Source organism: Scyliorhinus torazame, chromosome 3 (genome assembly GCF_047496885.1).
Source record: "Scyliorhinus torazame isolate Kashiwa2021f chromosome 3, sScyTor2.1, whole genome shotgun sequence".
Lineage (NCBI taxonomy): Eukaryota > Metazoa > Chordata > Chondrichthyes > Carcharhiniformes > Scyliorhinidae > Scyliorhinus > Scyliorhinus torazame.
This window is the reverse complement of record NC_092709.1, coordinates 153,771,490-154,306,785: the sequence shown is the minus strand read 5'-3', so window position 1 is coordinate 154,306,785 and position 535,296 is coordinate 153,771,490. Positions and strand designations below refer to the sequence as shown.

The 535,296-nt window shown below is 49.0% G+C and overlaps 3 protein-coding genes across 7 annotated transcripts; all 3 read right to left on the bottom strand.

Annotated features, from left to right (window-relative positions):
- Positions 1-17,420: 17,420 nt before the first annotated feature.
- LOC140409544 (ADP-ribosyl cyclase/cyclic ADP-ribose hydrolase 2-like) lies at positions 17,421-67,896 on the bottom strand. Of its 2 annotated transcripts, none has more exons than XM_072497932.1 (8): positions 67,664-67,896; positions 63,081-63,210; positions 62,390-62,525; positions 55,081-55,163; positions 51,789-51,865; positions 45,647-45,739; positions 42,964-43,050; positions 17,421-18,376 (listed from the first exon to the last, which is right to left on the bottom strand). In XM_072497932.1, exons 1-8 carry the CDS (start codon positions 67,885-67,887, stop codon positions 18,316-18,318), a joined length of 891 nt encoding a protein of 296 aa, XP_072354033.1. In that variant the 5' UTR covers positions 67,888-67,896; the 3' UTR covers positions 17,421-18,315. The 2 variants fall into 2 exon arrangements, with proteins under 2 accessions (XP_072354033.1, XP_072354032.1); XM_072497931.1 differs by lacking the exon at positions 17,421-18,376 and adding an exon at positions 42,652-42,823.
- Positions 67,897-102,062: 34,166 nt separating this feature from the next.
- On the bottom strand, positions 102,063-396,987 carry cc2d2a (coiled-coil and C2 domain containing 2A). Of its 3 annotated transcripts, XM_072496404.1 has the most exons (40): positions 396,571-396,985; positions 394,368-394,521; positions 390,221-390,302; positions 385,863-385,922; positions 377,811-377,888; positions 376,170-376,242; positions 371,296-371,387; positions 363,634-363,735; positions 361,259-361,363; positions 342,008-342,211; positions 330,056-330,227; positions 326,071-326,207; positions 325,829-325,960; positions 314,024-314,233; positions 300,057-300,157; positions 294,369-294,509; positions 292,375-292,531; positions 291,498-291,733; positions 285,121-285,298; positions 276,490-276,640; positions 272,143-272,290; positions 254,227-254,365; positions 247,381-247,581; positions 241,734-241,826; positions 229,348-229,439; positions 222,663-222,830; positions 218,123-218,228; positions 212,793-212,902; positions 206,261-206,357; positions 206,067-206,165; positions 146,663-146,839; positions 140,248-140,268; positions 139,613-139,816; positions 130,293-130,382; positions 127,951-128,064; positions 125,553-125,687; positions 123,291-123,413; positions 113,354-113,412; positions 107,839-108,016; positions 102,063-105,104 (listed from the first exon to the last, which is right to left on the bottom strand). In XM_072496404.1, exons 2-40 carry the CDS (start codon positions 394,379-394,381, stop codon positions 104,916-104,918), a joined length of 4,968 nt encoding a protein of 1,655 aa, XP_072352505.1. In that variant the 5' UTR covers positions 394,382-394,521; positions 396,571-396,985; the 3' UTR covers positions 102,063-104,915. The 3 variants fall into 3 exon arrangements, with proteins under 3 accessions (XP_072352505.1, XP_072352507.1, XP_072352508.1); XM_072496406.1 differs by lacking the exon at positions 140,248-140,268 and having other exon boundaries at positions 396,571-396,984; XM_072496407.1 differs by lacking the exons at positions 102,063-105,104; positions 107,839-108,016; positions 113,354-113,412; ... (2 more) ...; positions 127,951-128,064; positions 130,293-130,382 and adding an exon at positions 139,089-139,226 and having other exon boundaries at positions 396,571-396,987.
- Positions 396,988-438,295: 41,308 nt separating this feature from the next.
- On the bottom strand, positions 438,296-535,068 carry c1qtnf7 (C1q and TNF related 7). Of its 2 annotated transcripts, none has more exons than XM_072496403.1 (3): positions 534,808-535,068; positions 466,905-467,162; positions 438,296-440,173 (listed from the first exon to the last, which is right to left on the bottom strand). In XM_072496403.1, exons 2-3 carry the CDS (start codon positions 467,152-467,154, stop codon positions 439,545-439,547), a joined length of 879 nt encoding a protein of 292 aa, XP_072352504.1. In that variant the 5' UTR covers positions 467,155-467,162; positions 534,808-535,068; the 3' UTR covers positions 438,296-439,544. The 2 variants fall into 2 exon arrangements, with proteins under 2 accessions (XP_072352504.1, XP_072352503.1); XM_072496402.1 differs by lacking the exon at positions 534,808-535,068 and adding an exon at positions 515,057-515,363.
- Between the last annotated feature and the right edge of the window lie 228 nt (positions 535,069-535,296).

Sequence of the window (535,296 nt, the reverse complement as noted above, 5' to 3'; positions counted from 1 at the left end):
TTTTAAAAAATATATATTTATTAATGTTTTTTAACACAATTTTTCTCCCTTACAAGCAATACCACCCCCCCCCCCCCCCCCCGGTAACAAAAAAAAAAAGAGAAATCGCGCAGAGCAAGATATATACATGGCAAAATGATACATTTACACAGCTTTGTACACTGGCCCTCACCCGTACGTGGCAGTTTCCCCAACCCTTCATGTTATCTCTTGCTCATCCACCCTCCCAAGCAGTCCCCCCTCCCCCCTCCCAGGACGTCCCCTCCACACACCCCCCCCCAAGGTTGCTGCTGCTGCTGACCGACCTTCCTCTAAAGCTCCGCGAGATAGTCTAGGAACGGTTGCCACCGCCTGTAGAGCCCCTGCGCAGACCCTCTCAAGGCAAACTTAATCCTCTCCAACTTTATGAACCCAGCCATGTCGTTTATCCTGGCCTCCAGGCTGGGGGGCTTCACCTCCTTCAACATTAGCAAGATCCTTCGCCGGGCTACTAGGGACGCAAAGGCCAGAATGCCGGCCTCTTTCGCCTCCTGCACTCCCGGTTCGTCCACTACTCCAAATATTGCTAGCCCCCAGTTTGGCTTGACCCGGACTTTCACCACCTGAGATATTGTTCCCGCCACTCCTCTCCAGAACATCTCCAGTGCCGGACATGACCAAAACATATGGACATGGTTCGCCGGGCTCCCTGAGCACCTTCCACATCTGTCCTCTACCCCAAAGAACCTACTCAACCTCGCCCCCGTCAAGTGCGCTCTGTGGACCACCTTAAATTGTATCAGGCTGAGCCTGGCACACGAGGAGGAGGAAGCTGTCAATTACAGGCTACTAAAAGCTATTTTTCTTTGTAGTGAATAGAAGCCTTGCAGATTAAAGGACTTGAGGGGGTTTAAAGCCTTGTGATGTGGTTTTGACTCCGGTGGACTTGGAGGCACCGTCCCTGAAATACTTCCCAACTTGACCCACCACAATGGGTCAGGGCCACGCTGGCAAATACTTGTACCAACCCACATCTGCGTGAATACTGGCCCAGAATCCAGTGTCCAGCAATTAGTCGGATGTAATTAGGTTATTTTGACCCATTTGCATCCTCCCACTGGCGAGGGTCATGAACTTTAATGCCGCCGCCAGTGGGGGATCAGAACTTTGGAGACACTGGATTTCCATGGCATCAAGAACTCCACTACCAGCGACAGGCAGTGGAGAATCCAGCTCATAATTAGTACAAATGCTAGGGAGAACAAATTCCTGGAATGTGTACGAGATAGTTGAGGAACCAATTAGAGAACGGGCTATTTTAGATCTTGTGTGCGATGTGAAAGAGCTAATTAATAATTTAATTAAGAAGGGGCCTTTAGGGAATAATGACTATTATATGATAGAATTTTACATTAAGTTTGAAAGTGACAAAGTTCAATTCGAAACTAACCTAAACAAAACAAACTATGAAGGTATGAGGGATAATTTGGCTAATTTCTAGAGGGAAGCTTAATTAAAGGGCACGATGGTAGCCAGGTAATGACTAGCATTTAAAGAATGAAATAATTTCCAACAAATTTATGTTCCTTTTTGAGGTACAAACATCCAACAGGAAAAGTGATCCCACCATAGCTTATTAAAGAAGTTAAGGATTATATGAGATCGAAGTGAGAGGCTTCTTACATTGTCAAAAAATATTCAGTCTGAGGATTGGGAGCATTTCAGAATTTTGTAAAGAAGAAACAAGAACCTGTTAATGAATGAGAATATAAACCATGAACGTAAACTAGCGATAAACATGCAGCTACGTAAAAAGTAAAAGATTTGGTAAGACCGTTGAGGGCTCATTCCAGACAGTGATAGGAGAGTTAATAATTGTGAATAAGGAAATGGCAGAGAAACTATACAAGTACATCGTCTGTCTTCAAGGAGGAGGATACAAATAAAAACAGGCTGAAATGCTGGGGAACAAGGGGAATGAGAAACTAAAATAAATTAATATTAGTAAAATAGTACTGGAGAAATTAACAGGGCTGAAAGTTGATAAATGCCCTGGTCCTGGTGATCTAAATTTCAGAGTGTTGAAAGAGGTGGCAGTGGAGATAGTGAATGTATTGGTTGCCATCTTCTAATATCGACAGATTCTGGAAAAGTCTGCGGATTGGAGAGTAGCGTCCACTGGTTCAGAAAGGAGGGTGGGAGAAAATGGAGAACTATGGACCTGTTAGCCTGATAAAAGTTGCAGGGAAAATCCTAGAGTCCAACTGGGCATTTAGAAAATAATGGTAGGGGTTGGGCATATTTAATATCAGGTGGAATTCTCTCATCTTGAGACTTTGGGCGTCATCTTCCGGCCTCATTACACTCACGCTCAAATGTAACGAGGTCGGTGAATATCGGGAGAGGAAAAAACGGGAACCGTGCCTGGCGGAAAACTGTTTGCGATGCAACCAGATGGTTCCCGTTGGTGAATTCAGAATCCCACTGTAGCGTGACGAGAAACCAATTACCAGCACTTAAGCCCGCCCAGGTCAGCATCCCCGAATCTTGGGGCGGGTCTCCGCGGCGCCATTGTTCCAAGCTGGATGGGGTTGGCTGAGCAAGTGCAACTTAAGTGCTTCTCGACCTTGTTAGCGGGGGGACTGGCGAGCGCGGTCCCGGCTTATCAGCTGTCGAGCCGACATTTGAGGCCTCGTCAAGTGGACCAATTAATGTTGAATAGCGTTGCCGGGAGCTGAGCACCGGGAAAATCGTGGCAATTCCCGCTCGCTACAGCACTTGGAAATTTTTACGGAGAATCGCGGCCGAAGGGCGCTCTAAAGACACGATTCTCCTAAAAAATCTCTACGTTAATCTGTGGCAGGTTTTTAAGGGAGTTTCCCGTCGGCTCTGCCGGCGAGTTCCCCACCGTTATTCAGACACTTTAGTCACTTTTTGGGCCCTGGGGAGTTACTCACCAGTTTAGCCGACATTTGGAATTTTATTTAGCACTGGGGTGCTGAACTCAGAGATCAGGCCGCCATTTTGAAAGGATGCCCCAATGTCAAAGTGAGCTTGTGGGTCCCCCCCACATCCCTCACCCTTTGGAAGTCTCACCCCCCCATCCCCACACACATATGGACACTACTCCACGCCCCTCAAGTGAGACACAACGGTATGGGCTCCCTGAGGGTCCTCTCTCTTCAGGCCCCCCCAAGCCCTCTTACAGCACCCCCTCCCTTCTAGGACCCCCACCCATCACCCCCCCTCCAATCTCCCAGAGGCCCCTACTTACCTGCCCTGCACTCCGCCACCCTTCAAACCCGTCCTCCATCCTCATCTCATGGGCATGGCCCCCTCGTCCCGTGAGCCTTGGTAGTGCCACCCTGGTCCTGCTGGATTTGCGCTCAGTCATGCAATCCTTGGCCATACACTCCGGAGGGCACCTCCAGGATGTAGGCCACACGTGGACCAGGCAGCTTGACTTTCCTCCAGGTGCCCAATCTCCTGCAAGAGCTATGCTAGGGTTCTCTGGGAGGATGAATGTCAACCGGACACCTCGGGGGCCTCCATTGAGGACACTCCAAGAGTTTGCAGCTGCTTACAGTCCTCTCTGCCTGTGCTCATACTAAACCCTTATGAGGCCGGACCCCTCCAGGGCTCGGGACACCAGAGGACTTCCACCAAGGACATCACAGGCATCAGTACGCAGCAGTCAGCAGGCTGCCTCTGCCCCTGTTGTGGATGTTGGTGTTGCACCGAGGCATACTGATAGACTTAGGAAAGTTAAAAACTTTCAATGTCACCTCAGGGTTATGGGTGCTCTATCATTGTGAATAAATTGCACCTTTTGAAAATCATGGCTAAGTGAATGTAATTGATAGATGGAAGTATTTTGGTATGGATCTTTGCAATCCTTTTATTCTGAGGTTCAATCTTTCTCATATTCAGAGTGTCTCCTTTTAAGATTAACATTCATGTGATGCCAACTTCAGTGCAACTTGATAAAACTATGAGCTTTTGTTTGCTCAGGGTGAATGAATGGAATCTGCTTGGCCACTGATGAATGAGATGAATTGTTAACCCATGACTCCCCTTCACTAATGAGATGGCAAAATTGATACAGCTGTGCTTCCTTCACTATAACCTTCACTCTCCAAGGCTGCATTCCTGTAGTTCACTATGTAGCTTTTCCAAATGTTCCATGAGCCTATTGATTTGTGCTAATCCCTTTCAAAGCGTTACATTAGAAATCTGGCTTCCTCTCCCTCCCTGGACAACGATCTCTGAGTCCTGTTTAATTCATCTGGACCTTGTCACTGACATGTGAGTATGCATCCCTAGAAGGACCCCCAGAGCTCATACTCGTACTCCTCCCAGACAGAATCAATCTTACTTTCAATTTTGGAAGATGCCATTTTATTTGAGTGTCGAGATGGTGGTGCTACACCTCAATTGGAGTTCAACCCTTCCTCGCTCTCCACGTGCCTCAGATTTACTTGTAGCCTCACCGTGTGTTATTCTCCAGACTCCCCACTAATACTGGGTCCTGACGTTGTGGCGGTGGATATTGACACACTTCACTGCAACCCCCCCCCCCCCCCGCCGGCCACCCCGGTCCATTAACTGCGAGGCACCCATGCCCCAGGTGGACCTTTATCCACTCCATTTGGAGGCTGCGTGCATGCACCGTAACTTACAGGGGTTCCCCCAGACCCCCATAAGAGCTTTCCATACCTAGTCCTTCTCCTGCTGCATGCCCATTGCACTTCTGCACTGTCTCCTTTATCCGATTTCAGACTGTGAGATCCACTTGGCCCCTGTATTGCCTGTCATATGTGACTCCTTTCCACATAGCCCTGGCCCATAGCCCTGTATGCCTTGGCTTCGCAAGTCCACATCCAAATGTTTCTTACATGTTATGAGGGTCTCTGCTTCCACCATCCTTTCAGGCAGTGAGTCCCAGACTCCTAACACCCTCTGGGTGAAAAAGCTTTTCCTAAAATCCCCTCAAAATCTCTGTCCCTGGTCACTGATCCCTCCGCAAAGGGGAAGATTTCTTCCTGCCTACTCTATCTATGCCCCTCATAATTTTATACGCCTCAATCATGTCCCACCTCAGTTTCCTCTGCCCCAAGGAAAACGTCACAGTCTATCCAATCTCTCTTCACAGCTAAAACTCTCCAGCCTGGGAAACACTCTGGTAAACCTCCTCTGTACCCTTTCCAGTGCTATCACACTTTGAACTTCGGTGGCTGCTTTAGCACATTTCCACCTATTTCCAGTACCCTAAGCTGGAGGTCTCTCTCCTTTTATTGTTCCTATCTCGTTCTTTCCTTTTCTTCTCTCTCTCTTTCTCTCTCATTTTCTTTTTTTTTCTTATTTTATTTTTCCTCTCTTATTTCCAGCTTCATTTGTCTTTGTTTTTAATGCATTTCCATTTATATTTGTTATAATTCCCTTTCATGCTCGAAGTGCAACCAATCTCTCTCCAGCGGAATTTCCCCAGCAGCATACATCCCTGATGCTACACTATCTCGTCAGCTCCCCTGTATTCCTAGCATCTCCATCAAATTTAAATGTTTAGCAATTGCTTAAAGTACCTCCGCTTTCACAGCTTTAACTGATACAGCCAGTTTTAATTTCCCTGCCAATTCGATTAGTGGGTCTTTGCGAAGCCCACCCCTCCAAATAAACCAGAGTTAAGTCTGCCACCTGAAGAAAATGTTTAGCAGCTTCCCGAAACATCCTGTTATATCACTGCAAACCTGGGGCGAAATTCTCCGACCCCCCCGCCGGGTCGGAGAATCGCCTGGGGCTGCCGTGAATCCCGCCCCTGCCGGTTGCCGAAGTCTCCGGCACCGGATATTCGGCGGGGGCGGGAATCGCGCCGCGCCGGCTGGCGGGCCCCCCCCCGCTCGATTCTCCGGCCCGGATGGGCCGAAGTCCCGCCGCTAAAATGCCTGTCCCGCCGGCGTAAATGAAACCACCTACCTTACCGGCGGGACATGGCGGCGCGGGCGGGCTCCGGGATCCTGGGGGGATCGCGGGGCGATCTGGCACCGGGGGGTGCCCCCACGGTGGCCTGGCCCGCGGTCGGGGCCCACCGATCCGCGGGCGGGCCTGTGCCGTGGGGGCACTCTTTCCCTTCCGCCTCCGCCACGGTCTCCACCATGGCGGAGGCGGAAGAGACTCCCTCCACTGCGCATGCGCAGGAATGCTGTCAGCGGCCGCTGACGCTCCCGCGCATGCGCCGCCCGGAGATGTCATTTCCGCGCCAGCTGGCGGGGCACCATAGGCCTTTTCCGCCAGCTGGCGGGGCAGAAATTCGTCCGCCGCCAGCCTAGCCCCTCAATGTTGGGGCTCGGCCCCCAAAGATGCGGAGCATTCTGCACCTTCGGGGCGGCGCGATGCCCGTCTGATTTGCGCCATTTTGGGCGCCAGTTGGCGGACATCGCGCTGTTTACGGAGAATTTCACCCCTGGTGTCTTTTTAATTTATGCTGTAACCCAAATTCACTAACGAACAGTCCTCTATCCTGGACGAGTCCTCAATTTGCGGTAGGACACCCTGGGCTAATGTGTGGTCATTTCCAACCCCACAGACCCCAGAGTCCCAACGCAAGTGAATTAGCCAATAATTTGTATAATGTTTCTGAAATCCTTAGCCCTTGACTGCTCCAATGACTTACAGGCACCAGATTTGTAACACAACAATTGTTTATTCATAACAAAAATACAGATAAGACATGCAATACTTATAATTGAATAATGGCCATATAATCTACTACCCCCTCCTTTTTACCATCCGACCCTCTACCCAAACATACACAAGACCGACAAACACAGAGGGAGGGTGAGGGGTAAAAATAATAGGAATTGAAATATGAAATGGAAGACGAGTGCCCTTTCTTTGGATGTTGGAGTTGTTGCAGCAGTAGGCTGTCCTCTCAAGACGTGGAGTGATTGAAACAAAGGTTGGAATACTAACGAGGAATTCCTGGCAGTAACATTCAGGCAGAAATCCCAGGCTGTAGGATTCCCTTTGGGGAGTCACTTTAACTTTGATTAACCTGGGCCTTCATTCCAAAAGAACAGTCTCAGGCCTGTGTAATTGTGATTTGAATCCAACTCCACCAGAATGCTTAACAACCTTTCTGAGATAAGAGCAGAGTTCCCCACATGAGATTTCAAGAAGGGTTTTTAAACAACCTATCCTGCTTGCAGCTGGTGCTGGACTGGATTTTATTTGCTACTCAAACTGTTTGTGCCAAGAGAAAGGTCTTCACTTTAGACCTTCAGAAATAATCCATCAGGTGAGGGAGAGAAATCAGAATTCTTTAGTTTCTGTTCAAAATGAAACTAAAAACAAAACACATTCTCACAGAGGAAGGAACATTCTAGAATAGTGAGCACCAATCAGCATCAAATATGAGCTAAGGTGAAATTGTAAAACAGCTCATTGCCCACCAGCCAAGTCTGTCAAGCGATGACATCGCTCATGTCAGACCAAATAGCACAACCTGCTGGAGTGCCCTGTTTTTTCAAAATTGAAGGATAGCCCACCTTAAAAGAATAGGTTCCATTCATTGTCCAGGTACAAAAATTGAATTCACAGAATAACAGAAATTAAAAAGAAAAAACAAGGGACAGATAGGGATTAACAGGATCCTAGCAAGTTTCAGACCCAAAATCTCTATGTATTGCCTTGCGTCAATAGTACACTGAGTTGATCTCAGTAGATATAGGAGGCAGGATTCTCCAATAATAGGGCTATGTCCTCACTCCAGCGTCAAAACGCAGGGGAATCACTCTGGACTTTCCTGAAGAAAGTCCAGAGTGATTCTCCTACCTGAAGGGGCTAGCAGAGCCCCGGAGTAGTCCACGCAGCTTCGGCTGCTGGTCGGGGGTCCGCGCATGTGCAGGCCTGCGGCCGGCGGCCACCGCCCGCGCGACATGGCGGACCTACACTGCAGACCGGCACCAAAAAGATAGGATCCCCCCAAGATCTCGCGCTCCCGTGGATCGATAGCCTGGCCGTCTGTGAGGCCCCCCCCCCGTGAAGGATCCGCACCCGCCACGCCGAGTTCCCGATGGGTGGGACCATGAGAGACTCACGCCGTCGGGAACCCGGCCAGTTACACTTGGAGAATCGCCGCGGCCACCTACCCGCGCCGCGTAGACCACGCATGCGCGATTCGCGGCGATTCTCCAGGGATAAAGGATAGCCCATCTTAAAAGAATAGGTTCCATTCATTGTCCAGGTACAAAAATTGAATTCACAGAATAACAGAAATTAAAAAGAAAAAACAAGGGACAGACAGGGAGTAACAGGAGGATCCTTGCAAGTTTCAGACCCAAAATCTCTATGCATTGCCTTGCGTCAATAATACACGGGGACCGGAGAATTGTGGTAGTGGCGTTGCACCGGATTTTGGCGTCAACGGCCATTTCCCGCGCCAATCGCGATTTCGGCACGGAATCTTGAAGAATCCCGTTCAGGTTCTTTCTGGGAGTTTTCATCATTTTCTGTAATTCTCTAGACTGTTTTGTGGATTTGGTTGCGTTCTTGCATTTACCCTTCTTTGATGTTTGAGGACTCCTTCTGGCCCAAAACACCTTTGTAGCTACAATTGCAACAACTGTTTTCTGACACCAACATTCCTGTGGAGAATGCCCCACTTAGGTACACTTATGTCATGTTTGCGTGTTGAGATATCTTCTTTCCTCAGTATTCGTCTTTTCCATTGAGGAAAGCTTATTTTGCTGCCAACTCCATACCCGCTGCTATTTCAACAGTAGGTTTCAGTTTTAGAGAGCTTTCTGTTCGCAATCATTTCTGGATTGTCTCATTTCTCAATCTGTCTTGCAGCGTGTCCTCAAGAGTTGATTCAAATTCACAGTTCTTTGCCAGTTCCTGTGGTACAGCTAAAAATTGTGGAATATGTTTAGCCTCTTCTTGACTATGTTGATTAAATCTGAATTTGTCTACCAAGATTAATAGTTTTTTTCAAGGGTCTTCGTTGATTCCTCATAAGCTGTTGTACCAGACATTGAAGGATGGACAAGACTTTGTAACAGAGTGAAGGTTTTCCATCCTATTACACTCAAGAAAGTTGCTACTTTAATTTCATCCTATACCCTGTTTGCAGCAAGGTTGCACTGGAATCTCTCTTCTTAGGAACTCCATGATTGTGCATTCTCGTCATATGATTCCATTGCACCACCTTTTCCTGTCATTGCAATTACCAGTTCTTAAGTTGTAGAGCTTTCTTTACCCTTTTCCTCGCCTCTAATTTATTTTCTCTTCCAATTTAATTTGCACCATTTTGTTCCGTTGCTTCTTTAAAATGTATTTCCTTGGCTGGGCTGCGGCTTTAAGAAAAATGTTTTTGCAAACAACAATCTGTTTTAAATTCAGAAGATTTCAACTGTAATTCTGCTTAATCTTGGTTTCTATCGCATTTGTTTTCCTTTTTGAGCCGTTGCTTTTCCCAAAACAGGTATCTTTCTCTCTCACTGAGTTTGATGGTCCGATGCTGCAGCCTGCCATGTGTGAAGGTGTGCAGCTGGAAAAGACTCTCCAGCTTCAGTAAGTGACTTATTTCCACCCCTCTATTTATTATTACAGCCCACCCCTCTATTTCCTTACTTTGCTCATTTTTTCTGGGAGATTTTGAGACCACCGATTGTTTAAATCTACAAGGATTACCATCGACACGCTGGCTAAATGTTCTTTTCCTCGTTTTCCTGGCTCCGACTCTCCCAGTGCTCCTGGGATGCGGTCGAGTACGAAACAATTTTAAAATCGGTCTGGGGTGCTTTCTGCTAATTTTAAAATCAATGTGCACCCTTAGCAAGGCTGAAAAATCCATTTCAAATGGCCAGCTTTAGCCAATTGATGGTGGAGTGGTCGCCTGAAATTCCTTGGATAAAAGCAAATTACTGCAGATGCTGAGATCGGAAACGAAAGAGAAAATGCTGGAAAATCTCAGCAAGTCTGGCAGCATCTATGGGGAGAGAAAAGAGCTAACGTTTTGAGTCCGATGACTCTTTAACAGTCTGCTGTCAGACTTGCTGAGATTTTCCAGCATTTTCTCTTTTGTTCCTGAAATTCCATCCTTGACTCGAGGTCCAGGTCTGAATGGTTTCCTCTGACTTTATTACTGGAAAAACATCCTCATCGCCAGCTTTGTCTTCATACTCTTATGTTTACAGGTGTTTTACTTTTATTTCACAATAGAGACAAAAGAGACCTGGTTGCCACACTTTAACTGGCAGTCAGACTTTACTCACAGAGGTATTGCTTTCTCACAGTCTATGATGCAAGAGAGGAAAATCTCCCAAGGCCCTCTGATAATGTCACCACATATCATGTGACATACTACATAGAAGGGCATTGGTTACAATACACAACAGTCTCATATCCTCACCAATTCCCAGAGCGGAGCATCCTCATACAGAGAGAAGTGTATCTTTGATTCCACTAGTTGCTAAAAGTAGTGTCTTCCTAAAATATGATGGGTAAATCATCTCTTTTCCTAACTGTCTTACAGGAAGTTGGTCATCTGTTCCTTCGTCATTAAAGTTCATTGAAACAACATCAATATTGATGATAATGTACCAGTGACAAGAGTCAGCCATGTAGAGAGAGAGAGAGAGAGGTTGGAATCATGCCCGGCAGCTATGTGCTTACTATGTAACCTGTTTAGGTGTGGTACTAATAGACAAATGTTAGGCAGATACCACAGTATGTCAGCAGCCTGTTATGGAACCAAGTCCCACACCTTAAGTCAAAATAGAAGGACACACCTCACACTTGTGATCATTTATTGTGTGAACCCCATCCAGAACTGGTAGGGTGGTCAACTCGCACAGAGATGTTGAAGGGACACTCTGGCGTGGAAGCCCATTCGAGCAGGGACAGGGGTGGAGGGGGGTGCTGGAGCTGTGCTTGCAGGAGGGGGCATAATGTCAGAGCTGTCAAAATGGGGGAGGGAGTTGGTGCTGCCAGAGCTGTGAGAATGCAGAAACAGGAAGAAAGTGGGTACTGTGCATGTTTGAGATTTAAAGGCCCGAATTACAGAAAAACACAATGCGGCCCGGTACACAGGACAGTGGTCTCCAATATGGCACAATGCAGTAAAATAAGGGATGGTCAGTCACCCTGGTTACTGGGCATATAGGTTCATAATTCCTGATTCTATTTTTCTTATGCCTATACACTAAAATAATTGGTGCTATCATTCTCTTCATCCAAAACTGCAGTGGCAAACGTTCGCATTCTGATTTGCTGGCATAAGCAGAAAATTAATTGGACCTTCCAAGTTTGGACATGCATAATCTTGTTGGTGCAAAATTGTGAAACACTGAAGTAAAATATATTTAAGCAAACTACTTTTCATAATTTGCTCATGTAACACAATGAGCTCACTGGCTATTGGCAAAATGAACTCAAGTGATAAAGACCTGAGGCTAGACAGCCAGACTGAGACTTGAACTACCGGATCTCTGTTCCAAAATTGGAACATGCCCAAGTGGAGATATTTCTTGAGGTTTCCTTGTTCCCTGCATTCCTTCTGCCATAACGTTTAAATTGGTCCCCTCTCAAGAGGACAGGTCAGGTGAGAAGTGGATGAAGATGGGTGGGAGTTGTTGGTGATCCCTCCCCATGTGAGCACTACAAGTTGAATTTTACCAGGCCAGACTTCTTATTGTTATTCCAAAAGATGGGCTGAAAATGGAGTCCGAAAAGTCTGCAGCTGAGGCAGGAGCCAATTGAAGTACATTAAAAGGTATTTAGGAACCATTTTGTACGTGGATTGTAGCTCACTCACCTCTGAATCACAAGGCTCTCAGTCATTTCCCACTGCAGGGTTAGCACAAAACAAATAAGGCTGACACCCCACTGCAGCACTGAGGGAGCATTGCACTGTTGGGGAGGCCCCATTTTCTTGCTTAGGTGGATATAAAAGATCCCCCTGGCATTATTTTGAAAAAGAGCAGGGAAGTTACCGCCAGTGTCCTGGTCAATATTTATCCTTCAATCAACATCACCAAACAATAGATTTTCTGCTCACTATCACTTTGCTGTGTGGGAGTTTGCAGAGTGTAACTTTGTTACTGCATTTCCTACATTACAACAGTGTCTCATTTCAAAAAGCATTTCATTGGCTGTAACACATTTTGAATCATGTGCAGTCATGAAAAGTGTTTTATTTGTTCCCTCTTTCCAGACAGGGGAGTAATCCCTCACTGTTCCTGCAACCCAGCAGATTGGAGAAGGCCAATACCCAGTGAGAAAAACTTCCTCACTGAGCTAGAAAGGTTTTAAACAGTTACACCAGAGAGCTCCAGCCATAGCCAAATAAGATGCTGCTGTTCAAAGCACTCCTTTTGTCAAACAGTGTTATCACTGCTCAACAGATGATTGTCATAAACTTGGAAGGTACTTACCTCCACAGACCTTACCCACATACTTCTCACTGCCCTGTTGTCAGCCTTCAGAGCAGCCTGGGCACAATGTATGGAGCTCCACCTTCAACCTTTGCTGTGGGTCAAGGGCAGGGTGTTCATCATTGCCGACAGCAATGCTAACATCCTTCTCCTCAAACGTGTATGTCCCTTCCACAGAGCAGCTGGGGTAGACACCATGTGGTGATACACCACTGTACTTCCCTACCATTGTACATAGTATATAATAGTTGTGCGTAACGTGGCCCTGTAATACTGTGTATTGTACTGTAACTCTGCAGAGGTTCGGTCACTGGTAGGCAACCCGACCTGGCCACGGAGAGCTCCGCCTTAGCCACTCCCCCGGGAGTTAGTATAAGAACCTCTTCTGGGACCGGCCCCATTCTGTCTGGGGTCGTCTGTGTCGGGTAAGCCTCCCATGTAGTATATTAAATTGATGCGCTAAGCGTCAAGAACCACAAAGACTTGTGAGAGACCAACGATCAGTTGCGTTCATGTTCGACAACAAACAACGAGGTAAAATCATTGCTCCCAGCACCAGCCCCTGGCGAGCCCAAGTGGTGGTAGTCAAGTCTGGCGAGAAATACCGCATGGTCATTGACTACAGTCAGACCATCAACCGGTACACGCTGCTTGATGCGTATCCCCTCCCCCGCATATCTGACATGGTCAACCAGATTGCACAGTACCGGGTGTTCTCCACCATAGACTTGAAATCCGCCTACCACCAGCTCCCTATCCGCCCGGAGGACCGTAACTTCACGGCCTTCGAGGCGGACGGCCGCCTCTACCACTTTCTTAGGGTACCCTTTGGCGTCACCAATGGAGTCTCGGTCTTCCAACAGCAGATGGACCGAATGGTGGACCAGAACAGACTGCGGGCTACCTTCCCGTATCTGGACAACGTCATCATCTGCGGCCACAACCAGCAGGACCATGACGTCAACCTCACAAAATTCCTCCAAACTGCCAAATGCCTCAACCTCACGTACAACGAGGCAAAATGTGTTTTCGGCACCACCCGCCTCGCCATACTCGGCTACGTGGTGGAGAACGGTGTCCTCGGCCCCGATCCCGACCGTCTGCGCCCCCTTCTCGAACTCCCAATTCCCACCTGCACCAAAGAACTGAGGCGATGCCTCGGATTCTTTGCCTACTATGCCTAGTGGGTGCCCGAGTACGCTGACAAGGCCCGACCCCTCCTCCGTTCCCCCTCATTCCCCCTCCTGCCCGAGGCCTGCCAGGCCTTCCACCTCCTAAAAACCACTATCGCCAGAGCCGCCATGCATGCGGTAGACGAGTCTGCACCATTCCAAGTCGAGAGCGATGCCTCTGACTTTGCCCTGGGTGCCACCCTCAACCAGGCGGGCAGGCCCATCGCCTTCTTTTCCCGCACACTCCAAGGCCCCGAGATCAGCCACTCCTCTGTTGAGAAAGAGGCACAAGCCATAGTGGAAGCCGTCCGGCACTGGAGGCACTACCTGGCCGGAAAACCATTTACCCTCGTTACTGACCAACGATCAGTTGCGTTCATGTTCGACAACAAACAACGAGGTAAAATCAAAAATGATAAGATATTACGGTGGAGGATCGAACTCTCCACCTACAATTATACTATCTTATACCGGCCAGGTAAGCTCAATGATCCTCCTGATGCCCTGTCCCGTAGTACTTGTGCCAACGCACAGGATGACCGGCTGCGGGCACTACATAATGACCTCTGTCACCTGGGCGTCAGGCGGCTCTACCACTACATCAAGGGCCACAACCTACCCTTCTCAGTCGAGGAGGTCAAGGCCATGACTAGGGACTGCCAAGTCTGTGCGGAGTGCAACCGCAATTCTACAAGCCAGACAAGGCGCACCTAATCAAGGCCACCCGCCCCTTTGAACGTCTCAGCATTGACTTCAAAGGGCCCCTCCCCACCCACAACCGCAACACGTACTTCCTCAACGTCATCGACGAGTACTCGCGGTTCCCCTTCGCCATTCCCTGCCCCGACACGACCTCCGCCACTGTCATCAAAGCGTTGCACGACCTTTTCATGCTGTTCGGTTACCCCAATTACGTTCACAGTGACCGGGGCTCCTCCTTCATGAGCGAGGAGCTGCGTCGGTACCTGCTCGCCAGGGGCGTTGCCTCGAGCAGGACGACCAGCTACAACCCCCGGGGGAACGGACAGGTGGAGAGGGAGAACGCGACTGTTTGGAAGGCCGTGCTGCTAGCCCTCAAGTCCAAAGGCCTACCAGTCTCCCGTTGGCAGGAGGCCCTCCCTGCCGCACTCCACTCCATCCGGTCCCTTGTGTACTGCAACGAATGCTACCCCTCATGAGCGGATGTTTCTCTTCTCCAGGAGATCGGCATCCGTGACATCGCTTCCATCTTGGCTCCTGTCCCCGGGAGACGTCCTGCTCCGCAAGCACGTGCGGACCTCTAAGGCGGAGCCCCTGGTGGAGAGAGTCCATCTCCTCCACGCCAACCCACAGTACGCGTACATAGCGTACCCCGATGGGCGTAAGGCGACCGTCTCCATCAAGGACCTGGCCCCCTCTGGGGCCCCTGCCGACCCCGGCCTGCAGCCTCCACCCCGCTCCCTCTCTGCTCCCATCGATCCCTCGGTCTGTTACTACTCCGTGCCAGCCGCTGTCATCCCGCAGTTTCGCCTCGAGCCAGCCAAAGCGGTGGGGGACGTCATGCCGCCTCGCGACCCAGCACCACCGACCGCACGGATACCACCGGACACTACCTCAGCACCGACGTTCAAAGAGATCGACCAAACCCATTGTTCGTCTCAACCTTTGACGACACGGAACCTCCTGATGGACTCTGTTCACTGCTCCAAATTTTCACCCCGGACTTCCTTCTAAACAAGGGGTGAATGTGGTGATACACCACTGTACCTCCCTACCATTGTACATAGTATATAATAGTTGTGCGTAACGTGGCCCTGTAATACTGTGTATTGTACTGTAACTCTGCAGAGGTTCGGTCACTGGTAGGTAACCCGACCTGGCCACGGAGAGCTCCGCCTTAGCCACTCCCCCGGGAGTTAGTATAAGAACCTCTTCTGGGACCGGCCCCATTCTGTCTGGGGTCGTCTGTGTCGGGTAAGCCTCCCATGTAGTATATTAAAGCCTAAGTTAAAGTCTCACATGTCTTTGTGGTTCTTGACGCTTAGCGCATCACACCACCATCCAGCTGGAGGGATGTAAGTCCTTCAACACAGGGTCTACGGTCAGAGGATCAGCTCTCTCTACATGTCAGAGCACCAGAGTCTCAGGAAGCTCTGGGTCTTATGGTGGGTCACTGCAGGCATATGCATCCCCAGGGTGAAAGACCTCTTTCCTAGTGAGCCAGGTGGACAAACAATGCCTATGCCTGAAAAGGAGGCCTCTGGAGGCCCACCCCCACCTGTCCCTGCACCACATCACTGCCTCTTGCCAAGTTAAATGCTCCCTTCTCCAGCAAGGGGAGAATGCAGTGAGGTGTGGTTGCTGATATCAATGTGTGGAGAAGAAGGAATGACAACATTTGTGGAGGTCACTGTGAGAGAGGGTAATAGGATATAGGTGACTGTGAGTGTTGAGTGCTCAGATGAGAATGTGAGGTGCCTGGAAAGAAAGGAATGAATGGAGATGCAAGGTGTGTTGACCAGAGGAGTGCTGTATTGGAATGCTTGGGCAAGTCGGCCGCTTGCCATCTGAAAGTGTTATAACACTTACCTTAAATACCTTGTTGAGGTGAAATGAAAATGAAAAGAAAATCGCTTATTGTCACAAGTAGGCTTCAAATGAGGTTACTGTGTAAAGTCCCTAGTCACCACATTTCGGCGCCTGTTCGGGGAGGCTGGTACGAGAATTGAACCGTGCTGCTGGCCTGCCTGGGTCTGCTTTTAAAACCAGCTATTTAGCCCTGTGCTAAACCAGCCCCTGAATCCTCTGTGTGCACTGTCTCCAAGCACACTGCTGCTGTTGGCTTCCTCGGCCACTTACATCCATGACTACTTGGCTTACGACGTTGCCCTCCTCTTCGTATCTTTAGGAGAGCGCAGCTCACTGCAGCTCCTCATCTCCATGTCCAGATAAGAGGGGAATGGGAAGCAGCCTTCCCAGTCTCCTGTCCATTCCAGTGGATACTGCAGCCTGAAAGCTGCTGTAACCATTAAACAGAAATCCTTCCATTGACAAAATGGCCACCGACTGCCGTCCCCAAATGGTTGAGGAGTTTGGAGGCTGATTCTTAAATGGTTTGTTCAAATGAAAAGCAACCATAGAGACCGGGTTGGGGGGTGGGGATCAAGCCAGGACTTGAGGTTTGGTGCTTGAGGGCTATTTCTCAGGCCACTCCAGACTGCCAATGCAGCAGAATTGCTGGTAGCATCTGTTAAAGTGGAGAATGGGGTTTTAGAGTTCTACATGTCAGCAATTGGTGTTAGAGAAGATGACAATATATATATAGCAAAATTGTTGAGTTAATAAATATGTAAGTACAAAATGGCATGTATTATCCCTAACTTCAGAGGGTGAACAATTAGTACCCAATAAAGAAAAGGGATTGTGACAGGTATCTTACCTTACCTGCCCTCGTATGGACATTGTGTGTTTTCCAGCACCAGCCCACATTCTAGGGGTGAAAGTAGTGCTGCCATCTCCCTCCATGAGGCATTTTCTCAGGTTTCCGCTGGGTACACAACAATCTCTATATATTTCTGTATTATACTCAGGTTGTAGTTCAACCTCAGGAAAATGCTGTGGTCTTTGTTTCTATCTCCTTCCAATGATATGCTCCCTTCCTTTTCCCATTCACTTCTGAAAGATGGGAAGCATGCATCCTCATCACATATTTTCCCTCATTCTTTTGAACAGCCCATCTGAGACCTGGTCATTGAAGTAGGATTTATTTTACCACACAAAGATTGATTACTCAGACATAGACACAGGCACATTACCGCTGAACATTTTTAATAATTGATCTGAATACTTCATTGGCTCTTGTGTTCAATATTTCTTTTAATGTACACCATTGCAGATAAATGAAGCAATAACAACTTGCAGTTATATTGCATTTTTAATCGTGTAAAACATCTCAAGGTACTTTGCAGAAGCAAATCATCAAATAAAATTTGACACCAAGTCACAAAAGAGGCAATAAGGCAGGTGACCAAAAGAGTGATCAAATTGATTTTAAGGAGCATCTTAAAACAGGAAAGCGACATAGTGAAGTGAACGGTTTAGCAAGAGAAAAGGAGGTTTAGGGAAGGAATTCCAGAGCAGCTGAAAACATGAACACCAATAAAGAAGTGATTAAAATTATGGATGCACAAAGCTTGGCTCACTCACTCTCAGAACTTAAAAGTAAAAGTTCAACTTAATAAAAAATCATTTCATCATTCCATCCTGATATGTGTCCTGGGATCTGAAACCGCAAAGTCTTGAAAATAGGTTGTTTGATAACAGAATTCACAATTAAGAAAGGAGCAGAATTTTGAATGATTTTTTTCCTTTGAAAAATTACATGCATTGCAATTCAAATTGTTTCTCCAAATGTGCAGTAGAAAGAGTTTATTTGTTGTTTGAACTCTAAATTGGTTGGCTGCATAACAACAATTACAATATTTTTGTAAGAGGTGGGGGAGTAATCTAAAAGCTGGCCAGGCAACATCTCCCCAGATGCCACTCAAGATTGCTGGGTGCTAAATTCACATTTAAGTAAAAATCCTTTTGATCTGAAAAGAATTTGGCAACACTATTATTTTTGCAGAATTTCACCATTCCCAAACAAACGTGCATAAAACTATAAATGATTCAACATCAGCTCTCAGAGAAATGATATGAAATGAAATGAAATTGAGATGTCCATCAGATTCAATGAGGTGACCTTCTGACTAAGTACAACGGCAAGCTGGCTTGTCTGCAAAGTCCACGCATTGCAGGTGACGAATAGCTCTGTATAAGAAAGAAAAATTTAAAAATAAATCTGTTAGAAAATTCACTGGTGCATGACGCCAGGTCAGGTATCTGCAGGGATACCGATTGGGAATATTTGGAGCCTTTGGCAAGCCTTAGTCCTCCATCCACGAAACAAATGGAAAATGCAGACTACGGGGTCACATCAGCATCGACGTGTCATGTCTCACCTGGGAATCTGCTCCTTGGTGTTTTCCTCTGCTTTCCATTCCATTCTGGAAATATCTACAATGAATCTGGTGAAATTTCCTAATCTTTTAATATAGTTTTCTTAATTTTGTCGAATAAAATTAGAAATTCAAACTAGTTGTGTTCCAGGTAAGCCAGGATTACCCGACAATGGTTTTGGTCACACCTGAAAGGTTGTTTAAGGTCAAGACAGAACCAAATGGAAGGTCCAACCAGAGGAGAATAAATTTGGTTGACAGAGGAATTCACAGAAGTCAAAGGAATGCCTGCTGGGGAGGGGTGGAAGAGAACAGTGGGTGGGCAAAAGTCATTGATTTTTAAGTTACATTTTTAGGCTTTTCTTTGTTAAAAGTTAATCCAAATCAATGATCTCACAGTTCCCATACTCCCAGCAGAGCTCGAGAAGAGTGCAGTTCTCAGAATCAGCACAGGAACAAATATTTCTCATCACATTTACTCACTCTGCCAATATTCCTTCAACAATCTCATCTTGATTGTTGATATTATTTCAGTCTCAATCCCTACTTTTGCATGTTAATTCCACAGCCTCACAACTTCCCCCTTTCCTCTGCTCCAGGACAATACAAGTTAGGGAGGTAGTGGAAAACTGCACAATTCTCTGATCAGACTGCACCACAAATACTGAGTCCAGTTCCACCACAAAGGAACAAGAGATACAATTGAGCGCTGGAGGCTGTGTAGAGAGAGCCTCGGGGCTGATCCTCAGTCTCAGAAATCAGGATTACGAGGGAAACTGGGTAAACCAGGCATTTTAACCTGGAAAGGAAGCAATCTAATATAAGGATAAGATTGTTAATGTAGTAAAAATAATGTACACCCCGAACATTACTTTAAATTACACTGCACAATTAGAAGACAATGCCATTGGAAGCAATAACTGCTGGGACTGCACCTGACAGAAAGGACATCATTGAAGTAAGCCATTCTCCCAATCTAGTTAAGTGGTCCGGGAGCCAGGCAGGTAGTGTAGCTATCTGGGATGGCCACTTACAATAAGAAACGTGGATGGTCACAAAGCATAACGGGAAAAATGGACAATGTAAGGTTCAGGCAGGCTCAGAGCCTGAATGTATATTTGTGAGCGAAGAATCCAGACCGCATCGAAACCCCCAACCGATTAGCATTTTGATGGCCCATCTCCGTAAGACAGGGTCAATGACCGCTTAGGACATGCCCGGCCATCAACGCACCTGTCCCTTTATTGGCTCAAATCAAATACAGTGATCAAGAATTACCCAATTAATGGGGTCCAAATCGAAGGACCGCCCAAAAGAGCGCAAAACTCGCCAAGGATAAAGAGAGAGACCGCCATGTGTTCGATCTCTCTTGGACCTGGCGCTCCGGCAACGTCCACCTCCAAGTGCAGCACCACCAGAAGCAAGTTCAAGTTCAACGCTCGCTACCAGACCGATGAGCCCAGCTGAGCAGCAGTTTCTTCTCCAGACCCGATAGATTCAGATTCGAGCAAAGGTCACTGTTCCTCCTGTGCCGGAAGGTAAGTACAGGTTGTCATAGTTGATAGGTGTAGTTGTGGTAGTCTGTGTTAGGAAGATTACGGTACCTAGTAATGCCGGAATACCATTGGTGGAGAATGTACTTGTTCCCATTGGATAAGCTTGCATGTTAGCTCCGCCATGCAAGGTGGGGTATAAGAGCCCGTGCCGCCCCAGCAGCTTTCTTCTGTGCCTGCGCTGCTGGGGGAAACATCTAGCGTATTAAAGCCTTCGATTGTCTCCAATCTCGCTTCTGGAGTTATTGATCATGCATCAATTTAATACGCTAGATTTAAAAGAATGGAGCTCCGAATCAAGCCGGAGTGTCTGCAACTCAGCCCCCATGCAACAAACTCAGCGGCAACCTTCAAGCACTGGCTGGCGTGTTTCAACGGATATCTCGGAACGGCCGAAAACACACCCACGGGAGAACAGAAACTGCAAGTCCTGCACTCGAGGGTGAGCCCAGAAATCTGCACCCTCATCGAGGACGCAGACGATTTCGATGCAGCAATGGAGCTGCTGAAAGGACATTATATTCGCCCTGTAAACCAGGTCGCCATCTTCCTCCCCCAGGGCTACGTGCGGCCTCCGGGTGCCACCATTTTGTGCACCCAGCCATGTGCGACCAATGGGTGCCGCCATCTTGGACGGGCTCCCAGGACCCCAGCTCGGCTGAGCACACACTGCCCGAAGAAAACATTCAACTGCTGCCACGAGTAGCCTAGGTGACCCTGGACCAGTCTCGGCCCCGAACACTATTGACTGCTACGACGACGGTGCTTATCAATGGGCATGAAACGTCCTGCCTAATCGACTCTGGAAGCACCAAGAGCTTCATACACCCCGACACGGTAAGACGCTGTTCCCTCCCCGTCCACCCCGTTAATCAAAAAATCTCCCTGGCCTCCGGATCTCACTCAGTAGAGATCAAAGGGTTTTGTGTAGCTAACCTCACAGTCCAAGGAAGGGAGTTCAAAAGCTACCGACTCTACGTCCTTCCCCACCTCTGCACAGCCACACTCCTAGGGTTGGATTTTCAGGGCAACCTCCAAAGTCTAACTTTCAAATTCGGCGGCCCTATACCCCCCCCTCACTGTCTGCAGCCTCGCGACCCTCAAGGTCGATCCGCCCTCCCTGTTTGCGAACCTCACCCCGGATTGCAAACCCATCGCCACCAGGAGCAGACGGTATAGTGCCCAGGACCGGATCTTTATTCGGTCAGAGGTCCAACGGTTACTGAAGGAAGGTGTCATTGAGGCGAGCAACAGCCCCTGGTTAGCTCAAGTAGTGGTGGTAAAGACCGGGGAGAAGCATAGGATGGTCATCGACTACAGTCAGACCATCAACAGGTTTACGCAGCTCGACGGGTACCCTCTCCCCCGCATATCCAACCTGGTCAACAGGATCGCGCATTACAAGGTCTTCTCCACGGTGGATCTTAAGTCCGCCTACCGCCAGCTCCCCATCCACACTAGTGACCGCAAATACACTGTCTTCGAGGCAGATGGGCGACTCTATCACTTCTTAAGGGTGCCCTTCGGTATCACTAACAGGGTCTCGGTCTTACAACGAGAGATGGACCGAATGGTTGACCGGTACGGTTTAGGGCCACATTCCCGTACCTCGATAATGTCACCATCTGTGGCCACGACCAGCAGGACCACGACACCAGCCTCCGAAAATTCCTCCAAACTGCAAAAATCCTTAACCTAAAGTATAACAAGGATAAATGCGTGTTTAGCACCGACCGCCTAGCCATCCTCGGCTACATAGTGCGTAATGGAGTGATAGGCCCCGTCCCTGAATGCATGCATCCACTTATGGAGTTCTCCCTCCCGCACTGCTCCAAGGCCCTGAAGCGCTGCCTAGGTTTTTTTTCTTACTATGCCCAGTGGGTCCCCAACTATGTGGACAAGGCCCGTCCACTGATCCAATCCACAGTTTTTCCCCTGTCGATAGAGGCCCGCCAGGCCTTCAACCGCATCAAAGCAGACATTGCAAAGGCCATGATGCACGCCATCGACGAGTACCTCCCCTTCCAGGTCGAGAGCGATGCGTCCGACGTAGCTCTGGCGGCCACCCTCAACCAAGCGGGCAGACCCATGGTCTTCTTCTCACGCACCCTCCACGCCTCCGAAATCCACCATTCCTCAGTCGAAAAGGAGGCCCAGGCCATAGTAGAAGCTGTGCAACATTGGAGGCATTATCTGGCCAGCAGGAGATTCACTCTCCTCACTGACCAACGGTCGGTGGCTTTCATGTTCGATAATGCACAGCTGGGTAAGATAAAAAACGACAAGATCTTACGGTGGAGGATCGAACTCTCCACCTACAACTATGAGATCTTGTATCGTCCCGTGTAGCTAAGCGAGCCTCCTGATGCCCTATCCCGCGGCACATGTGCCAACGCACCAGTGGACCGTCTCCGAGCCCTCCACGAGGACCTCTGCCACCCGGGGGTCACTCGATTTTTCCACTTCATCAAGACCCTCAACCTGCCCTACTCCATCGAGGAAGTCAGGACAGCCACCAGGAATTGCCAAATCTGCGCGGAGTGCAAGCCGCACTTCTACAGGCCAGAGAAAGCGCACCTGATAAAGGCTTCCCGTCCCTTTGAACGCCTCAATGTGGATTTCAAAGGCCCCCTCCCCTCCACCGACCGCAACACGTACTTCCTGAACGTGATTGACGAGTACTCCCGGTTCCCATTCGCCATCCCCTGTCCCGACATGACCGAAACCACCATCATAAAAGCCCTCCATAGTATCTTTACGCTGTTCGGTTTCCCCATCTACAGTTTCCCCGCCTACATACACAGTGATAGGGGTTCCTCCTTGATGAGCGACGAACTGCGTCAATTCCTGCTCAGCAAGGGCATTGCCTCGAGCAGGACGGCCAGTTACAACCCCCGGGGAAACGGACAGGTAGAGAGGGAGAACGGAACGGTCTGGAAGACCGACCTACTGGCCCTGCGGTCCAGGAATCTCCCAGTCTCCCGCTGGCAGGAAGTCCTCCCGGATGCCCTCCACTCCATCCGGTCACGGCTGTGTACCACGACCAACCAAACACCTCACGAACGTTTCCTTGGCGTCCCCAGGAAGTCCTCCTCTGGGACCTCGCTCTCGACCTGGCTGGCAGATCCCGGACCTGTCCTGCTCCGAAAACACGTGCGAGCGCACAAATCGGACACATTGGTCGAGAGGGTCCATCTCCTCCACGCTAACCCTCAGTACGCCTACGTGGCGTACCCCGACGGCTGACAGGATACGGTCTCTCTACGGGTCCTGGCGCCCGCTGGATCCCCCCCCCCCCCCCCCGCCACCAGTCCCACCTTCCCTCCCACCGGCGAACGCAACAGCCGCCCCCTTCCCAGGCGGATCGGTTCTTCCACCAGCCCCGTCTAGGCCCTGCCCACCGGCGCTCCCCACAGCTGCCCCCTTCCCAGGTCGGTCGGCCCTTCCACCAGCCACGTCTAGAGGTGATGAAGCTGCCACAGAAGCCGAAACCACGCTCCCGGAGTCACAGATGCCCGAACCTCCACCGACATCACCACCAAAGCTACGACGATCGCAGAGGATGACCAGGGCCCCCGATCGACTAATTGCTTACTTTTGAAATGTACATTACTGTTGTAAATAGTTAAAAGTTGTAATGAGGCAAAACACTGTACGGAGGCATTACGGTACCTTCATAACTATAACTTCTACCACTTTTACCACATTGTAATACGAAGCCACCACCCCCGCCGGACTCTTTTTTTTTAACGGGGGTTAATGTGGTAGTCTGTGTTAGGAGGATTACGGTACCTAGTAATGCCGGAATACCATTGGTGGAGAATGTACTTGTTCCCATTGGATAAGATTCCATGTTAGCTCCGCCCTGCAAGGCGGGGTATAAGAACCCCTGCCGCCCCAGCAGCTTTCTTCTGTACCTGCGCTGCTGGGGGAAACATCTAGCATATTAAAGCCTTCAATTGTCTCCAATCTCGTTTCTGAGGTTATTGATTGTGCATCAGTAGTTTAACTGGTAGTGTCTATGTTGCATGATTAATTGTGTAAATAAAGTACCTTTGATCTTGAACTAACTAACTGGTTTTTGGCTCTTTGATCGATATCCAGTTGAACCTTGTGGTGGTATCATTTGATACCTGGCGACTCGGAGCAATATAATATCGATATCCAAAGAAAGAAGGGCAACCTTATTGATTGCCATATTTATAGCAGGATAAAAAGGCAACAGTTATTGGCAACTCTGGTGGGATTCGACCCAGAAGTGACTGTCACTCCGAGAGAAACCACAAAATGGTTGAATTAGAAACCCAAATTGGGAAAGTAAAAGAAACCACAAGCGTGAGACCAGTATCGATCAAACCTCCAAGATTCGGAAGTGTGAAATTTGCATGAGGGTCCGAAACACGTTAAACTCCTCCACGATGTACCAGCGAGGATATATGGCCCACTACAGACACCATTACTCTTAGTGGCTTTACAGGGCACCACCAGCAGGGACACAGTACGGCCCCTGTGGATATCCAGATCAGTAACATTAAAGCTAAGCACTCAGTCGTTTTGGTAGATTTATCCCAGACAGCAGAACACATCTTGGGGATAGGTATCGATCAAACCTCCAAGATTCGGAAGTGTGTAATTTGCATGCGTACAAACAAGGGATATAAGGTAACCTCGATAGATTTTGTTGCGTGAAACTTTCGGGAGTTGCATAAACCGGAAAATAGATTGAGCCGTACCCGTGTTTGCACCACCGCTTTATTCCCCCTTGTCCCAAATTCCCGGTAGAAACAGAGATAATCGTAGAGATGGCAATGAAGGCAATGTAACTCCTTATGCATCCACAAGAACCCGAGGTCGCAGCGACCAACAGAGCAGAACATGGGAAGAGAAGATTAGAAAGTACCTAAAAGGGAAAGGATGGCCCCTATGGTCCGAGTTTTGTGCGAATGAGGAAACAGGTCCTGGTAGCATAGGACAAACTTCGTGGAACAATCTGACCGAGATCCACAAGAAGAATTTGAGTAGAGTTCGTAAGCCGATGGCAATGGTGTCCTGCTTGGCACAATTGCGAGGCACAGAGGAAGTCGTGAGAACGCTCCGTAGACAGCTTGAGGAGAAAGAGAGGAGTAGAGAGGGAAATGTTAGCGAGTGTGAGAGAGTAAATGAGCAACTCCGAGAGCAGCTAGCGGCGAAGGACAAGGAGATGGCAGATGTCAAACGGGCACACCAATCTTGTCTCGCTCACCTAAGTAGCTTTCAGATTCAATACGATAAGGCCTACCAGGACACACAACGTGTGGTTTTGGTAAGAGAGGAAACGGAAAACATTGTGAGGATTTAAAGGCAGCCCTACGAGCGCTCCACAGTTCCACCACGGACCAAAGGCAGAGTTCGGTGGATCATGCCAAGTGGAGGCAGCAAATTGCAAGATTGCAATCACTGCTCTCAATTCAGAATGGGTTCAGAGATACCTTTGGCCCACAGTTAGATCAGGAAGATGGCCCCGATTGGCAGGAACTTAATGAAATGGCCCATCGATATGTGAACGAGACAGAAAGTCTGAATAGAGCCCCCCAGGCTCCGAAAAGGAAAGCACCCGCACCACCGACTGCACAGGCAGCACCCAACCCAATGAATCCCATCACTGCACAGCATAGAGTAACAACAGAAGACCAACCCGATTTTGTGTACACCACCCCACTAACCATCACCCAGTTAAGAGATGCCCGCGATAAAATTTAAACTTTTCACCCCACGTCAGACCCACACCACTTTTTCGAGAGAGTTAGGCAACAGACCGTCATGAACGGTCTGGACGAGCAGGAAGAAGTAAAACTCATTGTAATGAGCCTTGACCCGTTAGTTCAGCCTTTCCCGACCCACAAAATGTAGGAGGAGGTAGCGTCCAAGATATGAAAACAGCCATCTTAGGTGCAATTGGCTGCAATAGAGGAGATCCAGTAGAAGGACTCAGCCGGTGTAGACAGAAAACGGGAGAGCATCCAACAGCGTTTGCTGGACGCCTCTGGATCCACTTCACCACAGTATTCGGTGATTTAACACGCGCCCATTTATCTGCAGACAATACGGCCAAATGGACCCGTATTTTCGTCTCCCACACCACGGGGGCAGGACAAAAGGCAAGTGCGAATTACAACCCCTCAGACCCGGCACACAATGAAGTGTCGGCACTGACGCGATTATCTAGAGCTTGGGAACAGTCCCTACAGAAAAAGACAGAGCAGGAGAGAGTAGACGCCAACGTGAATCCAGAAAGGGCACACCAAGACTGCGCATGGGTAAATTAAGGTAGAGGTAACATGCAGCACCCTAAAGCGCAGGAATGCTACAATTGTGAACAGAAGGGACATTACGCACGAGAATGCCAAGCCCCCCCCGAAACAAAGAAATTGGTTGCAAAATTAACCCCTAAAAAGCCCAAGGAACAATGCCAGACCCATCCATAGCATTAGCACCCGAGCAGATAATTTGGCCATAAATGGCACCGATTGACGGTGTTCGGACTCCCCAACTTGGGTCTGTGACACACTTTGGGAAAAGTCCGGAAGACCGGTAGTTGCAGGCACAGTCCGGGGACACCCAGTACAGTTCCTTTGGGAGACAGGAGGGTCCGAACCACGTTAAACTCCTCCACGATGTACCAGCAAGATATATGGCCCACTACAGACACCATTACTCTTAGTGGCTTTACAGGACACCTCCAGCAGGGACACATTACAGCCCCTGTGGATATCCAGATCGGTAACATTAAAGCTAAGCACTCAGTCGTTTTGGTAGATTTAGTCCAGACAGCAGAACACATCTTAGGGATAGATTTTATGAGTTCACACGGCCTTTCTTTTGACCCCGTAAATAAATGTGTGTGGAAAATGGCTAGAGAAGCACGAGCCCCCGCCACGCTCACGGTAGGAGACTACCCACACAGGATTAGCTCAGTGGGAGAGTACTGGTTTGATCCACAAACCATTACCACGGACAAAACAGTTAGAGAAGTCTTGAAGAGACATAAAGCATCGTTTGCCCAGCACAAGCACGATTGCGGTAATATCCCAGGAATGGTCAACATTACAGGTCCCGATCCAAAGCCCCAGAAACAATACAGTTTTCCACAGCAAGCTGGGGGAGAGATAGCTAAAGTAATCCAGAGTTTATTGGACCAAGGAGTAAATCGGCCCGTAGCCTCAGCGAACAATGCCCTGATTTGGCCCGTAAGAAAACCAGATGGTTCATGGCGACTGACCATCGATTATAGGGAATTAAACAAAGTGACTCCATTAGAAGCCCCCACCGTTGCCACAAGTCCCGAGACCATGTTAAAACAGGGACTTCAGTCGAAATTGTTAACGGTTTTGGACATTAGCAATGGCTTTTGGTCCATTCCATTGGACAAAACGTGCCAGTACAAATTTGCGTTCACTTTCCAGGGACAGCAGTACACGTGGACGTGCCTTCCACAAGGCTTCCACAACTCCCCCTCCATTTTTCAGAGACAATTGCAAACGGATTAGCACATTTTCCTGACCAGAATGCCTCGATCAGTATGTGGACGACTTGCTCCTACAGACTGACACCAAGGAAGAGCATATTCCGCTTCTTTCGGAACTATTAGGACTCCTCAAAGAAATTGGTTGCAAAATTAACCCCTAAAAAGCCCAAATTTTCCAGGCAAAGGTCACTTATTTAGGTACGGTCATCACGCATGGTAAGCGTGAGATAGAACAGAAATGGATAGATTCAATTGTAAAATTGCCATTGCCCCAAAATGTTACAGCACTCCGGTCATTTTTAGGACTGGTTGGTTACTGCAGGAACCACATAGACGGTTTTGCCACAAAAGCAGCCCCACTTTCCGAGCTCCTTAAGAAACAGGCCCCATGGAAATGGCTTCCACAGCACACGGATGCCATAGATGCGTTGAAACGCGCCTTAAGCACAGCCCCCGCTTTGCAGGCACCAAAGCCACACTCCCCATACGCAATAGAGGTAGCGACCACTGACCGAACCCTTTTGGCCGTATCCCTACAGGAAAGGCACAATCGTTTAGGACCCATAGCCTGTGCCTCACGAGTTTTAGATCCCGTAGAACAGTGTTCTTCAAACTTTTTTTCCGGGGACCCATTTTTACCAACCGGCCAACCTTCGGGACCCAACCCGGCCGACCTTTGCGACCCACGCCGGCCAACCTGCGCGACCCACGCCGGCCGACCTGCGTGACCCACCATTTTCTCTTACCTTGTTTGCTGTTGACAAAAATGGAGGAAATGGTTTTGGGTCCCTTTGGCCCTCGAACACGCTCCTCCAATGGAACCTGTTGGATGAAGGTGAAGCCTTCTGGTGTCGGAAAGTATGGAGTCTCCATCTGTCCAAAGTTCTGAATTTTTTCCTGTAAAATTTTAATCAAATAAACCCCCCCCCGAACTTGTAAAAAAAATAAATAAATAAACTGAGTAAAATAAATGAAAAAAATGAATAAAACCCTCCCCGAACTTGTAAAAAAAAAATGAATAAAATAAATGAAAAAAAAAATTAAAGGAATAAAATAAATGAATAAAAACCACTACAGGACTTGTAAAACAAAAAGCTGCAACCGTTTAAAAAAATAGCGGCCGCATTGCACAATGCGGCCGAATTTTTATTTATTTTTTAACATGTTCGCGGCCGCTTGCAGCCGGCGTTATGAAAAGCCGACTGCTGCGCGGGGATTTGCGCGATCAGGAACGCAGCGGACAATGGCTCCGCGACCCACCCGCGGGTCGCGCCCCCGACTTTGAAGAGCACTGCCGTAGAGCAGGGATTTTCAGCCTGCGAAAGGCACCTGCTAGCAGTTTTCTGGGCGGTACAGTACTTCTCGTACATAACCGGACTCAACCCAGTCACCATTTTGACCGACACAGCTTTTATTGGAAGGCAGACTAGAAGACGGCACGGTAAGCCAAATCCTACAAGGACGCGACATTACGGTAAAAAGGACAAAGGCGCATACGTTTCTGGCCGACAATTTACAGTATGCAGGAACCGCACATGAGTGTGAAATCATTGCACCCAAGCACGGCACAGGCCCCTTTGTTTCCAAATCGGTGCCGATAAAGACAGGCATCCGACCACAGACGACCCAGCCCACAGACAAAGCTCTAAAAATTTATGTAGATGGCTCCTCCACAGTTCTAGAGGGAAAAAGGATCACAGGATGTGGAATTTATGTACAGGATGCACAGGGACGCGCTTTAGAGGAAATCTCATTAAAGTTGCCTGAACATTTCGGTTCGCAGGCAGCCGAGTTAGCAGCTATTGCGTACACTGTGCAGCACCCAGATTCATTCCTGATCCCAGCAGACATATCTTCAGACAGTTTGTATGTCTGCAACATCGTGACAGAATTCCTGCCCCTGTGAGAATCTAGAGGATTTATATCTGCCAACGAAAAACCCCTACCCTCAGTGCCAATTCTCAAACACATTCTCCAGACAGCGAAAGGTAGAAAATATGGAATCATAAAAGTTAGAAGCCACCACTGTTCCTCCCCACCCGGTAACGTGAAAGCAGACGCCCTACAAAGCAGGCTCACGACATGGCCACTTTTGGCAACCCCCCGAGAGTGCCCCAGTACACACAGTTCAGGTCTCACAGACCAACATTGAAGATTTAGCCCTGGCACAAATAGAAGATGATACGCGAAAGGAAATTTTAAAAGGAGACTTCCCGGCTCCCTTTGATAAGTTTAAAGACATGTTAACGATTCATGAGGGAATTGTTTTAAAGGATGGTATTTATGTAGTCCCCACCCAGGACAGGAACCAGATTATTTGCCAATTCCATAACGGACACGGACACCAAGGGATAGAATCCACCCTTGCCCACCTCAGACCTCTCTGCTGGTGGCCCGATTTAAAAACCGACGTAGCCCATTACATTGAGAACTGTTTGATTTGCACCCAAAACAACCCGGACAGATATGCAAAGAAAGGTCAGCTAAGACACACCCGCCCTGTGAATGGCCCAAGGACGAACTTGCAGTTAGACTATATTGGTCCCCTTCCCCCTGCAGAAATGGATTCAAATATGTGTTGGTCGTCATCGACACCTTCACAAAATGGGTAGAAGCATTCCCTTCAAGAACAAACATGGCCAAAGCCACGGCAAAAATTTTAACAAGCACATTTTTACTAGATGGGGACTCCCCCACAGTATTGAGTCAGACCAAGGTCCGCACTTCAGAGGCAGAGTCATGAAAAATGTCCTGACGATTTTCGGAATAAAACAGAAGTTTCACATTGCCTATCACTCGCAGCCCAGCGGCATTGTGGAATGCATGAATGCACCCTAAAGGCAACACTTAGAAAGATGGTACAGCAGCATAATACGACATGGGATGCAGTGCTCCCATTCGCACTGATGTTTATTAGAAACAGGGTGTCGAGTGTGACAGGATACACCCGCCATACCCTCATGACCGGACGACCCATGAAGGGTACCGAGTATTTATTCGGACTTGCTTTGGCCAGCCCCGCAGTCACCGCCCTTACCCACAAAAAAAAGTCCAAAACATAATGGAGAATATTAAAGCAGCACAGCTCGCTGCAGCTGTTCGACTAGGCGCCTGCTTTGATAAGACAGTACACCCAATAGAGTATACAGTCGGACAGCAAGTCATGATATCCCTGTACAATCCTAGTTCATTCCTCTCCCCCAAATTTTCAGGACCCTACTTAATTTCCGATAAAGTAAGCCCCTCAGTTTATAAGATCACATATCCAAATGGAAAATCAGGATGGTTCCATGTAAACCAGCTTAAGGTTTATGGAACCCAGTGCAGCCACTCACACCACCTCACACTGGCAATGGCAGACAACACAGACCCACCCACTGACAACCCAATCCAGCCCTCCCCCAGCCAGGACAGCACGTCCACAGACATGACCTTGACTCCGCCCCCAGAGTCGAATTTCACCCTCACACTTGATTCGGCTGCTAGCGACAGCAATAGCGAAAGCACAACGAATGCCCTTGATATTCCCGACCAATGGAAAAACAGACCAGGCCCCAGTCACTACAGCCCCAGTGACACCGACCACAATATGTTCGTCCCCTCAGACACAATTTATTTGTCTTTACCAGAACCTGACCCACCACCCAACGATAACGACACCCCCCCTTGCTCCTACCACCCTAAATGATAAGAAACAATGGCACCGCGACAATTTTTATCGACTGATAAGAAACGACGAGATGGATCCCACATCGGCCCACGCCGCATTGGCACTGAAACTCCAGGCACGAGTTTGGCACCCGGGAGATGATGATGACTCAGAGTCTGACTCCCACCATGCTAACCCCTTTGAGACCCTTTTTGGAATGGAACCCTGAGGTGTCCAGATGATGAGAGAATGGAACCGATTGAGATTTACGGTGTCCTATTCCTTGATGGAACCTGCTCGCTTTCTTCTTTAGTTTGTTATTTTTTACTGTTAAATGTTCTCTCTCTTGTATGACTTTGTTTGTCGATCTCATGCAAGTTTCTTGATACAGTTATGACAACTCCTCTGACACCACGTGGCAGTTAAAGGCACAAGTTTGCTGAAAGTCCATAATTATTCAAATTCTTACCGTTCTTGTAAGGTTACTCAGGCAGTGGAGTAATGCCACTGATCCCGCCCTGCCTGAGGACCCCCTATGTATTTGGTCAGCCAAGCTCGGGTAGTGGAGCAACGGCACTGATCACCGCCCTACCCGGGGATTCCACCCATTCTTGCTCATACGCTCCCCATTCGGACAATTCTTTGAGACTCTTTTGCTGTTCTTTTAAAACTGTGGTTTAAAGAATGCCCTTCGCCACAATTTTTGTTTCGTTCCCGGCGACCCTTCGGTTGCTATCCCCCACCTGCTATTTACATGTTGAAACGATTTTGCATTGGATGGAGAAATTGCTCGCCCACTCAGCCCATCGAACACAGGCTGCGAAAGTGCTTCACCGCTTGCCTTCCTTCACCATTTTACAGTCCCCTTTGCGACCCCCGCCTCCCAGTCCATCCCAAGAGGGCTGGCAAACACCAGGCCACAGTATGTGAGGTATCTCAACATTGGTTATTACTCAATCTACCCTCAGGTAAACATATGTACCTTTTTCCTGGAGGCCGCTGATTGAAAGGGAATTTTTTACCACAAGTGAGAATGCGGCAGCTGCTGGAGCCTCAGTTAATTCCCAATCCATTCCAATGTTTGCTTAGAATGAACAATGAGATAAAAGAAACATTTTGTCATAATTTAAACTGAATTGACTTCATTATCTGAGATGCTTTGGTTGATTAATCATCAGACCATCAAAGCCCATGAACACTTTGTTCCATTTCTGCTGAACAGGGAACAGTCACCGCCTCAAACGTTAACTGGCACCAGTTGCAGATGCAGCTCCAGCTCTCAAACAAAGAAAAAAATCTTGTAGTTGTCTCTCAACGAGGGCAGCACGGTAGCATAGTGATTAGCACAATTGCATCACAGCTCCAGGGTCCCAGGTTCGATTCCCGGCTTGGGTCACTGTCTGTGCGGAGTCTGCACATCCTCCCCGTGTGTGCGTGGGTTTCCTCCAGGTGCTCCGGTTTCCTCCCACAGTCCAAAGATGTGCAGGTTAGGTGGATTGGCCATGATAAATTACCCTTAGTGTCCAAAATTGCTCTTAGTGTTGGGTGGGGTTACTGGGTTATGAGGGTAGGGTGGAGGTGTGCGGTTGGGTAGGGTGCTCTTTCCAAGAGCCGGTGCAGACTCGATGGGCTGAATGGCCTCCTTCTGCACTGTAAATTCTATGCATTCTATGTCCAGGTGAGCAATGTTATTGGTAGCAAACATTGATCAATTTCTTTCATCTTAGGCAGCATTAAATAATCGCAGATCAGATATTGTTCTGCCATTTCAAGCACAACTTCCCCCTAATCTCCCAGGCAATGTACTTTATCCTTTATCCTCAATAAGCGTACTGTCTCCCATTGTAATCACATTCTGAATGCCATATGCACATTTCCGGATGGTAGAATCAGTTGGTGCTGAATTGAGGGCAGTTGTGTGCTTATGCTCACAAGATGTGGAGATGCCGGCGTTGGACTGGGGTGAGCACAGTAAGAAGTCTTACAACACCAGGTTAAAGTCCAACAGGTTTGTTTCAAACACTAGCTTTCGGAGCGCTGCTCCTTCCTCAGGTGAATGAAGAGGTATGTTCCAGAAACACATATATAGACAAATTCAAAGATGCCAAACAATGCTAGGAATGCGAGCATTAGCAGGTGATTAAATCTTTACAGATCCAGAGATGGGGTAACCCCAGGTTAAAGAGGTGTGAATTGTACCAAGCCAGGACAGTTGGTAGGATTTCGCAGGCCAGATGGTGGGGGATGAATGTAATGCGCCATGAATCCCAGGTCCCGGTTGAGGCCGCACTCATGTGTGCGGAACTTGGCTATAAGTTTCTGCTCGGCGATTCTGCGTTGTCGCGCGTCCTGAAGGCCGCCTTGGAGAACGCTTACCAGGAGATCAGAGGCTGAATGCCCTTGACTGCTGAAGTGTTCCCCGACTGGAAGGGAACATTCCTGCCTGGTGATTGTTGCGCGATGTCCGTTCATTCGTTGTCGCAGCGTCTGCATGGTCTCGCCAATGTACCACGCTTCGGGACATCCTTTCCTGCAGCGTATGAGGTAGACAACGTTGGCCGAGTCACACGAGTATGTACCGCGTACCTGGTGGGTGGTGTTCTCACGTGTAATAGTGATGATCTGGCACGTCTTGCAGAGATTGCCATGACAGGGTTGTGTGGTGTCGTGGTCACTGTTCTGAAGACTGGGTAGTTTGCTGCAAACAATGGTTTGTTTGAGGTTGCGCGGTTGTTTGAAGGCAAGTCGTGGGGGTGTGGGGATGACCTTGGCAAGATGTTCATCGTCATCAATGACGTGTTGAAGGCTGTGAAGAAGATGATGTAGTTTCTCCGCTCCGGGGAAGTACTGGACGACGAAGGGTATTCTGTCGGTTGTGTCCCATGTTTGTCTTCTGAGGAGGTCGGTGCGGTTTTTCGCTGTGGCGCGTTGGAACTGTCGATCGATGAGTCGAGTGCCATATCCCGTTCATACGAGGGCATCTTTCAATGTCTGTAGATGTCTGTTACGCTCCTCCTCGTCTGAGCAGATCCTGTGTATACGGAGCGCTTGTCCATAGGGGATGGCTTCTTTAATGTGTTTAGGGTGGAAGCTGGAGAAGTGGAGCATCGTGAGGTTATCCGTGGGTTTGCGGTAAAGCGAAGTGCTGAGGTGAGCGTCCTTGATGGAGACGAGTGTGTCCAAGAATGCAACTGATTTTGGAGAGTAGTCCATGGTGAGTCTGATGGTTGGATGGAACTTATTAATGTCATCGTGTAGTCGTTTCCAAGCATTGTTTGGCATCTTTGAATTCGTCTATATGTGTGTTTCTGGAACATACCTCTTCATTCACCCGAGGAAGGAGCAGCACTCCGAAAGCTAGTGACATCGAAACAAACCTATTGGACTTTAACCTGGTGTTGTAAGACTTCTTACTATGCTCACAAGGATCAGGGTTACAATTAAGAAACTAATTCCACATAAAACCATTCGAGCCAACTCAGAAAAGAGCCTTCTATTCCATCAATTTGAGCTGGATTGCAGAGTTTGCTAGAATATTTATGACATGACCATTCTTTCCTGACTTCATTCTCCACATTTCAGGATGGTGGAGTGGTATGTGACCAGATCAATAAGTTAAAGCCACAGATGATGCCACTGTAACTAAAACCAGCTGGATTAGCACAGGGCTAAATGGCTGGCTTTGAAAGCAGACCAAGGCAGGCCAGCAGCACGGTTCAATTCCTGTACCAGCCTCCCCGAACAGGCGCCGGAATGTGGCGACTAGGGGCTTTTCACAGTAACTTCATTTGAAGCCTACTTGTGACAATAAGCGATTTTCAGTTCATTTTCATTTCATAGTAGCCCAATTAGGAGGATATCATCTCCCATCGTAATATGCCTTTATGGGATAGCAGCATGACATCATTAGGAGGCAATTGTGTCATGCTATCTAGTTTTAGTTTAATTTTTGCCTGTGATTAGAACACAGCACAGCACTGATGCTTCAAGCTCTATACCCATGTATATCAATTCTCATGTGTCAATAAATGAACCCACATTGTGTTTCTCTAATCCCTTTTCTGTGATTGGTGCCCATTACAACACATACCCCTGGCCTTTAAGAAAGGCACCAGGATTTACTAGGTGGTCAATAGTTGTCTGCAAATAGACTCTGGTTGGCTCGTACATATGATCCCAATGTCAAAGCCAGTTCACTCCAATGGTAAATGCCAGCTTCCTGTGCGTCACTGGAGAAGCTTTCCATTGATGTGCATTGACCTCAGGATATTGGATGTTATACCACTCACTTGGATGCCACCTTGAGGGAAGATACTCATATGGGGCGAAATTCTCCCCCAACGGCGGGATGTCCGCCTACTGGTGCCAAAGCCGGTGCCAATCAGACGGGCATCGCGCCGGCCCAAAGGTGCGGAATGATCCGCATCTTTGGCGGCCTAGCCCCAACATTGAGGGGCTAGGCCGACGCCGGAGTGATTTCCACCCCGCCAGCTGGCGGAAATGGCGTTTGTTTCCCCGCCAGCTGGCTCGGAAATGCGGCGCATGCGCGGGAGCGTCAGCGGCCGCTGTCAGTTTCCCGCGCATGCGCAGTGGGGAGAGTCTCTTCCGCCTCCGCCATGGTGGAGGCCGTAGCGGAGGCGGAAGAGAAAGAGTGCCCCCACGGCACAGGCCCGCCCACGGATCGGTGGGCCCCGATCGCGGGCCAGGCCACCGTGGGGGCACCCCCCCGGGGTCAGATCACCCCGCGCCCCCCCCCAGGACCCCGGAGCCCGCCCACGCCGCCTGGTCCCGCCGGTAAATACCAGGTTTAATTTACGTCGGCGGGACAGGCAATTTCTGGGCGGGACTTCGGCCCATCCGGGCCGCAGAATCCAGCGGGGGGTCCCGCCAACCGGCGCGGCCGGATTCCCGCCCCCGCCCAATCTCCGGGAGCGGAGACTTCGGCGGGGGCGGGGGCGGGATTCACGGCGGCCAACGGCCATTCTCCGACCCGGCGGGGGGTCGGAGAATGACGCCCCTGGTTGCTAACATTCAATTCTTGGAGCCTTCTTGGAGCCAGATCTGGATCAAGGGCTTAAGGAGGTAAAGAGTTGATATGCCCTCAGAGTCAGAACTGAGCATTAGTGAGCAGTTATTAGTACATGCCAACTGATAATACTATTGATTGATTCCTTCATTAAGTGCTAATGATGGTGAGGAATCCAATAGGTTGGGAGTTAACGGAGTGAGGCTAATCCTGTTTTGTATTGATAGGACCAACTACATTATTTGGTAAATGTCACAGCCAACATATCCTATTTATTGTTTGAAGCGCACAGGCAAGTTGTGCGCTCAACCCCTCAAAGCATTTTTTAATGCAGTCACGTACATGCAGTAATGTAAAGGAGCCAACCTGTGTGCAACCTACATGGAAAGTTATAGGTTGCCTTGTGTCCCTGCAACTTAGATAGACCATAGGCGGGATTCTCCACTCCTGCGCCGAAGTGCCCACGCCGTCGTGAACGACGTCGAGGTTCACGACGGCGCGAAACCGCCCCTATCCCGACCGATTCAGGGCCCGATAATGGGCTAGGAGCGGAGCCGCGTCATCTACACACGCCAGGCCTTGTCGCCGCGTAAAGGCAGCGCCGCATAAATGACGCGGCCGGCGGCGCATAACTGGCGTCACCCGCGCATGCGTGGTTGCCGTCCTCTCCGAGTCCACCCCGCAAGAAAATGGCAGACGAATCTTGCGGGGCTGCGGAAGGAAGGAGGTCCTCCTTCAGAGAGGGCGGCCCGATGTTCGGTGGGCACCGATCGCGGGCCAGACCCCATTTGAGGTACCCCCCGGTGCAGGATCCCCCCTCCCCCCCCCAGCATTCCTGCGCTGTTCCCGACGACAGCGACCAGGTGTGGATGGCGCCGGGGGAACCCGCCGTTTTGACCTGGCCGCTCGGCCCATCCGGGCCTGAGAATAGCGGGGGTGCCGGAGTATCGCCATTTTGGGTGTCTCGGGCTATTCGCCGGCCTGCGGAACTCGAAGGGGCCGTTCCCGCCGCTTGGGAGAATCGCGGGAGGGCGTCAGACCGGCGTCGCGGGAAATTTTGGCGGCCCAGGCTATTTTCCCAACCGGCGCAGGAGTGGCGAATCCGGCCCCAGGGGCACAATTCTCCCATCGGGAGACTAAGTCCCAACGCCGGAGTGAAATGCCGGGCTTATGCGACGCCACGAAAATGACGTGGCCGCGCTGTGTAAATGACGTCACCCGCGCATGCGGGGGGTGGCCGGCGCCAACCCGTACATGCGCGGTTGCCGTCCTCCCCGAGGCCGCCCTGTAAGAAGATGTCGGATGGATCTTGCGGGGCGGCAGAGGAAAGGAGGTCCTTCTTCAGAGAGGGTGGCCCGCCGATCGGTGGGCACCGATTGCGGGCCAGACACCTTTTGAGGCCCCCCCCAGTGCAGAAATCCCCCTACCCCTCCAACAGGCCGCCCACCTAGCGTTCCCGCGCTGTTCCCGCCGGCAGCGACCAGGTGTGGATGGCGCCAGCGGGAACCAGTCATGTTGGGCAGGCTGCTCGGCCCATCCAGGTCGGAGAATCGCCGCTCATCCGTTGCAAACGGCGAGCGCCGATTCTCCCAGTGGGCAGCCGTGACTATCAGCGCGCCGGTTTGGGGGTGGTTGGGTGTATCGCGTGTGGGCGTTGGGGCGGCGTAGCGGGACACGCTCGGCGCCTCGGTGATTCTCCTCCCCCGGCGTGGGGGGGGGGAGAGCGGGGGAGAATCCCACCCGGGATATGGCACTAACTCTTTGCAATAATAAAAACAATGCGTGGAATTTTCCAGCCCTTCTTGCCAGTGGGATCTTCCAGTCCCGCTGAAGTCGACCCCTTCTGCGGGATCCCCAATGGAAGCAGCTTTCAAAGTTAAATCACTTATAGTAAGCAGTTTCCTCTGAATTGCTTCACAGCATAACTTACAAACCAGCCTGTCTCGAAGGGTATCATCAAGTGCAGTACCAAATTCACAATATCTAGCTAATCTTCATAAAGACACTATAGACTGTAAAATGATCTCACCTTTTTCCTGACTACGGTAGTGCAATTGGAACCTTTCTGCAATAAATAGGAGTGAAATGTTCCTCTAAATTTTTCTTTAATTCAATTGTCTCTTGGTTTTGAATCCATATAATCCTTACAGTTAAGAAGGAGGCCTATCAGCCCATCAGGTTTGCACTGATCCTGCGAAAGAACACCCTACCTAGGCCCATTATCCTGCCTTACCCCCATAACCCCACCTAACATTTTGACTAAGGGGCAATTTGGCAACGTCAATCCACCGAACCTGCACATCTTTGGTGGGTAAACAAGCTTCTGTAGAGGCATAAATATTTTACGGCCAACTGTGCTGAGAAATGTTGCGATGTTGAGGTCCTTCGGTGTCTGATTAGTTATCAAAAACAATTAGAATCTTTCTTCATATGAATTCCATGATTCATAATCCTTATTATTATTATCAAATGTGTCCCTGGCACCCGTTGTCCCACCATTTTAGATCCCGGCTCCTAGGATCTTCACTTCCTCCCTTCAAAATGTGTTGGAAAGCGTAGCACAAAGAATGTCTTGAACAAGCAACCAGGAAATATTTCCATTTTCTTTGCCTGAATATTTTGACTTTTCACCCGAGTGGTGACCCATGCAGAGTCGGCAACAACTTGAGTATTGCCTTTAATGTTTCATGAAACTGTACTGAGATTCCTCTACTCTTATGAGTAATCAGCCGACTGCATTGCTTACAGTTACTGATACTGAATTCCAGAAGCCATGGACATCACAATATTTCTTTTGGTCTTTGACCCAGAAGCAATAACAGTAAGGAAAATTTGAAAGCATTTTAAAATGTTTTATGAATCTGCAATTTTTAAAAATCGTTTGAAAGGATCTTTAAAGAGTTCATATTACTAGAAAAGGGATCAATTATAGTTTTTTGATAATAAGAAATACTGCTCCATGTGACCTAGTGACCTTTGACCTGGAAGCAACCTCAACAGGAAGACAGTTAAAATAGAGAGACTACATGGCAGAGAGCTGGAGAGAGGAGGCGGTCAGCAAGCTGTGTCAGAGAGCTAGATTCCTGATCATTCAGAAAGAACAAAGAAAATTACAGCACAGGAACAGGCCCTTCGGCCCTCCCAGCCTGCGCCGATCCAGATCCTTTATCTAAACCTGTCGCCTATTTTCCAAGGATCTACTTCCCTCTGTTCCCCGCCCATTCATATATCTATCTAGATGCATCTTGAATGATGCTATCGTGCCCGCCTCTACCACCTCCGCTAGCAAAGCGTTCCAGGCACCCACCACCCTCTGCGTAAAAGACTTTCCACGCATATCTCCCTTAAACATTCCCCCTCTCACCTTGAAATCGTGACCCCTTGTAATTGACACCCCCACTCTTGGAAAAAGCTTGTTGCTATCCACCCTGTCCATACCTCTCATAATTTTGTAGACATCAATCAGGTCCCCCCTCAACCTCTGTCTTTCCAACGAAAACAATCCTAATCTACTCAACCTTTCTTCATAGCTAGCACCCTCCATACCAGGCAACATCCTGGTGAACCTCCTCTGCACCTTCTCTAAAGCATCCTCATCCTTCTGGTAATGTGGCGACCAGAACTGCACGCAGTATTCCAAATGTGGCCTAACCAAAGTCCTATACAAAATGTAACATGACCTGCCGACTCTTGTACTCAATACCCCGTCCGATGAAGGCAAGCATGCTGTATGCCTTCTTGACCACTCTATCGACCTGCATTGCCACCTTCAGGGTACAATGGACCTGAACTCCCAGATCTCTCTGTACATCAATTTTCCCCAGGACTCTTCCATTGACCGTATAGTCCGCTCTTGAATTAGATCTTCCAAAATGCTTCACCTCGCATTTGCCTGGATTGAACTCCATCTGCCATTTCTCTGCTCAACTTTCCAATCTATCTATATTTTGCTGTATTCTCTGACAGTCCTCCTCGCTATCTGCAACTCCACCAATCTTAGTATCATCTGCAAACTTGCTAATCAGACCACCTATACCTTCGTCCAGATCATTTATGTATCTCACAAACAACAGTGGTCCGAGCACGGATCCATGTGGAACACCACTAGTCACCTTTCTCCATTTTGAGACACTCCCTTCCACCACTACTCTCTGTCTCCTGTTGCCCAGCCAGTTCTTTATCCATCTAGCTAGTGCACCCTGAACCCCATACTTCACTTTTTCCATCAACCTGCCATGGGAAACTTTATCAAACGCCGTACTGAAGTCCATGTCTTTGACATCTACAGCCCTTCCCTCATCAATTAACTTTGTCACTTCCTCAAAGAATTCTATTAGGTTTGTAAGACATGACCTTCCCTGCACAAAACCATGCTGCCTATCACTGATAAGTCTATTTTCTTCCAAATGTGAATAGATCCTATCCCTCAGTATCTTCTCCAACAGTTTGCCTACCACAGACGTCAAGCTCACAGGTCTATAATTCCCAAAGGACATTTTTGGACTGTTGTTACTGTTTCTTTCACTTTCATGAGTGATTGCATGTCCAGAATTTGCCACACTGTACAGGTAAAAGTTGTTCTGGTAGATCCATGCTATCATGACTGAGGAGAGCTGAGAGTTCAGAAGGTTCTAGAAAGAAATAGATCAATGTATGGATGATTGATTGGGCAGAACTCTTTATTTGGACGCTGTTGCCTGTAAAAGAATTGAAAGAAAAGGACTATAATACTGTCTGAGGAAGATCCGAGCTTGGAGGAACTGTGACTGAACTTGACTGACATCTTTGTATCCTCATTGGCTACAGGTGAGATCCCAGAGGACTGGAGAATAGCTAATGTGGTACCACTGTTTAAGAAAGGTAGCAGGGATAATCCTGGAAACTATAGGCTGGTGAGCCTCACGTCGGTAGTAGGTAAATTATTGGAGAGAATTTTCAGGAACAGGATTTATACCCATTTGGAAAAAATGGACTCATTAGCGATAGACAGCATTGTTTTGTGAAGAGCAGGTCATGCCTCACTAACTTGATTGAGTTTTTTGAGGAGGTAGCAAAGATGATTCATGAGGGGAGGGCAGTGGAAACTGTTTACATGGACTTCAGTAAAGCCTTTGACAAGGTGCCTCATGGCAGACTGGTACAAAAGGTGAAGTCACACGGGATCAGAGGTGAGATGGTAAGATGGATACAAAACTGGTTCGGTCACAGCAGGTAAAGGGCAGCAGTAGAAGGGTGTTTTTCTGAATGGAAGATTGTGACTAGTAGTGTTCCACAGGGATCTGTGCTGGGGCCTCTGTTGTTTGTAGTATACATAAATGATTTAGAGGAAAATGTAGCTGGTCTGATTAGTAAGTTTGCGCATGACACCAAGGTTGGTGGAGTGGCAGATAGTGTTGAGGATTGTCAGAGGATACAGCAGGATATAGATAGGTCGGAGACGTGGGCAGAGAAATGGCAAATGGAGTTTAATCCAGACAAATGTGAGGTAATGCATTTTGGAAGGTCTAACATAGATAGGAAATATATCGTAAATGGCAGAACTCTTAGGAATATAGAAAGTCAGAGAGATCTGGGCATGCATTACCTCAGCAGGTAATGTTTAATAAATTGTTCAATGTTAAAGTGCTTTAACTAGAAATTCCATTCCAAAGAGAACTGTGGCAGAATATGTATTTTTATTGTAAGTGACCTACCCCACAAATTTCAGAGGGAGACATAAATTATACCCGCTACACTTGTGCACCACAACTCAAACGTAGCTTGAGGAGATGTAAAGTTATTTTACTTATCTTTTCTTTCAGCCTTTTAAGAGTCGAATTTGGCTCCCTCAACACAGTTGTAATAATCTTTATTGTAGGCTTACATTAACACTGCATTGGAAGTTACTGTGAAAAGCCCCTAGTCGCCACATTCCGGCGCCTATTCGGGTACACTGAGGGAGAATTCAGAATTCTCAGCTGGTACGGGAATTGAACCCATGCTGCTGGCCTGGTTCTGCAACACAAACCAGCTGTCGAGCCCACTAAGCTAAACCAGCCGCAGTTGTGTACTATTTCACGGATCTGAGACCATAGTAGTATGGTTGACCCTGCTGTGACTCATGGGCATGGATCACCCACCATAATTATTCAAATAAGCCAGCCTCACCCAAGATGTGGCCTGGTGAGGTCCAAGAAACAGCACCTTCCAAACCCATAACCTCTACCAACCTCTACCACACAGAAGGGACAAGGGCATTGGATACATGGGAATGCCACAGCCTGCAAATTACCCTCCGAGCCACACACAAATCGTGACTCGGAATTATTTCACTGTTGCTGGGTCAAACGACTGGAGCTCCCTTTCTTAACAGCACCGTGGGTGTTCGTACAACATATGGACTGTAGTGGTTCAAGAAGACAGCTCACTACCACCTTCTGAAGGGCAATAAATGCTGGCCTAGCCAACGATGCCTACGTGTAACAAATAAAAATAAAGTTTCCTGCTGTGTTTCTACCTCCTCTTCTGCCCTCTCTGAAGGAGCGGTTCTGCAAATAGGAATTGATCTAATTAAATCATTTGCATCATACTAATATGATATTTATCACTAACTAGTTAATTAAAAGCGAATAAATTTACTAGGAGCACAAAACTGCCTCTGTTGCCAGTACTATAATAATTCATGTACCTGTAGTTGTTGATGCACGAGTAGCTGAAATCCTGCTTCTTCAGGACATTTTCAAACTCTAGAATGGTGCCCATCCCACATGATTCTCTATCAGAAAGAATACATATTGACACAAACTTAACAATGAATAACAAAAATTACTTGAATCGTGACTTGTCTAAGAAAGGATGTCATCATTTCACAGTAAAGATAGAGATTATTTTTTGAAAGTGTTTTTGTTCGAATTTTTTTTTGAAAACAACAAAAAAATAAACATAAGCAAATCTATACACATCAGTTACAGTTTACAATTTTCAAGTGCCCAGCATTTGAATTAGCTTCCTAACCTAACCCCAACACCCCCTACTTCTCTGAGACCTCCCCTTCTTGTTTTCTGCTGTATCTTCTTTGTTCGCTGGTTCAGTCCTGTACATATTGGGATACCATAGTGAGACATGCATTACATCGTTGGAGGTTGTTCTTAGTAGTTGCTTGTATTTACAAATCTTCGGTCTGGGGTGGGGGGTTGGGTGGGTTCTGTGCCTCCCTATTCCCTCTCCCTGCCCCCCCCCCCCCTCCCCCGCTCGCTTTTGGCTGCTGGCCTACAAACTAGGCCTGGAACAAGTTGGTGAATGGCCTCCACGTCTTGTGGAAGCCCTCTACCCACCCCCGATGGTGAATTGGATTTTCTCTGGAGAAATTCTAATAGGTTGGCCATCGTCAGCCGAGCAGGATTCTTTGGCGGGCGATTAGGGAGACAAAGGCTAGGGTACGGCCCTCCTCCACGTAAAGAGTTCTGGCTGGGACTTAATTTCACACCACCAGCTGGTTCCTGGCACCATCCTGCCCCTGAGCTACTTCCATGAGGCCAGATCAGGTTAGCAAGCAGTAGGTAGCTTGTTAAGATCATTAAGAATCCAATTAAAGCCAATAGCAGTCTTATCTCTTTCTATGCTAATACAAATGAAGCTGAAGGTAGGCGTAGAAGTTGAACGCACATTTTGAATGGAGATTTATTTGTACTACATACCCTGCTCACTGTGCAGACTAAATAACTAAGATGGTTGTTGCATCACTTCATGCGATGGCATAACTATCAACATAATCATCTATTTAAATGAGTGTACTTAACATATTAGCAAGCACACTTCACAACACCATTAATAAACAGCCAACTGGAAGTTACCCCATGGTGTCAGGAAAAGGTCTGCCTGGAGGTGACATCTCAGTGGCAAATCAGCGGGACAGAACTTCAGCATCATTTACAGTGACCCCTTCATCTACCTGGCCTCAGAAATCCACAATGGCGGTATGGTAGCTATGGTCATTTAAAAAAGTGTTGAGAGGGCATCTCCTTTTGGCCCAAAATCTTCCAAGAGCCTATCCACACTTACTGGTCATATCTGCTCTCGTTTATTTCCCATTACTAGGTTAAGCAATGTTTCAGTTCCTTACAGAAAGGAGAATCAGAAAGAAATGTTGTACACACATCTCCTTTTCCTCTTTCACTCCCCCCCCCTCCCCCTGCAAATTTATTCGGTGAGAGTCAAAATCCCACATTATTACTGTTCAATATTATATACTCCCTTCACACATCTGCCTACATACCATTACCTTCCATTTCCTTTCCACTCTTTGATCTGTCATATAACTGTAATGGTACGATTGATCCTTTCATCTCCATTGCCTCAATCACCTGGACTCTGTTTCTATCTTTTAGTTAGTGATGTCCTTACTATTGTGACAAATGGAGGATTTTAGTAATATTGGATTCTAAGTATTGGGCAATTTAAAAGTTAAAACCCTGGGGTTGCAGAGTATTTGACTGCAGTGGTCATGTTATTAATTGTAATCCTGCTTTGCAGGGCCTAGGAACTTTTAGCAGCCAGAAGGTAGAATTGACCATAGGAATATTTTTTTCATTCTGGGCTAATGCACAGTGATTTGACCGGGGAGTTAATGTGCTTTTAGCCTGGAAAGTTAATTTGTTTTTCAGCTTGGCAGTATGATGCCATTGCTGGGCGGAGCAAAGAGATTCAGAGAGACATTATGAGAAAGCTTTGGAGAAGAGTTGAAGTCTGATCTGGCAACCCTGGTTTTGACCACAAATTAAAGGTGGTTTTCTCTCACAGTAGCTTAGGTTAAAAAAGAGCAATAATAATTAAAGCAGAGCAGTTTTGTCTGAAGACAAGGAAGAAACAACCCAGTTGAAACAGCTATTTGGGAAGATATTCTGCCAGAATCTGAAGAAGATCTAACGGGACTCTGTTTTTCTCCCGTTAAGCTATGCCCCAGGAAAAGAGGTCCTAACGGTTCAGCGACAGGGGATAAAGCTGCCGACTCAAAGATCAATGCTCTTTATTGATCTGTTCAGGACTGGTAAACCATACTTATCTCTTACAGATCATATGCTTTTCCTTTCTATTTAACATATGCATAATTTTTAAACTGCTGTTTTTAAACTCTTTAAAATCACCAATCAGCTCAGCAACACCTTTTTTGGGTCACCTGTGACTCCCGAACTCCAATGTTACACCATTTGTACCAAATCAGCACCAAATAGAAAATACATCAAAGCTATTCCATACCATTAAATGCCAATTATTTAGTCTGGGGATGAAGAATTAATATGATGCTGGTTTTTAATGTTGGTTGAAACATATATTTCTATTGACAAGCATAAGAAACAACTCATGTTCTTTACCTAACAGGTCCATCAATATTGTGCATGACCCAAATCTGTATTTCAGAGATTTTGTCTTTCCTTAAATTCGGAAGCTCATGCTTTGCAAAAAACCTGCGGAGGAAAACATTAAAAAATATAGTTCTCAGTATTTTGATCTATTTTGTTTCTTTGGTGCATTCTGCAATCAGCTCTATACTGATGAGACTGATGACCAGTCCAACATGGTGGCCTTGTGTGACTACTGATCTACACTGGGTCTCAAAACAACATACATACGTTCGGAGGCTTGATGGTGTTGCTGCAGTAGTTTAACTTCCAAATGTATGTGCCTCATCAAAGAAACAACATTTTACAAGATGCAATCACTTCAAAAATGTTACTGTAGGAAAAGTGAAGCTGGTGCAGTTAAAGTGCTATTCAACATCTTGCAGCAATTTGGGAACTAAACTCTACAGGTTTACGTACACTCTGATCTGAAGCAACCCAGATGTCATGATATCCACATTAACATATCATGGTGCAATCACACACACACACTGATGGACAGGTAGATGGACCAACCAACACACACACAACATCGCAGCCAATCACCAGTGAGAGCACACACACTATAAAACAGGGAACACCACAGTTCCCGCTCATTCTACCAGGAGATAGCTCAGAGCACAGAGCTCACAGCGTGCCACTCAGACATGGACCATGTGCTGAGTGCCTCACTAAGATAGTGCTAGGGCTGGGTCCACAGGTTAGCTGGTGAAGTACGAACCACAGCCAGAAGTTAATAGTTAATATTGTACAGAAAAATAAAACAGAATTGTACCATCTACAACCGCGTTGGTTCGTTTGTGTATCGGAACACCCAACACGACATGATACCAGGACTAGAAACTCGCCAGCGACTGTGAGACCTACCTGCACCTCTTCAGAAACCCGCCATCCTGCGACATGGAAATCATCAGCCCACCGCAGCCACTCTGGATCGCTGGAAATCTTGGCGTCAACTGGAAGCTGTTTAAACAGCGCTTCCAACTCTTCCTAGAAGCCACAGACAGGGAGAATGCAACGGACACCAGGAAGATCGCCCTCCTCCTCTCCACGGCGGGGCAACATGCCATCCACATCTACAACTCCCTGGCATTTGCAAAAGGGAGGACAAGACGAAGTACAAGACGGTCCTGCTAAAATTTGAGTAACACTTCAATGTGTAAGTTAATGAGAGCTGCGAGAGGTACCTCTTCCAGCAGCGCCTGCAGGGTAAGGATGAGCCTTTCAATCTTATTTGACACAGCTCCGTATCCTCGCGCAGTCCTGCGGCTATGAGGCCACCTCCGACTCCATGATTCGGGATCAGATAGTTTTTGGGGTCACCTCGGACACCCTACGCCAGCAGCTCCTCAAAATAAAGCGCCTCACCCTAGCCACCACCATCGAGACCTGCGTCCTCCACGAAAACGCGACCAGCCGGTACTCCCAATTCCAGGCGGCCGAATCGGCACGGCAGGGGTCCTACAAGCCTGAGCGGGTCCAGTCGATCGAGTTCCCCCCGGCCCGCGGCCCGGACGAGGGCGGCCATTTCGCGCGCTTTCCGAGGCCTCCCGTGTTTGTACGCGACAAAAGAGGGGACATCGACGCAGAGGGAAGGGACACGCAGCCGTGCTCTACGCAAGACCGCACCGCACATGCGCGGTGGTGCAACGAACGTCATGACGTCACGACATGCAACAACTGTGGATCCGCACACTTAAAGCGGCAATGTCCGGCCAAAGCGCGACAATGCCTCCACTGTGGCAGGATGGGCCACTACGCTGCCTGCTGTCGAGCAGCTCAACCTGCCAACTCTCCGCAATTCCGCCAGCCTCGCAGGGACGTGCGGGCCATTCAGCCCCCATACACCGAGTTATACCCTGACGACGTGCAGACCGGTGATACCGATGACCGGGAACCCTTCCACGTTGCTGTAATAAACAAGACCCGGATGTCCCCAAGTCGGACCCACCAGCCGATGCCAGTGCATAGTATTAATCCAGGCATGAATGGTGTGCCACCCTAACGGTCAACCGATCACTAATCACATTCCGCTTAGACACTGGTTCCTCCGCCAATCTCATTGCATGGTCAGCCTTCCACACCTTGAAGGTTAAACCACCGATTCGGCCATCCCGCTGTCAGCTGGTTGATTATAACGGAAACATTATCCCGGCCATGGGGTCCTGCCAGCTCGAGGTTGCACACAATTCACATACAGCCACACTGTCTTTTGAGATAGTTGGATCCTTGAAGGACTCTCTGTTAGGCGCACAGGCGTGCAAGATCCTCCACCTCGTTCAGCGGGTACACACTTTGTCTCCAGAAGGCACGTCCGATTTCCCGGATGCAGACTTTAGGGCGCAGCTCCACTCGCTCCTCACCCACAACCAGGAGGTTTTCGAGGGCATGGGCACACTGCCCTACACTTACAGAATACGGCTCAAACCGGTTGCCACCCCGGTCGCAGGGTCCCAGCACCACTCAAGGACCACCTCAAGCAGCAGCTGCAGGACATGCAGGACCAAGGAGTGCTTTCCCGGGTCACGGAGCCAACGCCATGGGTCAGCTCCATGGTGTGCGTAAAAAAGCCCTCTGGCGAACTCCGGATCTGCATCGACCCGAAAGACCTGAACAATATCATCATGAGGAAACACTACCCCATACCCAAACAGGAAGAGATCACAAGCGAAATGGCCCGGGCTAAAATTTTCACCAAGCTTGATGCCTCAAAGGGTTTTTGGCAGATTCAACTGAATCAGTCCAGCAGGAAGCTGTGCATTTTCAACACGCCCTTTGGCAGATACTGCTACAATAGGATGCCATTTGGCATCAACTCGGCATCCGAGGTGTTTCATCGCATCATGGAGCAGATGATGGAGGGCATCGAAGGCGTATGAGTCTATGTTGACGACGTCATCATCTGGTCCACCACACCACAGGAGCACATCAGTCGTCTCCAGCGTGTCTATGCACGGATACGAGATCAGGGCCTGCGCCTCAACCGAGCCAAGTGCTCTTTTGGCCAAACTGAGCTAAAGTTTCTGGGGGACCACATATCCCGGTCAGGGGTGCGGCCGGATGCCGACAAAGTGGCAGCTATTGCAGCCATGCCGCAGCCAGCAGACAAGAAGGCAGTGTTACGCTTTCTTGGGATGGTCAACTTCCTGGGGAAGTTTATTCCCAACCTTGCCTCGCACACAACGGCTCTTCGCCACCTGGTCAAGAAGACAATGGAATTCCAGTGGTTGCCCGCACACCAGAAGGAATGGGAGGAGCTCAAGATCAAGCTCACCACCACCCCGGTATTGGCGTTCTTCGACACCACTTGGGACACAAAGATCTCGACTGATACCAGCCAGTCCGGCATTGGGACGGTACTCCTGCAACTGGACGACACTGCATCTTGGGCCCTGGTCGCCTATGCCTCGCGGGCCATGACTCCCACAGAACAGCGCTATGCGCAGATTGAAAAGGAGTGCCTGGGTTTGTTGACCGGCATCAACAAATTCCACGACTATGTGTATGGTCTTCCGCAGTTCACTGTGGAAACTGACCATCGCCCCCTGGTCGGCATCATTCAGAAGGACCGCAACGATATGACCCCTCGCCTCCAGTGCATTCTGCTCAAGCACCGCAGGTACGACTTCCAACTTGTCTACACCCCGGGAAAGGACCTCATCATCGCGGATGCCCTGTCCAGAGCAGTGAGCACACCGCCCAAATCGGAGGAGTCCGTTTGTCAGGTTGACGCACAAGTAGCCTTCACATCGGCCAATCTGCCGGCCACTGATGCATGTCTGGCCCACATTCGCCGTGAGACTGCGGCTGACCCCCTTCTACAACATGTGATGCGCCACATGACGGAAGGGTGGCTCAAGGGGCAGTGCCCACAATTCTACAATGTCCGGGACGACTTGGCCGTTGTTGATGGTGTCCTCCTAAAGTTGGACCAAATTGTGATCCCACACACCATGCACCGGCTTGTGCTCGAACAACTGTACGAAGGCCATCTCCGAGTTGAAAAGTGCAGGCGGAGGGCCCGAGAAGCTGTGTACTGGCCGGGCATCAGTGACGACATCGCCAACATGGTGCTCAACTGCCCCACCTGCCAAAGGTTTCAGCCGGCGCAACCCCCTGAGACACTTCAGCCCCATGAGTTGGTCACGTCCCCCTGGGCAAAGGTGGGTGTGGACCTCTTCCATGCGCTCGGCAGGGACTACGTCATTATAATTGACTATTTTTCAAATTATCCGGAGGTCATACGCCTGCACGACTTGACATCATCAGCTGTCATCAGAGCATGCAAAGAAACCTTCGCTCGCCATGGGATTCCGCTCACCGTCATGTCGGGCAATGGGCCCTGTTTTGCGAACCAAGAATGCTCTTCTTTTGCCTCTTCATACGACTTCACACACGTGACGTCCAGCCCTTTGCATCCCCAGTCGAATGGCAAGGCGGAAAAGGGCGTCCATATCGTGAAGCGGCTCCTCTGCAAGGCTGCTGATGCCGGATCTGACTTCTGTTTAGGCCTGCTGGCTTACCGCTCGGCCCCACTGTCCACAGGCCTCTCACCAGCCCAGCTGTTGATGGGTCGCACTCTCAGGACGACTGTGCCGTCCATTCATGTTCCTAAACCCGACCATGCTCCAGTACTGCAAAGGATGCGACAGCAGCGTGCTCAGCAGAAGGTGGCACATGACGCTCGGGCAACTGATCTTCCTGCCCCGGCGCCTGGAGACAACGTCCGCATACACCTACTGGAGGACGGCAACTGCCGAGGTTCTGTGCCGCGTGGCTCCCCACTCGTTCCTGGTTCGCATGCCTGATGGCTCCATTCGCCGGCGCAATCGGCGGGCCCTTCGGCTGCGTCCGCGCTCGCTACGTGATCATGCACCAGTGCCACGTCCTCCTGTTGTCCCTGATGTTGACTTTGTTGAGCTTCCTGCCACTCTGCCTCTTCCTCTCTCGCCCGTGGCCAGGCCCATTCCTCTGCCGGTGGATCCTGACCCACCCTTGAGGCGGTCAACCCAAATTCGTCGCCCACCTAATAGACTGGACTTATGAGCCTGTTTGCACATTGGACTCACTGAATTGTTGTGCAATAATGTTAATGTGTTTCCTTTTTGTCGTTCCAGAAGTTCTCTTTCGATGTTTGCTGTTTGCACTTGTTTTGTTCGTGGTACAATCTCGTTGCTCAGGTCCAAATCAGAGATAGGGAGAGATGCATTCTGTTAAAAGTGGTATCAATTGCACAGCCTGAAATTATTTTGTACAAGGCAGGGGGAGTCGGGTGTAATTTCAGTGTGAGTATCAGTGGGTTATAGGCTTCCTATCATTACAGATAGGACCTCAGAGTGATAATTATATGAGTGCTTCCAACCAGAGTTCGCAAACCTAATAGGGATCTGGGATCGGCAGCTAGGGCTGAAGATGGATAGATAGTGGTGGTGGTGGGGGGGGGGAGCAACATTTCCTGATGAGATGGCATTTTTCATTGTTTCACACTCCTGTGAGCACACTGGGATGCCATTACGTCAGAGGTGCTATACAACAAAATGTTGTTGTTGTTGAGGAGCTGGGAACAGCAATAGTAGTGAAAGTTCACCCGCGAGACAAAAATAGATTTTGGGAAAGAGTCATTTGGGAGGACAAAACCAGTTGTTCTGGAGACAGCGTTGAGAAACTCAATATCTGCTCCATGGATTGTAGGTCCCAGATCTAAACAGCATTCGATCCCCGTCAATGGACAACTAATGGGATTCATTCACAGGGTTCATTTGGCCACATATGCCTGCTCCTTGCAGGTATATCTACAACTGACCGTATCTGGCAAGATTTCTGGGTGAGCCTATGAACCCTCAACCCCTCCCCACCCTTCAACACACAATTAAACCAGACCTCAAGGGGTAGGAAATGCTCAGAGTCATCTCCACCTCAAATTATGTGCAGCAATTAAGACACATTAAAGAGCTCAGTGCTGCGCTAATTTTCCTCATAAGATGGAATTCCTGACACCGCCCCCCCCCCCCCACCTCCACCCCCCAAATTAATTTAACTTGTTAATTTACTTGGACAAGTAAAACAAAAAGACATTTTCACAGAACATTGCTGCATAATTGTTAACACCTCTTACCCATTTTTTGGAAATGTTCCATTAGAAACCGAGCCATTCAGCATAACCCTCACTAATCCCATTGCCTCCTTTGCATACTGAAAGATAACATAAATGTTAATTTACATTTAATGAAGTGCAAACGAACTGCTGTTTATAGCTATTTATTTTTCCATTTATAGTTATATTAATTTAGAAATGAGGTTCATAGTAGGCATCCATACAGAAATATAAATAATTTTTTTCACTTGTCATTCAACAAACTGTGAAAAAAATGGAATCTGGAAAGGCCATTTCCATCAACTCCTCAATCATGAATTCACAGTGACGCTAATACTTCACAGGTTATCCCCCAGTGCCCTGTTGGGTGAACCACCGTCCATGGGAGAGCCACAACAAGCAATCAACCAGATGAAAAACAACAGAGAGGAATGGATTTCAAGGCTCTCATTAAAACAGCTGCACCTCAGAAAACATGACTTGATTGACAGCTCTGATTCTCTAATCGCCACGTAAATTTCACAATGTTTATTTGTACGAGGTTAAGTGGTTTCTGTTATAGATACTTTAAAACATCTGCATGATTGATACTTTCAGTGGTCCATCATGAAATTGCTTTTTTTCACATGGTAGAAAGTAATGAATGAATGACTTTAAAAGAAAAGATTTTTATTAACATATTGTACTGTCACTATAGAATTCATTGGTTCACGGCAGCATGGTGGTGCAGTGGGTTAGCCCTGCTGCCTCACGGCGCCGCGGTCCCAGGTTCGATCCCGGCTCTGGGTCACTGTCCGTGTGGAGTTTGCACATTCTCCCCATGTTTGCATGGGTTTCGCCCTCACAACCCAAAGATGTACAGGTTAGGTGGATTGGCCACGATAAATTGCCCCTAATTGGAAAAAATTAATTGGGTACGCTAAATTTATTTTTTAAAAAAGAATTCATTGGTTCTCTCGAGTGTATACTGGTCAATAGAAGGCTTGGTATGGGGTATGAGGTGCCATGGGGCTGGGTGGGGTGGGGGCCCTTATCTTGGCATGGGGCATAAGGAGGAACATATGTTTTAAAAGGGCCCCTCATGCAGACTAGGACTCACAACTCACCTGAGGGCCGTGAATTATGTCTCTTAAAAAAATGACCACAATCCATACAAATTGTGGAGGAGTAGGAGATGTTCATCTTTGCAATCAAACCAGGCAGGTTGGGAGGGAATTTGACCCAAACCAGTCCACGCCATTCAAAGATGCTTCCAAATATCCGATTGCCCAGGAATGGGATCGGGAATCCTAGAATCAGGTCCTGGAGGCCATTTTGCAAGTGCTCATAGGTCATCCCAACTTGGTGAAAATGCAGCCCTACATGTCCAACTCTGCAGTATTGCAGGGTGTACATAAGCAAAAGCTCCCAAATTCATGGGGCAAGAAATTGATCTTGGAACATTTTAGGGCCTGAATTAGATGGTGTGTACAGAATATACATCTGAAGAGTTGGCCCAAATATCTCTCCATGTCAGCCCTCAGGTTTCCTCTTATTAATCGTGGTAAACTATAATGTGAGTCAGGCCTCCAGAGGCTGATCACTACAGATCCAATGTGGGCCTGTGGTCTTTATGTAAATGCTAGGAGTGAAGGTGAGGAAAATGTTGGTGGAGGTTGTGGAGGATTATTGCAGAGATGGAAGGAGCACTTATGATCTGCTCAGTTCCAGACAAAGGCAAGTCTAATAATATTGACTTACCTCTTTTGTGGTAGCTTTAGAATTGCTGGATGGGCTACAATATAATCCAAATAATAAAGTGGAGCAGGTCAACCTCGCTGAGTGTCAACAACTTTCAGGAAGCAAAATCAATAAAAAGGTGCTTCTCCTTCTCAATGGCACCTGTTTTAGGTAGCTGCCAGGGAGGTCTGGGTGTCACAAAAGCCAGCATGGGGGTCAATTGACAATGTAGTCAAAGATTGGGGTCAATTGACAATGTAGTCAAAAATTGGGAATGTTTTTCCCAAAACAGGTTCAACAGGGAGCAACCTATTTCTTCTTCATTAATTTCCAGAAAATATGAATGTTGAGAGGTTAAAGCCAAAGAGTCCACATTGCCAATTGGATTTTATAAATTGGAGAGAGTAGGAAAAATCTATACAAAATATTTGTAGGGCCATAGTTAAAAATATTGTATTTGATCTTGGGTGCCATATTATAAAAATACATTAAAGTCTGGGTCTAGATTCAGTGGGGCATTTTGTCTCCATTTGTCAAAATTTAGATAGCCAGGTGGTGCAGGATACCAGAGTCTATGCCTTTATTTATAGAGACACAATTTGCAGCCTGTGCACCTCCGTAACAAATCCCTAATTTCTTGCGTGCTCTGATATACATAAGCACAGATGAGTCCCCAGTAAATACCCTCCATTCAAGTACATTAACACCCAATTGATATACAGTTAACACATTTGTTTTTTTCTTTCCTGTGCAGTTCTTTTGCTTTCCGTTTTCTTATTTCCACAAGCCTGGGATAATGGCCAGGATTTTTGGAGGCAGACGGGGGTGGGAACTGAGGCAAAGGCATGCATAATTTCATTGGCCAGCATGCCAGTTTTCCAGGACCATCCAGCCCCTTAGCATTTTCGAGAAGGCTTGACTAGGGGTGGAAGTGCTATCCACTTGCAAGCATCAGGTAGTCAATTCAGGAAATGATGGGGCTTATTAAGGCACCTCTCCTGCACCAACTGGAATTTTCCAGTGGCTAAAATATGTCCAGTTAAACACGGTGGTCTTCCAATGGGCCATGTTTCATGTCACTAGGACCTCCTTCCTCATACGTCATGGCTGCCAGGCCACAAAGATGGCTGCTGACTGTCCATTGGAGAGATCCCTCCATGATCACGGCATGGCAGCTGTGGGCCTTTGTTAAATACAAATATTTAAATGTGTCTTCTCTCTCGATCTTTTCTGCCTCCTATTAAGCTGCCAGCTTTGAGAGTTCACCCACTGTCCTTAATTGGGTGGTAAGCTCGCCCTCTGGTCACTATTTGGTAAACCCAGCAACAATAGGGTGGCACGGTGGTGCAGTGGTTAGCACTGCCACCTCATGGCGCCGAGGACCCATGAATAGAAGTATTTTTTAATAAAATGTAACTATGTAAGTGCCGAATTAAAACAAATGACTGAATCAATCAGATTAGAAGTTGAGGATTTATGTACCTATAAGGATGTGAATATCCAAGAGGGAAAGTTGATCATTCTTTTTGTTTGAAGGGGACAAGGAAATTGTGCATGCAATTTGAGTAAAGTATTATCTCTGAAAACAACTTACGGATTCCGATGCTATTTTCCAAAATGAATTCACTGGGTTATTTTCACATTCAGCTGTTGTGGGGCAGGATACAAAATTTATGCCTGCAAACAATAATAATATCAGCAATAAAGTTGGGCAAGAATAACATAATAGCTGACAATAATGCCATAGTCTAAAGTTGTTTCTTCAAAGATAAATTCATGCTAGTTTGGTAGGAGGCAACTATACAATGGCGGGATTCTCCCTCCCGGGACACCTGGAATGCGTTCCCCAATGGGACAGAGAATCGGGCATCGGGGGGAATTCTGGATTGGTGAAAATCAGGATGTAAGTGCATTCCAAGCACTAAGTGAATTCCAATCACTCAAGCGTGTGATCTCACTGCACTTACCTCTCTTTGATGTGGCAATGTTTACAACATTGGGGTTTCACCTCTTAGGCCACTGAAGCATGAAAGGATATGAACGGGTCAAATCTGCAGATGGTTTTTATGCACTGTCAATCACAGACTACTACTTGAAACGTTGACTGGCTTGCAGATAATGGACCTGTGGGAACCAGACGCAGGCATAGTTCCTCTCCTTTGAGGGATGGACATGTGGAGCTGAAAGGTAAGTATTACAGCTATAATGCTTCCCACTGCCTCTACTGGGGTGCTCTCTAGCTTCCAGACAGGGGTCTTTTTCTGGGGGGGGGGGGGGTCTGTGTGTGTGGGGTCTGTGGAGGGGGTTCCTTTAGGCGGGGCATCCCTGTGGGGGTCCCCTTATTACAGGTGTCATAGAAATGTAGAAACATAGAAAATTGGTGCAGGAGTAATCCATTCGGCCCTTCGAGCCTGCACCACCATTCAATATGATCATGGCTGATCATGAAAATTCAGTATCCCACTCCAGCTTTCACTCCATACCCCTTGATCCCTTTAGCCGCAAGGACCACGTCCAGCTCTCTCTTGAATATATCCAACAAACTGGCCCCAACAGCTTTCTGTGGTAGAGAATTACACAACATCAGAACTCTCTGAGAGAAGCAGTTCTTCCTCATCTCAGTCCTGAATAGCTTACCCCTTATTCTTAGGCTGTGACCCATAGTTCTCAATGCTCTAACATTGAATATATTCAAGAGGCGGATAGATATAGCATTTGGGGGGAATGGGATCAAAGGCTATGGGGAGAAAGCAGGATTAGGCTATTGAGCTGGATGATCAGCCATGATTGTGAGAAATGGCGGAGCAGGCTCGAAGGGCCAAAGGCCTCCTCCTGCTCCTATCTTCTATGTATCTATGTAACATCGATAACATTCTTCCCGCATCTAGTCTGTCCAGTCCCATCAGGATTTCATATATTTCTATGAGATCCCCTCTCATTCTTCCAAACTCCAGTGAGTACAAGCCCAGTCGATCCAGTCTTTCTTCATATGTCAGTCCTGTCATCCTGGGAATTAATCTGGTGAACCTTCGCTGGGCACCCTCAAAAGCAAGAATGTCCTTCCTCAAACTAGGAAGACCTAAACTGCACACAATACTCAAGGTGTGGCCTCACCAAGGACATGTATAGCTGCAGCAAGACATCCCTACTCCTATACTCAAATCCTCTCTCTATGAAGGCTTTCCTCACTGCCTGCTGTACCTGCATGCCAATTTGAAGTGACTGTTCCACTGTGACACCCAGATGTCGTTACACTTCCCCTTTTCCTAAACTGCCACCATTCAGATAATAATCTGCCATCCTGTTTTTGCCACCAAAGTGGATAACTTCACATTCACCCACATTATATTGTATTTGCCGACTCAGTAAACCTGTCCAAGTTACCCTGCAGCCTCTATGCATCCTCTTCACAGCACACACTGCCACCCAGCTTAGTGTCGTCTGCAGATTTGGAGACATTTCATGCAATTCCTTCTTCCAAACCATTAATGTACATTGTAAACAGCTAGTGTCCCAGCACTGAACCCTGTGGTACCCCACTAGTCACCGCCAGCCAATCTGAAAAGGACCCATTTATTCCCACTCTCGGCTGCCTGTTTGCCAACCAGGTCTCTATCCGTGTCAATACATTACCGCCAATACCATGAACTTTAATTTTGCTCACTAATCTCTTGTGTGGGACCTTGTCAAAAGCCTTTTGAAAGTACAGATACACAACATCCACTGGTTCACCCTTGTCCACTCTACAGGTCACATCCTCAAAATATTCCAGGTTTGTCAAGCATGATTTCCCATTAGTGAATCCATGCTGACTTGGACTGATCCTGTCCCCAGTTTCCAAATGCTCTGTTATTTCATCCTTAATAATTGACTCCAGCATTTTCCCCACCACTGATGTCAGGCTAACCAGTCTATAATTCCCTGTTTTCTCTCCCTCCTTTTTAAAATGTGAGGTTACATTAGCTACCGTCCAATCCATTGGAACTCTTCCAGAGTCTATAGAATGCTGGAAAACCAATGCGTCCATTATTTCTAGGGTCACTTCCTTAAGTACTCTGGGGTGCAGAACATCAGGCCCTGGGGACTTGTTGGGTTTTAATTCCATACATTTCCCCAATACAATTCCCTGACTAATAAGGATTTCCTTCAGTTTCTCCTTCATGCTCAACCCTCTGTCCCCTAGTATTTCCGGAAGGTTATTTGTGTCCTCCTTAGTGAAGACAGATCCAAAGTATTTGTTCAACTGGTCTGCCATCTCTTTGTTCCCCATTATGAATTCACCTGATTCTAACTGTAAGGGACCTACATTTGTCTTCATCAGTCTTTTTCTCTTCACATATCTATAGAAGCGTTTGTAGTCAGGTTTTACATTTTCTGCAAGCTTATTCTCGGATTCTATTTCCCCCTTCTGAATTAAACCCTTTGTCCTCCTCTGCTGAATTTGAAATTTCTCCCAGTCCTCAGGCTTGCTGCTTTTTCTGGCTAATTTATATGCTGCCTCTTTGGCTTTAACACTATCCCTGATTTCCCTTGTTAGCCATGGTTGAGCCACCTTCCCGTCTTTAAAGTCAGACAGGAATGTACAATTGTTGAAGTTCATCCATGTGTTCTTTAAATGTTGCCATTGCCTATCCGCTGTCAACCCCTTAAGTGTCCGTTGCCAGCTTATCCTAGACAATGCACAACTTATACTATCAAAGTTAGCTTTCTTTCAGTTCAGGACCCCTAGTCTCAGACTTAACTGTGTCACTTTACATTTTAATGAAGAATTCTACTATATTATGATCACACTTCCCTAAACAATTTCACACTACAACATTGCTAATTAATCCTCTCACTTTACACAGTACCCAGTCTAGGATGGCTTGCTCTCTAGTTGGTTCCTCGACATATTGGTCGAGAAACTATCCCTTATACATTCCAGGAAATCCTCCTCCATTGCATTGCTATCAGTTTGATTAGCCCAATCAATATACAAATTGAAGTCATCCATAATAATTGCTGAACCCTTACTCCACACATCTCTCATTTCCTGTTTGATCCCATCCCCAACCTCACAACTACCGTCTGGCGGTCTATACGCAACTCCCACTAACGTTTTTTGCCCTTTGGTGTTCCGCAGCTCCACCCATACAGATTCCACATCGTCCAGGCTAATGTCCTTCCCTACTACTGCGTTAATCTCCTCTTTAGCCAGCAACGCTACCCCACCTCCCTTTCCTTTCCTTCTATCTTTCCTGAATATTGAATACCCCTGGGTGTTGAATTCCCATCCTTGGTCACCCTGGAGCCAGGTCTCCATGATCCCAATTACATCATATCCGTTAATGATTGTCAGAGCAGCTAATTCATCAGCCTTATTACACATGCTCCTCACATTGAGACACAGAGCCTTCAGGCAGTTTTTTTCTCTCATTTATTGCCCTTTTAGAATTATGATAACCCTTTTTGATTTTTGTGTTTGGTTTCTCTGCCTTTCATTTTTCCCTATACTGCCTTTTGTTTCTATCCCCACCTTACTTCCCTCTGACATCCTGCATCTGTCCCCATCCCTCTGCCATATTAGCTTAAACCCTCCCCCAACAGCACTAGAAAACACTCCCCCTGGGACTGGTTCGGGTCTTGCCGAAGTGCAGACTGTCCAGTTATACTGGTCCCACCTGCCCCAGAACGGATTCCAATTTCCCAGGAAATTGAATTCCTCCTTCTTGCACCATCCCTCAAACCATGTATTCATCTTCCTGCATCTGAAAATGGTATCCACGATTTCCCTTGGGGAGGGGAGGGAGTCCCCTATAACATGGTTCTCTGAGGGGGGGGTCTACCTATTACAGGAGTCCCTGGGGGGGGTCCCCCTATAACCCTGGTCCCTGGGGTGTCCCCCTATTACAGTGGTTCTGGGGGTCCCTCATTACAGGGGTCCCGGTCGAGCCTATAACACTGGTCTCTGGAGCCCCACCCTATTACAGGGGTCCCTGGGGGCTTCCATTATTATAAGGGTCCCTGGTGGGGGCCCCTATTACATGGTTCTCTGGGGTCCCCCAATACAGGGGCCACTGAGAGGGGTCTCCCTATTCAAGGGTCCCTGGAGAGGGCCTTGCTATTACAGGGTCATTGGGGCGTGTCCCCCTATTACTGGGGTCCCTGGGGGGGTTCCCCTTCTACAGGAGCCCCTGGGGGTTCCCATTATTATAAGGGACCCTGGCGGGGACCCTATTACAGGTGTCCCTCGGGGGGTCCCACAATTGCATGGATCTCTGGGGTCTCCCTAATACATGGGTCCCTGAGAGGGGTCCTCCGTTTTAGGGGTCGCTGGTGGGACCCTCTTAATACAAGGTCCTTGGGGCAGTGTCCTGCAATTTCAGGGTCCCTGGGGTGTTCCCCTTCTACAGGGGTTACTGGGGAAGTCCCAATTACAGGGGTCCCTTCGGGGGGTGGGACGGGTTGTGTCATCCCCATACTTGGGGCTGGAGGCACCCAGGCAATCTGGGAGTGAGGGGCTGCTGTGCAGTGGGGAGGAGGGGGTTGTGGGGGGAGATTGGGGCTGATTTGTGGTGTGGGGGGGGGGGCGTGGCCAGCCACGGGCCCCGTCATCCACTAAAGGTGGCAGCCTGACAGTGGGTTTCCCTGGTACTCCCTCGTATTCCATACCATGCATACATTTGCATGGCGTGGAATACTGAATTGCATCACCATTTAATACCGCAACGGGATCGTAAAACTGGTGCAATTCAGCCCTAGCAGGAGACACTGAGCGCGATCTTCCCAAAAGGGACAAAGTCGCCAAGCGACAGCATTTAGCCGCTTTATTCCCAGCACTCGCTTTGAAAAAGGGACCTGAATGGGGAAGGCGAGGCCATGGCCGCACATACCCCATCTTTTACCATCGGGAGCTCTGCTCGCTGGAACTTTCCATTGTAGAGAGAGATAGGGAAGCCATTTAAAAATGGTGTCCTGATCGCTGAGGCCCTGAATAGAATCCCTGGCCTCCTCCCCAGCCCGAATATAACATGGGAGGGTCTCCCAGGCCACACCCACACACCCCCAACACCCTCACCAGGCAACCCCAGCCTGATCGTGTGCACACACAAAATGCCAACCTGGCACCTTGGCAGTGCCCCTGCCACCCTGGCAGTGCCACTTGTTCACCTTGACAGTGCCTGGTTGGCACCCAGGTGGTACTGCCAAGGTGTCAGGCTGGCAGTACCAGGGTACCCAGCTGGCAGCAGTGCCAGGGCACCACCCTGCCCAAAGGGCATGCAGCTGGGGGCCTCGGATTCCATTGGAGACCCCCATGAGTGCCATTCCATCTGGTCCCCGTTTGTGGGGGGCCAGTACCAAACGACACTCGCCGAGGTCCCTGAGGAGAGGCGATTGAATCCCAAAGCCTCAGGTACCTCGATGTTAGAGTTATTCATAAGTTTATTCCTTTAGGGGCTAGTTAAATGCATATAGCTATTAAAAGTGTTTTGACTGTGGGAACCCAGTCATTTTTCTCATATAATGAATTAACCATTGTATTCCATTGTCTTCAGTACTGAGAACAGATTGTTCTCCGTATAATCAACTGATCAATTTTAGCTAGGTCTCTGCCAAGCCGTGAAACATGGCAGGTGTGAGAAAACATATCCAGTATGTTTCCTAAGACTGCGCATGCAGACGCTAAGCTAATTTTGATAGGCACCAGTCAATCTTAAGTAATATCCAATGTTTGATTAATAAATTATCTTCCAAGTAACAGATATTCATTTGAACAAACCAGGAGGTCTCAGCCGAGAATTAGAAGCCAATGAACTTAAATGAGGGGTTAAATCGGAAATAAGAATTCCCTTAAAAGTAGGACCTCATGGTCGAGGTCCTTTGTTTCTGAATTCTTGAATCATCTATCTGTTTGTTTGTGTTAAAGTGATTTATTTTGTGCTTATGTTTTTTTGCCATGTGCTTGACTTTTTAATGTATTGTTTGATATTTCATTTCTAAGTTTTCATTCAGTTCTTATTCCAGTCTATACCAGTGAGCAATTAACAATAAAGTTGTATTTTTGACACCTCCAACCAACTGGACTACCGATTCTTATTAGAAGAGAAAAATAAGAGTTCCACACTTGGGAATATGCACATTAGCATAAAGCCTACTGCCTCGTTCTAATATGCAGATTTGCTAAAAATTGATCCAGCCAATTGTGGGCGGGATTTCCCCTTGCAAAGTCTCACGAGGTTCCGTTGAATCTCGCGAGGCAGTGTGAGCTGGGTAGATCCCGGGAGCGGGGTCTCCCGGCTTTCACAGGCCACACACAGCGCCGCGGGCGAGCTGCTTTTCCGGTGCAGTGTGGCCGGAGGATTGCGCCCATAGTCTCCCAAACGGAGAATCCCGCCCAATATTTCTTTGGAATATTTATGTCGTTTATTGCAATTTTTTTTCCCCCCTAACCCTACCAGCGACTATCAATGTGGAGGTTCCTACATGTATTTTCTACTCTGCACTGTTCTTTTTGATGAACTCTTGAGACCTTGAGCCATCTGTGTTGCCAAGTGGAGAATAGTTAGGTCCATGGCGAGAGGGGAGAATCTCAGAGAATACATTTGGCAGTCATTTTGATTATGAGCTGTCAGCTAGGTAACAAATATGGTTCATTGGTAGCACTCCCACCGGAATCAGCCAATTGCGGTTTCAATTCCCTTGAGGAATCAAGCCCTCCATTGATATAAATAGTCAGGTGTTTCCATGCACATCAGATTTCTGGCTGAGCAAAAACAAAGATACTGCAAGGCACGATCAAGAAATGTCCCGGTGAACTCATTCACAATACAATTTAGCTCCCAATTATTTAAGGCATGCATTTTATAATGCACTATAATCTTTCTTTAAGGATATTAAGCGTCAGAAGCAATCATGCATCTCACCTGGAGATTCAGGTTGTCCGCACCAGTCCAAGTCATCTGCCAAAAAACCAATCAGGGTGTCACCAAGAGGCACCATCCGTCTGGTTTTGTCTGAATATCTGTGCACCAGAAGCTTAGTATTTTCCCAGAATAGTGACTGCAATTAAGTTTAAAAAGTCAAGTTAGTTAGTTGTTCAGTTAGTGCAGATAAATACGAAAAGTGGAAGAGCTTTTTCTGGTCCGTTTGGTTGAGTGCATGTAGAGGTGTGTTTTGATGCCTATTTCCAGCGATATTCCAAAGATTCTAAAATTCTTTAATGATTTTTACTGGGAAAAATAAAAATAAAAGCATGATTTCATTATAATCGCTCAAAGATAGTGATCAAAGAAAATATTTTCCTGGATCACCATAGGAATCAGTTAGCTCAGGCAAATACTACCTGTGGAACAACAAACAGATCTCTGTTACAGTGTTTTCAATAACAAATATTTACATTTCACCATGTCACATTTTCCAGGCACAAACAACATGGCACAGAAGTGAAACTGTATTCTTTTTACTGTTTGAAACATTTTTACACCATGAATTACACCTGAATTACAGCACAAAGTGCCAGAACTAGTATCATTTTACATTACACAAAGTAACAAATCTCCATTCAACTCAAAACTGTACATTAAATAGTGAACCAATGTTATCAAGCAAGCTTACCTTGTTCTGAGGGACATGGTGCAGTGCTAGAGTGATAAAATCCTCATAGTCAGCTGGAATGACATTGCAGGGATGTTTATAAATGAAGGCTTTTTGAAAGGCCTCCCAGATCGCTGAGCAATTCTTTTCTCTGAAATAAAATAACCATTCTCAAAAGTATTCCTGATATCAACAGTTTATACTATTGCTGATTAACGACCGGAACAAAACCAACTATTGAACATTATGTTGAACATTGCACTCGGGGCAGAACGGTTTCACAGTGGTTAGCACTGCTGCCTCACAGCCTCAGGTCCGACAGTTTTCAACGGTTTATCAGTGTTTTGTTAGCCTCCCACTCCCCTCCACCTCCATGGGGCCCAGTCCATATTTGTAAATGCTTATAGTAATTCACACTCATGAGTCTTATACCTGAGAGCAGCCGGAGCATTGTGGAAGGGCGGAATATACCCGCTAATCACATTTAAATGCATGCAAATGTCGGTTTTGCATGCCGCCACCGGTGTGGGGCGCAAACCTTATTATCGCCACCAGCGAGGGACTCTGCCTGGCGCAGACATTAATTTTAGCTGGACGCTCGATCCTCCACCTGATGGTGGTTCGCATTTGTGGCGTCGCAAGGCGGGGAATTTTGCCCACTGTTAGCAATCCTCCTGGATTACCCTGGAATTGAAGATTAAAAGAAGAAATAAAGATTTATATAGCACCTTTCATGACCACTGGATGTCTCAAATTGCTTGACAGTCAATGGAGTACTTTTCTTTTAAGCATAACCACCATTGTAATGCAGCAAACTAAGCCACCCACGCTGCTAACGACAACTGGAGAACATTGCAAAAGTGTTTTTGAACAATTTGTTTATTCATTAAAAAAATATAGGTGATGAGAGGCTGTTTGACTGACAGCCAGGAATTATCCAATCAGGAAGTAAAGGGGCCTTCCCGATTAGTGTGGAAGCTGGCCCACTATGAGGATTGATGTGTCAAGCAATCACTGGCAGTAGTGCGGGGGCATGGCCTGTGATGAAATGTCCAACCAAATATAGTAACCCTACATGCTTGGAGTCTCAATTCCAGCACTGAAGCCCAATAATTATGAAGATAAAACAAAGAAAAACGGATTAGCATCAGCAATTTGAATTTGTCCTCTCGCTGCTTCTCTCTCTCCTTTTTCCATTTTAAAACTTTTCAATTCCTCATGGCAATGTAAATCACATTGGCCTTGCATAACAGTTAAAACTCTAATCAACTATCCTTGTGAGCTCAACACACAAATTGGAACAATATTGATGGTTGACAACATAATTGCTTAGAACCTGACGTTCTCAATACTTCTCTGGGACTTTGGAGACTCACCATCTATTCACTATTGGCACAGTCTTCTGCCAATGTCTCCAAGTGTAAATACCTTGCACCTTCTTCTCAGTAAAACAATCTAAACCTCCCTTTAACCTCTAACAATCAAACCACCCAAGCTTACTCTCAGGCAGACTGCAGAGCAGGTCACATGACTCCCTTCATTTTATCTTAAATTTAAAGACACACCCGGGTGGCATTTTCTCTGAATTGAACAGATCACATGACTTCTTTCATTTTATGGAAAATTTAAAGACACAGGGTAGAACCTTCCCTGAGTTGCACTAAGTGTGGCAGGCATGAAAAATATGTCTTTCCTGCTGGCTGCAATGGCGCATTTATGTGCCGTATCATTAGGGGCAGCACGGTAGCATTGTGGATAGCACAATTGCTTCACAGCTCCAGGGTCCCAGGTTCGATTCTGGATTGGGTCACTGCCTGTGCGGAGTCTGCACATCTTCCCAGTGTGTGCGTGGGTTTCCTCCGGGTGCTCCGGTTTCCTCCCACAGTCCAAAGATGTGCAGGTTAGGTGGATTGGCCATGATAAATTGCCCTTAGTGTCCAAAATTGCCCTTAGTGTTGGGTGGGGTTACTGGGTTATGGGGATAGGGTGGAGGTGTTGACCTTGGGTAGGGTGCTCTTTCCAAGAGCTGGTGCAGACTCGATGGGCCGAATGGCCTCCTTCTGCACTGTAAATTCTATGAATCATCTGTTTCCCACCTCACTACTTATGCAGTCACAGGATACATGTTATATCATTGGCGGGGCCCTGTGAATCGTTCATCATGCTGTTACTTCACATTTCCTCAAGCCAGGTGCCATATCTAAACTGCAGCCGCACACAAAGTTCACAATGCTTGCAGCCCAGGACAAATCCAATGAAGGCATGGCCCCGAAAGCAAAGAAGAGTTCAGTGACTCATCCATTGAATCCCTTTTGGAGGATCACTGTGATGCCCTGTACCCCCACTCTGGCCACAGGTGGTCCAGCAATCTCACCACCCTGGCTTGGGAAGCAGTGGCACTGGTGGTCAGTGGCAGTGCTGCACAGGAGAGGTTGGTCATCCAATACGGAAAGACGATGAATGATTTTATCCGTGCCGCCAGGGTAAGGCAACCATTTCATCACTCTCAACCCACATACTCACACGCCCATCACACATTCACTGGCATCTCACTCACTCCAGGGACATCACCACTCACTCTCACACATCCTCACATCTCCTTCTGACCGCATCCCCTGTGCAGACTGCCTCCTCAGCCCTCACCAGCTTGAGGCTACTTGCACAAATCAACAAGGGTGGCACGGTAGCACAGTGGTTAGCACTGCTGCCTCACAGCGCTAGAGAACTGGGATCGATTCCAACCTCAGGTGACCGTAGTTTTGCACATTTTCCCCATATCTATGTGGGTTTCCTCCGGGTGCTCCAGTTTCCTCCCACAGTCCAAAGATGTGCAGGTTAGGTGGATTGGCTATGCTAAATTGCCTGTTAGGGTGGTTGCAGGAATAAGGTGGGAGATTGGGCCTAGGTAGGGTGGTCTTTTGAAGGGTTGGTGCAGACTCAGTGGGCTTAATGGCCTCCTTATGCACTGTAGGGATTCTATGTGCCCCATACACACCCTGGAATAGTCCCCCTTCCCTAAGTAAGCCACTGCCGCCTTACCTCTGGTCTGATAGGTAGGGACTTGTCCTTAAATCCCTTTAAAAGCGCTATGGCACTGCCTGTGAAGCCGGGTGCAGATGACCACAAACACTGCTCAAAGCAAGGTAAGCACATTACTCCCTTGAATCGCAAGCAAAGTGTAGGTCTCCAGGTACACCATCGCTTATGTATCACTGTGAAACACGCTGGTGTGCGATCACACTGGCAAGAACTTATGATCCAGTATGGGGAGATGATTCCGACATGTAGGGCTAATAATGAGATGCTAAAGTACTAAATAAATAAATAATCTTTATTGTCACAAGTCGACTTACATTAACACTTGTAGCGCACAATGACTTACGCGAGACGAGAAGCGATGAAGTCGATCTAGGCTTTATTAAGCGAGACTTGTCCCCAGCAGCTCAGCAACAGAATGAGGCTGCGGGGAGAAGCTCGGGCTCTTATACTCCGCCTTCAGGGCGGAGCCAGAAGTCGGCAGGTCCAACCAGGACCCGGGACCTGTCAGCCAATAGCCTCTCGGCTTCACAGATACCACATTACCCCTAATACATACCACCACAACACTGCAATGAAGTTACTGTGAAAAGCCCCTAGTCGCCATATTCCGGCACCTGTTTGGTACGCGGAGAGACTTCAGAATTCTGAAATTACATTCCCAGCTTGCGGAGGTGGGAAACGCAGCCTGCTATTTACAGGTGGAACAGATGATCGCAAACAGGTTTTACAACTGCGTGAAACTGATTTTAACGATCCCCCAATATTTTCTGCTCCTGCCCGCCATGACACACATCGCAAATGGAAGCAAAAAATTTGTGCCACAGTCTCCAAAAACATGACAATCCTGTAAACCTCTTAATTGTAACGATCAATCATTAAGAACCTGAGTGATTAAGAACTTGTACAAATATGAACTGATCGGAGATTGCTAGCATGATTTGAAAAATGTAAATCATTTCTAACTAATCCAGTTGGATTTTCTGAGGCGGTTATAAAAGCAGTCTATCAGGAAATATCTATGGATGTTCTTTTATATGGTCTTCCGGAAATCATTTGATAAGACTCCACATACGGGATTGTTGACAAAAACAAAAGCACGTGGAATGAACCTCCTTTAGAAATAGGAGGTAAAATATAGAGTAAGTGGATGTTCTAATTAGCACTGTACTTTCCCTCGGTGGGGTTACTGGTATTGGTTGGGGATTGGGCCTAGTTGGGGTGCTCTTTCAGAGGGTTGGTGCAGACTCGATGGACTGAATGGCCTCCTTCTGCACTGCAGGGTTTCTATGATTCTAAGAATCTCTACTGGGCCCTCAGCTTTTCACTATATTTATCAATGGCTTCACAGTTGGCAATATTCTTCTTCGTGCTGTGTCCCTTTTACCAAACCATTTGCAGCACAGAGGCCATCAGACACTTGACATGACAGTTAACTCTTTCCGTCATATGTCTTTCCCATGAGAGTTAAGCATGTATATTGATGGAGAAAATACGTGAACAGTTGTTCAGAGAGCTGTGCCAATCTGTATTTCCATGAATATATTGTGAAGAAACTATTGTCTTACCCTATTGTAGGATTCACGACTCTGATATAGTTGTAACATCTGCCAATTATGATCTCCTCCAAGTTGTGAACTGTACCAACTCCATGCCATGAATTTATTGCTGCACCTTCTGAAGTTGAACAATTCAGCAGCAGGATTGCAAGTAGAAACATGCTCCGTTTTGACATTTTGGAAACTTGAAGAGTCTCACTTTTGAAATAGCTCTTGCAGTGAAAGTTCCACATCTTCACTAAGCCTTGAGCATATCAGAACTGTATTATGGAAAAATAAATGGGTCACATATATGTAATAATTAACTAGTTGAAGGACTATTAAAACGACAGATGCTTAATATTGAACACAAACAGAAAATGCTCAAAATTATCAGCAGTTCAAGCAATGCTTGTAAAAAGAGAGGATTTAATAATTGGGGTGGTGAGGATGTGTGGGTAGAATTGGACACAATGGTGTCCATCAACACATGGGAAGCTCTTTCTCACCCAGTAATTCCAGATACATAGAGGGACTGAGACAACCATTAAAAATGTGACAATTTTCTGGGGAAAATAAGGGGAAGTAGATTTAGGACTGAGTTTAGGAGGAACTTCTTCACCCAAACGGTTGTGAATCTATGGAATTCCTTGCCCAGTGAAGCAGTAGAGGCTCCTTCATTAAATGTTTTTAAGATAAAGATAGATAGTTTTTTGAAGAATAAAGGGATTAAGGGTTATGGTGTTCGGGCCGGAAAGTGGAGCTGAGTCCACAAAAGATCAGCCATGATCTCATTGAATGGCGGAGCAGGCGCGAGGGGCCAGATGGCCTACTCCTGCTTCTAGTTCTTATGTTAACCATTTTATTCCTGCGAAACTAGTTCTCCTTATGGCTCCACACAAAAAACCCTGTACTTGCTATTGCCTCAGCGCTGGCCCAGGGCTCCCAAGCCCTGGTTGACAAGATGAAAAGTGAAGTCTGATTATGGGGGACAACTGTTTTATCTGTTCACTGCCAGGTCTAGTTCGGTCACATAAAGCACTTTTGGGTACTCATCTTATCTACTAAAACAGCTCATTAATCCAGGATGATCCTGGAGTGCAAGGATAACCACCTAGTTCTTTTATTTTACTGCAAACCATCTACTTAATCATCTGTCATTCCTCCCCCCCCCCCCCCCCACCCTCCTCCATCTTCACCACCAACAATAAGTGTGAGGAACTCGTGGACTTTTTTGTTACAAAGATTGAAATCTTCCAGACAACTGAACCTGCTTCTTCCTTCCATTCCTCGAACCCACCAGGATAAATTGCCTTCAATTAAAGTTCCCTCCTAACCTTGAACCCATGTTCTCTAGTTTCTCTCTTGTCTCCCTTCATGACTTCTCTGAACTCATCTTGCCCATGTGACGCACCTCCAGGTCCTCAGTTCTAATTCCATGAAACTGCTGAACACCCAAATCCCCTTCCACAACCTCATGTTAGCTGGAGCTTTGTCAAGGCAAGGTTCTACTCTACTCTATCTTATGGTTTGGGACATTTACCTAATATTCCATTAATACATTCACAAATTAATTCATCTCTAACGGTTACTATAATTGAAGTCACTATAAATTTAATTTATCCGAACAGTTTATCTCTAGCTAACGCTATCTAAGCTACTCTCATGCTGCTGGTGAATATCAAAGAACTTATATTCAGTACAAAATTTAAAACAGCAGCATCACATTTCTACTTAATCCTAATAAAGTTAAAGAGGTACGTGGTTTATTTTTAGCAGCGATTGTTACATGAGTTCAATTTTGTTGAATTCCAAAGAAGAGGGCTCGGACTGTATATAACGGGGAGCGGGAGGCTTTTGCTCGGCATTTACGGAGTCGGAGTGTCTGAATGACACTGTAGATTATTGCAATTACTAGAAGGGCTTCTACTATGTATGAAAGGGGGATCCATTTGGCAATGTTTTCGTACCAGGTGCGGGTTTCGATGTCTGTCTTTATGTGTGGTGTAGTGTCCGGGCTGGTGGTGGCCTGTTGTGTGGTAGTATTCGGGGCTGGTGTGGGGTTTGTAACAAAAGTCCGTTGCGCGCGCAGTTGCAGAAGTCCAGCGATGATCCAAACGCATGTCAGCAGTCCTTGCTTCATCCTGTGTTGTCTGTTTTCCATGTAATCCTGTGGATGCAAGCATAGTATCTGTTATTATCTTTGGTTAAATCTCATTTTATTTGTCTTTCTCTCCTTACTCCAATTACCCGTTATGATTGTCACCATGTGTGACTCCCTCATTTTTTTTTTTTGAAATACCATTTTGGAGAGACAAGAGATGCAAATTTTTAAAGTACAGAGACTCTCGCATCTTGTGGTCGATGCGGGGAGTGGTCGGACAATTTATTTGACCAGTCTTTCCTTACTTGCAACCAGTGATGGCTGAGGCTTATCTTAACCAGCTGAATTTCAGGGCGGCCAGTTTTATAGATTTTCGTCCCAGGGCTCAGAGGTAGTTCTCAGCAGCATGTATAGCAGCAGTGAGCAGCAACCAATTGTGTCATATGTGTAAATAGCATGTGGGGAATGACCAGGCGGCCGCGGGAGGTAAAGGAAAGAAGGGGTGAGCGTACGGAACGTGGCGAAATACATTCTTTATATCACAACCAAAGAGAGAGTGGAGAAGGTGAAACTAAGGGCTTGCCAAAGGCAACGCAGAGTATAGAGAACCATTCCAGAGCGTATGAAGTGAAGGGAACATGAGGTGCGTGTGGGCCGCTGCAGGAGAGGAATGGGTGGAATCCCCGGGTAGGGTGAGAGTTAGTGCCGATACTCCACTACCCGAGCTTAACTGACCGGATGAATTTGGGGTCCTCAGGTAGGGCGGGGATCAGTGCCGTGATTCCTTACCTGGGTGACCTGGGTGAACGGGAAGAGTTTGTAGTCATGTGGAAACCTGTCATAAAGACTGGGAGAACAGTGATCTGTTTCCCAACAAATATGTGCCTTTAACTGACATTGGGCATCTTACCCTCGAATCAGAAGAGTAATTTTGTGTCGGACGACATGAATTAAAACGATGTGGTAGAAGAAGGAAAAAGGCGGACAGGCTCCATCAGAACTTTGGACACCTTAATACTTAGGTGGTGTCTCTTTCTAATCATCTGGACACCTCAGGGTTCTGTACCAAACAGTGTTGTAAAAACTTTACTGAAACGAGACTCAGTATCTGAATCATCACCATCTCCCGGTTGCCAGACTCGTGTCTGCCGTTTCTGTGCCTTGACCACGTGAGCCGTTGGATGGTCCAAACCGTCGTGCCTTACAAGTCTACAAGAGTTGTTGCAGTGCCAAAGAGGGGCTTGTTTGTTATGAGGCGTAGGGGCGTTGGGAGTGGAGTGCAAGTCACTGTGGCGGTGGCTGGCGGAGGGCATATAAGGGGTAAAAGTTATCTAAGTCGTGGTTCCGGGGGCTGGGGTGACTGGTGGCAGAGAGATCGTGCCAGGGTTCAGGGATATTAATCAAATCCGGGAGGCTCTCGCTGTCTTCGGAGTCAAGTGCAAGGTGAAAGTCTGTACCTGTGGGCGGAGACAAGTTCGGATCTGTGGGCGTAGACAAGGGATTAATGCCGGCATGGCTGGGGGAGGTTTGGCATAGGGGTCAGACTAGGTTGTCGATAGGCGGGGCATAATCGTCTCCTATTGCCAGAGAGATGTGGTGGGAGTGGCTACATTGTGATCCGTAGACTTTGAGTTGGTTGATTTGGAACCAGTTTTACCATTGGGGTACGTTATCTTGTACAGGGAGGGGCTCACTTTGTCTGAAATGGAGTAGGGTCCTGCAAATTTGGGGGAGAGGAAAGAACTGGGGTTGTAAAGTGAAACCATTACTTGCTGACCGACTGTGTACTCTACGGGGTGGACGGTTTTGTCAAAGCAGGTTTACTCTGCTTCCTTCTAGCGCCTAATCGGACAGTTTCAGCGAGTTGTGCCGCTTTAATGTTAGCTGTAACCTGTTGGACTGCTTTATCGTAGGTGAGGGCGGTTACTGTAGGGCTTGCCAGATCGAGGCCTAATAAATATTCAATACCCTTCATGGGCCATCTGGTCATGAGAGTGTGGGGGGTGAAACCTGTGGAACTGGAAACGGTGTTCCGAATAAATATGAGAGCAAATAGGAGGATTGTGTCCCACGTGGTATTGTTCTGTTGCACCATCTTCCTAATGGTCGCTTTTAAAGTTTGATTCATTCTCTCGGCAATGCCACTGGATTGGGGGTGATATGTTATATGGAATTTCTACCTGATCCCAAAAATTGTTAAAACATTTTGCATGAATCTGCCGGTGAAGTGGGAACCTTGGTCTGACTCAATGCTGCAGGGGAGACCCCAGAGTGTGAATATCTGTTGGGTCAAAATCTTAGCGGTGGCCTTTGCTGTGTTTGTCTGTGAGGGAAATGCTTCTACCCATTTAGTAAAGGTGTCGATTACAACCAGCACGTACTTGAAGCCGTCTCTGCAAGGGGGAAGGGGGCCAATGTAATCGATTTGCAAATTTGTCCAAGGGCCATTCACAGGTCGGGTGAGGTGTAATTGTCCTTTCTTTGAGTAACATTCGGGATTGTTCTGAGCACAGATAAGGCAATAGTCGACATAATGGGTTACATTGCTTTTTAAATCAGGCCACCAACACAAAGGTCCTAAATGGGCAATGGTATTGTCTATCCCCTGATGTCCGTGTCCGTCATGGAATTGGTAAATGAGCTGGTTTCTGTCCTGGGTGGGGACCACATAAATTCTGTTTTTTAAAACTATGCCGTCCTGTACAGTCAGTGCGTCCTTCCATTTACCATAGGGGGCTGGGAAGGTGCGTCTAAAGCCTGAGGGTGTTGTCTGCTTTTTGGGCTTGAGATAGATTCTCAATATTGGTCTGGGAAACCTGGACTGAGTGTATCGGTTCGCTTTCGGGTGGCTGCCAGAAGTGACCATGGCATGATCCTGCTTTAGCTAAGGCACCCTTTACATTACTGGGTGGGGAGGAGCAATTATGGCTTCTTACATTAATGATACCGTATGTGCGATCTGAGGCTGTCCTGAGAATGTGCTTTAACAACGGGGCAGAGGGTAGGGGTTTTCCATCGGTTGAAACAAAACCTCGAGATTCCCACAGGAGCAGGAATTCTGTTAAACTGTTGCACACATACATGCTGTCCGAGTGTATGTCTGCGGGAGTTGGAAAAGAGTCGGGGTGCAGAATTACATAGGCTATGGCTGCGAGTTCTGCTGCTTGTGAACCTCGGTGGCCGGGCAATTTTAAAGAGATCTCTTCTAGTGGGCGACCCTGCGCATCTTCCACGTAAATTCCACAACCATAAGACCATAAGACATAGGAGCGGAAGTAAGGCCATTCGGCCCATCGAGTCCACTCCACCATTCAATCATGGCTGATTTCAACTCCATTTACCCGCTCTCTCTCCATAGCCCATAATTCTTCGAGAAATCAAGAATTTATCAACTTCTGTCTTAAAGACACTCAACGTCCCGGCCTCCACCGCCCTCTGTGGCAATGAATTCCACAGACCCACCACTCTCTGGCTGAAGAAATTTCTCCTCATCTCTGTTCTAAAGTGACTCCCTTTTATTCTAAGGCTGTGCCCCCGGGTCCTGGTCTCCCCTGCTAATGGAAACAACTTCCCTACATCCACCCTATCTAAGCCATTCATTATCTTGCAGTAATTCTAACTCCATTTTCGAATGTGAAAGAACCGTCTACATACATTTTTTAAGTATCTCCTGTGGTTTGGGAATCCTGTGTCTTATGTCTGCTCATGGGTGTAGTGACTTTGGGATAAAGGGTCCTGTGTGGTGTTGGGCTGCTATGATCTGGCACTCATGTGGGGTCCCTGCATATTGGAGATTATCGGCCAGATCTGTGTGGGTTTTGGTGCATTTTACCCTCATGTCCCTGCCTTGTAACAGTAGTGTCCAGCGAGCTGCTCTGATTTGCATGACTGAACCATCCTTTAATCTACCGTCTAGTAATAGTTGCGTGGGGTGTGCTCGGTCAGGATCGTGACTGGGTTGAGGCCTGTGATATACGCAAAGTACTGTACTGCCCAAAAGACTGCAAGCAAGTGCCGTTCGCAAGCTGAGAATACTTGCTCTATGGGGTCTAATACTCTTGAGGCATAGACTATGGGTCCTAAGTGATTGTGTCGTTCTTGCAGGAGCATTGCTGACAGGATTCGGTCTGTGGTTGCTACTTCTATGGCATAGGGCAAGTCTGGGTCTGGAACTTGTAAAGCGGGGGCTGTGCCTAGGGTGCGTTTTAAATCGTCAATGGCGCCTGTGTACTGTGGAAGCCATTCCCATGGGGCATTCTTTTTAAGGAGCTCTGAGAATGGGGCAGCTTTGGTGGCAAAACCATCTATATAATTTCTGCAATATCCTACCAAACCTAGGAATGACCAGAGGCAATTTAATGATGGACTCGATCTGTTTTTGCTCAATTTCTCTCTTCCCGTGGGTGATGATGGTGTCTAAATAAAGAACCTTTTCCTTTAAAATCTGGGCCTTTTTAGGGTTTACCATTCATTCGATTGATTGCAGTAAGCCTAGTAATTCAGATAAGAGCTCCATGTGTTCCTCTTTTGTGTCCGTTTGCAAGAGCAGATCGTCTACATATTGTATTAGGCATTCGGGTCGGGTAAATTTAGAAAGTCAATTGGCCAATTGTCGGTGGAAAATGGAGGGGGAGTTATGGAATCCTTGAGGGAGGCATGTCCACGTGAACTGCTGCCCTTGAAACGTAAATGCGAATTTATACTGGCAGGCCCTGTCTAACAGGGTGGACCAAAAGCCATTGCTGATGTCCAGCACTGTGAAATACTTTGCCTGGACTCCCTGTTTGAGCATGGTCGCGGGACTCGTGGCAACAGTGGGGGCTGCGAAAGGGGTTACCTTATTAAGTTCTCGGTAGCCGATCGTTAGTCGCCATGAACCATCAGGCTTCTTTACGGGCCAAATGGGGGCATTATTTGTGGAAGCTACGGGTCAAATAAGTCCTTGGTTAATAACCTTGTTAATAACCTTTGAAATCTCACCCGCAACTTGCTGTGGGAAACCGTATTGCTTTTGCGGCTTTGGATCGGGACCTGAAATCTTCACTGTACCAGGGATCTTCCCACAGTCGTGTTTGTGTTGTGCGAACAAAGCTTTGTGATTTATGAGGGCCTCTCTAATTGTTTGCGGATTAAACCGATAGTCCCCTACTGAACAAATCCTGTTTTCATAATCCCCTACTGTGAGTGTAGCGGGAGCCCTAGCTGTTTTAGCCATTCGCCAGACACATTTGTTTACTGGGTCAAACAAAAGGTTATGGGAGTTCATAAAGTCAATGTCTAAGATGTGTTCTGTGATTTGGGGTAAGTCAACTAAAATGACGGGGTGTTTGGTGCTAATGTTCCCTATCTGGATGGGTATGGGAGCTGTAATATATATCCTTGTTGCATGTGACCTGTGAATCCACTCAGGGTGATGGTGTCTGTGGTGGGCCGTTTGTCCTGTTGAAACATGGTGGAGGAGTTTAAAGTGGTGCGGGATCCTCCTGTGTCCCAAAGAAAATTGACTGTATGTCCCCGGACTGCGCCTGTAACTACTGGTCTGCCTGATTTGTCCCAGCGTGTGTCACAGACCCAAGTTGGGAAGTCCGAACACCGTCAATCTAGGGAGTTAAACACTAAGTCATCTGAATAGCGCAAACATTATGCATGGACCTAACATTATTCCAATGTGGGGGGTTTGGTTGTTGGTATCGTTGATTGTTCGGGGAATTTTGTCAGCAATCGTGGGCGTAATGTCCTATGTGGCCATAATTGTAACAACCTCGTGGTGCCTGTGCTCTGGGGTGCTGTCCCTCGTGTCTACCCTCATTTATCCATGCTGGGTCCTGGCTAGTCCTAACTGGGTGCATGCTTGCATCTATATTGTCCTGACTGTCTGTCGGTGTAGGGTTTGTTCCCATGTTCTAGAAAGTCGTTGTACCCAAACCTCATTGTGTGTGTGGTCTGCAGGGTCGTAGTTTACACAAGCCTTTTGACCTGCGTCTGTGGCATGCGAGACTAAGGTGCGGGACCATTTAGTGGTGTCCTCCTCATTTAGATGTGCGCGGTTCAATTGTCCATAGACTGCCATGAAATTAATCCATAGACGACCAGCAAACGCGGTCGGGTGTTCTCCCTTCTTTTGCCTGCAGTGATTTAAACCCTCGACTGGATCTCCTTTGTTATATCCGATGGCATCGAGTATGGCTGTTTTCATTTCCTGTAGGGTTCCTCCTGCTACATTTTGGGGTTCTGGCAAAGCTGACCTTACAGACTGGCTAAGGCTCATAACTATTAGCTTTACTTCCTCCCTCTCATGTAGGCCGTACATAACCTTTTGTTGGCGCAGAGCAATGCCCCATATGGGAGGAAGAGTTGAGCTCCTCAACGAAGCTGTGCGGATCTGCGGTGGGCTGGAATGGAATAATATTTGTGCAAGTGTTTCTTAATTGGGTTATGGATAGTGGGATGGTGTAAACGATATCAGGCCCATCCTGATCCAATGACTTGCATTGTGTGGTAACCGGATTCATGGGGGTCGAATTGTGAGTGCGGGTGTGTGCTGCCTGTGCAGTCGGTGCTGCGGGTACTTTTCTTTTTGGGGCGTGGGGGGGTTTGATTTTAATTTCACGTGTCCTCTACGTATTTTTGGGCGCTTTCGTTTAACTCTTGCCGATCAGCAGCATCTTCCTCATCTAAATCCTGCCCGAAAGTGTACCTGAAGCCATTCTGTACTGTGAGTAGCGACTGTAACGTTTCTATCTTCTGTCGGCATTTAGCATGGTCAACGGTACTCTGCCTCTATTCCTTAGTGGCGTTGTGGGGCGCTCTCAAAGCTGCTTTTAAATCTGCGCATTTGTTGGTTAGCTGGGCGACCTGTTGTTCTGTTTCCTCTCTTACCAGGACTGCGTGCTGTGTATCTTGGTAGGCTTTATCGTACTGGGTCTGGAAGCTACTAAGGTGAACTAGACAAGATTGATGTGCGCGCTTTACATTGGCCATTTCCTTATTCTTAGCTGCTAACTGTTCCCGGAGTTGTTCAATTATCTTCTCGCTTTCGTTACTGTTTCCCTCGTTCTTTTCTTCCTTCTCAATTAACTGCCTATGGAGCGTCTTCACGACCTCCTCTGTGCCTCGCAACTGTGCCAAACAGGACACTATTGCCATCGGCTTTCTGACTTTCCTTACGTTTTTCTTGTGAACCTCTCTTAGGTTCTTCCATCAAGTCTTTCCTATCTTTCCTGGACCTGACTCATCATTAGTGCAAAAATGTGACCAAAGGGGCCATCCTTTCCCCTTTAAGTATTTCCTCAACTCTTCCTCCCATATGGGGCATTGCTCTGCTCTGTTGGTCGCTGCGACCTCGGGTTCCTGTGGATTCAACAATCTTTCCATTGCTTTAGTGGCCATTACTTCTCTTAACTCTTTCTCTACTTTTAATTTGGGACAGGAGAATAAGGCGGCGATTTGAACAGCGGGTATGGCTTAAGCTATTTTCCGACTCACAATCCCTCAATAGTTGTACACAATTCTAACGAGTTTACCTTACTCTTCCATTAGGTAGGCATGCGGGTTAGTACACACTTCTGAAATTCAGTTATTTGGTTGATATGGGACTTGCACTTGTGGTTCTTTCTCTTTCTCGCAGTTGGATTCAAAGTTTGTGGGTTCTCTCGGAGTGACAAAGTCACTTCTAATGGAGTCCCGTCAGAGGTCGCCAATAATGTTGCTTTATTTATTTATCTTGGTGAACCACAAGCCTTTCCCTTATATCGATCAAATGACCACACAACCAGTAAGTTAGTTCAAAAGATGGTTTATTTACATACACAAGAGTTATCTCAACATGCAAACACAATATTTACTACGAGTTAAGCTACACCTATCAGTTACAATAACCTATACTTAACTTCAGGGTGACTGGCACTGTACAAATGGATAAAGGCCTTTATCTGGATTTTACTTGGCTGGTTCGAAGAAAGTGGCTCTGTCTATGCTGGGCTCAGCTGTCAGGTAGCGATCGTTAGTCTTGAACTTAGCTGGCTGTTCCTGCTACAATTGAGTTAGGCACAGGCCGGATCCAAGAGAGAGAGAACATATGACTGCACTCTCTTTTATTTCCCTGGGATTTTGCACTCTTTGGGGCGGTCCTTAACCTTGGACCCAATAGTTTGACAGGGCTCTGATCACTCTCTTCGATTTCAGCCAATAAAGCGGCGGGTGCCTTGGTAGCTGGTTGGGTCTTTAGCGGTCATTGACCTTGGCAGTTGTGTTTTCTGAACAAGGGTGTGGCACCGATCAGTCTGTGGCTGTACCGGTTGCTTTATTGGAGTTCTATTGTCCTGGGAAATTGGGCCATTGAAATGTAAACAAGTGGGGGTTTCGGTCAGGTCTAGTTACCTATGTTTTAGATACACATAGGCTGTGTATCTGTCTGAGGCCTGGGTTGGCCATCATTCCCATGGTCCTTTGCAGGTGGCCATCTTAGATGGCTACAGAAGAAATGTCCTACTATGAAATATTGGGAAGACCAAATCTGTTGTATTTGGTCTCCGCTATAAACTCTATTCTCTAGTTACTAACTCCATCCCCTCATCGCCACTATCTGAGGCTGAACCAGATTGTGTTCACCTCATTGAGAAATTTGACTCCTCACAATCACATATTCCTGCCATCGCTCATTTCCATATCCGTATCATTGGCTGACTCTGCCCCTGCCTCAGTTCATCTGTTGCTCAAAGCCTCCATACTTGAGGTCAATCAAAACTCTGTTACTCCATGTCCTAATTTGCACCACTCCCGTTCATTGATCACTAATGCACTCATTGATTAATATTGGCTACTGGTCAAGCAACAGCATGGTTTTAAAATTCTCATTCTTGTTTTCAATTCCTCTCATGGCCTCGTCCCTCCCTATCTCTGTAATCTCCTCCAGCTCTACAACCCTGCAAGATATCTACACTCATTTAATTGAGCAACCGTAATTTTCATTGGCCCATCATTGGTGGCCATGCCTTCAACTATTGAGATCCTAAACTCAAGAATTCAATTACATCTCTCTTTCTTCCTTTAAAATGTTTCTTAAAACTTACCTCTTTGACCATGCATTTGACAATCTGCCTAGTGGTGTGGATTTATACAATCCGTACAGTTCAGAAGGAGGTCATTTGGCCCATCGAGTCTGCACCTACTCTTCAAAAGACCACTTTGCCTCGGCCCAATCCCCCACCCTATTCCTACAAACCTACCCTAAGGGCCAATTTAGCCAATCCACCTACCCTGTACATCTTTGGACTGTGGAAGGAAAACGGAACACCCGGAGGAGACCCACGCAGACACGTGGAAAATGTACAACTCCACAGACAGTCACACGAGGTCGGAATCGAACCCGGGTCACTGGCGCTGTGAGGCAGCAGTGCTAACTACTGTGCCGACCCCAATTTACAATTTATAATAAAACACACAATGCCTCGGTACAGGGCATGGAGCAATGGGGGACCCCCTGGCCGGTGTCTGTGGGCACCAATCAAAGCCTGATGACTCTGCATTTGCTGATGGGCTCCACCATCAGCAGGCAATGCAGAGTGATATCAAACTCTGATTGGGTGAGACTCTTAGATCATAAAAACAGACTGGTCCGAACTTTGAGACGCACATGCACAAGGAACGGGAGGTGACTAGGCCAGGAGGGAGAGAGGAAGGTGCAGAAGATCCTGTGAGTTACTTCCGCGAAAAAGGCGCAGCCAGCAGATTTCTCGACCCAGGGCTGAGGGCAGGCCAGTCAGCAAGGCAAGACGAGGCGAGGGGCGACTCGACCCAGCCAGGGCTGAGGGCAGGCCAGCCAGTAACATCAAGGTGCAGAATCAAGCTGTGGTAATACCAGGTATTGCAGTACCTGAGAGGTGAATGACCATTGGCTAGACCGAGGGGTCTACCATTGGATAATATACATAGCCCCGCCCTGAGAGGCGGGGCAAAAGAACCAATGCCATCCCAGCAGCCTTCACTTTCTGTATCACCGCTGCTGGGTACAGTTCTAGCTGATTAAAGCCGATTAGATATGACCCCTCTTTGTCTCGAGAGTATTGATTGTGCATCAATTTAATCAGCTAGTACCTTTGAAGGATGGATCTCCGCATCAAGCCGGCGTGCCTTCAGCTCAGCCCTCACGCAGAAAACTCTGCTGCTATTTTTAAGCATTGGCTGGCGTGTTTTGAGTGCTACCTCGAAACGGCTGCCGACACCCCCATGGAAAGGCAGAAGATACACCTCCTACGCTCGCGGGTCAGCCTGGCGATCTACCCCCTGATCGAAGGGGCGGCGAACTATGCTGCAGCCATGGAGCTGCTAGAAGGACATTACGTTTGTCCACTGAACCAGGTCTACGCTCGTCACCTGCTGGCAACGAGACGACAGAGCCCAGATGAGACACTCGAAGACTTCTACCGGGCACTATGCCGCGGTCTGCCTAGCCCGCGCTGTGGCCGCGGTATCCAGCGACCACCATTCTTCCAGGTCCCGGCTGTCCAAGGCCCACCGTGGCCGTTCTTTCAGGTCCCGGCAGCCCAAGGCCCACTGCAGTCCTTTTTCCAGGTCCCGCCAGCCCAACGCGCACCGCAGCCTTTGTCCCTCCAGGCAGCGTGCGACCCTCGGACGTGGCCATTTTGCCCCCCGGCAACCACGCTGGATGGGTGGGCGCCGCCATTTTGTCCCTCGCCGCCGCCATCTTTGGAGTCCCCGTCCCCGGACTCCATGTGCGACCCATGGCCGGCACCATCTTGGATGGGGCGTCAATCCCCCAGCATGGCTGACTACGCGCTGCCCAACCAGAACTCCTTGCTGCAGCTGGCCTCCGTTACCCTGGATCAGAGTCGGCCCCGGACGCTAGCGAAGGCCACCACAACGATCGCCATCAACGGTCACGTGACGTCGTGCCTGATCGACTCCGGGAGCACAGAAAGCTTCGTCCACCCCGACACGGAAGTCCTCCTCCGGGACCTCGCTCCCCACCTGGCTAGCGACACCCGCACCCGTCCTGCTGCGGAAACATGTGAGGGTGCACAAGTCGGACCCGTTGGTCGAGAGGGTCCACCTGCTGCATGCCAACCCCCAGTACGCCTACGTAGCTTTCCGCGACGGCCACCAAGACATGGTCTCCCTTCGGGACCTGGCGCCCGCCGGAGCCCCACGCGCACCCGCGCCATTGCCCCCCCCCCACCCGCAGCACCTGACCGGAGGGTCAGTATTGCCGCTGGAGCCCCTACCCAGCGCCGAACAGGCACCGACGCCCCCTACAGGCGCCCCTCTCCCTGCCCACTTTTCGCCCCAACAGCCTAGGGGTGACGAAACTGCCTGGGAGGAAGACACTACGTTCCCGGAGTCACAACCGCTGGGGCCCTCACCAGGATCACCGCCAAAACTCAGACGTTCCAGAAGGACGACCAGGCCACCCGATGGTCTGATTGCTGCACCATGAAACGAAAAAAAAAAAGAAACTTTCTCTGTTACCCTCGACATCATGGTACCTGCAATACCTGGTCCTACTGCGCAAAAGGCGACAGTAACACTGGCCATCACCCCGCTGGGTTCTTTTTAACAGGGGGTGAATGTGGTAATACCAGGTATTGCAGTACCTGAGAGGTGAATGACCATTGGCTAGACCGAGGGGTCTACCATTGGATAATGTACATAGCCCCGCCCTGAGAGGCGCGGTATAAGAACCAATGCCGTCCCAGCAGCCTTCACTTTCTGTATCACCGCTGCTGGGTACAGTTCTAGCTGATTAAAGCCAATTAGATATGCCTCACCTTGTCTCGAGGGTATTGATTGTGCATCACAAGCCCAGCACAAGGAGTTGACAAGTGAGGCAGGAGGTTGCTGTGAAGACTCCAGGTGAGTGAGGTTAGTGAACTGTGAGAATGGGGGAGTGTGAGGGATGGGGGGAGACAGGAGGTGTAGGGGGCCCAGGAACGGAGGCGAGCACGCTGCCCTAATATTTCCTTAATTGGTTCAGTGCCAAATGTGGCTTTCTAATAACTTCTGTGAAGCTCCATGTGATGTTTATAGGCTAAAAGCATCCTATCAATACTAGTTAATCTTGTTGTAAAATTTACAGTTCACTGGTTACTTTCAAATAGGACCCAACGCAGACTTCTGTGAGTCTGAGCGGCGACCCTTTCAGTCACATTCCACACAGTAATCTGATACAAATTAAATTTCCTTCCTTTGTCAGAACTGGAAGAAATTACAGATGGGCAGCATTTAAACCGGATGCAAGAAGATGAAGGGGCATGCAGGGAAAGCACATACACAGCACGAGAAGGCACACTGAGCTGTAGAGTGTCTAAATGGAAAATAGGAGATTGTTAAATTACATTAGACAGCAAGCAATGCACAGGTCAAACTGTAGTGAGTTCCTGATGTTGATGAAAGGGATGCTGGTTTTGGGAGGTGTTGTTTATCAGTCATGTGAGCACTTTAATAGTTGTCCAACCAGTTTCTGATGTTATAAGGGATGGTCTTTTGATGGAAAATGTGAAACTTACTGCTGCCTATTCACCTAGTAATGAAGGAGCATACTGTAAATTTAACGCTGGGAAGCTTAACCGAGACACAGCCATGGAGATGATAGCATTAGCTGCCCACCCTGCAATGACTCGGATTATCATAAAACCTCAGGTGATGATTGCTAGACACCGTATGCAGAACCTTTCACATGTACTGTTTTCACCCATCACTCAGGGTGTGGCTATGCCAAGCCCCCTCACAGTTACACGCTGATTTGGCAGCACAGTGTGACTCAGAGGGAGCAGGCCAGCATTGCAATTTATGCTCAGGAGCACAACATGGCATCTGGGAGTGACAGGAACAGATGCCAGGCCACCCTGCATTCACACAGCTCCACACCCCCTCTCCTGCCCCTCACCAGAATCAGGCATTGATGAGCGAGAGAATGTTCCTGCATTAAGTAAGCATGTTTTGCATGAGACAAATCAAACCTGGAAGCCATACATGCCTATGTTTCTTATTTATTGTCATGCCAGAATGTCACAGAGGAAGCCAGTTGGCGATGGAGCAGGAGGAGAGGTGACTCACTTTAGTGAACAGAGATGCTGGCACATAATTTACCCAGGTGGCTGGCAGAACCTAGGAGATCGCCTCCACCCTCAGCACAGCAGGTGACTATGCCAGATTGTGGATACAATGTTGAAAGAGATTTCACGGCCTGCTGCAGTCTGGTCAGGTGAGTTGTCAGGCAAAAGAACACCAATGTCACAGTAATGGATGACATCTGAATGCTGAATGGTGGCAGTCTTGGCACTGTGGTAATACCAGGTTTTGCAGTACCTGAGAGGTGGATGCCCATTGGCTAGACCTAGGAGTCTACCATTGGCTAACGTACATAGCTCCGCCCTGAGAGGCGGGGTATAAGAACCAGTGCCGTCCCAGCAGCCTTCACTTTCTGTATCGAAGCTGCTGGGTACAGTTCTAGCTGATTAAAGCCGATTAGTTATGACTCACCTTGTCTCGAGATTAATTGATTGTGCATCAGGCACATACCTCTCCTATAGCAGGGGCCTGTAGGTCCACACCGTTGGGTTAAAATTTGAATGTCGATTGTGATGAATGGCCATATTAATGATCATTGTCCCTGACGGCATTATATAAGATGATCACAGCATTCTGACTGTTGTATTTCCAGGACAAGAGGGCCCACACTGCCAGGAAGATGGCTCAGACTGGGGGTTGCGTCTACAAGGCCATAATTTGAAACATTGGGGAGGAAACAATGGAGGTTGAGATGCCCTCCCAGCCCATTGTCAGGAATGAGGGATTGCCCGTAGCAGATGCCGAAGGTGGTGTTGGAGGCACTTTGGAATAGGGTGCTAATGCTGGAGGTGATCCTGTTAGTGCATTAAACAGAAGGAGACATTTGTATGAGAGGGAGTGCAAAGGTTGGGTTGCATGAAAACTGCACTGCAATTATAGTTAAAGGCAATGAATGCTGTGCGCTGCAGAATGTGAATGGCCAACTACAATTGATTCCTTCTGTTTCACACAGGTTCCAGTGACACTCGGCCAACCCCTCAGGCCATCTTGGACCTCGAGCATCAGGAGGAGGAGGAGATATCTGAGAAGACAGCATTACATTTGCCTAGCCCACAACCCACATATCTGCACATTGGAGGGATGTAGTGTATGTTTGGAGTCATTGGCATGGCGAAAGGCATCACACCAGAGTGCAGGAGGAGGTGTTAGAGTCATAGACACCAGGGTACAATCCCCCTTGGAAGATGGAGAGCAGTTATGATGTACTCCACCAGGGCCTCAGGAGTAACCTATGGAGCACAGTATTTGGAACACCAGCAGCATATATATGGACATCTTGTGGAGTTCCCTGGGGCAATACGAACTTGTGCACTGAGAGTGGAGGAGTCCATGTTCGGTAGTTCGAACTCATGAACTCCAACCATGAGGGAATGGCTAATCTCATGGAGAACCCCTGAGTGGATTATTGACCCTCACTGGTTTCTGCCTCTCATGAGAATGTCACTTTAAGAAATGTTTGGCTGCTCATGTTACTGCAGTGATGTCAGAGTGTGGGTGGAGCTGAGCTCTGGTTCTGCCTTTTAGTTTCACTTTGAGAAAAGCTTGGGTGTGCCTGTCTTTTTGGTTTCGTTTTTCAGTGTGTTGCAGCTGAAGTCAGCCAAAGCAGCTGTATTGTTGAGCTCTCTGCCATGAAGGACTATCTCTTAATCATTTGGTGAATTCAGAATTATAAATATTTTCAGTATTGAATGTAAACTCTGATGTACTTCTGTTTAGAGGTTTGTTAAGTCTTCTGGGTGTTAAAAGGATAGCATACAGACTACTTAGTGTAATATTCTTTGGGAGGTGTATTTCAATTAATGGTTGCTAAGATATTCATTGTTTGTTCTAAAAAAGTTAACTTGAGTTCATAGAATAAACATTGTTTTGTTTAAAAAAAATACTGGTCCATTTCTGCTGTACCATTCCTGTAGAGTGAGCCGTGTGCTCCCCATACCACAATCTATTGAAAGTTGTGGGTCAGGTGAACTCCATGATTCTTGGGATTCTCTAAACCCTGACCCATAACATGCCTCAGTGAGGTAACGTGATGTCTGACAGAATAACACTCTGAGTCAAATATGCAAATAAATCTCTCTTTATTGCTAATATTTACACACACATGGTTACGTATAATTGCTTACTGGCTTTAAGACTCACTACTCAAAAGCATAAGAGATACTACCCCTTCAAGGCTTGGCCAGGCGCTTGATCGGCGGTTGTCTCTGTTCACTGAGTCCCTGCTCAGGTCCTTCGTTCCTTCTGTGACTGTTGATCCTGGGTTGCACTGCCTTTGTGAATTCTGGTGTCCATTCTTATATTTTTTCCTCATGAAGGTCCGTTTACACATCTGTTATTCGTTAGCTGTTGCGGTTAGCTATTTTATGCTTGGTCAAGCAGTTTAATCTTCGTACTTTGGCCTACTTCCTCTTATCAGAGGTTGATGTAATGTTTTATCTGGGTATTCAAGCCATTGTATTGTTCAGTCTTATGACCTGTCAGGTCAGCAAATGCCTTTTTTAAAGTTTTGTGGCCTTGTGACCTGTAATGTCAGCAGAAGCCATTTTGGTCCTGGAGAGCCTTTGCCCAAGCCCTCAGCCTACATTCCCCCCTTTGATCTATTTTTATACATGTAATTTATAATTTGGATCACATTAATATAATTGTAAAGCAGAGATTTCAATCAAATACAAATATTCATTCGGTGTATTTCGATGCCTGGTACCGGGGCAGTCCCGGCACCATAGTACCTCCCAAGTTGGTACAGTACCCGCGCAGCATTTAAACAACAACCATACAACAATTAATATTGCAAAAACAATTATAAACCAAGTCACAATTTTCTGACCTAGTGTTCCCATCCACTCAAAACCAAATCCCCATCATCCGTCATCATGCAAAGCAACCACCTCCTTTCGAATGTGGCTCACCAAATTGTCAATTTTCTCTGAATTATCTGGGATGTAGGTGCAGTATTCACTCCCAATGAGATTGCAAGTATCTCTCTTTTCTGCCAGTAAGAAATTGAGGGCCATTCTATTCTGTTCGCATTGCAACCATTTCTGTGGTTATCTGCTGTGCAGCGTCAGCAGTGTCATTGGCCACTTGCTCCAATATACTTTGTATTCGCCTAATTTCTGCCATATTAGCTATTACCCCCATGGGTGGTATCATTACTCCCATAAATCGTGCTCAGGCGATGGAGCTCCTTTTTGTCCCGTCAGACAAATTATGGGATAGATGCTTCACATGGCGGATATATAAGGTATCACATATCCGATGTAACATGAACCTACCCAGTGTTCTGGCAACCAAGAATATATCATTTGTGGCCACATACAAAATAGGTTCCGTTATTGGCAGTGTACCCTCTTATTGCCTCCGGAGAAAAATGCCAGGTCCAACCTGGTCCTACTGGGTTTGTGAGGTTAGTTATGCCCTTCCACATATATCCGAACTGATCAGACACATTTATGTAGAATTTTTTTTTAATTAAATATTTTATTGAAAATTTTTGGTCAACCAACACAGTACATTGTGCATCCTTTACACAATATTATAACAACACAAATAACAATGACCTATTTTATAAACAAAAAATGAATAAATAATAAATAACAAAAATGAAAACTAGCCCTAATTGGCAACTGCCTTGTCACAAGTAACACTCTCCAAAAATATAATTTAACAGTCCAATATATAATTATCTGTAGCAACGACCTATACATACTATACAGTATATATTAACAACCCTGAGAGTCCTTCTGGTTCCTCCTCCTCCCCCCCCCCCCCCCCCCCGATCCTGGGCTGCTGCTGCTGCCTTCTTTTTCCCATTCCGTCTATCTTTCTGCGAGGTATTCGACGAACGGTTGCCACCGCCTGGTGAACCCTTGAGCCGACCCCCTTAGGACGAACTTAATCCGCTCTAGCTTTATAAACCCCGCTATGTCATTTATCCAGGTCTCCACCCCCGGGGGCTTGGCTTCTTTCCACATTAGCAATATCCTGCGCCGGGCTACTAGGGACGCAAAGGCCAAAACATCGGCCTCTCTCGCCTCCTGCACTCCCGGCTCTTGTGCAACCCCAAATATAGCCAACCCCCAGCTTGGTTCGACCCGGACTCCTACTACTTTTGAAAGCACCTTTGTCACCCCCATCCAAAACCCCTGTAGTGCCGGGCATGACCAAAACATATGGGTATGATTCGCTGGGCTTCTCGAGCACCTCGCACACCTATCCTCCACCCCAAAAAATTTACTGAGCCGTGCTCCAGTCATATGTGCCCTGTGTAATACCTTAAACTGAATCAGGCTTAGCCTGGCACACGAGGACGACGAGTTTACCCTGCTTAGGGCATCTGCCCACAGCCCCTCCTCGATCTCCTCCCCCAGCTCTTCTTCCCATTTCCCTTTTAGTTCATCTACCATAGTCTCCCCTTCGTCCCTCATTTCCCTATATATATCTGACACCTTACCATCCCCCACCCATGTCTTTGAGATCACTCTGCCCTGCACCTCTTGTGTCGGGAGCTGCGGGAATTCCCTCACCTGTTGCCTCGCAAAAGCCCTCAGTTGCATATACCTGAATGCATTCCCTTGGGGCAACCCATATTTCTCGGTCAGCGCTCCCAGACTCGCGAACTTCCCATCCACAAACAGATCTTTCAGTTGCGTTATTCCTGCTCTTTGCCACATTCCATATCCCCCATCCATTCCCCCCGGGGCAAACCTATGGTTGTTTCTTATCGGGGACCCCCCCAAGGCTCCAGTCTTTCCCCTATGCCGTCTCCACTGTCCCCAAATCTTCAGTGTAGCCACCACCACCGGGCTTGTGGTGTAGTTCCTCGGTGAGAACGGCAATGGGGCTGTCACCATAGCCTGTAGGCTAGTCCCCCTACAGGACGCCCTCTCTAATCTCTTCCACGCCGCTCCCTCCTCTCCCATCCACTTACTCACCATTGAAATATTAGCGGCCCAATAATACTCACTTAGGCTCGGTAGTGCCAGCCCCCCGCTATCCCTGCTACGCTGTAAGAATCCCTTCCTCACTCTCGGGGTCTTCCTGGCCCACACAAAACCCATGATGCTCTTTTCAATCCTTTTAAAAAAAGCCTTCGTGATCACCACCGGGAGGCACTGAAACACAAAGAGGAATCTCGGGAGGACCACCATCTTAACCGCCTGCACCCTCCCTGCCATTGACAGGGATACCATATCCCATCTCTTGAAATCCTCCTCCATCTGTTCCACCAACCGCGTTAAATTTAACCTATGCAATGTGCCCCAATCTTAGCTATCTGGATCCCCAGGTAACAAAAGTCCCTTGTTACCTTCCTCAACGGTAGGTCCTCTATTTCTCTACTCTGCTCCCCTGGATGCACCACAAACAACTCACTTTTCCCCATGTTCAATTTATACCCTGAAAAATCCCCAAACTCCCCAAGTATCCGCATTATTTCTGGCATCCCCTCCGCCGGGTCCGCCACGTATAGTAGCAAATCGTCCGCATACAAAGATACCTGGTGCTCTTCTCCTCCCCTAAGTACTCCCCTCCACTTCTTGGAACCCCTCAACGCTATCGCCAGGGGCTCAATCGCCAGTGCAAACAATAATGGGGACAGAGGGCATCCCTGCCTTGTCCCTCTATGGAGCCGAAAATATGCAGATCCCCATCCATTCGTGACCACGCTCGCCACTGGGGCCCTATACAACAGCTGCACCCATCTAACATACCCCTCTCCAAAACCAAATCTCCTCAACACCTCCCACAAATAATCCCACTCCACTCTATCAAATGCTTTCTCGGCATCCATCGCCACTACTATCTCCGTTTCTCCCTCTGGTGGGGCCATCATCATTACCCCTAACAACCTCCGTATATTCGTGTTCAGCTGTCTCCCCTTCACAAACCCAGTTTGGTCCTCGTGGACCACCCCCGGGACACATTCCTCTATTCTCATTGCCATTACCTTGGCCAGGACCTTGGCATCTACATTTAGGAGGGAAATAGGTCTATAGGACCCGCATTGTAGCGGGTCCTTTTCCTTCTTTAAGAGAAGCGATATCGTTGCTTCAGACATAGTCGGGGGCAGTTGTCCCCTTTCCTTTGCCTCATTAAAGGTCCTCGTCAGTACCGGGGCGAGCAAGTCCACATATTTTCTATAGAATTCGACTGGGAATCCATCCGGTCCCGGGGCCTTTCCCGCCTGCATGCTCCTAATTCCTTTCACCACTTCTTCTACCTCGATCTGTGCTCCCAGTCCCACCCTTTCCTGCTCTTCCACCTTGGGAAATTCCAGCCGATCCAAGAAGCCCATCATTCTCTCCCTCCCATCCGGGGGTTGAGCTTCATATAATTTTTTATAAAATGTCTTGAACACCCCATTCACTCTCTCCGCTCCCCGCTCCATCTCTCCTTCCTCATCCCTCACTCCCCCTATTTCCCTCGCTGCTCCCCTTTTCCTCAATTGGTGTGCCAGCAACCTGCTCGCCTTCTCCCCATATTCGTACTGTACACCCTGTGCCTTCCTCCATTGTGCCTCTGCAGTGCCTGTAGTCAGCAAGTCAAATTCTACATGTAGCCTTTGCCTTTCCCTGTACAGTCCCTCCTCCGGTGCTTCCGCATATTGTCTGTCCACCCTCAAAAGTTCTTGCAGCAACCGCTCCCGTTCCTTACTCTCCTGCTTCCCTTTATGTGCCCTTATTGATATCAGCTCCCCTCTAACCACCGCCTTCAACGCCTCCCAGACCACTCCCACCTGGACCTCCCCATTATCATTGAGTTCCAAGTACTTTTCAATGCACCCCCTCACCCTTAGACACACCCCCTCATCTGCCATTAGTCCCATGTCCATTCTCCAGGGTGGGCGCCCTCCTGTTTCCTCCCCTATCTCCAAGTCCACCCAGTGTGGAGCGTGATCCGAAATGGCTATAGCCGTATACTCCGTTCCCCTCACCTTCGGGATCAATGACCTACCCAGCACAAAAAAGTCTATTCGCGAGTAGACTTTATGGACATAGGAGAAAAACGAGAATTCCTTACTCCTAGGTCTGCTAAATCTCCACGGGTCTACACCTCCCATCTGCTCCATAAAATCTTTAAGTACCTTGGCTGCTGCCGGCCTCCTTCCAGTCCTGGACTTCGACCTATCCAGCCCTGGTTCCAACACCGTATTAAAATCTCCCCCCATTATCAGCTTTCCCATCTCTAGGTCCGGAATGCGTCCTAGCATCCGCCTCATAAAATTGGCATCATCCCAGTTCGGGGCATATACGTTTACCAAAACCACAGTCTCCCCCTGTAGTTTGCCACTCACCATCACGTATCTGCCCCCGTTATCCGCCACTATAGTCTTTGCCTCGAACATTACCCGCTTCCCCACTAATATAGCCACCCCCCTGTTTTTCGCATCTAGCCCCGAATGGAACACCTGCCCCACCCATCCTTTGCGTAGCCTAACCTGGTCTATCAGTTTCAGGTGCGTTTCCTGTAACATAACCACATCTGCCTTAAGTTTCTTAAGGTGTGCGAGTACCCGTGCCCTCTTTATCGGCCCGTTCAGCCCTCTCACGTTCCACGTGATCAGCCGAGTTGGGGGGCTTCCTACCCCCCCCCGCTTGTCGATTAGCCATCACCTTTTTCCAGCTCCTCACCCGGTTCCCACGCAGCTGTATCTCCCCCAGGCGGTGCCCCCCCGCCCATCCCCTCCCATACCAGCTCCACCCTCTCCCCAGCAGCAGCAACCCAGTAATTCCCCCCTCCCCCCCCCCGCTAGATCCCCCGCTAGCGTAATTACTCCCCCCATGTTGCTCCCAGAAGTCAGCAAACTCTGGCTGACCTCGGCTTCCCCCCGTGACCTCGGCTCGCACCGTGCGACGCCCCCTCCTTCCTGCTTCTCTATTCCCGCCATGATTATCATAGCGCGGGAACCAAGCCCGCGCTTCTCCCTTGGCCCCGCCCCCAATGGCCAACGCCCCATCTCCTCCACCTCCCCTCCTCCCCCCATCACCACCTGTGGGAGAGAGAAAAGTTACCACATCGCAGGATTAGTACATAAAACCCCTCTTTGCCCCCCACATTCGCCTCACCACTTTGTTCGAACGTTCTTTTTAATAACCCGCTCATTCCAGTTTTTCTTCCACAATAAAAGTCCACGCTTCATCCGCCGTCTCAAAGTAGTGGTGCCTCCCTCGATATGTGACCCACAGTCTTGCCGGTTGCAGCATTCCAAATTTTATCTTCTTTTTATGAAGCACCGCCTTGGCCCGATTAAAGCTCGCCCTCCTTCTCGCCACCTCCGCACTCCAGTCTTGATAAACGCGGATCACCGCGTTCTCCCGTTTACTGCTCCGAGTTTTCTTCGCCCATCTAAGGACCATTTCTCTATCCTTAAAACGGAGGAATCTCACCACTATGGCTCTGGGAATTTCTCCTGCTCTCGGTCCTCGCGCCATCACTCGGTATGCTCCCTCCACCTCCAGCGGACCCGCCGGGGCCTCCGCTCCCATTAACGAGTGCAGCATCGTGCTCACATATGCCCCGACGTCCGCTCCCTCCACACCTTCAGGAAGACCAAGAATCCTCAGGTTGTTCCTCCTTGCGTTGTTTTCCAGTGCCTCCAACCTTTCCACACATCGTTTCTGATGTGCCTCCTGCGTCTCCGTCTTCACCACCAGGCCCTGTATATCGTCCTCATTCTTGGCTGCCTTTGCCTTCACGACCCGAAGCTCCCGCTCCTGGGTCTTTTGTTCCTCCTTTAGCCCTTCGATCGCCTGTAGTATCGGGGCCAACAGCTCTTTCTTCATTTCCTTTTTGATCTCTTCCACACAGCATTTCAAGAACTCTTGTTGTTCAGGGCCCCATGTTAAACTGCCACCTTCCGACGCCATCTTGGTTTTTGCTTGCCTTCCCTGCCGCTGTTCTAAAGGATCCACTGCAATCTGGCCACTCTCTCCTCCTTTTTCCATCCGTATCCAGGGGGGATTCCCTTCTGGTTTACCGCACAGTGTTTTTAGCCGTCAAAATTGCCGTTGGGGCTCCTATCAAGAGCCCAAAAGTCCGTTTCACAGGGAGCTGCCGAAACGTGCGACTCAGCTGGTCATCGCCGCACCCGGAAGTCTCCACATTTATGTAGAATTGACAATAGCTCCGTCCCACTGAGTCTGTATTTAGGATGGGTTCTTTCGTAAGACAGACTGTTCCGTTTGGCTCCCTTATTACGGTCATATTGATTAGCCAGAAAGGAGGTTTCCTGGTCACGTGGTGATTGGGCATGTAACTTCCTTCAAACATCCCGGTGAAATTGAATCCTGCCATTTCCCTTTCTTTTATATCTTGAGTCTGATCTATGGAATAACTCCCTCCAATTGTATCTTGACCTTGACTACTGTGGTTCTGATTGGTTAGCCAGTACCGCATTTGAGTCAGGTTAAAGGGGATAGGTCTTAAGGGGATGCCTCCCTGTGAGTGGCTTGGGATATGAGTACAAATCCAACATTTGGATTGATTTATTCTTCGGGTATAGGAATGCGACATGTATAGTAATGTATTGGCATGCGGTCCACATGTCACACAATAAGTACATAATATCAAAATACACAAAAGCATTAACGTCTTCAGCCTCCAGTTTGATGGATTCTCAATTTTAACCATTATCTCAAATTTAAACAACATCAAGGTTAGTTTCTGCTCTTATTCATAGATGCATCTGATTGAACATTTTACTTAGCCCAAAGTCTGACTCATTGTCAGAACTATGGTCTGATTGAGGGTGCACAGTTTCCTCCGTCCTGACCAGCCGGCCTTGGACACGTGCCCATTCTTGGGATACTTCTGAATGTCTAGCCACCCGTCTTTGTTGTTTCTGAGTGAATTTGGCCCTTTGATTTGGTGGGGTCTGATTAGAGCTTGGTGCTGGGGCTACATGGGGCATGGATTGATTAGGCTGTGGCACCACCGGTATTGCAGGCCCCGGTTGTGGGTTCAGTGCATCACACCATACATGATGTAGGTGATTCCTTTGTCTACCGAATTCCTTCATCTGATTCACGTGGTACCATCCCGTTTTCCCAGGGGCCACCAGTATTTTATACGCTGACGGGCTTATTTTATCCACAATGCAGTATGGTCCATGATATCTCAGTGACAAAAATGCCCCTGGCTGATATACTTGTATCATAATTTGTTGGCCCACATCGTACTCGATGGGTTTTACTTTCCCATCAAAGTCAGCCTTGCTCTGTTTCGTTCTTTGCCCAATTTTAACTGCAGCCGTCAGGTTGGCTTATTGTACATTCTTTATCAATTGTTGTACAGTTTGTTCGTGACTAATTGCTTCTAACTCAGGCTCGGATAGGTCAAGGCCTAACAAGGCTTCAATCCCCCTCTTGGGTCTCCCAGTCATCAAGACATGGGGAGTAAATCCAGTTGAACTGGATACTGTGTTCCTTACTATCATTAGCACAAACGGAAGTATCACATTCCAAGTGGTGTTATATTGTTGGACTGTTTTCCGAATCATAGTTTTTAGGGTGCGATTCATTCGTTCTATGATACCACTGGACTGTGGATAATATGCAATGAGGAACTTCTGATTAATCCCTAATAAGGTCATGACATTTTGCATGACTTGGGCTGTAAAGTACGTGCCTTGATCCGATTCAATGCTGCGAGGCAAACCCCACCTGGTGAATACTTGTTGCACCAATATGTTTGCTGTGACCTTCGCGGTATTAGTTCTGATGTATAAAGCCTCTACCCATTTGCCAAAGGTGTCTATTATTACTAGAATATACATATACCCTCCTTTGCAAGGTGGCAAGGGTCCTACATAATCAATTTGCAAATTTGTCCATGGGCCCTCTACTGGCCGGGTGTGCTGTAGATCCCCTTTCTTTGCATAGTGGTCTGGATTGTTTTGAGCACACACTATACAATTCTCAATGTAATGCTTCACCTCTTTTGCATAATGTGGCCACCAGCATAAATTTCTAATTTTATCTGTGGTGGGTGTCAATGCCCTAGTGCCCATGCCTGTCGTGGCATTGATATGTAACTTAATTTTGGTCTTGTATTGGTATAATATATTGTCCTTCTTTCAGAATTAAACTGTTCTTTATTTCTAATTTATCCTTCCAATGTTAATATATGTCAGGAATGGTTCCCTTAAGTAGGTTCCTTAATTCAGGGTCCTTGTTCTGGGCTTCCACAAGATCTTCTAATTTGACCTGGCTGGTACTTACGGCGTCTATTTGCCCCATTGCTTTTGAGATTGGGGGTTGCCACGGGAACCCTTTTTGGGCTCCTTCTTTGGCTCGTTCATCAGCTCTTATGTTGCCAGCTGGGGATGACGTGTGAGGTGCCTTAACTTTAATGAATGAAATGAAAATGAAAATCATTTATTGTCACAAGTAGACTTCAAATGAAGTTACTGTGAAAAGCCCCTAGTCGCCACATTCTGGCACCTGTTCGGGGAGGCTGGTACGGGAATTGAACCATGCTGCTGGCCTGCCTTGGTCTGCTTCCAAAGCCAGCGATTTAGCCCAGTGTGCTAACCATATTGTTTCCCTTTGGCCTTATCCAATATGTATTTTAGTAAAGGGGCTGAGGGTAGTGGTTTCCCGTCTGCTGAAACAAATCCTCTAGTCTCCCATAGAGATAGAAACTCTGTTAGGCTATTACAGATATACATGCTGTTGGAGTAGATGTCTGCTGGGTCGGGAAATCCTATGGGGAAACTAACCACATATGCTATCGCAGAAAGCTCCGCTGCTTGTGCAGTCATAGTTGTCGGCAACTATAGAGCTATGACATTGCCTGTCACTGTCTCCACATAAATCTTACATCCTGTTTTCCGTATACCGTTCTGTGCGGACGAAGAGCCGACTACAAACATTTTTTAATGTGGTTTTGTATCCTGGGTCCCATGCATATTAAAGATACTGGAAATTTTGGCTGCGATGATGCTACCTCCCTCATTTTGTTTTGACACAAAGTGTCCTTCCGGAGCCTTTGCTGTCCAAACCTAACATTCAAGAAGTTCGCCTACATAATTTAGATTATCTGCCAAATGTCTCTTTGTTTTGACTCATTCTGTCCTTGATTCGTCTGTCTAGCAGCAACTGGAAGGTGTATGTTCTGTCAATATAGTCAATGGGTTCAGTCGGACAATGTATGCAAAGTGCTGGACTGCCCAAAATACTGCCAGCAGATGTCTCTCACAGGTTGGGAACCCTTGTTTGTCTGGGGTTAACATGCGGACCGCATAAGCGATGGGGTCTAGTCGTCAGTGTTTTTCCTGCAGAAGGACTGACAAAATGGTGCTTTCGGTGGCCGCTACCTCTATTGGAAAATGACAACTCTGGGTCAGGAACTAGTAACGCTGGGACAGTGGTGAGTGCTTGTTTGAGCTCTAGAACAGCCTGAGTGTGCTGTTGTGTCCACTGCCAGGGTGCGCTTTTCTTTAGTAATTCTGAAAGTGGGGCTCCTTTGTGGCAAAACCATCTGTGTGGGTTTCCTCCGGATGCTCTGGTTTCCTCCCACAAGTTCTGAAAGACATGCTATTAGGTAATTTGGACATTCTGAATTCCATTCTGTGTACCTGAACAGGCCCCAGAATGTGGCGACTAGGGGCTTTTCACAGTAACTTCATTGCAGTGTTAATGTAAGCTTACTTGTGACAATAAAGATATAACAATCTTTATTAGTGTCACAAGTGGGCTTACATTAACACTGCAATGAAGTTACTGTGAAAATCCCCCTGTCGCCACACTCCAGCACTTGTTTGGGTACAGAGAGGGAGAATTCAGAATGTCCAATTCACCTAACAAGCACTTGTGGGAGGAAACAGGAGCACCCGGAGGAAACCCATAGAGGATGGGGCTATTTGATTGGCACATAAGTGTAGCTCCACCAGGTCTACAACTCATTTTTCAGTATACCTGACGTTGCTCCTGGCATGCTCTCCTGCACTCTTCATTGAACCAGGGTTGATCCCGGACTTGGTGGTAACGGTGGAGTGGGGGATATGCCGGGCCATGAGGTTGCAGATTGTAGTTGAATACAATTCTGCTGCTGTTGATGACTCACAATGCCTCATGGATGCCCAGTCTTGAGTTGCTCGACCATTTCAGAGGACATTTAGGAGTTGGGCCAACCACATTACTGTTGGTCTGGAGTCACGTGTAGGCCAGACCAGGTAAAGATGGCAGATTTCCTTCCCTAAAGGGCATTAGTTTTAAAAAAATATATATTTTATTCAAATTTTTCAGCCAAACAAAACCGTACAAAGGTTTTTCCCTTTTTACAACAATAAAACAGTATAAATAACAGTGACCGTTTTTTAACAAATAGATAAATAATATAGAAACTAAATGGCAACTGCCATAACAAAAATAATAGCTCTCCCAAATAATAAAATCAAACAATCCAATATACATAACCAAGTACAAATATCTATACAAAAACAGCCCTGAGGACCCACCTGAGCCCCCCCCCCCCCCCCCCCCCCCTGGGTTGCTGCTGTTACCTTCCCATTTCCTTTATCGTTCTGCGAGGTAGTTAATGAACGGTTGCCACTGCCTGGTGAACCCCTGAGCCAAACCCCTTAGTGCAAACTTTATCCGTTCTAATTTTATAAACCCTGCCATGTCGTTTATCCAGGTCTCCACGCCCGGGGGTTTGGCTTCCTTCCACAGAAGCAATATCCTTCGCCGGGCTACTAGGGACGCAAAGGCCAAAACATCAGCCTCTTTCGCCTCCTGCACTACCGGTTCTTCTGCAACCCCAAATATAGCCAACCCCCAGCTTGGCTCGACCCGGACCCCCACAACCTTCGAAAGCACATTCGCCACCCCCACCCAGAACCCCTGCAGTGCCGGGCATGACCAAAACATGTGGGTGTGGTTTGCTGGGCTCCTCGAGCATCTCCCACACCTATCCTCTACCCCGAAAAATTTACTGAGCCTTGATCCGGTCATATGCGCCCTGTGCAAAACCTTGAATTGTATCAGGCTAAGCCTGTCGCACGAGGACGAAGAGTTTACCCTACGTAGGGCATCTGCCCACAGCCCCTCTTCAATCTTTTCCACCAGCTCTTCTTCCCATTTTCCCTTCAGCTCATCCACTATGATCTCCCCCTCGTCTCTCATTTCCCTGTATATATCCGACACCCTACCATCCCCCACCCATGTCCCTGAGATCACTCTACCCTGAATCTCCTGCGTCGGGAGCTGCGGGAATTCCCTCACCTGTTGCCTCGCAAAAGCCCTCAGTTGCATGTACCGAAATGCATTCCCTTGGGGCAACCCATATTTTTACGTCAGCGCTCCCAGACTCGCAAACGTCCCATCTAAGAACAGATCCCTCAGTTGCACAATCCCAGCTCTCTGCCATGCTCTAAATCCCCCATCTATTCTCCCCGGGACAAACCTATGATTATTTCTTATCGGGGACTGCACCGAGGCTCCCGTCATTCCCCTATGCCGTCTCCACTGCCCCCAAATTTTCAGCGTTGCCACCACCACTGGACTTGTGGTGTATTTCTTCGGGGAGAACGGCAACGGCGCCGTCGCCAGTGCTTGTAGGCTGCTTCCCTTGCAGGACGCCATTTCCAATCTCTTCCCCTCCCCTTCTCCCATCCACTTACACACCATTGGGATATTGGCGGCCCAATAGTACTCACTTAAGCTCGGTAGTGCCAGTCCCCCCCTATCCCTGCTACGCTGCAAAACCCCCCTCCTCACTCTCGGGGTCTTCCCAGCCCACACAAAACTCATAATACTTTTCTTGATTTTCTTGAGAAAAGCCTTCGTGACCATCACCGGGAGGCACTGAAACACAAAAAGGAATCTCGGGAGGACTACCATTTTGACTGCCTGCACCCTACCCACCAGTGACAGGGGCACCATGTCCCATCTCTTAAAATCCTCCTCCATCTGTTCCACCAATCGTGTTAGATTAAGCCTATGTAAGGTTCCCCAACTCCTGGCTATCTGAATCCCTAAGTACCGGAAATCTCTTGTTACCTTCCTCAGTGGTAAATCATCTATTCCCCTGCTCTGCTCCCCTGGATGCACCACAAACAACTCACTCTTCCCCATATTCAATTTGTACCCCGAAAATTCCCCAAACTCCCTGAGTGTCCACATTATCTCTGGCATCCCCTCCACCGGGTCCGCAACATACAGCAATAAATCATCTGCATACAATGATACCCGGTGTTCTTCTCCTCCCCTGAGTACTCCTCTCCACTTCCTGGAGCCCCTCAGTGCTATGGCCAGGGGCTCAATTGCCAATGCAAACAGTAACGGAGACAGGGGACACCCCTGCCTCGTCCCTCTATAAAGATGGAAGTAGTCAGACCTCTGCCTGTTCGTGACCACACTTGCCACCGGGGCCCTATATAGCAGCTGTACCCATCCAATAAACCCTTCTCCAAAGCCAAATCTCCTCAACACTTCCCACAGGTAATCCCACTCCACTCTGTCGAATGCTTTCTCGGCGTCCATCGCCACCACTATCTCCGCCTCCCCCTCTGGTGGGGGCATCATCATCACCCCTAGCAGCCTCCGTGTTCAGCTGTCTCCCCTTAACGAACCCAGTTTGATCCTCATGGACCACCCCCGGGACACAATCCACTATCCTCGTCGCCATCACCTTGGCCAGGAACTTAGCATCTACTTTCAAAAGGGAAATGGGCCTGTAGGACCCACACTGCAGCGGGTCTTTTTCCTTCTTCAAAAGTAGCGATATCGTCGCCTCTGACATAGTCGGGGGCAACTTCCCCCTTTCCCTGGCCTCATTAAAGGTTCTCGTCAAAAGCGGGGCCAGTAGGTCCATATATTTCCAATAAAATTCCACCGGGAACCCATCCGGTCCCGGGGCCTTCCCCGCCTGCATGCTCCCAATCCCCTTTACCACCTCCTCCATCTCAATCTGTGCTCCCAGTCCCGCCCTCTCCTGCTCCTCCACCTTCTGGATTTCCAGCTGATCCAGGAAACACATCATTCCCTCCTTCCCTTCCGGGGGCTGAGCCTTATATAACCTCTCATAGAATGCCTTGAACACCCCGTTCACTCTCTCCGCTCCCCGTTCCATCTCTCCCTCCTCATCTCTCACCCCACCTATCTCCCTCGCCGCTCCCCTCTTCCTCAATTGGTGGGCCAGTAGCCGACTCGCCTTCTCTCCATACTCATACTGTACACCCTGTGCCCTCCTCCACTGTGCCTCTGCCTTACCCGTGGTCAGCAGGTCAAATTCCACATGTAACCTTTGTCTTTCCCTGTACAGTCCCTCCTCCGGTGCCTCTGCATATTGCCTGTCCACCCTCAGAAGTTCTCTCAACAATCGCTCCCTTTCTTTACCCTCTTGCTTCCCTTTATGTGCCCTTATGGATATCAGTTCCCCTCTAACCACCGCCTTCAACACCTCCCAGGCCACTCCCACCTGAACCTCTCCATTGTCATTAAGTTCCAAGTACCTTTCGATGCACCCCCTCACCCTTAGACATACCCCCTCATCCGCCAATAAGCCCATATCCATTCTCCAGAGTGGGTACTGTTCTTTTTCCTCTCCTACCTCCAGGTCTACCCAATGTGGAGCGTGGTCCGAAATGTCTATGGCCGTATACTCCGTCCCTGTCACCTTCGGAATCAGTGCCCTTCCCAAGACAAAAAAGTCTATCCGTGAATATACCTTGTGAACATGGGAGAAAAATGAGAACTCCTTACTCCTAGGCCTAACAAATCTCCAGGGGTCTACTCCTCCCATCGGCTCCATGAAGTCCTTGAGCACCCTGGCCGCTGCCGGCCTCCTCCCGGTCCTGGACCTCGACCGGTCCAGCCCTGGATCAAGCATCGTATTAAAGTCTCCCCCCATTACCAACTTTCCCGCCTCCAGGTCCGGGATATGCCCCAACATACGCCTCATAAAATTTGCATCATCCCAGTTCAGAGCGTATACATTCACCAGAACCACCACCTCCCTTTGCAATCTGCCACTCACCATCACATATCTACCCCCACTATCCGCCACTATGGTCTTTGCCTCAAACAGTACCCGTTTCCCCACTAAGATAGCCACCCCCCTGTTCTTTGCATCTAAACCCGAATGAAACACCTGCCCCACCCATCCTTTACGTAGTCTGACCTGGTCTATCAGTTTCAAGTGCGTCTCCTGCAACATAACCACATCTGCCTTTAATTTCTTTAGGTGTGCGAGTACCCGTGCCCTTTTAATCGGCCCGTTCAGCCCTCTCACGTTCCACGTGATCAGCCGGGTTGGGGGGCTCTTTACCCCCCCCCCTTGTCGACTAGCCATCCCCTTTTTTAACCCAGCTCCTCACCCGGTTCCCACATACCTGTATATCCCACCGACGGTGCCCCCCCCCGTCTCGACCACCCCATCCCATAACAGCTCCCCCTTCTCCTTAGCAGCAGCAACCCAGTTAACTCCCCCCCCCCCCTCTCCGCTAGATCCCCCTCTAGCGTAGTTGCACCCCCCATGTTGCTCCCAGAAGTCAGCGAACTCTGGCTGACCTCGGCTTCCCCCTTTGCCCTCGGCCCCTCACTGTGCAAGGCCCCCTCCTTCCTGCGTCCCTGTTCCCGCCACAATTACCATAACGCAAAGCCCGCGTTTCCCACTTGGCCCCGCCCCTAATGGCGCATTTCCCTTCTCCTTCCCACCGGCGCCCACAGTTCCTCATGCTCCCTCCCCCCCCCAACGAGGGGAAGAGAGAAAAGTTACAGGGTCGAAGAATTAACAAATTGAAAAATCATCCCCCCCCCTTCCCCTTCCTCGCCCCAAATAGTCACCCCACCACTTTATCCCAGAAGCTCTTTCTCTCGCCAGACTATTCCAGCTTCTCGTCCACAATGAATGCCCACGCCTCTTCTGCCGTCTCAAAGTAGTGGTGCATCCCTTGATGTGTGACCCACAGTCTCGCCGGTTGCAACATTCCAAATTGAACCTTCTTTTTGTGAAGCACCGCCTTAGCCCGATTGAAACTTGCCCTCCTTCTCGCCACCTCCGCACTCCAATCCTGGTATACGCGGATCACCGCGTTCTCCCACCTACAGCTCCGAGTTTTCTTCGCCCATCTGAGGACCATCTCTCAGTCGTTGTAGCGGAGAAACCTCACCACTATAGCTCGAGGTATTTCTCCAGCCTTTGGTCTTTGCGCCAGAACTCAATAGGCTCCCTCCACCTCCAAGGGGCCCATCGGGGCCTCCGATCCCATTAGCGAGTCAAGCATCGTGCTTACATATGCCCCGACGTCCGCCCCCTCTGCGCCTTCGGGAAGACCCAGGACTCTTAAATTCTTCCTCCTCGAATTATTCTCCAGTGCTTCCAACCTCTCCACACACCTTTTGTGCTGTGCCTCGTGCGTCTCTGTCTTCACCACCAGGCCCTGTATTTCATCTTCGTTTTCAGCAGTCTTTGCCTTCACGACCCGAAGCTCCAGCTCCTGGGTCCTCTGCTCCTCCTTTAGCCCTTCAATCGCCTGTAATATCGGGGCCAGTACCTCCTTCTTCAACTCTTCCACACAGCGCCGCAGGAACTCTTGTTGCTCTGGGCCCCATAACAAACGGCCACCTTCCGACGCCATCTTGCTTCGAGCTTCCCTTCCTTGCCGCTGCTCCAGAGGATCTTCTGCAATCCGGCCGCTATCCTCTCCTTTTTCCATGTGTATCCGGGGGGGGATTCCCTTCTAGTTTACCGCACGGTGATTTTGGCCGTTTAAATTGCCGTTGGGGCTCCTATCAAGAGCCCAAAAGTCCGTTCCAACGGGAGGTGCCGAAACGTGCGACTCAGCTGGTCATTGCCGCACCCGGAAGTCCCTAAAGGGCATTAGTAAACCAGAAAGGTTTTACGACAATTGGCAATGATTTCATGGTCATCATTAGTCTTTTAATTCCAGATATTTTATTGAGTTTAAATTCCATCATCTGTCATAGTGAGATTCGAATCAGAGTCCCGAGATCAACATCTTGGATCTCTGGATTACTCGACCAGCGACAATACCACTATGCCATCTGTCATTTTACCTTTAGTAAGCTATTATGGTAATTTCTTCAAAATCTGAATCTCAAAATTTTAAGGACCATTTCAAACAGTTTATCCTAAAGAAACACTTGCAGAAAAAGTTCACCTAAATTTAAAACCTATTGGTGTAATGAAGCTATTCTGATGTAACATAAAATGAAAATGTGAATGCAAGCTGTAATTGGATTTGATTCAAGAATAAGAACCAATTACAAATTTATAAGTTTAATAATGTATAATTTAATATTTCAACATCTGGCAAGTAGATACGGTTTCCAATGAGACATTTCCGTATAAAAATACAAACGTGCATAAACTATAAAATAATGATATTAAATATTCACAAGACGTTAGAAAAGAATTTCAAATGGATAACGGCTTATAAAATGATGCTGCATTTTATACAAGTGATATAGAATGTAAAAGCTTACTCTTTATAAAGCCTTTGTCATAATGCTCTAGGGGTACTATGCGCAGTCTTTGGCGCCGTACTATTGGAAGAATGCAGTATAAATTGGAAGTTATTGGCTATGAGAAGAAATAAATATTAAGACCTGAAAAATTCAGGTTGCTTTCATTAGAACAGAGGAGATTATGGGATGATCTATTAGAAGTGTTTAAAATTATTGAAGAGATGGCAAAGAGTAGATAGAAACACTCATTCCAACAATTAACAAGTTAATTAATCCAGGCAACATAAATATAACCAAAGAGCTCTAGGATAGCTAAAAGGAGATTAAAAAAAATATATATAGTGTTGTGAGGCTGTGGAATGAACTACCCGAGTTAATGACTGAATCAGAGAGAATCCCAATATTTAGGAATCTGGTTAGATATTTAGTTAGAGAGAAGAGGTTAAAAGAGATGTAGGAATAGAGTAGGCAATTGGTATTATGACCACCATTCATCTGGAGGATAAACATGGACAGAGTGCCTGTTTCTGAGTTTTAGTTTGTATCTCAGTGCCTTGTGATCTTTCACTTTATTAAAGGTGCTAAGTTGTTGCTGTGATTCAAGGTAAATAAATACACATAAAATGATCACAATTCACTTCATTTCTTCTAGGAAACAGTTGTGTTCTGTTCATCATTCAGATGATCTTAGGAAGAATGGATCACCATCAGTTCCATTATTCTTATAACTCAAGTTATTTGAAAATCAAATATATTGGTACAATTGCATGCTGTACAAAGCCATTTTTGTAATATTCAACATACAAAAATAATCATTTTACAATTATTGTACTCAAGTGAAACACCAAAAACTGCAATCATACCATGTATATTGAAACAGCATTTACTGTGATAAATTAACAGTTTGAACTGTGCTGCTTGGGTTTTCCACATGATTCCCTGCCATATAATAAACAGAATCTGGATGTAATAAAATAACACAAAACATTAAGTGAAGGCGGGTTTCCACAATCTTTTACCCTGGCTCAAAAGCCCATTCACCTGAATCACCCTATCCACTAAACTGCAAGACTGATCACTTCCCCTAGAATGGAATGGCGGTGTTCCATCAATTGTCCCTGTTTGGGGGAGATCATCACAGTTTCTTGACTGTGACGACACTAATCTATCATTAATGGCCTGTAGCTTCAAATGCCAGCAAACAATTGAAGCCTCACTCAGATCTCATTTGAATAAAGCTACAATGACTTTCAATCCAGTTTAAATGAGTTCACATTCAGTCAATTGATCTGCCCTGGATACTGAAAACCCATCAGCAGCAGTCAATTGAAATCACTGAATGGCCTGTTTCTTCAGCTGTAGAAATTACTTGAATAAATGTTCAGTTAGTTAGTTTTATTCAGTCATCTTGAGGCCCCATTGATCAGGTTTCAATCGATTGATGACACTGTTTGAATGTCCTATCCCCCCTCCCCGTACGTTGGTACTGAGGGGAGGGTACCCAGTTTCTCCAATCCCAAAATTAGTGTTTGTACCGTTTGGCCTTGCATATATTTTTTACTGTTTTAACAAAAAGATATATCCTGACCCATCAGAAATGTTATGCTTGGGCTTAAACTAATGTGTCTCAGTGGCATTCAGGGTGTAACTCCACCTAAGCAAAAGGGGCACAGTGACTATTAAATATCATTGAATTCACTCCTCCTGGAACTCCAGGCCTGTGCTTTGGTCACTAACTAAGAAAATCAATTTTAAAAGCAGCAAGAAATAGAAACACACAGCAGGTCTGTCAGCAGTTTCCTAAATTTTCCATTTTTTTGGTTTGGCCACAGAAAATTTACAAATCTTTGCTATTTATTTGAGATGTGCTTTTATCAAATAGGTGTAAAATTTTAAAAATAAATATTTTTAATTGAGCAAGCAGGACCTGCAGTGCAGGGTATCACCATCAAATGAGAAATTGCAAGAAATCAGAAAATAGTGATTAAAGTCATACTAAGTTTGAGGTTTAAACATTGTAAAATGGAGAAAAGAAATATAAAACAAAAGGTGCCACAGTTTTGAGCATCAGGCTTGCAAACTTAACAGTTATTGTAAAAGTAGCCTGTCTTTTAAAACTATAATGTAACAAAAAAAAAATTGCAACCTGAACCGCTGACAGCGCTAAACCAGAAATATAGCTTTTAATACATGTAGGATGCAGCAACAAGCTTCAAACAATTGTGGAAATTACAGTTGTCCTGGGCAGCAGAGTACTGATGCAAAATATATGCTGCCATGTCTGTCATACCTGCCCAGTCAGATCCATGTGACTGTGAATGGCATGCAGATTCACTGACTTGAGACAGAGAGGAAGGGATTATGGCAATGGGAGGAATAACTCCCCAGTTAATAAATACAAAGCATTTTTTAAAGTATTGTGCCTGGAGGGGCGATAAATATGCATGTAAAGGATGATGATATAGAATGTCTTAAGTAAAATTATAAAAATCTAAAAAAAACGCAGGTAGTATTAAATTATTTTCCACTTGACATTAGGTCTAATCTGCTTTAGGTTGAAAACAAATGAAACCAATCAGAAACACAGGATCAGATAAACAACAATCCATTTTCTACTGAAATCAAAAATGGTGAGGATTACATGTCTTTGCTTTTGCTATCTGTTACGAACCAAGGACGCCACGTAAATCCAAACAGACAACACGTTGTTGGGATACGGGTGGACATACACAGCTAAAGCAAACTCTACATGAGGAATCACAGTGTTATGGACACCAGTGCTATGTACAGCTTCAACAATAGGCCTCAATTCAGAGAAAGACAAGTTAATAGGAAATCCAGAAATCTGCAGAGAAAAATTTGATATAAGATTAAAGAAGATCAACTTTTTATTATACTAACAACAGCCTGTACCTAAGAGTATTTAATAAACATTACTTTAAGTAAATGAGGCAAGAGGTGTCTAATACCTCCCCTGATTTCAAGTAATTTAAAATACAGTATCACAAACTTACTAAACAATGTAATATTAGGATAAATACATAAAAATTGAAGTTTTTAATACATTCATGGCTCTAATTTACCAAATGGTGAACTCTAATATTGTCTTGGTATTATTGGACGAAGAGAAAAAAGCAGAGGCCTTTTCTTTGAACTAAGGTTCAGAATTATTTCCCTTAAGACCAGAGCAGGGGTTCTTTAGTTAACATTGATCAATTCAATCAAGTTATGCTGTTGATTTAGATATTGCAGATGTACATGGAAATCAGTTTGCAACATAAGGCAGGTCCCTAATATGAACAAGTAGAGACTTTTTAAACAATATTTCAAACTTTTAATTGCATTATTTCTGCAATAGATTAGGATTACATACTTAAACAGTAGCTAATATTTTGGACACCTAGTCCCAATTAATTCATATCAGCAAAGAAAAGGTATTGGAAAAGTTTAAGGGACTCAAAGCTAAAAAGTTCACAGGACCCACTGGTCTACATCTTAGAGTTCAAAAAGAGTAGCTGATTTTCCAAAACTCCCTGGATTCTACAATGGACCCAGTGGATTGGAAGTTAGCAAATGCCACTTATTTATTTAAAAAAGCAGGGAGATCAAAAAGAATGATCTACAGGCCGGTTAGCCTGACACCAGTCATCAGTAAAATGCTAGAATCTATTATGAAGGAAATCACAACAATCTTAAAAATTCACTTAGAAAATTAACATAATCAGAAAAAGTCAACGTGGTGTTACAAAAGAAAAATTGTGTTGAATAAATTTCATCGGGTGTGTAACTAGTAGGGTGGATAATGGGGAATCAGTAGATGTAGTACATTTAAATTTCCAAAAGATTTTCGATTAGGTGCTGTAAAATGCGTCAGATCAGAGCTCATGGAGTTGAAGGTAATATATTAGCATGGATGAAGGATCGGTTAATGTACAGGAAGCAGAGAGTAGGGGTAAATGAGGCATTTTCAAGTTGGCATGCTAATGGCATGCAGCAAGAATCACTGCTGTTTGTAATCTAAATGAATTACTTAAACAAAGAGCCTGAGAATAATGTCTCTACGTTTGCTGATAATACAAAGCTAGGTGGGAATACAAGTTATACAGAAGGATACAAAAAGGCTGCAAAGTGCTAAAGCAGGTTGAATGAATGGGCAAGAAGTTAGCAAATGGCAAAAATTGTGGAGAAGTGTGAGATTATCCACATTGGCAGCAAGAGTAGAAAAGCAGAATATTTTTTAAAAAGGTGTGAAGCTTTTAAATACTGATGTTCAGAGAGGCTTTGGTGCACTTCTACAAGAAACACAAAGTTAGCATGCAGTACAATAAGCAGTTAGGAAGGGAAATGGCATGTTGGCTTGTATTGAAAGGGAATTGGAGTACAAGATTAAGGAAGCCTTGCTACAGTTATATAGGGCTAAGGTGAGACAAAACCTGGACAACTGTGTGCAGTTTTGGTCTCTGTCCTAAGGATGGATTTACTTGCCTTGAAGGCAGCACTGCAAAGGTTCATGGTTGATCCCTAGAATGAGAGGGTTGTCCTATGATTTGAGGTCGAGTAAATTGGTCCAGATTCTCTGAAATCTAGAAGAATGTGAAGAGAGCTAATTGAAATAAAAAAGCTTCTGAAGGGACTGGATCATGGATATGGAGCTCGTTTCTCCTGGCTGCTGGAAATTCTAGAAAACGGGACACAGCCTCTGGATAAGGGGATGATCATTAAGGACTGAGATGAAAGATAACTTCTTTACTCAGATGTTTAGGAATCTTTATAATTCTTTCCCCCCCGAAATTGTGGATGCTCCATCATTGAATATACTCAAGATTGGAATGGACAGTTTTTTGATCGCTTAGGGAATCAAGGGATAGGGAAGAGGGGCAGGAAAGTAAAGTGAGGTAGAAGTTCAGCCCTGATCATATTGATGGCGGAGCAGGCTCAGGGGGCCATATAGCCCAGGTATCGAGAAGGTGACGGTGAAAACCCATTTGAATATATAAGTAGAGTTAAAAGGACTACTTGCATAGGGTAGCAGCATCATTTGAGACCTCAAGATTCTTGCTTTTGCGAGTCACCCCAGACAAGGGTCAAAAGCTCAGGGTTGCGAGGAATGGCTATTGGTAGAACTAGCAAATTTTTGCTGGTGATGCAGAAGAGCGAGAACCTTGAGGGACGATGGCAGCTTACAGATCAAGGAACCTTTTGAAAGAGAGTTTGTGTTTCTTTTAAGCACACATGAGTAAAGCAATGGGAAACCATGTATTCTAGTAAAATTGCTCACTTCTCACTGAGGTTCAACATGGAGGCTCTTCAGAGCAACTGAAGAGGAAAGTAGAGGGCTGCAAAGCATGGAGAAATGAGCAGAGGCTTTGCCTCTGGAAAGATTACTGCTGCACTTGCAAATAAATTAGAATAATAATGAGATTAAATGAAATGTAGAATTTCAACCTTAGGAAAATGTATTTTATTTAGGTTTTAAATAACCTTACTTTACATTAATATGCTAAGATTCGAGCAAAAGCAGACTTTGATCACTATTCTAGCTTCCTGCCCTGTTGATGAGTTTAGAAGTGGGTCATTACCCTGTAATCTCCAAGTAGGCTCTGCAGTTCTGCACAATGATCAATCCCAACTTCTGCCCCGTTGCTGAGCTCCAGTTTAGGCAGGAATTGGCGAAGAGTAGAGGTACAGTATCTGTTCCAGCGAGTTGGATGTCTTGGTCTCCATTCCATAATCTTCTCTTTCAAGATCTTTTCAATCCTGCACGAGTTGACACACAAGATTAAAATTCTATGGCAAATACCTCAAATATTGCGTGTCTTCTGCCTGTGTAGCAAAGGAAACTGAGCCATGTTGGCCATCAGGTGCTGCTTCATGGCTGGATCCATAAGTGTTCTCATGGGGCTGGATTTTACAGCGTGATAAATTCCACCCCCCACCCTGACCAAAAAGTCGGAAACCTGGATGTCTCGCAGTGATATCACGTCGGGAGCAGACTTACTTGTTTCAGAGTGGGCCTTCTGTCCCCATCTGCATGGGTCTGTAGTCCCAACAGAGCCAGGATTGAGTGGTGGCCATTACTGGGACTACAGCCAATGCCCGAGGAGAGGACTGATGGAGTCCAGACTTAAAAGGCAAGTCTGATGCGGATGACCTGTTGCTGTATGTGGCGGATCCAACGGAGGGGATGGTGGAGTTCATGCAGACTCTAAGGGAGTTTGGGGATTTTTCAGGCTATAAGCTCAATGTAGGGAAGAGTGAGCTTTTTGTAGTACAGGCAGGGGACCAAGAAAGGGGGATAGGGGATCTACCACTGAGGAGGGCAGAGGGGAGCTTTCGGTACCTGGGGATCCAGATAGCCAGGAGTTGGGGGGCCCTACATAAACTGAATCTGACGAGGTTGGTGAAGCAAATGGAGGAGGACTTCAAAAGATGGGACATGTTACCGCTCTCGCTAGAGGGTAGACTGCAGTCGGTCAAAATGGTGGTCCTTCCGAGGTTTCTCTTTGTGTTTCAGTGCCTTCCCATCGTGATCACCAAGGCCTTTTTTAAGAGAGTAGGCAGGAGCATTATGGGGTTTGTGTGGGCGAATAGGACCCCGAGGGTAAGGAGAGGGTTCCTGGAACGCAGAAGGGACCGAGGAGGGTTGGCGCTGCCAAACCTATGGAGCTACTACTGGGCAGCAAATGTGGCGATGATCCACAAGTGGGTAATGGAGGGAGAGGTGGCGGCATGGAAGAGGATGGAGATGGCGTCCTGTAAAGGAACGAGCCTGGGGGCGTTGGTGACGGCACCGCTGCCGCTCTCGCCGTCAAAGTATACCACGAGCCCGGTGGTGGCGGCAACGCTAAGGATCTGGGGCCAGTGGAGACGGCACAGGGGTGCAATGGGAGCCTCGGTGTGGTCCCCGATCAGGGGTAACCACCGGTTTGTCCCGGGGAGGATGGATGGGGGATTTCAGAGCTGGCAACGGACGGGGATTAGAAGAATGGGGGACCTGTTCATTGACGGGACGTTTGCGAGCCTAGGGACACTGGAGGAGAAGTTTGAGATACCCCCGGGAAATGCTTTTAGATATATGCAGGTGAGGGCGTTTGTGAGGCGACAGGTGAGGGAATTCCCGTTGCTCCCGGCACAAGAAATTCAAGACAGGGTGATCTCGGGTGTATGGGTCGGGGAGGGCAAGGTGTCGGCAATATACCAGGAGATGAAAGAAGAGGGGGAACCGCTGGTAGAGGAGCTGAAGGGTAAATGGGAGGAGGAGCTGGGGGAGGAGATTGAGGAAGGTCTGTGGGCTGATGCCCTAGGTAGGGTTAATTCCTCCTCCTCGTGTGCCAGGCTCAGCCTGATACAATTTAAGGTGGTTCACAGAGCGCACTTGACGGGGGCGAGGTTGAGTAGGTTCTTTGGGGTAGAGGACAGATGTGGAAGGTGCTCAGGGAGCCTGGTGAACCATGTCCATATGTTTTGGTCATGCCCGGCACTGGAGGTGTTCTGGAGAGGAGTGGCGGGGGCAATATCTCAGGTGGTGAAAGTCCGGGTCAAGCCAAGCTGGGGGCTAGCAATATTTGGAGTAGTGGACGAGCCGGGAGTGCAGGAGGCGAAAGAGGCCGGAATTCTGGCCTTTGCGTCCCTAGTAGCCCGGCGAAGGATCTTGCTAATGTGGAAGGAGGCGAAGCCCCCCAGCGTGGAGGCCTGGATAAACGACATGGCTGGGTTCATAAAGCTGGAGAGGATTAAGTTTGCCTTGAGAGGGTCTGCACAGGGGTTCTACAGGCAGTGGCAACCGTTCCTAGACTATCTCGCGGAGCGTTAGAGGAAGGTCGGTCAGCAGCAGCAGCAGCAACCTGGGGGGGGGGGGGGGGGTGGTGGTGGTGGGGGGCGTTCTGTGAGGGGGGGGGGGGAATGGGGGCTTGCCTGGGAGGGTGGATGAGCAAGAGATAACATGAAGGATCGGGGAAACTGGCACGAGTGGGAGAGAGCCAGTGTACAAAGCTATGTAACATATCGTTTTCACCATGTATATATCTCGCTCTGCGCAATTTCTTGTTATTTTGTTACGAGAGGGGGGGGGGTTATTGTTTGTAAGGGTGAAAAATTGTGTTAAAAAACTTTAATAAATATATATTTTTTAAAAAGACAAGTCTGTATTTTGGATGGATTTGGCTGACAGATCTCAGTGAGAGGCAGACAGATTTGAGACGCTGGTGGTGGTGGTGGGGTTGGGGGGGGGGGGGGGGGGGTTGGGGGTACAATCTTGTTGGGGTCAGGGAACATCCCTCTTCCCTAAAAGGTGCAAACCCTTCTTTCTGCTCAACAGTAGCCCAAGAAGTGAAAGCTGCCAGACTGCATGCCTTGCAGTCTGTCGCATGTAAAATGACGGTGGAGGCAGAACAAGACCCTTAAGTGACTATTAATTGTCCAGTTAAGAGCTTCAATAGGTCCAATGGTTGCCTGACGCCTTTCCTGCCCAGAGTCAGGTTGGGGATGGGTGGGAAGGCAGCGGGTAGGCCACCCTCTTTATTTTAGCAGCCCCAAGGGCAGCATGGTGGCGCAGTGGTTAGCATTGGGACTACGGCGCTGAGGACTCAGGTTCGAATCCTGGCCCTGGGTCACTGTCCGCGTGGAGTTTGCACATTCTCCCTGTGTCTGCGTGGATTCCAACCCCAAAACCCAAAGATGTGCAGGGTAGGTGGATTGGCCATGCCAAATTGCCCCTTAATTGGAAAAAAAAAAAATTGGGTATTCTAAATTTATTTAAAAAAATTCAGGATCCCTGCCTTCAAATATGTTGGCAGGCAGGCCATAAAATCCAGCCCATGGAGCACTTGTATGAACTCCTCCATATTCTTCAACAGGTATTCTGACAGACCTGCCAAAGGAGCAATTATCTCACTACATGGTTTTCCTGTATGATCTCACATTCTGGGGAGCCAGCACCTACACTGTCTTTTTTTCCTGGCTTTGCTGCGGGCACCCTCTGCCCAGACGCTCACAGTGCACACATTCAGCCTCTATACTAGACTCTATGCAGTGCCAATATCTGAGCTGCTGGCTGAGTGTCAGATCAAGTAACAGCGCTTCCTCCTCAGGGTCATCATTTGCAGGCACCATTGGTGGCTCAGTGGGCAGATCTTGGGTATCTGAAAAGTACAAATGCAAAGGGGAAGGGGTTTGAGGAGGGTGGTTTGGGAGAAAGCAAGTGATTTGGACCATCTGTACTTTGTTCCAGATTGTGGGATGAGAGTGAAGTGGGATTTCAAAAGTGCATAAGGCAAGAACATATTGTGTTCCTGTTCAGCTCCAGCAATGCCTTTTGCCACAGCCACAGTGACCGCAATGTCCAATAATGTCCAGCAATGTCTCATTCAAAAGGGTGAAGAGATGCAGTCATGACAGTCCCGACTGGCTCATTGCTACTGCCTCCTGCAAGGGCCACCCAGCCCTGCAAGAAGGAGGAAAGAGTATCAGTGATTATGTTGCAATGTGTTTGGATGACGTGTCTGTCATTGCTGAATAGCAGGCAAAATGCAGAAGCTGTATGAGATGGGCACACTTGGTAAGTTTGGGAGACTAAGGTGCAGAATTTGAATGTTTGGTATGGGACGGCACGGAAGCACAGTGGTTAGCACAGTTGCTTCACAGCTCCAGTGTCCCATGTTCAATTCCTGGCTTGGGTCACTGGGCTGAGTCTGCATGTTGTCCCCGTTTCTGTGTGGGTTTCCTCCGGGTGCCAAAGATAACCACTGGCTTCTTTCCTCTACTGCAAATCATCTTCATAAACCCATCTCCCCTGTTTCCACAATTTCGTCTCAAAGTGCAAGGAGCACAGGAAGCTCTTTATTGCTATCATCCAATTAACAGCCTTTGACACCTCCCTCATTTCCACCAGACCATCGGTCAGTCCTCCTCCAAAGTTCCTTTTGACCGAACCCTGAACTTGCACCTTTCTCTAGTTTGCTCCTATTTCCCATCAGGCTCTCACTAAGCTCATTTTGTCAGTGAGATCCACCTCCTGCTGCCTCCACCCTGTTCTCACTAACCTGGGTAGCATGGTAGCATAGTGGTGAGCACTGTTGCTTCTCAGCGCCAGGGTCCCAGGTTCAATTCCTGGCTTGGGTCACTGGCTGTGCGGACGGTCTGCAAGTTCTCCCCGTGTGTGCGTGGGTTTCCTCCGGGTGCTCCGGATTCCTCACACAGTCCAAAAATGTGCAGGTTAGGTGGATTGGCCATGATAAATTGCCCCTTAGTGTCCGAAGATGTATAGATTTGGTTACAGGGTTAGGGTGGGGAGTGGGCCTAGGTAGAGTGCTCTTTCAGAGGGTCGGTGTAGAAGACTCAATGGGCCGAATGGCCTCCATTCTACACTGTCGGGATTCATTGACCTTGACCATTCATATGAGATTATTGAACTTTTTCTATCCCGATATTCAGGTTCTCGGGGCCATTACTGTCACTGCATTTGCAGTGCCTGTATGGAAGAGTCCCTGTCCCCAGGCAAATAGATCACTTCTCTCCTTTTAGTTTCCTTCCCAAGGCCCCCAGCATTGCATCTGGGAAACTAGGAGTTATCTCCCTGGCCTGCTGCACCATGACTCAGCTTTCTTCAAGCTTCCAACGTGTTTCACAAATAGTTAGATGAGCTGCTCCAGCCAGAATGTACCTCCCTTATAGGAAGGACAGGCTTTACCAGGTGTTGGCCTTTCACGGCCATGATCCCTCTGATGAAGGTCAACCTGTTTAGAGCTGGGCTGCGTGCCACAATCATGGAAACGAGCAGGCAGCATGAAGTTTGTGTGCTACCTACCTTCGCTTTCATTGGATGCGATTAGTTAGGTATTATGATCCTCATGTCCATCAGCTGGAGGTCTCTTAGTCCATATATATATTCTTCTGCATATGTTACGCACTCAAGGGACCAACAGGAAAGTATAATGGAAAGTACTAAAAGTGCCAAAGTGTATTTCCCATTGACACAAAATGAGCATAAATTAAGTACTGTATAAATTTGTTAAGGGAGTCTACAAAACTCTCAAATAGGCTACCCACAATTAAAAAGCAAAAACATAATTACAACTGAAAATAAGTCAGCATTACTTGTCCTGAAGCTCTACTGCAGCAGCCTTGTCAGTACGGCGATAAACCAGCTCTTCTGGCTACAAAACAGCAAAATTACATGGGCAATTAGTACATCGTGCCATAGAATTTCACTTTAAACAAAGAATATAGGTGAGTTATCAAAGGCACAAGATAATAAATCAATGTCTGCTACTACTTTACCTCATAGCTGTTTGACAAACATAATTCAAGGAAAACCATGGAAACATTTATAGCCCAGGAAAGGGTAATTCAACCCAGCACATTTGTGCTAGTTCTTTGCTACAGCAATCCAAAACTAATCCCACTGTGGCACTCTATTCCAGGAACCCAAACCTCCTCAACACTTCCCAGAGGTACCCCCACTCCACCCTATCGAAGGCCTTCTCCGCGTCCATCGTCGCCACTATCTCCGCCTCCCTCTCCACTGTAGGCATCATGATTACGTTAAGGAGCCTCCGCACATTGGTGTTCAGCTGTCTTCCCTTAACAAAACCCGTCTGGTCCTCGTGAATCACCTCCGGGACACAGTCGTCAATTATGGTCGCCAACACCTTTGCAAACAGCTTCGCGTCCACGTTGAGGAGAGAGATTGGCCTATACGACCGACACTGTAATGGGTCCTTGTCCCGCTTCAAGATCAGCGAGATCAACGCCCTGGACATCGCCCTCCCTCGCCTCATTGAAAGTCTTCACTAATAGAGGGCCCAGCAGGTCAATGTACTCCCGGTAAAATTCCACCGGGAACCCATCTGGCCCCGGTGCCTTCCCCGCCTGCATACTCCCCAGCCCCTTAGTCAGCTCCTCTAGGTGCCCCAAGCCCAGCAACCTGCTCCTCCTCCACCCTTGGGAACCTCAGTCGATCCAAAATCGATGCATCCCCCCCTCCTCCGTCGGGGGCTCAGACCTATACAGCCCCTCATAAAAGTCTCTAAATACCCCATTTATTCCCACCGCACTCCGCACTGCGTTCCCCCCTTTATCCCTAACTCCCCCAATCTCCCTCGTTGCCTTCCGCTTCCGAAGCTGGTGTGCCAACATCCGGCTAGCCTTCTCTCCGTACTCATACACCGCCCTTTGCGCTTTCTTCCACTACACCTCTGCCTTCTTGGTGGTCAACAGGTCGAACTCAGCCTGGAGGCTTCGTCGTTCCTCGAGTAAACCCTCCTTGGGGACCTCTGCATACCTCCTATTCACCCTTAAAATCTCCCCCACCAATCTCTCCCTCTCTCGCCTCTCCTTCCCCTCCTTGTGGGCCCTAGTGGAGATTAGCTCTCCCCTAATCACCGCCTTCAGCGCTCCCCAGACCACCTCCACCTGCACCTCCCCATTATCGTTAGCCTCTAGATAGCTTTCAATACACCCCCGGATCTGCCCGCTCACCTCCTCATCCGCCAGCAAGCCGACATCCAGGCGCCACAGCGGGGGCTGGTCCCTATCCTCTGTGCCCTCCACCCTCGGAATTAGTGCCCTGCTCATAACAAAGAAGTCTATCCGGGAGTAGGCTTTATGGACGTGGGAAAAAAAAGAAAATCCCCTGGCCCCCGGCCTGACAAACCTCCATGGGTCCACTCCTCCCATCTGGTCCATAAACCCCCTCAGCACCTTGGCCGCCGCCAGCCTCTTACCCGTCCTGGACCTGGAGCGGTCCAATGCTTGATCCAGTACCGTGTTGAAGTCCCCACCCCCCATTATCAAGCTCCCTGCCTCCAGGTCCGGAATCCGGCCCAACATGCGCCACATAAATCCGGCATCGTCCCAATTCGGGGCATATACATTCACTAATACCACCCGCATCCCCTGCAGCTTACCACTCACCATTACATACCTACCTTCATTGTGTGCCACGATGTTCAGCGCCTCAAACGACACCCGCTTCATCACCAGAATCGCCACCCCTCGATTCTTTGCGTCCAACCCAGAGTGGAAAACCTGCCCTAACCACCCCTTTCTCAGCCTAACCTGATCTGCCACCCTCAAATGAGTCTCCTGGAGCATAACCACATCTGCCTTCAGTCCCTTCAGGTGCGCGAAAACACGAGCCCTCTTGACCGGCCCGTTCAGGCCTCTCACATTCCAAGTTATCAGCCGGATCAGGGGGCTTCCCGCCCCCCCCCCCCCCCCCCCACTCTCCCCTGCCGATTAGCAATCCCCTTTTCTAGGCCAGCCACGTGCCCGCGCCTCCCGCACTCTCCATTCCCCCCAGCGGCAGATCCCCGCCCCGACTCTCTCTCCAAGCTCCAGCTCACCTTTGGCCAATGCAGCAGCAACCCAGATCCCGCCCCCCCCCCCTCCAGCTAGGTCCCCCCTAGCTGCGTTGCTCCCCCCATAGCACTCCCGTAAGTCAGCTGTCTCCTGCTGACCTCGGCCACTCCCGCCACTCCATCAACCCCTCCAGTGTGGTAGTCTCCCCCCCCCCCCCCCCTGTCCATCAGCGGGCGCTCCTCTCCAACACCGACCTTCCCCCCCGGCCCTGCCCCCTTCCTTCCCTAGCGTGGGAAAAAGCCCGCGCTTTCCATCAGACCGGCCCGCCCTCTCTGGCGCATCTCCCTTTTGCGGCCTCACCTCGGGCCTCCCATCTCCCCTCCCCCCAACGGGGCCCTGTCCTTCCAACCACCGATGCCCACACTCTCACAAAACCCCCCCTTCGAACCATTTCACCCTACCCCACCCAGCGCCCAAGGAAACAATACAGAACAGAACATCCCGCAAAGCACAGTAACCACAGTAGCCCCCCCGTGACCTCCCCTCACAACCGACCCTCAGTCTGTGTCCAACTTTTCGGCCTGAATAAAGGTCCACGCCTCCTCCGGCGTCTCAATGTAATGGTGCAGGTCCTTAAACGTGACCCACAGTCGCGCCGGCTGCAGCATCCCGAATTTCACCCCCTTCCAATGCAGAACCGCCTTAGCCCGATTGTACCCGGCCCTCTTCTTGGCCACCTCCGCGCTCCAGTCCTGGTATATACGGACCTCTGCATTCTCCCACCTGCTGCTCCGCTCCTTTTTTGCCCATCTTAGGACACACACCCTGTCCACCAAGCGGTGGAACCGCACCAATACCGCCCGTGGCGGCTCGTTAGACTTGGGCCTCCTCGCCAGGACTCGGTGGACCCCATCCAGCTCCAGGGGCCTCAGGAAGGCACCCGCGCCCATCAACGTGTTCAGCATCGTGACCACATATGCTCCAGCATCCGACCCCTCCAATCCCTCTGGGAGACCCAGAATCCGCAGATTCTTCCTCCTCGACCGATTCTCCATGTCCTCGAACTTCTCCTGCCATTTCTTAAGCAGCGCCTCGTGCGCCTCCACCTTCACCACCAGGCCCAATATCTCGTCCTCATTCTCAGAGGCTGACTGCCGCACCTCACGGATCGCCGCCCCTTGGGCCTTCTGGGTCTCGACCAGCTTGTCGATCGAAGCCTTCATCGGCTCCAGCAGCTCTGCTTTCAATTCCGTGAAGCAGCACTTGAGAAACTCCTGCTGCTCTTGCGCCCACTGCACCCACACTGCCTGGTCTCCACCCGCCGCCATCTTGGCTTTCCTCCCTCGCATTTTTCGCTGCACCAGGATTACTTTTTTCAATCGCTCCATTCCTGGTCCAATCCATACAGTGCCGGGGAAATCGTACTGTCACCTTCCCACACTGGGAACCGTCGAACAAATGCCGCTGGGGCCCCTCAAAAGAGGCCAAAAGTCAGTTTCTGGCGGGAGTTGCCGAATGTGCAACTTAGCTCAGCATAGCCATAACCGGAAGTCCTCTTTACTTTTCTTTCTTAATGACTCTCCGTTCAAAGTCCTCTTATCACAGATTCCTTAATTACAGAAATTAATCTTTTTCTATTCCCTCTTAGAAAAGTTAGTGCAGAAGGAGGCCATTCGGCCCATCGGGTGTGCACCGGCTCTTGGAAAGAGCACCCTATTTAGCCCACGTCTCCATCCTATCCCCTTAACCAGTAACTCCAGCTAACCTTTTGGACACTAAGGGCAATTTATCATGTCCAATCCACCTAACCTGCACATCTTTGGACTGTGGGAGCATGGAGCATCCGGAGGAAACACACGCAGACATGGGGAGAAAGTGCAAACTCCACACAGTCACCCGAGGCCGGAATTGAACCTGGGTCCCTGGGGCTATGAGGCAGCAATGCTAACCATTGTGCTACCGTGACACCCTATTGATGCTTTACTATTTTAAAAAAAATCTTAAATCTCTCAATTTTTTTCCAATCAAGTGGAAAAAGCCCCTGGGTGGGATTCTCTGACCTCCCGTGGTTTGTATCTCGGCGGCGGGAGGCAGCCAGCTGTTGGCCAGTGGTGGGATCTTCTGGTCTCGAAACAATCAATGGAATTTCCCATTGATTCCGTTCCACGCCACTTGGAAACCCACAGCGGGGCTGCACTGTTGGTGGGAACAGAAGATCCCGCTGGTGTGAAGAGCTGGAAGATCTCACCCCTGTGTATCAAGTTTATGCTTATAAATGTAGTTTCTCATTTCTTACATCATCCTGTTGACATAGGCTGCACGCACTCTATGGGTGTAATATTCTTTCCATAATGGGATGCCCGAAGTGACACCTACCTTAATTGTGGCCAAACCAATGTTTTTGTGCAAATTTATGGCATCTTTTTTCTTCTAATCTCTGTCACTATTCATGAAGCCAAAAGTGCTAATGACCTTTTTTATATTTTGTCTGGCAGCATTTGCACTCAGAATTACTGTGTCTAGTCATGATTTTTGGCCGAAAAAAATGTGATTTTTCATACAGTCCCATGCAAGAGTCAACTTTAGTTATCCAGGCATAAAATCCCCCAAATTTCCCCAAAGTATAAATGTGAATGAATTATATTCATTGTAAATGGATAAATACTGAACACCTCCATCTCGTGTGCAAGGTTGGGGCTGATACAGCTGAAGGTAGTGCACAGAGCAAGGGTGAGGATGTGCCGGCTCTTTGAGGGGATAAAAGTGTGGGGGGGGGGTGCCGCCGCAAACCACGTTGATATGCTTTGGTCCTGTCCAAGGCTGGAGGATTACTGGAAGGAGGTTTTTAGGGTCATCTCTAAAGTGGTGCACGTGAAACTGGACCCAGGCCATCGGGAGGCCATATTCGGGGTGTCGGATCAGCTGGGGTTGGAAACGGACGCAGAGGCAGATGTTGTAGCCTTCACCTATTTGAGCGCCCGAAGGTGGATCCAGTTGGGGTAGAGAGCAATATCTCCGCCCTGTGGGCGGGAGACCTGCTGGAATTCTTGATGCTTGAGAAGGTCAAATTTGAACTGAGGGGAACTAGGGGCTAACTGATTTGGTTAACTGATCTTGAGCATTATTTATTATGCACTTTCGAGAATTGGATTACACCGAACATTTGGGGGACGGTGGGTGTGGGGAGGGGTTGGGAGAGTTGGGGGGATGGGGACTGTGTGTGTTAATGGTGACTATGGGTGATACCTGATTCCTTTTTGTTATTTGTTTATGTTAACATGCGGGCTAATGTCTGGGGGTCAGGTGGGAGGATGGGATCGTTGTTACTGATATGGGGATTGACATTGTATTCGTTACTGATTATTGTTTATTGTTGGGTGTAAATTTGGGAGAAAATGTGAAAAAGGAGAAGAATAAAAATATTTAAAATAAAAGTAAATGAATAAATACTAATGAAAATGATTACTGGTAAATAAATAAATAAATGTTAGATAATTAGTATGAACTCTTCAGTGTTATTGGTTTTAAATATATTTCGCTGGCTTTGAAAGCAGACCAAGTATACTGTATATACTCGTGTCAAAGCCAAACTTCTGAGACCAATCATTTAGACCAAAAGTCATAGGGTCAGCTTTTACACAGGTAATGTTACCGGGCGGTTGACATGTGCTCTTAATTTGGGCCCAAGTGAAATTCAACAGAGGCCATTGCAATGAAAATGAAATGAAATGAAAATCGCTTATTGTCACAAGTAGGCTTCAAATGAAGTTACTGTGAAAAGCCCCTAGTCGCCACATTCCGGCGCCTGTTCGGGGAGTCTGTTACGGGAATCGAACCGTGCTGCTGGCCTGCCTTGGTCCAAATTCACTATATTCCAGACCGTTCCGTTCTCCCTCTCTACCTGCCCGTTTCCCCGGGGGTTGTAACTGGTCGTCCTGCTCGAGGCGATGCCCTTGCTAAGCAGGAATTGATGCAGTTAGTCGCTCATAAAGGAGGACCCCCTATCACTGTGTATGTAAGCGGGGAACCCGAACAGTGCAAAGATGCCATGGAGGGCCTTGATGACGGTGGTTGCGGTCATGTCTGGGCAGGGGATGGCGAAGGGGAACCAGGAGTACTCGTCAATCACTTTCAGGAAATATGTGTTGCAGTCAGTGGAGGGGAGGGTGCCTTTGAAGTCCATGCTGAGGCTTTCAAAGGGACGGGAAGCCTTTATCAGGTGCGCCCTCTCTGGCCAGTAGAAGTGCGGTTTGCACTCCGCGCAGATTTGGCAGTCCCTGGTGGCTATCCTGACCTCCTCGATGGAGTAGGGCAGGTTGCAGGTCTGAACAAAGTGGAAAAAGCGAGTGACCCCCGGGTGGCAGAGGTCCTCGTGGAGGGCTCAGAGGCGGTCCACTTGTGCGGTGGCATGTGCAGCGGGACAGGGCGTCAGGAGGCTCCTTTAGCTTCCCGGGACGATACAGGATCTCGCAGTTGTAGGTGGAGAGTTCTATCCTCCACCGCAAGATCGTGTCGTTTTTTATCTTGCCCCGCTGTGCATTATTCAACATGAACGCCACCGACCATTGGTCAGTGAGGAGTGTGAATCTCCTGCTGGCCAGGTAATGCCTCCAGTGTCGCACAGCTTCTACTATGGCTTGGGCCTCCTTTTTGACTGAGGAATGGCGGATTTCGGAAGCATGGATGGTACGGGAGAAGAAGGCCACAGGTCTGCCCGCTTGTTTGAGGGTGGCGGCCAGAGCTACGTCGGACGCATCGCTCTCGACCTGGAAGGGGAGGGACTCGTCGATGGCATGCATCGTGGCCTTTGCAATGTCTGCTTTGATGCAGCTGAAGGCCTGGCGGGCCTCCTTCGACAGGGGGACGGTTGTGGACTGGATCAGGGAACGGGCTTTGTCTGCGTAGTTAGGGACCCACTGGGCGTAGTAACTAAAAAACCCGAGGCAGCACTTCAGGGTCTTGGGGCAGTGAGGGAGGGGGGAACTCCATGAGGGGGCGCATGCGTTCAGGGTCGGGGCCTATAACTCCATTTCGCACTACGTAGCCGAGAATGGCTAGACGGTCGGTGCTAAATACGCATTCATCCTTATTGAACGTTAAGTTAAGGATTTTAGCGGTCTGGAGAAATTTTCGGAGGTTGGTGTCGTGGTCCTGCTGGTCATGGCTGCAGATGGTGACGTTATCGAGATACAGAAACGTTGCGCGCAAGCCGTACCAGTCAACCATTCGGACCATCTCACGTTGGAAGACCGAGACCCCGTTAGTGACACCGAAGGGAACCCTTAAAAAATTATTGAGCCGCCCATCTGCCTCGAAGGCAGTGTATTTGCGGTCGCTCATGCGGAGGGGTAGCTGGTGGTAGGCGGACTTGAGATTCACCGTGGAGAAGACCTTATAATGCGCGATCCTGTTTACCAGGTCGGATATGCGGGGGAGAGGGTACGCGTCCAACTGCGTAAACCTGTTGATGGTCTGACTGTAGTCAATGACCATCCTATGTTTCTCCCAGGTCTTTACCACCACTACTTGGGCTCTCCAGGGACTGTTGCTAGCTTCAATTACCCCTTCCCTCAGTAGCCTTTGGACCTCCGACCTAATGAAAGTCCGGTCCTGGGCACTGTACCGTCTGCTCCTGGTGGCGACGTGTTTGCAATCCGGGGAGAGGTTCGCAAACAGGGAAGGCAGGTCGACCTTAAGGGACGCGAGGCCGCAGACAGTAAGGGGGGGGGGTACAGGGCCGCCGAATTTGAAGGTCAGACTTTGCAGATTACATTGGAAGTCCAACCCCAGGAATGTAGCCGCGCAGAGGTGCGGAAGGACATAAAGGCGGAAATTGTTGAATTTCCTTCCTTGGACTGTGAGGTTTGCTGGACAGAACCCCTTTATCTCCACTGAGTGGGAACCGGAGGCCAGGGAGATTCTTTGATTTCCAGGGTGGGTAAAAAGTGAACAGCGCCTTACCGTGTCGGGGGGTATAAAGCTCTCCGTGCTCCCAGAGTCGATCAGGCAGGACGTCTCGTGGCCGTTGATGAAGACCGTCGTCGTTGCTGTTGAGAGTGTTTGAGGTCGATTTTGGTCCAGAGTCACCGAGGCCAGACGCAGGAGTTGTGAATTTTGATCGGACAGTGTGTAGTCGGCAGGGCTGGGGTCCTGGGGCCCCATCCAAGTTGGCGTCTCCCATGGGTCGCACATGGTGGTCGGGGATGAACAAAATGGCGGCGCCCATCCGTCCAGCGTGGTGTCCGGGGAACAAGATGGCGGCGACCGTGGGCCGCACGTAGCCCTAGGATACGGGGGTGGCGGTGATTGCTGGCCGCCTGGGGCCCGGGGAGAAGTTCGCTGTGGCAGTCCAGAGTCGTCGCTGGAGACCGCGGCCACTGCTCGTGCCTGGCAGACCCCCACAAAATGGCCCTTTTTGCCGCACCCTATGCAGATGGAGGTGCGGGCCGGGCAGCGCTGGTGCTTTGCCTGCCTGCAGAAGAAACAGCAGGGCCCAGCGGAGTTGGCAGGCCCCCTTACAGCGCAGGCCTGCGGGGACACGGGGAAAGTCTGTGGGGCTGCCACTGCGGGGTTCCATGCTGCCCAGGGGGCCGCCGCGCGATCGGGCACATAGGATTGTGCGTTCCTGGAGGCAACGTCCATGGACCCTGCCAGGGCCCGTGCCTCTCTAAGTCCCAGGGTGTCTTTCTCTAAAAGACGCTGGCGGATCTCTGAGGAGCTCATACCTGCTACGAAGGCATCCCGGACTAGGAGTTCCGTGTGCTCGCTCGCCGAAACTTGCGGGCAGCCACAGCTTCTGCCCAGCACCAGTAGCGCGCGGTAGAACTGTTGTCTCGTTGCAAGCAGGTGACGTGCGTAGACCTGACTTACCGGATGGATATAATGTCCTTTTAAAAGTTCAATTGCTGCATCAAAGTCTTCCGCCTCCTCGATGAGGGTGTAGATCCCAGGGCTTACCCTTGAGTGCAGGAGATGCAGTTTCTGCTCCCCCGAGGGTGTGTCTCCAGCCGTCTCAAGGTAGCCTTTAAAACACGCCAGCCAGTGCTTAAAAATCGCCGCTGAGTTCGCCGCGTGGGGACTGAGTTGCAGACACTCCGGCTTCATTCGGAGATCCATCCTCTCAACTTAAGTTGTAGTCTATTAAATTGATGCACGATCAATAACTGCAAAGACGAGGTTAAAGCATAACTGAAGGCTTTAATAGACTAGAACTGTTCCCCAGCAGCTCAGGTACAGAATGAGGGCTGCTGGGATGGCACTGACTCTTATACCCCACCTATCAGGGCGGAGCCACATACTATACAGCCAATGGTAAACCCCCAGGTTTAACCAATGGACTTCTGCCTCTCGGGTGCTGCAGTACCTGATAATACCACACACAGTAACTTCATTTGAAGCCTACTTGTGACAATAAGAGATTTTCATTTCATTTCATTTCATTTCTCAAAAGCTTCTGTCACGGTCAGTCAGTAACAGCTGGGCTAACTAATTTGCATTCCAACTCTTGTGTGCCCTACACAGCAAGTACATTATTATAGTATACACACGCATATATCCATATACACACACTATGCTCATCACATAAACCACTCATCATTTATTAACAGTACAATACAATAATGCCACTGCATTTCTCTGGCCAATTATGTACAGTATTGCTACCGATTTTGCCAAATATTTTGTTCATATTATGGCAGTTTTAAAAAAGGAATCTTAATTTGTATTACTGTACCTGGACACTTGATAAGCCAGGAAAAGGAAAGCTTCGTGAAAAGAATGGCTTCCAAAAGTTGGATTTGCTGGTGTCAAAATGTATGCGGGTAACAGTGTCATATTTCTGCATGTTGAACCAGACCTAGAAAATAAATCCGACGCAGTTTAACAAGAAAAAGTGGCTGAATATTTACATAACACTTTATGTGGGACAAGTAGCAACAATATAAATTAATAAATAATTAGTCACATTTTCCATAGAAATCTCATTCTTTAGCTTTGAAGAGTCACATGGATACAAAATGTTGGGTGCAATTGAATGGAAAGGTTTCTAAGTGTGGAAGCGAGCAGGAACTGCCGTGAGCTTTCCGATACTTGATGCGGCGAGGCCGTCACCGGATTCAAATGCTAATCGGTCCACTTAACGAGGGCCCACAGGCTTCCTGCTGTAAATGATGATTCCGCTGGCAGATTCGCTGGGACCGCACCTGCCAATTCCTCACTAACAAGAGGGAGCTGCACTTAAGCCGATCCTGCAGAGCAGACCCCACACTGCCATGACACCGAGGAGACCAGCCCGACGATTCGTGGATGCCGACCTAGTCCGAATGTTGGATGCGGTCGAGTCCAGACGAGATACCCTGCTCCCCCGAGGAGCTTGGAGGGTCAGTCACAGAACAGCCAGTGTCGCCTGGGAGGAAGTGGCAGTGTTCAGCTCGGGGAGCGTCACCAGGAGGACCGACACCCAGTGCTGTAAGCCTGCACAAATGAGTTGGAACGACTCCCCCCCCCGCCCCCGATACCCAGGAAACCTGGCCCTGGTACTGCCCCCTGCCCAGCACCATACTGTGCCCTGGCCCACCCATATTGGTGGGGTGGGGGGGGTGGGGGGGGGAGAGATGGCAGACAAAACCACGTCCTGTGAGAAGGATGTGGGCCACCCTGGTCCTCCGGGCATGCCAGAACATCGCCGCTGCCGCCTGTCCTCCATCCTCTGTCTGGTCCTCCCTGGGTTCCTCCTCCAGCCCCCCCTGGTCCAGTGCATCCTCGACCTCCTCCTTGGAGGTGGCCGCATGTTCCTCCCTCTTTAGCACTTCATCCCGCTGCTGTGTCGGGTTGTGGAGGACACATCAGACCAACACAAAGCGGGCGACCCTCTGGGAGATGTACTGCACTGCACCACCAGAGCGGTCAAGGCATCGGAATCGCATGTCCTATGCACCATTCAATTACAGCCCGAGTGGCCGCATGGGCCTCGTTGTCTCAGGTATCCACATTGGTCACCAACCTCATTACTGGCGTCATTAGCCAGGTCCTCAGCGGGCACCTATTATCAACCCCACGAGCTAACAGGGCGTCCTGGGATGGTCCTCAAAGAGGCCGGGATGTTCGACTGGCCCAGGAGGTAGCTGTCGTGCACACTCCCTGGGAAGCGTGCAGACACATATAGTTAGCTGCCCGGACAAACAGGGCATCTATGCCCTCAGATGCACCTTTGGACTGTACCTTGTGAAATGCTGCACAAGTCCCCGCTCAAGCCCTGGAATGTTCCTGAGGCGCAGAGGTTCAGGGCTGCAGTGACCTTGACGGCCACCAGGAGCAGGTATCCTCCTCCTCCATGTGGTGCCAAGTCCGCAAGGACATGTCACAAGTGACGCACCGTCCTCTTGTTGAGGCGGAGCCTCCTGCGGCCGACACCGTCTGTTAACTGTTCAAAGGGCCTGCAGCGCCTGTACAGCTTGGGCCGTTGCCGGCCACACTATCTGGGTTTCTCCCTGGCCTAATGGATGGCTGGGTCGTCAAGGTGTGGGGCGCGGCCATGCACGTGGGCCGCCGCCTCGAGTCTCTGTCAACGCTGCCGCCGCCGTCTTCTCTGACGTCTGGCTGCCTGCACCACCAGGGTAGCTTCTGCGGAGTCCAAGATATCACTCATCTCGTGTAATATTTGTAAGGAATTGGAGAGGATGAGAGACAGACACCCCGGGTGACCCTCCAGTCCCCCGTGGCTCCTGCCCCCGTTCTCCCCCCTCACATGCCCTGCCATCCCTCAAAAAAATGTTAGGAATGTAACTTGTGTGCAGCTGATGGAAGTTCACAGTCTTTGTTTAGAACCTGCAGTTTCTAAGTCGCAAAGAAATGATTAGTTAAACAAAATGAGAACACTGAGGTCCATCATTAGTAACTGCTTTCAACTTCCAGGATATAGATGAGGTAGGCCTAATAGCTCAATTACTTTGCTGAAACACTGTCATTTCCAGGAGAACGTTTAAACAAGACTTACATTGTCAGCACTAACCAAGCAGCTGACACTCTGCAATGGACAGAATGCATCGAACTGTCCATAGTACTGTCCAGTAGTGGAGTTCCAAATCACATACTGCTTCTGTTCATATGTCAACACATAGGCTGTTGGACCCTGAAAATAAATGAATGCAATATTTTATCGTGAAAAACATTGGGCGGGATTCTCCACTCCCGCGCCAAAGTGCCCACGCCGGAGTGAAAACCGGAGTGTTTCGCTCCAGCGTGAACGCCGTTGAGGTTCACGACGGCGCGAAACGGCCCCGATCCCGACCGATTCAGGCCCCGACAATGGGCGAGGATCGGGGCCGCGTCATCTACACGCGCCAGGCCTTGTCGCCGCGTAAAGGCGGCGCCGCATAGGTGATGCGGCCGGTGCCGCATAACTGGCGTCACCCGCGCATGCGGGTCCTCTGTCCTCTCGGAGTCCGCCCCGCAAGAAGATGGCGGATGGATCTTGCGGGGCCACGGAAGGAAGGAGGTCCTCCTTCAGAGAGGATGGCCCGACGATCGGTGGGCACCGATCGCGGGCCATCCCACATTTGAGGTACCCCCCGGTGCAGGTTCCCTCTCCCCCCCTCCCCGCAGGCCGCCCCCACAGCGTTCCCGCGCTGTTCCCGATGGCAGCGACCAGGTGTGGACGGCACCGGGGGGAACCCGCCGTTTTGGCCTGGCCGCTCGGCCCATCCGGGCCTGAGAATAGCGGGGGGGTGCCGGAGAATCGCCATTTTGGGTGTCTCCGGCGATTCTCCGGCCTGCGGAACTCGACGGGGCTGTTCCCGCCGCTTGGGAGAATCGCGGGAGGGCGGCGGACCGGCGTCTCGGGAAATTTTGGCGGCCCAGGCGATTCTCCCAACCGGCGCGGGAGTGGAGAATCTCGCCCACTATACTGACTGATGGAAGGATTACAAGACAATGACTAAGGATTTAATCAATATGAGAAAGTAAATAAAAGGTAACTATTGTTCCAAGGCCAGTGCATGTAGTAACGAGTGTGATTCAGACTTTCTGGGCGCAATTCTCCCATCGGGAGACTAAGTCCCGACGCCGGAGTGAAAACCGGAGTGTTTCACTCCGGCGTCGGAGGCCGCTCCCAGCCCCCTATTCTCCCACCCCCGGGGGGGGCTTGGAGCGGCGGCGTGTCATTTACGCGCACCAGGCCTTGGCGCCGCGTAAAAGCGGCGCCACGTAAATGACGTCACCCGCGCCTGCGCGGTTGCCGTCCTCCCCGAGGCCGCCCCGCAAGAAGATGTTGGATGGATCTTGCTGGGCAGTGGAGGAAAGGAGGTCCTACTTCAGAGAGGCCGACCCGCCGATCGGTGGGCAACGATCGTGGTCCAGACCCCTTTTGAGCCCCCCCCCGGTGCAGAAACCCCCCCTCCCCGCCCCACAGTGTTCCCGTCGGTAGCGACCAAATGTGGACGGCGCCGGTGGGAACATGTCATGTTGGACAGGCCGCTCGGCCCATACTGGCCGGAGAATCGCCGCTCGGCTGTGACAAATGGCGAGCGGCGATTCTCCGAGCGGCCAGCCGCGTTTCTCGCCGCGCCGGTTTGGGGGGGGGGGGGTTGGGAGAATCGCGTGCTGGTGCCGGGGTGGCGCGGCGGGACTCGCGCGGCTCCCCGGCGATTCTCCCACCCGGCGTGGGGGGGGGGGGGAGAATTCCGCCCACGATGTGCAATGGCTTCCTATGCCCCTGCTCACATACATGTCATAGCAATTGTCATTAGATAACACAAACCAGAGTTTTAGTCAGTTCCTGCACCCCCTCTGTCTCTCCACCTGAGCTTATGTAATGACATGGGTGGAAAATCAAACCTAGATTTTTTTTCTGGTTAGTTGACTCCACGTGGTGCATTTACCAACTGGGACATATGGTGAAAAACAGCGATGGGAGTATAAGAACAAGAGCAGACCATTCAGCCCCTCAAGCTCATTCTGCCATTTAATTAGATCATGGCTCATTTTCATCTACCCTCTTCCATAACTTTCATTCCCTTACCCAATCCGAAAAAATTCAATTCTTAAATATTCAAGTGACTGAACTTCAACTGTCTCTGAAGGGAAAGGGTTCCAGATTTCCATGAATCGTTATGGGATAAAGAGTTTCATGATTGGTCTAGCTCTAAATGCATGGCTGTGCCCCCTTGTTCTGGACTCCCTCATCAGAGGAGGTAGTTTCCCTCCATCTACCACATCAAGTCCTTTAATCATCTTCAACACTTCAATTAATTACCTCTTACTCCTCTCCTCTAATTGACCTTATAGTATGAAATGAAAGCAATCATCACTTCTTGAGAAAGGTTGATGTGACTGAAGAATTAATCTCCCGATGGAAACTCTGCAAACCTGCTAACTTAGAACATGCGGCCTCTCACCTCAGGAATGGCGGTTCCTATCATTAGCCAAGCTTTCTTCCCCATTGCTAGGAAGTAGTTACAGAGCAGGACTGCATGTTCCTCTTCATCACCTGCTAGCAAGTTCAGGAATTGCTGCATTGAAGGTAAGATAAAAAGAAAAGCACTGATTGATTTTTAAAATCTATATAATCACTTTAGTAACCACAATCACGATAGTATCTCAAAGCATAAAGGACTAGTCAGCTGCATAGTGTTATCTAAGAAGACTAACCTTTTTCACAAACACTGGTGACAGCTAGATTGTCTTCAAACATACCATTGAGATTTTTTAACATAAAAAGATGCTAATACTTGGGAAAGGCAAAAGATCAAACAAAAAGATTCTATTGCACACAATAGCCTTTTACGAGGACAATCACTGTTGCAGATATTGAGGTATTATAGGTTAGGGGATATGTGTATTGAAGTCACACAAAAGTACTGTATCACAAAGTAGAATATTGTAGTATCAATAAAAGTCCTTTGAACTAAGGGTGCTCAGAATATTAATGACACACAAACATAATCATAGATCATACAGCATCTGCTTGATGTCTGCAGCGGTCATAACTTGGGAAGATCCTTGTGCAGGATTTCATTATTTTGTGAGTGAGGGAGTTTTGATGCTGAAGGATGGAATGTTTCCTTTTGTAACACCCACTGTTAAAATCACGTACTCCCAGATTAAAATAGAGGCATGTGTGGAGTAAATGTTCTCCCTTCTCTCTTTGGGTCATGGCACTCAACCTCAAAAAAAAGCCCCAACCACACCTGTGTGACATTTTTAGATCTGTTTGGTCTTTTAATCAGATTCCTATTTAGTGCTAAATTAAGGTGCAGGATTTACTGAGTCATGGTGAATGAAATACAGTTTAACTTTACATTGTAAGAAACTTGAATGGAGGTTTTGCCCTCCCAATCTGACACAACTCAGATAGCCATGTGATGAGGGTTAGAATTGGAAACTACAGCCTTTATACATTTACAAGCTGGAGAGATGTACATTGCAGGCCAATCAGCAACCACACTTCAGCCTGTTCCTATGGCTGGAATTTTCCAGTCCCCCCCCCCACCCCGATGTTGTTTTTTGTCATGGAGGAGTAGCTCGCCATTCATTTGCCACCAGCGAGATCTTTTGGTCCCACCAAAGTCTACGGTGCTGTGCATATTACCTGTCCCATGGCCGGGGAACCAGCAACAGGTGTTGACTTTGGCAGCACCGGAAGGTCCCACCGGCAGGGAGGGACGGAAAATGCTATCCTATATATAGGAGCATAGATGAATTTCAAATGAATGCTGATCGCTTGAATATAATTGATATACAATTAACAGTGAACATTCAAAGTGCAATCTCATTTATGAAAAGCAGTTTTGTGTGCAACTCAATAATTTAGGAGACTACTGAATAGGCTAAAGGGGTGAAGTGTGAAAATCCTCTACGAGACCATATGACACCAATAGCATCAACACCAGTATAATTGCAGCCTTATGCCCGGGGTAGTCTATCTGTCATTTTCTCCAACAGCACAATGTAACTGCTCATTATAATCTGAAAAGAATAGCTGAGAGTGCAACATACCAGAGCAGGGGGAATGTATCCCCGCTGATACTGGCTGTTCCTCAGCAATTTCAGGTTCCAAGCCTTAATTGGCTGGAGGCTGGACTCCTGCCCCTCACTCAAGAGGAAGTGCCACCTCCGAGAGATGCCAGCCAATCTCACTAGTCCCTGCCGGGCCGGAAGCCATATTGGATAGGGCTGGAACTAAGTACCCAGGGCCTATGTACTGGAATTCCAGGAAATGGTACGTTTTGGGGGTCTCAGGGCGAACAGGGTAGGGGATACCTGGGGAGGGGAGTGGACAGTGGGGGATTGGGGTGGTGGCGGAGATGTCAGGGTGGGATGGAAATCCTATGGTTACTGGGCCTTAGGGAGGGGGGGGGGGGACACCTGACGTTAAAAGGGGGCTGCTGATGGAGGCACCCTCCCCGCTTCACGCCGGAGGCCTGAACCTGATTATTTTTGGCTCTCGCCTCCCCATATATCGGAAACTACTCCTGCCAGCCTAAACATTGAGGCAGGGCAGGCAAATGACCCTTAAGTGGTCAATAGTTGATCTCTTAAGGCCTCAATTGGGAAAGGGCTGGCCAGCAGAGGTCTTGCCCGTCCCAGTGTATAATTGCACTGCGGTCAGAGCGGGCGGGAACCAAACAGGAAGCCCAGCCAAGGAATTTTACACTCATTCCCCACCAACATACCCATCAGCAGGGCAACATAACATTCTGGCCCAGATGTGGGGCAACAAGAATATACAATGACTTACATCTGAAGTGCACCATAAGTCACAGATTCCAGCAAATGAAATACTGTCTGGAAGGAAGGGCATCAGAGAAACGTAACGAGCCACCAGCTCCTATAACACACACAGATAAAATCAAGAAATGTTCATTTACAAGTTGTCTGTTAGGAATAATCTAAATATCCATACGTTGACACAAATGTTTCAACTGGAATAAACTAGCATCAAGATCGCATCATTAGTGGACATAAAACGAGATATGACTGATGAACGTTTTTATGTATAGTTCACGGAGCACAATGGTTTAGTTTGAAAATGGGTCAAACTACCTCATCGTAACCTTTCATTTTAAATTAAAGTATTTCAAAGCAATCAAACAAATTTTAGAATTTCCCAAAGGTTACCACATATTTCTGCCATTGTGACACATGTGGAGGAGGAATGCAATGGATGGAAACAAACTGCATTGACGTTTTCACTGCTTGCTTCATTCATCTTCTTTCATGGATCAGTAACTCTAAGTGCTGTAACCACAATGTTTATAAACGTCAACCATGTCAAAGAGAGTTAACTACATTCCAATCAACCATTTTATGCTTGAGTGATTTTGAAGTGTTGAGCTGGAAATTGACAACACTTAACTCTCTTTGAAGTGGTTGATGTTTGTAAACATTGTGGTTACAGAACATGGAGTTTAAGGGAGATGAATGAAGTAAGGCTAGCACCCGTGTGTGTGGAAGCTGTCAATCGCAGCCCACCAGAAGAAATTAATGAATAGCTTGCAGCTAAAGGATCTGAGGAGTTTAAACACAGGTCAATACTTTTCTCTTTCCAGGAATGGACATATGGTGCTTCCTCTGTCTGAGAAAGCAAATGTATGCCCAGGTGAGTGTTACAAAAGTAGCTTTTTTCACTGCCCCTGTCGGGACTTCTCTCTAGCTTCCAGACAGAGGTCTCTTCTCTGGTGTGTCTGTGGGGAGTTCCTTTAGTTAGGGGGTCCCTTTGTTCAGGGAGTCTCTGTAGGAGGTTGCTTTATTTCGGGGATCTCTGTCGGGAGTTCCCTTTAGTTAGGGAGGTCTTTGAGGGGGTTCCTTTATTCAGGGGGTCTCTGTGGTGGGTTCCTTTATTCAGGGGGTCTCTGTGGTGGGTTCCTTTATTCAGGGGGTCTCTGTGTGGGGGTTCCTTTAGTTAGTGGATCTGTGTAGACGGGGTTCCTCTACCCATCAAGTGTCAGGAGATCCCCCATACAGGGGGTCTCTGGGGGGGCCCTATCAAGGGGGTCTCTGGGGGGGCTCCTCCATCCAGGGGGTTCCTGGGGAGGATTTCTCCTATCCATAGGGTCTCTGGGGGGATGCCCCAATCCAGGGAGTCTCGGGGGGGTGGGCAGAACGGGTCACCCCCATGCTTGGAGTAAGGGGTGGGCCCAGAAAATCAGGTCATGGGAAAATGAATCACGATGCAAGGTGATTCAACTGATTTATTCAACTAAACCCTTAATCCTTGGCTTAATCCTCAATTAAAGCATTAATCTTTCTCGCCCTGCCTGTTCTCCTGGTACAGCCTTTATCACAACTTCCTTAAGTCCAATGGACACAGATTTGAAACATTATGGCAGTCAACCGGTTTATCCATGTGCCATCAAATCTGGCTGGACCACATAAACCACAATCGAGTCCTGCCTTCATCTATTAAAAGTGCTCATTATTCCAAGAGATCAGGGGCGAGATTATCCGACCCCCCGCCGGGTCGGAGAATCGCCGGGGGCTGGCGTGAATCCCGCCCCCGCCGGTTGCCGAAGTCTCCGGCACCGGATATTTGGCGGGGGCGGGAATCGCGGCACGCCGGTTGGCGGGCCCCCCCGCTCGATTCTCCGGCCCGGATGGGCCGAAGACCCGCCGCTAAAATGCCTGTCCCGCCAGCGTAAATTAAATCACCTACCTTACCGGCGGGCTCCGGGGTCCTGGGGGACGCGGGGTGATCTGGCCCCGAGGGGTGCCCCCACGGTGGCTCCCTCCAATGCGCATGCGTGGGAATGCTGTCAGCGGCCGCTGACGCTCCCGCGCATGCGCCGCCCGGAGATGTCATTTCCGCGCCACCTGCCGGGGCACCAAAGGCCTTTCCCGCCAGCTGGCGGGGCGGAAATTCGTCCGGCGCCGACCTAGCCCCTCAAGGTTGGGGCTCGGCCCCCAAAGATGCGGAGGATTCCGCACCTTTGGGGCGGCGCGATCCCCATCTGATTTGCGCCGTTTTGGGCGCCAGTCGGCGGACATCGCGCTGTTTCCGGAGAATTTCGCCCCTGGAGTCCAAAGATAACCACTGGCTTCTTTTCTCTCCTGCAAATCATCTTCATAAACCCATCTCCCCTGTTTCCAATGGTTTACCTCAAACAATAAGTGCACGGAGCACAGGAACTTCTTTATCGCTATCATCCAAATAACGGCCTCTGACACCTCCCTCGTTTCCACCAGCCCATCGGTCAATCCTCCCCCAAAGTTCCTTTTGACCTAACCATGAACTTGCACCTTTCTCTGGTTTGTAGTGGCACTGTGCTTTTAAAAAGAAAGTATCATGGAATAATGGACATAATATTTTCACAAAATGCAGTCCAGAAAGTCAGGTGACTTCTGTTTATGGTTTCCAGATAACAATGGATTTTTGCTGAGTCACGGTGCATCGGGAGCCCTTCACAAAAGCTGGATGGGTCTCAATTCCGGGATTCCCATCTCCAGTTCCGGGATCTCTGATTGTCAGGAGTGCCTTTAGCGGGCGTGATCTGTCGGCTGTGCGACACAGTCAGTGGATGCCTGGAGAAGCCTCCCGCAGGCTTCCCAAAAGCCAGCACACCTTGTAAGACCTATCCAGACCTTCAGAGTCGTGGCAATCAAGATTCCACTCACAATAGGCACGACCAAGCCTAGTGCACCTAGACCGATTTTAAACCTACTTAAGTATGCTCACCCGGGATCTACTGGTCTCCCGGCATCTAACAGCCTCCCCAGGGAGGCCCCAGCCAGATGCCATTCACTACTGGTCCACACAAACGTGTACCGGGGGAATGCCAGCTTGGGGGGGGGGGGGCTGCGCCATCGGAGGCCCTTGAGTGGTCAGGAGCAGGACAGGGTGACCCCCTGGCACTCCCTCTGGAGTGGGCACCTTAGCACTCCCAGGCTGGCACCTTGGCTCTGCCACCCTGGCATTGCCAAGATGTCTGGGTGGCACGTCAAAGCTGGCTGGAGCACAGCCAGCCTAGATGCCAGGGTGGAACTGCCAAAGGTCAAGGCCTGGGGGAGCCATGCCCATAAAAGGAGGGTGGTGGAGATATGAAGGGTGGGGAGTATGAAGGGGCCTCTGCAAGGTTGGGGGGTATGAAGGACTGGGTTGTTCCTGGAAGGGGTGACCCAAAAAGGGGTGTGAGTAGGCTTGAAAAGGGGAAGCCCTCAGCGAACCAATAGCGGGGTGTTATCACTTGGGGGGGGGGGGGGGGCGGTGGTTAAGGCCCATGTGTGCGGGGGGGGGGGGGGTGACATTGCTTTATAAATAAAGTTAATAATCAGGTTTTCATTGCTTTTCTCTGTGCAGAGAACCTTTTAGAAACAAACTGAAAGACACTTCATGTCAGACTAAAATCCTATGTCAAACTGAAACTACAGACTGACTTGGCTCCTCCCTTTAATTAGATCATCTGTAAGCAAAGCATAAGGAATTCTTCTGTTCCCTCTCATAAGATGTCCCATGACCTGTTTAACCTGAACCACATACAATGGCCAGAATTCTCCGGTCATTGCCATTCACTTTTCCCGCCAGCAGTGCACCACCGCCTGCGGGGTTACTGGCAGCGTGTGGTGCTTACAATGGGAAATAACATTGACAAGCGGCGGGAAGATAGAATCTAACCACTAACGAATGGCGTGGGGCTGAAATACCCGTGGCTGCCGGACTGGCAAATAATGCACAGTAGCAAGTGGGTAGCACTGCTCCACGGTCCCAGGTTCGATTCTGCACGTTGAGTCTGCATGTTCTCCCTCTGTCTGCATGGGTTTCCTCCGGGTGCTCTGGCTTCCTCCCACAAGTCCCGAAAGACGTGCTGTTAGGTCATTTGGACATTCTCAATTCTCCCTCTGTATACCCGAACAGGCACCAGAATGTGGTGATTAGGGGTTTTTCCACAGTAAACATTGTTATTATTATTTCATTAATAATCTATACTCTAGGGACCTCAGAATCCAAACAATATTCATCAGCTATCTGTAAACAAATAAATGCTTTTCAAATTTATCAGAAGAATACTCTCCCTGCAAAATCAAGGATTACCTCACTCTGATGACATCTTAATCACAGCTTTAGCAGACATACAGGCAGTATTTATCTTGCCCAGGTTTTTTAATAACACTGCAGCAGCAAATATAAAATATAACAATTTCTTACATTCATCGCGTCCTAATCCTTCCCAATTTTCATGGGGATTGGGCCAGTTTTCAATGAGTCATAGTTCACAGCACCTCTTGGGTGTTTTGAACCATGGGGCGTTATTTTCCGGCCTTGTTGCACTCTCGCCCAAGCATAACGAGGCCGGTGAATAGCGGGAGAGGCCAAAAATGAGATCTGCAGTGGACATCAAACAGTTTGTGATGCAACCGCCTCGCTCCCCTAGGCAAAATCGGGATCTCGCCGTAGCGTGGCGAGAAACCAATTATCACCACTTAAGCCCCATTTCCATACAATTAACTAGAGCCACCCCATATCCAACGGCCTTCCATCATTCAGCGGCCTCCCCAGCAAGTGCTCATGCTGACGCCGATTAGTAATCCTTTCGAAAAACGTGAACCAGGCGGACGGGCTTCTGTGGGAAGCCGAGGAGGTGTGTGGCCATCTTTGCTCACAGGCATAGAGACGGGGGAGGTTAGATTTGTCACCACAGTGCTCACCGGGGGATGGGGAACCCTTGGCTGGGGGTGCGGTATCCTCCGCAGGGTGGGGCCGCTTTGGGGGTTGGGGCGGCGCTGGGGAGAAACCGGGTGGGGGGGGGGGGGCAACTGCTTGCGGCATGACTCACGCTAACCCTGGATCATGTTTAACCATTCCTGGCACAACACTTATCCCTGCCCACCGGCCCCACTGACCACCCGTAACCCCCACTGACTGTTGAGGCCTCCGGGGCGTGGCTAAAGGCTGTTGCTGATCGGGAATTGGCAATCGTGGTTAAGTGAGCATTGCGGAAGAAAGTGACAGAGGCATCACAATGGGTTGTGCAAAAAGGAGTTTAATGTGCTGTACAATACCCTACTCCCAGTGGTGCCACCCCCAGCCCCCCTTCCCACCCCCTACTTACCCCCTCCCCCAGTGATCTGCAACATGCCTGACCCTTCTAGCTTTACCAGTATGTCTTGGAGTTTCTCCAGGATGCACATGAGGTGGAGGTTGCCAGCTGCCTTCCTCATCCTGTGGCCTTCGGTGCTCCTGGTGGGAGTCCTCTGGAGGCCGAAGGTCCCCGGCTCACTTGTCGGCAGCACATGCATAGCTGTGCCGCCCTGTCCCGTGTGACCTCGAGACACAGCCTCACAAGGGGTGGGATTCGGGAGAGCAGGTGGCCACTCCATGGGTTGGATCTGGATTGGCACCCTGCAGCTGCTCGGTGCCCATAGGGCCCTGGGGTCCACCTTGGGATTGAGGGACAGCTGGTTTGAGCCCCGGCTGCCCCTACATCATCAGGCTTTGCCAGCCCCGGCGGTTCCCTATAGTCTGCACCATAGTGTCGACGCCCTTGCCGATGCTCCTCGGTGACTGGGAAATGCTCTGCAGTGCCTCAGGCATGCCCACCTGAGACTGGGGCAAGCTCCCCAGCACCTTGGCCATTCCCGTCGGCGAGCAGGACATGTCCCGCAGATCATCAAGGTCAGCCTGGTACTAGGTTACATCCCCAGTGAGGCAGTCATTCTGCCGATGTTCTCAGTCATGGCCGTCACCAACTGCGCGATGCCTTGGACACCTTCACTCATGGTGCTGATGTCGTGCACCAGGTTTTCCACTGCGGTCGCCACCCTAGCAGTGTTGGCCTCAGTGCCACACATTGCCAGCATCACCACCTGCGCCTATAGCCTCTGGGATTCTTCCAAGGAGCTATGGATCTGCTGGAGCGATGCTATCATCTCCATCAGCTCCGGATAGCCCACTTGCATGGACATGGGGTCAGTGAGAGGGATGGGCCAGTCAGTAAGGCAATCAGTACTCAGGTTTAGCAGGTCCTCCAGGTGCAGCCCGGTGGTTCCTCACCTCTGTGGCGTCTGCCAGCCTCCGTGTTGGTGACCGCCCTGTCCTCGGCCACACCAGTTACCCCCAGGGCATGCTCCTCGAAGGAGGTGAGGATTATGATGTCCGACACCCCTCTGCCAGTCTGGGCCCTCTCCCGCCAATTGTGGGAGGGCTTTTCCTGAGATGAGACAGAGAGGGCATCGTTAGCCACACACGTGGTTCACTGTGGTGGGTGAGGGGGTTTAAAGGTGGGGTTGGGGGTCGCCTAGGGGTTGGTGCCTACTCACTTGTGCTGCCCGGTGTAGGTCATTGTCCTTCTTCCAGCACTGAAGATCAGACCTCCTGGTCACACTCCCTGAGCTGATGGCTGCCGCCACCACATCCCAGGTAGAACTGGCTGCCTTGTGGCTCACACTCCGGGTCCCCCTGGGGCACAGGACATCCCTCCTGGCCTCCACCACATCCAGGAGCCTCCCTAGGTCAGTGACCCTGAATCTTGGGGCTGGTCTACTCGGTGCCATCGTTGCCAGCTGGCTGGGTTGGCTGAGCAAGTGCAGCTTAAGTGCTGGTCGACCTTGTTAGCGGGGGGCTGGCAAGAACGGTCCCGGAGAATCAGCTGGCGAGCCTTCATTTGCGGTGAGAAGTCTGTGAGGCCTTGTTAAGTGGAGCTAATGTTGAATTATGTTGCCAGCGTCGCTGGGCTGAGCATCGGGAAGCACGCGGCAATTCCTGCTCGTTACCACACTAAGAGGTTTTTTCGGATAATCGAGCCCATGGTCTCATGAGAGAACCTATTGAAATGCAAGTTCAAAGGGTCTTCCACATGTCCCCCATACCAAGGTACTTCCCCGTCACACACCCCTATGGTCCTTTATGCCCCCATGCCAAGATATGCACCCCAAACAACCCAATGCCCCCCTCATGTGCTCCAAGGAAATACCAAGGTATTTCCTCTTACTCACCTTATGACCCTCATGCCAAGGTCTGCCCCCCAAACATCCCCTGTGGCTCCTCAGACCCCCATCTCAAAGTATGCCCCACAAACAATCCTCTTGGCATCTCATACCCCCCATACCAAGCTATGGAACTCCCATGCCCACTCATCCACTGATTATAAGCAATAAACCATAGTGACAGTGGAATATGTAAAAAAAAGCTTTAAAGAAAAATAGTCATTCATTCATTACTTTGCGTTGCAGCAGGCCAATTAGTCAAACTTCTAGACCCTTTAAAGTATCCACAATAGAAACTATGAGCACCTGGTGCCTCTTTATCTTGTGTAAATACACATTGTGAAATTGCCAGCTTGATCAGAGAGCCAGAGCTATCAAACAAGCAGTGTTTTCTCTGAGGCTTATGTGTTTTAGTACGCTAATGGATGTCTGGGGTCTTAGCCAAGAATACATAATGAAGCTTGGCCTCATTGCTCTCCAATTATCAAGACTGAAAACAAAGACAAAAATGCATCGGTTACAAATGGGGATGTGGGTGCAAACTATCACAAGGCTTAGATAATGAGAATCCCGCCGGCAAGATTTCGCTTTCTGATTTTCCACACCCCTCGCCAGTGATGTAATGAAGTTTCAATAAATTAACATATAATTGAAGAGCTTCCCCACAGCATGTCCCCCCCCACATTAGAAATAATCCACTCGTCGGCAAAGTTTACAATTGCTTCTACAAAATATTAACCAGATGAAGGAAATCTGCTGATGCGCACAGTACATATAGCCCCCAGTGGGAAGAGGGGCATTCCCTGGCAGTACCCTGACACCGCCCCCCCCCCCCAGCACTGTGCCAGGGGCGTCTTGGGGGCACCATTGGAGGTGGGAGGGGGGCTTCCCCTTATCCGTTGCGGTGGGGGGGGGGGGGGTTGCACTTGTGTGTGTTGGGAGGGGAGCTTCCCTTTATCTGTTGGGGTGGGATGAAGATTTGCCCTTGTGCGTGTTGGTGGGGGGTTTCCCTTATCTATGGGGAAGGGTTTTGCTTATCTATGGTGAGGGGGGGGGGAATGTATTATTTATTTTTAAACCCCAGATCAGGGCGCCCATTAAGAAAAGCGGCCTGATCTCTGTAGAGCTGGCCCCACCCCGCCAGCCTGATGGCATGGGCCACACCAGGAGATTTCCTCTGCACAGAATGCTGTAAAATGAGGTGAGAAAAGCTGGTTGTGCAGTCTACGAGCTGCATGCCAGTTTTCTCACCTCCGCCTGCACTCTGTGCAAATAATGGAAAATTCCACCCATGGCTTCCAGACCAGGGAACTCCACTATGTGGACATTGCTGCTCTAGTTGCCCAAATAGAAACTCAGCTACAAAGTTTAATGGACTGTCTCTCCCATGTCTGTAACTTGTTTTCTCAACATCAAGAAAACATTGCTCCTGGGGCAAATTGTTGTATCTCTATTCATGATCACATGACATAACACCATCTGGAAGTTCTTAGCAAATTCTGCTATTTTGGATCAATTGTGACAGATAATATGTCCCTAGATGCAGAGCTCAATATACACATTGGTAAAGCAGTTGACTCTCAAATGTGCATGGGGATAATATTAAGCTGACCCTTAGGACTATGCTGATGGTTAATAAGGCTTGTATTCTCAGCATCTTGTTGAATGGTTGCGAAACACGGGTGACTTCCAGCTACCAGGAAAAAGAACTCAGTGACTTCCATCTTTGCTGTCTGTGGTACATCATGGGTCTGTCCTGGAAGGACAAAATCACAAATTTAGCAGGCCTCTCAAAGGCAGAATTTCCACGTTTGCTGTCACTGATCAGAGGTGGTTTTGGTGGATGGGGCACATTCCAGGATGAAAGACAATCATGTACCCAAAGGGACCTTCTATCTGTTGAGGTAGCTGAAGCCAGACAATCAGTGAGGCAAAGGAGTTGTGAGATCAGTGACACAGATTGGTTTGTTTTCTGAAAACCATTGATAATTGGCCTGTATTCTCTGGTTATTTAGCGGTTCATTTCGCAAACTCATTCATAAGAACAAATCTAGTCAACAGTTTGGCTGTGGAATGTTTGCATACAAAGCAGAAGATATCCAATCCATTTTCATTTTTAGCTGTTGCATAAAAAGAACTCACTGTAGTGGCCTCAAGGTCATTAGGAAAGGCATCAAGCAGCTCCTGAGGTGGAAAAAGTGGATTGATGAACCGTGTCACAAACACCAGCTTGCCCGTGAGGTCTGTGGCCAAAGTAACACATCGGCGATTTGGGAACTTCTGCTTCACTTCCTTCTGGAACTTTTCTGCTCTTTGAAGTAGTTTTTCATCTTCCTGAGTCTCAAACTGAAAATCAAATAAAAGCATTTCAGCAAGTATCAGCAAGATTTTCAGCAAAACGCCTACATTTTTAAAAATTCATTTTGCGGGGTTTGGGAGTCACTGGCTGGGCTATCATTTATTGCCCATCCCTAACTGCCCTTAAGCAATGACTTTGAACCACTGGTATAAATCCGCAAAACAAATCAGAAGAAAATGATGTTGCACACTTCAAGGAGGCTTCACTCATCTGCAAATTGACCGGCGCTAGTTTGTGATATTTGAATTAACCTGTTAATATTCTTTAAGGTGTGCAATGTGTTAAGAAAAAACAAGTTTAAAATAATCCACATTTGTTGATAAGCGCTTGAACTATTTAAAGTCCTTTGCTAGAAATATTTTATTGTTTACATTAAGCAGCTCAAACAGATAAACCAGCAAGGTGAGGGGTATTTTACCTTTTTTAGCATCTTGATCCTCTGTAAAGCAGGAGTCAAAATGTGAGAGAGAAGAGAGACAGATATAAAGAGCGGGAGAAGAATAGATGCGGAGCACGCAGTCATGAAATCTGAATAAATCAAAGCAAAGCTTCAAAACATTCCACAGTGTAGATTGGTTTAGACAGGCAAATAAAATGTGTGTATATTTTTTAGAGGATAATTTTCTAAATGTCTGCTCCTGATGTTGAGTCTTGTCCATCATAATACAAAATACTGATGTTCATGATTTGTTAACCATTCATTTTAAACGGTTGGATATCAAGTGGAGTGTGCAGCCAGAGTTCCAACATATGCATCACCAAGTGAAGTGTCCAACAATAATGCAAAGGCAGAAAATTACTACCCGAATTATGTCCAATATTCAATCTTATTAAAGAAACTCAGCTTTTTTGCGCTTTTTCTTGCCCGCATTTACAAAAGGTATCCCTTTCGTAATAATAAGAATCTTTATTGTCACAAGTAGGCTTACATTAACACTGCAATGGAGTTACTGTGAAAAGCTCCCAGTTGCCACATTCTGGCGCCTGTTCAGGAACACTGAGGGAGACTTCAGAATGTAAAATCACCGAACAGCACGTCGTTTGGGACTTGTGGGAGGAAACCGGAGCACCCGGAGGAAACCCATGCAGACATAGGGAGGACGTGCAGACTCACAGACAGTGACCCAGGCGGGGAATCAAACCTGGGACCTTGCTGCTGTGAAGCAACAGTGCTAACCACTGTGCCACTGTGCTGCCCTTGGAGGCATCCGTTAGTAATATGCTGCCAGAGTTCACCAATGCTGTTGTGTAACTTAACTATTAATCCCACAGTGATCTATGGGTGATGGAATTCATGGTTTCAAAGTTTGGATTTCCATTTTGAGACTGACCTTAATTGAAAAGGGCAACAGAAAAGGAAACCAGAGAAAAGAAATTGACCATTCCGTTCCAGATTCTAAACAAAAAAAAAAGGCTGGAATGGAATTCGGAAACTGGCTAGACTATCATTTATTGCCCATCCCCAACTGCCCTTAAGCAATGCCTTTGAACCTCTGGTATAAATCCTCAAAACAAATCAGAAGCATATAAAAGGACATAGAGCCATCAGATCTCACCAGATGATGAAGATTTGAGTGGCACGTAGAGTCAGGCTGAAGAAGATGGAGATGGTGAGGGGAGGGCGGTGGATGTTGTTTAAATGGACTTCAGTAAAGCCTTTGACAAAGTGCCTCATGGCAGACTGGTACAAAAGGTAAAGTCACACAGGATCAGAGATGAGGTGGTAAGATGGTCACAGAAGTCAAAGGGTAGCAGTAGAAGGGTGGTTTTCTGAATGGGAGGTTGTGATTAGTAGTGTTCCACAGGGATCTGTGCTGGGGCCTCTGTTGTTTGTAGTGTACATAAACGAGTTGGAGGAAAATGTAGCCAATCTGATGAGTAAGTTCGCGGATGGCATCAAGGTTGGTGGAGTGGCAGATAGTGTTGAGGATTATCAGAAGATACAGCAGGATATAGATAAGTTGGAGACTTGGGCAGAGAAATGGCAAATGGAAGTTAATCCGGACAAATATGAGGTAAGCATTTTGGTAGGTCCAACATAGAGGGGAAATATACCGTAAATGGTAAAACTCTTAGGAATATAGAAAGTCAGAGAGATTTGGCGTACAGGTCCACAGGTCTTTGAAGGTGGCAACACAAGTGGACAAGGTAGTCGAGAAAGCGTATGGAATGCTTGCCTTCATTGGACGGGGCATCGAGTATAAAAACTGGCAAGCCATGCTACAGTTGTATAGAACCTTGTTAAGGCCACACTTGGAATATTGCGCACAATTCTGGTCGCCACACTATCAGAAGGATGTGGAGACTTTGGAGAGGGTGCAGAGGAGGTTTACCAGGATATTGCCTGTTCTGGAGGGTGTTAGCTATGTGGGGTGGCTAAATAGACTGGGACTGTTTTCATTAGAAAGACGGAGGTTGAGGGGTGACCTGATAGAGGGGCATGGATAGAGTGGATGTGCATGCACTCTTTCCAAGGTTGGAGGGGCCATACACCAGGGCGCATAGGTTTAAGGTCCCTGGGGCAAAGTTTAGAGATGTGCGAGGCAGATTTTTTACGCAGAGGGTGGTGAGTGCCTGGAACGTGTTGCCAGGGGAGGTTGTGGAAGCAGATACATTAACGGCGTTCAAAAGGCGTCTTGAAAAACATTGGATAGGGGGTTTTGGCAAAGGTTGGTTTCATGACTGGTACAGGCTTGGAGGGCCGAAGGGCCTGTTCCTGAGCAGTATTGTTCTTTGTTCTTTGCTGGATCAAGAAGCTGGGAATAGGTAAATACAGCTATTTCTATTAAACAATGAAAATATTGGTGGATCAATTAATCTAGACTGTTATAAGTGGGCGTTGGAAGATTCTGCAAACATGTGCCATTTTTGGTGAAGATTGTGCCCATGGAATTCGGGTTGGTTGGGCACTGCTGTTGATTGGAGAATCAGGCCAAATCCTAGAAGGAAAGGAACTGAAATTCTTCATGAGAAAGACAGAGTTTTGAAGACATTTGTGACTGAGATTGATGACTTGTGCACTGAGTGAACTGCTGGGTCATTTCAGAACATCTGTCTGAGATCTATCTGCTATTTAAGGAGTAATTTATAGTTTGTAATCAACCTCAACTTGCTTATTCATCAATGTTTAACTTGCGTTGATTCTGGGTTGCCTGAGCTAGTATTGAATGTTTGCTTTGTTTGCCTCTTCCATTGTAAAAATTGTTTTGGTTTAAACCGTGGAACTTTGCAGCTTTATGCTTTCAGTAAATAACTGCCATTTCAGATTTCTTCTTAAAAGAGAGTTACTGGCCTCTACCGAGATCACAGCAGCAGTTACTGTCGTCATACCCTTCTGCTTCTTCTTTGTCAATCACTCGTTAACGAGAATGATTGTCCACCTAAGAAACTCCACGTCGCTGGTCATGGGTCCTGTGAGGAGTTCTTGCGTGGCTGATGAGCCCGATCCCAGAGCCGCATCGCCGACCCCAAACGTGGCAGGTGTTTCCGAGAGGTGGAATTGGTCCTTGGACTTGAGATTGCTGGTATTCCTTTCTCATGCTCCTTTCCTGGGATTCCTCTTGCTGTTGGGTGTTCTTGAAGAAATATCCCTTCAATTAGGAGGTTCCTCCAAGTAGGTCTCTTCTGAGGTCGATTTTGTATTTTTCGAGGTAAACCTTCAAAATATCTTTGAAGTGCTTCCTTTGTCCTCCTCTTGTTCGGAAGTCTTCTTTGAGCTTGGCAAAGAAGATTTGTTTTGTCAGTCGGGCCTCTGATATGCTAAGCACATGGCTGGCCCAGTGGAGTTGGTTTTGGATGATCATGGCCTCGATGCTGGTACTCATGGCTCCTTCAAGGACGTCGATGTTAGTGCGCCTGTCCTCGCAGTTGATGTGGAGAATTCATCTCAGACAGCGTTGATGGGTATCTCTCCACGGCCTTGAGATGGCGTCTATAAGTAGTCCAGGTTTTTGAGCCATATAGAAGAGTTGGGCGGACAACTGCCTTGTACTTGAGGATCCTGGTGTCAACACAGATGTCAAAGCCTCTCATCCTTAGGGGCTGAAGGAGGTGCTTACGGATTAGATACAACATTGGATCTCCAGCGATGTCAGCCTTAAATTAGAAGTGGCTCCCTAGGTAGGAAAAACGTTCCATGTTTTTCATCTCTCCATGAAGGAGAGACCGGATCTTGCCTGGGGTAGGTTGGTAAAAGACTCTAGTCTTCTTGAGGTTGAGGCTGATTCTTTGGGATGCTTCCGCAAAGGTGTCAAGCGTGACTTGAAGATTCTTTTCTGAGAGCGATCATGGAGATGGTGATGTCATCCACATACTGAAATTCCACGAGCGATTACAGTGTCGCTTTCTTCTTGGATTTCAACCGGTTGAGGTTGTAAAGTTTTCCATCTTTCCTGTCGATGATGTTAACTCCACTGCGAGCTTGTTCTTGACAAGGTGAAGGATCATGGTGATGAAGATGGAGAAAAGGGTAGGGGCTGTGACACATCCCTGCTTACTCCAGTCTTGACTGCAAAGGTTTCTGTCTTATTTCCATCGGTGACTGTTGCCGACATCATGTTGTGGAGGAGTTGGAGAATGTTGATGAATTTCCCTGGACAACAGGAGTTTGGCAGGGTCTTTCACAGTACTTCCTGATTGACTAAATAATAATCTTTATTGTCACAAGTAGGCTTACATTAACACTGCAATGAAGGTACTGTGAAAAGCCTCTGGTTGTCACATTCTGGGGCCTGTTCGGGTACACAGAGGGAGAATTCAGAATGTCCAATTCACCTAACAGCATGTCTTTCGGGACTTGTGGGAGGAAACCGGAGTACCTGGAGGAAACCCACGCAGACACGGGGAGAAAGTGCAGATTCCGCACAGTGACCCAAGCCGGGAATCAAACCCCGGACCCTGGTGCTGTGAAGCAACAGTGCTAACCACTGTGCTACCATGACTTAAAGCCTTGGTCAGATGGATAAAGGCCATGTAGAGTGGGTGATGTTGCTCTTGGCATTTCTGTTGAAGTTGCCGAGCAGTGAAAATCATGCCTATATTTCCAGTTTGGTCAGAAGCCACACTGGCTTTCTGGAAGGGTTTCTTCAGAGACTGGGAGAAGGCGGCTCACAATGATGACTTTCCCAGTGATGGAGAGTAGGGAGATTCCTCGGTAGTTCCCCCACAGTCTGCTTTGTCTTCTTTCTTGAAGATGGTGGCGATGACTGCATCCCTGAGGTCAGCAGGGATTTCTTTGATGTCCCAGGGGAAGTTAGTTTTAAAGTTCTCAATGTAAAATATTGAGACAATTGCCCACCAATATCTGTATTGAAACCAATCTAACACCGCTCTAAATCTACAATTCTGTCAATTAGTAACTGCAGCATAAAGGGTATTTGTGTAGACATAAAATATTTGTAACCAAATGAGAACCATGGGGAAATATATCATAGACATAGCTACCGTTGGAAGCAAATCATTAGGAGCAATTTTACTTGATGTGACTGGGCAAAATGGGAAATAGTGAATTGGCAGTCTGTGTTACATTCGTGCAAGTTTTTATTTCCAATGACATCAATGGAAATTAAAATCAGGTGACGTGTAAAATGGGTTGCTGATTTGTTATTGCTCATTTTGTACAATGACACAAAGCCAAAATGATCCCTACTGAGTTCAAGCTAGTATAGATATTGGTGTCCAGTATTAGGAATATGTCATTTGTTAGCATTTGCCTAGAGTACACACTGCTGTTCACTGCCCCTGGTTTCAAACACAAATTCTATAGTCACCTTCTCCACCCTGAAAAATAAATAGTTTTTTGCATGTAGTGTTAACCCATATAGAGGTAGAGGTTTGATGAGATATTATCTCATTGAAAGCAGAAACCTTTTCCAAACATATTCATATTTTGATTAGTCAATATAAAACAATTATCTTTTCTTTCTTACTTTATGCTGCTTAGTAAATTTCATTCTAACATCCATGTACAAAACCTACTCTGCAATACTGGAAAATAACTGTTCCACAATGCTAGTTGCGCAGTCAAAAGCTCCTCTGCCATCTGCTCCTCCTGCTCTGCTCTTCTCTCAGCATTGTATTCCTCAGATTGGGGCTCAACCATCCACTGTAACTATTCCTAAAACTGGGGAAGAGTTAATGCAGTTAGCATCTCACTCAATAGGAACTGAAGAACATCTTAAATAGATCTCTCAACTTTCCTTTTCAAGAATGTCCTTAGAACATATCTCTCAACTTTCCTTTTCAAAAATGTCCTTAGAGCATTGAACTCTCTACCAGAAACAATCATGGAAGTAGAATCCATAATTTCTTATGAATGGGATATGAATAATTACTTGAAGAATAATAAAAATAGGCATGGGGTCCAAACAGGAGAAAAGGAAACCAGGGTTCTGATCCCACCCTGCGTAAGCATCACAAGGCTGATTTTAATTGGGTTGGGGGACAGCTCAATGCCAAATTAGTGTCCCTGGGCACTGCCTAGAGGGGGTACTGACTTTGGAGGATGCAAAGGTAGATGGCAGTCATGATTGGACCTGCTGTTGCCTTGCAGAATGGTGGAGGCAGGAGAGTCAGCAGCCTCACAGTCCAAACACGTACCCAGATAGTGATGATGAAGTTTTGCAAACTGTATCAATTGTGTGCATAAATTAGCTCCATCCTTGAATTCGGCTGACTTCTCTGGAAAGCACGTGTACACAAACATTTATATGATTTGGTGAAGCATTTCTTAATGTTACTGAGAGGGATAAAAGGACCTGAGATAGGCAAGCTGAAGGACACTTTTGGAAGGCTGTCTCTCTGGCAGCACTTGTAAAATTAAGAATGCATGTTACCTTTTCATTTGCAGATTCTCCAGGTACAAGATGGGGTTCAATGGTAATGAAGAGGGACAAATAAGAGCCTTCACTAAGGCTTCGAACAGCCTCCCATCCCCTTTCACTGGATAGATTGCGCTCTTTGCTGTATCCCAGGAGGACTGGGGGTGTATTAATCCTGAAGGTGCCATCAAGCTGTAAAATAGACAATATAAAATGCTTTACTTTCAAACCAATTGCCAATTCGGCCAAAATTTCTCCACTGTTGTCAAATCTAAAATTGTGACCAGGTATGGAATTGCATTAATTTATAGAAAGAAATGGTGGGGTTTGAAAGTTAGAGTGCCTCACAGTCTGTCGGCATATTGGACAAGATCCAACAAACTGCAACATGATGAATCATAGAATCCCTACAGTGCAGGCCATTCGACCCATTGTGTCTGCACCGATCCTCTGAAACAGCACCTACACCCATAACCCACCGAACCTGTACATCCTGCACACTAAGGCCCAATTTTTATCATGACCAATCCACCTGACCTGCACATCTTTGGACAGTGGGAGGAAACCGGAGCACCCAGAGGAAACCCTTGCAGACATGGGGAGAACATACACACTCCACACAGTCACCCCAAGGCTGGAATCAAACCCGGGTCCCTGGCTCTGTGAAGCAGCAGTGCTAACCACTGTGCAAATCTAATTAGGACTGATCTCTTTTTACCGGTGTAACCTGAGGAAGGAATGTTAACTAAGACACTGGGAAAATACCTGATTAAGTAGAAAGAGATTGTAAAACTCTTGCAGTGCAGCAGTACAGAGGGATCTGGGTGTCCTGTTACATGAATCACAAAAAATAGTATGCAGGTACAGCAAATGATTAGGAAGGCAAATGGGATTCCGTTGTTTATTGCAAGGGGTGTGGAATATAAAAGTAGGGATGTTTTGCTACAGTTGTATACGGTGTTGGTGAGACCACAGCTTGAATACTGTGTGTGGTTTTGGTTTCCTTATTTTATAAAGGATATGATTGTATTGGAGGCAGTGCAGAGAAGGTTCACTCAGCTTATTCCTGGGTTGAAGAGGTTGTTCATGAAGAATGTTGAACAGGTTGGGCCTATACCCATTACTGGAATTCAGAATGATAAGAGGTGATCTTATTGAAACATATATGATCCCGAGGGAACATGGCAGGGTGGATGCTGAGAGGATGTCTCTCCTTGTGGGTGTATCTAAAACAAAGGAGCATAATTTAAATATCCCATTTAAGATGGAGATGAGGAAAACTCTTTCTCTGAGGGTCATTGTTCTGTGGTTTAGTCTCCTTCAGAGAGCAAAGAAGGCAGGGTCACTGAATATTTTTAAGGGCGAGTTGGATCGATTGGTGACTGACAAGAGAGTGAAAGGGGAAAGGGGGTAGACAGGAAAATAGAGGCTCCCATGATCTTATTGAATGGCCAAGTAGGATTGAGGTGCCGAATGGCATACTCCTGCTCTTAAATTGTATGTTCATATGTATGAATCTTATGATCATATGTATGAATCATACCAAAATAATTTTTTTTACATCCACCTGAACCAACTGAGGTAGAGTGGACCTTCGGTTTAACATCTCGTCTGAAGGTCAACAATCACACTCCTCCATGGCTGCCCGGATGCAATAACCTATTTAGATATGTTTAAGTCCCAGAGTATGATTTAAGCAAAGAACTTCCATGTCAGAGGCTTCCACTGAGCTAAAAGTGGGCTTTATTTTGTCGTCAAAATAACAATGAAATACTGAATTTGGACAATATGTTTACATAAAAGAAATAGAACTTGTTATTTTTGCGTAAATAATATGGCGAGGAACAGAAGCACAGTTAAATGGCAATATGCAAAGGTTATGCAAGCTGCATTGTTCGACAGCCTGGTTTGTGAAACGGCATTTCACTGTTTGCTCCATCACCAACTTGCAGCAATGTCATTAAGTTGCTAAACTTGCCAAGCAGATACAAACAGAAACTGAAGCTTTGTGACTACAAATGCAGGTACCTGTCTAACCGGGTGATTTTGTTAATTTCTGCCAGTCAATCTCTCTGGTATTGGCAATTAACTATTGCAAGCATAGAGAAGTGGTCACACTGCAGGCTCTGGCTCCACGGGCAAGCAGGGAATGAGGGACCACAAGGCAGGGCAAAAGAGCTAGGCAGGCAGTGCAGAAATGTACTGCGACCATTCACCTGCAAAACAGATATACAGCTTTGGATACTGTTGAGGGGAATGACCTCTCAGGGGAAAGCAGCAACAGCCAAATTTGTTGCACCATGGTTCATTCTGCTGCAGAGGGGAGAAGTAAAACATGTGGGAATGCAACAGGGGATTCAATTGTAAGGGGAATAGATAGGTGTTTCTGTGGCCTCAAACGTGATTCCAGGATGACGTGTTACCTCCCTGGTGCTAGGAGCGGGTTCAGGTATTCTGGAGGGAGAGGGAGGATGAACAGCCAGTGGTCATGGTACACATTGGTACAAACGGTTAAAAAAAGGGATGATGTCCAAAAAGGAGAATATAGGGAGTTAGGAAGAAAGTTGAGAAGACGGACCTCAAAGGTAGTTAGTAATCTCCGGATTACTACCAGAGCTACGTGCTCATCAGAGTAGAAATAGCAGAATATATCAGATGAATACGTGGCTGAAGAGGGGGAGGTTTCAGATTCCTGGAGCATTGGGACTGGTTCTGGGGGAGGTGGGACCTGTACAAACTGGACGGGCAGGGCCAGGACTGATGGGACTTGCCAAAGCGGTTGGGGAAGGTTTAAACTAATATGGCAGGGGGATATAATTTACAATGCAGAATAAGGCCATTCGGCCCATTGAGTCTTCGCCGGCTCTTGGAAAGAGCACCTTACCCAAGGTCAACGCAGTAGTTAGCACAATTCTATGTCTATGTGTGGGTCAGTGGCGCAGTAGTTAGCACAATTCTATGTCTATGTGTGGGTCGGTGGCTCAGTAGTTAGCACAATTCTATGTCTATGTGTGGGTCGGTGGCACAGTAGTTAGCACAATTCTATGTCTATGTGTGGGTCGGTGGCACAGTAGTTAGCACAATTCTATGTCTATGTGTAGGTCGGTGGCTCAGTAGTTAGCACAATTCTATGTCTATGTGTGGGTCGGTGGCGCAGTAGTTAGCACAATTCTATGTCTATGTGTGGGTCGGTGGCGCAGTACTTAGCACAATTCTATGACTATGTGTGGGTCGGTGGCGCAGTAGTTAGCACAATTCTATGTCTATGTGTGGGTCGGTGGCGCAGTAGTTAGCACAATTCTATGTCTATGTGTAGGTCGGTGGCGCAGTAATTAGCACAATTCTATGTCTATGTGTGGGTCGGTGGCGCAGTAGTTAGCACAATTCTATGTCTATGTGTGGGTCGGTGGCTCAGTAGTTAGCACAATTCTATGTCTATGTGTGGGTCGGTGGCGCAGTAGTTAGCACAATTCTATGTCTATGTGTGGGTCGGTGGCGCAGTACTTAGCACAATTCTATGTCTATGTGTGGGTCGGTGGCGCAGTAGTTAGCACAATTCTATGTCTATGTGTGGGTCGGTGGCGCAGTAGTTAGCACAATTCTATGTCTATGTGTGGGTCGGTGGCGCAGTAGTTAGCACAATTCTTTGTCTATGTGAGGGTCGGTGGCGCAGTAGTTAGCACAAGTCTATGTCTATGTGTGGGTCGGTGGCGCAGTAGTTAGCACAATTCTATGTCTATGTGTGGGTCAGTGGCGCAGTAGTTAGCACAATTCTATGTCTCTGTGTGGGTCAGTGGCTCAGTAGTTAGCACAATTCTATGTCGATGTGTGGGTCGGTGGCGCAGTAGTTAGCACAATTCAATGTCTATGTGTGGGTCGGTGCCGCAGTAGTTAGCACAATTCTATGTCTATGTTTGGGTCAGTGGCGCAGTAGTTAGCACAATTCTATGTCTCTGTGTGGGTCAGTGGCTCAGTAGTTAGCACAATTCTATGTCTATGTGTGGGTCGGTGGCGCAGTAGTTAGCACAATTCTATGTCTATGTGTGGGTCGGTGGCGCAGTAGTTAGCACAATTCTATGTCTATGTGTGGGTCGGTGGCGCAGTAGTTAGCACAATTCTATATCTATGTGTGGGTCGGTGGCTCAGTAGTTAGCACAATTCTATGTCTATGTGTGGGTCGGTGGCTCAGTAGTTAGCACAATTCTATGTCTATGTGTGGGTCGGTGTAGCAGTAGTTAGCACAATTCTATGTCTATGTGTGGATCGGTGGCACAGTAGTTAGCACAATTCTACATCTATGTGTGGGTCGGTGGCGCAGTAGTTAGCACAATTCTATGTCTATGTGTGCGTCGGTGGCGCAGTAGTTAGCACAATTCTACGTCTATGTGTGGGTCGGTGGCGCAGTAGTTAGCACAATTCTATTACTATGTGTGGGTCGGTGGCGCAGTAGTTAGCACAATTCTATGTCTATGTGTGGGTCGGTGGCGCAGTAGTTAGCACAATTCTATGTCTATGTGTGGGTCGGTGGCACAGTAGTTAGCACAATTCTATGTCTATGTGTGGGTCGGTGGCGCAGTAGTTAGCACAATTCTATGTCTATGTGTGGGTCGGTGGCGCAGTACTGAGCACAATTCTATGTCTATGTGTGGGTCGGTGGCTCAGTAGTTAGCACAATTCTATGTCTATGTGTGGGTCGGTGGCGCAGTAGTTAGCACAATTCTTTGTCTATGTGAGGGTCGGTGGCGCAGTAGTTAGCACAAGTATATGTCTATGTGTGGGTCGGTGGCGCAGTAGTTAGCACAATTCTATGTCTATGTGTGGGTCAGTGGCGCAGTAGTTAGCACAATTCTATGTCTCTGTGTGGGTCAGTGGCTCAGTAGTTAGCACAATTCTATGTCGATGTGTGGGTCGGTGGCGCAGTAGTTAGCACAATTCTATGTCTCTGTGTGGGTCAGTGGCGCAGTAGTTAGCACAATTCTACGTCTATGTGTGGGTCGGTGGCGCAGTAGTTAGCACAATTCTATGACTATGTGTGGGTCAGTGGCTCAGTAGTTAGCACAATTCTATGTCTATGTGTGGGTCGGTGGCGCAGTAGTTAGCACAATTCTATGTCTATGTGTGGGTCGGTGGCGCAGTACTTAGCACAATTCTATGTCTATGTGTGGGTCGGTGGCTCAGTAGTTAGCACAATTCTATGTCTATGTGTGGGTCGGTGGCTCAGTAGTTAGCACAATTCTATGTCTATGTGTGGGTCGGTGTAGCAGTAGTTAGCACAATTCTATGTCTTTGTGTGGATCGGTGGCACAGTAGTTAGCACAATTCTACGTCTATGTGTGGGTCGGTGGCGCAGTAGTTAGCACAATTCTATGTCTATGTGTGGGTCGGTGGCGCAGTAGTTAGCACAATTCTATGTCTATGTGTGGGTCGGTGGCGCAGTAGTTAGCACAATTCTATGTCTATGTGTGGGTCGGTGGCACAGTAGTTAGCACAATTCTATGTCTATGTGTGGGTCGGTGTCACAGTAGTTAGCACAATTCTATGTCTATGTGTGGGTCGGTGGCGCAGTAGTTAGCACAATTCTATGTCTATGTGTGGGTCGGTGGCGCAGTACTTAGCACAATTCTATGACTATGTGTGGGTCGGTGGCGCAGTAGTTAGCACAATTCTATGTCTATGTGTAGGTCGGTGGCGCAGTAATTAGCACAATTCTATGTCTATGTGTGGGTCGGTGGCGCAGTAGTGAGCACAATTCTATGTCTATGTGTGGGTCGGTGGCGCAGTAGTTAGCACAATTCTTTGTCTATGTGAGGGTCGGTGGCTCAGTAGTTAGCACAATTCTATGTCTATGTGAGGGTCGGTGGCGCAGTAGTTAGCACAATTCTATGTCGATGTGTGGGTCGGTGGCGCAGTAGTTAGCACAATTCTATGTCTATGTGTGGGTCGGTGCCGCAGTAGTTAGCACAATTCTATGTCTATGTTTGGGTCAGTGGCGCAGTAGTTAGCACAATTCTATGTCTCTGTGTGGGTCAGTGGCTCAGTAGTTAGCACAATTCTATGTCTATGTGTGGGTCGGTGGCGCAGTAGTTAGCACAATTCTATGTCTATGTGTGGGTCGGTGGCGCAGTAGTTAGCACAATTCTATGTCTATGTGTGGGTCGGTGGCGCAGTAGTTAGCACAATTCTATGTCTATGTGTGGGTCGGTGGCGCAGTAGTTAGCACAATTCTATGTCTATGTGTGGGTCGGTGGCGCAGTACTTAGCACAATTCTATGTCTATGTGTGGGTCGGTGGCTCAGTAGTTAGCACAATTCTATGTCTATGTGTGGGTTGGTGGCGCAGTAGTTAGCACAATTCTATGTCTATGTGTGGGTCGGTGGCGCAGTACTTAGCACAATTCTATGTCTATGTGTGGGTCGGTGGCGCAGTAGTTAGCACAATTCTACGTCTATGTGTGGGTCGGTGGCGCAGTAGTTAGCACAATTCTATGACTATGTGTGGGTCGGTGGCGCAGTAGTTAGCACAATTCTATGTCTATGTGTAGGTCGGTGGCGCAGTAATTAGCACAATTCTATGTCTATGTGTGGGTCGGTGGCGCAGTAGTTAGCACAATTCTATGTCTATGTGTGGGTCGGTGGCACAGTAGTTAGCACAATTCTATGTCTATGTGTGGGTCGGTGGCGCAGTAGTTAGCACAATTCTATGTCTATGTGTGGGTCGGTGGCGCAGTACTTAGCACAATTCTATGTCTATGTGTGGGTCGGTGGCTCAGTAGTTAGCACAATTCTATGTCTATGTGTGGGTCGGTGGCGCAGTAGTTAGCACAATTCTTTGTCTATGTGAGGGTCGGTGGCGCAGTAGTTAGCACAAGTCTATGTCTATGTGTGGGTCGGTGGCGCAGTAGTTAGCACAATTCTATGTCTATGTGTGGGTCAGTGGCGCAGTAGTTAGCACAATTCTATGTCTCTGTGTGGGTCAGTGGCTCAGTAGTTAGCACAATTCTATGTCGATGTGTGGGTCGGTGGCGCAGTAGTTAGCACAATTCTATGTCTCTGTGTGGGTCAGTGGCTCAGTAGTTAGCACAATTCTATGTCTATGTGTGGGTCGGTGGCGCAGTAGTTAGCACAATTCTATGTCTATGTGTGGGTCGGTGGCGCAGTACTTAGCACAATTCTATGTCTATGTGTGGGTCGGTGGCTCAGTAGTTAGCACAATTCTATGTCTATGTGTGGGTCGGTGGGTCAGTAGTTAGCACAATTCTATGTCTATGTGTGGGTCGGTGGCTCAGTAGTTAGCACAATTCTATGTCTATGTGTGGGTCGGTGTAGCAGTAGTTAGCACAATTCTATGTCTATGTGTGGATCGGTGGCACAGTAGTTAGCACAATTCTACGTCTATGTGTGGGTCGGTGGCGCAGTAGTTAGCACAATTCTATGTCTATGTGTGGGTCGGTGGCGCAGTAGTTAGCACAATTCTATGTCTATGTGTGGGTCGGTGGCGCAGTAGTTAGCACAATTCTATGTCTATGTGTGGGTCGGTGGCACAGTAGTTAGCACAATTCTATGTCTATGTGTGGGTCGGTGCCACAGTAGTTAGCACAATTCTATGTCTATGTGTGGGTCGGTGGCGCAGTAGTTAGCACAATTCTATGTCTATGTGTGGATCAGTGGCACAGTAGTTAGCACAATTCTACGTCTATGTGTGGGTCGGTGTAGGAGTAGTTAGCACAATTCTATGTCTATGTGTGGGTCGGTGGCACAGTAGTTAGCACAATTCTATGTCTATGTGTGGGTCGGTGTCACAGTAGTTAGCACAATTCTATGTCTATGTGTGGGTCGGTGGCGCAGTAGTTAGCACAATTCTATGTCTATGTGTGGGTCGGTGGCGCAGTAGTTAGCACAATTCTATGTCTATGTGTGGGTCGGTGGCGCAGTAGTTAGCACAATTCTATGTCTATGTGTGGGTCGGTGGCGCAGTAGTTAGCACAATTCTATGTCTATGTGTGGGTCGGTGGCACAGTAGTTAGCACAATTCTATGACTATGTGTGGGTCATTGGCTCAGTAGTTAGCACAATTCTATGTCTATGTGTGGGTCGGTGGCACAGTAGTTAGCACAATTCTATGTCTATGTGTGGGTCGGTGGCACAGTAGTTAGCACAATTCTATGTCTATGTTTAGGTCGGTGGCTCAGTAGTTAGCACAATTCTATGTCTATGTGTGGGTCGGTGGCGCAGTAGTTAGCACAATTCTATGTCTATGTGTGGGTCGGTGGCGCAGTAGTTAGCACAATTCTATGACTATGTGTGGGTCGGTGGCGCAGTAGTTAGCACAATTCTATGTCTATGTGTAGGTCGGTGGCGCAGTAATTAGCACAATTCTATGTCTATGTGTGGGTCGGTGGCGCAGTAGTTAGCACAATTCTATGTCTATGTGTGGGTCGGTGGCACAGTAGTTAGCACAATTCTATGTCTATGTGTGGGTCGGTGGCGCAGTAGTTAGCACAATTCTATGTCTATGTGTGGGTCGGTGGCGCAGTACTTAGCACAATTCTATGTCTATGTGTGGGTCGGTGGCTCAGTAGTTAGCACAATTCTGTGTCTATGTGTGGGTCGGTGGCGCAGTAGTTAGCACAATTCTATGTCTATGTGTGGGTCGGTGGCGCAGTAGTTAGCACAATTCTATGTCTATGTGTGGGTCGGTGGCGCAGTAGTTAGCACAATTCTATGTCTATGTGTGGGTCGGTGGCTCGGTAGTTAGCACAAGTCTATGTCTATGTGTGGGTCGGTAGCGCAGTAGTTAGCACAATTCTATGTCTCTGTGTGGGTCAGTGGCTCAGTAGTTAGCACAATTCTATGTCTATGTGTGGGTCGGTGGCGCAGTAGTTAGCACAATTCTATGTCTATGTGTGGGTCGGTGGCGCAGTAGTTAGCACAATTCTATGTCTATGTTTGGGTCAGTGGCGCAGTAGTTAGCACAATTCTATGTCTCTGTGTGGGTCAGTGGCTCAGTAGTTAGCACAATTCTATGTCTATGTGTGGGTCGGTGGCGCAGTAGTTAACACAATTCTATGTCTATGTGTGGGTCGGTGGCGCAGTTGTTAGCACAATTCTATGTCTATGTGTGGGTCGGTGTAGCAGTAGTTAGCACAATTCTATGTCTATGTGTGGATCGGTGGCACAGTAGTTAGCACAATTCTACGTCTATGTGTGGGTCGGTGGCGCAGTAGTTAGCACAATTCTATGTCTATGTGTGGGTCGGTGGCAGAGTAGTTAGCACAATTCTATGTCTATGTGTGGGTCGGTGGCACAGTAGTTAGCACAATTCTATGTCTATGTGTGGGTCGGTGTCACAGTAGTTAGCACAATTCTATGTCTATGTGTGGGTCGGTGGCGCAGTAGTTAGCACAATTCTATGTCTATGTGTGGGTCAGTGGCGCAATAGTTAGCACAATTCTATGTCTATGTGTGGGTAGGTGGCGCAGTAGTTAGCACAAGTCTATGTCTATGTGTGGGTCAGTGGCGCAGTAGTTAGCACAATTCTATGTCTATGTGTGGGTCAGTGGCTCAGTAGTTAGCACAATTCTATGTCTATGTGTGGGTCGGTGGCGCAGTAGTTAGCACAATTCTATGTCTCTGTGTGGGTCGGTGGCGCAGTAGTTAGCACAATTCTATGTCTATGTTTGGGTCAGTGACGCAGTAGTTAGCACAATTCTATGTCTCTGTGTAGGTCAGTGGCTAAGTAGTTAGCACAATTCTATGTCTATGTGTGGGTCGGTGGCGCAGTAGTTAGCACAATTCTATGTCTATGTGTGGGTCGGTGGCTCAGTAGTTAGCATAATTCTATGTCTATGTGTGGGTCGGTGGCGCAGTAGTTAGCACAATTCTATGTCTATGTGTGGGTCGGTGGCGCAGTAGTTAGCACAATTCTATGTCTATGTGTGGGTAGGTGGCGCAGTAGTTAGCACAAGTCTATGTCTATGTGTGGGTCAGTGGCGCTATAGTTAGCACAATTCTATGTCTATGTGTGGGTAGGTGGCGCAGTAGTTAGCACAAGTCTATGTCTATGTGTGGGTCAGTGGCGCAGTAGTTAGCACAATTCTATGTCTATGTGTGTGTCAGTGGCTCAGTAGTTAGCACAATTCTATGTCTATGTGTGGATCGGTGGCGCAGTAGTTAGCACAATTCTATGTCTATGTGTGGCTCGGTGGCGCAGTAGTTAGCACAATTCTATGTCTATGTGTGGGTCGGTGGCGCAGTACTTAGCACAATTCTATGTCTATGTGTGGGTCGGTGGCTCAGTAGTTAGCACAATTCTATGTCTATGTGTGGGTCGGTGGGTCAGTAGTTAGCACAATTCTATGTCTATGTGTGGGTCGGTGACTCAGTAGTTAGCACAATTCTATGTCTATGTGTGGGTCGGTGTAGCAGTAGTTAGCACAATTCTATGTCTATGTGTGGATCGGTGGCACAGTAGTTAGCACAATTCTACGTCTATGTGTGGGTCGGTGGCGCAGTAGTTAGCACAATTCTATGTCTATGTGTGGGTCGGTGGCGCAGTAGTTAGCACAATTCTATGTCTATGTGTGGGTCGGTGGCGCAGTAGTTAGCACAATTCTATGTCTATGTGTGGGTCGGTGGCACAGTAGTTAGCACAATTCTATGTCTATGTGTGGGTCGGTGCCACAGTAGTTAGCACAATTCTATGTCTATGTGTGGGTCGGTGGCGCAGTAGTTAGCACAATTCTATGTCTATGTGTGGATCAGTGGCACAGTAGTTAGCACAATTCTACGTCTATGTGTGGGTCGGTGTAGGAGTAGTTAGCACAATTCTATGTCTATGTGTGGGTCGGTGGCACAGTAGTTAGCACAATTCTATGTCTATGTGTGGGTCGGTGTCACAGTAGTTAGCACAATTCTATGTCTATGTGTGGGTCGGTGGCGCAGTAGTTAGCACAATTCTATGTCTATGTGTGGGTCGGTGGCGCAGTAGTTAGCACAATTCTATGTCTATGTGTGGGTCGGTGGCGCAGTAGTTAGCACAATTCTATGTCTATGTGTGGGTCGGTGGCGCAGTAGTTAGCACAATTCTATGTCTATGTGTGGGTCGGTGGCACAGTAGTTAGCACAATTCTATGACTATGTGTGGGTCATTGGCTCAGTAGTTAGCACAATTCTATGTCTATGTGTGGGTCGGTGGCACAGTAGTTAGCACAATTCTATGTCTATGTGTGGGTCGGTGGCACAGTAGTTAGCACAATTCTATGTCTATGTTTAGGTCGGTGGCTCAGTAGTTAGCACAATTCTATGTCTATGTGTGGGTCGGTGGCGCAGTAGTTAGAACAATTCTATGTCTATGTGTGGGTCGGTGGCGCAGTAGTTAGCACAATTCTATGACTATGTGTGGGTCGGTGGCGCAGTAGTTAGCACAATTCTATGTCTATGTGTAGGTCGGTGGCGCAGTAATTAGCACAATTCTATGTCTATGTGTGGGTCGGTGGCGCAGTAGTTAGCACAATTCTATGTCTATGTGTGGGTCGGTGGCACAGTAGTTAGCACAATTCTATGTCTATGTGTGGGTCGGTGGCGCAGTAGTTAGCACAATTCTATGTCTATGTGTGGGTCGGTGGCGCAGTACTTAGCACAATTCTATGTCTATGTGTGGGTCGGTGGCTCAGTAGTTAGCACAATTCTGTGTCTATGTGTGGGTCGGTGGCGCAGTAGTTAGCACAATTCTATGTCTATGTGTGGGTCGGTGGCGCAGTAGTTAGCACAATTCTATGTCTATGTGTGGGTCGGTGGCGCAGTAGTTAGCACAATTCTATGTCTATGTGTGGGTCGGTGGCTCGGTAGTTAGCACAAGTCTATGTCTATGTGTGGGTCGGTAGCGCAGTAGTTAGCACAATTCTATGTCTCTGTGTGGGTCAGTGGCTCAGTAGTTAGCACAATTCTATGTCTATGTGTGGGTCGGTGGCGCAGTAGTTAGCACAATTCTATGTCTATGTGTGGGTCGGTGGCGCAGTAGTTAGCACAATTCTATGTCTATGTTTGGGTCAGTGGCGCAGTAGTTAGCACAATTCTATGTCTCTGTGTGGGTCAGTGGCTCAGTAGTTAGCACAATTCTATGTCTATGTGTGGGTCGGTGGCGCAGTAGTTAACACAATTCTATGTCTATGTGTGGGTCGGTGGCGCAGTTGTTAGCACAATTCTATGTCTATGTGTGGGTCGGTGTAGCAGTAGTTAGCACAATTCTATGTCTATGTGTGGATCGGTGGCACAGTAGTTAGCACAATTCTACGTCTATGTGTGGGTCGGTGGCGCAGTAGTTAGCACAATTCTATGTCTATGTGTGGGTCGGTGGCAGAGTAGTTAGCACAATTCTATGTCTATGTGTGGGTCGGTGGCACAGTAGTTAGCACAATTCTATGTCTATGTGTGGGTCGGTGTCACAGTAGTTAGCACAATTCTATGTCTATGTGTGGGTCGGTGGCGCAGTAGTTAGCACAATTCTATGTCTATGTGTGGGTCAGTGGCGCAATAGTTAGCACAATTCTATGTCTATGTGTGGGTAGGTGGCGCAGTAGTTAGCACAAGTCTATGTCTATGTGTGGGTCAGTGGCGCAGTAGTTAGCACAATTCTATGTCTATGTGTGGGTCAGTGGCTCAGTAGTTAGCACAATTCTATGTCTATGTGTGGGTCGGTGGCGCAGTAGTTAGCACAATTCTATGTCTCTGTGTGGGTCGGTGGCGCAGTAGTTAGCACAATTCTATGTCTATGTTTGGGTCAGTGACGCAGTAGTTAGCACAATTCTATGTCTCTGTGTAGGTCAGTGGCTCAGTAGTTAGCACAATTCTATGTCTATGTGTGGGTCGGTGGCGCAGTAGTTAGCACAATTCTATGTCTATGTGTGGGTCGGTGGCTCAGTAGTTAGCATAATTCTATGTCTATGTGTGGGTCGGTGGCGCAGTAGTTAGCACAATTCTATGTCTATGTGTGGGTCGGTGGCGCAGTAGTTAGCACAATTCTATGTCTATGTGTGGGTAGGTGGCGCAGTAGTTAGCACAAGTCTATGTCTATGTGTGGGTCAGTGGCGCTATAGTTAGCACAATTCTATGTCTATGTGTGGGTAGGTGGCGCAGTAGTTAGCACAAGTCTATGTCTATGTGTGGGTCAGTGGCGCAGTAGTTAGCACAATTCTATGTCTATGTGTGTGTCAGTGGCTCAGTAGTTAGCACAATTCTATGTCTATGTGTGGATCGGTGGCGCAGTAGTTAGCACAATTCTATGTCTATGTGTGGCTCGGTGGCGCAGTAGTTAGCACAATTCTATGTCTATGTGTGGGTCGGTGGCGCAGTACTTAGCACAATTCTATGTCTATGTGTGGGTCGGTGGCTCAGTAGTTAGCACAATTCTATGTCTATGTGTGGGTCGGTGGGTCAGTAGTTAGCACAATTCTATGTCTATGTGTGGGTCGGTGGCTCAGTAGTTAGCACAATTCTATGTCTATGTGTGGGTCGGTGTAGCAGTAGTTAGCACAATTCTATGTCTATGTGTGGATCGGTGGCACAGTAGTTAGCACAATTCTACGTCTATGTGTGGGTCGGTGGCGCAGTAGTTAGCACAATTCTATGACTATGTGTGGGTCGGTGGCGCAGTAGTTAGCACAATTCTATGTCTATGTGTGGGTCGGTGGCGCAGTAGTTAGCACAATTCTATGTCTATGTGTGGGTCGGTGGCACAGTAGTTAGCACAATTCTATGTCTATGTGTGGGTCGGTGCCACAGTAGTTAGCACAATTCTATGTCTATGTGTGGGTCGGTGGCGCAGTAGTTAGCACAATTCTATGTCTATGTGTGGATCAGTGGCACAGTAGTTAGCACAATTCTACGTCTATGTGTGGGTCGGTGTAGGAGTAGTTAGCACAATTCTATGTCTATGTGTGGGTCGGTGGCACAGTAGTTAGCACAATTCTATGTCTACGTGTGGGTCGGTGTCACAGTAGTTAGCACAATTCTATGTCTATGTGTGGGTCGGTGGCGCAGTAGTTAGCACAATTCTATGTCTATGTGTGGGTCGGTGGCGCAGTAGTTAGCACAATTCTATGTCTATGTGTGGGTCGGTGGCGCAGTAGTTAGCACAATTCTATGTCTATGTGTGGGTCGGTGGCGCAGTAGTTAGCACAATTCTATGTCTATGTGTGGGTCGGTGGCACAGTAGTTAGCACAATTCTATGACTATGTGTGGGTCATTGGCTCAGTAGTTAGCACAATTCTATGTCTATGTGTGGGTCGGTGGCACAGTAGTTAGCACAATTCTATGTCTATGTGTGGGTCGGTGGCACAGTAGTTAGCACAATTCTATGTCTATGTTTAGGTCGGTGGCTCAGTAGTTAGCACAATTCTATGTCTATGTGTGGGTCGGTGGCGCAGTAGTTAGCACAATTCTATGTCTATGTGTGGGTCGGTGGCGCAGTAGTTAGCACAATTCTATGACTATGTGTGGGTCGGTGGCGCAGTAGTTAGCACAATTCTATGTCTATGTGTAGGTCGGTGGCGCAGTAATTAGCACAATTCTATGTCTATGTGTGGGTCGGTGGCGCAGTAGTTAGCACAATTCTATGTCTATGTGTGGGTCGGTGGCACAGTAGTTAGCACAATTCTATGTCTATGTGTGGGTCGGTGGCGCAGTAGTTAGCACAATTCTATGTCTATGTGTGGGTCGGTGGCGCAGTACTTAGCACAATTCTATGTCTATGTGTGGGTCGGTGGCTCAGTAGTTAGCACAATTCTGTGTCTATGTGTGGGTCGGTGGCGCAGTAGTTAGCACAATTCTATGTCTATGTTTAGGTCGGTGGCTCAGTAGTTAGCACAATTCTATGTCTATGTGTGGGTCGGTGGCGCAGTAGTTAGAACAATTCTATGTCTATGTGTGGGTCGGTGGCGCAGTAGTTAGCACAATTCTATGACTATGTGTGGGTCGGTGGCGCAGTAGTTAGCACAATTCTATGTCTATGTGTAGGTCGGTGGCGCAGTAATTAGCACAATTCTATGTCTATGTGTGGGTCGGTGGCGCAGTAGTTAGCACAATTCTATGTCTATGTGTGGGTCGGTGGCACAGTAGTTAGCACAATTCTATGTCTATGTGTGGGTCGGTGGCGCAGTAGTTAGCACAATTCTATGTCTATGTGTGGGTCGGTGGCGCAGTACTTAGCACAATTCTATGTCTATGTGTGGGTCGGTGGCTCAGTAGTTAGCACAATTCTGTGTCTATGTGTGGGTCGGTGGCGCAGTAGTTAGCACAATTCTATGTCTATGTGTGGGTCGGTGGCGCAGTAGTTAGCACAATTCTATGTCTATGTGTGGGTCGGTGGCGCAGTAGTTAGCACAATTCTATGTCTATGTGTGGGTCGGTGGCTCGGTAGTTAGCACAAGTCTATGTCTATGTGTGGGTCGGTAGCGCAGTAGTTAGCACAATTCTATGTCTCTGTGTGGGTCAGTGGCTCAGTAGTTAGCACAATTCTATGTCTATGTGTGGGTCGGTGGCGCAGTAGTTAGCACAATTCTATGTCTATGTGTGGGTCGGTGGCGCAGTAGTTAGCACAATTCTATGTCTATGTTTGGGTCAGTGGCGCAGTAGTTAGCACAATTCTATGTCTCTGTGTGGGTCAGTGGCTCAGTAGTTAGCACAATTCTATGTCTATGTGTGGGTCGGTGGCGCAGTAGTTAACACAATTCTATGTCTATGTGTGGGTCGGTGGCGCAGTTGTTAGCACAATTCTATGTCTATGTGTGGGTCGGTGTAGCAGTAGTTAGCACAATTCTATGTCTATGTGTGGATCGGTGGCACAGTAGTTAGCACAATTCTACGTCTATGTGTGGGTCGGTGGCGCAGTAGTTAGCACAATTCTATGTCTATGTGTGGGTCGGTGGCAGAGTAGTTAGCACAATTCTATGTCTATGTGTGGGTCGGTGGCACAGTAGTTAGCACAATTCTATGTCTATGTGTGGGTCGGTGTCACAGTAGTTAGCACAATTCTATGTCTATGTGTGGGTCGGTGGCGCAGTAGTTAGCACAATTCTATGTCTATGTGTGGGTCAGTGGCGCAATAGTTAGCACAATTCTATGTCTATGTGTGGGTAGGTGGCGCAGTAGTTAGCACAAGTCTATGTCTATGTGTGGGTCAGTGGCGCAGTAGTTAGCACAATTCTATGTCTATGTGTGGGTCAGTGGCTCAGTAGTTAGCACAATTCTATGTCTATGTGTGGGTCGGTGGCGCAGTAGTTAGCACAATTCTATGTCTCTGTGTGGGTCGGTGGCGCAGTAGTTAGCACAATTCTATGTCTATGTTTGGGTCAGTGACGCAGTAGTTAGCACAATTCTATGTCTCTGTGTAGGTCAGTGGCTCAGTAGTTAGCACAATTCTATGTCTATGTGTGGGTCGGTGGCGCAGTAGTTAGCACAATTCTATGTCTATGTGTGGGTCGGTGGCTCAGTAGTTAGCATAATTCTATGTCTATGTGTGGGTCGGTGGCGCAGTAGTTAGCACAATTCTATGTCTATGTGTGGGTCGGTGGCGCAGTAGTTAGCACAATTCTATGTCTATGTGTGGGTAGGTGGCGCAGTAGTTAGCACAAGTCTATGTCTATGTGTGGGTCAGTGGCGCTATAGTTAGCACAATTCTATGTCTATGTGTGGGTAGGTGGCGCAGTAGTTAGCACAAGTCTATGTCTATGTGTGGGTCAGTGGCGCAGTAGTTAGCACAATTCTATGTCTATGTGTGTGTCAGTGGCTCAGTAGTTAGCACAATTCTATGTCTATGTGTGGATCGGTGGCGCAGTAGTTAGCACAATTCTATGTCTATGTGTGGCTCGGTGGCGCAGTAGTTAGCACAATTCTATGTCTATGTGTGGGTCGGTGGCGCAGTACTTAGCACAATTCTATGTCTATGTGTGGGTCGGTGGCTCAGTAGTTAGCACAATTCTATGTCTATGTGTGGGTCGGTGGGTCAGTAGTTAGCACAATTCTATGTCTATGTGTGGGTCGGTGGCTCAGTAGTTAGCACAATTCTATGTCTATGTGTGGGTCGGTGTAGCAGTAGTTAGCACAATTCTATGTCTATGTGTGGATCGGTGGCACAGTAGTTAGCACAATTCTACGTCTATGTGTGGGTCGGTGGCGCAGTAGTTAGCACAATTCTATGTCTATGTGTGGGTCGGTGGCGCAGTAGTTAGCACAATTCTATGTCTATGTGTGGGTCGGTGGCGCAGTAGTTAGCACAATTCTATGTCTATGTGTGGGTCGGTGGCACAGTAGTTAGCACAATTCTATGTCTATGTGTGGGTCGGTGCCACAGTAGTTAGCACAATTCTATGTCTATGTGTGGGTCGGTGGCGCAGTAGTTAGCACAATTCTATGTCTATGTGTGGATCAGTGGCACAGTAGTTAGCACAATTCTACGTCTATGTGTGGGTCGGTGTAGGAGTAGTTAGCACAATTCTATGTCTATGTGTGGGTCGGTGGCACAGTAGTTAGCACAATTCTATGTCTACGTGTGGGTCGGTGTCACAGTAGTTAGCACAATTCTATGTCTATGTGTGGGTCGGTGGCGCAGTAGTTAGCACAATTCTATGTCTATGTGTGGGTCGGTGGCGCAGTAGTTAGCACAATTCTATGTCTATGTGTGGGTCGGTGGCGCAGTAGTTAGCACAATTCTATGTCTATGTGTGGGTCGGTGGCGCAGTAGTTAGCACAATTCTATGTCTATGTGTGGGTCGGTGGCACAGTAGTTAGCACAATTCTATGACTATGTGTGGGTCATTGGCTCAGTAGTTAGCACAATTCTATGTCTATGTGTGGGTCGGTGGCACAGTAGTTAGCACAATTCTATGTCTATGTGTGGGTCGGTGGCACAGTAGTTAGCACAATTCTATGTCTATGTTTAGGTCGGTGGCTCAGTAGTTAGCACAATTCTATGTCTATGTGTGGGTCGGTGGCGCAGTAGTTAGCACAATTCTATGTCTATGTGTGGGTCGGTGGCGCAGTAGTTAGCACAATTCTATGACTATGTGTGGGTCGGTGGCGCAGTAGTTAGCACAATTCTATGTCTATGTGTAGGTCGGTGGCGCAGTAATTAGCACAATTCTATGTCTATGTGTGGGTCGGTGGCGCAGTAGTTAGCACAATTCTATGTCTATGTGTGGGTCGGTGGCACAGTAGTTAGCACAATTCTATGTCTATGTGTGGGTCGGTGGCGCAGTAGTTAGCACAATTCTATGTCTATGTGTGGGTCGGTGGCGCAGTACTTAGCACAATTCTATGTCTATGTGTGGGTCGGTGGCTCAGTAGTTAGCACAATTCTGTGTCTATGTGTGGGTCGGTGGCGCAGTAGTTAGCACAATTCTATGTCTATGTGTGGGTCGGTGGCGCAGTAGTTAGCACAATTCTATGTCTATGTGTGGGTCGGTGGCGCAGTAGTTAGCACAATTCTATGTCTATGTGTGGGTCGGTGGCTCGGTAGTTAGCACAAGTCTATGTCTATGTGTGGGTCGGTAGCGCAGTAGTTAGCACAATTCTATGTCTCTGTGTGGGTCAGTGGCTCAGTAGTTAGCACAATTCTATGTCTATGTGTGGGTCGGTGGCGCAGTAGTTAGCACAATTCTATGTCTATGTGTGGGTCGGTGGCGCAGTAGTTAGCACAATTCTATGTCTATGTTTGGGTCAGTGGCGCAGTAGTTAGCACAATTCTATGTCTCTGTGTGGGTCAGTGGCTCAGTAGTTAGCACAATTCTATGTCTATGTGTGGGTCGGTGGCGCAGTAGTTAACACAATTCTATGTCTATGTGTGGGTCGGTGGCGCAGTTGTTAGCACAATTCTATGTCTATGTGTGGGTCGGTGTAGCAGTAGTTAGCACAATTCTATGTCTATGTGTGGATCGGTGGCACAGTAGTTAGCACAATTCTACGTCTATGTGTGGGTCGGTGGCGCAGTAGTTAGCACAATTCTATGTCTATGTGTGGGTCGGTGGCAGAGTAGTTAGCACAATTCTATGTCTATGTGTGGGTCGGTGGCACAGTAGTTAGCACAATTCTATGTCTATGTGTGGGTCGGTGTCACAGTAGTTAGCACAATTCTATGTCTATGTGTGGGTCGGTGGCGCAGTAGTTAGCACAATTCTATGTCTATGTGTGGGTCAGTGGCGCAATAGTTAGCACAATTCTATGTCTATGTGTGGGTAGGTGGCGCAGTAGTTAGCACAAGTCTATGTCTATGTGTGGGTCAGTGGCGCAGTAGTTAGCACAATTCTATGTCTATGTGTGGGTCAGTGGCTCAGTAGTTAGCACAATTCTATGTCTATGTGTGGGTCGGTGGCGCAGTAGTTAGCACAATTCTATGTCTCTGTGTGGGTCGGTGGCGCAGTAGTTAGCACAATTCTATGTCTATGTTTGGGTCAGTGACGCAGTAGTTAGCACAATTCTATGTCTCTGTGTAGGTCAGTGGCTCAGTAGTTAGCACAATTCTATGTCTATGTGTGGGTCGGTGGCGCAGTAGTTAGCACAATTCTATGTCTATGTGTGGGTCGGTGGCTCAGTAGTTAGCATAATTCTATGTCTATGTGTGGGTCGGTGGCGCAGTAGTTAGCACAATTCTATGTCTATGTGTGGGTCGGTGGCGCAGTAGTTAGCACAATTCTATGTCTATGTGTGGGTAGGTGGCGCAGTAGTTAGCACAAGTCTATGTCTATGTGTGGGTCAGTGGCGCTATAGTTAGCACAATTCTATGTCTATGTGTGGGTAGGTGGCGCAGTAGTTAGCACAAGTCTATGTCTATGTGTGGGTCAGTGGCGCAGTATTTAGCACTATTCTATGTCTATGTGTGTGTCAGTGGCTCAGTAGTTAGCACAATTCTATGTCTATGTGTGGATCGGTGGCGCAGTAGTTAGCACAATTCTATGTCTATGTGTGGCTCGGTGGCGCAGTAGTTAGCACAATTCTATGTCTATGTGTGGGTCGGTGGCGCAGTACTTAGCACAATTCTATGTCTATGTGTGGGTCGGTGGCTCAGTAGTTAGCACAATTCTATGTCTATGTGTGGGTCGGTGGGTCAGTAGTTAGCACAATTCTATGTCTATGTGTGGGTCGGTGGCTCAGTAGGTAGCACAATTCTATGTCTATGTGTGGGTCGGTGTAGCAGTAGTTAGCACAATTCTATGTCTATGTGTGGATCGGTGGCACAGTAGTTAGCACAATTCTACGTCTATGTGTGGGTCGGTGGGGAATGTAGTTAGCACAATTCTATGTCTATGTGTGGGTCCGTGGCGCAGTAGTTAGCACAATTCTATGTCTATGTGTGGGTCGGTGGCGCAGTAGTTAGCACAATTCTATGTCTATGTGTGGGTCGGTGGCACAGTAGTTAGCACAATTCTATGTCTATGTGTGGGTCGGTGCCACAGTAGTTAGCACAATTCTATGTCTATGTGTGGGTCGGTGGCGCAGTAGTTAGCACAATTCTATGTCTATGTGTGGATCAGTGGCACAGTAGTTAGCACAATTCTACGTCTATGTGTGGGTCGGTGTAGGAGTAGTTAGCACAATTCTATGTCTATGTGTGGGTCGGTGGCACAGTAGTTAGCACAATTCTATGTCTATGTGTGGGTCGGTGTCACAGTAGTTAGCACAATTCTATGTCTATGTGTGGGTCGGTGGCGCAGTAGTTAGCACAATTCTATGTCTATGTGTGGGTCGGTGGCGCAGTAGTTAGCACAATTCTATGTCTATGTGTGGGTCGGTGGCGCAGTAGTTAGCACAATTCTATGTCTATGTGTGGGTCGGTGGCGCAGTAGTTAGCACAATTCTATGTCTATGTGTGGGTCGGTGTCGCAGTAGTTAGCACAATTCTATGTCTATGTGTGGGTCGGTGGCACAGTAGTTAGCACAATTCTATGTCTACGTGTGGGTCGGTGGCGCAGTAGTTAGCACAATTCTATGTCTATGTGTGGGTCGGTGGCGCAGTAGTTAGCACAATTCTATGTCTATGTGTGGGTCGGTGGCTCAGTAGTTAGCACAATTCTATGTCTATGTGTGGGTCGGTGGCGCAGTAGTTAGCACAATTCTATGTCTATGTGTGGGTCGGTGGCGCAGTAGTTAGCACAATTCTATGTCTATGTGTGGGTCGGTGTCGCAGTAGTTAGCACAATTCTATGTCTATGTGTGGGTCGGTGGCACAGTAGTTAGCACAATTCTATGTCTACGTGTGGGTCGGTGGCGCAGTAGTTAGCACAATTCTATGTCTATGTGTGGGTCGGTGGCGCAGTAGTTAGCACAATTCTATGTCTATGTGTGGGTCGGTGGCTCAGTAGTTAGCACAATTCTATGTCTATGTGTGGGTCGGTGGCGCAGTAGTTAGCACAATTCTATGTCTATGTGTGGGTCGGTGGCGCAGTAGTTAGCACAATTCTATGTCTATGTGTGGGTCGGTGGCGCAGTAGTTAGCACAATTCTATGTCTATGTGTGGGTCGGTGGCACAGTAGTTAGCACAATTCTATGTCTATGTGTGGGTCGGTGGCGCAGTAGTTAGCACAATTCTATGTCTATGTGTGGGTCGGTGTCACAGTAGTTAGCACAATTCTATGTCTATGTGTGGGTCGGTGGCGCAGTAGTTAGCACAATTCTATGTCTATGTGTGGGTCGGTGGCTCAGTAGTTAGCACAATTCTATGTCTATGTGTGGGTCGGTGGCACAGTAGTTAGCACAATTCTATGTCTATGTGTGGGTCGGTGTCACAGTAGTTAGCACAATTCTATGTCTATGTGTGGGTCGGTGGCGCAGTAGTTAGCACAATTCTATGTCTATGTGTGGGTCAGTGGCGCAATAGTTAGCACAATTCTATGTCTATGTGTGGGTAGGTGGCGCAGTAGTTAGCACAAGTCTATGTCTATGTGTGGGTCAGTGGCGCAGTAGTTAGCACAATTCTATGTCTATGTGTGGGTCAGTGGCTCAGTAGTTAGCACAATTCTATGTCTATGTGTGGGTCGGTGGCGCAGTAGTTAGCACAATTCTATGTCTATGTGTGGGTCGGTGGCGCAGTAGTTAGCACAATTCTATGTCTATGTTTGGGTCAGTGACGCAGTAGTTAGCACAATTCTATGTCTCTGTGTAGGTCAGTGGCTCAGTAGTTAGCACAATTCTATGTCTATGTGTGGGTCGGTGGCGCAGTAGTTAGCACAATTCTATGTCTATGTGTGGGTCAGTGGCGCAGTAGTTAGCACAATTCTATGTCTATGTGTGGGTCGGTGGCGCAGTAGTTAGCACAATTCTATGTCTATGTGTGGGTCGGTGGCGCAGTAGTTAGCACAATTCTATGTCTATGTGTGGGTCGGTGGCACAGTAGTTAGCACAATTCTATGTCTATGTGTGGGTCGGTGGCGCAGTAGTTAGCACAATTCTATGTCTATGTGTGGGTCGGTGGCGCAGTAGTTAGCACAATTCTATGTCTATGTGTAGCTCGGTGCCTCAGTAGTTAGCACAATTCTATGTCTATGTGTGGGTCGGTGGCACAGTAGTTAGCACAATTCTATGTCTATGTGTGGATCGGTGGCACAGTAGTTAGCACAATTCTATGTCTATGTGTGGGTCAGTGGCGCAGTAGTTAGCACAAGTCTATGTCTATGTGTGGGTCGGTGGCGCAGTAGTCAGCACAATTCTATGTCTATGTGTGGGTCGGTGGCGCAGTAGTTAGCACAATTCTATGTCTATGTGTGGGTCGGTGGCGCAGTAGTTAGCACAATTCTATGTCTATGTGTGGGTCGGTGGCTCAGTAGTTAGCACAATTCTATGTCTATGTGTGGGTCGGTGGCGCAGTAGTTAGCATAATTCTATGTCTATGTGTGGGTCGGTGGCACAGTAGTTAGCACAATTCTATGTCTATGTGTGGGTCGGTGGCACAGTAGTTAGCACAATTCTATGTCTATGTGTGGGTCGGTGGCGCAGTACTTAGCGCAATTCTATGTCTATGTGTGGGTCGGTGGCGCAGTAGTTAGCGCAATTCTATGTCTATGTGTGGGTCGGTGGCGCAGTAGTTAGCACAATTCTATGTCTCTGTGTGCGTCGGTGGCTCAGTAGTTAGCACAATTCTATGTCTATGTGTGGGTCGGTGGCGCAGTAGTTAGCATAATTCTATGTCTATGTGTGGGTCGGTGGCGCAGTAGTTAGCACAATTCTATGTCTATGTGTGGGTCGGTGGCTCAGTAGTTAGCACAATTCTATGTCTATGTGTGGGTCGGTGGCGCAGTAGTTAGCATAATTCTATGTCTATGTGTGGGTCGGTGGCGCAGTAGTTAGCACAATTCTATGTCTATGTGTGGGTCGGTGGCGCAGTAGTTAGCACAATTCTATGTCTATGTGTGGGTCGGTGTAGCAGTAGTTAGCGCAATTCTATGTCTATGTGTGGGTCGGTGGCGCAGTAGTTAGCGCAATTCTATGTCTATGTGTGGGTCGGTGGCGCAGTAGTTAGCACAATTCTATGTCTATGTGTGTGTCGGTGGCACAGTAGTTAGCACAATTCTATGTCTATGTGTGGGTCGGTGGCGCAGTAGTTAGCACAATTCTATGTCTATGTGTGGGTCGGTGGCACAGTAGTTAGCACAATTCTATGTCTATGTGTGGGTCGGTGGCGCAGTAGTTAGCACAATTTTATGTCTATGTGTGGGTCGGTGTCGCAGTAGTTAGCACAATTCTATGTCTATGTGTGGGTCGGTGGCACAGTAGTTAGCACAATTCTATGTCTACGTGTGGGTCGGTGGCGCAGTAGTTAGCACAATTCTATGTCTATGTGTGGGTCGGTGGCGCAGTAGTTAGCACAATTCTATGTCTATGTGTGGGTCGGTGGTTCAGTAGTTAGCACAATTCTATGTCTATGTGTGGGTCGGTGGCGCAGTAGTTAGCACAATTCTATGTCTATGTGTGGGTCGGTGGCGCAGTAGTTAGCACAATTCTATGTCTATGTGTGGGTCGGTGGCGCAGTAGTTAGCACAATTCTATGTCTATGTGTGGGTCGGTGGCACAGTAGTTAGCACAATTCTATGTCTATGTGTGGGTCGGTGGCGCAGTAGTTAGCACAATTCTATGTCTATGTGTGGGTCGGTGTCACAGTAGTTAGCACAATTCTATGTCTATGTGTGGGTCGGTGGCGCAGTAGTTAGCACAATTCTATGTCTATGTGTGGGTCGGTGGCTCAGTAGTTAGCACAATTCTATGTCTATGTGTGGGTCGGTGGCACAGTAGTTAGCACAATTCTATGTCTATGTGTGGGTCGGTGTCACAGTAGTTAGCACAATTCTATGTCTATGTGTGGGTCGGTGGCGCAGTAGTTAGCACAATTCTATGTCTATGTGTGGGTAGGTGGCGCAGTAGTTAGCACAAGTCTATGTCTATGTGTGGGTCAGTGGCGCAGTAGTTAGCACAATTCTATGTCTATGTGTGGGTCAGTGGCTCAGTAGTTAGCACAATTCTATGTCTATGTGTGGGTCGGTGGCGCAGTAGTTAGCACAATTCTATGTCTATGTGTGGGTCGGTGGCGCAGTAGTTAGCACAATTCTATGTCTATGTTTGGGTCAGTGACGCAGTAGTTAGCACAATTCTATGTCTCTGTGTAGGTCAGTGGCTCAGTAGTTAGCACAATTCTATGTCTATGTGTGGGTCGGTGGCGCAGTAGTTAGCACAATTCTATGTCTATGTGTGGGTCAGTGGCTCAGTAGTTAGCATAATTCTATGTCTATGTGTGGGTCGGTGGCGCAGTAGTTAGCACAATTCTATGTCAATGTGTGGGTCGGTGGCGCAGTAGTTAGCACAATTCTATGTCTATGTGTGGGTCGGTGGCGCAGTAGTTAGCACAATTCTATGTCGATGTGTGGGTCGGTGGCGCAGTAGTTAGCACAATTCTATGTCTATGTGTGGGTCGGTGGCACAGTAGTTAGCACAATTCTATGTCTATGTGTGGGTCGGTGGCGCAGTAGTTAGCACAATTCTATGTCTATGTGTGGGTCGGTGGCGCAGTAGTTAGCACAATTCTATGTCTATGTTTGGGTCAGTGACGCAGTAGTTAGCACAATTCTATGTCTCTGTGTAGGTCAGTGGCTCAGTAGTTAGCACAATTCTATGTCTATGTGTGGGTCGGTGGCGCAGTAGTTAGCACAATTCTATGTCTATGTGTGGGTCAGTGGCTCAGTAGTTAGCATAATTCTATGTCTATGTGTGGGTCGGTGGCGCAGTAGTTAGCACAATTCTATGTCAATGTGTGGGTCGGTGGCGCAGTAGTTAGCACAATTCTATGTCTATGTGTGGGTCGGTGGCGCAGTAGTTAGCACAATTCTATGTCTATGTGTGGGTCGGTGGCGCAGTAGTTAGCACAATTCTATGTCTATGTGTGGGTCGGTGGCACAGTAGTTAGCACAATTCTATGTCTATGTGTGGGTCGGTGGCGCAGTAGTTAGCACAATTCTATGTCTATGTGTGGGTCGGTGGCGCAGTAGTTAGCACAATTCTATGTCTATGTGTAGCTCGGTGCCTCAGTAGTTAGCACAATTCTATGTCTATGTGTGGGTCGGTGGCACAGTAGTTAGCACAATTCTATGTCTATGTGTGGATCGGTGGCACAGTAGTTAGCACAATTCTATGTCTATGTGTGGGTCAGTGGCGCAGTAGTTAGCACAAGTCTATGTCTATGTGTGGGTCGGTGCCGCAGTAGTCAGCACAATTCTATGTCTATGTGTGGGTCGGTGGCGCAGTAGTTAGCACAATTCTATGTCTATGTGTGGGTCGGTGGCGCAGTAGTTAGCACAATTCTATGTCTATGTGTGGGTTGGTGGCGCAGTAGTTAGCACAATTCTATGTCTATGTGTGGCTCGGTGCCTCAGTAGTTAGCACAATTCTATGTCTATGTGTGGGTCGGTGGCTCAGTAGTTAGCACAATTCTATGTCTATGTGTGGGTCGGTGGCGCAGTAGTTAGCATAATTCTATGTCTATGTGTGGGTCGGTGGCGCAGTAGTTAGCATAATTCGATGTCTATGTGTGGGTCGGTGGCGCAGTAGTTAGCACAATTTTATGTCTTTGTGTGGGTCGGTGGCGCAGTAGTTAGCACAATTCTATGTCTATGTGTGGGTCGGTGGCACAGTAGTTAGCACAATTCTATGTCTACGTGTGGGTCGGTGGCGCAGTAGTTAGCACAATTCTATGTCTATGTGTGGGTCGGTGGCGCAGTAGTTAGCACAATTCTATGTCTATGTGTGGGTCGGTGGCTCAGTAGTTAGCACAATTCTATGTCTATGTGTGGGTCGGTGGCACAGTAGTTAGCACAATTCTATGTCTATGTGTGGGTCGGTGGCGCAGTAGTTAGCACAATTTTATGTCTATGTGTGGGTCGGTGTCGCAGTAGTTAGCACAATTCTATGTCTATGTGTGGGTCGGTGGCACAGTAGTTAGCACAATTCTATGTCTACGTGTGGGTCGGTGGCGCAGTAGTTAGCACAATTCTATGTCTATGTGTGGGTCGGTGGCGCAGTAGTTAGCACAATTCTATGTCTATGTGTGGGTCGGTGGCTCAGTAGTTAGCACAATTCTATGTCTATGTGTGGGTCGGTGGCGCAGTAGTTAGCACAATTCTATGTCTATGTGTGGGTCGGTGGCGCAGTAGTTAGCACAATTCTATGTCTATGTGTGGGTCGGTGTCACAGCAGTTAGCACAATTCTATGTCTATGTGTGGGTCGGTGGCGCAGTAGTTAGCACAATTCTATGTCTATGTGTGGGTCGGTGGCTCAGTAGTTAGCACAATTCTATGTCTATGTGTGGGTCGGTGGCACAGTAGTTAGCACAATTCTATGTCTATGTGTGGGTCGGTGTCACAGTAGTTAGCACAATTCTATGTCTATGTGTGGGTCGGTGGCGCAGTAGTTAGCACAATTCTATGTCTATGTGTGGGTCAGTGGCGCAATAGTTAGCACAATTCTATGTCTATGTGTGGGTAGGTGGCGCAGTAGTTAGCACAAGTCTATGTCTATGTGTGGGTCAGTGGCGCAGTAGTTAGCACAATTCTATGTCTATGTGTGGGTCAGTGGCTCAGTAGTTAGCACAATTCTATGTCTATGTGTGGGTCGGTGGCGCAGTAGTTAGCACAATTCTATGTCTATGTGTGGGTCGGTGGCGCAGTAGTTAGCACAATTCTATGTCTATGTTTGGGTCAGTGACGCAGTAGTTAGCACAATTCTATGTCTCTGTGTAGGTCAGTGGCTCAGTAGTTAGCACAATTCTATGTCTATGTGTGGGTCGGTGGCGCAGTAGTTAGCACAATTCTATGTCTATGTGTGGGTCAGTGGCTCAGTAGTTAGCACAATTCTATGTCTATGTGTGGGTCGGTGGCGCAGTAGTTAGCACAATTCTATGTCTATGTGTGGGTCGGTGGCTCAGTAGTTAGCACAATTCTATGTCTATGTGTGGGTCGGTGGCGCAGTAGTTAGCATAATTCTATGTCTATGTGTGGGTCGGTGGCACAGTAGTTAGCACAATTCTATGTCTATGTGTGGGTCGGTGGCACAGTAGTTAGCACAATTCTATGTCTATGTGTGGGTCGGTGGCGCAGTACTTAGCGCAATTCTATGTCTATGTGTGGGTCGGTGGCGCAGTAGTTAGCGCAATTCTATGTCTATGTGTGGGTCGGTGGCGCAGTAGTTAGCACAATTCTATGTCTCTGTGTGGGTCGGTGGCTCAGTAGTTAGCACAATTCTATGTCTATGTGTGGGTCGGTGGCGCAGTAGTTAGCATAATTCTATGTCTATGTGTGGGTCGGTGGCGCAGTAGTTAGCACAATTCTATGTCTATGTGTGGGTCGGTGGCTCAGTAGTTAGCACAATTCTATGTCTATGTGTGGGTCGGTGGCGCAGTAGTTAGCATAATTCTATGTCTATGTGTGGGTCGGTGGCGCAGTAGTTAGCACAATTCTATGTCTATGTGTGGGTCGGTGGCGCAGTAGTTAGCACAATTCTATGTCTATGTGTGGGTCGGTGTAGCAGTAGTTAGCGCAATTCTATGTCTATGTGTGGGTCGGTGGCGCAGTAGTTAGCGCAATTCTATGTCTATGTGTGGGTCGGTGGCGCAGTAGTTAGCACAATTCTATGTCTATGTGTGTGTCGGTGGCACAGTAGTTAGCACAATTCTATATCTATGTGTGGGTCGGTGGCGCAGTAGTTAGCACAATTCTATGTCTATGTGTGGGTCGGTGGCACAGTAGTTAGCACAATTCTATGTCTATGTGTGGGTCGGTGGCGCAGTAGTTAGCACAATTTTATGTCTATGTGTGGGTCGGTGTCGCAGTAGTTAGCACAATTCTATGTCTATGTGTGGGTCGGTGGCACAGTAGTTAGCACAATTCTATGTCTACGTGTGGGTCGGTGGCGCAGTAGTTAGCACAATTCTATGTCTATGTGTGGGTCGGTGGCGCAGTAGTTAGCACAATTCTATGTCTATGTGTGGGTCGGTGGTTCAGTAGTTAGCACAATTCTATGTCTATGTGTGGGTCGGTGGCGCAGTAGTTAGCACAATTCTATGTCTATGTGTGGGTCGGTGGCGCAGTAGTTAGCACAATTCTATGTCTATGTGTGGGTCGGTGGCGCAGTAGTTAGCACAATTCTATGTCTATGTGTGGGTCGGTGGCACAGTAGTTAGCACAATTCTATGTCTATGTGTGGGTCGGTGGCGCAGTAGTTAGCACAATTCTATGTCTATGTGTGGGTCGGTGTCACAGTAGTTAGCACAATTCTATGTCTATGTGTGGGTCGGTGGCGCAGTAGTTAGCACAATTCTATGTCTATGTGTGGGTCGGTGGCTCAGTAGTTAGCACAATTCTATGTCTATGTGTGGGTCGGTGGCGCAGTAGTTAGCACAATTCTATGTCTATGTGTGGGTCGGTGTCACAGTAGTTAGCACAATTCTATGTCTATGTGTGGGTCGGTGGCGCAGTAGTTAGCACAATTCTATGTCTATGTGTGGGTAGGTGGCGCAGTAGTTAGCACAAGTCTATGTCTATGTGTGGGTCAGTGGCGCAGTAGTTAGCACAATTCTATGTCTATGTTTGGGTCAGTGACGCAGTAGTTAGCACAATTCTATGTCTCTGTGTAGGTCAGTGGCTCAGTAGTTAGCACAATTCTATGTCTATGTGTGGGTCGGTGGCGCAGTAGTTAGCACAATTCTATGTCTATGTGTGGGTCAGTGGCTCAGTAGTTAGCATAATTCTATGTCTATGTGTGGGTCGGTGGCGCAGTAGTTAGCACAATTCTATGTCAATGTGTGGGTCGGTGGCGCAGTAGTTAGCACAATTCTATGTCTATGTGTGGGTCGGTGGCGCAGTAGTTAGCACAATTCTATGTCTATGTGTGGGTCGGTGGCGCAGTAGTTAGCACAATTCTATGTCTATGTGTGGGTCGGTGGCACAGTAGTTAGCACAATTCTATGTCTATGTGTGGGTCGGTGGCGCAGTAGTTAGCACAATTCTATGTCTATGTGTGGGTCGGTGGCGCAGTAGTTAGCACAATTCTATGTCTATGTTTGGGTCAGTGACGCAGTAGTTAGCACAATTCTATGTCTCTGTGTAGGTCAGTGGCTCAGTAGTTAGCACAATTCTATGTCTATGTGTGGGTCGGTGGCGCAGTAGTTAGCACAATTCTATGTCTATGTGTGGGTCAGTGGCTCAGTAGTTAGCATAATTCTATGTCTATGTGTGGGTCGGTGGCGCAGTAGTTAGCACAATTCTATGTCAATGTGTGGGTCGGTGGCGCAGTAGTTAGCACAATTCTATGTCAATGTGTGGGTCGGTGGCGCAGTAGTTAGCACAATTCTATGTCTATGTGTGGGTCGGTGGCGCAGTAGTTAGCACAATTCTATGTCTATGTGTGGGTCGGTGGCGCAGTAGTTAGCACAATTCTATGTCTATGTGTGGGTCGGTGGCACAGTAGTTAGCACAATTCTATGTCTATGTGTGGGTCGGTGGCGCAGTAGTTAGCACAATTGTATGTCTATGTGTGGGTCGGTGGCGCAGTAGTTAGCACAATTCTATGTCTATGTGTAGCTCGGTGCCTCAGTAGTTAGCACAATTCTATGTCTATGTGTGGGTCGGTGGCACAGTAGTTAGCACAATTCTATGTCTATGTGTGGATCGGTGGCACAGTAGTTAGCACAATTCTATGTCTATGTGTGGGTCAGTGGCGCAGTAGTTAGCACAAGTCTATGTCTATGTGTGGGTCGGTGCCGCAGTAGTCAGCACAATTCTATGTCTATGTGTGGGTCGGTGGCGCAGTAGTTAGCACAATTCTATGTCTATGTGTGGGTCGGTGGCGCAGTAGTTAGCACAATTCTATGTCTATGTGTGGGTTGGTGGCGCAGTAGTTAGCACAATTCTATGTCTATGTGTGGCTCGGTGCCTCAGTAGTTAGCACAATTCTATGTCTATGTGTGGGTCGGTGGCTCAGTAGTTAGCACAATTCTATGTCTATGTGTGGGTCGGTGGCGCAGTAGTTAGCATAATTCTATGTCTATGTGTGGGTCGGTGGCGCAGTAGTTAGCATAATTCGATGTCTATGTGTGGGTCGGTGGCGCAGTAGTTAGCACAATTTTATGTCTTTGTGTGGGTCGGTGGCGCAGTAGTTAGCACAATTCTATGTCTATGTGTGGGTCGGTGGCACAGTAGTTAGCACAATTCTATGTCTACGTGTGGGTCGGTGGCGCAGTAGTTAGCACAATTCTATGTCTATGTGTGGGTCGGTGGCACAGTAGTTAGCACAATTCTATGTCTATGTGTGGGTCGGTGGCGCAGTAGTTAGCACAATTGTATGTCTATGTGTGGGTCGGTGGCGCAGTAGTTAGCACAATTCTATGTCTATGTGTAGCTCGGTGCCTCAGTAGTTAGCACAATTCTATGTCTATGTGTGGGTCGGTGGCACAGTAGTTAGCACAATTCTATGTCTATGTGTGGATCGGTGGCACAGTAGTTAGCACAATTCTATGTCTATGTGTGGGTCAGTGGCGCAGTAGTTAGCACAAGTCTATGTCTATGTGTGGGTCGGTGCCGCAGTAGTCAGCACAATTCTATGTCTATGTGTGGGTCGGTGGCGCAGTAGTTAGCACAATTCTATGTCTATGTGTGGGTCGGTGGCGCAGTAGTTAGCACAATTCTATGTCTATGTGTGGGTTGGTGGCGCAGTAGTTAGCACAATTCTATGTCTATGTGTGGCTCGGTGCCTCAGTAGTTAGCACAATTCTATGTCTATGTGTGGGTCGGTGGCTCAGTAGTTAGCACAATTCTATGTCTATGTGTGGGTCGGTGGCGCAGTAGTTAGCATAATTCTATGTCTATGTGTGGGTCGGTGGCGCAGTAGTTAGCATAATTCGATGTCTATGTGTGGGTCGGTGGCGCAGTAGTTAGCACAATTTTATGTCTTTGTGTGGGTCGGTGGCGCAGTAGTTAGCACAATTCTATGTCTATGTGTGGGTCGGTGGCACAGTAGTTAGCACAATTCTATGTCTACGTGTGGGTCGGTGGCGCAGTAGTTAGCACAATTCTATGTCTATGTGTGGGTCGGTGGCGCAGTAGTTAGCACAATTCTATGTCTATGTGTGGGTCGGTGGCTCAGTAGTTAGCACAATTCTATGTCTATGTGTGGGTCGGTGGCACAGTAGTTAGCACAATTCTATGTCTATGTGTGGGTCGGTGGCGCAGTAGTTAGCACAATTTTATGTCTATGTGTGGGTCGGTGTCGCAGTAGTTAGCACAATTCTATGTCTATGTGTGGGTCGGTGGCACAGTAGTTAGCACAATTCTATGTCTACGTGTGGGTCGGTGGCGCAGTAGTTAGCACAATTCTATGTCTATGTGTGGGTCGGTGGCGCAGTAGTTAGCACAATTCTATGTCTATGTGTGGGTCGGTGGCTCAGTAGTTAGCACAATTCTATGTCTATGTGTGGGTCGGTGGCGCAGTAGTTAGCACAATTCTATGTCTATGTGTGGGTCGGTGGCGCAGTAGTTAGCACAATTCTATGTCTATGTGTGGGTCGGTGGCGCAGTAGTTAGCACAATTCTATGTCTATGTGTGGGTCGGTGGCGCAGTAGTTAGCACAATTCTATGTCTATGTGTGGGTCGGTGGCTCAGTAGTTAGCACAATTCTATGTCTATGTGTGGGTCGGTGGCGCAGTAGTTAGCACAATTTTATGTCTTTGTGTGGGTCGGTGGCGCAGTAGTTAGCACAATTCTATGTCTATGTGTGGGTCGGTGGCGCAGTAGTTAGCACAATTCTATGTCTATGTGTGGGTCGGTGGCGCAGTAGTTAGCACAATTCTATGTCTATGTGTGGGTCGGTGGCACAGTAGTTAGCACAATTCTATGTCTATGTGTGGGTCGGTGGCGCAGTAGTTAGCACAATTGTATGTCTATGTGTGGGTCGGTGGCGCAGTAGTTAGCACAATTCTATGTCTATGTGTAGCTCGGTGCCTCAGTAGTTAGCACAATTCTATGTCTATGTGTGGGTCGGTGGCACAGTAGTTAGCACAATTCTATGTCTATGTGTGGATCGGTGGCACAGTAGTTAGCACAATTCTATGTCTATGTGTGGGTCAGTGGCGCAGTAGTTAGCACAAGTCTATGTCTATGTGTGGGTCGGTGCCGCAGTAGTCAGCACAATTCTATGTCTATGTGTGGGTCGGTGGCGCAGTAGTTAGCACAATTCTATGTCTATGTGTGGGTCGGTGGCGCAGTAGTTAGCACAATTCTATGTCTATGTGTGGGTTGGTGGCGCAGTAGTTAGCACAATTCTATGTCTATGTGTGGCTCGGTGCCTCAGTAGTTAGCACAATTCTATGTCTATGTGTGGGTCGGTGGCTCAGTAGTTAGCACAATTCTATGTCTATGTGTGGGTCGGTGGCGCAGTAGTTAGCATAATTCTATGTCTATGTGTGGGTCGGTGGCGCAGTAGTTAGCATAATTCGATGTCTATGTGTGGGTCGGTGGCGCAGTAGTTAGCACAATTTTATGTCTTTGTGTGGGTCGGTGGCGCAGTAGTTAGCACAATTCTATGTCTATGTGTGGGTCGGTGGCACAGTAGTTAGCACAATTCTATGTCTACGTGTGGGTCGGTGGCGCAGTAGTTAGCACAATTCTATGTCTATGTGTGGGTCGGTGGCGCAGTAGTTAGCACAATTCTATGTCTATGTGTGGGTCGGTGGCTCAGTAGTTAGCACAATTCTATGTCTATGTGTGGGTCGGTGGCACAGTAGTTAGCACAATTCTATGTCTATGTGTGGGTCGGTGGCGCAGTAGTTAGCACAATTTTATGTCTATGTGTGGGTCGGTGTCGCAGTAGTTAGCACAATTCTATGTCTATGTGTGGGTCGGTGGCACAGTAGTTAGCACAATTCTATGTCTACGTGTGGGTCGGTGGCGCAGTAGTTAGCACAATTCTATGTCTATGTGTGGGTCGGTGGCGCAGTAGTTAGCACAATTCTATGTCTATGTGTGGGTCGGTGGCTCAGTAGTTAGCACAATTCTATGTCTATGTGTGGGTCGGTGGCGCAGTAGTTAGCACAATTCTATGTCTATGTGTGGGTCGGTGGCGCAGTAGTTAGCACAATTCTATGTCTATGTGTGGGTCGGTGGCGCAGTAGTTAGCACAATTCTATGTCTATGTGTGGGTCGGTGGCGCAGTAGTTAGCACAATTCTATGTCTATGTGTGGGTCGGTGGCTCAGTAGTTAGCACAATTCTATGTCTATGTGTGGGTCGGTGGCACAGTAGTTAGCACAATTCTATGTCTATGTGTGGGTCGGTGTCACAGTAGTTAGCACAATTCTATGTCTATGTGTGGGTCGGTGGCGCAGTAGTTAGCACAATTCTATGTCTATGTGTGGGTCAGTGGCGCAATAGTTAGCACAATTCTATGTCTATGTGTGGGTAGGTGGCGCAGTAGTTAGCACAAGTCTATGTCTATGTGTGGGTCAGTGGCGCAGTAGTTAGCACAATTCTATGTCTATGTGTGGGTCAGTGGCTCAGTAGTTAGCACAATTCTATGTCTATGTGTGGGTCGGTGGCGCAGTAGTTAGCACAATTCTATGTCTATGTGTGGGTCGGTGGCGCAGTAGTTAGCACAATTCTATGTCTATGTTTGGGTCAGTGACGCAGTAGTTAGCACAATTCTATGTCTCTGTGTAGGTCAGTGGCTCAGTAGTTAGCACAATTCTATGTCTATGTGTGGGTCGGTGGCGCAGTAGTTAGCACAATTCTATGTCTATGTGTGGGTCAGTGGCTCAGTAGTTAGCATAATTCTATGTCTATGTGTGGGTCGGTGGCGCAGTAGTTAGCACAATTCTATGTCAATGTGTGGGTCGGTGGCGCAGTAGTTAGCACAATTCTATGTCTATGTGTGGGTCGGTGGCGCAGTAGTTAGCACAATTCTATGTCTATGTGTGGGTCGGTGGCACAGTAGTTAGCACAATTCTATGTCTATGTGTGGGTCGGTGGCGCAGTAGTTAGCACAATTCTATGTCTATGTGTGGGTCGGTGGCGCAGTAGTTAGCACAATTCTATGTCTATGTGTAGCTCGGTGCCTCAGTAGTTAGCACAATTCTATGTCTATGTGTGGGTCGGTGGCACAGTAGTTAGCACAATTCTATGTCTATGTGTGGATCGGTGGCACAGTAGTTAGCACAATTCTATGTCTATGTGTGGGTCAGTGGCGCAGTAGTTAGCACAAGTCTATGTCTATGTGTGGGTCGGTGGCGCAGTAGTCAGCACAATTCTATGTCTATGTGTGGGTCGGTGGCGCAGTAGTTAGCACAATTCTATGTCTATGTGTGGGTCGGTGGCGCAGTAGTTAGCAAAATTCTATGTCTATGTGTGGGTTGGTGGCGCAGTAGTTAGCACAATTCTATGTCTATGTGTGGCTCGGTGCCTCAGTAGTTAGCACAATTCTATGTCTATGTGTGGCTCGGTGCCTCAGTAGTTAGCACAATTCTATGTCTATGTGTGGGTCGGTGGCTCAGTAGTTAGCACAATTCTATGTCTATGTGTGGGTCGGTGGCGCAGTAGTTAGCATAATTCTATGTCTATGTGTGGGTCGGTGGCGCAGTAGTTAGCATAATTCGATGTCTATGTGTGGGTCGGTGGCGCAGTAGTTAGCACAATTTTATGTCTTTGTGTGGGTCGGTGGCGCAGTAGTTAGCACAATTCTATGTCTATGTGTGGGTCGGTGGCACAGTAGTTAGCACAATTCTATGTCTACGTGTGGATCGGTGGCGCAGTAGTTAGCACAATTCTATGTCTATGTGTGGGTCGGTGGCGCAGTAGTTAGCACAATTCTATGTCTATGTGTGGGTCGGTGGCTCAGTAGTTAGCACAATTCTATGTCTATGTGTGGGTCGGTGGCACAGTAGTTAGCACAATTCTATGTCTATGTGTGGGTCGGTGGCGCAGTAGTTAGCACAATTCTATGTCTATGTGTGGGTCGGTGGCACAGTAGTTAGCACAATTCTATGTCTATGTGTGGGTCGGTGGCGCAGTAGTTAGCGCAATTCTATGTCTATGTGTGGGTCGGTGGCGCAGTAGTTAGCGCAATTCTATGTCTATGTGTGGGTCGGTGGCGCAGTAGTTAGCACAATTCTATGTCTATGTGTGTGTCGGTGGCACAGTAGTTAGCACAATTCTATGTCTATGTGTGGGTCGGTGGCGCAGTAGTTAGCACAATTCTATGTCTATGTGTGGCTCGGTGCCTCAGTAGTTAGCACAATTCTATGTCTATGTGTGGGTCGGTGGCGCAGTAGTTAGCACAATTCTATGTCTATGTGTGGGTCGGTGCCTCAGTAGTTAGCACAATTCTATGTCGATGTGTGGGTCGGTGGCGCAGTAGTTAGCACAATTCTATGTCTATGTGTGGCTCGGTGCCTCAGTAGTTAGCACAATTCTATGTCTATGTGTGGGTCGGTGGCGCAGTAGTTAGCATAATTCTATGTCTATGTGTGGGTCGGTGGCGCAGTAGTTAGCACAATTTTATGTCTATGTGTGGGTCGGTGTCGCAGTAGTTAGCACAATTCTATGTCTATGTGTGGGTCGGTGGCACAGTAGTTAGCACAATTCTATGTCTACGTGTGGGTCGGTGGCGCAGTAGTTAGCACAATTCTATGTCTATGTGTGGGTCGGTGGCGCAGTAGTTAGCACAATTCTATGTCTATGTGTGGGTCGGTGGCTCAGTAGTTAGCACAATTCTATGTCTATGTGTGGGTCGGTGGCGCAGTAGTTAGCACAATTCTATGTCTATGTGTGGGTCGGTGGCGCAGTAGTTAGCACAATTCTATGTCTATGTGTGGGTCGGTGGCGCAGTAGTTAGCACAATTCTATGTCTATGTGTGGGTCGGTGGCACAGTAGTTAGCACAATTCTATGTCTATGTGTGGGTCGGTGGCGCAGTAGTTAGCACAATTCTATGTCTATGTGTGGGTCGGTGTCACAGTAGTTAGCACAATTCTATGTCTATGTGTGGGTCGGTGGCGCAGTAGTTAGCACAATTCTATGTCTATGTGTGGGTCGGTGGCTCAGTAGTTAGCACAATTCTATGTCTATGTGTGGGTCGGTGGCTCAGTAGTTAGCACAATTCTATGTCTATGTGTGGGTCGGTGGCTCAGTAGTTAGCACAATTCTATGTCTATGTGTGGGTCGGTGGCTCAGTAGTTAGCACAATTCTATGTCTATGTGTGGGTCGGTGGCGCAGTAGTTAGCACAATTCTATGTCTATGTGTGGCTCGGTGGCGCAGTAGTTAGCACAATTCTATGTCTATGTGTGGGTCGGTGGCGCAGTAGTTAGCACAATTCTATGTCTATGTGTGGGTCGGTGGCACAGTAGTTAGCACAATTCTATGTCTATGTGTGGGTCGGTGGCGCAGTAGTTAGCACAATTCTATGTCTATGTGTGGGTCGGTGTCACAGTAGTTAGCACAATTCTATGTCTATGTGTGGGTCGGTGGCGCAGTAGTTAGCACAATTCTATGTCTATGTGTGGGTCGGTGGCTCAGTAGTTAGCACAATTCTATGTCTATGTGTGGGTCGGTGGCGCAGTAGTTAGCACAATTCTGTGTCTACGTGTGGGTCGGTGGCGCAGTAGTTAGCACAATTCTATGTCTATGTGTGGGTCGGTGGCACAGTAGTTAGCACAATTCTATGTCTATGTGTGGGTCGGTGGCACAGTAGTTAGCACAATTCTATGTCTATGTGAGGGTCGGTGGCGCAGTAGTTAGCACAATTCAATGTCTATGTGTGGGTCGGTGGCTCAGTAGTTAGCACAATTCTATGTTTATGTGTGGGTCGGTGGCGCAGTAGTTAGCACAATTCTATGTCTATGTGTGGGTCGGTGGCGCAGTAGTTAGCACAATTCTATGTCTATGTGTGGGTCAGTGGCGCAATAGTTAGCACAATTCTATGTCTATGTGTGGGTCAGTGGCGCAGTAGTTAGCACAAGTCTATGTCTATGTGTGGGTCAGTGGCGCAGTAGTTAGCACAATTCTATGTCTATGTGTGGGTCAGTGGCGCAGTAGTTAGCACAATTCTATGTCTCTGTGTGGGTCAGTGGCTCAGTAGTTAGCACAATTCTATGTCTGTGTGGGTCGGTGGCGCAGTAGTTAGCACAATTCTATGTCTATGTGTGGGTCGGTGGCGCAGTAGTTCGCACAATTCTATGTCTATGTGTGGGTCGGTGGCGCAGTAGTTAGCACAATTCTATGTCTATGTGTGGGAAGGTGGCGCAGTAGTTAGCACAATTCTATGTCTATGTGTGGGTCGGTGGCGCAGTAGTTCGCACAATTCTATGTCTATGTGTGGGTCGGTGGCGCAGTAGTTAGCACAATTCTATGTCTATGTTTGGGTCAGTGACGCAGTAGTTAGCACAATTCTATGTCTCTGTGTAGGTCAGTGGCTCAGTAGTTAGCACAATTCTATGTCTATGTGTGGGTCGGTGGCGCAGTAGTTAGCACAATTCTATGTCTATGTGTGGGTCGGTGGCGCAGTAGTTAGCACAATTCTATGTCTATGTGTGGGTCGGTGGCGCAGTTGTTAGCACAATTCTATGTCTATGTGTGGGTCGGTGTAGCAGTAGTTAGCACAATTCTATGTCTATGTGTGGATCGGTGGCACAGTAGTTAGCACAATTCTACGTCTATGTGTGGGTCGGTGGCGCAGTAGTTAGCACAATTCTATGTCTATGTGTGGGTCGGTGGCGCAGTAGTTAGCACAATTCTATGTCTATGTGTGGGTCGGTGGCGCAGTAGTTAGCACAATTCTATGTCTATGTGTGGGTCGGTGGCGCAGTAGTTAGCACAATTCTATGTCTATGTGTGGGTCGGTGGCGCAGTAGTTAGCACAATTCTATGTTTATGTGTGGGTCGGTGGCGCAGTAGTTAGCACAATTCTATGTCTATGTGTGGGTCGGTGGCGCAGTAGTTAGCACAATTCTATGTCTATGTGTGGGTCAGTGGCGCAATAGTTAGCACAATTCTATGTCTATGTGTGGGTCAGTGGCGCAGTAGTTAGCACAATTCTATGTCTATGTGTGGGTCAGTGGCGCAGTAGTTAGCACAATTCTATGTCTCTGTGTGGGTCAGTGGCTCAGTAGTTAGCACAATTCTATGTCTGTGTGGGTCGGTGGCGCAGTAGTTCGCACAATTCTATGTCTATGTGTGGGTCGGTGGCGCAGTAGTTAGCACAATTCTATGTCTATGTTTGGGTCAGTGACGCAGTAGTTAGCACAATTCTATGTCTCTGTGTAGGTCAGTGGCTCAGTAGTTAGCACAATTCTATGTCTATGTGTGGGTCGGTGGCGCAGTAGTTAGCACAATTCTATGTCTATGTGTGGGTCGGTGGCGCAGTAGTTAGCACAATTCTATGTCTATGTGTGGGTCGGTGGCGCAGTTGTTAGCACAATTCTATGTCTATGTGTGGGTCGGTGTAGCAGTAGTTAGCACAATTCTATGTCTATGTGTGGATCGGTGGCACAGTAGTTAGCACAATTCTACGTCTATGTGTGGGTCGGTGGCTCAGTAGTTAGCACAATTCTATGTCTATGTGTGGGTCGGTGTAGCAGTAGTTAGCACAATTGTATGTCTATGTGTGGATCGGTGGCACAGTAGTTAGCACAATTCTACGTCTATGTGTGGGAAGGTGGCGCAGTAGTTAGCACAATTCTATGTCTATGTGTGGGTCGGTGGCGCAGTAGTTAGCACAATTCTATGTCTATGTGTGGGTCGGTGGCTCAGTAGTTAGCACAATTCTATGTCTATGTGTGGGTCGGTGGCGCAGTAGTTAGCACAATTCTATGTCTATGTGTGGGTCGGTGGCGCAGTAGTTAGCACAATTCTATGTCTATGTGTGGCTCGGTGCCTCAGTAGTTAGCATAATTCTATGTCTATGTGTGGGTCGGTGGCGCAGTAGTTAGCATAATTCTATGTCTATGTGTGGGTCGGTGGCGCAGTAGTTAGCACAATTTTATGTCTATGTGTGGGTCGGTGGCGCAGTAGTTAGCACAATTCTATGTCTATGTGTGGGTCGGTGGCACAGTAGTTAGCACAATCTATGTCTATGTGTGGGTCGGTGGCTCAGTAGTTAGCACAATTCTATGTCTATGTGTGGGTCGGTGGCGCAGTAGTTAGCACAATTCTATGTCTATGTGTGGGTCGGTGGCGCAGTAGTTAGCACAATTCTATGTCTATGTGTGGGTCAGTGGCGCAATAGTTAGCACAATTCTATGTCTCTGTGTGTCTCAGTGGCTCAGTAGTTAGCACAATTCTTTGTCTGTGTGTGGGTCGGTGGCGCAGTAGTTAGCACAAGTCTATGTCTATGTGTGGGTCGGTGGCGCAGTAGTTAGCACAATTCTATGTCTATGTGTGGGTCGGTGGCGCAGTAGTTAGCACAATTCTATGTCTATGTGTGGGTCGGTGGCGCAGTAGTTAGCACAAGTCTATGTCTATGTGTGGGTCAGTGGCGCAGTAGTTAGCACAATTCTATGTCTATGTGTGGGTCAGTGGCTCAGTAGTTAGCACAATTCTATGTCTATGTGTGGGTCGGTGGCGCAGTAGTTAGCACAATTCTATGTCTATGTGTGGGTCGGTGGCGCAGTAGTTAGCACAATTCTATGTCTATGTGTGGGTCGGTGGCGCAGTAGTTAGCACAATTCTATGTGTATGTTTGGGTCAGTGGCGCGGTAGTTAGCACAATTCTATGTCTATGTGTGGGTCGGTGGCTCAGTAGTTAGCACAATTCTATGTCTATGTGTGGGTCGGTGGCGCAGTAGTTAGCACAATTCTATGTCTATGTGTGGGTCGGTGGCGCAGTAGTTAGCACAATTCTATGTCTATGTGTTACAGGGGTAAACATTTTAGGACTGAGGTGAGGAGAAATTTCTTCACCCAGAGAGTGGTGCAATTCACTACAACAAAAAGTAGTTGAGGCGAAGGAATTAGATATAGCTCTTGGTGTTAAAGGAATCAAGGGACATGGGGGGGAAGGCAGGATCAGAGTATTGAACTCGATGATCAGCCATGATCATAATGAATGAAGGGGCAGGCTTGAAGGGCCGAATGGCCTCCTCTGTTTCTATTTTCTGTGTATGTTTCTATGTATCTATAGAGCCTCATTAAACAGTATACTTATTGTCCATTATTGCCAATCAATCTCTTTGACACTGAAAATGAATGATTATAAGCATGGTGTCCCATTGCTTCAAGTCTAAATTGTAGTTAGAGATTTTAAAATGTGAAACTTTAAGAAAGTCTTCCTATCAAGTTTTTCTTTCTTAATCCAATCTTTTGTTTTCCCTTTCTGTGCCTGTTTTGACATTGAATTCACCCACATTAATTCACTCTACTCCTCAGTCCTTCCATTGTTCATTCTGAAATCCTTAAATTTGATTGGCTCAGGAAAGAGTCTGTTATTTGTCCTGTTCACACAAATCCCAGGTATTCAGTTTCTCTCAGTGTGCTGTCATGAACCCGCAGTGTCAGTAACTTAGTTGGTAAAAAATTGAAGGGTACAGAGGCAACCTTAACTAACTGCACTAGTGTGTAGCTCTATATATTAGTACACAGGGCCATGTTCTTTGCAGACAGAAAGTACATGTACACATTGCACCTGTTTCAGCTAAATAAAATAAGTGACAACAATTTGCTGGTTCATTCTTCAGAGCAACACCTTGATCAATCAGAGTCAAGCTGCTTGGTTTAAATGTCAAACAATGCTCGGCAGTTAACTGTTGGTCACCATTAACTGATGCATTCCCCATGGCAATGCCTCTACCAGAGGCCAACCAATCAGCACCCTTCTCATGCAGTAAATAATTGTTGTTTCCCATTACATTGGTATTTTTGGACTTGTCCCGATTTGGGCAAGACAAAAAGCTTCAAGAAATGTCTCCTTTTTCAGCGATACTAATTATTGATTAACTTAATTCTAAGCAACAATTGAAACCCAAGGGGTGGGATTCTGCGCCGCTGTGATTCTCTGTTTTTCCGGCGTTCGGGGGTTTCCTGACGGCGTGGGGCTGCCCCACAGTGGGAAACCCCATTGACTGGCTGCGTAACGGAGAATCCCGCCGGCAGGTCGGGGCAGAAATATGGCTGGGTGGAGAAACCAGCCCCAGATTCGTATTCATTTTTTGGATTTGCAGACATCGGAAAGGATAAAAATAAAGGGCCCTTTTAAAAAATAGTATAATCAATCATTTTTCATGTTGGAATATCTGGCAGTTTTTATTTTGTACCATTCTCTCTCTCCAGCCTCAGCACTGCTTGCTCCTTTTCAGAGCGATTTCTTACTGTATTCATCAACAAAGTTGAGGATTGACCCGTGTTTGAAGCCCCCAGAATGCCTGTTTGAAAGGTTAAAAATATTTAGGTTTTGTTCATTCATTCATGGGATGTGGGCGTCGCTGGCTGGGCCACGATGCCATCCCTGAAGGCATTTAGGAATCAATCACATTGCTTTGGGTCTGGAGTCACATGTAGGCCAGACCAGGTAAGGATGACAGATTTTCTTCCTTTAAGGACATTCGTGAACCAGATGTGTTTTTACGACAATCAACAATGGTTTCATGGTCATTGGATGTATAATTCCAGACTTTTACCATTCAAGAGCAGCCCATGCCCATACACAGCAAGTCAAAGACATATTCAGGCTTTGATTAAAAACTAGCAAGTAACTTTCATGCTATACAAGTACCAGACAATGATCATCTCCAAAAATAGAATTCAACCATCTACTCTTGATATTCAACAGCATTACCATCGCTGAGTCTCCCACCATCATATCCTCGGGATTACCATTGGCCAGAAATGTAACTGGACCAGGCATATAAATATTTTGTCTGCAAGAGAAGATCAGAGGCTGGGAATTGTGCAGCAAGCAACTCACTTCCTGACTCCCCAAAGCCCATCCACCATGTGCAAGGCAGAAGTCAGGAGTGTGATGGAGTGCTCTCCCATTGCCTGGATGAGTGTGGCACAAATGGCAGGATGTTTGACCCGATCCAGGACAAGGTAGCTCACTTGAAGTATTCACCACTTTACACATTCAATCCCTCCACCACCAACTCATAGTGGCAGTAGTATGTACAATCCAGCAACCTGTGACCTACGAGAACACCTTCCAAATCTGGGACCTCCAACATCTAGATGCACAAGTGCAGCAGGTGCATGGCAGCACCACCACCTGGAAGCCATTTTGACTTGGAACCATATTGCTGTTCCTTCACTGTCACTGGGTGAAAATCCTGTAACTCCTTAATGTAGCCACGTAAAATGGCTGCGTTCCGATTAATCTGTCCAAAACCCAGTTTGAAATGGCTAACCCGAAAGACTGCTGGGAAAAGCAGCTAACAAGACACAAGCAGGCAGCTGCAGACAGTATTGCATATTCGGCTCTGGGGAAGTTAGCCCAGATCGATACTCAGGGCTATCAACAGCCCATCAACCCAGATATTTGCAGTTACATTCAGGACTGTTTGCAGCCCATCTATCCAGACATCTGCAGTTAAATCGGCTATCCCCGGGAACAATTGCAACATATTAGCAATTGAATACCGGGCCAGACCTGTCGCCGCCTGCAGTGGCCGAAACAAAGACAGGTGAACGACCACCCCCCGATCGAGGAATCGCCTCACCATTGGACACATCGACCCCAGGGATTGGGGACAAATCCAATCACTTGGGACTCAGGGTCAAGGGCCGCCCCGGGAGGCGGGAAGCCCCTGGGCCCTATAAAAGTGAGGGGCCAAGTTCAGATCGCTCTCTCTCTCCTCTTCGCCTGCTCGAGACCTTCGCAAGACCAGCAACCGGCAACAGTAAGTTTGAATCCAGCGATCGCTATCCGGTAGAGACACCTAGCCACCGACCTGTAGCAGCCTTTTGAATCCCGCGGGCCAGATCTGATTGGACAAGCCATTCGTTTCCCTGACCTGGTGGGGTCTTCCTAAGATAAGTATTGGCCAGTATTTATTATATAGATAGTAGTATTAGTGTATTAATATTGCTTGTTGTATATAATAAATGACCGTTGTTTTAATCCTTACTAAGCGGTGTGCTGTATTATTTTTTTTTAAAAATATATATTTATTAAAGTTTTTTAACACAATTTTTCTCCCTTACAAACAATAACCCCCCCCCCCCCCGTAACAAAAAAAACAACGAGAAATCGCGCAGAGCAAGATATATACACGGCAAAATGATATATTTACTCAGCTTTGTACACTGGCCCTCACCCGTACGTGCCAGTTTCCCCAACCCTTCATGTTATCTCTTGCTCATCCACCCTCCCAGGCAGTCCCCCCTTTCCCCCCCCCTCCCAGGACGTCCCCTTCACCCCATCCCCCCCAAGGTTGCTGCTGCTGCTGACCAACCTTCCTCTAACGCTCCGCGAGATAGTCTAGGAATGGTTGCCACCGCCTGTAGAACCCCTGCGCAGACCCTCTCAAGGCGAACTTAATCCTCTCCAACTTTATGAACCCAGCCATATCATTTATCCAGGCCTCCAGGCTGGGGGGCTTCGCCTCCTTCCACATTAGCAAGATCCTTCGCCGGGCTACTAGGGACGCAAAGGCCAGAATGCCGGCCTCTTTCACCTTCTGCACTCCCGGTTCGTCCACTACTCCAAATATTTCTAGCCCCCGGTGTGCTGTATTATTAATCATAACCTGAACTTGAACCACGTGGCGGTATCATAAAGATACCTGGCGACTCGTGAGCAAAGGTGACGTAATCAGAGCAAATAGACTAAGGCTAAAAAGAGCAACATAATTGGCGACTCCGCTGGGACCCGACTTAGAAGTGGAAAACCACTCCGGGAGAACCCCAACATTTTGAATTAGAATCCAATCGGAAACAAAACAAAAAAAAACCCACAAGTGTTCAAGCGGTTCTGGTTAATAATTCACAATTCGGAAGTGTGTGTATGCATGCGTAACTAACAGGGTTATAAGACAAAACTGATAGATTTTTTGTTGCGTCAAAACTATCGGCAGTTGGTATTTCGGAAATTAGCGCAAGCCGTACCCGCATCTACCACACCATCTTAGCCCCCTGTTCCAAATTTGAACGTAACGAGCAGATAAGTGAGAGCCATGCAGGCAATGCAAGCGATGCAACGCCTCATGAACCCCGAAGATTTTGCTGTCGCACCAGTCAGCAGCGTTGGAGCGGGACAGTGTCCCGTTTGGGAAGTGGAAATCCGCAAATTTCTGCAGGGCAAAGGATGGCCCATGTGGAAGGATTTCTGCAATAACGACGACTCAGGTCCTGGAAGTATAGGGCATACTTGGTGGGAGAACCCGAGTGAGATCCACAAAAAGAGTTTAGCAAAAGTGCGCAAGCCGATGGCAATTGTGTCCTGTCTGGCACAATTGCGAGGCACAGAGGAGGTCGTCAGGACGCTCCGCAAGGAAATAGAAGGCATACATCGGGTGAGTAAAACCGATATATGCGAAATTGAGAAAGAGAACCTGGAGTTAAAAGGGAAATTAGCAGCAAAGGACGAAGAGGTGGCTGACGCCAAACGGGGTCACCAATCTTGTCTGGCGCACTTGAGTAGTTTCCAGTCACAATATGAAAAGGCTTATCAGGACCTGCAGCGTGCAGTCCTGGTCAAGAAAGAAACAGAAAACCAGGTAGAGACGCTCCAGAAACAATGCAGTGATCTCAAGGCAGCCTTGAGAGCGCTCCACGCTGCAACCATGGAACAAAGGCAGAGTACTTGGGACCATGCAAAGTGCCGAAAGCAGATTGCAGACTTGAAAGCACTGCTTTCTGTCCAAAAGGGATTTCAAGAAACCTTTGGGGAAAGTTTAGACCAGGAAGACGGCCCTGATTGGGAAGAATTGCAAGAGACAGCGCAGAGATATGTTCAGGGAGCATGTGCGCAGGGAAAACCCCAAAGGAGGAAGGCACCCCCACCCCCCCACACAACAGATAATACAGGCTCCCATGAACCCTGTAACAACCCACCGCACCGCCACAGCAGACGCGGCGGACGTCTTATATTCCACCCCCCTCACAGTGACCCAATTACGGGACTCGTGTGCCAAAATCACACCGTTCCTCCCCGCTTCAGACCCACACCATTCCTTTGCCACCGTCAAACACCAGGCGACCATGTACAGCCTGGATGAGAAAGAGCAGGTAAAGCTCACGGTCCTCACGACCCATCGGTCGCAGCAGCCCTTCCCGACCCACAGAATGTAGGAGGAGGCACCCTTGCAGAAATGCAGGCCGCCATCCTGGATGTGATCGGGTACAATCGGGGCGACCCCGTAGACGGTCTGAATAAATGCAGACAGAAAAAGTCTGAACACCCCACAGCGTTCGCAGGACGCTTGTGGATTCATTTTGAAGCCGTTTTCAGCAACGTAGATCGTGCCGCACCCTTATCTCCCATGCCACGGAAGCAGGACAGAATGCCTGTAGCAATTATGACCCCTCGGAGGAGGCTCATAATGAGAAGTGGGTGGTCAAAAGATTGTCCCGCACTGGGACTTCCGGGTGCGGCGATGACCAGCTGAGTCGCACGTTTCGGCATCTCCCGGTGAAACGGACTTTTGGGCTCTTGATAGGAGCCCCAACGGCAATTTTGACGGCTAAAAACACTGTGCGGTAAACCAGAAGGGAATCCCCCCTGGATACGGATGAAAAAAGGAGGAGAAAGTGGCCGGATTGCAGTGGATCCTTTAGAACAGCGGCAAGGAAGGCAAGCAAAAACCAAGATGGCGTCGGAAGGTGGCAGTTTAACATGGGGCACTGAACAACAAGAGTTCTTGAAATGCTGTGTGGAAGAGCTCAAAAAGGAAATGAAGAAAGAGCTGTTGGCCCCGATACTACAGGCGATCGAAGGGCTAAAGGAGGAACAAAAGACCCAGGAGCGGGAGCTTCGGGTCGTGAAGGCAAAGGCAGCCGAGAATGAGGACGACATACAGGGCCTGGTGGTGAAGACGGAGATGCATGAGGCACATCAGAAACGATGTGTGGAAAGGTTGGAGGCACTGGAGAACAACGCAAGGAGGAACAACCTGAGGATTCTTGGTCTTCCTGAAGGTGCGGAGGGAGCGGACGTCGGGGCATATGTGAGCACGATGCTGCACTCGTTAATGGGAGCGGAGGCCCCGGCGGGTCCGTTGGAGGTGGAGGGAGCATACCGAGTGATGGCGCGAGGACCGAGAGCAGGAGAAATTCCCAGAGCCATAGTGGTGAGATTCCTCCGTTTTAAGGATAGAGAAATGGTCCTTAGATGGGCAAAGAAAACTCGGAGCAGTAAATGGGAGAACGCGGTGATCCGCGTTTATCAAGACTGGAGTGCGAGCTTTAATCGGGCCAAGGCGGTGCTTCATAAAAAGAAGATAAAATTTGGAATGCTGCAACCGGCAAGACTGTGGGTCACATATCGAGGGAGGCACCATTACTTTGAGACGGCGGATGAAGCGTGGACTTTTATTGTGGAAGAAAAACTGGAATGAGCGGGTTATTAAAAAGAACGTTTGAACAAAGTGGTGGGGCGAATGTGGGGGGCGAAGAGGGGGGTTAAAAAAGGGGGAAAGAGGAGTTTTATGTACTAATCCTGCGATGTGGTAACTTTTCTCTCTTCCACAGGTGGTGATGGGGGGAGGAGGGGAGGTGGAGGAGATGGGGCATTGGCCATTGGGGGCGGAGCCAAGGGAGAAGCGCGGGCTTGGTTCCCGCGCTATGATAATCATGGCGGGAATAGAGAAGCAGGAAGGAGGGGGCGTCGCACGGTGTGAGCCGAGGTCACGGGGGGAAGCCGAGGTCGGCCAGAGTTTGCTGACTTCTGGGAGCAACATGGGGGGAGTAATTACGCTAGCGGGGGATCTAGCGGGGGGGGGGGGTGGGAGGGGGGAATTACTGGGTTGCTGCTGCTGGGGAGAGGGGGGAGCTGGTATGGGAGGGGATGGGCGGGGGGGGCACCGCCTGGGGGAGATACAGCTGCGCGGGAACCGGGTGAGGAGCTGGAAAAAGAGGATGGCTAATCGACAAGGGGGGGGGGGGGGTAGGAAGCCCCCCAACCCGCCTGATCACGTGGAACGTGAGAGGGCTGAACGGGCCGATAAAGAGGGCACGGGTACTCGCACACCTTAAGAAACTTAAGGCAGATGTGGTTATGTTACAGGAAACGCACCTGAAACTGATAGACCAGGTTAGGCTACGCAAAGGATGGGTGGCGCAGGTGTTCCATTCGGGGCTAGATGCGAAAAACAGGGGGGTGGCTATATTAGTGGGGAAGCGGGTAATGTTCGAGGCAAAGGCTATAGTGGCGGATAACGGGGGCAGATACGTGATGGTGAGTGGCAAACTACAGGGGGAGACGGTGGTTTTGGTAAACGTATTTGCCCCGAACTGGGATGATGCCAATTTTATGAGGCGGATGCTAGGACGCATTCCGGACCTAGAGATGGGAAAGCTGATAATGGGGGGAGATTTTAATACGGTGTTGGAACCAGGGCTGGATAGGTCGAAGTCCAGGACTGGAAGGAGGCCGGCAGCAGCCAAGGTACTTAAAGATTTTATGGAGCAGATGGGAGGTGTAGACCCGTGGAGATTTAGCAGACCTAGGAGTAAGGAGTTCTCGTTTTTCTCCTATGTCCATGAAGTCTACTCGCGAATAGACTTTTTTGTGCTGGGAAGGGCGTTGATCCCGAAGGTGAGGGGAACGGAGTATACGGCTATAGCCATTTCGGATCACGCTCCACACTGGGTAGACTTGGAGATAGGGGAGGAAACAGGAGGGCGCCCACCCTGGAGAATGGACATGGGACTAATGGCAGATGAGGGGGTGTGTCTAAGGGTGAGGGGGTGCATTGAAAAGTACTTGGAACTCAATGATAATGGGGAGGTCCAGGTGGGAGTGGTCTGGGAGGCGTTGAAGGCAGTGGTTAGAGGGGAGCTGATATCAATAAGGGCACATAAAGGGAAGCAGGTGAGTAAGGAACGGGAGCGGTTGCTGCAAGAACTTTTGAGGGTGGACAGACAATATGCGGAAGCACCGGAGGAGGGACTGTACAGGGAAAGGCAAAGGCTACATGTAGAATTTGACTTGCTGACTACGGGCACTGCAGAGGCACAATGGAGGAAGGCACAGGGTGTACAGTACGAATATGGGGAGAAGGCGAGCAGGTTGCTGGCACACCAATTGAGGAAAAGGGGAGCAGCGAGGGAAATAGGGGGAGTGAGGGATGAGGAAGGAGAGATGGAGCGGGGAGCGGAGAGAGTGAATGGAGTGTTCAAGACATTTTATAAAAAATTATATGAAGCTCAACCCCCGGATGTGAGGGAGAGAATGATGGGCTTCTTGGATCGGCTGGAATTTCCCAAGGTGGAAGAGCAGGAAAGGGTGGGGCTGGGAGCACAGATCGAGGTAGAAGAAGTGGTGAAAGGAATTAGGAGCCTGCAGGCGGGAAAGGCCCCGGGACCGGATGGATTCCCAGTCGAATTCCATAGAAAATATGTGGACTTGCTCGCCCCGGTATTGACGAGGACCTTTAATGAGGCAAAGGAAAGGGGACAACTGCCCCCGACTATGTCTGAAGCAACGATATCGCTTCTCTTAAAGAAGGAAAAGGACCCGCTTCCTATTTCCCTCCTAAATGTAGATGCCAAGATCCTGGCCAAGGTAATGGCAATGAGAATAGAGGAATGTGTCCTGGGGGTGGTCCACGAGGACCAAACTGGGTTTGTGAAGGGGAGACAGCTGAGCACGAATATACGGAGGCTGTTAGGGGTAATGATGATGGCCCCATCAGAGGGGGAAACGGAGATAGTAGTGGCGATGGATGCCGAGAAAGCATTTGATAGAGTGGAGTGGGATTATTTGTGGGAGGTGTTGTGGAGATTTGGTTTTGGAGAGGGGTATGTTAGATGGGTGCAGCTGTTGTATAGGGCCCCGATGGCGAGCATGGTCACGAATGGACGGGGATCTGCATATTTTCGGCTCCATAGAGGGACAAGGCAGGGATGCCCTCCGTCCCCATTATTGTTTGCACTGGCGATTGAGCCCCTGGCGATAGCGTTGAGGGGTTCCAAGAAGTGGAGGGGAGTACTTAGAGAAGGAGAAGAACACCGGCTATCTTTGTATGCGGACGATTTGCTACTATACGTGGCAGACCCGGCGGAGGGGATGCCAGAAATAATGCGGATACTTGGGGAGTTTGGGGATTTTTCAGGGTATAAATTGAACATGGGGAAAAGTGAGTTGTTTGTGGTGCATCCAGGGGAAATAGAGGACCTACTGTTGAGGAAGGTAACAAGGGACTTTCGTTACCTGGGGATCCAGATAGCCAAGAATTGGGGCACATTGCATAGGTTAAATTTAACGTGGTTGGTGGAACAAATGGAGGAGGATTTCAAGAGATGGGATATGGTATCCCTGTCACTGGCAGGGAAGGTGCAGGCGGTTAAGATGGTGGTCCTCCCGAGATTCCTCTTTGTGTTTAAGTGCCTCCCGGTGGTGATCACAAAGGCTTTTTTTTTTGAAAGGATTGAAAAGAGCATCATGGGTTTTGTGTGGGCCGGGAAGACCCCGAGAGTGAGGAAGGGATTCTTACAGCGTAGCAGGGATAGCGGGGGGCTGGCACTACCGAGCCTAAGTGAGTATTATTGGGCTGCTAATATTTCAATGGTGAGTAAGTGGATGGGAGAGGAGGAGGGAGCGGTGTGGAAGAGATTAGAGAGGGCGTCCTGTAGGGGGCTCGCCTACAGGCTATGGTGACAGCCCCATTGCTGTTCTCACCGAGGAACTACACCACAAGCCCGGTGGTGGTGGCTACACTGAAGATTTGGGGACAGTGGAGACGGCATAGGGGAAAGACTGGAGCCTTGGGGGGGTCCACGATAAGAAACAACGATAGGTTTGCCCCGGGGGGAATGGATGGGGGATATGGAATGTGGCAAAGAGCAGGAATAACGCAACTGAAAGATCTGTTTGTGGATGGGAAGTTCGCGAGTCTGGGAGCGCTGACCGAGAAATATGGGTTGCCCCAAGGGAATGCATTCAGGTATATGCAACTGAGGGCTTTTGCGAGGCAACAGGTGAGGGAATTCCCGCAGCTCCCGACACAAGAGGTGCAGGACAGAGTGATCTCAAAGACATGGGTGGGGGATGGTAAGGTGTCAGATATATATAGGGAAATGAGGGACGAAGGGGAGACTATGGTAGATGAACTAAAAGGGAAATGGGAAGAAGAGCTGGGGGAGGAGATCGAGGAGGGGCTGTGGGCAGATACCCTAAGCAGGGTAAACTCGTTGTCCTCGTGTGCCAGGCTAAGCCTGATTCAGTTTAAGGTATTACACAGGGCGCATATGACTGGAACACGGCTCAGTAAATTTTTTGGGGTGGAGGATAGGTGTGCGAGGGGCTCGAGAAGCCCAGCGAATCATACCCATATGTTTTGGTCACGCCTGGCACTACAGGGGTTTTGGATGGGGGTGACAAAGGTGCTTTCAAAAGTAGTGGGGGTCCGGGTCGAACCAAGCTGGGGGTTGGCTATATTTGGGGTTGCACAAGAGCCGGGAGTGCAGGAGGCGAGAGAGGTCGATGTTTTGGCCTTTGCGTCCCTAGTAGCCCGGCGCAGGATATTGTTAATGTGGAAAGAAGCCAAGCCCCCGGGGGTGGAGACCTGGATAAATGACATGGCGGGGTTTATAAAGCTAGAGCGGATTAAGTTTGTTCTAAGGGGGTCGGCTCAAGGGTTCACCAGGCGGTGGCAACCGTTCGTCGAATACCTCGCAGAAAGATAGATGGAATGGAAAAAAGGCAGCAGCAGCCCAGGATCGGGGGAGTGGGGGGGGGGGGGGGGGGGGAGGAGGAACCAGAAGGACTCTCAGGGTTGTTAATATATACTGTATAATATGTATAGGTCGTTGCGACAGATAATTATATATTGGACTGTTAAATTATATTTTTGGAGAGTGTTACTTGTGATAAGGCAGTTGCCAATTAGGGTTAGTTTTCATTTTTGTTATTTATTATTTATTCATTTTTTGTTTATAAAATAGGTCATTGTTATTTGTGTTGTTATAATATTGTGTAAAGGATGCACAATGTACTGTGTTGGTTGACCAAAAATTTTCAATAAAATATTTATTAAAAAAAAAAGATTGTCCCGCGTTTGGGAACAAGCGGCTCACAGCAAATCAGCCACTAGAACACCCGAGGAAAACCAAGCCGCCGCAGATGTGCAGGCAGTAAGAACCACTCTCCACAACCCCGCCTTGGTAAACGAGGGAAAGAACAGCCCCCCAGCCAAACCGCAGGAGTGCTACAATTGCGGACAGTTGGGACATTTTGCTAGAGAATGCAATAGCCCCAAAAAACCACAGAGAGCCCAACAGACAGGCACTCTCAATAAGAAAAAGGCAGAGCCCATACATAGCGTTAGCGCCCAGTCCGATCAGACAGACGTGACCGGAACGGACTGACGGTGTATAGGCTCCCCTAGCTGGGTCTGCGATACCCTTTGGGATAGGTCAGGACGACCCGTAGTCGCAGCAAAGGTTAGGGGACAGCCGATCGAGCTTCTCTGGGACACAGGAGGGTCCCGCACAACCTTAAATTCCTCCACCCTGGGTAAGGACACGTGGCCCACCACATCCACTATCACCCTCAGCGGCTTCACAGGCCACTCACAACAGGGGCATATCACGACCCCTGTACCCATCCAGATCGGAAATATTAATACAAAACACCCCGTAGTGTTAGTCGACCTGCCCCCAACAGCAGAGCACATTTTAGGGATCGATTTTATGAACTCACACCACCTCTCCTTCGATCCAGTCAACCAGTGTGTCTGGAAGATGGCGAAATCCACTAGAGCCCCCGCAACACTCACCATAGGGGACTACATGAACAAAATCAGCGCTGTAGGCGAGTTTTGGTTTAACCCCAGCACACTCAGCATGGACAGACAGGTCAGGGCAGTCCTGCAGAAAAACAGGGCAGCATTTGCAACCCATAAACACGACTGTGGATGGATGACCGGCTCCGTACAGATAACTGGACCGGACCCAAGACCCCAGAAACAGTACGGATTTCCCCTAGAAGCAGAGGGAGAAATCCTAAAGGTCATAGAAAGCTTGTTAGATCAGGGCGTCCTAAGACCGGTAGCCTTGACTAACAATGTCCCGATTTGGCCAGTAAGGAAACCCGACGGATCATGGCGTTTAACCATTGATTATCGGGAACTCAATAAAGTCACCCCCGCAGCAGCCCCCACCGTTGCAACAAGTCCCGAGACCATGCTCAAACAGGGACTCCATGCCCGATATTTCACGGTTTTGGACGTCAGTAATGGGTTTTGGTCCATTCCATTGGCAAAGGCGTGCCAGTATAAATTTGCCTTCACTTTCAGAGCGCAGCAGTACACGTGGACATGCCTGCCACAAGGCTTCCACAACTCCCCCTCCATTTTCCACCGACAGCTGGCAAATGGACTAGCAAAATTTTCTCGCCCCGAATGCCTGGTACAGTATGTAGACAACCTACTACTGCAGACAGACACAAAGGAAGAGCACATTGAGCTTCTGTCCGAACTCCTGGAGTTACTACACTCCATTGGCTGTAAAGTAAACCCCAAAAAGGCCCAAATATTGGAAGAAAAGGTGATATATTTGGGTACTATCATCACACACGGCAAACGCGAGATCGAGCACAAAAGAATTGACTCGATCGCTAAATTGCCCCTTCCCCAACACGTGTCAGCCCTCCGGTCGTTTTTAGGATTGGTTGGCTACTGCCGAAACCACATTGACGGTTTCGCCAGCAAGGCAGCGGCCCTCTCAGACCTCCTAAAGAAAGGAACCCCCTGGGAATGGCTTCCGCAGCATACGGAGGCTGTGGAATCACTAAAACAGGCACTCATAGCCGCTCCCGCACTACAAGTTCCCGACCCGCTTTCCCCTTTCGCCATAGAGGTAGGGACCACAGACCGCACCCTTTCGGCCCTGCTCCTGCAGGAACCCCCCATGAGTGTGAAATCATCTCGCCCCACCATAACACAGGCCCCTTTATAGCCAGAACACCCCCCAGAAAACTAGCCACTCCATCTCAGAACCCCCCTCACCCGGACACGTGTGACCCCATCAGGATTTATGTGGATGGATCTTCCACAATCCTGATGGGCAACGCATAACAGGTTGTGGGATTTATGTGGAGGACGCGCAGGGACGCGCCCTCGAGGAAATCGCATTAAAATTGCCCGGGCACTTAGGCGCGCAGGCAGCAGAGCTTGCGGCCATCGCCTACATTGTAGACCACCCAGATTCCTTCCCCAGCCCAGCAGACATATATTCAGACAGTCTATACGTCTGCAACAGCCTCAACAAATTTCTGCCCCTCTGGGAAACAAGAGGATTTGTTTCCGCGGATGGAAAACCCCTCCCCTCAGCCCCATTACTCCGCCATATCCTAGAAAAAGCTAAGAACAGGACTTTTGGCATTATAAAAGTCCGCAGCCACCATCGTTCTTCCCCCCCATGAAATGTAAAAGCCGACGCGCTGGCTAAGGCAGGATCCAGGCATGGGTACTTTTGGAAGCTCCCCGGGAGCGCCCCAGTGAGTGCGCCAGTGAGTGCAGTTCAGGTCGCGCAGACTAGGATCGAGGATCTAGTAGCGGCCCAGAACAGGATAGCGCTCTCACTGAGATCATGAAAAGGAAGTTTCCAGCCTCATACGAGGGGTTCCGGAATACCATCACCACACATGATGGTGTGGTGCTAAACGACAGCCTTTACGTGGTTCCTGCACAAGATAGGAATCAGATGATCTGTCTATTCCATGATGGTCATGGACACCAGGGAATAGAACCCACCGCAGCCCACCTCAAGCAGCTTTGTTGGTGGCCTAATCTTAAAGAGGATGTATCCCATTACATCGAAAATTGCCTCATCTGCGCGCAAAACAACCCAGACAGGTATGCCAAAAAGGCACATCTCAGCCACACCCGACCCGTTAACGGCCCCTGGACGAACCTCCAGATCGATTCTATAGGTCCATTGCCCCCTTGCAGGAATGGCTATAAATATGTTCTGGTGGTCATTGACACTTTTACAAAGTGGGTGGAAGCATTTCCAGCCCACACCAACACCGCGAAAACCACCGCCAAAATCCTAACCCACCACATCTTTACAAGATGGGGACTCCCCCGCAGCATTGAATCGGACCAAGGTTCTCACTTTAGGGGACGGGTCATGCAGAACGTCCTCACAATATTTGGAATAACCCAAAAATTTCACATTGCGTACCACCCACAGTCGAGTGGTATAGTGGAGCGCTTGAATCGGACCCTAAAAACCACCCTTAGAAAAATGGTCCAGCAAAACAACACCACTTGGGATTCGGTCCTCCCCTTTGCGCTGATGTTTTTGCGTAACACTGTTTCCACCTGCACAGGTTTCACCCCACACACCCTCATGACCGGACGCCCCATGAAAGGGACAGAATACTTGCTAGGTTTAGACCTAACCAGCCCCGAAGTCACAGCCCTCACCCACGAGAAGGCCGTGGAACAATTACTTGCAAATATAAAAACGGCTCAGCTAGCAGCCGCTGTTAAACTGGGCACTAAAAGAAAACAGAGCAAGGCCTGTTTTGCTAAGGCAGTACATGCTACGGAGTACAACATAGGACAGCAAGTAATGTTGTCCGTGTACAACCCCAGCACGTTTCGGTCTCCAAAATACTCGGGTCCCTATTCAATTACGCACAAAATAAGCCCGTCGGTATATAAGATTAAATACCAAAATGGTAAGACTGCATGGTTTCACATAAACCAGCTCAAGGTTTGTGGACCACAGTCAAACCACTCCCACCACGTCATGCTTGACGCAGCCGACCAAACCCCACCCACATCCAACGTGACCACACCCACCCCTTCCATGTCCAGCCCAGACACAGACTCGCCACCGACTCCACCCACGAACTTTACGTTCCACCCCGGACCGCCCACAGACTGCAGCAGCACAGACAGTGACTGTGACTCTGACGACAGCCACAGCACGCCTCCCTACCATCCTGGTCCCACACCCAGCAACTCCGACCTCGACTCCAGTGACCCCTTCCTCATCACCTACTTAAATAAACCCCACCAACGACCACCGAACTACACGGACGACCCCGACTTTGTCCCCACCCAACTCGACACCACTCATTGGCACCGCGACAACTCCTGCAGACTCGTCCGCAACGACGAGGACGATCCCAACTCACACCACGCAGCCCTTTCCGCCCTGATCCACTCCAGAGTTTGGCACCCGGGAGAAGGTGACGACCTAGGGCCTGATTCCGCCAACCCTTTTGCGACCCTGTTCGCAACCGAGAACTGAGGAGTCCACATGATGATTTAAAGGAGACACTTGGTGAAAAGTGTTGTCCTTTCTGATGGAACCTGCAGAATGTTTTACGTTGTCTGTCTGTTTGTTAAGTGTTGTTCGTCCTACAGGAGAATTTTCTCACCGCCCCACACCCATTCACCTGAACCTTTTAGCTCTTTTCCAATTGGACAAGCCAGACGCTTGTTCAGCGGTACCAACTTGTCCACAGATACCTGGTCACCAGACCAGACGCCCATTCAGAGGAAATAGCTTTTCAGCTGATACGTGGTCACCAGAGCAGACGCCCGATCATAGTTACTCTTCTGATTTGATGGTAGAATCAGAACAGTAACCCCACCATGATGACTACATTTTTGTCCGTTCTTTGGTCGCTCAGGCAGTGGGGAAACGGCGTGAGACCCGCCCTGCCTGGGGACCCCCCCGTTGGTCAAAAACGCTCGGGTAGGGAAGATACGGTATTGGTAGCCGTCCTACCCGGGGACTCCACCCAAACCTTACCCGTCGCGGCCCACACGCACCTCATTCAAACTTTTCTTTCAAAAACTGTTTTATTTTATTTAGGCAACCTTTGGGTTGCTGCCACATGCTATTTACATCCTAGAACATTGGGATGATAAACCTAGCACTGGTCCACCATTGGGAAGTGTGCCGCGTCCAAACATTTGTTTTGAAAAAAAAAAAATGGGGGGAGAGTCACATATTGTGACCAATTATAAGGGTTTAATTGGCCCCAAGAAGGACAGACACACTAACACACCAGATATTAAACCGAAGTATTTACACACACTACGCTTGTCTTACAGAACTCCAGAAGCTCCAAGTCCGGAGAAAACCAGCGAACACAGGAAAAGGAAAGAAAGAAGACAGCCATGAGGACTCCTTTCTTCGTGCTCAACATGTTTGTTCTGGACTTTTGGTTGCACGGGAACGCGGACCCCATCACTCCAAACCCCTTTACTGTTAACACTTCACGGCCCAGTAGTACCGAGGGCCCAGTCACCAACCACGCTGCATTACTCTGGTGTGCCAAGCTCATAACTTGGTACTCTCTATCGTACATCATTGAGGCACTGTTAGCATTGGCTATACTCAGTTGTGCAGTACAGACCATGCGCCTCTACAAGTGGAAAAGGAGAGCATACCGTGCTCGAACCCCGGTCTATCGGATCCAATCCCCGATATTCGGCTATGACCAGACCCCAGGCCCCGCGACATATGAATGACAAAACATGCACTGGCGGTTTTTCCTGTAAATAAAAAGAAAATGTATGGAAATGTATGATCCTGAGCTTGACTGCCAAGCCAGGAAAGAATATATTAAAGGTTGTGAGTGTTATGTATGTTTAGAGAGATAAGATTATATAATGCTTGAAGAATTGTTTAGGTAAAGTTAGAGGTTCCCAGTTCCCTGCCTGACATAGCGCCCTCAAGAATTGTTTAGGTAAATTTTTGTGCATAGCTAGGGTCAGAGTAGTGGCCATGTAGGAGGTGCCCCCCCCCCCCCCCCGCCCCCCGGTCAGGGAACGAAGAGGATAAAATTTCTGTGATCCTTTACGCTTCGCGTTAGAATCACAAGGCGGGAATGTAGCCATATAAAATGGCTGCGTTCCGATTAATCTGGCCAAAACCCAGTTTGAAATGGCTAACCCGAAAGACTGCTGGGAAAAGCAGCTAACAAGACACAAGCAGGCAGCTGCAGACGGTATTGCATATTCGGCTCTGGGGAAGTTGGCCCAGATCGATACTCAGGGCTATCAACAGCCCATCAACCCAGATATTTGCAGTTACATTCAGGACTGTTTGCAGCCCATCTATCCAGACATCTGCAGTTAAATCGGCTATCCCCGGGAACAATTGCAACATATTAGCAATTGAATACCGGGCCAGACCTGTCGCCGCCTGCAGTGGCCGAAACAAAGACAGGTGAACGACCACCCCCCGATCGAGGAATCGCCTCACCATTGGACACATCGACCCCAGGGATTGGGGACAAATCCAATCACTTGGGACTCAGGGTCAAGGGCCGCCCCGGGAGGCGGGAAGCCCCTGGGCCCTATAAAAGTGAGGGGCCAAGTTCAGATCGCTCTCTCTCTCCTCTTCGCCTGCTCGAGACCTTCGCAAGACCAGCAACCGGCAACAGTAAGTGTGAATCCAGCGATCGCTATCCGGTAGAGACACCTAGCCACCGACCTGTAGCAGCCTTTTGAATCCCGCGGGCCAGATCTGATTGGACAAGCCATTCGTTTCCCTGACCTGGTGGGCTCTTCCTAAGTTAAGTATTGGCCCGTAGTGATAGGTTTATTATATAGATAGTAGTATTAGGGTATTAATATTGCTTGTTGTATATAATAAATGACCGTTGTTTTAGTCCTTACTAAGCGGTGTGCTGTATTATTAATCATAACCTGAACTTGAACCACGTGGCGGTATCATAAAGATACCTGGCGACTCGTGAGCAAAGGTGACGTAATCAGAGCAAATAGACTAAGGCTAAAAAGAGCAACATTTCCTAATAACACTGTGTATGTACCTACTGCTGATGAAGTCAGCTCACCACCACCTTCTCTTAAAAACTGTATCTGGGTCTGAATGGTATCATTGGACCCCAAAATGCAAATATAAATGAGGCACCTGCCTCCCTAGGCGAGCACTATCCCTGTGAATAAAAAACAGAGATTAAAATGACGGAGGCTCAAATGTGTTTTAAATTTGGGGAAATGCGGAGTTGCCCGTACCATTCCATTCCTGCTGGGTGACTCGGGTTATGATTGGGTCTTATTTTTAATTCCAAGGTTTGCAAACAAACTAATGACCTTAGTACGGTGTTTTATATCGCAATCTAAGCCACCTCCAATGGAAAAGGGCAAGGTTTTAAAAAAAAAAATGGAATGTTGAGCAAACAAGTGATTAAAAAGGGTTTTAATCCCGTTCTCTGGAAATTGCCTCTGGGGGTATTTCCGACAATTGCCTGCACGCCAAGTTAAGATCATTTAAACTCTTAGCAAATCTGACAGAACAGGCTTCCTATTATTTAAATTGCTGATGCAAAGTGAGTCTAAGTGAATGAAACAACTGCAAACAAATGGGAATAGAGACGTGCCAGGTCCTACAAAAGAAAAGACCAAAGATAATCACATTTCATTGTGGATTATTCATCAAAGACAATTAACTGGATAAAAGTATATGTGACTCACATCAGAATTATTTGGAATTACGCAATGAGTTACGCAGATAGATATAAGCAATGGTTTCTAAAGGTCAGTTACATAAAAATAAATATATACATATGATTACCTCAAATTTCCCAAAGCAATTGAATGCCTGTGTTGAAACTTGCATACAGCTAAGTTATATTTCATGAAACACAAGTTGCAGATTCCTGCTTTCAGGTACAGTAGGTGCCAGCATATGTTTCGCACACAGATTAACATTTCACCATCTTCACAACACCCTCCACTTCAGGCGAATATGTAGAAGCAAATCCTTACCCTGGACTGGGAGTAGATGGTAGAAAATGGGATCTGTACAGCCCCCAGCCAGTGCCGCTCGATACGGGTATGAACACCACTTCCTCTTTCTCTATCATCCTGAAAACACAGAATTATTTTTCAAAGTGTTCGCACACATATGTATTTGCGTGACTGGGTTGACTTTGTGACATAAAAACAATCTTTAAGGTTACCTCTAGAACATCATAAATCACTTCGTCGAAGACATTGATGAACACCTCATCCGTAACAGACTGCAGATTCGCTGTGCTGTAATTGCCATTTGGTGCTCTGAAGTCACAAATCAAATTACTCTGCAATTAATACTATTTAATGGTATATACAGAAGCTGCAAATATATTCCACTGTGGAGTGCTTTAAATCATAAAATAACAATTATACAGCATAAAAGGAGGCCATTCTGCCCTTTGTGTTTGTGTAGATTTTGAAAGGACACTCCAATTAGTCCCACTCACTGCCCCGCTCTTTCACTACAACACTGCAAATCTTGCCTTTTGAAGCATATGTTCACTGAATCACAAACACACTCCTGAAGAAAGTCCATCACCGAAGGTTAATCTGCTTCATATGGTAGACTGGAAAAATAACTATGACAGTGAAGTAAGTTAAAACATATCTAACAGAAATATGGGCCAGAATTTTACATCCCCCCCCCCCCCCCCCCCGCTCCCCCTCCACTCCTGCCGGGACACAGAGTCGAAATACGAATGAAATGTTATTTGCAAACAATGGACACGATCTACAGGTCTCGTTCCGCCCAAACGGGGCGCGACGTGGCTGGTAGATGCCGGGTGAGGCCTCCCCTGGGCTTCCCGACAGCTGTTACACCTCACAAGATCTAACTGGTTCTAATCCTACAAAGGGTCGGATCCAGTCTTGCAGAGTGAATTCAGTTTGGAAGCATTACCCTTGCTTTCGCTGGATCAAATGGCCACCCGACATCTACCGGCCTCACCGAGGAGACCCCAGCCAGGCGTTGTTCAATACAGGAGCCCACAAATGGGGACTAGGCGTAACTGTACCGGGAGGGGGTGGGGGGGTGGGGGGAAGAGAGCGATCGGAGGATCTTCTCAGTGCAGAAAATGCGGCTAAGTACAGCCTTGGCAGGGCGTTCCCCACCGGGGCACGATAATAAGACAAACTACATCGTAGGTCCCGTGCAGGATATTACAGGGCATTACATTGCATGGATGGGTTTCCTTCCGGCTTCCTGCCTGCTCTGGCACTGGCGCAATTTCACGGTCGAGCGAGCAAGGCCTCGGGCAGGAAACCCGCTCTTCCCCTTATTAAGGACCTTAAGTATCCACCTTCAGATTTGGGCCCTCCCCTCTGGGACCTGGAAGCTCCGGCTCTCCCTCCTAACCTCCAGGCCTAGCCCCAATGCTGAGATTGCTGCACCCCCCCCCCTCCCGCCCGGGTATCCCCTTATCTCTCGCCCAAGGACCTACCTCAAGTGTGTTCCCGGAACCTAGGCTGAGGCAAAGCACTGCAGTACCTATTTTGTCCACATCAGCACTATGCCTGGACTGGGTGGAGAGATGACAGACAATCAGATTGGCCGACAGCTCTTCAAGGTGGGACTTCCTTCCAAGGGTGGATGGAGCCCTGACAATCAATACTCATTAAGTGTGAAATGGCAGTGGACTTGTCAATTGGTGGGGATGGGTTACGCGCCGACTCTCAGGATGGCGAGCATTGAAAATTCAGGCCATGGTAATCATCTGATGACTAACTTTGCCTGACATTTTGTTCACAGGTTCTGAAGTGGAAAAACAGACACTCCTGTCATAAACGCTCATTTTACAGAAACAAATGGTATGATGTGTTGTCACACATTTTTCATTCTTGTGACTGTTTTTTTTGTAGGATAAAGATTGTCAGAGCAGAAAAACATAAAATTAAATTGAAAAATGTTTAAACCGAAGAGGTGGAATCACATTAATTTTTGGACTTTCCATCAAAGACAACTGACTGGATAAAACTACTTGACTTACCTCAGGATTACTGGGACTTATAATAATTTGCACAGGTGCATGCAATCATTTCTAAAGGTCACAAGTCACAAAGCTATTAGTTGCATACAAATAAAAGTAAACATATAATCACCTCATGTTTCCCAAAGCAACTAATGTGTTGAAACTTGCAGACAACAAAGTTAAATTTCATGAAATTCAATTTGCAGAGGCTAGCTTTCAGTAGGTAACAACACATATTTCTCTTGCAAAATAAAATGTTACCATCCACTATAGGAAAATACGTAATGGATAAAAATCTAAAAGGAGAAATTGTAGTGTTCAACTGTGGACTGAACTAATCTCTCGACGCATCTTCTTTACTGTTGTTGCACTACACTCCGTATGCTTCACCCGATGTCTATATCTATGTATTCACATTGTGTATTTATTGCATGTACTATGTTTTTCATGTGTGGAGTGATCTGCTTGGACTTTACGCAGAACAATACTTTTCACTGTATCTCAGTACACGTGACAATAAATCCAAATCCAAACCCTTTAAGTTTCAGATAAAATTGTGTTTATTTAGTATGTCCTGAAATATAGGGTCCATGCTATATTGACTCTTGGGGCGAAATTCTCCGGAAACGGCGCGATATCTGCCGACCAAAACGGCGCCAATCCGATGGGCATCGCGCCGCCCCAAAGGTGCGGAATGCTCCGCATCTTTGGGGGCTGAGCCCCAACATTGAGGGGCTAGGCCGGCACCAGAGGAATTTCCGCCACACCAGCTGGCGGAAATGGCCTTTGTTGCCCCGCCAGCTGGCGCGGAAATGACATGTCGGGGCGGCGCATGCGCGGGAGCATCAGCGGCCGCTGACAGTTTCCCACGCATGTGCAGTGGAGGGAGTCTCTTCCGCCTCCGCCATGGTGGAGACCGTAGCGGAGCCGGAAGGGAAAGAGTGCCCCCACGGCACAGGCCCGCCAGCGGATCGGTGGGCCCCGATCGCGGGCCAGGCCACCGTGGGGGCACCCCCCGGGGCCAGATCGCCCCGCGCCCCCCCCAGGACCCCGGAGCCCGCCCACGCCGCCTTGTCCCGCCGGTAAGAAAGGTACTTTAATTTACGCCGGCGGGACAGGCAATTTATCGGCGGGACTTCGGCCCATTCGGGCCGGAGAATCGAGCAGGGGGCCCCGCCAACCGGCGCGGCACGATTCCCGCCCCCGCCGAATCTCCGGTGCTGGAGACTCCGGCGGGGGCGGGATTTACGCCAGTCCCCAGCGATTCTCCGACCCGGCGGGGGGTTGGAGAATGACGCCCCAGATGTTTGAGCAACTTTGAAAAATATCTCATTTTATATTCAGTATTGCCTTGCATGAGTCAAAAATAAGTAAACAATCTGAGGCAGTTGGGCAAAATCTTTGATCCCAGGCCAGTACAAAAGCAAAATACTGCAGGTGCTGGAAATCATAAGTAAAAACATCAAATGTTGGCAATACTTGGCATGTCTGGCAGCATCAGTGGAATGGGAAATAGAGCTAATGTTTCAGATCGACAACTCTTCAGATCCTGATTGAGCCATCGAGAACCAATAAGTGCTGATGGTGGAGCCCAGAGGAAGATTTTGGAGAACTGGGGGCCCTGTGTAATTCAGAATGGCTGATATGCTCCCAAATTGGAAGTTCAATAAGTGGTTGACTAGCACTGGAAAATAGTATCCATCCGAAGCCCCACCATCAGTGGCTGCCAATGTAGAGCAACATTTCCAATACTCATAAATAAAAAATGGCCACAGCTGCCAGACCATCATTGTGGAGGGAAAGTCCCTTAACTGGATGTCTTGAGGCTGCACCTTTGGCCCTCCCGTCAGTTGTGGCCTCTGGGAGGTCGCGGGGTGGGTAGTTATGTAAAATGAAGCATGAGAGGCCACTGCTGTTCATCGACTGCAGCTTTGATCTCAGCAGGGAACCTGCATGTCATCTGCAAAATTCCAGACACGTTTTGGTCATTGAACAAAGAACAAAGAAAAGTACAGCACAGGAACAGGCCCTTCGGCCCTCCAAGCCCGTGCCGACCATGCTGCCCGACTAAACTACAATCTTCTACACTTCCTGGGTCCGTATCCCTCTATTCCCATCCTATTCATGTATTTGTCAAGATGCCCCTTAAATTGCCCTCAATGAGCAATTTAATTGGTTTAATTGGCTATCCCTTGTTGGCATTACCCACCCTCCTCCCATTTCATCCTCCCCAAAATAGCCCAGAGGCAAGAAAGGCCATTGTAACAGATGAACAGTCCAGTTGGTACTGATTTTCGGCTCCAGATCGCCACAAAAAGTCAGTCCAGGGAATGAAGAATTTCCTTGGACCTATTGGCAGGCCAAAATTTAAACCACAGAATTATGTACAGAACTAAAGACAATCTTACAAAAAAAAAAGTATTTAGCCTGAATCTTACCAACATTGAAAATATTGAGAAGGTGGGGCAGATGAGATTTAATCCTGAAAAGTGTGAGGCGATACACTTTGGAAGGAGAAATTTGACAAGGAAGTATTCAATGAATGGCACGACACTGGGATGTTCTGCGGAACAAATGGTCCTTGGCGTGTTTGTCCATACATCTCTGAAGGTGAGAGAGCAGATTAATAGGGTGGTGGCAAAGGCATATGGGACACTTGCTTTTATCCATCGAGGCATAGATTACAGAAGCAGGAAGGTCATGTTGGAGTTGTATATGACTTTGGTGAGGTCACAGCTGGCGTACTGTATGCAATTCAGATCACCACATTATAGGACTGATGTGGTTACATTGGAGGGGCTGCAGAGGAGATTCGACAGATGTTGCCTGGCATGGAACATTTAAGTTATGAAGAGAGGTTGGATAGGCTTGGGTTGTTTTCTCTGAAGCAGAGTGCGATCTGAACGAGGTGTACAAGATTATGAGGGCATGGACAGTGTGGATAGGGGAGCAGCTGTTCCCCTTAGTTGAAGAGTGCAGTCACTAAGGGGTACAAGTTCAAGGTGAGGGACAGGGGGTTAAAGGGGGATGTAAGGAAAAGCTTTTTTACCCAGAGGGTAGTGATGGTTTGAAATGCACTGCCCGGAAGGGTGGTAGAGAAGGGTCGTCTTACTTCCTTTAAAAAGTACTTGGATGAGCACTTGGCATGTCATAACATTCAAGGCCATGGGCCAAGTGCTGGAAAAATGGGATTAGGTAGACAGGTCAGGGATTTTCACAGTAACTTCACTGCAGTGTTAATGTGAGCCTACTTGTGACTTTATTAAAGATTATTAGGTGTTTTTCATATTAGGTGTTTTTCATGTATCGGTGCAGACTCGATGGGCTGAAGTCCTCTTCTGCCCTGTGTGATTTTGTGACCCTGGTCATATCAGCAGTGTACCTTCAGGCAAAGTAGTATGGGAGATAGTTAGAATTCCTCTGCATTTATGGCCCAATTAGGGACAGAAGGCAGTTTCCAGAGGAGAGGATTTGACACAGTGTGGTCCATTGCTAGGGTGGCCAGCAGCCGTCACTGTCTCACCAATGAAAACGTTGCTGAGGCCCAGGCAGCAGGGGCTGCAGGAACTCAATGTAATTTCCGTCTTTTTAAATAACTTTATTTTCTCCCAATTCAGGAGCAATTTAGCGTGGCCAATCCACCAACCCTGCATATCTTTGGGTTGTTGGGTGCGACACACATAGACACGGGCAAGACTGTGCAAACTCCACATGGACAGTGATCTAGGGCTGGGATCGAATCCGAGTCCTTGGCGATGTGAGGCAGCAGTGCTAACCACTGCGCAAGCTTGCTGCCCGTGTAATTTCCATCTTTAACAGGTGGGTGAATGGAACTGCACCTGTCCCAGCTCTCCGTGACCGCAGTTTCCAGGAGATCTCAGTAAGTATCTGTCCAGGGAACAGATCAGCCTTTCCTTTCTTTACAGGTCCACAGTCAAAATTCTTCAAATCATTTGCAGCTCCAACTTTCCGCATTGTAGCTGCTTCTTTCAGGTTGCTGGGGTGCAGACAGAGCTGGAGCCTGAGCGACACTAGAACAATCATCGTATGTTGTAAATATGCCTCTCAATTAACCCCTTTTGTCTTCCTTCCGTTGAGAAATGGGTATGTGGACATCATACCCAGCCTATACTCTGGAAAAAATGTGTGGTGGCAGCAACATGTGGAGTGTCGGCATGATGCCTTTTTTTTTCAAAATGATAAGCACATCCCCCTCCACACTGCCTTTGGTCTGAACGTTCCTGGTCGGAGGTTCCATACCGCATTGTTAGGGTTGCAGGCAGGTATGGCCACAAGACCAGCCCAAACCATTCCTCCTGAGAGGCTCCCCTCCTATCTGAGGAGCAAAACAGCCTCTCCCTTCATAACTTTTTATTTGGATCCATGTTTCGAAAATCTTCCCTAGGAGTCCTCTCAATCCCCACCTGGTCTGAGGAGTGTCCACCTCCCCTGGTGTGGCTGCAAAGAGTTGAGAACCATCTGATTGAGCCAGCAGCATTAGGAGCCCACCTGAAATTCTGAATAGGATGGTGAAGGCAGGACCTGCCATTTACGGAGTTATCTCCCAGTGACTGTGGCAGGTGCGGGCATAGGACAACTGATTTGGTCCTGATGTCAGGATTCTGAAGCCTGGGGAAAATACATCCCGAAAAGTTGCAAATATTGATAGTCAGCAAGGTGAAATCAAAGGGCCTCCTTCACCCAATCAATCTTTTTTGTGTTAAATTACCTGAATGGGAGTTCCAGTTCTTCATTCCAGTTAGGGTTTGGACCTTCTGCAGTAGCGGTTTGACGGATTGTACGTTGGAATGAAACCTCCACAAAAGGACGCACTGAGGTCTTTGATGACAAACAAATTTCCCATTGTTAGATTGCTAACCCTTGACATGATCTTTCTCAGTTTTTTGCACATAGCTCATTTTTCATACAAATGAAAAACTACGATTCCAAACAGGGGAAACAGAAGATAGTGTCACTTTAAGATATTTCAACTTATCATTAACTAATGGAGTTAAATGATGGATTCCTGGGATGGCGGGATTGATGTAAGAGGAGAGATTGGATCGGTTAGGATTGTATTCACTGGAGTTCAGAAGAATGAAGGGGGATCTCAGAAACCTACAAAATTGTAACAGGACTAGACAGGGTAGGTGCAGGAAGGATGTTTCTCATGGTGGGTGTGTCCAGAACCAAGGGTCACAGTCTGAAGCTATGGGATGAACATTTAGGACAGAGATGAGGAGATATTACTTCGCCCAGAGTGGTGAGCCTGTGGAATTCGTTACTACAGGGAGTATTGAGGCCAAAACACTGTTTTCAAAAAGCATATGAAGGGGATCAAAGTATGTGGACGGAAAGTGGTATTAGGCTATTGAGTTGGATAATCAGCTATGATCATAATGAATGGTGGAGTAGGCTTGAAGGGCCAAATGGTCTCCTCCTGCTTCTATTTTCTATGTTTCTATGTCTATTTTTCTATGACATCAGCCAGGTTACAAAACATCAGTGTTTATGTGACACAGCTCGTTGAATACAAGTAGCAGCAGAAACCAAATTAATCTGGCATGTCAAGCAGACGCTTTCAATCATAGATAACAAATTGCATTTATAGAGTGCATTTAATGTTCCAAAACAAATACCAAACCACTTCATTGGAGCACTATTAAACAAAACCGGCACTGAGCTTTTTAAAAATGTATTGTTTTGTGACATGTGGGCATCGCTGGTTAGCTCAGCATTTATTGCCTCCCCCAAATGCCCTTGAGAAGGTGGTAATGAGCCACCTTCTTCAACTACTGTTGCTGTAGGTACACCTACAATACTGTTAGGGAGGGAGATATTAGGAGTGATGACCAAAAACTTGGCCAAAGAGGCAGGTTTCAAGGAAGGCGACTTCCAGATCGCATCGGGCGGAGCAAGTCGGGTGACTTGCGATTGCCCCAGCACCCGGCGCGGAGCCCAATTTTGGGCTCTCCTGGGATTCATAAGGCCTGCCCGGATCCGCGCTGAGTGCAATGCGCTCGTTGAATTGCGCCCAGAGTTAGAGAGGCTTAGGGAGGGAATTCGAGAGGTGAGGGTCTTAGCAGTTGAACACATGACCAACAATACTGGAGCAGCTAATATTTGAACTAAAAGGCTAGCATTGGAGGGTGAAAGATATTTCAGAGGTTTGTTGGTCTGGAGAAGGGTAGAGAGATAGGGAGAAATTTGAAAACATGTTTGTAAATTTTATAACTGTGGTTCCAAAAACATTCCAGGTGGCTCAGGTTAGAAACAGAAAACAGAGAAGGGAAGGGATTATAGTCTAACTCTTGGAAGAGATTATAGCAAAACTTGATAAGGGCCCAAAGCAGCTCTGAGGCTGTTTTGATGTTGAGGACCTTGCTGTTTCACTGGAGTGGCTTCAGCATACCAGCATGCTTCCTTTTGGCGCTTGTTTTGTTAACAGCAAGCTAGCAATGCGGGAGGTCTGATTTGAGTATAATCATGACAATTAAAAAGATTGGTAGTTGTACCAACGTATGTGTCAAAGGCAATGCTGAATCTATTATTTTACCTCAAAATCTAGCAAATTGCTAACAAAAAACTCCCGTAAACATCTCCCTTAAATCAAAGTCTTCAAACGTTACCAGCTGTGGCTGTACATAGACACCTGCTCTCAAAGTGGGAAAACTCACAGGGCCACATGTTTTGCCTGCAGTTATTAGCAGGGCTTAACACGGTGGAATTGTCTTCTGACATTATGGCAGAGGGATGCCAAGGATATAGCAGCTAAGGATAAGTTAACCTGATGATGTTCTCTTTAGAAACCCTTGCAGAAATGCCCTGAAGCTTTGATGAATCGCCCCAGCAATCACAACTACCCGTTTATGCATCAGGCAAGCTGTTAGCCACTGTAGAATCTGGAGCACGATTCTCCGCCGGCGGGATTCTCCGTTTTGGCAGCGCCCGGGGATTTCCCGACTGCGTGGGGCTGCCCCACAATGGGAAACCCCATTGACCGGCCGGTGTAACGGAGAATCCAGCCGGCGGGTCAGGGCAGAAATGTGGCGTGGCGGGGTGGAGAATCCAGCCCTTGGTCTTTGTCCGTTAACTCAGTTTTGGTACAGCTCCTTGAAGACATGCTTAATTGAATGCTACTTTTATTTTGAGCGCAGGTACCCACCCTATTCTTTGGCATTCAGTTCTTGCATCCATCCCGAATTACAGAGGTTTGGAGCAGAATGTCTCTTTTTTTCATTCATTCATAGGATGTGGGCACGCTGGCTATGCCAGCATTTATTGCATCCCTAATTTCCAGATTTTGACCCAGTGACAGTGAAGGAGTAGCAATATATTTCCAACTCAGGATGTTGTGCAGCTTTAAGGGGAACTTGCAGGGGGTGGTGTTCCCATGCATTTGCTGCCTTGTCTTCCGAGGTATCAGAGTTCGGTGGTTTGGGAGGTGCTGCCAAACAAGTCATAGAACATAGAACATACAGTGCAGAAGGAGGCCATTCGGCCCATCGATTCTGCACCGACCCACTTAAGCCCTCACTTCCACCTTATCCCCGTAACCCAATAACCCCTCCTAACCTTTTTTGGTCACTAAGGGCAATTTATCATGGCCAATCTACCTAACCAGCACGTCTTTGGACTGTGGGAGGAAACCGGAGCACCCGGAGGAAACCCACGCAGACACGGGGAGAACGTGCAGACTCCGCACAGACAGTGACCCAGCGGGGAATGAACCTGGGACCCTGGCGCTGTGAAGCCACAGTGCTATCCACTTTGCTACCTTGCTGCCCAAAGTCTTGGTGATTTCCTGCAGTGCATCTTGTAGGTGGTACACATGGCTGCCATTGTGCATCTGTGATGAAGGGAGTGAATGTTTACGATGGTGGATGGGGTGGCAATCAAGTGGGCTACTTTGTTCTGGACAGTGTTAAGCTTCTTGAGTGTTGTTGGAGGTGCACTCATTCAGGCAAATGGACATTATTCCATCCCACCCCTGACTTGTGCCTTGCGGATAGGGTACAGGCTTTGGAGAGTCAGGAAATTAGTTACTTGCAGCAAATTCTCAGCCTCTGATCTGCTCTTGTAGCAACAGTATTTATATGGCTAATCCAGTTCAGTTTCTGGTCAATGGTTACCCCTAGGATGACTCAGAAAGTTTACACTTTACTGATGGTTCGGAGGAGGCTGATGGGGAAGGTTATTTGCCTGATTAGATTTATCCTTCTTTTTCATGGATTGGGTATATCTGCAAAATCTGTCACCTTGTCAGGTAGTTACAGGTGTTTTACTGCATTAGAACAATTTGTTTAGGAGAGCAGCTGGTTCTGGTACCCATTAATTATTGCACTCACTTCAGTGTTCAAATATACCTTTACTGCCATGTTTAATGAATTGAATTGGATGGACACTGGCATTTATTTTTTTTCTTTTATGAAATGTGGGTGTCGCTGGCAAGTTCAGCATTAGTTGCCCATCCCTACTTGCCCTCGAGAAGGTGATGGTAAATTCCTTCTTAAACCGCTGCAGACCATGTGGATTCAGTACATTCAAGATGTTGTTAAGTAGGGATTTCCAAAGTATTGATCTATAAATGGTAGAAACGTCATCTAATTAAATATTGCAAAAACCAAAGCCATTACCATCACTATAAACTCTGTTCCCTTGCCAACAATTCCATCTCCTTCCCAGACCAGAGCCTGAGGCTGAACAGACTGTTTGAAAATTCGGCATCCTATCTGACCTCGAACTAAGCCACTAATTCAAAATCCTCTCCATCGTCAAGAATACCAACATCTGCCACCATAATATTATCCACCTCAGCCCCTGCATCAGACTACCTATTGCCAAAACACTTTATGCTTTTCTGCCTCCAGACCAGATTATTCCAATGCTCACCCTCTATTATAAGCACCAGCTCATCCAAATCCCTGATGTTTGTACACTAACTTGCACCTTAAGTTCGCCATTCATATCCTGGTTCACACCAAGATCCGTTCACCCATCATCCTTTTCCTGGCTGACCTACATTAACTCCAACTTCAGAAACACCTCAAATTTCAAGTTCTTACCCATCCATGCATTCAAATCTATCCATGGCCTTGCTGCACCCATCTCTGCAACCTCCTCCAGTGCTTCCAAGAATTGTGGTATTTTGTGCATTCCTGATTTCCTCTACCTCTCCACTGATGCTGGTGTCTTGAGCTTTATAAGCCCTGCATTTTGGAATTCCATCACTAAACCTCCCTGCCTCCCTTTCCTCCTGTAAGTTGCTCCTTAAAACCTACGCCTTCAGTGTTATGCCTTTAAACATTCGCTCCCTCCACCACTGACGCACGGTGGCAGCCGTGTGTACCATCTACAAGGTCCACTACAGCAACTCACCATGGCTCCTTCGACATCACCTTCAAAATCCCACGGCCATTACTACCAAGGACTAGAGCAGTAGATACACTGGAACACCATCACCTGCAAATTCCCCTCCATGCCACAAACCATCCTGATTTGGAACTGTTTCACCATCCCTTCACTGTCGCTGGGTCAAAATCCTGGAACTCTCTTCCTAACAGTGTCCCTTCATGACATGGACTGCAGTGGTTCAGGAAGGGGGAAACTCACTCAAGGGCAATTTGGGATGGGCAATAAATGCTGGCCTGCCTGGGAACACACACGCCTGGGAAAGAACAAATTAAAAAACAAGCTTTTGGTCACCTGACATAATATCAAATTTTGTCTGATATGATCGGTGCCGTGGCACATTTTACCATATAAAAATGAAAGCAAATTATATAAATGTAAGTTGTTTATGCTTGGTTATCCAGAACTGTTTTCAATTAGCTGTGGTAAGGTTACTGCACTTTTCTCAGTTGCATCCGCTGTGGGACTGTTTGCTTATCTTTTGCTGTTTAGCTAGTGCTGTGGTCTTATATTCTTGCTCCACATCCCTTACTTGGCCCATGTGCCTGATTTCTTTCATGTCTTCCCGCAGCTCTGGCACAATCATAAGTTAAACAGAACTCTCTATTCCCTCTTCATTTGCCTTTTAGCTTCCTAATTGTTTCATACCTGGTTTGTAAACCACTCGTGGCTTTGCGTAGGGCTCTGAGGCATTTGTGAGGTTGAAAATGTTTCATTAATAGATCTAGCAGATCTGGAAGTCAGTGGCAGTTTGCTGGAGAATAGGAAACAAAAAAAAATACAAGCATTTCTTCGACTAGTTTCTATCAATTCAACCTGAACAAGAGGAGGGCAGGTTTATAGTTAGTGTTGTAAAGAATATCAGATATATGGATTCAAAGTCCACATTGATCGAAGGACAAGTATACGTTTACAAAATAAGCCATTTTACCAGGAGTAACTTTACAAGCACGAACAAAGCAGCGGGATATTAATGGTTTCAAAGTAAACAAAAAAAAAAATCAACTATTATGCAGGCTACAAATAGCTTACTTTTAAAGATCAGGGGCGGGATTCCCCAACCCCCCACCTGGCCGGAGAATCGCCGGGGGCGGCGTGAATCTTGCCCCACCGCCGGTCTCCGGCGCCATCTTTTTGGCGTGGGCGGGAATCGCGTCGCGCCGGTGGGGGTCGTTGGCAGTGGCCCCCTCGGCGATTCTCTGCTCCGCAATGTGCCGAGCAGCCGCCCGTTTTCGGCCTGTCCCGCCGGCGTAAATTACACGAGGTTCTTACCAGGGGGACCTGGCTCTGCGGGCGGCCTGCGGAGTCCTTGGGTGGCCTGGCCTGCGATCGGGGCCCACTGATCTGCGGGCGGGCCCGTGCCATGGGGGCACTCTTTCGTTCCGCGCCGGCCGCTGTATAGCTCCGCTGCGCATCCGCAGGAATCACGCCAGCTTTTCTGGGAACAAGCTGGCACTCCTGCGCATGCGCCAACTCATGCCGGCCGGCGGAGGTCCTTCGGTGCCTGTTGGCGTGGTGCCAATCACTCCAGTGCCGACCTAGCCCCTGAATCATCCGCCCACCGGATACCGGAGAATCCCGCCCCAAATTTCCGGGGGACCAGGTGATGAGGGCGTGGAAATAGCAGCTTTCCCGTTGGATCCGGCACCACTTGCTTTATAGCACGTCTTTTATCCTGTTTGCTGAGCACATGCCCGCCCAATCCAAACCTTTTTTCAAATAAATTTAGAGTACCTAATTTATATTTTCAAATTAAGGGGCAATTTAGTGCGGCCAATCCACCTAACCTGCACATCTTTTGTGTTGTGGGGGTGAAACCCACGCAAACGCAGGAGAATGTGCAAATTCCACACGGACAGTGACCCAGAGCCGGGATTGAAACTGGGACTTCAGTACCGCGAGGCAACAGGGCTAACCCACTGCATCACCATGCTGCCCAGCCAACCCAAAACTAACATTTGGTAGCATGTCCCTGGAAGATTTTTGGATTAGTATTGGGGAGGAAGTGCAAAAAAATGAGAAGAAATCCGGAGATAAAAGGGCACAATCGGATTCGATGGGGGGTAGAGCTGGTTATTCAACATGGCGACTTTATCCTTGAGAGACTCTCGACCCGGCGATTGTTGAGGCAGAGAAAATGACTGCAAACATTATCCAAGGAATAGATCGGAGACTCGGCTTGCTGACAGAAAATGTGAGTGCTCATGAGGCCGAGCTGCATAGCACGGGCTCAATGGAACGGAGGAAATAATCCTGAACGTCTAAGGTGTTGACTCCTCAGCTGAAGCTCGTAGTCAATCCTTGTAAAAACAGCCATGTGGCATGTCAGAAATCCTGGAATATTTGGAGAAACGAGGCCCGAGAAAGAATATCCAGGTTGTTGATCTGCCAGAAGGTGTGAACGTTAAGGGACTAACGAGATCTCGCAAGGTCGGGATCCAGATTTGCATATTCAAGTGAGTAGTTAGTCTCACTTGAATATGTCTGCGCCGGAGTTATCCAAGGCACGGGACCTAATGGCCTCACTTCGGCAACCCAGACCAGGTGCCATTTAGCACTGGTTTACACAAACATAGACCAAGCAGACTGGCACTTGGGCAGGGGGGGGGGGGTCCTCCAGGAGATTGGGGACCCCTGGGTGGTCGGAAATAGGCAGGATGGTACCATGGCTCATCGAGGGCCGAAAGGCCTGTACTGCACTGTAATGTTCTATGTTCTATAGTGTAGATGGGCTTTAGAGTGGTTTCACAGGTCGGCGCAACATCGAGGGCTGAAGGGCCTGTACTGCGCTGTAATGTTCTATGTTCTATAGTGTAGTTGGGCTTTAGAGTGCTTTCACAGGTCGGCGCAACATCGAGGGCCGAAGGGCCTGTACTGCGCTGTAATGTTCTATGGCACTCCTGATGGCACCTGGGCACTACCAGCCTGGCACCGTAGCAGCGCCACCTGGGTGCCCCTCCACAGTTCTATTGTAAGGATCATAGATTATACAGTGCAGAAGGAGGCCATTCGGCCCATCAAATCTGCACCGGCTCTTGGAAAGAGCACTCTATTTAAGCCCACACCTCCACTCCATTCCCATAACCCCACCTAAACTAAGGGCAATCTAACATGGCCAATCCACCTAACCTGCACATCTTTGGATTGTGGGAGGAAACCGGAGAACCCGGAGGAAACCCATGCAGACACGGGGAGAACGTGCAGACTCCGCACAGCCAGTGACCCAAGCCGGGAATCGAACCTGAGACCCTGGAGGTGTGAAGCAACCGTGCTAACCACTGTGCTACCATGCCACCATCCGCTGTGCTACCGTGCTGCTCAGTTGCTGAATTGATCCAGGTTCAGAACCAGTTTTGCTGTCATGAAAGTCCACAATTCTGCATCGGCATCAACATGTAGTCTCAGGAACAGAGAATCCCGCCCACTATGTATATTCTGGTGCCTCTGGTGTTGCTTGAGCTGGGGGAGGGGTTTTATGGCGCACACCCTTGTGTGGCAGGCACAAAAGTACTAGCCTACTTTTTTCCCCCAGTGGTCTATGCAATGGCAGTAACTAATTTTAAATTTTGCTCTTGGAATGTACAGGGAATTCATCATCCAATCAAAAGCAAAGGGAAGGGGAAAGTGGACATAGCCTTTTCACAGGACACTCTCTTAGATGGCAAAGAGCACTTAAAGTTTAGGCGGGATTGGGTGGGACAGGTTTTTTTGCTTCCTTATCAACAAGCAGCAGGGGTGTGGAAGTTTTGGTCAACAAGAATGTCCCTTTCAAAACGGTGAAATGCGTTAAGGGTAAGGGAGCTCCTATTATTGTTAATACTCTTAATAGTGTGGAGAATAGTCCACCAAATAGAAGGGAGGTCAAAACCGACTTCCGCTCTTTCTCTCATCCAGGGCAACCCAGACTTTCCGCCAGATCTTATGGTCCATGGATTTGATACTTGGAGAGATAGAGGCATTTGTAGGCTGGGAGATATGCTCAATGATGGCCCCTCGTCATCCTTTGAGCAGCTATGCCAATAGTTTGACATCCCACGACAATCCTTTTTTTAAGTATCTGCAACGCAGAGACTTTATCCTGAATCAGACAACTCTGTGTCTTAACTCCTCTATTTTCCTGGTGGAAAAAGTCCTGACTTCTGCGGAGTCAAGACAAGTAATTAGCAAGTTCTATGATACCTTGTGTTCTAGATCCTGTGTTAGTACATTTGGTATCTTGAAGTCTGGGGATAAAGACATGGCAGTTAATATTGATAAGGAGATATCGGGTAGTATATGGGATTGTGCAAATAAGGTTTCAGTTTACAATAGACTGCACTATTTGCATATCACGCCTAATCTGATACAAGATTTGATCATGCTTTGTCCCCAGTGTGCCTAAAGTGCCTGGTAGTCGAGGATGATTATATACACTGCATATGGACCTGTGTTCAGATTCGATCCCATTTGTCTGGTGCAGTTAAGGAACTTGAGAGGATATTTGTCAGAGCGTTGGAGCTGAATCCTTTGTTCTTAATTCCCGTCTTCTAGACGGGAGACTTACTGATGTTAATGAAAAAGGCTGTATGACATCATAACTTTTGCAGCTCATAAAAACATCCTCTGCTCCTGGATCAGCGACAAGTATCTTTCAATTCAAAACTGGCATAAATTAGTCATGGAGTATATCCCTATGGCATTCTTGACATCCGTGATCCGTTTTAAGTACAATGCATTCTGTAAAGTGTGGGACTCCTGTCACAAATTTATAGACTCCCACTTGTCTGACCTCCTCCTGTTGGGTTTCCCTCGAGCCATATTGTAAGTCTTGTTTTCGCAATACATGAAGGCCTGAGATGTTATCCAATTTTATTTGAATGGCTGTTTCCTTTTCTTCCCCCTAATTGATTTCTTCTTCGGATTGAGCTGGTATTAAAACCGGAGGCACTAGTTCATGAAGTCTGTTGTTCTAAAGTCATCCTGTTGTGTTTCTTCTTATATTTGCAATAATCCTTGTTCTGTACTGTATCTGTTCTGCATTGAAAATGTTTATTTTCTTGTTGTTAAAAATTTTAAAAACATATTTTTAAAAAATGAATATTTCATGGGAATCATTTCACTGAAGGTTATCTATTCACACCAACAGTTACAAAGCAACATCTGTATTCTCACAGACAGAAGATCTCTCAGTGACCCTGATTTCTCTTACCTTCCAATGGGTTTACGTATAGGTATGTCATAGGCTCGGATGATGTTGACCAAAAGGTTAATGTCTCCATCAGAAAGGTTCTGGGCAGTGACCTTTTTTCTTTCTTTTCTTTGTGGCCTGAGTGGCCTCCTCGGTTCAGTCAGTTTGAACAGGCTGATGCCGAGCATGCTATTGGGGAGAAAATATTAACTCCATTCAGCAAATGTTCTCCACTTCTCAACACTTAAAAAAAAAAATTGACGGGCAATAATTTGGGCAATCGTAAAGTGGCAAATAATAATTGTAAAATCAATGTGCTACAAAAACTTTTAACGTTAAAATGACAAACATCAAAAATAAATTATCTTAGCGATAGACATGGAAAGGAAATGATGAGAATAAAGCAACATACCGTGAATCACCAGAACTGTACAGAAAATGGAAGAACAAAGAGATACCAAGATATATGAAACAAAATCAACAATAAAGCAGCGATAGACAAAACTTCAAAATAAGAATACTTTTGATAATGAAATGCAAGAAGTTTTAATTGGTTTCAAGAGAGAAATATTAGAAAGAAAATGTGAAAGAGACTGTGCCCTTTAATTTGTTTTGTAGATTTTACTTGGATATTTTCTCAATAAAGTTGCAAGACAATTTCCAAATGCATTCCCTTAATGCCTATGTCTCAGAACCATAAGCTAAGCATCTAGAAAGTGGCAATGTAGTGACTCCAGCCGTGTAAAGGAAATCCTTAATTGACTGGCTATCACCATGAATGACCATCAATCAATCCCCCCTTCATGTCACTGGGGGTGATTTCTGGGGGTGATTTCCGTCGGTGGGCGCAAAATCTGACGGGAATTGGAAAACGAGATACACGCCAGTGAGATCTTGCTTCCCAATTTTCCTCGCCCCTCGCTGGTGACGTAATGAGGTTCATGCCCAGGAAGGACGAGAACCTCATTTTAATAGATTTACAAAAATTTTAATCTCACTACTGAGGCCCCCCCACCACGATACCCCCCCTAACTGAAACCTTGCCGATGTGACATCACGCCAGCGAGGTTTGGAAAAACGTGAATCAGTCGAGGGGATCCTGCCAGGGAGGGAGGAACATGCCCCAGGTTGGCACTGCCAGGTTAGCAGGGAGAAGTTTCGGGGCAGACCCTCTGGCGAGCCGCATTAGGTTGGGGTTTGTGTTATGGCTGTTGGGGGAGGAGCCCTAGATTCTTGTGGTGGGGGGTGGAGGGTATGCGCCCATGATGCCGATGCAAGATCCCATGGGGGGGGTCCTCTGTCCATGGGGAGGGGGCTGGGGGGGGTTTATTTTTTGTGCTGAACAGGGCACCGCATTTAAAGGGTGCACTGATCTCTATGGAGCTGGCATTGTCCGCCTGTCACTGTGATGGCGTAACCCACACATCTGGGGCTGGATTCTCCGCACTCCGACGCGTTCGGCGACGGGGTGGAGAATCCGTTTTCCCGCTTCATTCGGGCCCGGGGGCTATGTGTGTGGGCGGTCCGGGTTGGGCGAGCGGCCGATGCAGGGCACTATTTTGGTGGTCCAGGCCCGCGGGCTGAGTCCGCCATGGAGCACGGCTGCTGCAGGCCCCCTCCGTGCACATGCACTGCCTCTGACCCGGAAGTGTGGGTGACCGTATCGGCAGCTGGAGCTGCGAGCTCCACGACAGCTGCCTGCTAGCCCCCTGCAAGGCAGTGAATCTGTGGCCTTTTGACACCAGGCGTAAAAGACGTTTTCATGACGGCGTGGGGACATAGTCTAAAAAACAGAGGATCCTGCCCCTGAATTTCTTCCCCCCTAAATGGCTCGAAATCTGGACTAAAAATCGTGGCTGTGAAGCTGGAGAGCGACATGCCAGGTTTCAGTCAGAGCCTGACTCTGAGAAAATCTGGGAAAGTTCCGCCCTATGTCTCAGAATCATATGCTAAACAGCCAGAATCTGGCAATGTAGTGACTCCAGTGGCCTAATAGAAATCCTTAATACTGGATTAATTTACTGGATATTATCATGGATTACCATCAATCCCACTGTGCCCCACCCCACCCACTCCCTAGAAAGCATAATAAACTTTGGGCCCTAGTTTAGGCTATAAACATTGGGAAATGTTTATGAAAAATAATTGATAAGCGGTAATGATAGACGATACAGATAATTCCAATAGTTCACAGAACTTTACCTTCCTCAGTGCAAAGATGACAATTACACCCATCACTAATTCTGTCAATATTATTAGCCAATAGATTACTGTTTGCTGCATCTCTTGGATGCACAATTTCATTCGACTCCCATTTCAATAATCTTGGGAGGAACTACCAAACTGCGGGGATGGTTTCAGAAGGTGAAGAGGGCTGGGAGCGATCAGGATGGGGTGGGTGGTGGTCGAAGGTTGGGTCAGAGGGGGAAATTGGAAGGGGAAATTGCCTGTTGTGGGGGGTTGGGGATGAGAACCAGGCCTGCGGATGAGGTTCTGTGCAGTTGGGGGGGGGGGGGGGGGGGGGGGGGGGGGGGGAGTATCACATGGGGGTGGCAATCATGTGTGTGTGTTTGTGCTAGGGGGAGGAAAGAATGGTTAGTTGTGGGGTTGGGGGAATTCCCTTGGGGGCGTGGGGGTGTTGTGATGGTCCGTGTAGGCCTTGGTTTCGGTATTTAAAATAGTTACGCAGAAGTTAGTAAAGGTTTAATTTCTTCTAACTTTTTCTGAGTATCTACCAGCATAACCCTGGCTAAACCATCCGAAGTTAGCAATTTAAATTGCTTTATCGGATGGTTCCCAGCTCAGCGCAATTATTCAGGGGAAGTTAACACTTCTGGGTACTTTCCGTCCAAATGCTTATCTCGGAGATTCTAATAGAACATAGAACAGTACAGCACAGTACAGGCCCTTCAGCCCACGATGTTGTGCCGTCCATTTATCCTAATCTACGTTCAACCTAACCTACGCCCCTTCAATTTAATGCTGTCCATGTGCCTGTCTAAGAGTTGCTTAAATGTCCCTAATGACTCTGGACTCCACCACCTCTGCTGGCAGTGCATTCCACACACCCGCCAGGTTCTGAGAGGAAATCCCCAGCGTATATTTGGAATACCCCCCAAATCCAATGCTGCGGACCGAGGAAGTTACGGGCCAATTTTTGTAGCCGTGTTACCTCGTTGTTACTCACTGGAGATTTAAAAGCAGTAAGGATATGCTTCCCAGTTGTTCCTGAGGTGATAATGCAAATGTATTGGGCGCGATTCAGTGACCCCCGTTGCGCAAGGCGCAGATCCAGGCGCAACGGGTGAATTGCATGTGAGCCCCAAATCGAGCATCATGCTGATCGTGAGTCACCCGACTAGCTCCGTCCTCGCTGGACGAGATTCAGATTGACTTATTTAAATGGAACACTGGGTGCGGGATTCTCCAAAATGGAGGCAGAGTGACCGCGCCGTCATGAACACCGTCGCGTTTCACGAAAGCGCGAAACGGGCGCGAGCACTACCGATTCATGCCGCTCCAACCTCACTTCCCGACGCCAACTGGGTGCCGCGCCAACCCGCGCATGTGCAGCGCCAACCCGCGCATGCGTGGGGGACTTCCTCAACGCGCCGGCCCCGACGCAACATGGCGCGGGGGTTCAGGGACCGACCGTGTAACAAAATAGGGCCAGGGCTGGAGAGGCCGGCCTGCCGATCGGTGGGCCCTGATCGCGGGCCAGACCCCATTGGAGGACCCCCCCCCCCCCCCCCCCCCCCCCCCCGATGAAGGAGCTCCCCTCCCCCCCCACCCACAGTCCGCCCCCGACCCTGTGCGCAGAGTTCCCGCCGGCTGCGACCAGGTGTGGACGGTGCTGGCGGGACTCTGCCATTTCTGCGCAGCCGCTCAGGTCATCAAGGCCAGAGAATCGGCGGCCCGGCCGCGGACAGCGGACCGTGACGTGCCAAGCGCTGGCGCAAATGGCGCCGATTCTCTGCTCCTCGGAGAATCGTGTGCCAGCGTTGGGGCGGCGTGGCGCGGTTGCAGCGATTCTCTGGCCCGGCGCGGGGCTCGGAGAATCCCGCCCTGGATTCACCTGCCGTTGGGACTCGGCCGTGCCTGGGAGACCTCGCCAGGTCGCTGTTTAGTACTGCCCACACAAACCTGGACAAGGTGTAATAGCACCTGGGTGGGGGGGTCTCCCTGGCCACTGGAGACCTCTGGACAAATTGGGATGAGGCAGGCTGGCACCCTTCTTGTCGCCTGGGTACCTTGGCACTGCCAGGCTGTCTGGGTGGCACTGTTGGATCAGTGCCAAGTAAAGGGAGGATTCCCAGGCACCTACCCCAGGATGGGGGTGTCAGAAAAGCAGGGGGGCTGCCAGACAAAATGGTGAGCTGCAAGAAATCCCTCTAAGTACGGCCTCGGCAGGGAGAAAGTCCCCGAGGCCAAATAAATGGCAAAGTGCAGTTGGATAAAAGGTGTGATTCTCTGGGCAGCAGCTGCAGAGAAACACCCCGCTAAACGTGCCATTCAGTGGGCTTTAATTTCAGTGCGCTGAATCCCGCCCATCAACTCGGTTTCTCCCCAGATGCTGATTGACCTGCTGAGGATTTCCAGCATTTTGTTTTAATTTTAGTTCATCTGAGTTTGCTGTTGAGAATTCAGGTGGAATGGCTTTTGCAATAATATTTTTTTTCAAAAGATAAGAAAATTATTTTTAAAAAATGGAAATTTTGTGATCTGAAATTACCTGTTCACTCCAAAAACCAAGCAGACTATGACATACCTCAGTCATTAAAACGGAGTATCCAGAAAATAGATACCAAAATGTACAAAAGGAAAATCACTAATTTGGGAGACAGTGGTGTCACGGTAATGTCACTGGACTGATAATTCAGAGGCCCAAGCTAGTACTCGGGTGGCAGCTGGGGGAATTCAAATTCAAATAATAAGTCAGGAATTGAATTGTCTCAGAAATGGTGACCATGAAACCCATCTGCTTCACGAATGTCCTTCAGGGGCGGGATCTCTGCCATCCTTACGTGATCTGGCCTGCATGTGGCTCCATATCCACAGCAATGGGGTTTCCTCTTAACTGGCCTCTGAAATGGATTAGCAAGCCCCTTCAAACATTGGACTTGCCAGTGGCAACCAACACCCCATGAAAGAAGAAATAAAAGCAAAACAAGAAAGGATAAATCAAATTTCTGATTGACCTCCACGTCATCCTTGCCGCAAACGATAAGACTGATTAGCTGTTGCATGTTTGATTGAAAAATGTCAGTTTATCTGGATTTTGAAACTTTGCTGCTGAAAGTGTTGAAAATTGTACATTGCTGCTAAATGTCTGCATGTTCAATTAATGGAGGGAATTCCACGCAAACTGTGACTGTACACTCATGATAAGAGCCGAAATCATCGTGTAATGGCTCAAACGGAATAATGATAACCCCATGAGCTACCATAGATCTCTGGCTACTGGAAAGGTTTCTCAATAGGAAGAGCAGAATCTGGGGTTGAGTGTCAGCATGTTTGCTGAAGCACGTTTTACTTTGAAGAAAATTCTCAAATGCTCCTGCAATTATTTTTTAAATAAATTTCGAGTACCCAAATCTTTTTTTTCCCCAATTAAGGGGCAATTTTTAGCGTGGTCAATTCAAGTACCCTGCACATCTTTTTGGGTCATGGGGGTGAGACCCATGCAGGTACGGGGAGAATGTGCAAAATCCACATGGTCAGTGAACCCGGGTCCTCGGCGCCATGAGGCAGCAGTGCTAACCACGCTCTTGCAATTATAACATTTCTTGAAACAAGTCAATGCAAGAGTGACACCATCATCATTGTCCTGAGGCTGAAACAAAATCATTGGTTAGAGAACACTTCTTTCTGGAAATGTCACGGCAAGACACTGCCGAAGAAAACCGAAGGCTTGACTACTGGGTTGCAAAAGATCATAAAAGAATAGAAAATTATTAATATGATTGCCAATTGTCAGAAAGATTAAAGCTCCCAGCAAACATTGTGCTGGTTAGTTCCCCTTTTCCTGAATGCACAATGATTGCCACCTTGAGGTAAATGAAGAGTAAATGAAAGAAAAATACTGGCCTTTGGATATTGAATTCCAAGATAAGCTTTAATCCCATCAATAGCCGAGAATAAAATATGTTAGAAACAATACACCATACCCGAAGCTTAGGGGATTCTGCCCGGGATTTGCAGGTGTCATGTCCACGGTACTCAAAACAAGGGTGGCGCCGAGTCGAGGTGGCGATCTTTGGAGTGTCGGAAGATCCGGGAATCCAGGGGGCGAGAGAGGCTGATGTTTTGGCCTTTGCCTCCTTGGTAGCCCGGAGACGGATATTGTTAGCGTGGAGGGACTCGAAGCCCCCGAATTCAGAGGTTTGGGTTAGCGACATGGCTGGGTTTCTCAGACTTGAGAAAATTAAGTTGCCCTGAGAGGATCAACGTTAGGGTCGTCCGGCGGCTTTATCGACATCTTCGGGGAAAGCTAAACTGTCAGCAGAGGCAGTAAAGTGTGTGTGTGTGTGCGGGGGCGGGTGGCAGTTAGGCTACTTTGTGTTTAGGGTAGGCGGGAACAGTGAGAGATGGAGAGATGTTTCTTACACTATGTTTATATTTGTATTTGTACCGCTTATTGTTATAAAATTATAAATGCCTTCATAAAATGTTTTTTTTAAAAGACAATACATCATACAATACTAACCTTATGCTGGGGACCGCTTCCTCAACAACCATATCTGACAAGACATGATGATGTTTTGCCAGCAAGAACCTACTTACTACAGAATCCCGAACCTAAGAAAGTCAAAAAAAAGTGTCAATTATTGCTCCCCAACTTGGATCTTTCATGGAAAATCCTAAACACAAGCCTGTTTCCACAATGCACTTTTACAAATTCAAATGCAAAATCTTTTGAAATCTGTAGAAAATAAATAAAAGTGTAACATTAATTTAGCACTTTGAATGCCGTAAAATATCACAAGGTCCTTTGCACGAGAGGTACCTGACTGTGTGGAGCACGTGAAGGCCAAACATAAACAGCGGAGAGCGCAGAATCCAGTGTCCCATCCACCCACCTCATCAAACCACCTGCCAGACCTGTGGTAGAGCCTGCAGATGCAGGATTGGACTATTCATCCGCCACAGAATCCACCTCCTAGGAGTGGAAGCAAGTCACCCCTGACCCCAAGGGACTGCCCAAAGGAAGATCTGACCAAAAATTACACCGAGAAGGTTCGTTCCACAAACTCAATTTTAATCCCAATGGTGCTTTCAGACATTGATTGCATTATGGGAAGTCGGCACAATCCCCACGCAAATACTAGCCCAAAGTTTCTTCCTCAACAATGGTGAAGCATTCTATGTTCCATTCACCTGATGGGTGGGATTTTCCATTCACGCTGGCAGGATCTTATGGACCTGCTCATAGCGCACTCCCGCTGCGAGCTGCCCTCTGCTGCTGCAGTACACACCACGGAGGAAGAGGGAAGTCCTGTCCATTATTTGCCAAAACGTTCTTCCAAATTCCCTCATAATGCGTCTGCTGATACTCTGCAAATTATTCACTTCTCCCTGGTTCCAGTGAAAACAATCTTTGACTGTACCTTCGTAAAATCTTTTGAAAGCCTCTGTAAGATCATCCTCAGTGATCCCCATGTCAATGAAAAGACCCCGGGCTGGATTCTCTGCCCTGTGACCCCGGTATCGCGGAGAATCGGGTGTCCAGCTGAAGTTGAGGTTGGAGCCAGGTGCCGAACCAACCACTGTGTTCCTGCGCCTCGCTGGTGGCCTGATCAGGGTGCTCGGCTGTGCGGCAGTGGGAGGATGCAAACGGGTCTTAATGACCGATTTGGATCCACTTAGCGGGCCAGATTCTCTGGGCCGATGTGATTCTCTGCCGATGTGATTCTCTGGTCCGGGAATCACGTAGGCAGTGATTGCAACAGATCTGGATAGCTCTAAAGGGGACCTACCCCAAATCCCCCCCGAGAATCCCCTTCCCACAGCCCCCCTTAATAAAGAGACCTCCCAAATAGGAAGACCCAAATAGGGCCCCCACAATACCCCCCCCCCCCCCCCACCCCGGGACCCCATAAATACAGAGAAGTCGGCCACAGGGACCCTCTAAATAGGGAGATGCACCCCATAGGGACCCCTTAAATAGGAAGACCCCCCCGCCTCCATTCCTGTCGTACTGTCTGGGGATCCACAGAAAGTTAGACACCAGTTAATTTGATACGGGTGCAGGGCACAGTTGAGTTCTAGGAGCTGGGCACAGACTGTGTGTATATGTCTTCACAATAAACACCTGTTACCACCATTAAAACCTGCCTTGGTGCTCTGTCTGATGGTTGTGGGGGTGGGCTGGTCCGGCCTGGCCGCGGAGGGAGGGGGGCGGGGGACCAGTGCATCCCACCCCACCACCCCCCCACCCCCAAGTCCCGACAATCCCCAGCATCCTCAGCCAGGGATTCAACGGGACCATGTGATGGACTGGCCAGCTCTCATACAGGGATCATCCAGGTGGAAGGTGCTACAGTGGGCATGAATCAAACATTGTCATATGAAGTGGAGCACCAGAGCTCATCACAGAGGGGGCTGGCATCATCCTCCATCCCATGGACCAGACCCGCTGCCACTGCCAACTCAGTGTCCCCAGCTCGTAGCGCCGCAGGTATGTATGATGGAGAGGTATACAAGCGGGCGGTTTGGCGGCGTGGGAGGTGAGAGGGTGTGGGTCTGGGATGTGGTGTCCGTGACCCCCCTTCTTTCCTGGAGGCAATCAAAGCATCCCGTGCGCGTTGGCCCTGGTAATAACGTTGTGTTGTCTCCCCTGCCTACCCGGACCCCAGGTCCTGCTCATCGTCCCCCTCCCCCGCATCCTCCTCGTCCCCCACCCCCTCATCCTCCTCGTCACCCTCCCCTGCATCCTCCTCGTCGGACGAGGCCTGCCCTTCCTCCTCAACCTCCTCTTCCAGCACATCGCCCCCTGCTGCACGATGTTTTGGAGGATGCAGCAGGCCACCACGATGAGGGAGACCCTCTCCGCATCATACTGGAGGGCCCCTCCAGAGCGGTCCCGGCACCTGAAGCGCATCTTCTGGAGGCACCTCTCGATCACACTCCTGGTCGCTGTATGGCCGTCATTGTAGGGGGTCTCTGCACCGCCTGTGGCCTCCGGATGGTTGTCATCAGCCATGGCTGCACCGAGTAACCCCTGTCGCCCAGGAGCCAATCCCTCGAACACGTCACCTGCGAAGCGCCTATTTCCCACGTGAATCTTCTAGTAAACAGTGTGGTGTCTCTTTGGTGCCCTTGTTTGTGAACTGTGCATGCAGCCTTGTCAGGATCCAGCTTCCTTCCCCTCAGTCTTCCCTCTGCCTTACACTGTTCATCTTCTTCATCCACCTTCTTGCCCCTCTGTCTGCTATCAAGTTATCATGAATCCTCGACCTCCCCCCTCCTTGCACAGCCTTCCTTCCATATTGCCACCCTTGCCTTCATCAGGCAACCCCCCTGCTCCACCACCCCCCCCCCCCCCCCCCCCACACCCCACCTCATCCCGCACGCCACATCTGGTCGAACTTTGGGCATTTGTTGCAGTGGCTGGATGAGTCCTGCAGCATAGTGCTGTCCAGATAGACACGTGTGTCGCATCCCCAGGCGTACTACTGAACTGAGACGGTGACACAGGAGGTTCCATGAGTCCAGCAGCATGGTGCCGTCCATGAAGACCAGCTCAACATAAAGATAGAGGGCAGGAACCAGTCTACCCTGCAGTCAGGCGTACAGTGTATCAGGAGCAGTGCAGCGCTATGGCATATACCATGTTGCACTCACCTCGGAGTCCTTTGCGAATTGAGGATGTCTTTGTGCATGCCACTCTTCAGCAATCGGATTTTAGGCGGGTGTAATTTCTTGTTGGTGTCACGTAAGATTGGAAGTTCTGACAGGGCACCAGCAGGCAGCTGTGTTAATGAACATTCATGAGATGCAAATGAATGCAACAGCCGTTCATGCTACCAGCCAGTGGGAAGACACACCCGTCATTGGGTGATCTGCAATGTGATTTCACACCAACGGATTTATGATGTGGCCACCTAAAATGGCGTCCGGCAAAGGATACAGGGAAAGGTGGTCAAGTTCAGGGTCAAGTAGCTGCAGCTCAAATAAACACTTAAGAAATAAGCTGCAACTCAGACTCTACAATGCACAGGAAAAAGGCCATCTCCAGGAACAATAGAACTGTCCTGTCAATCACACTTGTTTACCAGACACAGCGGCACCTAATCTCCTTATTTGGAAGGGCCTACCTGCCTCCAACACTTGCAGGCAGCTGCTGAGTGCCCACCCCAAAATCAATGTGGCAGCCCCTGATTGGACTTGATCGATCAAGGTGATCAATCCCTGATCAATTGATTGACAATGACCCAGAGACCACCCACCAAAGGGCACGAAATCCAAGCAGGTTAAAAGTTGCTACACCACCTTATAATCGCCATCTGCAGCAGCAACAGCGAAACAACGGTGACCCTTCACCGGCCAAAGAAGAAGACCATCCATGACACTAGCAGGAGGAAGACCAACAACCAACCATCGAGAACTACAAGACGGCGGGTCACAGATAAAGGCCATATCTGCCCGGTACTTGCCAGTCACTTGAAGTTAAGTTGAGGTCTTGTGCGTACTAGCTTAACTTATGTTGTATGTGTATGTGATTGAATAACTCTAACAATTCTCTAACAATAACTCTAACAATTTTGATGTGGAGATGCCGGCGTTGGACTGGGGTGAGCACAGTAACAAGTCTTACAACACCAGGTTAAAGTCCAACAGGTTTGTTTCAAACACTACCTTTCGGAGCACTGCTCCTTCACCTGAGGAAGGAGCAGTGCTCCGAAAGCTAACAATTGTGTGATAGCGAATAAATATTGAATTGTTTCATGAAACAGATTTGTAGTCATTTGTCCACCGTATACGGGTTAAGTCACACTGTGGTTTAGGCACAACAATGACTTTTATGCTCCTGCTCGATCCTCTGCCCCTGCTTGCCAGCAAATCCACCGTGGGCGGGATGGGTGCATTCCGCCTGATGATTTGGCAATTCCTTTCTCAGGGTTAAATCATTTCATTCTGTCTGATGGCCCCCAGACATATGCCATAACTGAGCAAAACATACAAGCTTACACTTCTTGGTTGAACTTGTCTGTACAATGTGTTACAAAGGGCAAATGGATAACATTTGACACATCAAAATCATTTGGCAGAAGTCCCTTGCCTGAAGATATTTGGATAATTATAGTTGATGTTACATTGCTACTCTACTTCAGTATTTTGCGATGCACGCAAACTAGGTCCACAGACATTTAAGTTTAGTTATATTCATATTTTTGATTGAAGTTTTCTTTTTAGTATTTATCACCAGCAGTGGTTCTTTCATATCCTCCTGATAGTTCTGCAGTACTTCTTTTGAAATTGAGCCAAAATGTTAAAACATTTTTGCCATTCCCTATTAATAAAGTGCAAGTTAACTCCCTAAGTAGTCCTGCCCTTTCAATTACTATGTCTTTATCCTGCGCTATTAAAAGGTTAGGGCCTCTATGGTGAATTGCCAGTCTTCTCCTGTACTCCTTTTGGCCTTCCAAAGTTCTCTTTTGACTTCCTTTTGTTACATTTATATTTATGATCGCTTTCTTCTGTAACATTCTGTTTATTATATGCCTTTTAAAAAAATAATCTGGCTTTTACTCAATCAACTTATCCACAGAAATTAAGCCTTACATGAAATGTCTTTATGCCCAGTGTTAGGAACAATGAAGGGACTTTTCTAACCCCTCATGTTAGCAGAACTTCCAATCCCATCGATGTGAATGGAGATTTCAATGGCTCACTGGTCCTGCTATGGGGGCCGGGGTGGAGGGAGGAGGGGGGGGGGGGGGTAATGGGTGCTAATGTATCGCTTTAATTTAATATTTTGTGTTTGGGTGTTAAGAAAGGCGAGTGAAACTTGGTTTCAGTTTCATTCGAGGGTTTTGTGAACTGGGTGCCAGGAAATCTGGAGCCTTGTTTGTATACATGCATGTTTAATGAGGTTTTACTACTCTTGAAGTGAAGAGATAGGTTACCAAACGGTGAGCAGTTTAGTGAAGTTTAAAAAAGTCATAGGAGAGAAAACTGTGCTATTCCCCTGTGACAGGGGTCCTCAGACACACAGAGAGCCAGGGAAACACAGAAGGGCAGTTAGTGTGTGGAACACTTTCTTTGGCACAAACTTAGTGTGGGTAAGAGCAGTGCTAATACAGGTAACTTCATTGAAGTGTTAATGTAAACCTACTTGTGATACTAATAACGATTATTATTACTTTGATGAGTCAGGAATAGAGAGGCCAGTGGAATACCTTTCAAAAAAACTAACTCCATGCCAAAGAAAGTACTCCACCACTGAGAAGGAAGCCTTGCATTTCGGAGCATATGTTTGATATGACAATAAACAAAGTTTAGTGTATATGGACCATAATCTGCTCGTGTTTATAGGGAAATTTAAAACTTGGAAGCAAGATTGTTCCTTTTATAGTTTATTGATGCAACTTTTCGATGTTAAATTTTTCAATTCCTGGAAAGGACAATATTATTGCAGATGCATTATCACAGGCTTGAATGTTGATAAGTGGCATACATAAGAATGGGGGGTTTTAGGCAATGGGAAAAGAAGGATGAATGGATGTGTGCTTAGTGTCACGTACCTTGGTATAAAACATCCTTACAATGACATTTCATCCTTCTAAAAGGGGGGAGATATGTTAGAGTCCTTCTTTTTGATTTCTCTTTGTTCCCATTTCTTTCGATTTATTTTATTATTTTTGGTCAGTGGACTCAATTGGAAAATGCCTTTAAGCAGAGGACTCAAGCTGAGGCAGCCTGCTAGTCAGGACAGTGTGTTCCAGGATTTGTTCTTTTGAGAGGAGAAACCAGGCTCTTCGGCGCCAAGGGAATCTTAAGAACCAGCTTTGGAGGAAGTCAGTTCGATTGGCTGGCTGGCAACCTGCGGGTTGGCTTGTGACAATGTTCTGGCTGACAACAGTCAGTGATTGGTTCCTGTGGGATGCTTCAGAGAGAGCTGAGCAGAAGTGATTAGACCTTGAAAGGAGAAGGAACTTTCTCTCTCTCTTGCTGCTGAAGTAAAGAATTGCTTTACTGTTCTAAAATCAGTGAGTGCTTGGCACACCTTTACTATAAACTTGAAATGATCTTGAAGAAAGTAGTACCGATTCAAAAGCTTGAACTCCAGAAAGATAGTAACTGGAAGCCACCATAGTGCAAAAATCCTTTATCCTTTTATTACTATTGATATTTTCTTTACCCTTTTTCCTCTATTGTTTGTCTGTGTGCGTATATAGAGTGGAGTAGTCAGAAGGGGGGGGTGGGGTGGAAAAGGGGCATTAGGTAGTCCGTTACATTTTTGTCAGTTTAATTATATTAATGTTAAATAATAAAAGATTACCTGTGTTAAAGTTACAAACCTGGTGACTGCAGTTTATTGAGCTCAGCCAAAGACCTCAGGTATTTAAAAATAACATCCAATTTCACTTGTGTTGCAACTCCGGGTCAAGTGGGGTTAGAATAGACTGCACACTAGCCCGAGGGTTGTGACAAATCTCTCTAAGAAGAAATCCTGCAAGCCCACTGGGGAACTCGTGTGTTTCCTTGGAAGTTGTCACGTAGTGAGTTTTGATTGCACTTTTTGGTGTCTTAGGGAGATACAGCAGCTGAAGTGAAGCATCCAATGAATGCTCGGCAGTCCGCTGGAAAAAAAATGTTTAAAACTGAGCTAATCCAAACAAGAAACCTTGGTAATGGGGCAGTTGTAATACTTCACTGGGTTTTTGTGTGTGTAAGAGCTGCTGGGATAAAAGGAATAGTGTGAATTATTTTCTAGTATCTGTATTGAAACCTTTGCAACCTTTTTGTCTTGTGTAATATAGTTCATTTTTTTCTTGTTTAATAAATGTTTTATTCTTTGTTGTTAACAGCATACTGGCAGATTGTTGTGAATGTGTTTGACTTCCACAGTCTTAAAAAAAATAATAAAGTTAGGATCTACCGAGCCATATTTCACTCTGGGAGTTGACTTTTCCAGTATTATCAGCTGGTACATAGGACCATAAGACATAGGAGCAGAATTAGACCACTCGGCCCATCAAGTCTTCTCCGCCATTCAACCATGGCTGATATTTTTCTCATCCCCATTCTCCTGCCTTCTCCCCATAACCCCTGATCGCCTTAGTGATCAAAAACCTACCTATCTCTGTCGTAAAGACACTCAGTGATTTGTCCTCCACAGCCTTCTGTGACAAAGAGTTCCACAGATTCACCATCCTCTGGCTGAAGAAATTCCTCCTCATCTCTGTTTTAAAGGATCATCCCTTTAGTCTGAGATTGTATCCTCTGCTTCTACTTTTACCTACAAGTGGAAATATTCTCTCCACATCCACTCTATCCAGGCCACACTGTAATCCTGTAAGTTTCATTAAGATCCCCCCTCATCCTTCTAAACTCCAACGAGTACAGACCCAGAGTCCTCAACCATTCCTCATACGCCAAGCTCTTCATTCCAGGGATCATTCTTGTGAACCAACTCTGGACCCTTTCCAAGGCCAGCACATCCTTCCTTAGATACGGCACCCAAAACTGCTCACAATACTTCAAATGGTGTCTGACCAGAGCCTTGTATAGCCTCAGAAGTACATCCCTGGACTTGTATTCTCGCCCTCTCGACATGAATGCTAACATTGCATTTGCCATCCTAACAGCTGACTGAATCTGCACGTTAACCTTAAGAGAATTGTGGACAAGGATTCCCAAGTTCATTTGTGTGTCTGATTTCCTAAGCATTTCCCTATTTAGAAAATAGTCTATGCCTCCATTTCATCTTCCAAAGTGCGTAACCTCACACTTTTCCACATTATATTCCATCTGCCACTTCTTTGCCCACTCTCCTAGCCTGTCCAAATCCTCCTGAAGCCTGCCTGCTTCCTCAATACTACCTGCCCCTCTACAGATCTTTGTATCATCTGCAAACTTAGCAACCGTGCCTTCAGTTCCTTCTTCCAGATCATTAATGTATACTGTGAAAAGTTGTGGTCCCAGCACCGACCCCTGAGGTACACCACTAGTTACCGGCTGCCATCCTGAAAAAGACCCCTTTATCCCCACTCTCTGCCTTCTGCCAGTCAGCCAATCCTCTATCCATGCCAGGATCTTACCCTTAACATCATGGGCTCTTAACTTATTTAACAGTCTCCTCAGCAGCACCTTGTCACTAGTACAAACACTTGTATCTTATTCATCTCATTTTTAAACTTTTCACACTTTTCAATATATTTCACTGTCAGATTTGATCATTCTTCCAAGCCATTCACAATTCCTTTCTTCCGTGAGCTAATATGCAGTTGGATATCTTCATCTTTGACTCCATCTTTTTAGTAATGACCATTGTAAATTGATCCCATACTTACAAAGAAAAATACAGCACAGGAACTGGCCCTTTGGCCCTCCAAGCCTACGCTGATCACGTGTCCTATCTAGACCAACCGCCTGGATCCTTCTATATTCCGCCTGTTCATGTGCCTATCCAGATAAGTTTTAAAGGTCACTGACGTATCTGCCTCAACCACCTCACTTGGCAGTTCATCCCAGGCCACCACCACCCTCTTGTGTAAAAATCTTGCGCCACACATCTCCACTGAACATTTCCCCCCTCACCTTGAACTTATGCTCCCTTGTAATTGTCATTTATGCCCTGGGACAAAGACTTCCCTTTACACATCCCTCTGAGACACCACCAATCAACATGTCCCTCTCCTTTGTGAATACCATTGCAAAATACTCATTAAGGTCTTCACCTCCTTCCTCTGGTTCTACACATAATTTCCCTCCTTTGTCCTCGAGTGGACCTACTCTTTCTCTAGCTACCCACTTGTTCCTAAGATACGTATAAAATGCCTTCGGATTCTCCTTAATCCTGTCTTCCAAGGACATTTTGTGACCCCTTTTTTCACTCCTAACTCCCTGCTTGAGCTTTTATCTACTTTCCTTGTATTCCTCAAGTGCTTTATCTGTTTTTAGTTGCCTGTACCTCACATATGCATCTTTTTTCTTTTTGACAAGATTTTCAATTTCCCTGGTCATCCATGGTTCCAAAATCCTGCCTTTCCTGTCCTTCTATTTTACCGGCACATGCCTGTCCTGCATTCTTATCATCTGCTCCTTAAAAGATTGTACATGCCAAATGTGGATTTGTCCTCAAACACCTCGTCCAATCAACAGCCTCCAAATCCTGCCTAATCTGGTTGGAGGTAGCCTTCCCCCAATTTAGCACCTTAACCCGTCCTTTTTCATGAGTATCCGAAAGCTTACGGAATTGTGGTCACTGTTCGTCACGTGTTCTCCCACTGCAACTTTGATGACCAGGCCGGGCTCGTTCCCTAGTACCAGCTCCAATATAGCCCCGTCCCTGGTCGGACTATCCACATATTGTTCTAAAAAACCTTCTTGGCCACACTTAACAAATTCCGAACCATCCAGACCCCTAGCCCCAAGGGATTTCCAGTCAATATGAGGAAAATTAAAGTCTCCCACTACAACAACCCTATTATTTCTACATCTATTCAGAATCTGCTTACATATCTGTTCTTCAGGGGCTGATTTAGCACAGCTGGTTTGTAATGCAGAACAAGGCAGCAGTGTGGGTTCAATACCCATACCGGCTTCCCCGAACAGGCCCCGGAATGTGGCGACTCGGGGCTTTTCACAGTAACTTCAATGAAGCCTGCTTGTGACAATAAGCAATTATTATTATTCAACTTCCCATGGGCTGTTGCGAGGCCTGTAGTACACCCCCATCATAGTACCCCCTTCCTGTTTCTGAGTTCTACCCACAGTGCCTTGTAACTTGATTCTTCCATGGTGTCCTCCCTCTGTACAGCTGTAATATGTTCTCTAACCAGTATTGCAACTCCCCCACCTTCCTGATTACCTTCCTGATTCACACTTCAACCAAGCAAAATATGGGGTGCGATTCTCCGACCCCCCACCGGGTCGGACAATCGCTGGGGGCTGGCGTGAATCCCGCCCCCGCCGTGTCCCGAATTCTCCGCCACCGGAGATTCGGCGGGGGCGGGAATCACGCCTCGCCGGTCGGCAGAAATCGCGCCAGTCGGCGGGCCCACCCCTGGCGATTCTCCGGTCCGCGATGGGCCGAAGTCCCGCCGCTGTCAACCCACGCCAGCCGGCGTGGATTGAACCACCTTTCGAACGGCGGGACAAAGCGGCGCGGGCGGGCTCCGGGGTCCTGGGGGGGGGCGCGGGGCGATCTGGCCCCGGGGGGTGCCCCCACGGTGGCCTGGCCCACGAGCGGGGCCCACTGATCCGCGGGCGGGCCTGTGCCGTGGGGGCACTCTTTTCCTTCCGCCTTCGCCATGGTCTTCACTATGGCGGAGGCGGAAGAGACCCCCTCCACTGCGCATGCGCGGGGGTGCCGTGAGCGGCCGCTGATGCTCCCGCGCATGCGTCGCCCGTCGAAGTCATTTCCGCGGCAGCTGGCGGGGCGGAAATCAGTCCGGCTCGGGCCTAGCCCCTCAAGGTGAGGGCTCGGCCCCTCATGATGCGGAGAATTCCGCACCTTTGGGGCGGCGTGATGCCGGACTGATTCGCGCCGTTTTTGGCGCCGGTCGGTGGACATCGTGCCGATTGCGGAGAATCCCGCCCGTTGTGTCAGAGTTTTGAAACTCTACCTTCATGTGTGAAGAATCAATTAATTTGCTTGAGTTAGAGAACTAAAGTGTCTCTAATTGCTTATGTCTGCTTTGTCATACTTATTGAATACGGGCACCACATTGGTTTAGCCTGTCTCATCAGTGTCCATTGATTAATTCACAATGATGGTCAAAATCTTGCCAATCTCTTTCCATTCTTCTCAGCACGCTAGAACAAATACCATCTATCCCTGAAGACTGATGTTTTGAGTTACTTCAGCCTTTTTAAGTATTCCAACTTATTTATATCAAAGTCATTGGGCGGGATTCTCCGCTCCCGGGACTAAGTGCCCGCGCCGTTGTGAACGCCGTTGGTGAGGGCCCGGGCACGACCTATTCTGGCCCCATAGGGGGCCAGCACGGCGCAGGAGCGGTTCACGCGTCCTTACGCGGCGCCAAATGGTCGCCGCACCAACCCGCGCATGCGCAGTTGGGGCAGCCCAATCCTGCACATGCGCAGTTGGACCGCGCCACCATGCACATGCGCGGGGAACTTCTTATGCACGCCGGCCCCTCACCAACATGGCCCCAGTGTTCTGGGGCCGTGCGCGGAAGGAGGTAGGCCCGGGGGGGTGGGGCTGGGGGTGGGGGGGGGGGGGGGGGGGGGGGGGGGGAGAGGCCAGCCCGCCAATTGGTGGGCCCCGATCGCTAGCCAGATCCCATCGGAGACCCCCCCCTCCCCCCGGTGAAGGAACCCTCCCCCAGCATTCCCGCAGAGTTCCCGCCAGCAGCGACTTGGGCTGGACGGCGCTGGCGGGAACCTGTCGTGTCGTAGCGGCCGCTCGGCCCATCCGGGCCGGAGAATCGCCGCTCGCCGTTTGCGGCGATTCTCCGAGCGGCCCGGCGCGAATCGCGCGGCGCTGGTTTCGGGGGGGGGGGGTTGGGAGGAGAATCGCGTGCGGGGGTCGGGGCGGCATGGCGCGATTCACGCACCGCCACGGCGATTCTCCCACCTGGTCGGGGGGGGGGGCTGGGGGGAGAATCACGCCCACTGTATTTACTACAAGTCAATTTACATCTTTGATGGTTCTCACCTTTCCTTTAACTGTATTACTGATATGGAACTGAAAAATTGTTCTTTATATTTAGCTCAGCTACATTTCTTTTCTAGAAAATGCATTCAATGAAAATTTTGCTGATTGTACCTGTCACAGTAAATCACTTAGCCATAAGTCAGAAACTACAATGTTGAATTCTATGATGTCTTCCACTGGAACTTTACAAGTTTGATTGTAATGTTACGTCCAAAACCAGGCTGATAGTGTTATTAGATTACCTTCTGCAGGAACCTAGCTACCAGTGCTCTGTGGGGATCAAGATGGCTTGTCATATCAACGACATCTTTTTCACGATGTTTCTTCTCATATTCCTGAAGTAAGAAAAGAATAAAAGAAAGCATGATGTACAAATTTGCGAACAGATTCTTAAATTAGAAAATGTTTTTCCTGAATATTTAGTCGACTTACTTCACCCAATTTTTCTATCTCTGAAGTAAAACTCCTGTGTATGACCCTGCCAGACTGACTGAGCTTATAAACTCACCACTTGCTTAACCATGACAGAGCATTGCTGCTCCAAAACACAACAATAACAAGTCACCAGATTAAGTATTCTTCATTCATTGAGACACATACAGGATTTTTTAGTGCACATGTTGCACTGGAAAATTACCTTGTTATGGTTTACTTTTTCATTTTGCCGACCATAGTCTAGTTTGACAGATTCTCCAGTATTCCATTTGTATAAATCTCCTAGTTGCGAGGCAATTACAAATTTGAAGCTTTTAAACTTTAAATGTAGCCTGTAATGATTGTAACAAAATTAGGAATCCTTAAAAATGTGTTTATTTTGGGGCTTTCCTTGCTAACTAATGACACAATGACAAAGTTATGAACTTGTGCATCTATTGCCCCAAAGCTATTTGGAACATACTTTAGTGACCATTCTGCTGAAGATATCGGGCGCGATTCAATGGCCTCGTCGCGCCTGACTTGGTGTTGCGATGAGGCTGTTGAGTCTCACGTGATTCGCGATGCTCGAAACGTCTCGCGAGGTGTTGCAATCTGGATTTCGCCTTCACTGGGCATGATCCAGATCAGCATAGCTTATTTAAATATGCATTCGCCGGATTCACCCCGTGCCCGGGACTCAACGGCCGCACCTGGCAGACCTCGCCAGGGCGTCCTTTAGTACTGGTCCACACAAACATGGACAAGTCGTAATGGCACCTGAGGGGGGGAGGAAGTCCCCCAGGCCATTGGAGACCCCGGGTAGCTGGAGACAGGGCAGGGTGGCACCCTGGCACTCCCTCTGGCACCCAGGCACTGGCAGCCTGGCACTGCTCGGTTGGCAAGGGCACTGACAGGGTGCCAGGCTGCCTGGTTGGGTGTTCGGGCCCAGGGCAGGGTTAAAAATGAGGGGAGGGAGCCTGAAAAGGGGGGGGGTGAAAGAGAGGAAAGATGGGGGCTGCCAGGCAAAATGGCGCCCCAACTTGAGAGGCACCTTTCCTGCTGGAGAGCGCGATGTTTCTTGGCGCTGCGTCCGTCGAGAAAAACCCACTGAACTCAAGTCCGCTGAATCGCATCTATCATTTTGTGGTATGGCTTTTTAGTTTTGAAAAAAAAAAAATGTAGGTTTTAATATAATAATGTCTGTTGAAACACTGGTGTCAATCTGAAATATAATGCATATGATAGTTCGCTCAACAAAGCACCAATTTTCTAAAAATCACAGGTCATACAAACTGGAGAATTATCCTCTGTGACTGGCGTGTACACATGGATTAGATCTGAAGGATGTGCAGGGTGAATATACTTTGGAGTCCCTTGGTAGAAAGCTGTGCAGCAGGACCTACTGAATGTGCACTTATGGTTGTTTGCCTCTACTTAGCTCAGTCAGTCTCAGGGGTAAAGAGTTAATGAGAGCTCAGGATAATTTTTCACTCCATCAGAGGTGAGCAACTATTATTGAGGGCAAGAACAATTTTGATATTTTGACTGAGGAATTTAACAAAGTTTGTAGTTACCATAAACAGATGATTTTTTGGGAATATTACTAATTTATAGGTTTAATATTAAATAAATTAATCTGTTGAACCATAACCTGAGACACATGCATATTCACATGCTTATTGAAGACAAGATTATGTTGAAGCACATGTTGTACTCTCGTAAATTGTATTGCAATGACCAGTGAAACTGTTCTATCCCTGGATCTCTCTATACTTACTTCGATATTGGGCAGATAAAAGTACACTAGTTCTTAGTATACTTGAGCTCTCGCAAGTCATTCATGCAAGATTGACTTGGTTCTCAAAGTCCAAAGCCAGCCATGCTAAAGCCTGATTGGTTGTGATCCCAGATGGAGAAGTAGTTTGAAACTTACTGTTTATTGTTAAGTGTGTGGTTTTAGTGGTTAGACACCAGCACAATATGGACCTGCAAACTTTTGCTCTGCCAAGTGTCACAAAACTTGCTGAACTTAACGAAGTGTGGTGCATCCCTAAAGATAAGCTTAATGCAACCTTACTGGGCAAACAGAAAAAGATGGGTGCAGACTTTCAAGTGTATCAGACATCTAGCCGAGTATGAACATTTTAGAAATCTTTTTTAAATGATAAAATGGGTGGTGAGGGCTCTATTATTTTCAGAAGGAACATACTAAGATTGACAACCTTCATCTATTGCCTATTTAATTTGTTTTGTTGGGGGTGAAGGCAGAGGCTGGGGCGTTTTCTTTCTCCTCTATCTGAATAATTAATGCTACGTCAGTGCATTGCCATTAATTGCTTGCACAGCTGGAATTCATTTCAATTTTGTTAACTTTTTAAAAAAACTCGTTCATGGGATATCAACTCATTCATGGGATACGAGTGTCATTAGGAAGGCTAGCATTTGTTACTCATCCTTAAATGCCTTTTAACTGAATGGCTTGCTAAGCTCTTTCAGAGGACAATTAAGAGTAAATCACAGTATCGTGGATTTGGAGTCACTTGTAGGCCATATCAGGTAAGAATGGCAGATTTGCTTCCTGGAAGGACATTAGGGAACCAGATGGGTTTTTACAATAACCAATGATATATTTATGGTCTCCATTACTTTTATATTCACTGTAATTTTTAAAAAGTCTTTCTTAGTTTTTCCAATTCAGGGGCAATTAAGCATGGCCAATCCACCTACCCGGCACATCTTTGGGCTGTGGAGGTGAGACCCACGCAGACACGGGGAGAATGTGCAAACTCCACACGGGCAGTGACCCGGGTTCGAACCCGGGTCCTCGGCGCCGTGAGGCAGCAGTGCTAACCACTGCGTCACCGTGCCGTCCGTACGGTCACCGTTAATGCGGCCAGCTTTCAATTCCAGATTTTATGAATTGGATTTAAATTCAGCCAGCTGACGTGGTGGGATATGAACCCATGTCCCCAGAGCATTCGACAGGTCCTTTGAATTACTTAATCCAGTGACATTACTACTACACCACACTCTTCCCCCATCATCGCAATGTGAGGTGGACAAAACTCACTTTTACGAGTCATACAAACTATAAATTACTAGATTAATTTAACCTCCACTCCTAGACAATTTACCCAAATTCCCTTGCGTTTTTCAGCAGCTAAGGACAGGCTGCCTGGCAAGAATTTTGGATTTGAAAATCCTCGCCTTAAGGCCACTCTTGTGATTGGGGCGATGAAAATATTTGTGGCCATTTCCACAAGCTCTCCATCTCTTATTTGCAGTTTCCAAAACTCCAAGGGAAGGGGGAGGGAGCATTCTAAATACTCCATCTTAATGCTCTGGTCAGAAAAGGAGGCAGTAACATCACCTACCAGAAATCTCAATATTTCTATCTCCTTTGACCCCAGCAAAAAGCAAACCCGCTTTCTTGCCAAGAAAGTAGGAAAACAACAAATGACATTTTGAACATGCTTAAGTAACAAAGACTTTAGTTGCAACCATTTACTGCTCCCCTCATCCTCCACTGAGTGAGCATCCAGGAACTGCTGTCAATGGCCACATCACCTGCGATTTTCACGATTAATTCCACCCCAGGACTTGATCAATGTTCAGTCACGCTGATGAGCAAAATTTACAACTCACTTTCCAACAAGTCCAGCAAGGGATTTATAGGCTACCATTTCTAGGACATTTCTTAACACTTGAACATGTAAGTGACACTGACAAGCTCTTTGTCCTGAGAGTCAACAACATAAGAGCTCTTTACCACAGCAAACAATTAAGATCTGGTTTCTTGACTAATTAGGGTGGGTGGGCTGGATGACGTGGTCATTTTGTTAGATGAAAGATTTCTAATTAAGGGGTCATGACATGCTTCAGAGAATCTCACCAGAACTTGAACTTTTCAGATTGCGGCACCTACAGGAATGGTGAGGAGGCCTTGGTGGCTTAGCTCCCCAGATCTCCGACACTTTCCTGGAGGTGGAGCTGAGGACTTGCAGTCATGTGAGCTTTCCTATGGACAGGACGAGGAGGACAGCTTCTTCAGCCAAGGAGGCATGGACAGAAGTAGTCATGGGTCCAAGAACTCAGGAGGGCATGACAGATGAGTGGGGAAACAATGTCAAGTGCCAAGCCCCACATTCTGATGGACACAGATTTCTCCAGCACAACATGCCTCAGAACAACACACCTTGCAGCTCCGCTCATTCCTCCCTCTCTCTGTCTGCAAGGACATCACATCCCGATATGAACTGCCTGTCATGATATGCAAACATGCAGCCAATGAACACTCAGAATAGGACACAACCAATGGACAGTCAGGACATTCAGAGGTGGCATCACCACAAGGGGGCATGACATAAACACTATAAAAGGGATGAGGCACTCACACCCTGCCTCTTTCCACAGACAGACATCTAGAGAGTTAGACAGGGTTGATCAGCAGCATCACACCCCGGCACGTGGGTTAGAGCAAGCTGGTACAGTTAGACTGAGTTACTACAGTTAGATTAGCAGAGAGTCAAACTCATTTGAGAACTGTGTTAATAGTTCAATAAACACGTTGAACTCATTTCAGAGTCTGGAGCATACTTTAGTTAAGACTGCATCAAGTAGCAGCCTGTGTTATCCGAAGCAGCCTAACACAACACTGCCCACAATAACAGCCTATTGCCCTCTCACATGCATGTCTCGCAGACACTAAACACAAGTGTTGTCCTTCACTCCTGTGAACACAAGTCATTCCTAATACTCCCACTTCCCTGCTTTGTCACATTGCAAGAGAAAGGATCACACAACTTGGTAAGAGTTAGGGATACGGGGCTGTGGGATATACAGGGGAGGAGGGTGGACTGGAGCTTCAATGACAAGGCACGTTGTCAGGCAATTTGTCCCTACCTGGTTCACTGGGATGGAGGAAATGCAGCTGAAGTACCTTTCAAGCATTTGACAATCACTTCTCACACAGTGATAGCATTCTCTGACAACTGAATAGTTACATAAATGGTAACTATTCAGTGTAACTGATGAAAGCTTCACGGTTTGTCAGTTTCACTGAGACAGTCCATCTTGTTTTCCTTTCGTCTTCTCCTCACTGTTGAGTTGGAGACATAGTTGGAGGTGGCTCTCCTATTGGGAAAGAGTGATTCCTCTCTGATTCTTCCTCTTTTCTGTCTCCATAATAAGTTAAATTGCCACCCCTCCTCAGCTGTGAGGATCCCTGACTTTTCCATAATCTGTCCCGGGAAAGACAGAAGGGAGTAGAAACATGTTAAGATAAATGTCCAATCGTGATTTTCCCAGTTTTCTCAGCCCCCACCCCACCTCCAAACCTGCCTTAAAGAACCTCGGAAAACTTCCCCAAAAGACTCTGGGTAGCTCCTCCAGTACCATCACCACTGGGAACATACTCTGTTGTGTATAGCATGCTTTTCAAGGCCAAACCTGTGCAAAGCCACAAGATCATACCTGGAAAATTTTCTCAGAAATCTCTCGATCCAGAATCGGTACTTGTTTATAATTATGGAACTCTGCCACCTCTTCATTTCGGAGCTGCAGAAGTCGGAATCGCTTGGACTTATTAAAATCGTCTTCTGAAACAAAGTTGAATTCTTCTTGTAGCTGCTCCAGTCTGAAGAAATCTTTTTCCTGAGCCTCACCTGTTGTACTCTGCAAAAAGACATTTTGTTTGAAAAAGCCCACAAAGACTTGAATGGCCCCTTCCGTACATGATTTTGTAGCTCCTTTCGTATAAAGTTATGCTGTATAATGCTTCACCAACAAAGACAGGAATTGGGAGACATTTGGGCTGGCAGTTATAAAATGACTGAAGAAATGGATTTTGAAGTTTGTAGATAGGTGGGGAGAGAAGTAGAAATGTTTAGGAATCTACGGAAGTAATTCCAGAGGATAGGTTTGGCAAATAGGATATCCCAACTATCCTAAAAAGTGCAAACAGAAAGAGCTTTGTATTGAAGGCTGGATTTAGAGGAACAAGCATTTGAAATGGTGGGAAGAATTGCAGAGCTGGAATAAGGCAAAATCTGAAGTGTTTTAGAAGCCAGAATTTTGATATAATAAATTGCAGTGTGAGGAGCCAATCTAGATCATCAAGGTAAGGATGTAGTTTATGGCGCGTGCATTTACTACAGGTCATGGAGGGTAAAGTATGGAGGTTGCCAAAGTGTATCCATGACTGGAGGGCACAAAAGCATATTTAAATGTTTCTGGACTGGAATTGAGTTGGGGATAAAGGCAGCCAATGCGACATATCTGGAAGTTACTGGTCTTGTCAATGGAATGTTGGGCTTACAGCTTATTTCAAGGTCAAACAAGACAACAAGGGTGCACATTTGCCCAGTCATTGAGAATTCTTAAGTCAGAAGTGGTTTCTATGGAAAGGAAGGATTATCTTCAGTGTTCTTGATGCCGAGTTGGAGAAGGTTGTGACCCATCCATGACTATACATCAGACAAATACTGTGACAAGGTAGTTGGGTATGGAGGGGTAGACCTGGGCATCATTAGTGTATTTTAAAACTGATCTTGTACTTGCTAATGATGGTCCTGAGAGATACATGGGGCTGGATTCTCCGATTTGAAGACTAAGTGCTGACACCGGCGTGGGAACAGTTAGTTTTACGCCTGAAAAAATAGTGCAAATGCTGCACTGATCCTCTGTCTGGTGGGGGCTAGCAGGCATGCAGTGTAAAGCCCCCTGCTTTAGCTGCGGATATGGCCAGAGAATTGCTGGGTCCGTGGCCACGGGCGTGCAACATGGTGCGGCCGCACGCGGACCCGGCCTGCCAAATATGCCCCCCCGTGCCCAGGCTCGCCACCCCCGTACCACCCCCTACCAGTGTTCCCATCCCCCACCAAAGCCCCGCTGCCCGCGGAACGGTTCCCACCCGACTGTGGCGGAGCTGGACCCAGTCTGCAGCCGCCATGCCGGGTTCACGAAAATAAATAGCAGGAGTGACCCACCCCATCGGGAACTTGGCCCATTAGGGGCGGAGCATCGGGGGAGGGCCTCAGGTGACGTCCTGAGGCCGTCCATATGGCATGCGGTGCAAGTATGCCGTTTTGGAGGGGGCGGAGCATCGCAAAAGCGGCACCGCCCCTGAATTCGGCGCAAACGGGGATTTTCCGGCCGATAGCCGAATGCGATTTAGGCGTCAGAGACTGCAGAATCCCGCCCATTAAATAAGGAAGAAGAGGCCAAGGACAAAGTCATTGCTCAGAGAGTGCACGTTTGATAGTTAGGAGCAATGCAAGAGCAGTCGTGTGTTGTTGAATTGGTGATTACTGATGTAGGTATTCGCATGGAATGTTGGTGACAAGTTGAGAAGGAATATGCATTATGGCCAAAATTACAAAGTAATTTGCAAATTTTGGTGCCATAAAGAAAGATCAAAAATGAACTGGAGGGATTTAAATAAAGCAGTGATGGGCAACCTGGGCACACGAATGGCCCTTCATCTCAGTGGGCCGCATAATTGCAATCAGGCTTGTTCACTAACCATGACCCTTGAATAAAATTGAGTAAGTTTAATACCTGCTGAATATTTCATAATGAGTTGTAAAAAATACTTAATCATTTATATATTAATACAACTATCATCAACTTTAAACGATAAAAACAAAATAAATATTTACTCTTTAGATGCAGAAGGAGCTCATGACTCTCACAGTCAATGTTGTGTGCAATCAGCCTGCATCTCACTTCACTTGCCCTTGCTTTACATGCATATCACTTCAGCCATACCGGTAAGATAAAAACTATGTGGATGGAAATCTATGGAATGTGGCAACCCTGCTCATGGGCAACAGTGAAATAGATATTGAGATGGGACATGCTGGCATATTCAAGGATGTCAAAGAAGAAAAGCAAGTTGGAGACTGTGTTATGGTTGTTTGGACAGATGGGTTGAGGCTGGGTATTTGGAGGACACAGAGTGATAATGCTAGTTTTGGAGAGAGAGGGATAGAGTCCAAGTAAAGGGAACAATGTGAATTGTTATGCATGACACAAAGTGGTTTCACTTCCTCTTTTCTCACAGCAGAAAGTACTTGGGTGCTTTTGATGCGGTAAGGAGCTGTCAATCATAGCAAGAATGTTTATTAACATCGTAGTTAGCATCAAGGCAGGGCAATTGAGAGGCAATTATGCATGAAGGGAAAGATCAATACACAATCCAGCTAGCAGCTGTGTCTGACCCAGAGAAATGCAAATCATAGGGTACTAAGAGGGTTTTCTCAGTGCAATTGAATGGGTGTTTTGCATTTCAAAGGCTATCAGGAGATTTGAGGCCCTTTCAAGTGTTCTAGCCTTTTCAGCAAGCCTCTGACACTTGTAAGAGCTGCTGCTTTAAAGACTTTTGCCTGAGGCAGCAGATGCTTAGAAAGGTATAGCGTTGCTGCAGTGATTTTTTTTACTGTGGTGCCTGGACTGCCCTTCAGCTTTCAGGAAGGGGTGTCTCGTTGGTTGAGGGAGTGGGGGGGTGGGGGGTGACTGATGGGAGTGAGGGAGTGTGGTGGGGATGTGACTGGTGAGGGGGGTGTCTGACGGGGGGCTGTTGTCTGCTGGGGGGGGGGGGGAAGTGCGATGGGCGAGGGTGTCTGATGAATGAGGGTGTCTGATGGACGAGGTGGTGTCTGATGGGGGAGGGTGTCTGATGGGGGGGCGGTGGTGTCTGATGGGGGGGCGGTGGTGTCTGATGGGGGGGTTTCTGATGGGGGGGTGGTGTCTGATGGGGGGGGGTGGTGTCTGATGGGGGGGGTGGTGTCTGATGGGGGGGTGGTGTCTGATGGGGGGGTGGTGTCTGATGGGGGGGGGTGGTGTCTGATGAATGAGGGTGTCTGATGGGGGGGGGGGTGTCTGATGGGGGGGCGGTGTCTGATGGGGGGGTGGTGTCTGATGGGGGGGTGGTGTCTGATGGGGGGGTGGTGTCTGATGGCGGGGTGGTGTCTGATGGCGGGGTGGTGTCTGATGGGGGGGTGGTGTCTGATGGGGGGGTGGTGTCTGATGGGGGGGTGGTGTCTGATGGGGGGGTGGTGTCTGATGGGGGGGTGGTGTCTGATGGGGGGGTGGTGTCTGATTCGGGGGTGGTGTCTGATGGGGGGGTGGTGTCTGATGGGGGGGTGGTGTCTGATGGGGGGGTGGTGTCTGATGGGGGGGTGGTGTCTGATGGGGTGGGAGTGTCTGATAGGGGTGGGGGTGTCTGATGGGGGGGGGTGTCTGATGGGGGGGGGGGTGTCTGATGGGGGGGGGTGTCTGATGGGGGGTGTCTGATGGGGGGGGGGTGTCTGATGGGGGGGGGTGTCTGATGGGGGGGGGTGTCTGATGGGGGGGGGGGTGTCTGATGGGGGGGGGGGTGTCTGATGGGGGGGGGTGTCTGATGGGGGGCTGGTGTCTGATGGGGGGGTGGTGTCTGATGGGGGGGTGGTGTCTGATGGGGGGGTGGTGTCTGATGGGGGGGTGGTGTCTGATGGGGGGGTGGTGTCTGATGGGGGGGTGGTGTCTGATGGGGGGGTGGTGTCTGATGGGGGGGTGGTGTCTGATGGGGGGGTGGTGTCTGATGGGGGGGTGGTGTCTGATGGGGGGGTGGTGTCTGATGGGGGGGTGGTGTCTGATGGGGGGGTGGTGTCTGATGGGGGGGTGGTGTCTGATGGGGGGGTGGTGTCTGATGGGGGGGGGGGGGTGTCTGATGGGGGGGGGGGGGTGTCTGATGGGGGGGGTGGTGTCTGATGGGGGGGTGGTGTCTGATGGGGGGGTGGTGTCTGATGGGGGGGTGGTGTCTGATGGGGGGGTGGTGTCTGATAGAACATAGAACATAGAAAATACTGCACAGAACAGGCCCTTCGGCCCACGATGTTGTGCCGAACCTTTGTCCTAGATTAATCATAGATTATCATTGAATTTACAGTGCAGAAGGAGGCCATTCGGCCCTTTGAGTCTGCACCGGCTCTTGGAAAGAGCACCCTACCCAAACTCAACACCTCCACCCAACACCAAGGGCAATTTGGACATTAAGGGCAATTTATCATTGGCCAATTCACCTAACCCGCACATCTTTGGACTGTGGGAGGAAACCGGAGCACCCGGAGGAAACCCACGCAGACACGGGGAGGACGTGCAGACTCCGCACAGACAATGACCCAAGCCGGAATCGAACCTGGGACCATGGAGCTGTGAAGCAATTGTGCTATCCACAATGCTACCGTGCTGCCCTTAAGAACAAATAAATCTACACTATATCATTTTACCGTAATCCATGTACCTATCCAATAGCTGCTTGAAGGTCCCTAATGTTTCCGACTCAACTACTTCCACAGGCAGTGCATTCCATGCCCCCACTACTCTCTGGGTAAAGAACCTACCTCTGATATCCCTCCTATATCTTCCACCTTTCATCTTAAATTTATGTCCCCTTGTAATGGTGTGTTCCACCCGGGGAAAAAGTCTCTGACTGTCTCCTCTATCTATTCCCCTGATCATCTTATAAACCTCTATCAAGTCGCCCCTCATCCTTCTCCGCTCTAATGAGAAAAGGCCTAGCACCCTCAACCTTTCCTCGTAAGACCTACTCTCCATTCCAGGCAACATCCTGGTAAATCTTCTTTGCACCTTTTCCAGAGCTTCCACATCCTTCCTAAAATGAGGTGACCAGAACTGTACACAGTACTCCAAATGTGGCCTTACCAAAGTTTTGTACAGCTGCATCATCACCTCACGGCTCTTAAATTCAATCCCTCTGTTAATGAACGCGAGCACACCATAGACCTTCTTCACAGCTCTATCCATTTGAGTGGCAACTTTCAAAGATGTATGAACATAGACCCCAAGATCTCTCTGCTCCTCCACATTGCCAAGAACTCTACCGTTAACCCTGTATTCCGCATTCCGCATGATGGGGGGGTGGTGTCTGATGGGGGGGTGGTGTCTGATGGGGGGGGTGGTGTCTGATGGGGGGGTGGTGTATGATGGGGGTGTGGTGTCTGATGGGGGGGTGGTGTCTGTTGGGGGGGGGTGGTGTCTGATGGGGGGGGGTGGTGTCTGATGGGGGATGTCTGTTGGAGGAGGTTGGGTCACCCTCATGCGTGTGTGCTGTGGTGGTGACCCGTTATTCTTGTTTTGGGGGTTGAATGCCCCTCTTTGTCAGTGGGGGGGCAGGATTAGCATTGTTCGGACTAAAGGGACTGAACCTGCCTCCGGACCTCAGGATCAGACCACCCGTTGAATGGTGACCCAACACCGTGGGCTCTCCACCGTGCCTATATTTGCATGGGAAAAGTCTTATAAAAGTCTTATAACACCAGTTTAAAGTCCGCCAGGTTTGTTTCGAATCACTAGCTTTCGGAGCACAGCTCCATCATCAGGTGAGTGTCTTTAACTTGGTGTTGTAAGACGTACTGTGCCCACCCCAGTTCAACGCCGGCATCGCCGCATGATTAAGGAGTGAGGCTCATTCGTTCCCGGCTCTGGGTCACTGTCCGTGTGGAGTTTGCACATTCTCCCCGTGTTTGCGTGGGTTTCGCCCCCACAACCAAAAAGATGTGCATGCTAGGTGGATTGGACATGCTAAATTGCCCCTGAGTTGGAAAAAATGAATTGGGCACTCTAAATTTATAAATGAAAAGGAGTGAGGCTCACACCAGGGCCCTGCTCCGAGCGCCTGTAAGAGAGCTGTCCCGATTCTGAGCTACCGGGAGCATTTGGGCTCCAGAACAGAGAACACTGGCCAATAAATTTGGAATAACACAGGGACCTTCGAATGATTGCACTGTGACTTGAGTGCTACTTAAATACGACAGACACGCTTTGGGAAGATGTCTCTTTAAAACAATTTCGGGGACCTCAGAGAGTTCTGTGTACATCCAACAGAGATGCTTCTATTGTACTGAAGTGCTGCATTGAGGTGACTAAGCAAATCAGGCGTGGAATATCCTCAGAACTCTATGCCCAGGAATGCAGAGAGGTGGAATTTGACCTTCACCAGCATCTCAGGCACCAATCACTATATTAACAATCCTAAAACGTAGTCCACAAAGGGCCCACACCATGAATTACCTTTTGTATGTGTTCTTGGTCTGTTCTTGGAGCATTATAGGATGTTACTTTTATCCAGTAAGCTGTTTGAAAAATTAAGCCCTTTAAACAAATAATGACTTCTTATCATATATTTATTGAAATGTGACCTGGTGGACAACTGCAATTTGGAGAGAGTAGACCATGGTCAATATTTGTACCGGTCATCCAGGTTCATAAAAACATTTGAAATCCAATATTTTCCTTAATTTTTCCAAGATTACTCACCATTATTAATTGCATCAGAGCTGTGTTGCTGGGGTCATTTGGATCAAGCCTAGATTCTGCTGCCCACTTAGCTAGTTTCTTTGTGTCAGTTAATCCAGATGCTCCAATAGACAAAATGGCATCCATGTGTTTTAAAGCGCTGAAATAAAAATAAATGCACAGAAGTGCTAAGATCTGATCAAGAAGCAAAATAATGATGAAGAAGCAGTTCTTCAAAACAGCAGCTAGTCCACAAAAACAACTTGTGCACAGTGTATATTTCTTTGGATTGAGATTATCATGTAAATGTGGTAAGAATTTAAAAAAAACATGAAAACTGCCGAGTAAATAATATTTTAGCTTTGACAAAACTGCCAAGGAAATAATATTTCAGCTTTGACAAAGAGTCATCGGACTCGAAACGTTAGCTCTTTTCTCTCCCTAGATGCTGCCAGACCTGCTGAGACTTTCCAGCATTTTCTCTTTCGTTTCAGATTCCAGCATCCGCAGTAATTTTCTTTTATTAAATAATATTTTGACTCTGTTTTGTTTAAATGGATACGGTTTTGTTTCCCAGGATTATCCCTGCTTCCTGACAAAAGATCATGTATCAAACAGTACAGTTACCAATCAAGACGCTCGGCACCATCCAGGACAAAGCAGCCCTCTTGATTGCTCCCCCTTCCACAAACATTCAAACCCTCCACCATCGACAAACAGTGACAGCCGTGTGTACCATCTACAAGATGCACTATAGCAACTCACCAAGGTTCCTTAAACAGCACCTTCCAAATCCTCGACCACTACCAACCCAGGCAGCAGATGCCTGGGAACCCCACCACCTGTAAGTTCCTGTCCAAGTCACTCACCACCCTGACTTGGAAATATATGCTGTGCTTCACTGTCACTGGGGCAAAATCCTGGAACTCCCTCCCTAACAGCACAGTGGGTGTACCTACACCCCAAGGACTGCAGCGGTTCAAGAAGGCAACTCACCACAGCCTTCTTAAGGGCAAGTAGGGATGGGCAATAAATGCTGACCTAACCAGCGACGCCCACATCACGTAAATGAATTTTACAAAAATCAACTGACCTATTCAATCTAATCAATTGTCATTTAATCTGCATTTTACGATTGCGAGTTTTGAGTAAAAGAGTACTACCTGATTCAGTGTTAGGACTATATTGGTATTACCAGATGAAGGAAAGATTAAGGATTGAGTTTTAAGGGTGCAGTCAGCGTTCGCCATCCCAAGAGTCAGCATGTAACATGCTATCACCGACTCTCAGAAGCCCACTGCCATTTCACACTCACTTGAGCATTTATTGGCAGTGGGCACGACCTCCTTCTACCATTGGAAGATTGTCTCACCCGTGAGGACTGTCGGCCAATCTGATTGACTGACGGCTCTCCAACCCTTCCAGGCACAGCACTGCAGTGGTCAGTCGCAGTACTGCAGCACTCTGCCAGGAACAAAGTCCTGGGATCGTCCTCAATGTAGGTCCCGGGCCCGGTCCAGGGGCAGGAGGGTAAAGGGTGTTTTGGGGGGGAATCAGGAGTTTGAAGATCATGGTGTTGGGGCAGACCAGGGGGTTAGGGAGGGCTGGAGCTCCAAGGTCCTGGAGGGGAGGTCGCACCAAATCTGAATGGGTTTTCAGATTAAGGCGCCCTTGCTGCCCGAAATGGGAAAATATGTATTTCTCTTTTTCCCACCCACTTGCACCCGCCAGCCACAAATTGGGGCTGGGCAGGAAAAGGCCCTTAAGTAACCGTTCGGTGGCCACTGATTAGTAAGTTTGCGGATGACACCAAGGTCGGTGGAGTGGCAGAAAGGATTGAGGATTGTCAGAAAATACAGCAGGACAGAGATAGGTTGGAGGCTTGGGCAGAGGAATGGCAAATCAAGTTTAATCCGAACAAATGTAAGGTAATGCATTTTGGAAGTTCTAACATAGAGGGGAAATATACCGTAATTGGCTAAACTCTTGGGAATATAGAAAGTCAGAGAGATCTGGGCGTGCATGTCCACAGATCTTTGAAGGTGGCAACACAAGTGGACAAGGTAGTCAAGAAAGCGTACGGAATGCTTGCCTTCATTGGGCGGGGCATCGAGTATAAAAACTGGCAAGTCATGCTACAGTTGTATAGAATCTTGGTGAGGCCACACTTGGAATATTGCGCACAATTCTGGTCGCCACATTACCAGAAGGATATGGAGGCTTTGGAGAGGGTGCAGAGGAGATGTACTAGGATGTTGCCTGGTCTAGAGGATGTTAGCTATGTGGCGAGGCTGAATAGACTCGGACTATTTTCATTAGAAAGACGTTTAGGGGTGACCTGATAGAGGTCGACAGGATTATGAGGGGCACAGAATGAGCGGATGGGTAGGCACTCTTTCCCAGGGTGGAGGTTCAGTCATCAGACTGCATAGGTGTAAGGTCCGTGGGGCAAAGTTTAGAGGAGATGTGTGAGGCAGGTTTGTTACGCAGAGGGTGGTGAGTGCCTGGAACGCGTTGCCAGGGGAGGTTGTGAAAGCAGATACATTAACGGCATTCAAAAGGCATCTTGACAAACACATGAATATAGAGTATAGAGAGATACGGCACAAGGAAGTGCTGAGGGTTTTGGCAAAGGTTGGTATCATGAGCGGTACAGTTCTGGAGGCCTGAAGGGCCTGTTCCTGTGTTGTATTGTTCTTTGCAAGGGCCTTAATAGGCGAAAGGAGTGGTTTCCTGCCCGATGTCCTGCTCGCATATCTGTGATATTGTGTTTGTGCCAGGATAGGTGGAATTCTGGGGGGAATCCCTCTACACAATTTATTGCTACCTCCTCCACCCGCTTCAGAAGCCCCTGCGCAGAGCGCAGAATTCTGCCCCAAGTACATTTCAATTTGTCTAGTTTCAATTGGTTAAAGCAGGAGGAATGACTGCAGATCTAAAACTAATCTTATCATGGGGTTGAAGATGTGCAGGTTAGGTGGATTGACCATGCTAAATTGCTCCTTAGTGTCCAAAAGGTTAAGTTGGGTTACAGGGATAGGGTGGGGGCGTGGGCCTAGGTAGGGTGCTCTTTCAGAGGGCCGGTGCAGACTCAAAGGGCCAAATGGCCTTCTTCTGCATTGTAGGGGTTCAATGATTCTATCAACCAATAAATCAGTGGACTGGAACATTGAGTAGCAATATCTACCTCAGTTCCACATGCAACATTTCCACACGACACAATAATGTAAGAAATTCTGACAGTTTGTGTATATGTGTAATGCTCCCAAGGCAGTTTTGGTATGTTTTCTATTTCCATTTAAGTACAATGTAACCATGTCATGTGGGGGCTGAACTGCAGAACTCTGCACAGGCTGGTAGGACGTTGGGGTTGGAGGTCTACGACATGCACACACAGCACACACATCCCGCCAGTGTCGGCCATCGTCAAGGGCTGAATGGGAATATTTTATGAGCCGTTGAGTTTCAACAGCTTCCCAAATTTTCCCATCCCACTTGTGGTGTGCCCACTGTTGTCATGGCTGGAAAATCCCGCCCCCTGTCTACAACTGCTCTCACAGTTAATGGCCTCTCCTGATAAATCTGAATAGCTTTCTTCCTGCCTTATCAAGATGCGGATGTGACATCCGTCACTGGTATGCACCTGGAGTCATAGCCCGCTGAGAGCAGGAGATGACTACATGCAGGTGGTCTTGTATAGCCACAGTAGGATTGATAAGACACTGAAACCCAATTGGATGAGCGATTCGAGATATTACCTTGTATGTCAAGCGACCACAGTCAGAAATGGATGTAAAGCCACAACCCACAAGGACATTGTTGCTGCCATCAGAAAGCGTAACCTGGTCATTCACAGGAAGGTGTGGCAAGAGTTCATTCAGCGGATTGACCACCCAGGGGGCGAGCTCCTGCACATGGGTCTTTCTAAGCAATGAGTTTTATCAATATATACTGTAGCTTAATTTTTTTTTTCTTTATTCATTCATGGGATGTGGACATCGCTCGTTGGGCCAACATGTATGTCCATCCCTGAGGGCATTGAAGAGTCAACCACATTGCTGTGGATCTGGAGTCACATCAGGCCAGGTAAGGTCAATAGATTTCCTTCCCTCAAGGACATTAGTGAATCAGATGGATTTTTATGACTACACTTGATCTTAGCCAAAAGGCCGAGAAGCGATGGATTTTTATGACAATCGACATCTCATTGTCGTCCTTAGACTTTTAATTCCAGATTTGAATTCAAATTCCACCAATTACCCTGGTAGGATTCGAACCCTGGGTCTCTGGATTACTAGTCCAGTGACAGCACCACTCCCTCCCCGAAAAGAAGTTAACCAAATAAAGTAGAAATTGTATCCGTACTTCTTTCCTGTCATTGATACTTATTACCGGATCCAGATTTGAGAGGGAAGTGAGATCCCCTGTTTAAGAGTCTTCCAGTGTCTGGTGACCACGAGCAGGGACCCCAAAAGATAGCAAAATGGCAAAACAAACTTTGGATGGATTTGTCACGAAATGTGCAGCAGGGAAATTGCCTCTGAAACAAAGATGAATACAGGTTATTCTGGAGGGAGATGGTATGCAGTGGACACAGGGGTCCATTTGAGGGCGAAGCTCGGGAACAGCATTTTGGCTGATGGCATATCGGCAGCAGAGTAGAAGATATGAGGAGCTGGAGGAGCGATAAGAAACTTGGTGACTGTGAGACGGTTACTGAAACAAGGCAGTGAAAGTTCTGAGTTGGAAAGGGAACAGTGATTAACTCAGTCCCTGGAGAATCAGTGTGTTAACAGTCAGCATTGGGTGCAATTGCAGAGGGGAATAGTACATGTGATGGGGCCACCCCTGGAGTTCCAAGACGTTAACAACAAATAAGATGAGTGTCGTTCCCCCACATGTTGTGACCGTGAGATGGGATGCGTGCACTCCGCCAGGTGCACAGGATAGGGAGTCTCTGGAAAGGGGGTCATGGTTGCTGCATGTAAAAAGCTAAAAGCAGTTGAAGGAAAGGAGAATCGAAACCGCAAACGTAATTTATTTACTTTGCTTGCTTGGATTTTGAATTGTATCTTAAGTTTTCAGATGTTAAGACAAATGTTGCAAGAAGAGAGAACGAAAAGGAACCTTCTGATAATAAAGTTTTTGTAAGTATTAATGTATTCTTTAGCACTTTGCATTTGCAAATTGATGCACGACCACTAAAGCGAGGTTGTAGTCCAACTGAAGACTTTAATAAGCTAGATGTTTCCCCCAGCAGCTCAGGTACAGAATGAAGGCTGCTGGGGCGGCATGGGCTCTTATACCCCACCTATCATGGCGGAGCTATTATACTCTCTAGCCAAAAGCAAGCATACAGCTTCTACCAATGGCACTTTAGCCTCTCAGGTACCGTAATACCTATAACACCACATTCACCCCCTGTTAAAAAAAAAGTCCGGCAGGGGTGGTGGACAGAAACTACAAAACACACCAACATGGTATAATTAGTTATGGAGGTACCGTAATACCTCCGTACAGTGTTTAGTAACTATTTACAAATCTGGTCGCTATGTACATTTGGTGTTTTATATTTACAGATTACAGTTAAAATGAAGCAATCAGTCGAGCGGGGCCCCTGGTCGTCCTCTGTGATCGTCGGAGACTCAATGGTGACTCCGGTGGAGCCTCGGGCGTCTGTGACTCCAGGAGCGTGGCTTCGATCTCCATGGCAGCTTCGTCACCCCTAGATGGCGCTGGTGGGGAAAACGGCTGACCTGGGGAGGGAGCGCCTGCGGGGGGCGTCAGTGGGTGGTGGGGCCTAGACAGGGGCGGCAGACGGACCGATTGTCCTGTAATGTGCCCCGGTGGAGGGGAGGTGGGACTGGTGGCTGGGGTGTGCGTCGGGTTCCGGCGGGCGCCAGGTCTCGTAGGAGACCGTATCTTGTCGGCCGTCGGGGTACGCCACGCAGGCATACTGGGGGTTAGCGTGGAGCAGATGGACCCTCTCGACCAACGGGTCCGACTTGTGCACCCGCACGTGTTTTCGGAGCAGGATGGGTCCGGGTGCTGCCATCCAGGTCGGGAGCGAGGTCCCAGAGGAGGACTTCCGAGGGAAGACGAGACGTTCGTGAGGTGTCTGATTGGTGGTTGTACAAAGTAGTGACCGGAGGGTATCCGGGAGGTCTTTTTGCCAGCGGGAGACTGGGAGGTTCCTGGACCGTAGGGCCAGTAGGACGGTCTTCCAGACCGTTCCGTTCTCCCTCTCTACCTGTCCATTACCCCGGGGGTTGTAACTGGTCGTCCTGCTCGAGGCCATTGCTGAGCAGGAATTGACGCAGTTCGTCACTGTAAGGTTTTCGGGCAATTCGGCCCTTTTTTGACTGCCCAGGAATAAAACCCAGAGACTGTAAACTGGACACTTTTCAGCCAAAGGAACGTAACTAAATTTCCCAGCAGGCTTGGTCCGCTGAGCTGAGTAGGGGCATAGGTATTTACAACCCCCCCCCCCCCCCCCCCCCCCCCCCCCCCTAGGAGCTACAAGGAAGAAGGAGCCAGACAACTAGATAAGATTAAAACACAGACAAAGGGGCATGGTAATACAAAGGGGCCTGCCTGCAAGCAGGACAATGGGATGGTCATAGCCCCATGCAGATGTAAATGACTTTGCCTCCACCAGAGCAGAATCCAATCAACACCCCATCAACATAGCAGCGATCTCCGGAGCAGATGGAAGACTTTGAAAATCTTCACAAGGGAGCTCAACTTCGTTATCTCAAAAAGCAGACTGGAGGCGGACCTAGGGGAGGTACTCCCATCTTGACAGGTCTGACCGGCTCAAAGGGGGCAGGACCAGCGGGAACTTTAAACCTTATGGATTCAATGCAAAAGGGGCTGGCCGAACACAGGAAAAAGCCAGGTAAAACGGATATAAAAGGGGCTGTGTTTCGATTGAGGGTCTCTTGGCTTGACCTCTCCACCTTTGACTTGACCTCCTGCAGCCTGTGACCGTAAGTACCCTGCAGCAGCTTGCGAAACTCCCTTGACCTTGATAGTGGTTGAGGCTTTGGGGCAGGGGCTTGATTTGTGTTTTGTGCCATTGCTAAACTTGTGTAACAATAAGATTTTACGTTGTGTCCGTTATAGTACTTTCTGAATAGACTTAGTTTGTGTTAGAGTTTAAGATTGTATTATAACTTCTTCTGTTTGATGATTTTGACTGGGTTTTGCAATAAACCTCGATTTGCTGATAATTGGAGTCGTTTCAATTCTTCAATCTCTCACCAGCGATCTCTGACCAAGTCATTGTTAAGATATTCCTCACCTTAATTCCGGGGTCGAGAATCTAGGGTCATCTTGAACGATTCGAACCCGTTCACTCAGGACAGGCTGCTGGTTAGGTAATAAACAGCAGTGTCCTATTCTCTCTCTTGGGAAAGCTACTCCAGCGAAGTAGGAACCGGGTTGGTGTTGTACCACCGGCAAGAGAGAGAATCACCTGGGCATTGGTGGGGGTCTGGATATCTGTGTGATATAAGCCTCAGGCTTCCGGTTAGGGATAAACGGCAGGCTTGATTCAGTGCTCTCTCCCGCGGAGGTGTCCCAGTGCGGCATCCCCTGGCCTCTGAAGTTTCAGTGCCAGCTGGAGAGAGACACACACAGATACTCAAACCCCAGATATCGGCCCAGTAGTGGAGTAGCAGAGATGGAACTCTCTACATCACTCATAAAGGAGGACCCCCTATCACTGTGTATGTAAGCGGGGAACCCGAACAGTGCAAAGATGCTATGGAGGGCCTTGATGACAGTGGAGGCGGTCATGTCGGGGCAGGGGATGGCGAATGGGAACCGGGAGTACTCGTCAATCACGTTCAGGAAATACGTGTTGCGGTCGGTGGAGGGGAGGGGACCTTTGAAGTCCATGCTGAGGCTTTCAAAGGGACGGGAAGCCTTTATCAGGTGTGCTCTCTCTGGCTGGTAGAAGTGCGGTTTGCACTCCGCGCAGATTTGGCAGTCCCTGGTGGCAGTCCTGACCTCCTCGATGGAGTAGGGCAGGTTGCGGGTCTTGACGAAATGGAAAAAGCCTGTGACCCCCGGGTGGCAGAGGTCCTCGTGGAGGGCTCGGAGGCAGTCCACTTGTGCGGTGGCACGTGCCGAGGGACAGGGCGTCAGGAGGCTCGTTTAGCTTCCCGGGACGATACAAGATCTCGTAGTTGTAGGTGGAGAGTTCGATCCTCCACCGCAAGATCTTCTCGTTTTTTAATCTTGCCCCGCTGTGCGTTATCGAACATGAAAGCCACCGACCGTTGGTCCGTAAGGAGAGTGAATCTCCTGCCGGCCAGGTAATGCCTCCAATGTCGCACAGCTTCTACTATGGCCTGGGCCTCCTTTTCAACTGAGGAGTGGCGGATTTCGGAAGCCTGGAGGGTATGGGAGAAGAAGGCCACGGGTCTGCCCGCTTGGTTGATGGTTGCCGCCAGAGCTACGTCAGACGCATCGCTCTCGACCTGAAAGGGGAGGGACTCGTCGATGGCGTGCATCGTGGCCTTTGCAATGTCTGCTTTGATGCGGCTCAAGGCCTGGTGGGCCTCTGCGGCTCAAGGCCTGGTGGGCCTCTATCGACAGGGGAAAGACTGTGGATTGGCTCAGGGGACGGGCCTTGTCCGCATAGTTGGGCGTAGTAGCTAAAAACCCTAGGCAGCGTTTCAGGGCATTAGAGCAGTGAGGGAGGGGAAACTCCATGAGGGGGCGCATGCGTTCAGGGTCGGGGCCTATAACTCCATTTCGCACTACGTAGCCGAGAATGGCTAGACGGTCAGTGCTCGACACGCATTTATCCTTATTGTATGTTAAGTTAAGAATTTTAGCGGTCTGGAGAAATTTTCGGAGGTTGGTGTCGTGGTCCTGCTGCTCGTGGCCGCAGATGGTGACATTATCGAGATACGGGAATGTTGCCCGTAAACCGTACCAGTCAACCATTCGGTCCATCTCGCGCTGGAAGACCAAGACCTCATTAGTGACACCAAAGGGAACCCTTAAGAAGTGGTAGAGCCGCCCGTCTGCCTCGAAGGCAGTGTATTTGCGGTCACTAGTACGGATGGGGAGCTGGTAGTAAGTGGACTTGAGATCCACCGTGGAGAAGACCTTATAATGCCCGATCCTGTTTACCAGGTCGGATATACGGGGGAGAGGGTACGCATCCAGCTGCGTAAACCTGTTGATGGTCTGACTGTAGTCGATGACCATCCTATGCTTCTCACCGGTCTTTACCACCACTACTCGAGCTCTCCAGGGGTTGTTACTGGCTTCAATGACCCCTTCCCTCAGTAGCCTTTGGACCTCTGACCAATAAAGATCCGGTCCTGGACACTGTAGCGTCTGCTCCTGGTTGCGACGGGTTTGCAATCCGGGGTGAAGTTCGCAAACAGGGAAGGCGGGTCGATCTTAAGGGTCGCGAGGCCGCAGACAGTAAGGGGGGTGTATATGGCTGCCGAATTGGAAGGTCAGACTTTGAAGGTTACACTGGAAGTCTAAACCCAGGAGTGTAGCCGCGCAGAGGTGGGGAAGGACGTAGAGACGGAAATTTTTTAACACCCTTCCCTGGACAGTGAGGTTTGCTACACAAAACCCCTTTATCTCCACTGAGTGGGAACCGGAGGCCAGTGAGATTTTTTGATTAACAGGGTGAATGAGAAGGGAACAGCGCCTTACCGTGTCGGGGTGTATGAAGCTCTCCGTGCTCCCAGAGTCAATTAAGCAGGACATCTCGTGCCCGTTGACGAAAACGGTCATCGTAGCGGTTGAGAGTGTTCGAGGTCGAGACTGATCCAGAGTCACCGAGGCCAATCGCAGTAGTTGGGAATTCTGTTCAGGCAGTGTGTGGTTGGCCGAGCTGGGGTCCTGGGGGTTCATCCAAGATGGCGTCTCCCATAGGTCGCACATGGCCGGGGGTGCACAAAATGGCGGCGCCCATCCCTCAAGCGTGGCGTCCGTGGAACAAGATGGCGGCGCCCGGGGTCCGCACGTGGCCCTGGGATATGGGGGTGGCGGCGACCGCTGGCCACACGGGGCCCGTGCAGAAGTTTATGGTGGTTGTCCGGATTCGCCGCTGGAGACCGTGGCCACCGCTCGGGCCTGACATACCCCCACAAAATGGCCCTTTTTGCCGCATCCCTTGCAGGTGGATGCGCGGGCCGGGCAGCGCTGGTGGGGATGCTTGACCTGCCTGCAAAAGTAGCAGCGGGGCCCCTCAGGGTTGCCAGGCTGCCTTCCAGCGCAGGCCTGTGGGGGAACGGGGAAGTCTCGGGGTCGGCTGCTGCGGGGTTCCACGCTGCCCAGGGGGCTGCCACGCGGTCAGAAACGTAGGCGCGGGCGTTCCTGGAGGCCACGTCCTGGGAGCCTGCAAGGGCCCGTGCCTGCCTGAGACCCAGGGTGTCCTTCTTTAACAGGCGCTGGTGGATTTGTGATGAAAGCATACCTGCCACAAAAGCATCCCGGACTAAGAGTTCCGTGTGTTCGCTCGCCGAAGCTTGCGGGCAGCCGTAGCTTCTTCCCAGCACCAGGAATGCGTGGTAGAATTCCTCCAACGATTCCCCAGGTGTTTGCCGTCTTGTTGCAAGCAGGTTCCGGGCGTAGATCTGATTTACCGGGCGAATATAGTGTCCTTTAGCAGCTCGATAGCTGCATCGAAGTCTTCCGCTTCCTCGATGAGGGTGTAAATCTCCGGGCTCACCCTTGAGTGCAGGACGTGCAGTTTCTGCTCTCCCGTGGGTGCGTTTTCGGCCACCTCGAGATACCCTTTAAAACACGCCAGCCAGTGCTTAAAGATTGCCGCTGAGTTCGCCGCGTGGGGACTAAGTTGCAGACGCTCCGACTTGATTCAAGCTCCATCCTTTCTTCTTAAAATTCTAGCTTATTAAATTAATGCACGATCTATGACCACTAAAGCGAGGTTGTAGTCCAACTGAAGGCTTTAATAAGCTAGATGTTTCCCCCAGCAGCTCAGGTACAGAATGAGGGCTGCTGGGGCGGCACGGGTTCTTATACCCCGCCTATCAGGGCGGAGTTATTATACTCTCTAGCCAATAGCAAGCATACAGGTTCTACCAATGGTACTTTAGCCTCTCAGGTACCGTAATACATATAATACCACACAAATCTTTATAGTTCACATTTCTAGGGTATGTGTGGATGTGATTACTGAGTGTGTTTGTATTAATTTAATATGATGTATAGTTAAGTTGTGGATCTGTGGGGAGAACTAATGTTAGGATTTTATGGTGTTATATCTCTCACAGATAAAAGAAAGGTTGGCAGGAAGCGTAAACAAAGCTCCAATGCCCTGTCTAAGCTGTTGCTGCAGAGACAGCTGTGAGAATTTATGAGCTGCAAAGACAAAACACTGAAAGCACATTGTTCCATTGTCTGAAGGCTTTTGTTTTGGGCTAAACGTACTGAGCTTCTTTTCTTGGGAACTAACTTTGTTTTGAGTTTTAAATGCAAGTGTTCAGAAGGTTAAAAAAAGACGAGAAATGCCATTTATTTTTGTTAAAGCACATGATTTTTTTTTGTGCTTGTGTGCGGAATAATAGTCTTTTCTTTGTATGGATGCTGTTTGTGTGCTTCAAGCTCTAGTGCTTTCTTTCCCAAAATTGTGATTTTGTGGTTATTGTTTCAGTGCTTCAAGTTTAAAAGCTAACAAAAGGGAGAGGAATTAATTAATTAAATGGGGGCAATTTTGAGGCCACATTCTCTGTCTGTGAGAAAGCAGCACGGCCTCAAAATCCAGAGAGAATCGGAAAACGTGATTCTCTCTGGCGTGATCGGGATTTGCAATTTTCACTCCTGCCCTCTCTCCGGTGGAATAGTGCGAATCCCGCCACGGGAGCCCAGGAACCTCATTTTAACACATTAGCATGTCATTAGCGAGCACTCGCCCTGGAACGCCCCCCCCCCCCCACCTCACGGAATGTTCACCAGAATAATGAGAGATTATATAAACTAGGTTTGTATTTCTTGAGGTATTAGAGGTTAAGGGACGATTTGATGGAAGAATTTGAGGGAAAGTAATTGATCAGGTAGATAGAGGGAATTTGTTTCTGCTAATGGGGGAGGTCTACGACAATATTCACATCAGAACAAGGTCATTCAGGATGGATATTTCATCCAATGGTTGATAAAGTTCATCCAATGGTTGATAAAGTAAATTTGTAAATGGGAGCTCAATTAATACATCTGAAATTGATAGAAATTTGCTAGGCAAGCTTTATGATGCGGTTCTGGTGCCTGTACCAGTGGAGGCGTGTCCTGCAATACAGCCCTCAAAGGGTCTCCTGCAAAATTATGGTCGGTGCTCTCCATAACCTGGCGCTGCAGAGGGGAGACCACCTGGAACAGGGGGAGATGGAGGAGTGCCACATCTCCTCAGATGAGGAGGTTGAGGAGGGTGGCGTTGGCTGGACTCCAGAAGAATGGTGATGATTTATTTGCATTTAGTACAGAACGATGATTCTCTCACACTCAGCGATATGTCTGAATCCTTCCTGACAGAGAGCAAACGTGTCCTGCCTATGAACGAGCTTATCATAAGGTTTAGAGTCGCGGCATTAACTCTCATACGTCGCAGCCCCCCTCTGAAGTCAGGGTTTCGGGTGTGTTTCTCCAACTCCCCTCCAGGTTGGGTCAACTTCTCCACACTTTGGCAGCCCGTGGCATCCTCATCACTGGAGAAGAGTGGTTGAAATGAGAGGCCTGAGTGTTGGGATGGTGGAGGGGAGGGAGGCTGCCAGCAGCAGCGGATCTTCACTATGTTATCAGTGTAGAAGGTGTGAGAGACAAAGCGTTGCACTCTCACACTGTGCAGGGATGGAGCGTCGAGTGTGCACGGGGGTTCACAGAGCATGCCACCGTGAAATGATGGAGGAAGGTCTGCTGGTGAACTAACTGATGTTTATTTACATGAGCTTTATTTATAGTGGAAACTTATCTTAAGTAGTGCCTCTGCAACCTGTGCCCACGAGGTGCCTACTGTTTATTACTCTTCCTAAACCTCCCACTATGTTGAGGTGTATCCCCAGGATCCACAGCTGAGTTTGAGGTGGTCTGCTGCCTTTAACACCCGGTTGCCTGAGATGACTGTGGAGGGGCCTGGAGGGATCCGGTGTACTTTTGGGCTGCATGGGTGTTGCAGTGCTTTCCTCCTCGGTGTTTGGAGCTGGACAAGTGTTGCTCGCAGGAAGGTGGTGTGTCAGATGGGCTGTACATCACTGGGGTCCCCTGGTGGAAGGCCCCAGGCTGCGCTCCTGTTGATCCTCTTCCCTTTGGGTGCCCAGGGGCCTCAGTGCTCTACATGGGATAGAGGGGCAGCTGGAGTGAGATCCAGAAGCCCGACTGTCCTCAGGTGCATACACTCATGGATTTCCACTAGTGCCTGCACCTTGGAGACCTCAGTCATGGCGGCCATGCCTTCGGCCACGGAGGTCATGAGCTGAGACATGGAGTGGACATCCCCTATCATAGACTGCAGCTCCTGCACCAAGAACTTTACTGTGGACGCTACCCTCGCAGTGTTGCCTTGTTGCGTTGCACTGACGGCATCATTTCCTCGGTAGAAGGTGATTGAACTCTTCTAGTCTGCCTTGCAGCCCGAGGAGGGATGATATCATCTCGTCCTAATTTTCACAACTCTTTCTTTGCAGTGCCATCAGTTCTGGGACAACCGAACCCATAAGCATATCATCGGCCAGGGGCTCAGCAGAGTCCTGGCCTCCGACATCCCTCCGCGTGCCAGATCCCTGATACATCCCTGCCTCCACCTGCTGTGGATCTTGACCCGAGATGCTTACCAGGAATGACATGGCTGGGACTAGAGTGAGAGTAGGGATGTGAGAATCAGAGTTGAGATTAAGGTTTGGGGAGAGAAAAGAGGCCTTGTGACAGGTAGGCAATCCATGAGGTGACTGAGTGAGAGATTACCATGGAGGTGCAAGGGATAGTGAGGGGGTTCATTGAGAGACTAGAGGCGGAAGACCTACCCTGGTCGCACAAAGATATAATTAACTTTTTCTGGCACATTTGCCCCATCCTCTTCTGCAGTGAGCTTGCACTGACTGATGCTGCTCTATCCTCTCAGACGAGAGTGGTCACCTTGCTGGTGACCTGGGGCAAAATTCTCCGGAAACGGCGCGATGTCCGCCGACTGGCGCCCAAAATGGCGCAAATCAGACGGGCATCGCGCCGCCCCAAAGGTGCAGAATGCTCCGCATCTTTGGGGGCCGAGCCCCAACATTGAGGGGCTAGGTCGGCGACGGACGAATTTCCGCCCCGCCAGCTGGCGGAAAAGGCCTTTGGTGCCCCGCCAGCTGGCGCGGAAATGACATCTCCGGGCGGCGCATGCGCGGGAGCATCAGCGGCCGCTGACGGCATTCTCGCGCATGCGCAGTGGAAGGAGTCGCTTCTGCCTCCGCCATGGTGGAGACCGTGGCGGAGGTGGAAGGGAAAGAGTGCCCCCACGGCACAGGCCCGCCCGCAGATCGGTGGGCCCCAATCGCGGGCCAGGCCACCGTGGGGGCACCCCCCGGGGCCAGATCACCCCGCGCCCCCCCCAGGACCCCGGAGCCCGCCCGCGCCGCCTTGTCCCGCCGGTAAGGTAGGTGGTTTAATTTACGCCGGCGGGACAGGCATTTTAGCGGCAGGACTTCGGCCCATCCGGGCTGGAGAATCGAGCGGGGGGGGCCCGCCAACCTGCGCGGCGCGATACCCGCCCCCGCCGAATCTCCAGTGCCGGAGACTTCGGCAACCAGCGGGGGCGGGATTCACGCCAGCCCCCGGCGATTCTCCGACACGGCGGGGGGTCGGAGAATCTCGCCCCTGTTTCCTGGACTTCAGATCCAGGACATCCCACCTCTGTTGCACTCCATCCAAATGTCTTGTGACGGCTCCCTCTGAGAATGTTGGTACAGGCTTTCTGGATGACATGCCCTCGAATAGATCTGTAACAAGTACTGGGAGATTTTCATGTGGAGCACCCCAGTTATTATGTTTCCCCGGGACGAGTGAATCAGCGGGAGGGTACCACGAGCATGGCGTGATTCACGTGGCGAAAAAAACTTTTGTGTTGGAGGCTCAAAATTCCATGAGAAATCCTGCCGACGATTTGCACCGATTTTCTCATCGAAACTTACACTTTGCTATTTTTTTGCCAAGGTTTGGCCCAACTTATCTAGCTTATCAACTTATGAACCTGGAATCATTGTCACTGACCAGAATCATGATTCCATGGTATTTTGATGAACGTATGGGAAGTTTAATCCGGGTACAAATTCACATACGTGAGAATGGGCTTGTTTTAAATATTTGCAGTGTAAATTGGAATTAGGGGGCGAAATTCTCCCAAAACGGCGCGATGTCCGCCGACTGGTGCCCAAAACGGCGCCAATCAGACGGGCATCGCGCCGCCCCAAAGGTGCGGAATGCTCCGCATCTTTGGGGGCCGAGCCCCAACATTGAAGGGCTAGGCCGATGCCGGAGGAATTTCCGCCCCGCCAGCTGGCGGAAACGGCCTTTGTTGCCCCGCCAGCTGGCGCGGAAATGACATGTCGGGCGGCGCATGCGCGAGAGCGCCAGCGGCCGCTGAAAGTTTCCCGCGCATGCGCAGTGGAGGGAGTCTCTTCCGCCTCCGCCATGGTGGAGACCGTGGCGGAGGCGGAAGGGAAAGAGTGCCCCCATGGCACAGGCCCGCCCGCGGATCGGTGGGCCCCGATCGCGGGCCAGGCCACCGTGGGGGCACCCCCCAGGGTCAGATCGCCCCGCGCCCCCCCAGGACCCCGGAGCCCGCCCACGCCGCCTTGTCCCGCCGTTCAAAAGGTGGTTTAATCCACACCGGCGGGACAGGCAATTTATCGGCGGGACTTCGGTAACTTTTCTGGCGGGGTGGGTGGGTGGGGGGGGGGGGGGGGGGGGGGGGGGGGTGCGGTTAGGATAATTGGAGTTCGTGCTCTGAAATACTCAGAATAAGGAATTTGTAAAAGCTTAAAAAACCTTTAATTGTTCACAAGAAGACATCTTGAACTGTTTTTTGCGGGATGCATTTGTTTCGTGATTTAAAAAAGGTCTTTGGAGAAACAAAGGGTGAACTTGGAATTTTTGAATAACTGAAGACGTGGTTACACACGCACGCACACATACGCACACACGTGCGCACACACACATACACACACAGGTCAGGGTATGTCACTCAAGACTCTTTCTTACTCAGTAAGTGACTAATTTTGGCAACTTTTACATTGGAAATGTTCAGTTATTCCTCATCTGACAGTATTAAGCTTCACTGACTTTAGATGCAGTGAAAATATATATTTTTAAAAAGTAGCTGAATAAGCTTCCAGTGTTTTAAATTTTGGTTCCTGATCAATGTTTCGATAGCCTTAAGTTATCAATCACATCAACTTGTATAACTGAAGGGCTGATTCAGCTGCTGGAGTGAAAATTGCTCAATAGCCTGGATTTGACAGCTCTACTGACTGTGAAACCCCAAGTGATCTCTGCTATTATTCCTCTGAATCTGACAACAATTTCTGGACTCCGCACTTACGTGGTTAGAAATCCAGTTGTAGTTGTCAATGATTCCATGTTTCTCCATAGGGTACGCTGTTGGAGTCCTTGTACACTGCAATTAATTAGAACTCCCTGAACTGAGAGGAACTTGCCCTTTTAACTATTGGTCTCGGTTAGTCTCTCGTCGACCAAAACTGGATAGAGCAGAGTACTTTCTAAATGGAAAGAGGTTAGGTACAGTTGATGTCCAAAGAGTCTTGGGGGTTTCAGATGCATAGCTCCTTAAAATGCCAGGAACAAGTGCAGAAAATAATCAAAAAGGCAAATGGAATTGCTAGCCTTTATTTCCAGAGGATTGAAAATTAACGACACAAGAGTTGTGCTGCAGCGACTCCACTTGGAGTACTGTGAGCAGTTCTGGGCACACCTTAGGAAGGATATTTTGGCCTTGGAGGGAGTGCAATGTAGGTTTACAAAAATGATATGTGGATTATAGGGGTTGGGTTATGAGGAGTTGTTACTCAAATCAGATCTGTTTTCACTAAAATTTAGAAAGTTAAGGGGTGATCTCATCAAGATATTAAGATGGAAAGGCAGGCTAGATAAAGATAAACTATTTCCACTGGTTGGAGATTCTAAAACTAGGAGGCATAGATTAAAAATTAGGGCCAGACCATTCAGGAGAGATGTTCGGAAGAACTTCTTCACTCAAAAGGTGATAGACATTTGGAACTCTCTCCCACAACAGCAGTTGCAGCTAGCTCAGTTGTTAATTTTAAATCTGAGATAGATAGGTTTTTGTTAAGCAAAGATATTAAGGGATATGGGCCCAAGGCAGGTATATGGAGATGGGTCACAGATCAGCCATAATCTCAATAAATGGTGGGACAGGCTTGAGAGGCTGAATGGCCTACCCTTGTTCCTATGTATAAATCCTTGTAAAAGTAACACTTTGAATGTGGATGTAATTGGGTTTTTAAGTTCATAATTACTTCCGAGAAACTTCTCTGGCCCCGAAAAACTATAATATATCTGTGGATATGATAATAATGACACATTTTTAAAAAAATGTTTGTTTAATCCCATGTGCATGACCCAATCATTTATTTTTCTCGCCGTAAAGATTAATTAAAAGTTAAGGGTAATCAGTATATTTTACTTCTTATTTTGCTGTGGTGAGAATATTTCAATTTGGCTGACTTCTTACCCTTGATCAGAATACCATTGCTGGATCCCTGGAGATACCTTTGATTTGCTGCTCGATTCAAACTAATATCGGGCAAGGACAAATCCACACCACACAGCCCACTAGGTCCTTATGAACAGTTTTCATTTCAGGTCAGTAACGAGTAGCGTCATTTTGCAAAACCTTGGCAACATTTCAAAGCAAGTTGAACAATTTACCTTTGAATCCCAATGTTTTGCTCAAATATTGGAGGCACCAATGGCACACCGTCCTCGCTGACAGCCCAGGAGACACAACAAGCTAACTTGCCGGAGGTCAGCAAGGTCAACTTATTACTTCCATCAGCTTCGAAAGAAAATGGCACACCTGGGAGCAAAATATATGACGGAATTATTTATCTGAAAACTGACTGACAGTTTTACAACAGTTAAGATAACTGGGCAACTTTACAACAGAACCAACAAGTGCAACAATCACCGTTATTCTAGCTGTTTGTTTCTGATTGATACTTTAACTGCTATCAAAGGCCTAAAGAGAATCTAGGATTGAGTTAACATTGGATACAGTGCCCTATTCTCGAATTAGATGTTAAAGAGGCAAAGAAGACACCAGAGGCGAATATAACAAAGTTGATTGATGAGGGAAGGGCTGTAGATGTCATATACATGGACTTCAGTAAGGCATTTGATAAGGTTTCCCATGGTAGGCTAATGGAGAAAGTAAAGTCTCATGTGGTCCAGGGTGTACTAGCTAGATGGATAAAGAACTGGCTGGGCAACAGGAGACAGAGAGTGGTAGTGGAAGGGAGATCTCAAAATGGAGAACTGTGACCAGTGATGTTCCACAGGGATCCGTGCTGGGACCACTGTTGTTTGCGATATACATAAATGATCTGGAGGAAGGTATAGGTGGTCTGATTAGCAAATTTGAGATGACACTAAGATTGGTGGAGGAGCAGATAGTGAAGGGGACTGTCAGAGAATACTGCAGAATATAGATAGATTGGAGAGTTGGGCGGAGAAATGGCAGATGGAGTTCAATCCGGGCAAATACGAGGTGATGCATTTTGGAAGCTCCAATTCAAGAGCGAACTATACGGTAAATTAAAAAGCCCTGGGGAAAATTGATGTACAGAGAGATCTGGGTGCTCAGGTCCATTGTACCCTGAAGGTGGTTGCGCAGGTCGATAGAGTGGTCAAGAAGGCATATGGCATGCTTTCCTTCATCGGAAGGGGTATTGAGTACAAGAGTTTGCAGGTCATGTTACAGTTGTATAAGACTTTGGTTCAGCCACATTTGGAATACTGCGTACAGTTCTGGCCGCCAAATTGCCAAAAGGATGTGGATGCTTTGGAGAAAGTGCAGAGGAGGTTCATCAGGATGTTGCCTGGTATGGAGGGCGCTAGCTATGAAGGGAGGCCGAGTAGATTAGGACTATTTTCATTAGAAAGACGGACGTTGAGGTCTACAAAATCATGAGAGGTATAGACAAGGTGGATAGCAAGAAGCTTTTTCCCCAGAGTGGGGGACTCAATTACTAGGGGTCATGAGTTCAAGGTGAGAGGGGGAAAGTTTAAGGGAGATATGCGTGGAAAGTTCTTTACGCAGAGGGTGGTGGGTGCCTGGAACGCATTGCCGGCGGAGGTGGTAGAGGCGGGCATGATAGCGTCATTTAAGAGGTATCTAGACAGATACATGAATGGGCAGGGAACAGAGGGATACAGATCCTTGGAAAATAGGCGACAGTTTTAGATAGAGGATCTGGATCGGCGCAGGCTTGGAGGGCCGAAGGGCCTGTTCCTGTGCTGTAATTTTTCTTTGTTCTATAACAAGGATGCCAAGCACAATCATTAAATATTTCTTTCAGTATAATAGATAGGATGTATAAAAGTAGTAGAATAATTAAAAAGCAAAATAAATCTTGAAGGATTATTTTCTGGAACTATCCACCAAACTAGAAAACACTTACTCAGCAATTAATTATTATACTGTGATGAATATCGCACAGGATTTTGAGATCAATATAAAAGAAGGGGTTAATAAAATAAAGGGACTGATGACAAAGTTACTATGAAGATCAAAACAGTTGGAGCAAGTAAACATAGAATATAGATTTAAAAGAGGGAGCAACAAATTGCAACTTGCAATTACAAATGCATCAACAACTAATGTAAACCACTTGAGAAAGCAGAGAGGAGTTCATGCATGATGACAGCTTTGCAAGATAGATACACCATGGATCCTTGTCGGCAAACCTCCTTGATCTGAGAGGATTTAACAAATGGATACTGCTACTCTTTGTGATAGAAAAGCTCAAGTTTATGATAACGTTACAAAATGCTTTTAACCCTCAGTGAATGGCAGGAAATAGCAGAGAGACTTTAAAGTCTGCAGCTACAAGCTGAGAGGGGAAGTTTCACTGTTGCTGGGCAGACAACTTGAAACACTTCTATTGTTTACATGCCAATGCAATTTTCCCGAAAAAAAAGTGTCATTCCGGCTCGAATGCCGGTACGATTTGCGTCGACTGGTCCATTGCGAATCTGATCGTGACTTTCCTGCACTTAGTGCAATAAATGCACCGCCACATGAATCATGCTGATTTGGAGACCCCCTGGCGTCTGACTCCCCGACCTGAGGATCAGTTGTGCACAGTTAACAAGAAGGAGCTGCATTTAAACAGTCGCTCTGCACTCACTCTCAGTCAAGCCAGGAGGATGGCAGCACAGAGAAGTGCTCCACACTTCCTGAAGGCAGATTTGACACAGTGGAGGATAGGAGGGGCACCCTGTATCCCGACTGGATAGAATGCCCAGAAGCAGCGAGGCTAATCCAGCCTAGGCTATAGTGGCTGTGGCGGTCCAAACCTGCAAGAAAATGAATGAGTTCATTTCAGTTACAAGGGTGAGTGACGATCTGTAGGTAACAGAAAATCCCGTGCTCTTAATTATTATGGAGAGAAGGCAGGAGAATGGGGATGAGGAACATATCAGCCATGATTGAATGGCAGAGCAGAGTCGATGGGCCGAATGGCCTGATTCTGCTCTTATATCTTATGATCTTATAAATCCATTCCCTGACACCTCGCGGTCTCCCAGCACCTGATCCCCCCCCTCAGCATCTTCCTCAAATCCCCTGGGCACTCCTCATCACTACCCCATCCTGTCTAGGCCTGGTGTCCCCATATGCCACCTGCTGTAACCAACACCCCCCCCCCCCCCCCCCCCACCCCACCAGCCATCTAGCTTATAATCGGAGGTGTGTTCCCGCAAGAGAAAATAGCCCATAATAAAAGGGAGGAAGAAGACGGACAGTGGAATTCCCAAGATCTGTCTCCTAATCTCTGATGAAGAAAGAGCTATGGAGATTTCAGGAGAGGCACAAGAGAGCCTTGTGACAGCGAGGCTGACCTGCGCCAAAGTCTTGATGATCCATAGATCCTTAACCTATATCACATGTTTCAAGTGAGTTTGAAGCTGCCCGGACCCTTGTTCCTCCCTTTCACGGAACGGTGTTTCTTTTGTGGCAGGATCGACACCTGATGAGGCCGGGCCATCTGGAGTCATAGCCCTCCCAAGCACCTCGGTGGAAAGCTCTGAGGAAAGCACCGATAAGGCATGATTTGCACGATCCCCACCATCATAGAGATACACACCTCGGAGACCCCTGACCTGAAGCCCTCCAGCCCAGTCCAAGCGCCCCCCCCCCCCTCCCCCAGCTCCGTTGAAAGTCTTCCCCCACCATGGCAGCGGCAGACTTACGCTTGTGTACCTTGGAGGTAAGTGCTGAGCGGTACTAATCTCCTTTCTCTCCCTCGGAGTCCCCATTTTTATGGACCAGTGGTGATTCGTGCCTTGGTAACTTCCCACTGTGGGGCAAGGGTAGGCAGGAACATTCTGGGAGGCCTTAAAGATCTGACATTAAACTCGCTAATCATATGAAAACGCATGCAGATGCATGCTAATCAGATTTCCGGATGAGATCCAGTTCACGCCAGTGGGAATGGCCCGGGAAGATTGCAAACCATTTTGCGTCCTCTGTGAATCTCTTTTTTGGCCTCTCCCGGAACTTTCCCAGCATAGGGATTTACGTTGGGTACAATGCGGCTGGAAAATCACCCCTGCTGCTTTGGAGGATCTCCTGCACAAAAGAAAGACTATCTTGTTTTGACCCAAGGCTGGACAAAGCTCTACGCCAGGAGAGAGTTCCCTTGTGTCTTCACGATCTCTTCTTATAATATTCATTGGCTTGTAAGATAATAAACAAGGAACAATTTTCAGAAATATTTCCAGCATCAAATATCCAGAGACAATGACGAACAGTCCAGTTTTAAAATTCAGTGCTAGATTCAGGAGTTGTTGAAGTTTTGGAGATTTTTGTTTCTAAATAACAATGTAAAAGACAATTGATTCAGACAAACTAATTAAAACCTTCTGCTTTTCTAAAGCTTATAATTTGATGATTTTCAATCTAATTGTGGACAAGAAATATAACCAGAATGATCAGCAGTTCTTTTCATTGAATAAAATTACTGAAGTTACTTAAACTTTTGCACTTGAACCTACCACTTCCAACTCCCTCATGGTCAAACATTACACGGTGATCGCTACTAAATTCTATTTCCTCAATCGGGACACTCCCTGTGAGGACGCTGGTTTCTGGAATGGGAACAAAGACTTCAACCTTTGTGGTGCTGATTCCCACAGTTTCAAATATCTGAAGATGAGAAAACAAAACACGTGAACTCAATAATTTTCGTACAAACAAGTTGATTCTTGCCAAAGTTGTTGACGTGGGATGCTTTTTGCCGCAAGATATTTCAACACATTGTTTGAGCTTTTGGGAGTTGCTTCTCTTTCATCTATGGGGCCACAATAAGCACATTTGGCCATCAAATCATCATTTACAATTTACAATCTAAAGTTGACCAGTTACGATTTGATCGTAAAAAAATTATCAGGTAGCCCCGAGCTAGGTGATAACTTTTGACCTTCCACCTTTTAGTCAAGCAGGCCATTTTTCCAACTGAATAACACACATTCCATTCACTCTATGTATTGTCCCAATTATTTTAATTACTACATAGGCAATGAAGAAAGCTATTTTAAAGCTCTGATTTGCTGCATTTAGTGAAAATAAATTTGTATAATGAGGATTGGGAGAATGGGTGAACAACACAAAAAGAAATGATCGAAAGCCAACCTTTTCAATCAACAATGCTGAAAGACTGTGGCCATAATTTTCTCCAGCACCAGGGTCCCAGTTTTGATTCCCTGCTGGGTCACTGTCTGTGCGGAGTCTGCACGTTCTCCCAGTGTCTGCGTGGGTTTCCTCCGGGTGCTCCGGTTTCCTCCCACAGTCCAAAGACGTGCAGGTTAGGTGGATTGGTCATGCTAAATTGCCCTTAGTGTCCAAAAAAGGTTAGAAGGGGTTATTGGGTTGGGAGATAGGGTGGAAGTGATGGCTTTAGTGGGTCGGTGCAGACTCGATGGGCCGAATGGCCTCCTTCTGCACCGTATGTTCTATGTTCACTGATGTTCGGCAGGACTGAACAATCCTTGTGGTGGGAGGGACTGGAAAAACCCACCTTGCAATTATGGCATTTATTTGTATCCTGTTAGTCGCTACATGTTGATAATCACAATACGTAATATTTAATGCTCTGTGCACACCAAAATAATAAACAAGCAATACTTTTGTCAAAACAAAGAATCCTTGATTTAAGAAGATCTCTTACTGTTCTGTAATTTCTAAACTCTATTACATTAAAAGTTAGCAACTTACGGAAAAACATTTCTCCAGATGTAATGACATTGCTCACACTTTAAGTTGAGTATGTAGTACAGGAATGTAACAGCATACATCAGTTGTACAGAGCTTTGCTCAGACCCCATCTGGAATCCTGCATTCAGTTCTGGACATGCACTTCAGAAATGACACAATGGCCAGGAATTTGTGAGGTTGCAATAGCAACCTTGCAGAGAACTTTGCTGTTATTACCCCTGAATCTCAGCACATTAGGATTTTGCACCAACGCAGATTAAAGAAGACATCCTGAAGTTGCATACTGTCAATTGTTATCCACAACATGCTGTGCTGGAGTCCACGCACCTACAGCCGACAATCAACAATATCAGATGATCTGGTGTAAACGTTCCCTTTTCCACTCTCACATCCTTGTTAGAAAGTCCATCAAAAGCCAAACATTGTTCAATGAGTTATAGCTAGATTTTTAACAGCAATCTGATTAATAACTACTGCTGAACAAATGACCTGGCCTTTAAAAAATAACCTGGCCTTAAAAAATAAACTTACTTTTTTGGAATGTTGCTAAATATCTCCTTTATGATTAGTTATCTGGGGCGTCATTCTCCGACCCCCCAGAGGGGGGGGGTCCGTGCCGGGTGGAGGTTGGGGGTTGGGGGGGGGGTCCGTGCTGGAGTGGAGGTTGGGGGGGGGGCTCCGTGCCGGGGTGGAGGTTGGGGGGGGGGGTCCGTGCTGGGGTGGAGGTTGGGGAGGGGGTCCGTGCCGGGGTGGAGGTTGGGGGGGGGTCCGTGCCGAGGAGGGTGATGGGAGGGCAAGTGAGTTGGTCCACTTGGCCAGGTGCCAGCCTCCAACAGTTGGACCCATGCGGTCCATGCCACCTGGCTGGGGGGAGGAGGGGATATGGGCAATGATGACATGTCGTCGTTCCCCTCCCCCACCCACCAGGCCGTCATGTTTTCAGATCATCCAGCGATGTTGGCCGCCGTGGTGGCAGCCGCTCATGTCTATGTTGCCCTGGATGAGGAGGAGGAGGAGGAGGAGGAGAGGAGGAGCGTGCCAGAGAGGCGGCACAGGCTGCCGCAGGGGGGCAGGCGGCAGCCGCCCAGGCTGGAGGGACACCTGACCGACAGGACGAGGAGGGGGAGGAGGATGTCGCGGCCCCACGGCAACGGAGGCACCCGAGGGCGCCCCGTGTGTACCGGCCCCGGCAGTCATACCAGGACCTCACGGACCGGGAATGCAGGAGGAGACTCCGGATGAGCCGGGAAACCGTGGCACACATCTGCCACCTGCTGGCACACCTGTCACCGCGTGGCACTGGCGGGGGACACCCTCTCCCCGTGTCCGTCAAGGTTACGGTGGCCCTGAACTTTTATGCAACGGGGTCATTCCAGGCACCGAGTGGGGACCTGTCCGGCATATCGCAGACATCGGTGCACCGGTGCATCCGGGCAGTGACAGATGCCCTTTATGCCATGGCGCACCGTTACATCCGCTTCCCGGTGGACCGGGCCAGCCAAGATGCCCGGGCCGTGGGCTTCTCTGCCGTGGCCGGGTTCCCCATGGTCCAGGGCGCGATCGATGGGATGCACGTCGCCGTGCGGCCACCTGCAGATAACAGGGCCGTGTTCACTAATAGGAAGGGGACCTATTCGATGAACGTACAGGTGGTCTGCGACCACCGCATGATGATCCTGCACGTCTGCGCCCGTCACCCAGGCAGTGTACACGACTCATTCGTGTTGTCGCGGTCATCCATCCCCGGCATGTACGAGGGACGCCATCCCCGGCTGAGGGGCTGGTTGCTGGGCGACAGGGGCTACCCATTGCGATCGTGGCTGATGACGCCTATACGGAGGCCACGCAATGAGGCGGAGAACCGCTACAATGATGCCCATGTAGCGACAAGGGGAGTGATCGAGAGGTGCTTTGGCGTGCTGAAGATGCGTTTCAGGTGCCTGGACCTCTCTGGGGGCGCCCTCCAGTATCGGTCAGATAGGGTCGGCCGCATCATTGTGGTGTGCTGCGTCCTGCACAACATAGCCCAGCAGAGGGGCGATGTGCCGCAGGCAGAGGAGGGCGGAGTGGAGGAGCAGCAGGAAGAGGCACAGTCCTCCCTAGATGAGGGGGATGGGGGCAATGGTCAGGGCAGACGGGGTAGACACAGGCGGGTGGCTGTCCACCGTTACCGGCTGGCCCAGCGGGCACGGGACAGACTGATAGACGCCCGCTTCACTGACTAGATGGGCGTGAGAATCGGGTACTATGGCCACAGACTGCACACCATGACAGCCGACCACCCACACCCCCCACCCATCCACCACCCTCACCCCCCTCCCCAACCCCACCCGCATGCACACCACCCCCCCCCCATTGCCGATCCACCGGCGGCACAACGGGCCGGGCTCACACAGTTGCGGGTGGACACGTGTCTATCGCAGGCCATGGAGGATGATGACAACCCGCCCTGCGATGAGCTCCTGGCTCTACATCGTTGGACTATGTCTGACCCATGGCCACAGTACCACCATCCACCCGGACCATCCCTGCATGCGGCTGTGACACTGCAGCGCACGGTCCCGTCCTCTGCCCGGGGGATGTTGATGGCGGCCCAGGGGCAAGGGGGCAGACTCACCTGGGGCTGAGGTAAGACCACCCCTCACACACACACTTGCGCTCAACGTACATGACACGCCCGCACACTTTGGACAGAGCACAAAGGCAGCTTCGGTAGGTGTAACATTGACTTTAATAACCAAAGGAGTTCATGCACGTGCCCTAGCCCCTAAAACTCATCTGTGCCCTGCACCCATGCCAACTTACTCAGTGTCTAATTGTTTGGCCTTACGGGCCCTTTGACTACGTCTACGTGGTTCCCCAGACGGTACAGCAGAACTGGAGGTGGACTCCTGTGATTCCTGCCCTCTGACACTGGATCCCTTTGGCGGCCGTTTCCTAGGGCGTCCTGGCCTAGATGGGCCAGGCTGCGGCCCGGGCGACTGGGATGGCGAGCTGCCAGCCTGTCCTGCCCGTTGCCCACCCGATGCACCTGGAACGGAAGGGGGGGGGGAGGGGGGAGTCCGAGGTGTCGCGGTGTACCGGGACCTCCCCTACAGAGGGAGCCGGGACGGACCACACCACCTCCTCCTCCCTCGGGGTGCCCGATAGCCCCCAGGCCTCTACATGGGTGGGGGATGCGAACGGACTGGCCATCCGACGCCCCCCCCGACATCTGGCGCTGCCAGTCCTGGAGGCCCGTGCTGGTATCGACAGGGGTCTGCAGGTTTGCAGCCATGGAGCCCAGGGTGTTGGCAAACCCTGTCTGTGACAGTGCGACGCCGGCTCGCACATGGCCACTGGCGCCGATGCCCTCAGCGATGGCCTGCTGAGACTGGGCCATGGCCTGCAGAGACTGGGCTATGGCGTTGAGCACCTCTGCCATCTGGCGCTGGCTCATGGCCTCCTGTGAGAGGGCAGCCATTTCCTGGGCCACAGACGCCGCCTGCACGGAAGGCCCCAGGCCTCGCAAACCGTTCCCCATGTCTGACACCGTCGCAACCATTGCCTCCACCGCGGACGCCACCCGTGCGGTGTCAGCCTGGGTGGCACGCATGACCGGGACCACTCCCAGCTCCTGGACGCAGGTGGACTCCTCCACCTGCGACCGCAGCCGCCGCAAGCCGCCCGTCACCCTCTTCGCTCGTCTCCGGGTCGGTGGTTGCATCGGATCTATGTGTGGGTGTGGTAACTGCAGGAACCCGGGATCCATCTGGGCGGCAGATGTTCCCTTGGCCTGGGCTGCCCTCCGACCGCCCGGTCCCTCTGCTGCTCCTACCTCCACCTGCTGTACCGGGACGGCTGTGTTGTGCGCACCAGTGAGTGTACCAGACGCCTCATCACTAAAGTGCCCAACCGTGGTGAGTGTTTCTGCTATGGTGGAGGGTGTTGGTGACAGCAGTGGCGTTGTGTCGTGCTCTTCGTCCCACTCTGACTCCATGGCACTTTGGGGTGGGGGTTCGTCTCCACCCATCCACTCGGAGTCACTGTCCGGTATTTCGTCTTCCCGGGTAGGGGTGTCCTGGGTAGTGCTGTCCCGGGTAGGGGTGTCCTGGTTAGTGGTGTCCTGGGTAGTGGTGTCCTGGGTAGTGGTGTCCTGGATCGGATGTGACGGGGGCCTGTGGCTGCCCCCCTCATCGCTGGGTGGTCGCTCCCGCACGTGACGGGGGTGTCGTCTCCCTGTTGCTCCAGGTCTCTCCGTCTCCCGTGGTGTGCGAGGGGCATCCTGCGGGCGTCGCATGCTGGAGGGTCCGGGTCTCTCCGTCTCCCGTGGTGTGCGAGGGGCATCCTGCGGGCGTCGCATGCTGGAGGGTCCGGGTCTCTCCGTCTCCCGTGGTCTCCGAGGGGCATCCTGCGGGCGTCGCATGCTGGTGGGTCCGGGTCTCTCCGTCTCCCGTGGTCTCAGAGGGGCATCCTGCGGGCGTCGCATGCTGGAGGGTCCGGGTCTCTCCGTCTCCCGTGGTCTCCGAGGGGCATCCTGCGGGCGTTGCATGCTGGAGGGTGCGGGTCTCTCCGTCTCCTGTGGTCTCCGAGGGGCATCCTGCGGGCGGTGTGCATCTGCGGGGATGGGTGCCTGGACGTTTGGTCCTTCGATACACAATGAAGCATGCATGGTTAGACATCAGGCAGTGATCAGGTGATACGGGGGAGGGGGATATAGGGGAGGAGGGATATGGGGACGGGCTGTCGGTGGCTCACTTGCTGGTGGGCCCCCGACCTCTGCATCAGCAACCTCCCGGTCCTCAGGTCTGCCAGCCAGTTCCAGGGCCCTTTCCTCGTGTACGGTCAGTGGCCTCTCATCAGCGGGCCCTCCTCCAGTCCTCACATGCTCCCTATTGTTGTGCGCGCGCTTCTCCTGTGGGGGGGGGGGGGTGCGGCAGGGGTAAAAGGCAACAGTGTTAGGCAGGTATATGAATGCACGCCATCGGTTGCGCGTGCATTGCAGAGGTTAAGGTTAGGGCTGGATTCCCTTGGGGATATGAGGGAGGGGGGGTTATGGGGGAGGGGGGATATGGAGGAGGGGGGATATGGGGGAGGGGGTGATATGGGGGAGGGGGGATATGGGGGAGGGGGGATATGGGGGAGGGGGGATATGGGGGAGGGGGGATATGGGGGAGGGGGGGATATGGGGGAGGGGGGGATATGGGGGAGGGGGGATATGGGGGAGGGGGGATATGGGGGAGGGGGGATATGGGGGAGGGGGGATATGGGGGAGGGGGGATATGGGGGAGGGGGGATATGGAGGAGGGGGGATATGGGGGAGGGGGGATATGGGGGAGGGGGGATATGGGGGAGGGGGATATGGGGGAGGGGGGATATGGGGGATATGGGGAGGGGGGATATGGGGAGGGGGGATATGGGGGATAAGGGGGAGGGGGGATATGGGGAGGGGGGATATGGGGGAGGGGGGATATGGGGAGGGGGATATGGGGGAGGGGGATATGGGGAGGGGGGATATGGGGGAGGGGGGATATGGGGGAGGGGGGATATGGGGGAGGGGGGATATGGGGAGGGGGGATATGGGGAGGGGGATATGGGGGAGGGGGATATGGGGAGGGGGGATATGGGGAGGGGGATATAGGGGAGGGGGGATATGGGGGAGGGGGGGTATGGGGGAGGGGGGATATGGGGGAGGGGGGATATGGGGGATATGGGGAGGGGGGATATGGGGGAGGGGGGATATGGGGGAGGGGGGATATGGGGGAGGGGGGATATGGGGGAGGGGGGATATGGGGAAGGGGGGATATGGGGGAGGGGGGATATGGGGGAGGGGGGATATGGGGGAGGGGGGATATGGGGGAGGGGGGATATGGGGGAGGGGGGATATGGGGGATATGGGATATGGGGGAGGGGGGATATGGGGGAGGGGGGATATGGGGGAGGGGGGAGCGGGGATATGGGGAGGGGGGATATGGGGGAGCGGGGATATGGGGGAGGGGGGATATGGGGGAGGGGGGATATGTGGGAGGGGGGATATGGGGGAGGGGGGATATGTGGGAGGGGGGATATGGGGGAGGGGGGATATGGGGGAGGGGGGATATGGGGGAGGCTCACCCTGCCAGCTCTGACGAGGTCGTTCACCTTCTTGTGGCACTGGGTGCCTGTCCGTGGTGTCAGGGCCACAGCGGTGACGGCCTCTGCCACTTCCCTCCACAGACGCCGGTGGGGCAACTCTGCGGCCGTGCCCGGGATACAGGGCGTCCCTCCTCTGCTCCACCGCGTCCAGGAGCGCCTCCACATCGCGTGACTCGAACCTCTCAGCGAGGCGTTCTTTGAGATCAGTGGCAAGCCTCCTTTGTTTCATTGCTGACTGCAAAGTTCAGGCCATTGTGGCCTTGGAGAGGGTAGAGCACAGATTCACCAAAATGCAACGAGGCTTTAGGGGTTTCATTATCAGGATCAATTGCACAAACTTGGCTTCCATTTGAGTATAGGTTTTGAGGGGTGATGTTGAAAATGTTAAAAGCATTTGCCGAAATAGATGTGGAGAAGTTAACTACTCTCTTCTGGAATCGAAAACAAGGTGGCACAATGTAGAAATGAGAGCAAGGCCATAGAAGAATAAAATCAGGACAAACTTTGTCAAAGGACAGTAGGCAACTGGAACTCTCTTCCCCAGAAGACTGTGGATGCTGGATCAATTGGAGCTTTCAAGACCGTTATGGATGTATTTTTATTCGGTAAGGGTATGAAATGTGAAATGTACGAAGCAGGAGCAGTAATAGACTAAATTACTTCTTGAGCCTGCTCCACCATTCAGTACAATCAGGTCAATCTTCTGATTGCTCCCCATATTCCTCCATTCCCTGAGACATCGAAAAATCTGTCTATCTCATCCTTGAAAATATTCAATGATACAGCATCCACAACGCTCTGGGGTATAGAGAGAGAGCTGTTACGATCAGCCAAAAATGGTGGAGCAAGCCTTAGGGGCTGAATGGTCTACTTCTGTTAATATACCTTTGAAACTATTGCTGGACAGATTTAGACTTATGCCAATTTTACAAACATTGGGCATTTTCTCTGCTACCTTTCCAAGTGGTAAGTTACTAAGCGATCCGATCATAACGTTCCTGGGTTTTATTTTTGGTCTATGCAAGGGAGGCAATGGTGGTTGACATATTGGTCATAGTTCCTTATTGTAAAAAGCAGCTCCTGTTTGCTTCCCAGTGGCTCTTGCTGCAAAATATTTATGTGTGATCATCAGGTGAGAACAGGATTGAGACGTGGTGCTAAATAATATTGTGACACTCATGGTTAAATCTGACACATGAAAAATGGCCAGTGGGACACTGAAAGAGCACATCAACAAGAGGTGAAATGAAAGAGAAACACATGAAGCATTCAATTAAATATGTAAAAAGCACAAGTACCTGAATTTTTATACTTTCTGGCCAGTTGACTATTTGCACATTGAAGATTTGTCCAAAATGGACCTTGAAGTCGGAGGCCAATGTTCGGCTGCTGGTTCTGGAGACCTCTTTGTTGTTAAAGATAACTTTGGTATGTAGAGTGGATCTCTGAACATCCTGCCTACGCAGCTGTTCACCTCTGAGGAAAAAAATAATAATTTTTCATAAAGTTGCATTCCTGCTCTCTTAATCTATCACAGCAATCACTTTTTAGAATTTAGTTAGTGGCCCCAACTAAAGAAACCCCCACAGAGACCCTCCTAAATAAAGTGACTCCCACAGAGACTCCCTAACTAAAGGAACCCCTACAGAGACCTCCTCACTAAAGGAAGCCCCCCCCCCCCCCCCCCCCCCCCCGACAGAGCCACCAGAAAAGATATCCCTGTCTGTGTGGGTCCCTTTAGTTAGGGGGGGGGTATCCCTACTATTCAGATGGTCTCTGGGGTGGGGGTCTTCTATTCAGGAGGTCTTGGGTCCCCTTATTCAGAGGGTCTTTGGGGGGGTCTCTATGTTTAGGGATCTCAGTGGTGGAAGGAAAATCTCCCTATCTAGGAGTTCTGGGGGGCTCCCTATTTAGGGGTCTTCCTATCTAAGGCATCTCCCTATCTAGGGGTCTCAGGGCAGGGGATCTAGTATGGGAGAAGAGGCCATGCTTTGTGGGGAGGGTGGCCCAAGGATGGACTTTCCGGATTAATTCCTTAAGGGAATTGCTCTTTGGCCCTCAGTGAGGTCTACCACGTCAAGGCAACGCTGATAAATACCAGTTAGGATCCTTGCCCATGTGATTTCCGGCCTGGGGAACAGAGATTCACGCGGGCCCAGAGACTCTGGTGCTCTGCCCTCTAAATTAGGGGATCCTATCTATCCTCCTGCTAGCGCGCTGATGCAAACCCTGATCCCGTCGCCAGCGGGGACCAGAGTTTCGGAAATGGATCAGTGCCCGCCGGCGTCGATCCCGATTCTCTGCAGCATTGAGAACCCCACTGCCGACGTTGCGAGGCGGAGAATCCAGGCCAGGGAGTGCACATTTTTTTTTAAGATCTGCATACAGGAAGCAAAGTTGCACAACCTTCGAATCAAAATTCAACACCAGGTTTAAAACCAAATTGATCTTTTCATTGCCTCTCAATATTCTACAAAAATCCAAAACAGAAAACGCTTCAAAATTAAGAAAATATTGGAATGCTGATTGGCTGCTGTGCATTTGCAGACAATTGCAATCCCATTTCAGATTTCACCAATTAGATACTCTCTTTTACTGTTCCAAGTTACAAAGAGCGTAAAGCACAGATGAAGGCCATTTAGCCCAAGTATGTGAAAGTTCACTGTCCGTGTGGAGTTTGCCCGTTCTCCCAGTGTCTGCGTGGGTTTCACCCCCACAATCCAAAGATGTGCAGGGTAGGTGGATTGGCCACGCTAAATTGCCCCTTAATTGGAAAAAATAATTGGGTACTCTAAATTTTTTTTTAAAGTCTGTGGAAGTTCTTTCATGTAGTGATTAAGACCTAACCCAATTGGCCTACTCATCTCCCCAAAATTGAAGAGTGTGTAATGTGCAGTAAATCTGCTGCTGGCTGCATTGCATCCCCATTAATTAAAATTTGACGTTCCCTTTTCAATCTGGTGCTCATCTCACTCTGCAGCTCTTTACACATAAACAAGATGAAAATCAGGTACCATACAATGGAAAGACCCTCATTTAGTGGCCATAGTTTTTCATGAAACCGCTTCTTAATAGTGCCAACTGGATCGAATGGCAGGTCTTTCCCAACTACTGGAAAAGTTTATGAATTTAAAAAGGCAAAAGCACATTAGTTGACTCACCCACCTTCTCAGACTAGAAACAAAGGAAAGGAAAAAAATAATAAAAGTGCATGAAAATGGAGATCTGGGGCGAAATTCTCCTACCCGCCCCGCCACATTTCTGCCCCGACCGGCCGGCGGGAGTCCCCGTAACACCGGCCGGTCAATGGGGTTTCCCATTGTGGGGCACCCCCACGCCGTCGGGAAACCCCCGGGCGCCGGCAAAACGGAGACTCCCGCCGGCGGAGAATGACACCCCAGATTTCCTGATGGTAATCTATCGCCTTTATCCCGGGTGTGTTCAAAACCCTTATTTTGGACATTATAAATGACAGTTACTCTGGCAGACAAAATTATTTTGAATAATTTGTTAGATTAGGGCATACAATATGGCACGGTGGTTAGCAATGCTGCCTCACAGCGCCAGGGACCTGGGTTCGATTCTGACCTCGGGTGACTGTCTGTGTGGAGTTTGCATATTCTCCTCATGCCTGCGTGGGTTTCCTCCGGATGCTCCGGTTTTCTCCCACAGTCCAAAGATACATCTCCAAAAATCTGTCCTGGGCCACCCACGTCGACGCTACCACCAAGGAAGCACAACAGCGCCTATAATTCGACATGTCCACATTAACCCTTACCAACTTTTACAGATGCACCACAGAAAGCATCCTATCAGGCTGCATCACAGCCTGGTATGGCAACTGCTCGGCCCAGGACCGCAAGAAACTTCAGAGAGTCGTGAACACCACCCAGTCTATCACACAAACCTGCCTCCCATCCACTGACTCCATTTACACCTCCCGCTGCCTGGGGAAAGCGGGCAGCATAATTAAAGACCCCTCCCACCCGGCTTACTCACTCTTCCAACTTCTTCCATCGGGCAGGAGATACAGAAGTCTGAGAACACGCACGAACAGACTCAAAAACAGCTTCTTTCCCACTGTTACCAGACTCCTAAATGACCCTGTTATGGACTGACCTCATTAACACTACACCCTGTATGCTTCATCCGATGCCGGTGCTTATGTAGTTACATTGTATACCTTGTGTTGCCCTATTATGTATTTTCTTTGATTCCCTTTTCTTCCCATGTACTTAATGATCTGTTGAGCTGCTCGGAGAAAAATACTTTTCACTGTACCTCGGTACATGTGATAATAAACAAATCCAATCCAATCCAATCCAAATGTGCAGGTGAGGTGGGTTCTCCATGCTAAATTGCCCCTTACGGTGGTGTCGCTGGAATAGGTCAAGGGACTGGGCCTAGGTAGAGTGGTCTTTCGAAGGGTCGATGCACACTCGATAGGCCAAATGGTCTCCTTCTGTACAGTAGGGATGCTATGATTCTATGAACCACAGATGTGTTTATAAAAAGCATAGTTCATTAGAAATGCATCGACCCGAAAGACCTGAACAACAACATCATGAGGGAACACTACCCCATAGCCAAACGGGAAGAGATCACGAGCGAAATGGCCTGGGCTAAAATTTTCACAAAGCTTGATGCCTCGAAGGGTTTTTGGCAGATCCAACTGGATCAGTCCAGCAGGAAGCTGTGCACCTTCAACACTCCTTTCGGCAGGTTCTGCTACAACACAATGCCGTTTGGCACCATCTCGGCATCCGAGATATTTCACAGAACCATGGAACAGATGATGGAGGGCATCGAAGGGGTGCGCGTCTATGTTGACGACGTCATCATCTGGTCCACCACACCACAGGAGCACATCAGTCGTCTCCAGCGCGTCTTTGCGCGGATACGGGAACACGGCCTGCGCCTCAACCGAGCCAAGTGTTCATTCGGCCAAACTGAGCTAAGGTTTCTGGGGGACCACATATCCCGGTCAGGAGTGCGTCCGGATGCAGACAAGGTGAGCGCCGTTACAGCCATGCCACAGCCGGCAGACAAGAAAGCAGTGCTACACTTTCTAGGCATGGTCAACTTCCTGGGGAAGTTCATTCCCAACCTTGCCTCCCACACAACAGCTCTTCGCCACCCAGTGAAGAGGTCCACGGAGTTCCAGTGGCTGCCCGCACACCAGAAGGAATGGGAGGAGCTCAAAATTAAGCTCACCACAGCCCCGGTATTGGCGTTCTTCGACACCTCTCGTGATACGAAGATCTCGACTGATGCCAGCCAGTCCGGCATTGGGGCGGTACTCCTGCAACGGGATGACACTGCATCATGGGCCTCGGTCGCCTATGCCTCACGGACCATGACCCCCACAGAACAGCGCTATGCGCAGATCGAGAAGGAGTGCCTGGGTTTGTTAACTGGCATAGACAAGTTCCACGACTACGTGTATGGTCTCCCCCAGTTCACCGTGGAAACCGACCATCGCCCCCTGATCAGCATCATACATAAGGACCTGAACGAGCTGACCCCTCGCCTCCAGAGCATCCTACACAAGCTCCGGAGGTACGACTTCCAACTGGTCCACACCCCGGAAAGGACCTCATCAATGCAGATGCCCTATCCAGAGCAGTGAGCACACCGCCCGATTCGGAGGGGTTCGTCTGTCAGGTGGCCTTCACATCGGCAAATCTGCCAGCTGATGATTCAAGTCTGGCCCGTATTCGCCGAGAGACTGCGGCTGACCCCTTCTACAACGTGTGATGCGCCACATGACGGGAGGGTGGCTCAAAGGACAGTGCCCACAATTCTACAATGTCCGGGACGACTTGGCCGCCATTGACAGTGTCCTTCTAAAGCTGGACCGGATTGTGATTCCACACAGCATGCACAAACTGGTCCTCGACCAACTACACGAAGGCCACTTGGGGGTTGAGAAGTACAGACGGAAGGCCCGAGAAGCTGTATACTGGCTGGGCATCAGCGATGACATTGCCAACATGGTGCTCAACTGCCCCACCTGCCAAAGGTTTCAGCCGGCGCAGCCCCCTGAGACGCTTCAGCCCCATGAGTTGGTAACGTCCCCCTGGACGAAGGTGGGTGTGGAACTTTTTCATGCGCTTGGCAGGGACTACGTCATCATCAGAGATTACTTTTCGTATTATCCAGAGGTCATACGCCTGCACGACTTGACATCGTCCACTGTCATAAGGGCATGCAAAGACACCTTCGCTTGCCATGGCATTCCGCTTACTGTCATGTCGGACAATGGGCCCTGTTTTGCAAGCCTAGAATGGTCTTCTTTTGCTGCTTCATATGGCTTCACACACGTGATGTCCAGCCCTCTGCATCCCCAGTCAAATGGCAAGGCGGAAAAGGGCGTTCACATCGTCAAGCGGCTCCTCTGCAAGGCTGCGGATGCCGGATCGGATTTCTGCTTGGTCCTGCTGGCCTATCGCTCGGTCCCACTTGCCACTGGCCTCTCACCAACCCAGCTGTTGATGGGTCGCGCCCTCAGGACCATTGTGCCATCCATTCTGGCCCCTACACCCAACTATGCTCCAGTACTGCAAAGGATGCGACAGCAGCGTGCTCAGCAGAAGGTGGCACATGACACTCGGGCAACTGATCTTCCTGCCCTGGTGCCTGGAGACAACGTCTGCATCCACCTACCAGAGGGTGGCTGGTCGGCAACTGCCGAAGTTCTCCGACGCATGGCTCCCCGCTCGTTCCTGGTTTGCATGCCTGATGGCTCCATTCGCCGGCGCAATCGCCGGGCTCGTCGCCTGCTTCCGCACTTGCTACGTGATCATACACCGGTGCCACGCCCTCCTGTTGTTCCTGATGTTGACTTCGTGGAGCTTCCTGCCACCATGCCCATTCCTCTGTCGCCTGTGGCCAGGCCCATTCCTCAGCCGGTGGATCCTGACCCACCCTTGAGGCGGTCAATCCAAATTCGTCGCCCACCTACTAGGCTGGACTTATGAGCCTGTTTGAACATTGAACTCACTGACGCATTATGCCACAATGTTAATATGTTTTTCTTTTTGTCGTTACAGGAGTTTGTTTTGATGCTTAATGTTTACACGTGTTTTGTTTATGGTATAACCTCGTTGCTATGTTGCACCTGACACCTTTCTATGTATATAGTTTAGCCTCATGTACATGTTGTAGATATTGCACACACACATTCAGCTGCGCTCAGTACACATCCATATTTATTACCACATAGGCACATATTCTTGTAAAAGAGGGGGGGTGCCATGATATTCAGATTAACATCATGGTACAAACACACATACGCACTGATGGACAGATCAACGGACCAATCAATACACACACAACATCACAGCCAATCACAGGCAAGAGCATACACACTATAAAACGGGGAACACGACACTTCCCGCTCATTCCAGCAGGAGACAGCTCAGGGCACAGAGCTCACAGCAAGCCACTCAGACATTCACCATGTGCTGAGTGCTTCTCCAAGATAGTGTTAGGGCTCGGTCCACAGGTTAGAGGGTAATGAACGAACCACAGTAACCAATTTACAGATGTTGTTATTGTTAGTAATAAAACAGAGTTGTACCATCCGCAACCGTGTTGGACGTCTATGTAGCAGAGCACCCAACACGACAAAACCTATTAAACGTATTATACAAAACTAGTAACATGCCATTACCTTGGACATTGGCTGGTGGGCGTCACTGTAGCTGTCATACTAAGTTCAGGAGCCAGGACAGGTTCTCCTGGTTTACGCCGAATTCTGGCTGCTGTTGCTCGGACCTGCTGCTCGATGAGCAAAACGTCCACTTGCTCGGGAGGGTCAGGCTTTGGAAATTCTTCAACTATCGAACTCTCTTCTGCATCATCAACCTGCTGCTCATCAGCACTTTTGTTCTTTTTCTTCTTTGCTTTCTATCAAATGAGAGAAGCCCATGTTATTTTTGTTAATTACAGTTGATTGAAAGCAACCCCAAGAAGCACGATTTTAAACACTGCATGCTGAGAAAGCAAAATAAAATGAACAGTACTATTTTAATTATACTCTTTACTTTTATTTCTAGATATACATTTGGATTTCTGCTAGAAGTTCCTAAAATGGCTGGTGAAAATAAACATGGGAGGTTTTTGTGGAAATTGGATATAGGGCAATTTACAGGTGATGATGCTCCTGGGTATTTGTTGTATGTCCATGAGCTGATTATCATCCATTCAGAAACCTAGACGATTGCTTCCTCGTGCCTGTGCTAATAGTGATGATGTTGATGGGGGGGTGTGGGGGGGGGGGGGGAGTGGAAGGAGGAGTGAATGGTCTTGTGATCTGGAAAATGCATTCTGCCCCTGAGCTTTGGCAGTGAGCGTTTTGACCATAGTTAAATGCATACTATTCAAGATGATGGCCTTCACTATGCAGCATCTAAAAACGGAGCAAGTTAACTTGGTGAATCACGAACATGGAATTAAATGTGCATTTCAGTCAGACATGCAATTAATCATAGTTAATGTTATTTATAATAATCATAATTTGTAGACAATGCAAAGCAAAAAACACTTACTTTTGCCTTTCTCCAGGCTTTCCATTCTTCATATTTTATTTTATATTCTTCCATCTTATTCTTGTATTCTTCTTGATAGTCTTCCAAAAGTTCCGCTACCTCAGTTTGGATTTCACATTCATAACTAATTTCGTCGGCTTTCCGGTTAATCTCCTGTCTGTGATATTGACACACATTTCATTCTTGATTAAGTAGATTGGGGTAAAAACGTATTAACAGCATTAATCTGAAACGGGAAATAATCCTGGCGCTTGGACAGATAAACCCGAGACCTGGCCAATATTGGTCCTCGGTCCTCACTTTAGTAGCCATGATGTGGAGGTTCCAGCGTTGGACTGGGTTGGGTACAGTAAGAAGTCTACAAACCCAGGCTAAAGTCCAACAGGTTTGTTTGGAATCACTAGCTTTTGGCCTCGCTAAATTGGCGTGTTATTTGGAAAAAAATAATTGAGTACTCTAAAACGTTCTCTCGCAGGACAATATATCTTATTCAGCCAATCCATCTGTAGTCTGGTTATACTCAGATTTAGGCACTGGCTTGTTTCACTGAATCTTTCCAGCTGCCAGGAGTCAGGCTTCAGAGAAGACATACATTTTGATAAGAGTGCCTCAATACTGGGAAGAGAAGACAGAATATCCTCTGAACAATGCTGTGTGCTGGAAACATTTGCTACACTACCAAACACAGTAAAAAGTTGTAAGCTAAAAGATGTCCGAGCAGACGTGACAAGCCTTTAGACTTGTTTTCCAGAGCTTGATTCATAGTGGAAATCTAAATGTGAATGCCAAACACACCATTCTAGTTCAGTAATCCACCTACCTCCCCACTACCCCTCTAAAACGTTATAGTAACTTGCCATTGATGATATCTGGAAACAACTGTGACATCTTTATCACATCAAAGGGATTAGCAGACAGATGCATGTGCAGATTTCATTGTCAGAATTATTCCATGTATCTAAGGCAGGATTCTCCGAGCCTCCGCGCCGAAATCCCGATCGGCGCAGGGGCGGAGAATGGGCGTTTACACCCAAATCTGGTCCGACGCCGCTCCCGCGATTCTCCGGTCCCCGCGCGGTCTACGCTGCGCAGGTAGGGGGCCATTGACAGAGGCCCCCCCATAGCAATTCTCCAATAAAAATGGCCCGAGTTCTCAACAGTGTGGTTCTAACCACGTTTTGCCTGTCGGAAACAGCCAGTGGCGGCTGCGGACTCAGTCCGCTGCTGCTCTGCTGGGGGGTGGGGAGATCCTTCACCGGGGGGGGGGGCATCATGGACGCCAGGCAAGCGATCCGGCGGCACCGATCCGCGGGGCGCGCTCAATCTCGTGGGGACCTACTTCTTGCATCACGGTCCGCGGTGTGAGTCAGCCATGTCGCACGGGGCGCCTGCCGCAGGCCGCCACCGCGCACATGCGCGGACACCCGGCCAGAAGTGCAGAGCCCCTTATCCGCAGCCAGAGTTGCAAGATGCACTCTGCGGCCCTACAAGCCCCCTGTAGGCTGGAGAATCACTCTGGTCTTTCTGAAGGAAAGTCCAGAGTGAAATGCCCGCGTTCTGACACTGGCGTGGGGACATAGCCCCATTATTGGAGAATCCTGCCCTCTAATGTTTGCATACAACTTTCGTCACATGTTTCATTGTTTTTTGTGTCATGTTTTTCTATTATAAATTCAAATGTCCACATTCATTATGGGTTTTGTCGATCGAGATTTGCACCATCTGGTCCCCAAGTTGTCACCTTTCACTATTTGCCATTTTTTCACCTCTGTAACGGTGGTTTCATCAAAGTAGAAATTTAACTGATATAATAGTTTGCTCGTTGGCTTTCTGTTAAATTGATTTTGATAGGAGAGGGGGGTATCAGATGGAGGGTGAGTTTTGGTGGGGGACCTAGATTTGCAGCTTTGTGCTACAGTTTATTTTACACCGGCTCCCAATGAAATAGATTAGAAATGGCGCACAAAAGCCATAAAACAAAGTCAGAGGTTTACCGTCTAAGGTGCAGTTTTATTGGTGTGTTGGTAAATTTCTGGAACTCTCTAAGTGACTTGATGTCTTTCCACACTTTGGCAAGGCTCTTCAGCAGGGTCCAGTCTTTCTCCTGTTCCATGTGGCACATTCTCCGGATTGTTCTGTGAAGAGATATTTGGATCAACTTTTGGTTCACGTCCACAACTACTTTAAACTTAATGTGAAGAAGGGCGAGATCCCAGGTTCGATCCTGGCTCTGGATTACTGTCCGTGTGGAGTTTGCACACTCTCCCAGTGTTTGCATCGGTTTATCCCCCACAACCCAAAAGATGTGCAGGGTAGGTGGGTTGGCCACGCTAAACTGCCCCTTAATTGGAAAAAATGAATTGGGTACTCTAAATTTATTTTTAAAAATTTAATGTGAAGATTTCCCCTATTGCCAGCTTATAGCTGCATTTTGATTTGCTAGTACCAATCATATCTAGGTTTTGGTCAGGCTTTTTATTTTGAAAACTCATATCATAATTGTGCAACACAAGATAAATGATGCGTAGTGCACAATGTATTACCTTGTCTTTGGTACGTTTGCAGTGGTCCTTTTATACTGGGGGTAAAAGTAATATTACCCCTAATGGAAACAAAAAATGCAGGAGTAACCACTTTTAGTTTTGCGGAGAAGGGGTTAGTGGGAAGGGGGGGGGGGGGGGGAGTGGAAGGGAGTGCATTACTGTGTAGATAACAGTGGTGCCTGTCAACTAGAAAAAATACCATCTTGACATCAACCTGAGTAAAACGTATTCCCAGTTGCTCAGGAGCCCGTGTACCATCGTGGAAAGGGTGGCGGAGGGGGGGGGGGCGCTTGGAGGTGGAGGGAATGGCGAGTTACACATTTTACATTTTTATGTTATGTTTCCCAGTGTGCTCATATCTCAATGGTAAGCACATTCGAGTGCCTAGTATCTTTATTCATGCACAATGGCAAACGGTTCTGCTTTGGCAAATTATATAAATATCTTTATGTTTCCAAATTTCAGACTTTGAAGCAGAAAATGTTATGTCGCCATACATTATTTTTTTAAAAATCTAAACTTTTACACAGAATAACCAATTGCACTTTGGGAATTACAAAGTTAAACTCAGTGTGGCGGGGGTTAAAGTTGCACTTACGAGTCCTGAATAGAGGCTGATCACAGCTGTGTGCTCTGGTTTAGTGTTGACCTGTCGTGTGCAGTCGCAGCCTGGAACCTGGGCCCCCCTGGGTCACTGACCCCAGCATTTTGAACCTTGCGCACCCCCTCTCCTGGGCCCTGGCTGACAGACCTGCTGAGTATTTCCTGCACTTGCTGTTTTTATTTCAGATTTCCAGCATTTGTAATAATTTGCTCGGTGATGAAAGTTAAATGCACCCTCCATTTTGAATTACATTTTTCACAGGGCGAAAGCACAGGGACATGGGATAAAGCTGGAAGATGAAATATCATAACCTCATTGGGCAGAATTAAATGCCCCCCCCCCCACCCCCACAAAGGTGGGCTGGGTGGGGGGGGTGGAGATCCCACTGATATCTATATCTGCCTGCTGGAGCAGGAATGTTTGTGGGGTGATCTTCTTGGCCTGCTGCTAATTAACATTGTTAAGTGGGCAATTAATACCCATTTAAGGTCCTCATCTTGCCACCACTGGCCGAGGCAATCTCTACACAAGAAGCAGGTCTGTTGGGAATGTTTGCAGGCTTCCAGGGGAATTCCCTCATTCAAAAACAGTCAGTGCCAGATTGAGGGATCTGGCATCAGGAAGTGCGGGACCACTGAAACTCAACTGCTCTTGCCTTTCCTGCCATCTCCTGCACCCTGTGACCCGCATCCTGCCATCACTCATTGTGGTCTGATCCCTTGGTGGTCTCTGGTGGGTGCATTATCAGCACCATTCACACTCCAATCAGCAACCTGAGGGGTGTAGGATCTTCCACCTCTAGGGTCATTGATTCCGGGGAACGTCCATCGCTGATGAGTTAAATGCCTAACTGACACTTAATTTGGCAGACCTTCCCAAAAGGCAACTGTGTGGAGAACTCTGTGACATTCCCAACAATACATACATCCATAGAATGGTTGCAACACTCAAGGAAAATATTCAGCTGGTTCTTTGAAGAATCAATTCACCTGGTGCTGCTTTCCCGATTTCCCTACTTACCCCTCATATTCTTTCTTTTTATGTAATAATAATCCAATTCCCTCTTGAATACCTCGACTGAATCTACCTCTACCATACTCTCAGACAGCGCATTCCAGATCCTGACCACTCGCTGTGTTAAAACTTTTGAGGTTACCATTGTGTCTTTTGCCAATCACCTCAAATCTGTGCCTCCTCATTCTCAATCTTTCCATCAATGGGAACACTTTCTCCCCATCTACTCTGGCGCAAATCCCGTTTTTGTAGCTTGCGAGATTTTGCAGCTATTACAGGATTTGCGCGTGATCAATGGGCTGCTAACCTGCAGGCCATGCCTCTATTTATAAAGTCCAAAATGCAATATGCTTTATTAACCATGCTCTCAACCTGTCCTGCACATAGCATTACGAACAGATACATCCAGGTCTTTCTTCTCCACGATCCTTAGAATTGTATCCTGTATTTTATATTCCTTCTTGGTGTTCTTCCTACCAAAACAAATCTCTTCACACTTCCCTGCATTAAATTTCATCTGTCACTTATCCACCCATTCTGTCAGTCTATATTTTTTTGAAGCTTTACAGTAGGCATGATTGAATGGCCGTGACGAGCCTGACTCAATGTCGCAACGAGGCCGTTACATCTCGTAAGAGGATTCTTGCGAGATTTGTGACACTCGAATGCCTCACAAGATTTAATAAGATCTCACAAGACATCGTGATTTGGATTTAACCCTCGTTGGATGAGATCCAGATTAACAGATTTAAATGAGTTATTTAAATATGTCTGAGCCTGATCATTCCGAGGCTAGGGAACTAACGGCCTCCACAGCGAGGCCACAGCAAGTGCCGTTTAGCACTGGTCCACATATATGTGAACTAGGCATATTGGCACCTGTGGGGGACTCAAGCTAGTGGAGGCCCAAGGTGGTCGGCTCTGGGCAGGGTAGTACCCTGGCACTCCCAGTCACCAGCTACTGCCAATCTGGCACCTTGGCATCTGACAAGTGCCACCTGGCCTTCAGGCACTGCCAGAGTGCCGGAGTCACTGCAAGGCTGGCAGGGGCATTGCCAGGCTGTCAGGGGCACTGCCAGGGTGCCAAGCCAGCTGTGCCAAAGTTCCGCAGTGGCAGGTTGCCCTTGCCAGGGATCAGGCTCGGGGGTACAGAGGCCCTTAAGAGGTGGGGTGAGGCAGGGCTGGTGGACCCTCTAAGAGCTAGGTTGGGAGGTTCAGAGATTGGGGAAGTTGGGGCGGCATTTAAAAATGGCTCCCCGATCTCTTCCTGCACTGACGAGCTTGTCATGATATTCAGGTAAACATCATGGTGCAAACATACATACATACTGATGGACAGATCAACGGACCAATCATTACACACACTACACCACAGCCAATCACAGGCAAGAGCATACACACTATAAAACAGGGAATACGACACTTCCCATTCATTCCAGCAGGAGACAGCTCAGGGCACAGAGCTCACTGCAAGCCACTCAGACATCCACTCCAAGATAGTGTTAGGAATAGGTCCACAGATTCAAGGGTTATGATCGAACCTCAGTAACCAGTTTACCATTGTAAATATATGTTAATGATAAAACTGAGTTGTACCATTCGCAACCGTGTTGGTTCGTCTGTGTAGCAGAGCACCCAACACATCAGAGCTGAGCTCATCATTTCAGGAAATGAGGTAGGTGCGGCCTCAGCGGGGCATTCCTGACTGAGGCCCAAAGAAACCAAAGTCCTGTTGGATAGTTGGGTCGTTCTTGGCACTACGGGCGCTGAGAAACACTCCACTATTCACGCCCAAAATGTGAGTCTGTTTTCTCCCCCCACCATTAAATTGCACCCACTAAATCCTTCACATTTCACAATAATTTCAAGTTTTTTTTATTGTCCACCAATTTTGAAATTGTGCCTTATACACAAGGTCTCGAACATTACTATATGTCAGAAAGAGCAGGGGAATAAAAACTGACCACTGGAGAACTCCACTGTGCACCTTCTTCCAGTCTGAAAAACAACTCTGAACCACCAATCTATGTTTTCTGTCACTCAGTCAATTTCTTATCTGCGTTTCTACTGTCCCTTTTACCCCATGAGTTCCAACATTGCTCACAATTCTGTTGTGAGGCACTATATCAAATGCCTTTTGGATGTCCATGTCAACAGCATTATCCTCATAAACCTTGACTGTTACTGTTTCAAAGAATTCAAGCAAGTTAGTTAAACATAATTTGCCTGTACAAATCCGTGCTATCTTACCTTAATTACCTCAAATTTGCCCAAGTGTCTATTAATTTTCTCCCAAATTATTGTTTCTGAAACCTTCCCCATCATTGAGGTTAAACTGACAAGCCTGTAGTTGCTGATCTTTAAATCTTTTGCTGAACAAGGGTGTAACATTTACAATCCTCCATAATACATTTGGCTGTGGTTGCGATGAACTCCAGTAAAGTAAGTGTACTAAGCAAAAGCAGAAAATGCTGGGCAATCCCAGCAGGTCTGACATCATCTGTGGAGAGAAAAAGGTGCTAACGTTTCGCGTCTGGATGATCCTTTGTCAAATTATTTGTCAAATGTCAAAGAGTCATCCAGACGCCAAACATTAGCTCCCTTCTCTCCACAGATGCTGTCAGACCTGCTAGTTTTTTGTTTTTGTTTCAGATTCCAGCATCCACAGTAATTTGCTTTTAACATTTGTGTAGTTATTCTGTATAGCACCACCAAGTGGCTGATATTATACACTACCAGTCGCATCATTCAGGAGAGGAAGTTGTATCAATATGCAACAGCAAATATCAAATATTAAAGCAGCATAATGTATTTCTACTCTTAACTATGCATCTTTTAGAAACCTGAAGTATACCTTTTGCTGCAAAAGAATAGGCCACAAAATCCTGAACCAAGGAATGAAGCTGCTTCACCTGATCCATTATCGTGCATGGGAAAAACTGAGCCAATAGTCTCGCATGTGCCACAGCACAAGTTCTGTCGACCGGGTGCTGTATTTCAATGTGCCCATTTCACAATCATTCCCACTTCCAAATACACACATGACTTGACTTCGTGCTCCCCTTTGCAACAGTCGGAATGAACAATAGGTCAACAGCTTGCACTCAGAGAAGTTGTGGGGATAAGAGAGAAAATAGCATCTCCCCACCCACTCCCTGTTCCTCCAGTAGAAAGTAAATCACACTGGTACAAGTTCCCAATAGATGGGACAAAGAACGCTCCAAAAAAATAACGGAAATGGTAACACATGTTGCAACAGATGAAAGCTGGGTACCAACAAGTACCAACACCAGAAAGAGAAAGGGTTACATCAGGGTAGTTTCTTTCATTTAGCATCATTGTAAAATCTGCTTTATCCATTCTGACTTTTGTTTTGTTAGGACTAGTAGACTCTTATCGAAGGAATATTCCTCAGATCTGCCTGTCACTGAAATCTATAGCACACAACAATGATGAGTTATTATTGAGTAAAAGTTCAATTAGTATTTGTTTAACTTTGAACACAGTCACATCTGCGGTACCTGATCTCAGATTTATATTCCATAAGTCTTCGCTGTGCCACTGAGCTTTTCACATGACGATCATCGGTAATGTTCTTCACTGCATTCCTTAGAGCACACAACTGGAAACACAAACCAAAATAGTCACTTTAAAGTCCAACGATGTGCACTTTAGGTGTATTGGCCATGTTAAATTGCCTCTTAGTCGGACTTCCGGTGGTGGCTATGAAGGAGTAAGTTACACATTTGGTGGCTCCCGCTCTGGTCGGACATTTGGACCTTTTCCCCCGATTTTCTACTGGAATGGAATTGTAAAACTGATGACAGAGGCAATTGTGTACTGAATTCTTACATCGGTGCATGGAGAGAAGGACTCGAAGTGCTCGTAAAGGCAGAAACAGAAAGACAGAGAAGGCTTGGGCTGAAGTTGCAGCGGGAGACTGCATGGCGGAGGACCGGATCTCTGGTTTGTCGACTCAGCGGTCAACGGAGCAGCTGATGCAAGTTATTCAGGAAGGCTTTGCTGAGTGGAAACGGGACTCCTTGGACCCGATAAAAGAGTCAATTGAGCGGCTGGAGCTTAGATTGGACGCCCAAGATCGGGCGATCCAGAAGGTAGAGAAGGCACTGGCTGAGCAGGAGGAACATCAAACTGTGGTGGAGCTGGAGGTGGGGATGCTGAGAGACCAGCAAAAGAAGCTCCTGGAGAAGGTGGAGGACCTAGAGAATAGGTCCCGCCGGCAGAACTTGAGAATCGTTGGGCTCCCGGATGGGTCCGAAGGAGCGGACGCTGGGGCATACATCGCAGACATGTTTGAGAAGTTGCTGGGGGATGGGGCATTCTCCCGGCCCTTGGAGGTGGACAGGGCTCACAGAGCACTCGCGAGGAAGCCGCAAATGGGAGACCCCCAAGAGCTATGATGGTGAGATTCCACAGGTACTTGGATAAGAAGCGCATTCTACAGTGGGCCAAGCAGACACGGAGCTGTAAGTTGGACAACAGTATCCTGCGGGTTTACCAATACCTGAGTGTGGAGGTGGCCAGGAGAAGAGCAGGCTTCAACCAGATTAAGTCGATCCATTTTAAGAAAAAGGTGTATCCGGTCCGTCTCTGGGTCACGCACGAGGAACAGCACTTTTATTTTGAGTCGCCTGAGGACGCGCTGGACTTCGCGAAAAGGAAAGGACTGGTGGTGGACTGAGAACTTTTGAATGTGGCTGCAACGTTCTTGGGTTTTTCTTGTTTTGTTTTTCTGGTTTAATTTTTTAAAAAGTTTCTAGTTTTTCATTTTCTGGAAGCTGTTTGTAATGCCTTTTGCATTGATTTGGGACCAGCGGTAGAGCTGAGTGAGTTAAGATTTTCAGTTGCACTGTTCGGGGATGGAGGTGCGCTTGTTTAGATCTTGGTGTTTTTCTGTTGGGCAATTGTGTAGGGATTGTTTGATGTTGGAGTATGAGGGGGGGAGAGGGGGATGGAACAATAGGTGAGAGACTATCCGGTGCCTGGGATGGGGTCCACCAAGCTCGCTGGGCAGGCTATCTCACGGAAGCGCAGTGGTGGGGGGGTTTGCATATGTTTGGTTTATTAAAGGGGTTGGGTTACAGGTTGTTGTTACTGGGGGGCAGGGGGTGTAAATGTTGTTCTGACGAGGGAGGGACTTGGGCTAAGGGACAGAGAGGTGGTTGGGGGCACAGGCTGCCTGGGGCGGATCGGTGCAGGCGCGGAGCATGGGCTGGAGGCGGGCCCAAAAACGGGGATGGCTGATCGGCGAAGGGGGGGGGGGGGGAAATGAGCCCCTCAAGTAGGCTGATCACCTGGAATGTTGGAGGGTTAAATGGGCCGGTCAGGCGGGCACGTGTGTTCGTGCATCTTCGGGGACTGAAGGCAGACGTGGTAATGTTGCAGGAGACGTACCTTAGAGTAACTGACCAGATTAGATTGAGGAAAGGCTGGGTCAGTCAGGTCTTTCACTCGGGACTAGATTCAAAGACTAGAGGGGTCGCGATCCTGATCAATAAGCGGGTGGTGTTTGAAGCGGGTAGAATAGTTTCGGATGTGGGAGGTCGGTACATTATGGTCAGTGGGAAACTGGAGGGGGTGCAGGTGGTATTAGTGAATGTATATGCGCCAAATTGGGATGATGTGGAGTTTATAAAGAGGATGCTGGGGAAGATACGGACCTGGACTCGGACAGGTTGGTCATGGGAGGGGACTTCAATACAGTTATTGACCCTGGCTTGGACCGGTTAAGCTCAAAAACGGGCAGGGTGCCAGCAATGGCAAAGGAACTAAAAGGGTTCATGGAGCAGATGGGGGGGTGGGTTGGATCCATGGAGATTTGGGAAGCCGAGGGTGAAGGAGTTCTCCTTCTACTCACACGTGCATAAAGTGTACTCCCGGATTGATTTCTTTATTTTGGTGGACACGGGGTACTCGCCGATCACAATCTGAGACCATGCTCCGCACTGGGTTGACCTGCAGGTTAGTAAAGACAGTAACCAGCGCCCACACTGGAGGTTAGATGTGGGACTTTTGGCTGACGAAGGGGTGTGCGAGCAGCTGAGGAAATGTATTCAGAACTACCTGCAGGTCAACGACACGGGGGAAATTTCAGCAGCGATGGTCTGAGAAGCACTGAAGGCGGTGGTCAGAGGGGAGCTGATCTCAATAAGGGCCCATAGGGAGAAGGTGGGCAGGGCAGAGACGGACCAACTGGTAAAGGAGATACTACAGATCGATAGGAGGTATGCAGAGACCCCGGAGGCAGGGCTTTTAAGGGAACGGCGGAGGCTACAGGCGGAGTTCGGCTTGTTAACCACAGGGAGGGCAGTGGAGCAGCTGAGAAAGGCGAGGGGGGTGATCTATGAGTGAGGAGAGAAGGCCAGCAGAATGCTTGCACAGCAGCTTAGAAAGAGGGAGGCAGCCAGGGAGATAGGGAAAGTAAATGATGGAGATGGGAATCTGGTTGGAGATTCAGCAGGGGTGAAAAAGGCGTTTAGGGATTTCTACAGTAGGCAATACAGGTCGGAACCCCCTACGGGGCCGGAGGGGATGAGCCACTTCTTGGAGGAGCTGAATTTCCCAAAGGTGGATGGGGAGCTGGTAGAAGGGCTGGGGGCCCCGATCGGATTGGAAGAGATAGCGGAGGGTCTGAAGGCAATGCAGGCGGGTAAAGCCCCGGGCCGGACGGGTACCCAGTGGAGTTTTATAAAAAGTTCTCTGGGATATTGGGGCCGGTGTTGATGAGGATGTTCAATGAGGCAAGCAAAGAGGGGTGTTGCCCTCGATGATGTCACAGGCCACGATTTCACTGTTTCTGAAGCGGGACAAGAACCCGGAGCTGTGTGGGTCCTACAGGCTGATATCCCTGTTGAATGTGGATGCCATGTTGCTGGCCAAAATGTTGTCCTCCAGGATTGAGGATTGTGTACCGGACGTTATTGGGGAGGACCAGACGGGGTTTGTTAAGGGTAGGCAGTTGGTGGCCAATGTAAGAAGGTTGTTAAACGTGATCATGATGCCCCCGGAAGGTAGGGAGGTGGAGCTAGTGATCGCAATGGATGCAGAAAAGGCTTTTGATCAAGTAGAATGAGATTATCTGTGGGAGGTACTGGGACGGTTCGGATTTGGGTGGGGCTTTATTGACTGGGTCAGATTGCTGTATCAGGCTCCTGTGGCAAGCGTACGGACGAATAGGACAACATCGGGCTATTTTAGACTGCACCGGGGGACGAGACAGGATGCCACCTCTCCCCACTGTTGTTCGTGCTAGCTACAGAACCGTTGGCAATTGCTCGGAGAGCCTCAAGGGGCTGGTCGGGGGTGGTTGGGGGGTGGTGGAGCACATAGTCTCGCCCTATTTAGACGACCTGCTTCTGTCCGCACCCAATAGAGGGGATGGAAGAGATCATGAGGATTCTAGGGGAATTTGGCCGGTTTTCGGGGTATAAGCTAAATATGGGGAAAAGTGAGATGTTTGCGGTCCAGGCGAGGGGACAGGAGAGGCGATTGGGGGAAGCTGCCGTTTAGATTAGTAGGGGGAAGCTTTAGGTGCCTGGGCATTCAGGTGGCGCGGGAATGGGACCGGCTGCATAAATTAAATCTGGCCCGACTAGTAGACCAAATGAAGGATGATTTTCGGAGATGGGACGCGCTTCCGTGGTCATTGGCTGGGAGGTTGTAGACGGTGAAGATGATGGTCCTCCCGTGATTCCTGTTTGTATTTCAGTGTCTCCCCATCTTTATTCCACGGTCCTTTTTTAAACGGGTCAACAAAGTGATCACTGGCATTGTTTGGGCGGGCAAGACCCCGCGAGTAAGGAAGGTAATGTTTGAGCAGAGTTGGGGAGAGGGTGGGCTGGCGCTGCCAAATTTTAGTAACTATTACTGGGCGGCGAATATAGCCATGATCAGGAAGTGGGTGGTGGGTGAGGGGGCGGCAAGGGAGCATATGGAGGCTGCTTCATGCAAGGGCACCAGTCTGGGGGCATTGGTAACTGCGCCTCTGCCGTTCCCGCCGGCACGGTACTCCACCAGCCCCATGGTGGTGGCGGCCCTGAGAGTCTGGGGGCAATGGAGGAGACATGTGGGAGCGGAGGGAGCATCGGTCTGGTCCCTAATCTGTAATAATCACCGGTTTGCCCCGGGAAGTATGGACGGGGAGTTCCGAATATGGTGGAGCGCAGGATTGAGAGGATGGGGGATATGTTTATAGAGGGGAGCGTTCAGAGTATGACCGCGCTGGAGGAGAGGTTTGGGTTGGCAAGGGGAAACAAATTCAGGTATCTGCAGGTGCGGGACTTCCTACGTAAACAGGCGTCAACCTTCCCGCTCCTACCGCTAAGGGGGATTCAGGACAGGGTAGTTTCCAGAGGGTGGGTAGGAGAAGGGAGCGTCTCTGACATTTACAAGGAATTTATGGGGTCGGAGGAGACGCAGACCGAGGAGCTGAAGCGCAAGTGGGAGGAGGAGCTGGGAGGAGAGATAGAGGATGGTCTAGGGGCGGACGCGTTGAGTAGAATCAACGCGTCCGCAACATGTGCCAGGCTCAGCCTGAAACAATTTAAGGTTGTTCATCGGGCTCACATGACAGTGGCCCGGATGAGCAGATTCTTTGGGATGGAAGACAAGTGTGCAAAATGTGCGGGAGGAGCAGCGAACCATGTCCACATGTTCTGGACATGTCCGAAGCTTAGGGGATTTTGGCAGGGGTTTGCAGATGTCATGTCCACGATGTTAAAACCAAGGGTGACACTGAGTCCAGAGGTGGTGTCGGAAGACCCGGGAATCCAGGAGGAGAAAGAGGCAGACGTTCTGGCCTTTGCTTCCCTGGTAGCCCGGAGACGGATACTATTAGCTTGGAGGGACTCAAAGCCCCCAAAGTCGTAGACCTGGCTATCGGACATGGCTAGCTTTCTCTGTCTGGAGAAAATCAAGTTCGCCTTGAGAGGGTCACTGTTAGGGTTCGCCCGAAGGTGGCAACCGTTCGTCGACTTCTTCGCGGAAAATTAATCGTCAGCAAAAGGGGGGGGGGGGGGGGGGGTTAGTTTAGCTTAGAGCAGGAGGTTAATAAAGGTGGACCTGTAAGGAAGGAAGACGGCTTTTGCACTATGTTTATAGTTCCATGTACATTGTTTATTTTGTTGTTGTTACAATACAAAAAATACCTCAATAAAACATTTTTTTTTTTTTAAAATTGCCCCTTAGTGTCCAATCGGTTAGGTGGGTTACCTGGTTACGGGGATATGGTGGAGGTGTGGGCTTAAGTAGGGTGCACTTTCCAAGGGTCCGTGCAGACTCGATGGGCCAAACAGCCTCCTTCTGCACTGTAAATTCTATGATTCTAATTCTAAGAGGCATTTAACACCAATTTAATACCCGCCCGGTATTTTCCGCGCCTCCGCGATGCTCCATCTCCGCCAGGAGGAAGTACCGATGGTGAGATTCACTTGTGGTACTTTAAATCGGGAAACAGGCACCGTGGCTGCTGAGGAGGTCGGACATTTTCCCAGAGGCGTGACTGTGGGCTACCAGTCCTGCTGCTGGCTAGGGGGGTGGCATCTCGGGAGTAGTGGGAGGTAGCCACGGGACGGGCCATGGGGTTGGGGTATCTCTGCGGGACTGTGGTGTCCAGGAATGGACTGCCATTGCTGCGACCTGCAAGGCAGCCATCATGTTGCGCAGCCCACTGACCACCCACCATGGCCTGTGGTTGCACAGAGCAGCACCGCCTTATGAGTGCCCCCTCGCCCCCCACCCACTCCCCCACCACCACCATCCACCACCACCATCCACCTCCCCATCAACCCCCCCCCCCTCACTCAAACCCCCCCCCCCCCAAACTACCACCCACAACCAGGCACCGCCCTTCCAGGTGTCATCACACAGCCCACTCTAAGGGGACGCCCACAGTAGATCCTCCAGGAGGGCCCAGGACAGGGTCCATAGAGCGTACCATTGGCATGGGTAACCCTGCCGGCAGGGATGGATGCCGAGGCCGGGAGTGTGATGCGGGGGGTAGAGTGCCAGGGAAAATGGCCAATGGTGGGGGTGGGGATGGGAAAGGAGGGGGGGGGGGGGTGGGACATGTGGGGCAGGGGCTGCCTTACAGGCTGGGGCCACTGATATGCCCAGTGGACCTGGTCGAGCACAGGCGCACACACTATGCTAATATGTCTGCCTGTCACCTCCTGCAGACAATAGATTTTGGTACCCAACCAGGAATGGTTGGCATCTACTTTGCCGCTGCAGCCCTGGCGGATGCACTGTGGCTGTACCAGCAGGAGCTGCAGCAGCGGAACCTGCCCCAGAGCAACGTGAGCCAGCCGGTGTGTATGGAGAACCAGCCGCCCAGCAGGTCGAGGAGGAGGTGTGAAGGAGGCTGCATTAGGCCTCGTGTCTACCTGCTGCGCTTTCATTCGAGGACCTGCTGAACCAGGTATGCTGTCGAAAACTCCAGCTAAGCAGGAGAACCATACTGTGGGGGTTGGAGGGGGGGGGGGAGGGGGGGGCGGGTACCTGCTCCCAGTGGCCGTCAAGGTGACATTTGCCCTGAACTACTTTCGCCATGGGGTCCTTCCAAGCACCAAGTGGGAACCTGTCTGGGATCTCGCAGACCTCGGTGCACAGATGCACCCAAGCTGTCATGGAGGCCCTATGTGCCCGCTTGGCATGGGTGTGTGGGGAGTGCAGTGCTCATATGCAGCTGCAGCTTGTCAATTTCTCATATGCCAATCCTGACCCCGGTGAATCAAGCACCGTTATGCATTGGAATTGCACTAGTTCCACGTGGCGGCGGTATTAGCCCATCAACACAACCTGAATTGTTCCGGGATGGGCCCACTTTCTGGACCGTAGAACAACTCCGATTCAGTCCCAGCATCAACACAGAAATCCTTCTGAAGAATCACGCCCCAAGTGTTTTAGCGAGTGGGAACTGTCGCAAGCTTCCCAGCGCTCAGCCCTGCAAGGCCGGCAACGCTATTCAATTCAATTGGTCCATTTAACCTGGCCCCACGGGCATTTTGCCGCGAATGAAGGCTCGTCAGCTGATTCGCCAGGACCGCGCTCACCAGCCACCCGCTAACAAGGTCGAGCAGCCCTTAAGCTGAACTTGCTCAGCCAACCCCAGCCAGCTCGGAACCATAGCACCGAGAAGACATGTCCCAAGATTCAGCGATGTGGACCTGGCCAGGCTCCTAGAAGTGGTGGAGGCCAGGAGGGATGTTCTGTTCCCTCGAGGGTCCCGGAGGGTGAGCCACAGGACAGCCAGTGCTGCCTGGGACAAGATGGTGGAGGCTACAAGCTCTGGGAGTGTGACCAGGAGGACTGGCCTCCAGTGACGTAAAAGGTCAATGACCTATACCGGGCAGCACGGGTGAGTACACACCAATGAGCCCCCCACCCCGAGACATTTCCGTCCCCCTGCGAGCATCCCCCAACTCTCCATGCAGCCCACAACCCTCCCTTCACCCCCCCTTTTCCCTTCAACCCCCCCCCAAGCCTTCCTTCAGAGCTGCCCCCTCACCACTGTGAACCACATATGTGGTTAACGATGCACTCGCTGTGTCTCCTCAGGAAAAGCGCTCGCACAATCGCCAGGAGAGGGGCGCAGACTGAGGGCAGGATGCTGGACTTCAGAATCCTCACCATCTTCGAGGAACAGGGCCTGGAGGTGACGGGGTAGCCGAGGACAGTGCGGTCACCAACGCGGAGGTTGGCGGAAGCCGCAACGGTGAGGAACCACTGGGCCAAACCTGAATTATTATTGCCTTACTGACTGACCCATCCCTCCCACTGACCACATGTCCATTCTCCTGCAGGTCCTCCAGCCGACAGCGCCGACCCATCTCTGGTGGCCCAGCCTCCCATGAGAATACCACAGAGGAGAGCTCCGAGGAAGACACGATCGAGGCGTCACAGCTGTCATCCCCAACCTCCACCTGCGCAGGTACACACACACCTCGGTGGGAAACGTTTGTCAGGTTCCTGCGGCACAGTCTGGTGAGCATCACACCGCTGCTGATACACATCAGGTGGAGGCAGGAACCCACAGGCGAGACAGCAGTCAGAGATCTGCTGGATCTCAGGACCCAGCGGGGTCCCAGCCCAATGCTAAGCCTGTGGTACAGAGTTAACCGGAGCTGATGGAGATGTTAGGGAGCGGCCGATACATTCAGAAGGAGATGTCAGCAACACTCCAGCAGGTCCATATCCGGTTGGAGGAGTCCCAGAGGCTACGGGCGCAGGCGATGTTGCCGGCAATGCGTGGCACCGAGACCAACACTGCTTGAGTGGGGATAGCAATGGAAAGCCTGGTGCACGACGTCGGCACCAAGAGTGAAGGTGTCCAAGGTGAAGGCCATGGCTGGAGGACTCGGCAGAATGTCCTCTCGCTGGGGGATGATACCCAGTACCAAGCTGACCTTGATGATGTTCTGCGGGACATGCTCTCAGATGGGAATATCCGAGGTGCTGCGGAGCTTGTCCCAGTCACTGATGAGCTTCGCCGAGGGCATCGACACCTTGGTGCAGACATAGAGGAGCCACCAGGGCTGGCAGAGCCTATGATGCGGGGCAGCTGGGGCTTGAACCAGCTGTTCCTCTGTTCCAAGGTAAACCCCAGGGCCCCGTGGGCACCAACCAGGAGGGGGTGCTGGGGGCTAACCCGGGCCCATCTCATGGAGTGAGGATGATGGTCACCAGCTCCCTTGAGTTCCACCCCTCTGATGAGGCCACGTCTCAAGGTCAGCACACAGGACAGGGCAGCATGGCTATGCATGTGCTATCGATACGTGAGCCGGGGCCCTCCAGCCTCAGAGCCCCCAGAGGACGTTCGCCAGGGGCATTCATGGGACGAGGTAAGCAGCGGCTGCCTCCATCTCAGATATGCATTCTGGGGAGACACCTAGACGTAGCAGTAGAGCAAGGGGGGCTAAGCACATTGAGGGTCACTGGATGTACCAGGGTGAGGTGGGGGGGTAGATAAGGGGTGAGGGGGTGGTGGGGAGAATGGCGGCTTCGGAGAGTGGGGCGGCACCATTGGGAGAGTGGGGAATTGGATTACATATTAAAAACCCTTGAGTACAACCAGTATGACGCCTCTTTCACTTTCTTCTGCAATGCGGGCCAACCTCCGAATCCTTGCCGCTTCTCTCCAGGCATCCCCCCCACCCCGGGCACACCGCGTGCAGGTGATGGGTGTGAGCGAGCACTCAGCAGACAGGCAGGGGTCAGACAATGGCATAGATTGAGGAGCACACGCGCCCAGCTCTCTGCGGGTTACAATCACCCCCCTGTCCTCAACAGTGACCCGCTGATGGTGCCGACACAATCCCAGCACCCTGGAGTGATGTAACACATACCCTGGGTGGGTGGAAGATGGGGGTGGGGCGTGGGTGAGGTATCGATAATGGACCAGGCCACATCCTATGTGAATCGGGTGAGTATGAAGGCCTCCCTGGTCCTCCAGGCTTGCCGGATCCTCACCGCTGCCGCTTGTCCTGCAGCCTCTGGCTGGTTCTCCGGTTCCTCCCTGGCCTCGTTCTCCAGCCCCTGCTGGTCCAGGCCGCCTCATCATCCTCGTCCTCTTCCTCATGCTCCTCGAAGGTGGGCACATGTTCCTCATCAGGAACCTCCAGCTTGTTGCCCTGCTGCTGTACAACGTTACGGAGGACACAGCAGTCCACCACAAAGTGGGCGACCCACCGGAGCGGTCGAGACATCGGACGCGTATCTTGAGGAGTCCGATGCATCGCTTAATGACAGCTCGGGTGACCACATGGGCCTCCACTTCAGTCTCCGGCCTCCATACTGCATCAATAGCCATGTCCTCAGTGGATCCCCCTGATCCCCCAAGCGCCAGCCGCCCATCCTGGGGTGGTCCTCGAAGAGGCCGGGGATGACCGACTGTCCCAGGACGTACCTCAAGTGCACACTCGCCAGGAAGCGTGCACACACGTGCATTATCTTCATCTGGTAGTCGCACACGAGCTGTATGTTTAGGAGTGGAACCCCGATCTGTTAAGATAGGGCACTCCCAGATGGCGGTGAGCGCAGAGCAACATGTGTGGCATCTATTATCCCCTCGACCTGGGACATCCTGGCGATGGCAAAGAATCCTGCTGCCCGAACATCCTGTTGGGTTTGGTCCATGTCAAAGTGGGTGTAGTTTTCCACCCTGGAAATCTGGGTATCCGTGACCTGCTGATGCTCCTGTGGGCTGTGACCTGCGAGATGCGACACATGTCCCCGATTGAGCCCTGGAAGGATTTTGAGGTGTAAATGTTCAGGGCTGCAGTGTCCTCCTCCATGTGGTGCCATATCCGCGAGGACATGGCATAGATGCCACACCATCTCCTTGCTGAGGTGAAGCCTCTTGCAACACGCTCTGTCCGTCATCTGTTTGAATGACCAGTGATGCCTGTACACCCTGGGCTGTTGCGGGGCGGGATTCCCCCCCCCCCCCCCCCCCCCCCCTGGGTCCCTCCCTTGCTTGTAGGGCAGCGTCTGGCACATGGGCCGCCACCTCGAGCATCTGCAGACGCTGCTGCTATTGCCGTCTCTGGCGTCTGGCCGCCTGGCCGAACAGCAACAGCAACACCACTAGGGCAACCTCTGCTGGGTCCAATATCCCTGCCATAGTGTTCAATATGAGATGGTGCTGGACTGATAAACAGCGAAGGCTCCCACCACGGGACCCTCAATTCCCCAATTGATCCCCCTGCCCCCCACCCGGAACGCCCTGCCCATGCACACCCAGCCGCAGTGGGGCCCCCTCATCAGACCCCAGACCCTGTACCCCGGACACCACGCATAACGTCACCTGGTCTGGGTGCTGGTCCCCTCTCTGATGCACTCACCCACCCTCCGGCTGTGGACATGTCCCAGTGCCGATGGGCACCCCGTGGGTGTTCGGAGCTCGGCTGCGGTGTGTGTGGTGTTGCCTCCTGTAGTGTTCAGGCACAGTGTCCAGGCATCACACTCTGATTGGGATGCTAGGCAATGACTCCGACATGCTACATGGCCCGCCCATCCACGGGAATCCACTTGGGTTGTGTGAAGTGCTCACTTAACCGCGATTGCCAATTCCCAATTAACAATAGCCTTGAGCTGTATGGCCAGTGGCCTCGGCAGTCGGTGGGGGTTATGGGCGGTCGGTGGGGCAGACGAGCAGGGACAGGGGTTGCTCCCAAAATGGGTACACATGCTCCAGGAGTTGGTATGGTGGTGCCGCATGCAGTTGCCTCCCCCCACCCTTCCCCCTGCAGAGGGGTCCACCTCCCAGCTGAGCACTGGGCCGGCAAGCCCAGGACCAAAGGTGCTTTCCTGTGAGCAAAGATGGCTACTCTCCTCCTCGTCTTCCTGCAGAAGCTCTTCTGCCAGGTTCATGTTTTTCAAAAGGAGTACTAAAAGGCGCCAACATGAACACTTGCTGGGGAGGCCGATGAATCACAGGAGGCCATTGGATAAGGGGTGGCTCCCGTTAATTGTATGGAAATAGGGCTTAAGTGGTGATAATTGGTTTCTTGCCATGCTATGGCGAGGTCTCGATTTCGCCCACAGGAGCGGGCCGGTTGCATCGCAAGCTTTTTTGCCCCTGGCGCGGGTCTCATTTTCGGCCTCTCCAACTATTCACTGGCTTCTATTCGCTCGAGCGAGAGCACAATGAGCACGACACATTGCTGATGTGTGTGTGTGTGGCTCCTTGTTAAAAATAAATCCAGTTATGGGAGAAAGGTTTCTAAACAAACCATTGTTGCGACCAACCGAGGGGGTTGAATAAAAGGAGAACCAGCTCATTCCTCCTCACCTGGTCGCAACACCAGTCAATAATCATACGACATACTGAACAAAGACCAGTCATCATTAGAGTGCACACTACTCATGTAATTCCTGACTCAAAAACTTCAGAGCCTGTTCAGGTTCTGGACTGCAGCAACTGCATGTGACACTAGTGTAATGAGGCAGGACTTTTCAAATAACAGGGTTTCCAATCTCCCTCCTGAACTGTTGAATCTAAAGAGTGTTAATTGACTGGAGCATTAATTGGCTTTTCCCTCACTCGGGCAGAATTCCCACCTCAGAGAGCTGCCCGTCAGTCTGAATAGCCGGCAGCTCTGTAGTCCCAGCAGCAGTGACAACAGTCGGACTTCAAGCTGTGCCCAGATTCTAAAGTCCTGGAATTCAGGACCTGGTAAGTATGGGTGATTACATGGTAAGGCGGGGAGGTTGGGCTTGGGGGAGTAGGAAGAGGAGGGTGGGGGTCTTTATGGAGAGACTGGAGCAACCACGATTTACAGACCTTGATGAGGGGGTGGGGTGGGGGGGTCCTCAATGCTCAAAGGGGACTTTTGATGGAGTCGCCTCTCACCTCCTTTCCCCTCCTGATGCCCGAGCAAGGTCAATGCCAAGGGCTCGTCTGCCCCACACAGAATTGAGGATAGGCTAAGCTACCTACCAATGGGGGACTGTAAAATTCTGCCCATGACGCGTGTACATTTTACCAAAAGTAAAGATAAAAAATTGAGTATTTAATGAATACAAAAGAAATGGCTTTCTCTACACATTTTGATATTGAGTTGTATCATTGGGCCTTCACTTAATGGCCTGTCGGACATCGTGGGCGAAATTCTCCCCCAACGGCGGGATGTCCGCCGACTGGCACCAAAGACGGCGCCGATCAGACGGGCATCGCGCCGGCCCAAAGGTGCGGAATGCTCCGCATCTTTGGCGACCTAGCCCCAACATTGAGGGGCTAGGCCGACGCCGGAGGGATTTCCGCCCCGCCAGCTGGCGGAAATGGCGTTTGTTGCCCCGCCAGCTGGCGCGGAAATGCGGCGCATGCGCGGGAGCGTCAGCGGCCGCTGTCAGTTTCCCGGCGCATGCGCGGGAGCGTCAGCGGCCGCTCTCAGTTTCCCGCGCATGCGCAGTGGGGAGAGTCGTTTCCGCCTCCGCCATGGTGGAGGCCGTAGCGGAGGCGGAAGGGAAAGAGTGGCCCCACGGCACAGGTGGGCCCCGATCACGGGCCAGGCCACCGTGGGGGCACCCCCCGGGGTCAGATCGCCCCGTGCCCCCCCCCAGGACCCCGGATCCCGCCCACGCCGCCTGGTCCCGCCGGTAAATACCAGGTTTGATTTACGTCGGCGGGACAGGCAATTCCTGGGCGGGACTTCGCCCATCCGGGCCGGAGAATCCAGCGGGGGGTCCCACCAACCGGCGCGGCCCGATTCCCGCCCCCGCCCAATTTCCGTTACCGGAGACTTCGGCGGGAGCGGGATTCACGGCGGCCAACAGCCATTCTCCGACCCGGCGGGGAGTCGGAGAATGACGCCCCAGAAATGAAGTTTTTTCGCTGTCTGCAAATTAGGAATTACATTTGAAATCTTTAACTACTAGGTTCTTCACTCCTGACTCTTATTCCTGTCAGAACTTTGGAGTTATACAGTCACGTGTTCACAGCTTCAATCTCATGGCCAAATGTTCATACCTTATCAGAGTAAAGGTTGGCAAGATTTTTCTGTTGTCGAAATAGATACTGGTCATACAGCTGGGACAATTTGCTTGCCAACACATGCTCACGGCTAAACATGGGGTGGTGTGTGAACGCGATGCCAGCAACATCAATGTCCAGTTGAAAATGTCCCTGTAGCTCTGCTGAACCAGCAATGTACCGATTATCATACATGGACTTCTCAGCCTGCAATTACAACGTAACAGAATATAAAAAGATTAGGTAGTCGTCCACAGATTCTTGGCTTACTCACTCTCAGTTCCACAAATTATAAAAAATCTTTTTTCTCACATTTCCACTCTTAAGTACGTTTCAGTTATCTTAACATGACTGCTCAGTTAGCGAAGTCAGGAAAATAGTGAATCTAAAGTAGCATACTTTGTCAATCTCACTCCCAAAGAAGGCTCTGGACAAGGGTAGCTTCAATAGAGGCAATCTAAAGGAAGATTGTGCAGGGTTAGTGGAAGAAGGCAGGGGAATGACACTAGGTGAATTGTTCATTCAGAGAGCTGGTGCAGACACAACAGGTCAAATGGCCTCCTTATGTGCTGTAATAATTCTTATTTTTAAATGTTTTTATTGGTGTTTCAAGTAACAGTTACAGAATAGAAAAGAATAAGAGTTGGGTTTCTCATATAGAGAATTATACAACAACCAAAAAGAAAACTGTACTTGGGTCAGAACAACCAACCTTGAGCCCCTTGCTGTCACCATAGCCGTGACTGGGGCTCTGGTGCTGGATAATATTTACATTTTTACATCTGTGTTTGATTTTTACACTGGTTTGTCGGCTTCCGCTTGGGAGCCTGCCGCTTGGCGGTAGGGGTTGTCCCCAGTTTCCCCCTTCTGTGTCTTGTTGCGGTTGGGGTTCCTCCCCTTGCTCGTCTGTAGGCGTCTTTCCCCTGGTGGGGGGATGGGGAGGGGGGGGTGGTGAGGAGCTCCCCCCATGGACTTCAGGTCCTCGAGGGAGGGTTGGTCTGCTAGTTACCCTGGTTTTTCCCTGTGTAGGGGAGGCCTGTGCTCCTCGTTCCTTCATTAACCCTCTCTCTGGGCGGCTGTTCCTATCCACCTGACTCAATTCCCTCCCTCCATTCTCCTTTCCCCCCCGGAGATAGCTCTCTATCCCCCCCCCCCCCCCCCCCCTCCCCCCCTCCCAGCTACATGCTGGCTGCAAACAGGCCTATAAATAGGCTTGTGAATTTGTTTAATGTGGTGTGGAATCTCTCCTCGGACCCTCTCGTTTCAAATTTGATTTTCTCTCGCCTCAGGAATGCGGCCAGATCTGCAAGCCATTCCGAGGCCTGGGGTGGTGCTGCCGACTTCCACCCCAGCAGAAGTCTTCGCCTGCCGATCAATGAGGCGAAGGCCAGGGAGTCCTTTTACCTGTTCAGAGCTCTGGGTGCTCTGACACTTCGAAGACCGCCACAGACGGGCATGGCTCCATCTCGACCCCCACCACCTTGGACAGCTGTCTGTCCATTTCACCATCCTGCTGAAGTCTGTAACTATCCTCCTCATTGTTTACCATATTTCAAAATTTTGTATCATCTGCAAACTCTGAAATTATGCTCTATATGTATCATGGAATCATAGAATTTACAGTGTGGAAGGAGGCCATTCGGCCTATCCCACTTAAGCCCACACTTCTAGCCTATCTCTGTAACCCAGTAACCCCACATAACATTTTTTGGACACTAAGAGCAATTTATCATAACCAATCCACCTAACCTGCACATCTTTGAACTGTGGGAGGAAACCGGAGCACGGGGGGGAAAGTGCAGACTCCGCACAGACGGTGACCCAAGCTGGGAATCGAACCTGGGACCCTGGAGCTGTGAAGCAACTATGCTAACCACTGTGCTACCGTGCTGCCCACAAGTCTAGGTTGTTAATATATATCAAAATGAGTAATGGTCAACAACAATCTCTGGAGAATACCACTGTCCACACCCGTCCAGTCTGAAAACAATTGTTCATCATACTGACTGCTTTGTGACTGTTAACTGATTTCCTATCAATGCAGCCCATGCCCCTTTAATTCAGTGGGCTGATGTGGCACTTTATCAAATATCTTTTAAACAAATTCATCTTTTTTTCATTGATTAGCTCAATAAACTTTATCCAGGATTAATGGTTCAAAAGTTTTCTTGCTTCTGATGTTAAACTGATAAGTCTGCAGAAGTCGTTCTTGTCCCTCTGCCCTTTTACCATCAGATATGAAATATTCGTAATCCTCCAGATCTCCTCCACTACTTCAATATCTAAAGAGGATTGTGACCAAGCTGCTCAGTCTAGATGTACCCCTTCTAGACCAGGTGATCTTTCCACTTTCAATGCCTCTAACCTTTTAAGAACCAGTGGATGTACTGAGATCTCCAGAGAGCGTTTGATAAGGTGCCACATTATGGATGGTATGGTGACAGTGGTTAGCACTGCTGCATCACAGCACCAAATCCTGGGATCAATTCTACCTTGGATGACTGTGTGTGGAGTTTGCACATTCTCCCGCTATCTGCGTGGATTTCCACCGGTGCATCGATTTCCTCGCATCGTCCAAAGATGTGCCAGTTAAGTGGATTGGTCATGATAAATTGCCCCTTAGTATCCAAAGGTCAGGTGGGGTTACAAGGATGGGGCGAGGGAGTGGGCCTAGGTAGGGTACTCTATCAGAGGGTTGCTCTAGAGTCAATGGGCCAAATGGTCTCCTTCTGCAATAGGTATCTATGACTAAAGATTATTGTGGGGGAAAAAACTCATGGTGCAGAGAGTAACATACCAGCGTGGATTGAAGATTGGCTGACTAGCAGAAACAGAGAAAAGGCATAAATGGATCATTTTTGGTTGGCATGTATGTGGTGGATAAAATGTGGTGTGCCATAGGGATCAGTGATGGGATCTCAATTGTTTACAATTTATATAAATGACTTGGATAAATGGACCAAAGATATGATTGCTAACATTGCTGATGACACAAAAATAGTGTTAGGAAAGTAACTTGTGAAGATGAGATAAGGAGGCTACAAGGGGATATAGATAGGGTAAGTGAACGGGAAACGATCTGGCAAATGGAGTATAATGTGAGAAAATGTGAAATTTTAGGAGAAAGAAGAAAAAGAAAGCATATTATTTAAATGATGAGAGATTCTCTGAAATGCAGAGGGATCTGGATGTCCTAAAGCATGAATTCCAAAAGGTCTGTGTGTAGATACAGCAAGTAATTAGGAAAGCTAATGGAAGGGACAGGAGGGAGGTTTGGCTCCATTTATACAGGTCATTGATGAGACCACATCTGGAGCATTGTGTACAGCATTGGTCCCCTTATGTAAGCAAAGATGCAAACACATTAGAAATAATTCAGAGAAGGTTTATTAGACTAATACCTGGAATTGGGAGTGTCTTTTGAGATAGGGTTGGATCTGCTCGGAAGAGCAGGAGGCGATTTGATTGAAACGTATAAGATCCTGTGAGGTCTTGGACAGGGTGGATTTGTAAACGTTGTTTCCTCTTGTGGGAGAATCTCGAACTCGAGGTCACTGTTTAAAAGTAAGGGGTTACCTATTTAAGACAGAGATGAGGAGAAATCTTTTCTCTCAGAGGATCGTGAGTCTTTGCAACTCTCAAAAGGCAGCAGAAGCAAACACTGAATATTTTTAAGGCAGAGGTCGATAGATTCTTGATAAGCAAGGGGGTGAAAGATTATCGGGGGTAGATGGGAATGTGGAGTTGCGGTTAAAATCAGTTTAGCAGTGATTATTTTGAATGGCAGAGCAGGCTCGAGAGGCTGAGGGGCCTACTCTTTCTCACAATTCATAAATTTGGATGTTTTCTTAAAAACATTATTAAAATATTCTTCATGTGTGGTATTCATCATTATAGTTTAAATGTGATTATGAATTTGAAATGGGATACATCAACCAAAAAGTTTGTGAACCATTGTCTCAGTCGATTCTATTCAGTATCTGCTTCATGATCACTAAAAAAAATACAATGGCCTTGTATCAACCCATGATAACTTTGTTGTGAGGATGATGAAACCTCCAGAGAAACAATGTGAACATTCACTCTGAACTGTTAATACCGATTATCTTGGAATTCTGCCAATTTCCGGTCAAAGTTATGGCAGGAGACCAGGCAAACTTTCCTGGAAATTCAGGGGAAAGAAATGAAATGTGCAACTTTGCCTGTAACTTCATCCTTAATGTAGATGGGCCCCTTAAACAATTCACAGGTGATATCAGAGAGTGACCAACAGCATATCTGTGTTTCACTACTTCCTAGAGTAGAATATAATTCCTATAGTGCAGAAGGAGGCACTTTGGCCCATCTTCACTGACCCTCTGAAGGAGCATCCTGCCTAGGTCCATTCCCCTGCCTTATCCTTGTAACCCCATAACCCCACATAACCTGCACATCCCTGGACACTAAGAGGTAATTTAGCAAGGGAAATCCTGCACTTCTTTAGACTGTGGGAGGAAAACGGAGCACCCGGAGGAAACCCACGCAGAGATGGGAAGAAAGTGCAAACTCCATACAGACAGTGACCCAAAGGCTGAAAGTGGACCTGGGTCATTGGCGATGTGAGGCAGCAGTGCTAACCACTGTGCCATCGTGCCGATCCATGAAGCACTTGGCTTCCTGAAAATAAATCTGATCACACTCAACATTCCAGCTTGAAAGGGCCAGGAAGAAAGAAAACATTAGATGAAACTCATGTTCTTTCAATTATCCATCACTTTGGAGTGACAGGAATCTCTGCACGGAGCGGACTAATTAATCATGAAGAAAAGTGAATGAGCAAACAGGAATGTGCTTTTACTTGGCTCTATATAAAACTATGATTAAATATTTTGTTGGAGTGGATGTTTTGTACTGAAGTCTTAACTTGTCATTCAGACCAACATACACAATTATTGTAGACAATACTATTAGATCACCCTTTTATAAGTGCCAGCAGTTTCTGCAAGAGAATAATAATAAGGGAATTAACTTCAAGGTTATAATCTAAGCTCCAAGTTCAGAACACTGGCAAAATGCTCAAGGTTTGCCCTTGTGATTTGCACAATGATTTGAATGTCTTTTATAGCCCAAGGAAGGCATGAACCACCGTAACAAGAATACTTGATGACTAAACTGAATGCATGTATTCTGCCCAAACAAACTTCAAAGTAGCCCAAATCTGTTCCGGCAATTTTTATATCTCGGCTGTACTTTACTTAACCTCAGAATTCTTCTGTTTTTGGCGTTCACTGTCAACACCAAATGTTTTACTTCCCATCATTTACAAATTTGATTCAACATAGTCGTCTTATAATTCAGCACTGGGAGGGTTATTGTGCAATTCCATTATGGAGTTATCACAGGGTTTTCTATCTAGCTAACACTGGCAATGTATTGCTGCTCATCAGGAAGTAAATGACCAACGTTTAGCATAGTTGGTTTGGAGGCTTGTGCAAAACAGAAATTTGTGTTTGTCGATAGTCAGTGGAGCTTTTGAACATCTCCAGTTAGGTTTCCAAAACCACCAAACCTGGCTTCAACTGAAGCTATGGATAGCATTTTCTGTGATGGTGACCATGGCGCATTATTCTCCCACACCAGCTGTGCAACCTCTTCCACAATTGACTGCATTTCTCCAAAGATTATCTTCTACAGAATCATTTCTATAGAATCGCCCTGCTTGCTGCTGTTACACAACTGTTTGTTACCAGGTGTCTTTAACAATGGCGTCTCTTCCCAACCCCACACCGTAAACTCTAGAATTACCCTAAGAGTCCACCCGAGGGCAGCACAGTGGCGCAGCGGATAGCACTGCTGCCTCACGGCGCCGAGGTCCCAAGTTCGATCCCGGCTCTGGGTCACTGTCAGTGTGGAGTTTGCACATTCTCCCCATGTTTGCGTGAGTTTCACGCCCACAACCCAAAGGGGTAGGTGGATTGGCCACGCTAAATTGCCCCTTAATTGGAAAAAAATAATTGGGTACTCTAAATCTTTTTTTTTTTTTTTTAAAAGTCCATCCTATAGCTAAATACATTATATCATTAGCAAGCCTCAGCAGTCTGTGTGATCCCCAACCTCCTTGGGTGAGGAGCGAGGGTAATTGAGTGCATTCAATGGACCTGCACTCTTACCTCACAGGGGAACAAGACACCCCCCCCCTCCCCCGCTCCCGTCATCCTGTGAACGGGGTGACTGATGAGCGAATTGGCCAGAATGCCTTGTATTAGGGGCCATATCTGTGACACGTCTTTGTTATGTCGATGTGAGTCTGCACCTTGGGGTTCAATCCTTGGGGTCTAGGTTTCCAAAAGGTTAACTATTGGCAATCAGTGGCACACTCATGAACTGCAATGCTGACTAAATTGGCTGAAACTGATTTTCTGTTTCCCCCGTGTCTCTGTGGGTCGCTCTCTGGACCCCTGTTGCCAGGCAACGGCACAGTTGGTTCCTATCTTAAGCTACCAACCCTTCAAGAGCCAGAGAACGTCATAAAGAAAATGCATGTATACAACGAGACCTCCAAACTTGCCGGCTTCACCTCATAAAAATCGTGAAATTAAACCAAACCCAGGGTTCGCCTTTCTCAGCACACGAATAAGATGACTATAAATTAAACATAAAGCTGTATCTAGTTCTAATACCCACAAAATAGATATATAACTTGCTTAAAATGATATCTAGTTCCTAACATTAGGACACAGAAAGGAAAATGCTGCACCGAGCTGGGCTGGGTACTGCACAATTGTGCTGAGGTGAAGTTACTATGCGCAGACTCGGCTGCTTAATTCAAATCCATGAATCAGCAAATTGAGCAGTTTATCAAATATTATGGATTATTGACTGAAACTTTACCAATTTGGCCTTGGATTACTGAATTAAACCAATCAAAACTGAAAATGTGTTAAACAGTTGCTGCAGCTGAAGAAGCAGGTCAATCAAAGGTTTCAGTGGACCCCTGGTCTTGTGTACCAAGGGCAAATCTGGATTTAATGATCTTATTTTAAAACAATTTAAAGTAATTCTAGCATCAGTGCGAGAACCAGCCTAGAGTGAGATTTCAGACAGGATTCTCCATTTGGGAGACTTCTTTCCCGCTGGAGATGAATCGCCTCATATGAGCGTTTGTGCCGGGAGCGGAGCCCAGAGGAGATTCACTGTCCTTTGCAGTGCACATTTACGCATGGCGGGATTACAAGGGATCCCGCTATCGGGCTTCCATTTTGAGCGGGTGGCCCGATAGCATGCTATGGCGGCTGCCCACCCCGCACATTATGCACGAATGGGGATGACCCGACCAACCCAACAGAGACTCCACCACCCATAACAGAAACCCCTGCCCTGAAGCTGAAGAGCAGGCCAGACGGAAAGAATGGAAATATCACTGCTTTAAAAGTCACCTGTCCCCTGCACCTGCTGGCTCAAGTAGGGAAAGCAGCAGGTGTAAACTCCTAGAAAGCGAAAACCACATCATCAGCGTTTAAAACCCCTGAGACCCTTTACCCTGGAAGGCATCAATGAGAAATTGCTTTCTGCTCAGGAAAAGAGGAAGTGAAAGCACTTAACTGCTTTTGATGTGGTCAAGGTCTGTCAATCACAGCAAGATATTTATAAACGTTGTGGTTAGTTTCACAGCAGGGTACTTGAGATCCATTCAAGCGTAAAGGAAAACTAAACTAAACAATCCAGACATTTGGCTATCTGGAAGCTGTCAATAGTAGCTTAGTGAAAGCAATTTTAACAGCAGATGCAGGGAACGGAACAGGTGAGTTTTAAAGCAGTTTTTTTTTTTCACTCTTTCTGTCTGGACTGCTCTTTAGCTTCCAGGCAGCGGTCTCTGTTATGGGGGTGTCTGGCAGTGGTGGGGGGAGCAGAATCTCCATTGTGGGGTGGAGGGGGGCACTCCAATGTCCTTTGGGGGCACCTACCTTAAAAACGTACCTCCTTAGTCCACCGGGCCATGGCAATGTTGACAAATACCTGCACCAGTCCATGCACATGTGATTCCCTGCTCAGAGAACCGGGGAATCACGTAGGCATGAAGAATCCAGTGTTCTGCCCATTAATAGGATGCAAATGGATCAATTCGGTCTACTTGCATCCTCTCGTTGGCATGGGGCGTGACCTCAATACCACCGCCAGTGGAAGACTGGAGCATCGGAAATCCTGTTTTTTGGACAATGTTGGATTCTCCGCCCAATCGTGAATCTCTCTGCTGGCATCGGGCAGCGGAGAATCCAATCTTTCAATTGACTGCTGGTCGCTGTTGCTCATTAGTGATGGATTAATGGCATTATGGGTTCCTGGGCACTCAAATTCCCCAGCCCATTATGAACATCATTGAACATGCAAAAGTTATTTTGGGAATTACTAAGTTAGTTTCAGATTCAACAATATTTTGCCCAATGTTTTTGATTTTATCCAGATTGTGCTACTACGTGGGCAGAAGCGTGTAGAAAATCCAGACCCTTGCATCCAAATCCCCTGAATTCCGCCTCCATGGGGAACGCAGAAGCACATGGGTGCAATTGATGATACCCGGCCCCTGTGCCTGCTATGCAGGCAAAGCCCATGGTCCTGGTTCAGTCAAAGTTGATGTCCATGTGTGCCATCTCAAAGGGCACATCTGTGACCTCCCTTATGCACCTGTGCACTGCTGACTGGGAAATGTCACACAGGTCACCCAGGTAGCCCCGAAACGAGCCGCTGGCATAGAAATTCAGAGCAGCAGTAACTTTCAGGGCTACATTAACAGAACTCTCTGAACATCCAGCTCATGTGTGACCATCACCTGAAGATCATGCACTTGTTTGCACGCTTTCCAGGGAGTGTGCACAACAGCTACACCCTGGGGCAGGTGGACATTCCCAAGCTCTTTGAGGACCACCCCAGGATGGGTGGCTGGGTCTTGGGGGATAAGGGGTACCCTCTGAGGCCCTGGCTAATGACGCAAGGATTGAGGCCGGTGACTGATGCGGAGATCTGATACAACAAGGCCCATGCTGTCAGCCAGCGGTGCATCGGACTCCTCAAAATGCAGTTCCAATATTTTGACCGCTCTAGTGGTCTACCGCCTCCCAGAGAGTCATCCGCTTTGTGATGGTCTGCTGTGCCCTCCACAACCTGGCACAGCATAAGGAGACATGTTGGTGGTGGAGGGGGGGAACATGTGCCCACCTCTTGAGGAGGACAAGGAGGCGGTGGACTAAGAGGAGCTGGAGGAAGGGGAAGAAGTCCCGGACCACCATGCCCAGGGACCTGGGGCAGGGGTCGGACCACATTGTCGAAGAAAGTGCCTGAGGCATCATATTTCTCAGGTGCAACGTGTTTTAATGCTGTACATATATATCCCCAACTACCCCTAGCTCCCAATGGTGCCGACCCCCCTTCCCCACCCCTTCCAACCCCTCTCCCACCCCCCATCCCATATTCCCTTCCCCCGCAGTCCCCATCTCAGTGATCTTCGACCTGCTTAGACTTCCGTTCTCTACCGCTGCATCTCGATGTGTCCCCATGATGCACATCAGAGGGGTAGGCAGCCTGCGGCTTACAGATCCCATGGCCTTCGATGCTTCTGACGGGCATCCTCTGGGGGCCCTGCAGCTGGAGTGCCCCAGCCCACTTGCCAGCGGCACATACCCTGCGTGCCACCCTGTTATGCTGACTCTGAGATACACCGTTGTCAGGGGGATGAAACTCGAGGGAGCTGGTGGCCGCTGTCGCCACTCCATAGAGTAGCTCCGGGTTGGCACCCAGCACCCTGTCCTCTCGGGCAGTGTCCATAGGGCCCTGGGAGTCATCTTGGGACAGAGGGGCGGCTGGTTCAAACCCCAGCTTCCCCTCTTGTCATCTGGCTCGGCCTCCCCAATGTCTGTAGCATGGTGTCCACAGCACCTCATCAAGGTCCACAAAGGACTGGGACACGTCCCCCAGGAACTGGAACATGCTGGAAAGGCCCTCAGCCATGGCCACCGACTGAGCCACGCCTTGGACACTACCACACATGTTGCTGACGTTGTGCACCCAGGCTGTCCACTGTAGTTGCCAACCTAACAGTGTTGGCCTCGGTGCCACGCATTGCCGGCGACATCTCCTGCGCCCCCAGCCTCTGGGACTCCTCCAATCGGCTATGGACCTGCTGGAGTGTCGCTGACATCGCCCTCTGAATGTCCCAGCCGCTCTCTATTGAATGGCCTCCTTCTGCACTGTAAATTCCATGATTCCCGACTACTGACATTTGGCTCACAGGCCTATCGTTCCCCGTTTTCTCTATGCCTCCCTTTTTGAATAGCGGGGTAACATTAGCTCCCCTCCAATCTGTAGGAAACAGAACTACTTAAACTTATTCATGCTTATCATGAGCAGCTTATCAAATTGTTTTTTTGGAACTATTTATGTCTCAGAAATGGAGAGAGATTTGAAATACATATAATACAGAAATACATAAATAATACAGAATGAATTGTTATCGATACAGATTAAGGGCCTGCTTGAAATAATAACTGTTTAATTGCTTGTTACTGTAACATTATTGATTAGTTGCTCTGGAGTCCTGTTAAGCATGAAATAAAGGGCGGGATTCTCCCCTATCCAGCGGGGCGGGGGGTCCCAGCGGGACGGAGTGGCGTGAACCACTCCGCCGTCGGGCCGCCCCAAAGGTGCGGAATCCTCCGCACCTTCAGTGGCTAGGCCCACCCCGGAGTGGTTTGCGCTCCGCCGGCCGATGGGAAAGGGGTTTGGCGCCACGCCAACCGGCGCTGAAGGGCCTCCGCCAGCCGGCGCCAGTTGGCACATACACTTGCTGGCATCATCCCCGCGCATGCGCAGAGGGCTTCGTTTCCGCAGCGGGAATGGCGGACCGGTACAGCCTCCGGTGCGAAAGGATAGAGTGCCCCCACGGCACAGGCCCGCTCGTGGATCGGTGGGCCCCAATCACAGGCCAGGCCACCCTGGGGGCACCTCCCGGGGCCAGATCCCCCCCGCGCCCCCCCAAGAACCCCGGAGACCGCCCGCGCCGCCAGGTCCCTCCGATAAGGGACCTACTCCAATTTACACAGGCGGGACTGGCAAAAGACGGGCGGGACTTCGGCCCATCGCAGGCCGGAGAATTCGGACAGCCCCGGCGCCCATTGAGTCGCGCGGGACCCCGCCATTCTCCAAGGCGGGCGGTGCGACTCACACCGCGCCAATTTTGGGGGGGCCGGAGAATTAGGAGGGGGCGGGGACGGGATTCACGCCGACCCCCAGCGGGAGGTCGGAGAATCCCGCCCCTTATGTTGGTTCACCAATAAATTATAATCTGGTCAGAAGGAAAGGAAATCAAGGCCTCTAATTGCAGATTGAGAATTAGCTCCATCATCTGGACACGCATGAACTGAAGAAACAGGCAGGACTTTCTGACCCTTCCCTCCAGCAGGATCTTCCAGTCTGCGGAAAGGCCTCCCCTCCCCGCCCCTCGGCGGCGGGTTCCCTCGCAGCCCAGCTGGTGATCAATGCAAATGGCCACCGACTTCGGGTGCGACAGGAAGGTTATGCAAGCAGCCAATGTCAAGCCGCTGAGGGAGTGGGAAATCCTGCCCTATAACCTGAAGGTCTTCCCTTACATCAATAATCTTACATCAGGTCTACATATGACTGGATTTACTCGCAACCTGCAGGTTCCTTTCTTGTCAATATATCGCCCGAGTGATATTTGATTTAATATTTACTACGAAAATTGATAAACTTTCAGAAACTGTGAAATAATGCATTAGTCTGGGAAAAAACATATTAAAATGTTTTACTTACCTTTTTATACAGCGTTTCAATCGCAGGATCCACTTTTTCATGGAGTGAGAACATGGAAGGCCTAGTTTGGGTCCTTTTAATAGGGTTGGCTAAGGCTATAATTCTGCCATCACTTCCAAACCATTTTTTTCCCTAGGATAGTGAACGAAAGTACTTTTGCTGAAGCTGTTAAACAAAGGTTTTTTTTTTCTAAAATGTAATGAATATTTCGTTTTAAAATGGGGGAACCCGTTTTTACCTACCTCTTCATTTTTAAGGAGACGATTCTCTAGGATGTTCTGGTTAGATTTGGAAACTTTTGGTCTTTCGCCCACATAGATGCCTTCATCTTCGAGAAACCGCGGCTGCATGTTTTCGGGAACCTTTTCCGATGTGGACACTAAACATCAAGAATACAACATTAATAATGCTATACTTTTCATGGGAAGGTATAAAGACCAAAAATCCCAACATTGTTGAATCGGGAATAATAATTCTACATAACTCCATGTGGGTCATGTGGGTTAATTTCACACCAATGTCAAACAACCTCAACGAGTACTCAAACATTACTCACTTAAGCATACAGTTCATCAGCATTATCGGTTTTAGTCAGCGTTCAACAAACAATAAAGGGCTGGATTCTCCGAGACATCGCACCGAAATCTCGAAACGCGATCGGCCGGAGAATCAGCTCTGACACCGAAATCGGGCTTGACATCGGTTTTGCGCCGATTTCGGATTCCCTGGACCCCCCAACCTGACGGAATCACGGCGCCCACCACACGTCCTGTAGGATCGCACTTTCCGCCCCGACGGCTGATTCTCTGGGGCCCCAGTGATTCTGAGGCCCGGATGGACTGGTTTCCTGATGGCATGCTTCTAACCAACAATAAAAAATCATGGGCGTCATTCTCCGACCCCCCGTCGGGTCGGAGAATGGCCGTTGGCCGCCGTGAATCCCGCTCCCGCCCCCGCCGAAGTCTCCGGTACCGGATGGGCCGAAGTCCCGCCCAGAAATTGCCTGTCCCGCCGGCGTAAATTAAACATGATATTTACCGGCGGGACCAGGCGGCGTGGGCGGGCTCCGGGGTCCTGGGGGGGGGGGGGGGGGGGGGGGGGGGGGCGGGGCGATCTGACCCCACGGTGGCCTGGCCCGCGATCGGGGCCCACCGATCCGCGGGCGGGCTTGTGCCGTGGGGGCACTCTTTCCCTTCCGCCTCCGCCACGGCCTCCACCATGGCGGAGGCGGATGTGACTCTCCCCACCGCGCATGCGCCGGGAAACTGTCAGCGGCCGCTGACGCTCCCGCGCATGCGCCGCATTTCCGCGCCAGCTGGCGGGGCAACAAACGCCATTTCCGCCAGCTGGAGGAAATCCCTCCGGCGCCGGCCTAGCCCCGCATTCCGCACCTTTGGGGCGGCACGATGCCCGTCTGATTGGCGGCGATTTGGGCGCCAGTCGGCGGACATCGCGCTGTTGGGGGAGAATTTCGCCCCATGATACCAGCATGTTGGCTGAGGCGGCTGCGAGAGGTGGTAGGAGTATTCGCGGGGGGGACCGCGGGCTCCCGTAATGGACGTGCTTTCTGCCAACCAGGGCAACCATGTAGCCCATGGTACCTGGTTGTGCACGGGCGTATACACCATGATGACATGTTTTCCCTCAACCCTTGCAGAGGATTATGTTTGGTAACCACCCAGCAATGTTGGCTGCTGTGGCGGGGGCTGCTGCACTGCATGCAGCCCTGTGACAGCGCCAGCGGAGACGGCGCAGAGAGGAGGCGGAGGCTGCAGCAGGGGAGTGGGCCGCAGAGGGGCAGGTGGCAGCCGCTCAGGCTGGAGGGCCACCCGCCCAACAGGCTGAGGAGGAGGTGGAGGAACGGGATGAGGAGGAACAACGTGAGGTAGAGGGGGAGGAGGTGGTGGTGATGCCAAGGAGGCGCCAGATGAGGCCCCGCGTGTACCGGCGCCGCATGTCTTTTGAGGAATTCTCGGACCGGGCATGCAGGAGGAGATTGCGAATGAGCCGGGAGACTATTGGACACATCTGCCACAGGATGGCACACCTGGCACCACGTGGGAGTGGGGGAGGACACCCGCTACCGGTGGCTGTCAAGGTGACGGTCGCCCTGAACTTTTATGCCACGGGTTCGGTCCAGTCGCCGAGTGGGGACCTGTCCGGCATCTCACAGGCATCAGTGCACAGGTGCCCTTGCGGACTGGTACATCCAATTCCCTGTGGACCGCGCCCACCAGGATGGCCGGGCAGTGGGCGTTGCTACCGTCGCCGGGATGCCCCGGGTCCAGGGGGTAATCGATGGGGTGCATATCACCCTACGGTGGATAATAGGCCACTGTTCACCAACCGAAAGGGGTACCATTCGATGTACATTTAGGTGTTCTGTGACCACCAAATAAAGATCCTGCACGTCGGCGCCAGATACCCAAGTATTGTGCATGAGTCCTTCATACTGGCCCAATCTGTGATCCCCGGCATGTTCGAGAAACCCCCCCACTCCCCCACACCACCCCCTGCTGTGGGGTTGGTTGCTGGGCGACAGGGGTTACCCGTTGCGGTCGTGACTGATGACGCCTGTACGGAGGCCAAAAAACGCGGAGACCCTCTTAAATGGGCCTATTGTGCGACCTGAGGTGTGCTTCGGGGTCCTGAAGATGCACTTCAGGTGCCTGGACCGCTCTGGAGGTGCCCTTCTGTACGAGGCCAGGAGGATCGGCCGCATTGTTGTGGTCTGCTGCGTCCTCCGCAAGATAGACAAGCAGGGGGCGATGTGCTGAAGGAGGATGAGGGCAAGGGCAGGCCTCGTCAGATGAGGAGGGTGAGGGGGAGGGGGACAATGAGTGGGACATGAGGGCTGGCCATGCACGGGAGGCTGCACTACGCTATCGGCAGGGCCAGCGAGCACGGGACCAATTAGCCGACGCATGTATCACCAACTAGGGGGGAGTGGGGTTGCTGGGCAGGAGCACGGACACCACAATATCACACTCCTTCACCACCGACCTCCCTCACCACTGATCACCCTCACCTCCCACTCCACCGGACCACCCGCATGCACAACGAGCCGGGAGCACTTGGTTGGCAGTGACAGAGGGTCTGTTCCATGGGATGGAGGATGAGGACAACCCGCTCTGCGATGAGCTCCATGCTCCACATCGCTAGACATTGTCTGACTCATGCCCACAGTAGCACCTTCCACCTGGGTGATCCCTGCATGCGGGCTGGCCAGTCCATCACACGGTCCTGTCGAATAGCTGGGGGCGGGATGATGGGGATGGTCGGGGGGGGGCTGAAGGGCCCACCCACTAGGCCTCATTCGTCCACCACCTCTCACCCCCAGTAGCCATCACTGACCACCCCATCCCCACACCCATCAGACAGAGCACAGAGACAGGTTTGAACGGTGTTTAATGTGAAGAGGTACACACAGTCCGTGCCCTAGCCCCCATATCTAAACTGTGCCCGGCACCCGTGCCAACTTAACTGGTGTCTAGCTTTCTGGCCTTTCAGGCCCTAACACTACGCCTAGGTGGTTCCCCAGATGGTACAGCAGGAGTGGAGGTGGACTGCTTAGACACCTGCCGTGCGACTAGGGTCCCCATTGGCGCTCGTCTCCTGGGGCGGACTGGCCTGGATGGGGCCGGTTGCTCCTCGGACATCCCGGGTGACATGGTGCCGCTCTGTTCTGCCTGCTGCCCAGCAGGTGCACCAGGGACAGAAGGGGGGGTGGGGGGTGGAGTGCGAGATGCTGCGGTGTTCTGGGACTCTACCTACCCTGCACATCTTTGACCCACGCAGACACGGGGAGAATGTGCAAACTCCACACGGACAGTGACATCAGACACATGTGACACAGGCGACTCCGAGTGGTGCATCGAACCCGGTCCTCGGCGCCGTGAGACAGCAGTGCTTACCACTGTGCCACCGTGCTGCCCTCCCATGCAATATTATTGATGCACTTGTTGAGATATACATTAGCTTCATCTGTCTGGCAATTTAACTGAGCCATCCGTTATTATTTTAATTTTAAATTAGTTAACTGCCTCATTAAAATAGTGAACAGAGGAAGTTCAGGCAACTATTCACACATTACTAATACCATATAGTGGCATTTCCATATCAAGTTATTTTTTAAACTCACAAAATATTCGCTAGTATTTAACCAGCCACACTTCCCATAGAATGCCTATCAAGGCATGTCAGAAACTACACTTCAAAATAGTTTACCTGTCAGAATGCTGGGTGTAAAAAGGAATTTTCTATCTTTCTGCCGTTGACTATGGTAGCTTTCGTAATCGGGCGCCTTGACTACAAGAAAATCACGAGCTGTCTGACCAATTATGAAGAGATAGTCATCCTCATCTTCCCCGTTATCTTTTACAAGTGGTCGATCCTCTTCCTGCAGTAACCAAGGGACAGCAGAGTGTTATTTTCCCTTCCAGAAATGGTGGGGAAAAAAATGTACAAATTTCGAAATACTGAAGTTCAAATATTTATTCTATTTTGCTTTCCATACAGTACAAGGTGGTATGTTATTGTTCAGCGCTTGAAGCTTTTAGTGCATTTCTCTTGCCAAATACATTGATAGTATCTTGATTTATATACAAAATTGAATGTAATGAACATGTCTCAACTACAGAAAAAAGACATTTCCTTTAAAACAACATTTTAGGACCTTTTCTATAATTGGAAATGCTGACAAGAATGTAAGGCAGCAGCTGCCCCCTTTCAAAGAAAATACACTGAAATGACCCTCTGTGTAGAGCTTTACTCATTCCAAAAAGCTCAATGATCTTATCTAACCTTGAACTAAATAGTGTGAAAAATTATCTTTTTTAAAAAATTCAATCTCCAACCTTCTCGGTTTGTTTTTCTCTCTCCCTTTAGGTCCTCCTGTGCCACAGCTGAAGAATGTTGGCAGGTGGCATTATTACATTCTTTTGCCAATTGTAGTCTGGGACTTGCCAACTGGAGAAATGCCTGAAGTGCCTTTCCCTTTGTTGTGAATTCCTTTATTACAATAGCATTGACTTTCAAATAACTGAGATCATGTTGGAGGAAAGGCAGGAAAAGGCATGCAAATCAAAACATAACATAACACCCATAATTCATCATAAGTAATTGCACTACATGATGTAGCACTGAGCAAGTCATTCCAAAGAGTCCCAAGATGTCAAAAAGCAACTGTCAAACAGATCTTCAACATCTTGTTATCATCAGGTGACTCTTACTGGAAATGCATGTGAGGATATTGTGCTTTCGCTCATTATTATTACAGCCCTCCAAGAGTCACTATCTGCGCTCGTACAAAGAGTGTCCATATGGGTGTGGTATCAAAAGACTGTCAATGAAATTGTATTCCATGTTGAGTCACTACCTCCAGTCAGAAGGGATAATGGAAGAAAATGGCAACTGGGATAAGGGAGAAAGTAACAAAGGAGCAAGAACAACCTTGGAGTTGCCCAAGTACAAATACATCTCTGTCTCTACTGAACAATTTATGAAACTAATCAATAAAATGTTTGAGTCCTTGGGCATCTTTGAAGTGTTGGGCTCACATACTTTCTGCATTTAAAAACATAGGACTTTTGAGCAGGTGTAGGCCATTCAGCCCTTCGAGCCTGCTCCACTATTCAATAAGATAATGGTTGATCCGGTTATGCTCTCAACTCCACTTTGCTGTCTAACTCTACCTTGAGTGAATTCAATGACGCAGCCTCCACTGCTTTCTAGAAAAGAGAATTTCACACACTAATGACCCCTTGAGAGGAAATATTTCTTCTCATCTGTGTCTTAAACTGTAGACCTGTTATTTTTAAACTGTGTCCCCTGGTTCTAGATTTATCAACAAGTGGAAACATGCTCCCGCTGTCTATTTTATCAAATCTCCTCAGGATCTTATATGTTTCAATAAGATCACCTCTCATTTATTCTCCTGTTTACATAACATGGGGTAACAAATATTTTGAGCGTTCATCAAAATTGCAAATAGTATCTTTAAATGTTTAATTTCTATCTGAATTTTTGATTCTTGATTATTGGACATTTTGGGGGCGATTCTCGACGGCGCGAAACGGGCATGGGGACGACCGATTCTGTCCCCCACAGGGGCCAGAATAGCGCTGGAGTGGTTCACGCCACTCCAGCCTCCCTTCCCGGCGCCAATTGGGCACCGCGCCAACCTGCACATGCGCAGCTGGGCCACTTCACCCTGCGCATGCGTGGGGGACTTCTTCAGCGCACCGGCCCCGACTCAACATGGCGTCAGTGTTCAGGGGCCGGCCGCGCGGAAAGTAGGCCTGGGTGGGGGAGAGGACGGCCCGCCGATTGGTGGGCCCCGATCGCGGGCCAGACCCCATCGGAGGCCCCCCGGTGAAGGATCGCTTTTCCCCACCACCTGACCCTTTGCGCAGAGTTCCCGCCGGCAGCGACCGGGGTGAACGGCGCCGGCGGGACTCTGTCGTATCCGCGCGGCTGCTCGTCCCATCCGGGCCGGAGAATCGGCGGCCCCGCCGATTCCAGCGGCCCGCGGCCGGCGCCGCATCAAACGCACCGGCGCAAATGGCGCCGATTCTCCGCACCTTGGAGAATCGTGTGTCAGCGTCGGGGTGCGGTTGCGGCGATTCTCCGGCCCGGAGCGGGGCTCGGAAAATCGCCCCCTTTATATACAGAACCGATAATGTGGTTTACTTGATAATGGCCTCAATGAGGTGTAAGGGTCCTTCCTGATGATTTCCTTATTTTCCCTTCCTTTATTTTTGCTGTTATCATTTTAACCCATGGATGCTTAATGGATATATATCTTTAAGTCGAGCAGGGGAAATTAGAAATTCAAAAATTACAAAAGAGAACACTCTGCCAGCTGTGGACTTCAAAACATTGACTTTCCGGCACCTGAGAGATCAGTGGGACTCAGTTTGATTTGTTGGCTGGTGGCCAATGAATTGGCCAAAGGCCATATTCTGCCCGGTAACAGGTGGTGATTGGATATTTCCTGAGTGGGACGATTTTCCGAGACCCAAGAAAAGCAGAGTTTGAAACAAGGACACTCAGGGAAAAGGACGAGGGTGACATGGTGGCGCAGTGGTTAGCCCGGGTCACTGTCTGAGTGGAGTTTCCACATCCTCCCGTGTCTGCGTGCGACTCACCCCCACAACCGAACGATGTGCAGGGTAGGCGCATTGGCCACGCTAAATTATCTCTTAATTGGAAAAAAATAATTGGGTACTCTAAATTAAAAACAAACTCAGGGGAAAGGCGTGCTCTCTCTTTCTCCCTCCTTTTTCTCCAAAAAAGCTGCGACATTTCTGAAACTGCAGAGACCTGAATGAATCTATAGTGAAAACCTCAAACTGAAAGCAAAGTCTGAAGATAAGAAATGTGCTAGAAACAACCATCCAAAACAACGACTCTCATCATTTTACTTTCATCCTTGTTTTTACACCCCTCTTCTCCCCTCTGTGTTTGTCTGTCTTGTGTGTAATATATACACACACTATATATATATATATATATATATATATATATAGAGAGAGAGAGAGAGAGAGAGAGAGAGAGGGTGGGGCAGGTTGAAGTGGGGATTAGGAATTAGATAATAACTAGCCTGTTGTTTTTGCTGCATATTTATTAATATTTGTGATTAATAAACTTAGTGTTTGCATTTGCAAACATTGTGATTGTTGTTCAACTAAGGCCAAAGACTTTGGGCATTTTTCTAAGAATTATTTGTTAATTCACTTGTGTTGCGGCTCCGGATCAAGTGGGGCTGGAAGTGACCGCGTTAGCCCAGGCGGGTCGTAACAGTGGAAGAAGCTAAACATAAACTAGCGTAAACATATATTTGATCAGAACAAAAATACCACAGGGCAGATAGCTATGAGGTAATTTCTTCCTTGACACTATTAACAAGGACCTGGTTTGTCAACAGCAACACATGTCGGAAATTCGGATACAGTTTTCAGATCAGTCATTTACGTGGTTGGAAAATGATGCAATGAGTACATCTAAATTTCTGACAGTTACCCCTTTCACGACAGGACTTGTCGTCATATTCCTTCAGAGTAAAATCAAAAAATAAAACATCAAGAATAAATGGAAAAACAATTTTATGAACAAAACAACAACATATTACATGTTACCATCTGCATCATATTAACTGCTTTGGTTCAGGTTTCAGGGTATCACAGCTAAAGTTATTAAAGCACCCCTAATTATAAAGTAATATCAGTGGAACATTTGGATCATACTGTAATGCTTTAGTTATTTCACTTAATCCACATTATTATTCTGCTTCCTTAAATTCAATTTGAGAGTTATGCATGCAAATTACACACCACGTTAAGTGTGACTTGCGAACCCTTTAAAAATGGCAGAAGCGGACTTCCGGTGGCGGCTATGAGGGAGTAAGTGGCGTATTTGGTGGCTCTCGTTCCAGTCAGACTTTTAGACCTTTCCCCCCGACTTTTTCGAACTTTTGAGCGCTGGAGGGGAAAACAACAGTACTGTAGATCTGGATCCATACAGAGTTGCATGGACTTAAGGAGGAGAAGGGAACGAAAACAGGCGAAGAAGGGGCTGAACAAAGGTGGTGTGGAAGTTCAAGTGGGAGGAAAGATGGCCGACGAACGGACCACGGAAGGTCATGAAGGAGAGCTTTGCAGCACTGAAGCGGCATAACTTGGAACCGCTTCAGAAAGCGGTGGAGCGACTGGAAGGTCCAGGCATTGGAGAAGACAGTGGAGGAGCAGGCGGATTTTCAAACGGTAGCAGACGTGGGAATTAGAAAGTTGAAGGAGCAACAATCAAGGCTGATGGACAGGCTGGAGGACCTGGAAAATGTGTCTCGCCAGCAGAATCTGAGAAACATTGGGCTCCCGGAAGGGGCCGAGGGAGTGGATGCCATGGCATATGTGGCAGACATGCCTGCAGAAGCTGGTGGGGGATGATTTAGCACACTGGGATAAATAGCTGGCTTTTAAAGCAGACCAAGGCAGGCCAGCAGCACGGTTCAATTCCCATACCAGCCTCCCTGAACAGGCGCCGGAATGTGGCGACTAGAGGCTTTTCACAGTAACTTCATTGAAGCCTACTCGTGACAATAAGCGATTTTCATTTCATTTCTTCCCACGTCCGTTGGAGCTGGGCAGGGTTCACAGAGTGCAGGCGAGGCAGCCCCCCCCCGGGCGATGGTGGTCAGGTTCCATAGGTTCGTGGACAAGGAACACAGTGGGCCAAGAACACAAAGAGCTGCTTATGGAACAACAGTGTCCTGTGCATCTATCAGAATCTGAGCCAGAAGGAGGGCAGCCTACAGACAAATTAAAGAGATCCTGTTTAAAAAGGTCAAGTTCGGGCTACTTTCTCCGGCGCGGCTTTGGGTCACATACCGGGAACAGCAACATTATTTTGACGACCCGGAGGAAGCGATGGACTTCGCTAAGGGGCATGGACTGGTGCCGAACTGAGGACCCATGGACTCAAGTTAGAGTGTTTCAAGGGATGTTTGCATTTGTTTGTGGATTGCCCTACGTGTTAGCGATGTTGTTCGGCATGTTCTTTTACTTAAAATTTGGGGTGTTCTTGTGTTTGTTTTTGCCTGTTTGAAAGTTTTAAAGTTAAAGCCAAAGTCATAGTTAAAGGTTAAGTTATTGGGTGCTGGGGGGCTGTACGGGTTCTTTTTGCTATTTTTCTGGTAATGTTAGGAGGGGGGTGGGTGGTAGCGCCCACCTCATTACACAGTTTGAATTGCACTAGTGTGGGGACGAGCTTTGTTCTTTGTTTGTTTTCTCTCTGGTTCGGTCCCAGAGCGATTGCTCGAACAGGGCTGTTCTGGGGAAGTGGTGTTGATGAGCGGGGGAACAATAGGTGGGGGACATGGTGGCGCCAGAGTTGAGAGTCACCAGGCTAGCTGCTTTGAGCTACTTAACGGGAGCGAACTGGGGGGGGGTATACAGTCAGTATATGGCAGGGGTTAGGGGTTGTTGCTGGGGGGGGGGGGGATGATCTGCTGACGAGGGAGGGAACTGAACCAGGTAACAGGGAGGAGGTCGGGGGTGGGAGCTGCCAAGAGGCGGACCGGGGGGGGGGGCACATGGACAGGGGGTGGGCCCAAGAAGGGGGATGGCTGATCGGTGCGGGCGGGGGAGGGGGGGGGCAGGGTGCCCTCCAGCCAGGCTGATCACCTGGAACGTTCGAGGGTTAAACGGGCCGGTCAAGAGGGCATGTGTGTTCGCGCACTTGCGTGCTCTGAATGCGGATGTAATGTTGCTGCTGGAGACACATTTGAGAGCGGCGGACCAGATTAGATTACGGAAGGGCTGGGTTAGCCAGGTCTTCCATTCGGGGCTTGACTCTAAGACCAGAGGGGTCACGATCATGATTAACAAACGGGTTCAATTTGAGGCGGACAGCACAGTTGTGGATGGGGGTGGTAGATTTCTCATGATCCGGGGTAAGCTTGAGGGGGTGAGGGTGGTCCTAGTGAATGTTTACGCTCCAAACTGGGATTATGTAGATTTCATCAAAAGGCTGCTGGGGAAAATCCCCGACTTGGATTCGCACAAGCTGATTATGGGTGGGGACTTTAATACAATCCTTGATCCTGACTTGGATCGGTCATGCTCCAGAAAGGGCAGGGTCCCGGCAAAGGCAAGAGAACTGAGGGGGTTCATGGAACAAATGAGGGGGTTGGCCCCTGGAGAATCAGTCGGCCGACGGGGAAGGAGTTCTCGTTCTATTCACATGTTCACAAGGTTTATTCTCGTATTGACTTCTTTATTATGATTAGGGACTTTTTGGAGGGGGTGAGGGATACAGAATACTCGGCGATCACTATTTCGGACCATGCTCCACATTGGGTCGACCTGCGGGCCTGCAAAGAAAGTTACCAGCGCCCACAATGGAGGTGAGAGGTGGGATTGTTGGCAGATGAGGGTGTGTGTGAGAGAGTGGGGAAATGCATGCAGAACTACCTGCAGGTCAACGATACAGGGGAAGTCTCAGCAGCGGTGCTCTGGGACGCGCTGAAGGCGGTGGTGAGAGGGGAATTGATCTCAATCCGAGCCCATACGGACAGAACGGACAGGGCAGAGATGGACAGACTGGTTCAGGAGATGATACGGACGGACAGGGAATATGTGGAGTCCCCGAGGGCAGAGCGACTTAGGGAACGACGGAGACTGCAGGCGGAGCTGGGGGCGCTATCCACTGGGAAGGCCGTAGTGCAGCTCAGAAAGGCAAGGGGCGCGGTGTATGAGTATGGGGAGAAAGCCAGCAGAATGCTTGCACAGCAACTTAGGAAGAGGGAGGCGGCCAGGGAAATAGGGATGGTGGTGGACGGGGCAAGGAACCGGGTTGGAGACCCGGCAGGATTGAACAGGGTGTTCAGGGACTTTTACAGCAAGCTGTATGCCTCGGAACCCCCCCACGGGGCCTGAGGGGATGAGGCGCTTCTGAGATGGGCTGGCCTTCCCAAAGGTGGGCAGGGAGATGGTAGAGGGGCTGGGGGCCCCAATTAGGGCTGAAGAAGTAATGGGGGGCCTGAAGGCCATGCAGTGGGGTAAAGCCCCGGGGCCGGACGGGTATCCGGTGGAGTTCTGCAAAACGTTCTCGGGGATAGTGGGCCGGTGCTGGTTAGGGTGTTTAACGAGGCGAGGGACAATGGGGTGTTACCCCCGACGATACCCCCGACGATGTCGCAAGCCACCATCTCGCTGATATTAAAACGGGATAAAGATCCGGAAGCCTGTGGGTCCGATAGGCCAATCTCCTTGATTAATGTTGACGCTAAACTACTAGCCAAGATCCTGGCGTCCAGAATCGAAGGCTGTGTACCGGACGTGATTGTGGAGGACCAAACGGGGTTTGTAAAGAGCAGGCAGCTGGTAGCCAACCTAAGAAGGCTACTCAATGTGATTATGATGCCCCCGGAGGGCAGAGAGGTGGAGGTAGTGGTGGCAATGGATGCCGAAAAGACTTTTGACCGGGTGGAGTGGGACTATTTATGGGAGGTGCTGGGACGGTTCGGGTTTGGGGAAGGCTTTGTGGATTGGGTTAGACTGCTGTATCAGGCCCCGGAGGCTAGTGTAAGGACGAACAGGACGACATTTGAGTATTTTCAACTATACCGTGGGACAAGACAGGGATGCCCCCTCTCTCCATTGCTGTTTGCGTTGGCCATAGAACCGCTGGCAATTGCTCTGAGAGCGCTAAGGGAATGGTCAGGGGTGGGGTAGAACACAAGGTCTCGCTCTTTGCGGATGACCTGCTTTTGTACGTGTCGGATCCAGTGGCAGTGATGGACGGGATTATGGAAATCCCAGGGGACATTGGCCGGTTTTCAGGGTACAAGTTGAACATGGCAAAGAGCGAGATGTTTGTGGTGCAGGCGAGGGTTCAGAAGAATAGGCTGAGGGAGCTACCATTTAGGCTGGTTGGGGAAAGTTTTAGGTATTTAGGGATACAAGTGGGACTGGGGCAGGATGCATAAGTTGAACTTGTCTAGGCTGGTGGAGCAAATGAGGAGCAAGTTTCGGAAATGGGATGCGCTCCCGCTGTCACTAGCGGGGAGAGTACAGACGATCCTCCCGAGATTCCTGTTTATTTTTCAGTGTCTCCCTATTTTCATTCCGCGGTCCTTTTTTAAAAGGATCAATAAAATCATCCTGGGATTTCTTTGGGTGGGGAAGTCCCCGCGGGTAAAGAGGGGGATGCTGGAGCAGAACCGTAGTGAGGGGGAACTGGCGTTGCCGAACCTCAGCAACTACTACTGGGCGGCTAACAGCCATGATAAGGAAATGGATGGTGGGTACGGGGTCGGTTTGAGAGTGGGTGGAGGCTGATTCGTGCAGGGGCACCCGCTTGGCAGCCCTGGTCACGGCTCCTCTGCCGCTCCCGCCGACCAGGTACTCCACGAGCCCTATAGTGGTGGCGGCTCTGCAGATTTGGGGCCAATGGAGGAAGCATGCGGGGGAAGTGGGAGCGTCGGTCTGGTCCCCAATATGCGACAACCACCGATTTGTCCCGGGGAAGATGGACGGCGGGTTTCGAGCGTGGCGGAGGTGGGAAGGATGGGCGACTTGTTCCTGGAAGGGAGCTTCGCGAGCATGAGTGCGCTGGAGGAGAAGTTCGGGCTGGCAAGGGGAAATGACTTTCGGTACTTGCAGGTGCAGGATTTCGTACGTAGACAGGTCCCGTCCTTTCCACACCTTCCACCATGGGGGATCCAGGACAGGGTAGTTTCCAGGGGAGAGGTAGGAGAGGGGAGAGTCTCGGATATTTATAAGGAGCTTATGGGAGCGGAGGACACAGGGACCGAGGAACTGAAACTCAAGTGGGAGGAGGAGCTTGGTGGGGAGTTGGAGGGAGGCGTATGGGCAGACGCTCTGAAGAGGGTAAATGCAACCGCAACATGCGCTAGGCTCGGCCTGATTCAGTTCCAGGTAGATCACCGGGCCCACATGACGGGGCCCGGATGAGTACATTTTTTGGGCTGGAGGACAAGTGTGCTAGATTTGCGGGAGGACCAGCGAACCATGTCCACATGTTCTGGGCGTGCCCAAAACTCAGGGGGTACTGGCAGGGATTTGCGACGTCATGTCCCGGGTACTGAAAACAAGGGTGGCGATGAGTCCAGAGGTGGCGACTTTTGGGGTGTCGGAGGACCCAGGCGTCCAGGAGGGGATAGAGGCCGATGTTGTGGCCTTTGCTTCCCTGGTAGCCCGGCGACGAATACTGTTGGCCTGGAGAGACTCAAAGCCCCCAAAGACTTTTTGGACTGTCTGTATGGCTGTCGGACATGACAAGATTTCTCAGCTTGGAAAAAATCAAGTTCGCCTTACGAGGATCACTATCAGGGTTCGCCCGGAGGTGGCAACCATTCATCGACTTCTTCGCGGGGAACTAATAGTCAGCGTGGGGTAGAATAAGTAGAGTAGGGGGGAAGAATAGGCGGGTCTATCTGCGAGAGAAGAACTGTTATTTGCACTATGTTTTTGTAATTGATATTTGCACACTAATTTATATTGTTACTGTTTACAATGCCAAAAATACCTCAATAAAATTGTTTATTTAAAAAAAAATGGCAGAAGCTTCCTGATTCTGTGATTCCCAACCCCAGTCTCAGAGTTTCCAATTTTCAAGAGTGCCTTATAGGGTGTGGGCTGGTTCGGGTTGCGAGCCTGCACACTGCATTCCCAACCTGGCCAGTAGGAATAGGCATGTCCTGGTCCTCCACAATTCTCATGAAGTCGAGCCAGCTTTTCAAAGACCCATGGTTCATGGTACCTCAGAGGTTTTGTGAATCAGAGTCTGGATGAGGGAACTATTTCAAAGGCAAGTTTGAAAAGTCCTCTTCAAGCCCCCCCATGCCAGGCTCTGCCCACCTGTACATAGCCCAAGGCCCCTCATACCCCATGCCAAGTTATTGCACTTGCACGCTCAAGAATACTTAATGAGGCATAACTGAGTGCCCAGACATCCTTCAGGCTGTTGAATCAGCTGAGCCCCTGGGACATATTGCTTGATTGATAGCTCTGCCTCTCTGAGCTCACCTGTCAATTGCATATTATTTATTTACATAAGATGGCCATTTCATGTGCTTGCAGTTTCTGCTGTTGATACCTCAAAGGGTTTGGATGATTGATACTTTCATTGGCCTGTTGTAAAAGATGTCAGTTCAAAGAAAATAGAATGTAATGAATCAATGACTTTTAAAAACATTTTTGACACATCCAACTGTCACCATAGGGTTCATTGGCCCAATACAATGTATGTGAATAGGCATGGAATGGCCATAACTTGGCATTGGAGACAGCAGGGGCCATTGGGTTGTGTGTGTGGATGGGGAGGGACAGGGACAGGACATAGCTTGGTGAGCATGTATGAGGAACCACAAGAGCACGTGCATGAGATGGCATGGATGAAAATGTGTAGGAGTTGAAGGGGTGAGGGCTAGATGGCCTTACTTTCTTCAATATAATTCAGAAGAGGCAGGCATTTTAAACAGCCCACCTTAGCACCTGGCAGCTCCTATGGCTGCCTCTGAACTCTTTCCAGGATTGGTTGGCACAACAGCAGCCCAAACCTGCACCGCTGCAATGAAAATCCTGCCTTTGCGGGCTTTATGTGCCAAGCTGGGTCTTTCCCAGACTCCTGCTACCTTCCTCTAGTATGGAAATACAGGCCTTCATCTCTGCAACCATGACAAGCCAAAAACATTTTACATCAATATAAAACAATTGTTCTGCATTACTGACTTATGTGTACCTGACTATCTTTGCTTTCTGTGCCTTCTTGATTCAGACGCTGACTATCTCTCTCATAGAATCCATTGTCTGCAATATTCAGCTGGAAAAGGAGCTTTCGTCTTGCATTACCCTCCTGATGAAAAGTACCATGTGATCCTAAAATACTAACTGTTACAACCTAACTTAACCTTTAAAATAAGTTACCTCATAGGATAACTATTGAAAATAGCAATGTTGGGAAGATTTGATGTAGTGGTACTCATTATCAGCTTTTGTTCTCCTTCTATTTCCCCCCTCCTTTTTCCTGGTAACAGTAGCTCTCTTCCTGGGGTACGGCTTCACCAGCAATGATGTCCTCAGCAGCGGAATAGTGTTGGTGTCTCACCTGAGTGATAACTATGCATCTGTAGGGTTTAAAACTGATCACCATTCCTTGACACTATTAACAAGGACCTGGTTTGTCAACATTCAGCTACGGAGGACATCATAGCTGAGCCAATTCCTGCCTCACTTGACATCCACAAATGAACACACTTACCTAGATAGAGATCAGGAGCAGCAGCCCGGGAGGATTTGGTGTCATTCGGCTACCTCAGTTGATGACAACTAACAAAACACAGATAGCGACCTTTCTCATTTCTATTTTAAAACTTGTTCCCCCCCTTTTGAGTCGTCTTGTAAAAGGGGAAGAAGTAAATTTGAGTAAGATGTATATGTGAAGGCTCATTTAATTTCCTGGCATGCTTAGTTGATTGATAATGTACGAGAAGAAAAGGAAATTTGGCAGCAAATCTTGGAAAGAAAATAAAAGGTATAGTATGCCCATAAAGGCACAGGTAGGAGAAGATTTATCCTGCTACAATCATGCATGTGGATGTCTGAAAGAATGGACAATTTATATGTCCCTTGAGATGCCACTGTGCTATTCATTTACCTCTTCCTCTTCTTCCACTTCTTTGGTGACAGCAGACTCTTCTCCATCCTCGTCATGCTCCTCCTCCTCTTCTTCTTCCTGGTCAATCTTTGGAAGTGTTTCAGGTTGCTTTTCCTTTATTGTCTCGGCTTCTGTTTCTTCAGGCTCAGGGTCAAAATTGAAGGTGAAGAAGTTGTACGTGGTTTCAGCAGACGGAAGTTCATCCTGTAAATGCAAATACTGCTTTAAAAAAACCATCAAGGAGCCTGTTTGTTTTACAGCATGAAAAGCAACTGGAGGTGCTGTTGATAGATTCATCACTACTAAAACGTAAGAACTTATACCTTTGCAAAATTTGGATAGGTTCTTTCTTCTGCAAAGAGAAGATTAAATGTGAAATTATACAAATTATGGGGAGGCAGTGGCATAGTGGTATTATCACTGGACTAGTGTTGTGACTTCCAGCGGCGGCCATGGAGTGAGTGGTCACACACAGGGTAGTTCCAATTTGAAGTCATTAGTTTTGACATTTTATACCAGTTAGTGGGGCAGCCCCGACAGGAAAGTGGTGCAGAAGCAGTAGAGGGAGAGGTTCTCCCCAAGATTGGCATGTCTACTGGCTACCAGACCTGACAAAGAAACAGTTAAAGACCTGGCTAAGGAGTTGGATGGGACCTGTGGCACAGCAACAATTGTGAGAATGGCGGAGGGGGAAGAGTTATTGCTCGTGGGAAAGCCCCAGATGGAGCAGTTGATGGCCTTTATCAAAGTTGAATTTCACCACCTAAGCCAGCTAAGGAAGGAGATGGATGGTGACTGGTCGAAGGCCATCGAGGGAACAGTAGCACCTCTGCGAGGATGATGGACCAGGTAGAGGTGGAAAAGGTGGTGTCCGACCAAAGCGATCGGATCATGTCCCTGGAGGTGGAGATCCTGGGGGATCTATGCAAGTCACTGAGAGTGAAGGTCGGGGAGCAGGAGAACAGGTCCAGGCGGCAGAACCTGCAAATTGTGGCTCTACAAGAGGGTGTGGAAGGAACGAGCATCACAAAATATGTGTCGAGGATGCTGGCTGGGTTGGTGCAGGATAGGGTGTTGGACAAGGACCCAGAGATGGATCAGGTCCACAGGTCTTGAAGGTAAAAGCTGAGAGCGGGGGAGCCAACGTGAGTGGTAGTTGCACAAGTTTGTGGAGAAGGAGGAGGTCCTACAATGTGCCAGGGAGAAGCGAGACTGTGAATGAGAGCGAATTGAATATACCAGGACATTGGTGCGGAGCTGATGAAGAGGCATGCTGGATTTAACAGGGCCAAGGCGGTGTTGTTCCGAAGGAAGATTAGGTTTGGGGCGAAACTATGGGTCACATTTGAAGGCAGGGAGTACAATTTTGAGACGCCAGAAGAGACCAAAGTCTTTACGAGGGACCATAAACTGGAGGAGAACTGAGAGTTGGTGTGAGAATAATAATAATAATAATAATAATAATAATAATAATAATAATAATAATAATAATAATAATAATAATAATCGCTTATTGTCACAAGTAGGCTTCAATGAAGTTACTGTGAAAAGCCCCTAAGGAGGAGCTATATCTGCAAAGATTGGATGTTATGACTATTGTGTGTTGCCGGAGGCTGGAGGGGTTTTTCTATGGGGAGTTGTATGCTTGTAAGGGGGTGATTTTAGATGGGGCCCAATTTAGGGTGGTATTAAAGGAAGTAAAACTGGAGGGGAAGGATGGCGGACAGTAGAGGGGATGGAGGCGTAACCGAGAGTTAAATGGGCCGATTAAGAGGTCCTAGGTTTTTACGCACCTGAGGAGCTTGAAGACGGAGGTGATCTTTTCACAGGAGATTCACCACCGGGTGAAAAATCAGATTACGTTGAGGAAGGGATAGGTGGGACAAGTATTTCTCTCGGGGTTCGATTCAAACTCGCAGGGGCTGGCCATTTTGTTGAACAAAGGATGGGATTTGTAGGGGCCAGGGAAGTGTGGGACATGGAGTAGATACATGACAGTGAGTGGGGTGTTGGAGGGGAGGCCGGTGGTGCTAGTCAATTGGGATGATGTAGGGTTTATAAAGGGTTTACTGGGAACGATCTCCAACTTAGACACGCACCAGCTGATTAAAGATGGAGATTTTAACTGTGTGACGAAACCGAAGGTGGGCTGTTTGAGCGTCAATGTGAAGATTGAAGGTGGCGAAAGAGTTGCAAGGATTTATGGAACGATCCGTGGACGTTTAGGAACCGGGGTGCGGGGGGGGGGGGGGGGGGGAGATACTCCTTCTCACACATGTATAAGGTGTATTCGAGAATGGATTTCTTTGTGGTGAGCCGAGCGGTGTTGATGAGGGTGTTGGGGGCGGAGTATGCGGAAATCGTGATTTCAGATCATTCGCCGCATTGGTTGGAGGTGAGGCTTAGCTCGGGGCAGGTGCAGGGGCCGGGATTGAGACTGGATTCGGGTTTTCTGGCAGATAAGGGGTTTTGCGAAAAGGTGAAGTCAGGTGAAGGAGAAAAGGATTACGTGAAGCTGAATCAGAGCGGGAAGGTGACGGCTGCCACTTTCTGGGAGGTGTTGAAGATGCTGGTCCAAGGGGAGATTATCTTGTTCAAGGCACACAAGGACAGGAGGAGGGGGGGGGAAAGAGTATGCACAGTTGCTGGACGAGATAGTCAAGGTGGACAGCAGATATTTGGGGGCTCGCACCAAAGAGCTGTTGGCGGAGAGGAAGAGGTTGCAGGGACAGTTTGATAGGTTGATGACGGGGAAGGCAATGGGGCAGTTACGGAGGGTGAGAGGGGTGTAATATGAATATGGAGAGAAGGCGAGCCACATGCTGGCCCACCCGCTGTGGAGGCAGGCTGTGTCAAGGGAAATTCTAAGGGTGCGAACAGAGAACGGGGAGGTAGTGTCAGAGCCGGAAGGATAAATGAGGTGTTCAGAGGATATTATGATCAGCTGTACAGGGCTAAGCCGGGTGGAGAGGACAGGGATATGGGACGGTTTTTAGATGGGTTGGAGTAAGAGAGGAGGCAGGCTTTGGAGGAGCCGTTAGGGCCAAGGAGGTGATTGACAGCATGAGGGGGGTGAAGTCAGGGAAGGCTCCAGGGCCGGATGGCTTCCCTGCAGAGTTTTATAAGGCATTTATAGCAGAGTTGGCATTGCATTTGTTGGGGACGTTTAGTGAGGCGTTGGAGAAGGGGGAGCTGCCAGAGACACTGACACAGGCGTCGATCATGTTAATCCCAAAAAAGGGGAAGGATTTTTTTGGAGTGTGGTTCGTATAGGCCCATTTCACAGACGTGAAAGTGCTGGCTAAGTTGTTGGCAGGGAGGATGGTGGGGAGGATGGAGGGATGTGTGTTGGGGTAGTTGTTGAGGATCAAATGGGTTTTGTAAAGGGTCAGCAGCTTTCTAGTAACATCAGGACGCTGTTAAACGTGGTTCTGACTCCATCAGGGGGTCAGGTGCTGGAGATTATTGTTTCTATGGATGCAAAGAAGGCCTTACATCGGGTAGAGTGGAGGTATTTTTTGAAATCTTGGGTAGGTTTGGCTTTGGTCTGAAGTTTGTGGCGTGGGTCTGCCTGTTGTATGTATTTTTGGACTGCATAGGGGAATGAGGCAGGGGTGTCCCCGAGCGCCGTTGTAGTTCACGTTAGCGACGGAGCCGTTGCCGATGGCCCTGAGGGGGTCTGTGGAGTGGCAGGGGATTGTAAGGGGGAGCTGGCAGCACAGGGTGTCGATGTACGTAGATGACATGTTGTTGATTGTATCGGACCAGCTGGAGAGTATGGGTAGGGTCTTGGGAATATTGGAGAGGTTTGGGGCTTCTCTGGGTATAAGTTAAATGTCGGGAAGAGAGAGGTGTTTCTGGTGAACACGGCGGGGCCGGGGGGGGGGCAACTTGCTGGTGTTGCCTTTCAAGGTAGCTAGGAAAAGGTTCAATTATTTGGAGATTCAGGTGACGAAGAAATGGGCTGTGATGCACAGATGAAGTTTGACAACGTTGGTGGAGGAGATGAGGGGGGATTTTAAGAGATGGGACATATAACACCTATCATTGGCAGGGAGGGTGCAAGTGGTAAAGATGAATGTGCTGCCAAGGTTTCTGTTGTTTTCCAGAATGTTTCTCCCTGAGACCTTCGTCCAGAAGCTGGAGACAGAGATTTCAGAGTTTAAATGGGCAGGGAAGGTTTTGAGGGTTGATGCATGATCAATGACCACTAAAGCGAGGTTGTAGTCCAACTGAAGGCTTTAATAAGCTAGATGTTTCGCCCAGCAGCTCAGGTACAGAATGAAGGCTGCTGGGGTGACTCGGGCTCTTATACCCTGCCTTGCAGGGCGGAGCTACCATACAGCTTGACCAATAGGAAACGTACAATATCTACCAATGGTGTTCCAGCATTACCAGGTACCGTAATACCACTACATAGACTACCACAAGGGTAAAGAGAGCCCTGCTACAGAGGCAAAAAGGGGGGTTGGTGCTCCCGAACCTGCTGCATTACTATTGGGCAGCGAATGTGAAAAGATTGTGGGGGTGGGGGTGGAGGCTGGGTGGGTCAGGATGAAGGACGAGTCCTGTAGGGGATCCAGTCTGAGGGCTATGGTGACGGCTCTGCTGCCACTGGCTCCCGGGAAGTATACAGGGAGCCCGGCAGTACAGTCAACGGTTAGGGTGCGGAATCAGCTGAGGAGACATTTTAAGTTGGAGGGAATGTCGGTGTTGACACCACAGTGTGGGAATCATAGGTTTAAGTCGGGGGAGAAGGATGGGATGTATGGGAATTGGAGGGAGGCGGGGTTGGATAGGGTGAGGGACTTGTACATGGAAGGAAAGTTTGCATGTCCAGATCAGTTGCGGGACAGGTTTGAGTTGCCGAGGGGAATGAATTTAGAAATATGCAGGTGAGGGGCCTTGCATGAAAGGAGTGGAGGGTGTTTCCCAGGTTGCCGGAATACAATTTATCGGAGCAACTGCTGCTCCCGGATGAGTTGGGAGAGGGTTAGATTGGGGATATATACAGGTGTTTGGGGGAATGGGGGGGGGGGGGGGTGCTGCAGGTGGTTAGGATCAAGAACAAATGTGAGGAGGAATTGGGGGGAGAAATAGACTGGAGACTGTGGCGCAAGGCAATGCGTAGGTTGAATTTAACCTCCTCCTGCGCGAGGATGAGCTTGATTCAGTTAAGGTGGCGCATATGGTGCATATGACTCGGGCGAGGAAGAGTGAGTTCTTCCAAGGCGTGGCCAATGAGTGCGAGAAGTGTGGGCGGGACCAGCGAATCATGTGCACATGTTTTGGGGTTGTGAGAAGCTGGAGAGATACTGGGAGGCGGTGTTTGGGACATTATCTAAGATTGTGGGGGTGGAGGTCACACCGGACCCAATGGTCACGATCCTTGGGGTAGCGGAAGTATCGGAGCTGCTGGAGGGGAAGGGGGCCAATGTTGTGGCCTTCGCCTCTCTCACTGATCTTGCTAAATTAGAGGTCAGATACACCGCCGGGGGTGGCGGCTTGGCTGGGGGATTTGTACGACTTTCTCCGGTTGGAAAAGATTAAGTTCTAGTTGAGGGGGTCAGCGGAGGGCTTTGCGACACGGTGGGGGTTGTTGATGACAATGTTTGAGGAACTGTTCGCCGTGGGGAGGAGGAGTGGGAGGGGATTTGTTCATGTTGCGGGTTTTTTTACACATGTTCGGAATAAAGTACATTTTTTTAAAAATCACTGGACTGGTAATCCCGAGACCCAAAGTCATGCTCTGGGGACCTGGGTTCAAATCCTGCCACAGCAGTTGGTGAAATTTGAATTCAATAAAAAAGTCTGGAATTAAAGGGGACCATCAAACCGTTGTCGATTGTCTTAAAAACCTATCTGGTTGACTAATGTCCTTTAGGGAAGGCAATCTGTCATCCTTACCCGGTCCAGCCTACATGTGACTCCAGACCCACAGCAATGGGATTGACTCTTAAATGCCCCCAGGAGTGGGCAACAAATGCTGACCCAGCCAGCGACGCCCACATGCCATGAATGAATAAAACAAAAATCAGGTGTAACTGGCACACGTACTTATCCCTCAATCCCTAAAACCATAAATCCTGTCATGATTTGTACATCATTTCTAAACCAATACCAATATAAACTGTCTAGAAATTCAGTTTCACTTTACTAAACAGCAACTAGAATAAGATCTCAATGCTGCAGCGTAGAACTGTCCGTAAGATCAAACCTTGCTCTCAATTATTAGGGCCAAAGTAAAAATATGTACATTATGATGACATTGTGTGCTCATTACAGTACTTATTACATAAATACTTGCACTTAAACATCACTATTTATTGACATTCATTAGCAGAATTTCCCCACTATCAACATTGCGGGGGATACCATTGCCAGAAACTGAACTAGACCACCCATACAAATACTGTGGGTACAAAGGTAGGTCAGAGGCAAGCAAACCTGCAGCAAGTAACTCACCTCCTGACTCCCCCAAAGCCTGTCCACCATCTACAAGGCCTGGAGAAGTGCAGCTCCAACAAGACCGAACAAGCTCAATACCATCCAGGACCCAGTGGCCCACTTGATTGCTACCCCTTCTACAAACATTCAATCCGTCCACCACGAGTGAACAGTGGTAGCACAGTACACCATCTACATGATGCACTGCAGGAATTCACCAAGGTTCCTTAGGCAGCATCTTCCAAACCCGAAACTGCTACTGTCTAGAAGAACAAGGGCAGAAGATTCCTGGGAACCCCACCACCTGGAGGGTTCTTCTCCAAGTCACGCAACATCCTGACTTGTAAATACATCTCTGTTCCTTCACTGTCGCTGGGTCAAAATCCTGGAACTCCCTCCCTAACAGCACTCTGGGTGTACATATACCTCAGAGGCTGCAGCGGTTCAAGAAGGCAGCTCACCACCACCTTCCCAAGAGCAACTAGGGATGGGCAATAAATGCTGGTCTAGCCAGCGACACCCACATCCCGTCAATGCATTTTTTTTAAATGCACAATTTATATAAGAAAGGCAGCACGGTAGCACAGTGGTTAGCACTGTTGCTTCACAGCTCCAGGGTCCCAGGTTCGATTCCCGGCTTGGGTCACTGTCTGTGCGGAGTCTGCACGTTCTCCCCGTGTCTGCGTGGGTTTCCTCTGGGTTTTCCAGTTTCTTCCCACAGTCCAAAGATGTGCAGTTTAGGTGGATTGGCCATGCTAAATTGCCCCTTAATGTCCAAAATGTTAGGTGGGGTGGAGGCGTGGGCTTAAGTGGGGTGGTCTTTCCGGGGGTCGGTGCAGACTCGATGGGCCAAATGGCCTCCTTCTGTATATTCTGTGATTCTATGAAAGAACTATGAAAAAATGCCATGTGCAGTTCAGAGATTTCACATGTTACCTATATATACTATACTGGCCCATTATATACTCCTGTATTCCATAGGGCTGAATTATTTCTTGAGGAATTGCACCATTCAAGCAGAGCTACTTTTCTTATTTTCAAGGATCTGTTAGGTGGGTCCATCATTTTCAGGGTGCAATACTGGTTCCAGCAAATGGATTCCAGATAATGATGACATGAGGTCCCAGCCCATGTAGTGTTTATCCAGGTCTGTTTCTATACGGAAAACATTAAAATAATCAGATTCAGTTACGAGGAGATTGCCTCTAATGATTTTTACCCAAACAAAACATGTACAAGTGATGAATTATATACTTAGTAGGGTGGCAGAGGCACCTGTGAAAATATAGCAGAAATGATATAAGAGTAAGCAATGCCAGATATTATGCCAAATCCCTTGAAAGAGAATAGATTTTATAAAATTCAAGAAAAATAATCATCCCCTGGTTATTCAAAAATCTTTCTCACTTCATGGAACTTGGGAGAATTATTCATTACACTAAAAAAAGTATTAACTAGAAATCATAATTTGTCAATTTGCATATAGATAGGATAATATTTTGAAGTAATTTCTTGGATAAGTTACACCACAAACACATGTTTAAAGGGAAGCACAATTATATTGCTCTGGTTTAATTATTTGTACTATCCTCTGCCTTGCCCGAGCTGAATTTGAAGATTTCTCTCAATTTGTTGCAGTCTAACCAACAAGATGAAATGGTAGTTATTAAGCAATGTTTCCTGAATCATTTGCAAATACTTGGGAGAAAATTCTATGCTAATAAATAGAATTAATTCTAATTACATTACATCATTCCTAGTAAACTTGGTTACAAGCAAACATCCTGTTTCATTACTAAAGTCAAAACGGTATTTGGCAACTAAGCCCATCCATTAATGTCTCGCCATCTGGAATCTCTTACTAGTATTTACAAAAAGACAACAATCTCCCTTCAACACTGGTGTGCTGGAGAAAGGGTAATCTTTCTTGTAGAAAGAAAATGCAGAGATAGAAGCAGATGGCAAAAGTTTACATAAAGAGGCAGATTGGAGTAATTCAACAATGGGGAAATTGAAGTTTGAAGATATAATGAAAGATACTGTCTATTTCAACTTCAAAAGTAAGTATTTCCAACTGTCTTTAAAAAAACAGAAGTTCACATTTCCTTTCTACGAAGCATACAATAACATTCAAAAGAACTATTTGGTGCATGGAGAAGCATAAACACAGATTAACAAATACAAATCCTGAAAATAAAAGGAATATTTTGGTTCCAGACAGGAAACCATTCAACATATTTCACAGAAAATAGGCTCAAATTTTAGGTGAGACCCTTTCTCAGGGCTGACAAACTTTTAGAAATAAGTATCTTTATGCAAATGCGCACAGATCTACTGTGCATTACCAGCATTTCCCATTTTCATTTTATAAAATCTATAAGGAAGGAAGGTCATTTGGTCCTCTCTGGTTCATTTATCTTCCCTTGCGCCTGAGTGAGTCTTACATGTTTCCAAGGTTTTCCACTCCACTTCCTCACCTGAAAGACTATTCCATACACAAGAATGCAAGGATTAGGAGCAGGAGTAGGCCATTTGGTCCCTCAAACCTGCTCCACCATTCAATAGCATCATGGCTGATCTGATTGTGGCCTCAACTCCATCTTCCTGTTTGTTCTCCATAACCCTGGACTCCCTTGCTGTTCAAAAGTCTAACTAACTCAGCTTTGGATATATTCAATGACCCAGCCTTCATTGCCATCAGTTGCAAATAGACCAACGATCCTGAGAGGAAAAAATCTCTCATCTCAGTCTTAAATGGGGAACCCATAATTTTTGCACTGAGTCCTCATTTCTAGATTTCCCCACAAGGGGAAACGTCCACTCAGCATCCAACCTGTCAAGTCCCCTCGGGATCGTCTATGTTTCAATAAGAGCACCTCTCGTTCTTAAAAGTTCCAATGGGTATAGACTTAACCTACGCAATCTTGCCTCATAACTCTCTCATCCCAAGTATCAGTCACAAGAACATTTCCTGCAATTATATCCTTTCTTAAATAAGGAGACTAAAACTGTATAACGTACTTCAGATCCAGTCAATGGCCCTGTACGGCTTTAGCAACACTTCCCTACTTTTACACTTGAGTTTCCTTGCAATAAGTGCCAACATTCCATGTGCCTTCCTAAACACACATAGACCACACTTTTTGTGAAGAGTTTTCCGATATCAATCCCAAATTTACCATCAACTTGTTTTAACTTGTGTTTCCTCTTTGTCCTATTTTAAATTTAAAGTACCATTTCAGATTTACTTTTCCACACCAGTCTTCCATAAAATTAACCTTCACATGCCCATTTTCTGGGTTCAAATGTCAAGAATTTCTTCTTAGCTCAAGCAAAAGAAAAAGTCCCGTTTGGGCCTGCAGCGCTAAGAGCGGCCCGTCTATCAAATGGGTTTGTATTGATAATCGTATTGAACAGTGGAATAGACTCGAAAGGCTGATTTGCCTATTCCTGCTCCTAGTTCTTATGTTCTTATGTTACAAGAAAACTATTCTGTCTAATTCTACCTTCCAGCTCTTTGTCTGTAGCAATGTAGGTAACATCACCTCAAGCACAAATGTGGTGTTCTTTATTAATAAGTGGATTTCTTAATTAATAAGGAGATCAGGGGTTATGGGGAGAAGGCAGGAAAATAGGAATGAGGAACATATCAGCCATGATCGAATGGCAGAGCAGACTCGATTGGCTGAATAGTCTAATTCTGCTCCTATATCTTCTGGGGACACGAAAGTGCCTCGGTAAAGAACGCCCACCCAGGGAGAGATCGTGTGCCATTTTTAAATGCTGCCCAGATCTTTTGACCCCTCTCAGAATCCCCACTGTGGCCTCCGGACCCCCGAAACACACCAACTACCTGGTAGGGGGGGGGGCTTGAGACCCCCTCACCCCACCTCATAATGAAAAAATGAAAATCGTTTATTGTCACAAGTAGGCTTCAATGAGGTTACTGTGAAAAGCCCTTAGTCGCCACATTCCGCCGCCTGTTTGGGGAGGCTGGTACGGGAATTGAACCGTGCTGCTGGCCTGCCTTGGTCTGCTTTCAAAGCCAGCTCTTTAGCCCCGTGGCCCAATCCCTGGTATAGGCCACCTGGGCATCTTGGCACTGACAGCCTGGCACACCAACAGTGACCCTGCCTGCCTAGTATTGACACCCTGGGTGGCAGTGCCATGGTGCCAGGCTGGCAGTGCCAAGGTGCTTGGCTGGCAGTAAGAGTGCCAAGATGCCACCCTTCCAAGAGCCTGATCATCTGTGGGGCCCCCGGTGGCCTGGAAGAGGCCCCCATATTTACTTGGACTAGTGCTAAACAGCGCCATGGCGAGTTCTCCCAGGTGCAGCCGTTCATTCTCTGGCCTCGAGAGCATCGGGCACCGACATACGAGCCTAACTGCTCGCTTAAATATGTAAATCTGGATCTCGCCCAGCGAAAATGAGATCCATGTCACCATGTATTGAGAGACCTCGTTAGATCTTGCAAGGCTTTCCGAGCATCCCAACATTTAACGACCTAGTTGCCTCACCGAGTCTGGCACGACAAGGCCATTCGATCACGCTCCAGGCCTCTATACTATGGATGAGCTTCAGAATTCTTTATTGCAGTGTCTCCAGTACTGAAATGTGGACACTATACTTGAGATATATTCTGATAAGACCACTGTACATTTTCTTTTCAAAATTTAGAGTACCCAATTCCTTTTTTTCAAATTAAAGGGCAATTTAGCGTGCCCAATTCATCTATCTTGTACATTTTTGGGTTGTGGGAACGAAACCCACGCAAATACGGGGAGAATGTGCAAACCCCACACACAGACAGTGACCCAGAGCCGGGATCGAACCTGGGGCCTCGGCGCCGTGAAACCACTGTACATTTTGACTATTACTGCCTCTGACCTCACAGTTCAACATTTCAGTGATAATACCATTCTGCATTGTTTGAACATGTTGAAGATGCTACCAAGAATCCAACTCTTTAAGGCTACTAAGACTCCCAGGTATCTTAATATCATATTCAGCTATTTTAACACTATCAATGGAGTATATGGGTTGATTCTTTCTCTGGGCTGAAGAAAACTTGACCTACGCAAGACTGGCAAACTGCGCCCAAACCCTGGAGTCAGAGAATCACACAGCACAGTAAAGGCCCTTCGGCCAATCGCGTCTGTGCTGGTCAAAAATAACCACCTAACTATTCTAATCACATTTTCCAGCACTTGGCCCATAGCCTTGTATGCCTTAGGTTCACAAATGCACATCTAAATTCTTCTTAAATGTTAAAAGGGTCTTTGCCTCCAACACCCTTTCAGGCAGCGACTTCTAAGCTCTCACCACCCTCTGGATAAAAAGGTTTTTCCTCCCATCCCCTCTAAACCTCCTTCCTCTTACCTTAAATCTATGCCCCCTGCTCATTGATCCCTCCACCAAGGGGAAACATTTCTTCCTGTCTACTCAATCTATGCCCCTCATAATTTTATGCATCTCAAATATGCCCCCCCCCCCCAGTCTCCTCTGCTCCAAGGAAAACTATCCAAGTCTATCCAACCTCTTTCAGAACTAAAACTCTCCAGCCCAGGCAACATCTTGGTAAATCTCCTCAGCACCCTTTCCAGCGCTATCACATATCTCCTATAATGTGGATTCCAGAACTACACACAATACTCTAGCTGTGGCCTAACCAACGTTTTATACAGTTCCAGCATAACCTCCCTGCTCTTAAACTCTATGCCTCGGCTAATAAAGGCAAGCATACCATATTCCTTTTTATCCGCTGTATCCAACAGCTCTGCTACCTTAAGGGACCTGTGTACATGCACACCAAGGTCCCTCTGATCCTTGGTGCTTCCTATGGTCTTGTCGTTTATCATGCATTCCCTTGCTTGCTTGTTATCCTTCCCAAATGCATCACCTCACACTTAGCCAGACCAAATTCCATTTGCCACTTATCAGCCCATCTGATCAGCCGTGTATATCCTCCTGTAATCGACGGCTATCCCCCTACTATTTACCACTCTACCAATTTTCATATCATCTGCAAATTTACTGATCAATCCTCCTACATACTTATCTAAGACATTTATATAAACCACAAACTGCAAGGGCCTGTTGTGGGAAAATCAACCACTTCATGATTCAGACCTGCTGTGTCCAATTAGTGCAGTTTATTGTTATATGAAGCTTCGGGAGAAAGCGTACGTACCCCGCGGTACGATTGCCAGCCTTTCTCGTGGTTTGAATGGCAATCATTCATTTTATACTTTGGGTTCACAATGAGCCCAGATACAAAACAATTATCACCTTGTTATCTTTAAACATTTTATAGATTGTACATCGCTATTCGTAAGCATTTTGCCATTTACACATGGTTATATTTAAAGAGGTTTTACAGGTTGCAGGTAGCAGCAGGAAAGCAGTATCGATTGTCCCTTTGTTTTAGGAAATGGCCCAAGACATTCGTATTAGCATATCATTGTGTACACCTTGGCTGAAGTCAGCTTTATTCAAGTGGTGTCCCGCATTTATGTATTTCTTAATCTTCCTGTCTGGCTCCCTTTGTCCTGGATCTGTTCCTATCTGTCCCACTGGGCTCCAGGCATCAGTTATGTCTGCTTTATTTTCTGTGTCTCCATCTTGTTTGTCAGGCAGCCATCTTCTGTGCCACGTGCCCTTCTGAACCATTTCCCACTTCAGGCCCAACACTGATCCCTGTGGAACCCCACTGGACACAGGATTCCAGTCAGAAAAACACCCCTCAACCATCACCCTCTGCTTCCTGCCACTCAGCCAATTCTGGGTCCAATTTGCCAAATTCCTTTGGATCCCATGGCTGCTTACCTTCGCTCTCAGTCTCCCATGTGATGCCTTATCAAAAGCCTTGCTGAAGACCAAGTAGACTATGTCAAGTGCATTGCCCTCGTCTACACACCTGGCCACCCCTTCAAACAATTCAATCTAGTTGGTCAGACATGACCTCCCCTTAACAAAACCATGCTGACTGTTCTTGATTAATCCCTGCCTCTCCAAATGCAGATTAATTCTGTCTCTCAGAGCTGCTTCCAATGGTTTCCCCACTAGGTTAGGCTGACTGGCCTGTAATTTTCTGGTTTGTCCCTTCCTCGTGTGACTTCACAAGCCATTTCTGTCTTTTCACATTGGTCACATTCACGGTGCAGTTTGTAGCCATGCTGGACTGCGTGACAGTGTGTGCAGAAGTAGGCCAGTTAGAAGGGTGGCATCAGATCTCCAACACAATGGGCGTCATTCTCCGACCCCCCGCCGGGTCGGAGAATGGCCGTTGGCCGCCGTGAATCCCGCCCCCGCCCCCGCCGAAGTCTCCGCTCCCGGAGATTGGGCGGGGGCGGGAATCCGGCCGCGCCGGTTGGCGGGACCCCCCGCTGGATTCTCCGGCCCGGATGGGCCGAAGTCCCGCCCAGGAATTGCCTGTCCCGCCGGCGTAAATCAAACCTGGTATTTACCGGCGGGACCAGGCGGCGTGGGCGGGCTCCAGGGTCCTGGGGGGGGGTGCGGGGCGATCTGACCCCGGGGGGTGCCCCCACGGTGGCCTGGCCCGCGATCGGGGCCCACCGATCCGCGGGCGGGCCTGTGCCGTGGGGGCACTCTTTCCCTTCCGCCTCCGCCACGGCCTCCACCATGGCGGAGGCGGAAGTGACTCTCCCCACTGCGCATGCGCGGGAAACTGACAGCGGCCGCTGACGCTCCCGCGCATGCGCCGCATTTCCGCGCCAGCTGGCGGGGCAACAAACGCCATTTCCGCCAGCTGGCGGGGTGGAAATCCCTCCGGCGTCGGCCTAGCCCCTCAATGTTGGGGCTAGGTCGCCAAAGATGCGGAGACTTCCGCACCTTTTTGCCGGCGCGATGCCCGTCTGATTTGCGCCGGCTTTGGCGCCAGTCGGCGGGCATCCCGCCGTTGGGGGAGAATTTCGCCCAATATCCCAATTTCCAACGGTGTTTAAAAGCCCCCGAAACTCACCCCTTATCTCCCATAGTCTTCCATATACATGTACAGTCCTCATGTCCAACTATATCAAAAATATCTTGGGCAAGATTCTCTGTCCCGCCCGGTGGCAGGTGAAGGGGGGGGGGGGGGGGTTCAGCGATGATACCTCTTCAAACTGAATCGTTAGCATGCCACTAGAATAGTTTTACATAAGTTATTTTATTAAGGAATGAGATGAATTATAGGACTGAGTAATCATTATTAATCATTAAACATGTATTTTTAGGACATAGCAATAAGTAATCAAATGGGATTTAGGATAGCTAACTTAACCAAAAGGACATTACTTCGGCCATCTTGCCTTTGTGAAACAATTCAGGGTGCTGGTTCTGTTGTTCTGTTTCTCACAAACAGTCTGCAAGCTGCTGGGATTGTACGCATCTGTCAGGATGAGGATCAATCATGCGCTGCTTGCGATTCTATTGGGTGAAGTTTAAACACTTCTTGCAATTCTATTGGATAAGTTTAAAAGTAGCAGCTTCACGGAGAGGATCGCGTCCAACTGGGGTGGGCTATTGATTTTTGAACGTTGTATAATTACTGTGTTCGGGTCTTTGTTCGGCAGAACAGGTCTTGGCTGATATCCAGTCTGTTCTCCGTGTACACGTAACAAGCTTGATTAAATAAGCCATCTTTGTCCAGGTTGTCGTGTTTGTTCCTCACTGTACTGAGCTGAGCCAAGGGAATAACCCCACGTGGAAGCTGACTCAATACACATGTCTTGAAACCGCTCCTACATCATTTGGCGCTACAAGCACGGGCGTACACAGCATTCAGGCAGAATGATCCGCCTCCTAAATAGGGGGGAGTACATTTTAATTTAACACCCAGTAGATAGAGGAGTTACGGATCAGGCGGTCGGATCCATAAATTGTGCGGAGGTTGAGAGTCGGTAGCGGTGGACTTTTGTGCCATGCTGATGAGCAGAGCGGATTCTCCAGCGCAACGGAGGATCCCAACAGTGGAGAATCCAGACCCTTATATTCCATGGGAAATAAATAAATTTCTCATCTTATAAAAGACTCCATATCATTGATAGCGATAAAAATGTATTCCGTCTTGTGAACAAAAACCTTTTAAAAATTTGAAGTTCTATTCACAAGGGCCAACTAGAAACTACATCAAAAGGAAAACCTGTTGTTACAATTTCTTGAAACTGTCACTCATTTTTAGATGAATGCAACATCTACTTTGCTGAGACTATTGGTAGCTGAAACTCAGCCAAGCTTTGATAATAGATTATCCTCTGGCAAAAACAGATGGTTCGCATTTCAATATCAAAGTAGAGTGTCTGTCAATCAATGTAACAAAACAGGGCCGGGATTCTCCGAGCCGCAATCGCGTTCCGCATGGGGTCGGAGAATGGAGCGTCAGACCCGCGATTGGGTCCGGAGAATCGCCGCAAATCGCGCATGGGCGGTCCACGCGGTGCCGGTCTGGTGGCCATTGAAAGAGGCCCCCGCTGTGATCCTCCGACGGCAACTGGCTGAGTTCCCGCCGGCGTGGTTCACTCATGGTTCCACCAAGTGGGCACTCGGAGTGACGGCTGCGGACCTGGTAGGGCGCGGGTGAATCCGGCACCGGGGCTGGGCCTCCAGGACGGGGGCCACCGATCAGCGGGCGTGCGCCATCTGGGGGGCGGCCTATATTTTTGTGGCTAGCCCGCTGTGTGGGTCCGCCATGTTGCGTGGGACCGCCGCCGCAAGCATGCGAGGACCCGTGGCCGGAAATTCAGTGCGCCGTATCGGCAGCCGGAGCTGCGTGGACTACTCAGGGGCCCTGCCAGCCCTCTTCAAAACGTATAATCACTCTGGACTTTCTCCAGGAAAGTGATTCGCGCCCGTTTTCTCTCGGACATAACCCAGCCCCATTATCAGAGAATTCCACCCCAAATGTTTAGATCTTTTCCAAATGCAGGTTTTTAAAAGTATCAAAAACAGTTTTTGTAAATCAGCCAGAGCCATTCAAATCACAGTAGAAAAGGTGACTGCAAGGCTGACCCGTCATTTTGATACATTTTTGTGATTTTTTTCATTGGAAAAGCACTGTAATTCATGTGAAGAAATACACAAAGCTGGTCAACGCAAATGTCAATTTACCTTGAAAGCATTGCTCCGAGATGAATTACTGCATTACAACGTAACTACACTACAATTAAGCACCTAATAATGACATGTGAAGGTGTGAAAACATTGTACTCGTATCTTTCAGAATATTCCAGGCCTCTCAGCAGGCTTTCCATGTTTGTCACAAACTTTCAAACCTGGCGTGCTGTTAATGGGTTTCCAAGTCCCCAAATTATCAGACAAAAAGAGTGTGTGGGTGGGAATGTGATTTTCGAGCCCCATTTAAATTGGGAAACCCAACTTCAGTGGGGGGGCGGATGTGCGTTTTGCACACAAGTAAATTCCGACACACCAAAAGGCCTGATAAAATTATGTGGAGTCAGGAATATGGTGGAAAATCATATTGCCTCTGTAAAAAAAATACTAGGCTATTTGTACACCAAAAACCACAGTTGAAAATCTGGCCCCGTATGTCACTCATTTTTTGTTCTTATGCACAGTTACTATTACAAAGAGCAACCAGGTAATCTTTCAGACATTTCTGTTTTAAAGATACTATATTGATAGGAGGCAAAGATTTCTACCTCACCACTGAGAATTGAATAATATTGTGTTCCTAACAGTCTTTCACATTGCCCTGCTGTACACTTGTCGAAACATCAACTATGAAAAGCCGAGGAATATATCAACGGAAAGGTGAGGGAGGTGGTGAGGAAAGGGGCAGGAGCTCCAACTGAAGCCCCTTTTGCCTGGGGTGCCCTCCCCCACAAGGACCGGACACCTCCACACCTTCCTCGGCTTTTCCCCCGCTAATCCAATCACCCACCTCCCAGCCCGCCCAGGAGTCCCCCACCCTCCCCTCCCCGGTACCCCTACCATTTACCTTGCCTCCATGTCCCAATACGTATTCCCAGGCACGCCACTGCAGTGTCTAAATGGGGTGGAGAGCAGTCGGCCAATCTGATTGGCCAGCAACTCTCCAAGGCAGGAAATTCTTCCTAGTGAGGATGGAAGTCCTGCCTCTAGCATTGTGGATAGCACAATTGCTTCACAGCTCCAGGGTCCCAGGTTCGATTCCGGCTTGGGTCACTGTCTGTGCGGAGTCTGAACATCCTCCCCATGTATGCGTGGGTTTCCTCCGGGTGCTCCGGTTTCCTCCCACAGTCCAAAGATGTGCGGGTTAGGTGGATTGGCCATGCTAAATTGCCCTTAGTGTCCAAAATTGCCCTTAGTGTTGGGTGGGGTTACTGGGTTATAGGGATAGGGTGGAGGTATGCGGTTGGGTAGGGTGCTCTTTCCAAGAGCAGGTGCAGACTCGATGGGCCAAATGGCCTCCTTCTGCACTGTAAATTCTATGATAAATTCTATGATAATCTTGCCAATCAACGCTCATTAGAACATAAAATGGAAGCGGGCCTATCGGATTCGATTGAGCCCCCATCATCCGAAAAATTTTACTTGAGAAATAAATCATAGTCACAACAAAAAAACAGGTCACCCAAACAGTTCACATAGGTATTCACGCTTCATCCTAATTTATTTATCTGCCCCATATCCCTTCTATCATCTATCTAGTCTAATTTTGAAATTTGGCTGTTTCTGTTTCAACTTTCTGTTCCAACTACTGTTTCTGTTTCAACTACTGAGCCTGGAAGCAAATTACACACACTCATCATTCTCTGTGAAAATATGTTTTGGTTACTCTCTGTTTTAAATGTCTATATTTAATCTTGCAGAAGTGACCACTAGAAACAGGCAACTTCTAGCTATTTTAGTTTCAGAATATTGAATACCAAAATACTCTCATCGAGGCATTTTTTGTTCCTTTGGGAGGAGATGTTAAAAGAAAAGATTTGGTTTGGTCCTTCAAATGCCTGCTCTCTATTATTTCAGTGGCCTGACACTAACGCTCCATTCTGACTGGCTGGTGGAGCACCTTGCAGGAGAAACTCACCGACTCCAGCTCTGCAGGGAACACTCAACATCATAATTTAGTATGTAGATCATGTTTTGGGCTTGGGCACGCACTTTGCCCCACTGGTGCTGACAAAAGAATGCTAAAGAATTTCAGGGCCAACATATTAGCATACGGATAGATAAGTGGCTCACACAAATATATCAAATCTTTCTGCACTTAATATTGAGTTCAACACATTCAGACCATGAACTGTCCTCCATTTTGATCTTTTTTCAACCAGTCTATCTTTTTCTCCATGATTTGCTTTCAGAAAACGCTGACCCTTGTTCTACTATTAACGCAGTCTACCTTCATGCCACTATCAACACGTGCTTTTTTAGTCTTTAGCACAATCTTTTCTCACTCCCTTTGTATTGTGTCCACGGCATCTTATCTCTCCTGACCTGCAACCTATTCCTGACGTTCCATTTTGCTCCACCTGCTCCACCCTTCCCTTATAAAAGGAGCATAAAACCCATCACATTTCTCCCTCTCTTCAGCTCTGAACAAGAGTCATAAGGACTTGAACCGTTAACTCTGTTTCTCGTTCCACAGATGCTGCCAAACCTGCTGTGCTTTCCAGCATTTTCTCTTTAGTTTGAAATTTTTAACACCCTCAGCATTTTGCTTTCATTTATTGGACCAATCTCCGCTGGCTTACCAGCTCAAATTATACTGAATACATCAGTTTCAATTTTACAATTAATTTAACTTCCAAACATGCACATGGATATGATTTAAAACGTGAGATCATTGGATCTGGAAAACTTACCTGTGCCTCCCGCTTTGCTTTATTTGCTATTTCACGAAACCTCACTCTTGAAGAAGGAAAGGGCGATTCATCACCTCTTGGTCGCCTCATTTCATCGTCATCTACCTGAACAGGTCACAACAACAATAAATTGACTACATTTGAAGAAAGGAACACAGCTTTGGTTCCTTGACTTTTAGATTGGGATTTTGGTCACCGCAGGATTCCGAAATAATTGATGTTGCAATTATATCAAGTCAAATTCAGCTCTCAAGAAGCTAATCTATGGCATGCCTCGGCTGGATTTTACAGCAAGTATCAGGTGGGTCATCCCAAAGCCCCACTCCCCAACTAGCACAAATGTAAAATAGGGTTTGATGACGTTGGATCACAATCTCAACGTCATCATGTAAATCTCCAAAATTACCAAAAGCAAACAGGTGCAGAAATGGGCTGCCCAATTAACAAGCTATTGTTTATTTTTTAATATAATTTGTTTCCAATTAAAGGGCAATTTAGCGTGGCCAGTCCACCTACCCTGCACATCTTTGGGTTGCGGGGGAGAATGTGCAAACTCCACACAGTGACCCAGGGCCGGGATTGAACCCAGGCCTTGGCACCAATCAAGTCATTGTTAATAACCTAATCATCAGCAACTTTTTTTTGTCTTCTGCATTTTCTCTGTGCCATTCGTGGCTGTAGGCCGGGACATCACATGGCAGAGGGGTAATACAGCAAACAGCTGGTCACGTCACGGCTACCAGCTTAAAGCCCCCATGCTCGCTAAATCTCTCTCTTTTATTGAAGGCTTAGAAAAGCTGAGAAATTAGATTAAATATTTGCAGAAACTGCCACTTCACCAGTAGAATCTGCTGCTTCTCGTAGGCATGGTCCCAGTGGCGGCATTTTCTTCTGCCCTTGTGGCGCCTTGTCATAGCTGCCGTAAAATACTCCAAAATATTTTCATGTCCAACACACCAAAAAAGCAGAAGACAATAAAAGGTTGCTGATGATTAGGCCATTAACAATGACTTTGTTTGCCGCCAAGGCCCGGGTTCAATCCCGGCCCTGGGTCACTGTCCGTGTGGAGTTTGCACATTCTCCCAGTGTTTGCGGGGGTCTCACCTGCGCAACCCAAATATGTGCAGGGTAGGTGGATTGGCCACGATAATATACCGAGGAGCATACCGAGGAAGGAGCAGGAGGTGAAAAGGGGGAAAGATGAATTACAGGTGAATAGAAATGACACAGAAAATAGATATGCCCCTGTTACATTACGAGCTGGACTCTTTCTGTCATCCTCCAGAAAGCGGATCTCCCTCCTCTCCCCCATAAGTGCCAAGCCTCCAGCTCCCCTGTGGCATCTCACTTTCCTGTGGTGCAGAAGGCGGCTTTGACACCAATTCCGGTTCCTCCTGGGTGCTCCGGTTTCCTCCCACAAATCCCGAAAGACGTGATTGTTAGGTGAGTTGGACATTCTGAATTCTCTCACTCGGTGTACTCGAACAGGTGCCAGAGTATGGCGGCTAGGGGATTTTCACAGTAGCTTCATTGCAGTGTTAATGTAAGTCTACTTGTGACATTAATAAAGATTATTATAATTATTAACTCTCCCTCAGGACAACCAGCAACCTCAGTGATGGCTGACCATGGGTGCTGAATGAGTTCCCCAACTTCATCTGACCCACTTCCATTCCTGCCACCATGAGCTTTAATTCAGTATCCATGCCAATTAAAGGCTTAACGTCACAAAAATGCAAACTTCAGCCAGTTTCCCACTTGACGAGGTTTTTGACACAGAAACAGACCCAATTCCTGTTTTCTGACTCAATGGTGAAAATCCAGCCCCAGGTGTCAAAGTGGCTCTCCATACAGTTTAACTCCCTTCATTCAAAGTTGACTCAACTTGAATACTCTTTCAGAACCAAGTTATCACATTGTTATTTTCATTGCTGAATTCAACTCATTTAAATATTGGAATTTTTGATACAAATATGACTGATATATTAGGGACAGGACTTTAGGTCCCAACCTCCATTGGTGAGAAGGTCAGGGGTGAGACCACCCCTTCTCCAGTGGATTGCCCACAGCGATTTAATGTGTGGAGAAGAGTTAATTGACTTCAGACAAGACTCCCGCCCTCACGTAGGGAGGACGTTCCCAGTCCAATAACTGCCAGGCCAACTGGGTTGTGGCAGGATGAGAAGAGGCCCTCAAGTGACCATTAATTGGCCGCTTAAGTGCCTCAATTGGCCCAAGAGTAGGTGGACCTCCTGGAACATAAAGGAATGACAAATAGGAAGTCAACAGAAATCTGAGAATGATGAGGCTCTACAATAAATGAAAATGGTGCTTACATTAATATCAATTATTAACTTTTAAATGTCTATTCTCACCTCAGTGTCAAATCGAGTGACTGACTCTTGGTCTTTGAAACGTGTTAGACGTCGAGCTGGTGCACTGGCCTCCTCTTGCCTGATGGCACTCTGGGCTTTAGACTGAACAATATGTTCAAAGATATAAATATTAATTAGAAAATAATTAGAAATACACACACGCACACACAATTCTTTTTATTCAATCTAATGACAGAACATAGAATTTACAGTGCAGAAGGAGGCCATTTGGCCCATTGAGTCTGCACCGACCCCCGGAAAGACCATCCCACTTAAGCCCATGCCCCCACCCCAGCCCCGGAACGCAGCAACCCCACCTAACATTTTGGACATTAAGGGGCAATTTAGCATAGCCAATCCACCTAACCTGCACATCTTTGGACTGTGGGAGGAAACCGGAGCACCCGGAGGAAACTCAAGCAGACACTGGGAAAACGTGCAGACTCCGCACATTGACCTAAGCTGGGAATCAAACCCGGGACTCTGGAGCTGTGAAGCCACTGTGCTACCATGCCACCCTCAATAAAATCAGTGGCCAACACATGGGGCGGGGGGGCGGGAACCCTCCCATAGTGCATTGGGACTTGGGGGTGTCCAAGGGTCGCGTCAGGGGCTTCAGAGGTCAGGACACCATTTTTTTCTCAGTACACTGAGGAGTTCCGGTGAGCAGAGCTCCTCGGTGTAGAAAACGGGGCTCTGTGCAGCCTTGGCCGCACGTTCCCCACTGAGGACCCATATTTAATGCGAGTGCCGTTGTATAGGCATGTGTTTCTTGACACGGTGAGCACCAAGAAACACACAGCTAAACACACTCACAGTGGGACTTTATTCGCATTTAGTTGAATCCCACCTTCCATGTTCCATTAACTCCATACCAAGAACAGAACCTATCCTCCCACTTCCTCAATGCAGTTCAATTGATTTCTGGAGGCTATAGAGCTCACTCAGATCTTCACATGAATTCATCATTGTATCCTCAAAAATCAGTGGAACCAATTCAAATCAATCAGTTTCAATGATATGCTAAAATATATCAGTTAATCACTATGCAGGACATTACTTTGTCAGAACTGGAATACAATACTAAACGTTGTAAAACATTTTATCAGCTGATAGGAAAACGTTCAAATGAAAGATGTTTAAGGAAAGAGAAAAATCTAGCGTTGTGGGGCCCAGAGACACAGAGGGCACGATTCTCTGGCCTCGTGCTCTCGCTCAAGCGAAACGAGGCCGGTGAATAGTGGGAGAGGTAGAAAATGAGGACGGCGCCAGGAGCCAAACAGTTAGCAATGCAACCGGCCCGCTCCTGTAGGCGAAATTGTGACCTTGGCGTAGCGTGGCGAGAAATCAATTATCACCACTTAAGCCTTATTTCCATACAATTAATGGGAGCCACCCCATATCCTACGGCCTCCTGTCATTTATCGGCCTCCCCAGCAAGTGCTCACGCTGGTGCCGATTGGTAAGCCTTTAAAAATGTGAACCTGGTGCAAGGACTTCTGTGGAGGGCAGAGGAGCTGAGTAGCCATCTTTGCTCACAGGCAAAGCGCACGGAGCTTGCCAACCCAGTGCTCAGCGGGAGGTGGAGTACCCTTGGCTGGGGGTGGGGACCCTCCACAGAGATGGGTCGCCATGGGAAGGCCGGTGGAGAAGACCCTGGGGGGGGGGCAACCGCTTGCAGCACCACCATGCCCTGGATCGTGTTTACCTGTTCCAGGGGCAACCTTGCCCCTGCCCGTCTGGCTCATCGATCACCCATAACCCCCACCCAGTGCTGAGGCCTCTGGCTATTGCTAATAGGGAATTGTCAATCGTAAGTTCAGTGAGCACTACACACAACTCAAGTGGATTCCCATGTGTGGGCGGGCCATGAAACTTGTAGGAGTCATTGCCTAGCATCCCAATCAGACTGCGCTGTCTGGACACAGTGCCTGAACGCTGCGGGAGGCAACACCACACATGCAGCAGCTAACAGCTGAACACCCAGGGGATGGGACATGTCCACAGCTGGACGATGGGCGAGTGCAAAGGGGAGGGAACCAGCACCCAGTCAAGACGGCGTTATAAGCAGGTCCAGTGTACAGGGTTTGGGAGGGCACAGGGGGGCCCACTGCGGCCAGGAATGTGTGGGCAAGGCATTCCGGGTGGGCAGGAGGGGGGATCAATGGGGGGATGGACGGTCCCGGGTTGGGAGCCACCTCTGTTTGTCATTCTAATACCTTCTCCCAATTCCTTACAGATGCTGAACGCTCTGGCAAGGATATTGGACGGAAAACGTGCATTGTCTGCAGATGCTCGAGGCAGCGGCCCATGTGCCGGACCCCACCCCACACCCTGAGGACCCGGCCGCCCATCAGGCCAGGGAGGGACCCAGAGGGGGAGTTCCGCGACGGCCCAGGGTGTACAGCGTAGCTAGTCGTTCAAACAGATGGCGGGTAGCGTGTGCCACAGGAGGCTCCGCCTCAACAAGGTACAACACCTGTGCCATGTCCTCACAGACACAGACATGGCACCATATGGAGGAGGACACCCGCTCCCGGTGGCCATCAAGGATACTGCAACTCTGAACCTTTACGCCTCGGGATCATTCCAGGGCTCGAGCGGGGACTTGTGTGGCATCTCACAGGCCACAGCCCACAGGTGCATCCGACAGGTCACGGATGCCGTGCATGCCCGACATCATCTTTGACATGGACCAAACCTAACAAGATACCCGGGCGGCAGGTTTCTCCACCATCTCCGGGATACTCCAGGTCCAGGGGGTAATAGATGCCCTGCGCTCACCAGGCCATCTGGGGGTACCCTATGTTAACCGCGTGACCACCGGTTGCAGATAATGCACGTGTGTGCACGCTTCCCGGGATGTGTCGACGACAGTTACATCCTGGGGCAGTCGGTCATTCCGGGCCTTTTCGAGCGGCACCCCAGGTTGGACAGCTGGCTATTGGAGGATAAGGGATATCCGCTGAGGACCTAGCTAATGATGCCCATTCGGAGGGCAGTGACTGAAGTGGAGACACGTTACAAGGAGGCCCATGCAGCCAGCCAGGCTGTGATTGAGCGGTACATTGGACTCCTCAAGATGTGGTTCCCATGCCTCGACCGCTCCCAGGTGCACTCCAGTGCACACCCCCGGAGGGTCGTCCACTTTGTGATGGTCTGCTGTGTCCTCCACAACCTGGCACAGCAGTGTGGTGAAGAGCTGGACGTAAGTGGCCACCTCCGAGGTGACACCAGACCAGCTTGAGGCTGCAGGACAGGCGACAGCGGCAAGGGTCTGGCAAGCCCAGAAGGCCAGGGAGGCCCTCATACCCGCCCGCTTCACTTAGGAGGTTACCTGGTCCATTGTCGCAAACCTACCCATCCACCAGTCCCATTTCCCACCTCCCAGGGTATGTGTCGCATTTGTCCAGGGTGCTGGGATTGTGTCAGCACCATCAGTGGGTCACTGTCGAGGACAGGGGGTTGATGATAACGTGCAGAGAGCAGAGTGCCAGTGCCCCTCAAACTATGCCATAGTCTGACCCCTGTCTGTCTGCTGAGTGTTCACTCACACCCATCACCTGCACATAGTGTGCCCGGGGAGGGAGGTGGGGTGGGGGATGGATGCCTGGGAGATCGGTCAAGAGTTCGGAGGTATGGGAGGAGGAGCTGGGGGAGGAGATAGACGAGGATACGTGGGTGGACGCCCTGGGTAGGGTAAATTCTTCCTCCTCTTGCGCCAGGCTTAGCCTGATACAATTTAAGGTCTGCACACGGTGCACATGACTGGGGCAAGGCTGAGTCGGTTTTTTGGAGTAGAGGACAGGTGTGTGAGGTGTTCGGGTAGCCCAGCAAACCACGCCCACATGTTCTGGGCGTGCCCAGCGCTGGATGGGTTCTGGAGGGGTATTGCGAGGACGGTGTCTAAGGTGGTAAACACCCGGGTTAAGCAGAGTTGGGGGCCCGCACTATTTGTGGCATCGGACGAGCCGGGAGTGCAGGAGGCAAAAGAGGCCGGTATTCTGGCCTTTGCATTCCTGGTAGCCCGGCGGAGGATTCTGCTGCAGTGGAAGGATGCGAGGCCCGCAAGCGTGGAAGCCTGGATCAGCGACATGGCAGGGTTCATTAAATTGGAGAGGGTAAAATTTGCCTTAAGAGGATCTGTGCAAGGGTTCTTTAGGCGGTGGCAACCTTTCCTTGACTTTCTAGCGGAGCGTTAGAAGGTGGTCAGCAGCAGCAGCAGCAACCCGGGGGGGGGGGGGGGGGGAGAACTTTGTGTTTACTACTGTGTTTATTATCATTTAATGGGGGGCTTGTATATTGGGGGAATACGTGACATAGCTATAAGATGGTTATTTATGTGGTCTTTGTTTTTTTCTTATTTCTGTAAGGGGGGGGTTTGTTGAAAATATGTAAAAATTTGAATAGAAGTATTTTTTTTTTTTCGGAGGTCGGCCCGCATTACGGTAGAAAGTGACAAAGACATTGGGCGTCATTCTCCGACCCCCCGCCGGGTCGGAGAATGCCCGTTGGCCGCCGTGAATCCCGCCCCCGCCGAAGTCTCCGGTACCGGAGATTGGCGGGGGCGGGAATCGGGCCGCACCGGTTGGCGGGACCCCCCCGCTCAATTCTCCGGCCCCGATGGGCCGAAGTCCCGCCCAGAAATTGCCTGTCCCGCCGGCGTAAATCAAAGCTGGTATTTACCAGCGGGACCAGGCGGCATGGGCGGGCTCCGGGGTCCTGGGGGGGGCGCGGGGCGATCTGACCCCGGGGGTGCCCCCACGGTGGCCTGGCCCGCGATCGGGGCCCACCGATCCACGGGTGGGCCTGTGCCGTGGGGGCACTCTTTCCCTTCCGCCTCCGCCACGGCCTCCACCATGGCGGAGGCGGAAGAGACTCTCCCCAATGCGCATGCGCGAGAAACTGTCGGCGGCCCCTGACGCTCCCGCGCATGCGCCGCAATTCCGCGCCAGCTGGCGGGGCAACAAACGCCATTTCCGCCAGCTGGCGGGGCGGAAATCCCTCCGACGCCGGCCTAGCCCCTCAATGTTGGGGCTCGGCCCAAAGATGCGGAGCATTCCGCACCTTTGGGCCGGCGCGATGCCCGCCTGATTGGAGCCGTTTTTGGCGCCAGTCGGCGGACATCGCGCCGTTGGGGGAGAGTTTCGCCCATTATTCTGGTTGTGGGCAAGGGTGTTTAATGTGAAATACAATTCCATACTCTCCCGATGGTTAGCGGAGGGCTGGCAAGCAAGGTGCCAGTGAATCGGCTGATGAGCCTTCATTTGCGGTGAGAAGTCCATGAGGCCTCGTTAAGTGGATTAATTAGCATTGAATAGCGTTGCCGGCTTCGCAATTCCCGCTCGCTACAACACTTAGAAATCTTTTAGTGTCACAAGTAAAAGACTGTCCAGAGAATGTATACACCAAAACGGTTTAACTTAGTTGGCTGGACAATTCGTGATGCAGAACGACGCCAACAGCACGGGTTGAAATCCCATAGCAGCTGAGGTTGTTCATGAAGGCCCCGCTTTCTCAGCATTGCCCTCTGGGACTGTGACATTTACATTTACAGCAAAACAAAATGCTGTCTGTTCGAAAAAGTCTGCTACAAATTATCTGAGCAGTAACGAATATCAAAACTACTAGTACCAAAGACGACATCCCATTTCTCTCCTGCCATAACTATACATTTGGACATAAATAAAATCACTGGAAGTTTATTTTAATAATTACCAGGTTACAGTTCTACACATTTCACTAAATGCATTCACAACAACGGAATGTTTGTTTTTTAAGTAAACTTCAAAATTAACTTTCGGAGAACAACTGTAATTATAATGGGCAGGATTTTCTAGCCTTTCCGGCTGGCGGGATCGTCCAGTCCTACCGATGGCAAACCACCACTGCAGGTTTCCGGACAATAGAGGGTGTGAACACAGGAAAACAAGTTGACAGGGGTGGGACTGGAAGATCTCGCTGCCGGCCAATGATTGGCCATCTCTGCTAAATAGGCCATGGTAGCTGTTTTGATTGGTCACTTTAAGGGGTGCATCAAACTCTATTATTCTGCAAGATCCAGGCACCGAGTGCACCAAGCATATCAATTATTTGATACAAGACGCCTGGAGTAAGGTGTAAGGTCCTCTGGTTACAACCAGGTGTGGCTCTTCTAACCTCTGCCACACAAATAGTTTCAGGGAAGTGGTTGAGAACTACAATTTGCACAAAACAATTGGCACTTTGATTTGACGTGTGGAGCCTGGTGCACCTGGGCTGGACCGAGGACTGGAGCGCGTGCCACACTTGCGGCTGCCGATGGTCGTGTGTCACTGCCCCGTGCACGTGAAGTGATGTGCATTAGATCAGTTTTTAAAAGCGGAGGTGGAAATCACGAGAAGTGCCAGGATTTATCCTTTCCTTTCACTTCCTTCTGGTGGTATAATCTTCCAGCCCATCTTCCCCCATTCAGGAGTAAAGGCGAGGTTCTGTTCCACCCTAAATTTAGTTCAGGTACACTAAATTTTAAAGGATTTTCAAGATGCCAGTCGATGACTTGCTGCTGTGGGTGAGGGTCAGAGTCAATACAGAAGAGTTATGGGATGGAGCTGGCATGAGAGGCTGGCATGGAAATGTGCAAGAGCACGAGATGGGAATGGTATGGGTGGTGTAGCACAGGAAAGATAGATAGGATGGCATGTGAGGGAAGGCATGGGATGGGGATGGCACAGACAAAAATGAGAGGGAGTGGTTGACATTGGAGAAGTGGCATGGGAATGTTGAAATAGCAAGTGATTGATTGGGATGGCATATGTGGGAGGGCATGGGTTGATGGGACTCGTCAAGTATACCAACTTGACTGCAAATATTTTGCAGGTCTCTGCTTGTATGTAGACAATATCAAAAAGACAAATAGACAGCAGGTGGTGAGTGTCCTGCAGTAATTCAACTGAGTGATCCTGCTGGCAACTTGTGTGATCCACGATCAGCAAGAACCAAATATGTAACACTAGATATTTACTAGTGCGCGGTGGATTCTCTGAGTCAAGAAGAAAAAGCATCTTGTATGCCGCAGCATGGTAGCACTCAGATTTGATTCCTGGCTTGGGTCACTGTCTGTGCGGAGTTTGCACGCTCTCCCCGTGTATGCGTGGGTTTCCTCCGGGTGCTCCGGTTTCCTCCCACAGTCCAAAGATGTGCAGGTTAGGTGGATTGGCCATGCTAAATTGCCCTTAGTGTCCAAAAAGGTTGGGTGGGTTTATGGGGATAGGGTGGATGTGTGGGCTTGGGTAGGGTGCTCTTTCCAAGGGCTGGTGTAGACTCGATGGGCCAAATGGCCTCCTTCTGCACTGTAAATTCTATTATGCTATGAAAACATTACAAAAGTTGATTGTGCTTTAGAAATTCAAGAGATCGTTATTATATTATGTTTTTCTTTACAGTGATAGATTATCAGGATGCAAACTACTCAGAAGCATCTAACCAATGCAAAAATACAGAGTGACAGTTGTACAACAGGGTAATTAACCCCCACATTAACCAATAATAATTTTAAAGGGTTAAAATTTTAATAGCAAACTGGTGCACTTAAAAGTAACATTTGATCAACAAGGAAAGTATTAAGTCCAACAGGCTCTCTGTGAAACTAAGATGGGTTTATGCCTCTTAAACATTACATACCCTGGCCGCTTTCAGCTTCTCCCTCATTTTCTCTCGCATGGAATATTCAGCAAAGCTTGTTCTTGGGGTGGTCTCAGGAAGAGAAGGAAGAGCTGAAAGGGGTTAATTAACTATTTATTTTTGAAAAACAAGCATAAGTGCATTGAATTGAGTTCGAGGGCATCGTTCTTCAGCACAAAATTATTGGCAAAGCACACAAAAACGATGAAACCAACAGAACTTGCGAGATCTTATTCAAAATCAACGAGTGGAAATGAATTCTGTCAATGAAAATTCTCATAATAAAATAATGACTTTTTGTTTCATGGATTCTTTTCAGGCAAAACACTTGGGAGCGCGATTCTCCAGAAAGATTTCTACGTGTGGTAGTGAGCGGGAACTGCCGCGAGTTTCCCGGTGCTCGGCCCAGCGAGGCCGGCAATGCAATACACTTAACGAGGCCCCAGGGGCATCATGCGGCAAATTAAGGCTCGCCAGCCGATTTGCGAGGACCACACTCGCCAGCCCCCCTCTAATAAGGTGGAGAAGCACTTAAGACAGCTCCTGCACAGCTAACCCCACTCAACATGCGGCCATGGTGTGTGGTCGACCGGATCGAAGGTTTGGAGACGCGGACCTGGTGAGGTTCCAAGGTGTGGTCCCAAGGTGTAGTCAAGGCGAGGAGGGATCTCCTGTTCCCAGAGGGTCCCGGAGGATGAGCCACAGAGCAGTCAGTGCAGCCTGGGATGAAGTGGCAGTGGCCGTCAGCTTGGGCAGCATGACCAGGAGGACTGGTCTCCAGTACACAAGGTCAACGATCTACACCGGACTGCATGCATGGGTTGACCCCGCCCCCCCGGAAACCTACCCTCCACAACACTAGCCCCCCCCCCCCCACCTTCCAATTGCACCCCAACCCACTCTCAAACCCCTCCCTTCACCTCACCCCTCCCTTCACACCCCCTCACACACCTTCCTTCACATCCCCCACCAATATGTGTGGCTAACCATGCCCTCCCCGTCTCTGCAGAGAAGCTGTCCCACAATCGTTGGAAGAGGGCCCAGACTGGCAGAGGGGTGCTAGACATGAGAATCCTCAACTTTCAAGGAACAGGCCCTGGGAGTGACGGGGGTGGCCGAGGAAAGAGCGATCACCCATGCGGAGGTGGACGCACGCCGCAGAGGTGGGGATCCACCGGGCCCGACCCAGAGGACCTGTCAAATGTGAGTTGTTAATGTTATACACACTGACCCATCCCGCCCACTGACCACGTGTTCATTCTCCCGCAGGTCCTCCAGTCGCCGGCGCCGGCCCATCTGGAATGGCTCCCTCCCCTGCCTCCCATGAGACCACCTCAGAGGGGAGCTCCAAGGTTGGCACAATCAATGTGTCACAGCTGTGATCCCCACCCTCCACCAGCGCAGAGACATGCAGCTCGGTGGGCAACATTAGTGGACAGGCTTCGGGGTCACAATCTGCTGAGCACCACACTGCTGCTGATGCACATCAGGTGGAGGCAGGAACGTCCAGGTGAGACAGCAGTCGGAGGGCTGTTGGATCCCATGCCCCAGCTGGATCCCAGCCTGACGATGAGCCTGTGGAGCAGGTTAAACCAGAGCTGATGGGAGATGTTAGGGAGCGGCTGGGACATTCAGAGGGGGATGTCAGTGACACTCCAGCAGGTCCATGGCCAATTGGAGGAGTCCCAGAGGCTAGGGGTGCAGAAGATGTCGCCGGCAATGCGTGGCACCGAGGCCAACAGTACTAGGGTGGTGACTGCAGTGGAGAGCCTGGTGTACAACATCAGCAGCATTGGTGGAGGTGTCCAAAGCGTGGCTCAGTTGGTGAAGACCATGGCTGAGAGCTTCGGCAGAATGTTCGACTTGCCGGGGGAAATGACCCAGCACCAGGCTGACCTTGACGAGATGCTGAGGAACATGTCCTGCTCCCAGATGGGAATGGCCGAGGTGCTGCGGAGCTTGTCCCAGTCACAGGTGGGTATTACCGAGGCACTGCAGAGCATGGCCCAGTCACTGAGGAGCATCACCGAGGGTGTTGACACGATGGTGCAGACCATGGGGAATCATCAGGGCTGGCAGAGCCAGATGATTCAGGGACAGCCAGAGTTCAATCCAGCTGCCCATCTGTCCCAAGGTGAAGCCCAGGGCCCTATGGGTATCAAGCGGGAGGAGGGGGCGCAACCCAGACCCATTCTATGGACTGGCGATGGTGGGCACCAGCTCCCCCAAGTTCCACCCCTCTGATGTGGCCGCGTCCCATAGCCAGCACCCGGAACAGGATGGCACGGGTGTGCATGTGCCCCTCTCAAGTGCGCCGGAGCCCTCTGGCCTCAGGGCCCCCAAAGTATGCCCGCCAGTGCCAGCGAAGGCCACAGGACGAGGTAAGCAGATGGCTGCCTCCACCTCTGATGTGCATCCTGGGGATACACCAAGATGTAACGGTCGAGCAAGGAAGGACAAGCACGACGAAGATCACCCGGGCGTGGGGGGGGTAAGGAGTGGAGTGTGCATGGTGGGGTGGTGTCGGGGATAGTGGGGCAGCACCATCAGGCGAGTAGGGCAGTGGTGTATACTTGTACGAAGAACATTAAAATACCCTCACCACAACCAGTACCATGCCCTTGAGAAAATCCAAAGGAAATTAAAAGATCCATCAGAAAGACAGCTTGAAAAGATTTTTGGTTGCATTCCCTTCAATAGCCTTCTTTCTGTGATCAAATGCACTACAATGCAGCAAGGAGACATTAAAGAAGGTTGTGTATACCATTGGTTCATGGAATAACATCTGGTCTGGGAAAAAATGACTGTAACCTCAGCTCGCCAGTTTTATTTAATGGGGACACCATATTTGTGACTTATTATCTCATCTTATCCAGGAATATTCCTTAATAGTTTTGCTGACAGATTCTTTCATTTTCTGGCTTGCAACCTTTCCTTGCAAACAGCCAAACTAATTTTAACATTTTCCTGGATAAGCATTGATTTTTTTCCTTCAAAGATGGCTTCAAGAAATAGGTGTTTAGCTGCTTCTTCACCATAAGTCTGAATTAGATCTATTTCCCCTTAATTCTATTAATTCAGTCCATAATAAATTAAGACTTGCATTGATTGGCACTTTTCATGACCTCAGGATATCTCAATGCGGTTCACAGCCAATGAAGTGCTTTGTAAACATGGCAGCCAATTTGTACACAGTGCAGCCCCACAAAGGATCGGGTGAGGGATACATGTTGGCAGGACACTGGGGAAAACTCCCATTCTTCTACAAAATAATACCAGGGGATCACCAATCTTGTGACAATCATAAATTGCGGTCCTCTCCATTGCTGGCAAATTATTCACCAGGGTCTTTCCCAGCTGATTTGTGCACCATCTCGACCAGGATTGACTGCCAGAGAATCGGTGAGGTTTCAGCAAAGGACAAGGACCCACTTGTGTTTTCTGTTAGCTCCAGGAGAAATTCCAAGAATTGAACATGTTTGCTCACAGTCCTTTGACACAGTCAGCTGTGAGGGCCTTTGGAAGGTAAAGAAGAAATTCAGTTGCCCAGAGAAATTCATCACATAGTTTGAATGCTCCATGGTAGTATGTACGCACGTGTCATGGACGACAGTGAGTCCTCTGACCCATTCCCAGTCACTAATGGAGTTAGAAAGGGCTACATGCTTGGCCAGCCTCTTCAGCATGTTTTCACCACCTTGCTCTCCAGTGCCGTCTATGATGGTGATCCTGGCATCAGATATCACATGGATGGGAAGCTGCTCAATCCGAGATAAATGCAAGCAATAGCCAAGTCTCCAAGAATTACTTTGCAATTCTGTGTACGCCAATAACTGCGCATAGCTACTGGTTAATGCTGGACATGAAAAGTAGCATGGACTTATTTTCCAATACATGGAACAATTTTGGCATCATGGTTAACACGAAGAGAAATGAAGCCATGTCCCAGACAGCTCCAGGAAAGACATATCTCAAGTCCAAGGTTTGAGTTCAGGACTTGAATCGATCAGCAGTGGGTAAGTTCACTTATCTAGAGGGCAGCACGGTGGCGCCATGGGTTAGCACTGCAGCCTCACGGCACCGAGGTCCCAGGTTCGATCCCGGTTCTGGATCACTGTCCGTGTGGAGTTTGCTCATTCTCCCCATGATTGTGTGGGTTTCGTCCCCACGACCCAAAAATGTGCAAGCTAGGTGGATTGGCCACGCTAAATTGCACCTTATTTGGAAAAAATGAATTGGGGGCTCTAATTTTTTTTTTAAACGTTCACTTATCTAGGCAGCACACTCTTTCGACCTGTTTACATTGATGTTGAGATGCATGCAAGAATTGCGCAAGTGTAGCCTCCGGCAGACTTTGAGCATCAGTTTGGCGACAAAGAGTAATCTGCCTACCAACTGAAAGCCTCTAGTGCAATGGGCCTGCCCACTCTGTACTATGCATGTGAGATTTGGGCCAGAACTCTCCGGCTGGTCATGCCGATGAGATTTTCTGTTGCCCCCGATGGGTTTCCCAGTGGCAAGAGGTGCATTCAACAGGAAACCCCATTGACAATGGCAGGACTAGAAGATCCTGCCACTGGCCAATGGGGAGTCACCACTCACTCCCACGACATTCGTGGCAGGGTGCTCTGTAAATCCCGCCCTTGGACTGTGACCAGTACGATGCCAAGAAGCCAGAATATTTAACCATTTCTAATAGATTAGAGCAATAAAACATTGAACATTGGTTGCTTTCAACTGTCGTTGTTTTATCACAACACTTTACTCAAACTAGCTACTCGTGAAGTTGAATTACAGCTCAGAAACATACAGGTGATTACTCGAGGCAGAAGAAAGTATGGAACATTTGTTACTTTTAGCTAAACACAGCTTACTTCTTTGTCGATGAGTAATTACATTCATTTCTTGTATGGATCCCTCGGGATGTAAACCAACGTCATCAATAAGCTATGAAGAAATAAATGAGTCAGTGCCAGCATTGACCACAAACACTTCACATTATAATAACTTTTTTCAAAATGAGAGTTAATGGAAGCAGAAGTAGAAACAGAAATTAGTTAAATGCACAAAAATAATATTCAAAATTAATTGACACCGCAGTTTGTAGATCTCAAATTTGCCAACCAACCAGCATTCTCTTCTCATGCAGTATAAATTGTTGTTTCCTTTACAATTGGTATTCTTGGAAATCTGCCCTGATGAATGGCAACAGCATGTCTCTTTTTTCAGCTGAAGTTCTGTACTGCCAAACGATTATCTCATATTTAGTTTGTATCTTATTGTTTTCATGTAGTTGATGGAGTTTAGTACAAATGCTTAAGAAATAAAACAATGGGCACGGTCCAATGGCCACGCTATGCCCAAAAAGCAATTCGCCGTGGCGCAGCTTGGCTGATAAAAGCCAGGATATCCCGTTCCCGGGATCTACTTAGCTCGCAAAGCCTGAGGGGACGTAACACGATCTCGTGAGACGTTGCGATGTAAATCCCACCCACTATGGGATGTCTCACTTTAATGTGCAGATTCCCGAATTCCTGAGGCTTTGGAATTCATCCCCTCCTCCTCGAAAACCTTGGGCGAGCACCGATTGGTACTGGTCTCCACAACTGGGGACCGGAAGGAACGGTTCTCGTGGGGATCTCCCAGGGGTTCTGAGGCCTCCAGCTGCATGCCCTTTGGGCAGGGTGGTACCCTAGCAGTGCTGGTGCCACCTGGCTACCCTGGCAGTGCCAACTGGGCAGTACTATGGCACAGTGGGTTAGCACTGCTGCCTTACAGCGCCAGGGACCCGGGTTCAATTCTGACTTTGGGTGATTATCTGTGTGGAGTTTATACATTCTCCCCGTGTCTGTTTGGGTTTCCTCCGGGTGCTCCGGTTTCCTCCCACAGTCCAAAGATGTGCAGGATAGGTGGATTGGACATGATCAATTGCCCCTTAATGTCCAGGGATGTATAGGTTAGGTTATGGGGTTGTTGGGATAGGGTAGAATGTTCTTTCAGCTGGTCGGTGCAGAATCGATGGGCTGAATGGCCTCCTTCTGCACTGTAGGGATTCTATGATTCCATGATCAGCCATGATCTGTTCGAATGGAGGAACCGGCCAAACGGCCGACTCCTGCTGCTATTTCCTCTGTCACCGGGTTAATAACCCAGAAAGCTCTACTCAACACCAGCAGCTCAATTAGAAACTCGACACCAACTTCTGACAGCAACCAAGTTTGAGCAATAATCGTCTTGAGAATGCCAACCATATCCACAGAATAAATACAAGAAAGTTACATCCAAGTGGATGAAAATGTTGCTAAATAGGTGAATGAGCATGAGCAATTCCTTGGAACATTCCAAACCTCATGTCAGCACTTCAGCAGAAATTCCATGTGATTTATTTAACACCTTTGCTTAAAATCAAGCAAAGCAACAGGCAGCCATTAAATTATCACTAAATCGCTAAGACAGAAATGCCAGGACTAAAAAATAAAATATCAACGTGTACATTGATGAAGGGATAAACATACCATTTTTTTCCTTCTTTGTCTTTGGGCTTTCATGGTCCGTTTCAGATTCTCCACCTGTTCATCTTCATTCTGAATTTCCTGCACAAACCACAATGCAAATACAGTCCTTGCCAGTAAGTGGAGCAAGTAAAGGTAGCCAAAATTTAACTGTAATAAAAACAATTGAGATGAGCTCAAGGACAACAAATGGGGGGAAATTTTCTTTTTCACTGCATGGACAGTAATTTGGCAGAGTGGATCACTCACCATTATAGAACCTGCCCTGTTTTCATTCCAAGTTAATACAAAAACAAAGACACCAAATTAGAAGGTGGTAGATTTTAGAATGATGAGGAGTGAGCTAGCTGAGGTGAAGTTAAAGGAGCACAGAACTGTAGACCAATTAATATATATTTTTAAAGTACATAAGGCTTGTAGACCCCTGCGGCTGGTTTTCCCGCAGTAGGTGCGTCAGACCATTGACTGCCAGCAGGATCTTCTGGTTCCGCCGAAGTCCATGGGCCTTTGCTTGGATCATTCTCTCTCTCTCTCTCTCTCCCCCACCCCACCCCCAAAACCTGCCGTAAGGATTCAACATCGGCAGGACTGGAAGATCCCACTGGCAGGAGGGGCCAGAAAACCCTGCCCACAGAATATATACTCATTACAAAAGGAGATTACTTCGAGCTTCAGGATGCATTGACAAATGGAAGGTTTGGAAACAAACTAAAATTGGAGAAGAGGGCAGATGGGTCCTACATGTGAAATAAACTTTTTTAAAATATTTCTTTCCAATTAAGGGGCAATTTAGCATGGCCAATCCACCTACCCTGCACATCTTTTGGGTTGTGCGGGTGAGACCCAAGCAGACAAGGGGAGAATGTGCAAACTCCACAGGTTGAGTGACCCCGAGCCAGGATCAAACCCGGGTTCTCGGTGCCGTGAGGCAGCAGTGCTAACCACTGCACCGCCGTGCCGCCCCTCATGTGAAATAAACCGGAGAGGAAACAAGAAAATAAGGAAATAGGGTAAATGAGGGACAAAGAAAACAAGGAGGTTGTATGAGGACAGAATTATATAAAATATTAGAAAAACATATATCAAGAGGAAGATGGTATTTAAATTGAATTGGAAACCTGAGGGAAGAGGATAACGAGTTAGTCAAAGGTAAATGAAAATTAACTGGGATATTTAACAAGCACTTTGCAATTGGCATTGACTAAAGCGAAGGCTATGAGGAAGGGGGTAAATCCTGAACTGGTTAAAACAAGAAAGGAAGGTATTAAGAAGATTGTAAAGATAAAGAGCGCCAAAATGCCAGAACAAGACAGGTTACATCCAATGATCTTGAAGGAAATAGGATAAGAAATCCAGAAGGAGCCGTACAGATTATACTGAATAAGTCTTTCGAGAGCAGCCAATGCAATACCAAAATGTGAATCAGAACCAGAGTTAATTTCTCATCTAAACTTGCAGTCCTTAATTAATGATGAAATTACCAAGTATTTGGATGAAGATAAAATAATGAGAAGCAGCCAACATGAACTTCAGAAAGGAAGACCAGTTAACAAACCTGAAACACACCTTTGGGAAAAATGCAGGGATGGATTAATGTACGAGCTTATGGTGCCATGCCTCAGGCCCAAGTCAAATGTGCAGTCCATGTGCAGTCCCCAGTAAAACCCACAAAAATATAGAAAAACTGTTTGTATATATTATGTGGCACAACAGAGGAGATAATTGGAGAGGATAAAGAGATACAAAATTAGGGAAAAATAAAAGGGAAAGGGTAACAAATTGGATTAAAAAGTAGCTGGAGATAACTATAGTTTGTGCTGGGATGGGGGGGGGGGGTGATATGGTGGGGAGATCCAGCGGTGTGCAGGAAACCTGGTGATCAGTATAGTACACCTATCAGTGGTTTTTAAACCAGTCAATCCACATTATCATATCATTGCTGCATTCCCAGGCCATTAAATGTCAGTAGACATGATGATGATCCACATGACATGATTTCAACTGCAGCATTTGTTTTATTTTTATAAATTTGGAGTACCCATTTCTTTAAGGGGCAATTTAGCGTGGCCAAATCATCTCCTCTGAACATCTTTGGGTTGTTGGGGTGAGACCCACGCAGACGGGGATCGAACCTGGGTCCTCGGAGTCGTGAGGCGCCAGTGCTAACCACTGTGCCACCCGAACTGTAGCAGTTAAAAGAACATTCCTTTTTTTTTTTAAATGTATTTTATTACAAACATGTATCAAAACAGGTTACAGCGAACAAACACCCCGGGAAACATGTTTCGCTACAATCAACTATACAGTCTGTACAGGTTTTTCCTCTTTTTCACCCCCCCCCCCTTCCCCGCAACAAACAGCCCCTCAAACATGGTCACAAACATCCCCCACCTTTCTTCAAACCCCCCTGAAGAGCCCCTCAACTCTTCTCCAATCACAGGAAGTCGTACAGGTCACCCAACCAAGCCGCTACCCCCGGTGGCGATGCCGACCGCCACTCCAGCAAAATTTGTCGCCGTGCAATCAGAGAGGCGAAGGCCAAGACATCGGCCTTTCTCCTCTCCATGTGCTCCAGCTTCGCTGAGACCCCAAATATCGCCACCAAAGGGTCCGGGTTCACCTCCTCCTCCACTATCCTGGCTAGTACTGCAAAGAATCTTTCCAATTTTTCGCAACCCCAAAACGTGTGCGTGATTCGCTGGCCCCCGCCCACACCTTTCACACTCATCTGCTACTCCCTGAAAGAACCCACTCATTCTCGCCCAAGTCATATGCACCCTGTGCACCACCTTAAACTATATTAGGCTCATCCTTGCACATGAGGAGGTCCCGTTTACCCTACGCAGTGCCTCACTCTATACTCCCTAATTGATCTCCCCTCCCAACTCCGCTTCCCATTTCTCTTTGATCTTCACCACCATCTTCTCCTCCCTGCTCCCCCAGCCACTTATATATATCCCCAATTCTTCCCTCCCCTTCCACATCCGGGAGCAGCAGTCGTTCCAGCAGGGTTAAAAGGAACATTCCTAACATGCAATTTGAAGGAGTCTGGAGGTGAAAGTCAAAGCAGGAATTTGAAGAATAGAATCAAGAATGTCAAACTTTACACCTTGGTTCAATGACGCATCCCTGATCGTCTTGCTGAGGGAGCTGTGATGACTTGGAGGGACGTACTGTACCCTAGCAATGAGAGGAAGGAGCTGGCTAAAGACACAAAGAAGGTGTAGTTAGAGGTAGCAGAGGAGGGCAGCAGCAGGAGTCACGTTCCCAGGATATAGGTCATGATCTATCAGCCATGTCGCACCTGGCGCAGATCCATACAAGCTGGTTAGATTGCAATAGAGGCCGAAAACGAGATCCGTGCGGGGTGCCAATCAGTTTCCTAGCGAACCAGCCTGCTGCTGAGGGGATCAGAGCAGGCAAGTAGCCATCTCGAAATCAGACAGTCAGCCCGGGGGCTCTGCAACGAGGATACCCTCGCGGCCAGAGGGCGAGTGTGTGGATCGGCGGGGTGAGGATACCTGAGCTCGGTCCAAGTTATGTTCCCAGCAGGGGTCTGGGGACTGGTGCCCAAGGGCCCTTGCTGTGGCCCAGGTGAGTGTACAGGGCGGGGTCCCTCAGCACAACCGGTTGTTGGATAGCATCCTGGGAGAAGGCAGGGAACGCAAGGGTGGAGCAGGCTTGGGGGAACCCAATGGTTCTGGGATAGAAGCCAGAAAAATTGTCAGTCTCTCACTCTCTCCAATTCCTTACAAATATCACATCATGGATGCAGTTGCAATCGCAGTGCTGGTGGCAGTCCAGGCGGTCAGATGCCGGAGAAGGCAGCAGCGGCAACAGAGACTTGAGGCGGCATCCCATATGCAGGGGCCCACAAACACCCTGAGGACCTGACCGCCCGTCCAGCCGGGAAGAGACCCAGAGGGGCAGGCCAGCGACAGCACAAGGTGTACAGGCATCGTTGATCGTTTGAGGAGATGTCGAGCAGCATGTGCCGCAGGAGGCTCTGCCTCAACAAGGAGACGGTGCGGCATCTATGACATGTCCTTGCGGACTTGGCACCACATGGAGGAGGAGGATACCAGCTCCCGGTGGCCGTCAAGGTCACCTCAGCCCTGAACGTCTACACTTCGGGTTAATTCCAAAGCTGGAGCAGGGACTCATGTGGCATTTCATAACCAACAGCCCGCAAGTGCATCCGTGATTCATGGATGCCCTGTTTGCCCGGGCAACTGATTATATAAATTTTGACCTGTACCAAGTCCAACAAGCTGCCTGCTCAGCAGGATTCTCTGCCAACGTCGGGATGCCCCAGGTCCAGGGGGTAATAGATTGCACGCATGGCGCCTTACATGCACTGGGAGGTCTGGGAGTAACTTCATCAACAGGAATAAGTTCCACTCCTTGAACGCACAACTCATTTACAACCAACACCTCCTGATCATGCACGTGTGTGTACGCTTCCCAGGTAGTTAACACGGCAGCTACATCCTGGGGCAGTCGGAGATCCATGGCATCTTCGTGGAACACCCCAAGATGACAGGTTGGCTCTTGGGGGACAAGGGGTAGCTGCTAAGTTCCTGGCTAATGATGTCAGTACGGTGGCCGGATACCGATGTGGAGACCAGATATAACGAGGTCCATGTGGCCACCTGTGCTGTCATTAAGCGATGCATCGGATTGCTCAAAATGTGGTTTCAATGCGGTTTCAATGCTTTGAGCGCTCTGTTGGTGCACTGCAGTACACCCCCGAGAGGGTCGCCCATCTTGTGGTGGTCTGCTGTGTCCCTCAACAACCTGGAACAGCCGGGTGGGGGGGGGGGGTGAGATGCTGGAGGTTGAAGAGGAGGGACATGCGGCCTCGTCTGAAAAGGAAGACGAAAAGGGGCCGGACCAGGCAGGGCTGGAGGACGAGCTCAGGGAGGACCAGTGGGAGCAACCGAAGGACAAGGGGCGGCGGCGAGGGTCCGGCATGCCCAGAGGACCAGGGAGGCCTCATCCTAGCCTTGAGACAAGTCATCAAGGAGGGGCCGATGGATCCTCACCTCTGCGACGCAGGCCAACCTCAATGTTAGTGACTGCTCTATCCTCGATTACCCCCATGACCCCAGGGCACATTTCCTGACATAGAATCGTAAAATTTATCACACAGAAGGAGGCCATTCAGCCTATCGAGTCTGCACCAGCCCTTGGAAAGAGTATCCTATTTAAGCCTCCACTCTATCCCTGTAACCCCACCTAACCTTTTTGGGATACTAAGGGGCAATTTAACATGGCCAATCCACCTAACCTGCACATCTTTGCACTGTGGGAGGAAACCGGAGCACCCGGAGGAAACCCACACAGACATGGGGAAAACGTGCAGAATCAGCACAGCCAGTGACCCAAGCCGGAATTGAACCTGGGACCCTGGAGCTGTGATGCAACAGTGCTAACCACTATACTGACATGCTACCCTCGGATGCTACCATCATAGTTATGAGGTGTCTATTGATTACTGAGGTAAGCCACTTAAAAGCTATTCTTTGTCGTCTCTGGGAGAACAGTTATATTACATATTAACCGCCTATCAACTCAGTGTCTTTTCAAAACAGCTTGCATGAAATGAAATGAAATGAAATGAAAATTGCTTATTGTCACAAGTAGGCTTCAAATGAAGTTACTGTGAAAAGCCCCTAGTCGCCACATTCCGGCGCCTGTTCGGGGAGGCTGTTACGGGAATCGAACCGTGCTGCTGGCCTGCCTTGGTCTGCTTTCAAAGCCAGCGATGAATGTACTTTTCTTAAAAAAAATGTTTTAAAAACAACTGCTTTTTTCACACATCCTATGAAAAATGGTCAAAACATCCAAAATGTGACTATTGTGATATGTAACACGGTGGCATGCAATAACATTTAAGTTTTGTGTTTATTATTTATTTCTTCAAACTTGGAAAACTGAAAGCGGGTCATGCTATGAATGGAGTCGGGTTATGAGATGGATTCAAAACCAGTTTGGTTCATGAACAGAACATACGAGACTATAGCTTTAAAATAGAGAAATTAACTTCAACAAACTTTCCAACAAAAACAAGCAAAGAAGAATTTGCTTGGTTTATCCAACAGTCATTCCCAAGAGGCAGGAGTTATTAAAACAGAATTGACTGTGTACAACAATTTTACTTGATACTGCCAAACCAAAAAGCTTCAAAACATTCCTCTGGCAAATGCCTTTACATGAAGAGCGCTGGACGACACTGGATTGATGACAGTCGACAAATGGAAAACAAAAATGATTTACTGGTAAGACAAAGAAGAGCCCCATTTAGTCTCACAAAATATTCAGTTTAAGGAATTGTCCAATTAATGAGGAATTATTCACCAATAAATATGCAGTATCAAAGGAAACACCACAAGCATTGCATCAACTGATCAAAATTTACCAGGTTAAGAATTAGTGAGGTTCAAGCTAGTATCTCTGGAGAAACAATGGAAAACCGACAAAGCTTACATTTTTTCTGAAAAAGCAGCTTGAAAAAATGGATCTTTTGTTCAACTTCCTGTGTATTTCTGTGGTTTGGCGCACTTTAAAGCACAATGCTTTGTTTCAGTCCAGGTGCTGAAGTTATATAAGTAGGAGTTCTGGAATAATTTTGATTAATGTAGTGGAAATTACCTGGGTAGCGGATTCTGTTTGGTTGCACCTCTCCTACCCCTGTCACCACTCCCGACAATGACCTTCCACAGTGGTGTTTTATCATTTTGGTATACTTTCATTTTCAGTACATTTTTTTGTTGCCTCTTTCACTCAAATGCTATTTTGATTTCAATCTGGAGAAGTTTCAGTATCTCTGTTAGAAATAACATATTCTGTCTGGATGTGATGATGGTATTAAATAGGTGGAAATTGGAGAAGATGAAGGAAGAAAAAAAGAACATAAATGTAGAAAATTGCAACTGAATCAAAATGTAGGATATCCATTATAAAGTAAGCACATGCTGAATGTCTGGGACAAAAGGCATTTGGCAAAGCAAAAGCATGATTATGAAATAAAGATAGATAATGCTGGGTAAACTCAGCAGGTCTGGCAGCATCTGTGGAGAGAACCAGACTTAACATTTTTGATCCAAATGATCATTTTACAAAACTGTTCTGAAGTGTGGTGTTAAGCTCTCTACAAGTCTCAATCTCTTAAGAGATACCCATTAAGTTCCTTGTTAAATCTCCATGGACTTCTAAAAACACAGTCCATTGACAATGCAGCTTTTTTATAGCCTTTATAGCAGTGGAGGCAAGAATAATGTACACAGCAACACAATTTTAATTATCTGTTCTTTGATTCAGTTTGATCCAAAAAGGTAAATGGACACTATTTACTCAATGCTAACTGACTGTGAATCACCTCTTAGAAAATGCCATAGGGAGCAAAATTGGTCCTCAACAATTGCACAAAATGGACATTGGCTGCCTGGCTGCCTAATCAGCAAACCATTTCAACTGTCAATTCACCCTAGTCTTGTTTGTGTTCCCATTGAAGACGAATTGGATCCTCATATGGGGCGCAATCTAACCGAATGGGGCGCAATGTAACCGAACGGGGACTGAGTCCCGTAGCGCGAGATTAGCCGGGTGTTTCTCAGCACTCGGAGTGCCAAGTAACAGCCCGGTATCTAATGCTTATCCGGATAAATCAGGGTCCTCAGCGGCGAACTCCCTGATGAGGCTGCACTTAGCCTTGTTTTCTGCACGAAGGAGCTCCGCTCGCTGGAACACCTCAGTGCAGCGAGAAATTGAGATGTAATTTTTAAATGACAACCCGATCTCTTGCGCCCCCAAACCCAAATTCTGAACCCAGCAAAGCCGCAATCCACTATAAGGGGAATCTGTTTCTTTTCCATTAAATCGCGCCCATAATGTTGAGACTCTGAGATACCATTTGCAAAGTAAATACACAGCATGTATTTGTAAATATCAGCAACAATCCAAAGTAACTGACTGTGGGAGAAAAATAAAGCAACATGTTTTTTGCCACTTTCAAAGTTTTAGAAAAGTTCAGTGAACGGCAGAGATACAGACCTCCACAATCGTAGCATTTTCAAGTCTTGTACCATTTTCAATTTCTTCCACAACCAAACCCTAGTAAGTAAAAAAAATGGTTTAAGTTTTCACTTCTTTGTAAACTTGATTATCTTCCTTGAACACTCAAGAATTCTTAGCTTTGTTGGCTGTACATATTTCTCCACCAGCTAGAAGAATCGAAACTTTATCAAAAGCATCCTACTAACAGTCAATGTCACAAACATTCTGATGGGCAGAATAATTTTGTTTTCTCTTTAGGTTCAAGAGAGAAAGCTGTCCTGAGGCACTCGATAGCAATGGCTGAAATCTACTTGTAGTGGGTACTGAATGCAGATATTCAAGCCTAAGCCAGCAAGAATTGATAGACCTATCAGGACACATGTTAGCAATTTACTTTGTTTCTTTCAATGTGCTTCATACCGGAATCAGTCAGTGTGCTTAAAAGTAGGCCATTCAGCACACTGAGTCTATCCCAGCTCTCTGCAGAGCAATCCGACAGTTTCATTATCCTGCCCGATCCTCAACGTCCTGCAAGGTTATTTCCCACAAGTGCCCATTTAGATTCCTTCTGAAAGTATTCACTGCCAGTTTCTAGCACTCTTTTCGGCAGCGAGTTACCATCACTGCATAAAAGAGTTCTTCCTCGCATCCTGTCTGCATCTCTTGCCCAAAATCTTAAATCTGTGTCCCCTAGTCCTTGTAACATTTGTTAATGGCACAGTTTTTCTTTGCCTATCTAATCTCAGCCTATTATAATCTTGTACACTTCGATCAAATCTCCTCCCTCACAAAACATCCCCAGCTTCTCCAACCGAGCCTTATGGCTAAAATCACTCATCCCTGTAAATATTCTGGGAAATCACCTCTACACCCTCTCAAGTACCTGCACATCCCTCCTAAAGAATGATCATCAGACTTGGACACAATACTCTAGTTATGGCCTAAGCAGAGTTTTATAATGACTTTGCATAAACATCCTGCTTTTGTACTCAATATCTCCATTTATGAAGCCCAAGAACTCATATGTTTTATGGACTATTTTCTCAATATATCCTGCCACCTTCAAAGATCTATTAGTGTGAAGCCTTGGATCTCTCCACCATGTACATTCTTTAGAACCATGATAGCTAGTCTACAGTGCCTCACTGTGCCCGTTCTGCTAAAATGCATCATTTCACACTTCTCTGTATTAAATTTTCACCTGCCACTTATCTTCCCATTCTGCTAGCTTACCTGTATCCTATTGCAGTCTATTGGTATCATCCTCACTGTCTAGCGAACACTGCTGAAGAACAAGATCTAGAATGCAGGGACAATCCAATTTTTAAGGCATGTTAGTCAACCACCTTTCTACGTCTTGAAAGTATTTTGAACTATGTGGATAGTGAAAGCTGGTGAGTGTAGGAGTGCAATGGTGGCCTATGTGGAGAAAAGATTACTCGGTTGTGATTATAAATGTGTTCTTTTCTCTCTTGCTCAAATTTGAACAGGAAGTATTGCTTCCCCAACACCCCAATTATAAAAAAAGTTGAATGAGTTATCTTTTTTAGAATTATCTTTTTTTTTTTTTTTTTTTAAACAGCAGAGGGAGGCTATTCCACCCATCATGATAATGCCAGCTCTTTGAATACAATTATTAGTTAAGAGTTCCATTTCACTGCTCCTTCTGGATAGCCTTGCAAAAATTTCCTTCAAGCCTATATCCAATTGCCTTTTGAATTTATTATTAAATTTACATTCAACACCGTTTCAGGCAACACAGTTCCAAATCGTACAAACTCACAGCGAAAATAAAATCCTCATCTCGCTTCTGATCCTTAGTGAATGGGTCCTCTGATTACAGATCTTCCGGTCACTAGAAATGGTTTCTCTTTATATAAAATACTTGAAGAATGAAGAATTGCAGGTGTTTCCTCCCAAGCTGGCTTCAGGTTTTCCTTAGTTAACTCTAATCAGAGAGTTAGCTGGAGGGATAGAAGATAGCCAGGAGGGAACTGAAGAAAGGGATTAGGAGAGCTAAGAGAGGGCACGAACAATCTTTGGCGGGTAGGATCAAGGAAAACCCCAAGGCCTTTTACACATATGTGAGAAATATGAGAATGACTAGAGCGAGGGTAGGTCCGATCAAGGACAGTTGCGGGAGATTGTGTATTGAGTCTGAAGAGATAGGAGAGGTCTTGAACGCGTACTTTTCTTCTGTATTTACAAATGAGAGGGGCCATATTGTTGGAGAGGACAGTGTGAAACAGACTGGTAAGCTCGAGGAGATACTTGTTCGGAAGGAAGATGTGTTGGGCATTTTGAAAAACTTGAGGATAGACAAGTCCCCCGGGCCTAACGGGATATATCCAAGGATTCTATGGGAAGCAAGTGATGAAATTGCAGAGCCGTTGGCAATGATCTTTTCGTCCTCACTGTCAACAGGGGTGGTACCTGGGGATTGGAGAGTGGCGAATGTCGTGCCCCTGTTCAAAAAAGGGACTAGCGATAACCCTGGGAATTACAGGCCAGTTAGTCTTACTTCGGTGGTAGGCAAAGCAATGGAAAGGGTACTGAAGGATAGGATTTCTGAGCATCTGGAAAGACACTGCTTGATAGTCAGCACGGATTTGTGAGGGGTAGGTCTTGCCTTACAAGTCTTATTGAATTCCTTCAGGAGGTGACCAAGCATGTGGATGAAGGTAAAGCAGTGGATGTAGTGTACATGGATTTTAGTAAGGCATTTGATGAGGTTCCCCATGGTAGGCTTATGCAGAAAGTAAGGAGGCATGGGATAGTGGGAAATTTGGCCAGTTGGATAACAAACTGGCTAACCGATAGAAGTCAAGAGAGTGGTGGTGGATGGCAAATATTCAGCCTGGATCCCAGTTACCAGTGGCGGGGATCAGTTCTGGGTCCTCTGCTGTTTGTGATTTTCATTAATGACTTGGATGAGGGAGTTGAAGGGTGGGTCAGTAAATTTGCAGACGATACGAAGATTGGTGGAGTTGTGGATAGTGAGGAGGGTTGTTGTCGGCTGCAAAGAGACATAGATAGGATGCAGAGCTGGGCTGAGAAGTGGCAGATGGAGTTTAACCCTAAAAAGTGTGAGGTTGTCCATTTTGGAAGGACAAATATGAATGCGGAATACAGGGTTAACGGTAGAGTTCTTGGCAATGTGGAGGAGCAGAGAGATCTTGGGGTCTATGTTCATAGATCTTTGAAAGTTGCCACTCAAGTGGATAGAGCTGTGAAGAAGGCCTATGGTGTGCTAGCGTTCATTAACAGAGGGATTGAATTTAAGAGCCGTGAGGTGATGATGCAGCTGTACAAAACTTTGGTAAGGCCACATTTGGAGTACTGTGTACAGTTCTGGTCACCTCATTTTAGGAAGGATGTGGAAGCTTTGGAAAAGGTGCAAAGGAGATTTACCAGGACGTTGCCTGGAATGGAGAGTAGGTCTTACGAGGAAAGTTTGAGGGTGCTCGGCCTTTTCTCATTAGAACGGAGAAGGATGAGGGGCGACTTGATAGAGGTTTATAAGATAATCAGGGGAATAGATAGAGTAGACAGTCAGAGACTTTTTCCCTGGGTGGAACAAACCATTACAAGGACATAAATTTAAGGTGAATGGTGGAAGATATTCAGGGCCTGTACTGCGCTGTATTGTTCTATGTTCTATCATAGTGTAGGTTAGATGGCTTTTGTTTCGGTGCAACATCGTGGGCCGAAGGGCCTGTACTGCGCTGTATTGTTCTATGTTCTATGTTCTATATAGGGGTAGATGTCAGAGGTAGGTTCTTTATTCAGAGAGTAGTGGGGGCATGGAATGCACTGCAGTGGTAGAGGCCACTAATAAGTGAATGTCTTCATCCTTGTGGAGAGTAACAAACTTTTAAATCATTTAATTTTTCAGAAGTGTGTCGAATTTGAAAAATGTAGAATTAAAAACAATGATCAAAAACAGGGGATGGCAAGCTCCAATGGTTCAACAAGTGCACTGACCAGAATAGAAACGAGCCAGGAAGCATCAACAGTATATTGCTGAGGTCTTTGAGCAAGGGGAACAAAAGGATCGACTGAAATGTTTACCCCAATCACCTTTCTATGACTTTTACTGGTCAGTAGGTATATTGTATTGGAAGAAAATTGAAAAGACATGGGTGTGTGCCGTCAACTAAGCTGTGAACCAAATCTCAAATGGGCAAGTGGCACCTTTCAGTGAAGATCACAAACTGACCATTAACTGCTCTCTTCTCTCAATAGCCTTTGTATTTAACGCTCACCTATTACTTGCATTTCGATACCACCACCACATCTACTATACACATCATACATCTTCAAGAAAATACTCTGATAAATGTTTACACACTTACCCGAGTGTCAGTGACTTCACTGCTTACAGCTAGAGATGCTTGCAGAGCCTTGCGCTTACTTTTAATCTTCTCACGAAGATTACTGAAAGGAGTGATACACTGTGAGTAGAATATATTTTGAAGCACATATTATATTTATCACTTTGTATCTGACCCTTATAATAGGAACTTTGATTTAAACTGTTTTCATAAAATAGCATTCAAAACAATAACCTTCACTGAATTATGTAGTGAATGAGCAGTCATTGGTTCTTCTGTATTCCATTCATAATGACGGGGCAAAAGTAGGGAGTCAACCTATCTACATCAACTTCACTGCATTACTGGCCATACTTTGATTGTTGGGATAAGAGGGTTTTCCTGAGGAGAGATCCAAGTAGAATGGGCTTGTATTCTCTGGAGTTTAGAAGAAATAGAGGTGATCTCAGTCATACATGTAAGATTCTGAGGACAATTTACAGAGAGAATTTGCTGGGAGACTGTTTTTATTGGCTGAAGTGATGAGAACTAGGAGTCATAGCCTAAAGATAAGTGACTGGGCATTTAATAATAATCTTTTATTGTCACAAGTAGGACTGAGATGGGGAGAAATGTCTTCACTCAGAAGGTTCTGGAATCTTTGACATTCGCCAGGTGGTTGGGAATATTCAGTCGTTAAGTATGTTCAAGACTGAGAGCAATAGACTCTTGGGCATTAAATAGATAAAGTGATATTGAAATAGGCCAGGGAAGTGGTGTTGATGTCAAAATAGTTTTATTAAACAGTGGAGCAGGCTCAGGGCCTGTTGGCCAACCCCTACTCCCATTTTTCATGTACTTAATAGCTCATACTGCTTCCCAAGAAATGCCAACTTTTCGAGTCCAAAGATGGAGCCTGGAACAATCGGAACCTGAAGGGTGATGATTGATGTTGCTGGAAGTGATCCTCCAAACCCACGTTGGCCAATGCAAAAAAACATACTCCTCAGACCCCTTACTGGTTCCACCAATAGTACAGATAAATATCTAACTGCACGATAGTATAACAGAATGGAATAATAACTGAACCACCCTGTGATTTGAACTGAATGTTGTGTCTTTCACATGTGGCCTCATGTACTTTGATCTTTCTGAAGATAGACTGAAACATTGTTGAAATTGGGCCTGGGGTAAATGATTACATTAGAGTAACAATCAAAACAAATTCTACTTATTTAAATGTATCCCATTTAGCCCACATGCTCTGTACTTTTTATGGGCATTTTACTTGTTCTGGGTCTTTTCTTTCTTTCTAGGCATCTTCTGGCTATTGTTAAATTCCTAGCTGATGTTAATATGCACACGTCAGATCCCAGAGTGAAACCTGGCTTGGTAGATCTAACATTTTAGAAACCATGGATGAAGTTACTGAACATATGTGAACACACTGAACATAGACGCATGCATGAATTCAACAAACTGCATGTGTAACCATCTCCAGGCCAGCACGTGTGCAGGAGACATGAATGTGGAAAAAGATTCAAACTGCATGTGTGCAGTCAGTTCCCAGCCAGCGCAAATGCACAAGTCCCAAGGCCCACTGGTTACTGGAGTTGCTGAACTCCGACTTAAACTGAAGGAAAGCTTTTTTTCCCCTCATTACATTATATATAAAGCTGACCATCTGTGTACTAGCTTCATCCTCAGACCAAAGACTGCTTAAAAATATTTCACAGTCCCTGGCATGGTGTGATGCAACGTTAGATTTTGGTCACTGATTTGCCAATAATCCTCCTTATTGTGTGGGGTTAAAGAAAGCATCTTCACATTTCTTAAAATGAATGACTAATGGGCCTAAGATGTAGACAATTGACTCACGGCATCAGTGCAAGATCGCAGTGAACAAACACATTTAGTAAAATTGATGTGAATAAATATTATTGCAACAAAATGTTAAGAGTTACAATGTAAAGATTTAACAAAAAACACACAACTATGTAACCATTAGATTTTTTAAGCAACATTCCACCTCCGGTCAAATAAATAAACTGCATACAATGTTCTTCAGAATGTTTTTTATCAGCAGCTGAATTGCCATTTGCACATTTTGTCATCTCCCAACATAAAGATATTAAACACTAGAAAAGCAGCATAAATTATACCCTAGCCTATTTTTTTCAATAGTAATCAAGGTCCGAAGTGCTAATATTTTGTCACAAAATATTCCTGCCATCCATTTTATACAGAAGGACAAGAACACAAGAAATAGGAATTAAAGTAGACCATATTGGTCCAGCGAATCTTCTCTGCCATTCAAGATGATTATGACTGACCTTCGGCTTCAACTCCATTTTCCCACCAGCCCCTGATATTCTTTGATTCCGGAGAGACCAAAAGGATGTCTATCCCAGACCTAATTTTATTAATGTCAGGGAAATCCCAGCCCTAATTTTATTAATGTTAGGGAAACCACAATCCTCATCCAGGCAAGTTGAGAGTATTCCATCACATACTTGACCGCTGGGTCTATCCCCGGTAAACAAAGCCAGTCATTGACCAGGATAGAGCTGAATTTCAAGGTGATCTCTGCTAGTCAAGTAGGTGACGGTTGTGTGACATATGCTGGTTGAAGACCTCCTCTAGGTGCTCCATATTTCATACTGGTAAGAACCAAAGTCTAGGCGTCTTGTGTAATGTGTCCGTGCGCCATTTTGTTGGTTTCTATTGATCACATTGGCTGCTCTATATTTAACAAGGCCAGAATAACAGTTGGTGAAATGTATATTTTGCTGCTTCTTTCTCTTGCTAAGGGATGTGTCTGAGATCACTGGGTTTCCTGAAATGTTAGGCGGGCGAGTGAAGACTCTACATCCTGCTGTTCATGGAGGTGAGTGATTTAACCAGGGTTAAGAAAGAGGAGGGTGGTTGTGATTCAAATGATGAGCAGCTAAAACAGGGCGGCACATTTACATCGTAATCTTTTGCCTGGTTCTTGAAACTCTCCCAAGCCCAGTGGTGTGTGCACCCCAACATATTTTCGGGAAATATTCGAGCTGCAACATCAATTGGGCTCCTAATTTCATGGAATTAACTGACTGACCATGAAAGGCTCGCTCCTAACACAACTCGGTCATTGGCTGCCGTCCATTTGCATGACCCTCCTAGCAGCAGTGACGAGCTCGCTTGATAACTGACTGTCTACCCCTGATCCATGCCTCGAGCATTGACGGGAGATGCAGTGGTAATATCACTGGGCTAGCAGAGGCCCCAGACTAATACTCTGGCGACACGGATTCAAACCCCACCACAGCAGCTGGTGGAAGTTAAATTCCAGTCATACGTCTAGGATATAAAGCTAGATTCGGAAATGGTGAGCATGGAAACTATCATGGACTGTTCCTAAAACTGATGTCCTTTAGGGAAGGGAATCGTACCACCCTTTAATTTAGGACAAAAGTTCGGCACAACATTGTGGGCCGAAGGGCCTGTTCTGTGCTGTATTTTCTATGTTCTTTTGAATTAAATTTTTGTTCACTCTGCAACCATTCATCTGGCCTATTATTCCTTGGTTTGAAAAAAAGGACTAGATGAATTTGTCTTTGTTAGCTGAGCACACTGAATGGGTGAGCTAGAAATTCAACTCAAAGGGATCAACGCACCATTTATTTTACCATTATATTTTATATCATATGTTCACAGACCAAAGCAATTTTAAAGGAAACAATTTTGATTTGTTTATCTTCTTTAAACTGTGATAACATCATTTATATTCTCCAATTTTGCATGAAAGGATCTTACGACAGGCTGTTGTGTGGTTCACAACGTTACTGGAAGAAGCGGCAGCAAGGATACAGCCGGAATAAATTACATTTTTAAATCAGATAAATAGCTATTTATTATATCTATATCAATGCTAAGTTGTTGTTGCTAGGTCAATATCCAACTCCCTAACTAACTGCAACATAGGTTGTACCTTTCCCACAAACTGCAGCGGTTCAAGAAGGCAATTCACTTCCAACTTCTTTAGGGATACGCAATAATTCTGGCCTTGCCAGCAACATTCACACCATATGAATGAATAAAAGTCCAAACCATCTGGACAGCACTACTTTAAACTCTTGAACAGCACTACAATCAACCCTCTTTGAGGAAATGAGATCGAGGGAGCAAAATAAGTTATTTCACTTACTCCATGGAAGCCATTTTCTTCAATTAACGCAATGATCAAGTGGTTTTGATTTTCATGCAGTCTTCACTTAGCACCACACAAACAAGGTGTAATTTTGAGCCATCTCCAGTGTTCTCTATGCATACTACAGTGAATTTGATGCCGCTTCTAATGCCTGCGAAAACAATGATACCATAACAAATTATACATAACAGTATTAATATTATTAAACAAATCCCTTGCAGTACAGAACTTACTATTGAACAATATGAACCAAAAATACATATTCATTAAAGGAACAGTTATTGCAAAACTCTCTTTCTGCTCAACTTTAGCATTAATTTAGCTGGATCTCTGCTCTTCACATTAGGAAGCTGCATTTGGCTTTATAAATCAATATTCTGCTAATCCAAGCAATAATCGATTGTGAGAGGAATAGCAAACTGTGATTGAGATCAAGCACATGGAAGAATGAGACTATTGGGGTTTTAAAAATCTGGAATGGGATTTTTCAGCCGTTTCCGCCGGTGGGATCTTCTGGCCGCCCCCCCCCCCCCCAACGAGTTCCCTGGCGCTGGGAAGAACAAGTTGTTCAAAATGCCGTAGACATCGGCGGAACTGGATGATTCTGCTGGAGGCCAATGGTGAGTGACCTCCGCCATTGGAAAATATGCCGGTGGGGGCGGGGGGGCATTCCCGTCTCTAATCGTTACCAACTAAGTATTGAGTAGCTTCTTTTTTTATACTTCCATCAAAACAATTACTACAAATTCCACTCCAAATTTATGATCTTAACAAATGATTTCTGTCAGCAAAAATATTTTTTATAAACCACATGGCATCAAAACAGAATGCCAAGGTTGAAGCTGGACTAAGATTAAACAAAGAGACCAGGTACAATAAATTAATTGGCAAACGCCTGAAGTCAGTGATTTAAGCGATAAATTTTGGGAAAACCCTGATGGTTATCATCATATAAAATAAGTGGCATTAGTATACAGGTCGATGATAAACATGATTGCAAAAAAGACTAAAGGTTTTAAAAGTTGTGCATGGTACCATACATTATCGGTTTTTTAAAAACCATAGGATGATAGGATAGTTACAGCACAGAAAGGGGCCATTATGTCTGCACCAGCAAAAAAATAGAAACTGGCTTCCTATTTCAATCCCACTTTCCAGCAACTGGTCTGAAATTTATTTGCAGGTGATAGCATTTCAGGAACAGATCCAGGTACTTTTTAAACAACTTTTTTTTGCCTCAACCAATTCAGTGAGTGAATGCCAGGTTCCCACCACCTTCTGGGTGAAAACTCTTTCTCAATCCTTCTACCAATCGTCTTAACTCTATCACAAGGAAGGCCAACAAGGTGAGCTAACTACATTACAATCTAGAAGGGTTCCATTTTCAAATATAGGGCACATAAAAATTTGATATGACTAGAACGAGCACATGTTTCAGTTAGGAAGAAATGTTTGCACTCATGTGAATGACTTTGTATTTGCTGGAGAAAAGAAAACTAGTTGAGTAGAGTCTCGATACAGACCTTCAATACAAACTTGTATTTGTATGAAGCCTTTAGAACCATAGAAACGTTACCACAGAAGGAGGCCATTCAGTCCATCTTGTCCATGTCAGCCCCGAGGACACCCAGGTGCCCTTTATAATACCATCTTCCTGCACCAGTTCCATACACCCAGCTATGGTTTAGCTCAGGTAGCTGGACAGCTGGTTTCTGATGCAGAGCAAGGCCAATAATGTGGGTTCAATTCCTGTACTGACTGAGGTTATCCATGAAGGCCCATCTCCTTGCCCCTCGCCTGAGATGTGGTGATCCTCAGGCTAAATCACCACCAGTCAGCTCTCCCTGTCAAAGGGAGGATGGCAACTTTCCTTTTACAAAAGGAGATATTAGTACAGGTAGCAAAAGACATACGTAATGCTGAAAGTAAACATCATTTAACCCGGACAAAGCGTATAAGAATTGAAGGAACAATTACATCTTCAAGCTTCTAGTAATGCTAGCGATGAAACGAAAAACATTATCCCTACAACCGTGAAATAGTGGACCTTAGGGAATAGTCTCACGGAGAACAAAGCTGATTCAACAGTTGATACATTTAAAAGAAAGCTGGCTTGCTAGCTAGATTGAAGGAAGAACATTGAATTCCAGCTGCAGGTTGGTGTGGAGACGGATAACCGGGTTTCAGTTAATGCACTTACATTGTGTATATTTCTGATTTAGTTTCTCCTCCAATAGTCTGACCCTGAATCTCCACTGACGCCGGCTGCGTCCAGGAAACCACTCGCTTAGTAACCACTGATCAACGGAACGGGCGCCGAGGAGGAGCTGAAGCCTCGGGGGGTGGAGGCGGAGTCCCAGTGCGGAGCTGAAATACGGGAGCCCCACTGCGGAGCTGAAATCCGGGAGCCCTAGTGTGGAGCTTGAACCCGGAAGCCTCACTGCGGAGCTGGGACCCTCAGTGCGGAGCTGGAACCCGGGAGCCCCAGTGCGGAGCTGGAACCCGGGAGCCCCAGTGCGGGAGCTGGAACCCGGGAGCCCCAGTGTGGAGATGGAACCCGGGAGCCTCACTGCGGAGCTCTAACCCGGGAGACCGCCAGCCTGGTGGAGAGGTTCCCTGTCAATCACTCAGCAATGTTAGGTTAATTCTTTTGGCTACGGTGGCTGGGTTGGAGAATATGGAAATCGCTATTTCACTCATGTCTGTTTGCCAATTCGGCGCAATGAGGATAAGTACATTTTGAAAAAGAGAGGCGGGGTTATATGTTGCTTTTGAGCTTTTATTGCGGCACATTACTCCAGAATGAGTGTGGGTTTACTTGGCAGGTCTGCAAAGCCATGGCTACCCAGAAACACAAATTTAAAAATGCTGGAAACGCTCGGAAAGGCAGATATTGATCAAGAATGCCAACCATTGGTTTTATTTGGTGACTGATGTTAGCTCTCTCTAGACTGCTATGCAGTAAATAAAAAAATAGGTTCATATCAAAAGTATTTAATGATGTGCCAAATGATCCAAAAATGAGCTAGACCAAATTTAATAATCCATCCTGCAGACTAACTTTACAATACTTCATTTTTACATCAAGTTGTTTCTGAAATGATTCCAGAGTATTCGTCTCCGTTACCTGTTTGAAAGTTCATTCCAATTATTGGTCATGTTGCATGAATAATTTCCTGATATGGATCATAAAGTTATCTTTTACTAATTTGAATCTGGCCCCTTCTAATCCAATTTTTTATTTTAAAAGAATTCCGTACGTTTTTTTTAAACTACTAAAACTATTTTTAATTACCTTTCAGAAACTCCATTCTGTGCTGAAGAGATTATTCTCCTCATAACTCAGGCATGTGACATATGCCTCCACACGTGTCCCAGGTTCGATTCCCCGCTCGGTCACTGTCTATGCGGAGTCTCACGTTCTCCCCGTGTCTGTGTGGGTTTCCTCTGGGTGCTCTGGTTTCCTCCCACAGTACAAAGATGTACAGGTTAGGTGGATTGGCCATGATAAATTGCCCTTAGTGTCCAAAAAGGTTAGGAGGGGTTATTGGGTTAGGGGGATGGGTGGAAGTGAGGGCTTAAGTGGGTCGGTGCAGACTTGATGGGCTTAATGGCCTCCTTCTGCACTTTATGTTCTATGGGGAAAAAAGGCTCTTCTTTGCACTGCCTTCAACGCTTGACTTTCCCTCTTGTTGCTGAGCGACCAAAACTTTCAGCAGAGTACTGTCCAGTTTTCCCTTTTTCTATTATATTGTTTTGGATGTGCAGCTGAACATCCTATTGACTTTGTTGATTTCTGCTCTGGTTGGACAAGTTGAGTTTAAAGTTTGTTAAGACTGCTGTGTCTCTTTCAGTGTAATCTTTGCTATTGCAGTATATTCGTATTGTGTGTGCGTGTGTGTTGGCTATTTCTCCTCCCAACATCCAGTACTTCGACCCAGCCTGTATTGAATTTCACCCACCGTCGTTTGACCTACTGGAATGGAATGAACTAAATATTTCAAATTTAGTTCATTCCATAAGGATTTCTTCCATTCTGCTGCCTCGCTTAATTTGGTATAATCTACAAAATCTGTTTGCATGAAGAATAGGATTCATGTTCTGATGCAGACCCAAATAAAAAAGAGTGCAGAGATGTCATCCCTACACTGACACAGACACAATGTGCTTCTCCGTGTGTATATATGATTGTTTTAAAACCTCTTGCGCTACGCAATGGGAAGTCCTTGAGTCATCCGAGCTCAGCACCAACCCGTTTGTCACTGTCATGTCATGTGCTCCGTGGAATTAATTGTAATTATACATCTAAAACATTTTAAAGTGGTTGTGTCCCTGATTCAGACTGCTCATCTTCTCCTAGATACTAAGTATTCCTGATCAGCTCCTTATGGATACTAAGTATCTCTGACATCTCACTTCCAAAGTACACTTGTGTGTCCTTGTCATCTAAATTTTTTAATTACGATAATCCTCATAATCACTGGCGCTGCCAAGTTTGAATAGCCCAATGAATTTATAGCCAAGAAGGATCTTATACATTTTGATTTAATTATTAGAAACCACAAGTACAGTTTCCAAGGGTCAAATTCCCGCGCTATCACTCCACTGCCGGGAATATGGTGGGCCATGATTCCTGCCCACCAATCTGTCCCAGTCCTGATCAAACAACAAACCGTGTGGTTAGGATGCTAAATAACAACCTCCTGAATGTGCATTGTTTCCATCATTTTCTCTATCAAGCAATATCTCTGAGGTAGTTTCTTTTCATTTTTTCAATGTTTCAGAATTTTGAAACAAGAAATCAATTTTCTGATTCCCATTACGGAAGCTGTGAAACTTTGTGTCAAGTATATTATTTTCCTGCAGATTTCTCTCATCCACATGTGATATAAATTAGGCATTCTAACTCTGGTTTTGCACATTCCTGGATGTTTCTTACATGATATCATGCAACAAAAAACTGCCCGCCTCTACACTCCCGTCAGTCGTTCATCTAATCAGGCACACTTCCTTCCCACACCAGTTGGGAACTGTGACTGTGGTGGATGTTAGCTTGCCTTGGAGATGTGGCTTTGGAGATGGTGGAGAATGAAACGTGGGGAAAGTCGGCCCCAACCTGCACATTAGGCTACGTGAGGTTGGGTTGTTAAATGTGATCAATCTGATGTCACATCTGACTTGCCGTAATCATATGACTCTGCATGACTCTCACTGAAGGCTGCCATTTCTGATCAGTCCAATTATCTCTCTCAAGGAGAAGACACTAATAAAACATTGCTGTCCTTAAACTAGTGTACAAGAACCCATCTTGGGAGAGGCTGCTTGTCCATTTCAAGACATTAATTTCTCAATTACAGTGATTAAAACACAGAACATACAGTGCTGAAGGAGGCCATTTGGCCCATCAAGTCTGCACCGACCCACTTAAACCCTCACTTTCACCCTATCCACGTAACCCAAAAACCCTCCTAACCGTTTTGGTCACAAAGGGCAATTTATCATGGCCAATCCTCTAACCTGCACAGCTTTGGGCTGTGGGAGGAAACCGGAGCACCCGGAGGAAACCCACACAGACACGGGGAGAACGTGCAGACTCCGCACAGACAGTGACCCAGCAGGGAATCGAACCTGGGACCCTGGCACTGTGAAGTCAAGTGCTATCCACTTGTGCTACCGTGCTGCCCTTATTATCATGGCTTTTGCCGTCTGGTTGAATGGGTTTTTTGGAACTTGCCAGTGAAAACAAAGAGAGAGCACAGTGCTACCTGATAGCTGCGCCACACAAGTGCAGGCAACAGCCATCTCCAATAAGAGAGAATCAAGCCATCACCCTTTGACATTAAATGGCATTCCATCACTGAATCCCCCACTATTTGAATTAATTAAGGATATCCAGCATGGATTTGTAAAAAGCAGGGGCGAGATTCTCCGACCCCCCGCCGGGTCGGAGAATCGGCGGGGACTGGCGTGAATCCCGCCCCCGCCGGTTGCCGAATTCTCCGGCACCGGAGATTCGGCAAGGGCGGAATCCGGGTTCTCCGGCCCGGATGGGCCGAAGTCCCGCAGCTAAAATGCCTGTCCCGCCGGCGTAGATTAAATCACCTACCTTACCGGTGGGACAAGGTGGCGCGGGCGGGCTCCGTGGCCCCGGGTGGTGCTCCCACGATGGCCTGGCCTGCGATCGGGGCCCACCGATCCGCGGGCGGGCCTGTGCTGTGGGGCCACTCTTTTCCTTCCGCCTTCGCCACGGTCTCCACCATGGCGGAGGCGGAAGAGACTCCCTCCACTGTGCATGCGCGGGAATGCCGTCAGCGGCCGCTAACGCTCCTGCGCATACGCCGCCCGGAGATGTCATTTCCGCGCCACCTGGCGGGGCACCAAAGGCCTTTTCCGCCAGCTGGCGAGGCAGAAATTCGGCCTGCGCGGGCCTAGCCCCTTAAGGTTGGGGCTCGGCCCCCAAAGATGCGGAGCATTCCGCACCTTTGGGGCGGCACGATGCCCGACTGATTTGCGCCGTTTTGGGCGCCAGTCGGCGGACATCGCGCCGATACCGGCGAATTTCGCCCCATGTTCTGTTTGACTAATTGAAATGATTTTTGAACAAGATATTGATGAGGGGAAAGTGAAGAATGTTGTCTATTTTGAATTAAAGGACGTGTTTGACAATCTACCGCATAAAAGGCTGGTTAACAAAATTGAGGTTCATGGAATAATAGCGTCAGCATAGAGAAAAAAAATGGCTGAAGGATAGAAAACAATGGGCGGGATTCTCCACTCCCGCGCCGAAGTGGCCGCGCCGTTTTGAACGCCGTCGAGGTTCACGATGGCGCGAAACGGCCCCAATCCCGACCGATTCAGGCCCTGACAATGGGCCAGGATCGGGGCCGCATCATCTACACGCGCCAGGCCTTGTCGCCCACGTAAAGGCGGCGCCGCATAGATGACGCGGCCGACGCCGCATAACGGGCGTCATCCGCACATGCGCGGTTGCCGTCCTCTCTAAGTCCGCCCCGCAAGAAAATGTCTGACGGATCTTGCGGGGCCGCGGAAAGAAGGTGGTCCTCCATCAAGGTGGACGGCCCGACGATCGGTGGGCACCGATCGCGGGCCACCCCACATCACATTTGAGGTACCCCCTGGTGCAGGATCCCCCCTCGCCCCCCCGCAGGCCGCCCCCCCCCCAGCGTTCACGCACTGTTCACGATGGCAGCGACCAGGTGTGGACGGCGCCGGGGGGGAACGCGCCGTTTTGGCCTGGCCGCTCGGCCCATCCGGGCCTGAGAATAGCGGGGGTGCCGGAGAATCGGCATTTTAGGTGTCTCCGGCGATTCTCCGGCCTGCGGCCCGCGAAACGCGACGGGGCCGTTCACGCCGCTTGGGAGAATCGCGGGAGGGCGTCGGACCGGCATCCCGTGAAATTTTGGCGGCCCAGGTGATTCTCCCAACCGTCACGGGAGTGGAGAATCGCGCCCAGTAAGTTGTGGTCAATGGTTGTTCTTCAAACTGGAGGATGGTAGACAGTGGTATTCCCCAAGGGTTAGTACTAGGACCACTGCTCTTTGTAATATTCATATATAAAATATATATAAATGACTTGGAGACTGGAATAGAGTAACATTTCAAAGAGGAATGGTGCTGAAGGTCCTAGGAGGATTGACAACTACTTTAAAACACAGAGGTGCAATTGGTGGAGTTGAACTGCCTGCTGGAGCAGGAGGTGGTGCCGACCATGTGTGCCACCCAGGCTGACACCGCATGGACCAGAGTGAGATGGTCCACTCCCCTGTGCTCCATGGCTGCAAGCATCGAAGCCCTGGTCGGCGCAGGCATGGGCCTCCAGGACTAGCAGCACCAGGTGGTGGGGGAGCCTCAGGGGGAGCTCCACTTGCACCTCCATCCCATGCGAGAGCCTGGGGGCCATCAAGCACCCCAAGGAAGGAGAAGGTGATGAGGCCCAAAAGATGGCCGCCAGAGGGGATCCAGGTCACAGAGTGGGAATCGCAGTAGGCCATCTGCACTCCTGATGTACCGCTTGAGGATCCACCTCCTCCAGCACATCGCCCCTCTGCTGCGCAATTTTGTGGAGGATGCAGCTGGCAACTACAATGTTGGAGACTCTTCCAGCACTATACTGGAGGGCACCTCTCGAGCGGCCCAGACACTTGAATCGCATCTTCAAGATGCCGAAGCACCGCTCAGCCATGCCCCTGGTCACTGCATAGGTGTCCTTGTAGCAGGTCTCCGCTTCGGTCTGTGACCTCGGGATAGGCGTCATCAGCCTCGGCCGCATTGGATAACCCCTGTCGCTCAGGAGGCAACCACTAAGCTGGGGTTGCATTTCGAAGAGGTCAGGAATCATCAAGTGTGTCAGGATGAAGGCGTCGTGCACACTGCCCAGGTATCGAATGCAGTGTGCATGATGCAGAGCTCATGGTCATACACCAGCTGCACGTTCATTGAGTGGGACCTCTTTAAGTTTGTGAAGACTGGCCTGCCAAGGGCTGGTGCTCACAGGGTGACATGCATCCCGTCGATCACCCCCTGGATGTGGGGCATCTCGGCGATAATGGTGAACCCCACTGACCAGTTATCCTGGTCCACATTGAGTTTGATAAATGTGGCAACTGGGGATATAGGGCCTCCATGCAGGAGCGGATGCATCTGTGCATGGAGGACTTTGAGATTCCGGACTTTGAGGTCCCCACTCAGCAGCTGGAAGGACTCCGTGGCATAAAAGTTCAGGACAACCATTACGTTGATGGCCACCGGGAGCGGGTGTGCTCCCCCATTCTCCCGTGGGGCCAGCTACCCCATGATCTGGCAGATATGTTGCATTGTCCCCCTGCTCAGCTGGAGACGGCTGGCTCTCCATCCACACTGGCTGCCTCCTGTTCATCTGGGCCTCTGGCACCCTGCCCTCTGCACCCCTGGCACCATGGATGCCTCTGGCCCTGGCACCCACCTCTGCTGCCAGATGTACCATTGGCTGGCACTGCCCATGCCAACGGTATGCTCCGGGCCCCCTTCTGGCACCCGCCTGCAGGGGCTACTGTGGCCGTTGCCCTTGGATGGACCGCGTGCTGCCCCGGCGGTGGATAGCGGCTGGTTGTGAGAGGCGGGATTGGTGGGGTGGAGGCTAAGGTGCGGGGGTGGGGCACCCATATAGCCAGTGGCACTCTGCATGACCAAGGGACACAGAGGATGGTTAGTGGGGTGCGCATCAACATGGCCACCCTGCAGGACGTGGAAATGGCAGTCTGAGCCTGGAGACCCTGGAGGGTCACCCCGACATCGCGGCCTAAACTCTGGCCCGCCTCCCGGACCAGGTAGATGCACCCCACCCCCAGCCATCGTGAATCACCCCACCCCTCCGGCGGGGCAGAGCATTGCAAAGGCCCCAGAGAATACCAGGTCAGGCCCACTAATGATAGGAAAATTGTATTTACTGTACGTGCGGAGTAGAACGTATTGCGCCGCTATCAAGGCATCGTAGCATGGCCTGGCACATGCCACGATTTTGGAGTCACGACCGATTCTCCGCTCAATCTCACTTCTCGATTCCGGAGTTGATGGATGAAAAATCCCGCCCTGTATGTTTTCAAGAAGGAGTTAGATATAGCTCTTGGGATGAAACGGATCGACGGATATGGGGGGAAGTTAGGAACAGGCTATTGCGTTGGATGATCAGCCATGGTCATAATGAATGGCGGAGCAGGTTCGACGGGCTGAATGGCCTACTCCTCTTGTTTTTTTATGTTTCTATGAGAGTAAGAGCAGTACTGAGAAGAGTGCAAGATGCAGGACTGACGTTCAACAATAAATTCAAGTTTTCACGGCCAACACTCATATTTCCACATCACACAGCTAGTTAATCAGAACATTATGGAGTTACAAAGGCTAATCGCAATGGTAACAAGTAGCAACATTTCTAAAAAAATTAACAGAAATCAATGAATCACTCCTTCAGTTGTTACGGCAAAACATTGAATTGTGTTGGGAAGAAACACATCAGAATTCATTCGGGAAAAATCAAGGCGAGGTTGATGTTATCAAAGATGTTAGCACATTATGATCAGGAATGACCAACAATTATAGCAGAGGGCAGAATTAGGGACAATACATTTTCAGGTACAAAGTGATGGAAAACACAGACTTATCTGTTACGCATCGTGTATTTAATCTGGGGGGTCACCACTCCTCAGGCTAGGGGCCTGGTTGAGAAGACAGAACCTGCATGAGTAGCCTCAGCCAGTACAGGAATTGAACCCACGCTGTTGGCCTTGCTCTGCATCACAAACCAACTGTCTAGCCAACTGACCTAAACAGATACAGAGATGAGAAACGCAGCAAACAGGATGGGGATATTAGAAGTCACATCGGAATGTAAGAAATTTGCTGACTACATCTTCATTCTTCACATTCTGATTGAAACTGGCCATAAATCTTTAGTTGCATTTTTAATTCGAAAGAACCTGCAAGAATGTCATCCATCAAGAGTTAAAACTGATAAGGCTTGAAATGTGTATAGTGTATGTTCAGGAGAAACAACAGTGCACAGCTGATGAATAATCATGCATCAAAACAGAGAATCCAGAAAAACGCAATATTGAATTTGTGGGTGAAGCGGAGGAGTTTGCAATAATGACAGTTCAAACATTACCAGCAATTGCACAAAAATTGAGTGAAATCGGAGAGGTTCAAGAATCAGTCAAGGAATGTAAGCATATTAGAGAATTTTGAAACAGAAGATTGCCAACATATTTACCACATATTCCAACCTGAGACCGCATTTTGGGCAGTGAGCACCTCTGACAGTGATTGATGATTCACTGGTACATTAAGTTAGAATTGTAATTCCGAGTGCAATGAGACTTGCAATGCCTACATCAAGGTCATTTTGATATTACCAAGTGCAGAGCCAGAGCACAGTATTCAGTTCGTGGCTGGGTCTCTTGAACTCTTTGGAAGAAATTACATCCAGATGTTCAATTCACAGACAGGAATCTTAAAGAACCGACAATGCCGTCTTCTTTTCCTGCAAGGTGATGGGAATGCCCAAGAATGGATTTATTTGAGAATAAAGATCTGATAGTAACAGGTTACTATTTGAGGTGGATTGAAGTGAAACAGTTACATGGTCACACATCAGAGGCATTGATAATGTAATTGACAGACATTTTCAGTCAATCAGATTGCTGAAATTGTGACATCGGATACCGGTCCAAGTGAAAGTAGAATTTCAGGAATTGCTCAAATTATTTGGATATGTTCACACAAGTTCACCGAGGTTTCCACAGGCTAATGGAGAAGTGGAGAGAGGTGTCTGGACTGTAAAGGCATTGCTGAAAAACAATGAGGGTTTTCAACCAGCACTGTTGAGTTACCAATCTATTTTCATGAAACTTTGCGCTTTAAACTTAACTGACCTTTCTCATTAGGTGCCAAAGGATCTGCTCTGCATGTGCAACATTTTCTGTTTTTATTTAACTTCTTTGTATTTTATTAAATAAGAATTATGGTCTTGTAACTAAGTTCTGCACTTAAGAGAAAATGCTGGAAAATCTCAGCAGGTCTGGCAGCATCTGTAGGGAGGGAAAAGAGCCAACATTTCGAGACCGATGACTCTTTGTCAAAGCTAACAGACAGAGAAAGTGGGAAATATTTATACTGTGGAGTGAGAATGAAGATGAGTTCTGCACTTATTGTTTGGGTGTTAAATGGGCACCTATGCTTCTAGTATGGTGGGCAGGAAACGCACAATCATTACAAGCTAGCAGTGTACAACCTGCTGTAATACTACAGACTACTGCTACCCTCCCTGATCCCAAACACTGCACCCCACCCTGATCCTGACCATCATTGTCCTCCTTGACCCTGACCATCACTCCCCTCCCTGATCCTGACCATCTCTCCCTTCTGTTAGAAAACAGTAGTTTATTACCGTAAGTTATTAAGTAATTTATATTTGAATTGGTGTGGGTGAGGAATTTAAGCTTAATTTGTGTGTTAAGAAAGGGTTAATAACTTGGAATTTGATTTCATTTTTTGATATGTTGCCTATAAGTCTGTGACTCTGTTTAAATGCCTGGATTCTAATGATGTTTTTATGACCCTTAAAACAAACGTAAGGTGTAATAAATTAGACTGTTGCTGAGCAACCAGGGGGATCTATCAAGGCAGGTTTCATCTTCGGATCTGACTCGTCCAGCTGGGATCATAAGACCTCCCCGACCTGAACTATCACTCCCCTCCCTCTTCTTGACTCTTGCTCCTCTCCTGGATCCCAACCACCACTACTCTTCCAAATCCTGATGGCTGTCCCCTTCCGCTCTCTGATCCTGACCGCTGCGACTCTCTGTAGTCTGGGCCACAAATATCCTTCCCAATCTCCCTGTTCTGCATCCTTCCTAAACCCTACACTCTCCAATTTTCCTCTCTGATCTCAACATCCTAGTCTTCCACATGATCACTCCTCTTCCACGCTCATCCAGCCCCAATCTGGCCCCCTTTGAGGATATACTGAAGGTCACTGCCAATGACACTGTAGCTTGGGCTTCAAGGCCCCTTCTTTGCAGAACTGCCTGAAGATGGCATTTTCTGTCTAATCATATTTGGGACTAAGGTTTAATATTAGGTACAACTCAGGCCTATCATTTAAATGCAGGGATTGTTCTTGTGAATCAGATTTTTAATATGCCTATTTGCTTACTACCCCCCCCCCCCCTCCCAAGTGGCTTTGTATCCATTAAGTTATGTATCCATGAGCGGGATTCGCCATTGCCCGATGCCGATATCGTAATCGGCGATCGGGTGGAGACTCCATGTTTAAGACCGAATCGGGGGTGGCTCCTGTTTTCGGATGCTCCGCCCCCTCCAAAACAGCACCATCGAGGAGCACGCCATTGGGACGGCATCAGGATGTTACCTGAAAGATTCCCCAATGCTCTGCCCCAGATGGGTCGAGTTCCCGTTGACGCGGGACATGTGTGCTCTCAGTTTTCGTGAACCCGGAGTGGCGGCTGCGGACTGTCGGGGGGGGGGAACCATGCTGCTGGCCCGTGGGGGGGGGGGGGGTAGTTGGGGGGGGCTTTAGCGAGGGCTGGGTGCACTGGTGGGGGGGTGGCCCGGGGGTGGAGAGGGGGGTGTCCAGGGGGGCACTATCTGACAGGTCGGGTCCGCATGCGGTCGGCGCTATGTTGTACGGCGCGATCACTGCAAGCCGTGCGCATGTGCGGCCACGGACCAAGGAAATTCTCCAGGCATTTATATCGGGAAGGCCGTGCGTTTTACATGGCACGTCTGCTAGCCCTTCACCGGTCGGAGGATCGGTGCTGGAGCCTCGTCGATTGTTTCGGTGTAAAACTAGATAGTGACATTTAAGGGGCATCTTGACAAATACATGAATATGATGGGAATAGAGGGATACGGACCAAGGAAGTGTAGAAGATTTTGTTTAGTCGGGCGGCATGGTCGGCACGGGCTTGGAGGGCCGAAGGGCCTGTTCTTGTGCTGTACATTTCTTTGTTCTTTGTTCCTCAGACATTGCCTCAAGATCGGAGAATCCAGCCCCATGTCTTTCACAACATGTTTTAAACATAATGAAAAATAATAGGAAAGCCATTGGCAACAGGAAATAAAATGCTATGTGCAGATTAATGGATAAACATACAGGCCCCCTCCAGAATGTTCTGAGAACAGTGCGGCAGTGACAGCATTTGATGTGCACAAAATAACAGAAGCCATATAAGGCGCACATCTGGTATGAAATAAAAACAGATTAGAGTCAGGATTATGAACTGAATTCAGTAAAGTTGTGTCTTTATCTTGGTTTAAAGCATGGAAACAATGTCCAAATTTTTAAATGGACTGCAGTCTAACCCTATTGGGGGCTGAATTCTCTGCTTTGTGACGCCGGAAGTATGAATCGCGATCGGGCCGAGAACTTTACGAAATTGAAAGATTGAGGTTTGAGCCCAGTGCCGATTCTGATGCCATGCTCTGGCCCCTCATTGGTGATGATATCGAAGTTTGCGCTCTGCGCCGGCAGATCCATGCAAAACCGTCATTTGCATAGATTTCAGTACCATGAGCAGCTTGGACACAGTATGCTCCACCCCGCCACGATTCTCCATTTCTCTCAGGTGGAGGTTTCGTGGGCGTGAATTAGTGCAAGTATTGACAAGCAGGACCTGGGCGCCATGGCGGGGGAGGGCTTGCTGAGGGGTAGCTGCCCGGGCTGAGGACAGTAGCGGGGAGTGACTTGGCGCCAAGCCCATGGACTCGGAGTGTCCTCCTCGGGATCGGGGAGGCCTGGCTCAGACCACCATTGCTGCAGTCTATAGATTTAAATGCACTCCTTTGATGCTAATTACAGGCTCCTGGCTGCTCACACTGGTAAGTGCTGCCTGTGTCCTTTGAATGCTCAGAAGAGCTCTAGTCATCTGGGAGCCCATCCAGGACATCCCTCGGGACACCCTCATACGCCAGCTGTACCATCAAGGGAAGGGGTGTGGCGAAGCCCAATCAGTGGCCCACCAGTTGTTGGCACTCCTCAGAAGGGCTGCCCCATTGCAGAGGAAGCAAAGAATCAGCAGAGCTGACCCCAGCCAGATGACACCTGCATCACAGCATTTGGAACCCTCCCTTGTTCTCTGCCCCTCTCATAGCCGACACCGCACCAGTGACCCCCATCCCTCTAGATCACCAGCTGTCTCCTCCTGGTGATACTGGCATCACGACTGCCTCTGCCACAGGCAGGCCTGAGTCTGCAGCCCCCTTGGGGAAGAGGCAGTCTCTCCACTCCTCACTGGCATGGAACTGGGGGTCTACCTCGGACCCCTGAACTTGGGGGGAAGTCTTCTCTGAGTCATCTTCCTGGCTGCAGTGAGTGTCTGGTAAATGGAACTCTTAAAAACAGCTCCGGCTGCCAATCTCTTTAACACTAATTCCAGTCCCAACAGTTAGAACACCCGTTGGGCTGGGAATTGCTCTGAATTCGTGCTGGCAGAGTGCTGGCTCATTTGCATGTCCTTTCGTGCTTACGCAATAGCGCCCCCAATGAGAATGCGAATCGGAAACAATTAAGGCCTTGCGACAACAAACGGAGAATCCTGTCTCGAAGCTGTGAATCCTTGCCAGTGAGAGAATGATAGAGAAAAGAGACTGAGTCTTCATTTTCGCAAACACGACCGCCGGAATTCTCCGTTCCGGAGAATAAGTGTTGACACCGGGCCAGGATTCCTGGACTTCTAATACAGCAAAACTGGCACCACGCCTGGACCGATTCAGCGACTGTCAAGGGAACTGGCACCGGCACCATGTGGAACACAATCGATTCCAATAAGAAGCGGTGTGGGATTCGCCAGATTCACAATTGACAATCAGGAGGCTGACAAGCTACAGCTGTATATACACACTTCACTCCCCACACACATCATCCCAGCCAACAAGATGGCAGCAAGGAGGGGGGCCCCGAGATTCACAGACACCGAGCTTGAGACGCTGCTGGACGTCATGGAGGAAAGGCAGGCGACCCTGTACCTCGGCCTGGGAAGGAGGCTGCCAGCCGCTGCTGTTCGTCGTGCCTGGGTGCAGGTGGCAGAGGCGGTCAGCGGCATGAGCAGCACAGTCCGGACCGGTCAGCAGTGCCGGAATAAACTGCAGGACCTCCTCAGAGCAGCGAGCGTGAGTAGGCCCCTGGCACCAATCCTCGTCCCACACACCTGTAACCGTATCTCTCCACCAGGAGGGCGGCCAAACTCCCACCCTGCACCACATGCCGGCACCCATACCGGCCGCCATGTCTGGGTGCTCTGGTCACTGAAACCACCAACTATCCACCCCCTGGGCTGCATGAGGCCGACTGTCTAACACTCCCGTTTTCTGTTTCTCCACCCCCCCACCCCAACCACGGGAGTGGGATAGGACTGGAGGAGGACCGCCGGACCTGCGGCCCCTCACCGCAGCAGAGCAGAGGGCCCTGGACATGGTCTGCGGGTCAGAGAAAGGGCAGTCGCCGGGGTGGAGATCGGAGGCAGGCGAGGAAGTGAAGGCCCGCTGATTTGGGGTTCCCCATGATACACGACCCCCAACATCTACACCACCCCCACACCACCCTCACTGCCACCCCACCCCAACATCTACACCACCCCCACACCCACACCACCCAACAGCCACGCCACCCCCACTTTACGCACCCTTACCACCCACACTTCCCCCCCGGCCTGCGGTCTAATCATGTGTCTTGTCTTGTGTCTGGAGCTGCTGGTGATGGGGCTGGCCCATCTGGTGCCCCCCGCCCCGAGCCAGAGCTCCAAATGCCAAGCAGTAATGAGGATACCGACAGGGGCGGGAGTCATCAACCCGAGACCCAGGAATCCCCAGAGCTTGAGTCCAATAATGACACTAACTTCCTGTCACAGTGGTGCAACACCTTCCACCATCCCAGAGACACTCACCTCGGTTGGGCATTTTAGTGAAGAGGCTCCTGGGACACTACCTGGTGCACACCACCCACATGCTCCAGCACAGCAGGTGGAGGTAGGAACTCCCAAGGGGGTGGATGGACGGAGGGCAGGATGACCGCAAAGATGTCCAGGCGGGTTTCGGGCTTCTGTAACGGACAGTCCCATCGAGTCTAGAGATGCAGTCGCAGAGCCAAAGACTGCATGAGGGGTTGTCGGCGAGCATCCAGCACATGAAAAACAGCAGATGGAACTGAACACAAACTTGAATTAGAGGCTCAAATGGAAGGGAGATAGTTCGGAATGGAAAAAGAAAGTTTTTATTTGCAGGGTCAAGGAAGGACTGATTTTGTGTCCAGATGGTATGTGCAGCATGCACATACTCACTTATATGCGAGCCATGCCAGATGCCATTTTACTGAAGGTGTGTGCAGAGATGTTTACAGGATGACCAGGACTTCAGGAGAATCAGGGGGAAGAGGTGAGTGTAGTGGCCATCACTAAGGAGAAGGTTCTGGGCAAAATGAAAGGTCTGAAGGTGGATAAATCACCTGGATCGGATGGACTACATCCCAAAATTCTAAAGGACACAGCTGAGGAGATTATGGAGACATTGGTGGCGATCTTTCAGGAATCACTAAAAGCAGGGAGGGTCCCAGTGGACTGGAATATAGCAAATGTAACACACCTGTTTAAAGAAGGAGGGAGGAAGAAGACAGGAAATTATAGGCCGGTTAACCTGACTTCAGTCATTGGTAAGGTTTTAGAAACCATTATTAAAAATGTGATTGCGGAGTACTTGGAAGTGTATGATAAAATAGGACTGAGTCAGCACGGCTTCATCAAGGGGAGATCATGTCTGACAAATGTGTTAGAATTATTGGAGGAGGAACAAGGAAGTTAAACAAAGGAGAACCAGTGGACGTGATGTATTTAGATTTCCAGAAAGCCTTTGACAAGGTGCCGCATAGGAGGCTGTTAAATAAGTTAAGAGCCCATGGTGTTAAGGGTAAGATACTGGCATGAAAAGGAGATTGGCTGACTGGCAGAAGGCAGAGAGTGGGGATAAAGGGGTCTTTTTCAGAGTGGCAACTGGTGACTAGGAAGCAGGGGAGCTGCAGAAGGATGTGGACAGGCTAGGAGAGTGGGCAAAGAAGTGGCAGATGGAATACAATGTGGAAAAGTGTGAGATTATGCACTTTGGTAGGAAGAATGGAAGCATAGACTATTTCCTAAATGGGAAAAGGCTTAGGAAATCAGAAGTTCAGTCGGCAGTTAGGAAGGCAAATGCATCATTAGCATTCATGTCAAGAGGGCTAGAATACAAGAGCAGGGATGTACTTCTGAGACTGTATAAGGCTCTGATCAGACCATATTTGGAGTATTGTGAGCAGGTTTGGGTCCCATATCTAAGAAAGGATGTTCTGGCCTTGGAAAGGGTCCAGAGGGGGTTCACAAGAATGATCCCTGGAATGAAGAGCTTGTCATATGAGGAGCAGTTGAGGACTCTGGGTCTGTACTCATTGGAGTTTAGAAGGATGAAGGGAGTTCTTATTGGAACTTACAGGATACTTCGAGGCCTGGATAGGGTGGACGTGGAGAGGATGTTTCCACTAATAAGAAAAAGTAGAACCAGAGGACACAACCTGAGACTGAAGGGACGATCCTTTAAAAATTAGATGAGTAGGAATTTCTTCAGCCAGAGGGTGGTGAAATTGTGGAACTCTTTGCCGCAGAAGACTGTGGAGGCCAAATCACTGAAATATTTAAGACAGAGATAGATAGGTTCTTGATTCATAAGGGGATCAGGGGTTATGGGGAGAAGGCAGGAGAATGGGGATGAGAAACATATCAGCCATAATTGAATGGTGGAGCAGACTCAATGTGCCGAGTGGCCTAATTCTGCTTCTATGTCTTATGGTCTTATGGTTACCAGTTTGGAGCTAACACCTTCTCTCAACCATGCATCACTAGACATGCATTCAGTAACAGGAAGACTTAAGTATTTAAAGATAATGTCCTTTCCACTCTTGTTGAACTGTTTGGTGGTTTCCAGAGTTGTTTAAATTTGCTCAAATCTGTAGGGAATGGCGTTGTATGAGCTGATGGACTTCCTTCTGACTCCAAGGATTCTGCACAAGCATCCTGTTCCCATTGGAGCTGCCAGCCTGATATCGCTACGGTCCCACTGATTGGGCTGCAAGTCAGGGCCCTGCCCACAATTCTTAATAGGTGCCAAACGCAGAAGCAGCCAATCAGGAGGCTGCCTCTTGGAAGGTTGGGCCAATACCCATGCTGATGGCATGGTCGAACTCAGAACCCAGATATGGGACTGGCATTGGGGCACAGATGCCCTCCAGAAAACCCAGTTCAACATTTCAGGTCATGACTGTTCAGCTCAGATGGAAGGGCACATAGCTGGAATATTAGCAGTGGTTCTCTCTCCACAGGTGCTGTGTGACCTGCTGCATTTTTCCAGTATTTTCTGTTCTTATTTCACATTTCTGGCATTGAGAGTATTTTACTTTTGCCGTGTTGTCACATTCTCAGACAGCTCTCTCAGTAACTGTGAAGGTGAACATGGTCATCTTACACGCCCCTTTGAACCCTGGAATCTACAGCCATGGTGGCAGCAGTCTGAGCTTCCATGCACTGCTGCAGCATCTGAGGAGTTGTGAATGGTGATGAACATTGTGCAATTGTTACCAAATATCCCCACTTTTGAACTTAAGATGGATGGAAAGTAATAGATGAAGCATCTTCAGATGGTTGGGCATAGGACACTACCGTGTGGAACTCTTGCAGTGATGCCCTGAAGCTGAGATGCTTGGCTTCCAAAAATAAGAATCATCTTAATTTTGCATGCGGTATGGCCCCAACCAGTGCAAAGTTTCCCTCCCATTCCCATTGATGACACATTCCATAAAATGCTGCCGTGACTTTAAATGCAATTCCACCTCTGTGAAGTGCTGCGGCAAAGAATATAATCAATTGTTGATATATTATTATGACTTGCACCAGTCGATGAAGAATGGCTCCACCTTACCAGAAAACAGAACAGGCTGAATTTTTGTGCCCCAAATGGGATTAGCACAGAGGTGGCCAATGAAATAAAATGGCACTGAATGGCTTGCTTCCCGGTTATCCACCTTCATTCTCAACCCTACGATAAATCACAAGGGCGAGAGTAGGCTGGGAAAGTGAGGTTAATAATTATAATCTTTATTGTCACAAGTGGGCTTACATTAACACTGCAATGAAGTTACTGTGAAAAGCCCCTAGTCTGCACCGACCCTTGGAAAGAGCACCCTACTTAAGCCCACACCTTCACCCTATCCCCATTACCCAGTAACCTCACCTCACCTTTTGGACACTAAGGGGCAATTTTATCATGGCCAATCCACCTAACCTGCATACCTTTGGACTATGGGAGGAAACCGGAGCACCCGGAGGAAACCCATGCAGACAGGGGGAGGAAGTGCAAACTCCACACAGACAGTCACCCGAGGCCGTATTTGAACCTGGGGCCCTGGTGCTGTGAGGGAGCAGTGCTAACCACTGTGCCACCGTGCCACCAGTTTTTCACAGGGTGGATGGTTGTTGCAAATTGGCAAAAGTTGAACAATTCTGCCTGTTGGAACAGGGTTGGCAACATTGAAAAGATTTTATGTGATTTTCAAAAGTGGAAAACCTGGTGCACAGTAACTACACTTGATAATAGTGATATATCCCTGTCCTGTCCCAGGTTCCAGCTCTCCAACAGCCCTGGCCATTTCGATAATGCAGATTCTTTCCTTTTTAAAAAACATTCAGATGACAGCACATCGAGTGATCTGCATCCCTGGTGTCGTTCCTCCATTCCTGCTGCCCTAGCCACTAATTAGCCATCACTTCCTACATTCGCTAATTAGATTTCCACCTCAACAAATTTCCAATCGGTTCGTAGTTCATGACCCAAAAATGAACCTGTTTCAGCCTTGAAAATCCAGCCGAGAGTTTTTAAATGCTTTTAATGATTATTAAAGTAGCTCGGTCGGAACCTGTATCAAAAAGCTGTTTATCAGACTGGAAATTGTTGTCAGAAAAAGTGGCCGAGATTTTGCTATGCTAATAATAGTGAGGCTGTCCATGTTGAAAGTTATTGCAGGATAAAACTGACAGCACTTCTGGCATGCCCACAGTCGTGCACAAATGTGGAAATTGATAGTTGCTGTCAGTGATACATTGCTTCAATACAGGCTATGCTGTTACAGCCCTTGATAACGGAATCTGCACACATTATCCCACTATTCTATCTCTAAGGACATATGAACATGTTATACGCTGTAGAATCAGGTGTAACTGAATTATTAACAACATACTAAATGATATAATTGCCAACTCTTCACTGGTCCAAAAATGTACTTTTACAAACCTGGAGTCCCATTCCCTCAGAGGAAATTAATGTTCTCGTTATTTTTTTTAAAAGAAAATTAAAATAATTACTTTTAAGCTGTCTGTTTCTCTGTTTAATCTTTACCCTTTAACCCCATGTATATATCTCAACCTTTATTTTGGTTCTGTACCATGATTAAACTGTTTTTTACTCCCTGCTTTGTCTCTGTGTATCTCAGTGATGATTCTTCAATTTAATTGGTTGAACAACATTCCCCACTGATCATCTGCTCATGGTTGCCCATAGAAGGCATCCAATTGAAACAGATGCCAGAGGAGTGTAAATTTTTGGTGACATGTTTGATAAAAGTGTGTGTGTAACTACAGGAGCTGAATCATGAAAGCTGTTCCTTTGCTGCTGACAACAATATTCAAGATATTAACAGTTGAAAGAGTAATAGATTCATGTGGCATTCCTTTTGGCCAGCATTTTAATGCAGTTAGTTATGTCAAATAGTTTACTGTGACTGTTAAAATAGTAAACCAATATCATTAAATTGTGTAGAATTTTCATTACTAATATTTCCAAAAGTAATTTTTAAGCTTTTGTTATATCGATTAACTAAAATTAAAAGTGAGCATTTCAGATGACATACAGAAAATTTAAGAAAAAATAGCCGTAAGGAGAGCTATGTCTACAATTGTCAGCAAATATGTGAAATTTTTCAGGTGAACATAATGTGCGGGATTCTCCGTCCCGCCGCACCCGCTTTTTGGTGTGGCGTGCCCCACCAGCAGCGGGATCCACTGTCCTGGCAGCATGCCAATGGGGTTTCCAACTGTGGGCACCCCTACACTGTCGGGAAATCCACGGGCATGAGTGCGCAGCCGGCGAAGCGCAGGATCCCTCCGACAGAGAATCCAGCTGAATGTTTGTTGCATGCATATTGGTATTCCAATTCTGGTTATTTTCTGTAACATAAATATATTAAATTTAACCAAAATGTCTAACATTGTAAGCCTACTGAAATGAAAATTATGTTTGTTTCTAATAATAATAATCTTTATTATTATCACAAGTAGGCTTACATTAACACTGCAACGAAGTTACTGAGAAAAGCCCCTAGTCGCCACATTCCAGCACCTGTTCTGGTACACAGAGGGAGAATACAGAATGTCCAATTCACCTAACAGCCACCTTTTGGGATTGTGGGAGGAAACCGGAGCACCCGGAGGAAACCCATGCAGAGACGGGGAGAACGTGCAGACTCCGCACAGACAGTGACCCAACCCGGGAATCGAACCTGGGACCCTAGCACTGTGAAGCAACGGTGCTAACCACTGTGTCATTTCATTTACAGGATGTGTGTGTCTCTGGCTAGACCAATATTTATTGTAGAACTCTAATTGCCCTTCAGAAGGTGGTGGTGTGCTGCTTTCTTGAACCACTGCAGTCCATGTGGTGTAGGTACACCCACAGTGCTGTGAGGAAGGGAGTTCCAGGATTTTGACCCAGCAACCATGAAGGGTGATGGTGTTCGCATGTATCTGCTGCCCTTGTCCTTCTCCATAGAATTATAGAATCCTTACAGTGTAGAAGGAGGCCATTCAGCCCATCGAGTCTGCACAGACCCTCTGAAAGAGCACTCGACTCAAGGCCACTTCCTCCCCCTATTTCTATAACCCCTTAAACTAACTGGCACATCCCTGGGCACTAAGGGGCAATTTAGTATAGCTAATCCACCTAACCTGCATATCTTTGGACTGGGAGGAAACCAGAGCACCCGGAGGAAATCCATGCAGACACAAGGAGAACGTGCAGACTCCACACAGACAGTCATGCAAGGCTGGAATTGAATCGGGGTACCAGGCGCTGTGAGACAGCAGTGCTAATCAGTGTGCTACCGCGCCATCGTGATAGCTGTTACAGGTTGGAAGGTATTGTCGAAGGAGGCTTGGTGAATTGCTGGAGTGTACACTGCTGTCACTGTGCATCAGTGGCTGAGTGAGTCAATGTTTAAGATTATGTATGGGGGCGCTTCTCATGCTGGCTGCTACACAACCTCAGCTCTAAGGCCTAGATGCTACTCTAGGTGCCTGGCTGTTAGATTGAGCACTGACCTCCCTAGCTGTTAGGTGTAAACTACCTCTCTGCTACTGAGGGTGCTGGCAACGATATATCATGGGCTGGATTCTCCGCCCCACCACTCCACTTTTCAGCCTCGACCCGCTGGCGGGATTTTCCGTTAAGTCGCCCGGCCAATGGGGTTTCCCATTGAGGGGCAGCCCCACGCCGTCAGGAAACCCCCGGGCGCCGTCAAAACGGAGAATTACACCGGCGCAGATCCCACCCCATTTGTCTAGACACCTCCATCTTGTTATTTTTAAAATCGCATTTCATTATGCCTTTTGAATGCTGGCTACTGCTATTTCTTGGTAAATTTCTACCTGTTTCAGGTGAGACACATACCTGTTGCTGGGAACATTGCATCCCATCATGCCTTGTTAGATTCATTTTACTGCTGTTACTAGGCAGATTCCTACTTGTTGCTGGACAGATCGAAGAAAATTAGAAGCAGGAACATTGGGCCGGATTCTCCGAGGCTCCGCGCCGAAATCGCGATCGCCTCAGGGACGGAGAATGGTTCCCGGAGAATCACCGCAAATCGCGCGAGCGCAGCCTCCGCGGTACGGGTAGGGGGTCATTGACAGAGGCCCCCACGGCAATTCTCCGAGGACAACTGGCCGAGTTTCCGACGGCGTGGTTCTAACCATGTTTTGCCTGTCAGGAACGGCCGCCCGAGTGGGGGGGTGGGAGGATCCTTCACCGGGGGGGGCCTCACAGACAGCCAGGCAAGCGATTGGGCGGCACCGATCCGTGGGCGCGTACGATCTCGGGGGACCTACATTCCTGGTGCTGCTCCGTGGGCTGAGTCTACCATGTCGCACGGGGCGGCCGCCGCAGTCCGCCGCTGTGCGTATGCACAAACTCCCGATTAGAAGTGCAGGGCGCCGTTTCCGCAGCCAGAGCTGCTAGAAGCACTCCGGGGCCCTGCAAGTCTCCTGCAAATTGGAGAATCGGTCTGGACTTTCCTAAAGTCCAGAGTGAAATGCCCGCGTTTTGACACTGGCGTGGGGACATAGCCCCATTATTGGAGAATCCCACCCATTGTACTCATAGATGGGCCTATAAAGCCCACATGAAGTCGCACCCATAGCTGATCTGGCCATTTTCAAGGGTGCAACGGGGTTGCGAATGGTAATTTGTTGCACCTAGCATTGGTGCTATTGACAACCATGCTTTCTATGTCCGCATCTATCCCTAACCACCAACGTAGCTGCAGCCAACAGTTTCATCTTGGACACATTGAGGTGGGAGCTGTGTAGCTTGTCAAGGAACAACCTCCCGCCAGGCATGGGGACTATCCCATCCCCCGCTCCCCATAGAGGATGCCATTCTCACAGCTTAGTTCATCCTTTTTTGTTTTTAAAGGGTTTAGTTGTTCAAACATTCTATCATAACACCAGCCATGAAGAATCATCAGCAGAAATCCTGACAGTATGGGGTGGCCAAATTGGAAACCCCATTAGCCGGTTGCGGGAACGGAGAATCCAGCTGCCAGCTGGGCCACGCCATCCCAGAAAATACAGCTGGCGGACTGGAGAATCACGGCGTATGAGTTTCACCGCCCCCGTCATCCCTACTCAGGCCTGGCTGGCCCGCCACCATTCCCTCCCAGCCAGCCAGGCCAGTGTCAGGACCAGCAGCCCACGGTCGCGCCTCTGCGTGTCCTTCCTCCTCTCCCTCATCAGCCACGGCATCTGGTTTACGAATTTTAAAAGCACAAGTGAACCTCACTGTCAGGAATTCCCCCCGGCAGAGGCGGAGCATCACGGAGGACCAGGAGAATACCGGGTCAGGCCCGCTAGTGACATACAAATGGCGTTTACTGTATGTATGGAGTGGAATGCATTGACTCTGCTGATGACGTGCTGGAGAATTGCGATCTGGCGTGAACCCAGCGCCCGCCACGATTTCAGCGTCAGGACCAATTCTCTGCCTAATCACCTTTCCCGATTCTGATTGGCCGCCGGAGAATCCTGCCCATTTTCTTTGATGTTAATGTGGTTAATTCCTTGTTTAAATTTCATAGAATTTACAGTGCAGAAGGATGCCATTCGGCCCATCGAGTCTGCACCGGCTCTTGAAAAGAGCACCCTACCCAAGCCCACACCTCCACCCTATCTCCATAACCCAGTAACACCACCCAACACTAAGGGCAATTTTGGACACTAAGGGTAATTTAGCATGGCCAATCCACCTAACCCGCACATCTTTGGACACAAATTAATGTTGTGTTAACTGTTATGGGCGAGGCTTTTCAGAACCCCAAAATGTATCATGGAGTTCAACCAACCTCTCCCTTTAGTGGATTTGTTGCTTTTCCGAGCACACAGCTTTTTCCCTAGGTGTTGGATTACAATTATGAACACGTGGGTTTTTAAACACAAAAAAAATGTTTATTCCATGAACTCTTCACCTCCTCATATATTCCAGACACCTCCTCCGGTAGTGATGCAAACACATCATTAGCTCTACCTCCCAGCTTCGTTTGAATCAGTAACACCCACATGTCCTGTGGCCATTTCATTTGTTTAACTACCTTCTCAAATGAAATGAAAAAGGCTTCCACTTCCTTCTCGTCAAACCTTGGCAATGCTTGTACATATTTAAATAGATTCCCACCAAGCCTTCAACTATGACGCTCTTTCTCACTATCCTCATCACTATCATCCAACTGTACGTTTCCCGTTATGTCTGCCAATTTTAACTGATTGTCATATTTCATGGCCATTTTCTGAAGTTCAAACACCCTCTCTTTATCTTTTTGTTCTGCTAGGGCTATTCTTTCATTTCTCCTTTCTTCTCTCTCCTTTTCTTTTTCGTCTCTCTCTCTTTTTTTTCCCTCACTCTCTCTTTCTCTTTCCTCTCTCTCACTCTCATATTCCAGCCGCTTTAATTCTTTCTGATGTTCCATTTGTTTCATTTGCAACTGAATTTTTACCATTTCCAATGAGTCAAACTCTATCTCAGGCAACTTTAAATGCTTAACCACAGCCATAATTACCTCATCTTTTCCCATTTTGTCAGGTAAGGTTAACTGCAATGTTTTTGCCAAATCTAACAGTCTGCGTTTCGTTTCTGTCCGTAAAGTACTACGTGTGACATTCTCCACCCCCAAAAACTTCAGAGCCTCTGAAAGAGCCATTGTTCACAACACTCTCCCCACTTAAACTAAAATACCATACCGGAAGAGCAACAATCCTTCACTGTCTTTACGTTCACAAAAGCCAATCCAATAGATAGACTTCTATCCCCCTCGAGCCCCCAATTGTTATGGGCGAGGCTTTTCAGAACCCAAAATGTATCATGGAGTTCAACCAACCTCTCCCTTTAGTGGATTTGTTGCTTTTCCGAGCACATGGCTTTTTCCCAAGGTGTGGTATTACAATTATGGACACGTGGGTTTTTAAACACAAAACACTGTTTATTCCATGAACTCAACTTAACATCTTAAATAAACATTGGATCTCTTAACACCCCTTACTTCAAAGATAACTCAGAAAATATTGTAACAGTAAATAATTCCTTAAAATGTTCCTTCAAACTTCCAAGAGACTTAACACCTTTAAACAGTATCACATCAGGTTAAAGGATATATATATTTTATGTAGAATGGCAGAGACTGTCACAAACTGGCTTTCTACTTTTAAACTGCTCTCAGCAAAACCAGCCAGGCACTTTTTAGCTGCTCTCAGCAAAACCATACTGCAAAACTTGCAGTTCTCTGGAAACACACAGACACTGCTTTTAAAACTGAAACTAAAAACCTGCAAAATAGCTGACCTGAGCTGAGCTCCACCCACTCTATGACATCAGTGTTTTCTTAAAGGTATATTGCTTAAACAGCCATGTCTTAAAGGCACTCTCGCATGATATAACATAAAAGAAACCTATTGGTTAGAGTCATCACTCCTAGGGTGAGGTATCCTTTCCTCACAGTTTTACAAATTTCTGTGCTTGTCCAGTATCCTAACACATTTTGGGGTCTGGGCCGGTATCCTAACACTTATATGTCCCTTTCTGCTGCAGGCATAACACACAGCTTTCTTGAACTTACACTTCTCCTGGGGGTGGTTTCCCCCACACCAATAGCAGTCTTCACAAATCATTTTTTAATATAAATTTAGAGTACCCAATTATTATTTTTTTCAATTAATGGGTAATTTAGCGTGATTTCTCCTCCTAGCCTGCACATCATTGAGTTGTGGGGGTGAAACCCACACAGACACGGGGAGAAAGTGCAAACTTCACACGGTCTCTTCACCAATCTTATTTTGGCCGAATCTCTTATACCTCCGCACTCTCTCAGGCACTGCATTTCTTTGCTCGCCAAACCGTGTTTCCTCATCCTTGCCACTGCTGCCACTGGCATCTTCCCTGGCAATTTTGTGAACCTCGCCGCCTTGAACGTCTGGAGGCTCCATCGCACCCTTTTCTGCACTTCCCATGGTAAGGGAAATTTCTAGCACCTTCTTTAGGGTTATTTCTGCATCTGCCAGCACTTTTATTTCAGTATGGCAGTATTATTTACCCCACACACTAGACTGTCTCTCAACATATCGTTAAAGGCAGGCCCAAATTCACAATGTTCAGCTTTTTGCCTCAATCTCGCCACAAAAGCTGCTATCACTTCCCCAGGGTCTGTTGCTGTTGAATTGAACTTATCTCTCTGCACGATTGTTGAGGGCTTTTGGTGATAATGCCCTTTTTAGTGTCAGGGTGTCTGCAGGAGTCAAGCTCCTTAATAAATTCTAGTTTTGGGCATGGCAGGCTAATAGCAGTATTGCCCTCTTCTTCTACTTCCCCTCTATCTTGTTTGCGTTGAAAAAAAATATTGTAAGCTTTCGATGAATTGAGCCTAATCATCCAAATTAGGGTCAAAGGACACTAATTTTCCAAATAAAGTCATTGGGCTTGCTTCTCGGTTCTCTACCTGTGTATTTCTTGACTGTGCACTGTTCACTGGCAGCGGGATTCTCTCTTCCCACCGCTTGTCAATGGGACTTCCAATTGAAGCCATCCCACATCGCCAGGAAACCCATGGGCAGGGGTCACTACTAGTGGGAAAAGAAAATCCCGATGACAAGAACATTTCGGCTATTGTAACTCATTGAGTCTTGAATAGACCTCGCTTGAATGACTTGCACACGAGGTCTGTTCTGTCTTTCTTCATGGCAATTCGAAGGCATTCTCATTCTCAGGTGTTTGATAAAGTTTCCCATGGCAGGGAGGCGTTTGATAAAGTTTCCCATGGCAGGTTGATGGAAAAAGTGAAGTCGTATGGGGTTCAGGGTGTACTAGCTAGATGGATAAAGAACTGGCTGGGCAACAGGAGACAGAGAGTAGTGGTGGAAGGGAGTGTCTCAAAATGGAGAAGGGTGACTAGTGGTGTTCCACAGGAATCTGTGCTCGGACCACTGTTGTTTGTGATATACATAAATGATCTGGACGAAGGTATAGGTGGTCTGATTAGCAAGTTTGCAGATGATACTAAGATTGGCGGAGTTGCAGATAGCGAGGAGGACTGTCAGAGAATACAGCAAAATATAGATAGATTGGAGAGTTGGGCAGAGAAATGGCAGATGGAGTTCAATCCAGGCAAATGCGAGGTGATGCATTTTGGAAGATCTAATTCAAGAGCGGACTATACGGTCAATGGAAGAGTCCTGGGGAAAATTGATGTACAGAGAGATCTGGGAGTTCAGGTCCATTGTACCCTGAAGGGGCAACGCAGGTCAATAGAGTGGTCAAGAAGGCATACAGCATGCTTGCCTTCATCGGACGGGGTATTGAGTACAAGAGTCGGCAGGTCATCTTACAGTTGTATAGGACTTTGGTTAGGCCACATTTGGAATACTGCGTGCAGTTCTGGTCGCCACATTACCAGAAGGATGTGGATGCTTTAGAGAGGGTGCAGAGGAGGTTCACCAGGATGTTGCCTGGTGTGGAGGGTGCTAGCTATGAAGAAAGGTTGAGTAGATTAGGATTGTTTTCGTTGGAAAGACGGAGGTTCAAGGGGGACCTGATAGAGGTCTACAAAATTATGAGGGGTATGGACAGGGTGGTTAGCAACAAGCTTTTTCCAAGAGTGGGGGTGTCAATGCAAGGGGTCACAATTTCAAGGTGAGAGGGGGAAAGTTTAAGGGAGACGTGCGTGGAAAGTTTTTTACGCAGAGGGTGGTGGGTGCCTGGAACGCTTTGCCAGCGGAGGTGGTAGAGGCGGGCACGATAGCATCATTTAAGATGCATCTAGACAGATATATGAATGGGTGGGGAACAGAGGGAAGTAGATCCTTGGAAAATAGAAGACAGGTTTAGATAAAGGATCTGGATCGGCGCAGGCTGGGAGGGCCGAAGGGCCTGTTCCTGTGCTGTAATTTTCTTTGTTCTTTGTTCATCGATCCTCACTGTCAGTAAAATAATTCAAGAATGGGCGACCACCAGGCTTCGTCACTAAACAAATTATTTGTGATAAGGAATAAACTATGTACAGAGTATAAGAAATGTTCCAGCGACAAATTTAATCCAGTTCCAGACTGGGTGGGGAAAGCCGCACTCAGCTCCAGCATTCGTGCTCTTCGGCCAATCAGGTCACTCGGGCTTAATTTCTGCTGAGGCCACACTCAGTCCCATTTACTGCACCAACAAGCCCCAATCTCTAGATCCCCTCCCCCCCACCGTCTCTGGGCCCCCCCAATGCATTTATAAGGGAATCATCGGGCCCCCTGCACTTCACGTCATAAGGGCAGGGCACCCCAGTTCTAATCCCTGGCATGAGAAAAATGCCACCCAGGTACCACCAGCCTGACACCCTGGCAGTGCCCTTGCAAGGTTGGCATCACCATCCAGGCCTCCTGGCAGTGCCAGGGTGGCAGTGACACCAAATCGGGCTTGACAAGGCCAGTAAATTGCGCCCGTGATCTTATAAATCTCATCCTTTTTCAACCCTACATGGCGCAGCACTTCTCACTCCCTATAATCTCCTCCAGCCCCACAAACCTCCAAGATATCTGCACTCATCTAATTTTTGAGCTTTGCCATTGCTCCACCATCAGTGGTCGGATCTTCAGCTGCCAAGACTGTAAGCTCTGAAATGAAAATCGCTTATTGTTACAAGTGGAATCCACTCCTTAAACCTCTTTGCCTCTCAACCTCTTTCACCTCTGTAAAGCTAGACTTTTTTTAACCAAGCTTTTAATCCTCTATCCTAATATCTCCTCATTTGAATTGGTGTCAATTTTTTGCTTTATAATTATCCTGTAAAAATGCCCCAGCATCCTTTATTAAGTTAAACGTGTCAATGCAAGTTATTGCTGCATTAATATTTCTGCAAGAACACAGAAAAAGCCAAGAATCTCCTGCCATCAGCTTTGCCTCCTGACAACACAAATTGACTTCAGACAGGCATGACACATGAGTAACATGTAGCTGACTTTCCAAATTTGCTGCTAGTAGGCGAGCCTTCTGACTGATAGCCCATTGTCATAATACCCACCCTCATACATGTTGTGTTATGTACTCTGGGATAACACAGGCTGCAACTCGATGCAGCTTTGACCAAAAGATACTCCAGACTTTGAAATAAGTTCAATGTGATTTATTGAACCATTAGCACAGTTCTCTTTGAGTTTGACTCTCCTGCTAATCTTGCTATAGTAACTCAGTCTAACTAACCAGTCTGCTCTAAGCCACGTGGTGGGTGTGATGCTTCTGATATTCCCCTGTCCTACTCTCTAATGTCGCCTGTGGAAAGAGACAGAGCATGTGTGCCCTGTCCTTATATATGGGTTATGTAATGCCCCCTTGTGGTAATGTCATTCTGGGTGTCTTGACTGCCCATTGGTCGTGTCGTATTCTATGTGTTCATTAGCTGTATGTCTGCATGTCATGACATCTCTGGTGCTCCCTCTAGTGTTTACTTAGTCGTAGTGTATTTACATTCATCCCGTGTGTATTTACAGTGATGCATATCACCACAATACCCAACTGATTCCACAAATATCACAGGTGAGAAATCTTTCTGCAATATCCCCCACAGGACGTACGGAGTGGGAATGCTTGTCTATTCCATGCTATTTGAGGAGTATGAACTCCCACTCTAAGGGCGGAGTAACCAAATTACCGAGTGTATTTAAGATCAGCCAGTAAGGCATCAACCAGAGAGAAACCCAGTAGGGGTCTACTGGGAAGTGTATATCTCTTGTTTGTTAATAAAGCTTTGTTCTTATTTGTACTCGGTGTGGACGCCCCCGTGTCCTTATTAAACTTTCTCTCCATTTAAATTTGTTTCTCAAATTCTGCTTCAAAGCAGCCCCGGGGCTCTGTTTATTATAGCAGTATCTGCTTGGGGTGCACAGAACTGAATGTTTGGAAGCTTTAATTCCTGACCTATTCTCAGTTAGCTAACCTCAGCTGAAAGGGGAGTTTGGACACAGCAGTTAGCTTCAGTGCCCTAGGAATAAGAGGCAAAAATTAGGACAATTGTAAAATACTGTAGGTGCTGGAAATCTGAGGGGGGAAACAGAAAATGCTGGAAATACTCCACACATCAGGCAGCATCTACAGAGGGAGAAACTGAGTGAACAACTGGATTTTTATCAGAAGTTAGGAAGTCGCACTGCCAGGACCAAAATCAGGTCCCGACGCGTGTCCAGATGGACAGTGGGGTAAGGGCCAATCCTGATGTTGGTAAATGCTGGAGGAATATTTAATTGGCTTCCAGCCTTTTGAAAGCGGGCAGTTACACCACTGACATTCCCGCCATTGAGAATATCCTGTGGCAGTGGGAAGATTTCTGACTCCCCTCACTATATCTTCATCAGCTATTTTAAGAGACTTTCCGCCTTCTAGCCCAACACATGGGTGGCACGGTAGCACAGTGGTTAGCACTGTTGCTTCACAGCACCAGAGTCCCAGGTTCAATTCCCGGCTTGGGTCACTGTCTGTGCGGTGTCTGCACGTTCTCCTCGTGTCTTCGTGGGTTTCCTCCGGGAGCTGTGGTTTCCTCCCACAAGTCCCGAAAGATGTGCTTGTTGGGTGAATTGGACATTCTGAATTCTCCCTCAGTGTACCTGAACAGGCGCCAGAGTGTGTCGACTAGGGGATTTTCACAGTAACTTCATTGCAGCGTTAATGTAAGCCTACTTGTGACAATAATAAAGATTATTATTATGCCAGAGTGCTGATAAAATACAGCCTAATGTTTTAGTTCAATGACCTTTCATCAGAACTGGAGAGATGAACAGCATTTAAGTAGGCGTCAATGGTTGAAAGGAGAGCACGAGGAAAAAAAGAACAAAAAAGGGGAGGTCTGTGATAGGATGAAAGGCAGCAATGATTTAATGGCCAAATTGGGGTTGCTGCAAGGCAAAATGAGGTTCCCCTTGAGACAAATATAGCTGGGTGGAAATAATAACAGCAGAATAGCCAAGAAGGAGGGAAGCCTGGGAAATTTGGCAGAGAAATCTTCTTGTCCTGTCAGCAGACGGCTGCTTTTCGCCCATTTTGGGCAGATATCTGGCTGACCCTGAGAGTTAAACTATCCAAAGTTTCAAACCTAGGCCTGCAAGTCCAGTTTTGCCCAAACTCCTGTCTGTCTGAACCAGAGGAGAGTTCAAATTCATACATCAGTTTATTAACTGTGCTTCGTTACTAATCACATCTAACTTGGAAAATCATGTCTTATCCAGATTAGAGGGTGTGAATTTTAACACCATGGCTCACTGTATAGTATTTACTGAACATCTGTTTTAAAATCCAAGATAAACATTAGAACTTGATTCAACTACTCTGCCTGGGCAGTAACCTGGAGATTGCCTGTTCTTTGAGAGGACTGAAAATCAAGTGGTTTGTACAGCTGATGGGTTTTGAATTTTGCCAAGACACCACCCATCCCATACATTGTGAGGCAATTGCTATTCTTTACAATTAAAGCTGCAATTTAAAAAAAAAAGAACATTGCCATAAATATTCATTGTTCGAAACAGATGTTTAAACATTTCACTGGCAATTTTTGTTGTTTGAAATGTATTTGTGCAGTTATGCATCCTGTGCGCTTCAATGTTTGTAACACATGCTGATGTTTTCAATTACATGTTCCGGTGGGATATATTCTGATAGTAAAGACATCACATCATCAGAAATGAAAGCATATGTGTATCAAAGAGAAAGCTGCATTTACTTTGTGGAACATGCACTATCCACATTTTGTCTTTTTTAATTTAAATGCTGAACAAATTTATAATTAATCCCTATGAATAAAAATATGGTTAACTGACTGTACATTCAAACTCTTTGAAGATAGGCAACCCCTCGCAGCACAACATTTTACAACAAGACAATTTATTGGCCAATTGTCACATCAGTATACCGCACAAAGGAGTTCATCGGTATTGTCTGAGCCAAGTTGGCACTTATTCTAATCCACAAGTAACATCAAAACAAAGTGATGTTCAAAGCTCAGCAGCAATGATCAAATGGTAAAAATGAGTTTGGTTTATATTATATTAGAAAGCTAAAGGCAAGAGGCCCAATAAAAGGTTTGACTAAATGTATTTTTTTAAGCTAACTTTTTTTTTCTCCGTTCACCAGCAAACTGACACCATTCATTGCTGCTCAATGAGATGTTGACAGTAATCCTTTAGCAATGTATTAAATCCTCTTGTACCATGTTAATTCTTCTAATACCACATGTTCCATCACAAAGAAATAGGAAGGGAGTCACAGTCCTTTATAGAATTACACTACATTTCTTTCCCAATCCTGTTCTACCAGCAATTTTCTGCATGATTAGAGCAAACAATTTTAGTTTTTGGATATGGAAAGTTTGTACTGGAAGCTCCTTTTGTAGATGATTCGATTCCTTGTTTGCTTTACAATTCCCCAGGATCTAAGATTTGGAAGCAGATTTGCTTTACAATTTAAGATGTAATAGTAAGCATTTGCCAACGTGAGTGGTCTGGCAGGCTTTAATGGGATATTTGCCCAGTATCCAGTTCAATTTCATGGTTTAAGATAATAAGGAGTTTAAAATAGGCCAAAGGCACACCCATTGAGCACTTCCCAATCTGTACAAGTGTAAAGCCCACTGCAAAATTCTTGTTTCAGGCAGTTACTGAAGAAACCAATTATAAATAATAACTTCCTTTTGAACCAGAAGGAGCAGAGAAGGTTCCCCCCCCCCCCTACCCGTCCACAGCCCTCATGTTCACACTGCTCCACCACTCCCTCCGCCAGCTGTTGGATGCACCAGCCCCTCTCCCAGAACTCAGCTGAGGCCCACTACTAGCAAGGCAGACCTTCTTGCCAGGTGGGCTGCTTGTTGTGGCACAGCGATGTTGTATCTGTAAAATCTCAGATACCTTCGACCAGCGTATTAATCAAAAGTATTAACCAGATGTCTTTATTGACGAGGCACGCAAAGGACAACACAAGTATGAAATCATATCAACTTTATTTAGCAACAACAATATTTACCCTTAAATTAACCCAATAACATTTGCAAATGATTCCCAAGATTCGTTATACTACCCGTAAAGCTGACTTTGGTTGAGAAGTGGGTCCGATTTTCTGAGTCTCTCAGGTGCGTCGTTGCAAAGGTGGGTCTTGAATGCTGCTTTCTTCCACCTCTGGTCAGGCGCCTCGGTTACCTCTGCGTGGAGTTTTCGCTGTTGGTGTGCATTGGGTTTTATTCCCAGCCTTTCCAGAAGCTTCTCTGGTTTGCGGCCAATGAGGTCTTGGGAGGGGGTCCCAACACCCAGTGGGTTTCTTGATGTCTGCTTGACAGGCCACCGGGGTCCGCCCCCAGGCGTTCATCTCCGATGGTGTTGCTTGTACACAATCTGTTGCCATATAAGGTAACGGCAGGAACTCTGGATGCCCAAGAGTCTGGCCCAATCTGGGCCACCTAAAACAAGTCGGTGCATAACAAAAAGGAATCGATGATCTCCTGATGGGCCATTGACGGGCAGGTCTAGACATGTTCTGACATTTTGACTGTGGGTTGTGTATTTGGCTTTGGTCTAGTTTGATTTCCATGAGCCTGTCTGAGGTTTGATGCAGTTTGATTTAAGTTGCCCAATTCTTTAACTTAAAATATCCAATTTAATTGGGCCTTAAACTAGGCCATGCCCAATCACCACAGCCAGCATCAACAGTTAACCTTGAATATGTAGCTAAGGCTCCAGGATCAATTTCTAGTGATCTTGGAGCCCCTTGGTCCAGTTTTCATGGTTGGAAAATGGGCCCAATTGAGAACACATTTCATAGCTTTAATATGGAGAAAAGTAAATAAAGTCATGGAGAATATTAAAGTAGGAGACAGTATATGTTAGAAGATACACAGTACAATCTTTGACAGATCATACTAAAATATTGGATTAAAAGGCGAATTATCTTGAGACACACTGAGCCCAGGTGACTCACATTATTTGACACTAACATCCGAGGCCTACTATGAGCATACTGTACAGTGTTGCAACATTGTGTTTGAAAAGCATCAGTGACACATGTCATGATATTCAGGTAAACATCATAGCACATGCATACTGATGGACAGATCAACGGACCAATCAACAAACACACAACACCACAGCCAATCACGGGCAAGAGCATGCATAGTACAAAACAGGGAACACAACACTTCCTGGGCATTCCAGCAGGAGACAGCTCAGGGCACAGAGCTCATAGCAAGCCACTCAGACATCCACCATGTGCTGAGTGCCGCTACAAGATAGTATTAGGAATAGGTCCACTGATTCTAGGGTTATGATCGAACCTCAGTAACCAGTTTACCACTGTAAATAAATGTTAGCAATAAAACTACGTTGTACCATTCGCAACCGTGTTGGTTCGTCTGTGTAGCAGAGTACCCAACACATCAACATGGAGGGCCTGTATGCCAATTGTGCAGTTTCCATATTAATGAGATACTAGCAACATAATTTAGCATCAGCGCCTAAAATGTGTTGCAGTTCTTCAATGCCCATATGAAGTAAGTGTTAGATATGTCAGAGCTTAAATGTCAGAGCTACTGAATCTTTTCTGTGAAAGAAGAGTTTGTTTAATTGATATATCGGAGTATCTAAATTTTGATTCCGTGATTTGCCAGCTTCCCTGTACATTGGTTCATCCTTTAACTTCTCCAAGTTGCCTCCTCTCCGGGTGTTTGCCAAAGGAACTACATTGTAGTATGAGTACCCCACTGGAAATCAATCTCTCGTAGCTGGTTCTGATAAAGGTTCAGTGGAGGCATTAAAGCAGATTACCCTTTGCACTTACAGTGATAACTGAGGAGCTATCCATACATCATCAGCCACAGCATTTGTACTTGCACATGTTCATGGAGTGCATTCTTAAAGATTAAAGCTTCAAAATGGCATTTTATGCAATTTTCTTAGTGTGTTCTTACTGTTGGAAAAAACAGGCATTCTCTCAATTTTCACTGAAAGAAGAATTCCAGACACTCAGTGATCAACATTTTAAGATAACACTCCCTGACTAAATTTCACCAATCCCACACATGCTCAGCAGGAATTTATACTCAAAAAGAAGATGTCAGAGAACCAACAGTGAAAGGTACATTATGCTGGATGTTCCCCAAGAATACATCCTTGGCTCCCTCCTATTTCTCACCACATGCTGCCCAACAGTGGCATAGAAACATAGAAAATAGGAGCAGCAGGAGGCCATTTGGCCATTCGAGCCTGGTCCCTCCACATTATGATCATGGATGACCATCCAACTTAATAGCCTAATCCCACTTTCCTCCCATATCCTTTGATCCTCTTCACCCTAAGTGCTATATCTAACTGCTTCTTGAAAACATGCAATTTTTTAGCCTCAACTACTTCCTGTGGTAATGAATTCCACAGACCTGGGTGAAGAAATTTCTCCTCATCTCTGTCCAAAATAGCTTGCCCCGTATCCTCAGACTGTGACCCCTGGTTCTGGACACACCCACCATCAGGAATATCTTTCCTGCACCTACCCCGTCTAGTCCTGTTGGAATTTTATAGGTTTCTATGAGATCCGCCCTTATTCTTCTGAACTCCAGCGAATACAATCCTAACCGATTCAATCTCTCCTCATACTTCAGTCCCGCCATCCCAGGTATCAATCTGGTAAACCTTCGCTGCACTCCCTTTCAGAGCAAGACCATCCTTCCTCAGATAAGGAGACCTAAACTGCACACAATCTTCAAGGTGTGGCCTCATCAAGGCCCTGTATAATTGCAGCAAGACATCCCTGCTCCTGTACTCAAATACTCTTGCAATGAAAGCCAGCATACCATTTGCTTTCTTTACCGCCTGCTGTACCTGCATGCTTATTTTCAGCGAATGGTGTACTGATGTACGAGGACACCCAGGTCTCGTTGCACTTTCCCCTCTGCTAATTTATGGCCATTCAGATAATAGTCTGCCTTCTTGTTTTTGCTACCATAGTGGATCATCTGAAAGCACAGTGTTAGTTTTCCTATATGTGCAGATGACACCAAGCTCTACCTGACCAACAACCCTCTCTATTCTTCCACTGTTGCTAAATTATCTGACTGGATGAGCAGAAATTGCCTCCAGTTAAAGAATGGGAAAACTGAAGCCATTGGATTCGGTCCCTGCTCCAAACTTTGTTCCCAAACTGCTGATTCCACTTTTCTCCCTGGCCACATCCTGAAACTAAATCTGCTTGCAGCTTTAGAATCATAGAATCAAAGAATGGTTACGGCACAGGAGGCCATTCAACTTATCATGTTTGTGCTGGCTGTCTGCATGAGTAATCAACCTAGTCCCACTCCCTTGTCTTTTCACTGTAGCCCTGCCAATGTTTCCTTTTTAGGTAATGGTACAATTCTCTTTTGAAAGCCATGATTGAATAGGCCTCCACCACACTCTCAGGCAGTGCACTCCAGACCCCAACCACTTGCTGTGTAAAAAGGTTTTCTCATATCACCATTGCTTGTTTTGCCAAATCACATTAAACTTGTGCCCTTTGGTTCTCGATCCTTCCACCAAAAGGAACAATCTCTCCCTGTCTACTCTGTCCGGACCGCTCATGATTTTGTGCACCTTATCAAATCGCCTCTGAACGTTCTCTTCAAGGAGAGCAGCCCAGCTTTTCCAATCTAGCCATGAAGCTACATGCCATCTTTGACCCCAAGATGCACTTCTGGCCACACTTGCGCCATGAAAGGGGGGTTAAGGGCGAAAAACCATTAGATCAAGGTAGCTAAGACAAAGAGTAAGAGATAAAATTCTGGATGAATATGACCAGAATTAAGTAACTTGGCACATAATTCTATAAAACAAACAGTAAAAAGTGTATTCCATGGGCAGAGGCAACTGTAGCAATTATTAAGAATTAAATGTGTATTCTTAAAGCATAGTAGTAATAAAGTATATAAATCCTTGTCAACAGTGAAATGCTTGCAAGGCATAATGGGAATTAGCCAACTAAACTTAGCAACATTTTTTAGAAGAGGAGTCACACACAATACAGCCTGTTCAGCAGAAAACATTTCTTATCAGCAGCCCCAGATAGCCCTTGTGAATATAGACAATGGTTCCAGTCAGAAACAAGTAGATCTCTGTAATTCCCTCCCCATGCACCTCCACCTCTCTATCTCGCTTTCCTCCTTTAAATCAATTCTTAAAACCACCTCTTTAACCAATCTTTTGGTCATCTGACCTAATATCTCCTTATATAACTTGGTGTCATATTGTGTTTTACAATGCTCCTGTGAAATGCTGTGGGATGTTTTATTACATTAAATTACTTCTTAAATGTAAATGGTTGTTTTACTATAAGTGCCGAATCGTTGAAGTTATCATTCTGATATAGTTGTAACTTATGTCTCAAGGTATTTGCTTTAAGTTTTTTTCAAGGGATGTGAGCAGTGCCAATGTCAATCCCTAATTGCCCTTGAGGAAGTGGTGATTAAACCAGTGTAGTCAGTCATGCGCCACAGTGCTGTTGGAGAGCAAGTTCCATGACTTTGACTCAATGTCAGAGAAGGAACAACAATATAGTTCTAATGTGCGACTTGGACAGGTATTTTCACAGCAAGGTATTCCCATGCATCTGCTGCCATTTTTCTTCTAGGTGATAGAGGTTGCTGATTTGGAAGGTACTACCAACTGAGCTTTGATGGGTTGCTGCAGTGCATCTTGTGTATGGTACACACTGCTGCCACTGTGTTCAGGGGGTGAATGTTTAAAGTGGTAGGTGGGGGTGTCAATTTTCCTTGATGGTGTTGAACTTGTTGAGTTTTGTTGGACTGCACTCGTCCAGGTAATTGAAGAGAGTTCCAAAAAGCTCCTGCCTTGTGCCTTATGGATGGCAGATGGGTTTGGGGAGTCATGAAGTGACAGATGGGTTCAGGGAGTCATGAAGTGAGTTATTCACCACAGACTTCCCAGGCTCTGAGCTGCTTTTTAAAAATTAATTTACGGGATGTGGGCATCGCTGGTTAGGCCCGCATTTATTGCCCATCCCTCGTTGCCCTTGAGAAGGTGGTGGTGAGCTGCCTTCTTGAACTGCTCCAGTCGCTGTGTGTGATGCTGTTAGGGAGGGAATTCTGGGATTTTGATCTAGCAACAGTGAAGGAACAGTGATATATTTCCAAGTCCGGTTGCTGAGTTACTTGGAGGTGGTGGTGTTCCCAAGTATCTACTGCTCTTGTCTGCCTCGATGGTAGTGTCGTGGGTTTGCAAGGTGCTGCCTAAGGAACCTTGGTGAGTTGCTGCAGCGCATCTTGTAGATGGTCACCACATATTCATACGGCTGGTCCAGTTGATATCAGGTGATTGACAATTAAACTTCTGTTGAATGTCAAGGGAGTATAGTTAGACTCTCCTGCATTGGAGAGGATAATTGCCTGCCATTTGTGTGACATGAATGTTATTTTCCCAATCCTGAATGTTGTCTAGATCTTGCTGCATGTAGTCACAGACTGCTTCTGTAACTCAGGACTTGTGAATAGTCCTGAACATTGTGAAATCATCATCGAACATCCCCATTTCTGACATTATGATAGACAGAAGGCCATTGATAAAGCAGCTGAAGGTGGTTTGGTTGAGGAAACTACACTGATAAACTACTGCAACAGTGTCCAGCGTCTGAGATGTTTGGCCCTGAACAAGGACACTACCTTCCTCTCTGTGAGATGTGGGCGGGATTCTCCAATAATGGGGCTAAGTGTTGACGCCATCATAAACGCCGGATTGTTTTATGATGGGGTCATCTGGCCGCTAGGAGCAGCAAACCCCCAAGCCACATGGGGCCAGCACGGCACTGGAGCGCTTCACGCAGTGCCAGCTGCCGACACGTGCCGCAGCACGGCCGGCGTGGGTCCGCGCATGTGGGTCATGGCCAGCGTGGGTCTGTGCATGCGCGTGGATTGCCATCTCCGCGCCGGCCCCCACGTAACATGGTGGAGCCCTACAGGGGCCTGACGCGGAGGAACATAGGCTTCCTCCCCCAGAATTAGCCCACCTGCCGATTGGTAGCCCCCGATCGCGGGCCTGGCCACCGTGGAGACCCCCCCAGAGTCGGATCCCCCCCCCCCCACCAGGATGGCCCCCGCAGCCGTAACATCGAGGTCCTGCCGGGTCGGACCACGCGCGAACGACGCCGGCGGGACTCGGCCGAACTCGGCGGGCACACGGCTCATCGAGCGCGGGGAATCACCAGGTGAGCCGCGTTCAGCGGCCCCCGACTGGCACTGTGGCAACCGCACCAGCGCCATTGCTGCCGATTCTCCAGTCGCCGGACAATCGGTGTCCCGGCGTCGGAGCGGCATCGCGGGATTCGCACCCCCCCCCACCCCGGCGATTCTCCGATCCGTCGTGGGATCAGAGAATCCCACCCATGAGTCCAACCATTGGAGAGTTTTCCCCCTGGTTCACATTAATTTTATTTTACTAAGGTTCACCTCTGGTATTCAGCTCTTTTGCTCATGGTTGGGTCAAAGATACAATGAGGCCAGGAGTCAAGTGGTTCTGGTGAAACCTGAATTTAGCAGGTTAATTCTGAGTAAGTGCCACTTGGTGGCACTGTCAACAATATTTTCCATCGTTTTGATGACGATTGAGAGTCAATGAATTGTGCGGTAATTGGCTGGATTGGTTTTGGCTTGCATTTTATAGTCAGGGCATAATTGGACAATTTTCCACGTTGTTGAATTGATGTCAGTGTTGTAGTTGTCCTGGAACAGCTTGGATAGGGGTGAGCCTAGTTCTGCAGTATAGGAGGTTGTCAGGGCTCGTAGCTTTTGCTGTATTCAACTGTTTCTTTATGTCAGGTGTAATGAAACCTGGCAACAATGACAATGGGAACGTCAGGTGGAGGCTGAGATGGATCATACACTCAACACTTCTGGCTGAAGATGATTGCAAATGCTTCACGCTTGCCTTCTGCCCTTACATGATAGGTCCTCCATCCTTGAGATCTGAGAGGTTTGTGGTGCCCTTTTCAGCAATTTATTATTTAATTGCCCACCACGATTCCCAACTGGATGTGGCAGAAGTTCAATCTGATCCATTGATTGTGGTACGATTTAGCTCTGTTAATTGCATGCTGCTTCGGAATGCAAGTACTAGGAAGGATGTTCTTGCTAGGGAGGGATCTCATAGAAACCTATAAATTTCTAATAGGACTAGACAGGGTAGATGTAGGAAAGATGTTCCGGATGGCAGGGGAGCCCCGAACCACAGGTCGCAGTCTGAGGAAACGGGATAGACCATTTAGGACTGAGGATGAGGAGAAATTTCATTACCCACAGAGTGGTAAGCCTATGGAATTCTCTACCACATAAAGCTGTTGACAGCCAAAACATAGGTTTTCAAGAAGGAGTTAGATATAGCTCTTGAGGCTAAAGGGATTAAAGGGGCAGCATAGTTGGTTAGCATTGCTGCCTCTCAGTGCCAGGAACCCGGGTTCAATTTCGGCCTCGGGTGACAGTGTGGAGTTTGTACTTTTTCTCCGTGTCCGCGTGGGTTTCCTCCAGGTGCTCCGATTTCCTCCCACAGTCTAAATGTGCAGGTTAGGTGGATTGGCCATGTTAAATTGCCACTTAGTGTCCAAAAGGTTAGGTGGATTTACTGGGTTATGGGGATAAGGTGGGGGTGTGAGCCTTGATAGCGTGCTCTTTCCAAGGATCGGTACAGACTTGAATGGACTCCTTCTGCACTGTCGGGATTCTATGATTCTATTCAAGATATGGGGGGGGGGGGAGGGGGGGGGGTGCAGTGGGAACAGGTTACTGAGCTGGATGATCAGCCATGATCATAATGAATGGCAGAGCAGGCTCAAAGGGCTGAATGTCCTACTTCTGCTCCTATATCCTATTGTTTCTATGTTTAGTCCCGTGTTGTAGTTTCACCAGATTAGCACATCATTTTAGGTATGCCTGGTGCTGCTACTTGCATGTTCTCCTGCACACTTCACTGAACAAGGGTTGGTGCCCTGACCTGATGATCACGGTAGAGTTAAGCGTATATTGTGGCATGAGGTTACAGATTGTGTTGAATACAATTTTGCTGTTGCCGATAGTTTGTAGTACCCAATGGATGCCTTTCAATCTCCTTGCAATAAAGGCCAACATGCCATTTGGCTTCCGAATTGCTTGCAGTGCCGAAATGCTAATTTTCCATGTTCCTCATAAGAGTGCACCCAAGCTCCACTGAACATCAATATTTATCATTTCTACACATTTAACAATTATTCCACTTTTCTATTCTTATTACCAAAGTGAATAACATCACACTTCCCTACATCATACTTCACTTGCCAACTTGCTGATCACTCACTTAATCTGTCTATATTTCTTTGCAGCCTCTTTGTGTCCTTTCCACAGCTTGCATTCCCACCTAGCTTTGTATCATCAGCAAACCTAGATATGTGACTCTCAGTCTCTTTGTTCATGTTATTCATATAGATTATAAACAGCTGGGGCCCCACCACCGATCCTTTTTGAAATGTTGTGTACCTTATTTATTGACCATCTTGTAACCATGGGCGGGATTCTCCGAGCCCTCGCTGGGTCAGAGCATCGGCGGGGGGGTGGCGTGAATCCCGACACGCCGGCCGCCGAATTCTCCGGCACCGAAAATTTGTCAGGGGTGGGAATCGCGCCGCGCCGGTCAGCGGGCCCCCCCTCCCCCCCAGCGATTCTCTGGCCTGCGATGGGCCAAAGTCCCGCTGCTGTCACGCCAGTCCCACCGGCGTGAATCAAACCACCTACCTTCCCGGCAGGACTGGCGGGGCCGGTGGGCTCCGGGGTGCTGGTGGGGGGCGCGGGGCGATCTGGCCCCAGGGGTGCCCCCACGGTGGCCTGGCCCGCGATCCGGGCCCACTGATCCGCACTCTATTCCTTCCGCCTCGCCCACAGCCTCCGCGAGGGCCGATGCAAAAGTGACACCCCCCTCTGCGCATGCGCAGGGATGACGTCAGCAGCGCCCCCCCCCAGGACCCCGGAGCCCGCCCGCGCCGCCTTGCCCCGCCGGTAAGGTAGGTGGTTTAATCTACCCCGGCGGGACAGGCATTTTAGCAGCGGGACTTCGGCCCATCCAGGCCGGAGAATCGCGCAGGGGGGCCCGCCAACCGGCGCGGCGTGATTCCCGCCCCCGCCGAATATCCGGTGGCGGCGAATTCCGGTGGGGGGTCGGAGAATCTCGCCCCATATTCCCTGATACACTCAGCGGGATTCTCCGACCCCCCCCCCCCCTCGCCGGGTCGACGGGCCTGTGCTGTGGGGGCACTCCTTCCTTCCGCGTCGGCCCTTGTAGGGCTCCGCAATGGCCGGCGCAGAGAAGAAATCCCCCTACGCATGCGGCAGAATACGCCGGCTGTTCCACGCATGCGCGGGATCACGCAGGTCCTTTGGCGCATGTGCGGACTCACGCAGTCCATTCGACACCAGCTGGCGCGGTGCCAACCCCTTCGCCGTGCACCAAGACCCTGAAATTGCGGAGAATTCCGCACCTTCGGGGGCTGTTGTCCCAGGAGTGGTTCGTACCGGTTTTCCCGCCGGCGTGGAGACTTAGTCCCGTGAAAGGAGAATCCCGCCCACAATGACTGTTAAACGCTCCCATCTTTCCTATCCCAATCTGTCTTTTCCCAAATCTCTCTGCGTCTCAACTTTTTCTTTGGATTTTTAAATATCCCTCTATCTGAATCTTCCATCCCAACCACTTTTATTAAAAGTTAATACCCATAGTTAAAGTTCATGCTGCATTGTTTTTTTGGGTTCTGCAATGAATAGGTTAATATTATTACCTGTAAGTACTGACATATTTTTCCCTGGATTTACTTTTGAAAGTTCTGATACATCTTATGGCCTGGTGCATCTTTAGTTCAGCAAATATGCTTGTCACATATGGAAGAAAGCCCAGTTGCTGACTTTTCCATGGTCTTGCTTTTATCAGACGTTTAATTATGTAACTATATATGAATAAAAAGTGTCACAATTGAGGAATTGCAGAAAATATGCAATTCCATTGCAAAATAACTAATAATGGAAAGAATTCACGGTACAATCTGTTCAGAGAAGAGAAGCTCATGGTATAACTTCATATTTTAGAAGAGAAATATATGCATTTTCAGTCACCAACAGGTTTGCTAAATTAGATGTAAGCCAAACATTCACAGTGATAGAATAACCTTTCAGCTTCTCCAAGTGTACTATTAGGGTGAAGTTGACTTTCTTCAAAAAAAATATAACTTTTAATTTAAACAATATCAGTCAGAATGTGTAAAACGTGGTTTCCACTTGCGATAGAAGGGTTAGATTCTGAATTGGAACCATCACATCAGTGGCATTAGCAATGTCTTTGAAAAGGTCTGAACTGTTCAGTACTGGAGCCCATGCTCATATATCCAATACACTTGTGCTGGATTTGCGAAAGGTCATCATCAAAGTTGCTCGCAGATACATCGCTCCGAATTATATCAGTAAATTCAACCAGATTAAAATGAATCCAGGGGCAGGTGTTATGAGATGATCAAATTCTGAACTGATTCCTAGGTAGAGTCATCAGTGAGAAGAAGAAAATCAGCCATGATTGAATGGTGGAGTGGACTCGATGGGCCGAATGGCCTTACTTCCGCTCCTATGTCTTATGGTCTTATGCACGTAATTTCTACAAACGCAAATTACCATCAAAGGTTGTAAGGCATCTTTACAAAAACCTTTGGAATCAATATTTGGACCTCATCATACTATAGTTCATCTTCTGCCAATGCATCCAGATAATCGGTATCAGGATAAAGTAAAAACCCAGAAAATAAACTGTCAGTCCAGTTTGGATCAGAAAACAGACCATTTTGTTCATTATCAAAGATCTCCAGCCACACTTCATCTTCTGGCTGCAGGTACATGACTGTAGATCCTGAAGCTACATCATGGTTTCCTGTATTGGCATCAAAGGTTTTTATACGATAGTCACCGTTGTGCACCAGTGCAATTGCAACATGTTTATTTGCCAATGTAATGTCATAGGAAAAGTAATAAACCCCTGGAATGGCACATATAAACTTTCCAGAGGAAGAGATGTAATGACCACCCTCATTGAAAAGGATTTTATTAAATATAATGGGCGTTTTTTCTGCAGGGTAACTGGTAGTTATACCAACAGAAAAGGCAGATTTGAGCACTAAACTCCCACATTTACAAACACCTGATGGTCCAGGGTCTCCTTTTTGTCCTTGATTTCCTTTAGGTCCAATAGTTCCTTGTAGTCCTAATTTTCCTTTTAGGCCATTCTGTCCTCTGAGTCCTGCTTTACCAATTGGCCCTTTATCACCTTTATGGCCCACATCTCCTCCTTGTCCGTTTTTGCCCCTGATTCCTGGGATAAATCACAAAGATTAAAGTTACGATGGTAAATTTGAAATAGTTTGCATTCAGACCTTGCAATCTATCATCAAACATTTGGTGTGGAATTCCTACACAACAAACATCAACCCAAATTAAAATTAATTAATTTCCTTTCTGTTTGTTCATCTATTTATTCCCACTCGTAATAATAATAATAATAATCTTTATTGTCACAAGTAGGCTTACATTAACACTGCAATGAAGTTACTGTGACTAGTCCAAAATGTAATGTTTTATTATAGTGTGTCAAACCTTTTACTCTTGCAGCTTTCATGTATTTCAGGAGGAGCATAAGTTCATATTCATAAGATAAAGGAGCATGATTAGGCCATTCGGCCCATCGAGTCTGCTCCACCATTCTATCATGGCTGATATGTTCCTCGTCTGTTAGCGACAATGCTGCAGACCAAGAGCTGGATTGTGAAATCAGCCAGAGCATCTACTCCCCAGAACACATGACCTAAGAGCGAGAGTAGGCAATTTAGCCTCCCGAGCCTAAACACGGTCAATGTGATCATGGCTGATCCCATCCTGGCCTCAACTCCACTGTCCTGCCCATTTTCCATAACCCTTCAACCCATTACTAATTAAAAATCTGTCTAACTCCTCCTTAAATTTACTCACTCTCCCAGCATCCACCATACTCTGGGGTAGCAAATTCCACAGATTCACAGCCCTTTGGGAGAAGTAGTTTCTCCTCAAATCTGTTTTACATTTGCTACCTCTAAATCTAAGGTTATGACCTCTCATTTTTGAATGCCCCACAAGAGGAAGCATCTACTCCACATCTACGTTATCCAAATGATGCTCTGTCAAATGTAACTCTTATCTCCTTGTGTAAAATACAGAGAGCTCCTTCATAGGTGTAAATAAAGCAATGACTTATATTCAGCAGCATGAGGGAATTTAACGATATTATCATTCAACTTTCATCTGAGGTACTTTTGACTATTTAATGAAATGTCTCCCAGGCTGCTGAGTGAGGCAAGGAAGGAAAAAGCAGTGGCACTGGCAATAATTTTCAATTCCTCTCTGGCCAGTGGGGTACTTTTATTCAAAAAGAGATGAAACATGAAACTACAGACCAGTCAGTCTAATCTCAGTGGTGGGAAGCAATACCAAGAGACAGAATTAACCTGCATTTGGAGAGGCAGGGATTAATCAAGACCTATCAACATGGTTTTGTTAAGGGGAGGTCACGTTTGACCAACTTGATTGAATTTTCCAAAGAGGTGACCAGGTGTGTAGATGAGGGAAATGCATTTGACGTAGACTACTTGGACTTTAGCAAGGCTTTTGACAAGGTCCACATGGGAGACTGACAGCAAAGCTAAGAGCCTATGGGATCGAAGAATATTTTGGTTTTTACTTTATCCAGAGTCTGTGTGATACAGGATTCAATTTTACTGGGGGAACGGGGAAGAGGGTGGCATTCTAGCCGCCCCTCCCCTATTATAAAAGTCAGTTTCAAACCGACTGAATTAGAAAATGGCCAAACTCCAGAAATAACATACTGGGTGTGTAGCATGAATAAGCTCACAATGGGACCTCTGCCCCTCACTGGAAGATCTGCCTGGTGATGGACGCAGGGGAACCGGCGGGTGCCAGATCCCGGAGGGAGACTGTATCTTGTCGGCCGTCATGGTGCGCCACGTAGGCATACTGAGGGTTGGCGTGAAGGAGCTGGACCTTCTCGACCAGGGGGTCGGACTTATGCCTCCTCACGTTCTTTTGGAGGAGGACAGGCCCCGGTGTTGTCAGCCAGGACGGAAGCGAGACCCCGGAGGTGGATTTCCTGGGGAAGACAAATAGGCAGTCATGAGGGGTCTCATTCGTGGCTGTGCAGAGGAGCAACCTAATTGAGTGGAGCGCGTCGGGGAGGACCCCCTGCCAGCGGGAAACTGGGAGACTTCTAGACCGTAGAGCCAGAAGGACGGCTTTCCATACCGTCGCGTTCTCCCTCTCCACCTGTCCGTTTCCCCGGGGGTTGTATCTGGTAGTCCTGCTCGAGGCAATACCCTTACCGAGCAGGTTCTGACGCAGTTCATCGCTCATAAACGAGGAGCCCCGGTCACTGTGGACGTAAGTGGGGAAACAGAACTGGGTGGAGATGCTATGCTTGGGATGGCAAAGGGGAAACGGGAGTACTCGTCAACGACGTTAAGAAAATATTTGTTGCGGTCAGTGGAGGGGAGGGGCCCTTTGAAATCAATGCTGAGGCGTTCAAAGGGGCGGGAGGCCTTCAGCAGGTGGGCCTTGTCTGGCCGACAGAAGTGCGGCTTACACTCCGCGCAGACTTGGCAGTCCCTGGTCAAGGCCCTGACCTCCTCGGTGGAGTAGGGCAGGTTGTGGGCTTTGATGAAGTGGAGAAGCCAGGTGACCCCCGGGTGACAGAGGTCATTGTGGATGGCCCGGAGTGGGTCATCTTGCGCGCTGGCGCATGTGCTGCGCGACAGGGCATCTGGGGGCTCATTGAGCTTCCCCGGCCGATACACAATACCTTAACTATAGGTGGAGTGTTCGATTCTCCATCTCAAGATTTTATCATTCTTGATCTTGCCCCGCTATGTGTTGTTGAACATAAAGGCTACCGATCGTTGGTCGGTGACGAGGGTGAACCTCCTACCAGCCAGGTAGTGCTTCCAATGCCGCACAACTTCCACAATGGCTTGAGCTTCATTTTTGACTGAGGAGTTTGGAGTCTTGGAGGCGTTGAGGGTACGGGACAAAAAGGCCATGGGCCTGCCTGCCTGGTTAAGGGTAGCAGACAGGGCGACATCTGACGTGTCGCTCTCCACCTGGAAGGAGATGGACTTGTCCACCGCGTGCATCGCGGCTTTGGTAATGTCTGCCTTGATGCAGCTGAAGGCCAGGTGGACCTCAGTCGTCAGGAGAAAGATGGTGTCTTTGATAAGTGGGCAGGCTTTGTCCGCATAGTTGGGGACCCACTGGGCATAGTATGAAAATAACCCGAGGCATCTTTTCAGGGCCTTGGGGCAGAGGGGGAGGGGGAGTTGCAGGAGGGGGCCCATGCGGTCGGGGTCGGGCCCTAGGACTCCGTTTTCCACGACATAGCCGAGGATGGCTAGTCGGGTTGTGCGGAAAACGCATTTCTCCCTTTTGTAGGTGAGATTGAGGGCTTGGGCGGCTTGGAGGAACTTCTAAAGGTCCTGCTGATCAAGGCTGCAGATGGTGACTTTATCCAAGTACGGAAACGTGGCCCCCAGCTCGTACTGGTCCACCATTCGGTCCATCGTTCTTTGGAAGACCGAGACCCCTTTGGTGACGCCGAAGGGAACCCTGAGGAAGTGGAAGAGGCAGCCGTCTGCCTCAAAGGCAGTGCAGTGGCGTTCTTCCGGGCGGATCGGGAGCTGGGGTTATGCGGACTTCAGATCTTTTGTGGAGAAAACTCGGTAGTGTGCAGTCTGATTCATCATGTGAATCTGGGGATTCACCAGGGCAGCTCGGTAGCACTGTGGATAGCACAATTGCTTCACAGCTCCAGGGTCCCAGGTTCGATTCCGGCTTGGGTCACAGTCTGTGCGGAGTCTGCACATCCTCCCCATGTGTGCGTGGATTTCCTCCGGGTGCTCCGGTTTCCTCCCTCGGTCCAAAGAAGTCCAGTCCTAACAGGAGAGGAGCGCAGAGATGGGGGAGGACATATAGTTTAAAATCGGCGAACTCGGCGCCCTGTATCGCAAGGTTCGCGACACCCCCTTATCTGCACTAAATGTGATCCGGAAGCGAGGGAGATTGTTTGGGATGCGGGGGAAATCTGGAGAGAACAGCGCCTTACCGTGTCTGGGTGTATGAAGCTCTCCGTGCTCCCAGAGTCAAACAGACAGGGCGTTTCATGCCCATTGACCCGGAAGGTCATCATCGAGTTCCTGACTGGTCGAGTGTGACAGCGCCGAGCTGCGGATAGCCGGCGTGGTTGGTGGGAGCGGCGTGGTCCAAGATGGCGGCCCCCGTTGGTCGCACATGTCGGGCGGTGTTGAAGATGGCGGCCAAGGTGGCGGCCCCCATGAGTCGCACATGGCGGGCTGGGCTGTAGATGGCGGCCCCCACGCGTAGCACGAGGCGGATGACACGTCAGAAGGGGGCGGTACCGGCAGGCACACAGCCACGCTACGGGGTCTACGGGTCTGTGAGTCTGTGATTCGGGCCTGCGATTTAGGAGCTTTGAGTCGGGCCAGGCAGACTTTGGCAAAGTGTCCTTTCTTGCCGCAGTCGCTACAGGTCGCGTTCCGAGCCGGGCAGCGTTGCCTGAGGTGCTGGTTCTGGCCGCAGAACTAGCAGGGCAGTCCCCCCGGGTTGGGCGGGCAGCTGCGCGGCACAGGCCTGGGACACCCTCTGGTTGAGTGTCCACGAGGGAATCGCGTGGTCAGAGGGGAAAGCATTGAGGCTCTGGAAAGCTACTTCTAAGGAGGTGGATAGTTTTACCGTCTCTTCTAGGTCGAGGGTGCCTTTTTCGAGCAGGCGCTGTCTGACATAGTTGGACCGGACTCCAGCCACATAGATGTCCCGGATGGCGAGTTCCATATGCTGCGAGGCCGTGACGTCCTTGTAATTGCAGTTTCGAGCGAGTACCCTCAGGTCGGGTAGGTATTCCTCCAGCGATTCCCCGGGGCATTGACGATGAGTGGTGAGGAGATACCGCGCGAACACTTCGTTCACTGGCCTCATGTAGTGTCTTTTCAGGATCGCGACCGCGTCTGCGTACGTGGTCGCTTCCTCGATAAATACGGAGATTCGGTGGCTCAACCGGGCATGGAGGAGACTCAGTTTCTGTGCCTCTGTGACGGCGGGCGAGGAGGGGGCGGTGAGGTAGGCCTCAAGACAGCGGAGCCAGTGCAAAAAGATTCCTTTGGCTTCAGCTGCCTGTGGGTCGAGTTCCAGTCGATCAGGTTTGAGGGCGGCTTCCATAGCGACATCTTAGCTGATTAAATTTATGCAACCATCAATTCACATGAGACGAAGAGTTGAAGTGACCAGTGGTTTTAATCAGCTAGATCTGTGCCTGCCTGCGACTGCTCTGTACTGAGTGCCGCCTACAGGCTGCAGATCTATATACCTCCTCCGAGGGGGCGGAGCCATAGGCGGAGCCTACAAGGGTATCAACATAGTACAATACAATGTAATGCAATACAATGGTGAATGGTAGCAGTAATACATTCACCACAGAGAGGACAGGTTTTGGAGGTCAGGAAGGAAGGCACAAAGTAGATGGGGGGGGGATGCTTGTGTCACGGGGGATGCTCCTCATGTTCACAGGACAGGGCACCTCTCAAAAGATGCAACTCCCTTCCTCCCTGCTTTTCAAGCAGTTGCCTTAAAAAAGGGTTCTCACTCTCTCCCACCCATGCTAACTGTATTATGATGTGGGTAGCGCAAAATCCACATCATTTGGCTTGTTAACAAATCCCGTTGTCTGTTAATTATTTTAAAAATGGAATCTGGCAGCCAGGTTCTGGCATCTGTTTGCCTACCATTTTATGGTAAGCTGGCCGGGGGTGGGCAGGAAGGTGATGGGCTAGACACCCATCATATTTTACATGCCTCCCCCGCCAAAACCCATGCCCAGCAGGGGGGCTGAAAAATCCACCCATCAAGCTGGATGTACGTGAAACAATAGATACTTCACAGCGCCAGGGTCCTAGGTTTGATTCCCGCTTGTGTCACTGTCTGTGCGGAGTCTGCACGTGCTCCCTGTGTCTGCGTGGGTTTCCTCCGGGTGCTCCGGTTTCCTCCCACAAGTCTTGAAAGACGTGCTTATTAGGTAATTTGGACATTCTGAATTCTCCCCCTGTGTACCCGAACAGGCACCGGAATGTGGCGACTAGGGGCTTTTCACAGTAACTTCATAGCAGTGTTAATATAAGCCCACTTGTGACAATAACAACAATTATTATTATTATGATCTCAGTCTGAGCCAACGGATGCAGCATGCTTTCCGCCTGTGCTGCAATGGAAGCTGGGATATCAGCCATTAGGTACTGCACCACAGTTGGGTCCACAAGTGCTGTTATGGAGTTGGCCACCACTTCCACCAGGGAAAGGATGGGCTCCAAGTTCTGCACAAAGCCCTGTGCAAAGTTGGAATCGGATACCTCTGCGTTCCTTAACAGTGACAGGAGGCTCTTTGGCAGGCTTGCCAATGTGCCAAGCATTCCATTGTGCATACTCCTATCAGCCTTTTCCTGTACATTGTCTCATCAAAGACCTCAGCAGAATCCTCTGCAGCAGAAAATGTCTTTATCCTCGCTCTCTGGGAGCCAAGTGGAAGACAGGAAATCAGAAATTGGAGACTGAATAAATTGTAATCGGTAAAACTGCACTATCTTTATCTGTATCCAAACTGTGTTCATGCATGTGTGAGACATTGTGTTAATTTATGCTGTGTGAGAATAAATACCTTTTAATTTTGAACTCACAAGCTTGCTGCTGAATTATTTAATTGGAATGCACACTCCAAAGGTAAGAAAAGGCACACCTTTTTCCATTTAAAACAATTACAGGAAGTAAGAAACCGAATGTATTCTATCTGCAATAACTTGTTCCTATAAAAATAGTTGGAGCTTGTGTTACTGCTCAGGCAGCACGGTAGCACAAGTGGATAGCACTGTGGCTTCACAGCACCAGGATCCCAGGTTCGATTCTCCGCTGGGTCACTGAATGTGCGGAGTCTGCACATTCTCCCTGTGTCTGCGTGGGTTTCCTCCGGGTGCTCCGGTTTCCTCCCACAGTCCAAAGATGTGCAGGTTGTAGCCATCTGGGATGGCCACGTCCCGATTACAAAATGGACACTTGCAAAGAATGCAGGGAAAATTGGACAATGTTAAGAAACAAGCAGGTGCAAGCTCGTCTGTTGATTAGAACCTTAAACGCTCAGACAGGACAGAAACCACCAAACAATCTACATACTAATGAGCCATCTCCGGGGACAAAAGGGAAACATTTAGATACACAATGTTAGGACAGACTCCCTGGCGCCAGAAGAAGCTAAGACAAAGCAGACTAACAGTCACCAGGACATGCCCAGCGATCAGGGAACCACCCCTCTATTGGAGGAAAATCGATACCGATGATTGGGAAAGACCCAATTAGTTGAGGCCAAGTTCAAGACCCGCCCAAATAAGCGCAAGGCCCTTTTGAATATAAAAGGTATCCCCCAAGGGAGAACGCTCTCCTCAGCGAAGAGAGAGACCAGCCTAGCAGCTGCAGCAGACCAAGTAAGTTCCAAGTCAATGCATGCTACGAGATAGATGCTCCTAGTTGCTACCCTGTAAACAGCTCAGCCCAGCAGCCTCAGAACCGAGCAACGGCCATTGTTCCTCTGACTGAGTGGGCGCCCGAAGCTAAGTATAGGCTTTAGTAATAGTGGTAGTTTAGTTTGTAGAGTTTATGCATGAGTAGATTTGACTGTGTGTAAATAAATGAGCATTGCTTTTGAACTTACTAACTGGTGTATCGAGTCATTGATCAGTATTCGGTTTGAACCTTGTGGCGGTGTTGAAAGATACCTGGCGACGCTTGAGCAAACATGATTAATTAGACCCAAATTAAGAACCAACCAAAAGTTAGCAACATTTAGTGGCAACATCTGACGGGACTCGATTTAGAAGTGGCCTAACCACTCCGAGAGAACCCAAAATTTGAATTGAGAATCCAATTGGGAACAGAAAGAAAAACCACAAGCGTCGAAACAGTACTGATCAAGCCTCTGAGATTCGGAAGTGTGTTAATGCATGCGTACTAACAGGGATATACGGTAAATCTGAGAGATTTTGTTGCGAAAAACTGTCGGGAGTTTTATAGGCTGGAAATTAGCGTAAGCCGTACCCGTGTTTACATCACCGCTTTATCACCCCCTGTTCCAAAGTCGGTAGAGATCCTAGCAGAGAGAATGGCAATGAAGGCAATGGAACGCCTTATGAACCCCCAGGAATTCGAGGTCGCAGCGACCAGTAGAGTAGGACAGTGTCCCGTTTGGGAAGAAGAGATCAGGAAATATCTCAAAGGGAAAGGATGGCCCCTTTGGAGTGAATTCTGTGATAATGAGGAAGCAGGACCCGGGAGTATAGGACATACTTGGTGGGAGAACCTGTCAGAGATCCACAAGAAGAGCTTAGGGAAAGCTCGCAAGCCGATGGCAATTGTGTCCTGTTTGACACAATTACGACGCACAGAGGAGGTCGTTAGGACGCTCCGTAGAGATAGAGGAGAGAGACAGAACCAGTGAGGTAGACGTGAGTGAGGTAGAGAAAGGGAATCGAGATCTGAAAGAGCAGTTAGCAGCAAGGGACAGAGAGGTGGATGATGTCAAGCGGGTACATCAGTCTTGTCTCGCGCATTTGAACAGCTTTCAGGCACAATACGATAAGGCCTACCAGGACACGCAACGTGCGGTCTTGGTAAGACAAGAAACAGAACAGCAAGTTGAGAAATTGCAGAAGCAGTGCAATGATTTAAAAGCAGCCCTACGAGCACTCCATACTTCCACAATGGAACAAAGGCAGAGCTCCGTAGACCATGCAAAGTGCAGGAAGCAAATTGCAGAATTGCAATCGCTGCTGTCCGTGCAAAATGGCTTTCAGAGTACATTCGGACCCCAATTAGATCAAGAAAACGGCCCCGATTGGCAGGAATTGAACGAGACTGCCCATAGATACGTACATGGGACATGTACGCAGGAAAAACCCCAGAAAAGAAAAGCGCCCCAACCCACAACCGAACAGGCAGAATACACCCCCATGAATCCTGTGACCACACACCGCAGGGCCGCAGGAGAAGGAGAAGCAGACTTCCTTTACACAACCCCGTTAACTGCGACCCAATCACGGGACACATGTGGAAAAATTACACCGTTCCTTCCCACTTCAGACCCCCACCAATTTTTCACGAAAGTCAGACAACAGGCAACCATGTACGGCCTGGATGAAAAGGAGCAAGTGAAGCTCACAGTTTTAAGCCTCGACCCTTCAGTCGTAGCAGCCCTTCCCGACCCACAGAATGTAGGAGGAGGCACACTCCAAGAGATGCACACAGCGATCCTTGATGCGATCGGCTTTAACAGAGGAGACCCCGTAGAAGGCCTAAATAAGTGTAGGCAAAAGAAGACAGAGCACCCAAAAGCGTTTGCTGCTCATTTGTGGATTCACTTTACCACAGTTTTTGGAGAGTTCGCCTGCGCCCATTTGTCCCCAGATAATATGGCCAACTGGACCCGAATTCTAGTCTCCCAAGCCACAGAAGCAGGACGAAAAGCTTGCGCAAATTATGACCCCTCAGATGAGGCCCACAATGAAAAATGGGTTTTGAAGAGATTGTCCCGCGCTTGGGAGCAATCAATTGCAGGCAAAACCGCATTTGTAACACCCGATGAAGAGCAGGTAGAAATGAACCCAGTTAAAGCGCACCAGAACCCCGCATGGGTAAATGAGGGCAGGAACAGCCAACCCCAGCCCAAAGCTCAGGAATGTTATAATTGTGGACAGCTAGGACACTTTGCACGAGAGTGCAACGCGCCCCAGAAGCAGCAGAGAAACCAACAGGCACCCTAAACAAGAATAGGGCAAAGCCGATCCATAGCGTTAGCGCCCGTTCAGAGAGTACAGACATGAACGGCCCCGACTGATGGTGTTCGGGCTCCCCAACTTGGGTCTGCGACACCCTTTGGGACAAGTCCGGTAGTGGCAGGCAAAGTTCGGGGACAACCCATGGAATTTCTTTGGGACACAGGAGGGTCCCGCAGCACACTCAATTCCTCCACGATGTTTCAGAGAGACACGTGGCCCACAACAGACACCATCACACTCAGCAGCTTTACAGGCCATTTACAACAGGGACACATCACAGCCCCTATAGCAATACAGATAGGGAACATCGCAACCAAGCACCCCGTAGTTTTAGTTGATCTGCCCCAGACAGCAGAACATATCCTTGGGATCGACTTCATGAGCTCCCATAACCTTTCTTTCGACCCAGTGAACAAGTGTGTATGGAAAATGGCAAAGGCAGCACAAGCCCCCGCCACGCTCACAGTAGGAGAATACGTAAATAGGATTAGCTCAGTAGGAGACTTCTGGTTCGACCCTCGAGCCATTAGTGCAGACAAACAGGTTAGGGCAATCCTGCAGGAACATAAAGCAGCATTTGCACAGCACAAGCACGACTGTGGCAATTTGACTGGCTTTGTGAACATTACAGGTCCCGACCCTAAACCCCAGAAGCAGTACGGATTTCCCCAGGAAGCAGAGGGAGAAATCTCCAAAGTATTAGAGAGTTTGTTGGATCAAGGCGTACTCAGATCAGTAGCCTCCACAAACAATGCACTGATTTGGCCCGTCAGGAAACCGGATGGATCATGGCGACAGACCATTGATTACCGGGAACTGAACAAAGTAACCCCAGCAGCAGCCCCCAACATAGCCACGAGTCCTGAGACCATGCTCAAACAGGGTCTCCAGTCAAATTTTTTTCGGTTTTGGACATTAGTAATGGCTTCTGGTCCATTCCATTGGCTAAAGCGTGCCAGTACAAATTCGCCTTTACATTCCAAGGGCAACAATACACGTGGACGTGCCTTCCACAAGGCTTCCACTACTCCCCCTCCATTTTCCACCGACAGCTGCCAAATGGATTAGCAAAATATTTCCGCCCCGATTGTCTGGTCCAGTATGTCGACGACTTGTTACTACAGAGAGACATAAAGGGAGAGCACGTTTTGCTTCTCGCCGAACTCCTAGCACTCCTAAAAGAAATTGGTTGTAAAGTCAACCCCAAGAAGGCCCAGATTTACTTGGGTACAGTGATCACTCATGGTAAACGCGAGATCGAGCACAAGAGAATTGACTCAATCGTCAAATTGCCCCTTCCCCACAATGTCTCAGCCCTCCGGTCATTTTTAGGACTGGTTGGTTCCTGCCGAAACCATATTGACGGTTTTGCCAGAAAAGCAGTGCCCCTTTCCGAACTTCTCAAGAAGCAGGCACCTTGGGAATGGCTTCCACAGCATACAGATGCCGTGGACGCTTTAAAAAGAGCCCTCAGCACAACCCCCGCACTATAGGTCCCAGATCCACATTCCCCGTACGCTATCGAGGTAGCAAGCACCGACCGAACCCTTTCGGCCGTGCTCCTCCAGGAACGCCACGACCAGTTACGCCCCGTAGCATACGCCTCACGCGTGTTAGACCCCGTAGAGCAAGGATTTTCTGCCTGTGAAAGGCACCTGCTCGCAGTTTTTTGGGCAGTACAATACTTCGCCTACATTACAGGACTCAACCCCATCACCATCCTCAGAACACACCCCGACACAGCTATTGTTAGATGGCCGACTAAAAGATGGCACAGTCAGCCAAATCTGCGCAGCCCGTTGGACTCTTCTTTTGCAGGGACGAGACATCACGGTAAAGAGAACCAAAACCCACACATGCCTTGCCGATAATTTGCAGTCTGCAGGCACCCCTCACGAATGTGAGATCATCACCACTAAACACAACACAGGCCCATTTATTCCCAAAACACCCCCCAGGAAAACAGGTAGTACAGCCCAGAGACCCCAGCCCACAGACACGAGCGCACCCCTAAGGATTTATGTGGATGGCTCATCCAAAGTTTAAACGGAGAGAGAATTACCGGTTGCGGTATATTTGTAGAGGATGAAATTTCCTTGAAGTTGCCAGGACACTTAGGCTCACAGGCAGCAGAGCTGGCAGCAATTGCATATATTGTAGACCAACCAGACTCGTTCCTGACCACAGCAGACATCTATTCAGACAGCTTGTATGTCTGAAATAGTTTGACAGAGTTCCTACCACTCTGGGAAACAAGAGGATTTGTTTCTACGGTAAACCTCTACCCTCAGCCCCATTACTCCGCCATATCTTAGAGACAGCGAAGGATAGGAAATACGCAATAATTAAGGTTCGCAGTCATCACCGTTCTTCCCCCCTGGAAAGGTTAAAGCAGACGCCCTAGTGAAGGCAGGCTCCAGGCATGGTTATTTCTGGAACCCCCTCCGAAAGCACCCCAGTACACGCAGTTCAGGTCTCACAGACCAACATTCAGGATTTAGCGAAGGCCCAGAAAGAGGACGAGAAACTCAGGGAAGTTTTAAAGGGAACCTTCCCAGCCCCATACGACAAGTTTAAAAACGGAATCACCACACACGACGGTGATTTTAAAGGATGGCATTTATATAGTTCCCAGCCAGGACAGAACCAGATCATTTGTCAGTTCCATGACAAACATGGACACCAAGGAATTGAACCCACCCTAGCCCACCTCAGACCGCTTTGCTGGTGGCCTGATTTAAAAACCGATGTCCCACACTATGTAGAGAATTGTTTAATCTATGCCCAGAACAATCCGGACAGATATGCTAAAAAGGCTCAACTTAGCCATACCCGCCCCGTTAATGGACCCTGGACAAATCTCCAGATAGATTATATAGGACCCCTACCCCCATGCAGAAATGGTCACAAGTATGTGTTGGTGGTCATAGGCACCTTCACAAAATGGGTGGAAGCATTTCCGTCAAGAACTAATACGGCCAAGACGACGGCTAAAATATTAATACACCACATCTTTACAAGATGGGGCCTCCCACGCAGTATAGAGTCCGACCAAGGCTCCCATTTCACCGGACATGTAATGAAAAACGTCCTCACGATTTTCGGAATCACACAAAAGTTCCATATCGCATACCAGCCCCAGTCAAGTGGTATTGTAGAACGAATGAATAGGACATTGAAAGCCACCCTCAGGAAAATGGTACAGCAAAATAATAGCACCTGGGATTCAGTACTCCCATTTGCTTCGATGTTATTAAGAAACACAGTATTTACATCCACAGGTTACACCCCCCACACCCTCATGACCGGACGCCCCATGAAAGGCACTGAGTATTTACTAGGACTGGATTTGGCCAGCCCTGCAGTTACAGTCCTCACACATGAAAATGCGGTAACACAATTAGTACAGAACATAAAGGCAGCCCAACTTGCTGCAGCAGTGAGACTTGGAACCAGGAAGAAACAGAGCAAGGCCTGTTTTGACAAAACAGTACACGCCACTAAGTTTACAGTAGGGCAACAAGTTATGCTTTCCCTTTACAACCCCAGCTCATTCCTTTCCCCAAAATTTTCCGGACCGTATTCCATTTCGGACAAAGTCAGCCCCTCAGTATATAAAATAACCTATCCCAATGGTAAGTCTGCGTGGTTTCATGTAAACCAGCTCAAGGCTTATGGCTCACAGAATAACCACACACACCACATCCTGCTCGCAGCAGCAGACGAGCACGCCCCGCCCACTGATGACGTATTCCTACCCTCCCCCACCCACTCCAGCCTGCCCTCAGACACGACTTCAACTCCACCCTCAGAGGCACGACTCCGTCTCTCCCTTCCCTCAACCAGCAGCGACAGCGACAGTGATAGCGATCACAACGACGACAGCCACAGCACACCACGATATGACTACACCCCTGCACCAGGCCCCACTCCCAGTGAACCTGAGCATGATTCTACCGACCCATTTGAGATCACTTATATCAAAGCCCCTGACCCAGACCCACCACCCGACGATTACAGATTGAAGCATAGTAGCTCCAACCTCGATACACGATTCTGGCACCGAGACAATTCGTTCAGGTTCATCCGGAATGATGAGATGGATCCCGATTCGCTCCAAGCAGCTTTAGCACGGTTACTACAGACAAGAGTTTGGCAACTGGGAGAAGATGATGACTTAGAGTCTGACTCCCACCAAAAGAATCCCTTTGCCACCCTGTTTGCTATTGAGCAGTGAGGTGTCCAGATGATGCAGAAAAAGGAACCGATGGCGAGATACGGTGTCCTTTCTGATGGAACCTGCACCATGTTTGTTGAATGTTTGTTCGTTAGTGTTATCGTTAAGTGTTGTGTGTAAACTCGGAAAGTCTTTTTCATGGTCCCACGGCACCATCCCCTTGGACGGCCAATGGCTGTTACAGGATCTAGTTTGTCCCCAGAAACTTGTTAATGGAACAGGTTTGTCCCAGACAATAGTTCAGAGGAACTAATTTGTCGACAGAACCTTGTTAAAGGTACAAGTTTGCCCCAGACAATAGTTCAGAGGAACTAGTCTATCGACAGAACCCGACTCATAGTTGCTCTCCTAATTCGAGAGGCAGCCCCCCACGATGACCACATTCTTACCCATTCTTGCCGGTTGCTCAGGCAGTGGAGAAACGGCATTGGTCCCCGCCCTGCCTGAGGAACCCCCTCTGGTCAGCTACGCTCGAGTAGAGCACATACGGCATTGATCACCGTCCTACCCAGGGATTCCACCCATTCTTACCCGCCGCGGCCCATCCGCACCCCATTTTGGCTCACTGTGTTCAAAATTCTTTTGTTTGGTTTTGGCAACCCTTAGGTTGCTTCCCTATGCTATTTACATCCTCAAACACTGGGATGGTAAATCACACAGGCTGCGAGACGGCTCGCAGTACGGCAGTATTTTTCTTAAATGTCTAGTCCAAATATTCGGTTTTTTTAAAAAAATGAGGGAGTCATAGATGGTGACCAATTATAAAGGGAAATTGGCAGTAAAGGACAGACAGGCAGACATACGAGATCTTAAGCAAGATATTATGCTTGTGTTCACAGAACTTCAGAAACCCAGGAACCCCAGAGGAAGACTAAGAAGAAGTCTGACGAAGATGAAGACAGCCTTCGTGTTCACATGGATCTTAGCGAGATCCCTTCAGTTGCGCGCGGACGCTACCCCCCTGACCCCTACCACACAAACCGTAAATGACTCTCACCGCTGTAATACACGGAACCCCGGGATAACTAGCCCAGCGACAGCTAACAATATCCCAACCTGGTGTGATAAGTTTATCACCTGGTACTCACTCTCATATGTAGTCGAAGCACTCTTAGTGCTGGCGATACTTTGCAGTGTCGTGAAAACGTTTAGAATCAGGAAATGGCGAAACAGAGCATATCGCTCTCGCACCCCGGTATACAGATTTAGGTCCCCCATTTTCGGATTTCACCAGACCCCCGAACCCATTGGGACGGATTAAAGAGCATCCATTTTGTCTAATGTATTCTATGGAATAAAGAGATGGAAACCTCTGTGTCTGACTGCCAGGCCAGAGAAATTTGTGTGCTGCTATTTTGTACAGTTTAAGATGTATAGATTATTTTTGGATTGTTTGTATTTTTGGATTGTTCAAATGAGGATAGCTTATTGAGAATAGTTAGAGGTGCCAGTTTTTTATTTTTCTGTAATGCATGTATTAATGTCATAGTGCCCCATAGAATGTTTTATAATAAATGTATTTAAAATGGTTTAGGTAAAATTGTGTTGCATAGGATAGGGCAGTGCAGAGCCTAAGCATGGGTGCCCTGGGGATCAGAGGATGAAGACGCCATGGTAATGTGATCCTTCACGCTTCGCGTTGAGGATCACAAGGAGGGACTGTAGCCATCTGGGATGGCCAAATCCCGATTACAAGATGGACACTTGCAAAGACTGCAGGGAAAATTGTACAATGCTAAGAAACAAGCAGGTGCAAGCTCTGTCTGTTGATTAGAACATTAAACGCTCAGACAGGACAGAAACTACCAAACGATTTACATACTAATGAGCCATCTCCGGGGACAAACGGGAAACATTTAGATACTCAATGTTAGGACAGACTCCCTGGCGCCAGAAGAAGCTAAGACAAAGCTGACTGACAGGACACGCCCAGCGATCAGGGAACCACCCCTCTATTGGAGGAAAATCGATACCGATGATTGGGAAAGACCCAATTAGTTGAGGCCAAGTTCAAGGCCCGCCCAAAAGAGCGCGAAGCCCTTTTGAATATAAAAGGTATCCCCCAAGGGAGAACCGCCCTCCTTTGGCTTTGGCTCTCAGCGAAGAGAGGGACCAGCCTAGCAGCTACAGCAGACCAAGTAAGTTCCAAGTCAACGCACGCTATGAGATAGACACTTCTAGTTGCTACCCTGTAAACAGCTCAACCGAGCAGCTTCAGAACCGAGCAACGGCCATTGTTCCTCTGAATGAGTGGGCGCCCAAAGCTAAGTATAGGCCTTAGTAATAGTGGTAGTTTAGTTTGTAGAGTTTTTGCATGAGTAGATTTGACTGTGTGTAAATAAATGAGCATTGCTTTTGAACTTACTAACTGGTGTATCGAGTCATTGATCAGTATTCGGTTCTGAACCTTGTGGTGGTGTCGAAAGATACCTGGCGACGCTTGAGCAAACATGATTAAATAGAGCCACATTAAGAACCAACCAAAAGTTAGCAAAAAGGTTAGGTGGATTGGCCATGATAAATTGCCCTTAGTGACCAAAAAGGTTAGGAGGGGTTATTGGGTGACGGGGTAGGGTGGAAGTGAGGGCTTAAGTGGGTCGGTGCAGACTCGATGGGCCGAATGGCCTCCTTCTGCACTGTATGTTCTATGCTCCTTCAGCCACTTCAGTGACCTAACCACTGAAAGCCTGAGAAAAAGTCAACAGGCATTACAGAGTCAGGAAGAGGACTGTCTCACGGACGCTTACTTCCCAAACCACCATCTCATCCCACCAGCACTATGCACCCCATCCCCCCGTCTCCCTGCCCCCTCGTCCCACTACCACGTTTCCCAGGATTCACCTGCACACATAGCTGCTGAAATTTATAATGCTCTCAACAGTGATTATGACACTTGAGTTCAAAGTTAGGATCGTCCTTGAGGCTCTCTGCTCTGGTGTGCCTTGGCTGTGCATCATATGGATTAGGATTGATTTCAGTTGCTAATGACTTTAGATCCCATTGTGCTTATCTGTTTTCCCCACATTTACTCCATTGACAATAAGGCAGATAAATTAAACAGAGGAAATCAGTAATCAGAAAAACATGCAAAGGAGAAAGATCAAAATTGTTATTTTAAAAGAATAGCGATGGGAAAAGGAATCCCTGCCATAAAGTATAATTTGTGTTGAACTGCTTTTGCGTCCAGAGAAAGGCAATCTAATGTAATAAAATGCACTTGACCTATTAGCAGTGTAATAGGATTTCTCATTGTAGCTGCAGAAGGTTTCACAGATTTCCAAATGAAAAATAATACAAGCATATGCTGTATAATTGGGATTGCCAGATTAGTCATTTTGGGCAGTCAAAAGTGCTCAGTGAGATGTGAGCTGAATACAAATACTTCATTGACATATTCTAGCGGATAAAGGCTTCACCAGGCAACCCTTGGCAATCAGGAGTGCCATTACAAATTTCTGTCTGTCTTAGATAAACTTTCAGCGCTGTCCACTCCTGCAAGTATTTTGTGTCTTACAGTCAATTCTGTGCCAGCCCTGCACAACATCAAATTATATAATAGCATAGCCTGAGGCGTAACAATAGGATGTTCCCTCACATGTGCTTCTCCAGCCTTTGCAGGCATGTTTCCCGCTGGGCCTATGTCCTGATCTCTGCAATGCAGCTACTCTCAAAATTGTGTTTTTTGAATACGTTAAATATTATAGAGCTTTTGGAATAGCTGTGATCAAAGCAACTTAGTCTAGACTAAATATAGCAGAACCAGAAACATATAATACTAGTGACAAGAAAACATCTTAAACAGTAGGGATTACTCTGTATCTGATTATCCTCTACAGATTTATGGAAACAATTCCAATAGTTTATAAAAGCCGAAAAGCTGTTCTGTTAATTATGAAAATAAATGGTGTATTTCTTAATCTGGATAGTGAGTACTCCTAAAACCTAGCTAGCAATTAGAACAAATTAGTCTTCAGGTAAAATAATTGATATCCAGCTAAATGAGGAAATATCGAACCAATAATTGTCACAAATGGTTCAACAATGCGCACATAAAATAAATGTACTCATGAATCCAATTGCTGAGCAATGTAGCTATGGTCCATGCAAGAACAGAGGGATCTTGGTGTATATGTCCATAAGACATTGAAGGTGGCAGGGCAGGTTGAGAGAGTGGCTAATAAAGCTTACAGTAATCTGGGCTTTATTAATAGTGTAGAGTACAAGAGCAAAGAGGTAATATTAACCTTGAATAAGTCACTAGCTTGTCCTCAGATGGAGTGTTGGATCCAGTTCTGTATGTCACACTTTAGGAAGATTGTGACGGCATTGGGGAGAATGTAAAAAAGATTCACAAGAATAGTTCCTGGGTTGAAGAACTTCAGGTACGTAGATAGATTGGAGAAGTTAGGGATGATTTCCTGAGAGAAAAGAAAGTTGAGGAGACTTGATGGAGATATTCAATATCATGAGTGGCCTGGACAAGAGTAGACAAGGGGAAGTTGTTCTCACTTGTGAAAGGATTGAGAATGGTGAGGGCACAGATTTAAAGTAATTAGTAAAAGAAGCAATGGTATATGAGGAAAAACCTCTTCAAAAAGCGGGTGATGAGTGTCTGGAGTTGGGCGACACGGTCGCACAGTCGGTAGCACTGTTGCTTCACAGCTCCAGGGTCCCAGGTTCGATTCCGGGCTTGGGTCACTGTCTGTGCAGAGTCTGCACGTTCTCCCCATGTCTGCGTGGGTTTCCTCCGGTTTCTTCCCACAAGTTTCGGTTTCTTCCCGAAAGACGTGCTGTTAGGTGAATTGGACATTCTGATTTCTCCCTCTCTGTACTCAAACAGGCGCCGGGATGTGGCGACTAGGGGCTTTTCATAGTAACTTCATTGCAGTGTTAATGGAAGCCTACTTGTGACAATAAAAGATGATTATTATCTGTGCCTCAGATTGCAACGGAGGCAGCTTCAACTGAAGCACTCATAAGAGAAGACTATTATTTGAAAAGAGAGAATGTGCAAAGTTAGAAGGAGGAAGTCGAGAAATGGAACTAGGTGAATTGCTCATTTGGAGAGCCGGAGTGGACACGATGGCCCTCCTTCGGCACTGTCACAATTCTGTGATTCATGTCCAACCATGTTTGCCCAAGCTCTGCAGCAAACTAGCATGAAGCGGCTACAAACTCAGGCTTCTTTCTAACCTTAATAAAATAATTAATATAAAGATGCATAATATGCAAATGGCAATAATTTGATGTGGGAGTAAGTGAAATCCCAATTGGCCAGCACATGAATAGAACCAAATGGGACAAACGTGAACAGTTCACTTTCACCTTACTCGATTTTAGTGAACTAAATGACATTTCAGTGAATTATCTTGCTTGTAATATTTTGTGTGTCGACTTTAATTCAGCTTTCAACTTTAAACAAAAGCAAGCTTGACCTTTAACATACTTATTCATCTGCATTATGGTGTATATCAGCAGCTGGTCCAGGCTGTCTGCAGCTTGCGGTATTCCCTTATAGAAGCTTTGACTGAATCCAGCATCTGGAGGGTCTGGAGTCAACAAAATCACTCCACACTGGATTAATGAAAGATGAGTGAAAGTGTTGATATGGCTGTCAGATGGCCTTTCAAGAGACCGAGATATTGTGGTTGATTATTCTTTACAAAAAGGGAGGGATTGCCAATCCAGAGCTGGATTACAAGGGGGTGGAATTTATTCTGCAACTGAATGGGGTTCTGGTTAGACTGCATCAGGAAGACTGCATTTAGTTCTGGACTCCACAGCAGACAGAGTACATTGCCCTTGGAGAGCTGCAGTGCAAATTCACCAGAATATCAGAGCTGAAAGGGTTAAATTACGAAGATAATTTACATAGACGAGATTTATATTTCTCCTAACTGAGGTGTTTAGAATAATTAAAGGGTTGGCAGGAATGAGGAAAGAAAACCTATTTCCTCTGGTGCTTGAGTGCCAAGGGCATCTATCCTTACACTGGGAGATGGTGCACCCAATTACACACAATGGTTGGTGGAAATCTGGACCATAAAAAGTTGTTAAGGTGCGGTTAATTGAAAATTTCAAGACTGAGTCAAGGGTATTAAGGGTGGCAAGTGTCAAGGGCGGCACGGTAGCACAGTGGTTAGCACTGTTGCTTTACAGCTCCAGGTTCCCAGGTTCGATTCCCGGCTTGGGTCACTGTCTGTGTGGAGTTTTCCCCGTTCTCCCCGTGTCTGCGTGGGTTCTTCCGGGTGCTCTTGTTTCCTCCCACAGTCCAAACATGTGCGGATTAGGTGGATTGGTCATGCTAAATTGCCCTTAATGTCCAGAAAGGTTAGGTGGGGTTACTGGGCTATGGGGATAGGGTGGAGGTGTGGATTCAAGTAGGGTGCTCTTTCCAAGGGCCGGTGCAGATTCAATGGGCTGAATGGCCTCCTTCTGCACCGTAAATTCAATGCTTTCTATGAAGGAATGTGGAATGAAGTTTGCAAATTGAAGGTTAGAATACAGATCAGCCGTGAACTGATTAGATAATGAAGAGGTTGGAGGAGTGAATACAGATCCCTGTTTCTCTGTAACTTCAGTGAGAGATGTCAGAAGGGATAGTAGGTGGTGGCTGGCAGTAAGTTGTCAGATGGGTCACGATGCAGAGGTTCTACCACACCCACTCCAAATCCAACCAAAGGACTATTGTCGCTGAGCACATTTACAAAGCTTAGAAATTGGTCTGCTTCATAATTATGGCACAGATTTGTTACAGCTGGAGAATTTTACACAGGAAGGTGATTGTAAAAATGTACAAATTAGGGGCATTCATGTTAAAGTTAAATCCAATAATCCAGTACAGAAAAATCACAAATTGGGAAAACTATTGGGAGCAGGAATTTGTTCAAAGTTAAATAACTAGCTCTGACTAAAGAACGTCGGTCGATCTGAAATGTTAATTTTGTTTCTTTCTCACTTGACTCGACCAGCACCAGCATCGTAATTTTAATCATTTTCTCCTTTTATTTCATGTTTCCAGCTGTTCGATTATTTTATCCATGTTTCAAATAAATACTCTTCATGATGATGCTGTTCTCGAACAGCACAGAAAGAGGGACAGTGAGAGACACAGAGCATGTACCAGGGACACAGTGAGTCACACAGAGCAATTACCACAGAGAGAGACAGTGAGTGACACAGAGCAAACACCAGGGAGAGGGACAGTGAGTGACACAGAGCAAACACCAGGGAGCGGGACAGTGAGTGACACAGAGCAAACACCAGGGAGTGGGACAGTGAGTGACACAGAGCAAACACCAGGGATCGGGACAGTGAGTGACACAGAGCAAACCACAGGGAGAGGGACAGTGAGAGACACAGAGCAAACCACAGGGAGAGGGACAGTGAGTGACACAGAGCAAACACCAGGGAGAGGGACAGTGAGTGACACAGAGCAAACACCAGGGAGACAGTGAGTGACACAGAGCAAACCCCAGGGAGAGGGACAGTGAGTGACACAGAGCAAACAGCAGGGAGAGGGACAGTGAGTGACACAGAACAAACACCAGGGCGAGGGACAGTGAGTGACACAGAGCAAACCACAGGGAGAGGGACAGTGAGAGACACAGAGCAAACCCCAGGGAGAGGGACAGTGAGAGACACAGAGCAAACACCAGGGGGACAGTGAGTGACACAGAGCAAACAGCAGGGAGAGGGACAGTGAGTGACACAGAGCAAACACCAGGGCGAGGGACAGTGAGAGACACAGAGCAAACCACAGGGAGAGGGACAGTGAGAGACACAGAGCAAACCACAGGGAGAGGGACAGTGAGTGACACAGAGCAAACACCAGGGAGAGGGACAGTGAGTGACACAGAGCAAACAGCAGGGAGAGGGACAGTGAGAGACACAGAGCAAACCACAGGGAGAGGGACAGTGAGTGACACAGAGCAAACACCAGGGAGAGGGACAGTGAGTGACACAGAGCAAACACCAGGGGGACAGTGAGTGACACAGAGCAAACACCAGGGAGAGGGACAGTGAGAGACACAGAGCAAACCCCAGAGAGAGTGACAGTGAGTGACAGAGCAAACCCCAGAGAGAGTGACAGTGAGTGACAGAGCAAACCACAGGGATAGGGACAGGGAGTGACACAGAGCAAACACCAGGGAGAGGGACCGTGAGAGACACAGAGCAAACCCCAGGGAGAGGGACAGTGAGAGACACAGAGCAAACATCAGGGAGAGGGACAGTGAGAGACACAGAGCAAACCACAGGGAGAGGGACAGTGAGAGACACAGAGCAAACCCCAGGGAGAGGGACAGTGAGAGACACAGAGCAAACCCCAGGGAGAGGGTCAGTGAGTGACACAGAGCAAACACCAGGGAGAGGGTCAGTGAGAGACACAGAGCAAACATCAGGGAGCGGGACAGTGAGTGACACAGAGCAAACACCAGGGGGACAGTGAGTGACACAGAGCAAACAACAGGGAGAGGGACAGTGAGAGACACAGAGCAAACCCCAGGGAGAGGGACAGTGAGAGACACAGAGCAAACCCCAGGGAGAGGGACAGTGAGAGACACAGAGCAAACCCCAGGGAGAGGGTCAGTGAGTGACACAGAGCAAACACCAGGGATCGGGACAGTGAGAGACACAGAGCAAACACCAGGGAGAGGGACAGTGAGTGACAGAGCAAACACCAGGGAGAGGGACAGTGAGAGACACAGAGCAAACACCAGGGAGAAAGTGAGTGACAGAGCAAACACCAGGGAGAGGGACAGTGAGTGACACAGAGCAAACAGCAGGGAGAGGGACAGTGAGAGACACAGAGCAAACAGCAGGGAGAAAGTGAGTGACACAGAGCAAACAGCAGGGAGAGGGACAGTGAGTGACACAGAGCAAACAGCAGGGAGAGGGACAGTGAGAGACACAGAGCAAACAGCAGGGAGAAAGTGAGTGACACAGAGCAAACACCAGGGAGAGGGACAGTGAGTGACACAGAGCAAACAGCAGGGAGAGGGACAGTGAGAGACACAGAGCAAACACCAGGGAGAGGGACAGTGAGTGACACAGAGCAAACACCAGGGAGAGGGACAGTGAGTGACACAGAGCAAACACCAGGGAGAGGGACAGTGAGTGACACAGAGCAAACACCAGGGAGAGGGACAGTGAGTGACAGAGCAAACACCAGGGAGAGGGACAGTGAGTGACACAGGGCAAACACCAGGGAGAAAGTGAGTGACAGAGCAAACACCAGGGAGAGGGACAGTGAGTGACACAGAGCAAACAGCAGGGAGAGGGACAGTGAGAGACACAGAGCAAACAGCAGGGAGAAAGTGAGTGACACAGAGCAAACACCAGGGAGAGGGACAGTGAGAGACACAGAGCAAACAGCAGGGAGAGGGACAGCGAGTGACAGAGCAAACACCAGGGAGAGGGACAGTGAGTGACACAGGGCAAACACCAGGGAGAAAGTGAGTGACAGAGCAAACACCAGGGAGAGGGACAGTGAGTGACACAGAGCAAACAGCAGGGAGAGGGACAGTGAGAGACACAGAGCAAACAGCAGGGAGAAAGTGAGTGACACAGAGCAAACAGCAGGGAGAGGGACAGTGAGAGACACAGAGCAAACAGCAGGGAGAAAGTGAGTGACACAGAGCAAACACCAGGGAGAGGGACAGTGAGTGACACAGAGCAAACAGCAGGGAGAGGGACAGTGAGAGACACAGAGCAAACAGCAGGGAGAAAGTGAGTGACACAGAGCAAACAGCAGGGAGAGGGACAGCGAGTGACACAGAGCAAACAGCAGGGAGAGGGACAGTGAGAGACACAGAGCAAACACCAGGGCGAGGGACAGTGAGAGACACAGAGCAAACACCAGGGAGAGGGACAGTGAGTGACACAGAGCAAACACCAGGGAGAGGGACAGTGAGTGACACAGAGCAAACACCAAGGAGAGGGTCAGTGAGTGACACAGAGCAAACACCAGGGAGAGGGACAGTGAGTGACAGAGCAAACACCAGAGAGAGGGACAGTGAGTGACACAGAGCAAACACCAGGGGGACAGTGAGTGACACAGAGCAAACACCAGGGAGAGGGACAGTGAGTGACACAGAGCAAACAGCAGGGAGAGGGACAGTGAGAGACACAGAGCAAACACCAGGGAGAGGGACAGTGAGTGACAGAGCAAACACCAGGGAGAGGGACAGTGAGTGACACAGGGCAAACACCAGGGAGAAAGTGAGTGACAGAGCAAACACCAGGGAGAGGGACAGTGAGTGACACAGAGCAAACAGCAGGGAGAGGGACAGTGAGAGTCATAGAGCAAACACCAGGGAGAGGGACAGTGAGTGACAGAGCAAATCGCAGGGAGAGTCTAGGAACATAAGTTACACATGTTTTGATTCTAAATACACAGTGTTTAATAATAAGTATAGTATGAAACTTGATGCAAGGCAATGACGTTGATCCAAAGTTCACTGGAATTTTGGTTTATCCAATAAAATACCGCAGAGTTCTCTAAGTTTCCCACTTGCCTGAAAATAACAGAAAGGAAGTTCTAAGTGTATGCAGGAGGGAAGGTTGGTGAGTCGAGCAAGGGATGTGGGGAGGGGTTCCTAAATAGACCTTTTTATGGCTCCATAAAGGAAAATTAGAATTCACCTTGAGTCCTTCTTGAGATCCTTAATCATCTGGTGTTCATTTAGAATCATAGAATGTACAGCGCAGAAGGAGGCCATTCAGCCCATTGAGTCTACACCGGCCCCTGAAAGAGCGCCCCACTAAAGCCACACCTCCACTCCCTCCCCGTAACCCAGTAACCCCACCTAACCTTTGGACACTACTGGCAATTTAGCATGGCCAATCCACCTAACCTACACATCTGTGAACGTGGGAGGAAACTGGAGCACCCGGAGGAAACCCACGCACACACGGGGAGAACGTGCAAACTCCGCACAGACAGGTGAGAAAGACACAGAAGATTCCTCACTCAGGCCAAAGGTCTGGATTTTCCAATCTCACTTGCCGCCAGACTGGAAATTCCCACCTGATGACAACGGACCTTTGGTTGGGAATGGACCATCCTGCCAGTGGTTATTCTCACCACGTGTGGGACCGGAATATTCTGGCCAAAGCTACGATCACAGTCAAGAATCGATGATGTCATAAGCCTTGATTAATATGTGGCGTAAAGGCAAATTCTAGAGATGCTGGGAATCCGAAATAAAAAGAGGAAATGCTGCAAACATTTAGCAGTTCAGACAGTGTCTGGAGTGAAACAGAATTAGCGGTAGGAAGGTTCCGGCCATTCGAGCTGGCGGGATCTTACGCTCATGCTGATGGTGCCCCCCACCCTCCACAGTGGGTTTCCCAGCATCGAGGGGAGCATTCATCGAGGAATCCTTGTTGACAATGGCAGGACCAGAAGATCCCACTGTCTTCTAATGGCAGCCTGCTTCCCACTGCAATTCCGCAGATCGTTTCACGTTGATGATTATTCTTCATCACATGAACGGTAGCAGTCGATGTGAAATATCGGGCTCGATTTAATGGGAAAAACATCAGAATCCGCAGCATCGAGAAACACCCCGCTATTCGCCGGCACTTTGGTCTTTTTTTGGCCTTGGTGGGGAATACTCGCCACTGCAGGAAGAGTACTCCCATATAGGGCTGCCATTTTTAAAGTCAGCCCCGGTCTTTCAAACTCCCTCAGCATTCCTGCTTGGGCTCCGGACCCCACTACACCCAATGTGTAGTCTTCCCGGGTCCTCGAGCTTCCCCACCCCTCTCCCTCATCCCACCCAAGGTCCGGCCTCTGGAATGGGCAACCTGGCACCTGGGAACCTTGGCACCACCAGCCTGGCAGTGCTACCTGGGCATGTTTGTGTGGACTAGCATCAGCTCAATGGCTCATGTAAATATGCTGATCTGGATCACGTCCAGTAAGGGCAAGATCCAGATAGCAATGTCTTGCGAGACGTAACGAAAGCTCGCGAGATTCTGGCTCATTCCAACACCAAGTGGGGAGCAATGAGGCTGTTAAATCGGGTCCATTAACTCCATTTCTCACTCCAGAAACTGTGTGACCTGCTGGGTATTTTTCAATATTTTCTGTTGTCAGTATGCGAATTAACACCTTTCTGCCTGTAAGCAGGCAGTGTAACTGTCTGTCTTGAATAAGTTGCTGAAACGGTGGGAATTTTCCAGCAGGTAATAACTCAGAGCATTTTAACCATTAACCGCCCAATTTTATCCGGGTGGATTGAGTTAAAACTCATTTAGAGATATTGACAAGCAATCTACCAATAGAGAAACATAGGGGAGATTCAGAGGTTTGGGGATGACTTATAAGAACAAAGGACAAAGAAAAGTACAGCACAGGAACAGGCCCTTCGGCCCCCCAAGCCTGCGCCGACCATGCTGCCCGTCTAAACTACAATCTTCTACATTTCCAGGGTGCGTATCCCTCTGTTCCCATCCTATTCATGTATTTGTCAAGACGCCCCTTTAATGTCACTATCGCCCCTGCTTCCACCACCTCCTCTGGCAGCGAGTTCCAGGCACCCACTACCCTCTGTGTAAAAAACGTGCCTCGTACATCTCCTCTAAACCTTGCATCTCGCACCTTAAACCTATATTTGGCTATCATTAAGGTGCATATCAAAAATATCTGTTAATGTCTCAAATGGCAATGTATAAGTTCCACTCTGCTTGAACTAAATATTTGGGCAGAATTTACCAAATTTCCCTTCAGATTTCCATTGACCCGTACAATGTTAAGGTGTCAAATGTGTGTATTGCGACCTGCATATTACAAATGTCATTGAGCATTATTTCTAATATGGCTGGATTGATAAAAAAAATGTATATTGTGTCAATAGCTGACATAAAAAAATATACTGTACCTGATGTCCCCTTCTCACCCTTTTCACCTGATCTGCCATCTCTTCCATCTCTGCCTGGGAGGCCTATGCGCCCATGAGGCCCAGGGGTCCCATTTGCTCCAGGTGGCCCTGGTGGTCCTGGTAAACCAGGTACACTACATATTAATTTGGAAAAGTTGCTGGTGTATCTTCGATCTCCCTTGAGTTTGCTCAGAAGTGCTTGGCCAGATACACAGTACACAAAGGTTGCCATGTAAAGTAAAGCAAACATCTTGTGATCTATAATAATAAAAGAACAATTGATATATGGCATGCTTTACTACAGGTTGAATATCACACATTTTCACATGAATTATATACGTATCATGAAATACTGCTCACTCCTGCCTACTGATGCCTTCTCACAACAGATTGGTCCATCAATAAAGTAATAACAATAAAAATTAACAGAAGACTTCAATAGGACCCAAAAGAGTTCTCAGAAAAGCGGCATGGTGGCACAGTGGTTAACACTGCTGTCTCACAGTACCAGGGACCTGGGTTCGATTCCGACCTTTGGTGACTGTGTGGAGTTTGTACTTTCTCATCGCGTCAGTGAGGGTTTTCTCCGGATGCTCCGGTTTCCTCCCTCAGTCCAAAGATGTGCATGTTAGGTAGATTGGCCATGCTAAATTGCCCCTTAATGTCCAAAGGTTATGTGGGGTTACTGAGTTACAGGGATAGGTGGGGGAGTGGGCCGAGATGCTCTTTGGAGGGTTGAATGGCCTCCTTGTGAACTGTAGTGAATCTTTTAATATAAAAACTGAACTTTTACATTTATTTATTTATTTTTTAAAACAAATTTAGAGTACCCAATTTTTTTTTCCCAATTAAGGGGCAATTTAGTATGGCCAATCCACCTAACCTGCACATCTTTGGGTTGTGGGGGTGAGACCCACGCAGACACGGGGAAAATGTGCACACGGACAGTGACCCAGGGCCGGGATCGAACCCGGTTCCTCAGAGATGTGAGGCAGCAGTGCTAACCACTGGGCCACCGTGTCACCCCTAACTGTTACATTTACAAATAGGCATTGATTGGCTGTGTTTAGTCCTTTAATTTTAATCTAGTCAAAAAAGCAGATCAAATAATTATTCTCTAAATTTCAGGTCCCAAAATCTTCCCTCAAGGACTCGGGAAATTCACAGGAGTAATCTGAAACCTTCAATGTTAACCTTTGGCGTGAATTTTGCAGTTGTAACAATGGGCAGTCTCTCAGTATTCGCGATTGTTACCATGCTGAAACTGACAGAAACACAGGAGTCTGCACATGTGCAGAATAATATGGAAATCCATAAATTGCTGTTAGTGATTTGACATTTCTTCAGAAGGAGTGCTGTTGAAGTCCATGCAGACTGAAATATCTAAGCAATCGGTGAACTGCTGAAATGTTCCACTTTTACATTTAGACTTGCTATAAATACCTTTCAAAAAGTAGCGCAGTGGTTAGCACTGCTGCCTCACGGCGCTGAGGACCCGGGTTCGATCCCGGCCCCGGGTCACTGTCCGTGTGGAGTTTATACATTCTCCTTGTGTCTGCGTGGGTCTCACCCCCACAACCCAAAGATGTGCAGGGTAGGTGGATTGGCCACACTAAATTGCCCCTTAATTGGATAAAAGAAATGGGTACTCTAAATTTAACTGTTATCTTAAGCCAATAATGATTTGCTTCAGTGTCCAAAAATTTTAATCAAAAATGATGATAATCAGTGTTTAGAACTTCTTAGTTTGTTTTCTGTGAGATTTTTTCAATGTGATTGGCTAATTACTCAGCTTGCAGACATTACTGTTGCTGGATGCTTTGAGGTCCCCTTTACATGGCACCAGGCTTAAGCTGCCACCGGGAAAGGGGAAGTCACCGTCACAGAGATTGCTACTCCATTGTGGGCAGCTTTCTTTGAGATCAATGGCAAGTGATGTCGCTTTGTCGCTGACAGCAAAATCTAACCCAATTTGGGGAAGGTTTCATGGGGCCTGAAAGAGGGAAAACAGGCAGATGAGGTGACTTAATTAGGCGGAAACTGAAATTTCAGTTTCCAGCAGTGGGAAAGATTTAGAGATTAAATCAGTGACTTTCCACCCTTTGGGGAGACTGTGTGGAGTTTGCACATCCCCCCCGTGTCTGTGTGGGTTTCCTCCGGGTGCTGCGGTTTCCTTCCACAGTCCAATGATGTATAGGTTAGGTGAATTGGCCATGCTAAAGTTGTCCCTTCACGTCCAAAGATGTGCAGATTGGGTTACGGGGCTGGGGTGGGGGAGTGGGCCTAGGTAGGGTGTTCTTTCAGAGGTTGTTGCAGACTCAATAGGCCAAATGACCTCCTTCTGCATTGTCGGGATCCGATGGATTCTGAAACAGGGTGGCACATCTCCAGATAAATGGACAATCATTTAGGACTGAGATGAGGAAAAATTACTTCATTCAAAGAGTTGTGAATCTTTGGAATTCTCTATTCCAGAGGGTTGTGGATGCTTCATCTATGAATAGATTTATGATTGGGGTGGAGCTGTTTTTGGTGCCGTGGGAATCAAGGGTAATGGGGAGCAGGCAGGAAAACGGAGTTTAAGTCCATGATCAGCCATGATCGTATAGAATGGCAGAGCAGGGTCAGGATCAATATGGTCTATTCCGACTGTCAGGTGGCGGCAGTGGTGGGGGTGGGGTGTAGGATTTCACGCTATCCTGTGGCAGGTTTCAACTTGTGATACATTTGCATTCCAGTCCAAAGGTGTGCAGGTTATGTGGATTGGCCATTCTAAATTTTCCCTCAATGTCCACAAGGTTAGCCAGGGTTACGGCGATAGGGTGGGGGATTGGGCCGAGGTAGGGTGCTCTTTTAGAGGGTCAGTGTAGGCTTGATGGGTCAAATGGCCTCCTTTTGCACTGTTGAGATTCTATGATTCTATGAAAACTCATTGTATTGATACTTTTTTACATCCTGCCCACAGTACATGGGAACTTTGTGGCGTATGTTTGTTTAAAGGTGGTGCAACAGTTGGCTTGTGTAGTTCTATCTGAGTTAAGTGGTTTTCTTTGTTAAACTCTGCAGCACAAGAGATTAGAAGCATTCATGGAGGCTCTTGGCCAGCGCGGCTGCATCAGCGTTGCGGGCGAGGTTATGGACTGAGGGCAGGGGCATAAGGAGTGGAAGAGGGATCCAAGGGAGGACAGAAGGTTGGGTCTGGGTAATTGAGGAATGAAGCAGGAAGGACCTAGCATCCTGTGTGTAGTTTGGCCTGCAGCTAGGGTAGGGAAATGAGGGGCCGAAAGGATGTTGTCAGTATTGTCCGCATGTGGGTCCATCTCAGGGTGTTGGCTGGCAGTGTCCTTACAGGGCTTTGAGTTCACCTCAACATTTCAATTATCCTCACTGAGAGTGAATTCGGACAATGACCTTTACAAAACACAGCAGGGAGAACCAGCTGAGCTTGGACGTTCAGCCATGTCACAGAAGGTAGTAAGTTCAATACTGGACACTAACATGAACATTCAATAATGCGAAGATACAGCATTGTTTCTTCCACAATAAAGTAATGTCCTTCACTCTCATGTAACCATCAATGGGTGGCAGCCATGTGGTGGTCCAGTACATTTAGCTCTGACTAAACAACTCTCAACAAATAATAATAATGCACATGTGAATAAAGTGAAGCCAATGTAACATAAAATATTTACAAAAGACCAACTTTGGACTGTCAGTGATCTTGGGCAAAATTCTCCATTATCGGCGGAAAGTCCGCCGATCGGCGCAAAAAACGGCGCAAATCCGACTTGCGTCACGTCGGAAAAATGGGTCGATAGTCTCCGGCCCGAAATGGGCTAGCAGCGACGTAACGGGATCCGCGCTTGCGCAGTGGTTCACGCCGTGCAGCGTCATACGCGCTGCACGGCGTGACGGCTCATAAGGCCGCGCTGCTCCCCCCCACCCGACCGGAACACCCGACCGCAACACCCGACTGGATGGCTGGCCGTCGCTCAGCCCCGAGGTTCGAGTCACGCGATGTGGAGACGCTCCTGGACGCGGTGGAGCAGAGGAGGGACGCCCTGTATTCCGGGCACGGCCGCAGAGTTGCCCCACGCCACAGCCGGCGTCTGTGGAGGGAGGTGGCAGAGGCCGTCACCGCTGTGGCCCTGACATCACGGACAGGCACCCAGTGCCACAAGAAGGTGAACGACCTTGTCAGAGCAGGCAGGGTGAGCCTCCCCATATCCCCCCTCCCCCATATCCCCCCTCCCCCATATCCCCCCCTCCCCCATATCCCCCCTCCCCCATATCCCCCATATCCCCCCTCCCCCATATCCCCATATCCCCCCTCCCCATATCCCCCCTCCCCCATATCCCCCCTCCCCCATATACCCCCTCCCACATATCCCACATATCCCCCATATCCCCCTCCCCATATCCCCCCTCCCCCATATCCCCCCTCCCCATATCCGCCATATCCCCCCTCCCCCATATCCCCCCTCCCCCATATCCCCCCTCCCCCACATCCCCCCTCCCCCATATCCCCCCTCCCCCATATCCCCCCTCCCCCATATCCCCCCTCCCCATATCCCTCATATCCCCATATCCCCCATATCCCCCCTCCCCCATACCCCCCTCCCCCATATCCCCCCTCCCCCATATCCCCCCTCCCCATATTCCCCCTCCCCATATCCCCCCTCTCCCATATCCCCCATATCCCCCCTCCCCCATATCCCCCTCCCCATATCCCCCCTCCCCATATCCACCATATCCCCCCTCCCCCATATCCCCCATATACCCCCCTCCCCCATATACCCCCTCCCCCATATCCCCCAAATCCCCCCTCCTCCATATCCCCCATATACCCCTCTCCCCCATATCCCCCCTCCACCATATCCCCCTCCCCATATCCCCCCCTCCCCCATATCTCCCCTCCCCATATCCCCCCTCCCCCATATCCCCCCTCCCCCATATCCCCCCTCCCCCATATCCCCCATATCCCCCCCTCCCCATATCCCCCCTCCCCCATATCCCCCCTCCCCATATCCCCCCTCCCCCATATCCCCCCCTCCCCCATATCCCCCCTCCCCCATATCCCCACTCCCCCATATACCCCCCTCCCCCATATCCCCCATATCCCCAAGTGAATCCAGCCCTAACCTTAACCTCTGCAATGCACGCGCAACCGATGGCGTGCATTCATATACCTGCCTAACACGGTTGCCTTTTACCCCTGCCCGCACCCCCCCCACAGGAGAAGCGCGCACACAACAATAGGGAGCATGTGAGGACTGGAGGAGGGCCCGCTGATGAGAGGCCACTGACCGTACACGAGGAAAGGGCCCTGGAACTGGCTGGCGGACCTGAGGACCGGGAGGTTGCTGATGCAGAGGTCGGGGCGTACTAGCGAGTGAGCCACTGACAGCCCGTCCCCATATCCCCCCTCCCCTATATCCCCCTCCCCCGTATCACCTGAATACTGCCTGATGTCTAACCATGCATGCTTCATTGTGTATCGCAGGACCAAACGTCCAGGCACCCATCCCCGCAGATGCAGACCGCCCGCAGGATGCCCCTCGGAGACCACAGGAGACGGAGAGACCCGAACCCTCCAGCATGCGACGCCCGCAGGATGCCCCTCGGAGACCACAGGAGACGGAGAGACCCGCACCCTCCAGCATGCGACGCCCGCAGGATGCCCCTCGGAGACCACAGGAGACGGAGAGACACGCACCCTCCAGCATGCGACGCCCGCAGGATGCCCCTCGGAGACCACGGGACACGGAGAGACCTGGACCCTCCAGCATGCGACGCCCGCAGGATGCCCCTCACACACCACGGGAGACGGAGAGACCTGGAGCAACAGGGAGACGACACCCCCGTCACGTGCGGGAGCGACCACCCAGCGACGAGGGGGGCAGCCACAGGCCCCCGTCACATCCGAGCCAGGACACCACTACCCAGGACACAACTACCCAGGACACCACTACCCAGGACACCACTATCCAGGACACCCCTACCCGGGACAGCACTACCCAGGAAGACGAAATGCCGGACAGTGACTCCGAGTGGATGGGTGGAGACGAACCCCCACCCCAAAGTGCCATGGACTCAGAGTGGGACGAAGAGCACGACACAACACCACTGCTGTCACCAACACCCTCCACCATCGCAGAAACACTCACCACGGTTGGGCACTTGAGTGATGAGGCGTCTGGTACACTCACTGGTGCGCACAACACAGCCGTCCCGGTACAGCAGGTGGAGGTAGGAGCAGCAGAGGGACCGGGTGGTCGGAGGGCAGCCCAGCCCAAGCGAGCATCTGCCGCCCAGATGGATCCTGGGTTCCTGCAGTTACCACACCCACACATAGATCCGATGCAACCACCGACCCGGAGACGAGCGAAGAGGGTGACGGCCGGCTTGCGGCGGCTGCAGTCGCAGGTGGAGGAGTCCACCCGCGTCCAGGAGCCGGGAGTGGTGCCGGTCATGCGTGTCACCCAGGCTGACACTGCACGGGTGGCGTCCGCGGTGGAGGCAGTGGGTGTGACGGTGTCAGACATGGGGAACGGTTTGCGAGGCCTGGGGCCTTCCGTGCAGGCGGCGTCTGTGGCCCAGGAAATGGCTGCCCTCTCACAGGAGGCCATGAGCCAGTGCCAGCGCCAGATGGCAGAGGCGCTCAACGCCATAGCCCAGTCTCTGCAGGCCATGGTCCAGTCTCAGCAGGGCATAACCCAGTCTCTGCAGGCCATGGCCCAGTCTCAGCAGGCCATGGCCCAGTCTCTGCAGGCCATCGCTGAGGGTATCGGCGCCAGTGGCCATGTGCGAGCCGGCGTCGCACTGTCACAGACAGGGTTTGCCAACCCCCTGGGCTCCATGGCTGCAAACCTGCAGACCCCTGTCGATACCAGCACGGGCCTCCAGGACTGGCAGCGCCAGATGTCGGGGGGGCGTCGGATGGCCAGTCCGTTCGCATCCCCCACCCATGTAGAGGCCTGGGGGCCATCGGGCACCCCGAGGGAGGAGGAGGTGGTGTGGTCCGTCCCGGCTCCCTCTGTAGGGGAGGTCCCGGTACACCGCGACACCTCGGACTCCCCCCCTTCCGTCCCAGGTGCATCGGGTGGGCAACGGGCAGGACACGCTGGCAGCTCGCCATCCCAGTCGCCCGGGCCGCAGCCTGGCCCATCTAGGCCAGGACGCCCCAGGAAACGGCCGCCAAAGGGATCCAGTGTCAGAGGGCAGGAATCACAGGAGTCCACCTCCAGTTCTGCTGTACCGTCTGGGGAACCACGTAGACGTAGTCAAAGGGCCCGTAAGGCCAAACAATTAGACACTGAGTAAGTTGGCACGGGTGCAGGGCACAGATGAGTTTTAGGGGCTAGGGCACGTGCATGAACTCCTTTGGTTATTAAAGTCAATGTTACACCTACCGAAGCTGCCTTTGTGCTCTGTCCAAAGTGTGCGGGGGTGTCATGTACGTTGAGCGCAAGTGTGTGTGTGAGGGGTGGTCTTACCTCAGCCCCAGGTGAGTCTGCCCCCTTCCCCCTGGGCCGCCATCAACATCCCCCGGGCAGAGGACGGGACCGTGTGCTGCAGTGTCACAGCCGCATGCAGGGATGGTCCGGGTGGATGGTGGTACTGTGGCCATGGGTCAGACATAGTCCAACGATGTAGAGCCAGGAGCTCATCGCAGGGCGGGTTGTCATCATCCTCCATGGCCTGCGATAGACACGCGTCCACCCGCAACTGTGTGAGCCCGGCCCGTTGTGCCGCAGGTGGATCGGCAATGGGGGGGGGGGGGTGGTGTACATGCGGGTGGGGTGGGTGGGGTTGGGGAGGGGGGTGAGGGTGCTGGGTGGGTGGATGGGTGGGGGGTGTGGGTGGTCGGCTGTTGCCATGGTGTGCGGTCTGTGGCCATACTACCCGATTCCCACGCCCATCTAGTCAGTGAAGCGGGCGGCTATCAGTCTGTCCCGTGCCCGCTGGGCCAGCCGGTAACGGTGGACAGCCCCCCGCCTGTGTCTACCCCGTCTGCCCTGACCATTGCCCCCATCCCCCTCATCTGGGGAGGACTGGGCCTCTTCCTGCTGCTCCTCCACTCCGCCCTCCTCTGCCTGCGGCACATCGCCCCTCTGCTGGGCTATGTTGTGCAGGATGCAGCACACCACAATGATGCGGCCGACCCTATCTGACCGATACTGAAGGGCGCCCCCAGAGAGGTCCAGGCACCTGAAACGCATCTTCAGCACACCAAAGCACCTCTCGATCACTCCCCTTGTCGCTACATGGGCATCATTGTAGCGTTCTCCGCATCATTGCGTGGCCTCCGTATAGGCGTCATCAGCCACGATCGCAATGGGTAGCCCCTGTCGCCCAGCAACCAGCCCCTCAGCCGGAGATGGCGTCCCTCGTACATGCCGGGGATGGATGACTGCGACAACACGAATGAGTCGTGTACACTGCCTGGGTGACGGGCGCAGACGTGCAGGATCATCATGCGGTGGTCGCAGACCACCTGTACGTTCATCGAATAGGTCCCCTTCCTATTAGTGAACACGGCCCTGTTATCTGCAGGTGGCCGCACGGCGACGTGCATCCCATCGATCGCGCCCTGGACCATGGGGAACCCGGCAACGGCAGAGAAGCCCACGGCCCGGGCATCTTGGCTGGCCCGGTCCACGTGGAAGCGGATGTAGCGGTGCGCCATGGCATATAGGGCATCTGTCACTGCCCGGATGCACCGGTGCACCGATGTCTGCGATATGCCGGACAGGTCCCCACTCGGTGCCTGGAATGACCCCGTTGCATAAAAGTTCAGGGCCACCGTAACCTTGACGGACACGGGGAGAGGGTGTCCCCCGCCAGTGCCACGCGGTGACAGGTGTGCCAGCAAGTGGCAGATGTGTGCCACGGTTTCCCGGCTCATCCGGAGTCTCCTCCTGCATTCCCGGTCCGTGAGGTCCTGGTATGACTGCCGGGGCCGGTACACACGGGGCGCCCTCGGGTGCCTCCGTTGCCGTGGGGCCGCGACGTCCTCCTCCCCCTCCTCGTCCTGTCGGTGAGGTGTCCCTCCAGCCTGGGCGGCTGCCACCTTCCCCTCTGCGGCAGCCTGCGCCGCCTCTCTGGCACGCTCCTCCTCCTCCTCCTCCTCCTCCTCCTCATCCAGGGCAACATAGACATGAGCGGCTGCCACCACGGCGGCCAACATCGCTGGATGATCTGAAAACATGACGGCCTGGTGGGGGGGAGGGGAACGACGACATGTCATCATTGCCCATATCCCCTCCTCCCCCCAGCCATGTGGCATGGACCGCATGGGTCCAACTGTTGGAGGCTGGCACCTGGCCAGGTGGACCAACTCACTTGCCCTCCCATCCCCCTCCTCGGCACGGACCCCCCCCCAAACTCCACCCCAGCACGGACCCCCCCCCAACCCCCAACGCCCACCCCGGCACGGACCCCCCCCAACCTCCACCCCAGCACGGACCCCCCCCCAACCTCCACCCCGGCACGGACCCTCCTCCCAACCTCCACCCCACACGGACCCCCCCCCCCAACCCCCAACCTCCACCCCGGGACGGCACGGACCCCCCCCAACCTCCACCCCAGCACGGACACCCCCCAACCTCCACCCCAGCACGGAACCCCCCCCCCAACCTCCACCCCGGCACGGACCCCCCCCAACCTCCACCCCAGCACAGACCCCCCCCCAACCTCCACCCCGGCATGGACCCCCCCCAACCTCCACCCCAGCACGGACCCCCCCCAACCTCCACCCCGGCACGGCACGGACCCCCCCAACCTCCACCCCAGAACGGACCCCCCTCAACCTCCACCCCGGCACGGACCCCCCCCAACCTCCACCCCAGCACGGACCCCCCCCCAACCTCCACCCTGGCACGGACCCCCCCAACCTCCACCCCAGCACGGACCCCCCCCCAACCTCCACCCCGGCACGGCACGGACCCCCCCCCCAACCTCCACCCCAGCACGGACCACCCCCCAACCTCCACCCCGGCACGGACCCCCCCCAACCTCCACCCCAGCACGGACCCCCCCCAACCTCCACCCCTGCACGGACCCCCCCCCCACCTCCACCCCAGCACGGACCCCCCCCAACCTCCACCCCGGCACGGACCCCCACCCAACCTCCACCCCAGCACGGACCCCCCCCAACCTCCACCCCGGCACGGACCCCCCCCAACCTCCACCCCAGCACGGACCCCCCCCCAACCTCCACCCCGGCACGGCACGGACCCCCCCCAACCTCCACCCCAGCATGGACCCCCCCCCCAACCTCCACCCCGGCACGGACCCCCCCAACCTCCACCCCAGCACGGACCCCCCCCCCAACCCCCAACCTCCACCCCGGCACGGCACGGACCCCCCCCAACCTCCACCCCAGCACGGACCCCCCCCCAACCTCCACCCCAGCACGGACCCCCTCCCGGCACTCACCCGGAGCCCAGCCTACTCTAACCACCCCCCCCCGCCGCACACACACACACACAACCCGAGACACACCTCTCCTCACGCAATCAGACTGCGGCCACGCCATTGCCTGCCCAGAGCCAACCCCCCAGGCCGTCACTCACCTCCACGCTGGTCGGCGTGAGCCTGGAGCACCGGGTCACGCCGATGAAAAGGAGGTTTGATTCACGTCGACGTGAACGGTCATCACGTCGACGGGACTTCGGCCCATCCGGAAGGGAGAATATCGGCAGGCCGAAAATCGGCTGCCTTGCGCAGACCCGTGACATTCTCCGCGGCAGCGGCGCCATTAACGCCCCGCCGACTTTTCTCCCTTCGGAGACTTCGGCAACCGGCGGGGGCGGGATTCACGGCGGCCAGCGGCCATTCTCCGACCCTCTGGGGGGTCGGAGAATGACGCCCCTTATCTTAACAGAGTAGGTAGGAAAGTTGTGGCTTCAATGGATCCTCCCAGTTTGTCCAGGAGGCTCCTTTATAATTCCCCCATAGCTGCAGCATTGTCAGCTGATGGCGGGTTTCACTACGGAAAAGCTTCCCCGCTGTGTGATCAGCTGTTGCTCCCATGCTGACACTTTAAATTTTAATTGTACTCAGCAAAGAGCAAGAGAGTGGGAGTGGCATTGAGAATGACATGCCATTTGTTATAACCTGCCTACTTACGATTGGCTGGGGACTAATGACTATCCCACAATCCTGTGGGAGTATGAGCTTCCCCAATGAGGGGGGGGCGGAGAAACTCCTAGTATAAATAAGCTGGCCAGTTCAGGAACCAGCAGGAAGGAGAAGGTAGCAAGGGAAGTTACTGCGACTGTTATGTATATATTGTTATAGTAAATAAATGTTATTACTTTGTATCCTTAAAACTCGTGCTGGATTCTTCGTGGCCCTCACAAAACCATTGTTAAAACTCCACTCATATGTTGGATTTGGATATAACAAAGTCATACTCAGTCCCAGTCCCCTGCAAAGTCCTCTTCATTAACATTTGGATATTTGCGCCAGAATTGGGCGAGTTCTTCCATAAGCTAGCAAAGCAACACCCTGGCATACTCATGTTCACAGAATCACACTTTCAACTAATGTTCCAGACTCCATCACCATCCCTGGGTATGTTATAAGGCAGTGGTAGGACAGGCCTGCCAGAGGAGGTGACACAATAATATATAATCAGGAGAAAATGTCCCTGGGAGTCCTCAAGATTAACTCAATACCCCATGACGTCTCATGGTATCAGATCAAACAGCGCACTTGACGGGAGCGAGGTTGAGTAGGTTCTTTGGGGTAGAGGACAGATGTGGAAGGTGCTCAGGGAGCCTGGCGAACCATGTCCATATGTTTTGGTCATGCCCTGCACTGGAGGGATTCTGGAGAGGAGTGGCGGGAGCAATATCTCAGGTGGTGAAAGTCCGGGTCAAGCCAAGCTGGGGGCTAGCAATATTTGGAGTAGTGGACGAACCGGGAGTGCAGGAGGCGAAAGAGGCCGGCATTCTGGCCTTTGCGTCCCTAGTAGCCCGGCGAAGGATCTTGCTAATGTGGAAGGAAGCGAAGCCCCCCAGCCTGGAGGCCTGGATAAATGATATGGCTGGGTTCATAAAGTTGGAGAGGATTAAGTTCGCCTTGAGAGGGTCTGCGCAGGGGTTTTACAGGAGGTGGCAACCGTTCCTAGACTATCTCGCGGAGCGTTAGAGGAAGGTCGGTCAGCAGCAGCAGCAACCTTGGGGGGGGTGTCCTGGGAGGGGGGGGAGAGGGGGGACTGCCTGGGAGGGTGGATGAGCAAGAGATAACATGAAGGGTTGGGGAAACCGGCACGTACGGGTGAGGGCCAGTGTACAAAGCTGTGTAAATATATCATTTTGCCATGTATATATCTTGCTCGGCGCGAATTCTCGGTTTTTTTTGTTACCGGGGTGGGGGGGGGGGGGGTTTATTGTTTTTCAGGGAGAAAAATTGTGTTAAAAAACTAATAAATATTTATTTTTTTAAAAAATGGTATCAGATCAAACATGGACAAGGAAATCTCCTGCTGATTGCCACCTACTACCCTCCGTCAGCTGATGAATCAGTCCTCCTCCATGTTGTACCCCACTAGGAAGAAGCACTAAGGGTGGTGTCGTATTGGGTGTTCTGCTGCACAAATGATCCAACACGGCTGTAGATGGTACAACTCTGTTTTATTATCTTAGCAACGGTTACAACTTACTGCTGGCTTGGGTACGTGCTTCACCAGCTAACCTGTGGACCCAGCTCTTTCACTATCTTAGTGAGGCACTCAGCACATGGACTATGTCTGATTGGCACGCTGTGAGCTCTGTGCTCTGAGCTATCTCCTGGTAGAATGGGCAGGAACTGTGGTGTTCCCTGTTTTATAGTGCGTGTGCTCTCACTGGTGATTGGCTGCGATGTTGTGTGTGTGCTGGTTGGTCCAACTGCCTGTCCATCAGTGTGTGTGTGATTGCACCATGATATGATGATGTGGATATCATGACATCCCCCCCTTTCACAAAGGATATGTGCCTACATGCTAATAAATAGAAATGTGTACTGAGTGCATCTGAGGTTGAACGATATACAGAGGAAGGTGTCAGGTGCAACAGAACAACGAGGTTGTACCAATAACAGAACAAATGCAATCAGCAAACGACGAGAGAAGACTTCTGGAACAATGAACGACAAGAAAAGAAACTCGTTAACAGTACTGTAAAACAATTCAGTGAGTCCAATGTGCTAACAGGCTCATAAGTCAAGTCTCTCAGGTGGGCGACGAATTCGGATTGACCGCCTCAAGGGTGGGTCAGGATCCACCGGCTGAGGAATGGGCCTGGCCACGGTCGAGAGAGGAAGAGGCAGAGTGTCAGGAAGTTCAACAAAGTCGACATCAGGGACAATAGGAGGATGTGGCACCGGTGCATGATCTCGTAGCGAGCGTGGAACCAGACGAAGGGCCCGCCGATTACAGCGGCGAATGGAGCCATCAGGCATGCGAACCAGGAATGAGCGGGGAGCCACGTGGCAGAGAACCTCGGCGGTTGCCGACCAGCCACCCTCCGGTAGGTGTATGCAGATGTTGTCTCCAGGCACCAGGGCAGGAAGATCAGTCGCCCGAGCGTCATGTGCCACCTTCTGCTGAGCACGCTGTTGTTGCATCCTTCGCAGTACTGGAGCATGGTCGAGGTCAGGAGCATGAAGGGACGGCACAGTGGTTCTGAGGGTGCGACCCATCAACAGCTGGGCTGGCGAGAGGCCGGTGGACAGTGGGGCCGAGCGATAGGCCAGCAGGGCTAAACAGAAGTCAGATCCGGCACCAGCAGCCTTGCAGAGGAGCCGCTTCACAATGTGGACTCTCTTTTCCGCCTTGCCATTCGACTGAGGATGCAAGGGACTGGACGTCACGTGTGTGAAGTTGTATGGAGTGGCAAAGGAAGACCATTCTTGGCTCGCAAAGCAAGGCCCGTTGTCAGACATGATGGTGAGCGGAATTCCATGGCGAGCATAGGCTTCTTTGCATGCCCGGATGACAGCTGATGACATCGTGTCATGCAGGTGTATGACCTCTGGATAACTTGAGAAGTAGTCAATGAGAATAATGTAGTCCCTGCTGAGCGCATGAAAGAGGTCCACACCCACCTTCGACCAGGGGGACGTGACCAACTCATGGGGCTGAAGGGTCTCAGTGGGTTGCACCGGCTGAAACCTTTGGCAGGTGGGGCAGTTGAGCACCATGTTGGCGATGTCGTCACTGATGCCCGGCCAGTACACAGCTTCTCGGGCCCTCCGCCTGCACTTTTCAACCCCGAGATGGCCTTTGTGCAGTTGTTCGAGGACACGCCGGTGCATGCTGTGTGGGATCACGATCTGGTCCAACTTCAAGAGGACACCATCAATGACGGCCAAGTCGTCCCGGACGTTGTAAAATTGTGGGCACTGCCTCTTGAGCCACCCTTCCGTCATGTGGTGCATCACACGCTGTAGAAGGGGGTCAGCCGCAGTCTCACGGCGAATGTGGGCCAGACGTGCATCAGTGGCTGGCAGATTGGCCGATGTGAAGGCTACCTGTGCGTCTACCTGACAAATGAACCCCTCCGAGTCGGGCGGTGTGTTGACCGCCCCGGACAGAGCATCTGCGATGATGAGATCCTTCCCCGGGGTGTAGATAAGTTGGAAGTCGTACCTCCGGAGCTTGAACTGAATGCGCTGGAGGCGAGGGGTCATATCGTTGAGGTCCTTCTGAATGATGCCGACCAGGGGGCGATGGTCGGTCTCCACAGTGAACTGCGGAAGACCATATACATAGTCGTGAAACTTGTCGATGCCGGTCAACAGGCCTATGCACTCCTTTTCAATCTGCGCATAGCGCTGTTCAGTGGGGGTCATGGCCCGCGACGCATAGGCAACCGGGGCCCATGATGCGGTGTTGTCCCGTTGCAGGAGTACTGCCCCAATGCCGGACTGGCTGGCGTCAGTTGAGATCTTTGTTTCCCGTGTGGTATCGAAGAACGCCAGTACCGGGGCGGTGGTGAGCTTGACCTTGAGCTCCTCCCATTCACTCTGGAGTGCAGGCAGCCACTGGAATTCCGTTGTCTTTTTGACCAGGTGGCGAAGAGCAGTCGTGTGCGAAGCAAGGTTAGGAATAAACTTCCCCAGGAAGTTGACCATCCCGAGAAAGCGCAGCATTGCCTTCTTGTCTGCCGGCTGCGGCATGGCTGCGATGGCTGCCACTTTGTCGGCATCTGGCCGCACACCAGACCGGGAGATGTGGTCCCCCAAAAACTTGAGCTCAGTCTGGCCAAAAGTGCAATTGGCTCGGTTGAGGCGCAGGCCCTGATCTCGTATCCGTGCAAAGACACGCTGGAGACGACTGATGTGCTCCTGTGGTGTGGTGGACCAGATGATAACGTCGTCTACATAGACGCGTACCCCTTCGATGCCCTCCATCATCTGTTCCATGATGCGATGGAACACCTCGGAGGCCGAGATGATGCCGAACGGCATCCTATTGTAGCAGTATCTGCCAAATGGAGTGTTGAAAGTGCACAGCTTCCTGCTGGACTGATCCAGCTGCATCTGCCAAAAACCCTTTGAGGCAGGTTGAGCTGCTCGACAGCAGGCAGCGTAGTGGCCCATCCTGCCACAGCGGAGGAATTGTCGCGCTTTGGCCGGACATTGCCACTTTAAGTGGGCGGAGCCACAGTTCCGCATGTCGTGACGTCATGGCATTCGTTGCGCCACCGCGCATGCGCGGTGCGGTCCTGAGTAGAGCGTGCCTGCGCATCACGTCCCTCTGCATCAACGTCCCCTCTTTTGGTGCATACAAACGCGGGAGGCCTCGTCCGGGCCGCGGGCCGGGAAGAACTCGATCGACTGGACGCCCTCCGCCTCGTAGGACCCGTGCCGTGCCGATTCGGCCGCCTGGATTTGGGAGTACCGGCTGGTCGCGTTTTCGTGGAGGACGCAGGCCTCGATGGCGGTGGCTCGGGTGAGCCGCTTTATTTTAAGGAGCTGCTGGCGTAGGGTGTCCGAGGTGACCCCAAAAACTATCTGATCCCAAATCATGGAGTCGGAGGTGGCCTCATAGCCGCAGGACTGCGCGAGGATACGGAGATGTGTCAAGTAAGATTGGAAAGGCTCATCCTTACCCAGCAGGCGCTGCTGGAAGAGGTACCTCTCGAAGCTCTCATTAACTTCCACGCTGAAGTGTTCCTCGAACTTCAGAAGCACCGTCTTATATTTTGTTTTGTCCTCGCCTTCCGCGAATGCCAGGGAGTTATAGATGTGGATGGCGTGTTGCCTCGCCGTGGAGAGGAGGAGGGCGATCTTCCTGGTGTCCGAAGCATTCTCCCTGTCTGTGGCTTCTAGGAAGAGCTGGAAGCGCTGTTCAAACAGCTTCCAGTTGACGCCAAGATTTCCAGCGATTCGGAATGGCTGCGGCGGGCTGATGGTTTCCATGGCGCAGGATGGCGGATTTCTGAAAGGGTGCAGGTAGGTCTCACAGTCGCTGGTTGGCTTCCAGTCCTGGTATCATGTCGTGTTGGGTGTTCTGATGCACAAATGATCCAACCCGGCTGTAGGTGGTACAACTCCGTTTTATTATCTTAACAACGGTTACAACTTACTGCTGGCTTAGGTACATGCTTCACCAGCTAACCTGTGGACCCAGCCCTTTCACTTAGAGAGGCACTCAGCACGTGGTGTATGTCTGAGTGGCACGCTGTGAGCTCTGTGCCCTGAGCTATCTCCTGGTAGAATGAGCGGGAACTGTGGTGTTCCCTGTTTTATAGTGCTTGTGCTCTCACTGGTGATTGGCTGCGATGTTGTGTGTGTGTTGGTTGGTCCAACTGCCTGTCCATCAGTGTGTGTGTGATTGCACCATGATATGTTAATATGGATATCATGACAGGTGGTACAGGCACAGAATGTACCCTGGGTGAGGCACTTCAATATTAAACACCAACAGTGGCTCAGTAGCTGACAAACGTGGCCAAGTCCTGAAGAACACAGACTGGGCCTGCGGCAGGGGGTGAGAGAACTCACAAGTGGAAAAAAAACGACTTGACGTCATCCTCACCAAACTACCTGTGGCAGGTGCATGTCTCCATGAGGGTATTTGTTAGAGTGCCCACCACATGGTGGGCACTCTAACAAAGTCCTGTCTTCACAATAAGGACACCCTCCGTCGTAGAGTGTGGCACTACACTTGTACTAAATAAGATAGATTCAGAACAGACCTATCAGCTCAGAACTTGGCATTCATGAGGTGCTGTGGACCATCAGTAGCACCAGAGTTGTGTTAAACTACAGTGTATACCTCTGCCTCTAATAACTGTTAATCCTGGAGGTTGGCTCGGGGATGTAATTAGATCACAGGAGCTGATGTAAATCCTCCCCTATCTCCAACCCTCACTATCTTCTAACAAGATGGAAATCCCAACACAAAATGTCACAGAAATAGTATATTCAGGGCATTTGTTATGTATTTTTATGCTTTCTTTCCCATTCTAAACAATCGACTCAATTTAAGTCAATGCACAAGTTTCATTTCTGTGTGTCTAGGCTGCAGAGTACAACCAATGTATTAAATTAAAAGTTTCATAGCCACCATAGGAACCTCCAATTGCAACAGAAATTACTAGTTGGCACAAAAATTTCATAGGCTTTCTTGAAATCTACAAAAATTTAGAAAAGGAAAAATGACCATTTGGCGCACTAAGATAGTGGCCTTAACTTCCTGACTCCCCAAAGTTGCATTTAGGGAAATTCGCTGGGGAATCCCGCTTGAAAGTTCCCTGATTAGGTTTTTCCCAAAAATTGTCCAGAAGCGCGAAGGTCCCCTGGACAATTGCACTGGGAACCATCCGACAAAGCAATTTAAATCGCTAACTTTGGATGGTTCGGACAGTTTGACACTTGTTGGGGATTTTCAGTTGACATTCGCCACAGGTAAAAATGGTGAAGCTGTGGAAAATCCTGCAAGACCGTGGGATCAAGAACCTTGCCGGTGAGATCTTCTTCTCAGATTTTCCCCTCCCCTCACCGATGTGACGTGACGTCAGCGAGGTTTACAACAGATTCTGCAAAACGTGATGCCATCAGGGGAACCTGCCGGGATCGTGGAGGTAAGTATAGCCTCAGGGAGTGAGGGACAGGTCCAGGTAGTGCCCCGACACTAACTCTGGCACACTGGCCAACCTGGCAGTGTTGGCGGCTGTGCAGGGGGCTGTGTGGGGCGGGCCCTCTGGGGAACCCCATTGTGGGGTTCAAACTCCGAACAGACAGTGACCCAGAGCTGGGATCGAATCTGGGACCTCGGCGCAGTGAGGCAGCAGGGCTAACCCACTGCACCGCCGTGCTGGGCCCAGTCTTTCTAACAAACCAGAAGCACCCAGACGGGTTATTGACTTTGCATACTGGTCTTTTCCCGCGCTCCAAATTTTCCATGCAACCCCAGCCGACCCGATCTTGCGAGCCAATCTTAACGCGTCGACGGCGCGAAACTGGGCGCCGCGCCAACCTGATCATGCGTGGGAACTTCCTCAACGCGCCGGCCCCGGCGCAACATGCCGCGGGGGTTCAGGGGCCGGCACGTAACAAAATAGTGCCGGGGCTGGAGAGGCCTGCCCGCCGATCGGTGGGCCCCGATCGCGGGCCAGACCCCATCGGAGGCCCCCCCCCCGGTGAAGGAGCCCCCCCACACAGGCCGTCCCCGACCCTGCGCGCAGAGTTCCCACCGGCTGAGCAGGTGTGGACGGCGCCGGTGGGACTCTGCCGTTTCCACCCGGCCGCTCGGCCCGTCAAGGCCGGAGAATCAGTGGCCCAGCCGCGGACAGCAGCCCGCGACCGGCGCCACGCCAAACGCGCCGGCACAAATGGCTCCGATTCTCCGCTCCTCGGGGCGGCGTGGCGTGGTTGCAGCGATTCTCCGGCCTGGCGCGGGGCTCAGAGAATCCCGCCTTTATACTCCATTTGGGAAGGGAACACCAGAGGTGACCATCTCGCTGGATGCAGAAAAGGCCTTTGACAGAGTCGAAGTTGTGCTGGAGACAGGGTTCACCTCCTGGGTGAAACTCCTGTACAACCCCCCCATGGCGAGAGTGAGGACCAATACCACCAGCTCTGAAAACTTCCAGCTGCATAGAGGCACAAGGCAGAGGTGTCCGCTGTCCCCACGCCTATTCACCCTGGCAATGAGCTGTTGGTGATTGCCTGCAGAGCAGTGGAAAACTGGAAGGGAATCCAAAGTGGAGACAGAGAGCTCAGAGTCTCACGCTATGCGGATAACCTGCACCTCTACATCTCGGACCCACAAAGGTCCTGAGAGAGTTTGGAGCCTTCTCGACCACAAGCTCAACCTGAGCAAGAGTTCCCTGTGAACTCGAAAAGGGGAGGGGCAGAGCTGGAGGGATTATCATTCAAGCGAGCCCAATGCAGATTTTGCTATCTGGGGATCCAGATTGCCCACTATTGGATACAGATCCACAAATGGAAGCTGAGCAGTCTGGCGGAGGAAGTAAAAATAGTACCATAGAGATGAGACACATTCCCGCTCTCCCTAGCGGGGAGGGTGCAGACGATCAAGATGAACGTGCTGTCCAGGTTCCTCTTCCTGTTCAGACCCATACCGATCTACATCCCAAAGGGCCTCTTAAACTCGGTCGACAAAGTGATCATGGCGTTTGTGGTGGTGGTGGAGCAGGGTGGGGGGGGGAAGAACCCAGGGGTCCGGCTCTCCCGAACCTACAATTCAGCCATAGTAAAAAGAGTGAGGAAATGGGCGAAAGAACCAGAAACAGAATGGGTGAGGATGGAGGAGAGCTCCTGCACAGGGGCAACACTCTGTGCCCTCGCCACAGTGGCGCTCCCATCCCCGCCAGCCAAGCAGTCAACAAGCCCAGTGGTGGCAGCCAATTCCAAACCTGGAATCCAATGAAACAGCACTTCAGTCTAACCAATATGTTCACTATGGCCCCCATCTGCGGCAAACACAGGTTCGCACCAGCCAGGATGGATGCCTCCTTTAGGAGGTGGAGACAGGGTCGGCGGGGGGGGGGGACCACAGACTGTTAGGGACTTCATATGGTGGACAGAGAAGTGGCGTTAGAGGACTGACAGAATAACTACAACTACCCAATGGGAACGAACTGCGACACCTACAGGTAAAGAACGTCCTCTGCAAGGGGACAACAACATACACACGGACACCGAGACATTCACTGTTAGAGGAGCTACTGGACGCGGGCACCTAGGAGGGGGAACTGCGGGGACCAGTCGGGATGACTGCTAGAAGGGGCACGCTCCCCACTGGATGAAATATGGGAAAAATGGGGGGGAAGAACTAGGGATTGAAATAGGGTGAGTACTCTGGAGCGAAGCACTGAACATGGCCAATTCTACCTCCATTTGTGCAAGGTTAAGCCTCCTGCAGCTGAAAGTGGTGCACAGAACACACCTGACCAGAACCCGAAAGAGTAGGTTCTTCTCGGAGGTGGAGGACAAGTGTGAATGGTGCCAAGGAGGCCTGGCCAACCACACCCACATGTTCTGGGCATGCCCAAGCCCAAGACTTGTCAGGTTCTGGACAACCTTCTTCGAGGCGATGTCAAAGGTTGTGGTGGTGAGGCTGGAACTAAGCTCGAAAGTGTCAGTCTTCGAGGTATCAGACCAACCAGGACTAATCATGGGGATGGGGGCTGACCCCTTGCCTTTGCCTCCCTAATCGCCTGCCGAAGAATACTCCTGGTGATCAGCAGCACCACCCAAAGCTGCAGACTGGCTGGCCGACCTGTCAGAATTCCTCCACCTGGAGAAAATCAAATTCACCATCCGAGGGTTGGAAGAGGGTTTCCACCAGAGGTGGAAGCCATGCACGAACTTGTTTCAAGACCTGTTTTAAGCCAACAGCCAATAGTTGGGGGTGGGGGGGGTGGGGAGCTGCATAGGGGCCACTAAAGCACTGAAGAATAGGAAGAGGGAGGAAAGGAGGGAGGGTGGAGGGTAGGGAGGGGGGGGGGTGTTGGAAATTGCTGGGGTAGACAATTGGGGGGCCAAGAGCAAGGCTGCAAAGCCAGGGCCCTATGGCAGGCACAAAGGGTCCCAGGCCAGAATGGGGGGTAGCCAAGGCCGAACTACCAACCCCCCCCCCCCCCGCCTTACCCCCAGGCGGAAACATCCATTCTAGCCTGCAAACAAGCAGAACCAGTTGCATGCCATAGGGTTCTGCCGGGACAAACAAGCAAAAACCCTTCAAAAATGAAAAACAAAGCAAGACGCAAGGGGAACACCTAAACAGGGGAGGGAGGGTGGGCAAACCGACGGGTGGGGCAGGGGCGCAAGGGAGCTATTCACATGTAAATACACAATGATCTCTTTCTGTAAACTCTGAAAAAATGCAAATTTCAAGCAAAATATTTTTTAATGAAAAGAAACTTATTTACTTGATTTCACGTGTCTCCTATTAAATAAAATAAGATTCCGATTCTCAAACCAGCTAGACCCAAACTACAGCATGACTCAGTGTCGAGATTGCCAGTTTTGAGACACTGTGCCTGGGGGTGCTTCAGTCGGTGCTGTGCATCCTTGATCCTCTATTTGACCCTGATCTGCTTTCTCCACAAAATCCTGTAACATTAACATGAGGTAAATAATAATAAGGACGGCCTCCGCACCGCAGGGATGAAAACTCCACATTTGTCAACACTGAGCTGGATCTTTAGCATTTGAAAAATTGACTGTGAATTGCAACCAATAGTTTCATTTATAATAATCTTTATTATTGTCACAAGTAGGCATAAATTAACACTGCAATGAAGTTACTGTGAAAAGCCCCTAGTCGCCACATTCCGGCGCCTATTCGGGTACACGGAGGGAGAATTCAGAATGTCCAATTCACCTAACAAGCACATCTTTCAGGACATGTGGGAGGAAACCGGAGCGCACGGAGGAAACCCACGCAGACACGGGGAGAACGCGCAGACTCCACAAACACAGGGACCCAAGCCGGGAATCGAACCTGGGACCGTGGTGCTGTGAAGCAACAGTGCTAACCACTGTGCTACCGTATCGCTCAGTGCCCTCCCTACAAAACTCTAAAGCCACTACGGTCCTGAAACAGGGGCGTCATTCTCCGACCCCCCGCTGGGTCGGAGAATCGCCGGGGGCTGCCGTGAATCCCGCCCCCGCCGGTTGCCGAAGTCTCCAGCACCGGAGATTCGGCGGGGGCGGGAATTGCGCCGCGCTGGTTGGCGGGCCCCCCCGCTCGATTCTCCGGCCCAGATGGGCCGAAGTCCCGCCGATAAATTGCCTGTCCCGCCGGCGTAAATTAAAGCACCTATTTACCGGCGGGACAAGGCGGCGCGGGCGGGCTCCGGGGTCCTGGGGGGGGGGCGCGGGGCGATCTGGCCCCGGGGGTGCCCCCACGGTGGCCTGGCCTGCGATCGGGGCCCACCGATCCGCGGGCGGGCCTGTGCCGTGGGGGCACTCTTTCCCTTCCGCCTCCGCCACGGTCTCCACCATGGCGGAGGCGGAAGAGACTCCCTCCACTGCGCATGCGCGGGAAACTTTCAGCGGCTGCTGATGCTCCCGCGCATGCGCCGCCCCGACATGTCATTTCCGCGTCAGCTGGCGGGGCAACAAAGGCCGTTTCCGCCAGCTGGCGGGGCGGAAATTCCTCCGGCGCCGGCCTAGCCCCTCAATGTTGGGGATCGGCTCCCAAAGATGCGGAGCATTCCGCACCTTTGGGGCGTCGCGATGCCCGTCTGATTGGCGCCGTTTTGGGCGCCAGTCGGCGGACATCGCGCCGTTTCGGGAGAATTTCGCCCCAGAAATCATTCAGGATATTTGTTTTTCATTTTGGAGAAAAACTGAATGGTAGCAATAATGATGACTGAAAATTCTGTTCCCACTTCCTACCAAACTTGCTGACCTGTTTGCTCAATCTTTACAGCAGGCAACCAAAGTTGTTTGAAATTAGCAGCACTTAAATTCAGTCCACATTACCGAAAACATGCTTACACCTCTTAAAGGGGATGTGCATTCTGGCTGGTGCAGGTCATGGAACTAATTTGGAAAAGGAGAGTGCATTCTGGTGTACCGGGGACAGAGAGCTCACAGATTGCCTGATGCTGCACTGGATGCCTAGGTGTAGGGAGGTGGAATGGAGGAATTATGTACTTTACCACAGGAGTAAAGAGCCCTCCAGACAGACTTTGCGAAGGCAGTGAGACCAAATAACCATGGAGGCCAATGACAGGATACTAGTCCCAAGGACAATGCTGCAAAAACTTCAAAGACCTAACATGAGTGGTAAAGATCAGTGAATACATCTCCAATGCCCGACCCTACCTATTACACCACTCAGCTCATACAATGCTCAACATAGCACACTCCCATTGTTCACCTACTAACAATCTCTATCGATCACAACTAAAACCTTACGTTGCTTTATCTTATCTACAGACACTTAGTACTCAGCCTCACACATCATGTAGCTAGCACATATTGTCAACTATTCAAAACACCTAAAAAGGTTGTCCCACATTCACTGACACACTTTGCATTTTTTTAATAGTTGTTTACTAGTAAAGAACATGAGTACTGATTAAAAATTAGACATGCTGTCAAAGTTTTTTGTCTTGCATTCATCAGGACAGTTTGCAAGAATACCAATTGTAAAGGGAACAATAATTTATACTGAATGAGAAGAGAATGCTGATTGTTTGGCAAGTGGATCCTGATTGGTAGAGGCGTTGCCATGTAGAATGCACCAGGGAATAGTTAACTGCAAAGCTTTTTTTAAACTTCAAACCAGGAGGGTTGACAGCATGTCCATTTTTCAACAATTGTTCTGTCTTTCTTGTGGAAAAATGTGGCACATAATTAGATGTAGTGGGATCTAGCCAGCTGGGATAGACACAGCTACATATATTTACCCTCTTGGAAGAGGTGCTGCTCCCCATTATTGGCGAGCTCATTGCTGAGGCCACCTGCATTGGTCAGGTGCGTACCATACAAGGTAACAGTATCCTTATGTCTAATACCCCTTCTCACATCCTGTTCTTCTCACAATCTCTTCCGATTTACAAATGTAGATGGTGCGAGCATGCACCTCTTGCTTCCTCTATTGCTCTTCACAAACTTACTCTTGTGCCTTTCTCCTTTCATGGAACCAAGAACTGCAACTTGACCAGATGGTGGTGTAAGTGCAAGAGGACAGTGATGAAGAAGAAACACAGAGGTAGGAATCGGCACATAATAAGAAATGAGTCGGCTACAGAAAGGGCAGAGGGCAAGGGGAGTGCTCACCAGCTCACCTGAGGGTCTGGCCACACACAAACTCTGCCTCAGTGGATATTGAGGACTTTAATGTGCCAGCCTACAACAGAAGGATATGTACAATGAAATGCTTAGTGCATTGGCAGACCTGCCAAAAAGCCCTTGTTCAATGACAAGGAGCATGGATAAATCTGGCACCTTTTCACCTTTACTGCTGGGTTTCCTTCCTGCAGCTGAATGTATGTTCAACTAGGAGTATTTAAGAGACGGTGTTAACTAGAGTGTGTGCTCCAAAATGGAGCGCTTGTGCCAAATCAGCGCAGATTGATATTATGATCTGTCTACTCTGTACAATTTCAGTGTATGCTTCCTACATGTGTGCTAATGCCCTCATGTAAATGGTGTTCCAGTGCAACTTGTACCAGAAGTGTGCTGCAGACACCATTTTGCGAAAACGGCACACGTTGTGCTGAAAAACTGGGCACTAAGAAGTTGAATTTTACAGCCATAGTAAGTACTCAATCTGCCCTTGGTGCTCCTTTGATATTTTGTGTTTTATGTTTCTTATTAGCATATGGTTTACCAATCTCCGCACTTGTTATAGATTCCAGACCTAGTCAAATGGGTTCTGGAATTACTTACCATTTTTATTAAAGAAGACTGATGTGAAGAATGAATTTATCACATCTGTCATTTCTTAGTCCACCATGATATTTCCATCCATCGTAACTCTTTCTATTGATGCATGACGTTGAAATCAGGTCCCATTCTGAGGCAAGGAGCAGAATCTTCCCGGCCCCATGGAGGCAGCTTTGGAGACAGCAGGGTCCATGGAAATTCAGTGTGAGACATGTCAATTCTGCTCCCTAACGTTTTCCCAGCTCAAAAGAGATTTTCTGGTTGTGGACTCCGTGGTGCTCATAGTCCATGAAGGGCAGTGATAAGGGTAAAAAGGGTAATTAGTCAATAATTGTGGCCAGCAATAGAGTACAGGGAGCGCACAGGTCCCACTCTGTGTTAGAAGTCTAACAATGCCCTGGGGGTGATCTCATGGCATTTTGTGATCATCATCAAGCACAGCTCAATATCTGATACACTTTAAAGAGGCTGCCATGCGGCATCATGAAGACGAAAAATTCACAGAATCACAGAATTGTTATGGTGCAGAATGAGGCCATTTGGCCCATTGTGTCTTTGCTAGCTCTCCGAATAAGCAAACCACCTAGTATTATTCTCTGCTTTCTCCCCGTAACCTTGCACATTCTCCCTTTTCAGATAAAAGCTTAATCCCCTTTGAATGCTGCACCACACTCTTAGACATCAGCCACTCGCTGCATAAAAAAGTTTCTCCTCATCTCACTTTTGCCACTTTTACCAATTACTTTAATTCTGTGCTCTCTCGTTCTTGATCCTTTCCTGAGTCATCTGTCTTGGACTCGCATGTAACTGTCATGGGCCTCTGAGAGTAAATGGAGGATGGTATGTGAAGATTAGTCAGTGAGGTAACATATTAACAATAGAGTTATAATTAAAGGAAATTTTAACGAGGCAAAACAAACGATTGGGACAGAGAAAATGTTGCAATAAAAGGGATACATTTTTCAGCAGTATGTTCTGGACTTTTTACTCAGTCAATGTCAACTCTAACAAAGAAAAAACACTTTGTGATTTGGTTCTGGATGTGAATCTGAAGTTTAAAAATGTGGAGGCCACTCAGGAATCTGACCACACTATAATTAGATTCAGCAAAGGAATTGTACCAGAATAAAAGAAAAGTTAAGTACCAAGGTACATAATTGGCATAGAAAAACAAATCTTGTGAGATTAAAAGGAAAATTGTCCAGATCATTTGGAACGAAAAATTAGGAAATTGAACTGTAGCTTAGCAACAGAAAATACTTGAAAAGATAGAGCTTGAATCCTTTCCAGTCAAGGAAAATAATACATCAAATGCCAAGGTTCCATGGGAGAACAGTAAAACGAGATTACATTTGAAACAAAAGAGAAGCATTTAATGGCTGAAAATACAAATCAGAACAAAAAAGGAAATGCAGCAAATGGAAGTTTAGCATGGTAGCATAGTGGTTACCACAGTTGCTTCACAGCTCCAGGGTCCCAGAATCGATTCCCGGCTAGGTCACGGTCTGGGCAGAGTCTGCATATTCTCCCCGTGTGTGCGTGGGTTTCCTCCAGGTGCTCCGGTTTCCTCCCACAGTCCAAAGATGTGCGGGTTAGCTGGATTGGCCATGCTAAATTGCCCTTAGTGTCCAAAAAATATGTTAAGTGGGGGTTACTGGGTTACCGGCGCTGGAGATTCCGGCATCCGGCGTCGAGGCAGGATTCATGCCGCCTACCGGCGATTCTCCGGCCCGGCGGGGGGGGGTCGTGAGAATTGCGCCACGCCGCTCCGACGCTAGGCCGCCGATTCTCCGGCAACTAGAGAATTGCCGCCAATCACGCCCGCGGGGTCGCCACCGCGTCGGTCGGGAGCCGTTCAAAACAGCCCACCCGGCGATTCTCCATGCCTCGACGGGCCGAGTGCCCGCCGAGTCCCGCCGGCGTGAGTTACGTACTATCCTACCCGGCACGACCTCGGTGTTCTGGCTGCTGCGGGGGCAGTCCTGGTGGGGGGGGGGGGGGGAATCCGACTCCGGGGGGAGCCTCCATGGTGGCCAGGCCCGCGATCGGGGCCTACCGATCGGCGGGCGAGCTAATTCTGGGGGGGTGGCCTATATTCCTCCGCACCGGGCCCCTGTAGGGCTCCGCCATATTGCCCGGGGGCCGGCACAGAGACGGCAACCCACGCGCATGTGCGGACCCACGCCGGCCGTGGCGCGTCGGCGTTCGAGCGCCGGAGCAGCGGACACCACTCTGGCGCCGTACTAGCCCCCTAGGAAGGAGTGAATGCCTGGGCCTGGAGGCCCGTTGACGACGGAGTCGCTCGTGCCGGTTTTGACGCTGGCGCAACACTTGGCCGGGATTTCGGAGAATCCCGGCCATGATTCTCTTGAATCAACATCAACTTTGACTCCACCCCTAACTTAAAATGCTGCCAAAATTGTCTCTACATCTCCAATGTGGTCACCACCACCAGACTACCCCAATATTCCCTGGGGCGAATGGGAGTGGAGCCATTGCTAGCGCCCACAACCCCCTATAAGAGTCTGCCTCCATTCTAACCCACATTGCCTCCGACTTCCTACTCTAACCTCGCACCTTCTTAGCGTTTGCCGTCCAACAATAATACATCAGATTCGGCAGAGCCAAACCTGTCGTCCTGTCTGAAGCACCGTCTTCCGAATCCTCGCCACCTTGCCTGCCCAGACAAATGATAAAATGAACCATTCCACTCCCATAAAAAATGCTTTCGGCAAGAAGACCGGTAAACAATGGAATAAGAATAAAAACCGTGGCAAAACATTCATCTTTACCGACTGTACCTGGCCTGTCAATGATAGGGGGAGACAATCCCATTGCCACAGATTCACGGTGACCCTACCCACCAGACTCGGAAAATTCTATTCTCCCTTCCCTGGTGGGAGATCAAAAAGCTCTTCTCCAAATTCAATTTGCATCCCGAAAAAAAATCGAATCGCTTGTCAGCCCCATTATATCCCCCACCGTGGGAACTGGGTTGGAAATATACAGCAAAAGGTCATCAGCATACAGGGACGCCCACTGTTCCACTCCCCACTCACTATTCCCCTCCACTTATCTGAGCTCCTCAGCGCAATGGTCAAGGACTCTATCGCCAGCCCAAACAAAAGGGGGGCATGGGGCACCCCTGTTTCATTCCCCTATGCAGCTGAAAATATCCTGAACTCACCTCATTTGACAACAATTTGACTCAGGCCACAAACTTAGGCCCAATCCCAAACTGCTCCAACACCGCAAACAAATAACTCCGCTCTACCCGATCAAATGTGTTCTCTGCATCCAGCGCCTCCACCACCTCCTGCACCCCTCCCCTTCTGATGGGGACAGCATGACATTTAGGACAATTGCCTACCCTTTACAAGCCCTGCCTGATCCTCCCTAATCAACTGCGGGAAGCTCTCCTCCAGCCTAAGCGCCAACATTTTGACAAGAATCTTGGCATCCACATTCAACAGGGATATTGGCCGATAAGACTCACACTCCACACTCCTTTTATTTTCTTAATGAAGTGCCCCCCCCTAGCTACAGCGTTGCCAAACTTCGCCACCAACAGCGGTGCCAGCCTGTTTGAATGTTTCTGATAAAATTCCACTGGGAACCCATCCAGCTCTGGTGCAATACCTGTTTGCATTTTCCCTATTGCTGTCTGAACTTCCTCGAACTTCAGTGGGTCCTCCAACCCTGCCCTATCCTCCTCCTCCACCACTGTGGGACACTCCAGCCCCTCTAAAAACTCACGCATATCCATCTCGTCCTCTGGGGGCTCCAACATATACAAACTCTGATAAAATTCCTCAAATGCCCTATTCACCTGCTCCAGCGCCGTAATCAGCCTCCTCACCCCATCCCGGAACTGAACAATCTTTCGTGAGGCCGCCTACCAGTGGGGCTGTCCCAACAGCAAATGACTGGCCTTCTCCCGGTACTCGTTCACCACACCCTTTGCCCACCTCAACTGGCATACAGCTTTCCCTGTGGGGAAACTGTGTCTGCAGTTCCTTTCTACTGGCCAAAAGTTCCGGAGTGATTAAGGGTTATGGTGTTCGGGCCGGAAAGTGGAGCTGAGTCCACAAAAGATCAGCCATGATCTCATTGAATGGCGGAGCAGGCTCGAGGGGCCAGATGGCCTACCCCTGCTCGTAGTTCTTATGTTCTTATGTGATCTGAAATAACGATCGCCGAGTATTCCACTTTCCTCGCCCCCGACAACAATTTCCTCCCCATAATAAAGAAAACAATCCTCGAATACACATCATTCACTGGCAAAGAAAGGAATACTCTATCCATGCCAGCCACCTCTCCAAAGCATCTGTTACTCTAACTGTTATAACCTGCCTACTGACGATTGGCTGGGGACTAATGATTATCCCACAATCCTATGGGAGTATGAACTTCCCCAATGAGGGGGGCGGAGAAACTCCTACTATAAATAAGCTGGCCAGTCCAGGAACCAAGAGGAAGGAGAAGGTAGCAAGGGAAGTTACTGCTACTGCTATGTATATGTTGTTATAGTAAATAAACTTTATTATTTTGTATCCTTAAAACTCGTGCTGGGTTCTTCGGGGCCCTTACAAAACTGGCGACGAAGGTAAAAGTGAATAGCTGTCTACACTGCTGAAGCCACCTCCCTGGATTTTTGTTGGATACAGGTTGGAAGTTGTTTTCTATTATACCATGCCTCTGTACGGACGTTTGGATGTTTTTGATGCTGCGCTGGAAAGCTGGAACCAGTACACGCAACGGATGCGTTACTATTTCCGGGCAAACAATATCACTGAAAAAGAGCGCCAGGTGGTCATATTGCTCACCGCCTGCGGACCGCATACGTTTGGGGTGATTAGGAGCCTTACGTACCCAGCTGCGCCAGACACCAAAACGTTTGACGAACTTGTGAATATAGTGGGGCAACACTTTAACCCAACCCCGTCCACGATAGTCCAGCGTTACCGGTTTAATACCGCTGAGAGGACCCCTGGAGAATCCCTTGCTGATTTTTTATCCAGGCTACGCGGGATTGCGGAATACTGTGACTATGGTGCGACCTTGTCAGAAATGTTACGCGACCGTTTGGTTTGCGGTATTAACAATGCGGCCACCCAGAGAAAGTTGTTAGCGGAGCCAACATTGACTTTTCAACAGGCAATACAAATAGTCTTGTCCCGAGAGAGCGCAGAGCGAGGAGTACAGGAGCTACAGGGAATGGAAGTGCATGCCTTGGGGCGAAACCCTTTCCGCCCAAAAACGTCCCCCCGCACTCCTGCGGTACCTTGGGCGAGGCAACGACCAGACCGACGCCAGTGGCCATCGGACATTCCTCCCCGAAGGGAGCCTTCTCCAGAGCCAATGGATGAGGAGCCATGTCCGTGTCAAACTTGTAGGCGCCGACCCCGTCGCGGACGGCGGTCCTGGGGACGCCAGAGGCGCCGTCGTTCCGACCAAAACTGGGACCAGCCCAGGGGCCGTAACTGGGACCAGCCCAGAGGCCGTACCTTCCATGTGGATGAACCTGCGGTGACCACTCCTGAGGATGTGGAGACGGAGGACGACTGCCTGCAGCTGCATTGTGTGGCAGCTCCCCGTGTGGCCCCCATTAAGGTGACAGTACGGGTCAATGGCCACCCGCTGGAGATGGAGTTGGATACTGGTGCAGCGGTCTCCGTGATCGCCCAGAGGACATTCGACCGCATCAAGCAGGGTATACAGACCCTTACACTAACTGACTCACAGGCCAGGTTGGCCACCTACACGGGGGAACCACTGGACATTGCAGGAACTACAATGACCCCTGTTGTCTATGGACGCCAGGAGGGGCGTTTCCCACTTATCGTGGTGCGCGGCCATGGGCCCAGCCTGTTGGGTCGGGACTGGTTGCGCCATTTGCAGTTGCAATGGCAGCACATCCTCCAAACAGTTTCTGGAGGGTTGACTGAGGTGCTAGGACGATACCCAGAGGTATTCCAGCCTGGTCTGGGGAAAATAAAAGGGGCCGTAGCCCGTATCCAAGTTGAACCAGGAGCCACACCGTGCTATTTCCGGGCGCGCCCAGTACCTTACGCTTTGCTCGAGAAGGTAGAAGGGGAGCTCACTCGTTTGGAGAGTTTGGGTATTATCAGGCCTGTCCGTTTTGCTGACTGGGCAGCACCAATTGTGCCAGTAATGAAGCCAGATGCCACAGTTCGCTTGTGTGGCGACTATAAACTTACAGTGAATATAGTTTCCCGACTTGACCGATACCCAATGCCTCGCATAGAGGATCTCTACGCGAAACTTGCAGGCGGACTCTCATTCACAAAATTAGGTATGAGTCACGCCTACCTGCAGTTGGAGCTGGACCCTGCCTCCCGACCATATGTAACAATTAACACACACCGGGGCCTGTATGAATATACACGGTTGCCCTTTGGAGTATCCTCTGCCTGCGCAATTTTTCAACGTGTTATGGAGGGCATTTTGAGAGGTTTACCACGTGTGGCTGTCTACCTAGATGACGTGTTGATTACAGGGACGTCGGAGCAAGAGCATTTGGAAAATCTGGAGGCTGTCCTTAAACGCCTTTCGGAGGCTGGAGTCCGTTTACGTCACACAAAGTGCATATTTCAGGCAAAAGAAGTAGTCTACCTAGGTTATCGTGTGGACCGCGAGGGTCTGCACCCCGTCGCAGAGAAGGTGCGTGCAATTCAACATGCCCCCACCCCGACTGACACTTCGCATCTTCGTTCTTTTCTCGGTCTCGTAAACTATTACGGGAAGTTCCTCCCCAATCTGGCAACTACGCTGGCCCCCTTACACCTGCTGCTAAAGAAAAATCACACCTGGGTTTGGGGTCAGCCGCAAGAAACCGCTTTCCGGCGGGTAAAGCAACAATTGTCGTTGTCTGGGTTACTAACCCACTATGATCCGGGAAAGCCTTTGCTCGTCACATGTGATGCATCCCTGTATGGTATTGGGGCTGTCCTGTCCCACAAGATGGAGAACGGGGCCGAGCGACCGATAGCTTTCGCCTCCCGCACATTGACTGCAGCGGAGAAGAAGTACGCGCAGATCGAGAAGGAGGGCCTGGTAGTGGTTTTCGCGGTGAAACGCTTCCACCAGTATGTGTACGGCCGCCATTTCACTATCGTGACTGATCATAAGCCCCTGCTGGGACTTTTCAGAGAGGATAAGCCGATACCGCCCATTGCTTCTGCACGGATCCAGCGCTGGGCTTTGTTGCTTGCTGCATATGAGTATTCTCTGGAGCACAAACCAGGTACGCAGATAGCAAATGCCGACGCACTGAGCCGATTGCCTTTATCGACCGGCCCCATGTCGACCCCCACGACCGGTGAGGTGGTCGCAACCCTAAATTTTATGGACACCTTGCCTGTCACGGCATCACAGATCCGTGAGTGGACCCAGACGGAGCCAGTCCTGTCAAAGGTTCGGCACATAGTCCTGTATGGTGGGCAGCACAGACAGCTCCCAGGCGAGTTATGGGCATTTTCCTCCAAGCTGTCAGAGTTCAGCGTGGAAGACGGCATCCTCTTGTGGGGGACGCGTGTGGTTGTCCCGGGAAAAGGCCAGGAGCTGATATTATCAGACTTGCACAATGGGCATCCGGGCGTGACCAAGATGAAAATGTTGGCCCGGAGTTATGTCTGGTGGCCAGGCCTCGACACCGACATTGAGAAGGTGGCCCAAAACTGCTCCATTTGCCAGGAGCATCAGAAGCTTCCGCCGGCCGCGCCCCTACATCACTGGGAATGGCCAGGGCGGCCTTGGGCACGCTTACATGCAGATTTCGCAGGCCCTTTTCAGGGATCCATGTTCCTTCTACTAATTGACGCCCAGTCCAAATGGCTGGAGGTGCATAAGATGCAGGGGACAACGTCCTGCGCAACAATTGAAAAAATGCGTTTATCATTTAGCACGCATGGCCTCCCCGAGGTGCTGGTCACAGATAACGGCACTCCATTCACGAGTGAGGAGTTTGCTAGGTTTACAAAGATGAACGGCATCCGCCATATCCGCACTGCCCCTTACCACCCGGCTTCAAATGGGTTGGCAGAGCGTGCAGTGCAAACATTCAAAAGAGGCCTAAAGAAGCAGTCTTCCGGATCAATGGACACGAGACTGGCTCGGTTTTTGTTTACGTACAGGACCACCCCCCATACAGTGACTGGGGTAGCTCCCGCAGAACTCCTAATGGGCCGGAGACTTCGCACCCGCCTTAGTATGGTCTTCCCGGACATTGGCGCAAAAGTACGCCGCACACAAGAACGGCAGGGACCGGGATTGTCTCGGCATCGTCCGATTCGGCAGTTTGCGCCCGGTGACCCAGTATTCGTGCAGAATTTTGCTGGTGGTGCCCAATGGGTTCCTGGGGTAATCTTTCGCCAAACGGGCCCTATATCGTACCAAGTGCAAGCCCAGGGTCGTCTCCAGCGAAAACATGTAGACCACGTCCGGTCCAGAAGATCATCCCCGCAAAAGATTCCCCGCCCCTGGAGCTCAGTTCAACAGCGGCAAAGACCAGAAACAAGGGAAGGTAGTCCTCCAAATCTTCCACTGGTGCCTCACTCAAAACCTGCGCAGGTCATGACGGGACCGAATGGGGACAGAGACGCTGACATGACGGAGGCAGCAGACTCTGACTCTGAGATGGAGACACAGGATGAATCAGAGGGGGAATCCTCGGGTCCACAGGCTGTGGATGTACAACCGCGCCGTTCATCACGGAAGCGCCGGTCTCCGTCTCGTTATACGCCGCCTGATCCAGCGCCGCGTGCAAATGGCGTCCGACCTGCGGCCAAACGAGTTCGACGCCTCCCTTCGCCAGGGCCTACGGTGGATTCCTTGGACTTTGGGGGGGAGGGATGTTATAACCTGCCTACTGACGATTGGCTGGGGACTAATGATTATCCCACAATCCTATGGGAGTATGAACTTCCCCAATGAGGGGGGCGGAGAAACTCCTACTATAAATAAGCTGGCCAGTCCAGGAACCAAGAGGAAGGAGAAGGTAGCAAGGGAAGTTACTGCTACTGCTATGTATATGTTGTTATAGTAAATAAACTTTATTATTTTGTATCCTTAAAACTCGTGCTGGATTCTTCGGGGCCCTTACAAAACTAACGTATCTTTCCCCTGATCAGTCACCACCTTCTCCATCTGAAACCTTCTCTCTCACCCACCAGTGTCACTACCCTACTATCAAAGCCCAAGTGAAACACCTGGCTTACCCAACACTTCCAAAACCTTACCTGGTCCTTCACCCTCAGATGGCTCTCCTGCAGCAGCACCATATCAAGCTCTTCAATGGTGAAAAGACTTGCCCGCTTCACCGGTCCACCCAACCTCCGCACATTCCATGTTATCATTCAGACTGTGGGTCTGCCGCCCCCCCTCTCCCTCCTATCAGCCATGACCACCCTGTGGGGCATACCTCCCCCCCCTGCAAACCCTTTAGACCCACCCAAAAAGGCCTTGGCCCCGCCCCATGAATGGGACCAATCACTGCCCCTAGCCAATTACCCCTCTCTCTACTATCCCAGAACCCCCCAGCCACTTCCTCTCGAGACACTCCTCTCTGCATGCTCCCCACCCTCCCCCTCACCATTTGCACCTCCAAGGCCAGTCAAAACCTGTCCTCAGAAGCTCGGCACCTCCCCTCCCCTCCAGCCCCTCCCCCCACATCGCTCCCGTTTACTGGCCAATTCAAGTTTGCTAGGCGAGGTGGCCCCTGCCAGAACCCCACATACCTAACACAAAAGCCAACAGACCCCCCCCCCGACACCTAACCAATTATACATGTTAAACAAAGAGGAGAAAACCCAACACATACCCCCACTGACACCAAACCAGGCCCCGAAAAAGATCCCTGACTTTCCCCCCAACCTGAATGCAACATGGGAGGGTCCCGGGCATACCCCAACACCCCAATACCCACACCAGGCAACTCCGGCCTGCTCGCACGCATGCAAAAAATACCCAGGTGGCACCAGCAGTTCCAGGGCACCACCCTGCCCAAAGAGCATGTAGCGGGGGGCCTCTGATCCCCTTGGACCCCCACAATTGCTATTATGTCTGTTCCCCCTTTGTGGGGACCAGTACAAAAGGCACCCACTCAAGGTCCTGAGGTCAAGGGATTGAATCCTAAAACCTCAAATACCTCGGGAACTTGCACATTAGAGTAAGGCTTACTGTCTCGCTCGAATATGCAGGTTTGCTGAAAGGTGATCCCACCCATTGTGTGGCGCGGCGAGTTGTTTTTCACAGGGCTTCATGCAGGGCTGCGGCCATCGCCACGGCAGCCAGCATCGCGGGTTGATGACCAAAAGCCATTATTTTCTGCAGGGGGTGGAAGTAAAACATGTTAGCATGGCGCAAACCCCATGCCCAACCAGGTACCATGTGCTATACGGTGGCCCCGGTTGGCACCGCGGGGCCCACACATGCATGTCCCCACCCCGCACACCGGCCCCGCTGGTGACCCCTGTCCTGACGCCCATCCCTGTTGGCTGGCACTGCCCTCACTGGGGGCTGTTGTCGGTGTGGCCCTGGGTGATCCCCCGGTGGTTGGCTGCAGGTTGGGTGGGTGAGGGGGGAGGTGTCCCATCCTTACGGCCGTTGTCACTGTGAGCATCCAGGGGCTGGGGTGGGTGGCCAGCAAGATGGCCGCCCATACCATCCTCCCCGAACAGGCGCCGGAATGTGGCGACGAGGGGCTTTTCACAGTAACTTCATTTGAAGCCTACTTGTGACAATAAGCGATTTTCATTCATTTCATTTCATTCATTTTGTAATGGCACTCGGTAGCTGGGCACTGCCACTGTCCTGTTGTGGGGGGGGGGGGGGGGGTCCCGGCTGCTCGGCCTGTCCCCCCCCAGCCCCTCTCCCGACCCTGGCAGTGCCCCCCCGCCGCAGCCAGCACGGCCGGTGTCCGAGCCGGCAGCCCAGTCATCCCACGCCACTTCCTACCTCCTCTCCCTCGCTCAGCAGCCAGCACGCCAGGTTCGTGATTTTTATAGCACATTAGAAACACGCTGTCGAGAAATAGGGCCATCCGAGGCATTGAATCACTGAGGCTCCGGAGAGTCGGGCGTCAGGCCCGCTAATGATATGCCTATTGTACTCTCAGGCCGCGCAGTGGGGGCCGCATTTATGTCGTTTTTGAGGAGCCGGAGAATCCCGATTTGGCGTCAAACCTGCGTCTACCTCGAAATCGGCGTCGGAAGCTATTCTCCGCCCGATCGCGGTTCGCGATTTAAGCGTCGGCTAACGGAGAATCCCGCCCCTGATCTACATCCACCCTGGCACATCCTGTCTGCGTGTGTTTCCTCTGGGAGCTCTGGTTTCCTCCCATAGTCCAAAGGTGTGCAGGTTAGGTGAATTGGTCATGCTAAATTGCTTCTTGATGTCCAAAGATGAGCAGGTTAGGTTAGGTTACGGGGTTATGGAGAATGGGCAGTGGAGTGGGCCTAGGTAGGTGCCCTTTCGGAAGGTCTGTGGAGACTAGATGGGCTGAATGGCCTCCTTATGCACTGTAGAGATTCTATGATTCTAATTTTGTAAGTTTCAATGAGGTCATTCCTTTTTCTAAAGGTCCAGTGTCTCCAATCTCTCCTCAGATCCATTCTCAACTCACTGAAATCGGCCCTCCTCCAACTAAGTTTTTTTTTCTACGTTTCTCCTTATCCTCTTCCATAGCTAACATAAAGCATTCAATAATATGATCTCTGTTTCCAAGACATTCTTCTACTGACACTTGATTCACTTCGTCCATCCCATCTCCCAGAACCTGTGATGCCTCTTTCCTGTGAACATACAGGTCAAGAAAATTCTGACACACCTCAGAAACTCTTCCCCTCTCTGCCCTTTACACTATTATTATCCCCGTTTATATTAGGATTATTTAGTCTCCCATTATCTCTGTAGTATTTGTCCCTCTGTAATTCAAGTATGTGACTGGGTGTCAATTGTTGATTCAGCACAATGATAATACAGGGAGGAGGGACATACAAGATATCATGGGCGGGATTCTCCACTCCCGCCCACGCCGCCGTGAACGCCGTCGAGGTTCACGATGGCGCGAAACGGCCCCGATCCCGATTGATTCAGGCCCCGACAATGGGCTAGGATCGGGGCCGCGTCATCTACACGCGCCAGGCCTTGTCGCCGCATAAAGGCGGCGCCGCATAGATGACACGGCCGGCGCCGCATAACTGGCGTCACCCGCGCATGTGTGGTTGCTGTCCTCTCTGAGTCCGCCCCGCAAGAAGATGGCGGACGGATCTTGCGGGGCCGCAGAAGGAAGGAGGTCCTCCTTCAGAGAGGACAGCCCGACGATTGGTGGGCACCGATCGCGGGCCATGCCACATTTGAGGTACCCCCGGTGCAGGATCCCCCCTCCCCCCGCCCCCGCAGGCCACCACCCCAGCGTTCCCGCGCTGTGACCAGGGGCGAGATTCTCCGCCCCGGCCGGGGGCTGGCGTGAATCCCGCCCCCGCCGGTTGCCGAAGTCTCCGGCACCGGAGATTCGGCGGGGGCGGGAATCGCGCCGGTTGGTGGGCCCCCCCGCACGATTCTCCGGCTCGGATGGGCCGAAGTCCCGCCGCTAAAATGCCTGTCCCGCCGGCGTAGATTAAACCACCTACCTTACCGGCGGGACAAGGCGGCGCGGGCGGGCTCCGGGGTCCTGGGGGGGGGTGCGGGGCGATCTGGCCCCGGCGGGTGCCCCCACGGTGGCCTGGCCCGCGATCGGGGCCCACCGATCCGCGGGCGGGCCGGTGCCGTGGGGGCACTCTTTCCCTTCCGCCTTCGCCACGGTCTCCACCCTGGCGGAGGCGGAAGAGACTCCCTCCACTGCGCATGCACGGGAATGCCGTCAGCGGCCGCTAACGCTCCCACGCATGCGCCGCCCGGAGATGTCATTTCCGCGCCGGCTGGCGGGGCACCAAAGGCCTTTTCCGCCAGCTGGCGGGGCGGAAATTCGTCCGGCGCCAACCTAGCCCCTTAAGGTTGGGGCTCGGCCCCCAAAGATGCAGAGCATTCCGCACCTTTGGGGTGGCGCGATGCCTGACTGATTTGCGCCGTTTTGGGCGCCAGTCGGCGGACATCGCACCGTTTCCGGAGAATTTCGACCCAGGTGTGGACGGCGCCAGGGGGGGGGGGGGTACCCGCCATTTTGGCCTGGCCGCACGGCCCATCCGGGCCTGAGAATAGCGGGGTTGCCGGAGAATCGCCATTTTGGGTGTCTCCGGCGATTCTCCGGCCTGTGGCCCGCAGAACCCGACGGGGCCGTTCCCGCCGCTTGTCAGAATCGCGGGAGGGCGTCGGACCAACGTCCTGGGAAATGTTGGCGGCCCAGGCGATTCTCCCAACCGGCGCGGGAGTGGAGAATCTCACCCCATATTTGCAACTTAGGTTCCACCACAAGAGATCACGACAAGTACTGGTAAAAATAGAGAGAGACAGAAAAAAAGGTTATAACTGGGAAAGTGGTTATAGGCTAGATGTGAGGGAGGGGTCAGCTGCATATTGAATGACAAGCTTTTCATGATATGCTGTCCAAGAGTTTGAGAGAGGTTTTAGAGGATGTTCACGGGATAGTGGAGAAAAAAATCAACCTTGCGCATTTTGAGTTAAAACCTTTTGGGCAACAATGAAAAAGCAAACTAAACTACTTAGAGAGAATTAGTAACAGAGATACACAATTTGAAGTCAGAGGAGATAGCGAGGCTAAGAATGTTTACAAAAATTAAAGATATTGGGGAGAAACATTAAAACAGTACCAGGTAAATCTGGGTACGTAGTTAAACTTGCAGGTTTTGTTAAAATTCTGTGGCTTTGCAAAACTGTATGAGACTCATTTTCAATGCTCCCTCAAGGGGTTAACACCAGCAGAAGAGGGAGGTGTTGTGGATAATCTAAATCTTGGCATGTCTGGCCATCAGAAATGGAGAGATGGGGATGTCTCAGACACCTAGGGCGAGATTCTCTGACCCCCTGCCGGGTCGGAGAATCGCCGGGGGCTGGCGTGAATCCCGCCCCCGCCGGTTGCCGAATTCTCCGGCACCGGAGATTCGGCAGGGGCGGGAATCGCGCCGCGCCGGTTGGCGGGCCCCTCCCCGCGATTCTCCGGCCCGGATGGGTCGAAGTCCCGCTGCTAGAATGCCTGTCCCGCCGGCGTGGATTAAACCACCTCTCTTACCGGCGGGACAAGGCGGTGTGGGCGGGCTCCAGGGTCCTGGGGAGGGCGCAGGGCGATCTGGCCCCAGGGGGGTGCCCTCACGGTGGCCTGGCCCACGATTGGGGCCCACCGATCCGCGGGCAGGCCTGTGCCGTGGGGGCACTCTTTTCCTTCCGCCTTCGCCACGGTCTCCAACATGGCAGAGGCGGAAGAGACTCCCTCCACTGCGCATGTGCGGGAATGCCGTGAGCGGCCGCTAACACTCCCGCGCATGCGCCACCCGGCAATGTCATTTCCGCGCCAGCTGGCGGGACACCAAAGGCCTTTTCCGCCAGCTGGCGGGGCGGAAATCAGTCCGGTGCGGGCCTAGCCCCTCAAGGTTAGGGCTCGGCCCCCCAAGATGCGGAGCATTCCGCACCTTTGGGGCGGCGCGATGCCGGACCGATTTGCGCCGTTTTTGGCGCCGGTCGGAGGACATCGCGCCGATACTGGAGAATTTCGCCCCTGATAACAGGATTAAATATTATACAACAACATGGCACACAACACTCACTCATGCCGACTTGATGTGAGTAGCTACTGAAGAGTGATAGCGTGCTTCATTATAGGTTTGTGGCTATTCCTGCCAAGGCCATTCTAATCTTCCACAGATCCTTCAAATGTCTCACACGAGTTGGTGCTGGAACAGGACCTGCTGAGTTTTTGCAGCATTTTCCGCTTTTATTTCAGTTTTCCAGAAGCTGTGGTATTTTGTTTTAATTTGTTGAGTGGAAGTCATTTCAGTTGAAGACAACTCCAAGGTGATCTGAGTTACCTGGATTGCATTCAATGACTCCCTCGACCTTCCTGTGCTCATCCCCTCTCTCCTGTGGAGTGACAGGAGGTCGAGGAGAAAGCTGCTATAGATCATGATGGGCGAAATTCTCCCCCAACGGCGGGATGTCCGCCGACTGGCGCCAAAGCCGGCGCCAATCAGACGGGCATTGCGCCGGCCCAAAGGTGCGGAAGGCTCCGCATCTTTGGCGGCCTAGCCCCAACATTGAGGGATTTCCGCCCCGCCAGCTGGCGGAAATGGCGTTTGTTTCCCCGCCAGCTGGCGCGGAAATGCGGCGCATGCGCGGGAGCGTCAGCGGCCGCTGTCAGTTTCCCAGCGCATGCGCGGGAGTGTCAGCGGCCGCTGTCAGTTTCCCGCGCATGCGCAGTGGGGACAGTCTCTTCCGCCTCCGCCATGGTGGAGGCCGTAGCGGAGGCGGAAGGGAAAGAGTGCCCCCACGGCACAGGCCCGCCCACGGATCGGTGGGCCCCGATCGCGGGCCAGGCCACCGTGGGGGCACCCCCCGGGGTCAGATCGCCCCGCGCCCCCCCCCAGGACCCCGGAGCCCACCCACGCCGCCTGGTCCCGCCGGTAAATACCAGGTTTGATTTACGTCGGCGGGACAGGCAATTCCTGGGCAGGACTTCGGCCCATCCGGGCCGGAGAATCCAGCGGGGGGTCCCGCCAACCGGCGCGGCCGGATTCCCGCCCCCGCCCAATCTCCGGGAGCGGAGACTTCGGCGGGGGCGGGGGCGGGATTCACGGCGGCCAACGGCCATTCTCCGACCCGGCGGGGTGTCGGAGGATGACGCCCGATGTTTTTGGTGTTGCTGATGCCGCTCATCTTAGAGTCCAAGGTTGAGCTGTATAGGCGTCTCTCATACTGATCTGAAGATTGCCAGCTGGGAAATGGAGAACAAATAGTGTAGGTTCCAAATATTGGAAATCACCTCCAAAGCAATGAAAGCACTTTCTTAGAACAAATCCTGTCAGCTAAAGTATTCCAAGGAAACCGGTCCGGAACCTCAATAATTAAATGATTTCTTGCCTATCATTTGTTCAGTTCCTTCAAATCCCTCTGTCCTCTCACCCTGATTTCCCTGGCATGTTCCAGGAAGCCAGGGAATTCCCAAACACATACTGATAAAAAATAAAATTTGGGGTTAAAGAAGCTGATAATGAGCAGTTAACATATTTAACCTGCCAACTCACTGTCCCAAGGAAGTTCAGGGCATGTTGCAGATTGGGCTGAGATTAAAGGTTTGAAATCAATAGTTTGCTGCCAGTTTCTTGATGCACCAGAAACTTCAGCCCTTTGAAATTACCGCTTGCCCACAAACCCATCCACCTTGATCGTTTAAAATTACCCCCATGGTTAGGGTTAAGGCTATTTTGGTCTAAGGGTGAAAACATGGGGAATTCATAGAATTGACAGTGCAGAAGAAGGCCATTCGGCCCATCGAGTCAGCAGTACAAAGGCATTTTTAAAATTCATTTACGGGATGCTGGTGTCACTGGTTAACCCAGCCCTTCAGAAGGTGGAGGTGAGCTTGTAGCACAGTGGGTAGCATGGTAGCACAGTGGTTAGCACAGTTGCTTCACAGCTCTAGGGTCCCAGTTTCGATTCCCGGCTTGTGTTGCTGTCTGTGCAGAGTCTGCACGTTCTCCTCGTGTTTGCGTGGGTTTCCTCCGGTTTCCTCCCCCAGTCCGAAGACGTACGGGTTAGGTGGATTGGCCATGTTAAATTGCTCTTAGTGTCCAAAAAAAGGTGAGGTGGGGTTACGGGGATAGGGTGGGTGTGTGGGCTTAAGTAGAGTGCTCTTTCCAAGGGCCGGTGCACCTCGATGCGACGAATGGCCTCCTTCTGCACTGTTGATTCTATGAAGCTGCCTTCTTGAACTACTGCAGTCCTTGAGGTCTAGGTACACGAACTGTGTATTTGGGAGGGAGTTTCAGGGTTTTGCCCGAGCGATAGTAAAGGAACGGCGATATATTTTCAAGTCAGTGTGGTGAGTGACTTGGAGAGGTACACACGGCTGCCACTGTTCGTGGTGAACAAAGGACAAAGAAAATTACAGCATAGGAACAGGCCCTCAAAGCCTACACCGATTATTCTGCCCGTCTGAACTAAAACCCCCTACCCTTTCGGGGATCATATTCCTCTTTGCCCATCTATTCAAAAGAACAAAGAACAAAGAAATGTACAGCACAGGAACAGGCCCTTCGGCCCTCCAAGCCCATGCCAACCATGCTGCCCGACTAAACTACAAGCTTCTACACTTCCTGGGTCCGTATCCCTCTATTCCCATCCTATTCATTTATTTGTCAAGATGCCCCTTAAATGTCACTATTGTCCCTGCTTCCACCACCTCCTCCGGTAGTGAGTTCCAGGCACCCACTACCCTCTGCGTAAAAAACTTGCCTCGTAAATCTACTCTAAACCTTGCCCCTCTCACCTTAAACCTATGCCCCCTAGTAATTGACCCCTCTACCCCGGGGAAAAGCCTCTGACTATCCACTCTGTCTATGCCCCTCATAATTTTGTAGACCTCTATCAGGTCGCCCCTCAACCTCCTTCGTTCCAGTGAGAACAAACCGAGTTTATTCAACCACTCCTCATAGCTAATGCCTCCATAGCAGGCAACATTCTGATAAATCTCTTCTGCACCCTCTCTAAAGCCTCCACATCCTTCTGGTAGTGTGGCGATCAGAATTGAACACTATACTCCAAGTGTGGCCTAACTAAGGTTTTATACAGCTGCAACATGACTTGCCAATTCTTATACTCAATGCCCCGGCCAATGAAGGCAAGCATGCCGTATGCCTTCTTGACTACCTTCTCCACCTGTGTTGCCCCTTTCAGTGACCTGTGGACCTGTACTCCTAGATCTCTTTGACTTTCAATACTCTTGAGGGTTCTACCATTCACTGTATATTCCCTACCTACATTAGACCTTCCAAAATGCATTACCTCACATTTGTCCGGATTAAACTCCATCTGCCATCTCTCCGCCCAAGTCTCCAAACAATCTAAATCCTGCTGTATCCTCTGACAGTCCTCATCGCTATCCGCAATTCCACCAAACTTTGTGTCGTCTGCAAACTTACTAATCAGACCAGTTACATTTTCCTCCAAATCATTTATATATACTACAAACAGCAAAGGTCCCAGCACTGATCCCTGTGGAACACCACTGGTCACAGCACTCCAATTAGAAAAGCATCCTTCCATTGCTACTCTCTGCCTTCTATGACCTAGCCAGTTCTGTATCCACCTTGCCAGCTCACCCCTGATCCCGTGTGACTTCACCTTTTGTACTAGTCTACCATGAGGGACCTTGTCAAAGGCCTTACTGAAGTCCACATAGACAACATCCACTGCCCTACCTGCATCAATCATCTTAGTGACCTCCTCGAAAAACTCTATCAAGTTAGTGAGACACGATCTCCCCTTCACAAAACCATGCTGCCTCTCACTAATACGTCCATTTGCTTCCAAATGGGAGTAGATCCTGTCTCGAAGAATTCTCTCCAGTAATTTCCCTACCACTGAAGTAAGGCTCACCGGCCTGTAGTTCCCTGGATTATCCTTGCTACCCTTCTTAAACAGAGGAACAACATTGGCTATTCTCCAGTCCTCCGGGACATCACCTGAAGACAGTGAGGATCCAAAGATTTCTGTCAAGGCCTCAGCAATTTCCTCTCCAGCCTCCTTCAGTATTCTGGGGTAGATCCCATCAGGCCCTGGGGACTTATCTACCTTAATATTTTTTAAGACACCCAACACCTCGTCTTTTTGGATCTCAGTGTGACCCAGGCTATCTACACACCCTTCTCCAGACTCAACATCTACCAATTTCTTCTCTTTGGTGAATACTGATGCAAAGTATTCATTTAGTACCTCGCCCATTTCCTCTGGCTCCACACATAGATTCCCTTGCCTATCCTTCAGTGGGCCAACCCTTTCCCTGGCTACCCTCTTGCTTTTTATGTACGTGTAAAAAGCCTTGGGATTTTCCTTAACCCTATTTGCCAATGGCCTTTCGTGACCCCTTCTAGCCCTCCTGACTCCTTGCTTAAGTTCCTTCCTACTTTCCTTATATTCCACACAGGCTTCGTCTGTTCCCAACCTTTTAGCCCTGACAAATGCCTCCTTTTTCTTTTTGACGAGGCCTACAATATTGCTCGTCATCCAAGGTTCCCGAAAATTGCCGTATTTATCCTTCTTCCTCACAGGAACATGCCGGTCCTGAATTCCTTTCAACTGACACTTGAAAGCCTCCCACATGTCAGATGTTGATTTGCCCTCAAACATCCGCCCCCAATCTATGTTCTTCAGTTCCCGCCTAATATTGTTATAATTAGCCTTCCCCCAATTTAGCACATTCATCCTAGGACCACTCTTATCCTTGTCCACCAGCACTTTAAAACTTACTGAATTGTGGTCACTGTTCCCGAAATGCTCCCCTACTGAAACATCTACCACCTGGCTGGGCTCATTCCCCAATACCAGGTCCAGTACCGCCCCTTCCCTAGTTGGACTGTCCACATATTGTTTTAAGAAGCCTTCCTGGATGCTCCTTACAAACTCCACCCCATCTAAGCCCCTTGTACTAAGTGAGTCCCAGTCAATATTGGGGAAGTTGAAGTCTCCCATCACCACAACCCTGTTGTTTTTACTCTTTTCCAAAATCTGTCTACCTATCTGCTCCTCTATCTCCCGCTGGCTGTTGGGAGGCCTGTAGTAAACCCCCAACATTGTGACTGCACCCCTCTTATTCCTGATCTCTACCCATATAGCCTCACTGCCCTCTGAGGTGTCCTCCCGCAGTACAGCTGTGATATTCTCCCTAACCAGTAGCGCAACTCCACCACCCCTTTTACATCCCCCTCTATCCCGCCTGAAACATCTAAATCCTGGAACGTTTAGCTGCCAATCCTGCCCTTCCCTCAACCAGGTCTGTGTAATGGCAACAACATCATAGTTCCAAGTACTAATCCAAGCTCTAAGTTCATCTGCCTTACCCGTAATACTTCTTGCATTAAAACATATGCACTTCAGGCCACCAGACCCGCTGTGTTCAGCAACTTCTCCCTGTCTGCTCTGCCTCAGAGCCCCACTGTCCCTATTCCCTAGTTCTCCCTAAATGCTCTCACCTTCTGACCTATTGCTCCCATGCCCACCCCCCTGCCATACTAGTTTAAACCCTCCCATGTGACACTAGCAAACCTTGCGGCCAGGATATTTATGCCTCTCCAGTTTAGATGCAACCCGTCCTTCTTATATAGGTCACACCTGCCCCGGAAGAGCTCCCAGTGGTCCAGATAACGGAAACCCTCCCTCCTACACCAGTTGTTTAGCCACGTGTTTCGCTGCTCTATCTTCCTATTTCTAGCCTCACTGGCACGTGGCACAGGGAGTAATCCCGAGATTACAACCCTAGAGGTCCTGTCTTTTAACTTTCTGCCTAGCTCCCTGAACTCCTGCTGCAGGACCTCATGCCCCTTCCTGCCTATGTTGTTAGTTCCAATATGTACAACGACCTCTGCCTGTTTGCCCTCCCCCTTCAGGATGCCCTCTACCCATTTAGAGACATCCTGGACCCTGGCACCAGGGAGGCAACATACCATCCTGGAGTCTCTTTTACGTCCACAGAAGCGCCTATCTGTGCCCCTGACTATAGAGTCCCCTATTACTATTGCTCTTCTGCGCTTTGACCCTCCCTTCTGAACATCAGAGCCAGCTGTGGTGCCACTGCTCTGGCTGCTGCTGTTTTCCCCTGATAGGCTATCCCCCCCGACAGTATCCAAAGGGGTATACCTGTTCGAGAGGGGGACAACCACAGGGGATTCCTGCACTGACTGCCTGCCCTTTCTGGTGGTCACCCATTTCTCTGCCTGCACCTTGGGTGTGACCACATTTATATAACTGCGATCTATGACGCTTTCCACCACCTGCATGCTCCTAAGTGCATCCAATTGCTGCTCCAACCGAACCATGCGGTCTGTGAGGAGCTCCAGTTGGGTGCACTTTCTGCAGATGAAGCCATCCGGGACGCTGGAAGCTTCCCGGACCTGCCACATCTCACCATCAGAGCACTGCACCCCTCTAACTGGCATTGCGTCAATTAATTAAAATTAAAAGTTTAAAACATTTTTTAATATTAAAACATTTTTTTTTTAAAGTTACTGTTAACTATCTGTTTCCTAGCACTAGATTGCTAATATAAATGCGAAAGCTAAATATAGTACTCTCCGATCTCTGGCTTCGATACCCCTCTAAATTATAATTAAGTAATTATGTTTAATTAGTTACCAATGCTTAATTTTTTTAATTTAGTGTAGATTCCCAACCAGCCACTCAGGTCACAGCCTTTCTGTGATGTCACTTCAGTTTCCCCCCGACACACACAATTTGAAAATTCATGTATTTGTCAAGAGCCCCCTTAAAATCATTATCGTATCTGCTTCCACTCCTGCCCCCGGCAGCGAGTTCCAGGCTCCCTCCACTGTCTGTGTAAAAAACTTGCCTCGTACCTCTCCGATAAAACCTTACCCCTCGCACCTTAAACCTATGCCCCAAAGTAATTGACTCTTCCATCCTGGGAAAAAGCTTCTGACTATCCACTCTGTCCATGCCCCATGTCCATGGAGGATTTGAATATTTGTGGAAGGAGGAGCAATCAAGTAGGCTTTGTCCTGCTTCTTGAGTGTTGTTGGAGCTGCACTCATTCAGGCAAATGGAGAGTATTCCATTACACTCCTGACTTTTGCCTTTGAGATGGTGGACCGGCTTTGGGGAGTCAGGAGGTGAGTTCCGTGCCGTAGGATTCCTAACATTTGTTCTGCCCTGGTAGCCACAGTATTAATGCGAGTAGTCCAGTTCAGTTTCTGATCAATGGTAACCCCAAGATGTTGATTGTGGGGAATTCAGCGATGGTAATGCTGCCATTTATTGTAATCTAATTTTCATTACTGTTCTGTCTTCAGCAATATATGCATCCATCTTTAAAGTCATTCAGGTACGGTTCTATTCAAGTGTCAAAATAAGGATTAGCATACAATTTTCCTGTTTCTCCCAAGCTATTTGACTGCTAGACCTAAAAAAACAGCTCTACTGCAGCTGTTAGGCCCCTCCTCTGTTTTGGTGCCAGATTTAGTTCCCTACATGTATTCCAACAGTGACTGCAGTTCAAAAGCACTTCATTGGCAGTGGAGCGCTTTCGGACATCCTGAGCTCATGAAAGACACTTCTTAAATGCAAGTTCTCTCTTTTGATGCTACGTTTTAAACTGTTAGTTCAGTTAGGTCTACATTGACAGGCTCCAGGGACATGTTTTCTTCATCTGAAACATTTCTCTGTGTTTCTGGGCTTTATTCACAAAGGAGCTCCACCTCGAACAGTACTGTTCATTCCAATTTTTCCATCTGCTGTTTCAAACTTTCCTCCACCACTGAGAACCAGTTTACACAAATCAAGGACTCTAGTTCCTCCTGGGTTGGAAGTTAATTGGTTACTTAATTGGTTTCTGATTGTACAGAGATCTTACAATCGGGGTATTTTTGGCAAAGTTACCTCCACTCAAATGTATACAGCCATATATGCTATAGAGTTATCAGCTAAAGCATCATGTATGCTACCTTTATATGATCTCCAATATCCAATAATTGATTAAATGAGTAAGCATGTATTAACATGTCCCAGCAAGTGTTTCAGTCCACAAAACAATCATTTTTACTGGGGTTTATTTACCTTTTTATTCTAAAAATGGACTAATGATGTTTTCTAAGCTGAAGTGACAGGGAGGTCAATTCAGATTGCTTCTTTTGGCAGCCACTAACTTGGCAAGGCAACATTTTTCTCCTGAAATTAACATTGTGTATTTTCAGACATCGACGCTTTATCTGTGGACTTTACAAACTAGAACTAAAGATTTATATGATCAATGAACAGCTGCAGATAAGCGGATACTAACACAGAAACAATTTCCCCAGAGTTAGCAGTAATAAACAACGGCTAATACCATGATTCTGGCTTCTCTGTAAGAGCTTTTAATCCCGATTCGAGCCTGATGACAAACTTGCATGGTTACTGACAATATTTGTTGAAATACTTTCTACAAACTGTGAATTATTATGCAACTTAAGTGATTTCAGATGAGTTTAATAAATTAGTCATCGTTCCACGCAAGCAAATCTGTTTCTCTTCAGACAAAGGAGTTAATTAGAATGAGAAAATAATACAGCGGTTTTAAAAGAAGAAAATAGATTACATACTTGTACTGGAGTCCATTTGTGTTCCTTCGGTGTTGAAATGTGGCATCAAAAATAAAGGTTTTACTGCTTCCTAAAGACTAACAGGGAACTTTCTTTGACACAACGTTTTCTTAAAAGCTCTCTTCATTACTGAAATTGCTTCCAACATATTATGCAACTTGAAGTTGCCCTCCCCCACCTTTAAAGAACATCAAAATTATCAGTGACAGAAAAAAGTCACTTCAATAATGCACCCGATGTGGCTAATTACTGCTCAGGAGCTCCAAGAAGGATACAACATAGCATGAAGAACACTGTGACAGGGTAACGATTCAGGCACACCCAATGCACAGGGTACATCCCTTGTGTCTGAATGTTAGCTAGAGTTACCCCTTGCTTCAGCTATTAATTCAGTGAAGCTAATGGGCTGCAAACAGGCAACCAATGCTGAGTTATCCGAGATATCGCACCATGTCAGCCCTCGAGGAAGGACTGGGAAATAGGATGCTAGAGTCGGGTTATTGTGGGGGGAGAGAAATTGGAGGACAGACGCTGAAAGAAAGGAGGCTGCAGGGGCAGATTGAAAGCTAGGGGACAGTGGGACGGAGTGGGGGGGGCGGGTATCATAAGCTGAGAGAGGGATTGGTTTCTGGGTTGGGGTGTAGTGTCAAATGGGTGGGGGGAGGGGGAACAACCTCCCGCATGTTGTAAGTGAGCGGCTTGTGGGAGGCATTCCTTTTTAAAAATTATTTCATGGGATGGATGTGGGCATTATTGGCAAAGCCAGCATTTGTTGCTCATCCTTAACTGCTCTTAAACTAAGTGGCTTGCTATCCTTTTACACCGTGCAGTTAGAAGTCAACTGCATTGCTGTGTGTCACATTTAGACCAGAGCAGGTAAATTTCCTTCCCTCAAGGCCGTTAGTGAACAAGATGGATCTCTCACATCATTCAATGATGGCTTCATGGGATCCCCGTTAGTGAGACTAGTTTTCAATCCCAGGTTCGTTGATTGAATTTCACTAGCTGCCGAGGTGGGATTTAAACCCATGTCTATTAAGCGCAGGCCTCTGGTTACTCATCCAGTGACATTACAATTACATCACCATTCCTGATGCATTCAGATCCATGTTCAGGTATGTACACTTCAAAAAATTAAGTTTTGATCACAGTTAGTTCCAAGACCTGGGCGTCATTCTCCGCCGGCGGGAGTCTCCGTTTTGCCGGCGCCCGGGGGTTTCCCGACGGCGTGGGGCTGCCCCACAATGGGAAACCCCATTGACCGGCCGGTGTTACGGAGACTCCCGCCGGCCGGTCGGGGCAGAAATGTGGCGGGGCGGGTAGGAGAATTTCGCCCCTGGTTTTGCTGAGTGCAACTGGTACTGGCTTCCTCAGGGAACATCTGTCTTACATGGGTAGCCTCAAAATATTGTTAGGCCCCTAATCTACAAAAGATTTAAAATGCATTCCAGGCATGAAGTCTGGCCACCTTTTCAAACCAGCGACCAGCGATTCGCTTTCATCCAGGAATTTGCACACGTTTCTGAAAATGATTCATTGGAAAAATCTTCAGCTGTTGTGAAGGCCAAGTGTTGCCACTGTAAGTGCCTGCTGTCTGCTGCAGTGTCTCTCTTCCCACCCTTGAGTTAGGAGTTTGCCAAAATGGCTCAAGTCAGGATCACTCTAGAAAATGTATTTGGGTCAGCAGCAGGGCAAGGCTTACCCTGTAAGTACTGGGCGGTATTCTCCCCCGCCCCCCACGGCGGGTGGGGGAATCGCTGGGGCGCCGCGCGAGTTGCGCCACGCCACCCCGACACCCGCACGCAATTCTCCCATCCCCCCGAAACCAGTGCCGCGAGAATCGCGCCGGGCCGCTCGGAGAATCGCCACAAACGGCGAGCAGCAATTCCCCAGCCCGGATGGTCCGAGCGGCCGTCGAAAAAAATGACAGTCCCGCCGGTGCCGTTCACCCCTGGTCACTGCCGGCGGGAACTGTGCGGGAATGCTGGGGGTGTGGCCTGTAGGGCTCCTTTACCTGGGGGGGGGATCCTTTACCGGGGGGGGGGGGGCGCCTCCGATGGGGTCTGGCCCGCGATCGGGGTCCACCGATCGGCGGACCGGCCTCTCCCCCCCTGGGCCTACCTCCTTCCGCGGCCGGCCCCAGAACCCCGGCGCCATGTTGGTGAGGGGCCAGCGCGCGTAAGAAGTTCCCACACGCATGCGCAGGATGGTGCGGCCCAACGTCGCATGCGCAGGATGGTGCGGCCCAACGTCGCATGCGCAGGAATGAGCTGCCCCAACTGCGCATGCGCAGGAATGAGCTGCAACAACTGCGCATGCGCCGGAATGAGCTGCCTCAACTGTGCATGCGCAGGAATGAGCTGCAACAACTGCGCATGCGCAGGAATGAGCTGCCCCAACTGTGCATGCGCAGGAATGAGCTGCAACAACTGCGCATGCGCAGGAATGAGCTGCCCCAACGTCGCATGCACAGGAATGAGCTGCCCCAACGTCGCATGCACAGGAATGAGCTGCCCCAACTGCGCATGCACAGGATGGTGCGGCCCAACGTCGCATGCGCAGGATGGTGCGGCCCAACGTCGCATGCGCAGGAATGAGCTGCCCCAACTGCGCATGCGCAGGAATGAGCTGCCTCAACTGTGCATGCGCAGGAATGAGCTGCAACAACTGCGCATGCGCAGGAATGAGCTGCCCCAACTGTGCATGCGCAGGAATGAGCTGCAACAACTGCGCATGCGCATGAATGAGCTGCCCCAACGTCGCATGCACAGGAATGAGCTGCCCCAACGTCGCATGCACAGGAATGAGCTGCCCCAACTGCGCATGCACAGGATGGTGCGGCCCAACGTCGCATGCGCAGGAATGAGCTGCCCCAACTGCGCATGCGCAGGAATGAGCTGCCCCAACTGCGCATGCGCAGGAATGAGCTGCCCCAACTGCGCATGCGCAGGAATGAGCTGCCCCAACTGTGCATGCACAGGAATGAGCTGCCCCAACGTCGCATGCACAGGAATGAGCTGCCCCAACGTCGCATGCACAGGAATGAGCTGCCCCAACTGCGCATGCACAGGAATGAGCTGCCCCAACTGCGCATGCACAGGAATGAGCTGCCCCAACTGCGCATGCACAGGATGGTGCGGCCCAACGTCGCATGCGCAGGATGGTGCGGCCCAACGTCGCATGCGCAGGAATGAGCTGCCCCAACTGCGCATCCGCAGAAATGAGCTGCCCCAACTGCGCATGCGCAGGAATGAGCTGCCCCAACTGTGCATGCACAGGAATGAGCTGCCCCAACGTCGCATGCACATGAATGAGCTGCCCCAACGTCGCATGCACAGGAATGAGCTGCCCGAACTGCGCATGCACAGGAATGAGCTACCCCAACAGCGCATGCGCAGGAATGAGCTGCCCCAACTGCGCATGCGCAGGAATGAGCTGCCCCAACTGCGCATGCACAGGAATGAGCTGCCCCAACTGCGCATGCGCAGGAATGAGCTGCCCCAACTGCGCATGCACAGGAATGAGCTGCCCCAACTGCGCATGCGCAGGAATGAGCTGCCCCAACTGCGCATGCACAGGAATGAGCTGCCCCAACTGCGCATGCGCAGGAATGAGCTGCCCCAACTGTGCATGCACAGGAATGAGCTGCCCCAACTGCGCATGCGCGGGTTGGCACAGTGCCAAATGGGCGCCGCGCAAGTAGGCTGGAGCGGCGTGAACCGCTCCAGCACCGTGCCGGCCCCCTATGGCGGCCAGAATAGGTCATGCCCGGGCCCTATTCGCACTGTCGTGAAACACAACGGCATTCACGATGGCACGGGCACTTAGTCCCGGGAGCGGAAAATCCCAGCAATTATGTTGGGCTTCTGCCAAAGTGGAAAATCCGTGATCCGCCATTCATCACGATCATGGCTGATTATCCAACTCAATGGCCTAATCCAGCTTTCTCCCCATAGCCTTTGATCCCATTCTCCCCAAGTGCTACATCCAGCCGCCTCTTGAATATATTCAAAGTTTTAGCATCAACTACTTCCTGTGGTAATGAATTCCACAGGCTCACCACTCTTTGCATGAAGAAATGTCTCCTTATTTCTGTCCGAAATGGTTTATCCTGAATCCTCAGACTGTGACCCCTGGTTCTGGACACACTCATCATTGGTAACATCTTCCCTGCATCTACCCTGTCCAGTCCTGTTAGAATGTTATAAGTCTCCATGAGATCCCCCCTCATTCTTCTGAACTCCAGCGAGAACAATCCCAACCTAGTGAATCTCTCCTCATATGACAGTCCCACCATCCCTGGAATCTACGATTCTGTTATAAGAGAGTTAGATTTATTGACACTGTGCAGCAGCAAACCATTGCACAGACACTATACTCCCATCACTTAAAGAAAAGAAAGACTTGCATTTATGTTGCATTTTTTATGACCAGCAGCCATTTCAAATCATTTTGCAGTCAAGGAAGTAATTTTTAAAGTGTTGTAATGTAGGAAACACAGCAGCCACTTTGCAGTCAGCAAACTCCCACAAACAGCAATGTGTTAATGGCCAGATTATCATTTTGTTTGTGATTTTGGTTGAGGGATAAATATCGGCCAGGACATTGTGGGGAACTTATCTGGGGTGAAATTCTCCCCCAACGGCGCGGTGTCCGCCGACTGGCGCCAAACACGGCGCCAATCAGACGGGCATCGCGCCGGCCCAAAGGTGCGGAATGCTCCGCATCTTTGGCGGCCTAGCCCCAACATTGAGGGGCTAGGCCGACGCCGGAGGGATTTCCACCCCGCCAGCTGGTGGAAATGGCGTTTGTTGCCCCGCCAGCTTGCGCGGAAATGCGGCGCATGCGCGGGAGCGTCAGCAGCCGCTGACAGTTTCCCGGCGCATGCGCGGGAGCGTCAGCGGCCGCTGTCAGTTTCCCGTGCATGCGCAGGCTGGTGCGGCCCAACGTCGCATGCGCAGGAATGAGCTGCCCCAACTGCGCATGCGCAGGAATGAGCTGCCCCAACTGCGCATGCGCAGGAATGAGCTGCCCCAACTGTGCATGCACAGGAATGAGCTGCCCCAACGTCGCATGCGCAGGACTGAGCTACTCCAACTGCGCATGCGCAGGATGGTGCGGCCCAACGTCGCATGCGCAGGATGGTGCGGCCCAACGTCGCATGCGCAGGAATGAGCTGCCCCAACTGTGCGCCATGGTGGAGGCCGTAGCGGAGGTGGAAGGGAAAAAGTGCCCCCACGGCACAGGCCCGCCCGCAGATCGGTGGGCCCCGATCGCGGGCCAGGCCACCGTGGGGGCACCCCCCGGGGTCAGATCGCCCCAGGACCCCGGAGCCCGCCCACGCCACCTGGTCCCGCCGGTAAATACCAGGTTTGATTTACGCCGGTGGGACAGGCGATTTCTGGGCGGGACTTCGGCCCATCCGGGCCGGAGAATCCAGCGGGGGATCCCGCCAACCGGCGCATCCCGATTCCCGCCCCCGCCCAATCTCCGGTACCGGAGACTTCGGCGGGGGCGGGGGTGGGATTCATGGCGGCCTACGGCCATTCTCCGACCCGGCGGGGGGGTCGGAGAATGACGCCCCTGTTCTTCTTTGAAATAGTGCTATGGGATCTTTAATTGGCATTCGAGCAGGCAGATGGGGCTGCCGTTTAAGGTCTTGGCCAGAACACTGGCGGATACACAATAAAGTGGAAAATTGTCCTACCCAAAAAGAGAACAAGTCCAATCCAGCCATCCGCTGTCCTTTCAGTCTATTCTGATTCACCAGCAAAGCTCTACAATGTGTAATCGACACTGCTGTCAAGTGGCACTTCCTCGGCATTAATCTGTTCACTGACTCATAATTTGGGTTCCAACACGGCTATTCGACTTCAAACCTGCTCACAACCTTGGTTCAAACAGGGGCAAAATAGCTGAATTTCGGAGCTGAGATGATTGGCTGGCCTTGACATCAAGGTACCATTTGACCAAGTCTGACATCAGGTGCCAATGGGAACCAGGGGAAACTGTTCCTTGGCTGGAATCGTACCTTGGATACTAACCTAAGGACCTCCTGCTGTTCTGGGATTGAGATGATTCACCTTTCACCTCCAGCCGCTCAACCATCTTCCCTTGTGTTAGGAAGAATGCTGCATGCTGACATGGGTTGCTCAATTATCTGAGGAGTTGTGAATGGGACTGAACATGGTGCAATCATGACCTATGTCAGGACGGTCACTAACAAAGCAGTTGAAGTTGGTTAAGCCTCAATGATTGTATGGTGTTCAGTTCCATTCATAATACCTCAGATAATGAAGAAGTCCATACCAGCATGCAACAAGACCTAGACAACATTCATGTATGGCCTGATAAGTGACAAGTAGCATTCATGGAAAAAGTACCAGGCAATGACCATTTCCAATATGAAAGAATCCCGAACCATCTGCCTTTGACATTCAGTGACATTACCATTGCCAAATCCCTCACCATCAACATCCCAGGGGTTACCAATGACTAGAAATTGAACTGGACTAGCCAGATAAATACTATAGCGACAAGAGCAGGTCAGAGGATGGGAATTCTGTGACAAGCAACTCACCTCCTGACTCCCCAAAGCCTGTCCTCCATCTACAAGGCAGAAGTCAGGGGTGTAATGGGGTGTAATCCACTTACCTGGTGAGTGCAGCTCCAATAACACTCAAGACGCTTGGTTCCTTTCAAGTCAAAGCAGCTCGCTTGACTGGCACTCCATCCACCACTGGTACACTGTGGCAGCAGGGTACACCATTCAGGAATTGCATTGCAGTAATTCGCCAAGACTCCTTTGGCAGCACCTACCAAACCTGCAACCTCTACCACCCAGAAAAACAAAGGCAGCAAATGCATGGAAACACCATGATCTGCAAATTCCCATCTAAGTTCCATACCATCTTGACTTGGGACTATGGGCGGGATTCTCTCAGCCCGTGCCGGTTCGCTGAATCCCCGTTCCCGATGCCATTTGGCGCGACGCCGGTCCGACGGCGTTTCGTGATTCTGCCAACAAGCGAAAATGGCGTGGTCGTGATCGGCGCCGAGCGACCCGGAGAATCGCCGGAGGGGGTCCGTTTAGCGATTCTCCGTGGCATCGCCGATTCTGCAGCCCGGATGGGCTGAAGTCCCGATGGCATGACCCCAGGTCACGCCAGCGCCGTTCTAGCATGCTTTTAAAAATCGTGAGCCAGTCGTGCTGGCTCACGATCCGGAAGCAGGAGGCGAGGAGTCGGCGTGGGGGACCTACCGGTGGCGGGACGGGCACGGCCGTGGCTGGGGGGCGAGGGTATGATGGGGGAGGGCCTCCAGGTTCGGGGGGGGGGGCGTGGGGAGGACAGCCCTGCTGGCCGGGAACGGCCCGCCATGGCAGGGCAGTGCCTAAGCCATGGCCGCCATTACGGCGGCCAGGCTGATGGTCACCGCCCCTGGGCGCTGGCTGAGCGTGAGCCCCCGGCCATGCGGATGGGTACCGGAGACCCCCAGGGGGTGGGCCACCCAGCCAGCGGCACCCACCGGCGGGTAGGTCCAGGGCCGCAGCCATGGCATCCCCCAGTGAGGGCAGTGCCATCCAACAGTCATCGCTATCAGGAAGGATGGGCAACAGGGGTTGGGGCACAGAGGGTGCGGCCAGGGGTGGGTGTGTATGCGTGTGGGTGGCGCAAGCGTGGCGCAACTGGCCAACCAGGGCGGCCATGCAGCCCATGGCATATGGTTGTGGAGGGGGCCATGCGCCATGGTTAAACCTGTTGTCTACCCCCCCCCCCCACCCCCTGCAGATCATAATGTTTGGGCACCAGCCAGCGATGTTGGCCGCCGTGGCGGGGGCCGCTGCCCTGCATGCAGCCCTGTGGCAGCGTCGGTGCAGGCGGCTCAGAGAGGTGGCGACAGCGGCAGCCGCAGCAGAGGGACAGGCTGCAAAGGGCCAGGTGGCACCCGCTCAGGCTGCGGGGCCGCCCGCCTGACAGGCGCAGGAGGAGAAGAACAACGACAGGGGCGAGGCACAGGATGGGGATACCGATGTGGATGGGGAGGAGGAGGAGGAGGAGGAGGAGAAAGAGGAGGAGGAGGAAGAGGAGGGGGTGGTGCCATGGCGCTCAATGAGGCCTCGTGTCTACCGGCGCCGCATGTCCTTCGAGGACCTGCTGAACAGGGCATGCGGGAGGAGACTCCGGATGAGCCGGGAGACCGTCATCCATATCTGCCACCTGATGGCACACCTGGCACCGTGTAGAACTGGGGGAGGACATCCTCTCCCAGTGGCCATCAAGGTTAAGGTGGCCATGAACCTTCATGCCATGGGATCGTTCCAGTCGGCAAGTGGGGACCTGTCCAGCATCTCCCAGGCATCGGTGCACTGGTGCATCCAGTTCCCTGTGGACCTCGCCCACCAGAATGCCCGGGCAGTGGGATTCGCTGCCGTGGCCAGGATACCCATGGTACAGGGGGCAATCGATGGGGTTCACGTCACCATGCGGCCACGAGCGGAGGACGTATTCATGAACAGGAAGGGGTCCTGCTTCATGAATATTCAGGTTGTCTGTGATCACCAGATGAAGATCATGCACGTCTGCGCCCGGTACCCGGGCAGTGTACATGACGCGTTTATCCTGGCACAATCGTTCATCCCCGCTCTGTTCGAGGGACACACCCCCTGGCTGAGGGGCTGATTGCTGGGCGACAAGGGTTACCCGTTGCGGTCATGGCTGAAGATGCCTATACGGAGGCCACAGATCGACGCGGAGAACCGCTACAATGAGGCCCATGCAGCAACCAAGGGTGTGGTCGAGAGGTGCTTTGGGCTGCTGAAGATGCGCTTTAGGTGCCTGGACCGCTCTGGGGGGGCCGTCCAGTGCCCGTCTGAGAGGGTCAGCCGCATTGTTATGATCTGCTGCGCCCTGCACGATATAGCCCAGCAGAGTGGCGATGTGCTGGAGGAGAAGGAGGAGGAGCAGGAGGGGGTCGGGTGGGAGCCCGGGGAAGGACATGGCTCTCCAGATGAGGAGGATGGGAGGGGTGGCGGCAATCGACATGAAATGGGGGCTGGATATGGGCGGGAGGCTGCACGACGCCACCGGCTTGGCCAGCGAGCACGGGAGGCGTTGATCGCTGCACTTCTCACCAACTAGGTGGTAGGGGCTCGCTGAGCACGGGCACTGACCCCACTGTACGGTACCACCTCACCACCCCACACCCCCACCTCTCACAACACCCATAATATGCATCTCCCCCCACCACCCACCACCCTTAGCTCCCACATGACCTCATGCATCACACCCCTCCATTACACCTCCACCTGCGGCCCAACGGGCTGGGCTCACACGGTTGCTTGGGTAAGTGGGTGTGGTCGATGCCATGGAGGATGATGACAACCCGCTCTGCCATGAGCTGTCAGCTCCAAATCGTTAGACATTGTTTGCCACAGTTACACCCTCCACGTGGGAGGTCCCTGTATGCGGGGTGGACACTCCAGCGCATGGCCCTGTCGAACCGCTGGGGGCGGGGTGGCATGGACATTCTGGGGGGGGGGCACACATTACACCCACCGGGGCTCAACGCTCATTCACCCCTCGACCACAGTGGCACTCAGTCCCCTACCCAACCCCGCAGGCATCGGACATAGCACAGAGGCAGCTTGCTTTGGTGTAACAGTGAGTTTAATTAGAAAGGTTATATACACGTGCCCTAGCTCCTATAACTAAACTGTGCCCTGCACCCGTGCCATCTTAATAGATGTCTAACTTCTTGGCCTTACGTCTCTGTGCCTCCCCAGATGGTACAGCAGGAGTGGGGGCGGACTGCTAAGACTCCTGCCCAGCGACTTGGCTCCCCGTCGGCGTGCGTTTCCTGGGGCAACCCGGCCTGGATGGGCCAGGCTGCTCCTCGGGCATCCTGGATGGCATGGTGCCACCCTGTTCTGCCTGCTGCCCACCAGATGCACCAGGGACGGAATGGGGGGAGTCCGAGGTGGCGCGGTGTTCCGGGACCTCCTCTGCAGGAGTCACCGGCAAGGGCCCCAGCCCCTCCCCCTTCCTCGGGGTGCCCGGTGGCCCCCGGGCCTCTCTATGAGACAGGGGTGCGAGCGGAGACGAGCCCCGAGGCACCCCCGATACTTGGCGCTGCCAATCCTGGAGGCCCGCTGTGGTATCGACCAGGGTCCTTACGTCAGCAGCGATGGAGCTCAGGGAGTCGGCCATCCCTGTCTGGGACTGCGCCACCTCGCTCTGGGCTTGTGCGACGCCACCCAGCATCTGGGCAAAGCCGCTGATGCTCTCAGCGATGGCCTGCTGAGACTGAGCCATCACCTGGGCAATGCCACCGATACTCTCAGCGATGGCCTGCTGCGACTCGGCCAGACTGCAGAGCGCGGCTGAGATATCCAGCTGGCTCTGGCACATGGCTGCCTGTGAGAGGGCAGCCCTGTCCTGGGCCACGGATGACGCATGCACATGAAGCCCCATGCCTTGCATAACCTGACCCATGGCCGACACCGTTGCCCCCATTGCCTCCACCGCGAACGCCACCCATGCGGTGTCAGCCTGGGTGGCGGCCATGACAGGCACTCCCTGCTCCTGGACACGGATGGACTCCTCCACCTGCGTCTGCAGCTGCTGGAAGCTGGCCGTCATTCTATTGTCTAGTCCCTGGTTGTCTAACTACATCGGGTCTAGGGTGGGTCTGGTAAGTCCAGGAACCCGGGAACCGTCTGGGCGGCAGCTGGTTGCTCCTACTTCCACCTGCTGTACCGGTACGGCTGTGTTGTGGGCACCAGTCAGTGTCCCAGAAGCCTCATCACTAAAGTGCCCAACCGAGGTGACAGTCTCTGCGATGATGCAGGGTGTGGGAGATAGCAGTGCCGAGAAGTCAAGGTCGTCGTCGGAGCCAAACTCCAGGTCCTCCTGCTTCGACCCCTGGCCCGATGGGCCCTGAATCGCCCCTGTCTGTGTGTCACTGTCCCGTCTGTCAGTCCTCTGGGTTGACGTCCTGTGTGTGTCAGTCCTCTGGGTTGGCGTGCTCTGTGTGTCAGTCCTCTGTGTGTCAGTGTCCTGGGTGTCAGTCCTCTACGTGTCAGTGCCCTCGGAGTCGTGTGCATCTGGGTCCTGGGTGTCCGTGTCCTGGCTTTCGGTGTCCTGGGTGTCCGTCCTCTGGGTCTCACTGTCCTGGGTCTCTGTGTCACTGGAAGGGCTTCCATGGCTTCTGACCTCCCCGCCGTGGCCTGCGCCCCTGGGGGCCACTGGACCTTGAACTGGCTGTGGGCGTGCAATGCTAGATGGGCTGGGACCACTAGCGTCTGGCCCTGTAAGACACAAGGCAGCATGTATCATTAGACAGGCGGACGGCGGTGAGGGGCTGCAGTGGGGCATGGGGTGAGGAGAGGTGCAGTGGGGTATGGGGTGAGGAGGGTGCAGTGGGGCATGGGGTGAGGAGGAGTGCAGTGGGGCATGGGGGTGCAGTGGGGCATTGGGTGAGGGGGTGCAGTGGGGTATGTGGTGAGGGGGGTGATTGGGGCATTGGGTGAGGAGAGGTGCAGTGAGGCATGGGGTGAGGGGGTGCAGTGGGGCATGGGGTGAGGGTTGTGCAGTGGGCATGGGGTGAGGAAGGGTGCAGTGGGGCAAGGGATGAGGAGGGGTGCAGTGGGGCATGGGCTGAGGGTGCTTCAGTGGGCATGGGGAGAGGGGGTGCAGTGGGACATGGGGTGAGGGGGGTGCAGTGGGGCATGGGGTGAGGGGGGTGCAGTGAGGCATGGGGTGATGGGGTGCAGTGGGGCATGGGGTGAGGGGGGTGCAGTGGGCATGGGGTGAGGAGGGGTGCAGTGGGCATGGGGTGATGGGGTGTAGTGGGGCATGGGGTGAGGGGGGTGCAGTGTGGCATGGGGTGAGGAGGGGTGCAGTGGGACATGGGGTGAGGGGGGTGTAGTGCGGCATGGGGTGAGGGGGGTGCAGTGGGGCATAAGGGGGATGGGGTGAGGGGGCTGGAGTCAGGCGGGGAGTCTCACTTGCTAGTTTGCCACCGACCTGATAGCTGGCAACCTCCCGGTCTGCAGCTCCACCTGGAGGTCCAATGCCCTCTGCTCATGGACCATGGGGAGGTGCAGTACGGGTGGGCCCCTCCGGTTCTCTCCCGCTCCCTGTGGTTGTGGACAGTCTTATCCTGGGGGGGAAGGAGTGAATCAAACATCAGTGTTAGGCGGTCCGACGCTGGCAGCGCTGATGCTGGGTAAATGATGGCATGGCAGCACTGGGCACCCGGCATTTGGCATGGGTGGGTACAGCCCATGTGGGTCAGGTAGGGGTTGCGCCATCCCCCTGGGGGGGTGGGAGGGCACTTTTCACATGTGTGGGTGGTCTGCGAGGGTGGTGCCAGGGGCACATCATTGTGTACTCACCCTGCCTGTCCTGAAAGGTCGTGCATCTTCTTGCCCCACTGGTCGCCGGTACGTGGGGTGTGCCCCATGGCGCTGACAACATTGCCCACCTCTTTCCACAAACGGCGGACGGTGCTGCGCGGGTGGTGGTGTCCACGTCTGGGGCACAGGATCGCCTTCCTCTCGTCCACCGCCTCCAGCAGCGTGTCCAGATTGTGGGGCGAAATTCTCCCCCAACGGCGGGATGTCCACCGACTGGCGCCAAAGCCGGCGCCAATCAGACGGGCATCGCGCCGGCCCAAAGGTGCGGAATGCTCCGCATCTTTGGCGGCCTAGCCCCAACATTGAGGGGCTAGGCCGACGCCGGAGGGATTTCCGCCCCGCCAGCTGGCGGAAATGGCGTTTGTTTCCCCGCCAGCTGGCGCGGAAATGCGGTGCATGCGCGGGAGCGTCAGCGGCCGCTGAAAGTTTCCCGCGCATGCGCAGTGGAGGGAGTCTCTTCCGCCTCCGCCATGGTGGAGGCCGTGGCGGAGGCGGAAGGGAAAGAGTGCCCCCACGGCACAGGCCCGCCCGCGGATCGGTGGGCCCCGATCGCGGGCCAGGCCACCGTGGGGGCACCCGCCGGGGTCAGATCGCCCCGCGCCCCCCCCAGGACCCCGGAGCCCGCCCACGCCGCCTGGTCCCGCCGGTAAATACCAGGTTTGATTTACGCCAGCGGGACAGGCAATTTTTGGGCGGGACTTCGGCCCATCCGGGCCGGAGAATCCAGCGGGGGGTCCCGCCAACCGGCGCGGCCGGATTCCCACCCCCGCCCAATCTCCGGGAGCGGAGACTTCGGCGGGGGCGGGGGCGGGATTCACGGCGGCCAACGGCCATTCTCCGACCCAGCGGGGGGTCGGAGAATGACGCCCGTGGTCCCTGAATCTCGGGGTGGCACGGCGGGCGGCGGTCATCTTGCGTGTCTTAAGCGACGCGGGCCAGCGTCATTGATGCGTCACACCTGTCCGATGCCAGTCTCGGGCCGCTCCACCCCGCTTATCACGGCGCCCGTCCTAGCCCCTTTTGCGGGCCAGAATCGCTACTCACAGCAGCCCCTTCACGCCGTCGTAAAATGCTCTGGTTTTTACGACGTCGTCAACACTTAGCAGCTGGATCAGAGAATCCTGCCCTATGTCTCTCTTGAGTCAAAATCCTGGAACATGCTTTGAAATAGCACTGTGGGTGTGCCTACATCACATGGACTGAAGTGGATCTAGAAGATCCAAAAAGGTTAGGAGGGGTTATTGGGTTATGGGGATAGGGTGGAAGTGAGGGATTAAGTGGGTCGGTGCAGACTCGATGGGCCGAATGGCTTCCTTCTGCACTGTATGTTCTATGTTCTAAGATCATTACCTTCTCAAGGAAAATTAGAGATGGGCAATAAATACTTGCTTTGCCAGTATCACTCGCAAATGGAAATTTGTTGGCACTTTGTTCAAATGCGAGGGAAGATATTTATAAGTATTGTCTATTTATAATGGCGCTGTTCTTTGACAAGCTTCCCACGGCTCTAGGACTACAAAATCCCATAGCCATAAATCATAATATTCGGCATGCTGAGCAGAATTTCTGAAGCCCATTGAATGCATTCAGACCAATCATTTTGAATCCATCCCCAGAGGAATTTGTTGCTGCTTCTTTCCTCCTCTGTCTTTTCTGTGGCTCTGTTCCAATTATGGCAATCAGTGAATTTGCCTTCTTTCTATATTATCTATGTCCTAATGCTCAGAGTCGCCAGATATCAAACGATACCACCACAAGGTTCAACCGGCTATCGATCAACGAGCCAAACACCAGTTAGTTAGTTCAAGGTCAAGGGTACTTTATTTACACACATCATTAGTCATGCAACATAAACACTACTAGTTAACTACACCTGTCAGCTAAGACAACCTGTACTTAACTTCGGGCACCCGGCTAAGGTCAGAAAACAGTGGCCGCTGTTCAATTCTGGATCTGTCGGGTTCGAAGGAGTAACTGCTGCTCAGCTGGGCTCATCCGTCTGGTAGCGGGCGTTGAACTTGGACTAGCTTCTGGTGTTGCTGCGATTGGCAATGGCCGTGCCCGGGGTACCAAGGCCAAAAGAGAACGAACATATGGCTGACTCTTCTTTTTATACTCGGGGGTTTTCGCGCTCTTTTGCGCAGTCCTTCGATTTCGGCCTTACTAATTGGGTGATCCCTGATCACTCCGTTCGATTCCTTAGCCAATAAGTGGGCGGGGATCTGGATGGCTGGGCATGTCCCAAGCGGTCACTGACCCCGTTGTTTGTGTTTCCCTTGAACAGGGAGTGGCGCCGAAATGTCTGGGACTGTCCCGGTTGCTTGAGTACCAGTCCTTTGTTTTGGTGAAGATGGGCCATCCAATGCTAATCGGCCCCATTAAAATGCGAATTGGTCGGAGTTTCGATACCGTCTGGACTTTTTGCTGACAAATATGCATTTCAGGCTCTGAGCCTGCCTGAGTCTAGGCTTTTCCATTTTACCCGCCAGGTTTTGCGAGTTTTTCTGTACCTAGTTGGAAGTGGCCATCCCAGATGGCTACAAATTATGCATCAAGCCTTGGAGTTCCTGCTCTACCATTGCAAGTGCAGCGGAGCAGACCCAAGCCCACCCAGCCTCATCCCCATTAGGAAATTCTGTCTAAAACCCTGGGGACAGGATCATTCAAATGACTGAGCCTCTAGCAAGATGCCTGCAAAAGTGCATCAAAGGCGTCGGTCCCAATCAAAGGTGACCACGTAGACACTCCAACCAGGGAATAGCAGTTCCTTCCTTGGTTGAACAAATGCTGCAAGTTCCTTTATTTTTTTTGCTATTGAGGTAATGAATTCCTTCTGGGATCTAAAGGACCTGTATAAACAGGTTAGAATCCTGATGTAACGGAGTTCTGCCACAGGTTCCTGGCCTCTCCAAGTGAGAATCTTGCTTTCTGTTCTCTCTCGTCGTTCAGGAATTTTGAAGCCTTTGTGATTTCTTTTAATTTCCAAAAGAAACACGGGCTGAATTACTTGTTCACCAGCCAATTGGAAGGAAATTTATTGAGACAAAGAAGGTAATATAACCTAATCAAGAGATCTATTTTTTTGCAATTTGATTTAGAAACACAACACAAGTGAACCAATATTCAATAGTCAGAACACGGTTAATTGCAGCTCAGAGCTAGATCATTTCTGAACCCATTGACTGAGGCAGTAGACAACCCATCAGACTTTACTGCAGGAAGCCTTAGGCAATTATTTTTTCATCTGTACAAGTTCCAAACCTGCAGGAACGTGGCAGCTTCTTGGCTAAGCAGCAGTGTGGAATGCTCCAGGAAGGAAGAGTTAAACCACCCAAAGTTTAAGTTTGACAATTATTACTTAGAACCTTAATAAGCAGGAAATAGGTTTTCTGGTCTCATAGGAAACAACTCATCTGTAATTTGGATGTACGAGCCAGAAACTTGTGAGAAATTTTATCATTTAAAAACAAGGAAGATGGATTTTTCAGATATGGACGTGTTCTTCTACATCCAGGGGTCAGGATTGCCTCTGCACCCCATAGCCAGAACCAATTAACTCCTTCACCCCCAGTGCTTACTTACAAGACAGGTGAACTGACACCTTCGCTCGTGTTGAGCCGCCAGTGGAGGTATGACCAGTACTGCCAATTCATGTTGAATCTGTTAATGAAACCGAAGGACGAGTTTCAATGTTTAGACATCTCATTCAGGCAGCACTGTTTGCACAACGCTGAGTCAGGGCCCCTGAAGAGATGGACTGTGAGGGTGAGGTGGAGAATACAAATGTGAGACACGAGCCCTGGTTGCAAAAGATTGTTGACGCATCAGTGATCGGGATGTGGTGCATTGAGCCTTGTATGAAGTTGTTGAATGTTTAAAGGTTCTGGATGGGGTATCTATCAAGCAGGCTGCTTTGTCCTGGATGATGTCAAGGTTCTTGTGTTGTTGGAGCTGAACTCATCTAAGCAAGGGGAGAGTATTCCATCACTCCTGACTTGTGGCTTGTAGATGGTGGACAGGCTTTGGGAGGGTCAGGAGGTGAGTTACTCGCCTGAGCATTCCCAGTCTCTGACTAGCATTTGTGACCACAGTATTTATATGGTTAATCTAGTTCAGTTTCTGGTTAATGGTAACCCCAAGGACATTGATAGCAGGGGATTCAGAGATGAATAATGCCAATGAATGTCAAGGAAGATGCTTGGATTTTATCTTGTTGGAGATGATCATTGCCTGGCACTTGTGTGGAACAAATGTTACTTGCCACTTATCAGCTCGAGTCTGAATGTTGTCCAGGTCTTGCTGCAGATGGACAAAGGCGGCTTCAGTGCCTGAGGAGTCACGAATGGTGCTGAACATTGTGAAGTCATCAGTGAACTTTTGGCCGTATGATGGAAAGAAGGTCATTGATGCAACTGCTGAAAATGGTTGTGCCTCGGACACTACCCTGAGGAACTCCTGCAGTGATGTCCTGGGACGAAGATTATTGACTCCAACAACTATCTTCCTTTGTGCCAAGTATGACTGTAATTAGTGGAGAGTTTTCTTCCTGTTTTCTATTGACTCCAGTTTTGCTCAGGCTCCTTGCAGCCACACTCCATTAAATGCTGGAGCTTTGATATAGCATGATATGGTTAGCACTGTTGCTTCACAGCTCCAGGGCCCCGGGTTTGATTCCCGGCTTGGGTCACTGTCTGTGCAGAGTCTGCACATTCTCCCTGTGTCTGCTTGGGTTTCCTCCGGGTGCCCCGGTTTCCTCCCACAGTCCAAAGATGTGCAGGTTAGGTGGATTGGTCACGATAAATTGCCCTTAGTGTCCAAAAAGGTTAGCTGGGGTTACTGGGTTACGGGGATAGGGTGGAGGTGTGGGGTTAAGTGGGGTGCTCTTTCCAAGGGCCGGTGCAGACTCGATGGGCCGAATGGCCTCCTTCTGCACTGTAAATTCTATGATTCTATGATCAAGGACAGTCACTCTCATCTCACCTCTTGAGTTTGGCTCTATGTATGGACCAAGGCAATAATGAGATAAGGAGCTGAGTGGCCTGGAGGAACTGAATCTGAGTGTCAGTGAGCAGGTTACTTTTGAGTGAGTGAGTGAGTGCTTGACAGCATTGTAGATGACATCTTCCATCACTTTGCTGATGATCAAGATTAGGCTGATGGGATGATAACTGACTGGGTTGGATTTGTCCTGAGTTTTGTGTAAGGGACATTCCTGGGCAATTTTCTACACTGCTGGATAGATACCAGACCTGGAACAGTCCTGGAACAGTTTAATTTGGGGTGTGGCTAGTTTTGGAGTCTTCAGTATTATTGCCAGAATATTGTTAGGGTCAATGGCCTTTACACTATGCAGTGTCTTTAGCCATTTCATGGTATCACCTGGAGTGAATCAAATTGTCTGAAGACATCTATGATGCTGGGGACCTCCTGAGGAGGCTGAGATGGAGTATCTACTTGTCACTGCTGACTGAAGATTGTTGCAAATGATTCAGCCTTGCCTTTTGCACTGTTGTGCAGGGCTTCCACTAATTGAGGATGGGATTATTTTTGGAGCCTCCTTCTTCAGTGAGTATTTAATTGTCAACCCCCCCCCCCCTCCACCCCCCTCTGACCATTCCCTCTTCAGCTTCTGTTCTCCCCTCCTGACCTAAGGACCATCACCTCTCCTCCTCTCCTCAGGATGACACCCCTTCCACCGGTGGGATTTTCCCAGTTTACCCTGGAATGGTCCCTGTCCCTCCAGACCACACCAGCCCTCTGCCCCACACATCTGATCAACCCCCTCTACCATACAGATTGTTGGATCCCACTACGCCCCCTCCCCTATCTGAGGGAGGACCTGCCTTGTACTCAGGCTTCCACTGAACCTCTGCCCCCTGACAGAAATCAAACATACCAAATCAGCCTGGCTTCCGAATCGGAGAATCAGCCAGTGGATATCACACACATGACAAAATGGGTGGGGCGGGGAGGGTGGGGGGAAAGGGATCCAAAATTCCAAGTTTCCCCCACCTCACTGACCCACAGCACCCCCACCATACCAGATCCTGGTGAGTCAGGTCAGTTAAAATGCATCCCATTATTTTGAAAGGGAGTGAAACTTCTTTAAAGGTATTTTTTACATTAAAGGATTATTGCTGAAAACAGTGGCACAGAGGACAACATGAATAAACAGCTAAATCCAATCGAGCTAGAATCCAAAAGGCAGTAGTAACTCTCATTTCCAAGATGGCGCCAGAGCGTGGCGGCGCTCTGGGAGCTTTCTCCCACAGATCCTCTTCCTATATCTATAGCCGTACTAACTTTTAAAACTTCATTCTAACATCTCTAACCTTTCTTTTTTAATGTTAGTTCCAATTCTGAAGATCCTCCGCACTACACTCCGTATGTTTCACCCGATGTCTGTGTCTATGTATTTACATTGCGTATTTATCGTATGTACTATTTCTTTTCATGTATGGAACGATCTGTCTGGACTGTATGCAGAACTGTACCTCGGTACACGTGACAATAAATTAAATCAAATCAAAACAATACAGTCCTTTCAACAATATCAACTCTTAAGGTTAATTCACCAAGATGCTTTGTACTGGTCATATTTTTGGTGCAAGAAACTTTGAAAAGATCAGAAAAATCTATTCACGATCAAATAATCTGTATTGCAGTGGCTGCTTGCATTCTCACAGGATGCCTCAAGTACATTATTCAGTGGAACAAATAAATACTGGCTCATGTTACAACTGCAAAAGATCCAGAAACATTTCTTGCATCTGTTCTATTTGGGGTCTCTGGGCTTTGATATAGTTCTCCAACTCGCCCGCATTTCCAAAGGGATAATAAAATATTTGCTTCCCACAATATTTTAACTGTCAAACATTCATTTTAGAAATAACATTTTAATTCCGGTTTAAGATTGTTATATTTGTCTTTTCCGGTGAATGGCAGGGTTAAAATTGTAAACTGTTCTATGTTGATATTGCAGAGAGCCTCTTGAAACAGTCCAGAACAACATAACATGCCTTGTTTCTTTTCGCCCAAAGCACATTCTATTGCAGACAAGCATTTAATAATTATCAGAACAATAAGCAGTCCAGCAGTTATATGTGCTGACAATTGCTTCAAGTCTGTCATAAGTGCTCGAGTTATTCTGAGAACAAGAAAACATCAGTCCAGCTGTGGTCTGTGCAATCGCTGAGAAGTTGCAGCTGGACTTGTTTTACAGTTTGCTCCAGAGATCCAAAGATTAAAATTGAAATCTAGCAGCATTCTTTATAGATGTTGAATTGCAACCTTTTAAAAAAAACTATTTACTACATCTCTTAAAATCACTTACCACCTTCATGCAGCCCTTCAACTGCAGTATACAAGTTCTGTAGAACTCAGTCCTCAGAAGATCCTTCACAAACTTGTGTTTAGCTTCAGAGTAAAGGTCATTTCTAGTGTTTCTTTAAACATTTCCAAACATGTCTGTTACCTTTACCACACACGGGTAGGAAAGAGCTAATGAGAGAAACGGGTTGCGATACACTTATTGTCAGAGCGACTGTTTGCATTACTCACGACAGCTACAACCCATACTGTCCTTTTTCCTTCCCCTCCATCCTCCCCACCCTCCCCCTGCTTCAAACCAGAAACATTTCCACTACCAGTTTTGGCAGGTTAGTCGGTTGCATAGTTTAAGAATAACATAATAATGGGCCGGATTATTTCATCAAAGAATAGCAAGTAACGTCAGAAGAAATTAGGATTGCCTGAAATGAAAAGAACACTGCAGATTTTATTACGTCATTTCCAATATGTTCAAGAGCGGTCTCATTATTCT

Bases quoted from the DNA above. Each gene is read 5' to 3' on its own strand.
- LOC140409544 (XM_072497931.1), bottom strand. From the start codon at position 67,887: ATGTGGAACTTTCACTGCAAGAGCTATTTCAAAAGTGAGACTCTTCAA. The intron at 62,526-63,080 runs GTAAGCTTGCTT...ACTTAATTGCAG, and splicing joins ACCATGTCCCTCAGAACAAG to TCACTATTCTGGGAAAATAC. The intron at 55,164-62,389 runs GTGAGATGCATG...TATTGTTTGCAG, and splicing joins CGGACAACCTGAATCTCCAG to GCATAAATTTTGTATCCTGC.
- cc2d2a (XM_072496404.1), bottom strand. The intron at 330,228-342,007 runs GTAAATGAATAG...TGGTTACTGCAG, and splicing joins AAGTGGAAGAAGAGGAAGAG to GAAGAGGATCGACCACTTGT. The intron at 326,208-330,055 runs GTAAACTATTTT...CTTGATGTTTAG, and splicing joins TACACCCAGCATTCTGACAG to TGTCCACATCGGAAAAGGTT.
- c1qtnf7 (XM_072496402.1), bottom strand. From the start codon at position 515,102: ATGCCACATTTCAACACCGAAGGAACACAAATGGACTCCAGTACAA. The intron at 467,163-515,056 runs GTATGTAATCTA...TTATTATTATAG, and splicing joins ACAAATGGACTCCAGTACAA to ATCACAAGATGTTTGCTTTA. The intron at 440,174-466,904 runs GTACAGTATATT...GATTTATCCCAG, and splicing joins GGGTGAGAAGGGGACATCAG to GAATCAGGGGCAAAAACGGA.